At 40.6% G+C, this 553,650-nt stretch overlaps 4 protein-coding genes across 20 annotated transcripts; 2 read left to right on the forward strand and 2 right to left on the reverse strand.

Moving 5' to 3' along the window:
• Positions 1-3,766: 3,766 nt before the first annotated feature.
• On the forward strand, positions 3,767-237,743 carry AIG1 (androgen induced 1). Of its 5 annotated transcripts, none has more exons than XM_022558096.3 (7): positions 3,767-4,230; positions 46,889-47,017; positions 69,205-69,360; positions 95,210-95,311; positions 107,647-107,702; positions 230,285-230,448; positions 236,969-237,743. In XM_022558096.3, the coding sequence occupies exons 1-7, from the start codon at positions 4,090-4,092 to the stop codon at positions 237,004-237,006; spliced, it is 786 nt and encodes a 261-aa protein (XP_022413804.2). In that variant the 5' UTR covers positions 3,767-4,089; the 3' UTR covers positions 237,007-237,743. The 5 variants fall into 5 exon arrangements, with proteins under 5 accessions (XP_022413804.2, XP_022413818.2, XP_022413838.2 ...); XM_022558130.3 differs by lacking the exon at positions 107,647-107,702 and adding an exon at positions 196,072-196,187 and having other exon boundaries at positions 3,771-4,230; positions 236,969-237,735; XM_022558110.3 differs by lacking the exon at positions 107,647-107,702 and having other exon boundaries at positions 3,768-4,230; positions 236,969-237,741.
• Positions 227,887-345,138, reverse strand: ADAT2 (adenosine deaminase tRNA specific 2). 6 transcript variants are annotated; one of them, XR_002642629.2, is made up of 9 exons: positions 344,930-345,128; positions 332,750-332,854; positions 330,203-330,353; positions 328,514-328,620; positions 324,381-324,453; positions 324,157-324,271; positions 283,990-284,149; positions 272,741-272,830; positions 227,887-272,195 (listed from the first exon to the last, which is right to left on the reverse strand). XR_002642629.2 is itself a non-coding variant. In XM_022558151.2 (6 exons), exons 1-6 carry the CDS (start codon positions 345,023-345,025, stop codon positions 324,228-324,230), a joined length of 576 nt encoding a protein of 191 aa, XP_022413859.1. In that variant the 5' UTR covers positions 345,026-345,127; the 3' UTR covers positions 322,534-324,227. The 6 variants fall into 6 exon arrangements, 2 of the variants coding, with proteins under 2 accessions (XP_022413859.1, XP_089778198.1); XR_002642630.2 differs by having other exon boundaries at positions 227,887-272,830; XR_004022397.2 differs by lacking the exons at positions 227,887-272,195; positions 272,741-272,830 and having other exon boundaries at positions 283,902-284,149.
• Positions 345,139-345,183: 45 nt separating this feature from the next.
• On the forward strand, positions 345,184-395,461 carry PEX3 (peroxisomal biogenesis factor 3). Of its 5 annotated transcripts, XR_016395242.1 has the most exons (16): positions 345,192-345,493; positions 353,562-353,693; positions 358,305-358,386; positions 364,538-364,653; positions 365,839-365,963; positions 366,251-366,317; positions 366,425-366,479; positions 367,010-367,178; positions 368,765-368,835; positions 370,945-371,067; positions 376,848-376,944; positions 379,313-379,472; positions 380,899-381,041; positions 382,360-382,478; positions 386,985-387,043; positions 387,433-395,461. XR_016395242.1 is itself a non-coding variant. In XM_022558203.3 (12 exons), exons 1-12 carry the CDS (start codon positions 345,421-345,423, stop codon positions 379,394-379,396), a joined length of 1,179 nt encoding a protein of 392 aa, XP_022413911.1. In that variant the 5' UTR covers positions 345,188-345,420; the 3' UTR covers positions 379,397-380,384. The 5 variants fall into 5 exon arrangements, 4 of the variants coding, with proteins under 4 accessions (XP_022413931.1, XP_022413911.1, XP_022413890.1 ...); XM_022558203.3 differs by lacking the exons at positions 380,899-381,041; positions 382,360-382,478; positions 386,985-387,043; positions 387,433-395,461 and having other exon boundaries at positions 345,188-345,478; positions 379,313-380,384; XM_022558182.3 differs by lacking the exons at positions 380,899-381,041; positions 382,360-382,478; positions 386,985-387,043; positions 387,433-395,461 and having other exon boundaries at positions 379,313-380,378.
• On the reverse strand, positions 379,128-405,825 carry FUCA2 (alpha-L-fucosidase 2). Of its 4 annotated transcripts, XR_016395241.1 has the most exons (9): positions 405,569-405,825; positions 400,336-400,523; positions 396,991-397,330; positions 395,442-395,652; positions 395,007-395,197; positions 386,377-386,485; positions 385,037-385,136; positions 382,001-383,475; positions 379,131-381,682 (listed from the first exon to the last, which is right to left on the reverse strand). XR_016395241.1 is itself a non-coding variant. In XM_089922071.1 (8 exons), exons 1-8 carry the CDS (start codon positions 405,666-405,668, stop codon positions 383,396-383,398), a joined length of 1,239 nt encoding a protein of 412 aa, XP_089778197.1. In that variant the 5' UTR covers positions 405,669-405,779; the 3' UTR covers positions 379,128-383,395. The 4 variants fall into 4 exon arrangements, 3 of the variants coding, with proteins under 3 accessions (XP_089778197.1, XP_089778196.1, XP_022413879.3); XM_089922071.1 differs by having other exon boundaries at positions 379,128-383,475; positions 400,336-400,443; positions 405,569-405,779; XM_089922070.1 differs by having other exon boundaries at positions 379,130-383,475.
• Positions 405,826-553,650: the final 147,825 nt, after the last annotated feature.

Consider the following 553,650-nt stretch of genomic DNA (forward strand, 5'->3'; position numbering starts at 1 on the left):
GACAAGGAAATAGGGAGTACAGGTAGAATTTGGATCGCCACTAAGCCATCCACGTGGATTGTTCAAAGCCGGAAGATGACATCCTACATCCCGAAGAGGGACTGGCAAAGTGGGCTTTCATTGAGTCTTGCCCAATGTGCTGGGTCTGGATATGTGCACACCGAGAGCATTCCTGGCAGGACAAGTAGCTTTGGCAAAGTTACTGACAGATCTCAGGAGTGAAGGGGATGTTTCAGATCTGTCTGAGATCCAGCCGGTGCCTCACACCAAATCTCAGCACTACTTTTTCTAAAGCTTTTCAGTGACTGTCTAGAATCCTTGGTGTTTAGAAATCTCATAACTTAGGGTTCTTTATATATATATATATATTTATATATATTTATATTTATTTATTTGGTGGCACTCGGTCTTAGTTGCAGCTCGCTGGCTCCTTAGCTGCGGCACATGGGCTCCTTTAGTTGTGGCATGCAAACTCTTAGTTGCAGCATGCATGTGGGATCTAGCTCCCTGGCCAGGGATCGAACCTGGGCCCCCTGCATTGGGAGTGTGGAGTCTTAACCACTGCATCACCAGGGAAGTCCCAGTAGAGTTTTCTATAGCAAATTCAGTCCATTTTTAAACCTGAAAAAACCGTTGCAATCAGCAACATCAGCACAACTGCTAGTCGCCACCGCTCATTTGCCCTGTAAGTAACAACCCTTCCTGGTTAATAGCAAAAAAATCTGGCTAATGAAATGTATTGGCACTATGTTTCATATCTAAAGCAATTAAAAATATCTGTAGTGAGCATCAATTATTGGGAAAAAGAATGATTTTTGCCCACTTTTTAATCTTTCCAACTGCTCTCTAGGGCAAAAGAGCTCTCCTTGGAACCTCAGTCCATAATAAACACATGTGAACAAATACACACATTAGGTTGTAAAAGGATGGTTTCTTAACTGGTTTTTGAGCTACAAATAATCCCTAAAAAGTGGCTTTCTCAACTAAATATGCAGACATTACAGTGTATTTATAGTGATTAAAAACTGGAAACAAACTAAATATCCAAAAATAAAGTTTAAGCAAAATTATGCCCCTTTTATGTCATGCTATGCAACAATTAAAAATGATTTTTACAAAGAGTTTTAAATAATAAGGTAACTTATTAAATTTAAAGCAAAAAAAATCTGCTTGATGCAAATTGTTACACGGTATGTCACAACTAAGTATATATTGTAAGAAAGACTGGCAGGTATGTGCTAAAATGTTAACAGTGTTTTCTGTGGGTGGTGAGAGTGGGAGTAATTTTTTTTAATTTCCTATTTTAATATCATAAATATGCTGCTTTTATAATAAAGAAAAATGAGCAACCCAAAGGTATCTTTTCTGCGAAACCGAGGGGATTCTTCCCAAGCCCAAACCTCTCAAAGGGACACATCCCATCTTCTACCCTATGGTGCAGACAACTGTGAAGGGGGAAAAATAATCCTTTCAAATACATTGACACTGTTAGAAAATGCTTATCCAATGTAAACACAGAACCAAAGGAAATGCATAAACATTGAATATTATAAGGATATGCATAAACACAATTCTTCCTCCTGAATTTGTAAGCAAATACCCATGGCTATATGAAGTTGGCTTGTTGGAATACAATGTAAGGGAGACAGAGGGTCCTTGTCATTTCCAAAATTAGTAGGGATTATCATCACCAATATGTTAGATGCTCTCCCCCTTCAAAAAAAAAAGAAAAAGAATGAAGATTCTGTATCAGTTTTTAGAAGTACTTAAGGAAGAATATCTTAAGCCCATATATAGACTAAGAACTATTAACAATAATCAAAGAAACACTAATGTATAATAACTAGAAGCTAAAACACGGTCTTAAACTCTTCCCTTGGGAAACATGTTTTCATGAAACTCAACTGGACAAGGCTATTCTCCTCCATCCCCACTCATTGTGGGGCAGTATGAAAAAGCTAAAAAAGTGACATGCAGATATTTCTTCTGTACAGTGTACAATGAAAAGCAGTATTCTCTAACTCAAATATGGAATCATGTAAAACTTATCAGTGATTAATGTATTATAGTTCATAAAAAAGGATAACCTTCCACAGAGTGAAGTTTTAAGTGCAATACTGTACTGCAATACTTACACTAAGAAAAATGCAGTCTCTGTGTAGGTTAATATTTTTTTCGCAGAGACATGTGAAACATGTCTAAGATTACTAGATATGGTCTAAAAAGCAAAAAGAGCAACCTGGATGTGTTCATAAATAATCAGCAAGATGTTCCAAAAATTGTGGACTGACATTCTCATAAAATATTTGAGTCAATGTTTATGCAAATGTTTCATTTTTTTTTTAAAAAAGCCCACAAAAGTCATTATCTTATTATGGTTAGCAAATCACAAAATAACAAAAGCAAACCATTAGAATAGGTTCAAAACACTTTTTGAATGGTATAGTTACTTAAAAAGAAATTGAGTACAGAATAAAATTTTAAATGGCTTTATACGAATATTTTTATATTTTTCTAGGATGGGATAGGGAGTCTTATTTATGATTTTCTAAATTGTAAGGTAGGAAGGTATATCAAATTTTAAGGATATCACACGAACTCAAAACTTTACTAAGGACTTAGATCTTCAGTAGATCTACTTTTTAATTTTGCAATCTTATGAACCTGTAGCATGGACACACAATTTTTAAAAATGCACCCAACTTTTACATGAAGATAAAACTAGAAATCATCAATAATGAATAGCTTTATGCTGGTAGAATCTTCTTGGAATTATCTTGATTTGGAGGACATTAACTTCTACTGGCATAATTATGAGCCCGATTAGAAAATATCTACTGGGCTTCTTTATTTTGGTTAAGAGATTGGTTGGAAAAATTCAGGAGTTGCTACTTTACCTCTTAACACTCTGCACTCTGCTTTCCCTGCCCCCTCACTCCACATTCTGTGACTCAAGAGACTATTTTCAGAGGACACCTGTTTTAAATGGATCCACAGGAAATACCTATGTTGTCTTTTCATAATCTGACCCTGCATCTTGTTAGCTGAAATGTGATGCTGCCCACAGAATGAAGCAACTTCAGTGTGACAACATTTACTGGAAGGTGGAGGGAATCCAGTTTATATTTATTTTCCTTCCATTAAGCCCTGGTATTGGAGTGTAGGAAAAAATAAATAAGGAAAACGGCAAAACCAGTTTAACCCTCAAAAGATTAGTATTAAATTACACAAACGGGTTTTACATCCAGACTCAGGATGATCTGCTCTTGAACTGAATGTAATCTTGCAGCAGAAACTTATCTGACACTTCTTTCTTTACAACGTTTTATTTATAAACCCCTTGTCCAGAGTTCACAGTCGGCCTTGTTATATATTGATAGGATATTTATAAACCCCCGGTGGAAAAGTGCAGGGCAGCCTACCCACTGGAATAGAATTAATAAGGGGATTTCATAGAGATTAACAGTAGTCTAACACCAAAATTCCAGTTGGGTCCAAAATAAAGCAAGTCACTCGGGGGCCCCGTTTCACGGGTTTGCATCCCCCACATGCGCGCCTCCACCGGTGCCACTTGGCCAGCAAGTCCCCGAGCTGGACCGTTGGCCCACCCCGGGGTCCGCTCCTTCCGGGCGGGTTGCCCGGCCCCCGCGCCCGGCCCCGCGCCCGCTCACCCTGGGCCGCGCTCCCTCTCCGCCCGGCCGCTGCCTCTGGCCGCGGTCCCCGGAACTCGGCGCGCGCTCCCCGAGCCCCAGTCGTCCTCGGAGGCTGCCCACCCGCTCCCGGGGCTCTGAAGGGCTGCCCCGGGCCGGCTCTCCGGGGCCCGCGAAGGCAGCAGCAGAATGACGTAGATGACGAAAGAGCTGACGCCACGCCGCCCACCCCACAGCCGCCGGTGCCCGCACACACCGCCCCGCCCCGCCCGCTCGCCCGCGAGGTTGCCCGCGCGCTCGCTGTCGCGCCGGTCCCGCGGGACACGTCCCGCCAGGGCCCCCGCCCGCCCCGCCCGCGGCCGGAGTTCCCACGGCGCCCGCCAGAGCCCTGCGCCGCCAGTCCTCCTCGTCGCCGAGCCCGTCCGGGCCTTTCGCGAACATGGCGCTTGTCCCTTGCCAGGTGCTGCGGGTGGCCATCCTGCTGTCCTACTGCTCTATCCTGTGCAACTACAAGGCCATCGAAATGCCCTCGCACCAGACCTACGGAGGGAGCTGGAAATTCCTGACTTTCATTGATCTGGTAAGGCCGCTCCCCTCCCCCTCCCCCGTCCTCCCCTCACTCCGAGCCCGGGTGTGTTTGTGGGTGCGCCGGCACCTGCGCGCGTGCTCCAGCATCCACGCCGGTCCAAGCCTCATCCCCAGTGACTGCGTCTGAAGGCCAGGCTGCCCCCGCAGCAGCACCTTCTGTAGCACCCAACGTTATCTGGTAGCTGGGGCACGAGTGGAGGTGGGGCGCAGCCAGGTGGTGGGCTCTTTGGAGGGGAACACACACCTGCTTCTAAGAGGTGGCACGGGAAGATTCTCAACTTAGCAACTGGATCGAACGACCTTGGTCATGAGCGGCCTCAGACCCGTTCGCCCCCAAGGTGCTTTCCAGAGCACCCACCGTGGGATCAAGTCGCAGCAGCTGAAGGAAACTGGGTATTGTCGAATTACTTGGTGTTTCCTCTGAAAGGACTGTCCTCCTAACAAAGGAAAGAAAGCTCCTCATAAAGAAGAGAAATCGCCTAATAAAGTTGTCTTCTTTGCATCTGTTTTTGCCCATTGTCAGTAATTTACCTCCAACCTTCCCCCACCCCCCAGAAGCATTAGAAGAGAGAGCTTTTCAAAACGCATTCACAGTGGACTTTATACTTTCCCTATCTTCCCGTGTAAAAGTTCGCAATAGTTCGCATAAGCAGCTCCTCTGTTGGCACAATGATGGCCTTGGCAGTTGGAGGGTTTTTGTTTGTTTGTTTGTTTTGTTTTTTTAACAGTTTATCCACTTCTGGCACTGAAAGGGACGGAGAAGTATCACATGAGCATAAAACCCAATAAGGACATGGGGTGGAACCTAGGAATTTCAGGGTGAAAGACTGGCCCAAACATACACTAAAAGATGGGCAAGTATGGACAGAGAATTAAAACAAAAGCGAGGAGTTCTGAGGACTAGAGAAAATGTAGAACCAATTCCTGGATCGCCAGAACTGCCCGTCCAAGGTTATACACAAGGTTGGCTACACAAGCAAGATTGTAATCTCTAATTGTTGACCCTTCATTTTGATGAAGAGAACTTGACACCTGTTTTAAGATACTTCCAAAGGCTTAGGATGCTTCAAAGATATGCAGTCAGCAGGTTTTTGTATAGAAATGCCATTTTAAATTTGTATCATGTTAGATACTTTCAGAGCAGAATTTAAGCCCTTTCCCCCAGCACTTTCCAAACTGGGCACCAAGACTGACCAGGGCATAGAGTGTTTCAGGGGTTTCAATTTTCAGTTCCTCAACTTCCAGCTCTTTCTTGAAACTGATCTGTCTCAGAACACGGGTGTTGCCTGCCAGTTCTCCTTTCTTCTGCCCTGTTCATCCAAGGGACAAGCACGTGACAAGGCTCTGTGCTGTATTTATCTGTTCCTTTTAGGATTCAGAAGATAGACAGTTGTCACTAGAACTATCTTCATATTTGATTGAAAAACAAAGTCAGACTTATCTTGACAGAAAGTCTTCTTGAGTTGATTGGGTCGTCATTGAGGATTGGCTCTACCTTTTATGTTATGTAGCAGACTTCCGGAGACTGAAACCTGCAGCCCTGAAGTTCTGATAAATATGTATCAGAGTGTTAGAAATCATGTCCCCTTTTCAACTGTTCAAACTTATGTTAAAAATATTTAGATGTTATTTAAAAAATATGTGCATAGATTTTCAGAATTTTTTTACTGGCTATGTGAACAAAATTTCTCTTGGATCACTACCTTATCCCATTTCACCTGATCTCACTTTGAGCTGGCCCATTTGAGTGTTGTCAAGGAACAGCACTGAGCTGAAATACGGATGGAAACCCCACCAGAACCATAGAAACTATGAACAGTTCTCAGAAGCACCTTTGCATTAGATATAGTTTTGGGGGCGCAGGGGAGGGGATTAGCAGGTGAGAGCGGTAGAAATTGAGGGTATTGTTAACCCATGCGAGAAATGACAACTCACATTGGCATTGCTTACTGTGTGTTATAAAACAAGACTCACAAGAAACGATGTACCTCTCATAACCTTTGAGTGACGTGAAACGGTAGTAGAGCCAATCTGACTCGGCTTAAACTGTCATACACTTTATATTTTAGCATTTAGTGGTTGGACCTGCCTCTTTTAAATAATCATGACAAATATATTTTTGTCTCTTTCATATTTAAATTCAGTTTGTATAGGGCCTTCAGCCAATCATTCAAACTTTTTATCTCTGTGGCTTCTGATTAAAATATAATAAATCTTTAATTGAGGGTTCCTGTGAGAAAATATGTCTAGAATATATTCAAAGAAACACTCATGCAAAGTGTTATTCTTTTTGTTATTAGAGATTTAGAGTCTTTGGAGCTTAAGCATTGTACAGCTGTTAAAACAACCAGCCTGTGAGTCCCTACTATTGGTATGAAAAGATTAGGCCACTATAATTTACCCATTTAACTTTTCATTTTTCTGTGTTAAAAAAAACTGAATAAATTTTATTACTTAGTGCTTTGGACATTTTTAATGATTCTAAGCTCATTAGAGCAATTTTGCAAGAGGGTTTAGCTTCTCAAAACTTCAGTGAGAAGGCCCTTGTCCTAGCCAACTTGGATCACAGAGAGTCAGGACATTTATCCTGGTGGCCACAGTCTGATTCCATGATCCATGGCATCAGTGTACCAGAATGTAGCTCAGGAATCTCAGGCGACACGTATCCAGGATCATATGGTTATGTGGCAGGGGCCGTTCCAGCTATATCCATACCTTACTTTGAGTATGAGAGTCATCCCAGTAGAATCAGAGCTCATGGTAAAAAGTGAAATGAAAGTTATTGCATAAGTGAATGAATCTGCATCATTTGAAGAAAATTCATCAGCTGTGATACTGGTTAAGAAGATATTTGAACATTAGTAATGTTCAGTAATCTTATACTGGACATTATTACTGAACTATTACTGATATATTACTGTTATCAGTAATCTTATACTCTTATTGTTATTCCCCAAGAGCTTCTTTTCCTAGAATTGAAGAACTGTAAAAGAACTAAAAGTGCTTCAGGAAAATTCAAGTAAGTAAATGGAAATGGAATACTGTCTTCACATGATAGGCAGAATAATAGGCTCCCAAAGCATGTCTGCATCCTAATCCCTGGAACCTGTGAGTATGTTAGGTTACATGGCAAAGTAATTAAAGTTGCTAATCAACTGACCTTCAAGTAGGGAGATTTGCTCAGATTATCCATGTTACCCCAAGGTCTCTTAAAAGTGGAGGGAGGCAGGGGAGAAGAGTCAGTTGGAGGAAGATGTGACGGAGGAATAAAGTCCCAGAGAGGTGCAACACTGCTGGCTTTGAAGATGGAGGAAGGGCCCAGGAGTCAAGGAATGTGGGAGGTGTCTCCAAGCTGGAAAGGGCGAGGAAATAAATTATCCCTAGAGCCTCCAGAAGGAACATAGCTCTGCTGACACCTTGATTTTAGCCCAGTGAGACCCATTTTGGACTTCTGACCTCCAAAAGTATAAAATAATAAATTTGTGTTTAAATCACTAAATTTATGCTAATTTGTTGCAGCAGCAATAGAAGACTAGTATACTTGGCTGTAAATCCTGTGACCTAGAAAACAAACCTTAAATGTTGTTGTACTGATGTGGTGACTCAGCTAGTTCTTTATGTGTATTAGATAACTGGTTAATTTTAGTTTTAACCAGAAACTATGCTGAGGAGACATACATGTGACAACAGGCAATGTGAGAATCTATGAAAATGGAATAACTTTGGAAAAACTAGGCCTTTTCTTTACTGTGAAGTATTTTAGAAATTATCATTGTGAAACATGCCATGCTGGGAGGAGTACTCTTAACTGGAAATAAGCTGGAAAGAAAAAACAATTAAACTGACGAATGTTCAAATATTTTCTTAACTAGTATCACAGCTGATGGATTTTCTTCAAATGATGCAGATTCATTCACTAATCAAATAATTTCCCAAGTTATATAATAATTGTCCCCCAAAATAATAGAAATGAGGAATCAATCAAACCAACATACATAAATTAAAAGAAAAAAGAAACTGGATGTTGAGGCCTCAAAGCAGTGCTGGAATACATTGGGTGTTAGGAAACATTTGAATAAATGGAACTTTCCAGATGTTCAGTGAGTATTCTCTTCTTGTCCTGTTTCCTCCTAAAAACATTTGAAACACTACGGATTTTTTTTTTTTTTTAATATATCAACCAGAATTTTATTCAGCTCTATATGGTAGAATGTCTAACATGTGAATAAGAATCAACTTCTTTGAAAAACATGAACTGGACATTTGTTATAAAAAATTAATATTGATTTTGGATTTAAGAAACTGATTTTTAAAGGTTGAAATAGAAATGTGATGATCCCATTTGCTCTAGTTTGTGGTACTCGCCATTTTGATAGTTACCATGTCTTAGGGCTCCATTATATTCATTATTTCTCCTATACTGACTTGCCATTCATGCACAGGCTGAACACCGGTGAGGCCCTACCTCCTCAAAGTGTAGTGTGAGGACCAGCAGTGATCTTATCTGGGAGCCTGGTAGAAATGTGGACCCTCCAGTTCCACCCCAGACCTTCTGAATAAGAATCTACCTGTTAATAAGATCATTAGGTGATTCTTTTTCACATTTTAGTGTGAAAAATGGTGCTCTAGGCCATGCTGTTTTTGTTTTGTAATTTAACATGGAATAGCTTGTAGGACACAGCCTTCATATATTAATTCTGCCAACTATATTTAAAACATATTTAAACATATTTCAAAATATATTTAATTATGTCACTTTTACTGTGACAGTTAAAAACATGTTGTAAAAAATTACAACTGTAAAATAAAAGAAAGAGAAAAATATGTATTTGGCACCAAGGGTAAGCTATTTGTTGCAATTGAGAAACAAGTTTGTCTAATCTTTAGGGAAATCAGGTGAAAAAGAATACACATTTGATTGTATTGTCTCTACTGTTGGAATAAAGGAAGCATAACAATTTATCAGGAAAAATACAATTCCTTCCAGGCACTGACTTTGCAAGGTTATTTATCACTCAGCTAGTCACATAAATGACATCGGGTAGCATAGCAGGTAATGCCTTTGATTGTTTTCTAGCAGATTATCAATAGAAATATTCTTATTGTTGATGTTTTTTATATTATGATTTTATGAAAGCCAAAGGCATGGTCTTCTGTTTTGACTGGGTGAAGGCATTTTTGTAGAGGTTTAAGGTAGTATAATCTGGGTACTTATTTTTGTTATCTAAATCCGTTTTGCAAAAGAATTTGAGAAAACCACAGAGTGAGCAGGATAAATAAGTGTTCAGATGTTGAAAAGCTTGGGGTGTTCAAAGAGCAGGAAATGGTCAAGTACACCTGGAGGATAGATTTTTTGCTTTTAGACACACTAAGAATTTTTGACCTTTAAAAATGTTTAAAAGGGATAAAAAACTGCATAAGTATACTAAATGATGCATTTGAGTTTGTCATATTTACTTATATACTTATAATAAAATATTCTTGACTCCATTAAGTGCATGGCTTAATTTTAAATAGGAAATAAAATATCTTGAGAAGAGATTCTGCATACTATTATGTAACTATGATACTTAGCTTTGCCAGTCAAAACCGCAGAGTGCCATGTGAAGGCCAGTAGTTCATTGAGTAGTCTGAACAAAATTAGATTGGTTTGTTTTGGTTTGGTTTTTTCTTTTTTTTTTTTTTGGATATTATACAAAGAGGGTGAAACTGCAAATTTTTTTCAGTACAATCAGACTTGACCCTAAAATGCACGTAAACTTTAAGGATTAAATAATGCTTTTTCCTAACCTGGGAGAAGAATTTTGAGTATAATACTTTACACAGAGTCCTCTTCCCCCTCTTTGAAAGTGTTTCTTTTGGAGCAAACATAAAATAGGGGCCTGGTTTTGTCAGAGTCGGGGAAATAGTTGATGATATAATCTCTAATTCCCTTTCTTAGTTGCAAATGTTATTGAAATTACAGAGTCATCTGACCATGTTGAGGTCACTTCTTTTCCCATCTCTGCCATCCCCCATGTCTGGTGTAACATTTAACAAAATTGGTAGCTGCTCTTGAGGCTTTCATTTGTTTCTCTGTGTTCCCCTGAAATGTCATATGTTTCTGTGGAAGTGTGAACAATACTACAGTTTTCCATATTGAATCAGATGTTCCTGTGATCCAAGCACACTTGGAAAAATCTTACTGCTTAGGATTCCATAACAACATAGCTTTCTTTTGCGTCTAGCAGCCTGTGGCTAGACAGTTAAAGGGCCCCTGTCTCACCTGCAGGGTATTCCTGCCAGAGGACAGTGAGTACAGACCCCTCTCTGCATGTGAGAGACCCCTGGATCAGATCCATCGTGGAGGGCAGCAAGGTATGCAATGTTGCTTTGATAGGCTGGATCAAGACAGGCTAATTGGGAATCACCAGAGAAATTGCTTGAATTCACCAAGTGATAAGAATACTGTCATTTTGAATCTTGAGCAAATGGCATGTGTTCATGACAGTGCTTTAGAAGCATGGAATTCTAAAAAGTCAGTGAGACAGTGGTCTAGCCCTTTCAGGTTGACATATTTAGAACTGTCAGGCTGTATTATAACTTAAAATTTTAATTTCAAAAGCAGTACCTAAAATTCCAGAAAATTTGTATAATACTGGAAACCGTAGGGAAGCAAATATATTCCATCTTAAGTGTCCCTAATTTTCAGTGCATCTTAGCATTGAAGTGCTTCAAGATGGTATTTACTTCAGAACTTCATGAACACTCAGAAACACACATAGAGGGAAAGTCAGACTGTATATATATGCATGTATACATTATATGCATGTATGTGTATATATGTGTGTGCACATTTATATATTCAGATTTCAGATAAATCATATTATTTATAAAAATTATTTTAAAATTATATTTAAATTAAAGGAGATACCAATGTTAGTATTTTGGCATTTGCCTTTTGAGCCATATATGGCCTTTTCTTTGAAACAAAAATTAAATATATACATATGGTTTGTATAAATTTGTTTTTTTAAATTAATATACACCATAATTCACTCTTTTTGGTGTGCAGTTCTGAGTTTTGACGGATGCATAGTAGCCACCACCACAATCACCTAAAAATATTAAAATATTCCCTTGTGCTGTCCCCTTAGAGTCAAACCCTCCCCTGAATCTTAACAGTCACAGGTTTGTTTTCTACCCTTGTAGTTTTGCCTTTTCTACACAAATATGTAAAGCATACGGGATATAGCATTTGAGCCTGGCGCTTTTCGTTTAGCATAATACATTTCAGATTCCTCTCTGCTGCTGTGTGTATCCATAATTTGTTCCATTTTAACGCTGAGTAGTATTTTATGGTATTGATGTATCGCTTTGTTGATTCACTCATAAATTGAAGTGCATTTGAGTTTCTCCTAGTTTGGGGTGATTATGAGGAAAGCTACTGTAAACATTTGCATCCAAGTTTTTGTATGAACATGAGTTTTTATTTTTACTGGGAGTGGGATCGCTTGGTTATATGGCAAGTATATGTTTAGCATGATAAAAAACTGCCAGACTGTTTTCCAGAGTGGTTGTGCCACTTTGCACTGCCATCAGCAATGTATGAGGGTTCCAGTCGCTCTGCGTCCTGTCAGTGTGTGGCATTGTCAATTTTTCTTCTACTTTAGCTATTCTAATAGTTGTGCAGTGGTATTTCATTGTGGTTTTAATTTGCATTTCCCTCATGACTAATGGTATTAAGCCTCTTTTCTTATGCATTCTTATCATACATATATCTTCTTTACGAAGTGCCTGTTCAAATCCTTTGCCCATTTAAAAAAAAGGGTTGTTTTCTTATTGTTAAGCTTTGAGAGTTTTTGTGTATGCTGAATAGAAGTTCTTTGTCAAATACATGATTTGCAAACATTTTCTCCCTGTCTGGGAGTATCTTTACCTTTTGTTGGTATAGACAGGCCCCAATTTACAATGGTTCGACTTTATGATTTTCCGACTTTTTTATAGTATGAAAGTGATATACATTCAGTAGAAACTGTACTTCCAGTTTTGAATTTTGATCTCTTCCTGGGTTAGTGATATGTGGCACGATATGCTCTTTCAGTGCTGGGCAGGGCAGCGAGCCCCAGCTCCCAGTCAGCCATGCGATCAGGAGAGTAAACAACCAATACACCTACATTCTGTTTTTCACTTTCAGTAGAGTATTCAGTAAATTACATGAGACATTCAACACATTATTATAAAATAGGCTTTGGGTTAGATGATTTTGCCCAACTGTAGGCTAATGTAAGTATTTTGAGCACGTTTAAGGCAGGCTAGGCTAAGCTATGATGTTCAGTAGGTTATGTGTTCAGTGCATTTTTGACTTAGGCAATATTTTCACTTTACCATGAGTTTATCAGGATGTGACACCGTGGTAAATTGAGGATGATCTGTAGTATCTTTTGCAGAGCAAAAGTTTATCATTTTGATGACATCCAATTAATTTTTGATTGGTGTGTAGTGCTATCTCATTGGGGTTATAATTTGCATTTCTCAAATGGCTAATAATCTTGAACATCTTTTCATGTCTTATTTGCCATGTGTATGTCCTCTTCAGTGAAACAAATAGTATTGTTAAATTTTACTTTTTGTTAAATGTTAAATACATTTGATTTTTGCATATTGACCTTATATCCTATGATTTTGCTAATTCACTTATTCATTCTAGGAGCTTTGTTGTGGATTTCATGGAATTTTCTTTTTTTATATAGACAATCATATCATCTGCTAATAGAGACAGTTTTCTTCCTTTCTAATTGTCATGGCTTTTATTTCTTTTTCGTGTGTTGTTGCATTGGTTAAGACTTCTAATATGATACTGAACATAAGTGGTGAGAGTGGATATTCTTGTCATTTCTTTTTTAGGAGGAAACAGTCTTTTGCAAGTAAGTATAATAGTAGCTATAGACTTTTTATGCATATACCCTTTATCAGTTTGAGTACATTTCCTTCTGTTTCTTGTTTACTGAGAAGCTTTTAAAAAAATATCGTAAATGGATGTTGAATTTTGTCAAATGATTTTAACTGCATCTATTGATATGTTCATATGGCTTTTTTTCCCTCTTAATGTGGTGAATTACATTGATTGATTTTTGAATATTAAGTCAGTCTTACACTCCTGGGGTGAATGCACTTGGCTGTGGTATATTGTCCTTTTTATATATTGCTTAATTTGATTTGCTAATATTTTGTTGATTTTATCTCTCTGTTAATGAGGAATATTTGTGTGTAGTTTTTTATTTTTCTTCTTTGCCTGACTTTGATATTAGTGTAATGCTAGCCTTATTCCTCCTCAATGTTCTGGAAGAGATTGAGCAGAATTGGTTTTACTTCTTCCTGAAATTTGTGACAGAATTTATAAGTGAAAACCACTGGGCCAGGAGTTTTCTTTGTTGAAAATTCATTTTGGTTGATTTCAAGATATAGGAGTATTCAGCTTATTTCTTTCTTTTTCATTGAGATTTGGTAGTTTATATCTTTCAAAAAGACCCATTTCATCTAATATCAACATTCTTTCCTTATCTTTCTCTTATTGTCTTTAGGGTCTGTGGTGATAACCACATTTCATTCCTGATATTGGGAATCTGTGTCTTATCTCTTTTTTCTTCATCAGTGTGGCTAAGGACTTCTCAATTTTATTTATGTTTTTCAAAGGTCAGCTTTTGGTTTCACTGTTTTTTTCCTATTGTTTTTCTGTTTTCAATTTCATTGATTTCTGTTTTTAAAGTTTATTACTTTCTCCCTTTTGTTTTGGGTTAAACTGGTTCTTCTTTATTAGTTTCTTAACTAATAAATCTGTGGAAACAGATTATTTATTAACTTGAGTCCTTCTTCCCTTTTAAAACATTTAATACTAAGTACTGCTTTAGTTGCATCTCAAAAGTTTTAATACATTTTATTTTCATTGTCATTCACTTCAAAATATTTTTAAAATTCCTTTGAGTCTTTCTATTTAAAATTATCAGGTCTTTGTTTTTGGAGCAGTTTTAGGTTCACAGCAAAATTGAGGGAAATGTAGAGAGATTTCCCGTATATTCCTTGCCCCCACGAGAGTCTTTCTATTTTACAATGGTTATTTAAACATGTGGGGTTTAATTTACACATTTTTGGCTATATCTGAGATATCTTTCTATCATTTGTTTCTAGTTTAAATTCCATTATGATCAGAGATCATTTTCTGCATGATTTCAATTCTTTTAAATTTGTTAAGTTTGTTTTTATGGCTAAAATATGGACTATCATGTTGAATATTTCATGTACACTTGAAAAAAAATGTATTCTTCTCTTGTTAGGTAGAGTGTTCCTTAAATGTCAATTATATTAAGTTAGTGGATAACGTTGATCAGGTCTCCTATATCTTGCTGATTTTCTGTCTGCCTGCTCTCTCATTAACAGAGAGGAGCATTGAAGTCTCTCTGTAATCGTGTAATTGTGTAAAAGTGTAATTATGGGTTTGTCTATTTCTTGTTTCAGTTTTATCAGTTTTACTTCACATATTTTGGGGCATATACATTGTTAAGTACATACACATTTAAGAATGCTATATATCTTGATGAATTGTTTGTTTTATGATTATAAATATTCTTCTTTTTCCTTGATAAATTTCCTTGTTCCAAAGTCTGCTTTGCTTGATATTAACATAACTTTTCCAGCTTTCTTTTGATTGTATATTTTTTTCATCCTTTTACTTTTATCTTATCTATAGTGGTATATTTAAAGTGGATTGTTTTTTGACATACTGAGTCTTATTTTTAGATTTATTTGATAATCTCTATACTTCAGTAGATACTGTTTACATTTAATTTAATTATTGAAATGGTTGGATTTAGGTCTACCATTTATTATTTGTTTTCTTTTTCTTACCCTTTTTTTGTTCCCTCATTCCTCATTTCCTGCCTTCTTCTGGATTATGTGAGTATTTTTTAGTATTCACTTTAATTTAACTATTGGCTATTTGGATTATCTCTTTGTATTATCATTTTAGTTGCTGTTCTGGGATTATCATATACACACCTCACTTTACACAATCTAGAGTGAATAGTTTACCACTTCAATTAAAACATACAAACCTCATCAATTTACCCTCCCCACTTTATGTGATAATTGTCATATTAAGTACATCCAAATAACTTGAGAACTCCATAGACAATATTATAAGTTTTGCTATCAAGTCAAATATTTTAAATAACTTAGTAGAGTAAAATAGTCTGTTATATTTACCCAGATATTTACCATTTTTATTGTTCTTCGTTCAGTCCTTGTGTCTATATTTCCCTCTGATATCATTTCCTATAAGCCTGAGAACATTTTTTTAGCATTTCTTTAAGAACAGATCTATTGGCAACAAATTCCTTTAGTTTCCTTAATCAGAGACGTCTGTTTTGCCTTCAGTCCTGAAAGATATTTTCACTGGGTATAAAATTCTGGTTAATAGTTCTTTTATCACTTGAAAGATGTTGTGTCACTGTCATCTGGCCTCTGTGATTTCTGATGAGAAATCTGCAATTTTCCAAACCATTGCTCCCTTGAATGTAATGTGTTGTTTTCCTCTGGCTTGCTTTAAGTTTTTTCCCTTTATCTTTAGTTTTGAACAGTTTGATTATGATGTGTCTGGCCCTGTTTTTATGAGTTTATGCTATTAGGGATTTGCTGAATCTTGAATCTGCAATCTGATATCTTTCACTCAATTTGAGAAGTTTTCAGTCATTGTTTCTTCAGATATTGTTTCTGCACCCATCTATCTCCTTTATCTCTTCTTCTGGGACTCCATTGATACGAATATCAGACCTTTTGATTATTGTCACACAGGTTTCTGAAGACATGGGTTTTTTTTCTTTTTTCAGTCTTTTTTTTCCTCTCTGTTCTTTAGGTTGTATAATTTCTATTGATTTGTCTCCAAATTCACTGACTCTTTCCTTTGTTATCTGCATTCTGCTATTAAGTGCATACAAGGAGTTTTAGAATTTCAGCTTTTGTCTTTTTCAGTTCTAAAATTTCCATTTTCTTCATAGCTTCTACTTCTCAACTAAGCATTTCTATCTTTTATTCTTTTAAACAATGTTCACCTTTTATCTTATGGAGGATCATTGAAGAGCTGTCCTAAAGTCCTTGCCTGATAATTCCAACGTTTGGGCCATCTTGGAAGTGGCATTTGTTAATTGTCTTTTTCCTTGAATATTGATCAGATTTCTGGCTCTTTGTATGTCAAGTTATTTTTGAACGTACCCTGAACATTTGGAATATTATGTTGTGAGACTCTGGGTCTTGTTAAAGCCCTTTGGAAAACGTTGACTTGCTTTTCTGTTTGATTGTTTAAGAGGCAATCAATCGAGTTAGGTTCTAACTTCATGTTCTGTCTCACAGTGGTTCTGACGTCAGCTGAATTTTCAAAGATTTTGCAATGCTTTTTGGATCTTACTGGAGCTTACACCACTCAAGGGTTAGTCTAGAACTACGGTAATGTTTTCTATGGTAGTTCAGGTCTTGATGCATCTGCTGTGCTTCTTTAGGTTTGTTCTGGGCAGGTCCAAGACTTATGTCAGTTCATAACATAGACTTAGGAGTTGCTTCTTTTCAGCTCTCTTCTCTCCATGATTTCTCCCATACTCTACAGCCCTCAGACACTCTTTTTCTTGTTTCTCTGGCCAGAAAGATGGAGTTCTCTCAGAATCTGAGCCTCCTATGCTGCCATGCAGTCCTACACAATTGGAATGTCCTTCACAGAGAAGCAGCAAGAGAAAAAATCCTCTGTAAGAAGGCCTTTTCCCAGTTTCTCTGGTTTTTCTTGGGGCTTTAGATACATGTGCTGTTGCCTGTGCAGCTCTGTGACTGGGCCTGGCCTCAGAGCACGGCTGGGAGAGAAATGAAAGGTGAAAAAAAAAGGAATCTCCCCCAAAATCTCCAGCACACAGCAGTCTTTTTCCCATACCTCTGGCAGAGAAGAAGGCGTTTCACCTGGAGTTTTTGCTGTCTGTACTTGCTGCACAATTCCAGAATTCAGCTTGCCCTCAAGTCAATTCTAGGGAAAAAAGGAAAATAAAAATTCGTGAATCTCACCCATTATGGATCCTTAATTCAAGTTTTCACTTTAATTCCCAATACACCTGGTATGTGTACTTTTCAGAGTCCTTAGGTGGTGGTTTTTTGTGTTCTGTTGTGAGTTTTAGTGGGAATGATAGGCTGCAGTCAGCTTTCTCCATCATGGCTGGCACTGGAAGTAGCTTACCTATCATTTTAATACCTATTTTTTCCACCTAGAATATTTTGTAAATATTTTTCCATGCCATTATACATTCTTACATAACATCATTTTTAATGACTGCATATTCCTTTTTTTTTTAAAGAAGATGTTGGGGGTAGGAGTTTATTAATTAATTTATTTATTTTTGCTGTGTTGGGTCTTCGTTTCTGTGTGAGGGCTTTCTCTAGTTGTGGCAAGCGGGGGCCACTCTTCATCGCGGTGCGCGGGCCTCTCACTGTCGCGGCCTCTCTTGTTGCAGAGCACAGGCTCCAGACGCGCAGGCTCAGTAGTTGTGGCTCACGGGCCTAGTTGCTCCGCGGCATGTGGGATCCTCCCAGACCAGGGCTCGAACCCGTGTCCCCTGCATTAGCAGGCAGATTCTCAACCACTGCACCACCAGGGAAGCCCCTGCGTATTCCTTTTTATATGGGTGTTTATATTGATTGTCTTAGTGAACAAATGGATAAATAAATTTTTACACACATCTGTGCTTATTTTCTTAGGATAAATTATTAGAGGCAGAATTGCTATACAAAGTCTTTAAAAGAGTATCTTAAACTTTAAGTCAGTAAATTTACATTCTCTCCAATATTTACAGTGCTTATTTCTCTATATTCCTGCTAACACATTTTTCTATGAATAGAAAAATAATGCCAGTGATCACTCGAGGTGCTTCAACCCCACAGTTTCCTGTCCAGGAGATGCTGTGTAAATATTTCACCACATATGTCATAAATATAAGTGACTAGCTATCTTTGACTGTTTATAAAACCCAGTGGTATTAGGCACATTTAGTTTGGGCTCATAAATACTTGAGGCAAACATAAATCTTTAAGTGCCTAAAACATCCCAGTTAGGATGGAATTGACATGGCTGAAGTGAGCAAAATAGTTTTCTATGCGCAGTAATCATGGGTTTGCTTGTTCATTCTACTCATCTTGCATTAAAATTGTATGTTAACTGAGTCATGAGTGATTTATTGTATCCAATTTGAAAAGTCAACATTAGGAGTCCAAGGAAAGTGTGTCTGCTGTAACATTACCCATCCTTTTCTTTGTAATTACACTTACACATCTTTGCTATTTCTAAAAAGACATATGAACATTAAGAATGCATATAGTATGGGAGAATATCCTCTTCTAAAATATTAAGGCATTTGTTCTATGCCAGAACAGATCACTTCTGTATCAGCCCAGGTCTTTGCAGAGAAGAGAGATGGCACACTTAATTTCGGTAATTTGAGTGAATTTAGTGAAGGAATGATTTACAAGGGTGGACAGGGTGTAGAGAAGTCACAAGATATAGCACAAAACTTGTGGGCTAGTAACAGGGGCAAGTTACCACTGTGAGGCCCGAACAGTGACCTTCGGTGCTCATCTGGCATGCAAGGACCCTCAGGGACTGAGGGAACAAAACAAATACCCCAAGGGTCCTTTCCTTCCTCTGTCTGATTTCCTGCCAGTACTCCTCCTTGGTTAAACCCTACAGGAAGTCAGAGGGTAAGAAAGCCTCTTCATGCAGTGCATAGAGATCTACCAAAGTGAATATAGGAAAATTTATTGAATTTAAGTCCCTTACCACAAGCACATTCAGAAATCTCTGGCCAATTTGCAACCATTTGTATATGATGAAGGAAAATTTTTGTTTCAGAAGGTATTTATAGTTGAATATATAATTCTTAACATATGAGATTTTTAGCAAAATATACTATCAATTTATTGTAGAATTATATGCAACATATTATACCTATTAAATAGAGGCTTTATAGGATAAAAGGTGAGCAGTTGGGTTTAGAAGTCAGATCGAATTTGAATCCCAGCCTTTCCATCTACCAGATCTGACTCTGGGTAAATTTATTACCATCTCTAAAGCCTAATGTTATTATTGCTGTTGTTTTTAATTTGTTAAATGGGAATAATGGTAGTATCTGTCACATAGAGTTGTGAGGATTAAATGTGATAATGTATATTAATTGCATAACCCAATGCCTGGCACATATCAAGTAGTTAATAAGTGTTATCTACTATTATTCTAATTGTTACATATATACCTGTCAACAGAGACAAGAACCATGATTTGAGAGGACTGTGGTCATTATAGGATGAAACTAATTTTTTAACTAAGTATAGTGTTCAGAAAGGATAGAGAGTTCAATGATTAAATGCACAGGCTCTGGAGTAAAATCTCCTGGGTTGGCAGCCTAGTCCTGCCTCTGACTGCTTCCTTGGACAAGCCACTTATCTGCTCTGTGACCTAGTTTCTTCATCTGAAAAGTGAGGATGATAGAAATATGTATATACATAGAAAGGATGAGGGACTTCCCTGGTGGTCCAGTGGTTGAGACTTCACCTTCCAATGCAGGGGGTGCAGGTTCAATCCCTGGTCCGGGAGCTAAGATCCCACATGCCTCAGGGCCAAAAACCAAAACATAAAACAGAAGCAATATTGTAACAAATTCAATAAAGACTTTAAAAGTGGTCCACATCAAAAAATCTTTAAAACAAAATAGAAAGGATGAAATTCACAATAATGTAAGAAATTTAGAATTTACAGTCAACCTGGTTTCAGAATCTGAGAGGATAGTCCCATGAAAGCCAGGGCTAGCGAAATTGTTTCCAGGTATGTAACTGATGGCCCTCCATATCTGCTGGTCTAAAATCTGAGATGATAGTACTGAAGCTCTTTTCTTGTTTCTGATTCAGGGATAAAGTGTCTGGAAAGACTTCTTTATTCCAGGGTCGTAGATCTGGGAGGCAGCCAAAGTGTTGCCTAATTGGTGTCTGTAAAACCCAGAAACAACTAGGCAGCAGGGAAGTAGGAAAAGGTCTAACAGAAGTGCATTACATCCTAAGAAATGTAATATATACAAACAAAGTGTTGTAGGTTTCTACTACTAAGCAGCAGTGTACTCTGAAATTTACAGTTTCTTTTTCATGTACTCCATTACTTCAGAGTGATAGAGAACCAACCTATGAGTGGGGCAAAATGCCTTCTCAACAGGGCGAACGCTCATTACCTGGAAAGCTTACAAAATACTACTAAATTGAGCTTAAATTGTACATATAAATTATTATTCATCCATAGTTCTGGGACTAGAGCAGCACTGAAGTAAAAGAGTGACCCCCACATCAATCTACATATCCTATCTGTTGGAAAATACTAGTCTTAGATAAATCTTTTTTTGTTCTGAGCTGAGTAAATAGAATAAACCCAACTATATGCAACCCTTGAAAATATTTGAATAACAAAGGAAATGGAATATCATCTTAGAAACTCACAAGAAGAGCATGGTAATAAAGATTATTTACACTAGGAAACCAAAAAGTTTTAGAAAACTATTCAGAATTCTCAGATTCATTAGACTGAATGGCATGCGTCCAAGAAACAGAGTACAGTGTTGCAAGTTGAGAATAGAAAAATGAAAAAGCAACAGGATGAGATGAAAAGGAAGGTGGGTGAGAGAAGATTAATTGCAAGACTCTAAAATCCACAATGGGACCAGTAAAAACTAAAATCGATACTGTGGAAAATCAGATCAGTATGATGGAGAACAAGCTAAAAAAATTCTCCTAGAATTCAAAAGATAAAAGGAACTAAAATAATGAAAATGAAGCCATGACATAAAGAGAATGGAAATTCAATAACAATTATTATTTCTGAAAAATAAACCACAGCAGTTAGAACAGAAATAATAATCAAAACAAAACTGAAAAAAATTCCCAGTGCTGGGGGGAAAAGAGTTCTGGGCATATGAATTGAAAAGGTTCATTATCTCTCAGGCAAAATAAATAAGAAATGACACACATCTGGACTCACCCTGGCAAAGTTTGTGATTTAAAATAATTATTAGCTATCATATAAGTCTCCACGCATGAAAAACAAAATAAGACATAAACATAGAGCACTTTAACAAATTACCTGCTAGGGAGCAAATATTATAGTACTGAGTCACCTAAATTTAGTATCTATCATTTAGACTCCAAATTAAAGAAAGTAACAGAGGAACACCTACAGAATTTTGAGGAGAAAATGATGTGATTTAAAATTTTGTATTCAACCAAGTTATCTTTTTGAGTTCAGGTAATTGACATTCATTATCAGTTATGCCAGTTTTCATAGAATCCCACCCCTATTTACCTCTTCTTTTTAAAAAAAATTCTATTTATTACTCCCTTTTTATTGAACAAGCTGAGAGGAATTAAAATGTAAAATTCAAGAATGAAGTAGGCATAATATAAAACTTGTGTTGTCTATGAAAATGATGAATTATAGGGTAAAGTCTAAAGAATCTGTTAGGCTTTTTCAGGTTGCAAGGACCAGTGGAATAGTTAAAAACTAAAATGTCTGTAAGGGAGACTATTGGCCAGACATCTAGCTGAGTTAGCGAGGTCCGAATTATATATTTTTCTAATGTTGTTTTCTTGATTAAAGTTACACAGAACTAATCTGAACAGATGTTTCCTAGCAGAGATACTACTTTAGTGAGTACATGAGAATTATTTGTAATTAGCACCTGAAAGTACTAATCTGAGCAGTGTTGGTTTTGCTGCTTCTGTTGCAGTTTACATGAATTGATATACCAAAACTGGCTAAATCACCTTTCTACACTGTTAGAATGCTTTTATTATTGGTCAGTTTCAAAGGTAAACTACAGTCATATTTAGGCCAGTCTAAAATTAGAGATCTCACCTGTCTAGACTGCTCCTCTCTTTGCTCTTATAATATGATTTCAAATAGCATAGAATTTAAAAAAAGAAGAACCTTGTGTTGTCACTGTAAATAAGACTTAATCTTGAAACCTCACGATATGAATTTCCTTGAATTAAGATTTCACTTATGTGTATGCCACCACAGTGCTATAAATACTATATGATGGTCAATAAATACTATATGATATTACTTGATTAGAAGTTTTCTTGATAACTTCTCTGTCTTCAAAAAAATAATTTAAAAAAAGGAATATCCTTCAATCTAGACATGGGTCTCTATCAAATTTAAGTTAGAAATTAATAGGAGTATACCATAGATACAGTAATACAATTACAATTGCTTTATTCCTACTTTACATTTTTACTGAAGGACAACCTAGCATTATCATTTTAAATGAATTTTTCCTTCTAATATCTAAAATTTCTCCATATGTTAACAGAAGTTAAACTCATAACTTGACTGTAATAGACATAATCTGAGCCAATTTCTGTTTGTCACAGAAAGCCATTATGATGTGACCTAATTTGATATTTTAAAAATTGCTACTAAGGACTATAGGCATAAATGGAAAGAGAGCAGCACTATACCAGAGGATCGAAATTATAAAGGAAAAGTGAGATTTTTTTTTTCTAGAAGAATGCCTGTCAGATGTAACCTCCCTTGCTTTTTGCTGAAATGGGGATTGCTCTGTTATTTTGTAGAGGGAGAATTTCTCAGAGATATTCTGCTGTAGCCTCTTTCCCAGTCCTTATGTCCCCCCTCATTTCCTCATTTTTTAAGCATAGATTCCATGGTCCAACATTTTCACACCCTTGCACATCATGAACTACCATGTCCTTTTCTGCTTTCAGTCTTATAGACCTAGAGAACCTTTAATTCTGACTAAACCCAACTACTACCTACTCATTCTTGCACCTGAGCAGCTGAGCATGATTAAAGAAAATCATGGAAGCATGCTGTTTGGTCCTCCTTCATATTTATGGCCACAGATATCATGTGGGCCCTCAGTACTGCCCAACAATGCACTACATTTCCCTAATCATTTGAATCTCCTATTTTCACAGCACCTTTTTCATCTGTTTTCCTCTATCCTTAAATCTTGGGCATCCCTTCCCTGATCCTCTCACACAGAGAACAATCTTTACACTGGCCCAAGAGCATAGTGAACATGCTGTTTGTTTCAGTTAGAAGACAGAAGCAATCAGAAGAAACTTCTTCATTCTCCCATTGTCAAATCTGCCAGTCTACCTTCATTTGAGCCTGTACTCCATGTTCCCTCTGTTAGGATGGATGAACTGCCCATACTTCTAAGGACTACTCTTCCATGTGTGCGCTGGACTCCAAAACTTCTTGCCTACTTGAGTGTTCCATTACTGAGATTATTTCCTCTCCTTCCTGTATTATACAGTTTCCCACTTCAGCTGCTTCATTTCCATTAATCTGCAAACATACTTTACTGTCTCTTATCATGAACAAAATAAAATTTATCTTGGTCTTGAATCTTTTAGTGCCACCCTATGTCTCTTGTTCTGTTTCCAGCAAAACTCTTTGAAAGAGCTGTTAACACTTCCAGTTTCCACTTCCTCTTCCCCCATTACCTCTTAAACCCACTCCATTCTGATTAAGGTTGCCAGTGACCACCACAATGACAAATATAATGGCCAATTCTGAGTCTTCAGTTAACTTAAACTCTCAGGAACATTTGATCCAGTCAGTCACCTTCTCTTTCTTGAGACACTTTCTTAAAACTTGTTTTCTGGGAAAATACACTCTCCTGACTTTCCACCTACATTTCTGGCTGTTTCTTCTTAGTTTTCCTTTCATAATTCTTTTCCTCTTCTTAACCTTTCAATTTCGAATGCCCCAGAAATCAGTCCTAGATCCTCTTCCCTGTATAGTCCACACTCGCTCCCTTGAGGAACTCATTTAGCATCGTGACTTTAAACATATTCTATGTGATGATGATCCTCCAGATTTACATCTTGAGCCCCAATCTCTCCTGAGCTCCTTATTCTTATATCCAACTGCCTGCTTTGTGTCTCTGCTTAGAGGATTAATATGCATTTCAAACTTATGTTCAAAAACAATTATTGGTTTCACCTTCCAAACTTGTTTTTACTTCATTGTTCTCTATTTCAATAAATATCACCATCATCCAGGACAGCGGTGTTGTACAGATCTAGGTTGCATTGTTCCTCTGAATAAACTGAATTTTTAATTTGCATCTTCTGTGTACTTTCCCCACTGGGATCTCATTTATTCAAAATAGGCTTAAAAGTGTAAACAATTAAGTGTCAGTATCTAGCTCTTGAAATTTTTAACCTAACTGGACAGCTACTATATTAATAATATGATGAAAATGATCAACTAATATCCCTTTGTTAGAGAAATTGCTGTAAATCAGGGAATAACCTTCAAACCAGTCAAAGCACGCACATAACGCACCCAAAAATCTTTTAACCAGTTTTATGTCTTGAAGATATTTTAGCAAAGGGTTTTTGATTTTTAAAATATCGGCTTTTACCTAGTGTTTAGGGAAGTAGCAAATATTTTGTAATAACTGTAAATGGAAAGAAGTCTTTAAAAATTGTATAAATAATTTAAAAAATAAATAAGGGATAGACATGTCTCAAAAAACGACATACCAATGGCCTACAGCTATATGAAAATGTGCAAAACATCACTAGTCATCAGGGAAATGCAAATCAAGAGCACAATGAAATATCACCTCACACCTGTTAGGATGGATCTTGTTAAAAAGACAAGAGATGACAAGTATTGGCAAGGATGTGGAGAAAAGGGAATGCTCGTACACTGTTGGTGGGAATGTAAATTCGTATAGCCATTATAGAAAGCAGTATGGAGGCTCCTAGAAAAATTAAAGATAGAACTGCCATATGATCCAGCAATGCCACTTCTGGATATATGTCCAAAGGAAACGAATTCACTATCTTGAAGAGATATCTGCATTCCCATGTTCACTGCAGCATTATTCACAGTTGCCAAGATACGAAAACAACCTAAATGTCTGTCAGTGGATGAGCAAATAAAGAAAACGAGATAGACAGATGAATAGATAGAAAGAAACAATGGGATATTTTTCAGCCTTAAGAAAAGAAGGAAATACTACCATTTGCAACAACTGGGATGAACCTGGAGAACACTATGCCAAGTGAAAAAAAGCCAGACACAGAAAGACAAATACTTCATGATCTCACTAATATGGGAAATCTAAAATAGCCAAACTCATAGAAGCAGAGACTAGGAATGGTGCTTGCCAGGAACTGGGAGAAGGGGAAAACAGGAAGATGTTTATCAAAGGATGCAAAGTTTCAGTTATGCAAGATGAATAACTTCTGGAGCAGTACTATATTATACACTTGAAATTTGCTAAGAGGGTAGATCTTAGGCATCTTGAAAGAAAGAGAAAGGAAGGGAGGAAGGAAGGAAGAAAAAGAGGGAGGGAAAGAAAATGATATCTATGTGAAGTGATGGGTGTGTTAATTAGCTTGATTGTGGTAATCATTTCACAATGTATACATATATCAAAATATCAAATTATAAATCTTAAATATATACAATTTTATTTGTCAATTATACCTCGATAAAGCTGAAAAAATCAGTTTTTACCTAGCGTTTAGGGAAATAACCATAAATCATTTTTTGATTTCACCAAAGATGGCCACATTGTTTTTCACTAAAAAGTGGTAAATATTATGTAGAAAATCTGAAAAAGATTGACAAAAAAATACCTCCTGGAACTAATAAGTGATTATAGCAAGGTTGCAGGATACACTCACTTTCCTGTATACTTGCAGTAAACAAATGAATTTTGAAATTAAAAAAAAAAATACCATTTACATTAGGATGCCCCAAAATGGAATACTTAGGTATAAATCTAAAATCATCTGTGGAGGATCTATATGAGAAAAACTACAAAATTCTGATGATGAAACCAAAGAAGAACTAAATAAATGTGGAGAGATTCTATGTTCATGGATAGGAAGACTTAACATGTTTGTTTCTCCCAACTTGATTTAATGCAATCCCAATCAAAATTCCCAGAAAGTTAGTTTGTGGATATCAAAACACTGATTCTGGCAAAAGACCCAGAAAGCCAACAGAAGATTGAAGAAGAACAAATTTGGGGGGCTGACTCTACCTGACTTCAAGACTTGCTATAAAGCTATAGTAATTAAGGCAGCGTGGCATTGGTGAAAGAACAGATGGACAGATCAGTGGAACAAAATAGAGCCCAGAAATAGACCCAAATAAACACAGACTGATCTTTGACAAAGGAGCAAAGGCAATACAATGGAGTAAAGATAGATAGTCTTTGCTAGAACAACTGGAGGTCTACATGCAAAAAATGAATGAGACATAGACCTTACACTCTACACAAAAATTAAAATGGATCACAGGCCTAAATGTAAAAAGCTAGACTATAAAACTCCTAGAAGATAGTATAGGAGAAAACCTAGATAACCTTGGGTATGGCAATGACTTTTTAGATACAACAGTAAAGGCATGATCCATGAAAGAAATAATTGATAAGATGGACTTTATTAAAATTAAAAATGTCTGCTCTGCAACAGAAAAGAAGAAGATAGACTGGGAAAAAGTATTTTCAAAAGACATATCTTATAAAGACCTGCTGTCTAAAGTATACAAAGAACTCTTAAACCTCAACAATAAAAAACAACCCAATTAAAAACTGGGCCAAAAACCTTAACAGACACATCACCAAAGAAGATATATGGATGGAAAATAAGCATATGAAAAGATGCTCCACATCATATGTCATCAGTGAAATAAAAATTAAAACAACGAGATACCACTACACACCTATTACAATGGCCAAAATCCAGAACACTGATGACACCAAATGTCGACAAGGATGTGAAGCAACAGGATCTCTCATTCATTGCTGGAAAAGGTACAGCCACTTTGGAAGAGAGTCTGGCTATTTCTTACAAAACTAAATATACTCTTACCATATGATCCAGCAGTTGTGCTCCTTGCAACTTATCCAGAATAGTTGAAAACATGTTCACAAATGAACTTGCACATGGATGTTTATCGTGACTTTATTTGTAATTGCGAAAACTTGGAAGCAACCAAGATTTTTTTTGGTAGGTGAATGAATAAATAAACTGTGGTGCATCCAGACAATGGAATATTATTTAGCACTAAGAAGAAATGAGCTATCAAGCCATGAAAAAACATGGAGGAATCTTAAATGTGTGTTACTAAGTGAAAGAAATCAATCTGAGAAGGCTGTATACTGTAGGATTACAACTACAGGACATTGGGAAAAAGACAAAACTATGGATACAATGAAAAGATCAGTGGTTGCCAGGAGTTGAGGGATGGGAGGATGAATAGGCAGAGCATAGAGGAATTTTAAGGCAGTGAAAATACTTTGTATGTGTTACCATAATAATGGATACATGCCATTATACATTTGTCCAAACCCATAGAATTTACACACCAAGAGTGAACCCTAAGTTAAACTATGGACTTCGGGTGATTATAATGTGTCGATATTGGTTCATCAGGTGTAACAAATTACTGCTGTGATGAGGGATGTTGATAATGTTGGATCTTGTGGAGGAGGGGCAGGGGGTATATAGGAAATCTCTGTACCTTTGCCTCAATTTTGCTCTGAATCTAAAACTGCTCTAAACAAACAAACAAACAAAACAGAGCTGGAGGAATTAGGCTCCCTGACTTCAGACTATACTACAAAGCCACAGTCATCAAAACAGTATGGTACTGGTGCACAAAACTAGAAATATAGATCAATAGAACAGGATAGAAAGCCCAGAAATAAATCCACACACCTATGGGCAATTAATCTACAACAAAGGAGGCAAGACTATACAATGGAGGAAGGACAGACTCTTCAAGAAATAGTGCTGGGAAAACTGGATAGCTACATATAAAAAAAAAAAAAGGAATTAGAATATTCTTTAACACCATACACACAAAAAAAACTCAGAATGGATTAAAAACCTAAATGTAAGACTGGATACATTAAAACTCGTAGAGGAAAAACATAGGCAGAACACTCTTCGACATAAATTGCAGCCATATTTTTTTTTCGAGCTGTTTCCTAGAGTAATGGAAATAAAAACAAAAATAAACAAGTGAGATATAATTAAACTCAAAAGGTTATTTATTTATTTATTTATTTTGAACTGTGTTGGGTCTTCGTCTCTGTGCAAGGGCTTTCTCTAGTTGCGGCGAGCAGGGGCCACTCTTCATTGTGGTGCGTGGGCCTCTCACTATCATGGCCTCTCTTGTTGCGGAGCACAGGCTCCAGACGCGCAGGCTCAGTAGTTGTGGCTCACGGGCCCAGTTGCTCCGCAGCATGTGGGATCTTCCCAGGCCAGGGCTGGAACCCGTGTCCCCTGCATTGGCAGGCAGATTCTCAACCACTGTGCCACCAGGGAAGCCCCAACTCAAAAGCTTTTGCACAGCAAAGGAAACCATAAACAAAACGAAAAGACAACCCACAGAATGGGGAAAATATTTGCAAATGATGTGACCAAAAAGGGATTAGTCTCCAAACTTTACAAACAGCTTATGTGGCTCAATATCAAAAAACCAAACAACCCAATCAAAAAATGGGCAGAAGACCTAAAGAGACATTTCTCCAAAGAAGACATGCAGATGGCCAAGAGGCATGTGAAAACGTGCTCAGCATTACTAATTATTAGAGAAATGCAAATCAAAACTGCAATGAGATATCACCTCAGAGCAGTCAGAATGGCCATCACCAAAAAAATCTGCAAACAGTAAATGCTGGAGAGGGTATGGAGAAAAGGTATTCCCACTATGTATTCCCACTACGTATTCCCACTGTGCTGTTGGTGGGAATGTAAATTGGTAGAGCCACTGTGGAGAACAGTATGGAGATTCCTTAAAAAACTAAAAGTGGAGCAATCATATGATCCAGCAATCCCACTCCTGGGCATATATGCAGAGAAAAACATGGTTCAAAAGGATACATGGACCCCAATGTTCATTGCAGTGCTGTTTACAATAGCCAAGATATGGAAGCAACCTAAATGTCCATTGACAGATGAATGGATAAAGAAGTTGTGGTACATATATATGATGGAATATTACCCAGCCATTAAAAAGAATGAAATAATGCCATTTGCAGCAACATGGATAGACCTGGAGATTATCTTACTAAGTGAAGTAAGTCAGACAAACACAAATATCATATATCGCTTATATGTGGAATCTAAAAAAAATGATACAAATGAACTTATTTACAAAACAGAAACAGACTCACAGTGTTAGAGAGCAAACTTATGGTTACCAGCGGGGGAGAGTGAGGGGAGGGATAGATTGGGAGTTTGGGATTGACATGTACACACTGCTGTACTTAAAATATTAGATAACCAACAAGGACCTACTGTATAACACAGGGAACTCTGCTCAGTATTCTGTAATAACCTAAATGGGAAAATAATTTGAAAACAAATAGATACATGTATATGTTTAACTGAATCAATCACTGTACTGTACACCCAAAACTAACACAACTTTGTTAATCAACTATATTCCAATATAAAATAAAATTAAAAATAAATTAAGTCCTAATTTTGGGACTTCCTGGCGGTCCAGTGGTTAAGACTCCACGCCTCCACTGCAGGGTGTGTGGGTTCGATCCCTGGTCAGGGAACTAAGATCTCAGATGCCACGCGGTGTGGCCAAAAATAAATAAAGTGCTAATTTTCAAAGAAGTGTAAATATCAAAGAACTAAAAGTGCATCATTAGCTCTTTTTATAGGCTGCTACTACTGTAGAAAACTTTATTTGCTTTTCAGCCAGAAATATTGCAAAGAAGAGTTTTCTAAGGGATTTCTAACTAACAATAAAAATAGGTACTCTGCATAATCCAGGCTTGCAAATGCTCTCTTACATAGAGGACTCCATATTCCAGGAAAGATAGAGACTTTTCAAAAGTCAATTGTGGAAAAAATGATACACATAGAATAGTATAATAGATATATGCAAAAGTTATTAAGCATAATTATAAAATTGATTTTGCTGTTGTTGTTTTCCACATCATGTTCCTTTCCCATCCCATATTTCTGCCTCCTGCCTAGAGGTAGCCGCCATCCTGAATTTTGTGTTTGTCATTCCCACTTTTAAAAGATAGTGTGTACTCCTAAACAATATATCGTGTTGATTAGTTTTGCTTGCTTAGGGCCTTCATAAAAATGGTATCATTATGGAGGCTTTCTTGATCCAAATAGAAATGGCATGTTTAAGTAGGGTAAACTTGACAGTACAATGAGCCATTGTGATATTGTTTACACGCCTGTGTTTCTTATTGCCTCAGTACTGTGTAATTTGGTCTTGCAACTGATGAGCCAGTTAGGAACTGGAAGGGTGATATGTAAATGTTACTGTCTAACTGACAGAATGATTTATTAGATGCGTATATTTGAGGAATTTCACCTGCTTTGTTGTTTGGGAGGCCCAGTGCCAAACTGAAACATGTGTGTCAAGGGCAGAACTGTGGCCAGCTTTTTAAGAAAATTCAGCCAAAGTTGAATTCCATTCAAGTACAATTTTGTTTGTTTGCCAGTGGTGTCATACTGATTTTAAAATGGATTTATCTTTCCTGTAGCTTCGATCAGCAATGTTGAAACTTTCAGCACGCTTGGATATAACCCATGGGTCCTGATGTCACCTACTCGTTGACTACACTAGCTTAATTTTTGCCACTGCTCGTGCTAGGACTTTCTATTCTTCCAATGTCAGCTGCCAAGTGGAGCCTCTGAACCATAAGATTTCCATAAAGATGTCTTTCCTTTTTGCTTAGAAAACTATGTGTACTATTCATTGACCCAGGTTGTTTACTTTGGTCTCAGAGATGGTTGGCGTTTTGTTTTCATTAAAAATATTCTTTTGAATTCAGTATTTTGTCTCAGTGTGATTTGGATAGAAAATGCTATCAATTATTTTTATAAAGAAAGCAGAAAAAGAAGAAACTTGACAGTGGCCATAACTTTAATCAAAAAAATAAAAAGGCATTCATTTACTTTAGGAAATAACAGGACTCAATATTATAAAAGTGTGTTAGTTAAAGCTTCCTAATTTTAAAATGGCTTCCTTAATATTCTGATCTTTTTTTTTTTTTTTTTTTTTGCGGTACGCGGGCCTCTCACTGCTGTGGCCTCTCCCGCTGCAGAGCACAGGCTCCGGACGCACAGGCCCAGCGGCCATGGCTCACGGGCCCAGCCGCTCCGCAGCATGTGGGATCCTCACGGACCGGGGCGCAAACCCGTGTCCCCTGCATCGGCAGGCAGACTCCCAGCCACTGTGCCACCAGGGAAGCCCAATATTCTGATCTTTTTAACCTTTGTTTTAAAAGGCAAGTGATATATACATACCCCCACAAAGATTTTATAAGATGCTAATGGAGAATAGAATAATATGGTCATACTTAAAGTTTATTACCTTAAATAATTAATTTAAGCTCGCTGGTATAAAAGCTTGAATTTTATTTTGTACCATTTTTGTATGCATATCTGAGTTTTTTTTTTCTTATAACTCCTTTTACTTGTACTGATGTCAAACTGCTTTAAGTAGCAGACATAGGTAAAGTTCATAAAAATGAGATGTCAGGTTGATGGCTTTCATTCTTCAAGTTTCTATTTTAGTGGAATAAGGTGAGAAAATATGACAGTGAGATGGCACATCTAGAGGCATCTGAACCCAATGCTCAAAAATCCCAGGGAGCACATTCTATCAACTAAAGTACAAGTAGCCCACGAGGGTGGTACATATCAATAATACCCAACATTGTGTGAATTACTCTGTAATCACATTGTTTGCATTCTAGCTTCTTAGTCTAACTTCTAGGGAATTGTTGGTTGGAGGAAAGAGGAGCAAGTTGGAAGCGTTGGGGGGAGGAAGACCATGCTCAAGGGCAAGAATGGAGCCTGGAAAAGAGAGATCTGCAGGAACTGGCATCTGTTGGAGGACACATGAAGGGTGGGGCCCTGAAAATCAGGGAGAAAGAATCCAGAATGGCTTGTCAGACAAGACCACCATAGAAATCATCTACTCTGACTCCTGAATTAATGTCTGAGCAAACATTTTCAGTCGGAAGAATGGCTTACAACATTCAGGAGATGTTAAATGGAAATGTCATTATTGCAGGTCTCTGAATTTTTTTTTATATAAACTCATTTTATTAATTTATTTTTTACTGTGATGGGTCTTCGGCTTTCTTTAGTTGCGTGGAGCGGGGGCTACTCTTCGGTGCGGTGCGTGGGCTTCTCATTGTGGTGGCTTTTCTTGTTGTGGAGCCCAGGTTCTAGGCACACGGGCTTCAGTAGCTGTGGCACGCAGACTCAGTAGTTGTGGCTCGCGGGCTCTAGAGCACAGGCTCAGTAGTTGTGGCGCACGGGCTTAGTTTCTCCACGGCATGTGGGATCTTCCTGGACCAGGGCTCGAACCCATGTCCCCTGCATTGGCAGGTGGATTCTTAACCACTGCGCCACAAGGGAAGCCCTCTGAATATTTTTTACAGCTCATACACAGAACATACCAAGTGGGAGATTACATTAATTGTTCATCATTGCATTCATTTTAACATTCAGAACTCTGCATGTAAAACTGTCCAGATAAAATAATACTGCTTGATATTATTTTTCATCACCATCATGCATATTTACTTTCTGTTCTAGTTAAGAGATATCTGACTTAATAAAATACAGAAGTTAGTTATGAGCAGAGACAGATGTAGGCATGCCAAAGTCGTCATTTATATTTTCATCAAAGCCAAAACCAAAGTAAAACAAAGAAACAAACCCAAAACTCCATATATCTGATTGCCACTTTATTTATTTTTTTATTTTGTATACTTAACATAGGTGTTGAATTTATCTTGACATTGACTTTATCCAATTATTTGTTTTTTGAATTTTATTTTATTTATGTTTTTATATAGCAGATCCTTATGAGTCATCAATTTTATACACATTAGTGTATACATGTCTATCCCAATCACCCAATTCATCACGCCACAACCCACACACCCCCGCCACTTTCCCCCGTTGGTGTCCATACATTTTTTCTCTACATCTCTGTCTCAATTTCTGCCCTGCAAACCAGTTCAGCTGTACCATTTTTCTAGGTTCCACTTATATGCGTTACTATATGATATTTGTTTTTCTCTTTCTGACTTACTTCACTCTGTATGACAGTCTCTAGATCCATCCACGTCTCTACAAATGACCCAATTTCGTTCCTTTTTATGGCTGTGTAATATTCCATTGTATATATGTACCACATCTTCTTTATCCACTTGTCTGTCGATGGGCATTTAGGTTGCTTCCATGACCTGGCTATTGTAAATAGTGCTGCAGTGAACATTGGGGTGCTTGTGTCTTTTTGAATTATAGTTTTCTCTGGGTATATGCCCAGTAGTGGGATTGCTGGATCATATGGTAATTCTATTTTTGGTTTTTTAAGGAAGCTCCATACTGTTCTCCATAGTGGCTGTATCAATTTACATTCCCACCAACAGTGCAAGAGGGTTCCCTTTTCTCCGCACCCTCTCCAGCATTTGTTGTTTGTAGATTTTCTGATAATGCCCATTCTAACTGGTGGGAGGTGATACCTCATTGTAGTTTTGATTTGCATTTCTCTAATAATTAGTGATGTTGAGCAGCTTTTCATGTGTTTCTTGGCTATCTGTATGTCTTCTTTGGAGAAATGTCTATTTAGGTCTTCTGCCCATTTTTGGATTGGGTTGTTGTTTTTTTAATATTGAGCTGCATGAGCTGTTTATATATTTTGGAGATTAATCCTTTGTCCATTGATTCATTTGCAAATATTTTCTCCCATTCTGAGGGTTGTCTTTTGGTCTTATTTATGGTTTCCTTTGCTGTGCAAAAGCTTTGAAGTTTCATTAGGTCCCATTTGTTTATTTTTGTTTTAATTTCCATTACTCTAGGAGGTGGATCAAAAAAGATCTTGCTGTGATTTATGTCAAAGAGTGTTCTTCCTATGTTTTCCTCTAAGAGTTTTATAGTGTCTGGTCTTACATTTAGGTCTCTAATCCACTTTGAGCTTATTTTTGTGTATGGTGTTAGGGAGTGTTCTAATTTCATTCTTTTACATGCAGCTATCCAGTTTTCCCAGCACCACTTATTGAAGAGACTGTCTTTTCTCCATTGTATATCCTTGCCTCCTTTGTCATAGATTAGTTGACCATAGGTGTGTGGATTTATCTTTGGGCTTTCTATCTTGTTCCATTGATCTATGTTTCTGTTTTTGTGCCAGTACCATATTGTCTTGATTACTGTAGCTTTGTAGTATAGTCTGAAGTCAGGGAGTCTGATTCCTCCAGCTCCGTTTTTTTCCCTCAAGACTGCTTTGGCTATTCGAGGTCTTTTGTGTCTCCATAAAAATTTTAAGATTTTTTGTTCTAGTTCCGTAAAAAAGGCCACTGGTAATTTATATAGGAATTGCATGGAATCTGTAGATTGCTTTGGGTAGTATAGTCATTTTCACAATATTGATTCTTCCAATCCAAGAACATGGTATATCTCTCCATCTGTTGGTACCGTCTTTAATTTCTTTCATCAGTGTCTTATAGTTTTCTGCATACAGGTCTTTTGTCTCCCTAGGTAGGTTTATTCCTAGGTATTTTATTCATCTTGCTGCAATGGTAAATGGGAGTGTTTCCTTAATTTCTCTTTCAGATTTTTCATCATTAGTGTATAGGAATGCCAGAGATGTCTGTGCATTAATTTTGTATCCTGAAACTTTACCAAATTCATTGATTAGCTCTAGTAGTTTTCTAGTGGCATCTTTAGGATTCTCAATGTATAGTGTCATGTCATCTGCGAACAGTGACAGTTTTACTTCTTCTTTGCCAATTTGTATTCCTTTTATTTCTTTTTCTTCTCTGATTGCTGTGGCTAAGACTTCCAAAACTATGTAGAATAATAGTGGTGAGAGTGAACATCTTGTCTTGTTCCTGATCTTAGAGGAAGTGCTTTCAGTTTTTCACCATTGAGAATGATGTTTGCTGTGGGTTTGTTGTATATGACCCTTATTATTTTGAGGTAGGTTCCCTCTATGCCCACTTTCTGGAGAATTTTTATCTTAAATGGGTGTTGAATTTTGTCAAAAGCTTTTTCTGTATCTATTGAGATAATCATATGGTTTTTATTCTTCAATTTGTTAATATTGTTTATCACATTGATTGATTTACCTATATTGAAGAATCCTTGCATCCCTGGGATAAATCCCACTTGATCATGGTGTATGATCCTTTTAATGTGTTGTTGGATTCTGTTTGCTAGTATGTTGTTGAGGATTTTTGCATCTATATTCATCAGTGATATTGGTCTGTAATTTTTATTTTTTTTTGGTATTATCTTTGTCTGGTTTTGGTATCAGGGTGACGGTGGCCTCATAGAATGAGTTAGGGAGTGTTCCTTCCTCCGCAGTTTTTTGGAAGAGTTTGACAAGGACGGGTGTTAGCTGTTCTCTAAATGTTTGATAGAATTCACCTGTGAAGCCATCTGGTCCTGGACTTTTGTTTGTTGGACGATTTTTTTTTTTTTTTTTTTTTTTGCGGTACATGGGCCTCTCACTGTTGTGGCCTCTCCCATTGTGGAGCACAGGCTCCAGACACACAGGCTTAGCGGCCATGGCTCACAGGCCCAGCCACTCCGTGGCATGTGGGATCTTCCCAGACTGGGGCACGAACCCGTGTCCTCTGCATCAGCAGGCATACTCTCAACCACTGTGCCACCAGGGAAGCCCCCTGTTGGGAGATTTTTAATCACAGTTTCTATTTCATTACGTGTGATTGGTCTGTTCATATTTTCTATTTCTTCCTGGTTCATTCTTGGAAGATTATACCTTTGTAAGAATTTGACCATTTCTTCCAGGTTGTCCATTTTATTGGCATAGAGTTTCTTGTAGTAGTCTCTTAGAATGCTTTGTATTTTTGCCGTGTCTCTTGTAACTTCTCCTTTTTCATTTCTAATTTTATTGATTTGAGTCCTCTCCCTCTTTTTCTTGATGAGTCTGGCTAATGGCTTATCAATTTTGTTTATCTTCTCAAAAAACCAGCTTTTAGTTTTATTGATCTTTGCTATTTTCTTTGTTTCTATTTCATTTATTTCTGCTCTGATCTTTATGATTTCTTTCCTTCTGCTAACTTTAGCTTTTGTTTGTTCTTCTTTCTCTAGTTCCTTTAGGTGTAAGGTTAAATTGTTTATTAGAGATTTTTCTTGTTTCTTGAGGTAGGCTTGTATACCTATAAACCTCCCTCTTAGAACTGCTTTTGCTGTATCCCATAGGTTTTGGATCGTCATGTTTTCATTGTCATTTGTCTCTAGGTTTTTTTGATTTCCTCTTTGATTTCTTCAGTGATACCTTGGTTATTTAGTAAAGTACTCTTTAGCCTCCATGTGTTTTTTACATTTTTTTCCCTGTAATTCATTTCTAATGTCATAGCGTTGTGGTCAGAAAAGATGCTTGATATGATTTCAATTTTCTTAAAATTACTGAGGCTTGATTTGTGACCCAGGATGTGATCTATCCTGGAGAATGTTCCATGCGCACTTGAGAAGAAAGTGTAATCTGCTGTTTTTGGATAGAATGTCCTATAAATATCAATTAAATCTGTCTGGTCTATTGTGTCATTTAAAGCTTCTGTTTCCTTATTTATTTTCATTTTGGATGATCTGTACATTGGTGTAAGAGAGGTGTTAAAATACCCCACTATTACTGTGTTACTGTCAATTTCCCCTTTTATGGCTGTTAGTATTTGCCTTATGTATTGAGGTGCTCCTATGTCAGGTGCATATATATTTATAATTGTTATATCTTCTTCTTGGATTGATCCCTTGATCATTATGTAGTGGCCTTCCTTGTCTCTTGTAACATTCTTTATTTTAAAGTCCACTTTATCTGATATGAGTATTGCTACTCCAGCTTTCTTTTGATTTCCATTCACATGGAATATCTTTTTCCATCACTTCACTTTCAGTCTGTATGTGTCCCTAGGTCTGAAGTGGGTCTATTGTAGACAGCATATAGATGGGTCTTGTTTTTGTATCCATTCAGCAAGCCTGTGTCTTTTGGTTGCAGCATTTAATCCATTCATGTTTAAGGTTATTATCGATATGTGTGTTCCTATGGCCATTTTCTTAATTGTCTTTGTAGGTCCTTTTCTTCCCTTGTGTTTCCCACTTAGAGAAGTCCCTTTAGCATTTGTTGTAGAGCTGTTTGGTGGTGCTGAATTCTCTTAGCTTTTGCTTGTCTGTAAAGCTTTTGATTTCTCCATTGAATCTGAATGAGATCCTTGCCAGGTGGAGTAATCTTGGTTGTAGGTTCTTCCCTTCCATCACTTTAAGTATATCATGCCACTCCCTTCTGGCTTGTAGAGTTTCTGCTGAGAAATCAGCTGTTAACCTTATGGGAGTTCCCTTGTATGTTATTTGTCATTTTTCCCTTGCTGCTTTCAATAATTTTTCTTTGTCTTTAATCTTTGCCAATTTGATTACTATGTGTCTTGGCGTGTTTCTCCTTGGGTTTATCCTGTATGGGACTCTCTGCACTTCCTGGACTTGGATGGCTATTTCCTTTCCCATGTTAGGGAAGTTTTCGACTATAATCTCTTCACATATTTTCTCGGGTCCTTTCTCTCTCTCTTCTCCTTCTGGCACCCCTATAATGCAAATGTTGTTGCATTTAATGTTGTCCCAGGGCTCTCTTAGACTGTCTTCATTTCTTTTCATTCTTTTTTCTTTATTCTGTTCCACAGCAGTGAATTCCACCATTCTGTCTTCCAGGTCACTTATCTGTTCTTCTGCCTCAGTTATTCTGCTATTGACTTCTTCTAGTGTAGTTTTCATTTCAATTATTGTATTGTTCATTTCTGGTTTTTTGTTCTTTAATTCTTCTAGGTTTTTGTTAAACATTTATTGCATCTTCTCGATCTTTGCCTTCATTTTTTTTCTGAGGTCCTGGATCATCTTCACTATCATTATTCTGAATTCTTTTTCTGGAAGGCTGCCTATCTCCACTTCATTTAGTTGTTTTTCTGGGGTTTTATGTTGTTCCTTCATCTGGTACATAGCCCTCTGCCTTTTCATCTTGTCTGTCTTTCTGTGAATGTGGTTTTTGTTCCACAGGCTACAGGATTGTACTTCTTCTTGCTCCTGCTTTCTGCCCTCTGGTGGATGAGGCTTTCTAAGAGGTTTGTCGCCACTTTATTTTTTTATAATATCCCAGAGTCCTGAAGATTTGTGTACACTTTAGGCACAAGTCTAGCATTCAAATGTGACTTAGGCCGTTACCAGTGAATCTGTACTTTTGGAGAGTGTTGCTGGAGTGTACATTTAAAATCAACACAGAGGGGGGCTTCCCTCGTGGTGTAGTGGTTAAGAATCGGCCTGCCAACGCAAGGGACATGGGTTCAAGCCCTGGTCTGGGAAGATCCCACATGCTGCGGAGCAACTAAGCCCATGCGCCACAACTACTGGGCCTGTGTGCTGCAACTACTGAAGCCCGCATGCCTAGAGCTCGTGCTCAGCAACAAGGGAAGCCACCACAATGAGAAGTCCGTGCACCACAACGCAGAATAGCCCCTGCTCACTGCAACTAGAGAAAGCCTGCGCGCAGCAACGAAGACCCAACGCAGCCAAAAATAAATGAATAAAATAAATTTATTTAAAAAAGTCAACACAGAGGCAATGAACATGGCCATTTTTATTAGTTGACTGACTTACCCCGCAAACACTTCCTGAACACACACTATGTGTTGCTCTGCTAGGTTATAGTAATACAATGGTAAGTAATACCCAGCCCCTGCCTTCAAAAATATTGCAGTCTAATGGGAGTGTCAGATGGGAGTGTCAGACCCAAACACTTATAAAACAATGTGGAAATATCGTGAAAGAGAGAGATATACAGCATCTTATGAATGATTGAGAGCTCTATTCCTAACAGTCATGTTTGGATTCTAAGGTGACCCTGATTAGCTAAATTAAGTCCACCCACGTCAGGAACCACACTGCTTGGTAGAATGTATATACTCATTCTCCCTTTGCCTGGTGAAGTCTATGGCTGTATTTAGAAGTACACTGTTTTAGCACATTGAGCCCTCATTTATAGCACTGATAGGGGAGATATGATAAATACAGAAGTTTTCAAAAATGAGCTACGGAATGTCCTTTTTTCTGATAAGTTCTAACCCAAAATTATCACTAAAGGAGAATTACTATGGCCTTGGAAGGGGTTTGGTCACTAGCCAGGATTCTTATGAATAACTGAGTGAAAATTACTTGCCCCATCAAAATATTTTGCCCTCCTTTTCTGCCCTATGTGGAAGGAATTGACAGTGTTTCTGATTGTTGTTGCTCCTGCTGGTGGTGATGACAGTGATGGGGAAGATGGAAAGATATTTCTGTTTTTATTTTCATCAACCCCAGAGGTATTCCTGAGAAGCCATAAGATAAGCAAATGTGGAGGTGTGGGTTGGTCTATGGTGGTTTCTGAGAATCCATTTTTTTGCCTTTCTAGTGCCTCCTTAGGACTTTTTTTTTTTAATTTAAGAGTTTTTCAACTGATCATTCCATGGAAACAGACAAGATTCCAAAATAAAAATACAAACATCGAAAAGTTACAGTGCTTATAGCCCTGCCATATAAAGGCTTTTGCCTTATATTCCTCTAATTCCTTCACAGTAATAAATGAAGGACTCTGGCCTCTCTTAATACTGTGGGTGGAGCTTCCCTCTGACCTCATTTTAGTGAGAGATTCTTTTCTCCATGAAGGTCTCTGTTTCCATCCTGAAAATGCCATCTGTGCAGAAGGATAGTGGTCCTTTGTCTCAAATGGGCACTCTGTAGTTCTAAAGACCTTGGAGTGTGTGACATTTGGTTCACCAAAGACCTCTTAGCCTGTACCAGGTATGAGCTCTTCTGTTTTTGTTTTTCTGTGCTGCATCAGAGAGGAAAACCAGAGAAGCCATAGAAGATCCTGAGTGTGTCCCACAGTTCTAGCTAGTAGGCCTGGAATAAACTCCAGAACTGGGGATGTTTATCCTGGGCAGAAAATGGTATATTAGCAGTTTAGCTCAACTAAGATAGGATTCTCACTGCGCCTCTCAACTCATGGACGTGTTTCTATATTTTTACAAAATTTTGTTTAAAATAAGAGCCCATGGCACAGACCATAGCAGAATACTGATGGTGTGGTCAAGCTAGGGTAACGTAAGTGGTTAATGAAGCATCCCAAGCTAAGAAAGCCAGATAAACTAAAGGAATTTGACCAAAGAAAGAACTCAAGGCAACACGAAGAGTGAGAGGTACTGAGCATCATTTGAGGGGAAAAGGCAGAGCCCTGTGTGGCGTTCAGAAGGGGAACGGGGTGTGAGTCATCTTCGAGGTGAGGTTGCTGATGAAGCAAAGAGGGGTGAGTGAATAGAGCACAGAACTTCAGAGGAAAAACAATCAGGAAGCACAGAGATCTGTTGCGTATTGTAGTTTTAATATCACATCCTTAAGTCTAAATTATTTGCCTAGGAGTTGATAGCTGGAATGATTCCTCAGGTTGACTATAAACACTATGAAGTGTAAGTTTTACCGAGAAAAGAGTGTGGAACAATGTCATTATTCTTTCCACAGCTCCAGAAAAAAAACTGTGTCCCCAGGCACAATTCTATCCCTGAATTGGCAACACAAGTGAAATGGATCATTTTCTGTAGGGTAACATGTCCCTGAGTTCTCTGATTTGTTTTTTGAAACTTCAGTAGCCTGGGTTCAGACATAGGGCTTTGCTTTGGAAGTAAAGTAGAACACAAGGACCTTCACACAGCTTTCCAGCTCTGGGGCACGCTCCGTCGCAGTAGCTGCCACTCCTGAGATTTTAGTTCTGCGGGCAGCCAGCCTCCAAATGGGGCAGATGGTAGGAAGAGGGGACTGGCTTCTGGAAACAGGTGGCAGGAAAGGAGGCCATTAAGGAAACGGTAGCTTTTCTACAAGGATTCCCAAAGTCTGGTGAACGAGTACAGTGAAGTTGAATGCCTTTCTTTCTGTACTGTGATGGATTGAATTATGTTCCCCCAAAATTCTTGTTGAAATCCTAACCTCCAGTACCTGAGAATGAAACCTTATTTAGAAATAGGGTCATGGCAGATGTAATTAGTTAAGATGAGATCATAATGGCATAGGGTGGGCCGCTAATCCAACACGGCTGGCATCCTTATAAAAAGGGAAAGTTTGGCACAGACACACACAGGGAGAGCGCCATGTGAAGAGGAAGGCAGAGATTGGGATGATGCTTCTACAACCAAGGAACGCCAAAGATTACCAGGAAACCACCATAAGCTGGGGAGACGCATGGTACAGTTTTCATCTCACAGCCCTAAGAAGGAACCAATCTGCTGACACCTTGACCTCAGACTTCTAGCCTTCAGGACTGTGAGACAATATATTTTTGCTGTTTAAGCCGTTCAGTTTTGGGTACTAGAAAGTGAATATATGTATTATTGTTTCTTGTCTGTCTCTTCCAATTCACCCTGCATTCAGTGAGGTCAAGGACTATGTCCTGATCATCTCCAAAACCTCATCCCATAAAATGGTGTCTAGCAGCACAATTAGGGGGGCTGAAAATATTTATTGAATAAATAAGTAAATATGCTGTTTTCTACCAGTAGACACTTGGATATCTCTCAATTAGGAAAGCATTTATTCTGTCCTCCCAATTCTCAAACTTCTTCCAGTTTAGTGATTTTTGACCCTGGCTTAGGTTCAGGGTGGCTTCCTTTGATTGCTGCTTCTTCTCCCCAGATCCTACCACTGCCCTTCATTCAGGCATTTCTGTATTTAAAAAGTTAAATATAACAATTTTCATAGTATCTGCAGAGAAGTGAAAATTTTATACCACTGTTCTAGGAAAGCCTTCATTTACAATAAAATTTGTATAGGTTGTATCAAACATAACAATTTTCATAGTATCTACAGGCAAGTGAAAACTTTATATCACTTCTAGGAGTGCCTTCCTTTACAATAAAATTTGTACATTCAGTTAAGCTTTTTTCTTGAGGGGGGGAAAAAAGCAATTTTTTATTGATGAACAAATAAAGTCAAAGATTCATTTCAGGGGCTTCCCTGGTGGCGCAGTTATTAAGACTCCACCTGCCAATGCAGGGGACACGGGTTTACGCCCTGGTCTGGGAAGATCCCACATGCCACGGAGCAACTAAGCCCGTGCACCACAACTACTGAGCCTGCGCGCCTAGAGCCCATGCTCCGCAACAAGAGAAGCCACAGCAATGAGAAGCCTGTGCACCACCACGAAAAGTAGCCCCTGCTCTCCGCAACTAGATAAAGCCTGCACGCAGCAACAAAGACCCAACACAGCCAAAAATAAATAAATAAAAATTTTTAAAAGATTCATTTCAATATAAAGATGCCTACACATTGTAGAGATGTGTCATGAGTAAATAACCTACGTGGACAATTTATTTAAATGGAGCAAAGTGATAACTTACCTATAACATTGCCATCGACGCAAATATCTATCATCTAGATTGTGGGAACTAACTATACAAAATTCTAGTGATACTGTGAGTGAACTGAGATATTTTCAAATTAGAAGTGAAAATGTGGGGCCTTAAATGTAAACTGGAAAACTTCCTCCCCTCCAAGTGCAAGCAACGAAAACATGCCAATTGGCTGTATGTGGAAACCCCATCATTTGTTTACTTACCATTTAGCCTTTGTTCCAAGTGGCTGAAAAGCAGAGGGGAAAGAGCCTTAGTGAAGACTCTGAAGGGGACAAGACGATTCAGAAGGACACAAGGAAGGGGAGAAGAATTCTGAATCAGAGGTGGAAGGGATATCTTCTGTAGTACTCGTTCCTGGAACCCCTGAGTTACAAGTCTTTTCTCAAAACTTGGAAATCACTAAAGTATCCTTACACCGTGATAACTTGGAAACACTTCTAACAACATCTTTCATGTGTTTTGGTTCCTGTGGTTCTTTGTGTTTGGTTGGTTCTGTTTCTTCTAAAAGAGGGAAACGAAGAACAAACACTTTCATTAAATTCATGGTCTGGTTAAACAGATGATGGGCAGCATGGTTTTACAGAAAACTTCCCTCGGAAAATTTATGTGCTTGAATTATTGTTGTTTTAACTGGAGTTACATGTTTTGCATAAATGTTTCGACTTGTCAGAATGGCTGCACAAAAGCTTTCATGCTGAATTACATCTCTCAATTGACAGTTAAGTAGAAAGTATTTTCAGAGTACAGGGAAGATCATATCCTATGTGGTCAGAGGTGACTCCATGGCAGCTTTCTCCTACTGTGTTTACTGTGTGAGATTATTGTAAAATGAGCTGTAGGCTCGAGAGTCGAACCTAGTTTAGGAACCTTCCAGATTTACTCTACTGAAAATGGAAGGTAAGAGTTTTCTGTGAGATTTCCTACCTGCTACATAACATTTAAGAAAAATTTACTCAATTTAAGACAATATCTCGAGAAACCTAAAACCAAGTGAAAAGGCTTGAAAGGGAAGACATCTTCTGACCCTGATGGTCATTCGTGGTGTCTACATGATAGCGCAACAAGCGAAATAGAACTCCTTGCTTTTCCTTTTCCCTGATCTAACCTCTATTTCTAGGAATACAAAACAAAAGGGCAGTTTGCAGCTCAGGGAATTCTTACTTAACTTCAGCTGGATGGGACCCAGAACCTGGCTCTGGTGTATAAAATTACACTTTTAACTGTACGTGAGGATATTAACACTTGCCTTTGCCAGTTTCAGACAGACACATACATGTGGTATACACGCAGGTATTTAACTTTCTGAGATATTTACTGTTAGAAATGCCTTTTAAACCCCTGGACTATTAGGTGTATTAGTGTGGAATGCCATGATTCCATACACTTGACCATACCTCCTTACTGTATCCCATTTATTTATAAATTTATTCACTCACTCACTCGTTTATTTTATTTTGTTTATTTATTTATTTATTTTCTAAGCACAACAGATATACTGAGAAGTGCGCAGATCTTACATGAGTAGCTCAAAAAAATGTTTACAAAGGGAACATATCTGTGTAACCACCACCCAGATCAAGATATCAAACACCAGCACCCCGGAAGCCACCCTTGGCCCCTCCCTGTCATCACCCCCTCAAAGGTAACCACTCTTATGGCCTCTATCACTATAGACTAGTGCTGCCTGTTCTTGGTTTCTATAAAAATGGAATCATGCATTTGTGCCGGGTTTTTTGGTCCAGCTTCTTTTGCTCAGTATTGTGTCTGTGTGGTTCATCCATGTGTTTGCACGTAGCAGTGATTTCTCCTTTTTCATTGCCGTGTAGGATTCTACTTTGTGTATTTTAAAATTTACTTTCCTTTCTATTGCTGATGCACTTTTGGGTTAGTTTCAGTTTTAAGCTATTAAGAGTAATGCATCTATGAACATGCTGGTGTACGTGTTTGTTGCACGTGTATGTCTGCCTAGGAGTAGAATTGCTAGGTTAATATAGACTACACCTATGTTTAGTTTAGTAGATACTGCCAAATGGTTTTCCAGAGTGGCTTTAAAATTTTACATTCCTGCCAGCAATGTTTAAAAGTTCCAGTTATTGTATATCTTCACCAACAATTTATGGTGCCAATTTTTAAAAATTTATTTTATTTTATTATTTTAATTTAGCTATCTGGGGGTTATATATTAATACTTCATTGTGTTTTAATTTATATTTCTCTAATCACTAACAATGTTAAAAATTTTTATTTGCTTATTGGCCATTTGAATAGCCTTTTATGCAGTGCCTGTTAAAGTCCTTTGCCATTTAAAAGAATTTAGATAGTCTTTCTTTTCTGATTTGTAGGAGGCTTTTAAAATACATATATTAATATATATACATATATATTAATATATGGATAGATGTATATATGTATATGTATGTATATTAATATATACATATATATAGTAGTCCTATTTGAGAAGTATATATATATATATTACAAATATATTTTCTTTTAAGATATCTTGTCTTCACTCTTCATGGTGCCTTTAGATCAATTGAAGTTCTTACTTTCAATGAAGCTCAATTTATTAATCTGTTCCATTACTGTACACGCTTTCTTTTGCCCTTTTAAGAAATGGTTATATAACCCAAGATCATGAAGATATTCCCCTGTGCTATATTTCCAGAAGTTTTGTCATTTCACCTTTCACATTTATCACCCATCTGGTAGTGATTTTTGTGTCTGGTGGGAAGTAGGAGTCAAAGATCATTTTCTCTCATATGAATATCTGTTCTTTTGCCCAAAGAATGGCAGTGGCAGCTTTGTTATAGATCAGGTGACTGTTCATGTGTCTGTCTGTGTCTGGATTCTCGTCTGTTCCATTGGTCTATCTATTCTTGCACCAATGCCCCACACTTATAATTACAGTAACTATAAATTAAATCTTGATAGCTGGTAGTGGAAGTTTTCCAACTTTACTCTTCAAGGTTGTTTTTATCCCTCTTGACCTTTTGCATTTCCATTTAATTTTAGAATCAGCTTGCCATTTTTGTGTGTGTGTGTGTGGTACACGGGCCTCTCACTGTTGTGGCCTCTCCCGTTGCGGAGCACAGGCTCCGGACGCGCAGGCTCAGCGGCCATGGCTTACAGGCCCAGCCGCTCCGCGGCATGTGGGATCTTCCCGGACCGGGGCACGAACCCGTGTCCCCTGCATCGGCAGGCGGACTCACAACCACTGCGCCACAAGGGAAGCCCAGCTTGCCATTTTTTACACACAAAAATTAGGTTATTTGAAATAACATTGAATGTTATCCATTTAGGGAGAATTCACATTTTGCATTGTTGTACCTTCCAGGAACATAGTATATTCCTCCATTTCTTTAGGGCTCCTTTAACCTTATCTTAGTAAAGTTTTGTGGTTTTCTATGTGGTGGTCTCACACACCTTTTATTAGCTTTATTCCTAGTTATGTGCCCTCCTTTTGGCTAGAGAGCTGCTTCTACTTTGTATAGAAGCAAAATCTTCCTTTAGACTCACAAACTTAAGCAAAATATTATGGAGAAACTATTTTGAAGCTGAAGAGAGGAAGTGCCCTTGTGCCTCGAGGAGGAGGTGGGGGATTTTTTGGTTGGTGGTTTAAGGTAGGTGAGATGCAGTATGTCTTGTCCAGATGGAATCTCTGGAAATCTTAAAAGCAGCAGATGGGTGTGGGAAGAATGACAGAGAATATTGAGAAGCAGACTGACTTACTGTCTTGGGTAATTGCATAGTTGAATGAAGAAACCAATGTGTATTTTAAGTATCTGAACCAAATTCATTGACTTGAAGCAAAGACCCATTCTAAACAAATAAATTATATCCCGGACCTACCTTTCTACATCTTTGACTTACTTCACCAATCGCCAGAGATTAAAAATTTTATAATTACTGATCAAAATATTATCCAGGTGACTAAGTGATAAACTTGTTGGATTTACCATCAAGTGGATTTCCCATTAAATAAAAAAAATCTTCAAAATTTAATAAATCTTGCATGAGCCAGTGAGAGCATACTGCTTCAGAGTTTCAGAAGTCTCTTGGAATTCCCTCTAATTACTCTTCTGTTTTTCTTCCCTTCCCCAGAGATGCTTTGGGAAAGAATATTTCTTATTCACTGACTTCAGTGTCTCAGCTCCAAATGACTTCTCACACTGGCTCCTGACGTCTGCTGAAGTTGCTCTTCTCATCAAGACAAAGCCTCCTCATTGTCAGGTTCAGTGGAAACATTTGTACTCCTTCAGCTTCTTTTCAGTATTTGAGGTTATTGAAATACTCCTGCTCCATGGAACTCTTCTGTCATGGCTTCCTTGACGTTCACCATCCTCTCCTGGTCTTTCTCTTCCCTCTCTGACACTCTTCATCAGGCCATTTTCCAGGCGCTCTTTGTCCTGCAAATGTTGGGATTACACACGGCCAGCTTCAGACTCAGTTTTCTCATTGTGAACTCCCATTCTAGTGGAACTCATTCATCTCTGTGGTTTCATCGATCAATCAGCATTCTGATATTTTCAAAGGCTGTCTTGAAATAGCCTATGCCACAAACACCTCTGTCCAGCTGCTGCTCGTTGGATTTCTCCATTTAGTGCCCCAATGACACCTTAAAATTAATGTCAAAAATGGATGCTTTGTAACATGCTCTGCATTTTGGTGAGTGGCACCCTTTACAGTGGGCCTGAAACTGGGAGGTGGTTATTGATGACTCTTTCTCCTTTCTCCTCCCATGTCCAGCGACATCATCCTGGCTAGTCTTCCTCCTTAATATCCTCAACATTCTGCAGTCTCGGTCTTCTTCTCCGTATCCACTACTATTTTCCTGTTCCCACATCCCCTCACACCTAGCCTTCCTAAACAGCCCCTGATTGGCTCCTCTGCCTTCAGTATTCTCACACTCCAAGCTGTTATCTGCTCTCAGGGTGAGCTCTCCGAAATGTGCTGCTCCCCTGTTTAAAACCGTACAGGGCTTCTACTTCTCCTTTGACGTAAAGGCTGAACTCCTCAGCATGGATTTCTAAACCTGGTCCTACTGGAGCCCCTCTCTGCTTCTCTTGTCTCCTCTCTTGATGTTAGTTCTCCAGAACCGCTCGTGGTCCCTTCCGTCACTCTGCTCGCCCTTCAGAAATGCTGCTGCTTCTGCCCAGAACAGGCACAGCCCTCTCCTCATCCGTCACCCTCCTTCTGGCCTCCTACTCATTCTCCAGAACTCAACGCAGATGGGACACTCTAGTGAGACTTCATCTCATCCTTCCCCACCAGTCTCGACTCCAATGTTATATTGCATTGTGTTTATCTGTTTTGATCCCCCCCACTCTGAACTTCTTGAAGGCAAGGAACATGCCTTTCATGTTTGTGTTCTCCCTCCACAGTTGCTTTTATAAATAGGCGCTGTGTTAGGCCCTGGGGATGCAAAGATGAATAAGACATCATCTTTGCTCATGGGCTCTCACAATATAGAAGGTGAAACAGAAACATCAACAGGTAATTACTGTGTGATTTGATGAGTACCGTGTTACAGGTGTTTTTAAAACAGGGAAGAAGCGGCACCTGATTCCAGGTCTAAGAGAGTTCTATTAAAGTGTACGCAAGGGATCTCTAGAGAAATAATGTGTGGGGAAATAATCCGCTGAGTAAAGATCATCTCCAGGAAAATTCCTGGCAACCCTATAACACTGTAGTCGGTGTTACCAGTTGCTCTCCTGAGATTGTCGCTCAGATCTCCAGAGGCAGAGAACTGTATAGGAGTTAAAATATTTACAGTTGATACCAGAACATGTAAATAAACATTATGAGGTTTGGATGGAGAGATATATGCATTAAACTCTATTTTGACTAGAGAGATATATATGCATTAAGCTTAGTGGAGACTTGAGAGAATTAGCATCTTATTTTGTGTGCCCAGGAGCTCTCTGACCAAAACCCAACCCTACCTGAGACAAAAGTTCACCCTGACTTTGTAAATGTTTGCCTTTACGATGAATGAGAAGAACCTAAAGCCTTGAAATGTTCAGTCTAGTTCTTTTTTCAGATATAATGTTAAATCCCAGAAAACAATCCAGCAAAGCAGTATCTTCACATTTTGGTTTCCCTCTATCCATATCCAAGGAGAGGACACTTCATGGTTGAGAGTGATTCCATAGTTCTACTGGGCCTGGAGGGTGGCCAGAGCCTTGTGCAGTTTAGGATGAACTGACACTATAGCGGTCAGAGAAGGAAGCTGAATTCATCTGGACCGAGGTAATCTAGTCTGTATACAGGATTGTCTGTGGTAGGGCCTTGTTCTGATGCCTGTATACTGGAGGGACCATGACTGAACTTCAGGAGGTTTGGAGAGTTCCTGAAATTCCACACAAAATTGAGTATGTGTGCATAGGGGAAGAAAGGCCATAGCTTTCATCATATATTTGAAGTTCTTGTAACTCAGAGAACCGCTGGTCTACACCCTTTGGTTTCTGTTTACTATATTTATTCATCTGATAATCATGTAGTGAAGATCTAGGTCCCAGGCATTTTGCTCCATTCTGACTTACTATTTTGATGTGTGTTACAGCAATTCAAGTCAGCAGTCATTGAGAGCCTAGGTTGCAGGCGCTTCCAAGTGCAAGATCTCATTAAATATTCACAGTAAATCTGTGTGTTATATATTCTTATGACCATTTTACAGAAGAGGAAACTGAAGTTCAGAGTGTAAAAAGAACTTTGCTAAGAGCAGCTGAGTACTCAAGCAGGTGAACTGGACCTAAGAATCTAAAGATGAATAGGACATATGCTCCTCTTCAGGAAAAGCTCGGTCTTCTAGGGCAGCCAGACAGAAATGAACACCTAAATACAGTGACGTAACTTCAAGGACAGACCAATATACAATATAAAATCTCAGCACCAAGGTGTATGTCATCTCTCCAGCTGTGCTTTGTCAAGGAGAGAGGAGCGGGTCTTGAAGGATGAGTAATAGTAGACTAGGTGGACTGAAATTAAAATGCATACCAGGTTGATGTAAAAGCATTTACAAAACATAGATGTGAGCTAGTCTTCTGCATGTGTGAAAATGATAGTGGTTTGGGATGGTGAGCACATAAATAAATGTCTGAGCTTTGAAAGAGGTAAGTCGGAGAACCAGATTCTGCCCTGTGTATATCCACGTACATTAACAAATCTACTGTTCCTTTCCAGAAAGTAGCCCAGGCTATACAGGTAGCCACAATTTAAAATGCCTTTTTAAGATTTTTTTTCCCCAAGGCTAATTCAGTAGGTGTGTCCCTCGCACTAATAAGTACTGGGACGACTTGTCGATTCTGTGAGTTCTCTTAGGACAGAGACGCACTGTAAACATCTTCTTAACTTGATCTGAATACAAACCAAATCCCAATCTAACAACTCACCCAGACACACAGGTAATTGTTTCATCTACTTCATAGCCCTGAATAGCAGGAAAGTTCATAGAAAGTACACCTTCAAGCCGAGCTATCAAAACATATCTGTTTTCAAAACTCTTCTAGGGATAGTCAGTTTAATGCTTGTTTTTTTCTCCTGAAAAACAGTATAACTAGTTTCAAACAATGCTAGGTAATTCCTAAGGGGAAGTACTGTGAGAACCTTTGACATAATTAGTTTATGCTTTAGCTTGCTGTTTTCATTACAAGTTTTCAACAAGTTCTCAGAAATATGAATGGAAAAACTTCTCTGATTCCACTTTAAAATATGTGGGAAAGAAAATGCACAAAGGTGAAAGTGATGGCAGGGAAAGAAAGAGAATACAAGCAAATATGAGGCCAGCACTATTTTTATTACCGATTAGACATAGTGAGTTATAATTTGAATAAAATGTTCAGCTTGTAAGTGTGTATTTTTCCACTTGAAAAGGTCAGTTAAACTGTGATAAGATTTACAATGGATGTCAGCTTACTGGTAGTCCATCACTAGAACATAGCATCGTGGCATACTATATACCCTTATAGTATCATGTCCATCGATTGCTTCAAGTATCCTGACTAAAACCTGTATTTTTAGGTCTCTGTTTCTTTGTATGTTTTACAAAAACTTGAGATCATGCTCTATATCGGATATCTTTCTGGGCCTGTATTCCCTCATCTGTAATATCGAGATTATTGGAGTCCCTGGCTCCTGGAGTTATTGTGAGGATCAAATGAGATGGTTAGTAGAGAGCTTAGCTCAGTGCCTGGCACACAGTCAGCATTCAGTTATACTAGTCGTTGCTGTTGCGGTTATGGTTACTTTGTGTGTGATGAGAACTTTTGAGATCCTTCTCTTAGCAACTTTCAAATAAGCAATACAATATCATTAACTATAGTCATCTGTGGTTACTTTTTGTTACTTGTTTTTCACACTTGATTATATGAGTATTTTCACAAGTTGTTAACTATTGTTCAAAGACATAATGTTTCAAGGATATATAAACATCCCACCATTCCTTCAAGTTTTAAATACGTCATTTTGGTCAGTTTAACAATTTCCAGATTGTTAATAGTATAAACTCCAGTGAAATAAACATTCTTGTCTGTAAGTTTTTGTGACCCAGTAAGATGCATTTATAAAAATATTTTAAAGACTTTTGATTCATCTGTTCAAATTACATCCCTGAAAGATTGTACTTGTTTAGAACTCCCCATTTCTATTACAGTGTTGAAATAAGAATTAAGTCAATGTAAAAGAATGTGGAGAAATGTAACAGAAAGCTGTAAGTTTCAGAACCAGAATATTTGCTTTCTTTTATACCTTGGGAGGCAAGGCAAATATAATGCCTATTATCTTTCATATTTAAAAGAAGCTTTTGTGTGAGGGCATAAAACATTGTGTAGAAGTCAAGAGGGCTAATTCCAAGACTGACTGATAGCAGAATGTACACAAGCTTGAGGAATTCACTCTACCTCTCATAGTTATATAGTTATAGTTTGTAAAATGGTGATACAATACCTATCTTAAAGGACTCTTGTGGTAGTCAAATAAGATTGTTAAGCGCCAGGCAAAGGTCTTGGCACAAAGTAAGCACCTGTGGTTGACCACACTGTTATTGACCAAGGATATAATTTTTGCTGAAGAGCCAGGCTTCGGCCTTCCTCATTTATTGCAACTGTAGATTCGTAAAGTAGCAGGGTTCCCATCAGGTGTCCTGGCTGCCCCATGAATGAGCAAGGGGCAGAATGCCATGACACCTGTCAGATGTACTGTCAACATTTTCGATGTTCCTGGTTAGGGTTAGCTTAATATGGTTCTCCTTCTTGATTGAGCATACATTTAGCTCCAGCCTTGTTCCAAGCACTGAACCAAGCACTGGTGATTTGAGAATGAATAGAATATAATCTTTGTCCTTGATGGGCTCACAATATAGACAGGAAGTGGTTACCGTCTTCTCTGAGTGAACATTTTTTATGTTCTTCTGTTGAGACATGCACTGGTAGATATTTGGGGTTAAAAGCGAGTAATCAGAAAACCAGGCCCACCCCCTGAGATGGTAAGAATGTGGTATTACAAGTTAATTAGCAAGCATTGGTAGAAAGAGGATGAGCTTTCTATCAAAAGACCTGGGTTCACAGTCAGCCTGCAAAACATACTGGTTGAATGATTTTGAGCAGGCCAGGCCACCGTATTCTAAGCAAGAAGACAAAAAGAGTTAAAATTGGATTATTCATTCATTCATTTGGCAAGTATTTATTGAGCTTCAGGGGATAACATATACAACAAATCCCAACCTTCAAGGATATCAGATTCTAGGGAGAGAAAGGGGAGGATATAAAAAATGTTTCTTGTAAAGAAAAAGAAAAGGCAGAGAAGAGAGCTAGGCAGTGTCACTGGGGTGGAGGGGTGGACATCTTACAGAGAGTTACAGGGAAGGCCTCACTACAAGCTAATGTTTGAATGAAGACAGTGAGTAAGTAGTTCAAGGAAACAGCAAGTTTAGAGGCTCCAAAGAGGAGAGCACTGGGACTGGAGCAGGGTGAGGGAGGGGGCCAGTGGCAGGAGACAGGGAAGGGCCTTGTGGAACTTGCTATTGAGGACTTTGGCTTTTACTGCACATGAGATGGGAAGCTTTTGAAGGACTTTGAGCAGAGTGACATGATCTGACTTTTCACAGCCTCATTCTGGCTGCTGTGGAGGATAGAGTGGAGAAAGGCAGAAAAGCAAGGTGGTCAGATGGGAGCTTTTCCAACAATCTAGGGGAGAGTCGGTGGTGACACGGACCGTGGAGGTAGCACTAGAAGTGGTACAAAGTGTCAGACTCTGGAGATGATTTTTAAAACTAGGGCCATCAGGATTTGCTAATGAATTGCTTGAGCAGAGCTTGGGGGCTGCGTTACTATGAAGTCAAAGTTGCCATCCGTGGAGATGAGGATGACTGTGGGAGGAGCATATTTGTGGGGGAACACAAGGAGTTTGATGTTGGACCTGTGAACTTTGAGATGCCTATTTGAAACATTCGAATGAGGATGTTGAATAGATAGTTGGACTTCAAGGGGGAGGTCTGGGCTAGAGATGTAAATGTGAATAGGAATCCTTATCACAGAGATGGTATTCAAAGTCAGGAGACTGGATCAGATCTCCAATGTAGTGAATGTGGCTGGAAAAGAGAAGCAGTGCAATATCTGAGCCCTGGGGTATGCAGAGTTTAGAGGTTGAGAAGTTTGGGAGGAACTAGCAAAGAGACTGAGAAGGGATATCCAGTGGGAACGGGGGAAAGTCCAACTTGCATAACAACTATATAAAAGCACATTACATGTTGTAGACTACCATATAGATGATCATTATATTACTATAACACGCTTTTGGAAAAATGCAGTATATCATGATTTTGGGTGCAAAATTTGATTGGGGTATATTTCATGTATAGCCTTTACAACCTGTTCAATTGTGGTGACTACCAAACACACACACACACACACACACACACACACACACACACACATTTTTTCTAAATGTTGTCCTCATGACATGAAAAATTTAAAGTATTTTCCTATCAGAGATTGATTCAGGCACAAAGATGATTTGGGCATCACTGGAGCTGGTTACCTGCAGCCCTGTGCAGAATGTTTCATTATAGTGTTCAAGTAGAAATAGTCATCTCAATCTCTATATTTACTACGTGATTTGGAAAAACACCAAAGGAATTTGGGTCCACAGAGATTACAATATTACTAAAATAGATGTATACATTATTTACAATATGCTTTCAACATTAAGGTAAGACAGACCTGTTGATTGGACTTAAGACAGGGGCCAATTTTTCTGTATAAAAGACACCTTCCAGAAAATGGTTTGTGTAAACATGCTTTTGTCATTATGTATCTGTAGAGAGCCTTTTCACATGTTGACTATATTTATTCAATTTAAAGACCTTAGTTTAGTAGCTTGACACATTATGCTAAGTGAAATATGCCAGTCACAGAAGGACAAATACTGCATGATTCCACGTATACAAGCCATCTAAAATCATCAGATTCATAGAAGAGAGTAGAATGGTGGCTGCTAGGCAGTGGGCAGAGGGGGAAATGAGGAGTTGCTAATCAACGGGTACGAAGTTTCAGTTACGGAAGGTGAATGAATTCTAGAGACCTTTTTTACAACATTGTGCCGATAATTAATAATACTGTGTGGTACACTTAAAATTGGTAAGAGGGTAGATCTCATGTTCAGTGTTCTTACTACAATAACATAAAAAATAAAAATGAATTAAACAAAGGAATTAATTTAGTGGCGTAACCCCAAGACCTATCATTTATTGCCTTATGATTTGGTAGTGGTAATAAGTAACTAAATCATAATATCCTATTAAGAGTTTTACAACAAAGAGGGAATTGAGAGACCTAAAGAAAAACATTGCCAATGCCACCCCTATATGGAGCTTCGGGAGAGTGTTCCAAAGAAAGAATTTTCGTAGTACTTTCTCTTCATCACTTAGTAACACATTTCTAAGCTCATGTCTGGGAGCATTCTGGCTACCAGAGCAACTTAGATTTTTGCCCATATGTGCTCCATTTAAATATCAAACATGTCAAAAACTCTGCCACATATATCTTTAAATCAAAGGTTTTTGAAGACAAAGCAATTCAAAAGTATGGAATAATTTTCATAATATGCTGCCCTCTCAAGATGTGTCCATCTCTAGAGCGATACCTGAGTTATGAGTTAAGTGGAGTAAAATCCACTTCTGCGCCTGGGTAACAACCACTAATCCAAAAGCGCACAGGCAGCTGGTCCTGATCATGATGGATGCATATACTGTGGATGGAAGAGCACAGCACTGAAGCACTACGCTTCCTATACTCCCAGAGGAAGGTAGCCTTTGCAAAACTGTGGAGGCTTCACTTAAGATAAAGGGGAAAACAGTTATGTGTTTGCAGTAGCTCATGAACATTGGACTCAGTTACCTAAGTGGCTTATCCCTTCTTCCTCCAGTGTTTGGGATTTGAGGCTTCTACCTAGATAAAGAGTCTTGGGCAGAGGCCTTCGTCCCTACCTGTAAACCCTGTTCAGTGCACTGCTTGGTGTGATTAGCACAATCACAGCATAACAAAGGAAAAGAAGGCCACTAAAAAGAAAGATTTTTCTGATTCTTCATTTGGGGAGATTTCATTCATAATATTTTGTTGTCACAAAAGTATATTCTATCCTGGGCTCAAAATCAGTAATGGATTTTTTTTTAAATAGCCAAAGCAGATGTTATATATACTATACATAAGCTTCCTCGTGGTCAATGTATAAATTTGACATAATTTGATGAACACCTGTAGATACGATTTTCAATTCAGTTCTAGCATCTGATGTCAGTCACAATAGAAAAGATGGCTAGATTAGCTGTTATTTGCCCACCATATTTCTATGTGATTTCTTCTAGCATTTACCAGTTTGAAACATCAACCTTCAGCTGCTGCATTCTGATCAAGAGAGTTATTGACTGTAAGTTGAACATCCATGTAATATTAAGAATGAAGCGTATATATATTTTTTCCTTCAGAATGTGTGAGCATACTACAACTTTACGTTTTCTATGGACTAAATTTTTGTGTCTCCCTCCCCCGAAATTCATATGTTGAAATCATAACCCTCAAGGTGATGGTATTAAGAGGTGGAATCTTTGGGGTGATTAGGTCATGATAATGGAGCCCTAGTGAATGAGATTAGTGCCCTTATAAAAGAGACCCCACAGAGGTCTCTTGACCCTTCTGCCATGTAAGGACGCAGCAAAACCAAATGTAAAATAGATAGCTACTGGGAAGCAGCCACATAGCACAGGGAGATCAGCTCGGTGCTTTGTGACCACCTAGAGGGGTGGGATAGGGAGGGTGGGAGGGAGACGCAGGAGTGAGGAGATTTGGGGATATATATATGTATAGCTGATTCACTTTGTTATAAAGCAGAAACTAACACACCATTGTAAAGCAATTATACTCCAATAAAGATGTTTAAAAACTAAATAATTATTTTTAAAGAAAATGATCCTGAAAAATAAAAAAAGACAGCCATCTATAAATTTTAGTATGCTTCCTGATATAAAATTTAGTATACTTTCTGATTGCTAACCAACAACAGATTATTTTCAGTTATTTGTTATTCTGGTGAGGAAATTATTGCTAGCTTTCAAAGTTAATGTACCTTATGAAGCAACATAAAATATGCATTTTCTGTTTTCTGAGTTTTTAGAACTCTTAGGCTGTTTCTCCTTGATTTTATACTTTTAAATTTATTTTGATTTCTTAATGGGTGGTATTGAATCAGAATCTGTCGGGAGAAGTTTCCAGATGAATACTGTTTTTAGAAGAAGAGCTGTGTATTTTTATTAATGCCTGTTGGAACTCCAGAAGATTTTGGATTTTCCTTCATTATCCTATCCACAATAAAAGTGATGAGACTGCCTTTACCCCTTTATGGGGTATATTCATTATTTTCTTTTGTTCTGTCCGTGTACAGCCTTGGCTACTGATGGGTTTTTACTATTTATTAGCTTTTAAACACACACTTTGTATGTTTATGAGAACAGAAATGTGACAAAGTCAAAAGAAGATGTATTACTTTAATGTAACTGAAAGGAAAAATGCCATTGCTTGTATTTCTATTGCTGCAAGGCACTCAGTTGCTATTCACTGTTTTATAAACATATATTTTATATTGATACACTTAATTGATAGGTTTCTAAATTATCTCTGATATTTTTTTAGAACCTATGCTTCTGCGCATTTTGGTTCCAATTTCTTTTTTAATTTTTCTTTGTCCCAGATGTTTACAATCACATCAGTGCATGAAGTTCCCTCCTCACGGTACTTTTTTTCTCCTCAACTCCCCTGACTCTTATCATAACCGCCCAGGATCTTCTTGCCACGGCCATCCCTGGGTCTCCTGGTCATCGAAAACAGCTTGACCTCTAGCTCATTCTTGGATCACAGTCTCCCATCATTCAACGTGTTCACTCCTACCAGACCTGTGACTCATCCCCGCCGCCAAAAAATAGCTCATGCTGTATCCCTCCCCTGTTTTTCTCTAGCCACTCTAAACCCTGTGATCTAGTGCTTTAGTTATTCAGCTCCGGGCACCCTCACTGCCCTAGCACCTTGTGGGTTTGCCTGGCCGACGCTCATACCCATTAGGTCCGTTTATGTGCCTTGTGGCTGGGGCACTGAGCACGACTGGAAGCAATTGCAGGTACCCCCCGATTTTCCAGAGCTCACTGTACACACTTGGCTTTTATGAAAGTACCTGTTTTCCCTAACTGAAAGAAATCCATAGAGGACTTTCACTTTTATGGAAAAAAAAAAAAGATGAAAAGTGGAAAGAACATTTAGCATTTGTTTTACAGTGAGTTATTATAGATGCTCCTGAGCAGTGAGAATGGCATTGCCAAGCTTCTTCCCCTGGAAGTACATTCAGTATCACAGCATCAAGCCACCATAGCTTTGAACTGTGTCTGTGAGCATCTGTGCTTTATGTCAGTTTATTTTGTGCATCTGTTAGCAAGATGTGTCCTAAGGTAATTGCTTCTCTGCTTTACCCTTTTCAGCTTTTGAGAGATTCATACGAACACTCTACTTTCGGAGAGCGGGGGACACCTGTAATAAAACAGTGCAGCTCAGTTGAAATATAGCTGTGTGATCTCCTTCTTTACAGGGCCCCCAGCATTTCCCGGCCATACTTCTACTGGCCCCAAGTCAGGTCCCCTCTCTTCTCCGCTCAGCTATCTTTGCCACTGTCGTTAATTATGTATTAGTAAAGGTGTGTTAATACTACATCCCAGATGTTGTGCCAGTCTCTGGGGATACAACATTGAACTAAAACCTAACCCTGCCGCCATGTGCCTACAAGAAAGTCAGGCATTTATAAAACAGCAGCACTAATGATGATTTCATTACACTTGAATCAAGTGGCAAAAAAAATAAAAGGTGACCTGAAATGCATATTGGGGCAGGGAGAGTGAGACTCTAACTTGCTCTAGGTAGCATTTTATTGTTATTCTTGTCTTGCTTTTCCTTATAGTTTTACCACATGTGTGTCCCTGGTCTAATATTGTGGGTTTTTTTTTTTTTTCATTTCTTTTAGAACTTTATCTAAATAGTGTGATACTTTTTCAGTCTTTTAAGATTTGCTTTTATTGTTCAGTGTTATGCTTGTGCAATCATCTGTGTTGATATATGTAACTAGGTAATTTATTTTCACTGCTGTATTTTATTTTTTTAATACCTCTGTTTATCCATGGTTGAGTCTGTGCACATTTGGGTTGTTTGATTTTTTTTTGTCATTATAAACAATTCAGATATGAATAGGAAAGGTATGATAGAGATTGGTTAATTTTCAATATGCATGCAAATTTTAGCTCTGGTCTTTCACTTCAGCCTTCCCTATCGAACACAAGTACCACAAATTAGAAGCAAATTTGACCACTTGAATGTTGCATCATATTTAAAGTGTTACAATAATATCTCCATCAGTTTTCCTGATGTACTATCTATAGAAGGAGGCATAAAATAATTAAATGACCCAAAGTCAAGAGATAGGTCAGACCGTCTATCTGAATAATTAAAAGCAAATGTCCTTTCTTCATTCTTAGCATTTCATTACAATAACTAAAATATTGTCAGCAACGCTATTAAATATCAGGGAAGTCATGGTGAATTAAATGAGATATCTATTGTCTCTCGGCTCCAAATTCACCCTATAATACCTCCTCTTCCGTAACTTTTTAAGCATTTCTCCTTCACATTGAGGATAATGTTGAGCTTTCTCAGTAAAGGGCACTGAAGGAACATTGCAGGAGGATGGAGCTTCACTTACTGATTCCAGCTGCTGCCCCAGTGGTCAGCTGTGTGGGTAGAAGGACGTTTAGTATCGTTCTGGCCCAGCCACAGGCAGGGAACGTGCAGTCCCTGCAGCTCTTCCAACAAGAGCACCACCTGCAGGTCTCCTGCCCACAGTGGTCACTCAACTCTTGTGCACCTGCCCATCAGCAAAGGCCCCCTTTACCTGGGAAGGCTGCTTCTTTCTCCACCATCCAACTGGCTGCAAACACACCTTCTCTAGTGAGGTCTGAAGCCCATGCTTGGGGAGGGGGCTTCTTCCAAGTTCTTCTTTCCTTGGGTACTCTCCCTGAGCCCTGGGGCACCCTCTAGCATTCTGTTTACATCTAATACTTACTCTCCTATGATAGCCTAATCATTCTTTATATTAAACTTACCCTACTTAAAAAAAGTCAATGAAAAATCTAAAACCTAGCATAAACTTACACATCCAGTGTTCTAAATGTCACCAGTTTGTAAAGTACAAGAAAATCGTGTTACAATTTAGTTATGACTCAAAATTATGTCCATTAAGTTACAGTTGACCCTTGAATAAGGTAGGAGTTAGGGGCGCCGGCCCCCATGCAATAGAAACACCCATGTATAACTTTATAGTCAGCCCTTTGTATCCAAGGTTCCTCATCTGTGGATTCACCCAACTGCAGATCATGTAGTATGTAGCATTTACTACTGAAAAAAATCCGTGTATAAATGGACTTGGGCAGTTCAAACCCATGTTGTTCAAGGGTCAACTATTTTAAAGCTATAAGAACAGGTTGTTTCTCAATAGAAACATAAGGTGATAACTTTGTGAAGAAAGTAATGGTCGTATTTACTTTGTTACCTAAGTAATTGAGAACTGTAATGTATTTCTTAGTTTCCTAATAACAGTACCACTTCTAACTTTAAAAAATTTCATACTCATCTGAAGGACAGAAACATATACCTAAAACTCCATTTTCATTCCATGTTGTTATACTCTAGGTACCAGGAAACATACATAAGACCATTCATAGGTATATGCATCCTCAACTTTACTAGATAATGCCATTATTTTCCGAAGTGATTGAACCAAAATATACTCCCTCTAGCATTGTTCCACATCATCTTCCACAATTGGTATTATCAGACTTTTCTGTATCATTAATGTAATTATAAAATGTCTTAGGGACCTTTCATTTTTTCTGAGATTTTACATTGGCACTTGAGTTGATTGGTGGTAGGACCCTTCCAGCACTAGCTTCATACTTTCTCAAACTATGAGAACCCTGGGATTTTCTAAATACTCTTAATCTAGAGGCAAAATATTATGGAGTCATAGATGAACTAGTGGAGAATAGACATGAAAAGAATGGTTCATCTTATACCTTTCAGTCTCTGCACCAGTAAACTTCAAAATGATATATTAAACAAATTAATGTGGTACAACAATGGCCAGTTTGAGTTAAAAATAGAAAATATTATCTGTTACGGAGTGAGACCTTTCAGAGCCCATCCAGAAGCTTTGTGTGGAAGACCCTGTTTCTGAAGGCAGAAGGCAGCAGGCAGCATCTAGAAACAGGGAACTGCTTTCGTAAGTATTTTAACCATTCAGTTCCCTGCCAAGTATTTATCTACGATTATGCAGACACAGTCTTTATGTAGACTCAACGTTATATCAAAATCAATAGATTCATAAATATTAAAATAGAAACGTCTGTGGACAGGGGCCATGTTTTCCTAATCGACTTTATTAATACAACTTTACCTGCAGACGTATATGCTCTTAATACATATAGTTTAGTTTGTTATATACAGATTGTGCATGGGTTATGATTCTGTGTCAACTTATCACTTAAGATCTGATTTGGTCTTAATTCAGGTCCTTTTTTATTTAGGTTTCAGATTTATCTAACTCTTTAACTAATGATTATGTTTGGCACTTAAATCTGCTGCTGCAGTAAATTGTTACCACAAGTAAAACTTTAGTCAGATAAAATCGATTTCACAGCGTTAGAAAATTTAACGCACTTCAGAACAGATTTGTGTTATTAAAGTTACAACATGTTTTTCTTTAAATAACGGTTCACCACTGTTATTGTGCGTTTAGTAAATGCAGGTGCCACTAAGTTAGAGGTTAGACACTTCTAAATACGTTCACGTTTGCCACACAACGTACAATCGTTTAATAGTCTGCGTTAGTAGTTTACTAAGTGTTTTGTATGTAGTAATCAATAAATATTTGTTAAATAAATCAATGGTGTGTTTAATTCAGTATTTGAAAGGATTAATAGTTGAAAAAAATCTTTAAGCCTATAAAAGTTTTGAGTAACTTCTAATGTCAGTGTAGCACCGTGAAAACACCCGAGGGAAATTTTCTGCCGTATTTGCAGATTAGAATGGAATCGCTGGGAAGATCCCTGCAGTGCTGTTATCAGGATGGTGCTGGAACATGGCATGATTGCACCCATCACTTTGTGAAGCACATGCAAATGTTTTCTTTAGATGACTGTTCTCCTTGCTTAGATATTGAAAATGATTCTGTGATATTGTAACGAATTTTGTGGAAAACCTTTCCTTTCCAAAGCTGCTTATCTAAGTGCATTATTTCTGACTGAAAAGCTTATTTTTCTTTCTGTCTGTCTGAATGGATTGCTAGCCAGTGGTGACTTATGGCTGACCTCATCGATTTTCAGTAATGAGATAGAGCAGTATGAGGTAAATGTCTGTGTACATGGGCAAGGACTCTAAATCACATTCTGAAAACCACGGGCTTGATGATGCAATGAGTCCATCTCCTCAGAAATGTTTGTGGTGAAGATTCCTTGAAAATGCTTGGGCTTAAAGCACATCACTTAAATGGCGGATTTAGAAAAATAAAGTTACAGTCATTAGAGTGAGAGAACCATATTGTCTTGTTCAGGCTAACTCTCTCCAAGGGTAGTAACGGAAAATTCACCAGGCAGTACATCTGATGGGTATAGTCTAAGTGGATGAAGGAGGCAGAGAGAACTTGTGGTAGTTTTAAATGCATTTATTTCTCTACAGAGTAACATTCAAACGTGTAACTGATCATGGCTTCCATGTAACTGATGGACTCTATACTGTAGAATTGCCACAGATGTTCAGATGTCTCAGGCAAGGAAGGCACTGGAAGCAAATGCAAAAGAATCCTTGCAGAATTCAGTCATCTGATTTCATACTGAGTCACTGCCCCTTGGTGTCGAAATACGTTTGGGATTCACTCTTGATCTTGATAATAAGAAGGAGTTGTGCAGTATTAAAAAGTAAGGCATTTGTGGAATGGAGGGGGAGTCCCTTAGAAGATTGTGTGTTATGGTATTGCTATTTTGTAGCTCTTGTATTCTTTCAACATGGTGTTTAACTCCTTTAAGTCAAATTCACTCTTCACTGAACACACAAATTGCCATGGATTGCTTTTAGGCAAGAACTGCATTGAAATTTTTATGAACTGACAATAAAATAACTGTTCATGCTATACAGTACCACATGATATATGACTGTGTGAGATACAGGAAGACCTCCAACTCACACCATTTTTCCAAATGTGTTATTCACCCTTCTGCATAGGAGAAATTACACAGATACAAGACATCCATGTATGTTACATGGGCATGCGTCACCTTTCTTTTCTTATCTTTTCTTTTCTTCCTTCCTCCCTCCCTCCCTCTCTCTCTCTCTCTCTCTCTTTCTTTCTTTCTATTCTACTATTCTTTCCTAGATTACATGTACATTTACTATACATAATATTGTACACTAATTACAAAAGAGTTTAGATAGATTTTTCATTTCTTCTGTATCATCTCCCCTTGCTCTGTCCTCATACAGAAGACTCCTTTAGGCCTTCCCTTATGACACCTATAAATCTCACTGCCTTTTTCCCATCTGTTCTCTCCACAGTTTTCCTTCATTCCATGATCCCCGTCACTCCAATTGCATTGCCACCCCTCAGAGTTCTGCCTTCTTATTTCCTCTGTCTGCAATGTCTAAAATTAACTTTAAAATAAGCAAAATCTTCAAAACAAACACTGTGGTACTCTTTGCATTAATCTTATGAAAGTACAATATAATCAAAACTCAGTTCATGATAGATACAAGTTACTGGAAATCTTACTCCCAAAGGTCAAGACAGCTGTACTGTCTTTAAAACTTCATACAAATAGTGATTCCATTTCTTACTTAAGGTGCTGCTTTTCTTATTTTGGTGCATGCTTGGTTCTTGCCTGACTTTGGCCAATTAGGCTGAAATATAAAAATTAACAACTGAAGTAATGATATAACTTGATATATAGACTGTAGCTTTGGTACAATTACATATAAATGAGGATATCGAAGATGACCTAGTGAAGTGAAATAAAACCCATTCTGGATAAGCTATATCATATATGTTTGGGAGTAAATGTTAGAAATTTAATGAATTTGCCCTCTAGTACAAACAGAATTGTAATAGTTTAGTGCGTTCCAGAGAAAAAAGGAAAATAATGTTAAATTAATTTAATAAAAACAACTCGTGTAAAAAAGATAAAGCTATGAATGGAATTTTGGTACATTTCCACACTTGTGGAAATGAACCTAAACCTAAAATGACTCAGTAAACAAGTTGTGATTTCTGACAGGGAGAATTGAGGGGGCGGAGAGAAGATGCAGAGCGAATTAAACAGTAGAGAACATTCTAGAGGAGCAAATGCTAGAATGACTCAAAAATATCCTGGGATTTTATTTTTTTTCATTCTGATAGATTTCTATTTATATTTCTTGGAGAGATATGGTACATTTGACCACTTCATTTCTACACATGATGATACAAAATAATAAGAGCAACCAGCCTGCTAAGAACTCAAAGCCAGATGGTTGTATATGTGTCATGCTGGGTTGATGGTTTGGAAATGCCAGCTCTGCAGAATGGCTGGAGCCGAATAATGCTTCAAGGTAATCCTACATAAGATTCACTTGTGCATCTCCATGTGGCTTTCACATTCTTAACTTAATGAATTTTAAGTTACAATGGACAACATGATATATATAGGCAATAGAGTAAAATGTCTCTAATGTGATTTGTTAGCTGTCAGCTCAATTCAAATTTTAACAAAGTGGCAGAAATCTAAAATGGTTTAACAGTTCTGGCTAACTGCTTCTTAAACTAGCAAATAACCAAAAGTCAATCCTTGCTTCTCTGCAGGGAATGATGGCCTGTTCCATAATTTTTAGGTATTACATTTTGAGGATAAGGCAGTGTGCGTTATAAAAACAAAACAAAAACAAACAAACAAAAAGCAACCCTAACAAAACCCAACAATTCTCTCTCTGTCTCCTGATGTTTGGAAACCAGGTGAAAATTGTTTTTGGTACCTCCTTTCTTTGATTTCCACATACTCACTTTGGGGAAGTCTTCCACAGCAGTTCAGGCATGGCGGCCATACTGTGGTCGTGAGCAGGGGAGAGCCAGTGGAGAGACCTACAGACAGTGACAGGGTAACCACCAGGTAATAGTGAGGGGACTGCTGTGTTAGATGACACCAGTGGATAAAAAGAGTAAGAAAAGGAATCAGCTGTAGAGAAGTATAAGATTTCATAATACCATTAATCTTCTAAATTTGGCAAATGTTGTTTAGACTATTACATTTATATTTGCAGAACTTCTTTTGTTTTTCTCTTCTAGAATATGAGATTGTTTCTCCCCTTTCACTTGCATTTTAAATCTTCATAAAAGTGTCTGTTTCCCAAGAACCAGTGAATCATTTATTTATTTAAAAACACTTATTGAGTAATTTAAACCCTTCTTAAATAAGTTTTTGCTTCCTCTGTTTTGAGGCTCAGCTATGGTATTACACATTTAAGATCATTATGCCTTCTTAGTGAATTGATCCCTTTATCATTATGAAATGTTCTTCTTTATTTCTGGTAATATTCTTTATCTTGAAACCTACTTTTTGTTATTAGTATAGCTATTCCATCTTTCTTATGATTAGCATTCGTGTTCATTTACCTTTTAACAAATCTGTACCTTAACACTTGAAGTGCTGTTTGCTTTTTAAATGCAATCTGTCAATCTCTGCCTTTTAATTGGAGAGTTTAAACCATTTGTATTTAATGTAATTATAGGTATTGTTGGATTAAAGTCTGATATCTTATTTTTTTTCTCTGTGTCATCTATTCTTTGTTCCTTTTTCCCAATTTCTGACTTCTTTTGGACTACTTTGATATTGTTAGCATTCCATTTTATTTCCAGTATTGGTTTATTAGCTGTGATAGAAAGAATTTCTAAATTGACCCCCAAAGATATCCCACTATAATCCTGCGAACCTGTCAATGAAAGAGCTATAACTCCTCTGATTACACTATGATATATGCACAGTTGACCTTAAGAAAGAGGCATTATCCATGTGGGCCTGATCTTATCACATGAACCCTTAAAATCAGAAAGCTTTTTCAGGCCAGAAGAGGAAAGCAGAAGAGTCAGAGAGATCTGAAGCCTAAAGAGTATTTGATATTCTGTTGTTGGATTTGAATATGGAGGGGGCCATCATACAAAGATTGGAGAGCAGATACAAGGAGCTGAGAGTGACTCTGGCTAAGAACTAACAAGGGAACATGAACCTCAGTTTTATAGTCTAAAAGAACTGGATTCTACCAACAATCAGAATGAGCTTGGAAGTAGAACCTTTCCTTGAACCTTGAAATAAGAGCCCTACTTGGCCAACACTATGAGTTTGGTATTGTGGAACCCTGAGCATAGAAGCCAGACTAATCCACCTGGACTTCTGACCTAAAGAACTGTAACCTAATAAATTGGTGTTTTAAGCTGCCAAGTCTGTGGTAATTTGTTTTGCCACACAGACAACCAGTACATTAGCTAAAGATCTCCATTTTATTGTTTCAGTGGTTACTCTAGGGTTTACTATATGCATCTTTAACTTATCACTGTCTTCTACCGAATAATATTATACCACCTTATATGTAACTAAGAATTCAACAGCAGTATGCCTTCCATTCCTTTTTGTCTTTTGTACTATTATAGTCATAATCTTATTTCTAACTATGTTAAAGACCTCACAATATATTGTTATATTTTTGCTTTAAATAGTCAATATCTTTTAAAAACGAAAACAAATTAGAAGATAAATCTTTTATAGTTATCCACATATTTACTATTTTAGCAACTGTCACTGCTTAGTGTAGATTTGAAGTTATATTTGGTATCATAGTCTCAATTCCTTTTACATTCTTATAGTGAAAGGCTATTGGCAATGAATTCTCTCAGCTTCTATTTGTCTGAAAATGTCTTTCACCTTTGACAGTTTTTCCCCCTTAAGCACTTTAAAGATATCATTTTACTGTTTTCTGGCTTGTGTTGTTTTATACAAGAAGTCTGAGATAATTTTTATCTTTACTTTTCCGTACATGATGTCTTTTTCTGTAGTGACTTTCAAGATTTCCTCTTTTTCACAGATTTTCAGCATTTGATTGCACTTCTGTATACCCAATAATCAACTTAAGAAATAAAATACTGATATTGTTGAGGCCCTTGTGTCCTTTCCTCAATCTTATCCTCCTTGTAGAGGTACCTAAATTTACTGTTATTAATTCCATGTGTTTCTTCATATTTTACTTCATATACATGCATCTTTAAATTTATCTTTGCATTTTTTGAAATTTATTTTAATGGTGTCAATACACAGCATTTTTTGTTTCCTTTTTTGTTTGTTTAGTGTTTTGTTGTGAGAATGAAAAATTGATGTGTGCTTAGAATTCCATTGTGTGACTATAGCATGATTTATTTATCTAGTCAACTATTAAGAGATATTTAGATTGTGCCATTTTTCTGAAGCAATGAATGTTAAATTTAACTTTCATGTAAATGTGACTTCATAGTGAAGTCACTAAATAAAAGAGTATATGCATCTTTAAATTACTAGATATGGCCAATTGTTCTTCAAAATGGTTTTCCCAATTTGCACTCCCACCATAAGGATTCTGGTTATTCTCCATCCTTATAATACTTGGTACTCTCAGAATTAAATTGTGAGTAGTTACATGGATGAGAAATGCTATCTAAATTTGCATTTCCCTGGTTATCGATCAGGTAGGACACCTTTTAATATGTTCACTGCCAGATTGTCATAGAGATTATTATTCCCCAGCACGGACACTCCAGTTTCTCAACCCCCATTAGGGTTGACATAAAGATCTAACATCTAAAGTCGTAAGATGTGCTATGGAAAAATTTTCCCAAGTAGGAGATTATTCTCTGAGTCATTTAAATCATTTCTGGTCATCACAGCATGATTCTTGACAACACTTTAATTGTGCCATGCTCAAGGTGGCAGTCTTAACTTCTCCTCTGTTTTTTCTGGTTGTAGAAAAGCAAGAACCCTTAAGTCATTGAAGGCAAAAGATAGGCTAAATTATGAAGAAGAATAGAACATTACTCTGACTAAGAATGACTGATAATAGCAGGATCTGTTGAGTTCAGAAGAGCCTGGTGTATTAGACGTAAAAAATACTGCAGGATTTTTGTTTATTTGACTAAAACTGGTGGTGGAATCTCCATTACTGGGAATTTTCAAAGTGGCTAAGATAAGAGTTTAACCATCTGAGTATGTCAGTGCTTTGCTGAGGGTAACTTTGAGGGTCCTTCTTCCCTTTGTTCTGTGCCTCAGGAAGGAACAGAGCTTTCACAGACTTGTACCACTGCCAAGATGGTAATTCACTAAAAAAATTATTTTGTTATGTTTGCTAAACATAATGAGTAAAGTTGTATCTTTTACAAATAAATCATCAGTAAATTATTTCTTTTAAACGAAATCAGAAAAATTCCCCTGAATCTATTCTTGGTGCTAAATGGGTATGACTTTGAGCCTAGGGAATATATTTTCTGCCCTTTCCATAATCTGAATTATCATCTGCCAAGCTGTATTACAGTATGCTGCCTGCCTTCACTCGAGGCTAGGGATCATCAATACTTTTACCCCCACTTTAGGAATTTCACAAATAACCGGGCTCTAGCGTTTCAATGTTCTCTCTCTGTGATAGTCCAAGAAAACATAGCTGATGTCAGTAATTCAATTTGTAATTGATTGGGGAATGTACAAGTGGTTGTTGTACATTATTTGGGAAAATGGTGTGGGTATCTAAGTTTACATTACTTTGGACAGATTTTATTTCATAAAGATTGAAAACCTGAGAAGGAGGTCATTTAGTTCAAGTTTGACAACAGAAAATTGCCCCATTTCAGTTCTGATTATTGCATTCAGTTGATTTCTCTATGACTCAAGGACTAGAAGCTTTCTACCACTTCCTTTGGTAGAAAAAATTTTGACTCTAAGAGATTAAATCATAGGAAGGTTCCTTCACATTCACACTAAATTGTCTCGTTTATTATTGATCTTTTTTTAAACTCATTTATTTTATTTATTTATTTTTGGCTGTGTTGGGTCTTCATTGCTGCATGCGGGCTTTCTCTAGTTGCAGCAAGCCAGGGCTACTGTTCGTTGTGGTACACGGCCTTCTCATTGCGGTGGCTTCTCTTGTGTGAAGCACGGGCTCTAGGTGCATGGGCTTCAGTAGTTGTGGCACGTGAGCTCAGTAGTTGTGGCTCGCGGGCGCTAGAGCGCAGGCTCAGTAGTTGTGGTGCACGGGCTTTGTTGCTCCGCAGCATGTGAGATCTTCCTGGACCAGGGCTCGAACCTGTGTCCCCTGCATTGGCAGGCCGAGTCTTAACCACTGCGCCACCAGGGAAGCCCTATTGATCTTTTTTAAGTCTTTTTCTTTGAACTTTTTAGATGTTTGTTAAATCACACTAGTCAATATTACTAAACCACAGATGTGATGTTTTAAAATAAGGGACATGTCATTTGAGAACTGATACCGCTTTCTGTCCATGCATGTTTTGTATTTGTCCTTAGGTGTGCAAAAATGGAAGCAGTGTTTTTAAGATGAATTTTCTCACCTATGGTAGCAAGTTGTAAATGTCTGACTCTTTTTTTGGTTTGCAGGGCTAATAGCTCTTAAAATGTGCATCTGATCCTCTTCTACCCTGTGTCATGTTGCAAAGGTGTAGCTTGTTTGCTGTCCTACAGCTTGGGTTTCTTTCGATCTTATTGACTAATACCAGTCGTTGTCTCCCTCCAGGTTATTCAAGCTGTCTTTTTTGGCATCTGTGTGCTGACTGATCTTTCCAGTCTCCTGACTAGAGGAAGTGGGAGCCAAGAACAAGAGAGGCAGCTCAAGAAGCTCATCTCTCTCCGGGACTGGATGCTCGCTGTATTGGCCTTTCCTGTTGGGATTGTGAGTATGATGTACAAAAGCATTTAACCACGAAAGAAACTTGTGTCTTACATCAGACTTCTAAGAGGGAGAAAAGGGCTCATTATAGGCTTCCATATTGGGGCTGCTATAACAAAGCACCACTGACTGAATAGCTTAAGCAGCAGAAATTTCTTCTCTCACGGTTCTGGAGGCTGGAAGTCTGAGATCCAGGTGTCTGCAGGCTTGACTGCTTCTGAGGCCTCTCTCCTTGGCTTGTAAAGGGCCTCCTTCTCCTTGTGTCTTCACATGCTTTTCCCTCAGTGTGTATCTCTCTCCCAATCTCCCCTTCTTAAAAGGACCCGAGTCATACTGACCAGAGCTCCTCAATGAACTCATTCAATCTCAATTGCCTCATTAAAGACCCTGCCTCCAAATACGGTCACATTCCGAGACACTAGGAGTTAGGACTTTGACGTGTGAATTTTAGGGGGACACAGTTCAACCCATGGCCGTTTCTTAAGCAGCCCAAACTTGAAATGTATGTTCCGTGGGTCTGTGACCATTCTGGTAGTTTTGAACTTGGGAGAGGAAGTCAGTATTAGCTCATACTTCACTTACCCAGCGGTGCCATTAGCTAATATCACTTAAGTAAATGCTGCTTAACGTTTGGGTCTGTTCTGGCTTTGTTGATTTTCATTGTTTTCAGTTAGATTCCCTCCTTAGCTTAACTTCCTTTACAGATCTGTTAATCATCCGTCGTCTGTACATAAACCATGTTTCTTTAAAGGGCTGGGGCCCCATGAGATTCTATAGATTTTAACCTGTGTATAGCCAGGAGAAGAATGAGAGAATGCTTGTAAATTGTGAGAACAATTAAGAGTGTGTTATCTAATTCAAATTCAGAACTTTCATTGGCCACCTTATTTCTGGGAAAAATAGAAACCCATGTACCAAGTCCAAGGTCCTCTGTAGGCAGAGTCAGAAAGTTGTTTTTTAAATCCTTCCAGGACTTCCCTGGTAGCTCAGTGATTAAGAATCTGCCTGCCAATGCAGGGGACACGGGTTCAATCCCAGGTCTGGTAAGATCCCACATACCGCAGGGCAACTAAGCCCGTGCACCACAACTACTGAGCCTGCACTCTGGATCCTGAGAGCCACAACTCCTGAGCCCACGTACCGCAACTGCTGAAGCCCATACACTCTAGGGCCCGTGTGCTGCAACTACTGAGCCCACATGCTGCAACTACTGAAGCCTGCGTGCCTAGAGCCCATGCTCTACAACAAGAGAAGCCACCAAAATGAGAAGCCCGTGCACTGCAACTAGAGAAAGCCCGCACACAACAAATACCCAACTCAGCCAAAAAAAAAAACTTTAAAAAAAAAAATAAATAAATCCTTCCAATGACTCTTATTTATACCTGGCAGAAACCTCTACGTGCTTGTCCTAAGACCAGTCAGTGGACACCCAGACTATCACTGAATTGCTTTTTCTATGTACTGAGTTGTGTTTTCTCAGATGAAGTAACCCTCAGCTCTTGACAACAGCAGAAGGAGAGTAGTATAATCTGGTCACACTTCTCTGTTCATTCCTCATCCTTACCCTCTGAAAACCTAGATAGATGCTCAGATTGAAGCCATCTACCAAATCTCTCAAATTCTGTTGCTTAACATAAAAGAGTTAAATGCTTTACGTAATATATTTGATATTTCCTTCTCTGGACTTGCCTTATAAAATGCAAACACCTTCTATCAGAATACTCACCTGAGAGAAAATTTCCATTGGTATAAACTGTAAAGACTAAACTTTCTGCATGAAAGAATTATCTAGAAAATCCAAGTCTGTATATTTTCTGTTACTTTTTACTGGCTTACTCCCTTGGAATTTTTTTTCTTCTTCTACTTCTTTTTTTTTTTTTAGTTGCAGCATGCAGGATCTTTTAGTTGTGGCATGCAAACTCTTAGTTGCAGCCTGTGGAATCTAGTTCCCTGACCAGGGATTGAACCTGGGCCCCCTGCATTGGGAGCGTGGAGTCATAGCCACTGGAGCACCAGGGAAGTCCCCTTACTCCCTTGGAATTTCCATAGGCATGTCACTGACTCTGGAAGTCTTCCTTGGCTAGAAGGAATATAATAATAACACAATACAAAGGTAAATAGGAATACAATATTAACCATTTCTCTTAGCTCTGCCTCCCCTTCTGTGATGTGGTGTCAAACTGTGTCTCTGTGAGCTTCAGTTGTATGTCTTGCCACTCTCACCAAAGGCTCATTGCATATGCCCTTTAGACATTTATGACATTACTTTAGCCAAAAACTTTTTGCTCCTGTTTGAGACTTGAGATACGTGTCAGCTTTCAGCATCCTTCCTGAATTCAGCCCGTGTATGTATGCTTCATGGTTTGTAAAAGAATGGGAACCTCTTTTGTTTGCTTGTTTGTTTGATTACATCTGATATTTTCCTTTGTGCCTCACAATTTTTGTTGCTTTCTGTGTGTTTTGGAAGAGGGAAGAGAAGTAATAATGCCTTTAATTTCACCCCCCTTTTTAAGCCAGAAATCATAATATTATATTTTCATCACATAATGTACCTTTCCTAGCTGATGAGCTTCACAGAAGAATTTAAAGAACAAATAATGAATCAGAGATGTGCGGTTTCAATGATTTCTTTAACTCTTATTTTTCTCTTGCCCACTGGTATTTTATAGTCAATATTTATGTTTTTCATAATTTTCCCTCTTATTATGAGTCATTTTCCCTTTTACAGTCACTGGCCTTTTATTTTTCCTGACCTTTTTGGAGCCTCCTCCCCACTCCTTCCTCTCTTTTTCTCTTTCTGCCTCTCTCTTTAATATTAGGAAGAATCCTGGCCCATAATTTCCTTACATTTTCCGTTGTTCCTCACTCTGTCATTTGATGTTTTGTATCTGTTTACCTGATTTCTCACTCTAATGCACAGAAATTCATTCTGAGGCAAAAAGCTGTTAATGCCTTCTTCCTAGACCCCATTAATTTTATTGTGAAGTCATATTTACAGAGGATATGAATTTGGTTCTTTATAATCATTTTTATCCAAAATATTTTTTGCATTAAAACATGCAATTTAATGATTTTTGCCATCTTTCCCCATGGTTATTTCCCAGCTTTCCTTTCCAACGAGCCCTAATGCGGTATGCGGGCCTCTCACTGCCGTGGCCTCTCCCGTTGTGGAGCACAGGCTCCGCGGCACGTGGAATCTTCCCGGACCAGGGCACGAACCCACGTCCCCTGCATCAGCAGGTGGACTCTCAACCACTGCGCTACCAGGGAAGCCCGAGCCGTAATCGTTGCTATGACTTCTGTAAATCCTCCATCTCCCCCAGCTGCTCAGTAGGGTCTGGAATTCCATGGTAGTTTTACCACTTAAGATTTTCTTCCTTGTTAACGTATGTACCCTTCCTGAAGCAATGCCATTAGGAATCACCTGAAGTGGTGTCGTCTTTACTCTTCCTGTGGCTTCCGGCCTGGGAGGGAGGTGCCTGGCCCAAAGAGTTCATTATATCAGAAGGACAGGAATAGCAGTAATGCCCAGGACCTGTAGGATCTGTAGTGTAAGAATGCCTATGTGTGCAAATGATTGGTTATAACATTTGTAATTAAACAGCTTGTACCATGTTGGTTGACACAGTCAAGATCCTAAAGGGCAAACTATGCCCAGAGAGCCTGGGGCATGGCTCAAGCATCCTAAGGAGGAAGGTACAGAGGCTCCATTTAGAAGCCTGTGGTCGGTCCCCAGAGACCTCCAGGCTCTGACTGCCTGGTGACTGCCAACCTCACAGAGGACTTCCTCTGCCATCTTCTCCTGGTTTCCTCAGCTCCACGTCTTCTGTTTGTCAACCACAAGTTTGCGGGGGGCAAAGCAATGTTATTTTTGCTTCCTGGTACAGGGCAAAAAGGCAATGGGCATAAAAAGAGGGCAGAATGGCAGCTGAATGTATCACGTCTGCTCAGAGTTTCCCAAAGAGACCTTTTAGGCCCGAGCTTTTCTGGCACTCCCATTGTCTCTCTCTCTCTCACCTCAGCTGTAACTATGGCAGCAAGAAAGACCTGGTAGGTTATCTAGGATTTGTATTTTCTCCACTAATGCTTCCTCCAGTAACGAGCCGACAGTAATTGCTTTATGTGGGCATGAAGCACTAAATATGATTTTGTGACCCATGGACCTGATGTGTGTCTACTTCATGTACTCTCTCTCCTCTCTCTCTCTCTCTCTCAAGGATATATTAAAATAATGAAGCATTCCAATCCAAGATAATTGGGCTAAGGCTTTGTTTCAGCGTAACCTTGAAGAAATCAGGCAGGTCTGCTTGAGTGAACATAGCATGTAGCATCCTGATTTGTGTAGATTCCCGTAAATGCAAAGCTGGCCTTGATTAGTAATGCTAATGGCCGGAAACCACCACCACTCCCAAAGCCTTGCAGCTCATTTTTGCAGGGATAACCCCTGGGAGGCTCTTCTTACCATGTGCAGTTCATTTCTGAACGCTGTCCCCCCCTTTAAAGAAGCATTACAAATAATTCTATGACATTATGTGGTCTGGAAGCACTGAAGTTTATTAGGAGCAATCAAACCAAGAATGTCTTTTGTCTCCTGTGAGTTCGTTGACTTTTGTGCTGGCAGATACTCTTCTAGTTAGGAGACTAAAGCTGAGGCTTTCAACCAAAAAGAGAAAAGGAGAAAGAGTAGCACACAATGAGTATGATGAGTATGAAATTGCCTCTTTCAAAACTCCTAACTGTGTCTCCAACTGCTATCCCAAGCAGCCCATTGAACGACGAAGAGCAATTATATATTTTCCATGAATTCGAGTCTGTGCATCCCGTTCCTCCACAGCTGCTCAGCTTGCGTGACGCACATAATCAGATCTCACCACCTCTCCAGTACACCTTTGTGCCTGGGCTCACTTGGGTTTCTCTAGAGCAGATGCTGGGTTGCTGCTTCTCTAACCTCGATGGATGGGTGAAGATGAGGATGTACCTGTCTCAGTAAAGAAGCAGTGGGTCTGAGAAGGTCCTGGAGATTTGGATCTGTTCTAACCTAGGATGGGATCCAGGGTGTCCTGAGCAAACTAGCATGTGCCGCGATGAACTTTTCTGGAATTTGAGCTTTTCATCTGAGTTGAGTCTCAAAGCTGTTTGTTAACTCTTTCTGGTGTTATAATCACGTTAGGAAACGTGGAAAATGGAGTTTGAAATTTCAAATGCACACTCAAAGCAAACGTATCTAGCAATTATTTTCAGAAGGAGATTCCTCAAAGTCTTCATTTATTGATATACTAGCTAACTCTAAGCCATCCTTCAGAAAAATTTTGTGATGCATATAAATTTAGATTGTCATACCTCTACGATTTAAGAAAACATTATTTTCATTTCCGATTTTTAGGGGTAAGAGATTGGCTTAAATGGAAAGCAAACTTAGTAATGAATATTAGTTACTAATATTAATGTCTGTTAATGTAACACACAAAGGAAGGGAATTTGATTCTATTTGAGATTGTAAACAAAAGCAAATGCTTTTCTTTCTGTTTTGATATTAAGGGGAAACTTGGGGTTTAATACACTTAATATCTCCTGATCCTCTCTTTATTAAATTTTCACACAGGTACCTAAAATCAAACTCTTTTCTATTTTCTTTAAGCCTTCACTGAGGTTATAAGTTTCTTCAAATGCCCTTTTTCTTTCTCTTCACCTTTGAAGTTAAAAATATAAATATCGGCAAGGTCATATTTATGGTTCAACCCAGTTCATTTGGGGTTGAGTCAGTCATGGGCTTTTGCCCTGTGCTGAAATGAGTGTGAGCTGAGTTGCCTAAGGGGAGGTTCGGAGATGAGGATTCATTCATTCCTTAGCAAAAGGAGCCTTTACCTCCCATCCCATTCTTCAGTCTTCTGAAAAATGTTCCGAAGACTGTCATAACCTAACCTAGGTGAGTTGTCTTAAACTCACCTTTTTGAATGCCTTTTCAAAAGACCAAGGGCATAATATGACTAGACAGATGTACCCGATAGAGAACCAGGTTGCTTCTTGACCATCTTATATATTCTTCTCTCCTAAATGAAAACCAAAGATTTTCTGCCTTGGTGAACTATTTAATTCGTACACATTCACACCAACTCAGAGTCGTCAGCTTGCAAGACAAATATCTTCAACACAAAAAATAACCACACTTTGACAGAAATTTTACTGTAGGTGCCTACTTTTAATAACTCTACAATGAAAACCACACATTTATATCCAGAACATTCAAAGGACAGAAGTTCTAGTCAAGCCAGTAGTTATTTGCAGGTACCTGGAGCTTGCTAGGTGTAGCAGGTACTGAGTGCCAGGAGCCATATAGTTGTCACTAAGAACTGATCTTGCCTCTCAGGGTCTCACAGTTTAGAGAAGGTGACTTTATAAGCCATATCAACAAGTAAATTAAAAGGTAACATGATGAGCATAACAACACATGCAGGTACAGAAGTAGCCCATAAGAGGAAAGGATTGGTTTTACGGAGTGGGAGGTCCTGGAAGACTTCCCAGAAATGATGATATCGGAGCTCTGTTTTGAAGAATAACTAAAACACATATTGGATGTGTAAGTTAGTGATACTCTCAGCTGCAAGTAACAGAACACCCCCAGATATTCACCTGGCTCACTCTTTCACTTCATTCAGGTCTCTACTCAAATTATTCCACCTCAGGAAATCTTCCATGAATAACCTTTATAAATCAGCCTCCCTCCATCATTCTGTATGCCCTTAACTTACTTTATATTCTCCTTCATTGTTACTGCTACCTGGCACATTATATGTTTATTCTTTTATTTCTACTGTATGTCTTCTCTGACTTGACACCTGCCCTATGAGGTTAGGGAGATTCTGTGTCTAATTTACTGCTATAACCCAAGCATCAGAAGCAACGTGTAAATAATTCAGTATTTTTGGAGTGAATATCCAATCAACCGTGGCTTAAGCAATAAAGATAAACAAGAAGCCTATAAGCAGGTAGCTTCCGGGCTGTATTGCTCAGTATTGTCATTTGAGGCTTATGCATTTTCTGTTTTCCACTTTTCTGTCTCCAGAGTCTTGGCTTTTTGTCTTTGAACATGCTACCTACAATCTCAAAAGGGTTGACAAACCACCAAACATCATATGCTTTGCACCCATGTTCAAGGCATGGAGAGGAAGACACTCTTTTAAGGGAGCTCTCCCTAAGGGTTTGTCTCTTCATCGTACCAATGAACCTTTCCCAGAAGCTCCATCAGCCAATTTCCCCATGCATCTCATTTGACTGTCACATGGCTAGAACTGGCTGCATGGAATGCTGGGAAAGCAAGTAGGCGACGAAGGGAATGAGGTCACCATGAGGACTTAAATTAATTATGATTTATCCTCATGAGTTAGGCACACTGCTGCCCAAATAAAATCACTAGTTTCAAGAATATTAAATAAGTAACAAATTTTGAGAATAATAATTAAATGTAAATAAAAACTAATAGAATTTTAGGTTATTTATTGTTTATGTTGATATAAGGAATAGATATTGTAAAACTGATGAAACTAATCATAGACATTTTCTATCTTAGCCAAGAAAGGCAAATTTTTTCCATTCATTTTCTGCCAGTACCATTTTTTTGTGCATTCTCAGCAGTATTATCATGAACAACTGTCTAAATCTGACATTTGAAGAAGTTCTTCTCAAAGAAAATCACATATGTTACACAACTGACTAAATGGCTTATGTTCATTTTCTGAAACTCCATATGAAATTTGTCAGAGGTAGCCCTGCTTTAGTCCAGCAACCGGGTTCAGTGAGTAAAAATCTGCCTTTAATAATAGTCCCCTAGAAATCGTAGAGAATTATCATGTTCTGTATACCATCTCACAGAGTTCCCACTCTCTCTAGGCAAAAAGACCACAAATATATCTCAGAAAATGAACATATCTTCTTCCCATATTTATATACATAAGTAAGATATGTATTTGAAATATGTAATGGAGAAAAAAGTAGACTTGTTAGTTAATTCTACTATTAACAATTAACATAAATAATGTTAATTCAATAACATTAATAATGTATATGATTCTTGTTCTCAAAAATATGACTCCTCCAAGACTTCTCTGATGGCGCAGTGGTTAAGAATCCACCTGCCAATGCAGGGGACATGGGTTCGAGCCCTGGTCCGGGAAGATCCCACATGCCACAGAGAACTAAGCCCGTGAGCCACAACTACTGCAGCCCGCGCGCCTAGAGCCCGTGCTCCGCAGCAAGAGAAGCCACCAAAATGAGAAGCTCGCACACCACAACGAAGAGTAGCCCCCGCTCACCGCATCTAGAGAAAGCCCGCGTGCAGCAAGGAAGACCCAACACAGCAATAAATAAATAAATAAATTTAAAAAAAAAAAAAAAATGACACGCCCCCCCCCCCCCGAAACCAGGACCTTTTGTATGCCCTTGTTTGGGGGACCAAGAACAAGATGCAGTATTAGTTGTTGATTTTAAAAAAAAAGAAAGAAAAGGAAAGAAAAAAGGAACACTTTCATTTTTTGTCTTCCTTCTCTGCATGTTTCCTTCCCTCCCTATCTCTCTACTTCTGTTTCTGTCTCTCTTTCTTTCTCTCTTACCTTTGCCCCACCCCATCCTTCTACCACAAGCATCTCCTTCTTCATAGAAAAATAAACAACAATTTGCTGTATGGGTGTTCCTGAAATTACTACAGTCCCTGTGGGCGTTTTGAGGTAACTCTTACCTGTTTTATCTGGATCAAAATGTGCTGTGTTAAAGCAGCCGATATCAAAAGGAATATTTTCCCCCAAGGAAGGAGCTAGTGGAATTTCCACCTACACAGAATGTATTAACTTTTTGTTGTGCAATTACTATGCTAATGATTTGCTTATTTTACTACAAAGAGCCAGTCCTGGATAGGACTTTCATTCATCATGCCTTTTTGTAACTCTCCTAGGAACAGAAGTTGAGGCATGATTCTGGCTTTGGGAGACGTTTTCCCAGAGACACAGGCAGGAAGGCGGGAAGGAGAGAAGACGGGAAGATGAGAGATGGTGAGGGGAGAGAACGTGTGTAGCCACAGTTCACAGGTGGCCCTGTTCCCCTGCCCACTGTTCCTAGGTGCTTGTGAAGAAACTTTTCCAAGTTTCCCTCTTCAGAATGTCCCTTTATCCTGTAGGTTAGGTCTGTGCTTCATTTACACAAGGGAACAAACATACCAGCAGTTTGGGCAGTGGTGGCCAAAGTCTGGTGCAACATAAGGAAAATGAAGGGAGCTGTGTCTCAGAGGGAACCAGAGGAGCCCTTCTGTCCCGATCTGCTTTTATGCTTCAATGAGTTCCCTACCACTTTGTTCGTTATTCACCAAGGGGAAACTGGAGAGGGATGTGAAGTAGGAAAGAATCCTAAGCATAAATTAGTGGTATGCCAAGGTTGGAAGGCATGAATAGAGAGGAGTCTTCTCTGCCCATTTTTATCACCTCAGCCCACTTAATCCTAAGGAGGGCCCCTCCCCTTTCTTTGTCTTAACAATCAACTACAAAATTAGAATGGCTGCCTTCATACCAACACAAATAACAAAACAGAAAGAGCCTCAGCGCTCCCATGCCTAGAAAATAATACGTAGGAGCCCAGGGGTTTGCTGTCAAAATTAGCAGAGTCAACAAAGGAAAACAGCCCCTACATTCACTAATATGGTAACATTATTGTCTGACTATTCAGAAATTCTACCTGTACCCCCTTCCCTCCCAAATTACTTTAGAGTCCTAAAGAAGATACTACATACGCAGAGGCATTTGCTGTCACCTTTCTTTTTTGTTTCCAGCCTGGGGAAGAGCAGTTCCATTTACACCTTCTGAAACTTCTTGCCGTCTCCCTTCCCATAGTAGCAAAACCCACCAGCACCTCAAGAGCCTGAAAAGTCTATGAATGAGAGCTCGCTCCTACTACATGCTGCTGGGGGTCAGACACCACACTAAGGGCTGTGCTCTGTTTCTTTAATCCTCAGAGCCCCCAAAGGTAGGAATGTCCATCATTCCCTCTTCACAAAAGATGCTTCTGTCGTACTGCTAGGCGGACAGGGTTCCCATTTTACAGGTCCCTTGCCTGAGGTCCATGGCTAGGACGTGGTGCGACCTGAGCTTGAACCCAATTATTCTGATAATGGAGTGCTTGCTCTTTGCAAGTACTCTAAACTTTTTGACAAACCAAACCCAGCTTTGCTTTTTTTTTTTTTTTTCCAGCTTTGCTTTTCATCATTCAGCTGATAGACACTTTCAGCTATGTACGTGAACTCCGAGCTGACCACAATTTCTCATTTAGGACAATGCATCAAAAATGAGAAAGGGGCTTATGCAGAATCTGGCTCAAAAGTCACTGTTTATCTTTTTCCTTGAGGCTGTTTAGCCAAAGCCTGTTCATTTGTGCTTATTATTGTTTCTCTGTGATATATTATTTCATTGGCACCATAGAGCCAGTGGTTTCATACAGTTTTACAGGCCAGTTTACAAAGTACGAATTTTGGCAAGGAGAGAACATCTTCCTGCCTTGTCTTCTTGTTTCAACAATTGGATACAGATTTAAGCCACCATGGATTTTACCCAATGTACTGGTTTTTAATATGTGAAAATAAGGTATTATCAGTAGAATTAGCTACGTTTTTAAAAAATGGATACTAAATGTATCTAGTATCATCTGTAAATCATCTCTGGGTTTCTAAGAAGGCATAGTTCAGAGCTACACAGTTGCAAAAGAATATTTTTGGCAAGAGATGATCCAGTACATTCCACATGGGTACCCTAACAAATCAACTGTGCCTACCCAGTGAGATGCCTCACTGAGAATTCCTGAGAGCCGTTTTGTTCTGCTTTATCAAGAGAGAGGTTTCTGTCCAATTTGCTTTTCTTTTAAAATTTATAATTTATCCCCCCCTCCTGTTTTCGACAAGGATTTGAGGTGGTCTGAGGTACATCAGTTAATCAAAGTGGCCCAGCCTCCTGGGCCTCAGCATCATTCAGCAAATGCCGCCTGTAAATAATCTTGCCTATTCGATGTGTCTTCTGTATCACGCTGCGGGATACACACAGGAACTTTCTTGTGTACTTTATCTTGAAAAATGAGGCAAGCCAGGAAAATGGGGAGAAACCTTCGACAGACCTTCTGGCAAATTCATTTAACATTTATTGAACGCTATACACCAGGTACTCTGTTAAATGCTCTCACACGGTTTCACTCACTCTATTAGGGGATCTTATAAAAACAAGAGGCAGTAGGCAATAGGAAGCTCACTCATCCCTACAGACTGTGATGCCAACAAGAGGACTGGGGCACCGAGGAGGGGAAGCTGCTGCCATGCTGGCCATCAGAGCCTCTTCTTGCTTTGCTCAGTCCTATCTAGAGAGTAATGCCTGTCGTATTGGACCCAGTCAGAAATATCTGTTGCTCTGTGCTTGAAGAGTCTCAAGCAAAAATGGAGTAAGGGAGGAGAAAGAAAGCAAGCTCTGGGGGTGGTGGGGATCATCTGTACAAAGTAGATTTTCTTTGGGTCTCCTTGCTCTGTTAGCACAGCTTAAAAACAGATGTTTCTTCCCAATCTTGGCACCTTCCTGAGATGCTTATCCTCAAAGTAATTAGTTTAGCATATCCTCCTGGCTCTTAATTGACGAGAAGGGTTCTTGAACCAAAAAAAAAAAAAATCCATAATTGGTCAGCAGTTCTAGAGGGGGCCTAAACAGATGACAGAGAGTTCAGGTAGACCAAATGCCAAGGAAAAAACTCCTGAAGCGCTGTCAGGCAGACGGATTGCTGACGCTCAGGCTGCATGCACGCATCTTTGAGCCATTTGGGTTCCAAAGATGACGATTTGCTTTTTGACTCCTTCCACTTTATTTATACAGCATAGATCATCATAGAATGATATAAAGGCAAAAACAAAAATCCACACAAATTTCTACAATAAGCGTTTGTTACTTTTGTAATAGGAAAACCGAACATGTGTTCTCATTTGCAAATGTCTTATTTAGAGATGATCTAAATTTAAAGGGCAAATTTTTCGTAGAGAGAAAAAGAAGGAACACTGGTATGTTGTTGATATGATACTAAAAAACAAACACACCAACCTCTCCAAAAGGTCTTTTCCCATTGCAAACTATGGCTAGAACTGGCTACACTGTTTTCCTAGTTTGTTTATGCATATAATCTAAAAATTAACAAAACACAGAAAACCTTAGCCTCCTTCCTCTCTTATCTCCATAGCAATTCAAAGGCAGTGAGGTGGCCATTTGTGGGTGTCCCAGCTGCGACAGTACTCAAATGCCATTAAAGCCTGGGACCAAGGACCCAAACATTCAGTTTTGTGAGTCTTTTTTACAGGAATTCTTCTCTCAGTAAATGAACTCATGCTAAGTGATTATAGACTGAAGTATAGCTCAGAAAGATAATTAATTTATAATTACAAAAAAATGGTCAGGCCAACTGGAGTCTCTGTAAGCTCTTCCTAGAGGCAGAACAACTTTGAAGAAGATAAAGGATAGCCAGAAGAATCCTGGAGGAACTCAAAAGCAAGGCACGGGGCTGGGGAGTGGTAATTGGATGACATTAGTGGCGAGTAGTCAGATTACTATGGTCTGATCCATTATTTTGCATCCTAAGGATTGACTTGCTAGGTAGATTATAATGCTACCTTGGGTGGCCAGGGGACCCCCTGCTCTATACAAAACTGGAGACACGTTTGTGTTCTTTAATACCAATAAGCCTAACCACTGTGACAACCAGTTTTCTTCTGTTAACATATCCTTCTTGGGTGGCTCTAATCCATTTGTTCAGGCTTCATCTTCCACTGTTACAGTAGTATTCCTGTCAAGCCATTCTGATACTACACCCAAGGCACTGAATATAGGCAATCATTGACACATAGCCACCTAACATAGGATGCTTCTACAAAAGGATGCTCTAATTACTTACGTAATTAACTTTTATTTGATTAGATTACATTAGATTTTTCTTTATTCTCTGGTGGAACTTTAAATTCAAGTTGTGGTTAGCTGGATGTCTCTCTTATGTACTTATAGCTACCCTGTGAATATTCATTTTAATGTAATCATATTAAATAACTATAGTCCCCTTTTATTAAAAAGAGAGAGAAAGAGACAGCAAGAGTTGGATTATCCAGTGATTTTATGATGACAAAAGATCCAAATCATTTTTCGAAAAAGAAACTCCTGTCAATGCTAATTGACTGGCAGTGGTTTTCTAACATAATAAGACAGTCTTGTGTGAGGTTTCTGGATGTGTTTAATTATTCTATTTATGTCACTTGACAGAGAGTGAGAGAAGGCTTGATCAGTTTATTTGGGTGTGGAATTCAGTTTAAAATGGATCGATTTATACACTAATATGCATACAATAAATAACTAAGGAGAACCTACTGTATAGTTCAGGGAACTCTACTCAGTGCTCTGTGGTGACCTAAATGGGAAGGAAATCCAAAAAAGAGGGGATATATGTATACATATGGCTGATTCACTTCATTGTACAGTAGGAACTAACACAACATTGTAAAACAACTATATCCCAATAAAAAAATAAATAAAATGGGTCAATTTAAAACTTTGAACCCATAAAGGAGAGTCAGTTATTAGAATGCTAAAACGACACACCTTACGGAGTCATCTCACCTGTGTGAGGCGTAAGGTAACCAGATATTGTCAAAAGATCATGAGCCTGGAGACAGACCATTAGTGATCAATCTGTGTCTCACACTCTTTATGGGAAGATTTTTAACTTCTGATTTGATTTCACAATTATAAGGCCATATGTGTCTTGTCCCTGTTTCTGTAGTTTGGCGGAGGACCAAAAAGCGGAATAAACAGAGTTTCGTCCCTCAGGGCCTCCTCTTTTCCATGCCGTACCCTCTCACAATGCACACCACCTTACTAATCAGGTCCACCGTGTCTGGGATGCTCTCAGCACAGTGTAATAAGCCTTCAAACATCACTCTTCACAAAAGAAGACTGCCGCCATTAGAGGCCAACCCCAGGCAATTTGGGTTCCGTCAGTGGGAAAGAAAAGCAATCTTTAATAAAGGCCATTAGTTTCGTGTTTCAGTCAGTAGTGAAACAGGCCAGGCGGAGATGCCATGAAACGCTGGAAAGAGCCAGAGTCAGGGGAACCACGTGATTGGTGCGGTTTCAGCCTGTAGGCACAGGGATGACCCAGGGCATGACCCTGGGCAAATAGTCTGCAGACTCTAGGTCACAGGACCCCAGCCCCACAAGCTGGTATTGTGGGGAAAGGCTTGCATCTCAAAGATGACATGAAAATAAGAGAGGAGCCTGTTAACTAAACTTTGAGTAAGGGAGGGAGCATGTCTCCACGGTGCCAGACAAGCCCCTAGTATCAGTTAGGACCAGCAGATATTCTAAATCAGTACTGCTTCTCTATCCTGTGGATGTGAATTTGCCAGAGGGAAGACGTACCTCGTCAAATCATCCTTGTTGAGGTGCTTGAAATTCTATGAATACACTTTTTACTAATGAAGGCAAGAATGATGCTTCCGCCTTGTTCTATGTTTCATGCTACTGTCCTGTGGTTTTACGTGTATGTCATGTTAAGTCCATGATTTTTGGTGATTTTTCTCCATCTCTGACCATTTTCCTTTTCCTTTTTCTAGAATGATTAATCAAAAGTATTTACTCACCAAACATTCATTGAGTTCCTGCTCTATGGAAGCCTTTCTAGAGAACTGAGAAATGAAATAATCTTTGGCATTTGTGAGATAATAGAAATATATATATATGGGTCTCTGCCCACAGTTCCTGGCACAGAGCTCCTAAAACCCTTGTAGTTTCCTAAGTGATAAGAACACTACTAGCATCTCTTGTTCTAATATTTAGTCGTTGACCCCGTAACTGACACAGGACTCCTGAAACCTTTGTAAATTGCTAAGTCAAAAGAGCACCAGGAATGTCTTTTGTTCTAATGAGGTGACTCTGGGTGTGCTCCTAGATAGGGGCTGGTCACCAGAAAGACCAAGGCATGCTAGAAGCTTGGAATTTTCAGTCCCACCCTCTCTTCTCTTGAGCAGGGAGAAGGGCTGAAAATGGAGTAAATGATCAATTATGTGTACATGATGAAGCTTCCAAAACTGCCAGTAATATGGCGGTCGGGGGCTTCTGGGTTGGTGAAGACGTGGAGGGAGAGTGGTGAACCCAGACAGGGCACTGAAGCTCCACACCGCTTCCCACATACCTGCCCTACGCATCTCTTCCATCTGGACGTTTATATGTATCCTTTATCATGTCCTTTATAGTAAAGCAGTAAATGTAAGTGTTTCCCTGAGTTAATCGAACCCAAGATGGGGATCGTTGGACCCTCGTTCTACAGCCAGTCACGCCAGAAGCACAGGTGACAACCCGGGCTTGCGGCTGGCCTTTGAAGGGTGGATGGGGCCAGGCTCACGGGACTGAGCCCATAACCCGTGGGATCTGCTGCTATCTCCGGGCAGTAGTATCTGAATTGAGCTTAACTGTAGGACACTCAGCTGGTGTCAGAGAATTGGTTGGGGGGGAAAATAGCCTCCACACAATTGGGGACCCGACGTGTCAGAAGTGGAGTGTTCTTGGTGACGGTAAAGAGACGCACAGGAAAGAAAGACATAGTAGGGGAGAACTGGGCTTTTCTCCTACTCAGGAAGGAAAAACCTGAGTTTTTCCTTTATAGCACTTAATTATTCATTCATTCAATTATAATTCTTTCAAAAGTATGAACTACGTGCAAAAAGTGTTTAAGGAGGTTAATAGCAATGGCTCTGGGCTCCCACTGTCTGGCCTCGCATTCTGGCCAGCTTATTTACTTTTTGACTCTGGGAAAGTTAAGTTTTCTAAAGCTAAGTTTCTTCATCTATAAAAGTAGAAAAATAATAGTAGCTATCTCAAGGTAGTTGTGACTCTTAAATAAGATCTTACTCGTGAAGCCTCTGGCCCATATATAGTTGAAACTAAATAGATGTACACCATCCTTCATAAAGTACTAGGAAAGATTACATTCATATAATATTCTAGAAATGACGAAATGTAGGGATGGAGAGCAGATCCATGATTGCCAGGGGCTGAGATTGGGGGGAGGGTGTGATTCTAAAGGAATAACATCAGAGAGTGTCTTTATGGGGCTGGGACTCTTCTGAACGCTGATTGTGGTAGAGGTTACATAAACGGATACACGTGGTAAATTTTTATAGTACAATAACACCCTCTAAAAAAGAATGCATGTAAAAACTGGAAGAAGATCTGTAGTTTAGTTAATAGTATTATACCAATGCCAGTTATGTGAGATGTTATCATTGGGGAGAGCTGGGTGAAGGGTACACAGGAACTCTCTGTATTATTTTTCAAGTTCTTGTAAGTCTTAGATTATTTCAAAATGAAGAGTTAAGAAAATTATAAAGCACCAAGAGAGATGTGATGATACAACAGAGAGGGGACAGACTGATCCTTGCCTCCATGGAGCTTCCATTCCACTGGAAAGAGAAACTATTATTTACACCGTAAATTATCTAATCCTAATTATACTCAGTGTTAGAAAGGAAAAGCATAATGTGCTTTGAGAACCCATGCAGGGAAAGGGGGCCCGAGTCTGGGGCAACTCAGGGGAGGCTTCTTGGAGGTTATGCCATTTCTGAACCATCTGTATGGCAAGGATGAGCTAGGAGGGCTGGTAGAAGGCATTCCAGGCAAAGAGAGCAGCACATGAGGGGAAGGAGGTGGAAGGAGCCCTCCAGCATCTTAGAGGGGCCAGCAGGTTAAAAGGCTTGTAAGAGTCACAGCTAAATGGGCTGCTGTCACAAGAAGAAACCTGTGGTGGGTCAGGGAAGGAAATAATTACTCCGGATAAGAGACTGGGATGGGGGAGGGCAGGAAACAACTGCACAATGAGAGCAACACTGGTTGAGCTTGGATTTTGAAAAATAATTGTAATGAGTTTTAAGCTATGGTTATAAAAATCACAAAGGAATGGGTACTTGGAGGTGTGGTGAGTTTGGAAAACGACACATAGTGTGGTGATTGGGTTCCTGAAAGGAGCTGGCAAGGGACTGCAAAGAGAATTTGGGGCCATATCACAAAGGGAGTTTGGATTTTATTCTGCAAGCAAGGGAGAGCCATTGGAAGCTTTAAACTGGGAAGTTCTTAAATGTTTTTATAACAAACATTTTATAACTCTGAGGCCAAAAGTAGAAATAGAGTTAAGAGGACACTGAAGCCAGTGGGTCTAGACAAGAGGTGACCACAATAGTCCAGGACAGGGACAGGGACATGGTGGCCTGCAGCTGGGGTAAAGGCAGCTGGCGCTGGGAATGATAGAGGAGCCTTTGTGAAAGTCAACTCGACAGGCAGTGGTGACCTCGGATCCAAGAGCTTCACGTCTAGTCATTTATTCCCCTGAGGTTCTCATATAGGTGCAAAAACCATTAACATAACATGTCCATTGCAACGTTATTGGAAATTGTAATAATTGGAACGAATGTAAGTATTCATTAGTGACCACTTAAGTAAATGATGGTGTGTAACATACAGTGGGGTACTGTGAAGTGCTTCAGAAAAATGGGGTATCTTTTAAAAATATTTTTAAATTAAAAAATTGCAGAAGACTAGGTATAATGTGACCTAATTTTGTAAAATATTGTATGGAATGCATTTTACATGCGTGGAAAAAAATCTTGAAGGATATACGTGTCCTTTTGGCAATGACTCACTACTGCAGGGTGAGATTGCAACTAATTTTTGTACAATTCTTTACGGTGATTGATTTACAACAAATGTTTTCATATTTACACTTTTACATGAATGGCATGGTCTTGGATTGGGGTCCCTGTGAACAGCTCTGAGATGGAGAGTGCGTGCAGGAGGGGGCTCTTGGGAGATATACCTGTTAGGAAGTGAAGAAGACAGCATTGGGTAGAGGGAGAAGATGACCCGCACTGCAGTTGTAACGGGCATCCTGGGAGCTCTTAGAGCAGGGATGACCCTTCAGAGTTGCCTTAAGTTGAGGCAAAGGGGCTGGGTCTTTGCATCCTTGCATCTGTACGTCATTGGATTTAGACTGTCCCTGGGGTAGGGGCATGGCCTTGAGCAAAGCAGTTCCTTGCAGCTGAGGGCAATTCTAATGAGGGATGCAGCTGACAGTGGCCAGCAACTGATATCCCCAACATCTGCAGGATGGATGCATGGACCCTGAAGAGGGAATCTGGGATAAGTACTACAATATCCACTACAGTCAATTGATATAAGTATAAAATTTATTTTCTGACTTTGCAAAACTTGCTTAATCACCACACATAGCTTTTGTGAATACAAAGATGAAGGAGGAAAAAGGATGATCTCAGTGCAGAACAAAATTCAATGAAATGAAACCTTTTTGATTGTAACAATCTTAGCAGTTAGGAATAGAAAGCAATTGATTTAACCAGATGAAGGGTGCTTTCTCTAGCCTACCCTTTCTTTGAAGGTGGGCCAGGCCCCTCAGGTTCAGGACCCAGTCCCTAGATTTGCATGGGCCCAAGGCCACTGTCATCCATCTCAGTGGCCACAGAACACTCAGATTCTGGTGTTAGCATTTGCCTCCAGGGCAGTCCCAGTTTCTGTGTTTGCTACTGTTCTGGGTTTTTTTCCTTGTTCGTTTTTGTCTGTATGGGGCTTTTGGTTCCTAGTGATTTCCCTTCCTTTCTTGTCCGCTCAGCAATACGTTTGAAAGCATATTTGTCGTAATTTATTTAGCACCTAGTGTTTCACAGCAGGAAGGTTTCTCAGTGTACCTAGTCCACAGGACCGTGGAGAGCTAAACCCCCGTCTATACCAAAGGCAGTTTTTCCTTTTACTGCTTATAATGTGACTTTCAGTTTTATGTGGTTTTATTTTTTATACTTTATTTCTTGCCAAAATTCTACCCATTCACTTTTATCTCCTTCTCTCGCTCTAGCTTCTCTTCTTTAAGTCTCAATTTTTCATCTCTGACTGCTTTTCTTTAATGGAGAATTACTTGATCATCAGTTAATTAATCCATTTTCTGTTTTGTATCGTTCAGTTACCCCCCGCCCGTTTGGTCGTATTCAGCTTTATCTCGCTCTCTTTTTTGTGGTATCTCTTTTTTTGTGGTAATGTAATGAATACCTTCCATGCTATTTCTTTTTTAATGATTACTCATCCTTAAATTGGTTTGTTCTTTCTGAGCCAGCGATTTGTGAAAGGCTAGAACTAGAGACAGCCTAAGGAACTGAGTGAGGGCAGCTTGAATTTCTGTCTGTTTCCCACCACCGCCCTCCCCTGGAGAATGGTTTCTTTCTGGGTCTGACTCATTTCTCTGCCTTTGATTTATATTGATCACAGCCCTGTCGTATGGTGACAGAAACCTTGGTCTTCATCAGGTGAGCAGAAGCGGTCCATTCAGGCTGGTGACCACAGATCCTGTCTTGTTTACCTCACATGCCCACATCCTGCTTCTTGCGGAGATGCCGTGCTTGCCCACTGCCACACTGAACATCATCACCTCTGACACCTGAACGTTTCCCCAGGGCTCCCATACATCTCAGAGCTCTGGTTCCCAGCAAGGGTCACAGAGTATCCCTTACAGTGTGTCACCTGTAGCGATCTCTCCGTTCTGCTCGCTAGACCAGAGAGCCCTCAGATCTTGTTTCTTACATCAGTGTCTCCCCCTGGCCGTGTTCAAGTTCCCTAACACTTGGCAGCCCGCTGAGAAGAGTGATTATTGGATTAGGGATGTTCCTTGCTTCCATTGGTTTCTTTCTGTTTCTTATTCCCCTTATTCTTGGTTGATTTCAAGAAAGAGAGCCTTTAGTCTTCCATCTTGATCTAGAAATTCAGGGAAGGATTATTTTAAGATGATAGAAGACTTAAACAGGTAAAAGAAGAGCTAACGGATGAAAGACCTGAGAAGGGATGAGCTAAAAGAATAATCTTGGAAGGAAAGGCTTATCTCCTCACAGACAGGAGGACAAAAAATGTGGATAACATAAAAGAGAAATCTTAGGTCAATGGGAAGAAAATTGAAGAAGTAAAGAGGTACTTGCTTCTCTGGGACATGTGGGGTCTGACACATACAAGGAACAGCAATGCACCTTTATTCATTTATTCAGCAAATTTTTACCAAAAACATGTTATATGCCATTTAGTGGGGAAACAGCAGTAAACGAGACAGAGAAGTCCCTACTTCCTGAGACTTCACTTTCTCATAAAAGAGCCAGACAGTGAACAATTGAACAACAAGAAAAAGCCTATTTTCTCTCAGGGTTTCTGATAGAAAATAATGGAACAGTGGTGAGGCTTCCATGCGGTCTAAAGTAGACCTGAAGGAACAGAGGATCCAGCCACATGAAAATGAGGGAAGGACACTCCTGGCATAGAGTGGAAAATGCTGTGGTTCTGAGGCAGGAAAGCACATGCTGAGTTTTAGGAACAATCAAATTGCCAGTTGGAGCTTAGGGAGCAAGAAAGAATATGGTACAAGTGAAGGCTGGAGATACGGGCAGGCATCAAGTCATGCGGGCTCCTGTAAGAGTTGGGTTTTTATTCTCACATAATTACTCAGTCAGAAAAGATAATTAAGGACCTAAGTGTGGGTAAATATGGAGAAATTATAAACTCTACCAAAAAGATGAAAGCCATGAGAAAGGTAGAACATCAACATGTGCTTTAGAAACTCTCTAAATGGAGATTCTGGTTTTAAAGTAATTTGAGTAGAATGTACAGCATAAAAAAATATAATGTAACTCACAACCTCATCGTTACAGTAGAGGAATTCTTTGTCACACTTCTAGGAATGAGTACTAGAAAAAAACTGTACTCTGGAACAAAAGATACTGTAACATTTCAGAGTGCCCTATGCTTCCCTGTGCATTTCTGAAGTTAACGATGTGGCTGAGGGAAGTCAGCCAGAAGTAGAGCACCTGCGGACTCAGGATCTCCTAGATGTGCAAAGTGGGAAGACAAGGGCCGTGTCAAAATGAGGCATTCACTGTCTGCGTGGAGGCCATCAGAGACAAAGCCAGCTAGCGTCCAGAGCACACAACTTATTCTCATGCTTTGTGCATTTGGAAAGAGAGATCACAACTGGAAACATGTCTAAATGTTACTTCTCAGCCACAGTATGACCTTGGAAAGAATCGATGGGAAAGAAAATCATGAAAAGGAAATCTAGAAGCAAAGGAGTAGAGCCCAAAAGAGAATTTAAATGTTTTCCAATCAGTAATTGGTAAAGTCTGAGTACTAATAGATTTGTTTTAAAAGGGAAAGCAATTCCATAAACTCAAGTCATGTTGAAGCTGAAAACTTAAAGATGCATTCATTTAGTTCCTCCTTCCCTCCTTCAACAGTGGATGTTTGAGATCAGCTAAATGGCCTTCATAGACCAATTTACAGATAAGTGACATTTTAGCCTCCTTCAGGGTAAATGTCTCTGTGACATCCTTTGCATTCTAATTGGTGTTACTAAACTCCAAGGAATTGCCCACTGATCAGTAAAGCTTTTTCTTAGAATTAAACCAAAGCTGATTAGCTTCAGCTTCTACTGGACTCCATATGAGAGACTCCTTACAAAAAGAGACAAAGTATGAATCCAGTTTTCTTTTGTGTTTATTTCCAGTCCTTCTGGGGGGTTCAAATGAGGCCTCAATAACCACTGTAACACAAGTGTTTTGTCTGGGAAGCTTGAAGAACTCGGAAGTGACTGTGCTTCTCCCACTCTCAGTTCAAGTACGGTATTCTGGTCCTGGCAGCACAGAAGCAGCAGGTGTGTGCTGAGGAACAGCTGGCTACCAGTCCTGGCCAGAGAAGAAGCTTCTTCACAACAGTAGGACGTTTCAGTATCACTTAGCCTGTCCAAGAGAACCTATTTTTGTTCATATCCATGCCCTGGTAGTAGAGTTCAAACTTATTTTGGGTTTGCTGATGACCATACCATCAAGAGGATGTCAGTGCAGGAAGCCAAGAAGCTACCACCTGTGCAGTGTTTTTATCTCAAGAATTGTTTAGAAGGCTGATTACTCAGTTAGCTGTACCTCTTTGATCTTCTAGTGTTACACTGAGAAAGATGACTAACACTTTCTTGAAAATCACTTTGCTTTTAATAACCCATATAATTCTGTCAATCTATGGTAAGGGTCAAAGGATTGGCCAACTTGCACTATTAAGTATCGACCCCACAATGCTTTATATGTGGTAGGGACACCATGAATGATCGTTCCTGGTGAACAGAAAGTTGCTCTCCAGAGTGATGTGCTGGCAGACTTTAACAACCAGCTCTCTAAGGATAAACTACCTGATTTGTAGCATTTGCTGATTTCCATAGCAGAATATTAAGAACAACTTTATAAACTCAAAAATTTAGATGAAATGGAGAAAATCTATAAAAGGCAAAAATGACTAAAAGTAACTCAAGAAAAAATAGAAAACCTGAAACCTCTATATCTATTAAAGAAATTGAATTCACAATTAAATCTTCTCACAAGAAAACTTGTAAGTCCAGATGATGCCACTGGAGAAGTATATCAAATAGGTAAGGAAGAAATAATACCAACCTTGCACAAAGTCCTTCACAGAATAGAGGAGAGAACACTTCCCACTTTATTTTTTGAGGCCAGCATTATCCTGTAACCAATATTAGAAAATGATGTTATGAGAAAAAACAAAAACTAACTAGACGTTGATATACTTTATGAATAAAGATGGAAAAAATTCCTTAAAATATCAGCAAGTCGAATCCAATAATATATAAAATATTATAAAATTAAAAATTAAAATAATTAAATAAAAAAAGATCATCATAATGACCAGGAATTAAAGGTTGGTTTAACATTAAAAATCAATTGCTGTCATTCATCATATTAACAGAATAAAGGAGAAAAAAATATATGGTCACCTGAAGATATGCAGCAAAGCTATCTGAAAAAATTCAGCACTCAGTCATTATATACATAAATTAAGAATAGGAGAGATTTTCCTCAACTTGATAAAAGACACCTAAGAAAGACCTGCAATTAATATTAAACTGAAATGTTGAGAAACTGAACACTTTCCCTAAGTAGGGAAGAAGACAAAGATGCTCACTCTTCATCACTTCTGGTCAACATTGTGCAATAAGAAAAGAAAAAGAACGAAAAGGCACACAAATTGTAAAGAAAGAAGAAAAACTGTCTTCATTTGTAGATCGTGTACATATAAAAACCAAAAATAATTTATAACATAACCACTCAAATGACTAAGTGAATTTAGCAAAGATACAGGATACCACATCAATATACAAAAAATCATTTGTGTTTTTATATGCTAGCAAACAAAGAATGTAAAAAAAAAATTTAATGCTATCTACAATAGCAGAAAAAACATAAAATGCTTAGTGGTAGACTTAAAATATGTGCAAGAGCTGTCACTGAAGACTACGAACATTGAGAAATTACAGATCTTAATAAATGGAGACATAAATTATGTTCATAGGTTAGAAGGCTCAATACTGTTAAGATGTCTTTTCTCCTCATATTGAATATACTGATTCAGTACAGTCATAATCAGAATTCTAGGGGGATGTTTTTGTAGAAATTCACAAGCTGAGATTCTGAAATTTAAATGAAAATGCCAAGGACTTAAAATAGCCAAAACAATATTGGAAAAGAAGAGCAGAAGAATATGGTAAGCAGGAATCTAAGACGGCCCAAAGATTCTGCCCCCTGCTACACAGGCCTGTATAATCCCCTCCCCTTGAGTATGGAAGGGGACTTGTGACTGTGATGGGATGTCGCTGTCATGATTAAATTACACTATGTGGCAAAGGTAAAGGGATTCTACTGATGGCTCCATCCAGGATTGAAACGGTTTCATGCCTGTGTATGGACACCCAGGCCACATGTAAAACTTTGGTTCTCATCCTACAAGAATAAATACCCCTTAACCATCTCTCTGGTCAAGGGATACAAACATTTATTGCACAGTCAGTCTTCCAGGGTCAGACCCGAGAAGGAGACCCACACAGGCCCTGAGGCATACTTGTGTCTACTTAGGCAGGAAATTCCAGGGTCATGGTTTCCCAGGATGTGGTTTAGAAGGGGAGGGGGTGCAGGCTCTGGGTAGACCAGCCACTTGGACCTGGGATTGCCTCACTCCATGGCGAGGGAGGAGGTTCCAGGTGGCTGGAGCAGAGCCTTCCAAAGCAGGACATCTCAAACATTTATGTGCATAGGAATGACCTCAGGATCTTATTAAAATACAGGATCAGAACATGTCAGGCTGGGACCTAGCATTCTGCACATCTAAAAAGCTCTCAGGTGGCGTGGGTGCTGCTGACCCATGGGACCACACTTTGTGTAACAAGGCTGTAAAGCATGGAGCCCACCCAGGTCTGAGGGCAGGGAACACTGATATTCAATACACATGAAGTTAGTAGTGGAATGAACAAACCCAAATTGCGGATAATTCAAAAATTATTTGTTGTACTTGGAAAGATCCTGACGATAGTTAACCTTAAGCTAATAATAGATGTTTTTTTCTTTTTTCCTCTTGTGCATTTATCCACTGGGTGAAAATAGTTGCCCCAAAAGCAGGATAAATAACTGGGGACCCTAATCTGGTATTAAAACTACGTGTGTTATCTACAGTTGCCTATTGTAATTATCATTCAATGTGTTTTATGAATCAGGGAATGTTCATAACATCCTGGGTTTTAAGGGTGAATTTTTTTTCGGGCTAAGACTATCCGTGTGATAACTGACGTACTTCTAAAAGAACTTTGGAATCCTTCTGATTACTAGCCTTGAGCTATAAACACCAGGAGTTTTATAAAAAGTGGCAATAAAATTTATATTATTAATAAAATGTCAGGGCATGGATGACTTACAAGAAATGAGATAAAATTGTTTCTGTTTAACATTCATGCCACATTTTATCATTCCATAGTATTTATTATTTTGACACGTAACTCTGAAGAGACTATGAGACCTCCCTCTGGGATGGTTCATTCCCTTTTCTACATGCTACATTTATAGACTATCTACAAAAGCATTCATTTTTTTAAAAATAATTCTATGGTGAAGGTTAAGTCCTTGGGCCATTCATTTCTTTATTTTATCGGAGCTTCTTCTCTCACCATTAGTTTGAGGAAAGATAAGATAATAAATTGAGTACTCTCCTCGCTTTTTTTGATGATGTTGCTGATGGGTCAAAATAAACCTCTGGAATCCAGATGAATTTATGAATTATTCATAAATTAGGAATCTTCCTTAACTGTTTGTACACTCTGCTTCTCCGTGTCGCTAAAGCCCCCGCTTAGGCTATATAAATTAATACATGTGCTGGAATTGTGACTTTGGGACATTTTATAGTAGTGATTTCAATGCTGTGAGTGATGCAATAGAAACTTGAGAACGTGAAGATTAATTTAAACCACATGATGGGTTCAAGGAAAATACACTACAGCTTCTTGAATGTGTTCTAACGCTGTACAGTGGGGAATGGGATCCAAAAAACCACCAATGAACTTTTAAACCCTCTTGAGAGGAATCAAACCAACACGCTTAGCCCTGGAAGGGAGCTGTTCCAGATGTCAGAGAGGCCATCTCTCTCTCCCTCACAAACAGAGCCCTTCGCCTGAGAGAACACAGTTGGGAGATCAAGGAAAGAGGAGGGACCCCAACAGTTACCACTAATGGGATGAAGTTAGAACAATCTTTGCAGTTATTAGCTGGCTTACTGATTTGTCTTTCATTATAAATTATAGTTTTGTTGGGTTCTTTGAACAATAGATAACCAACAAATTGTATCCTGTGGACAGTTGGTGCCTTTGAAATAAAGGATCTCTTTTTCCCTTCCAGTTCGTTGTAGCGGTGTTCTGGATCATTTATGCCTATGACAGAGAGATGATTTACCCGAAGTTGCTTGATAATTTTATCCCAGGGTGGCTGAATCATGGAATGGTAAGTGGACTAAAACAAATGATTTCCTTTTATTTAAAAAAAAATCTACTAAAGAGCTGTTTTCTAATTTAGACTGCCCGCAGAATCTACCTAAATAGCTGTGAATTGAAAATTATAATGAGAGAGTACAGTTAGAGAAGAAAACTGAACATATATAAAAAATGTCTTCTCATGAAATTGAGTCACCATTAAAACTACATAGTAGATGAATCCACAGTTTATAAGAGGTGTCAGTGGTGTTCCGTGTAATACAATTGGCTCACTCCAGGACAGATTTAATTTCTGTGCCATTCAAAGGCTTGTCCCCTGTTGGAGACTAAGGATTGATTCCCACCTGCACCACTACGGACACCCCATGCCTCCTCCGCTTCCCATCAGTGAGATTGTGTTGAAAGTAACCAGTGTACTTGGAGAATTTCCCCTGGAGGAGAGGCAGGGCTGTTACTTTCCCTGGGAGAGTCACAGGCGTTGGAGGTGTCCTTAGCAGTGGTCGTCCACCTTGTCAGGGTCTGCCCATCCCAGGATATTTGCCTGCAGCTTCGAGGTCTTTTCCTTCTTCTCAGTCTAATTCTTTCGGATGCTTTAGCAATGATGTTACCTTCACAAGTTTCAGATCAAATACTTTGGCTGGTTTGCACATTGCTTGACAAGATTTGAGGGTATATTTTCTGCAGAGAAATTTTGTGTCGTCTTCCCTTTCCATCTCTGGAATTGAGCACTGTTTTAACTTAGTTAACTAATTAACTAAGAAGCCTGCATTTTTTGGTTACATCAATTTTTAGAATGTGTCCCTGGGTGCTCCTAGTGAAAAGGGCAACCCATGACAGAAATTATAGGGGAATGAAGAACTGGAAATCACGCATCCGAGGTCCAAAGCAAGTGTTTCCCTTCTGCCCCCAATTTTGGTATATTTTAAGAAAATGCTGTGTAGTAACAAACAAACATTATTGTACTGAGGGCCATTGATCAAACCTTTTGTAAGCCAACGCCTCAAAAGTAGCACATCTCAGAGAACTGGAATTTTCCTTGAGTCCAATTAGAGCCACACTGTAGAATGATTAACATGGCACCTCAGGTCTAGCTATAAACAAAACTGTTGGGTCTTGTCAATTAAATTTAACCAGGAGCCTGACATGGTTACTCTGCCTCTCTCCAACTTTTTGCTTTTCTTGAATGTGGAAATGCTTTCATAACTCCCAAGTCTTTGCAATCCTCTGCCCCCAATGCCCTTCCCATTCTTCACTGGGAAACTCTTGCTTATCCTGCCAGCTTGTATACTGTCTTCTTCATGGAGCCTTTCCCCACTTTTACAAGCCGAGTTTGCTCTGCTGTTAGCTGTGCTGGCCCCGCACTTTCATTTCTCCATGGTACATGTCCGCAAAAATGTTATACAGCTAGTGCAAAATGGCAGCCTTCGAATCCTGCGTCTCTGCCCAGCCACCTGGCATATAGGAAGAGCAGTACCTAATCATTAGATTGATGACTAATGCAGTACAGCCAGTCCCCATAATTCTTTGCCAGTCAATACTAATAACTACTATTTTTCGATAACCTACTGTGTGCCAGGCTATGTAATTTAATTTTCATAGTGGTTCTACGAACAAGAAATTATTATCCCTTTTACAGATGAAGAAACTGAGGCTTAGAAGGTTTCTGACACCAGAAGGGCCTTAGCTGAGAACAAATGATTACATCATGTGCTATAGAAGAAGAGTCCTGGGCAATCTGGCCTGTTGTCTACATCCCTAAACTGTACAGTGTTACCTTCTGGTTAGAGAATAAATCACAATCTTTGCAGATCTTGGCACCATCTAATGTTGCGAATGAATGGTTTATTAAGTTTGTATGAAGTTATTAGAACTTCAGCTGGACGCTCCTAATTTTCCCTTGATTCACTTTGATGGGTTAAAATTCTCACTCTTGGAGAAAAACACTACTTAGAAATGCAAGGAGGATTTGAGTGACAGAAATATTTAGGAAACGGAAAAATAAATTAACGAACATGTCAAGTCCTCTCAGATAATATGAGCTCAATAGGCTTCTTTCCCAATGAATTTTGTCTTAGAAAAGCTGAATGACCATTTCTTGGCTTTTTTTCATGTTCCAATTCATGGTTCCAGAATTACTAACAAAGAAGTGGCATTTGATGGCTGAGGAATATTTTGCAATATTAAACAATTTGCATTACTCTAAATATGTATATGTGAAACTTTAAATACATCATGCATAAAACATGGTGCTGATGCTTTGGATTGGCAATTAAAATATGAACATTCAGTGCTGCAATCATGAATAATTTAATCTTTATAAAAAATGTGAATATGATTTACGAAACATCAAAAAATTAAATCAGCATTTTCAGCTTTTTAAAAATTGTATTTAATTAATTATAGTTTGTATTTGCCTTTAATTTTAATAGCTACTTCTGAATATCTAATTTTAAAGTATGAAAATAATTCATTAAAATTTTTACATTTATTTAATGTTCATATTTTGATGAAAGCACTCAAGTTTTATACACTTTAATTATAATTAAATTTTATTTTTAATTGATATTTTAGATTAATACTGTCAGTAGAGCTCCAGTTTTATAAGAATTTCCATTATAAAAACATATTTAGTGAATTTGCTGAAATGAAGGCAAGAAAATAAAATTTGGGGATATTTATATTATACTAAATATTTACATTTGTAATTTATAACTTTTACTACTCATCCAATCATATTTTTTATTTTGTTTTACAAAAATATATCTAAGAATGTAGGAGGATAGAACATATTTTATTTAATACTGTCTAGTTTAATTTGTAACCGTCAAATATTTCTGCAAATGGTTTACGGCTCTCTAGGCCTGCTCACTATCATTGCCTGCTTAGATCTTTATAACTACAAGAATTCCAAGAGAGAATGTACTCTGTTCTTACGTATAGAATCATATTCATTGTTTGAAGAATCTCAACATAATTTCTAGGGATCCAGAGCCCTGAACCGCAGAACTGAGATGCAGTGTGTAAGTCTATCATGACACCATTTCAGGAGAATCATCAAGTCAGTCTTGAATTTGCAGCATTCAAACAGGCATAAGAGAAAACTTACAGGGTCTGAAATCCACAGGGGTTTCAATTTTGATTTACACTAAAGTTGCCAAAAGTTAGACATGATTATAACTAAAGGAAAATATCCTATCTCTTTCTTTCCATTGTCTTCCTCTTTTCTCTCAGCAAGCAATCCTAGAATTTATTTGCAGAAGGGAAGAGGAAATGGGTGACTAGAAGGGTAATACACCCTTGCTGTGTAAACACTAGCTTATCTCCAGGCTGCATTAAAATAGCACACACCCACACACCCTCCACACAAAGAATTTTAATTTACTACAACTAAAAATACAAACATATAAAGTATAGCACATTTATTTATTTGTTTGTTTATTTATTTATTTGATTTTGGCTGCATTGGGTCTTCACTGCTGCGCATGGGCTTTCTCTAGTTGCGGCGAGCGGGGGCTACTCTTCATGGCGGTGCCCGGGCTTCTCATTGTGGTGGCTTCTCTTGTTGCAGAGCACAGGCTCTAGGCGCAAGAGCTTCAGCAGTTTTGACACGCAGGCTCAGTAGTTGTGGCTCGCGGGCTCTAGAGTGCAGGCTCAGTAGTTGTGGCGCACAGGCTTAGTTGCTCCGTGGCATGTGGGATCTTCCCAGACCAGGGCTCGAAACCCATGTCCCCTGCATTGGCAGGTGGATTCTTAAACACTGCACCACCAGGGAAGCTCCAGTATAGCACATTTAAATGGAGTCAGTTCAATATCCAAAATCAAAACTTGTTCTGTCCTTGCAAACCTATTTATCTTTGTATTCCCAGAAATTCAAACAGCATACCTGCCCATTAGGTATTCACTAAGTGTTGATAATGTAAAGGATGTTTGTGTAGTTGCTTTTGAAACTTAGAAGAATGTCAAGTTTACATTTATTTCTTTCTATCACCTTTTATTCTCAGTCCACTGAGAATCAGACAAAAGAAAAACAGAAGTGATATCAGCAAATGAATCAGAGTTTCCAAAATGTAATGAGAGTGGTCACAGATAGTTGTGGTAGGATTCCGCATGGCTGCCACATATGCGGGCTGAGCTTTGGTTTAATTCAATCTAGCAAACATTTTTTGAAAACCCACCACATGCAAAGCACCCTGGTAGGCAGTGTGTAGTTACAGGATGAGAAAAACACATGCAGTTTTAAAGGATGGGAAGGGCATGTTTGAAGTGGATGAAGGTAAGTAAGAAAACAGTTTCCCAGACCAACAGACTGTTCACTCGGGCAAGGAGAAGCACTGTTGTTACTCTGGCTTGTTTCTTAGTTGCAAAAGTAGAACTGTGAACATTTCTCTAATGCTGATTATAATTTTAAAGCATTGTCAATGGAGTAAATACACTTTAAAAGCAATAAGTAAATAAATATTTAAACTCTAGAAAGATTGCAGACTCTCAGTGATGCTATAACAGGAAAAAACCAACAAGACAGTCTCAGCTTATTGAAGACCTAAGTAATGTTTATAAAGTGCTTTTGAGAGTGCCAAGCACGGCAGAAGGTTAGGATATTATTATTATCCCACAGATCTTTAAGCAGACATGACCTAGATGCTCTTCTAATCACAACAGGAGTTATTCATTCCCCATATAATTTATCAGGAGACAAAAAAATAAATCCCACCTCTCATCATGCTTGATTTGTCAGTTGTTCTTGTTATATGTAACTGATCCTCAAGAGAACCTTAATTTAGGCAAATGTTTATTCTGTTCAATATTACTTTGACATTTGGTAATTACCAAAGTTTTTGTACATCTGTCTTTCCCAGAAAAGAAGGCATTAAATACTGCTTGGATGATCATTGGTTTTGCAGGAACTCAAATTAGACATTATTCTTTTGGTAAATAATACAACTTATAGAAATTTTCCTTTTCTGGGATAAAAAGATTATGCATTTCATGACCCATGGAGTCTGCCACCCTGATATTGGATATTTCATAGAATAAGTTGTTGGTTGAAAGAAGACCTTCTTTTTCATATGAAAAAACTACCTTTCTCAATTTTCACAATATATTCTAAAGTAACTAGAAGATATCTGAAAAATTTCAAAAATAAAAGTAAGACTGGAACAGAGGTCAGAAGTTTCTTGGGAACTTCTTTCCAAGGCTCCCAATGGACCTCCCAAAGAAAATAAATAAGACCCCAAAGAACAAGAAGGAGAGCTACATCCACAGTGAGGCAGATACTTTCAGAATTATTGAATACTGTTCTCGTCCGTAAGCTTTTCTCGTGTCAAATTTTACTGATTTTAGCTTCTTCCATTGTGAATTTTCATTTGTGGTCATTAGTTCTACCAAGCCCAATTCTCCTGTGTTAGATATTGCCCGTCTAAAGTTTGACATGAAGATTCAATTATTCTGTCTCTTTTAAATCAGTAATGGATTTTAAGGTATTTATTTTAGCTTTTGTCAATTTTCTTTCTTATTTTTTATTTCACCTGGAAATATTGTAAATTGAGAAAATGTATTCTTTTAAATGATGTTTGAGAAACCTTTGAACAAGTTTGTGAGGCAGAGACGAAGAGGGTTTTCTGGTTCCACATATGAGGAGCTTGGAAGTTGCAACTCCATCATAACAGGTAAAAAGCTAAACAGATTGAAAAAATCAACAACTCTTCTTGGATCCATATGAGAAGGGAGAACATAGAGCAAACCACTGCCCCAAGGTTAGAGAGACAGACAAGCAAATACAGAGAATTACAACTAAACTGGAGCAGAGTCTCCTGAGCAGAAACCACTGCGGGAACCAGCACCCGGGGAGGGAAAACTGAATGGTAATTGATGGATTACTGGAGGCTCAGAGAGGGCAACCCGAGAGTGAGAAAGTCCAGGGTGGCCCCGGCATAGAGAGGTTCCCACAATATTGTGAGATTTACCTGCAGGAGCTCAACCAGATTCCCACGATAAGTTTCAGAGAAACATCCCCTCATTCTTACAGCAGAGGGAAGAGAAAAGGAACCATTGTGAAATACAATACATCAGAACACTTAGCTCTTAACAAAGCCTGACCTTAATGGAAACTAGTTAACCAGAGTCTAACCCGCTGAGGTATCATGACCTGGGAGGAGGGACATACCCAACTCCAGCTGGCTCTAGCCTTCCTGTCCTACCTGAGGGGGAAAAAAAACCCCAAGAAACACTTGGGAAGTTCATAGTCCAGAGGCACAGTCTCACTAAAAGACTGAGTCCTAATCATAGGACTGTAGAACACTTTTCCTCCTCTGACACCTCACCACCATATTACTAAAGGCCTTTTACAGGAGTTCCTTTTACTCAGTACATCATGTCCGGCTATCAAAAAAAAAAATCACAAGGCATACCAAAGACAACAAACACAATTAGAAGAGCAGAACCAGACATGGCTGGGATGTTGGAATTATCAGACTGGGAATTTAGAACAGCTATGGTTAATATGCAAAGGGATAAAGTAGGCGTCATGCAAGAACAGATGGGCAATGTAAGCAGAGAGATGAAAATCCTAGGAAAGAACCAAAAAGAAATGCTAGCAATAAAAAACACTGTAACAGAAATAAAGAATGCCTTTGGTGGGCTTATTAGTAGACTAGACACAGCTGAGGAAAGACTCTCTGAGCTAGAAAATATATCAACAGAATCCTCAAAAACTGAAAGGCAAAAAGAACAAAGACTGAAAAAGCAGAACAGACATCCAAAAACTATGGGATAACTACTGAAGGTGTAACAGATGCATGATGGGATTACCAAAAGGAGAAGAAGGAGAAGGAAACAGAAGAAATATGACTGAGAATTTCCCTCAAATTAATTTTAGACCTTAAACCACAAATCCAGGAAGCTCAGCGGACACCAAACAGGATAAATGCCGAAACAAAACAAAACAAACAAAAAACACTACGCCTAGGCGTATCACTTTTAAACTACAGAAAATCAAAGGTAAAGAAAAAGTCCTGAAAGAAGCAAGAAAGAAGAGGAGGAGATAGAGAGGCTAGGATGGGGAAGGAGAAAAGATAGGGAGAAGAGAAAAGGAAAGGAGGGAACATCATGGGTGAGAAGAGAAATGGCCACGACAAGGAGGGAGATTGAATAGGAGTTGAGAAAGAGGAAGACCGGGGCGGGGGGTAAGGGAATTAAAAATGTCCTAGGGTAAAGAAGACACAATGTCACGGCCAGACCACACAGTTTTGAACACCGTATCTCCTTCATAGCTTCTTGAGCTTTGGGGATTAATTTTTCTCTCTTCAGTGCCTGGCATAGCCCTTGGCATAGTATAGGTACTCAATAATCATTTGACGAATCAGTAGATGTTAGTAGATTGAGCTGGCCTCCTTTCTGTTCCTCGAACACACCAAGCACTCTGCTTGTCTTGGAATGCTCTCCACCAGAGATCTGCTTAACTCACTTCCTCACCCGCCTCAAATCCTTGCTCAATGGCGCTTTCTCAGCAAGGCTTTTGCTGAGTAGCCTCTTAGGCACCGAAGCCACCCCATCCCCCCGGAATCCCCGTACCTTTCTCCCTATCCCCCTCATGGCACTTACTGCCTTTGACATACTATATGCTTTTATTTATATGTTGTGTTCAGAGCTTATTGTCCATCTCCTTCGTCTAGAATTTAATTTCCACAAAGGCAGGGATCTTTGTTTTAGTGACTGATTTATCCCTAGCACCTGGAACAGTACCTAATTTATTGCATGAATGAATCGACTTTATCAATATTCTATGTCCACATTTTCTCTCGTTCTCTTTCACCCCACTCTTTCTCGTTTCCCCTCCATAATTGTTGACAGAGAATGCAACCGCAAACCATTCACTTTTTTCCTAACTTGTATTTTACTTCACTTTTCAAATTCAGCTGCACTGCAGCCAAATCTTGCATGCAGGGCCTGCTGTCCCCCCAGAGGGGCTTATTGGTTGTACATATATTGTTTCTCTTACCTGAAAAGGCCAGAATTGATGTCTGAAGAACACACCATGGGTCCTTGGAACATCTAAGAGCTACAGGCCAGATAAGTAATAGCCTGGATCAAATGTATTGAAAAGCTCTTCCATATATTGATTGCTTTATTTGGGTATTTTTTCTCTAGGGTAATAGCCAGATGGCTTTTTAAAGTAACTTCCTGCCATCACAAATTCCTTTGTAGAACTGATTTTCCATGCAAGGGTAGAATTCAAGGCTACTATTACTTGGCTTATACTCTGCCCTTTTTCTTGCTACATGTAATAGATGAGCAGGCCCAGCAGTAGTGTGAGTTCATCAAAAGGTCTATAAATTATATTCAGATATTTTGGGGTCAGCAAAACCCAAAGAGTGGTTTACTCAAGTTTTCTTACCCCTAATCCTTAAATCCATAGATATTTCAAAGTAAACTTCATTCATATGTTTCCCATTCATCTGCCCTTAGCTCTTCATAGTTGGGGGACGGGTGGGGACAGGCAGGCAGGTGTTGTCCTGGGAACTGGCTTCCTTCTTCACTACCACAGACAGATCATTCATTAGCCACAGACTTAACTCCTTGGCAGAAGTCCATCCCTATATCCTTTCCAGTTCCCTTTTAATTGAAGTTCCAACCTCAGCAAGCATCAATGATGGCTGCCAAAGAAAGTGAAGTGGGAGAAAAGCTGCACTTTCCGTCACAGAGGCACAGAATGCCAGAATCTTGGACTTGAGAAGCGACTCTAAAGATCATCTGGTCCATACACCATGTGATACTTGAATCACTTGAACAATATAATGGCAAATTCAGTCTCTGCTTGAGCATTCCTGATGATGGAGCTTCAGCAGTAGACCAAGACCATGGGGTCTTCAGCTTAGGAAAGACTCTCATAAGGAACTGAGCCTTCCGTTCTTTTTAAGTCCGAATCTGCCCAGTCCCTTCATCCATTGTTCAAGATTGAAACACCAGTCCTATTTGTTCTCCTCATGTTCTCTTCCAAAAGGGTCTCACTCTCCCTCATGACTTCAGTCTCTGCCCTACAAGAGTTATTCCCAAGTCTGTACTTCCTGGTCCGGTGTCTCATAGGGCATCACACTCTGCATTTGACACAAGGACCTTGAGATAAACATATTGAAACAACCTCATTAACCCCTCCTCTAAATCTTGTAACCCCATCTTGCATCTCCATCTCAATAATGGCAAGATTCATCTAAAAGCTCCTTTTCACGAGACCCCTCAGAGTTAGTTGGCAAGTCATATCGTATATACCTCCAAAGTAGCTGTCGAGTCTGCCCCAGCCTCCTAACCTCCACCATCCTTGCTTTAGTTCAAGGCTTCATCATCACTCAACTGAACCGAGGCAACAAGCTCAATTCATCTCTCTCCTCCCCACTGTCTCATCACCAGACCTGTCTCCGCACTGCTGCCTCAGTTACTTTTCTAGAAGAACTGAAGGTCTGATGCCCCCTTTCTGCATTTCTTTCTCAGACACCACCTATGAGTGAACTAGTCCAGAGGCTCCTCGGCATCTGAGTAGGCCTTCTCACTGCCCTCATAACACTTTGTTTATACACCTATGTTTTCTCTCATCACATTGTTTGGTTACTGTTCAGTTACTTGCTTACTCCTCCAATTGGCTATGAGGCCATAAAGGACAACAAAATTTTTTATCCTTTCCTCCAAAACCTAGCATAGTGTCTGGGATTAAGTGCACACTTGGTAAACATTTACTGAGGAAATGGTATACACACCCTTCATCCCACTCTCTCCCCTGAACAGGCTTCAGCTTGTCTAGATTTGTTTTCACACTTTCACATGACTTGGCAGGTGCAGTCGTTAGTGTTGTCCAAGCTTCCATTAACTTTTTCGGCAGTTTCACTGTTCTCTACACTAAAGCTTCCACGTCATTCTTACCTGACCAGTGTGGTTAAGCTAAGATTTAAAGTTGTTATTTTTGTTTTTCCACAAATTGCAGGACCCTAAGACGTATTCCTAGGGAATTCCAGCTTGTTAAATGCAGTGCAAATATGGGATGGGCTCTGGGGAAGCTGCAGGACCAAGAACTTGAGGATCATTGAATGGATATACTGGGGTTTAATAAAATGATGTATTCTTTGTTTTGAATTGCGGTGCCTAAGTTTGTGTCATTGAGTTGAAGCTGCTTTGGAGACAACACTCTGAGTAAAGTCAGTAACAACATAATTGATTTTTCAGAGCAGTAAATTATAACCACGTTGTAACTGTGCGTGGAGAGGATGGTTGATTCCTAAGGTCAAGACAGGTATTTAGATGATGATGACATACGTGGTGGCAGACAGGAAGAGCAGGCAGCAGTAACTGTTACTGAAAATGACGTCCACTTGTCCAAGCTCAGCCCGCTGACGAGGGGACTAGCTGGGAGTAGAATGCTGAGCTGCCTGACCCCACGGCACTTACTCTACCGAGGGCCTCTCTCCATGGAGCTTTAACATCGAGTTAAAGAGATGTCTTTCAACATGAATTGTCGTTATAGCTCACAAACGTATTTCATCAAGACACTGGTAAACATTCTTGGCATTTTAAATTATTTTCCTTCTCATCTAAGCAAGAGTGATTTTTTTCCTATTGTTCTGCCGTATCCATATTCAGAGAAGGAGCTTGCACCTAATGATCTAATTAAGGTATGTTTTAACCTAAGTGCAAAGATTAGCCCTGATTGGTGGAAATGTTTCCCTTTAATGCAAACTTTTTCATCCTTATCAAATACATTAATTCATGTGATCTGGTAATAGATCTAATTATCTTATAGGTCCACGTGCTGCTGTCCACATTGCTACTATCTATATGTGTAGGGTAAAAAGATCGATGTTAATAAACATTCCTTTCTATACGTCCTTGTTGCCATGACCGCACACACAGCAGAATGTCTTTTTTGCTCTATTCTCTTTCTCACACCAGGTTAACTCAAAAAAAGCCGCTCTGTTTCTGTTTGCCACACTTCAAATAGATGCAGACCTGTGAGCCACCTAGAAAAGGGAACTGAACCAAGTGACCTCCGTAGTTTTCTCCAGTTTTATTATTCTGTGGAAACAGTTTAGTGTATGCGATTTAAGAGGCTAATCAGAATAGCATTCTCTGCCCAACAGTCTTTCTAAATTTCTCTGCCGAGTTCCACTAGTGGGGAATTTAAAGCTTGTTGTGGGAATTCATGAGATTGTAGCCATGGAAGTACATAGCCCAGTGCCTGCCACATAGTAGGCCAAATAAATGTAAATCCTCTAAAGTAGGACGGGAAAAGATAAGGTAAGGTAAAATAAAATAAAGTAAATCCCTTAGCTAATGATTTCAACTTATCATCATATAGTAAGTAACAAATTAGTGTCAAACTCTGTCTAAAACTTCCAGGGAAGATGCCCTGGTGGAAATCTTGTATCTGTAGCAACACGGAATTTGTATATACTCCTAACCTAAAAAGTTAATGAAATTCCTTAAAAGCTCATATAAAATGTAAAATATTTCTCTTTGGACGTAGACTTCAGATCTTCTTTATTTATTTCTCAGCATTTGCCCTCAGTTGCACTTCTTGGAAAGAACTTTACTTAAACTCAGAATTTGCCGCTAATATTCACACATATGGCAAATATGAACTAATCAGACCACAGATATTTTGCTGCATTCCATGGTGTCTCATTTATTTGTTTAATTTGCAGCTATAGCAACTAGATTCCACCACTTCAGGCTTTCACACAGACCTACAGTCTGATTAGCTTGGTCAAAGTTTGGCACTCAGCACTGTCCTCAATTGAAGACATATGCACAAACTCACTCACCACATTTTTTAACCCGGCTTTCACACTGGGTAGAGATGTAATATTTGCATAAAAATATGAAAAGCCACTGTCTGCAAGGATAGTAGGCAACTAAAAGATGCAGCAACCTTCTTTTCTGTAACATTTCAAATCTTCAAGTTTTCTTGGCATGCTTTTCTAAAGCCCATCTGACTCTGAAGCAGGCTGCCTCTCCACAGAAGGCTCACTCTAGCAATGACTAATGGATTGACCTGGTGCCATGCTACTGCTGCTCTATGCATGCTGCTCTGCACAAGACGAGCGTTTGGAAATGACCTTGAAACGAAGTTTTTCCAAGTTAGTGAAATATGGGCCTTCAAGGAGTGCCATTTCACCAGCCATTTCCACAAGGGTATTCATCGCATTGTCAAAACTCGGCCCCTTCATTTGGTATTGGTGTACCATGAGTGTTTAACGTGCACAAGGAATGATGCTCCCTCTTGATTTTATTAGTTGCACTTTGTAACAGGTTGGAAAAATCAGGTAATGGTGAAAATTGGCTTCCCACTGCTGTTCCTCCTAGGTGTTTCCTTTTCAAACATTTGCTGAAAGAAGGGAAGATGCTCAAAGGATCCAGCGGTAAGTGGGGAGATGGGAGCTTAAAATGGAGGGTTAGCTGCAAACGGGGGCGAAGATGCAGGTGGTGGATAAAGAAAGGACAGTAGGAAGAAGTAACTCTCTGTGCTTGAAAACTGCCCAGTTGATATGATTCCATTTCATCGGATTTAGACTCCAGGCAGGGAACGATTCTTTTATCTCAGTTTGCGCACCCATATAGTAATCTGTTGCAGTTGTTTAAAAATGTTCAGCGATGTTGACATCAGTTGTTGCTATACAGATTTCCGTTTTACTGAGTGGTGTGTTTTAAGTCAGTGCCCAGTGTCTCCTTTTGATTGCACTTCTCATGCTGGTGAAGTTGGCTGACATTTCAGGCTCTGGATAATGAAGCTGTGCTTTAACCTTATTTGGAAGTCAGTGATCAGGCTGCTGGATTGGTATGACTTGGAAAGGTCCCCCTCAGCTTCCCCTCCTGTGACCTCGCTTTGACCAACATGGGACAGTTGCGACAGTCCAAGGTCAGGGCAGTCAAGGTGGGCTGTTGGAAGGACATTGGGGAACAAGTCATTTCTCTTAATTCATTCTTAATTCTCTTAATTCTTCATTATTTCTCTGAAGCCAGCTCTCAGATTTTTATGCAAAATCAGATTCTATGCTTCTTTTTAAAAAAGAAGAAGAAAAGACCATTCAACCCCTCTAGAGTTCCCTGAGGAGACTGTAAAAGACCTCTGGCCAGTCTCTTTTTTTTTTTTTTTTTTTGCGGTACGTGGGCCTCTCACTGTTGTGGCCTCTCCCGTTGCAGAGTACAGGCTCCGTACGCGCAGGTTCAGCGGCCGTGGCTCACGGGCCCAGCCGCTCCGCGGCATGTGGGATCTTCCCGGACCGGGGCATGAACCTGCGTCCCCTGCATCGGCAGGCGGACTCTCAACCACTGTGCCACCAGGGAAGCCCCAGTCTCATTTTTTAAATGCTGATAATCCTCCCTAAGTAATCCTGGGAAACATACATCTATAAGATCAGGACAACACACTGTCAACAGCAACTTCCCAGAACATTCCTTGTTACTTCATCTGGGATTTTTCAATAAGTAATTTGATATTTCTGTGAGTGTAGACTGGACTCACTAAAATGAAGGCATTTTTTCCTTATAAGCTCAAGCCTTCCAGACTCATCATTTTGTAGAGTTACATAAGTGAGCCATACAACTAAGCTAAAAGTCTAAATTATAGAATATAACTAGCGCAACACACCTTCTACAGCGACTTATGTTAAAACCAGTAATGCATTTGCAAAACAGTTTTTGCATGCAGCAATTTTATATTGAAATCAAGTTTGGTGATTTTTCATTAGATTTTACTAAGTGTCATATGCTAAATTATTTGCTTGTGAATTTTCTTTCTCCCCAGTTGCCTGTATTTGGAAAGTTTGTTTGAATAGTTCTGGCATAGGAAACTCAGAAAGATTCCTTTATCTTATCCTGTTTTCTTTGTCTGTATTTAGGAAGATTTGCTTTAAATTGCAGTTACTACCTTTTTGGGTTTTTTTCCACTTTTCAGTATTTTAAAATGGAGAACATAATTTGCCAAATAGCCCTCATTCCTAATATAAAGCTCTCTCACATTAACATGACTGATTTTTAGTGTGTTTCCTAAAACATCTCTCAACTTCTTAAATGAAGTAGGACTGAAAAAAATGAATAAAAGACTGAAGGAGGAAAGATAAAAGGAGAGGGAAATGCAGCAGGGAACATCACCCATCAGGAACACTGTGACCTCTGGTATTCAACATCATAGATCACAGACCATAGGGACCGAGAGCCAGAATAAAAAAGAGAGGCCCAGGCCAAAGAGCTTTTGATCACCGAGAATCCTCGTGTCGCTGTTTTGCGGACTTCAGCACACAGCACTGCCTTTCTCCTCCCGATGATACTTTTCATTTATCTTTTCAGTAAACATCTTAGGTCTGAGGAAGCAGGGAGCTTATCACTATTCAGTATAAGTCAGACAACACCTTCACCTTTAATCTATATTCACATTCTCACCATCCTATTTATTAGAATCACATGAGATTACTTATGTGTATGTGAACAGAATGTAAAGCATTTTCTTGTGAAAAATGTATTGATCTATTCTGCATTCCCCCATAGCTCCCTTCAGCTGAACAGGGGCCTTCTCTCCAAAGGTGGGGACTTTCTCAACCTTTATTCTAACATGATGGCACTTGGTCTTCTTTTCTGTTGTGGCTTATCATTGCAAAATCTCTCTCAAATGTTTTCTATGTACCTTCATATATATTTATACTAGAACACACAGTTAAAAGAACTATGATCCTGTATTGGTCAGGGTTCTCCAGAGAAACAGAGTCAGTAGGATGTGTGTATATAACAACGAATTGGCTCACGTAACTGTGGAGGGTGAAAAGTCCCAAGATCTGAAGCTGCAAACCCAGGAGAGCCAATTATATAGTTTCAGTCCAAGTCCAAAGGCTTGAGAACCAGAAGAGCTGATGGTGTAGGTTCTAGTCCAAGTCTGAGTCCAAAGGCAGGAGAAAACCAATGTTTCAGCTAGAAGACAGTTAGGCAGAGAGAGCAAATTCTCCCTTCCTCAGCCTTTTATTCTATTTAAGGCCTGCAGTAGATTTGGATGTAGCCCATCCCCATTGGGGAGGACAATCTGCTTTACTCAGCCTGCTACTCAGCATTTGAATAAATGCTAATCTCATCCAGAAACACCTTCACAGACACACCCAGAGTAATGTTTAACCAAATACCTGGGCACCCCGTGGTCCAGTCAAGTTGACCCATAAGATTAACCATTACAGATCCCCGTTGAAAACTCCTCTTTCCCTTTAAAAACAACTTCACTTTTAGAGGTCTTGAATAATGCTTTCTTCTTTCCATGCCGTTAAAACTGCACTATTGTTGGTCAGCCAGGTTGGCTTAGGTCTCGTGCTCAGAGACCAGCCAATGATGCTGATCGATTCAGTCTGCGATGGGACCCATGCATCATCTGTATTTTTTTTTAATGCTCCTTCACGTGGTTCTGAAGCACAGTCAAGTTGGAGAGCCCTTGAATTCATGGGTATCTAGGCTTCCTTGGGGTTTGAGGAAAGTGGTTGATGGAAGAACACAAAGAGGGAAGTCACCATGGTGATGGCTGGAGCTGAGCTGAGTGGAGGACACGGCAAAGAGACATACCTGGGTAAACATGCATGACCAGGTCAACCTAACCATTATGCGTTGGTTACAAGGTGCCTCGGTTTCTACTGGGATAGAATCCGGCACCACCCCCAAGATTCTAAGAAAAATGAATCAATATTAACATTACTTAGAAGATTAAAGGCATAATACATGTGTCAGTTATCATTAATCCTTGAAAATATTTATGGAGTTAAATGGTCTGTAACTAATTAGAGACGGCAGTTAACAGGGGATACGGGTTTCCTCTGAGTTATATGAAACAAAATATAAATCTTTTATATAACTCTATTTCCTACAGAATGGATTTTTACTTGTCACTGGGATTTTTTCAGTTTTATTTTATTCTCTTGGATTTCACTCCTTTTCCATAAATCCTACAAGGAGAATTACAATGAGGTGAGTCACAGCCTTAACACTTTTTCGGAGCTTCTTCTGCCAGTGTGGCTTAGAATATAGGGAATTTTTTTAAAACTGTGTTTGGGAAACATGGGAAGAGAAAAGGAGGGATGGAGGGAGGAAGGAGAAAAGGAAAGGTACAAAATATTTTACTTTAGATTCCATTTTTTAACGCCATGGCATTATGAAGGAGAAACTTTCATAGGATCTATCAGTACATTGTAGACCACCTGAAGTACAAATGGACCAGGTTTCAGAAGTTCATTCATGAGCTAGTCATTTCGAACTGGGAACATATTTTCACACAAAAATTTTGTTCTGTAAGTGGTAATTCATTTTCGAGGCTAGCTCATAAACTCTCCGCATTCTGTTTTGAAGCTGATTGTACGCCTTCAGTGATAAATAGTACACCGTACTGCTGGAAACACATAGATCTAAAGAACATAAAAGCAATGAAATCAATAGCTGAGTTGCTTAACACTTTTCCCTTGAATGCTGGTACTGGAGGGAAAGCAGATTTAAATGGAGGCGCATGAGGATATTCAGAACATCTAACGTGGATATTTGAGAGCGCCTGTCAAGTGAGCAGAAACCGTTCTCTCTTGAGGGTCTCTGCATCCACGTGTACACCTCAAGGTACTCACCAGAAAGCAACACGCTTACCATATTAGTGAGTTCTCACTAAAAATGCCTCCTTTCCTTCCTGTAATAAATATTGGTGGAGCACATACTTGTGCAGTGTACTCCTTACCCCTTATGCCAGAAGAAAAAACAGAAAGTACCTCTCTCCTTGTGGAGCTCGCAATCTAGCGGGAGAGACAATCAAACAAGTTTACAAATAGACAACTTATGATTCATCCATTTTTATGAAGAATCATATATGAGCATTAAAGTCCATACATATTTATTAGGAATAATGACTCATATAGGGTACACCTGGGGGTGGGGGACACAAGTCTTTGTTAAATACTTGCCGTGGCCAGCCACTGACTTGCGTGATCTCATTTCACTCTCAGAGTGACCCTGGGGGGCAGGGATCATTATCGCCGTTTCTGAGATTCAGAGAAGTTAATGTATCAAAGAGGGTAGGACACTGCAGCCTAGCCTGGATGTAAACCAAGCCTGTCTGACTCCAGGCACTTTTCTGTCAATCTTAGCTGCCTGTTCTGCAAAACGACTCTGAAGATATTTCCTATTATTCGACTCAGTATTTTTTTATGTAAGTATCCGTGCAATAGTCTCCTCCTAGAATTTAATACTGGAAACAGTGCTGTCTCTCCTGGTGCTTCTCATTAATGGGAGATATTTCCGCTTCTCCTCTGATGCCACATTTCGTGTTCTCATGCCATAGCCAGCTGGTTTTCTCTCCTTTCCCAGTGTATTTTTTTCATCTGATTCTTTATTTTGTGTTGATTTCCACTGCCCTGAGTGTTTTATATTGCAAGCTGCCTTGTCATTTTGAGAAATGGTTAGAATATACATTACACAAATAGAGAAGAAATAGTTATGACTTCCAGAATTCCTCACTGCTCTTTTTTTGTATCCTCCACATGACCTAGAATAGGGCCTTGTACTTAGAAGTGAGAAATAAGTGTTGACTGATTGTTCTGGTTATTTTAAAGAGGGTGAGGAAGTTGATGGCTCTGGCCATATATGTTAACCTCACCATAAGACTGACTATCCTTTTCCTTAATAGAGATTTATCTCTTGCATTGTCCTGTGTTTGTTACCTGTAAATGGAATATAAAGGACAATGATCACAGCCAGCACATATCACGCTCCCCCCTTCTGCTGTGCTAAGCAGTTTATAGATATTGTGTACTTAATCCCAACCCTATCATTATTCCCATTTCACAGAAGGAGAAACTGAGGGCTAGAAAATTTAAGTGGTCAATGGGGAAATAACCTTTTTCCTGGTAATTCAGCAAGAGATGGAAGAAAAGAAAAAGGATTATATAAGAGAAATAAATTGCTTCAAGTGTGATCAGTCAAATGCAAAAGAAGACCGGGAAGAATTGCAAGTGATTTAGAAGGGAATTATTCTTCCCACCCATCCCCTGCTCTGTTGACCGAGAGGAGGAAGAAGTCACATGCAAATGGCTATTTTTGTATGTGAGACAGTCTGTCATCAGGAGATCATAACTCAGTGGGAGGCTGATCTTAGAAATGTCTTTAATCCACATATTTATTTGGATAATTTCAAGTTATATAGTTTAATGTATGGCCAGAAACCTAAAGGTCTTCTTTATCCTTCTGGGCTGGCCCTTACTTTCCTGTGGGTCCCCAGCCTGCTGTAACCTCAGGATCCCTGGAGAATCTGGATGCGTGTTCGATTCCTCTGCCTCTTGGGTAGTGACCCCAACGCACCTGTGGTCATTACTGCCCCGGGAGCAGTAGCTGAGGTTCTCAGTGCACCTCTGCGGCTCTTCATAGCAGAAGGACAAAGAAACACACTGGCAAGAGGGAGAAGCAGGGCCATCAGGCCTCCCCGAGGGAATTGAGGAACAGTCAGAGTGAGAGTTGAACCCATTCAGGGGTATTTGCTCAACTGAACACTCTTGTGCTTGGGACTTTTCTGGGTCCTGACTTCGTTCTTCTTGAGAAGGAACAGCCAATCATGGGAGAAAAATTAAAGCTGCAAGAGAGGATGGAGGAGGTGACCACTTTTCAGGAGCTGACATTGGAAGTAGATGCAGTGATTCAGGGAGAATTTCCTTTCAGGCTGAGCTTCGGGAACTCAAAATAATTGGATATTTCTGGAAGTGAAGTCAAAGATATGGGCATAACTGGAGCTTTGGTTAGAGAAATAAGCAGGGGCTCAGATCTGGGAAAGCCCTACATACCAAAAACTAGTTTCGGTTTTATATCTTAGGAAACAAGAAGCAGGGCAAAGTTTTGCACGAGGACAATGATTTGATTTACACATGAGAGAGATGGGGGAAAAAAAAGGAAGGGTGTCCGAGCTAGAGGAACAGCATATACAAAGGCGGGAAATACCACCATATGTTGGACAAGCTGTGTGGAGAGTCATCTGAATGCAGAAAAGGTGTGAGGAGTTTGTGGCACTGGGAGGTCACCCAGGACCAGGCCTGGTGAAGGAGACTGAACTTGATCCTAATGGCTTTGGGGAGTGGCTGAAGGATTTCAGAGGGAGTGTGGAACCAGACAGTTATTTCCTTCTTCGGGGTTGAGGGAGAAGAATTGACAGGGACAGCCTGCATTTAGGAGGGAGGGGAAGAGGCTGAGGGTGGAGCCTTGGCCAACGCCCACACTACGGGGAGGAAAAACTAAGAAGGTGTCATCACAGGGGTGGGGGAATAGCTGAGGGAGAAGGGGAAGAGGAACCAAGAGAGGAGAGTGCTTCCTGGATGTTACAGGGCACTTCCAGAGATGACAGGTGGGCAGCATCCTGGGCCACACGGAAGTCTGATCAGACGAGGACAGCAACCCGCACAGGTGCTGACGAGTGGCAGGATGACCACAAGCGGACAAACAGTGGAGAAAAGAGGAGCCTGCCTGAAGAGCAAAAAGCATTTTTAAAAAATCTCATCAATGTGGCATTTCTTTAGATGAGGGAAGATGGATCGCTTCATCTTTCACATGAGCCAGGAGCAAGGGCAGCTCAGCATTTGAGGGGTAGATAATTCTTCCCTTACTGGTCTCACCTCCTTGTGACCCTCCATTTTCTCCTGGTGAAAGAGGGGCTATTTCTGACACATACCTTCCGCAGGGTCAGTTTTCGCAGCTACATGAAGATGGCCTTTGGTGTTCTTACTACCACTTAATGTACTGTCATCCAGAATTTTTTTTCTATATTGATCTGAGTGTTAATCTATACATAACAAGGCTGAATCATAGGAGAATGTGGGAACCACTGATAAAAAGAATTTTCTTGTTTTGTGCATTTCTTGAGGGGTGGAGAAGAGAAACTTTAAAATAATACTTCCAATTTGTGACATCCCATTTGTCAACACATCAGAAGCCAGAAAAACATAAACAGAAACATAATTTGATTAATTGGAAAGCTGAATGATTTAGATTATATGTCTTTCTTTAAAATTTTCTGAAATCTGATTTAGATGTTTAAGAGCCTTCAGAAATTTCTGTGGGCGTGTCATTAGAGATAAGCCATTTGTTTTGGTGAGGATTCAAAGAGAAATGTATTTTAGAAAATGGATGAAATTGGACCTGACTTAGAGAAATAGTTCCCTGAAGTTCATTTGAAGACTTTGAACTGTGGGCTCCCTGCTTTGACCATTTCTCAAGATAAATATGGAGACAGGAACCGGAACGGGGATTTTAGGTTGCTGTGAAGTTGGTGTTAGAATGTGCTAAGCATGCCCATGACATCCTTGGAGGTACGAGAGTACAAATGAGATATAAATGCTTCTCAGTTCTTTCTCATAATTTCTCTAATCTTTCTGGCAATAAAAAAAAAAGAAAAGAAAAAAATTTTCAGGGGTATAAAATGTTATTGAATTTGCAGCCGTTGTCATGGTTACCTGCATAGTTTCATTGCTTTATTAATGTGTAATCCCCTTTATTTCTGGAAATATCATTATAGTGAAACATAATAGTCTGCAGCCTCTTAGCAGGTTTCACCACATATCTCAGAGATTCTGACAGTGGCTGTGACGAATGTGTTTGTGGTTTCTGGGCCACCTGTGTACTGTTGATTCAGTAACTAGGACATCATTGTTTAGGAAAAGACAACTTGAAGTTAATAACTCTGAGAATCCCTTAGAAGTTTAAATGCTTCCCTAAACAAAAGTGCTTATTTTTTCCTAGAGGAAAATGATCCAAGGCTTGAGTCTTTTCCTAACTAAAATAATTTAGGTTTTCTGACATTAAAACTTTTTAAAGTAATTTTTATTACTTACTAAAGTCACTTGGAGGTGATCAGGACATTTTTTTTCTGATCAACTCTTCAAAATATCTTTCCTAAATTTGTTTCGTACATCATAAAAGGGTTTTTGTGAGAAACTGTTAATAGAGATTTTGAGTAAGTTTTTCCAAGTGTATTCTCCCACTACTCAAGTTGAAGCTAAATATTATAGTTCAGTAAATTATCTTTCAGTCTCACTGCTACTTATGGTAGATGCTGCTGGCTGATCCCCAGATTCATTTCTCTTCTTCCTGGGTGCTCAGCTGACTACACTTCCCAGCATCCCTTGCAGTTAGGTCTGACCATAAGACTCATGGGACAGTGGAATGTGGTGGAAGTTATGAAATCATATCAACTTCAAATCATACATCAACTTCCAGCTGTGGCCCATAAGTACCTCCCCCTTGACCCTACCATCCCTTGTTACCATGCTGGTTGGTGACTCTGCCAATCTGGGCCCTTGAATAACTAGATGGAACAGAGCCTCCCTGCCAACCAGAAACATCTATTGTTATCGAAAGGATTCGAACCCTCTGAGATGTGAGGGTTGTGTGCTGTATTCAGCTCGGGTTACCCTAACTAATACACTGCTAATCAACATTTCTTCTAAGCAGCCATATAATCCTTGGGATAAGGTCCGTGATTTCCATCCACAAATTTTTCCTATAACTTCTTTCAGTCTTTAGAAACAAACTGGCATTGAAAATCCCAGGACCCCTAATCAGTGTCCAGTGATAACTTTGCTGTTTTGAACAAGTGCTGGAGACCTGAATGGCTACAGCTATAGTAGAGAATTGGAAAACATCATTAGATCCTTCTGACCTTCTGACTTATGGCACAGAGAACCAAAAGAAATGGACTTAACCTTTCCTGGATACTTCTATGTGTCAAGTACCATGTTCACTCCTTTAATATACATTATTTATTCACTGTAATTCATCTTCTAGGGAACACTGTTATTCCCATTTTATAGATTTTTAAAGTGTCATATAGTTTTAATAATTTCTTCATGGTTAGGGAGTAGCATGGGGAGGACTCAAATAAAAGTTTGCCTGGAAAGTGTCCATCGACAGATGAATGGATAAAGAAGATATGGCACATATATACAATGGAATATTACTCAGCCATAAAAAGAAACGGCATTGAGTTATTTGTAGTGAGGTGGATGGACCTAGAGTCTGTCATACAGAGTGAAGTAAGTCAGAAAGAGGAAAACAAATACTATACGCTAACACATATATATGGAATCTAAAAAAAATGGTTCTGAAGGACCTAGGGGCAGGACAGGAATAAAGACACAGACATAGAGAATGGACTTGAGGACACAGGGAGGGGGAAGGGTAAGCTGTGACAAAGTGAGAGAGTGGCATGGACATATATACACTACCAAACGTGAAATAGATAGCTAGTGGGAAGCAGCCGCATGGCACAGGGAGATCAGCTCGGTGCTTTGTGACCACCTAGAAGGGCGAGATAGGGAGGGCTGGAGGGACACACAAGAGGGAGGAGATATGGGGATATATGTATATGTATAGCCGATTCACTTTGTTATAAAGCAGAAACTAACACACCATTGTAAACCAATTATACTCCAATAAAGATGTTAAAAAAAAAAAGTTTGCCTGGAACAAGATCCAGCCACACTGGATTTTCACAGTGTACATTCAGTTAACTAGTGTCAGTCAATCATCATACTTCAAGACAGAGTGATAGCTAGTAATAATTGAAAACACATGCAAAGAGTATTGGATTATCTGTCATGTTGGCAATAGAAACTCTCATTAGATTTTTAGAAAATTATAAGACTGACATTGTTGAGTTTTACCTTCTATCTTAATTAAGATATCAGAACAGCTGTTGTAACAGATACTAAAATAACCATAGTTTAAAAACTGATGGTCTGGAAGTTGACAGGCCAGCTCTTCCTCATGAGGTCAACCAGGGCCCCAGGCTCTTTCATCTGGTTGCTTTGGGATCCTCTAAGGTTTTTCTTCATCAGCATCTGTATATAAGCCCTTAAGAAGTGGGTATAAGAGAGGAGAGGGCACACGTCTTTCCAGTTAAAAGTGTGATCCCGAAATGGCACACATCACTTTTGCTCAAAAAGTTGCATGGTCTCGTAGCTATCTAACTGCGACAGAGTCTAGGAAATGTCATCTCTAAGTGCTTAGCCTTGTGCCAGGACTTCTATTCTTATAGAAGAAAGGGACAAGAGGTATGGTGGGACAAATCACAGCTTTGCCCCACCTCCTTTCCCTTCCCATTCTTTGATAAACATGCTAATGAGAAAGACCCAAAGCAGCAGTAGCGGAAAAAGGGAAGGAAATGAATCAAGCAAACTAAGTAATGCAGAAATTGAATATCTCCTTTCTCCTTAACCTCTTCCAGCACATATGCTAAAAGAATCAAGAGTTAGTGCCTTGCACTAAGTTGTTTAAAATAGGCTATAACTATTAAAGCAAGCATTCTCTGAATAAAATGATTGCAACAAATGGAGGACATATGAACAAAGACTAGATATTAAATCATCTTAAGTAATTAGGATTAATTTCGTTAGGTCTGACATGTGGTTGAATTATAAAACAAAACCTCATCTGGTAGAGATATTTCCTGAGGGATATATAAGTGAAATGATATACTGTCTGGAGTTTGCTTTAAAATACTCCAGAAAAAAAAAAAAAAAAAGGGAGTAAGGTTGATGAACAGATGAAATTAGATTGGGAAAATGTTATGAGTTGTTGAAACTGGATGATGGGGGTTCATTATGCTATTCTTTCTACTTTTATGTATATTTGAAATATTCCATACCATAATACAAAGTTAAATAAATATTTGTTCCAGGAAGGAAAAGCAGTTTTTGGCAGTGCCCTGATATTCATATGAGCTCATTTCTGTACTCCAGTTAAGTACACTCTTAAGTTTCCAGTGAACTATTATTTATATTGCATGCGTACAACTGGAAAAATTCACTTCATCTAAAGAATTCATTAATAATTTGAGCCAATTAAACAAAACTTTGGTGAGTGCCTGCTGCATCTAGTGACGCAAGGGATGCAAAAATGAATACAATAAAGCCCATGAGTTTAAAGTCTAATCAAGCAGATAAGACAGTCTCTCAAATAAATCTAGTTTAAGAGAAGTATACAAGGAAGTTTAAAGGTTAGGAGATCACATCAAATTGGAAGGACTAGCAGAAGTTTCCTGGATCAGGTATGGTAAGCTTTAAAGACAACGGTAGGCTTTTGGCAGATGGGAGTGGTGGAGAGAGTGGTCTGGGCAGGGGACCACCAAGAGAAAGGCTCCAAGCCAGAGACTATGAGTTGGTTCCCTGGTGACAGGAAAGGCAGATACGCTTTTGAGTGTTGAGTATCTGGATGTCCCATTAAAGGAAATCGGGGAGTAAAGAGGACCCAACTGAGAAAATTTCTGTTCTTTATAGAGACCTGTTATCTTTGAGACCCTGGTGAGACCCCAGATGAGATGTCTGTCTCCACATATGGTGTTGGGGTACAGAGAGGGGTTAGTGTGGGTAGTCAGCTGCATAAATGGGTGGTTGAAACTGTAGTTAGATGAATATACTACTGAAGAGAACGGAGAAAAGATTTATTTTAAGACTAGTTTTATTAGAGTAGAGGATGGGAATTATGACAACAACATCATTGTGAAAACTACATAATGGTTTCAGTTGGTATTAAAGACAAAATGAGTCTCTGGTGTGACAAGATCTGTATCTCTCCCCCACACACACACCCCGCTGAGTTCTCAGCCTTTCTTACCCTCCCAGAGCCCACCTGTCTCTACTTTATCTCTCCTCTCTCCTTCAGCTTAAGCTTCTCCAAAGAGCTGTCCCCACAGAATGTCTGCATCCCTGACTTCCATTCACCCTTTACCCCACTCTGCATCAGAAGCCTGCTGCATCACTCCACCGAACCTGTGTTCAGTTCAACATGGAGGATTTGCAGTGACCTCTGTGTTGACCAATTCCATTGACAGTTTTTACTCCTCACTTCCCTCGACATTCTGAGCAGTATTTGAGTGAACTGGCCACTCCCTCTTCCTTAAAATACTCTCTTCTTGGCCTCTGGTTTTCTCCTAGCTACTGCTTCTCATTTTCTGTGCAATCTCCTCCTCTCCAGAAGGTTTATGTATTGTGGTGCCTTGGGACCAATGCTGGACTCTCTTTTCTTTCTACAGTGTCTCCTAGAGGGGTTTCCTCCTCTGTTCCATAGTTTCACTTAACAAAAACCAACAAATCTCTCACATGTTTATCTCATCTGAGTTTTGTATCTACCTAATACCTCCACTCAGATTTCTCATAGGCATTTCATATACAACAGATCCAAACTGAAATTTGGACCCCTCCCTCCCTCCCAAACCTATTCTCCATCTCAGTAAATAGCACCACCATCTACTTTGCTTTTCAAGCAGGTAAAGTGAATCATTTCGTCTGCAAAAGATCCATAGGACAATTCCACTAGGAAGCCCAAGCAACCATCATTTCCTTATGAAATGTCCTTTGATACCCAGACTGTTCCCTAAAGTAGCTAAAGTGTGTAAGCCATAAAAATAAAGCTTTCCCACATAGCTTCATTGTAACCCAGCAGTTTGATTTAGGCACCAATGCTAGCTTTAAATTTAAATTTGTGGTTGACTTTAAGCTATATATTTTAAAGGATTTTGTGGGCTACTTATACTGGGCAGCCAGGCTCTCCGAGCTGACCTCACTTGGTTACAGTCAGGACTGGTCCCAGGGGGCCCCATAAGTAGATGGGACCCCACAAAGCATCCAAAAGATGCCTTTCTCTCAGCCAGATTAGAAATCCACAGGCTGTGGACCTCTTCATCACCCTTTACTGCCCAGAGTGGTGAAAAACGGTAACTCTAATTCTCTTTTGTGAAGAACTGGGGGCACTTTCCTTTCTATCCCACTAGGTCTCAAGAAGCGGAATTAAAGTCGACTTGTGTTTTATCCTTGCCTTATGAATCTCTGTTCTCTGTGGGAAAGCACAGTGACTTGGAGGAAAGAGAACCTGCTTCTAGTTCCACCTCAGGGACTAGCAAGTTAGCTGTAAAACGGATCAGTCGAGTTGTCCTTACCTCTTTCCTGTACCACCCTCCACGTCCAACACGTAGCAATAAATAACACTTCTTGAGTCTTTACCTTGTGCCAGACACTGTCCTAATGCTTTGCATCTATGAACTCATCTAATCCTCATAACGACCTATGAATTAATTGTCATTATTATCCTTATTTAATAGATGAGAAAACTGAGGCATAGGAAGTTAGTAAATTGCTCAAAGACACCCAGCTAATGTGAAGCCAGGACTTAAATTCAGGTTATTCGACTCCAGCTTGCACCCCCTTAACCACTCTGTTATACCAAACTGCTTAGAAACTACCTCTGAATTAACGTTTCTTTCCCTCATTGCTATTGTGTCATTGATGTCAGATGTACCATCATCTTAATTTAATAATAGTTTTCAGGAAGAAAGTAAGCACTACCAAATCAAGTGTAATTATAGTAGGACTGTCTTTTCAAATTCTAACCAATGTTTTTTTCTTCTTGGTAGTTCCTTTTTTACCTCATACACAAGCTAATTGCAGAAAACAAAGAGGCAAATTCTTGGTGATTGACTTCTAAGATTGGGTCATGCAATTCATAAAGGATAGTCTGGAGCCAGGGTTGGGGTTTTGTTTTGTTTTGTTTAATTACTAGGTAGAATTTTTTAAAAGATAAACTTCAAAAAATGTCTTCATGGTTTGCTTTGCATATCAAGAGCCAAAGCCTGACAACTTAGTAGTTGGAGAGAAGGAAGGGTGGTGTCTGAGAAGTTTTGTGTCCCAAAGGAGATAACATTTTAGCTGTTGGCAGGAGAGGAATCTGCAGTTGAGATGCTGAAGGACCCTTAGAAGGTGATCCACACCCAGTGCCTCTGGAGATAGGAGATAACAGAAACCCCAGCGGCACTTGGGGAGATGCCACAGTACAAGAGAGCCGGGTTAGATTCCAACCATCGTTCCAGGGGGAGCCACACCTAATAGGATCTCTTGCAGCGGCTTAATGGTGGAGGGGAAGCAGCAGCGGCTGGTTGAGACATCCGCGCAACCTGGAAAGTGTCTTAAAATTCCCTGTGTCTCCAGACGCTTCCCTGGGAGGGGATCCAAAAGGCCTTGGTGTCCTTCGGAAGGAACACCATCAGCATATTTGATGCGGATTCCATGTTCCAGAGGCTGTGGAAACAGAAGCAACCTCAACAGCAAAAGCATTGTGGGTCGAAGTCCCCCCAAAAGATTAGCACCATTGGTTGAAGGGTGGAGGGTTGGGGGGGGCGGAGATTAGCAGGATTGGGGGTGGGTGAAAACTAACGGACCAGATGTCTCTTCCTTGATGCCATGACACAGATGGGCCTTCTTAGAATTTAGATACTACCCCAGGAAAAAGAAAAGGAAGGGCAGAACCCTAATTTGACCCTGTTTAAGTTCTGAATTTGACTGAAATAACTGAACATGATTGAGTATCCCTAGAAGTGGCTGTAGTTTTAGAGGCTAAATTTCTCAAGGTCATAAAGATAAGAAAGAACTGCAGCTAGGATTCAACCACCATCTATGCTGTATCATTCTATACTCTACTATCTCCATGTTTCCCATAGCTAAATGGAATGACGTCTCAAGACCCAAGTTCAGTTACATTATAGAAACAAAAAAGGTGATTGTGACATTCACCCTGTGACATTAAGCATCAACTTTAAGATGCATACACATTTCAATAACACTAAGATGTCTTTGACTGGAAGAAGTATAAAATATACTCTCTTCTCTCCATCTCTACTGCCACCACCTAATCCATGTGTTACCTGGATGATTGTCCAGTGCCTCCAAAATTGGAGAGATTAGTCTTTTTGTATATAATGAGGAGCAAGAGAACTAGGACCAGTGGATGGAAACTTTAAAGAGACAGAATTCTGTGCAGAGTCAGAGAACTTCCTGTAATCTCAGATATCCAAAGATAGAAGGAGTATCCTTGAGTGGCACCAAGCACCACATCCCTTGAGATGTTAAGAGTATCATCAAGACGCCTACTACTAAGAAGGGACCTTATGGAAGGGAATTCAAGAGAGAACATATGGCTGGTTGATGCAGCCTTTAAGGTACCTTCCAACTTTGGAATCCTGCCATTTTAGAATGGAGACTGTGACTGCCAGATTGCTGTGTATTTAAAGAGTGAAATGAGGACACGGAAGCAGTGGACTAGTCTTTTGAAGCTGTTTACCATCAAGGGAAGCAGAGCTTTATTGTATGATGTGGTAGGGTTGAGGGAAGATTTTAACACTGGAAGAACTGAGCAGATTTCTAGGAGAAGGTAATGAACTGGTAAACATGAGAAATTAAAAGTTAGAGTTCTGTTCCAGCACCTATGGCTAGAAAACACACTACCCCCAAACTTAGTGGCTTTTAACAGCAACCACTGTGCTATATCTCAGGATTTTGTAGCTCTGGAATTGAGGCAGTGCTCAGCTCAGTGGTTTTTCTGTTCCACCTGGTATCAACAGAGGTCACCCAGTGGTATTCAGCTGGCACAGTCCTGTGCCTTGGTGGGGATGGCTGGAAGGCTGTGTTCAGCTGGGACGGTTGACCAGGGCACCTACATATGGCCTCACCAGTCTCTCAGGCTAGTCCGACTTCTTACGTGGCAGCTCCCAGAGATGTGTTCCAGCATGTCCAGGAAAACTGCAAGGTTTCTTAAGACCTATCCTCAGAAGCCTAAAGAATCACTTAGGCCACATCCTATTGGTCAGTCAAGTCCCTAAGGCCAGGTCAGGTTCAAGGGGAAAGGAATTTGATGCCACCTCTCAATGAGAGGAGTAGCAAAGGATTTATAGCCATCTTTAATCTCCCATATAGAGAAAATTACTCATATTCTGAACCATGTGGGGAGTTCAAGTTGACAGCAAAGGTAGAAAGATTATACTTAGAATGGTGGGGGGACATGTCTGCCTTGGCAATAAAGACCAGGAAAAAGGGTTCCAGGGAGTGGAGATAGAAATTTCAAGATGAAAACAAGAGAACGTAGAAGGAGTTATTTTCATCGAGTTCAAGTAACCCAAGGCTATCTGGTGGAAGGGGAGTTTCACATAATGGAAATTACACTGCCCACCCACTCTCCATATATTTTACCTCTGGGCTGCTTCCTCATTCTGATAGTATATCTTCACTGGGTTTTACCAGGCATGCCTCACACAGACTTTTGTCTGAAGTCACTGACTGCAAGATTTGGGGCTTATATTTTCAATGCTCTTCATGCACCCCGTCCAGCACACCAAAGTCTGCTGTGCTCCAGGGCTGTGAGGGAGGTAAATTGGTCTCCCTGGAAAGGGAGCCCATCTGTGGTTTCATCCCCAGTCCATGCTTAAGGGATTGAGCAGACCAGCCATGAACCAAGGCTGGAGTAGCAAAACATGAACTCTGACTTCTACAAATTATCCAGATAATCTCTTCCAAGCCCCTTCTGGGTAAAAAAACTGAGCCACATGAGGGTGACATTCTGGCAGGTACTCAAAGCAGCCGTGGTCGTGGCTTAGCTCCTGTTGTATGCACAGAGCCGTTGGTTTGGGTTGATTGATGCAGGTCTACTTGTATGTAACCTTTTAATAAGTTTCTCAAGAAGCTTGCTAATTAATTTTAAAGGAATGTTTCTCTTTGGCATGTCTCATTCTTTTCACATTATATATTCTGGTGATAAATGATGGATGCATAAATACATTACTTTTGCTCAAACAGTGTTTGCTGTTGTTGATATAAAGTTCACAAGTTGGATTTGTTTCAGGATAGCTGAATTTGGAATGTAACATTTTGCCAAGTCAGAAGCTCACTTGCCCAGACAACACACATGTGGATTTTGCTGTTGTTTTCCTTTGAAAATAGTATATGTCTTTGGTGTCATTGATTAATGTAATATTGCATTAATGTGCTATCACAACACCCTAGGGCATGCATGAGTTCTTTTAGCCAGCAGTAAAGAATTCCCCAAACTGAAGTGTTTAATAAAATACAGATTGCAGGGCAAAAGAAAAAAAAAATCAACCTTGAGAATTTATGGATAGCAAAATTGCTTGAGAAATCAACTTTTGGTGGATTTGCCAATGGAAATACATGGCAATTGTTATATAATTTCATTCCTCTAAATCATTAGACATTGTCTGTATCTATTTATTTATTGTATCTGTGTTTTTAAGTGCCCCAGATATCTGACTACATTGTTCCACAACTTCTCTTTTTATTTTTAAGTTTCCACTTGCTCCAGTGTTTGTACAGTCGTTATTGTTGGATCCAAAACTTCAGTGAAGGCTGACATAGCCATATGTGCAACATAGCTCAAAATGCAAAAGTTAGAATTGAATTCTTCACTGTCCATTGTAAATAGCTAGCAGGCAACTTTCTTCACTGCAGTGCTGATGTAACTCTGGCATGGGGCCATTCTTTACGTATAATAATTAACAACTATTTTTTTTCTTTCTCAAGATAGTTTTCAATCTTTAGGCATCATATTTTCTTTTCACAAAAATCTGGAATAATATTTTTTTAAATCAATTAACTGATGTAAAATTTAACTGAATAAGAACACTCTTGATACAATGTCTTCAACTTTGTAAATGAAGATGCTACTGCAGCCTGCTAACAGAGGGCATAAAGCCAACTCTACTCTTTTTTTTATTCCAGGGGTATTGTTGTTTCCCAACATTATTTGATAAGAGAAACACAGGAAAGGTTTTGCTTTTTTAGTGTTAACCTATCTTAGCCTTACAGTAGATGTAAAATACAGAAAGTATCATCTTTCCTTTTAACCCCCTAAAACTCTTAAGATCCACAAGAAAGCAAAAGATGAGAAAACAAACAAAAAAAGTATGGTGCTCCTTAATGGAAAGAAAATTTTTATGTAAGCAAGTTATATGAATCAGCACTTCGATACAAATAATTTACAGCTATGATCATAAGATCAGTAAGCATGCAGAAAACCATCCTGCTCTTTGCTAATAGTGCTAATAGAGGCCAATTGAAATGAGGTAGGTCACTGGTCTTAACATGCCGTCAAATCCAACTGCCATTGATGGTCACAGCTGAGATAAAGAAGATGGTATTTCTCTTATATTTGGATACTTTTAGATCTGAACATTTTTCAGTGGATTCTGTAAAATAAATATCAATTAAGATTGACAATTAAAATTTAACATAGGGGATGATATCTCTGTGGTGAGTGGTTATCTGTGTTTAAAAACCATATGCCAAGGGACAGGGCTCATAATGTCGTAAGTAATATAAACCCAGAAGGCGTTGGGGCAGGTATCCCCTACCCTGTAAAGTGGTGCAAGGGGGGTGTGATGGAACTGTCACTCCCTCCCAGATATCATCTCTTTTGTTAATGCAGATTTTTTTTCTCTGTTACCCAAATTTTAATGACCTAAGACATAGATTCCATCCCATGACTGTCCTTTCCCTAAAACCACCAGATAGAATGCCTCCCATGTCCCAATTATACAGTCCTCTTGTGTTTTTCTGGTGTTTGTATTCCCATAGTTGCAAATAAAAAGTATATTTTTAGTTTTAGAATTTTCCTTTCCATTAAAAAAAAAAAATCCCCGAAGATTTGTGGCACCACTGTTATTTCTGTTAATGTCATTGCTTCCATAGCAGCAAGCTAAGACTTTGTAAGAAACTATGTTTGCAAAAAAAAAAAAGAAAAAGAAAAGCAGTTACTTAAGTGAACATTATAGCTACATGTAGCAAAGTTTCAATTTAGATTTCTTGTAACCATTACAACACACACACATACCTTCCAATTTGTGTTATAAACACAGTGTAACTGGCTAGATTCTCCTGTCCATGGAGCTGAGATGTGACTGGTTCTTTGGCTTTCGGTAGCAGAATGAAAGGTCAGGCAACTCACATTCTGAACCATAGAAAGTGGATTCTTCTCTGTTCTCCATTCCCAGTGGGAGTAGAATATAAAATACATGAGTTTGTACTGATATTTAAGCATTAGGGTGGATTTAAGGAAAATTAAAAATAGAAAACAAAGAAAAAAATTCTGGTTTTCACAGATCATTTTGCTAAGCATAAACCTTACATATTTATTTTACCTAGAAGGTTTTTTCCTCTCAGACTTTCAGTTGGTAGAATCGTGTCTTTAATTTAGGAGATTTCAGGTTTGCTTTACCACCTTCTAGGTCAAAGATTTCAGTGACTGTTCTATAGAGAAATAAAAATGTCTGTATGAATGATCATATCTAATTCTATCTAACTTGGCATGAGGTAAGACGAGAACATTTAGAGAAACCATGCTAAGAAATGCACTGCTGAGTTTTTATCTTCAGATGAGTTGGGTTGGCCTCAAGTGTCCAAATGTGGCTTGGCGTTACCAGTTTTCTCTGAAAAACTAATTCCAAAGTCTTTCTGATAGACATGGCCCGTGTTCAGTTCTACAGCTAAAAGTTAGCTGAGAAGTAATATTAACATTTTTCTGCAGCACTTTCAAGCAATGCTTTTTACTAAAATAATTCATAGCAACTTCTGGCCACAGAACTCTGTAGCCGTTGTGCAGAAGTACAAGCAAAATAACAGCGATGCGCCACTTCCTCCCTTCCTGTTGAGAGCTTACAGTTGCACGGAGAACATAGCCATGAATCCAGAGGAAAATAGATGGATACAAATAAAAGAAGCGAAGTGACACGTATTCAGCCAACTGGGTTATATAATCAGGGGGCAGGAAGGATCATTGATGCATGGTCTTGTTAAATTGTCAAAGCTTAATTCTCATAACACATTTTGAGGAACGAAAGCTATAATTTAGTGAGGAGGAAGAATTGCATGCTTTGGACCAGCAAAATCGTGGCAGCAAAATCGTGGCACCCAGCAAAACAGTGGCATCATAATATCAAGCAACACTGCAGAAATTAAAACTTAAACTCACCATATTCATACTGCCTAAAAGCGGACCCTTAAAACTATCTAATCTCTCAGGCACCAGGCAAAAGTCTTCCTAAGTCATTTGAGATATTTCCCCCCAGCTATTCTAAAATTCAGTTTCCTTATCTAGAACATGTTCTCCTAGGATCTTTTTTATTTTTTCTTTTCAGTGTTTAATCTTTTTTTGGATTTTTTTTTTTACATCTTTATTGGAGTATAATTGCTTTACAGTGGTGTGTTAGTTTCTGCTTTATAACAAAGTGAATCAGTTATACATACACATATGTTCCCATATCTCTTCCCTCTTGCGTCTCCCTCCCTCCCACCCTCCCTATCCCACCCCTCCAGGCCGTCACAAAGCACCGAGCTGATCTCCCTGTGCTATGTGACTGCTTCCCACTAGCTATCTACCTTACGTTTGGTAGTGTATATATGTCCATGCCTCTCTCTCGCTTTGTCACAGCTTACCCTTCCCCCTCCCCATATCTTCAAGTCCATTCTCTAGTAGGTCTGTGTCTTTATTCCTGTCTTACCCCTAGGTTCTTCATGACATTTTTTTCCCTTAAATTCCATATATATGTGTTAGCATACGGTATTTGTCTTTCTCGTTCTGACTTACTTCACTCTGTATGACAGACTCTAGGTCTATCCACCTCATTACAAATAGCTCAATTTCGTTTCTTTTTATGGCTGAGTAATATTCCATTGTATATATGTGCCACATCTTCTTTATCTATTCATCCGATGATGGACACTTAGGTTGTTTCCATCTCCAGGCTATTGTAAATAGAGCTGCATTGAACATTTTGGTACATGACTCTTTTTGACTATGGTTTTCTCAGGGTATCTAGGATCTTTTTTAAAAACTCCATTTTATAATTCAGGAAAATGGCCACAGCCAACAGAAATCAAGGTGGTGGAGCTCTCAGGAAGCTGCAAAAAGAAAGGCTGTGGGAGGAGGGGAAGGATGATCACCACCAGGGATCCCGCACTAGTGATACTGCAGGGGCCACAGCCCCAAAGGAGAAGCAAGAGAAATGCAGAGGGGGCTTCTCCTCTAGAGCCTGATGCGGCAGAGGCTCCTGAGCCTCTCTCTGTGTTGGGATAACTTTGGGTTAACCCGAAAGGTTGACCGAAACTACCTACCCCTCACCAATTCTGCAATACAGAAAACACAGCTCTCGTTGTGGTCATTTAACAAGAAGCAAACGTATACAGTTCTGATCCATTTACTAAGTATTGAATTTATTAAACATCTATTCTATGTAGGTATAGAAGAGGATACTAAAATTATAGTCCCTCCTTATATCATTGTGCTAAGCAGATTAATGGACCCCCAAAAAAGTCTATGCCCTAACCCCAGAAACCTGTGAATATGGTAGAGGGGGGAGTTAAGGTTATAGATGGAATGTAGATGGCTAATCAGTTGACTTTAAGATAAAGAGATTATCCTGAATTATCCAGGTGGATGCAAGGGTCCTTTATATGGGAAAGAGGGAGGCAACGTCAGAGAGAGAGATGATTTAAGAAAGGCTTAACTGGCCATCGCTGGTTCTGAAGATGGAGGAAGGGGCCACTAGCCAAGGAATGTGGACCCCCTTCTAGATGCTGGAAAAAGCAAGAGAATGGATTCTCCCCTAGAGCCTTCAGAAAGACAGCAGCCCTGACAACATCTAGATTTTAGCCCATTGAGACTCATGTCAGACTTCTGACCTCCAGAACTGTAAGATAATAAATTTGTGTCGTTTTAAGTCACCAAGTTTGTGGCAATTTGTTATAGCAGGCATAGAAAACTAATGCAATCATGCTGTTGATCTCCTTTATATAGTGTCAGAAATTACCTTTTGCATTTGCTTCTTTGTTTTCTTTGGTCTCCCTTCACGCTCAAGATTGCCCCCTCCAGGAAGGCAGGATCTTGCTTACGTGTTCACTGCTGTACCTAGGAGCTGGGAGCAGAGTTTGGCATACACTGGCGCTCCATAAATGCTTCCTGAGTGTCAAGTGAATGATTGCATACATAAAAGAATGATTAGAAATCATGCCTCTCTCTGGAGCTTCTGCAAGATATATTACATAGGAAATAACCAAGGAAAAATGAAGAGTAGTACAGAATCAGAGACCTGAAGGGAGAGTAATTGTGAAGAGCAGAAAATATCAATTACAAAACAAGTAAGATTTAAATCCTCTGTGTGCTTGAGAGAGTCCTAGGCTACAGAAGAATGTAAGACTGCAGAAAGAAGTAGCGTTTACACAGGAAGAAGGCTAGCAGTGTTCAACCACAGAAGACTGTTAAAGCCCTTTTTGAGGTTGACTAACCATAGTGCCGTGAATCAGTTTTTAGCAGGAGACGATAGAAAATGAAATTAACCTATCGCAATAAATACAGTGAGAAAACTGGACGTGTCAGAGAAACTGGGTAGAACATTTATTGTGAAGTAAAATCAATATGGCAAAAATGTATATCCTGCTAAAACTTTCACTGCTTTTGCCTATAAATATTAACAAACTGCTTTCCACATTTGTTACATCACAAAGAAGAAAAATCTTACATTTTGAAGCTCCCACAAAGTAAAAGCCAAGTTGTTTTATGTGTTTTTCTTCGTTCTTCATTTTCTTCATTGGTGGTTTGCAGGCAGATTTTTTTTTTAATTTTTATTGAAATATAGTTTACTTATAATGTTGTGTTAGTTTCAGGTGTACAGCAGAGTGATTCAGTTATATATATATATATATATATTTTTTTTTTTTTTACTTTCTCTTCCATTATAGGTTATTACAAGACATTGAGTATAGTTCCCTGTGCCATAGAGTAGGTCCTTGTTGTTAATCTATTTTATATATAGTAGTGTGTATATTTTAATCCCAAACTCCTAATCTATCCCCCACCCACACACACACACAGGCAGATTTTTAACCCTATCTTTGTTTGCTTTTTTGATGCTTCACCCATCGACAAATATTAATTAAGCACTTTGTGCATATTAAATTACTTAATTCTACTTATGAGGCAGGTGCCATATATCCCTGTTTTTGTAGATGAGGAAACGGAGTTTTTGTGAGAGTGAAGTGACTTGTCCTGGGTCAGACTGTGAATTAGTGGAAGAATGCGGGTTTCAGCCCAGGCAATGAGACTCCAGCATCCACTCTCTTTGCTTCCCCCCAGCCCATCCCCAACATGAGTTGCTGAGCTGGGTCCTGGGATAGACGGGAGACACATCAGTCCCTGGCCTCATGAGGCTTACACTCTAGGAGGAGAGGCATATCACAAATAAGAATGACACAATGTTCATGGTGCCTGGCACTATGAAGGAGACACAGCACGGGATGCTGAAGAATGAACACCAGGGTAGACTGACCCAGTTCCGAGAGCACCAGGGGCCAGTCACACTGCTCTGTACCAAGAGCAAATGAATATTTGTATGTGAAAAAGTGCCTCGTATGCAAACATTAGGTGAGGTGGAGGCTGATGAGATGTGATCTGAATGATTTCTTTTAATTCCAGCAGTAAGTTAATTTCTGTGTTTTTTTTCCTTCTTAGTATGACACCTGCTCTGAATGTCTTTTGTCTAGCCCAGGGCTTCCCAGCCTCAGCAGTATGGAATATTGGAGCCAGATAGTTCTTTATTGTGGGGGAGGGGTGCATTGTAGGACGCTTAGCAATGTTTCTGGCCTCCTCCCACTAGCAGTGACCCCTCCCACCCCCAAGCGTGACAACGAAAAATGTCTCCAGACATTGCTGAATGTTCCCTGGAGAGCAAAATCGCCCTGGTTGAGGAACCCCACCCCGCTCCCTGATAATTCAGATTCCACCGATCCTTGAAGACCAACTATCTGGTCTGATGCTTCTGGCTGTTCCCCTCGCCGCCTTCTCTTCTCAGCAACCCTGCACAGTCTTAGAAGCTCAGCTGTTACATTTCTTGTATTCAGCCATCCCCTGGCCTCCACACCGGCCACCTAGGATGGGACGACCGCATCATAGAAGGCAGTCAGTCTGCCCTCAGCTCCCCATTGCTTCACACAAGGCTTGATTTGGGGTTCCCTCCTTACTCTGCCCCACTGACTCTCCCCTCTGCATCCCTGAGCTCTGAAGGTGTGCTGGTTTGGGGGCTCAAGAGCAGAAGAAAAGAGGAAAACTGAGCTTAAAGCAAATGGAAGGAAAGAGGGCAAGGTCAGGGTGGAAGGAACTGTTCTAGAGTTAGAGACTGGTTGAGGGTATGGATATGAACAGGGTCTGAGGCAGTTCTGAAAGATGCCTTCCAGACAGGTGTGGGGCAAGGGACCGACCAGATAATGAATTCTGATCTGTTGGTGAAAATGTTGTAGTTACACCTATTCAGTCCTCAAAACTGCATCATAAAATGAAAGCGTGGTACCGTATGCTGCTGGGCTCTGGAGGAGAGAGGGTGAGCTGTGTGAGTGGAGAAGAGCTTTGGATCTGAATCCCTGGGTTTAGCTCCCATGCGGGCCAAAACTTTAGGGGCTCTTAATGTAAAGTACCAGCATGGAGAGCAGACAAAGAATAGAAATCAAAGTGAATTTTAAAGGCATATGTGCCCAGCATAACATCTGGTCTTCTAAGACAGCAACTCAAGAAAGCAGAAAGACTTTGCTTTTAAACCAAGAAAAGCAGACTTAATCTGTAAAGCCTAGGCTTCGTGTAGGCGATGTGACGGAGGGGCAAGGGAAAGGAACCTTGAAGCAGCCATCTCTGGATCAACTTGTTAAAAAGGCATTGTGGTCTTAAGTCTAAACAAACAGCAAAATAGACCCCTAAGCATCCCCACTGAATTCCACACCCCTGAAGCTTTACCTAGAGCTTTTGACTTTTTGCAGGAAAATTACAGTGAAGGTAGATTTTTTTTTTTAATGTGCTCAATATTCTACTACGGTGCCATTTTAAATATAATTGTATGTGTTTATTTACATTGTTGCTCCATGTTATTAATTAATCTACAAACAGTTTATTGTGGGCTATCAAGTGCCAATTACTGTGCCTAGAGATGGTATAAAGGTAAATACCCTGTTGCTGACCTCAAGGATCTTACTGTCTAGTGGAGAAAAAGACAAGGAAACTAACTAGCAATCACAATGCAGGTTTGTTGTTTTGTTTTTTGTTTTTTTGTGTGTGTGGTACGTGGACCTCTCACTGTTGTGGCCTCTCCCGTTGCGGAGCACAGGCTCCGGACGCGCAGGCTCAGTGGCCATGGCTCACGGGCCCAGCCGCTCCGCGGTATGTGGGATCTTCCCGGACCGGGGCACGAACCCATGTCCTCTGCATCGGCAGGCGGACTCTCAACCACTGCGCCACCAGGGAAGCCCCCACAATGTAGGTTTTTAAGTGTCTTGACAGAGTGTGGATGAGAACAGCTATCTGGAAAGTTCTTTCTGAGAAGACAAAAATATGAGAAAATTTTAAAAATAAAATTTAATTTTGTTGATTCGAGACTTTAAACAAGTCTGTTCTGAGAATCTTTACGGCTCCCCACATAAACGAGGAAAGATGGGCTGTAATCAAATAGAAAGTTGGAACAGTAGAGAAACATAGATCTTTCATGAGTGTCTGAATAATTGCCACAGCACTGAACAAAGAATAATAAAATATATGGTTGATTTTTCCTATTAAGAGAATTTGCCAAAACCTAATAAAATACTCTTGATATCTTGCCTCACAAAGTAACTGAAAGGAAATGCCTCCATGTTTTCCTACATTTAATGCCACTAAGATATGCTACTGCCAAGACATGCAAATAGTACTGCCTGGCCTGGATTTAGGGGTGACAGGTTGAGTCTGGAATGCTTGTTGCTCTCAACATGCAGTAAAAAGAGCACTGGACTTGGGATCAGAAAACCTTAATGCAAGCCCCACTCTGCCACTTACTAGTTGTGAGATTTCAGATAAACCACTTAATCTTTCTGAACCTCAGTTACCTCTTGTGTAAGGTGGGGCTTCACAGGAGGGCTGGGAGGATTAAATGAAATACAGGTTATTTTTATTCATCTGTCTCTCTATTAATTAGCTTTTGGGTGAATGGATCTTCTCATGCAGCAATACAAGATTATACTTTAACTTAAGCATAATTGCAAACATGTAAATGGAAGCCTTCTACTGTCTTCCTATCTCTTCACCCCACCCCAATCTGTCCCTACTATGACCAGAATGATCTTTATGAAACACAGATTGATCATGTCACTTTCCCAAGTGATACCCTTCAGTGCCTACTCACCACTGTCCAGAGGAAACCTAGCACCTTGGTGCCAGGATCCCTTCTGTTCTGGGGGTGATGTGTGCCCACCTCCCCAGCTGATCTCTTGTGGCCCCTGACATACCCTGTGCTCAGCCAGGCTATCCATGCTCATTCTCTTTCTCCTCCATGTCTTTGCACATGCTGCTCCCTCATATTGGAATGCCCTTGCTCCCACTTCTTCACCAGCAAATTCTTTCCAACTAGTTCTTCAATATTCAGCTCAAGTCTTAAGACCTTCCTATGTGCTTTCCATGATATGCCAATATCCACCTCCCCAGGAAACTTCTCTCCCTGAAATACCAGTGTCCACAAACTTATCTGTCTCCCTTGCTGACTCAGACTTTTTGAGGGCAGGAACTGTGGGTCATCACACTTTGCCTTTGCCTCATACCATGTGTGGAACATTGCAGGTTCCCAGTAAGCCTTGTTGAATGAATGAATTGATCAAGCACTATGATGGACTAAATGGTTGTATCCTCACCAAATTCATATGTTGAAATTGTAACCCTCAAATGGTATTTGATGCTATTAGCAGTAGAGCCCTTGGAAGGTGATTAGGTCATAAGGGTGGAGCCCTCATGAATGGGATTAGTGCCCTTATAAAAGGAACCCCCAGAATGCCTTCTTGTTCTCTCTCTACCACATGAGAACCCAGTGAGAAGAAGGCTGGCTATGAACCAGGAATGGGGTCCTCAACAGACATAAAATCTTGCCAGCACCTTGATCTTGGACTTCACAGCCTCCGCAACTATGAGAAATAAATGTTTGTTGTTTAAGTCACCTAGTCTATGATAGTATTGTTATTTTTGTTATAGCAGCTTGAATGGGCTAAGACAATCACTGACATAATTGGCTAATATACATACCAAATGGTAAACATAAGACAAAACAAGTAGTATTTATGATGTCAGAATACAAATGCTTCATTCTTTAAAAATTTCCACCCTGTAAGGTATAGGGAAAAGGTATGGGTTACCTGTGAATCTACTATTTGTGATTTCACTACATAGTGTTTTATGGCCACTACTGCTACTTGCCTAACTCAGCATCCACACTCTCTTTTCTCCAAAATAATAGACCCTTATTTTTAGCTGGGCACAGGGCCACCAGAAATTTTTAAAAAACAAAACCAAAAAACCTTTATTTCCCAGTCCCCTTTGCAGCTAGGCAAGACAAATGGCGAGGTTCTGACAAATAAAATGGAAGTGATAGTGTTTTGTGGAACTTCTGGGAAGGCTTCTTATTATGAGCTGACTCATCAGGGAGGGGTCCCCCTTTACCTTCTGCTTGCCCTCTTTCTTCTGGCCTGAATTTTAGAAATGGTAATGAGAGTCTCAGAAGCCACTTGGGTCACAAGGTGCTCTTGATGATGAAAGTTAGGATGGCAAAGCAGAAAGGTAGAAGGAGTCCGTTCCCTGATGACACTATTAATCCTCTGTGCTGCTGGCCTCTGGGCTTCTTTACATGAGAGAGAACTAAACTGACACTATAAGACAGTGGTAGGCACACTTTTTCTGTAAAGGGCCAGATAGTAAGTGTTTTGGGCTTTGTGGGCCATACAATCTCTATCACAACTGCTCGACTCTGCTGTTGGAGTGCCAAGGCAGCCACAGACAACACACAAACAGATGAGTGCCTGTCTTCGAATAAAATTCTAATCTACACAAGTAGGTGGCAGGATAGATTGGAGCTTGCTAATCCCGGCTCTAAGGCACTGAGATGTCAAGTCTTTCTGATACGGGTAGCAAATCTAACCCTAATACATCTTGTTGGGTGAGATGAATCTTTTGATTTGGAAGAGAGAAATTGCCAAGACTCTTGTTTCATTTTTAAAAATGTTTTATTTCAGTAGACTCTTTCTCCCTTACCGTCTCCTGATTGAATCATACAAAGTTCTGACATTGCTCTTTCCAGTTGCTTTTGATTATTAAGACCAACTGAATTGGACTCGGGTTTTTCTAGGTTTCCCTCAACTTCATTATGTTCAGGTTGGAGGATTCCAGCAGAATATAAATGGACAGGCATCAGGTGTGTGAACAAGGAGAACAGAGGACAAAAGGCAAGGCCTGTAAGAACTGAATGACGAATGCCACGCTGAGCGCTCCTAAAATGTGTTTGAACTATACAGCAAAACTTTCAGGCTGACGGGATGACACCTTATTGTAGTCGGTTACCAGGGAGATCGTACAAGCTGAACTGATGTTTAGCAGCAGGACAACAGCTGGTCTTAAAGATTCTTTTGAGCAAAGACTTTGTCTGATGCTCTTAGGATATCTTGGTTTTTCTGGTTTAGCTCATCCTGTGAAAGCAGAAAAATATACTACAGACCAGGAATGGCAAATTGATTTCCCCTTACATGCAAACTCCAACCGATGGGTAGTAGATATCTGGAATATTGAGAAGGATTCTGTGGCTGTATTGTGTTTTAACAGAAGTGGCCTCTGCCTCTTCCCTAACAGTGTTTTGCCCCAGGTGCATGGGTGCAGAAGAGGAGGGGCTCAGACAGGGTCTCTCTCTTGGAATAGACTCAAGGATCATGAAAGCTAGAAGGGAGCCATAGTTTAAACCATCTCTAACCTGGTTCTTTATTTTACAGAGGGTGATATTAAGGCTCAGAAATGTAAAATAACTTTCACAGGGTTACACAACTAATTAGAGGTAAAACCACAATTAAGAGTCAACAGTGGGCTCTTTCATTATACAATACTACACATATTTAATTAAGATCTTTTTATACTTTTCACTAATTTTTCATAGTTTCTTTCTAACACAAAACTTAAACCAGCTTGTTAGTGAGATCTTGCTTAGTTCCCATGACCACACCTCTAGACCTCTTGTTCCTGGCACTTTACAAGCAGGATCCTTCAGACTCCATTTAGTCCTGTGAGCCCCTGATAGCCTCCCAAAAATGGCTTGCTGTTGTTGTTGTTGGGTTAATGATGATCAGAGTCAGTTTCAGTTGCCTGCATTAAAGAACTATTGTTGATACAGAAATTGATCCTGGGAGCGGGGCTCAGGAAACATATTCAGGAAGTAGGAAGAAATGGGAACTGATTATCTAACCTAGATTAGGTGAGATGCAGAGAAGTCCTAGTTGATAACTAGAATACAATTCTAACAGCTCATGGCAACCAGTGGCAAGTGAATGAATTAAATTCACCTGTGCTCGCCTGGCATCATGGAAAGAAGGCAAGGTTTTGGATTACCACTGTCATAGAAGAGTAGAAAGGATCTGAGGGGTTAAAGAGCCCGGAGGTGAGAAGTAGAATGACAAGCTCAAATCCAAACATGCTTGGCTCAAGGTAAAGAATAATCCAAGAACATAATCCAAGAACTTTCTGATAACCTATATGAGAAAAGAATCTGAAAAAGAGTTAATATATGTATATGTATAACTGAATCACTTTGCTGTACACCTGAAACTAATGCAACATTGTAAATTAACTATACTCCAATAAAATTAAAATATTTTTTAAAAAGAGAGAAATCCAAGAACTTTCAATGGCCACGTTTGAAAAAGACTCTTTTATGTAGCCTCGAAACAGCGCTATTTTTTTTTAAAAAGCCCACAAAGATTGATGCTGTGGGTATTTTAATCACAGTGTTAGTTGAACTCACAGTGTCTTCAGGTCTCCTGGAAAGAGCAGGGTCCAGGGAACTGGAGCAGTTAATTTAGGGACTGACAATACCTGGGAAACCCCTGCTCCCGTGGGCCTCCATCGCTCTTGAACATGGCTTCTCCTCTTTACACTGCCCCATTGCCTGCAGGAGTTCCTTGCCGGGGGAAACCGCTTTTCCCACCTTGGTTAGGACACCAGAATCTTATCTGTTCTTCACTTTGGAGTGAATTTTAGCCTATCATTTTTAGGTAGCAGAATTGTGTAAGCTCATGCTTCAGAGTAACTTTTATTTATGCGAAATTCATAAGGCCTCCATGAGGGAGATCCAATAAATCTGTGGTTTAGAACCCTCATAATTTTTCCACTAAAATAACACAGTTTATTGAACTAACAAATCATTTGTACTAATAATTGCTAAAGATATACAACTAAAAGCAGTTTTTAAATAAATAAAAATTCTTAACTATACTTAGTACTTTTTCTCATTAATCTTCATCTTTATTCAATCACCACCTCATTTTTCTGTGTTTCTCTTCTTGTTTATTATTGTCTTTATTTTAAAGGTACTATAACCACATTAGAGTCAAGAAAAGGAAAACATGATCCATTATTCCATCATTTGTTACCGTTTTATTACTTCCTGCTTGGCTCTTTCATTTGCTTTTTCCTCCAAAACATTGTGGTAAATACAATTCTTGTTTACAGCTTTTTAAATTTAATATATCACACACATTTTAATCGCTTAAAGTGTATTTCCATGGCCTCCTTTCCAATGGTTTCACAATATTGAGAAGAGGACAGGCATTAAGTTGTGATTATGAATTATTGAGGGAAGGAATTCTGCTTTATTATACCCAGCTACTTATAGGTATTCAGTTTGCATTTGTTGAATTGAATTGAAATCCCATGCCCATTCTAAGTTTGTAATGTTTTAAACACTATTCCAACAAACACCCTTATGGATATAGCTTTTCACATATTTTTTAAATTTAAGGTAGATTTCCACAAGTGGGATTACTGGTCATGTGGTATGATCATGTTTATGGCTCAATACATATTGCCAAATTGCTTTCCTTTTAGAAGGGCTGTATCGATTTACAACGCCCCCTGCAATGTATGAGATCACCAGTTTCACTATACCCTTGTCATCACTCATGGCGTAGGCGTACAGCATCTCATTGTGATTTTATTTTCCCATGTATGTCTTTACTAATTGCATTTTCTTGTTTGTGAATTCACTTACTCGAGCAACTTGAATGAACTCTATGTAGAGTGAAGAGGTTAACTTATATTTACTGCTAGTATTGTCCTCATTTGGGACTTTTTTTTTCCATCCAGTTGTGGGATCTTTTGGAACACCTTTACTCTCCTTTGAATAGAAACCTGTTAGCCTTCTTCTGAGAGTACCTTGAGCTCTGAAAAGTTGCAACCTGTGAGCATGCTCCTGTCACCTTGCTTTCGCCACCAACGTTAACTGACTCAAAGAGGGCAATGTATCCATGACTACTGTCAGCCAACCCAGGAAACACCTTGAATTACCTTTTCCCACATGCTGGTATTGCTTTCCATGGTCAAAAATAGAATAAAATATCATAATATCATACGTTGCCCATTGTTACTATCCTCTTCCAAGTAGGAAATTTGCCTGTATTTGACCCAACTCTCCTGCCCAACTTCGTGTCCTTGAAGGAGGTGTCTGACATATGTCTTTACAAATCTTTGCAGATTTCTGCCTTCCTCTAAACCTGCTTCCAATGTTTTAAAGTAGCCAGGTTTTCCTCCCGTCCACCAGAACTTGAGTCTAAACAGAACATAAACTGTTCCCTCTACCTCGGGTAGTGATTCTTAAAAAATAGGCATCCTGAAGGATCCCTTATTCGTTCTCACTATTTTGCAAACCATGTCTTTTCTTGTTTTCCTAAACATCTGGTGCTCTCTGACCCCTGATTCTGTTTACCCTTTTACCAATTTCAGTTTTAGTTTTTCCTCAGGTAGGAAAGAGGGATTCAGCTTTTTAAAAATCTTGTCAGAAGTTGCTGCTTTAATCCTATTCCCTCAAATTTCACTCCTCAGCCCTAACTGACACCTCCTTTGGTTCTGAGGAAACCTCTGTGAACTGCAAGGCACCGAATACAGATCCTGCATTGTTGTTCAAAATTAATTAAATAGAAGTGGTACTTTCCAAAGCATCAGAACTCAGAGCAACAGAATTCACATAATTATAGTTAACAACAGAACCTGGATTCAAACTCAAGTTTGGCCTAAGAACAACACTCCCCTGTTTTGTGGCCTCTCTTGGTGGAAACATTTTCAACTCTAATCAGTGCCCCTATCTGCGTGATGGAATGCTAATAAGAAAATGATCACAATGACAATGGAAATTGTTATGCCAATAACTGTACACCCTGTGAGTGTTTCCCGGGCCTCCCTCTTCCTGGTCACCCACAAAGCACACATCACCTCAGCCAGCAGCACAGTTGTCATTGGATACCACTAGTTTTTTTTAAAAAGTTCTCTCTTTTATCTTGAGCCAAAGTCTACCTTCATGCAGCTTCCACTCACTGATCCTCATTTACTCCTCTGTAACAAAAACAGAATGAACCCTTACTCGTTGCCAGGTTGGAGAGGAAGTGGGTAGCAGTAGGGCGGACTCTGTCTGGATCTCCCTAGTTTCTTGCCAGTGTGCAAGCACCTGGTACGCCAGGCACTCCCACGTGGGCAATTTACAAGGCAGTTTACCTGCCATGAGCGCTTTACTGAGCAGTGTTGTTGTTTCATCTTGATTAATGGTGATACTCTTATCCTCCACCAGCTCGGCGCGTCCTTATTAAGGACATCGGGTCCTCACCGCTGGCTTTGACTGATTAGTTTTGTCTCTGCAAACTGCCTTCATATGAAAGAGGTCTTCATACTATGTTCACTCTCCTCTCCAACTTGAATGCGGTTAAGACTGATGAGGAGATGGGCGGTAAACCCTCTGAGCTCTTTGAAACCAGTGCCCAATACAAACCTGTTTAATTCTGTTCTTTTGTGGTCTCTGGCTTCAGCATTTGGCCTTTGAGAGCATTTTGGTCCAAGCTACACTGTGGTCTTTGTGGTCTCCACTGGTGGCAACTGGTTCCCTGGGATATTACCTATGTTTGAATCTGGTATGGCTCGTAACTTTCATCTAGATCCAACTTCTTTGGTCTGTTCCACATGAAGAAATAAGGGAAAATGTGATAATAACAGCTAGTATTAGTATGCCCTGTGAGCCAAGAGCTGTTCCAAATGCCTACCTTGGATTATTACGTTTAATAGACAATCATGTATCCTGGGAAAACAGCCTAGGCTGTGTGCTAAGTGCTTCGCATTCATTATTTCATTTCATTCTTCATTTCCATTTCTTACCTTATGGTGTTCTAGCCTCTCCTCAATGACATGATATTAGATGCAGTGATCCATGTAAAGTGCTTAAACAGTGCCTGGCGTAGCTAACACTTGAGAAATGTTTATTATAATTACTTTCTTCATGCTGAATAGATTTAGTATTTTTGGATCTAGACTCACAGTGAAGCATGCATTTTTCTGGCTTAAATCAACACACCAGGGACTCCCCTGCTGGCGCAGTGGTTAAGAATCCGCCTGCCAATGCAGGGGACACAGGTTCGATCCCTGGTCTGGGAAGATCCCACATGCCACGGAGCAACTGAGCCCGTGCGCCACAACTACTGAGCCTGCACTCTAGAGCCCGTGAGCCACAACCACTGAGCCCACACACCGCAACTACTGAAGCCCACGCGCTCTAGGGCCCACATGCCACAACTACTGAAGGCCATGTGCCTAGAGCCCATGCAAGCCCACGCACTGCAACAAAGAGTAGCCCCCGCTCGCCGCAACTAGAGAAAGCCCATGCGCAGCAGTGAAGACCCAACATAGACAAAAGAAAAAAAAGATCAACACACCATACTATAGTAGACAGGTTAATAAGGTAGAAATAGCAACATGCAACAGGGCAAGAGATCAGGAGTCAGGCATGAGCTGTGCCATTAAATAGACTGAGCACCCAAGCAATGTCCTTGACTCCTGAGAGCTTTGATTTCCTCATCTATACAGGAGATGTATGACCCCGATGATCTGTAAGATCCCCTGACCTCTATAAATCTTCCCCCACATATTTCTTTGTCAAAATGTGAACTTTACCGTATTGAGGGCTATATTTCTACTGTCTTAGTCCATACACCATGTTAAAGACCCAAAGCACCACACTGGAAGATGCTTCTGGAAATTCTTAGGAAGGAGGGTGAGAAGAGCACACCCTCCAGGACACCTTCTGTCTGCTCCCCCAGCCCTCTCACTAGTAGGCGAAGCCATCAGTAACCAATTGGTTTAGGAGTTGTCAGTGAAAGTGCAGTGTAAAATGCATTATTGGTAGTATTGTTTTTATTTGCTTTTTAAATCAGTTTCTTATAATTCTACTGCATGGAGGTGGTATGTTATAGTAAGAGAAGTGCTGGCCCGGGAATCAAGAGCCTTTGAGTTTAATTCCAACTCCAGCTCTGACACTGTCTGGTCCTCAAGCAAATGACATTTCTTGGGCCTTAGTTATTTCAGCTGTCAAAAAGGGATTGTTAAAAATTTCTTCCAATTCTAAAACTCTGCTACTAAGTTCTTTATGTGAGAACAATACTCAGATGAAATCCTATGGACAGAAAAGCATTTTGTCTCTCCTTTCTCCTTTCTTTGCCAGGCATAATGAGAGTTGGTGTGGAAAAAAAAAAATCTGCTGTGAAAAGGTTCATTCAGCCTTTTCTTAATAGATTGAGTGGTTGGTATTTCTGCTGCCTTCTGAAATACATTACAAATCACAATCTGGAAAAAGTTCCAAAGCAGCTCCAAGCCTTCCTGCTGAATTTGGATACATCTTTAGGTCTTACTCTGCAGCTCATCCTTAACAACTGACAAAATATTTACTTTGCTCGGTACAGAAAAGGGTAACATTTTCCAAAATATTAAACTAGGTTGGATTCAGAACACAGACAATGAGGCAAAAAGTTGGACCTCTGTTTGAAGCCATGTCATTGAATCATTTTCCAGAGTGCCATGAGAAACAGAGCCTGAGTGCGTGTTTGTGCTCCACAGTAATTCTGAAAAGGACAGAAGCCAGCCAGTCCCTGTCTAGCGTATTCACTGGTGTGTAGACCAGAGGTTCTCAAAGTGTGGTCCCCGGACCAGCAGCATCGGCATCACCTGGGAACTGGTTAAGGATGCAAACTGTCACAACCCATCCCAGAGCTACAGATGTGGCCCCACAGTCTGTGTGGTAATGAATCCTCCCAGTAAACAATTCCAGGGAAATCTCATGCTAGGAAGAGTCTGAGAACCACTGGTGAGGCCCATGGGGGCTACAGTGCTTATTAGCTTTGAATTAAAAGTATGAAGCAATGACGAGACTAGTAACTTAAGTTCTCATTAATAAATTTTTCTAATATAAATGAACTGGTATGTAAATTGGAAACCTGGGCGTATTGCCTTTTGAAATGTTCTCCACTCTTTACCTCCACCCCTCTGCTCTCCCCATCTTCCCCTACCCTCTCCCCAGCCCCACTTACAGGTTCGTGACAATAGTGTCTGAGTTTTGCTTGGCTGTTATTTAGGACGGTAAAAAGGCACAGCAGTTCGTTTTAACATACTTGCATGTGGCTAGGGATTTTGATAAGCACTAATTGCACTTTTAAAAACCTCTCATTTGAGGCCTCTCCTAAGATAAAAATGTGGACAAAAATGGAATGACTAGTTTATCATTTTCTGTTCTATTAAGTAAGTCTTATCGTTAACAAATTACTATTTCTGTAAATTGTGATTTTTTTAAATTAAATTACTGGAAATTGCTGTAGTTGCCCACTTTAATTAAGAAATAGACCACTGTTTTAATGACCGTATTGTTTCAATAAAATTGCAAATACTTTCTGGGAGAAATGAGGATAATCCTCACAAACACCTCCCTCTTCCACTGCTACCTCACTCACGTGCGTTACCTGCCTGGCCGCTGCAGGTGTCTGAGCTGTGACCTTTGTCCTGCAGTCTCATGCTTGGCGATGTCATTCAGTCCCAGGGTCCTGCATCTGTTGATTTGGAAGGCTCACTAATCTGTAACTAGAGTGTGATTTTGCTCCCAAATTCCAGCCAACATCTCCAACTGCTTCAGTATCCTTCCAGCACCTTAAGGAAGGAAGGGAGGGAGGGGAGAAAAGAAAGGGAGGGAGGGAGGGAGGGAGGAAGGAAAGAAGAGAGAGAAAGAAAAAAAGAAAGAAAGAAAAAGAAAACAAGGCATAAACTCAGACTGTGCCAAGAACAGCAGGATGTACGTTCATCCCGTGTCATGTATTGGTATGTGTTAGAGTAACATGTAGTACGTCCTCAATAAATACCAGTTCCCTCTCCTTTCCTTCCCACCATCCGGATGTCTGCCTTCAGTGTTTTCTGGATCGGCCTTTAATTTTCCTTCCTCCTGCCCCCAACGTTATCCTCAGTCCCTGTCACTGGGAGGATAGTAATGCTGTCTTGATTGGTATTTCTCCCCTCTGTTGTATTCTATGTGCTGCCGCCAGATTAATCTTCTGGAACCACCTCTCTTAAACCATTCTCTGCCTCAAGACCCTTTAAGGACTTCCCATTGCCCACTTAATAGAGGTAAAACTCCCCAGCATGGCATTTAAGAGCCTCCCTGTTTGGGGTCCAATCTATTTGTTCAGACTTCATTTCAAGCACCGTCCTTTATCTATACCAGGTTCTCGGCAAACCCGATCGCTTCCCCAGCTGTCCTGTCTTCCCTTGTGCCTTTGCTTCTGTGCCCCTCCCTGACTGTACATCCTTCGTTTTTGTCCCCACTGTTGAAATCCACTTTGTCTTTCATGCTGAAGGTGACCTCTTACAAAAAGCCTTCTCCAGGCTGCCCAGTGAGAAGCGCTCCCTTTACCTCCTAAATTCTAGACGTGTCACATTCCTATCCTAGAGCCCTGGATGCTCTCTGTTTTATATTGAAGTCCATCAGGTTTATGTTGTAGGCATCCCACAGTAGGGGGTGGGGGAGGGGAGGCAGCAAATACATCTGGCTCAGGTCTCTTTGCCTTAGATGATCTGCACATAAGAGGAACTCAGTAAATGCTGCTTGAATGAATAAATGACTGAATGAAAGTCACTTTTGCTCTGCCAATAACTAAATACTGCCATTGCCTCCTCAGTTAGCCAAAAGTTCCTTAAACTATATGGCAAAGATTCCCATTGACTTTGCTTTTTTTGAGAACTGGGAGATTAAAACCATCAAGTCTGTAGCAGTAAAGATTCTAAAACTACACATAACTTTCCCTTGATGCTTCACATTGATTCTTTTAGCCTGATTTGCCCAAAAGGAGATTATTTGATTTTTTTTTTTTTAATTTTGGCAAAAGAAGCAAATTTTACACATGCATATTGTGAAAGCCAGGTATCTGCTTACAACTTGGACATGGTAAAATACTTAAAATCAATCTCTTTGGCTGCCTCTCTCCAAACTCCAGAATGTCTGGGACAATTTTGTCTAGCTTTTTCCTTGTTCTGTCCCAATTTGAGTAGCAAAGTTATATATATTCTAAGGTAAGGTGGCATTACTATCTCTTTTGGCATACTTGTTTATGTAACTGTTTTATAGTCAATAAAAATATACAGATTTTTTTATGAGTATCTGCAGTTAAAAGAATGGAAACAATAGGTTTTGTCAAAACATTTTTTTTAAATTTTTACTCAGAATCTCTTTAAGAGAAAGTGCCTTGTCTGAAAAGAGATCATTTGGAATGGTGGTAACAGAGGAACTCAGTCATAATTTTCTGAATTCTTCTATTTTGATATTTATCCACTTGCTTGACTTACAAAAATGCTCTGGTGTAGTGAAAAAAGTCACACCTGTACAAGCTTACCTTAAAATGACAGTTCTAGATCCCCTTCTCCATTAACTTTTTAATTCGAGATCATTTTTTTGGATTCAATAATTGCTCAAATAATTCTGCAAACTGCTGTGAATATTTTTACCCAAGACTTTTATCTCAGCATGAGCTTTCAGAAATGAAAATACAGGCAGTTAACTTTCATTGAATTTGAAATGCTTAGGCCTCAGAATTTTTATAATTTTATGAAAATTACAGAGAAACTACTTAACTTAGGTAACCATTAAAAAATTAATGGAATTACAGAGGGGCAGTTAATTTACATTCTGTCTAAGGAAACTCTGGGATGTCAGGACAGGCCACCAAGCATCCTATTTCCAAAGATAACCTAATGCCCTATGGAAAAATAATTAACTGTATGAATTTCTGTCGTTGAGTTAAGACTCTTGAACAAAGATAGTAGACTTCTCAGAGGTAGGAGGGTTGTCCCAGAAAGCAAGAATCTTACCTGGAGTCAGTCCGTCAGTCAGTCAGCCTGTCAATAAGTGCTTATTTAGTGCCTGCCGTGCACCAGGTACTGGGCTAAGTGCTGGGATACAGAGGGAAGCCAGGCACTGCCCTGCCGCACGGAGCACAGTGTCTAGTGGAAAGGAGCCATCACAGCAGTGCCAATGCCTCTGCCCTGGGCCCTTCCTTCACCCCCATCCAACTCAACTGGCATCAGGAAGGGGGCTTTAGAAAGCAACACTGAGAGGTATCCTACAGGTGTCCTCCAATCTGGGATCTGGAGATTTCTAAATTCTTTGACCTAAGAGATTATGAGACTGGAAAAAAAAAAAAAAAGGCAAAAACTAGACCAACCCTTAGGGCCTAAAATACCTGTATGATGATACAGAGGTCAAGTCCTTCCATTCTACGCCCAAAGAGCTGCGATCTCTCGGTTAAAATCTTTTGGGTAGTTTGGGGCTCCTTTAACAGGTTCTTTAGATGCAGGACCACTCAGCTGCCTTAAGTGATTGGATGCGGGGAGGAAGCGGGGTGCGGGGTGTGGCCGTTAACTATACGTCGGGCCTCGGGGCAGCTAGGAAGAGCCGGGGCCCCGGAAGAACAGAAGTACATGACTCCTGAATCAGTGGTCTGTATTAATGACCATTCTCCCAGGGCCCACTGCCTCCTCCTTCACCTGTTAGATAGCTATTATCCAGCTTCCTTAAGCTTCTTTGGTTCTATTTCTTCTCTTTTTTATGATTTTCAAACACTTTTAAGCAGTAAAAACCTTTCTTCAAGCAACATCTTAGTCTGAATAGTCTGAATAAAGTGGGTGTGGGCTTGGTTCCTCCCTGCGGACCTCTCCTCACCCTTCCGTCCGGCCCTTGTGTTACATCCGCAGACCTCCAGTGACTCCTTGGAATGAGCTCTGAAAACCTTCACTCTCCCCTTTTTGGCTTTCTCATCGCTTACTTTTCCCCATCACCAAATATAACCACTGTAGGCCCTCAAGAGAGAATCTAATGGGCTGTATCTTGACTTTTTGCACTAGGTCTATTTACAGAGCAGACTATTCTAGAATGAAGTGGTCACCCTTGATCCAATCAGTTGAGGCCAAGGTGGGTGTGGGGTTAAGTGGTGCAAAATGTGGCTACATGGGTCTGTCCCTCCAACCGGGGCTGGATAAAATGGTGGCCCTGGGCGGGGACTGTGTGTGTGGCGGGCACCATGACAATGTCTAATGCATGGTGGATGTGGGACCTTGCCGGCACCCAAACCAGCAGAGTATGTAGAAAGACGGAAGCATCAAAGAGACATAGGCCAACACGAAGGAGAGAACAGCTGAGGAGCAGGAGAGAGAATCTGGGCAGCCATTACGGGGATATGAAGCTCCTTTCCTTACACAAATGAGAGAGACTCTGAGTGCTCTGGACTCGGGGGACTGTTGGAAGCTCAGAACCAATAAAGAAATGATTGTCACCAAATTGATGGGTGTAGTCTGGGGAGCAGGGAAAACAAAGGTAACTTTCATCTGCCTCTTTGTGTAGGTGTAGAGCTAGCTTTTTAAAAATGTGCTCTTTCCGTTTCAACTGTAAAACACCAACTCATTCTCAATTTAAGAGTTCAATTCTTATTCCCGGGAAGTCAAAAGTTGTTTTTGTGACCTCATGAGACATTATTTTGAAGGATGCTTGGCCGAGATCTTTTTAGCTGTTGGATCACACCAACACCGTGGTAGAAACCCAGATGGGAGAAACTGTGATCTTTCCAGCCAGAGGAAACTGAAGGCCCCTACATGGGCCCTGTGCCTCCTGCGGAGGGAAGGCCTGACTCCAGGAATGCCCTTGGACTTGGCAGTGAGGCACCGTGAAGAATGCAGCTCCATTTCCTGCAGTTTGAACGAAGACCTTAAAAACTATGTGTACTTACTACTCACATATGAAGACCTTTGCCTCCAAAAAGTCTGAAGAGACTCAACTTCTAACTCCGGCACAGGCACCAGCTTAAGGTGTAATTGAGCTCCACTTGCCTAGCCCCTTGGTGTCTCTTTCTGTGAAAGAAGCATTCCACAGCTAATATTTCCCAAGTTGGGAATCCCAACAAGGCATTCCCACAACCTAGTGCCAGTTCTCTTCCACCTTCTCTGGGGTTCTATCCCAAACAGATAGGTGGTGCTTGTTAGCAGTTGGAAAAAAGATATTGTGTAATACACATTTCACATTTGCAAGTTAATGCCTTAAAATCCACTAGAACACATAGTGGATGCTACAACTCCTGCCGTACGGGGAGACTGCGATGATGTCACTGATTGTGTGTCTCGCATGGGCTGGGCAACCATGGCCTGGCCAACTGGTCACTCTTATTTCATCAGATAACACCATCTTTGCAAACCACCCTCTGCAGAAAATGATCAGGCCGATACCATTTAATTTTTTTCCTTAATCCTTTTATAATAATTTCATTGTTTGGTTGCTTCTGGCATTTGGACTCCCAGAAAAATGATTTTTGACTATAGTCATGGAAGAACTTAGTTGGATTATGTAGTACTATTTCATATTTACAAGGCCTCATTCAGAGGTAGAAACTGACATTACATCAGACTCTACATGACATTTCATGATCTCAGTGTTTATTTTATTTAAAGGTAATTTAAAATGTGGTTCCAAGCTCACATAACTTCTCTTAACTTACTATTGGCTAGAGTTCTCATCCCAACGTCCTTCCTTCTTTTCACCCTCAGATTAGGAGATTGGCTTCTAGAAATCTACAGCGTCAACCTGATTATGTCACTTCCAGGTTTAAAATCCTTTAAAGGATCCCTGATGTCCACAGCAGTTTCCCAGCGGATGGTATGGATATTCCTAATGATGTGTGAAATTATTTTACGGACATACTGGTGAATGTTTTTACTACTTACATATCTATTTTACTATTTATTAGAAAAAATATAAGTATATATGTTTAAAGCTAAACTGAGGCATATTAAAAAGAGTTTATTTGAGCAAAAATCAATTTGAATTGGGCAGTGCCAAACCAGAAGTGGTTAGAAGCACCACGCAGATGGGAGCTGGGGCAAGACTTTTATAGAGAAGACATGGAAACAAAGCAAGGAATTATTTGATGGGCTGTAGCTTGAGCAGTTGCCTTATTTGGGAAAGCCTAGTTGGCTTTGTGATCTGTTGTTCTTAGGTGTTGATTACTTAACCTTGAGGCATTTATAGGCTTAGGTTTTGGCATTAGAACCTCCTCCTCTAATGTCTTCCTTGTTTAATTAATTTTACATATATTAGAGTAAAACTGTAGTATATATTACATAGAAATTATTACATATTAAGAATATATTGTACATTAATAAGAAGAGTATACTATCATATTATTGTATTTTAATAAAAGTATGTATATATATCAAACCATTGTTATTACTGCTTAACATGAAAAGTAATGTAAATCAGTCAATATATTATAGAATCCAGTTTAAAAGTACTAAGAAAATAGTAGTCCAGGTTGTTCACAGGTGTGGCAGAGTTCATAAAGATGGGAGGGACTGGCTAAAAGTAGAGGAACGTTGAGAAAGTTCAACTCCTTAAGATGTCTCCAGCTGTCTATCTTGCCACCCATCATTTCAGCCACTCAGAACTATTTGTTGCTCCTTAAATATGCAATAAACTCCCATTCTTGGGTTCTAGTGTTGCATGACCTTGGGAAAGTCATTTAAACTCTTTGGGCCTTAGTTTCCTCATCTAAAAGAGGAATACAAATAAAATGGCCTACACCCAGCATTTTTTTTTTTTTTTGCGGTACGCGGGCCTTTCACTCTTGTGGCCTCTCCTGTTGCGGAGCACAGGCTCCAGACGCACAGGCTCAGCGGCCATGGCTCACGGGCCCAGCCGCTCTGCGGCATGTGGGATCTTCCTGGACCGGGGCACGAACCTGCGTCCCCTGCATCGGCAGGCGGACTCTCAACCACTGTGCCACCAGGGAAGCCCAGAGGTTTTTTTTTTTGAAGAAAGTTACTGGACATAATAGTACTTTGTAAACTATAATAAATTATACAAATATAAGGGATTATAATATTTCATCTTTATGTCTCTCATAGTGCATAGCAAGTACCCATTGAATATGTGTTAGGGAGTAAATGAATGAATACCATGAATACTCAAGTTTGAAATGGCATTTATTTAAGTGAGTATTCATGGGATGGCAGGGCCTCATGCAGAAATATTGGAGAAAGCATTTTTATCTTCAAAGAGTCAATCTAGTGGAGGAGACCAGCACCTTAAAGGGGTGCTTGCAATGTCAGGTATCATGTTAATTTTGTTGTTGTTGTTGTTGTTGTTTTGCGGTACGCGGGCCTCTCACTGCTGTGGCCTCTCCCGTTGCGGAGCACAGGCTCCGGACGCGCAGCCTCAGCGGCCATGGCTCACGGGCCCAGCCGCTCCGCAGCATGTGGGATCTTCCCAGACCGGGGCACGAACCCGTGTCCCCTGCATCGGCAGGCGGACTCTCAACCACTGGACCACCAGGGAAGCCCCCATGTTAATGTTTTTTATAATACAGATTATGAGGAGCATTAATTCAGCTAGGCAAGCTTCCCGGGAGAGGTGATGCTGAAGCTGAGTCTTATAGGGTGAGGAGTTGCATCTTGATGGACACAGTGAAAAAGGGAATGTGGGCATAGCTGTAGACCAGCATTGCCTAGCAGAAACACCATGCAAGCCACAAATATGAACCAGATTAAACAAAAGTACAAAAAAGCAAGTGAAATCAATTGTAATCATATATTTTATTTAATTCAACAAATCTTAAGTATTATTAGCAGATAACCAATATTTTTAAACTACTGATGAGATATTTTGCATTCTTTATTTCATACTAGGTCTTCGAAATCTGGTGTGTATTTTACACGTAAAGCACAGGTCGATTTTAACTACTCACATTCCAAGTGCTCAATAGCAATGTATGGCTAGTGGCTACTATCTTTGGCAGCACAGGCATAGATGATAGAGGAAAAGTCTGGAATATTAAATAAACTGTGAGTGCCTTGATATGCCTTTTGCACAACCTGTGTGTGGACGGTGGGTGATGAAAGGAAGAGGTAGTCAGACACCAGACCACAAAGGCCTTAGATGCCGAGTCGGGAGAGTCTCAGTTTAAGGGCATTCAGGAGCCTTTGCTGTCTTGGACAGGTTTTATGTAGATCAAATTTAAGGTTTTGAAAGATTATGCTGGCAACTGTGGGAAAGGTTGCTTGTGGAGGCACAGTGCAAAGAACGCTGGTGGTGTTTCTCAGTCTGTTGCGTTTCTCTGCGTTTAATGAAACTTTCATATAAACTCTAGCAATTAGTAGACAGCTGTTCTCCATTTCCAGTGTTTTATGAGTTTTTATCACTTTTCTGGACCTTTATGAGAATTTTAAGGGTAAGGTGGAAGAAGAACTGAGACTATCAGGTTGTAAGAGAGAAAATATTGGGCTGAGGCTAAGCAGCTCCTGGTGAATTCATAGACAGACCCTGCCCTGCACCAAAGCTGTTTGTTCAGGCATTGTGCCATTACTAAACACATGTGTGTAGGCCACCTGTCCTTAAGGCAAGGTGTATGCATTGAAGGAAATATCTCACCATCACCTTCCAACTACTTTCTTTTCCAAGATGTTCCAGCCCCTAAATTCTATAATATAGCTTTCCTTTTCGGAGTAAAAATTGTTTTCTAGGCATCTTCTCTAAAAAGGCAAATGTCTTAAATAGGTTACTTATTTTATCACCATAACCTGCTTATAATTTGGTTCCTTGCTTTGCTTTTCCCTTTGCTGCAGAATACAAGCTTTCTGGATTCTTTTTTTTTTTTTTTTAAAGGATTGCCTACCTTACAGGGTGCTTTCTTTTTCTTCCCATCTGCCTTTCCGCCATTTTGTTCCACAGCTCCATTTCAATTCCATTGGTTTCTAATCTAAAACCAGCACATCAATACATTTTTATGTGTGAAAGGTAGAGCGAATGAACATAGAAACGTAAAATGGTGTTTTTTCAAAATGATATGCTGGCCACGCCCCCTCTTTCTGACGCTCTGGAAGCTCCCCAGCCCATGCTAGTCCCGTGAGCCAAATGATAATAACTAAAGTGTATACGGAGCAGCTTTTTGCAAGAGCAGAAGCCAGGAGCAAAGCGAGGTATTGTCCTCACTGATGGGGGTGCTGTCCATGAGTCTCACATCGCCCCCACTTTAAGCACTAGCCAACCCACCTGTCCCTGGAGCCCAGAATGTGACAAAAGCATGTGAAAGTGGCTGAAGCCTGAGGTGCTTCTGATGTCACCTTAGGGTTTGGACCATAGCAGTGGCTCTACCTGACACTGCAGCCATTTCTCAAATATTATATTTTCAACCTAAATTTTAAAATCTACAGTTTCTTAAATTTCAACACCAAGTTCTTGGATTACACGACCATGGTTGATTGATTTATTTTGTTCAAATGAAAGACCAGGAAATTCAGGAATGATTGGTAGTTTGATGAGATAATAAAGAGGAAGGGGGTAATGAACCCTGTTTAGGTACTTGGGAAATCGCCTCAGCTTTGCTGGGCCAGTTGTGAATAATTGCTGTTCTGTCTCTATCGTGTCCACAGTTTACTGAGTTAGTAAATCATTAGAAAAGGCTTTCTTTCTTCCTTTCTTTAAAAAAAAAAAAAAGTATCTGCATTTTGAATTAGATGCTTCTGGGAAGCCAGCTCCATTGCCTGCCTGGCATCTGTCCATGGTGCTCGAGCAGCAGGGATGATGTTCTGAAAACAGCAAAGCCCTCCTAAAACATACCCCCGCCCAGCCTTGTGGGACTAGGGTGGCCAGGGGGTTAGTCACAGGGAGGAGAGGAAACCCTGGGCTTTGACAGTTTTTCCCACTGTTAAATAAAACACTAGGCAAATAGCCTTTTTAAAGGTAAAAGCTTTCTTTTTATGATCTCTTCACACATTGTCCTCACTCATAAAAGAAGAAAAAGTAATTATGCTCTGGAAGACTGCATTCGGTCTATTCCTGTTGTTTGTCAATTGTCTTCTTTCATAGGTAGATTAGTGATTAGTGATAATCAGATAAGTATCCTAAGGGGGTTTCCCAAAGAAAAGAGCAAATCCTTGAGATTTTCCCACTTGGTTGGGAGCATCTGATACCTTTCAGGAACTTTGTCTCAAAAGAGAAGAAAAATTGACTGAGCACTGACCTGGAGGTTTTGTCTTTGTATGGGGGAAAAAAATAATAAAGTTAATTGCTGGAGAAATATAGTAGGAAGGGAAAAGAACAATTCATCCAACCAGTGTCACCTTGCAGCACCTTCTTGCCTCTTAAGGTAGATTTTTCACGTGCTCTTTTGGATTGGGGTGAGTGAGGATTCCTCAGACAGATCCTGATTAGGATCATTTCATCCGGGAAGAACGGATCCCAATTAGACTCTAGAGCCTAAACCAACACCATCGATAACAGGGTGGAACAGAAATACTTGTACCTTGAATTTGGAAACTGGCCTTTCACAACTGGGGGTGAATATTCTATGATTCATAACATCAGCAAAAACTAATTGGGGGATGAGGATGAAATGAACTTCAATCAGATTGGCTGACAACACAGCAAAGGGATTATTCCATGCTGAGCTCAGATGCACTGCCCTTCCGGGGGGGGAAAAATATTAATGATTACTCCATGGCCCTGTATGCATGCGTTTATCCATTCACTCATCAGTCATTAATTGAGGGCCCACTAAACGTTAGGTAGGTGGTGTTAGGGATTTTAAAATGACCAATATATGATGCTGACCTTAGAGGGGCTGAAATTCTAGTAGCAGAAGTGGGTTAGGGAATGGCCACAGACAAGGTAAGGGAGTAGAAGGTGTGGAAGGCGGAACTCCGGAAGACAGGCTTTGTCTTCAGATGGAATGCCGTGAGGACTTTATTCTATGCAAGACTTTTTTTTAATAGTGTTTAGTATTTTCTTTTCATCGTTGCATGTCTGCATCAGGGCACATGTTATGTGTTTCTGTATTGTTGAAAGAAGAAAATCTACAATTTATTTCGATACTTTTGCACATGGCTTGGCACGTGGCTATATTTTATAAAATAATTGCAGGAAAAATATGTGGGAAATATACGTACCTACAGGACGTTTCTGATTTGAAGCTAAACCTGTGTGTGAGAAAGTAAGTGTCTCAGATACATTCCTGGAATGAAGAACAGGAGAGTTTTTCTGCTAAATGCTTCCCCCAGACTCTCCATCTTCCTCCCTTCTCCCCTGATACATTTTTATTTTCTTGAACCAGTAAGCCCAAAAAGAGGTGTGAAGTTTTACCTGGCCAGGATAGTTTGGTTTGTTTGATCCTGGGAAGCCTCTGTGGGCTTTACAGGCTGTGAGCTCTTGGGAGTGGAGCGTGTTACGGCTGGTGTCTCTCCTGGTGACCTCCGTGGCCATCTGGGCTGGGACCTGCGTCTGCCCGCTCAGCCCAGCAGGGCAGGACCTTGGCCATGAGTTTGCAGATGCTTCACTCAGACTCCGCTTCCATGACTCACGCCATCTGTTGGCAATTTGTCGTTATTCTGGAGTCAGGGGTTTCAAATGCTTCCATCCCTGGAGTCCCTCCATGGAGTGCGCTGTCTGACTGCAGTTTTCTGACACCAGCTTCGCATTCAGTCTCGGGCCAGACCCCAGCGCTGGGTCAAGCTGCCACGAATGTAATGATAATGTTCTTTGCACTTTCGAGAGCTTCACACCAAGTTCCTGCCCCCTCTTGAGCAACTTACGCATTTCGTGGGACTTGTTTGAAGTTCGGCCAAGCTGGCAGCGTGGGGTTCCATTTTTACAAGCTCTAGAAACAGTAGGCTGCAGTCCTTTGTGTCACCAGGCCATCTGCTTAGCTTTTTCCCCTCTTCAAACTGTAAGTAAAATGAGCTACCTGCACCAGAAATGCACCCCCCCCATTAAAACCCATTTTCATTGTCAACCCAAATGCCACTGCTTTGTCTGTTCTAAACCACATTCCTTTCTCATACCTCTTTAAGAAATTTTATTTGCACCAAAAGCATAGACAACAATAATAGTGAATATATATTAATTTTTTCTACATACCAGGCACTGTGCTACATCTTTTATGTTCACACAATTCCATTTTATCCTCAGAAAAAAAACATGAAAGAGGTACTGTTCCTATTCCTGTTTTTGCATGTAAGGAAATTGGGGCTCAGACAGGTGAAGTAACTTATCCGTGACTGTTCTGCTAGTTAGTGATGATACCCAAACCTAAACTTCACCACCTGGCTCCTGAATGCAAGAGCTTAACTTTTTGTGTGTACTGCCCCCCTCTTGATAGTAATTCTCCAGTGCTTTGAATTTGAATTAGTGCCTTTGACTAATTAATCCCTCACTCCTTAAATACAGCATCACATCCGTTAGCAATTCCCATTCATTCATCCACCCAACAAATATCAATACTTATTGAGCATCCACTGTGTGCCATGCATTGTACTGGGCCCTGAGGACGCAATTATGAAAAAGTCTTATCTCATGGAGCTTATAACAGAGTTGGGGCTACATTTATTTATTTAACAAACTTTTGTAAGGGACATTGTACACTCACTGTGCTAGAGACCAGGCCTATAAAGTCTAAAACGATACGATCCCTCAACTGTGTGACTCTCAGAGTTAAGATTTCCAGTATATCGGGACTCTCAGGGACCTGCAGTTCCAGGATTAGGAATCAGAAGAACTGGGTGCTAGCACCAGTATTTATGATGTATGTTCTGTCCAAATCATTGAACTTCTCCCTCCTTTGGTTTCTTCGTCTACTCTAGAAAAATCATCTCTACTCTAACTGAACTTAGGTTCGCAGGAAGGCTAGGGTTTAGAACTGTGGGGAAAGAGAAAAGAGGAAAGTCTAGGTTCATGAGAAAAGCAGGAAAAAACTTCAAGAAGTGAATTAATCAGAAAGCTTTTGGCTTCAAGTAACAGAAAACATGACCAGTGCCTTGGAAAATTAGGAATTTATTTTCTCACATAAAAGAAGTCAAAGGGTAAGTGTTTCTGGTGTTATTCCAGTTGCTCAGTGATGCCACCAAGGACCTCGTTTCCTTCTAAGTTTCTGATCTGCCACCCTTACTGTGTGGGCCTTTCGTCTTCAAAGTTCATGCCTCGTGGTTACAGGATGATTCCTATTGTTTCCAGAATTATTTTCTTATAATGGTGTCCAGAGCAGAAAGGAAACCATAGGAGAACAAGGCTTTCTCCCTAGTGTGGCACTTTTTTGGGGGCTTATTCTCAGTTCCTGTACTTATCTCTCCGTGGATCTGTACCAACAGCCAGCATTGGTCCACAGACCACACTCTGAGTGTCTGATTGAAAGGACTTCCATGAGGAGCTAGTTATTCCTCAGGCGGAAATGTTATACATTCCTGTGTGCCCTTCGCTGGCAGTGTTCCTCAGATCTCTCTAGATCTTCCTACAAAAACATTGATTGAGCTGATGTTTGCAAGGCCGCCTGGAGAACTTCTATCCATCCTCACAGGGCATGAGAAAAATGATCAGGAAAAACAAAAACAAAACCCCACAACCTCTGCAGTTGATCCTGTGCTGGGCACAGGTAAATGTTAAAGTCACTTTTAGCAGGGTCAGGAGAGCTGCTGAAAGAGACAGGCCCTGGGCGTACTCAGAAACCCTGTTTTAGCCCAGAATTAGTGCAAATCCCCCGTGAAGCCCAGCCCTCGTGAATGAGACTGAGCCCCATTAGGGTTATGTGGTGCCCTTTTACCCCTCATGCTATACCCCTGACTCAAGCCAAACTTGCTTGACAACTTTTTCCTCAGGTCCAAACTCAAATTTGACTGTCACCATCTTCCCACTTCTGGGATGGGTTGTTAAAAGACAAACAGAAAGAAAGGAGCCAAGCAGAGAGAGTTTATTCCCATGCAGCCCTGCTCTTAAACCTCCTATCAAAATTTCCACTTTCTATTTTATTTCCTTTTATTTCTGTTTAACAAATATTTTCACAGTGCTTATTGTGTGTCAGGCACCGTTCTAAGGAATTTGCATACAAATTCCTCGTGACAGTCTTATGAGGTAAGTTCTGTTACCCTCCCTGTTTTATAGGTGAGGAAACTAAAGCACAGAACATTTAAGCAATATCTCACGGTCACACAGCCAGGTTTTATCCGTGTCAGTGTATCTTCTCATCTGGGGTAAAGGGAAGTAGAGGGAAGGGTTTAGAATGAGTAGGAGTAAGAGCAGTGTGAGGGGATCGAGCCTCAGTCCAGAAGAAACGAGGCTTCTGGCGTGACAAAGCAGCCACATCTCAGAGATAACAGAAAAGGGATTCTCGTCACCGTAAGGGAAAACAACCTTCAGTATGAGTGGCAGGGTTGGGATGTAATAGGAGAAAACAGAACCAAAATCACATTTACATCGTAACCAAACTCACATCAAAGGACATGGCGATGCATCTGTAGCAATAAAATAATAAAATGGCTAAGCTATTTTGAATATTATATGGCAGCTTAGGTATGTAACTTTGTTTAATTTTACAATCCTATGAAAAAAAAAGGGTTATCCCCGTTTTTCAGATGAAAAAGTTAATAAAGGGAAAAAGAGGTACAATCACTTGCTCATAATCTCACAGCTACTGATTGGCAGAGCCAGAATTTCTATCCAGTTTTATCTTGACTCCAAGTCATAGGCAGTTGTTACTCAGCAGCACTGTCAGAGTTAGTGACTCCCATGCCATGGGGGAATGGGATAGGGGAATCCTAAATCTATGTGCCCAGTCACTATGTGTCCAAGAAGTCTCAGAACTATGGCACCCACAGATAAAACTAAACCAGTTATTAGTTTGTTTTCAATTGGAAAAACCCAAGAAAGGTAAACCTAGCCCCCCCACCACTAACTAGAAACAGAACACTTCTACTTCCTAGAAGTGGCAATGTCTTAGGCATCTTGCAAGAGGACTATCTCACATGATGGCTGAGACTATGTGCCCCTGACAACCTCACTGAAACTTCAGAGCCGGCGGTGGGGGGGGGGGGGGGATCTGTCTCTTACACAAGGTTGTGTGTGGTCTATGGAAGGTGAAGTGTTACTGAGCCTGACGCTGATCTGATGCCCTGGATGGATGACCCACTGGAGGTCTGGGGTTCTGCCAAGGTTATTTCCATCCTAGATCCACATAGAGTTTGTTGGCAGATAGAGCTGGTTCTTGAGACTAGACCAGAGGGTGTTTTCATTACCCCACGGGGCTTGTATAAATTCATTCCCTTCCGTTTACAGTAATCTTTGGTCCAGCTTCTTTTCAGTCGTTGATAAACAATCAGTTGATTGTGTGGGAACATTTGCAGTTGCATATGTAGATGCTAAAGCCTTACTGAGTGCAGAATTGGAATTCTAGCTAGGATTTTCGTGGTTTATCTAAAGCAATTCAAGAAGGTAATAAAAGCCAAATAATTCCAGGATGGGTCATCCGGAGTGATATTCTTGGAATGCTAAGTGAAATTGTGAAAATAGCATTGATAGGGATTTCAGAAGAAAGAAAGAGAGAGAGAGGGAGGGAAGGAGGGAGGGAGGGAAGGAAGGAAGGAAGGAAAGAAGAGAGGGAGGGAAGGAGGGAGGGAGGGAAGGAAGGAAGGAAGGAAAGAAGAGAGGGAGGGAGGAGGGAAGGAGGGAAGAAAGAAGTTCATGCATTCTTGGAATTGACAAGGTACTTTCGCATAATTATATACTTGCTTGGTACCCTAGTCTTATCTCTCTTTGGATGACCTCCCAGTTAAAAATAACCAGATAAAGTATCCTAGATTCTAAAATGCCAGGAATCTTTTGACCAGGTGAAGTCTCATCTTTCAAGATATCTGACGTTAAGTCACCCCAGATCAACCTGTACATTTTATTTGGTGACATAGGTATTGTTATAGTATTGCTACAGGACAGTGGAGGAAGGAGACTTTCTATAACTTGTTTAAGAAGACAAATAATTCTATATTGCCACCCAGCTATGGTTCAGAAGTATTGCTCTGGACTACTGCCTTACTATCACTGAGGGTGAAATAGGAAGAGAAATCCCCTGTGGTGTGGAGGGAAAGGAAGATTCAATAGATGGAGATTTTCTGGAGAGAGTTGAGGTTAAGGGAGGGGAAAAAACAACAAGTATTTGTAATCTGTTCTTGCCAGACTCATCTGTGACTAGATGTCCATTCCGTTTGAACCAGAAAGCATTCTCCATCCACACCACAGACATTATCAAGCTTCCACCGCTATGGAAAAGCTCTTAGCTCTCCCCACCTGCTCTCAGCACAGACACAGCTAATCAATCACAGCACTCTTCCCTGCCAAGCCAAGATTTGGCATCAAAATCCTTCCTCTCATGTGCCGTGACGGTTAGCACATGAGTTGAAAGCTGTTTACTTTCTCGGTCAGCACTGGTGATGCAAACATGAATAAAACATAGCACCTGACCTCAAACAGCTCACAGACTCTTGAGGGAAACAGATCTAGCAACAGTGACTGACAATATTTTGAGATGAAATGATAGAATTATATATTCAATGGTGTGGCCACACAGAAGGAAAAGTCACTGTCTATTCCTGAAGGAGTTTTTCCCAGAGGAAATGAACATGAAGGAGACTGGAAGGAGGAGAGAGTTCACCTCTTAGTCAAGGTGGATAGGCATGGGGGCTCTGAATAGCTTGATCTGTGACAGTGCTTTCTCAGCCTTAGGTCTGAGTGGGGGGATGGTAAGGCTCTGGGGTCAAGGGGCAGGCCAAAGGTCAAGAGCTATCGCTCCTTGATCGCCAGGTAAAGATGTTGAGGGTTTTTCTGATAGAAAAATTACCCTTCTGCAGCATGTGGACCCCTTGGGAGCATAAAATTATTACAAGGGCTCTGTGAATTCACAGTGTATTGGGTAGCCTCCAGTAACAGTAAATGTGTCACGTGGGTGTGTACTTATAATGTCACTGCTAAGAAGGTAAAATGTGCTTGGAGCAGAAGATACAGGGGAAAGAAGACTTTCACCCTCAACAGTTTAACCTGAAGTCCACAAACCAAAGACTGTGGACATAGTGGGGTACCAGCTTGGAGAATCAATTTAATTGTGAAAATGCTCTACCTGTGCAAGCTGGGAAAATGTGAAGAGCTTAGAAGGGTTCTGGGCATCTGCTCAGGTGCTTTTATGGCATTTTACAGGTTAATTCTCCTTTTCTTTGACAACTACATAAATTCAGTTTGGGTTCACAAGCTCATAGCATCTGTTACCCCTAAAGCCTTTTCCTGACAACCCAGAGAACTTGAACTTAGGTTCATTCTCTGAGCAGTCATTATATTTAAATAAATACTCTATAAAGGAAGTAAGCTCAGCCATTAATCTGATAGTTCAACCTTGAAAGAAGAAACAGCCTGTAACATTGTTATCACTAAATTAGCAGCATTAAGGATCAGCAACCATTATCATTTTTAGTTGAGCGTCACACCTCTCAAAGCCCAGTTAATGAACAAGGCTTTTGTGTTTATTCATCAAAATATTAAACACTAGCCAGCCCTCATTACACAAGTTAATATTATAATAATCTCTTACATTTGTATAGGACAGCTCACAAAGCACTTTCTCTGATGTACATGATATCTTTCGAAGCTCACAATAACCATTCAGGGTAGAGGGAAAGGTATTATTAAACCTAGATTAGTGGTAAGTATTGCCATTATCCTAGGTCTGGGATTTTTTTGGAACAAATATCTGTATAAACAGAATGAAACAGAGGATTGAATAATTATCTTCAATGAGAATTTGGGGACAATTAAGTGTACTGGCCCTTTCCCACACCATGCCAGTTAAATCATAGGAAGATTATGCAGGGTTTATAGGATCCCTTTAATATTTTTCAAGGTGAGTAGGCACCCCAAAGATGAACCAAGTGAACCTAATAAAAAATTGGGTCCCCTGGCAACCAGGCAGCATGCAATTTGAGGAATTATCCCAATTTGAAACATTGCTATTAATAGCACATTTTCATAAGTACAGAATGTACTCTGGGAAGCATGAAAAACAAAGTCAAATTTATAAGAAATTGAAGAAAAAGGAAGGAAGTTGAAATGAACAAGACTGAGAAGGAGAAAGGGCTGGGGTGCTAGTTGCCAAGGAAAGGTGCAATAGCAGGTATGTCGTCAGTACGATCCATCAGAGAGAAATTGCAGGATTTATTGTCACTTCTTCTAGACAGCATTTCGATATGTGCAGCAGCAAAGTGTACTGAAATGGCATCTATTTATACGAAAGTAGTAAAAAAAAAAAAAAAAATGGGTGTGGGAGAAAAACACAGCTTCCAGAGATTTTCAGTGTGTAGAGTTTCATGGTGATTTGATTTTTCCCCTGAGGGTTCTACACTAAATTTACTGCTTCTTTCATTTTATTGATACTATAATGGAATTTGATACACTCTAATTCAGAAACTAAAATGTTTATTCATTTCATATGGCAGTACAAAATCCAATCAAGAATAAAGATTGCCCCTCCCAAAGCTAAAATCATACAGTGTTAATTGCTTGGAAAAGAAATAAACAAGCTTGAGATGAGGGTGCTGTACTTTGCTATCAGCCAATGAAGCAGTTTCAAAAGTGGGGCTCTTCTTCCAGATTTTTCCTGCAGAAATATTTGTGTGTTTCTATGCAGGAAGGACAAACACTGGGAACTTGATGGCTGTGGCTCCCGTTGATCGATCACTTTGCTCGGGGGCTTGCAAACATCCTCTGTAATCATAGCAATGTAGCCCGTGTATCAACAGTAGTATCTTATACCGCAGTCTAGCTTATCAGTTGGAGGGGAGGCTTTCACGAAATACGGGTCTGTGTTCAAGTCACAAAGATTAGGGTTTGAGTCCTGGCTTCTGCTCACTAACTGACTTAACTTAGATAACCCCTGTAAGTTTCATTCAGTTTCCTCATAGAGTTAGTGGGAAATAAATGAGACAATCCATTTGAGCCATTCAACACATAAACAGGCACATAGTACGTGTTCATTTAAAAAATGATTTGTAAGTGTGTGTAAAGTTTATAAAATAATAGCCAACATTTATTGAGCAATTTATATACCTGTCCTAGATATTTTGCATGTCAAAACTTGTGTAATCCTCTCAGCAACTATATGAGGGAATGCAAAAGGTTCAGCCCACAGTGAGAGCCAACTACAAAATTACACAAGACCAGCCTCACTACTGACACCCATTGCAAGTTCAGGGGTTCTTGAAACTAGCCTCAGGTTCAAAAATCCACTAGAATGACTCACAGAACTCACTGAATGCTGCTATGCTCCTGCGTATGTTTATTACAGGAAAAGGATACAGATAAAATCAGCCAAGGGAACAGGCACAGAGCAGAGTCCTGGACGGATCCACATGTGGAACTTCCAGTTGAACAGCGTTAATTCCTCCTGGTGAGGATGTGTGACCCTGTGCACAGAGTACAGCCAGCCAGGGAAGCTCACCTGAGCTTTTGGTGTCCAGAGTTTTACTGGGGCTCAGTCACATACTGCCTGCATGGCTGACCTTCAGTCTCCAGTCCTTCCTGGGGGCAGAACTGCTACCACTTGGCCCAAAGCCCTCATCATAAAATCACATTCTTAGATTGGCTGGTGGCCAAAGTTCCCAGGCAGACAAAGACACTCCCCATCAGGCAGGATATTCCAAGGGCCTAGAGAGCAAGTCCTAGTAGCTAAGAGCAAAGACCAGACCTCTCTTTGGGTAGGTTAATTCTTCATTACGAATACTCCCATCTCATAGAGGAAGAAACTGAAATGCAGAGAGGTTAAAAAACTGGCCTAAATAAATAAATAAATAGCCTTAAAAAAAAAAAAAAAAAAGGCCTAAGAGCTGCTAGCTGTAAGTGGGAGAGCCAGGATTCAAATCTAGGCAGTCTTTCCCTGGAATCTGTAAACATTACCCCTTGCTGTCTGCTGCTGTGTTCATTGAGTCTACGGAGATCAGACTGCTGATAGATAGTAGGATCTGGATTTGAACTTGGGTGGATCTGATTCAAAAGTTCTTGGTCTCTCTGTTTTCCTCTGGCTTTTCCTTGCAAAAGCATAAGAACCCAACTGACCAGTGTCTAAGAGACTCTCTGGCTTCTTGTACCCCTGAATGCAGATGAAGTTGCTAGCAACCCTGCCTGGGTTCTTTCTCTGGCATATCGAGCTATGATGAACATCAGTGCCTGGCTCGGAAGGCAAGTGCTCCTTAGTGGTTTCCTGGGACTGTCTTATGACTATTAAGAGTCAGTGGAGGGCTTCCCTGGTGACACAGTGGTTGAGAGTCCGCCTGCCGATGCAGGGGACACGGGTTCGTGCCCCGGTCTGGGAAGATCCCACGTGCCGCGGAGCGGCTGGGCCCGTGAGCCATGGCCGCTGAGCCTGCGCGTCCGGAGCCTGTGCTCCGCAATGGGAGAGGCCGCAACAGTGAGAGGCTCCCGTAACCGCAAAAAAAAAAAAAAAAAGAGTCAGTGGAGTTTTTATGAGCCCTGAAAATAATATTATCTATGAAACTAATAATTCTGTATTGTTTCTACAGGAAAAAAAAAAGTGCTACCAGTACTTACCCATATATGCATGTAAGTTTAAGCCAAGGGAAGGTATTTTAGTCATAAGCTGTCAGTGTCTTCATGAAAGCAGGGCTGGAGCTGCCTGTTTACATACAGTGCATCACAGTGGTACATGTAAGACCATGCTTCCTCACATATTCTTGAAGGCACAGTTTGATGTCTCTAGTACTCTGAAATTTAGGATGTAATTACAGATACCAGGCTAAAGCTTGTAAAACCCTAAACCCCTGTCTCGGTTGCTTGTCAGGCCTGGAAGGTTTTGAGGGGAGTAGTGGGAGGGGAACCGTACCCCATCACCCCCAGAGAAGAGCTTTTCTGAGTACACTGCAAACAGAGAGGGATCACTGATGAAAACCAAAGGGGCGAGCATCTCCCACCCACAGATCACACGTGCTGATGTACACGACCCGCTCATCACCAAGCCAGGGGTCAAGTTATGTGAGTTCAGTCGATTGAACTTGAATCAAGGCAAAAAGTAGGTGTAACCCACCCCCGCTTCCTACAGCTCCCATCAGTTAGTTGAATTCCTCATTAATCAGAATCTCCCAGGGTAAGACATCTATTCTCAAAGTTCCACAGAGATTCTGACGCGCAGCAGACGTCAAGAGCGTAATAGATCTGAAATGATGCCACCACGGAAAAACTTAAATTTGCAAAATATATGAAACAGGACAACCTATCATCTAACATTCATTTTCAGCATCTAAAGCACGTTCATTCTTCAAAGGGAAATGAAATAACCAGCCCCCCACTTACATTTAATTTTGGTTTGTCAGAGGGGCTGTTGGTATTAAGTGAAAGTTAAGCAAATAATTATATAGTATGCATATTTTTAAAATTAGGGCAAGTGTACCACAAAGTAATTTAATTGTCATTTACAAATACATTGCAGTTTTTAAAGTGTTTTCACACTGGATGTTAATGCCCACAGCTGAAGAAAATCCTAAAGCCACTTCCAGGCATGGGGATGTCCCTTGACTCATGTTTTTTCTTTGGGGACAAAGGGTTGGTTTGAAGCTCTTTCCTCCATGCACAGTCAGTTTCACACTGGCAGGATAATCAGTTATTAACTGTTTATTGACACCAGTGGGATGTGCAGGCTGTGTTTCAGGTTCTTTCACTGAAGTACACGTGGATGCAGTAGGAGGGTACACGGTAAAGTGAGGGAAGACCTAAAACCAGCTGGGCAGCCTCGCAGCCGGGCCTCACAGAGAAGCGAACATGGGTCATTGTTAAGGCCAGGACTGGACAGTAGCTCCTTTCATCTGAAAGTAGTTCTAGACACCCGACAGCAACTCTAATAGCCTCCCAAGTTCAATGCTCAGCTCTTCCATTTCTGTTCCTCCCTCTGGACTTCTCATTCCATAACCAGCTATGGTTTCTGCTGCTGCTACAGACGACCTTCCCACATCATAGCTTCTGTTTACGCAGAGCTTCTACTATCTCATGGCTTCTGCTTTCTGCCTTCTTCTTGTGTCTCTTGCTTCAGCCCACCCTACTGTTTGCTGATGCTCTCTGTGTGTCTCCCATTTAAAGCCTCTAAAAGAAAGACTGGGGGCTTCCCTGGTGGCGCAGTGGTTAAGAATCCACCTGCCAGTGCAGGGGACACGGGTTCAAGCCCCGGTCCGGGAAGATCCCACATGCCGCAGGGCAGCTAAGCCCGTGCGCCACAACTACTGAGCCTAAACTCTAGAGCCTGCGAGCCACAACTACTGAAGCCCACGCACCTAGAGCCCATGCTCCGCAACAAGAGAAGCCACCACAATGAGAAGTTCACACACGGCAACGAAGAGTAGACCCTGCTCTCCTCAACTAAAGAAAGCCCGCGTGCAGCAACGAAGACCCAACACAGCCAGATAAATAAATAAAAGAAAGACTGGAATCAGCAGTCAGGATTCCATATGATGCACCTCCATCGAGTACATATCACAACAAGCAAGTCACCATGAGGGTCACAGACTGCCTGCAGAAGGCTGGCTTTGGATCAACCACTGGTTCTTCATCCAGGCGGCTTCAACCAGGAATGGAGAGTCATGGGATATACAGCATGGCAAGCTATGCATAATAAATCCCTTAGGAAAAGGAAACTGTGAGCATGGCAGGCACCGTGGGGCTTCTCAGAAAGCACTGCAGCTGTCCAGAACAAGGCGAGTCACATCGGCATCGCTGTGGGTTGACGTCTGGCCTGGTCCCCCCTTCAGCCCAGCTGTCTGTGTGCCCTGAGCTCAGGCCCAGGGGTTCAGTCGCTCTTCTCCATGAATGCTTTCCCATCCAGGCTGGCTCTCCAACAGGAAGCAGCTCTTTATATTCTTCCTCCCCTACCCCCTGTCCCTGAAGGAACCATGTGGCTTTTTTGTTTCAAATGCTTTCCTGCTAATTACCCTGGTTTGAGTATGGGCTAACTACAGCACCAAACATTAGGGGAGTTATACATCTCAAAGTAGTTCTATGAGTTGTTTAGATTGAAATGTAAAAATTTTTGACCAAAAAAATATGTCCTCATCTTAATTTACAGAACCTGTGAATATTACCTATTATGGGAAAAGAATGACTGTTAACTTAGATGGCAAAATGATGTGATTAGTTAAGGATCTAGAAAGGAGGAGCTTCTCCTGGATCATGAGTGTCGTTATGTGAGAAAGGCAGAGGGAGATTAGACAGAACAGAGGAGGAGAGGAGGCAATCTGACCACGGAGGCAGAGGTCGGAGTGATGCAGCCACAAGCCAGAGAATGTCGGCAGCCTCAAGATGCTGGAAGAGGTAAGGAAGGATTCTCCCCTGGAGACTTTGGAAGCACTGCATCCCTACCGACACTTTAACTTCAGATTTCTAGCCTCTAGGACTGTGAGGGAATAAAATTTTATTGTTTTGTTATCCAATTTATGGTACTCTTTATAGAACCCCTAGGTATGTAATACCTATACTGTCTTAAATGTTCCCTGGAAGTCTCCAGAGTTCTTACATTGAGAGACAACCTATCTGATGCTATTTGTTTGCAAACTAGAGGGGACTGTGGCCTGAGGTAGGTTCAGGGTAACACCATGACTATGTCTGCTGACACAGGTGGTCTGCAAGCTTCATGAGAATAGAACTGGGCTGCACATTACAGGTGCATGTTTGTTGAATGAATGAATGCATTCTCTGGTTTCCTTCTAATTGTTTCTGTTTTTTGTTTTTGCGGTATGCGGGCCTCTCACTGTTGTGGCCTCTCCCGTTGCGGAGCACAGGCTCCGGACGCGCAGGCTCAGCAGCCATGGCTCATGGGCCCAGCCGCTCTGCGGCATGTGGGATCCTCCTGGACCGGGGCACGAACCCGTGTCCCCTGCATCGGCAGGCGGACTCTCAACCACTGTGCCACCAGGGAAGCCCTTCTAATTGTTTTTTATTTTCTGGTTCTGTGAACCCAAATGACTCCTCTGGCCTCAGATGGCACTGAACTTGAAAGCTGGGACTTTTCTGTCCTTTTTCTCCATCCTATCCTGGCCCCTGGCTTTTTACAATTCTTTCCACTGTTCTTCCTTTCACCACCTGCATACGCACTCTGGATAAGAAAAGCATTCTGCCCTTCCTTTTGTTCCCTTTAAATCAAGCAAACTGTTGTTTCTGAAATAAACCTCGTTACAAACAGACCTTGTTTTATTGCATTTTGCTTTATTGCACTTTGCAGATATAATTATCTTTTTTACAAATTGAAGGTTTGTGGCAACCCTGCATCTAGCAAGTTTACTGGCTCCATCTTCCTAACAATACTTGCTCACTTCGCGTCTTTGTGTCATGTTTTGGTAATTCTCACAATATTTCAGACTTTTTCATAATTGTTATATTTGTTTTGGTGATCTGCCATCAGTGATCTTTGATGTTACTTTTATGACTCACTGAAGGCTCAGATGATAGCATTTTTAGCAATGAAGTATTTTTTAATTAAGGTATGTACATTTTTTAGACATAATGCTGTTGTACACTTAATAGACTGCAGTATAGTGTAAACATAACATTAATTTGCACTTGGAAACCAAAAAATTTGTGTGACTCGATTTATTGCAATATTTTCAGTGTGGTCTAGAATCGAGCCTGCAGTATTTCCAAGATACGCCTGTATATCTTCTTTCCATTTCTACTCTCCATCTCCAAAGCTTAATCAAACTCTATCCTCCCCACAGACAGAACCTTCTCCTCCTTGGAATTTTCATGCCACCTTACCCCTTTTCTATGTCACTTATTTCTCTCTTGAAAACCAGATATTTATGTGAATACCATCCTTTCTGCCAGACTTTAGAGTATTCTTACCATCCACTTCATCTTTCTCTTAGTGCATGTTATAGGAACAGCTAACAGTATAGGAGCCCAAAAAATACTGGAGAATTGAAGAGACAGAAAATGTGGGAGAATTGGGGACGTTCAACAAGAGAAGAGAAATTTTGCAGTAAAATCCTTAATATGCTAAGAAGTTAATAAGGTAAATAAAATTATTTTGAAACAGCATTGAAGGCCCAGTTGAAATGATGGTGGGCTAGTCTGAACTTGGATGGGTACGGTCGGAATAGTTAGATGAATCTACACTTGGTTTCTTAGGTTTTTTTCTGTGGCTCTATAACAAATTACTACAAATTTTGCAGCCTAAAACAGCACATATTTATCATCTCACAGTTTCTGAAGTCAGGGCTCCAAACGTGGTTTAGCTGGGTCTTTTGCTACAGGGCCTCTTACAAGATGCAAAGTGTCAGCCAGTGTTGGGGTCTTGTTAGAAGGATTGAGTGGGGAAGGATCTCCTTGTAAGTGCACATGGCTGTTGGTAGGATTCAGTTCTTCAAGGGCTGCTGGACTGAGGGCCTCTGTTTCTAGCCATCTGTTGGCCATAGGATGCTCCCTTTACGTCTTGCTATGTGGGCTTCCCCAGCATAGCTGCGTGCCTCATCAAAGCCAGCAAGGGAAGTAGCCTGCTAGCAAAACAGAATGCACAGTCTCGTCTAAACTAATCGTAGAGGTGATATCTTATCAACTTTACCAAATACCATGAGTTAAAAGCAAATCAGTGCCTACCTTCAAACAAAGGCATAGATACCAGGAAGCTGGTATCATTGAAAATACATCTTAGAATTTGTCTGCCATGTCTGGTAAGTACTATAGGCATTCCCTAAGTATTTTTGAAAGGGTTGTGTTCCAAAATTTGTTTCTTGCTCGGTTGGAACTAAGAATTCAGTAGGATTTCCTTATAAAAACAATGGAGTTAAATTCCTGGGCTTACTTCCAGGTAAGGGCCATTTTACCCAGAGTAGACCAAGTAGCATGCTAACCAAACTACTCTAACTTACATTTATTTATGCCATTGTTATTCTTTGAGAATATGCTTTCCAAATGTCAAGTTGGGATGCTGGGACAAATTCTCCAATTAACAAATCTTTAGCATAGCCATGTAGGGAAGTTAGAAGTACTATGCCTCTGCCATCAGGAACTCATTAATTATTTCACACTGTGTATATGAACAGATGATCCCCAAGCAAAGTATTTATCCATAAGCTGATAATCATTGATGCATTTACTGTGAACGCATTCTCTGAAGTCCTCAATATTTGTACTGAAAATCTAAATGTTTCAACAGGGAGAGCAAATCATTTCCAAAGTCTTTCAGAAAATATAATTCAAGGAACTATTTCAAATCATTTTTAAATTCTTAAGACTAAACATAAACTTCCACCACAGCATCACTGAAGCCCCTATGTTGAAGTTCCTGGTCCCGGTTTGTTTACACTAAATCTCACGGGTTAGTAACGATGCCACCTCCTTTCCCTACAGGTCAATGTGGAAGAATCTCCCCGTTAGGCCAGCAGAAGAAATTCTTTTGAATTTTCAGCTTCATCAAAGACTGGCCCTTTCCCTGTTTGAAGTCCTCTCTTGCTTCTTAGCCATTGGGGGTGCTTTGAACTCAACTCCCACTGACCCTGTTTCCTCTTCAAAGGCTTCTTCCCTTCCATGTAGGGAGAAGATGCCTTTTGAAAGTAGTGGGCTCCTGCCTTATGTGAGTCTGTCGGTGTAAGCAGAAATAAACAAAAATAATAATAAGCAGAAGTAACAGGTCTTGGTAATTACAGAGAGATCCAGAGAAAATGGGAAAATGGAAGGCAAGCCACTCTGCAGTATTACTTGGAAGAGAGGGTATTTAACATGCCTTATTCTCCGCTGTGCTGCAACTTCTGTAGCTTGCATGAAGCAGGGGATGGCTATTTAAAGTGGCCCGTCCTTAGGTGGAAATCTCGGCCCAGGTGGACACCCCAGAGATGTTATACGTGGGAAATTTAAATTTAAAACAACTTCAGTTATCTGAGTGAGACTCTTCCCTAGGCACCTAAACAGTTAGACCCTGTCATGAGACAAAGTCCTAGACATCTTGCATCTGTAAACACCATCAGAAGCTGAAAATTCTTGAGAATTTTTCTTTTTCTTAGCTATTGACTCATGAACTCGTGGACTAGTTATGGGTTGATTCTATTGTACTTTTTTTTTTTCCCCAGTTTAAGTTGCTAACTTACATATGTACAATTTTAGCTCCAGTGAAGTATTTTCTGTTTTATTTTCTAAGGAAGATGCTACTAGAGTTGTGATAGCTTGTAAGACACTTAAAAGTAGGTCCTTCCCATTCTGGAAGGCTCTGATTATGTGATCTTAGGTAAACTATCAGGTAGGAGCATCAGCCAGCGTGACATAGAAGAGCTCCTTAGATAGCTGCCTGGTACAGAATAGTTCAGGTATTAAACAGCGGTGGTCCGTAGTTAGCGGCACTAATCAAACCACGCTTTCCTTCATATCTGATAATGGGGTGTATTAATGTGCCAGGGCTGCCATAACAAAATACCACGGACAGGGTAGCTGAAACAACAGAAATTTATTACTCACAGTTCTGGAGTCTGGAAGTCCAAGATCAAGGTGTCGACAGGGTTGGTTTCTCCTGAGGCTTCTCTCCATGGCTTGCAGATGGCCGCCTTCTCACTGTGTCCTCACATGGCTTTTTCTATACATGATCACACCCCTGGTGTCTCTTCCTCTACTTATAAGGACACTAGTCCTATTGCATTAAGGCTCCACCCTTATGATCTCATTTAACCTCAATTACTTCTTTAAAGACGCTATCTTCAAATAGTCACATTGGCGGTTAGCACTTCAATGTATGAATTTTGGGAGAACATATTTCAGTTCGTAACATGGGGTTACCAATAATGCCCATAGACGGATTGGAGGTCATAAATAGTTTGTGAAAATGTGTGAGTGTGTGCATTTGTGGATTTTTCTGGAGAGAAAGTTCGCGCCTTTCATGGGAATTTCAAAGAATGCTAATAGATAGGACACATTGCTTTATATCAGCTTCCCTAATTATTTTTCTAGTTGGGATGATATATGCTGATGCTTCACAAAGATTCTGTGATTTTATTAACCCTATTGTTCCATCCTCTCTAGATTTTGAGATATTCTGTTTGGCTGTGAATCATTACTCTGTCCAAAGATTAGGGAATAGTTGGAGAACGTGTTTTCTTACCCTGCTGAGATGACTAAAATAATGATGTGGCATTTTTTTCATTGATGTCCAGTTTTAGAGTGTTTTCCTTTGTAAATGGTGGCCTAGGTACTTAAGAAAATATGTCGTTTTATAAATCAAATAAATACCTGAGGAAGTTAAAGAGAATAGCAATTAAAAAGCAATTATGAATTTAGGACATAGGAGTAGTACTGCAAAAATAAATAAAGTTGAACTTCCCAATTATAGGCAGTGTTGTTTATGCCTCTGTCATGTGCAGAGGAAAGCACTGAAAACAAGTGGTAGGGAAACGGGCCCTATGATAAAGACCTAAAGAAATCAGAAATTTTTAAATGGAAAATAGAGTATGACTAATACTTCAAAAGTTACCCCTACCCATTACTTTCTCTCCCTCTCTCGTAGGCCTGTACCTTTATTTGGGTCCTATCGTATGCTGATCTCTGGGGCTACTATTTTTATTGCATATATGTGTCACTGACTTTTTAAACCAGAACTTAGGATTTTCATTTGCCATCAATAAATTTCATTTTGATAGGTTTAGACATTTTTCTTGCCCAGTTGTTTTTATTTTTATTTTTTTTAGTTTTGGAAACATTAAATCCATACAAAATCAAAATCTTCCACAGATGCCAAGTGGATAACAATGGAACTTATAGCTGAAAGAGGGAGAGGAAGGGGTCCTGCTGAAATAAAAACATATTATCAATATGGTATTTCCCTAATCCAAAGTCTTCTCTATGTGGAATTCCCAGTCCATCAACTGTCCAGAGTAGATTATTTCTTTCTTTGCTTAGCATTCTCTGTATATTAAAAACAAAATTATGTTCCCAGTTTGTTTTTTTTTTAAAAAAGACAAAATCAGCTGGGGCATATTTATTTCCTCTGACTGCAGCCCCTTGTAAAAATGTCAGTAGTGGATGGGAAAATTAAGACAGTGCTCACTTACCTCTCCTCACTTAGGACAGTGACAGTGGAAGGGGACTGGAAATCCTAAATCCTAAAATTGGCTTTGGAAACGTTTTCAATCTTTGATCTCATTTGCTCCTAAAGCATGCAGCTGCAGTCATAGAAACTAAATATGTAAGACATCCTATGACTTTCTGGTGAATGGCTATTTTGGAAAGAATCCTTTCAAAGCCCCCAGGTCATTTTTGCTGAAGTCACTGTGTCAGGATCAAAGACAGCTGGCAGCTCACTGCCTTGATCCATGCCTGATGGCTTTTAGGGAGCACTCCAAGCTCCTGGGGTTCCATCCATTCTGTTCCTGGAGTCAATAACACCTGAATCACTAAAGTAAAATGAAGTTTGATATGTGCTGTTTACTATTAGAGAGAGTTTGAATATTTGCAATTTTTAAATAAAAAATGTTAAAAGAAAAAATCTTCATTTACTGACCTTCGCAAAGAATTGAGGAAACCTTTTTAAAAAAAAAAAACAAACCTCTGAAATTAGTACAAATGCAACACTTGTGAGCCTTTGGGGTTTTCCGTGGAAATGCATACTGAATCCCTGCATGTGTGTATGTGTTGAACTGTTACAGTTAAGCATTTATTTTTCTTGTTGTTGTTGTTGTTTTTGTTTTTGCGGTACGCGGGCCTCTCACTGTTGTGGCCTCTCCCGTTGCGGAGCACAGGCTCCGGACGCGCAGGCCCAGCGGCCATGGCTCACGGGCCCAGCCGCTCCGCGGCACGTGGGATCTTCCCGGACCGGGGCACGAACCCGTGTCCCCTGCATCGGCAGGCGGACTCTCAACCACTGCGCCACCAGGGAAGCCCAAGCATTTATATTTTTACAGAAAGTTTTATGCTTGCTTTTTTGGTTTTTGTTTGTTTGTTTTTGGTTTAGTTTGGTTTTCTTTGGTTTAGTTTGGTTTGCTTTGGTTTGGTTTAGTTAGGTTGGGTTTTTTGTTTTATTTTTGTTCTCACATTTTGGCTCGAAATGGCTCGGCAAAGAAATAAAGTTGCAATGTTTTATGTAATTTGCCCCCAAGTCATGCAGAGTTTGTGTCAAAACTAAATTGAGATTTTTTTTTTTCAGCCAGGATTTTTCAATCTGCTTTAACTAGCCAAAACACCATCCTCTGTTTCTTAGGGTATCTGGTAGGTTCTGATACTGTACTAGGGGCCATGAGGACACAGAAATATAAGTCATGGCCCCTCTCCTCACGTGTGCACACTATGCCTTGACTCGACAAACTCAGTCAGTCCAATAGGCCAGCATAACCTCTTCATGAGTTCTAATTTTTACTTATACCAGATAATGTCTGTGGAAGATGGAGACTTAGTTCCAAAAGCATGCATTTTGGTGAGAGGCTGAGTTCCCCTTACCGTTCATCACTTCCTGCCAGCCCCCAAGGTTAAGCATACCCACGTGCAGCTGGTGGTGCTTCCTCTTTTGGGATTTTGAAATTTAAGGAGGAAAGGGAAAGAAAACTAATAACTGTTGAATGCCTGTTTATGCTCAGCTGTGGGTTTATATAATTTAATCTTCATGACAATATTATTATCCCCATTTAACAGATGAGGAATAAGAATCAGAAAAGTCAAGCAGATGTCCAAGGTCCTCCAGCTTAGTCCCTGACATCAGCTGTATTTGAATCTAGGTTTCTCCAAAGGCAAAGGGCAGCTGTTTCCCACTAGACTGAACCATTTCTATGCAATTGCTAGAGAATCCCTTAGTTTCCTCACCAGTAAAATAAAGATAAAATCTTCCACCTTGTTTAATATGTAATAAAATAAGAGTATCGAACATGCTGAATAAATTCAAATGAGCTTGTGCTCATTCAGCCTCTTCATGAGTTGGGAACAACCACCGGCAAATTATGACTCAAGTTATCAATAACATTAATGTTCAAGCTTTCTTCTTTACCATTGTTAACATTAAAGAGAGTACTGTCTTCCCTTCTCACCCACACCCTTTTGCAAAACTCATAAAACTTTTGTTTAAAGATTTTTCTTCTCTCAACTGCTTCTTACCTTGCAACCTCTGCTAGCCAATGAAGGTATTTCATAGACTTAATTGGCAGAGAGAATCAAAAAGGGACATGTAAAAAGAATGAGAAAAGAAACCTGTAGAGGGACTGGCATAGCTGAGGCAAAGAGACACTTTGAAAATTATATATGAAAGCTTAAGTTGAAAACAACTTGAGGAACAATGAAGGAAAGGTCTTAAATTCTAGTACCAAGAGTTTAGATTGGATAATATGGGTTATCAGGATCTCCTGCACTTTTGTCTTCTGTCCCCATCAACTACGGACATGGGTTTTACCGAGGTCTCTGTTGATCTCCCTTGACCAGAACATTGGTAGACATTTTTGGTCCTCATTTTGCCTTCTCAGTGCCATTAAATGCAATTGACTGCTCCATCCTTGTATCTTCTTCCCCTTGGCTTCCATGATACATTTTCTGGCCTTCCTTTTCTCTCTCTGGCTACTTCCTCTACTATGCATTGCAGGCTCATCTTCTGCCATCCAGCTTTAAACATGGAGTTCTTCAAGGTTTGTTCTCAGGCCCTCTTCTGGTCTTAATATACACCTTTCTCTTAAGTGAGCTCGTCTACATCATGGCTTCACCTAACTAAGGATTCTTTCCCAAGCTCTAGACCCACATGAACTTGAACATGATAAAGTTTCCTCTTGTCTAACATGCTCATAGCCAAAGTTGGGAATGTACACAATGTCTTTTTTGAGCAATTGTTTGGATAATGGACAGGGAACGCGAGAAGAGCAATGACATGGCAAAATGGCTGATGGTGAATTTACTTTTGGACTTGCTGCTTTTCAGCTGCCTAAAGTTTCAGTTCAGTAAGATTTGGGTATAGTGACCTGAAGGCCAACTGAACAATTTCTGTAGAATATGTGGGCCAAAGTTGTATTGGAGAAGGGGATAAAGGGAGACAGAGAGGGTCTTCTACTTCTTAAAGACAGCCCTCCCTACCCACTACTTCAGTTCATTATACATAATTGTACTCAGTGTTTATTAAATAGTTGGGATTTACTTCTGTCCTCTGCTTTTCTTTGGGGACCAGTAAACTTAATCCACTCATTCGTTCATTCATTCATCCATGATCATAGATTACCCATACTGGCCAATTAAGTCTGCTCTTTTCTAAGTTCACTCAAAAACCTTTGGGATACTGTGATCACAAGGGAGAATCAAGGAATGACTATAGCTAGAACAATTAAACAACGATTAACACAAACATTTATTGAATGCGTACTCTATGTCAGGTACTGTGATGAATGCTTTCTCTGTGTTGTCAGTTTTACTCCTGCACAGCACAATTCAGTTATTCTCTCTAACCCCCTTTTAGAGATGTGTGAACTGAGGTTTAAATAAGTTAGCTGTCTGTCCCAAGATCACAAAGCTAGTGAACGAAAAGCTAGAATTCCACCCAGGTCTAAATTGAGAGCCCTTCCCTTAACCACTGTTCTTCTTATCCCACACCTGCAAAAGTTTCCAATTCATTGGTATATTTTGCATAGAGGAGCCTGCCGTTGGCCTCCTTCTTCATTTTGCTCATTAAAGTGAACAAACAAACCAAAAAGCATGCCTTTCTCTTTAACTTCATCTCTTTAGTTGAAGGGAAATGGAAGAAAAATTAAAAATGACAGTCCCCTGGAGATGACCTGAGAACCTTATTATCTCCCACACACGGAGGATGCCCTGCAGAGGACGAAGGAAGGAGGAAGGGAAAGCATGGCTTACTCTTCAAGTTGGCATCTTGCAACCCATGCAAGGCTGGATTCTGTGGTGGCGTGTGACTACTGGTGGCCTTGACCTAAACAGACAAGTTTCCCCCTGAAAAGTAGCTTTGTTTAAATGTTTAACAAACCCTTTGTTTAATAGGGGGAAAATAAAGATATTAAAAAAAAACATAGGCAAATTGGGGCTTCCCTGGTGGCTCAGTGGTTAAGAATCCACCTGCCCATGCAGGGGACACGGGTTCGAGTCCTGGTCCGGGAAGATCCCACATGCCGCGGAGCAGCTAAGCCCATGTGCCACAACTACTGAGCCTGCGCTCTAGAGCCTGCGAGCCACAACTACTGAGGCTGAATGCCACAACTGCTGAAGCTCATGCTCCTAGAGCCCGTGCTCCGAAACAAAGAGAAGCCTCCGCAATGAGAAGCCCGCGCACCGCAACGAAGAGTAGCGCCCGCTCGCCGCAACTAGAGAAAGCCCGCGCACAGCAATGAAGACCTAACGCAGCCAAAAATAAATAAATAAAATAAATACACTTATATTAAAAAAGAAAACATAGGCAAATTGTAACCCTTACCTTTCCTTCATGTAAAAAATATTTTAATGCTTGAGTCTCAAGTTTTTCAACACAGCTGGAGAAATAGAATCACCACCAGACTAACCCCACATGGGTGGAGTTCACAAAAATGGAAAGTTAGAGGAAACCCCATTAACTTAGAGTTAACATTGCCTCATGAAAAGAGAAGAAATCTAGTTCAGGATACCTCCAAGAGAGCAATGAGCTAAACAAACAGCTCTAACCGCACAGTGATTTAAGGAACTTCCTGAAGTTCTTTTCCCTCCTTGCTGTTAGTGCATTAAATTTAAGTTGGCTGGTAATCCTTGGGCTCTGGGAAAATCAAATGGTTAGTTTATGGTCAATTTCTCTCAATGATTATCTTTCAGAAAACGTGTGAGTTGTGAGAGAGAATGGGAGTACTTAATTCATCCTGCTGTTGAAAAATAGAATTGGATGACAGGTCCTAGGTGCTGCTGCTAAGAGGCTTTCAGCAACTGCTGTGCTCAGCCATGGATATTTCAGTGAAATAAATAACTAAAAGCAGTCTAAGAATTTGCAAGAGGAAGTGTTTTCATACTATGGCTTAGCAAAAACATCTCTATATTAAATGTACTTGCAAATTTAAACTGTACCAGGGGAAGGGAGATGGGTTTATATAATCCAAGTAGCATAGGAAACATTAAATACTTCATGTTGTTAAAACAGGGTGACGTCATTGGCAAGGCACTTTTTTCTCTAGGAAATTGAAGGCTCCATCCACCAGTAAGAGGCAGGAAGAATTACTGTGGGAGAAAGTCTAACATACTCACAGCCCTGCCTAATGTTTGTGGTGCCTCTGGAAAACAAGAACTGCCCTGTTTTATCTCATCATATTTTCAAGCTGCAAAACAAAAAGAGAAGCAGAGGTAGGGAAACTAAGGAAATTCTGGGAATCCATGGCCTTCAAATAGAGGACACTGCTGCCAGGAATCACATTAACTTACTACTTGATTATATATGGGTTTCAAGAAACAGGATTCTTGGGCTTCCCTTCCCTGGTGGCGCAGAGGTTGAGAGTCTGCCTGCCGATGCAGGGGACACGGGTTCCTGCCCCGGTCCGGGAAGATCCCACATGCCGCGGAGCGGCTGGGCCCGTGAGCCATGGCCGCTGAGCCTGCGCGTCCAGAGCCTGTGCTCCGCAACGGGAAAGGCCACAACAGTGAGAGGCCCGCATACCGCAAAAAAAAAAAAAAAGAAATAGGATTCTTAAGGATTTCTAGAATGAAGGAAGGGATTTTACACAGGATTAAACAAAGATAGAGGCAGCCAATATACATCAAACAGAACTACAAACTGAGGACTTTTTTTTCCCAAAGGTTTACAATCTAGCAAGTGGAAGATCTTAGAAAGACATATAACAATTATGCTGTCCACTCGTTTCCCAGAGGGCCAATCCAGGGATAGAAAATGAGAGTTATGCAATTTACACTTTTCTGCCTAAACATTGTGGTCAATTTTTCAGAAGTTTTCAATGTGCATTGTTACTGCAATCCTTTCTAATATTCTCCCCTTTACATTCCTCCTCAAATAAATCTGCTTAGCCATCCTGAAATATTATACACAAAATTAAAAAAAGAGATAAACAGGGGAATACTAATCCAGTTGGCAAGCAAAAGCCACAGGGAATATTTGTTAGGACATTTAGGTCCCAGAGGATCGACTTGAAAATTTGAAACCTAAAACACCATGACCCTTGGCCATGACTGTGTACAAGGGAAATCACACTAGTAACTCTCCTGCACTTGGCCCAACTGTCTTTGACGTTTCTGTTTGTAAAGTCAGTGTTACTTATGGTGACCAGGCATTTTTAAGTGGTCCTCTAGCCAAGGCTCTACAACTTTTATTTGATACATTTTCCTTTTCCTTTTCCTTTTCTGTGTCTTGGTATTTTACTGGGTTTTCTTTCTTACTTGTCACTTACTTAAGCTTCTCCCTCCCCCTCACTCTATTTTATTTCTGGTATCTGGAACTTGCTCATTTGCCCTTTCTCCGGTTCATCTTCTCAGCTTATACTATAAGCTGTGTCTTGTTTCTTCGTATTTCTTTTTTCTTGTAAATGCTATATTCTAATATTTTCCTATACGTATGCCACATTCTCTTCAGTGTATCCTTTTAAACATTTAAATGAAGTTAACTTTAAGATGTGCAAATTAAAGAACATTTGAAAAAATAGAAAAATGTAGAAACAAGAAAGAAGACCCCTCATTGTTCTTCAGACAAAGGAAGTCACTGTTAACACTAGAATGTGTTCTTTTTAGACTATTTTACACAGAAGACTTTTTAAAAGTATGTTTGATAGTATAAGTGGTCTTTGATGTCTAAATATGATAATGTTAAGTGTTTTTCTTAATATGTTTTAATGGCTACAAAATTGAGTGGATTATCTTAGTTTAAAAAACGTTTCCTCATTGTAGATCATTAAGATAATTTTTAATTATTTTACTATTGTAAATAGTGTTAGGGAAAGTATCTTTGTTTACTAAGCCAAGGAAGGGTGTATTTTTATTTTGTGTTTATTTGTTTTATTTAGGGTGATTATTATTTCTTTAGCATAGATCCCAGAAGTTCAATTACAGTCTTTGGGAAAGGGTTTGGAGGCCTTGATAATAAGGTCAATTTGCTTTCAAAACAGTATTTGCAATGTACTCTGGCGTTCATGAGTGTGTGTTTTTCACCTCATTCCTGCAACTTTAAGTGTTCTCCTTTTAAAAGAAAGGTTTGCTAATATAATATGTGAAAATGGCTTTTCTCTTGAATGAAACTGCTTATTAGTAAGGGTGCATACATTTCCATGAATTTGTTTATTATTAGCCCTTATTCATTAGGTCTTTCACCCCTTCTTTCCCCTTCCATCACCTCGTGCCCACATGCTAATTTCCTATGCTTATCCTTAGTCCCTTCTGCTCGCTTTTTAACCCCCAAAGTTAATTTTGTAATTCTCTTTTGTCTCATGTCCAGTAACTTGTGGGGCAGTGGGACCCAAACTGCATTTTAAGAGCATTTCTGTGAGTTGTTCTCAGCAGGTGTCTTCAAGGCCCCAAGTTCTTTTTTTGTCCCCCACTGTGAAAAACTGATTGGCAGCTGGTGACGCGCAGGGCACTGGTGCTTGGCACTCACAGGAAGCCTTGCAGGAGGTGCCCAGAGTCACAGTGGAGGAAGTGCGGCCAAGCCAGCACAAGGTGGGGGACCAGATGTCGCCCGATTATGTTCCATTGAAATCCAAACAAGGCCCCAGATTCAGGATCATTTCCTTGAGACTCCCCAGTTGGAAACTGGCACCGATTCAGAACCTCACAACAGCTGGTCTCCCCATGCTAGGATTTATGTGCCTTGCAGAAACTTTACCTGTGTGTTATCGATTGATTTCTGTAAAGCAATCAAACAGTGTCTCGAAGACCCAAAGCGTACTGCTCTCTGTCGAAAATAAAAAGAGCCCGTATGTCACTGAACACGCGAGCAGTCTTATTACAGGCTTGGGAACGCTGAGAAGGATGCGTTGTCCTTGTTATTTATGCCACCCATATTAACCTTGAGGCTGTATCCTGACACTTGCAGCTTGGCAATGACAATGCTCCACTCTTGTTAGGAGACTAAACCCACCCTTTGGAAATAAATTCTATTATAAGCTTTCAGGGGACACCAGCAGATGAGAAATCGTGCTTATGTTTCTCATCATCCAGTTCATGCTGGGAAATCTGAGAATCTTTCCAAAATCTCCTTACTTGTTATCGTCCAGGTCATTTGCATCTATGCCGTCCACTTTCCTGCTCCCAAGGAAGGTGAACCGGAAGCCTGACAATGTCCTTTTCTGAAGATCAAGGAGGAAAAGCAAACAGAAACCGTCACCCCCAAAGATATTGTAGTTGCTTGTGCTGAGCAGCAGAGGAAGGTTTTAATTTGAAAACAAAACAAGTATTTTTAAGAAAAACTAGAACAAAGAATAGTGAAAGTACATCAATTTATCTAATATTTAGCTAAATACGTATTCCTGACCTAGATCCAGGAACTCTATTTTAAGCATCGCCTTTATAAGTGGCTGCTCCTGCTCTTTCCATCACCTGATAAGGTCTGGGTGACTCTCTCTTCCTCTCTCCCTCTCCCTCTGACTGCCTGGCAGTCCTCAACCCAGATTCTCAGACCTCACAGTGAGATTCTGGAGCTAGCCCTCTCCATTAGAAACAAACAAAATAAATTGTTTCCATTCCCCAAAGGAATGTGCTAAAGCCTTTTTTCCTCTTTAACATGGATGCAATTTAAATTTGGCAAGAGCTGGACACAGTATACCTCACTCTGAGGAGAAAGCCTTGTGAGAGAGACCCTTACAGAAAGACCCCTTCATCCTCCCTGTGAACTGTCAGTGACAGAAAGTAAGCAGGTCATGCCCTCAGCATCCACAGGGTTTCTGCAGAATCCTCACCCATTCCCTCATTCCACAAAAATGTCTTCAGTACCTACTATCTGAAAACCCTGTGTGCATGTTCCTCCCCGGCTGTTCCCGCAAGGCTGTGAAGTCAGAGCTTCTTACAGTGTGCATTTCGTTCCTTTCATCTCTTACCACACCAGGGGGGCCCAAATATCGTTCAGTGACATTTCTCTTCATTACTCTGATTCAGAATCCTGCTTGTCTGTAACGTGCTCCGTAGGTGAGGAATTAAAGGGAAATAAGGATAAGACACGGCCCATTCATGGCAGGCATTAAAGGGAAATCACCTGAGATGATCTGTCAGAAATTGATCAAAGACAATAATGTGATCAAGGGCCAACTCAAGCAGAACCGAAGAATATGCACATGACTCAGAAAAGCAGCCCTGGCCCTTGCCAGTGTCCTGCTTCTTTCTCCTTCCCTTCCCTGTTCCTCATCGACGCTGGTAAAACATTTCCTGCTCAAGAATCTAACAGATTCCAACATTTTTGCTCAAACACTGGATGTCATCTTGTTTCCCCTGGACTGGGGCAATCATCTCAGAGGGTCAGACCCCAGGTCAGTTAAGGCCAGAGGAAAGGGTCCTCTGAGGTCATGTTGGAGATGGACTTATTTGTCCTTCCTTAACTCTAAAAACACTTGATATTCTTTTTTTTTTTTTTGAATAGTTATTTTTGAATTTTATTTTATTTTTTTATACAGCAGATTCTTATTAGTTATCCATTTTATACGTATTAGTGTATACGTGTCAATCCCAATCTCCCAGTTCATCCCCCCACCACCAACACCCCCCACCACTTTCCCCCCTGGTGTCCATTCGTTTGTTCTCTACATCTGTGTCTCTGTTTCTGCCCTGCAAACCGGTTCATCTGTACCATTTTTCTAGGTTCCACATATTTGCATTAATATACGATATTTGTTTTTCTAAAGACACTTGATATTCTTAACATACCCTAGCCTGTCCTAGTAATCCTTTATTCATTGATCATACTCACAAATTCACCAAAACATTTACTGAATCAGTTTATACTTTGAGTCCGTTCCACTTTCATAACCCCTCCTATGGCACAGCACACAGCTTTTTATATTCCTCAGCTCACTTTATCCCTAGCCCCACTGTTCTGGGAACGGGCTGTCGTGTCCAGTTCACACAACCCATAATGGTTCTCATTTTATACCTTTTGAACAGTCTTTCTCTCATCCATTCTCCCTTCATCCTCTTCAATTCTTAAAACTGAAAAGATTCTCAAGGCTCCAAGTGAGCTCTGACCTCATCCTGCTTCTTTCTTTAGTGGCTCCCATAAAGCTTAGATTCATGACTATCAAAGTGAGAGGAGCATTAGGTCAGGGAGACATTTGGCTGGAGCAAGGGGTTGACCTGCAGACAGAAAGTGACGAACAGCCCTTAAAAGTCCACTGTCCACTAATGAGGAAGGTTCCTGGTGAAGTGTCATAAATTCCACTCATCACTATGGACACTGGGGATTTTTCTGTTCACCTAAGATATTCGCAGAATGGTGACCTGCTCCCAAGGGATCAACAAAAGCAGGTGTGGGAAAGAGTCCACAGGCTGTGTGTAAGCTTACAGAATGTATCTCTACCCTTGATTAGTCTGGAGAGGCTAAGGAAAATGTCAGGTTTCTTTGATTTGGCTGAACTATGAGTACAGTGTAGTTAATCCTGTGGATCTCGTACTGATCCGAACAAAGCTGGCCAACATATATGTCTTTGATTAATTATATTAAAATGGGGAGAATTAGGACTTGAAATACACGTTTTGGCAAATAAAGTCATTTAAAATATTGGCCTGTGTGTGCAAATAACAAGACATAAGGCCGTAAGGAAAACATAAAACTGAAGATCTTTCCTGTGATCTAGATACGGAGCGTGAAGCATTCTTCTTCCTCCAGCAACCCCTCCCAAATGCAGTGTCTCACAAGGGAATATGAGCTTTATGACAGGGGCTTCCTGGTGGTGCAGTGGTTAAGAATCCACCTGCCAATGCAGGGGACATGGGTTCGAGCCCTGGTCTGGGAAGATCCCACATGCCGCGGAGCAACTAAGCCCATGAGCCACAACTACTGAGCCTGCACTCTAGAGCCTGCGTGCCGCAACTACTGAGCCCACGTGCCACAACTACTGAAGCCCATGTGCCTAGAGCCTGTGCTCCGCAGCAAGAGAAGCCACCGCAATGAGAAGCCTGCACACTGCAACGAAGACACAACACAGCCAAAAATAAATAAATAATTTTTTTTAAAAAAAGAAGACCTTTACGACATCTGTATGACTGGCATTGTTCCTAGAGCCTCAGGTTCACAGGGACCAAAACTAAGTGGTCTAGCGTGTGCCTTATTCAGCCTTCCTCAGCGGAATACATTGTTCAATAGCTAAAGACTGATAACAAGTTTTAAAGAGCATGATGTGCCAGCTATGCCTTGGTTAATGAGAAACCCAGTTACATGTCAAGGAAGCTTATTAGTCACGCATGACCATATATAAAAGTAGCTGCCTTTATAGCCCCCAAATTAGGCGGTAGTGAGGAATTTACCATATACTGACCGGTTTCTTGTCTCCTAAAACAGTAAGTCATATGATGTCAGCGTGGTCATAGTCCTGCAGTGCAGTTGTGAGCTGTCAGGCTCCCATCATTGTAACTATTCCCTTGATGAGTTTCACACACAGAGGTTGGAGCTGGCTATGTGATGACCACGGGTGTGCACTCATGATGCTGTGATGTGCTAGTCAGGTCCCCTTTGGGGACTGAAGGACTTCCTTCCCCAGCAGCTGGGGATGCTGCCTCTTCAGCCCCTCACTGAAGGCCCTCTCCAGGAGCCACTCACCTGAACTGAGCTGTCTTGCTAAAGGTCAGGCCCCCTTCCCTGGGGCAGCCCCATTCCATCACTGGTCCATGCTTGATATAAAGACCTGGCCCACTTACCCCAATCTGGGGCAACACTGAACAGCCAGCCCAGCTTCAGAGCTCTTGGTGGGGTCAGCTAAGGCCCTTGTTGAGACTGCATCATAGACACACTTCTCCCTCTGCCGTACCACCCTTCCTTCTTTTCTCCAAACAGGCACTGATCCTCAGACACTGCCTAATAAACCTGAGTCTGCTGATTCCCATCTCAGAGTCTGCTCCACAGGGAACCTGACCTGCGGTCAACTGTTGCACACTCTTACAGATGAGGAGCCTGAGGTCCAGAAAGACCCCAGTTGGCTCAAAGTTATGTAGTCAGCTACTGGTGAATGGCTTCCTGGTCCTGTCTTCTCTCCACCTCTCCACAGCGAACAGAGCCTATGTGGTCACTGGAGTCTGGACTCAGTGCTGGCCACATAATCATCAGTGCAGCCTAAGCAAGACGAGAATGTGCAGGGAAATACTGCTTGAACAAAGACCTAGAAGGAGCACTGAACGTGATGTACTGTGCCCAGGGTAATCCGTTTCTTAGAAGCCTTCTTCCACCCAGTACCTACTGTCTGCCCACCCACACGTCGGTAACCACCAACATTGCTTTAGGTAGAAAGTGTGTCCTTTTCTGTTTGCAAAGCCAAATTAAGAGGCGACGGAGAAAAAGTTTTGAGCTTTGAGCTAAATTGCCTCTTTCTCCCTTGACTTTCCCCTGTAATCTTTGGGAGTTTGTGCTGTAAAGGTTCCTTCTGACAGTATTACCTTATGTCATGGAATCACTGTGAAAAAGAGCTAAGTTACAGCTACTTCTATATGTGTTGAATAGTGCTTCTGCAAAAGCTTGAATTTAATTTAATAGATAATAGAGATGAACTTCAAGATTAAAACTGAAATCTTCCCCATTCCTTAAGTTTGTTGGTATGTCTGTGTGTGTGCATTTGTGTATGTATACGTATGGGTGTGTGTACGTGTGTGTTTGCATGGGTATATGTGGGTTTATGCGTGTGTGAATGTATGGGTGTGTGTTTGCATGGATGTGGGGGGGGTATATGCGTGGATATGTTTGCGTGGATATGTGTGCGTTTGCACTGTGTATGTGTGTGTATGCATGCACGTGTATGCATGGATGTGTTTGCATGTGTGTATGTATGGGTGTGTTTGCATGGATGTGTTTGCATATGCCTTATGGTGTATGCATATGTGTGTTTGCGTGTGTGTGTGTGTGTGCACATGCACATTCTCTATTAACATGATGCCATTGGCAGGGTGCATGTCACTCTCTGGAGACTCACGGCTCTCTGCTTTCGATTACACTCAGTCTAGTCCAAAACTCCTCTGAACTAACCCTAATCAACTTGGAAGCCACCAGTCTCAGGCATGAGGCCGTCAAATGTGAGTGTTTGCAGATGTCAGTGAAGACGGCAGGAATCCAGGAGGACAGATCAAGGCTTAGTCACTGAAAAATGCATGCCAGTGCATCGTAGCTCCAGAGCACCCTCGCAGCCATAAGAAAAATGTGTCGTGACAATAAATCAATAACCTCTTGGAGATGATTCTTTTCTGAAATATCCCTGATTAATTATGCCAACGCACACTTGGCCACAGTACTTTGCTCCAGCATTAACTTAATGCTTTTTGCGTGAAGCAGGATTATAACTCGTTCTCATAAGTCAAATTTGACATTTCAAATTGGGCTTTAAAGGTTTGGGTTATAGATTTTATAACATCTTCATGTCAAACATAATTGCTCTTATTGCTGCAATCAATAAACGTTTGCCAATCAATCAGAATAACATTTATTTTATCATAAACAAGGCTAAATTAAAACCATTTGAAATCATTGTATTTGAAGACTCAGTGAAGAAGGTTCTTTAGGACCATGGAAATCTGCTTGTGTGCTGTGGCGGGGAAATTACCAAAGTTGATGGAAATGTGTTACTATTCTCTCACTTCAAAAGAATGAATGCCTCTCTACATTTTGTGAACATGTAGCTTTATTTGGGGGACTTAGTCCCAGATGAATATGGTTTGGGGCAAAGTAGTCCCCTTCCTTTCTGTAATAGAAAATTATAATTTTTGTACCTTCAAGATGAAGGTACTTTTTAAGTTATTTATATACAGCATCCAGGAACTTATTTTTTTATTCATCTTAAATTGCCAGGTTTTTTTTTTTTTTAAATAGTAAAACTAATGGAAAATAGGGTTTACCTAAGAGAAAGTCATACTATCATGGTCCTTGAACAAAGGTTTGTTGAGACCCTGTTAAGTTGCCTGCACGGAGAAGAGAGCTGAGTGTACAGCGGTCAGTAAAGCTTGTTTCTTCTCCCTAAAGAAGTGTTCCCCACGCCTCGGGGTCCCCTTCCTTGGTGTTCACTGTAGCATTATGTGGCATCTTAATGTTCAGTATCTTCACAGCTGCATCGGCCTAGAATAGTGTCCACATCACTCCTGTTAATAACAGCCCGTTGACCAGAACTCGTCCCAACGGCCCCACCTAGCTGTGAAGGGGCAGAGATCTGTGAGGGATGATTCTCTGATGAGCAGAAAATGACCTTGCCTTAAGTGTGTACTAAAGAGAAGGTCCGAGATATCAAGGGGATTACAATCAGAGAGAGGAGCATGAGCAAAGGCATGGCCCTGGAAAGCCTCTTGGTGGAACGGTGAAGTTGCCAGTACAGAACGGTATGAGATTAGTCTAGAAAAGCAGGCTGAGTCCGATAGATAGTGAGTCTCTGAAGGCAATGCTAAGAAACTTGGATTTTGCTCTGAAGATAGCGAGAATCTTTTAGAGAAGGGAGTCAAGTGGTCAGAATAACACTCACAGTGGAGGATGCAGGTGTGCATGCATGAGTGCATTCTATGGAGCTCGAAATAATTTTTGAGAATCATATGAATAACATTACAATCCTAGTTTCTTATTTTTTCAGTTTCTTTTTTAATTTCAGAGCACTCCTGAGTTTCGTTTTTCTCTACTTGCTCCCTGAACTGGACTGTGTGCTGTAAAGTTTACTGATGACAGGAACACTTGATTAAATTTCCTTTCCCTTGCCTTCTACTGAGACTGTATCTTCCATTGCTCTTCCTTCCACCCTTCTTCAACCCACCCACTAAATGCTTTCCAAGTACTTTTAAGGAGAGTAGACCAAAGAAAAGACAAGAAACGAACACGAGTAGCATCTCAGAGAGTGCCTGTCTGTGTCAGCGGATTGGGGTTATTCTTATTCCTGCCGCTTTGCCTACCTGAGGCCCTTAGTACCCATGGGACTTATCCCCAAACATGAGCACAAAGCCTGGTCTGACAGTCTGCCTTTTAAACTTGGGTGCAGAGGCCACTCATCTCCCAGCCCCTGAGTCCCCCTGAGGTGAATGGCTGGGTGAGGGAAGGGCCAGGCTCCTTCTCGCAGGCACAGCCATGAGACCAAGAGCCTCCCTTCCCTGTACCCGTTCTTCCATTGACTGTTCCCAGTCCTTACGTCTTCCCAAGGGCTTCACAGGTCATAGAGCATCACCGTTAAAGGATAAGCTCAGAAGCCAAATTGCCCAAGTCTAAGCCCAAACCCACCACCTTCCAGTTGGTAACCTCAAGCAACTTCTCAACTCTGTGCCTCAGTTTTTGTAAAACAGAATTGATGTTAACATATGCCTCAGAGGAGCAATGTGAGATGTAAATGACTTTAATCCGCGTAGAGGACTGGCATGCAGTAGATATTAGATGACATTATTGAGCACTTTGTCTTAAGTGAGAAATATCCCAAAATAACTTAAATTATTTTTTGTATATACTGTACAAGCCACTTTTACTATAGAATCTCATACAATCATCATGCAGCCCTAATGAATTTGGTCTTTTCTGAGCTGAGAGACTCCAAGTTTGTATTAGCCTAATTGAAATGCATTCCCAAGAACAGCCAGCCGTCTGTTGGGGCAAGGATCTTTGTCTGCTCTGTTCTGGGATATATTTAAATACCTGAAATCGTGAGTGGCACATGGCAGAAATACAGTCAGCGTTTACTGAATGAATGAACAAACAGGCAAGCTTGGGGAGCAGTGTGTGTCACAGTAGAAACACAGATTTGTGGTCTGGTAGATCTGAGGTCTGAGGCTGGCTGCCCCGTTTACTAGTTCTACATGACCTCTGACAAGTTAATCCCTCTGTTCCTCCATTTCTTCATTTATAAAATGAAGGTGAAAATACCAATTTCAGGGCTTCCCTGGTGGCGCAGTGGTTGAGAGTCCATCTGCCGATGCAGCAGACATGGGTTTGTGCCCCGGTCCGGGAGGATCCCACATGCCGCAGAGCGGCTGGGCCCGTGAGCTATGGCCGCTGAGCCTGCGCGTCCGGAGCCTGTGCTCCGCAGCAGGAGAGGCCACAACAGTGAGAGGCCCGCGTACCGCAAAAAAACAAACAAACAAACAAACAAACAATTTCATTAGAGTTGCTCTAAGAATTAAACATGATGCTGGTGCAAAATGTTTAGCATAAAACTGAGCTTGTTTTAGTAGCTCAGGAAATGGTAGCCATTCTTATCACTGTGTATTTCTGCACATAAATGAATGACGGGGAAAGCAACATACGACACAGAGGGATGAATGAAGTGATTACCGTGTTTACTTGTCATATATATGCTTTGCCAGAATTAAGACTAGCTTTCTTTTTTAACCTTTCCCCTATGCTGTTTTCAGTATTATGGTAATTATTAAAGTAAAAGAGAAAAGAGTAGAAACGGGGAAATTGTAGGTAAGCAGGCTGAGGAGAGGTAGGGGAGAGGGGATGCTGAGGAAGACCTAGAAGAAAGTCATGGAGAGAATCAAGTCCGTTTCTTGAGGAAAGAGCGAGAAGGAAGGAAAGGAGGAAGGAGAGAGGAGCATGTCGGTAGATAAATCTCTCCTCTCTGCAGTCCGTCCTCCACCCAGCCTCCAGCTTGCTCTTTCTACTATTAATACCCAAATATGTTTCTCCTGTGTCTGTATACCTTCAACTCTATGGAGGAGTTTAAGCCTATAGAGCTAGCTCTGCTTCTTACAGGGCAAAGTCCATATACAAGTCTTCCACATTATGGCTTCTGCCTACCTCACCTATGCAGACTTAAGTCTTCATGCTCTTTCATGTCCTACAACGGTGACAGTCCCTCGGTGGTCTGTACTGTGCTCCACACACTATTTCTTCTTCTTGGCCTTGTGAATGAACTTCTTCCTTACCCTTTCTTCTGCTTGTGAAGCCCTAGTCACACATAAAAACCCGGTTGAAATGTCTCCTGCTGCATGAATCCTTCCCTCAACCCGCCCTAGCAGACCAGATCACTCTGACCATTGCACTGTTGCGAGTCTGCACGTCTGAATGCATCTCATCATATTATAATCACTTGATCATCTGAGGGCAGTAATTCGAGGTGCTCTTCTGTGAGAACCCCAAACGCTAATTGTGAAATGTTCACGGAAGAAGTGAATATTAGGTCATTTTCAAGTCACTGTTACCTTTTAAGGTACAACATGGGTTAATTCTGGACTCACATTCACAAAAAGAAGAATTCCTTTTGTTGGCCCACAGACTGCTGGGCTGAAAAGAAGGCACCACTCTGGAGCCCCCCAGTAATGCCACAGACGCTTGGCACCTTGTGGATACCTTCATTAGGAAGATTCAGGGAGAGATATTAACTTCTCTCAAGTCATATTAAAAATGCTTTTTAAATGCAAAAATAACAGCCCAGTAAAATGGTGCCACTGTCTTAGCGTAATTGTTTCTGTAATGCATCATTTGCTCTTAATTGCAAGGATATGCATGGCTTGGTTTAATGCGTGGCACTATTTTGTTTATTTGGCCTAATTATTAAAACCATATCCTAAGAGCTGTCGGGGCTAATGTTAGAACTGGATGAGTCCATAAAGCATTCTGGAAATGCCTGGAACATATTGGCGCTTAATAAATATTGGTTCCACCTGAATCTGAGTTTCTGCCCCTGGGTCACTTTTCTAACGTCATTCTGAGACGCCCGTGTAAGCGCATCTCAGACAGATTTGACAGCCGGCAGGAATGGGTATCCAACACCACACAGGAAAGGCACAATTTAAAAAGCTCTGGCAGTTTCTGGGGAGATTCTGTGTCATATTGTACCGGCATCACCACATTAAAACCAGCACCTCAGCCCTTAGGAGAGGGAGGCCCGTGACGTGGGAAAGTTCCATTTGACTCCTGGAGACTGGAAACTACTGAGGTTAAAACGGGCAGTTTTCTGTCACTCAAAGCACTAAAATATCCCTACTGTGAAGAGAGTGAGGGAAGGTGGCGAATCCTGAGCTGACCCATCAGTAAAATTAATAACGACAGTTTCTGGTGGCAGGATAAGACATTTGGTCAGGGTTTCAGAGTTAAAAATGTAGGTTTTTTAGAGCCTGCATCAGCTTTGTTTCCAAGCTTCCTGGGATGACATTGCCGAGTCCTCACATCCACTGACTCTGAAGTTATGCTTGTTCCAGGGGAAGCCCCACCCCAGCTCTGTGCATGCCCCACCCAACGCTGCTTTTCCCTGCGTTCATCAGACGTTTGCCTTATTTGGAGAGCCCAGAAGATTTGCAAAGCTTAGCATCAGTTAGTGTTTTGTGATTTTTTTTTTTTTTTTGCCAGTCTTTCTCATGTCACCCTTCCTATCGTTTTAGAACACATTTTGCTAACACGATGGGCTTTATCTTCAAACTTGGAAATTCCTTCTTGCTTTATTACAGCACAAAAATTTCTATTTTAATCCCCTTTTACTCTAGATGTGGTTAAGGGGTGGGGGGGAGCAAAGGAACAAAATATTCATGTTACAATATGAAATTAATAAGAATTATTAATTTTACCTTTCTGTATCCTAGAGCAGTTTTCCATATTATTTTTATTTATGATATACCTGTCAATTGTTAGGACATCATAAGGACTCTCCCTCACCGCATCCTCCCCAGCAAGTCTGGTCACACCTCTAGCCCTGCCTGCAGGCAAGTACCCACAAGAATGCAGGTGCTCTGAACGTGTACACACACACACGCACACAGCCATCCTTCAACTTTTTATTTACGATCAAAAGTTGTTGTAGGATAGGGGCTTCCCTGGTGGCACAATGGTTGAGAGTCTGCCTGCCAATGCAGGGGACACGGGTTCGAGCCCTGGTCCGGGAAGATCCCATATGCCGCAGAGCGGCTGGGCCCGTGAGCCATGGCCGCTGAGCCTGCGCGTCCAGAGCCTGTGCTCCGCAGCAAGAGAGGCCGCGATAGTGAGATGCCCACGCACCGCGATGAAGAGTGGCCCCCGCTTGCCACAACTGCAGAAAGCCCTCGCGCGGAAACGAAGACCCAACACAGACATAAATAAATAAAAATTAAAAAATAAAAAGGTGTCATAGGATATAAGAAAAACTAGATATCCTGACAACCATAAAGGCAAGAACTGTGCTCTACCGTCGTGGGGACCACCATGAGCACTACTCCACTGGAAGCCAGTTAAACCAAATGCCGCAGCACAGGCTCCGGACGCGCAGGCTCAGCGGCCATGGCTCACGGGCCCAGCCGCTCCGCGGCACGTGGGATCTTCCCGGACCGGGGCACGAACCCGCATCCCCTGCATCGGCAGGCGGACTGTGAACCACTGCGCCACCAGGGAAGACCTAATCTCATTTTTAAGGAGCTCACCCGGCGATTTGAGGCATCCATTACTTTGAGGACATTCCCAGAGGTCTGCCTGTACTCTACAGATGCAAATAAGTGGATATGGGGTTGCCAGCTCTCTCATTATCCAGGTAGGCAGGGGCTGGTCTGGCACACCTCATGTTCAAAAGCTGCTTTTGCTTCCAAGGAAGAAACAATCCTTTTTGTCTTTTTTTTTTAATTCATTTTTATTGGCAAATAGTTGATTTACAATGTTGTGTTAGTTTCTGCTGTACAGAAAAGTGAGTCAGTTATACATATACATATATGAACTCTTTTTTAGATTGTATTCCTGTATAGATCATTACAGGATATTGAATAGAGTTCCCTGGGCTATACAGTAGGTCCTTATTAGTTATCTATTTAATATATAGTAGTGTGTATGTGTCAATCCCAATCTCCCAATTTATCCCTGCCCCGCTTCCCCCTTGGTAACCATAAGTTTGTTCTCTACATCTGTGACTCTATTTCTGTTTTGTAAATAGGTTCATTTGTGCCATTTTTTTAGATTCCACATATAAGCGATATCGTACAATATTTGTCTTTCTCTGTCTGACTTATTTCACTCAGTATGACAATCTCTAGGCCCATCCATGAGGCTGCAAATGGCATTATTTTGTTCTTTTTTATGGCTGAGTAATATTCCATTGTATATATGTACCACATCTTCTTTATCCATTCCTCTGTTGATGGACATTTAGGTTGCTTCCATGTCCTGGCTCTTCAAAAGATACATGTATCCCACTGTTCACTGAAACAGTTTTTAATCTTTGTTCATATGGTATGGTAGCAGTACTCTTCTATTTAAAAAAAAAAAAAATACTTTGGAGAGAAGGAGAAAGACCAGAGAAATGGCAGGTGAACAGAGTCCTCAAATCTTGTCTAATATTTTTTGTGTTGTACACTCTGACTGCAGCTCTGATGCTAGAGCTCTAAAGTAATCTGGAGTGCTCCCATAATTCATTCGCTCCACTTGCCTGAATCTGTACGGTCACACAGCATATATTTTTATCCTTCTATTTATTCCACGGCAGAGTTTATTATAAAACTTCCCTTTAGTTTATAGGCTACTGAATGCCATCACAGATAATGAAAATATTTTTCCCCATAGCAAGTCCAGATCCTTCTTGTGTCATGTAAATTCATTTCTTTAATCTTGTTAAATACCATTAAGTTCCTCCATCAATACCTAAACTTCCTACTCATCTGTCTTTCCATTTTTCTGGCAAAAGAACACCTGTTCATAAATCAAATAATTTAGCATTTAGAAGGTACAGCTACAATTTACAGATAATCTGTTCCGGTGCATAGGTGTGTCTCTCATTGTATGTGAGATAATTTATGTGGTACAGGCGCCTGGCATTAAATACTATTGAATCACCTGGTGAAACGGTAGTTCTCCCTCAATTATCTTTCAGTCCTTCTGATTTCATTTAGAAGAGTCTGTATTGCATTCTAGTATGTCTTTAATGCCCCTCTAATACTGACTAACATCCCTATTTAGCAGGCCTCAGAATCAAACAGGCAAACATGTCTATCAAACATTTATTAAGATCAGTTAGTTTTCATTGTATTTGTTTTTGTGGTTATCTTTCTTAATGTGTTCCATTTATAAGAGTTTATAAATCTCATAAGTTTTCCTTTAAATATATTTAAGAAAAAATGTGAATTGACTAAGAAAATAATTTTTGTTTTAAAACTCAAGTAGCATGAGACAGGACTGCGTTAGGACTTTTGACTTTAGTAGGCACTTTGCATTTGTGGGTCCCTTCCTCCATATAATATTATTCAGAATGCTATATGCCACAGGAAAGAACTCATTTAGTAAAATACGTTTTTCACAGTGAAAATCTTTTTATTTTGAGGCTCAACCAAAAAATAGTTCTTGTCTGTTGAGAGACATCGTAAGTGATCTTCAGTCATGCACTCCCACAGGTTTTTTGAGTCAAAGATTATTTAACTCTGGTATCTTCTAAAGATATGATTCTAATATAGAAAGCAGAGCATGGAATTTGGAGACAGACGGAATTGGTCTTGAACCCTCTCCAGACTTAATAGCTTTGTGATCTTGGTCAAGACAATTACCTTTTATGAGTCCTTATTATCTCATCTGCAGGATGGAGTTGGTAACTCCCACTTAAGATATGGTTTTGAAGATTAAATTATCTCCACCAATATTCATTGAGCCCCTCCTATGTGCCAGGCTCTTTTTTAAGTGCTACAAATACCACAGTGAACAAAACATAAGCTTACCATTCTTGTCCAGCTGATGGTCTTACATGGAGTTGAATATTTCCTTGCTGGTTCTTAAGTCATTGAAGCAGAGCGTTGCCTGGGAGTGGATTAGAACTGAATTTCGTGTACTCCTAGTTCTAAAATAATTATCCCTCTTGCTGCTACAGATTTTGAGTCACAATTAGCTACCAAAGGTTACTTAGAGATCCAGCAAGGCCTTTTGTAGACATTTTTACCGATTTTTTTTTTTTTTTTTTTAGTTCATAAAACTTCAGCTACCTTCAGGGAAACATATTCGCTATAAATATTTTGCACTATTTTTACCTTTGTTAATATATACTGTTTATCAGTAAACATAATTTGCATTATAAATTTTTAGAAAGGCAGATACACATTCTTCAGTGCCTGTAAATTCTTGATGATAAACTGTTACCCTCATATAACATTTGCTGCTGGCCAGACTGACATAGGCACAGCTAGCCACCAAAAGATCTCTTGTCCTCACTTATGGAACAAGTAGCTCCTTTTTAGTGGTGATGATGCCAGAAATGGAGTGATCTGGAGAGATTTTTTTTTTTTTGCCTGGCATCACCAAAGCACATCCTAAGCTTTCCAGGTATGACATCTGATGATCAGCAAGTAGGCTAGGTAAAATAAAGTTAACTGGATAAGAATATTCAGGCTAGTTATTTGAACTTATATAACTTTATAGAAAAATGAGTGAATTTTTACTCAGTTTGGAGCAATGGAGGAACAGGTAGAGCTTAGATATTTTTTAATATTAATGGGTCAAAAATAACATCATCATTCTACAACCCACACAGGCTATTAAGAGTCAGCATTATCTTCAGTGTAAACGTTTCACTTGCAGGTGTTTTTCTTCTACAATTGATTCGATAAGTCTTGGCCTTAGGGCTAACCATATATTTGCATTTTACATGAATGCACTATTGTAAAACGGTTGTTGGCATCTCAAATTGTTGCTGAAATTCCAGGCCAATGTTATCTGAGGTGACTAGATTATAGTGAAAAAACCCAATAAAATAGATCTTTAAAATACATACTGTCTCTGTTTTAACACACATGTACATTTTGTGTGGTTCCCTTCAGAGCTAATTATACTGTTTTAAAACAATAACAGAGGGCTTCCCTGGTGGCGCAGTGGTTGAGAGTCCGCCTGCCGATGCAGGGGACGCGGGTTTGTGTCCCGGTCCGGGAAGATCCCACATGCCGCGGAGCGGCTGGGCCCGTGAGCCATGGCCACTGAGCCTGCGCGTCCGGAGCCTGTGCTCCGCAACGGGAGAGGCCACAACAGTGAGAGGCCCGCGTACCGCAAAAAACAAAAAAAAAGAATCAGTTAAATAAATGTTGGTCAGGGAATTCCCTGGCGGTCCAGTGATTAGGACCCGGCACTTTCACCGCTGGGGCCCAGGTCCAACCCCTGGTCAGGGAACTAAGATCCCACAAGCTGCTCGGCCAAAAATAAATAAATAAGTAAGTAAATAAATAAGTAAGTAAATGTTGGTACATCTATAAAATGGAGTTTTAAGCAGCTCTGGTCAGCGTTTATATTCTAGAAGTATTTCTATAATTGCATATCAAAAAGTCTCATGCTATAATCCCAAACAAAACTGCATGCACAGTATGATCTTAACTTCTTAGCTGTGTATAAATAATATGCACAAAGAGTGAGGGAAAAGAATGTGTAGCAAAATATTAACAGTCGTAATTTTTATTCCTTTCTTATGTTCCAACTTTTTTTCCCTATATACCTTTCTATAATTTCTATAATTTCCTGTAACGGGCATAAAGAAAATACAATTTTAAACATTAAGATATAGAAGAAAAAGAAGGGGAGCAATTGATAGACTGCGTGTTTTCACGTCCATGCCACCTCCTAGGTGAGCCGTATACTGCTCTCTGCTGTGGCACTTTTGATGGAAATTTACACTATCCATTCTCCTACTGAAGACAAATAGCTAATTAGGGGTGATGATAAGAACCTGTGCCACCTGGTCTCTGTTCTTTTTCAGCACACGACGGTTTTGCCCTTTATATTAATTGAGATGAGGACATCACACCATGCGTATCCCAGCAGGAGCAGCGGACTGGCCGCCATATGTACCTTCTCTGTTGGCTATATATTATGGTAAGGACAGTGCCTGCTGGGCTTTCTTATTGTATTAGATTTTGCACTGCTAAATTTGGGCACATATTTCATTATGGATATAATCACTAACAGATTCACACTGCGTGCCTCATTTGGTCCAAGACCTGGGCTTTGTCTCATTTCCCCAGATGCTTATATTTTTAGAAAGTATATGCCAAACCTCACACAACAGGAATTTGTTGAACAATTCCATGTAAGCAGTGGTTCTTCCAAGGCTACATTTTTCAACTCTTTTTCAAACTAAATGTTTTTCTTGGACATCAGTTTTATTGCTTAAGGGCTTTTTTGCTTGGGATTTTTTGTTGTTGTTGCTTTTTTTGGGAGTGAGGGAGTTGCAGCAAATGCAAATGAGGACAGAAGAAATGACCTCTTAGAGGAGTGACTTCTATCCTCTAAGTGAAAATGTACATTTTCCTGAGTCAGTTTAAAACCTTTCCCAGAATTCGCTATTACATATAGCATGCATTTAATGGTTTTGTTTTGAAAAATTGGGGTAAATAAATAGCAGGAAATCTCTACTTTGTCTGTTGGGCATGAATAAGCCCCAAGTGTGAGGTGCCAAATTTATCTGATAAAAGAATTTTTGCCTGTTGAGTTTACTTCACTTTAATTTCAGTTCTAACCATGTTTTAACATTTCAGAATTATTTATCTTAAGATAATTTCTTATTTCTCTGTATAATTCCAAGTGCTCTTTGATATATTAGCATACACAGAAAAGGTCTCTCCCCTCAGCATTTCCGCCTCTTGGGACTCTCTTGTCCTGAGTTCTGGGTCACCATCACCTCCTTTAAGTCTTTAGGACTGAATCACGTTCTTCCAAACCCAGGACTGCACTTAATCCCACCAAAATCCTGGAGCACTTTGGGAGGTCCAGTCCCTGTGGAGCGTTTTGCTCCAGCCAGTCCAGAGATATAAAATAAAGGTCAGTACAGTACTTCACATACTTTGCCTGAATGATCACATAATGCTCCAAATCTGAACAAAAAGGGAATTCGCTTTTAGGAAGCCACGCCCTGTGGCTGGATCTAAGGGGACATCCAGGCTACAGACCCCAGAACAAACATGCGGTCATGTTCAATTCCATCTGCCACTTCATTGATGAGTCACCGACTGTTCACGAGGACTGGGGAACGTTTGTTTTCCTAGTGACTTTTTAGATTTTTTTTTCTACCCAAAACATTAAGTATTGGCTTTCTCTGAAAGAAAAAATTCAAATGATCTGGGCTCACAGGTGAAGTGTGACTGTGAAATTATATCTTAAAAATGAATTCATGTGCTTTATACATAAGAACTTGATGTTCAAATGACTCTTATCTTTCAGAAGAGTCAGGTAGGAAAGCTAACAGTTATTCCAGGGTTGCTACGATGTTTACAACACGTCTGGAACTGCCTATAGATTTAGTTTAAAAATCAAATGCCCAGGCTTCCCTGGTGGCGCAGTGGTTAAGAATCCGCCTGCCAATGCAGGGGACACAGGTTCAAGCCCTCGTCCAGGAAGACCCCATATGCCGCGGAGCAACTAAGCCCATGCACCACGACTACTGAGCCTGCGCTCTAGAGCCGGCGAGCCACAATTACTGAGCCCGGTGCCACAACTACTAAAGCCCGCAAACCTAGAGCCCGTGCTCCGCAACAGGAGTAGCCCCCGCTCTCCGCAACTAGAGAAAGCCCACGCGCAGCAACGAAGACCCAACGCAGCCAAAAATAATAAATAAATAATAAATTTTGAAAGTAAAAATAAAATGCCCTTCCCACCTCTCCCCGCAAAACACAGTCTCATTACTTTGCACTCATATTCACTTACCTGTGGGAAGGGAGGACGTTTACTCTGGGAACTCTGGGTGTATTTCTGTGAATTCATTTATATGCCATTAAATTATCTGAATCTTGTAGAGCCCCAGAGATTTTAGGAACTACATACTTTCTGATGGCTTTTCTTCCACTGTGGGTGCAATCAGTCCACATTCCAAAGAGACACGTGGGAAATACCACATAGTCTTCATTGTAGACCCCCAAGATCCCTCATTAAAATGAAGCATTACTCACGCTTTCTGTGCCAAGGGCAGCCTGCCAGCTCTGCACCCTCCCTGAGCAAACCAGTGCTTGTTTGGACACGTATCTGCATTAACCAGCGAATTCTCCCAGCTATGTTCTGAGAAAGCTTTCAAAGTAGACTTTTTCCTTTGGTGTTCTGCCCTAGGCATTCATAGCTATGCCAAGAGCTAAACAATGCCCTTCACACCATGTCACATTATACAAACCCAGGGATTTTAATTGTTATCAAAAAAGTACTGAGTTTTACTCCCTTCCGGACTATCTCAGATGCGACATAACAGTGACACAACAGCAAAAGGTTCAGGATGTGAAATCTTTACCATACCACATACCAGGGTCGTTCTGGACATTCCAGAACCTTATGCCAAAATGTAAGAAAGCATTCCTCTTGTCACAGGCTAATTATAAAGTAGATCTCCCTTAAAATCCTCTGTGTGGTTGAGCTGAATCCATACCTCCGAGGCTGCTGGCCAGCCTGCCTGTCTGCTTGGCTCTGATTCTAGCTTGCTGCCCATTTTCACAAGTCTCCCTACCCGTCTGAATCTGCTGTCTTCCTAGGTTTGGGTCACGAGAGTTGAGAAAGCGAGGGACACCGGAGCTTTCCCTCATGGACTAGAGCCCACTGAGCTCCCACGCTCGGTGGCTCCACTTCCCAGCCCCCATCTCAGTCCGACCCAAGCTCAGCATCTGAAGTCATCCCAGACCTTCCCTTGCCCACCTCCACCTGTCTTTCCACTTACCCAGGGGTCTGGGGCACAAATATCCCCTGACCATTGATGGTGGGCTCTTAACTCCCTTTCTGTACACCTCTCCTCCACCATCACTCCTCCGTGCATTTCTCTGCACCTTATTTGTGACATTTCCGCCTAATGAGTGAGATGATCCATATTCTATGCAGGACACAACACGGAAGTCCCCTTGGTTTCTAATGCAACAGTAATTATCAGGAATTGTACTGAGTACCATTTTGTCGACTGCTGTGCCAAAAGCGATTTTAAGTATTACTGTATTTAGTTCCCCACATAACACTTTGAGATGAGCATTATCTGGCTCATTTTACAGATAAGGACACCAAAGCTTAGACAGGTGATGTGGCTTGCCCAAGGAAAAGACACTATTTTTTGTTGTTGCCAGAACTACGGTTGACCCTTGAATAACGTGGGGCTTAGGGGTGCTGACCCTCGCCACAGCGGAAAATCCGAGGATAATTTTACAGTCAGCTCCATATACGTGGTTCCTCTGTATCTGCAATTCCTTCATATCTGAGGTTCCACATCCGTGGAGTCAACCACTCTCAGATCATGTGGTAGTGTCGTTAAGTATTTACTGAAAAAATATCTGCATCTGAGTGGACCATCGCAGTTCAAACCCATGTCGTTCAAGGGTGGACCCTACAGTGCAAGCCCTGGGGTGTGGCTGCAGAGTCTATACAGTGAACCATATATTCTCTACCCCTTCTTACTGTGTGAAGGGTAACCCTATGGGTGAACAAGCCAAGTGAGCTTTTAGTTTTTGTTTTGAAGCAATACATCAGTAGCAGCCAGGTCTAATTGTTAAGGCCACTTCCTGGGTTTGAATTCCCACTCCCACACTTAACCTTTCTGGGCTTTAACTTATTCGGACATAAAATAGGGACAGGGATAGTACGTACCTCATGGGGTGGTGGTGAGGACTCAGTTACTCTATGTAGAGCCCATAGAATTATGCCTGGCAGACAGTAAAAGTTTCTGTATTTGCTATTATTATTATTATTTCTACATTTGCAGTTCCGAGAAGCTCCTCAGCAATAGTAGCAAGAGCACATGTTTTCTTCTCAAGGGTCTGAGAATTTTAGATACGATGCTACAAGTCCTGATGCTACAAGTCCTTTCTCTTCCTTTACTCATTCTTGCTCACTTATACACTCTTCACTTTAAGAATCCAAAACAATAAAGGATATAAAAATACAAATTTGTTTTTAAGTTTAAAAGGATCATCAGGAAATCTTGAAGGAGGGGCTGAGTAAAACAAGTGAACTTTAAGATCACGGGATGCTGACTGTTGTCACCCTCCAGTTGACAAATTCTACAAGAGCAGACGTCCTCACTCCACCTGGTGCAGGACTCCTGGTGGCCAATCTTTTCCTTGGATGTGGTGCCTCCTCCCCAGCACCTCACATCCTTGTCTCCCTGCAGTATTCCTGCTGCCACAGCTCTGCTTTTCAATCTGCAGGGCACACAAACAGGAAACCACTGCAGATCCTAAGAAATTTACATCCCCAGGGATTCAACAGTGGGTCTCCTGTGTGCTGAGGAGTCTTCTTGCTGCCTCTGGCCATCACCCCCTCCCACGGTGGTTCTCATTCAGCCAGAGCCCACCTGAGATCTAAGGGGCCGTGCATAGTACATGCTGACCACTAAATGCAGGGCACAGTCAAAAGCAAGGAGGCATTAGTGAAGTGGAGAAGATGGGTCCTGGGAGTGTCTTCTCATAGATAAACATTTCTTATCACTGCAGTGAGCTTATATAAAGCAAAATAGGAATTTCTGTTGTCTCAGGGCCCTCGTTGTTTTTGATAAATTCCACACTCCAAATCCTACTGCCCCAAATGTGTCCATTGTACAACTTTCCAACCTAGAAAATCAAACAAAGTAAAATCATAGTGAAGTGTGCTCTTTCTTTTATGATATAAACTTAAATTGTCCAAAATCAGAATTTTATCACCACCAAACTTGATTATGCCTCAGCCGTGCAATTGCAGAGTTTTTTTTTGTTTTCTTATTGAAATGTTTCTGTATTTCCTCAAATTTTTGCTGGAAACATACATCATTTTTAAAGTAGAGAAAAAATTCTTAAAAATAAAAATAAGAGTGTACTCTAATTAAGAAGTCTTCGAAAGAATATTAAGCCATGAACGAGTAAAAATTTTTTGCATAAAATTTGCACCTGCTTCACTAAGAAAATTAAATTTTGGACCACATTAAACTCCTGTTTAATTGGATGTTTCTTCACCAGTTAAACAGATCTGGCCAGCAGATGACCAGCATTTTCTTCTGTTCAACTTGAATCTTTCACTCAACCATAACTGCCTACTCTGTTGACTTTTACATCTGGGATAGTGTGTGAAAGTTTTCCTAATTTCCTGGCATCGGAAAACTGGAACCAAGCTGAAAGAGTGATGTGCTAAGTGCCTCCCATTCTGAAGAGAGATACCTTTCTTGGGTCTTCTTTTTTTTTTTTTTGGTACGTGGGCCCCTCACTGTTGTGGCCTCTCCCGTTGCGGAGCACAGGCTCCGGACGCGCAGGCTCAGCGGCCATGGCTTACGGGCCCAGCCGCTCCACAGCATGTGGGATCCTCCCGGACCGGGGCACGAACCCGTGTCCCCTGCATCGGCAGGCGGACTCTCAACCACTGCGCCACCAGGGAAGCCCCCTTTAATACTTTTTAACTTCAGTGTGTGATAGGCAGAATAATGATACCCAAAGATGTACACATCCTAATCCCCGGAACCTGTGACTGTGTCACTTCACATGACAAAAGAGACTTTGTGGATGTGATTACATTAAAGATATTGACCTGAGGAGATTAGCCTGAATTATCCTAGGGGGCCCAATCTAATCTTAAAAGGAGAGATCCTTTCCCAGCTGTGGCCAGAGAGAGACATGACTGGGAGAACAGTCAGACAGACGTGCTGTGAAAAGGACTCAAACGACATTTGCTGGCTTTGAAGATGGAGTAAGAAGCTATGAACTAAGGAGTGTGGGCTGTCTTTAGAAGCTACAAAAGTCAAGGAAACAGATTTTCCTCCAGAGCCTCCAGAAAGGCATGCATCCCCACCAACATCTTGATGTTAGTCCCGTGAGACCTGTGTTGGATTTCTAATTAGAAGATAAATTTGTGAATTAGAAGATAAATTTGTGTGGTTTCAAGCCACAGAGCTTGTGGTAATGTGTTACAGTAACAATAGACAACCCATACACTTGAGCAAGTCATTTAGTCTCTGTGGACCTCAGTTTCCCCATCTGAAAAAAAAGAGGGTGATGATACTTAGGCAGGATTGCTGTGAGAATCAGAAAAATGGGTACAAAATGCCTGCCACGTGATTGGCACTCAGTACAGTATCCATTGTTGTTGATCCGTGTTTATGCTAAGAATACTCAGTCCTTAGGGAGCCTGAATGAGCCCCTTTCTGCATGTTTCTTCACTCGTTAACCTGTCATGCTACTCTGGCAGGTAGAGGTCCATATCCTTGAAGTCAGACAGTCTTTGTTCAGATGCCCTCTTCCTAAGGGCTTTGAGCAAATTACTTATTCTCTCTTAGCCTCATTTTTACCACCTCTAAAATGGGAGGTAACGCCTGCACATTATCTCCCACTAGAGATAATAGATTATTGAACACGTGGGTCACTCAAGAAATGATAGTATCTTTCCTTCCTCCCAGGCGATAAAAATCCTGAGTGCCCAAGTCTCTGTGAAAAGGTCTCATTTCTCTCTCTTCCTCTTTTCCCCACCATCCTTATTTTCATTTTATCCTCGGCTCTTCTTAAGGATTTTGGTCCTACTTGGTGGGGTTTGTGTCTCCTTGCTACCTATTAAGAATGCTAAAGAGTGTTCTGAAAATTTCTTATGCTTCTTGTGCTAAGTTATTCCCCAAGCTCGGCTTTTCCCTTGAGATGTGAGAATGTCATTGCCTTCCCATTATTCCAATCTGTTTGTTTCTACAAACACTTTGTGTAGTGGTGGTTGCTGTTTTCTTACCCTCTGAGGAGGAGAAGCCTATCTAGACAGTTGAGGACTCGCCGAGTAAGAGTGTGGCTTGCACGCGGCTCCTCAGAGCGTCCATTTGGGTGCTGGTTGAATCAGTGTCTTAGGTCAGCATCTGAACAGAAAAGGTTTTCGTGTATCATCCATCTCAGTTCCCAGTGTTTATTATTCTGAGTTTCATCTTCTCTTACCCCAAACAGCTGGTTCTCAGACATCCTGGGTATACACGAAGAACTAGAATTCCCCATATGCTAGTAACCAGGCCCCTCACCAAGACCATTTTATATGCGCTTATGACCTTTCCCCCACTCCTCACTCAACATCCCTGGCCTCCATCCACCCCAACACTCCTACTTCGTTTCCCTGCCGTCTTCCGGAATCGCCGTTTCGATGCTGCTTGTGCCTTTGATGCTATTGGCAATTTTACTTTGTGTTTCTCCAGCCAGCTCTGCCCATCCCCCTCCTCACTGTGCCCTGTCCCCGCTCAGCGGACGGCCTAGTCTTTAACTTCGCAGAGAACGTAAAAAACTCTCTCGGCATCATTTGCTGGTTCTTCCCACCCTACCCAAACCTCAGTGCTGGAGTTCTTTGGAATTCAGCACACGGTCTTTTTCTCTTTTTGTCTATTATTTTTAAATTTTTTTTGTGGCAAGAATACTTAACTTGAAATCTACCCTTGTAACCTAGGTCCTCTTTTTTTAGTACCTCTTCTCCCTGGATAAATCCATCCACTCCGTGTTTGCAACTACCTCCATCTCAGCTCTCCAGCTCGGAGCTCTCTCCTGATGTCCGCTCACAAGCTTCTCACACTTAGCAACTGCAAACCAAATTCATGCGGTGCCTGCTTTCCCAATCACACCCCCAAACCTGTATCCCCTTGGCATTGCCACCCATCCAGTTATTCATGCCAGAAATCTATGGAACCTCTTCAACCCACCTCTCTTGGGCCTATTACAGAAAATCATCCAGCAGTTTCTAGCTTCACCTCTGAAGCACAGTTAGAATCCGTACACTTTGCTCCCTCTCCACCACCAACACCATGGTCCAAGCTGCAGTCATCCCTCTGCTGAACCACTGCTTAGAGCTGGCATTTCCCCACTGCCACCCCATCTGCATGGAGGACCCCTCAGCTCTTTTTTAAAAATATATATGATCATGCCACTCCCTTGCTCAGAGAATGTGGATGACTTCCCATTGCTTCTAGGGATAAAGTCCAAAATTCCTTTACATGGCTTAGGGGACCTGCATTACATGACCCCACCGACCTCTCTGGCCTTATCCCCCTCCTCTTCCCCCTTTGCTTATTACAGCCACGGTGACCTTCTCACTGATGGTCAAGAGCTATACGTTCCTTCCAGCTTCAAAGCTTTCACCTGCCCCACACCACCACCCAAACCCCATCTCTCCTCAGTCACATCACCCATAATTATTAGTTACAAATCCTACGCAGCCTTCAGGTAGTAGCTGAAATCTCTTTCTCAGGGAGACCTTCTCTGATTCCCAAGACTTGGGTCAGCCCCTCGGTGGTACACTACTGCAGTCACGTGTTCATTTCCATCTAGGAAGTTACAAACCAAATGGTTATTTGGTTAATTTTTTTTAACATCTTTATTGGAGTATAATTGCTTTACAATGGTGTGTTAGTTTCTGCTGTGTAACAAAGTGAATCAGTTATACATATACATATGTTCCCATATCTCTTCCCTCTTGCGTCTCCCTCCCTCCCACCCTCCCTATCCCACCCCTCCAGGCGGTCACATAGCACCGAGCTGCTCTCCCTGTGCTATGCGGCTGCTTCCCACTAGCTATCTATTTTACATTTGGTAGTGTATATATGTCCATGCCACTCTCTCACTTCGTCCTAGCTTACCCTTCCCCTTCCCCCTGTTCTAAGTCCATTCTCTATGTCTGCGTCTTTATTCCTGTCCTGCCCCTAGGTTCTTCATGACATTTTTTTTTCTTAGATTCCATATATATGTGTTAGCATACGGTATTTGTCTTTCTCTTTCTGACTTACTTCACTCTGTATGGCAGACTCTAGGTCCATCCACCTCACTTCAAATAACTCAATTTCGTTTCTTTTTATGGCTGAGTAATATTCCATTGTATATATGTGCCACATCTTCTTTATCCTTTCAAAGTCTGCCACCCAAATCCCCTCCCCTCACTATCTAGAGGGAGAGAAAGAAAGTTGAAATGATCTTCAAGAAAATAAAAAGAGCTTCTTTGTCTACAGTTTTCTAAGGATTTATACAAATCCATTCTCTTTAGATATCGCATCAATCAAATTGTCAGAGAAACCATTCTTGGGATAGATTGCTTAATAAGAGAAATTGTGATAGTATGTGAGTTTTAAATACAAGCAGATAAAGTAAGGAAACAATTTTAAATTATATATGTTTTACACCTACCTTACACTTAGCTCAATAATAACCATGTAAAGTGTTTATGATACTCCTACCATCTACTCCTCTGATGTTGAATTTCAGCTTTATTGCCACTTCTCCTACTTGCCTGGTTCATTTAAGTTGCCAACTGACGTTGATAGACGTGTAGGAGGAAGCTCACAGTCTGTGCACCTTGCCAGAATAACATCCTATAGGGGATCCTGGGGAGATGACCCAGTTCAGGCAATAAAAAATTCCAGGTAGAGGAAAGATCCATTTATTAGCCAAAGTACAGCCTCTCCATTTCCCTGAGGGGAGCCTTCTCGATGTCTTTGACAATGTAAGAGTATTTTGAAGGCTCAGAACACATTCTCTGGTAGCTGCATGGGTGGGATTACATAAACCTCTTTGCCGTGATCCCAGTCCCGCCGTCAGCAGATGGTTTCCACAGCCTGCAATAACTGGGCAGAAGCGTGTTCCCCGGCATTGCATCTCCCACAGCACCCAGCAGTGCTGGGCTCCCAGGAGACACAAAATGAAAACCAACTGAAAATAATTCAGATGAGGAGATATCTGCGCCAGAGTTGAGTTTATACCCCAAGAGTCAAAAGAAATTTACAGCCCCAAAGACCTTTTGTTTGAGATATAATGGAAATGGCAAGAGAACTTGGTGTAAAATACCCATGCAAAACTTTGTCTTTATATACATTTAAGTAGGCCCATTTCCCTAATAATTTTCAAAGTAAGAGAAGGAACTAGCTTGATTATTATTATCATATTTTAATTTTCCCTATTCTGAGAGAACCAGGTCCATGTAGATTCAGGATGAAATTCCTTAACGCTCTCCAGCAGGTATTTATTTATTGAGTCCCTCCCATGCGCCAGGCATGGTGCTAAGTGCAGGAGGTAAACAGTATATAAAGCTTTGGCTCTGTCCTCAGGAGCTTACAGTCTGATGGAGGATACAGGGAAATTAAAAAGCAATTACCCTGGGCTTCCCTAGTGGCGCAGTGGTTGGGAGTCCGCCTGCCGATGCAGGGGACATGGGTTCGTGTCCCGGTCCAGGAAGATCCCACATGCCGTGGAACGGCTGGGCCCGTGAGCCATGGCCTCTGAGCCTGTGCGTCTGGAGCCTGTGCTCCGCAACGGGAGAGGCCACTACAGTGAGAGGCCTGCGTACCGCAAAAAAACCAAAAAAAAGCAATTACCCTACAGTTCGTAAGTGCTATGTATAAGAGAAGAAATACAGGAGACTCTCAGAGCCCAGAGGTACATTCCCTATCCCAAACTTATGGGGTCATGGAAGGTTTCCCTGAGGAAGTGACATGTAAGCTGGCCCTTGAGGGTGAATAAGAGTTAGCCATATGAAGGTCCAGGGTAAGGGTATCCAGGGCAGAGAAGGGAGATGGCCTGGAGGCAAGAAAGAGCAAATCACAGTGAGGCAGTGAAAGAAGTTTAGTGCACCTGGAACCACTGGCATTTTCCCAACTCCAATCACTACCTCTACTCTCCCTACCGCAACTGCTTTTATTTTACCTCTCCACAACATCCTTCCTTTGTTTTTTTGTGTTGTTTTTTTTTTTGCGGTACACGGGCCTCTCACTGCTGTGGCCTCTCCCGTTGCGGAGCACAGGCTCCGGACGCGCAGGCTCAGCGGCCATGGCTCACGGGCCCAGCCGCTTCGCAGCATGTGGGATCCTCCCGGACCGGGGCACGAACCCGTGTCCCCTGCATCGGCAGGCGGACTCTCAACCACTGCGCCACCAGGGAAGCCCCATCCTTCTTTGAGTTGGGTTTTTGTTTGTTTGTTTGGTTGATTGATTTGCCTGTTTCCTAAGATGCCAGGCTGTGTGTGGCTGCTCCCTGTCAGCCTCCTTGACAGGCCCCATTCACCTGCTCACTCCCTAACGCTCAAGCCTCTGAGCAAGCTTTCCCCACTGCCTCCCATCCACTTTCTACTTCTTGGCCAAAGATTATTTTAAAATGCAAATCTGATCCTGTCAATGCTCCTGCTCAAAACTCTTCAGTAGTTTTTTTTTTTTTTTCTTTTTTGGTAGCACTTATTTTTCCTTATACCATGACATATCCTTGGGCCATGATATTCTCACCTGACAGTAGAAAAACAAGATGTTTCAGTCATCCTTAAAAGCTGAGAATTACGTACAAAAATCTTACGTAAATTAAAACCGTGCATAAATTTGCAGGTACAAATACAAATCGTTTTGCGACTATAGTGAGTAATTTAGCCCCATGATATTCTGCTGGGAAAACATTGGATAAGAAAGAAAATGGAGTCTGAAAGCTTGGGTTAGCTATATTTCTTAGCTGTGATGGAAGACGGCAAGAAAGAAGTCACAATTCATTCATAAATTCTTGCCAGCCTCTAGAGAAATCCAGAAATTGTCATTACTGCTCTGTTCAGATCTGATCAGGCCCCAGCGGGGTGAACAGCTCACAAGAAATTGTCATCAGATCAGGCCAAGTCCCTTCCATAGACACATTACCCTTTGCTTCCCTTGGTTACACAAAATCTTCAGCCAGATACACTAATCTTTAAACCAAATGTATGTACAGAATTTCAGAAAGCATGTTATAAATAGTTAACTTGAGTACAATGTGAAATGGTGCTATTTGCCTGCCTATCAGGCAAGGGCAGGTGTCTTTTTAAAAAAGATATTCGGGGCTTCCCTGGTGGCGCAGTGGTTGAGAGTCCGCCTGCCGATGCAGGGGACACGGGTTCGTGCCCCGGTCCGGGAGGATCCCACATGCCGCGGAGCGGCTGGGCCCGTGAGCCATGGCCGCTGAGCCTGCGCGTCCGGAGCCTGTGCCCTGCCACGGGAGAGGCCACAGCAGTGAGAGGCCCGTGTACCGCAAAAAAAAAAAAGACATATTCGGGTAGATGAGTTTAACATAAGATATGTACCTCTGCCAGGACAAACCTGTACTTGTGAACTAACTCGTACAGAAAGTCAGTGTATCTGCCAGAAGTCCATTTAAAAGTGTTTGCAGTGGCCAATGCCGGACTCATCAGAGCCCTGCTTGCAAGTCCACATCAGCTGGAGTAGCCAGAGACCATATTTGCACGCAGAGGAGTGATCATCTTAATTGTCATTGTGGTTGGTTCCAGGGCTGTGCATCTGTTTGTGTTCTAAAGTCACTAACACCAAGATACTTGGTGATCCCACCAGACCACACGGTGCACATTGTTGGCATATAGGTCCTTTCCAATATCAGCATCACATCTTTAGGTTGAATTGGAAGCATTCCCATGAATGCCAGGATTCCATGCCCAAGAAGAATGGCTGGAAAGAGCTCCCGGATCTCAGAGCCTCCCACGGCTGGAGAGCCTCAGCTGATGTCGGGGAGCTCCGTTCTCTTCTGCAGGGAGGACAGTAAAGCCGCACTAGCTCCTGTTTGACAACCAGGATGGGGTAGCACCTCTTCTCCTTGATGTCATGTACAATTTCTGCTGTGGTAGTGAAGCTGGAACATCTTTTTCTCGCAAACTTTAGAAATATTCTTCCCAGTACGAGCTAGCTCGGTCCAGAAACAGGATAACATGGAGCATGCGTAACCCTCATAGATGGGCATCGTGTGGGTGACAGCATCACCCCAAGTCTGTACACGCAGCAGTGTGTGACCAGAGGCGCACAGGGACGGCACAGCTGGAAGAGCAGCATGCACGGCCGGTTACTGAAGGGGTCAAACAGGACCTGTGACAAGTGGCCTTGAGGTTCAAGGGAGCTTCACTAAGGAGAGCATGGTGTTTCCCAGGAGCGGCCGGAATCACGGCAGTAGGTGCGGTGCCAGATCCCCCAGCTCAGCCAGCAGGAGCAGAGCTACGCTCAGCAGCACTCTTCTCTGGCAGACCCCTCTCTCGTTCTGGGTTCACCGTCCGTATGGCTTTCCTCTGCCCCATACCTACCATCACGTCCTGTTATCTCTGGCAATAAATAACAGAAGGTAACCAGGCACAGGGGTTATCGTCCCCAGCAGAGACCCCTTTGCTCATGCCCGAGCCATCGTTGAGGGAAAGAACAGTGAGTTCTTGATTCTTCCTGTGACCTTCATTTGCTGCACGCATAGATGGAGAAGAACTGGCCGTGAAGCAGTGACGGTACCATTTCACACTGTACTCAGCTATTTATAACATGCTTTCTGAAATTCTGTGCATACATTTGGTTTAAAGTTTAGTACATCCAGTTGGAGGTTTTGTGTAACCAAGGAACGCTAGGGGTAATGTGTCTATGGAAGGGACTTGGCCTGATCTGACGGCTCTTCAGCCAGCTGACAATTTCTTGTGAGCTGTTCACCCCTCTGGGGCCTGATCAGATCTGAACAGAGCACTAATGACAATTTTGGGATTTCTCTAGAGGCCCTGTGAGATCTCGCCCCTGCCTACCTGTGCCACCTCCTCTTCCCGTCCTTGCCCTCCCACCCTCCACCCTCCAGCCACACTCCACTTCTTTCCATCCCTAAGAGCCGCCGTGCTCTTTCTTGCCTCAAGGCATTCACACATGCTCTTCCCTCACTGATCACCTGATTTCCAGCCCAACCCCTTAACCTACTGAGAGGTTATCTACCCGCCCTTGGATTTTTACCTTAAACATCACTTCTTCCAAGAAACCTTCCCTGATTGCTCATCTAGTTTAGGTCTGTACTGCTTCTTCCTTCCTGCTTCTTGTTTATTTGGAATCACTCCTTAGATATCTGGCTTTCCTACTGGATGGGGATGTCCTGAGGGTGGGAGCTAGGCCTCTTCTGTTTTTTCTGTATCCCCACCTCCTAGAATAATGTTTGTGCAAAGCGTTTGTCAAGAGGGAAGAGATATAGGGATATATATATATGTATATGTATAACTGATTCACTTTGTTATAAAGCAGAAACTAACACACCACTGTAAAGCAATTATACTCCAATAAAAATGTTTAAAAAAACCAACAAAAACACAGAAATGGAAGAATGAGGAAAGGCTGTAAGCAAATGTTAAGGTTTGGTGACCGCAAGCTGAGTAAGTTATCTCTTGATTTCTGTTTTCATTGTGACATGAAATTATCTAAATGCAAGGAGAAAGGTGGGTGACAAAGAAGGGGGTTTTTGTTTTGTTTTCTAAAGAAAGAATAATATAATATTACCCTCTTATCCATCACCTAGGTTCAACAATTATCAATATATTGCCAAACGTGTTTCATCTATACCTCTACCTTGTTTTTTTATAGAGATATAATTTACATACCATAGAATTCACCCTTTTAAAGTGTACAGTCCAGCGGTTTCTAGAATATTCACCAAGTTGTGCAACCATTACCCTAATTCCAGAACATTTTTATCACCCCCAAAAGAATCCCTGTACCCTTTAAGTAATCACTGTCCCGTCCATCCCCTCTTCCCCCAGAGCCCAGCAATGACTCATCTACTCTCTGTCTATATGCATTTACCTATTCTGGACATTTCATATAAATGGAATCATACAAAATGTGGTCTTTATGCTGCCTTCTTTCACTTGTCACAATGATTTCAAGGCTCATCCATGTTGTAGTACAAATTCATACTTCACACATTTTTATAGCCAAATAATATGTCATTGTATGGATATACCACAATTCTTTTATCCATTTATCAGTTGATGGACATTTTTGGATTATTTCCACTTTTTTGGCTGAAGATGGAAATGTGAAGGTATAAGGTATCCACATAATTAAAGGGAGAAGAGCTAACAGGGAAGCAGAAGGATGTCAGGCCACAGAGAGGACCCATTTGAATTGAGACCAAAAATAACGCTGCACAGGCATGTAACTTTATGGCACACAAAACCCTTTCAACGTGAGCTCTGCCTCTTCTCCAGAACTGCACAAGCCAGTTCTACTAATCTTCTTGTTGTTCCCCAAACCTCCCTTGGTCTCTTCTTACCTCTGACATTTGCATTATTCTCTCCATGGGGACCATTTTCTTCCAGGCTTTACTCCCACATGCAGTCTATCTTTGAGTCTCAGATCAGATGTCACTTCCTACAGGAAACCATCCCTGACACTCTGGGTCTGTGTTAGGTGCCCCTTTCCAGTCCTCCCATGGCATCCCCCCAGTCACTCATCAAAACACTCACAGCACTGCTCTGCAGTCTCATCTCTGCACCACTGCCAGGCTGGTGGGCAGTAACTACTACGACATTCTCCATGTGATCCTTAGTGCCTCAGACAATGCCTGGTACATAATCAGGGCTCAGTACATTTTGAAGGAATAAATGAATGAATGAGTGATACATACTTTCAAAACCGTGAATCCATGAGGGTCAAAGTTGATAAGAACTGGGGTAGGATAGTAATATGGCTGTCTTTCCAACACACTGATGGTTGCAATTCCTCAGAGATAAATTTTCACACCCTTGATAAGTGAGAACTAGAGTGATTAATGTTTTTCAAAACATATTTATTTGTATTTCTGAACAAGTTTTCCATCAAAGTTGGAAATTAATATTTCAGAAATATTAGTTCATCAGTTCTTCCATTTTCTTTCTTTGTCCACATTTGGTATTCCATTCTTGAATGAAGGTCTCTAGAATATAAATCAAAGTGGCAAGAGGCTGTTCACGCAGGTGAAAACAGGTAAAGAAGAATAGGGTACTAGTCAGGATTTCAAATATAATCTAGCATTAGAGAGATAGACTCTTAATTGACACTGGAAAGGGTGAAAATGCTTTTTCAAAAGAAAGAAAACTACTAGTGATATACCCCCCATGGGGTACCATCAATTTTGTTAACTCAATTTTTTTTTCCTTTTGTTAACTCAGTTAAAATTTGGACTATGTATACTCCCCCAAAATATTAAATATTATGGAAGATTAAAAATTTTACTAGCATAGTCAGTTAATAGGGATAGTCCCTGAACTTAACCAAATAAATCCTTCTTTAAAATGTTTATGCATATAAAATTCAGCAACATTTAAAACATTGTATGCGCCAAGCCTTTGAATTAATTTTCCTTTGAGGAAGGCACTGTGTAGAGGAAGCAATATTGGACACATACAAATCAAGTGAGGTTCATCTATTGAAATGTAGCTGGCAACGATCCAGCTTCCTAGTTTGCTTTCAGTAGTTTATTTCTGAATGCATGCATCTTTAAACTATGTAGCTTGTTTTTACAAGAGACAGATAGTGGGAGATGGCCTTACATTGACTCTTGCTTTGCAATCCAAAGTATATCTTTTTTTTTTTTAACATCTTTATTGGAGTATAATTGCTTTACAATGGTGTGTTAGTTTCTGCTTTATAACAAAGTGAATCAGTTACACATATACATATGTTCCCATATCTCTTCCCTCTTGCGTCTCCCACCCTCCCTATCCCACCCCTCCAGGCGGTCACAAAGCACCGAGCTGATCTCCCTGTGCTATGTGGCTGCTTCCCACTAGCTATCTACCTTACGTTTGGTAGTGTATATATGTCCATGCCTCTCTCTCGCTTTGTCACAGCTTACCCTTCCCCCTCCCCATATCCTCAAGTCCATTCTCTAGTAGGCCTGTGTGCACGTTCCCTTGTGTTTATCTAATAATGAGGTTGGACAAGAATAATGCTGCCTCAGATTGCAGTGTCCAAGGCATTCATTAAAGTTAAGAATCAGTGCTCTTGCAGAGAAGCTTTATGCCTAATGTTGATCAGCCCTTTTTTGTGTGGAGTTTGCATGTATTCAAGTAGCAAGGAGCTCACCACAAAGGCCATCAGGTGGGTTTCCATGGTAGCAGTCCTTCTTTTGTTATTCCCATTTGAAACATAGACAGTATCCAAATACTCACCATGTCACTGCTTAATGAAAAGAAATAGAATATTGGTAATGCCAGTAAAGTCAGGAAGCTGGTCTTTGGGTGCAACACCAAAGGAGGACATGCTGTCCCCTCAGATTTTCTTTTAAGCAGCTGTCCATGAAGCGGGACTAGTGTCCCTTTGATCTTATATTATGTCCTATTAATGACCTTCAGTGGCCTCATATCATTGCTCTAGGGACAAATAGAGCTAAATGATGACCAGGATAGTGCTGAATCTTATGAAAGACAAGTTTGTGATTGTAACTAAGAGGAGTGCAATGTGAAACTAGGGAAGAAAAAAATCAGCTTTTTAACATATTAAGGATAACACTGTGGAAAGAAAATTGCTTCTGGATTTTTGTTGTGTTTGTGTAGGTGTTCATCTTTCCTAGTGACTCAACACCTGGATTTGCCCACTGTCTTTGTTGTTTAAAAATAAATGTAACTGGGAAGTGTCATTCCCATTGGTTGTGAATCAGTTATTGGAGTTCACAGCAGCACATGGGAGCTCTATGATGCAGCCTGGCTTGTTCTAACAGATCACTGGAGAAGTCAACTGGTACTCAGTCATTCAAATAGAAGAATTTACTAAGGCTTAACATTATTTTTCTATTCAGTCCTCCCAAAACATCATTTCTGCCACTTACTCAGGAGAGAATAAAAACTGTAACTCTTAATTTAATTTACTTTTCTCCTTCCCAGAGACTAGGAGATCCGAAAACATTTATGAACTGGTAAGACTTTAGTGCTTTAATTTTAGCTATTTTAATTCATGAAATCTCCACAGGGCTCTATAGGGCTTTCCCTTGTAGTACTAACCTTCATCATAAATGGCTCAAGTAAGTGTAAAATACGTGGAGGTATGTAAAATTATGCCAGATATTAAATATATTTTAAAATACTTTAAAAAGAAAACTTCAGTGAGATCGAGAGTAGGAATTACTATGGAACTGGATAAGAGTGTGGCTGGTGAGAGAGAAATGGAAAGGACCCAGGACTGAGATGGAAGAAATTTAAACTGAATCAAGGGTTGAAGGTTTCCAGCTTGAAGTTGTTGGGAAGCATCCATTTACCTTTCAGGTGGGGTGGATGATAGAGGAAATGTGGGCTTTCCCAATGAACAGACAAGAATGAGTTCAAGGGAGAGATTCAAAGTCAGCAGGACTAGAAACTGGGGGACTTACTGAATACCAGAAGGAGAAAAAGCTAGGGCAAGCAATTAAGGTCTTGCAATAGAAAAAAATTCTCAGGTCAGTGTTCATTTATCTATAGTTTCCATTGCTTTACTTAGAATTGACTTAGCTTACAAAATGTTGAAAGGAAAAACCAACAACCTAGAATTCTTTATCCAGCAAAATTATCCTCCAAACGTGAAGGAAAAATAAAGATTTTCTCAGACAAAAAAAAAAAAAAAAAAACTGAGGGAATTCATTGCCTGCAAACCTGTCCTAGAAGAAATGTTAAAAGGTATTCTTTAGGGAGAAAGAAAATCATGAAGGTCAGAAACTTGGATCTACATAAAGAAAGGAATAACGGAAAAAAGAATAAGTAAAGATGAAATAAAATATTTATTTTTCTTACTCTTAATTGATCTATTAGAGAAGTGTTCCTCAAAATTACAATAGTAACAATGTATGTGGATACATGAAATGAATGACAATGAAGTTATAAGGGATGGAAACGAGGAAGTGAGAATACCCTGTATTAGGTATCTGCACTACCTAGGAATCAATATTTGAAAGTGGACTTACATTAGTTATGAATGTGAAACACTAGAAAAAATTTGCAAAAAGAAGTATAATTGATATTCTGAGCGAGAAGAAAAAATGGAAGCATATAAAATACTAATTAAAACCAGAGAAAATGGAAACAAGGGAGAAGAAAATAAGAAACAAAAAACAAGTACAATGAATAGATACTACAAACAGTTATTAGTCCAACTATATCAATAATCACTTTAAATGTAAATGTTTAAATACATCAATTAAAAGACAAAGATAACAGTAACCAAATATGTGTTGCCTACAAGAAACCCACTTTAAATATAAAGACATAGATAGGCCAAGAGTAAAGGGATGGAGAAAGATTTAACAGGCTAATACTAATCAAAATAAAAATGGTTTAGCTATCTTTATTTCAGACAAAGCACACTTCAAAACAAACAAAATTATCACAGATAAGGAGAAGCACTATATAATGATAAAGGGATTTATTCTCCAAGAAGACATAACAACCTTTAATGTGTGCTTCTAACAACAGAACATCAAACCATGTGAGGGAAAAACTGATAGAACTACAAGAAGACATAGTCAAATCCACTATTATAGTTGGAGATTACAACAACTGTTTTTCAGTAATTGATAGATCAAGCAGGCAAAAAATTAGTAAGGATATAGTTGACCTGAACAGCACCATCAATCAACTTGATCAAATTGACATACATAGAATACTCTATTCAACAAGAGCAGAGTACACATTCTACTCAAGCTCACATGGAACATTCACCAAGACAGATAATATTCTGAGCCAGAAAACACACCTTAAATTTAAAAGTATAGAAATCATACAAAATATGTTCATAGTCCACAATGGAATTAAACTAGAAATTAATAACAGAAAGATATCTAAAAGATCCCAAAATATTTGGAGTTTAAGTAACATGCTAAACTACACAGGTCAAAGAAGAAGTGTCAAGAGAAATTTAAAATATTTTGAACTGAAAGAAGGTGAAGATACAACTTACCAAAATTTATAGGATTCAGAGAATGCAGTGCTCAGAGGTTAATTCAGAATATTAAATGCATATATTAGAAAAGAAATAGATCTAAAACCAATAACCTAAATTTCCACTTTAAGAGACTAGAGAAAGAAGAGCAATTTAAACCAAAATCAATCAGAAGAAAGAAAGTAATAAAAATTGTAGATGAAATTGAAAACTGGAAATTGATAAAACCAAAAACTAATTCTTTGAAAACGTCAGTAAAAGTGATTAAGCTCTAGCCAGGTTAACCAGGAAAAGAACAGAGAAGACACACATTACTAATGTTAGAAATTTAAGAGGAGTCTCACTACTGATCCCATGGACATTAAAAGAATAATTAAGGAATATTATGAACAACTCTGTGTCCACAAACTTGATAATAACTAGATGAAATGGACCAATTTACCAAAACTCACAGAGGAAAAATAGACAATCTGAATAGGCCTATGTCTACTAGAGAAATTAAATCAATTTTTAGTAACCTTCCAAAACAGAAAGCTTCAGGCCCAGAGGGTTTTACTGGTGAATTCTACCAAATGTTTAAGGAAGAAATGATAACAATTCTTTACAATCTCTTTCAGAAAATAGAAGCAGAGAAAGCACCCTCTAACTCATTTTATGAGGCCATCAATATCAATACTAGAAAAAGACATTACAAGAAGGAAACTTACAGACACAGACCTCTCTTGAATATAGATGTAAAACTTCTCAAAAATATTAGCAAATCTAATCCAACAGTGTATAAAAAGTTTTATTCACCAAGACCAAGTGGAATTTATTCCAGGTATGCAAGGCCAGTCAACATTGAAAAATCAATTAATGTAACCCACCACATCAACAGACTAAACAGGAAAAATTGTATGATGATATTAATAGATGCAGAAAAAGAATTTGACAAAAGCCAACACCCACTCATGACTTAAAAAAAAAAAAAGAAAACTCAGCAAAGTATGAATAGAGGAGAACTTTCTGAGGTTGATAAAGAACATCTATCAGGGCTTCCCTGGTGGCGCAGTGGTTGAGAGTCCGCCTGCTGATGCAGGGGACACGGGTTCGTGCCCTGGTCTGGGAGGATCCCACATGCCGCGGAGCGGCTGGGCCCGTGAGCCATGGCCGCTGGGCCTGCGCGTCTGGAGCCTGTGCTCCGCGGCGGGAGAGGCCACAACAGTGAGAGGCCTGCGTACCGCAAAAAAAAAAAAAAAAAAAGAACATCTATCAAAAAAACCCACAGCTAACATCATACTTAATGGTGAAAAACTGGATGCTTTCTCTTTAATGTTGAGAACAAGTCAAGGATGTCCTCTCTAATCATTCCTGAAGTCCTAGTGCATCATTCCTAGCTAGTGCAATAAGACAAGAAAAGAAGATAAAAAATATATATAGGTTAAGGGAAAGAATAAAACTGTTTTTGTTCACAGATGACATAATTGTCCATGTAAACAATCCAAAAGAATTAACAAAAAACGCCTGGAACTAATTAGTCACTGAATACAAGGTCTATTGATTCCTGTGTACTAGCAATGAATAATTGGTATTTGAAATTGAAAACAATACCACTTACACTAGCATCAAAATAGTGAATACTTAGATAAAAATCTAACAAAATATGTACAAGATTTATATGCAAAACTATAAAACAGTTGTGAAAGAAGTAAAAAAGATGCAAATAAGTAAAGGGAGAGTCTGTGTTCGTGGATTGGAAGACACAATATTTTTAAGATGTCAGTTCTTACCAGCTTGACCTATAGATTCAACACAAGCCCAATTAAGATCCCAGCAAGTTATTTTGTGGACATAAAAAACTGGATCTAAATTTTATGTTGAAAGGCAAAAGACCCAGAATAGCCAATGCAATACTGAAAAAGAAGAAAATTGGAGAACTGACACCACCTGATGTCAAGACTTACTATAAAGCTACAGTAATCAAGACACTGCGGTCTTAGTGAAAGGATATACACAAAGATCAATGAAACAAAATAGAGAGCGAGCCCAGAGGTAGAAATCTAGTCAACTGATACTTGACAAAGGAGCAAAGGTAATTCAATGAAGAAACGATACCTTTGCAACAAATTGTGCTGAGACAATTAGAAGTCCTTATGAAAAAAACTGAATCTAGACACAAACCTTATACCTTTCACAAAAAATAACTCAAAATGCATCATAAATCTAAATGTAAAACTCAATACCATCAACTCCCATAACAAAACACAAGGAATCTGGGTTTTAGATACAACACCAAAGCATAAGGAAAAATATATTGAAAACGTATTCAGCTTCCCAAAATATGTTACAAATGTATTTGGTGGGCAAAAATTGGAAAAAAAGAGAAAAGAGGTTGTAACAGAGCAGAACCCATATCTTTCATCTTAGCAAGTCAGAAGATAATATCCAAAATTGATAAGTCAAGAAACAGCAATATATGGGTATTTTTAAGAAACATGGGACTAAAGATAAACGAAACAGCTGAAATTGTTGAAATGTGGCTTCCTCTGGAGAACAGGATGGGGCATGGGAAGGAGACTAAGGGCTGCAGTTGGATAGGGCAGAGAGTTTCTGCTTTTTTAACTTCAGCTTTATAGAACTTTAGATGGTTTAATTTGGACAAAAATTAAAATGAAGTTGAAAAATGAACACTACAACTCAACTTAAAAATAGTAATTGACTCTATTACTCCTCCCTCGCGCATAATACTAAGGTGTCATCTAATGTCTGTGTTACTGTTAGACTTGGGACCCTGTCTCAAGGGCAGGGACCACATCTACTTCACATACTGCTATATTCATGTCTGACACATCCAGGCCCTGATATGTATTTGTTGAATGAAAAGAAATAAAAGAAACATTTAGCAGTTGTAGAAGCAGCACACAGAGGACAAATGTGACAAATAATGCAGAGATGGCCTCACTATAACTTGACACAGGGCACTGGCACAAAGCAGGAGCTCAGGAAATGTCTGGAAATGTTGCTGTTTATTAAAGAAGGTTGGCAATTAGAGAGAGCTTGGATCAAAGAAGATGTAATCATGGCAGGGATAACCCAAACATTGTTTGTAATCCTAAAATAAGAATCTAGGAGAGGGAGGTGCATGACATGTGCTAGAGAGACACTAGAGATCATTTTGGCAAAATACGGAAAATTATGATTTTCAGTTGTGGGTATAGCGTGTTCTTCCTCCTCTTTTTCCAGAGGTAGTAGTTTAAACGCATGGCTTTCTCATTCCTGCAGCCAATTCTGATGATTGCTTGGGCCATAACAATCCCTTGCTAACCACACTTCCCACCTCCCTCCAGAAAGAACACATGTTCCCTATGGTGTTCAGAAATGTGTCAACTTGATGTTTGGTACCTGTATGCTTTGAGATGGTCCGTCCAAATGATTAAAATTAATAAGCAAAACCAGTCATGAATTTTATTAAGGGAAATTTGAATTGAATTCTCTCCAGGGCAACATCACCATAAGACCAGGTAGGCTGTAGAAAGTGGGACCCAAAGGAGGCCAATCATTTGAAACCAGTTTAGACGTGTGCCCGGACATTTGCTGTGGGAAAATATTCTGAGGTAGCTTACTGGCCTGCCTTTGTGGATAAATTACTCTGATATTTGTGATTTAGAATCAGGAAGAAAACACATCCCCTCATTACCTCATTACAGGAATTCACTCTGGGAGGCACACACAATTTGCCTGCTTCCCCATGGATGGGTGGAGGGACTAGTAACCTTGAAAACATCTTTGTGAATGAGAAGTTGGGGAAAATATTCTATATTTCTGCATAAAGAGAAGCATTGGAAAGCTTACTCATTTATTTGGTTTGCTTGCTTTTTTGTCTAACCTAAGCTGACTGTGCTAAGAACTTCACACTATCTAACGACTACACCTCTGAGGGAAGCAGTACTGTTTACATCCTTTACCAAAGGGGAGACCGAGGCTCAAGAAGTTCAATAATACCCAAGGTGACCGGACTACCACGTGGACGATCTGGAAGTTGATCTGAAGTATAAATGGCACAACTACATGAACAGGACCCGCTACATAATTTGTGGGGTCCAGAGCAAAACAAAAGTGTGGAGCCCCTTGTTCAAAAATTGTTATGAATTTCAAGATGCTGACAGCAGAGCATTAAGCCAACTGTGAGGCCCTTCTGAGCACAGGGCCCCATGTGTCTGCACCCATAAACCTTGCTCCATGTATAGGTACATCCCAGGTTCTATAAATTTGGGCTAGCTCTAAGGAGAACATTGAAAAGACTTTGATGAATCTTAAATTATGATTTTACCTTAAAAGACTGTCTTGAAGAATACTCCATTAAACCTGCAGTAAATGAAGAATTATATAATTATGTCTGTAGCTTCTAAAATTATGTCTGTAACTGAGCTAGAGGATGTTTCAGCACTGCTTCAGATGGGATGCCTCCATCTGGTATTTGCCTGTGAATTAACACTTTAATTCTCTAGCACCACCATACACATCACCAAGGAGAATTTTTTGAGCCCCGTTTTCAGAGCCCTGTTCTCTTCTAGACAAATGTCCTTTGTCATATTCCCTGGGACCTACAGCCTTTTCAGTGGGAAACTTGGCACTCCTCCTCGAGGGCACACCTTTGCACCCCGACTGCTGCTTGCTCCCACCTGGCACACAGTGGGGACTCAAGAAATGTTTGTTGAGTAAATTGGTGAGTACATGAACTCCAGAACACTTCAGAATTCTAGATTCTCAGAAATGTAGAAAGAACCAGTCTCCATGCAATCAATATTCAGGAGATGTCCAAGGGGCCTTTAGATTGGTCCTAAAATGAGACAGTTAGATCTAAAGAGAGGGCTAGGTCTAAAGTCAGCATTTGAGCCAAAGGTCCAAACTACCCTTGAAAAGTCCTTCAGAAGCATCAGGTGGGAGGTACCATGTGAGACACACAGATTCCACTGGGCAAGAAGCTGATGCACACCCTTTGTCTAACCCCACCTTGGGGCACAGGCTCATTGCCTGCCAAGCAGAATCGTAAATTCCAGTAGGCTAACTGCACGTATGATGTGACTGTTTCTTAAGAGGTAAGTCAGAGCTTTCTCTGAAGGAAGTGTTTAATCATTTTATCCCTGCAGTCGCTTTTCTCCCCTTGGGAGACATTGTAAAATTCGATTTCTGAGTTTTATAAGAGACTCAGTCTTGTGTTAAAACGTCACCGAAACTGATTTATCTTACATCTTGTAAAATTTCTCCATCTCACACATTTTCTACACTGAGCACGAGTTGCTTTTATATTCCGTGGGGAAAAAAAGAAAAAAATTTAAACAGAGATTTCAAAGTTGGATCATACTTTTGGTTCCGAGCACATTAACAGCTGTTCCCATGCATTGTATCCTAGTCTTCAGAGCACGAGGGGAGCCTGGCATACAGGCTAAGGGCGAAACCACTCAGGTGGGTATCTCCGCTTCTCCACTTATTGACCCTCTCAGAGCCTTGGTGTCTTCACCCGTAAAATGGTACTAATATAATCCCTTCCCCAAAGATTTGCTCTTGTAAAACACTGAGCACCATGCCTGTCACGAAGAATTCAATGTCGTTAGCTATTAGCTGCTACTGGATATGAGTCTGTGTCCTGTGTCTTTTGCGCTAATAGCCCAGCTGTCAAATAGCCTAGCTTCTTATCTAAATGTGAATAATAAAATCGGTTTTTCAATCCTCTTTCAAATAAACTAATCTTAAGAACTGAAAGGTTATCTGAGGTAAGATAGGTACATGTGTCTATCTAGGATGAACAAGGGCGACAGAGCCAAAAAAGGGAAGGGTGATATTTCTCCCTTACTACAACTCCTCAAGGGCTCCAGTGACCACCGCAATTCATGGTCTATATGAATAGACCTATCTATCTATATGATAGGATGAAATTTGGCCATGGGACAGAAAGAGCTACTGAGCTTGACAAGGGCAATTTTTCTTTACTTACTATTTATCTCATATCAGACAAAATAGACTTTAAAATAAAGACTATTACAAGAGACAAAGAAGGAGACTACATAATGATCAAGGGATCGATCCAAGAAGAAGATATAACAATTGTAAATATTTATGCACCCAACATAGGAGCACCTCAATACATAAGACAAATACTAACAGCCATAAAAGGGGAAATCGACAGGAACACAATAATAGTAGGGGACTTTAACACCCCACTTTCACCAATGGACAGATCATCCAAAATGAAAATAAATAAGGAAACACAAGCTTTGAATGATATATTAAACAAGATGGACTTAATTGATATTTATAGGACATTCCATCCAAAAACAACAGAATACACACTTTTCTCAAGTGCTCATGGAACATTCTCCAGGATGGATCATATCTTGGGTCACAAATCAAGCCTTGGTAGATTTAAGAAAATTGAAGTCGTATCAAGTATCTTTTCTGACCACAATGCTATGAGACTAGATATCAATTACAGGAAAAGATCTGTAAAAAATATTTATCATTTATACCTAGTCAAACAAAGTAGATTTCAGTGATACACATACCACTTGGAATCTGAAATTTTTCTTGCTTCCACTTTGTAGGTGGGAAGTCAGTTTTCTAATTATTCTCAATTCTCAAAGATACTGTGATAATAGATGCCTACTCTACCCTGGAACCACTTGTCCATTGGCTTCAAGACACTACACTTCTGTCTTTCTTCCATGTTTCTAGCCCATCTTTTTCAGCTTCTTTTTAACCTCATCCTCCTCGAACTACCCCTTAAATCTTGATCTTTTTCAGGGCTCTCTTATGGACATACTTCCTTCATACTGTGTACTCTTCCTTAATCTGTTCTGATGGCCTCAACCACCATCTTTTTGCCAGTGAACCCAATATCTGTATTGCCGCATCAGTCCTTTCTCTACAGTCCAAACCCATGTAACTGCCTTCAAGATATCTCCACTTGGATATCTTACAGATGCCTCAAACTCAACGTGTCCAAACTGAATTCATCATCCCCTCAAATCAGCTCTCTGACAGCATTCCCTATCTCAGGAAATGGCAACACTCTCCACCCAGTTAATCAAGCCAGGAATCTATGATTAATCCTTAACTCATCTCAGTTCCCTCATTGCCTAAATCCAATCAATCACCAAGTTCTCTTAATTCCATTTCCTAAATCAGTGCCTTTCAAACTAATTTTACTGTAAATAAATGAAACATCCTTTGCATCATGACCCAACCAGCATGTGCACACACACACACACACACACACAAGTGAAACTGAAGTTCTGAAAAAAAAATTTATCATCGTTATATGCAAGGCTTTCTGATATTTTCTATTATGTTTTCTTCTGTTGTTGCTTTTTAAAATGCTAGTAACCAGTGGGTTACTGGCAAGTGTTTAACAACCAGCTCTTCTGGAGGCGAGGCAAGGAGAGCCAGATATGTAGCATTTGGCAGTTTTGGGGATAAATACTCCCACCATGGTTGAATTTAAGTCACCAACTAACAAGCCTGCAAACATCCTAAAGATACCAGCTCTCCTGACCATATATACAGCATGCAACTGCTTATGACCTACAGTTTTTGATGGACACAGGTCTAAATAGCTCTAAATCTACCGACTAATTTTCATTCCCAACGCTACCATTCTAGACCTGGCCACCACCGTTTCTGATACAATTGTTTTCCAGGTCAGTCTGATCTGTTTCATATTTATTTAATACCCTTCAAAGACTTCCTGTTGTCCACACTAGGACAAAGTCTATAATTCTTACCATGGCTTAAAAAGCCACCCACAGTTTGGCACCTGCCTGCACCTCATGCCCTCTCCCTTGATTTCAGTAAGAATGGTTTCTTCTTGAACATCTGGGAATTCACCCTTGCTTTCATGTCTTTGGACATACTGTTCCATTTGACTAGAAAGTTCTTGCCTCCCATCTTTGTTCAACTAACTGTTACTCATCCTTCCCATCACAGCTTAGATGCTACATTATTCATTTATTCCTTCTCCTGCTATGTAACAGGCATTGTGGTAAGCACTGAGGATACAATGATATGTAGAAATAGACTCAGTCCCTCACCTCACAGAACTTAGATATGCTAGAAGGGGAGAACCATTATGCAAATGAAGATATCATTCAAATTTAAGTACTAATAAAAGAAGAGCTTAAAAAATAAAAGATTCATGGTTCTATAAGAATGTATAAAATCTGACCTACTCTAGCAGATCAGGGAAAACTTTCCAATGTGATGGCTGGTTAGTTATAATAGTTGAGCTAAGCTATAAAATAGAAATATAACTTAATGAGTCTAAGGGGTGGATAACTAACAGCATAGGCAGAAACAGAAGCATGTGTAAATCCACATGGCAGGAAGGAACATGGTAAAATCAAGGAACCAGGAACCAAATGAAAGCCAGTGTAAGAGGAGCAAGGTAGGAGGTGGGGGTATGAGAGAGGTAGAAGCCAACTCTATGAAGGGCACTCTAGGCTTCATTAAAAATAGGGGGTCTTTGGGCTTCCCTGGTGGCGCAGTGGTTGAGAGTCCGCCTGCCGATGCAGGGGACACGGGTTCGTGCCCCGGTCCGGGAAGATCCCACATGCCGCGGAGCGGCTGGGCCCATGGTCCATGGCCGCTGAGCCTGCGCCTCCGGAGCCTGTGCTCCGCAACGGGAGAGGCCACAACAGTGAGAGGCCCGCGTACCGCAAAAAAAAAAAAAAAAAAAAAAAGGGTCTTTGAAAAAGAGCAATGGAAGGCCAATAACATGTTTGAAGCTGGCATATAATGTGTCAGGTTTCTAGTTTGAAACACTCACTCTGGTGGTTATGAGAATGAACTGGAAGGGGGCAAAAGTAAATGCAGAGACAAACTAGAAACTATTACGCTACTCTAGACAGAGGTGATCACAACACAAATTAAGATGTTGTTCATGGAGATGGGAAAAACTGACTTATTAGAGAGATGTGTGAGATGACCTTAACAAGACAAAGTAATGGACTGAATATATATGTGGTGAAAGAGATGGACACAGCAAAGATGAACCCCAGGCTTGAGTTACAAAACTGAATGAATGATAGTACCATTGAATGAAATGGAATACCAGAGGAGGACCAAGCTTGTTGGAAAAAAGCATGACTTTGGCTGTAGCTGTATGGAGTTTGAGGTACCATTAAGATGTGTAAAATGAGATCTTCTGAGGACTATTTGATCAACTGTTCTGGAACAGAGGAGAAATCTGGATTAGAACATAGATCTGTGGAATATCTGTATAGGTGGTAGACATGCAGCCTTGAACATGGAAGAACTCATCAACCCAGAAGACATAATATGAGAAGACTGTTTAAAAGCCAATCCTTCAGGAACTTCAACGTTTAATGGCTGGAGTAAAGGGTGAACTTAGAAAGGAAACCAAGGAGAGTAGCCAACAAGGTAGGAAGAAAACAGGAGAAATTGAGGTCGAAGAGCCAGTATGTTTTGGTGAAGCATAAGAAAAGAAGCCAGGCTGTTGGAGGAGGAGTGCAGAGTACAGACCAGGAATCAGTGAGTGTAGACTCACTGGAGAAGTTTGTCTTTGAAGAGAAGGAGACATATAGAGCAGTATTTGTGAAGTTGATGGAAACTTTTTGATTGTGTTTGAATGAAAAGCATTTGAGCATATTCATCAGCTGTGAAAAAACTGGTTTGAAAGGAAGGCGAATACGCAAGAGAAAGAAAGCCTAATGGTAAGTGTAAGGTTCACAAAAAAGCAGAGAATGAGCCCTGTGCCCCCATGACACTCCTACACTTACCCTAATTCTTACTACACTTGTGTTTTCTCTGTGAATATCTGTATTCCTCGTTAGACTGTACTGCGTGAGAACGAGAATCACCCTTGCCTCATTTGCCTCTGTATCCCTAGTGTGCAGCACAACTCAGACAGGAGGCATTAATAAATTTCATTCTTTTTTTTTTTTTTTTTTTTGCGGTATGTGGCCCTCTCACTGCTGTGGCCTCTCCCGTTGCGGAGCACAGGCTCCGGACACGCAGGCTCAGCGGCCATGGCTCACGGGCCCAGCCGCTCCGCGGCATGTGGGATCTTCCTGGACCGGGGCACGAACCCGTGTCCCCTGCATCGGCAGGCGGACTGTCAACCACTGCGCCACCAGGGAAGGCCAATAAATTTCATTCTTAATTGCACATTCAAGTGAATGAAATTGGAGGTACACTTAATAAAATAGTCAACCCCAGAAGTCTCATAGTACTATAGCATATGCATATATATGTATGCACATGCACACACACTATGGTTATCAATTTTTTTAGACTAAAATTTAAATTGACATCATTACCTTAAGCATAAGCTGTTTGGGCACCAAGATGAGAAGGTCTTAGAATGAGATAGAAGTTGAAAGTCAACCAAGAACTGAGAACTGTCCACAAATAGACGAGCAAGGCTGTGAGTCATTTTTGTGCAGAAAATTGAGCCCTGATTATATCAAGCAAACACATTGTGAAAGCACACAACCTGTTAAGACAAGTGGGTGCATCACTCACACCAATCCAGGTGAAACCTCACATAACAGGACTTCTATATCTGAGACGGTATGATGACTTAGTCAAACAACTTAAAAGAAAAGAAAAGAAAAGCTTCTCTTTGTTTTTGGAGACAATATTAAATGCCTCATATAAAGAAGCAAGTCCATGCAGGAGAAAAGAAATCAGGTGTGCGTTCCTTTCCCAGCTTTGCCATTTTTAAAGACAAGTTCTTTAATCTAGTCTCAGTTTCTTTATCTGTGAAATGGGGATAATCGTACTTCATAGGGTGCTTGAACAAGTTAAGGGGGATTACATACTCAGAATAGCTATCCACTTCCCTAACCTGAGAATTTTACATTTCCATTGTCAGTTCTGACATATTCTGACTATACTCTATAAACTCTGATTTTTACCTCAGTAGAATGAGGATGACATGCTATATCTGGGATTGCTGAGAAGACTAAATAAGATAATGTGCATGAAGGTCCTTTGTGAAATAAAAAGAACTACTTTTTAAAATTGAAGTATAGTTGACTTACAATATCATATTAGTTTCAGATGTATGACATAGTGATTTGATATTTTTATAGATTATTCTCCATATAAAATCATTATAAAATAGTGGCTATATTCCCTGTGTTGTACATTACATCCTTGTAGCTTATTTTGTACCTAGTAGTTTGTACCTCTTAATCCCCTTCACCTATCTTGCCCCTCCCCTCACACTTCTCCCTTCTGGTAACCACTAGTTTATTCTCTGTATCTGTGAGTCTGTTTCTGTTTTATTATATTAACTCATTTGTTGTATTTTTTAGATTTCACATATAAGTGATAACATGCAGTATTTGTCTTTCTCTAATTTATTTCACTAAGCATAATTCTCTCCAGGTCCACCCATGTTGTTGCAATGGCAAAATTTCATTTTTTTTATGGCTGAGTAATTTTTCATTGTGTATCTATACCACATCTTTATCCATTCATCTGTTGATGAACACTTAAGATAGTTTTCATATCTTAGCTACTGCAAATAATGCCACTATGGACATTGGAGTGAATATATCTTTATGAATTAGTGTTTTCATTTTTTTCAGGTATAATTCCAGGAGTGGAATTGCTGGATCATATTGTAGTTCTATTTTTAATTTCTTGTGGAACTGCCATACTGTTTTCCATAGTGGCTGCACCAACTTACATTCCCACCAACGTATATTACGGTTCCCTTTTCGTTACATCTTCACCAACACTTATTATTTCTTGTCTTTTTGAGGATAGCCATTCTGACAAGTATGAGATGATATCTCATTGTGGTTTTGACTTGCATTTCCCTGATGATTAGTGATGTTGAGCACCTCTTCATGTGCCTGTTGGCCATTATACAAAGAACTACTTAAATTAGGGAGCAGCAAACTACAGCCAGTGGGCCATATCCAGCCCACCCACCGTCTGTTTTTTTTTTTTTTTCTTTTATGACCCAGCTAAGAATGGTTTTTACATTATTTAATGATTGGAAAAAATCAAAAGAATATGAATATTTCAAGACATGTGAAAATTACATGAAATTCAAATTTCAATGTCTATAAATAAAGTTTTATTGGAACACGACCATATCATTTGTTTACATACAGTCTACAGCTGCTTTTACACTGCAATGGCAGAGCTGAGAGTTGTGACAGAGACAGTAAGGCCCGCAAAACTGAGAATATTGACTATCTGGTCCTTTACAGAAAAGGTTTGCTGACAAAGGACATAGAGGAAAACCTAAAAGACACAAGGGAGCCCTGGGAAAACTGGGGGAGATGGGAGTAAGAAGTAATGTTCTGGGCACAGGAACAAATACAGCATGTTTTGTGTGCTCAAGGAAGAGCAGGAAGTCACTGTGGCTGGAGTGGAGTGAGTGAGGGGGAGATTAGTAGGAGAAAAGTCAGAAAAGTGCCCAGCCTGCTTAGGCAGGGCCTTGAAGAACCGTCTAGGGACTCTTGCTTATACTCAGTTGAGAGAGAAAAGCTACTTTGAGCAAAGTAGTGGCAAGACCTGACTTTAATTCAGATCAGCCTGGATGCTCCAATGAGAATGGGCTATAACGTAAACTGTAGCAAGGAGAAAACTGAGTCAAGAAGAGATTGCAGTGGTGCCGGTGAGAGGTGATGATGGTTTGAGCCCAGATGGCAGTGGTGGCAATGGTGAGAAGTAGATATTTGGAGTATGTTTGGAAAGTAGAGTCAATAGGATCTAAGGATGGATTGATTGGATGTGGATTTTGGGAAAAAATGTCAAAAATGACCCTATATTTCCTGGCCCAAGCAATTGCTGGAGTAAGGTAGTAGTCATTGATTTGAGAAGGGAAGGATGTGGGAGACATATGTTTACTTTTGGATGACAGAGGGAGGGGGCAGATATACAGGAATTAGGATGCAGGAATGGTGAGTACATCATGGAAACGTTAGCTTGGAGGTGCATCCTCCAAGGGGAGATGTGCAGTGGACAATTGAGTATGGAACTCTGGAGATCAGGCTAGGCCAAGGCTGGAGATATGAATTTAGGAGTCCTCTACAGATAGATGGGATGTGGCTATGGTTGTTATATCTATCCAGTATTATAAGATGATTCCATACAGACCAAAAGTGCATTGCAAACAACTTCTGAGGAATAGCAGCCTGGCATCAGAGACGTTACCAAAAGCTGCAAAGGAAAGTTTCGTTCAAGTAGAACAAAAGTAAAAAGCCAGGAACAAGTGTAAAAATATAACTAGCATTCATAATTAGAACTACTCCTAATTTGCCTAATTGAGGAAACAGTTTACAGTGAGTCAGATTATAATTTTATACGTTGGTTTGCAAAATCATTTACAGCTCTATGATATTACATTTTGGGTATATTGCATATTATCTCCATAGAAATTAATAAGCCCTTTGATGGGTGCACAACACCTCCTTACAAGACAAGATTAGGACAAGATTAGGAAAATAAAACTGCCTGTAGCATACGGACAAACAAAATATGATGCATCAGAATCCTTTAGGGTAGTTCAACTTAACTTCTGTTGATTCTCACAAATGCTTCAGTTTTTTTGGTTTTTGTTTTTAATTGTGACTAGCTTGGCTTCCTCTTCTGGTAAAAATCTTTTCGTTTGGACAATTAGTCAAGGTGACCTGGATGGGCTTAATGAGTGCCTCACCCCTCTACAGCAGTGTTTCTCAATCTTTCTTTCATTATTGACTCCCTCCACCAAGGAAATTTTTAGATATTTTTTTCCTAATTTCCACCCCATGGAAATGTTTTATTGTCGTAAAATATGCATAGCACAACATAATATTTATCACTTTAAGCATTTATAAGGGTACAATTGAGTGTCATTGAATCCATTCACGTTGTTATATACGCATCATCACTATCTATACCCAAAATATTATCATTATCCCCAACTTAAGCTCTGTACCGTATACAATCATTCCCTATTCCCCACTCCCCCCAGGCCCTGGTAACCTCTATTATACATTTCATCTGTATGAAGTATTCTAGGTATTCTAGTATCTTATATAACTAGAGTCATAAAATATTTGTCCTTCTGTGTCTGGCTTATTTCACTTAGCATTAAGTTTTCAAGGTTCATCCATGTTGTAGCATGTATCAAAATTTCGTTCCTCTTTATGGCTGAATATTATTCCATTGTATGTGTATACAACACTCTGCTCATCCATTGATCAGCTGACAGACACTTGGGATGTTGCGGAGTATCAGAAGCAAACGGCGACAGGCATTGCTGAAGGATGTTTGTAGCAGGGGGTCTGTATTTGTTATATCAGCAGCTTTAAAATCTGACATGAGAGTAACTCCCGTCTCTGTCTCCTTTCGGATTCCACTGCAGGGTGTGTTGGGTGCATCATGTAACGGGGATGTGGGTGTACCCTTTCCTGGAACACATTGGCCCAGGAGCCAGAATCCTCTTCTTTGGGTCTACAACCATCTTAATGAACTTTTTGTACCTGCTGGGAGAAGTTCTGAACAGCTATATCTGGGATACACAGAGAAGTAAGTATTGTTTGGGGGAGCATAAAACAAAAGAATTGCTGCCTAAAAGAGTGTGTGCAGAGACGGATGGAGAATTCCACTGTAGCACAGGATCCCTTCTGAAGAGTTTCATTTTTATAACTGCTGGCAGGTACCTGAAAGGTTTATTCCTCACTTTGTCATATTAGCTAGTAAAACATCCAAATCTAAGACAAAAGAAGCATGGCTATAAAATTTTATAGGGAGAAATGTAGTGTTAGCAGAAAAAAAAAATTTAGGAAGTTCACTCTGATGAACAAAACACTGCTGTAGCTAAAGGGACCCCCGGGGTGAAATAGACAAATTATTAAATGTAACCAAACAGTCTCATTAGAAATCACCCAAATCTCCACTTCTTCCATCATCCTTCGCGTGGGCACAGCAGCTTGCGAGAGGGCTTGCCACCACTCTGCCAGAACTCTCAACAACACAGAATACCTCTGGCAAGTGTGATGAAGCAGTGACTGTCACATTCAAGACTTGAAGGTGGCAAAGAGGGACGGGCAGTAAAGGGTAATACTTCATTGCTCCAAAAACTCTCTTAACCTATGATTTGATTTCCCTTTTGTTTCTATTTATGGCAGAGCCTCCATCTTGGCAAGGCATGTAATCTTACCCCAGCAGTGCAAAACAAAACTTGTCCAAAGTGGAAAAAATGACAGCACAGATATGTAGTGATTTGAGTGCTGCATGAAAATACATCCAAAGGCAAGATGGTTTGGGGATTTTAGAGAGCTCTGGGTATCGCCTCCGATACAGTCACATCATTGTAGACATCACCTGCAAATGATCTGTGATTCACAAACATTGAGCACCCTACTTTGTGCCAAATACTATGCCAGGAAGTTGATCTAATTAGACAAATAAAACAGTCATTGCATGTTATTGAATTGGACCTGTTCTGTGCATGGATCTTCTAGGACTGGATGCATCAAGGTGTTAGCCAATGTTAAATGGCCCAGAGGAATTTGAGAGTTTCCTTTCTCAGTAACTGGCTTGATTTTAGGCAGTGGTCTATTAGAAAAAGTGTTCAATATTTTTACCAATTCAGGCTACAGCTTGGGGGACCAGAAATTAGTCTTTTAATAATTTTCTTCTATGTTCAATGGGAATTGTAATCTTTCTCTATTAGATAACTTATAAAAATATTTAGTTAATTTACAAAAATATTTTCAAAACAAAATATAAACTTTTCTCAGCTTCTTGGGAGAAAGGCCATATTTAAATTTAAGCTAATGTGTCCAATCTGTGTTATTCAGGAAGTACTTATGACTCCTGTTTCCCCTTGATTAGCTCGATTCCAACGTTCATTTGGCCGTTGTTCTACTACTTCTAAGAGAAGATTGCCTGAAAACCAGGAGAGAAAAGATCCAGTCTAGATTAATAGAATATTGCTTTTTAGCAGGTTTAAGTTAGACATTAAAAATGAATAGTGAAGCTAAGGTTTTTGTTGGTTTTTTTTTTAATGATCTGTCCAATTTAATTTGTGCCATTCTCTTAATAACGTGAGTTAAAGTTGACTAACATTTTGTAACTCATTTCAGATGTAGAGATTAATTTTATCTACATGGAACCATCTAGTTAATTCCCCAGAGGCAGATGTTTTGTGTCAAGTGCATCTTTTTTGTTTATGAGAGTGATTGCAAACTGATGGCCTCCTCCAAATTTTACCTGCCAGAAAGTTTTGTTAGGCCTACATAGGATTTTTGTTTTTGAACCAGCATTTTTTTTTTTAACACAAGTCCATTTATTTATTTATTTTTGGCTGTGTTGGGTCTTTCTGTGCGATGGCTTTCTCTAGTTGCGGCAAGCGGGGGCCACTCTTCATCGTGGTGCACGGGCCTCTCACTATCGCGGCCTCTCTTGTTATGGAGCAGAGGCTCCAGACGCGCAGACTCAGTAGTTGCGGCTCACGGGCCTAGTTGCTCCGCGGCATGTGGGATCGTCCCAGACCAGGGCTGGAACCCGTGTCCCCTGCGTTAGCAGGCAGATTCTCAACCACTGCACCACCAGGGAAGCCCCCTGAACCAACATTTAAAAATTGGGAGATTTCACATAAAGGCCGGATTTCTCAGCTAATCAAGTATTTTAACATCTGGCAACACCAAGCCCACTATCCTCTTCTGGCAACAATGGATTAGAACTATCAGTTGCCCCCATTAGATGGCCCTTTAATTTTCCCTAGTTCTCACCAGGCCATTTTGCTCCCTCACAGTGGCTTGGTTCCATAGGTAGTTGAGTTTGAAACTGTTGATTAAAAGCAGTCGTTTCTGTGTGTGCATGTGTGTGTGCCTGTATTAGAAGGAATTGATTACAATCAAGTACAGTATTACAATCCTGAGTACATTTATTACACCCCAAATAAAACCCCCCAAGGAGCAGGAATACCACATTTGAGCCCCCTTCCTTGGATCCATCTTTACAGATTTTTAATGGCTCAGTTTCCTTCCTTTGGTTATGTTGGCTTCAACTTCAAAATAAAAATCACATTATTACAGAATCTTAGAATCAAAAATTAGATTAGAAACCATCTATGCCAATTTTTTTTTTACTAGGAGGCAGCTGAGGCCCAGCAATAAGTGACCCACCAAAATAAGTGGCTGCAAAGTCAACACCTTCTGACTGATGTTCAATCCTCTGTTATTTCTAGTAAAACATCACCATTGGAAACCCAGACACATGAGAGCTCAGAAATTTTACTCAGAACCATGGATCTAGCTTATAAAATAACAAAACAGATCAGCCTGATAGGAACTATGAACAAAAAGCCCTTAAAATAGGCTAAATTAACAATGAAGCATTTGCTCTTTTTAAAAGAAAGTAACTCAGACTTCCCTGGTGGTGCAGTGGTTAAGAATCCGCCTGCCAATGCAGGGGACACAGGTTTGAGCCCTGGTCCAGGAAGATCCCACATGCCATGGAGCAAATAAGCCCGTGAGCCGCAACTACCGAGCCTGCACTCTAGAGCCCACGAGCCAGAACTACTGAGCCTGTGTGCCCTAGAGCCCACGCGCCACAACTACTGAGCCCACGTGCTGCAACTACTGAAGCCCACACACCTAGAGCTCATGCTCTGCAACAAGAGAAGCCACCGCAATGAGAAGCCCACGCACCGCAATGAAGAGTAGCCCCCGCTTGCCACAACTAGAGAAAGCCCACACACAGCAACGAAGACCCAACGCAGCCAAAATAAATAAATATTTTTTAAAAAAATAAATGGAAGAAAAGAAAAGAAAGTAACTCAAGGTGGCTTTGTGGCTGTTACATTGGTTTGCTAGGGAAGCTACAACAAAGGACCAGTAAATAGCTTAAACAATAGAAATGTAATGTCCCACAGTTCTGGAGGCCTGAAGTCCAAAATCGGGGGGTTGGCAGGGTTGGTTGCTTCTGAGGACTGTGAGGGAGGGATCTGTCCCAGGCTTCTCTCCTTGGTTTGTAGATGACCGTCTTCATGTTTACATGGCATGCTCCCCTATACGTGAGGCTACCTCCAAATTTCCCCTTTTTGTAAAGACATCAGCCATATTTGATTAGGGCTCACCCTAATTTTAACTTGGAAAAGACCCTATCCCCAAATACAATCTGAGGTAAGAGGGGTTATGTTTGAAGAGACACAATTCAGCCCATAACATTCTACCTCTGCCCCCCAAAATTCATGTCCTTCATTCATGCAAAGTACATTCCCAACAACCCCCAAAGTATTTCCAGCATCAACTTTTATGTCCAAAATCTCATCTTAAATATCATCTAAATCAGGTATGGGTAAGACCCGCGGTATGATTCGTCCTGAGGCAAAATTGCTCTCCAGTTGTGAACCTGTGAAACCAGACAGAAATGTATCTACTTCCAAAACCAGTGGTGCAACAGGCATAGAACATACATTCCCTTTTCCCAAAAAAAGAATCATAGGGAGAAAAGGGTCACAGTTCTCAACCAAGTTTGAAAGCCAGCAGGACAAATTCTGAGTTTAAGGCTTGAGACTAATCCTCTTTGGCTGAATGCCATACCTTCAGGTCTCATCAGGAAGGGGGGTGTGGCCCTGCACTCTTGGCGCTGGGTGGCCGCCCTCGGGGGCCAAGGAGCAGCCAGCCGCTGAGCCACCTTCAGATTCATTCTTCCTTTATTTCAACCTGTCTCTGTCTCTTTCAGTCCAGGCTGGCAGTGTTTCTGCTGGTACAGAATTCTCCCATGTAATTCGTGGGGTTCACGTCATCAGATGAGAGGTCTCCCACAGGTCTTTCCTGGCTTCTACCGAGACGGTCCCTTGGACCCATGAGTCACATGCCTCATCTCTTTAGCAAATGGTTGTGCAGACACACCCTTGGCCTTCTTTCACATTCTGAGGTCCTGGGCATCAGGACTTCAACGCATGAATTTGAGGGAGACATAGTTCAGCCTATAATTGCTGAAATATTCTGTGCTTAAGCTAAAAATTTATTCTAATTCCAGTGTGTCTGACTGGGGTGACCAGTCTTATTAAAGTCAAATTTCAGACGAGGAGAAATGGAAGTGTCCAAAAGTGAAAGGTTGGGGTGAGGGCGGAGAAAGCAGGTAAAAGAGCAGAAGGGAGAGGAGGTCGGAGCCAGGCCCAAGTGACAGAAACCTCCACCTCTGTTCTCCCCCAGCCTCGCATCCAGCTCATGTCCCACACAGGCCCACGCAGGCCTCCAGGGTTCCAGCGCTGCCCTGCAGCCCCTCTCCCAGCATGGGGGAACCACACGTGATCGACTCCCTGAGGGTCAATCAGCTCTTCCTCTACGTTTCTGAAAGAGCATCCTGCCTCAGCTTTGTGACAGGTTTCTTTCTGCTAGTGGTGTGGAAATTATACCTCTGGTTCTTCCAAATATTATTTACAGCTGTCTAATTTTTTCCCTCCACCTCAAAGCTGCCAGACTAAAGTAGGTGGGGAGCCATTTTCCCTGTCTGGGTCAGTGAACACCCCCTGTTCTCCACCCCCACGTTTTAAGATTCCACTATTGCTGCCAACTCAACCCATCTGCAGGAGAACACTTAGGAGAAAAGAGACTTTGAAAAGAAAAGCAAGCAGTTATTAGCTTCTCCACAGGAGAGGGAACATGGGACGGAGCTGGGACCCAAGTCATGTGTTGCTGTTTGAACAGAATCTATGTTGTGTTTTTCCGCCTTTGCCTTGGTTACCCAACAACTAAGCCATGTCCTGCCTTCTCCCCCTCAACCCTATTCCTCCTCCCTTCAGACGTCCTTACTCTTCAATTTGAAGTTTTCCTTAACATGATTTCTGAGAAGTACTTTGGAAAAAGTGTTATAGATCTCTGCCAGTTCCTTAGTCATGAAAACCAAACCTAAAAGACTGTCTAAGGACACCTGTTCTGAGAATGTTACCCGTGCTCCGCTGCTACCACCCTGATCACACAAACACATGGTGCTAGGAGCTGGGAGCTGGGGGAAGGCGCGGGGGTGTCTCTCCTACTCTAAGCCCTATCGTGACGACCCTCCATGTTTCATTCTACTGCTTTACCACTAGTTCTCTATGGCCTTCTCTATGTTCACCGTTTATTAATTTATTCCATAAAGATTAATTGAACTCCTACTCTCAGACAGACACTGTGTTAGGTGCTTGGGATATAATCAGGAACAAAACAGTTAAGGGCTCTACCTTCAGAGAATTTGCAACTTATAAGAGAATACCAACAAAACCTGCAATGCAGTATCTGGGGTTCTTTTATTCCAGCAAAAGGCTCTGAGAATTTGGTGTTAGGAGAAGGGTGTTTAAGTAGAAGCAAAAGAAAAAAGAAGTGGGGAGCATTTGCCAGATTTAACTTTAATTTATGAGAATGACTTAAACATTTTCATCTCCGGGAAAATGAAATATCACTAACTATTCATTACAGACAACAGGCAAGGTCTTACCGGTCCGGTACGTATGAGTCTTTCAGGAAGAAAAACATAGTTCTACCAGGCCTGGGTAGAACAGAGGGAGAACTTGAGTTTAAGTACACGTGGGTCTGGAAATAAATAGTTCTTGTGGCTAATCAGCTCTCTATGGGCCTTAAAAACAAAACAAAACAAATAAACAAAAAAGATTTGCTTTTGAAAATCCAGAGTCCTTGCCTTGGGAAGGGACAGGAGTAAAATAAAAATAAATGAGGGCTCTTAGAAACTCATCAGCTCCACACCTCCTGTTGCTAGAAGCTGGTTACAAGGCAGTCCGGTTGGGATTTCTGTGCAAACTCAACGAGTCAAGAACTAACTTGCGTCCCTCACTCTCAGAGGCCTTAAGAGCTGGGTGTGTCTCAGAGAAGTTATGTCCTGATTTGGGGGGAAGGGTAGGGAGGGAGGTCACTGAGGAAGTTTCTGGAGAAAGTTGTAAATGACTTTTCTTCTTAGCGAGGAGAAAAGGGATGGGCATGCAGGGTGGGTGGGGAGAAGTGTGGAGAGATGAGAGTTCTTTTAAAGCAGCTTTGGTAAACCTGCTCCTAGTTTAATCTGATGTCCAAATAAAGAACTTTGCCTGTATTTCTAGGTATGGAAGAAGAGAAAGAGAAGCCTAAATTGGAATGAGATCTAAGTCTAAACGGAAGAGCAGGATGTAGCCACCAATGAAGACTCATTACCCCCGGGCATTGGTAATGCAGGAGAGGAAGCCTGAAAGAAACCAGTGGAATCCGCCTTCACCTCCCTGCCCCAGAGAGAGGGAACACCTTTTATGCAGAAATATATATGTAAGAATAAAATACAGATATTTCCAAAATAACTTGCCCTAGTTGTGTTTTAAAGAATTCTTTCCAAATTCATTATTGATAATAACATCTTTTTTCTTTTTTTTTTTACTTCTTCTAATTTTTAAAACTAAAATTGATCATTGGATTTTAATTTTTGCAATTGTAATTCCATTTAATCAAGGAAGAATAGAATCCTATTGTGTTTCTTGTTGAGAAATATGTGAAAGTCAAAGGAGCAGATGTGAAGCATAGCATTCATGTATTTATTTAGTCCTTACAGGAGGCTGAAGAATGTAAGCATAAGCCTGGAGGAAACGAGATGGATGTTCCCTATTGCGATAATGTCAGTTGTCTCAAACAAGGCAATATTAGTAATAATTGCATTGATTTAGTTAAAACCCTGAGTGTATTTGGATCTCATGTTTTAATTTTGTGAAATATTTCCTAGATGCAAACTATAACTTTAATAAAGAGCAAGCAACCCCTAGCCTAATGCCTGCATGGTGCATCTCAAATCCCTAACAACACTGGTGTTTCTTATTTTTTTTCTATTACCTGTTGAAAATGGGTTTACTGAGCCTGGTTCTTGCAATTTTTTTATTTTAAAAATATGTATCTTTTTGATAAATCCAAAAAGAATAATTTTGTTGAAGAGAAAAGCTAACTTACAAAGTCTTTGACCATAATGATTTTTAAATAATACTAATGCCAAATAGGTAGTAGAAAACACATTAAAAATAAATCTTAGGGAAGTATAAGGAAGGAGCGAATAAAAATAAAAGCAGAAATTAAGGGGGCAAGAAAAAAAAACAGCAGAATTGATAAATAAATTGATTAATAAATGCAGTACTTCATCTATACAAATAGCATTAAAATATGAAACTACTGATATATTAACTGAAAAGAGAGAAACACAAACCACTTGGCAATACAAGCACAGATGTAAACAAATTTTTAATTATAAAAATATGTCTTATAGCTCTATGACAACAAATTCTTAGAAGCCAAGGAAATTCAAGGAAAATGGATTCAATAAGAATTAGAAAGCTGTAATAGACTGATATTCGTGAAAGCCATTTTTTTTAACATCTTTATTGGAGTATAATTGCTTTACAATGGTGTGTTAGTTTCCTGTATAACAAAGTGAATCAGCTATACATAAACATATATCCTCATATCTCCTCCCGCTTGCATCTCTCTCCCACCCTCCCAATCCTACCCCTCTAGGTGGTCACAAAGCTCTGAGCTGATCTCCCTGTGGAAAGCCATTTTTTTTAATGTTCAATTAACTATCTCCAGAAAAGGAGTTGGGTCCAGAGTATTTTATGAGCAAGTTCTTGAAAACTTTCAAGTAACAATTCTCATGTTTATTAAACTGTTCCAAGATTACAGAATGATGAAACACTTCCCAAATTATTTTTCAAAGTTAATAAAATCCTCAAAACAAAGGCAACATGCAAAAAAAAGCTTTTTTACTTGCTTTAGCTAAAATATCAGCAACATAAACCCAACACTATAGAAATCATTTTTCAAAAGTAAGGTTTATTTTAAAAATTCAAGGCTGGCTTAATATTAGGATTTTTGTTAAAAACATTGTCTCAATAGTTCACCAAGAAAAAATCATATGATTCTCTTCACAGTTGCTCTAAGGCATTTGAGAAATTTTAACATTTATTTTTGATAATACCGTTAGTAATATAAAAATATCTCATATCATGAGAAGAAATAATCATCTCAAATACCAAAGGCATTCCCTTTTAAGGTCAGAAACCAGATAAAGATGTCCGTGACAATGTTACTTATTTTTCTGAGATGTTCGTGTGTTACATCTAGCATCAAATAAGTTACATTTTGACCTGAAGTGAGAAAGGTCTATGTTTTAAAAAAAAGTTTTATGTAACTATAGAATTGATATTATTAACAGAAAATTAAATGTTGTTTAAAAAAAAAAAAGGCAGGAAAGAAGAAAATCCACCATTTAAAGGGAAATTATTTCTCCAGTTGACTGTCAGAATGAAGAAACCTCAAGGAATGGAATATTTTTAAAGACTTCCTGGGACAGTTCATCTGGAGCCCTGTTACTACCCCTCTTCTTTAGCAAATAACACTTTCCTACGTTTTGCCACCAAACCAACACCTAAAGGAGTTGACACCTGTGGGGCTTTAGACCTAAGGCTGATTCAACTCACTTATACTGCAGCACGTTGGATTTATACATCACTGCTAGGTTTGAAATAAGATTATATGATCAGATTTGGGGTTTGGCTTGGTTTTCCCATGGTGGGTCATCTTTGCTTTGGGAACTCCAGGCCCTGAACTCTGGCCACACTTCTGGCAGGACACCCAGGGCTGTCTCGCCAGGGACAGGGAATGTGCTAAGACATGCCCACCCAGCCCAGGTGCTGCCAATGCACCCACTGACCCTTCACAGAAACTCCAGGCTTGTCCTGGAGCAGAATCCATCGGGATGACTCTACTACTTGCTCTATAATCACCGAGTGGTGAGAAAAAAATGACCTGCGGTTTCTCCCTCTGGCTTGGAACCTCTGGCTTAACCCCACCAGTGCTCAAAAGGATGTTCACGCTTTACCCTTTCCTCTATGTGCAAGTGTAAAGATGACTCCATCATCCACATTCAAAATAAAACCAAAATTTTGCTTATCATAGATAAAATACCAGCAACCTAAATCTAATACTATAATAAAATGACAATTTTTCATGACCAAATGACATATATTTTTCTCCTGAGGGACTTTTTAAAAAGACAAATAAAAATGGAAAAATATCCTAAATTCTGGAAAAGAAGACTCCATTCTTAAAGAGGTTATTTCTTCCTCCAAATAATTTATAAGTACTATATAACTCCATTCTAAAATTGCTAAAGTTTTTTTCTTCATTTAACAGAAGAAACAGGTAAAAACAACTGAAAAATCTTGAAAATGACACATAATTCAAGCATACTTGTGCTGGTAAAACATATTATAAAAATGCAATAACTAAAATAGTGTGGTATGGCTCAAGAATAGAGAGAAAAATCAATAAAATAGAAAGCAAACCCAGAAACAGGTCCTAGAATATATATACATTTAGTAAATAATAAAGATAGCATTTCAAATCAGCAGTGGCATACTAAATGATTGAAAGGTGCTACAACAAATGAATAACTATTTGGTAAAGAAAGAAAAAGCTAGATTCCTCCCTTAACACACACACACACACACACACACACACACATGCAAAACATACACACATAAAATTTCAGATAGATAAAATAATGAAATGTAAAAAAAAAGTATAAAAAATATAAGAAAATATAGATGAACATCTGGTCCTATAATAGAGATATGGGAAAAGTATGTATATATTATATATAATATGTATAGTTTATGTATAATATAGGTATTAGGAAATTGACTATTATATATAATATATATGAGGAAATTGAATATAACGTATATTAAGAAATTGAATCTTCAGGTCTTGTAGCTGCTATACTGTAGGGTAATTGAGAGAATACCATCTAAGATGCGATCAAGATAATGAGAGCACTATTTCCTTAAATAAGAAACCTGGAGGAGAATTAGCCTGGGATGGGTTTGATAATGAACTTGACTTTGGATTTTTCTGTATGTGGGTCAGGTGCCAATTCAGTGAAGTTGTAGGGACAGAATTTAGATTCCAGAGAATTGAGGAGTCATTGACATTAGTGGATGGTAAAGAAGTAGAGCTAGCAATTACAGAATGCTTTTTTTTTTTTTGACCACACCCCGTGGCATGCAGGATCTTAGTTCCCTGACCAGGGATTGAATCTATGCCCCCTGTGGTGGAAGTGCAGAGTCCAAACCACTGGGCCACCAGGGAATCCCACAGAATGCCATTTTGAAAGCAGAACTTAGACCTGTAGAACACAGTCTGCGAGGGGAATGTGAATCAATTGTGGATATTCCTGGTTTGTGACTATTCTAGGTTAGCCTTAGGAGGAAACACCTCTCCCACTGTCACAGGAAAGAGGAAAGAGACAAAAGTCCTTGGAAGTGAGTTTGCAGGACAAAGGGCAAAGTTCATGGACTTCTTTTTGGTGGCTTTGATGGCTGCAATTTTTTCCTCAAAGAATTGTCCAAAGAGAGTGAGAGAATAGAGAATGGAGTTGGAGTCTATAACATATCCTAAAAGAGTGGCCTAGACTATGAAAATATAGAAAGCTGTCAAGCCTCAAAGATCATGAATTTACCTTGGTGATAACAAGGACCATTTGGGGATTTCCTCCAAGAGACTTCAACAAACCAGGCATCATAAAGAAGTTGAAAGTAGGTGCCACAAAAGAACAAGCAGGTGTGAGCCAAGGGCATTGGCAAGGATGGCTGGAAGGATGAACCATGGGGTCTAGAAGGAACTGAGGAGGAAAGACAGAGGACCAACATTGGGACGTAGTAAAATGGTCCAGAGATTGGCAGTCTCAATAAGGTTGCAGACAGGGAAAGGAGGGCAATAGACAGATAGGAAGTCATGATCATAACAGTTGTTGGAATTTAACGTTTTACAGGTGCATGAGATCATATGATTTTTTGCTCTTTTAGTTAATTTGACATGGTAGTAACATCCCCCAAAGATGTCCACATCCTCTAATCGCCAGAGCCTTTGAATATCTTACCTTTCATGGCAAAAGGGACTTAGACATAGAATTGAGGTAAAGATTTTGAGATGTGACGGTTACCCTGGATTATCCAGTGCATCCAGCATAATTACAAAGGTCCCTGTAGGAGGGAGCAGGAGACTCACAGTGATTGCAAGACATGTGACCATGGTAACAGAAGTTGGAGTGACACAAGGAAGAGGCCACAAGCCAAAGATTGCAGGTAGCCTCTAGAGGCTCAAAAAGGCAAGGAAACAGACTCTCCCCCGGAGCCTCAATACTGCCCTTATTAGCACCTTGACTTTTGGACTTCTGACCTCCAGAACTGTTAGGTAATAAATTTGAGTTTTAAGCCACTAAGTTTTGATAATTTTTTACAGCAGCAATAAGAAACATATGTTATCATGAAGCATTTTTATATGTTTATGTGGGCTAGACTTGTGCTATGCTAAACACACACACACACACACACACACACACCCCTCTACACACAGAGTAATAGCCACACGGTAATATCTAACTCATATTTGTGACTTTCTAATCATTGAGTGACCAACACTGCTGTCCTTCACTAAGCCAAACCAATTACCCAGTGCTGAAAGCCTGTCAAAGTCACTCAGAATCTAATCTATTGAAATGGAAGTGCTGAGGGTCATTGAAGAAGTCCCCATGGAAACTTCCAAAGACACTTGGATGCTTTGCCTCCTCGTCAACTAAGCAATGAAAATTTTTGAGACAGATAACTCTAATTTCAAGTACAATTTGAAGGATTTTGGAGTAATAACAAATGCCTATGTTAGCTACAGGGAGATTTGCCAGGAAGAGAGGTAGCCATCTTATGTCCAAGCTTTATTGAAAATATACATTTTCAAAGCCCCAGTCAAATCAACCCATGCAGTAATATTCTCTCAAGGGAATTTTGCAAGCATGTAAAATCAAACACAACGTAAGAGCTTTTATACTGCTATCTCCAGTTTTACATACATGCACAAGCATATTAATAAGTTTGAAAGAATAGTCTAAACATAGATATTTGCAAGAATGGAATTCATTCATTATCAAGTAGCGCTAAATGTTCTGGGCCCTCAACCCTACATCCTACCTGAGCCAGACACCTTATTTCTTCATCCCATTCAGGTTTAATATTTCATCCTGTGCTTTTTGAAATCCAAACTGTCAAAACTTCCCCATCCCCCTCTCTCTCCTCCCTGTGCCTGGGGAAAAAGGGAGGGATTTCTGCTTATAGAGAAAATGACATCAGAGCTGGCAACTCCCTTCTCTGCCTCTCAGTCCGACACCAAGGGGCTGGAAACAAGTGTTGACTCTGGCTTTAGAGTGGGGATGAAACTGTCAGCTCTTTAGGGAGCTCCACGAGGGTCCACCCTCGCACAGTTCCCCTGTCCTCTGCTCCCCTATTTCCAAGGCAACAAGCAATCCACCCCAAGGTCTCTGCTTCTGTCCAGCCCCAGCTACCTTCTCTGACAGGCACTCCTCCATCCTTGCCAAGCCAAGGGTGGGTACCCAGGCTGCTCTGGGGCACCCTCTCTCACAGCTCCAGCAGCAGCACCAAATGCTCTGTCAGCTCCATGGCACACAACCCTACCCCCAACCCTACAGCTCTTACTGAGGGTGGAGGCAATTGGGGCAACACAGATTTCAACAGAAGAGGGTGGAACAAATAGAAATCTCCCTGCTTTCTGTCTCCCAGGCTCTCCAGCAAGGAAGGAAGGAAGGAAAAGGCATTGTTAATACGTCATGAACCTTCCTTCAGAAGTCTAATACCCTTGTCCCCACTGTGTTCTTTATTCTATAAAGACCAAAGTAGTGGGGTTTAAGAAACTGGTTCTGCTGGAGGCCTTCCGTTAGCACATCTCACAATGTGGGACTGGCATCAAGAAGGCAGTTGTCCGAACTGAAAAGGTGAGACAGTTGGCAATTTTTATCCTGAACCATAATTCTGGTTGGCAGTTCCCGGGAAGCCAAATGTCCTTCATCACCATTTTACCACTCCTTTTACATATATAAATTCTGTAGTATAGTTACCAGTAATTTTTATATTACAAAATGGTTTTCCAAAGACAGATCCCATAAAAGATTGTACCTCTAAGAAGTGAGTTTTCCACTTAAATTGGCTCAACTGGAGACTATAATCTTGGCACTAGTTAAATTATAATTTAGGAAGTCCCTATATTGATTTCAAAAGTCTAGTTGAAAGTCTGGGTAAAAGTTTCTGAGAACTGAGGGTGGTAGGGATGAGGGGCGGAAGCCCAGTAATAAATAGAGTTTGCCTTTGTGATAGAACCTGGCAATTTGCAGCATGTATTCTGCACTCAAGGCAGAATATTAAGGCAAAGTTGGAAGAAAGTATATTGTGTCTAGGGGACTTCTGCTTCCAGCCATGAAGAAGTGATAACGTCTGGAATTACCTCTCCCGCACTGTAAACTAGAAAAGGCGGTTAAAATATAATAAAAGAACTAATTTTCAGACATTGGTCAACAAAGCTGCTGAAGGCTATGATCCCTGAAGAAAGAGAATTAACTATGTGTGCCCTTTCATCGCCTTGGCTTTCTGCCTGGAGGCGATTCCCAGATCATAGCACCCGGAGGGGAATCTCAAACAAAGCCCTGGGGGGTCTCACTGAGTTAAGGAGCCCAGAGTTCAGAGATCCTGAGGTGGCAGAATTTGTGGAGAGAGTACTGGAACGTAAGGGAGCTCTGAAGAGGAGGGGCTCCAAAAATCTGCATAGAGTTCCTTCTAGTCTTTGGCTGAATATCAGTCTTCACATGAATAGGATGAAGCTCTACAGTTTGAGGAAAAGAACAATTGCTGAGGGTCTATAAACTGAATAAATCCAAGAGCCCACTTAAGGCCAGGAATAATTCGTGTTCCCACTAGCCAGAGTAAAGAGACCTCATTGAACAGAAAGGGCATGAAGGGTCAGGTGTGAGTCACTGTTCTTGAGTAAATGTTACTCAAGTCCCACTCTTCAAAGCATTAAAAGTAGCTTCAAAATTATTAAACTGATCTTCAGAAACTAACTGCCTGAGAGAAAAAAGAACACTACCCTTTAAGCAAGAACAAAACAAAACAAAAATCCAACACTCAAGACCAAATTTATCATGCCTGGCCTCCAATCAAAATTTATAGACACGCAAGATGCAGGAGAACTTGACCCCAAACCAAGGGAAAAGTCAGTCAATAGAAACAGACTCAGAATTGATAGAGATGAAATTACCTGGCAAGGACATTAAAGCGACTATTATAAATGTACTCCATAGGTCAAGAAGACAGAGGGAAAGTTGACATGACTGGGAGAAAAAAAGGAAGATGTTAAAAATGCAAACAAAACTTTTATGTATAAAAAATACACTGAATGGGATTGACAGAAGATTAGAGAATGTAGGGGGAAAAGGATCTGTGAATGTGAAAATATTGCAATAGAAATTATCCATCCTGAAGCACAGAGAATAGAAAGACTGGAGGAAGAAAATGAACACAGTCTCAGTGACTTATGGAACTATATATATATAACTGGAGTCCTATTTTTAAAAAGAAGAGAAGGGGAGGAGGCAGAAAATAATATTTGAATAAATAATGGCGGAAATTTTTCCAAATTTGTTGAAAACTATAAATCCACAAATCTGAGCTCAACAGATCCCACGCAGGATAAAAACAAAGAAAATCACATCAAGAGAAATAATAATCATGCTACTGAAAGCAAGTCATAAAGAGAAAATCTTAAAACTATCCGTAGAAAAAAGACAGATTACATAGAAAGGGATAAAGATAAGAATCACAGATTTCTTCTCAGAAATTATGCAAGTTCAAAGAAATGTAATGACATCGTTAAAGTGCTGAGAGAAAATAACAGTGAACCTAAAGTTACATACCCAGAGAAATGTATTTCCAAAATTAAGGCAAAATAGAGATTTTTTTGAGACAAATTAAAGTTGAGAGAATCTTTCATCAGCACTACACCTGCAGTAGTACGGGCAGAAGGCAAATGAAACCAGATGGGATCTTGGCTGTCCACACAGAATGAAGAATATTAAAAATAGCAAATTTGTGAGTAAATATATGTCATTTTCTCATGTTATTATCTCTTTAAAAGATAATGAATGTTTAAAGCAAAAATAAAACAATACACTGTGAGGTTTAAAACACATGTAGGAGTAAAATGTATGAAAACTTGTAGCACAAAGAATGGGAGAAGGAAACTTTGTAAGGTTCTTCCATAATTCAGAAATTGGTATACTGTTTTTGAAGACAAACTGTCATAAATTAAAGATGTAATTTGTAAATCCGAAGGCAACTACTAAAAAGGGGAGATATGGCTAATAAACCCATTGTGGAGATAAAATGGAATACTAAAAATGCCCAATTATTGAAGTGTTCTGTATCTTGATTGTGGTGGTGATTCAATATGTGTATACAACTATCAAAACTTATCAAATGTACATTTTAAAAGAATGCAGTTTATTGTACATGAATTATTTCTCAATAAAGTTAAAAAAATAATCTAATGGAAAGCAGTAAAAGGGGAGAATAAGCACAAAACATATGGGACAAATAGAAAATAAATCATAAGATTTTAAATTTACACCCAATCATTCAATAATTACATGAATCTAAATATTTCAATAAGAGTTAGGAATTTTCTGGCTGAGTAAAAAGGCAAGACCAAACTATAGTCTGCCTATAAGAAATCCATTTTTAAAATAAAGTTACAGGTTAAAAATAAAAGGATTAAAAATATATAACATGCACCACTAGTCATAAGGAAGCTAGAATAGCTAAATTAACAACAGACAAAGTAAACTTCACAACAAAGAATACTACCAGAATAAAGAAAAACATGCTATAATGATAAAATTGCTAATTCATCAAAAAGACATAACAATCCTAAATGTGCGTGCAACTAACAATTGTGTCAAAATATATAAGGAAAAACTCATAGTTTTGAAAAAGAAATCAGCAAATCCACAATTGTAATTGGATATTTCAACACTCAGTAAGTAATTGATAGAACAGTTAAACAAGATATCAGTAAGGGTATAGAAACTTAAATAATACTATCAACCAACTTAACCTAATTGACAGAGACCACTCCTAGTAACAACTGCAGAATACACATTCTTTTCAAGTACACACAGGACATACAACAAGGCAGACCATATACTGAGCAATACAATGTCTCAAATATTTAAAAGGATTGGAATCATTTAAAGTATATTCTTCAGCTACAATGGGATTAAAATGAACTAAGTGATATTGAAAACTCAACATATCAAAATTTGTGTGCTGGGCTTCCCTGGTGGCGCAGTGGTTGAGGGTCTGCCTGCCGATGCAGGGGACACGGGTTCGTGCCCCGATATGGGAGGATCCCGTATGCCGTGGAGTGGCTGGGCCCGTGAGCCATGGCCGCTAAGCCTGCGCGTCCGGAGCCTGTGCTCCACAATGGGAGAGGCCACAACAGTGGGAGGCCCTCGTACCGCAAAAAAAAAAATAAAAAGTTTGTGTGCTACAACTAAAATAGTGCTTAGGAGAAAATTTATAGCTACAGATACTTATTTTAGGGAAAAAAAAAAATGTCTAGGAGAGGCCACAACAGTGAGAGGCCCACGTACCGCAAAAAAAAAAAAGTCTAAATCCAATGCTCTAATCGTCTACCTTAACAGGTAGGAGAAGAAATGAAAACAAACCTGAAATCAAAGACAGAAGGAAATAATAAGAACAAAAATGAATGAAACAGGAAATGAACAAACAATAAAGTTAAAGAAACCAAAAAATGGTTCTTTGAAAATATTGATAAAATTGATAAACTTCTAGCTAAACTGATCAAGAAAAGAAAGAAGATAAACACTCACCAATATTAGGAATGAAAGAAGGGAAATCCTACACTATACTAGAAATCCTACAGACATTAAAAGGGTCATAAGAGAATATCATGAACAAATTTATGCTAATAATTTAAATTTAGATAAAATAGACAATTTCCTTGAAAAGAAAAAATTACCAAAATGTGCTCAGGAAGAAATAGAAAACCTAAATTCCCTATAAAAACTGAATAAATTGAATTCCTAATTCAATTGTCACTAAGATAATTCCCGGCCCAGAAGTCTTCACTGGAAAATTCTATGAGACACTTAAAGAAGAAATAATATAATCCCCACTTTGAAGAAGTCTCTCACACAATTCTGGCCCGGGGCAGGGGACTGGCCTAGGCACCTACACTGGGAAACCCGACCGCATTTGCCTGGGGCAGGCTGTGAGCAGAGCAGCTGGGGAACCCAAGGGCTGTGACCAAACGACCTCTCCGGCTACCCCCGTGGCCGCGTCGCAGGGAGCGGAACCAACTCTGCTTCACACGTGGGTGGTGGGACCCCGGCCCTTGGGCAGTCCCCATGGCCAACCCTGTCCCTGCGCAGGACCAGGAGCTGGCAAAGGCCCAGGGAGCTGCCCCGGCACCCCGTGGGTCCTCACTGGTCTGTAGAGCAGAGGTAAAGGTGGGGTGACTCTTTGTTTAGTGGTTTAATGCCCTCCTGGAAGGCCGGGCTGCGTCCACCATGTTCTCACTGTGTCCTGGGGTCCTCAGCGTGCCTGGCATGAGGCAGCCTTAATAGCTGTTGTACCGATGAACAAATGAATGCATAGACTGGGAACATGAAGGAACCCTCCAGATGAGTAAGGATTATAGACAATGACATTGAGCCTGGAGAGGATCGAGAGCCCCAAGTCATGAAAGGGATGTTTGGGGTACTAATTCCTATAATGAAGGCACTAAAGTACAAAGAAGAAGAAGGAAAAAGAGAAGGAGTCATCTCTCACAGAAGGGGGGTTGCCAGAAGTGGGGAGTAGAAGGTGGAGGAAATGGATGAAAGTGGTCAAAAGTAACCAACTTCCAGTTATAAGATAAAGCAGTTTGGGGATGTAATGTACAACATTGTAACTATAGTTAACAATATTCTATATTTGGAGGTTGTTAAGAGGGACTTCCCTGGTGGTCCAGTGGTAAAGAATCCACCTCACAATGCAGGGGATGCAGGTTCGATTCCTGGTTTGGGAACTAAGATCCCACATGCCACGGGGCAACTAAGCCTGCGTGCTGCAACTACTGAGCTCGCGTGCCACAACTAGACCCCCTGGGCAGCAAACCACAGAGCCCACCCGCTCTGGAGCCCACGCATTACAACCAGAGAAGAGAAAACCACCAGGCCACAGCTAGAGGGGAGCCCACGCACCTCAATGGAGATCCCGTGTGCCACAACTAAGACCTGACACAGCCTAAAATAAATAAATAAATAAATCTTTAAAAAAAGAGTTGTTAAGAGAGTAAATATTAAAAGTTCGTATCACAAGAAAATAAATTGCAACTGTGAGGTGATGAATGTTAACTAAACTTATCATGCTAGTTATTCTCCAGTATATACATATATCATATCATTATGTTGTACTCCTTAAACTAACACAATGTTATAGGCCAATTATATCTCAATAAAACTGGGGAAAAACATTTAAAGAACAAAGAATATCAATCCTGCATAAACAGTTTTAGATTACAGAGGAGGGAGGAATGCTTCCCAACTCATTCTATGAGGCCAGCGTCACTCTGATATCCAGTAGACATCCCTTACTCCTGAGCAAGCAGTGTCCTTGCTCCGGACTCTTAAGCCTCAGGTAGCCCCATACTTTGAAGTGCACTCCTTAAGATTTTCTAAGTCCCCTCTGGTGCCTGGGATCAGCTGAGGCTAGCAATGACACCTGGGCAGGGAGCCTTGAGCTTGGACTGGGACCCTCAGAAGTCCTGGCCCCATATTCTTTCTTATCTGACCCTCTACCCTTCACCTGGGCTCAACCATATGCCCCTATTTGCTCAGGGATTCATACCTATAGGGTCAACCCGAGACCCCAGGGCAAGGTTCCAGTAACAGAAAGGAGGCCGGGCAAGCAGATTGCTCCCTCTGACTAACACAATATTGCTTTTGAGGGATCATGAAAGGTTGGGCCTCCAGATGGTGCTGATATGCAGAGTGTGAGCGACTCTCGCTTATGTCAGACACATAGCAAGTTTAGGTCTCTGGGCTACTAAGAGCTCACTGCCAACACTTGGGTTTGAGCCACATATTTGGACCCATGCCTTGATTCTCACCCCCTACATTCTGACTGCTGTACTGCCCATGAGCACAGCCCCTGGAGGCAGCAGGCATCTTTTTCCTGTGGTGGCAAGAATGCCTCACCCTGTGCACTCCGCACTCTGGCATCTGGGTTGACCACCCAAACCCTTCTGCAAGCTCTGTATGCCGTGTCAGGCAGTCCCCTGGAACTGGTTGCACCTGTCTCCTCTGGGGGCTTTAAAATCATTGCTCAGCACACCCATTGCCTTTCCGATTGATTTCTGCCTCTCACCTCTGACTGGTGCGGTTGTGCTACCCCAGGATGGTTTTAATCATGCCAAATGATCAGGGGACATTGCTTGTACAGATGGCACTGCCCTTCCTGCTCTACCCACAGGCCCCCACGTCTTTTCCCAGCTCGTGGCAGTGTCTGGAAAGCAGCAGTGTGGTCAACATTGAGAAAGATCACATGCTAGAAGGGCACTGATTATAGTCTAAAGACTTCTACATCCATGCCCTAAAATTCCAAACAGTACATTGACCATGACCAGAAAAATAAATATCATTCACATTTCCCTGCACAACTGGGGTGAGACCTGCATTTGTAGTCACCATCAACAAAGCATAGTAACAACTTTACTGTGTCTCACTGGAAGCCAGTATTCATGGGTGGCAGATGGGTGATGTGACATCGTGAGTAATGGTGTGATCAGCATTGAATCAAAAGTAGCAGAGAATTGCAGAGGTAATACTGCAAACAGTGCAAACAGATTCCAGCTTTGTGAGTAATACTAGCATTGCTACATCATCTCTAGTTGCGATATAAGAAATAAGCCAAATGGAATATTACTCAGCCATAAAAAGGAATGAAATTGAGTTATTTGTAATGAGGTGGATGGACCTACAGTCTGTCATACAGAGTGAAGTAAGTCAGAAAGAGAAAAACAAATATCGTATGCTAACGCACATATATGGAATCTAAAAAAATGGCACTGATGAACCTGGTAGCAGGGCAGGAATAAAGACACAGACGTAGAGAATGGACTTGAGGACACAGAGGGGGAAGGGGAAGCTGGGACAAAGTGAGAAAGTGGCATGGACATATATACACTACCAAATGTAAAATAGATAGCTAGTGGGAAGCAGCCGCATAGCACAGGGAGATCGGCCCGGTGCTTTGTGACCACCTAGAGGGGTGGGATAGGGAGGGTGGGAGGGAGAGAGACGCAAGAGGGAAGAGATATGGGGATATATGTATGTGTAAAGCTGATTCACTTTGTTATAAAGCAGAAACTAACACACCATTATAAAGCAATTATACTCCAGTAAAGATATTTAAAAAATAAAAATTGAACATGGAAACTCAAAAAAAAAGAAAGAAAGAAAGAAGCCAGAAATGATACATTTGATAATAAAGAACTGGAAGAAACAGCTCCTGGACCTAAATAGGAAGAAATGGATGCTACAAAGAAACTTTATGTGCACCGATTAGACAATAAACAAATATATGAACACCTCTTTTCTACCTATGCCTGACAGAGGCCCATGGATTTTGTAATAAATTTTTAATCAAATTGTTTAGATAGACAAAGGCCTTGCAAAAAAAAAAAAAAAATTGCCTGGAGCCCCACACAGTCTAGGGGCCCTCCTGCTAATACCAAACCAAACACATCACACAGAAAAGAGACCTAGAGACCAGCATCCCTCAAGATCTCATATTGAGATGCTCATGAGGGCATTTTTGAAACATGAGTTCACTGCACAAAGATTGCTATTCTTTTTTTTTTTTTTTTTTCCTATATCTGTTTCAGGAACTAATACAGTTACGTGGGCAGCAGATTGGAGGCCCTTTTTAAGAAAAAGAATGCAATACAAAATTATACACTAAAAATTAGATACAAACATGAACACTTATTCACAACAAATCACTAATTTTACAAAGCTGACAAATACCACGAACAGAAAATCCAGAAAGGTAACAAATATTCTTGGTCATTAATTGTCCGTGTCACCTCTATGCTACTTTTTCCTTGCCTTTTTTGACTCATACTTGGTTTTTGTGATATGATTTGTCAATGGAGAGACTAAAAAGGTAATTTATTTTTTCCCTAACGTAGTCAAATGCATTGCTTATTATCATATTAGGATTCATAAAACATGCACCTTCACATACAGATGTACTATCTGTACGGTTTTCATCACATGAACACAAAGATCCTTCTAAATTCTATTTCCACAATCCCCATTAAAAAGGAAAACAAATGGCATGTTTATATTTAAATCCATTGCATTATTGAGTATATTCCTGCAGGAGAGAATTCCAGACCAAAAGCCAGGCATCGGGACGTCTCCACCAGAGCAACCTCTGAATTCTGTGGCCTTTCTCTCATCCTCCTCTATCTCACCAATGACTTGGCTCAATATGGGGCACAGGCTGCAAAGCCCTGTTCTGGAATCTAACTTTCTCAATCCTTCTTGAACTCTCTCCCCTTCTCCAGCTTAGAGGCTCTTCATCTGCTCATGACAGGGACCAGTGATGCCCAATTTCATCTTCTTTCAAACCACTCCTATGTCATGTTTGGGCTGAGGACTTTGGCACATAGAGACCAAGAACTTGACATTCTTATTCTCAGCTTCCTATGTGCTTCCATCCTTGTTATCTGGGCCTGAGCAAAGAGTCCCAGAGATCAGGGGAAGAAATTCAAAAAATAAGAGTAGAAAACACCTGGGCTGTCATCCATGAGGTACCACCAGTGAGTACCAAATCCTAGTCAGGCTCATTTTCAGGCAAATCGCTCTTGACAGATGTCCTAAGTTTTAGAGTTACTGGATTTTTGCAAATAATATTCCCTGAGTTAACCTCTTGCTACATAATCTAATTTTTAAGAAGAGTTATTTAGGGCACAGAGTGCTCTATTGTTTTAATATCAATTAAGACTACGACCAAGAGAAAAGCCTGTTTCGGGCTTCTCTGATGGCACAGTGGTTAAGAATCTGCCTACCAATGCAAGGGACACAGGTTCAGGCCCTGGCCCGGGAAGATCCCACATGCCTCGGAGCAACTAAGCCCGTGCGCCACAACTACTGAGCCTGAGCTCTAGAGCCCATGAGCCACAACTACTGAGCCCGCATGCCACAACTACTGAAGCCCACATGCCTAGAGCCCATGCTCCACAACAAGAGAAGCCACGACAATGAGAAGCCTGCGCACCGCAACAAAGAGTATCCCCCGCTCGCTGCAACTAGAGAGAGCCTGCACACAGCAACGAAGACCCAACACAGCCAAAAAATTAATTAATTAATTAATTATTTTTTTAAAATGCCTGTTTCCCTGCAGAAGGGCTTGAATGTAAAGCATCTCTCCAATTCAGCTGTGAGGGGATGTGAATGGGAGCCCTGAAAACAGGGCAAAGCTGTTCACTTCCCTAAAAATAATTTTTTTAACTGCAATATACTCTTTCAAGCAGTCAAGGGGCAATTTTTCAATGCTCCACTCGAGGTAGAGACATATCTCCCCTCTTGCATTCTCACCCAGGAAGAGAGCCTGTCTTACCTACTGTGTGCTTTCTCACACTTTATTTAGACATGAAATTCTAACAGCTTAAAAATAACCTGGGATATGTACATATTCCTCTGTATGTATCAAATATTTAAAACGACAATACAGGAAAAATAATTTGGAGATGGCTGTGGCCCATTCCCTCTCTCCTTTCTCTGGCCTACCTCCCATCTCCACAGGGACCCTCCTCCTCCTTTTCCCAGATTTCTGGCCATTTGCTAGCAAGGCAGTTTTTTAACTCATTATTTTTGCCCATTTATCAGCCTTCAGCCCGCTTCTCTTTATTCCTGTCCACATTGCCCCCCTACCCAACAGTTTTCATTCTTTCTCCTTCCTTGAGACAGCAGGTTTCATAACCTCAACTGGGAATGGTGGGCATACCCCACCGCTGGGAGGCATGGTCCCTTTTATCCAGAGGAATGACAGGCGAGGGGGCCACACAAGGGTGTGGACATGGGGACAGAGTGGGGCTGGGATTCTGCCAGGCCTCCTGCTAACCTGAACAGAGTGCTTTTGTGTCCCCCACTGCATGGGAATAGAAATGGAAAGTGTGGGTCCCAGGATGCTGGAAGTATTCATGTTAAATTGTTTGGGGATTGTTAGGTGATTAGCATATTGATTGTTGCCACAGACCCCAAACTCTGGATCTCCCCAAGACCCTTCAGCCTTCCCTCATTTCTGTTGCTGTCCCAGCCACAGCCCCTTCAGTTAGTGAAAAGGAAAAATTGTAATAGATAAGAAATGGCAGAAATGAACAGAAAAACAACATTCATGGCCTTTTGTGACAAATTCCCGAGTTTACCTTCCTAAGGCTGAAAGAAAACTATTCTGTCTGAAACAAAAAGGAAGTGAATGGTTAGCTCGAATAATGTAGGGCTTAGTCGCTCAAGCTGCAGAATCAGACAGCCATGGCTTCGATTCCCAGCTGGGCTGTTCCCTCTCTGAGGGACCACTTTATTCAGCCCTCCAAGCCTCAGCGTTCTCATCTAGAGAGTGGAGATGATAATCTGCCCTTCCTCACTGAGCTGTTGTACACATGCAGTGAGACAGTTATAATGGGCTTGACCTAGATTATAACAAGGACTCAAGAGATGGAAGGCGGTCCTACTTTTCCAAAGCAATGTAATGTAGAAACTAAAGGACCAATTAGAGAGGAAGGTATTTGCTGCCCTTTAGGAACTCACAGTCTAATAAAAGAAGCAAAGAAAAAATAAATAACAGTATAGTTCAGGAAAAGATCAGTGTTACAGACAACAGCCACTAAAAGAGACAAGAGAAATTTGTGAACACTTGAGGAAGGGTTTCAAGATGCTGCAAAGGGCACAGAACATTCGCTTAACTTTAAGAAATCAGAATTGTTTATGTACAGCCATTCCCATACTGTCTTTATTATCCTTAAAGTTCAGAGATAGTGGAAAATTACAGACGGTTTTGGAGGACAAAGTCTGTGACTACAATTGAAATTGGCCTGAATCTTAGCCTTCTGCCCTTAATGGCTAGGATAATCCTATCAAAGGGAAAATCGGAATAAGCTCTAATAAGATAATTGTGGAGACGGCCATGAGGATGCTCACCTCAGCCCCATGATCTTAGACAACTTGCAGGAATAGCTGACCACTAATCATATCTGCTCCTATCACCCATCTCTTTTAGGTGGTCCTCAGTCTAATCATCAACAAGCCAAGGCCATTTTTTTTATCCCCCATACAGTCATGTTCTCAACTCTTATATTGCTGCAAGGACCAATCAAGGCCCAAGGATGAAAAAATTATTTTTCCCTCAAACAAATATTTTATTATTAATAATTTTACATATTAATAAAAGTGAAATTAGATTAATAAAAAGGAGTAGCAAAAGCACAAACTTAGATGTGTAAGGAAAAAGCCAATTATATTGCATTGTAAAATGAGGCTCAAGATTCTCTAGGTCATAGATGTCAGCTTCCTTGAGCAATCAGAAGAGGCCCTTATGGGGCACTCAGTGGGCAAAGCCATTAGGAAATTCTGGAAAAATGAGGTCAGTCGTACTCAGAGCATCTGGCAGGGGTCTAGTGTATACCAGATGCTGGGTCCATTCTGTTCTCTCTGCTTCTACCATGGCCAATCTGTAGCACCTGGAGTAACCCAAAGTGTAGGAAAGATAATCCTCAGCTGATCCAGCAGCAGAGCATGGAAAGAGGAGAAAAAACTCATCAGCACATGGCTCAGACAAGCCAAATGCAAACTAGAATCTGGGCCGGTGCGCTCCGGCATTGTCAGGTTAAACATACAGACAATGGATTAAGGTGTCACAGTGATGGCCACCCTAACCTTCTGGTCTCCCGAGTCACACTGGCTGCTGAGTACCCTTGCCCAGTGAACTGAGGGTCCCCCCAGTCCTTCAGCACTCTATCTTCTATTTCTTCTATCATACCCCATGGTTCTTTTTTCTTGGTTTGCTCCCATTTTGTACTTGCCGTATCTTCTACTAGCTTCCTAAGAAATGATAAGTGGAAATGTTTTGAGACCTTGTGTGTCTGCAAGCAGAAATTTTATTTTATCTTCACACTTGAGTGAAGAGCTTGAGTCAGCAGAGAATTCTGGGTCAGAAAGAATTTTCCTTCAGAATTCTACCATCTTCTAGCTCTACTGTCGTTTAGTCTCAGCGTTGCTTTGAGAAGTCCAAAACCATTCTGACTCCTGATACCCTGTAAGTGTCTGAAGCATATCAGAGATTCTGCGTTTGTAGAGTCTTCTTTTCATCCTCAGTATCCCTAAATTCTATGATGATGTGCCTTGGACTGCATCTTTTTCTTTTATAGTGCTCGGCAGGGATCCCTTTCAAATCCCTTTTAATCAAGAAACTGATGTTTTTCAGGCCTAGAAAATACTGTGAATTATTTATTGGTAATTTATTCCCTTCATTTTTCTCTGTTCTTTGTGTCTGGAAATCCTGTTATTCAGATGTTAGACAGTCTGGACCGGTCCTCTAATTCATCAATCTTTCCTCTAATCATTTATCTCTTTGCCTTTTTGTTTGCTCTACTTTCTTCAGAATTTCCTTATTTTATCTTCCAACCCTTCAATTGAGCTTTTCAACTGCTAACATGTTTTTAATTCCCAAAAACTCTTTTTATGTTTCCTGAATGTTTCTATTTTATAGCGTCCTATTTTTTTTATTTTCTGGATGCAATCTCTTCTCTTATTTCTTGAGGCTATTGATAGCGTTTTAAATATATTATTCCTTTCTATATAGTTTTTGTTGACTACATGCTGCATTTGCTGCTTTTTTATTTGGGTGTCTCTGTTTCATTTCAGAGCTTTCCCCAGAAGCAAGACAGTTTTTTGTTGTCCATTCACGTTTAAGAGAGAGATGTTAAAAAATCAATCTGTGTCCCTAAGAAGGTGGGAGGGGTTGTCAACCCACAGCTTCCCATTAGAGGACTTATCTGGACAGCTTGATGCTCTCCAATTTCGCCATCTGTAGGTCTTTTTTCTTTGATTGATTAGATGCCCTGAGATTTCTCTTTCAAACTCTGGCCTGGAGATCTAACTGCCAGGGGTCTGGGAGTCAAATAAGGAAGATGAGTGGTGGAGGAGGAATGTCTTGGCATTCGAGATTGTTAGTTGTGTGCATGTGTGTACCATACATAGATAAACTGTCTTAGTCAGCTCCATGGCCCTCTCCACAAAAAATTAATGAGGGAGCATTTAAAATATACCAATCTTGGGAATTCCTTGGAGGTCCAGTGGTTAAGACGCCTCCCTTCCACTGCAGGTTCAATCCCTGGTCAGGGAAATAAGATCCCACATGCAGCATGGCACAGCCAAAACTATACATATATATCTATCTTAAGACACGCTCCTCTACTGTCTTGGCTCTGAAGTTCACAGAGTCAGTTTGTGGGAGCCTGGGCCCCCACTCTGCCTGCTGCAGGACACTCTCATCTCCTGAAGTATTTTTAAAGCAAATTCTTATAACTCCCTGAAAAACTTGTCATGTTGACTTAGGAACTGTCCTTAGAGGCTGTTATGAGCCTCTTCATTTAATGATAAAGATGAGAGAATTCCTTGCATTAAAAAAATAGATTTGTGGGAATTCCCTGGTGGTCCAGTGGTTAGGACTCAGTGCTTTCACTGCGGTGGCCTGAGTTGAATCCCTGGTTCTGGAATTAATAACCCACAGGACATGTGGCAAGGCCATAAATAAATAAATAAATAAATAGATTTGTGATAAATCCAGGCACTCTACTTAACACTGGTCTTCCATTTTCCTTCACCTCATAAACACCCTCCAGCCCTGGATAGAGCAAGAGTGCTTCATGCATGCATGCATGCATGCATGCATGCATCCATTGATTTCATTCACTAAATATTTATTGAAAGTTCTCTATGTGCCAGGCACTTTTCTAAGAACCGGATGTACAACGGTGAACAACAACAACATATCCTACTCTCATCCTGGCTGACATGGGTAAGACAGAAAATTATAAAGAACAGCAGTAGGGGCTTTTCTGGAGGCACAGTGGTTAAGAATCCGCCTACCAATGCAGGGGACATGGGTTCAAGCCCTCGTCCAGGAAGATCCCATATGCCGCGGAACAACTAAGCCCGTGAGCCACAACTACTGAGCCTGCGCTCTAGAGCCCGCGAGCCACAACTACTGAGCCCACATGCCACAACTACTGAAGCCTGCATGCCTAGAGCCTGTGTTCCACAACAAGAGAAGCCACCGCCATGGACATATATACACTACCAAATGTAAAATAGATAGCTAGTGGGAAGCAGCTACATAGCACAGGGAGATCAGCTCAGAGCTTTGTGACCACCAAGAGGGGTGGGATAGGGAGGGTGGAAGGGAGATGCAAGAGGGAGGGGATATGGGGATATATGTATATGTAAAGCTGATTCACTTCGTTATAAAGCAGAAACTAACACACCATTGTAAAGCAATTATACTCCAATAAAGATGTTAAAATAAATTAATTTAATTAATTAAAAAAAAAGAGAAGCCACCACAATGAGAAGCCCACGCACCACAGCGAAGGGTAGCCCCCACTCACCGCAACTAGAGAAAAGCCCACATGCAGCAACGAAGACCCAACACAGCCAAAAATAAAATAACTAAATTTATAAATAAATAAATAAAAATTAGAAGAACAGCAGTAAATATACAGTAGGGTGTGGCAAGCAGAATAATGTCCGTGTCCTAATCCCTGGAACTTTTGAATATGCTATGTCACATGGCAAAAGGGAATTAAGGTGGAGAATCAGTTGGGGAGAAATAGGGAGATTATCCTGGATTGTCTGGGTGGGCCCAATGTAACCACAAGGATCCTTATTATAAGTGAAAAAGGGAGACAGGAGAGTCAGAGTCAAGAGTGAGACAATGTCAAAGACTTGTCTGTCATGGCTGGCTTTGAAGATGGAAGTGGGCCATGAGCCAAGACATTCAGGCAGCTCAGAAGCTGGAAAGGGCAAGGAAATGGATTCTTTCCTAGAACCTCTAAAAGGAATTCAGCCTCTTCCAACACATTTTACATTTCTCATCTCCAGAAATGTGAGATCATAAATTTATTTTGTTTGAAGCCACTAAGCTTGTGCTAATTTGTTATAGCAGCAATAAGAAACTAATAGAGATGGGGTGCAAAGGTGGAAGCAGAGATAGTTTAATCACTGGGCACTTACCATGTGCCAGACACTGGGTTAGATGTTGATGATAAAAAGAGAAAAGATATGGTTCCTATCATCAAAAAGTACACAGTCTTGGGCTTCCCTGGTGGCGCAGTGGTTGAGAGTCCGCCTGCCGATGCAGGAGACACGGGTTCGTGCTCCGGTCCGGGAAGATCCCACATGCCGCGGAGCAGCTGGGCCCGTGAGCCATGGCCGCTGAGCCTGCGCGTCCGGAGCCTGTGCTCCGCAACGGGAGAGGCCACAACAGTGAGAGGCCCGCGTACCGCAAAAAAAAAAAAAAAAAAGATCAAGAAGGCCCTTGGCAGTGTCAATATTTACAGGAAACAGGAAAAAAAGGAGTCAGCAAAGGCATATAGAGAGAGGCCCGTAAGAAAGTTGTTGGATCTCAGTAGCCACAGGAAGAGCGAGTTTCAAAAGTGTGAAAATAGCAGTGTGAAATCTTAGAAAGGATGACGAAAGGACGATCAGTTGGAGAAGGAGCCATACAAATTAGTAATTAGGAAGTCATCATAAAGACGGACAAGATGATTTCAGAGGTGTGAAGGGAGAAGCTAGACTGAAGAGTTAAGAGGTAGATTTTTTAAAAATAAGTGTAACAACTATAGACATCTTTTAAAGATGAAAAGTTTAACAAAACAGAAACACAGGGTGATAAAAGAAATTTTATGTGGCCATATGTAGAAGATGATTTTATTTAACCTGAATTTCCTTTTGAATCAAGTAAAGGCGAATCAAGGGGAAAGAGAGGCAAATGGCCATTCTGTACCCACAGGTCTACAGCTACGGCAAACTAGCCCCCATGTTTACCCACAGGCACTGAACGCTGGGGCGATATTCAAAGAGCTCATTTTGGTCTTTAATTTCATTTTATACTTCTTCTCCCTAATCATATCTCACTCTACATCAGCAACTCCCACTCCCTCAGTGGTCTCCCCCACATTCACATCCTGTCCTCTCTCTCCTTGCCTCTCCTCTCCAGGGCTAGATATCGAGTTCACTCACTCACCGAGAACACTATTTTGGTTTTTTTAAATACAAAAATCTATTTCCCCAGGATAACAGTCAGAAAAAATTATAACAGTTGTAATCATAATTGGACTCTTAGTGTTAAAAGAAGAGAGGCTGACTTCATAAGGAATTAGAAAACCCACCAGGACATGGGACTTTCAGAGTCAAAACCAGGGAAGTCCAGGAAAACTTGGACAAGTTGGTCACCCCCAATGGCAAGCTGTCACGATCTGAGGTCACGGGAGGAAGTTGTTACTCTCCATTTCTCTCTCATGGCGATTCTGCCTCTTCAGAAGAGTCTTTGCTGTTTTCTTGCTAGGAATAAACCAGTCTTCCATGACCCACATCCTAGGAGGAGCTAATCTGAATGACTTAGCTAATAACTTTTGCCCAACCCCTCTCCACCCCCCACACGTACACACACAGGGATCCCAGCCAGCCTAGGAGTGGGCTGCCCTTGGGTCAGGTGACAACCCCATCCAATCTGCGAGCATCTCTTTATAAAGCTAGTTGGCTAATTTCCTAAGCCCTTAACTTTCTTTTGTAAGATAATTTCAGAGCAAAATGGAGCTGGGTGTGGTAGGTACCACGTCATAGATATTGTTTGCTCACCTAGGACAGTGTATTAGTCTTCTAGGACTGCCATAACCACCTTCTGGCTTTTTCCTGTGTGCTCACATTCCTGGCATTTCTCTCTCTCTCTTATACTAAGGACACCAGTCATATTGGATTAGGGTCACCCTTACAGTCTCATTTACCTTTATTACCTCTTTTAAGGCCCTATGTCCAAATACAGTCACATTAGGGGATAGAGCTTCAAATTATGAATCTGAGGAGGACATAATTCAGTCCATAACAGTCAACATTAATCCCTGTTTGGGGGAAGAGCTGCTTCCTCACTCTCGCCTTGTGGTTCCGGCAGGGTCTGTCTATCACAGGGCTGCCCCACCTACCCTGGCCGTAAGAGTGGGCATGTGACCAAGACAGGGCCTATGATAGTACTCCATTGCTCTGACTCTAGTAACTAGTCCACAGCTGAACAGCTAAGTCAAGTTCAGCCATTAGAGTTCCCCTCTCCTGGTTTTAGCTTTTTAAAAACAGGATCTTCCCTTTTATTTTATACAACTGGAAGGATATGAATCTGGAACAGCCATATTTTTACCACATGTTTTTACTACAGGTTGAAAGCTTGTATGTCGGAGGAGAGAATTAAACTGATGTAGAAAGGAAATGGAGAAAACAATGTGGGAAGGAGAGGGTACGCGATGTTACCTAGCCCTTGATTCTAGACCTGTTGCTGCAGGAGCTAATCTGACTCCTGGTTTACACAGTTCTTCCTCTCTGAGAGCTACCCTGAGTCTTTCCAATAATTTCCCCTTTTTGATTAGGCTAAGTTCAGGAGTGATTTCTCTGACTTAACTGAATATACATGAGGGTTAACATGGTCCCCCAATTCCCACCAACCACTGCAAGGTATACTCAGGTGGGAATAAATATAATGAACATGTAGGTCTGGGCAGCTAGGCATCCAAAACAAATACAGGTGGCTTCACTGTGGTCAGGAACTCCAGGCAAATGAGCACACAGTACCCAGCAACTGTTTTGGAGGAATGAAGGCAACACCCTCTGGAGGTCAAAGGTTCAGATGTTCAGGAAGATAGAGAAGTTTAGGATACAGAAGTTTGAAAAGATACAGAAGTATACAAAGATACAGACAGACGTTTGGGAAGAATGGTGAACACGGAGAAAAAAAGACCAATATAGAGTTCTACTTGAATTAAGAAAATTAAAGTGAATTGCTTAAGAACAACTGAATGAATTGCCTTACCACATAAAATAAATCACTGGGGCTTTAGGAACTGCTTTGGGGAAATACAGATGGTCAAGATGACTCGATGTTACTGACTGTAATACCAAACTGTTTGGCAATGGTAATTGCCATCAAACATTAACAGTTGATGTCACTTAAGTACTTTTGGACACCCATTAGGGACTCAGAGAGAAGAACGCAAAAGAACCAGGAGGCTCTGACCTCAAATGTTGAAGTGTTATATAGAAGACAAGGCTTGACACACCTGAAACACAAGAGTTTAAGAGAACATAAAGGCTAGAATATATGGCATCTTACCTCAAGATTTCAGTAACATAGAAGCAACTGAAGGCTTTTGCACCTCTACTTATGACTTTAGAGGATTCCGTTTCCTCAATTGGACCAGCCTAAAAGGGAAAATATAAAACCCTGAGTATTACCAACAGCACTTTTTTGCCCAATGAAACTCAATATATCCAAGCCAGAAACATAGAGAATAAAATTAATTTTGGCCAATTGGTAAGCACTAGAGGGCTTTAGACATCATCTGTATCCCCCCAGGCACTCTAACATGAAGTTGAATACAAAGAGAACATCCCAGAATGTTGAATTACCTTTTACCCACACAGTGTGGACTTGAAATCGCATGGATAAAAATGACAGCAAATAGAGCAACGGGAGAATAAAATATTACAATGTTGTGCTTTATTAAAAAATGTTAGAAGAGAGATGTTTGCTTTAAATTTCATAAATAATACTTCCTTAAGCTTTTAATTGTTCATATAATACTTGGAATCTAAAGGCGAAAATAAAATTAGGATAACATAAATAATTCGCTAACAAAGTAAACACAACCACAATCGAATGTCTGAATGAACAGAAGTTAAATGAAATGATTCCAGGGGCTATTTTTATTATTCCCATGTCTTTAGAGAAGGAGGAAACTTCAGATTTTCCTGCAATGCAAGTTTCAATTCTCTGCATCTTTATACAATTGCAATTTTTTAAAAGATAGAGCTTTATCAGAAAAAAAAAAAAAAAGCAGTCCTAATACAATCCAGGAATATTTTCGAGGTCAAAACTTACTTTCACATACATGGAGTGAAAAAATTTAACTTAACTGAAATGCATCAAAGCATGCTCATTATTTTATATACCCATGCACATTTTGGACGTTCCACATTACTCTTCCTGGGCATCCAGGTGGGTTCTAAGGAAAACTCTAATGGATTACGTTTCATCTACACAGCTAAAAGAAGGAGAATTGCACTCTCCTAACTTGGTGGTGTTTTTTTACTCAAATTTGAGATTAAAGAGGTTTAAGTTCTTGCAATCACAGCTCTTTAGATCACATCAATGATTCTTCACAGACTTACCTTCACTAGAAATTGTACAACTGAAGAGATGAGAGAACAATGATATCCTCTTTAATTAGAGCTTTTGTGGATCCATTCTGTGGATATTATAGACATCCTTCAACTTGATTCTGACACATTTAAGGCAACTGAGGAAAAAAAGGTGAACGGATCCCCTAACAACTTTAGCTATGCCTCTCATTAATTACTATTTTCAAGGGGCCATAGAACTTCCTGTGGTTAATGGTTAACACCATCTGGTGGCCTGCAGGACAAGTGGCAAACGTAGACTATTAGGGCTCAAGGAGTCTTGAGAGGCCACTTACATCCATCTCTCTGCCTTTAGGCAGAAGTGGGGAAATATGAGATGCTATCAAATTTTTGAAGACTTTCAAGAAAGTAGATTCTAAGACATAAAAACAGTAACTCCAGAAACACTTCAGTGTCTAGCAACTCACATCATCAACTCTTACTGTCATTGTCAAGATATTTTAAATCTGTGAGCCTGGAAAATAGATGCATGACACGACAACTAATCTCTGGATGTCAGCACGCCTTGCCAATTGTGTGACTCCCCAGAGAATATACACAACTCATATCTGCACTGCAAAAAAAGAAGTGCTCAAAACCCTCACATTTCTAGAGGGGTTCTAAGCCAGAATGACCTCCATTCTCTTGAGAATAAAATATTGATTTCAGGAGAGTGAAACCACCTGTCCCATTTCTATTTACCAGGACTAGTCAAGGTTTGAGATTTTCAAATTGTATTGTTCTCTTTGTTTCTTCTCTTTGAAATTTGTTTTTACATCGGAAACATCAATGTGAACATGTGCTTTAAGGACTTGAAAAGAAACACACCCTTTAAATGCTAACTGTGTCTGTAATTATTTAGCACCTGCTCAAATAAAGGCAAGAATTGCTCCAAACAAAGAGTGTTGCTTATTTTTGTTGATCATAGGATCCTGAAGAAGAAGGTGGGATTTTGGACGGGAGAGGAAATAAAGCCCTGAGAGTATGACAAGGAGAAACTAGGTTAAACTATGGTAGTTGCAAATCAAAAATATCACAAGCCAACGACTGTATTCTTTGTTTTTCTTTGATCACATCAAATCTCAATTCATATCACAAATTATATCACACTGTGGAGTTCGTTGCTCTATCAATCCCAGTTCATACCTGAGAGCCCTGGGTGACATCATGTTCTTAACAAGATGTGCCTTGAAAAATAAATTGAGGAAACAGAACGTAAGATGGTTACAGACCTACAAGTCAGGATATAAAAAGATCTGTGGCTATTCCAAAACAGATGTTTATGGTGAAAAGAAGCTGCCTGAGAATTTCCATGGAGAGAATAGCAGAAAGAAAAGAAGTAGAAGGAGAAAGTGGAAACATTTAAGAAGACATATAAAGAAGAATGGAAATAAAAGCAAAGGGAGAAGACGGCAGCATCAATTTGTGTGCGGTGAGATAGAAATGTGACTTCCAGGGAAGACGAATGCACGTGTGTCTATATGTAGGTGTGTTGTGTGTGCGCGCATGTACAGAGTATGAGGAAAAGAGCTTGGGATCTGAAATCTGGATTCAAAACACCTGTATTTTGAACCCAGACTTAGCCTTCTCTGGTGACATGACCATAGGTACATGTGTTAGTTTGCTAGGGCTACCAAAATAAAGCACCACAGACTGGTGGTGCTAGCTAAACCAACAGAAATTTATTTTCTCACCACCTCTGGAGGCTAGAGGTCCAAGATCAAAGCGTTATCAGAGTTGGTTTCTTTCGAGGCCTTGTAGATGACCATTATTCTTCTCCCTGTGTCTTCACATGGTTTTCTCTCTGCACCTGTTTGTGTCCTAATTTCCTTTTATAAGGACACCAGTCATATTGGACTAGAACCTACCCTAATGACTTCATCTTCATTTAATTATCTCATTAAAGGCCTGATCTCCAAATACAGTCACATTGTGAGGTACTGAGGGTTAGGACTTCAACATAACGTTATGTAACCTTTTCAAGGTCCTTTTTTTTTTTAAAAAAAAGAGAGGATTATAATAAGAAGTAACTCAAAATGCTGTTGTAATGACTAAATGAAGTAATACATTTTAAAAGTTAAATGTTCAACAGCAGTAAAATGGCTAATTACATAATGTTCAAAAAACTGAATATTATGCAAAAAATTTTAATCACATAAGAAAATACCTCTAATATTAAGTACTTAAAATGCACAATTCTTCTTAATATGTGTGTGAACATATTTAAATATATTTAGTTTGTAACAAAAAATATTTATTGAAAGGGGCTTCCCTGGTGGCGCAGTGGTTGAGAGTCCGCCTGCCGATGCAGGGGACGCGGGTTCGTGCCCCGGTCTGGGGGGATCCCGCATGCCGCGGAGCGGCTGGGCCCGTGGGCCATGGCCGCTGAGCCTGCGCGTCCGGAGCCTGTGCTCCGCAGCGGGAGAGGCCACAACAGTGAGAGGCCCGTGTACTGCCAAAAAAAAAAAAAAAAATTTTATTGAAGGACAACACAATAAGATATTAATGGCTAAGTGTGGGTGGAGAAATTATTCAGAGATGATCTTTGTTCTTCCTGTATTCATCTATATTTTCTAAGTCATCTACAATGTGCATGCATTTGTTTTATTTTATTTTGCATCAGGATAATACTCATCTTTAATTTTTTTTTTTTTTTTTTTTTGCAGTACGCGGGCCTCTCACTGTTGTGACCTCTCCCGCTGCGGAGCACAGGCTCCGGACGCGCAGGCTCAGCGGCCATGGCTCACGGGCTCAGCCGCTCCGCGGCATGTGGGATCCTCCCGGACCAGGGCACGAACCCACGTCCCCTGCATCGGCAGGCGGACTCTCAACCACTGCACCACGAGGGAAGCCCTCATCTTTAATTTTAAAAGTTAAGTATACTATCAGACTCCAGTCCTCCTCATTCTCAACTCCTACTACATGAGTGACTGCTTTTGACTCTTCTGCCTGTGTCTTCTGATAGATATTTATCTCCATGTTTCTAACACAGGTTCAAACTTTTTTTCTTGATATTCACATTTTTTTTTCTATTGACTGTCTACTCTGGGCAATGAGGAATTAGGCCTCTTACACTTACAGCCCCTAATCTTCCAGACATTGTCTATCTCCTAGCATCCTAATCTAGTTTTATTACATTGTTATTAATTAAATAGATATTCAGTGTTCACATTTTATGACAAATAAAAACTCCTTTCTCAGTTCTAAAAGTTTGTTGACATCTGTTAGCAATTGTCTTCTCCTCTCCCCAAAACCAGCTTTTTAAATGGAAAAGGAAAAAATTGTATTTTAATTACAACCAGTCTTGAAAAAATAAACATGAGGATGATTTATCATATAATTTACTGACAAACGTAAATATATACATATGATAGTGTTAATATACACATCTATGCTTAAATCTTGGCTTTGCCACTTACTAGCTGTATGGCTTTGGAAAAGATACTTAACTTTTCTGATGCTCAGTTTTTCTCATTTGATAAATAATAATAATACTGCCTGTCTTGCATGGTTGTAGTTTGAAATGAAAATGATGTGTATAAAATGACAATAATGTATTTAGAATGTACTAATGGCTCAAACCAGGAAATCAGTATATATCAATAGTTGATTTTATTAACATAAATATCAGTTATAATCTTAAGTTACTTTGTATAAATATATGATATAAAAATCTGAGACTACCATGTTTCAAGTCAAACAGTGCAAAAGGAGATCAGGAAACTACTAAGAAATTTTTTTGCCTATTTCCTGGTGGAGATATGACTTAATTAGAGTGAAACTGGCCATTTTATTTCAAAGTGTAGGTAATTTGGAGGTATAAATAGCTAGCACTGCCCCTAGTATAGTCCAGATGGTCTTATCAGATCTTATCAAGTTTCTTGTACATTAAGAAACTGAGTTTAATGAGCCAACAACACCCTAAAACAGGCTTGCAATAAACTCAACAAACGTACTGGCAGCCCTCCAAGTGTGTGAAAAACAATCTCCTCCCCTCCTGTGACAAAGAAGGGGATCTTGACTCCAGAGCATTACTTACCTTTGGCAGACAGGTGAGTGGTCCTTGGAAGGGCTGTTGTAAAAATGTTTTTGAAACCAAATACCTTAAAGCAGCTGAGAGACTTGGGCATTATTTTTTTCATTTGGGGACAAAAGATCCAAAGAAGAGTCTTCCCTCCCTTAAACCACTGGCTTGAGAAAGGAAATGAAGAATAGACATTGGTGGGGAGATGGGAAGAAGGAGTTGGCAGAGGGCAGAGGAGGGCTTTTGTGAGGAAGGAAGGAAAGAAGCAAGGGAGGGAGGAAGGGAGGGAGGGAGGGAGGAAGCATGGGTAGGGAAATGTCCTCTCTTGATTCTCAGTGTCTGATCCATCTCCCTCAAGGATGTCTCATTCCTCCCACAGACCAGAGCAAGCAAGGAGGCCCTTCCATCCTCCCAGTCCCATTAGAGGTCCGAAATAAATCGATTATATTCAATAGGAAATTATTCCTTTAACCCTAACATAACTAATTCTGTCTATTTTACTAGACTCTGCACTCCTTAAGGGCATAGAACATAGCTAATGGTCTTCGAATCAACAATACTTACACTCTCTGGCACATAGTAGGTACTAAATAAGCAAACATTTTCCTATTAAAACATTTTAGGGCCCATATGCTCTATTTTTTCCCATGAAGTCCATTGTTTATCCTGGGGTGGAAAAAAATTTAGCTTATATGTTAATAATAAAATTTTCTATTTGGTCCTACATAATAAAAAGATGAGTTAAAAGCCCATTTTCTATAAAAAACTTGGGTCTTCCGCTGATGAATGGGTGTCTGCTGGTAGATAGAGAGATGTCCTTAGCTGAGATTGACTTTTTGAAGCGGTGATGGCAATACCCACCCTCAGAGAGGCGGGTGAGTTCAGGAATATGATTACTGTGGAATATCATTCAGGAAGTCATTGAACTCTTATTCTAAATAGTGAAAACATTAAATAAAGGAAAGATCAAGGTACCTCATTGAATTTCAGAGTTTTGATGATATATAAAACAAATAACTATAAAGCTAAATTTACTTTGGCTTGTTACTCCTTTAAGGAGAGGAGAACCTGAAAGTATTTTTAAATAAGTAAATATTGAGTTAGGTTTGGAAAAGAATTATTAGAATTGTAATAAAGTTCCCCATTTTGACTTTTTCCTATTTGGATATTGGTCAACGAAGTAGAGTTCATAACAAAAATCTAAGTAGGGATTAATCTGCACCTGCCTCTAACTCCAGAACTATAGTGGTTTTATTTACATGACTGCCTTTAGGGAATTAAGAACAGATGTTAAAGAGAACTTTTAAGACCAGGATGGGAGAATAAGTTTGCCCAACACCTATGGGTAAGATAAGGATGTCCCAGGTGGGGGAATAGTGAAATCACCCTAAGGTGGGAGAGAATCAAATGACGTGAGTTTTGGGGGATACTCAGTGAAGTCAGGATGAGTCATGTGGTGCCTTCATTCATCTTCTGGTATAGTCTTGGGTAAGTTACTCTGAGTCCTCAAAGGAGTGCTGTCACATTGAAGGTTCAGACTACATATAAGATACTAGACAAAGATCTCAGGTTACTGAGAAGCAGTGTCATCCAAGGTTGGGCTGAGAAAGCTTAGTCCATGAGTTGAGACATAACCATCCCCCATCTTCAGAGGTCCTTGTGGAGATTAGAGTGAAACATCAAACACGAAGTAGCAGCAGATGGGGACAAAGACACAAACAGAGGTAGTTGTAGAAGAAACATCCACTGAACAAAGCCACCAAGCACCAAGACTGCAGGAAAAATTTAATCACTACCAGGGAGACTGAGAACCCATTCCATCAGGGGAAGGAGAGAAGATAATGAGGAATCAATGCCTTAATAACTTTACTAGGTGGGTACTTAGATGCAAAGGTTAAGGAAACAATAGTCTCATTAGCTGTCTACAATGCTAGAGTAACCAAGAAAAATAAGAGTTACGTCTATTTACTTAATCACATATGTTAAGTTTCTCAACAAATTATGTGCCAAGCACGGTGCTATGTGCTGTGTATAAAACACTTAGAAAAACAGACAAGGTTCCTGACCTCCTTGAGCTTACAGTCTTGGGCTTAAATATCCCTTATTAACAGCGCTGCTGGTTTTATTGTGGTAGACAACCCAAGTTCCTCTGCAGTTTTAAGATTCACCCGTTATGAAAAAGGTAAAGAGAAGTTAACGTAATGGTGGTGATTTTACCACCAACCTGAAGATACACTTGCTTTAAAACTAGAGTAACCTGAATTAGAAGAAAACATACTACTACTGAATGTAATACTGTATCACTTCTAAAAACACACTGGTTTAAGTAGTAATGTCCTTGCGTAGACTGAAAATGGAAATTCACTAGAACTCCAATTCTAATTGCACTTGGAAAATATTTGCAGCCTCCTAGAGTTGGAAAGTCATGACCTGGTATGAGAGAAAATCCAGTCTCTTGCTTCTCTTGCTCCTCTGTTTATTTATTCACTCGTGTAGCAAATATTGATTGAGTACCTGCTACATGCCAGGCACGGTTGTAAGCACTTGAGATGCAGCGACGAACAAGACACACAAATCCCTCACTCTCATGACATTTAAATTCTAGTGGGTAGGAAAGACAAGAGAAAATAAGAAAAAGTAAATAAATAAATTTCCAGTAGTGGTAAGTGCAAAGAAGCAGCAGCAGAACAGGAGGTAGCGACGGGGGAATGGAAAGAAGTTAGAGACAGAGAAGCAGGAAGGGGGTGGGAGGATGGGGACTCTATTACCCAGAGCTGCCCAGGAAGGCCTCCTTGAACAGATGCCTGAAGGTAGCGAGGGAGTGAGCCATGCAAAGATCCAGAATTACGGCGTGTGAAGCCTGAAGCAGAACCGGTGTAGCCAAAGCAGAGTGAGGAGAGAACGGTAGGAAATATCATGACAGGGGCTAGATCCTGTTGGACCGCGTAGATTTTACTGAGGCATTTTCATTTCTCCCTCTGTTTGTTTCTTCTGCTGTGTTGTGTTGTATTTTTTTAATGACGTGAAGCTGTTGGAGCGTGTCTGAGCTGGAGAGTGACAGCTCCTCTTTTTAGCTGCCAGGGCTTTTTCAATGGCATATTTTATTAGCACTTCTTCCAGACTGGGCTCTCTGTAAATTTTGTGTGTTGCTTAAAGCGATCCTGGACACCCACAGCCCAGCTTCCCATCTCATGCAGGTAAGAACTTCCCTCAAAAGGGGCCATTCATTAGACTTTCCAATGAGGGTTCAAAAAGTTATGGGGGACGGAGGCATTTACAATGACGGTGTGGCTAGAAGAGGAGTGAGGGAGCCCAGGTGTCCCTGTCACCATGACAATGGAAAATCAGGGTGTGAGTGCCAGAGAGTAGTTTTCACCTATGTTTGTATTAACAGGGCTTCCTCCAGGACCCTTTACCTCAGTGAGCAGCAAGCCTGCTCTCCTGTCCACTTCCAGGATGTACTGGTGCTTTCTCATCCTGCGTGCACACTGTAGCTGGGAGTGGTGTAACAGGCCAGGTCCATTAAATGGAATAAGAGTAGCTACTGTTACTGAGCTCCTATCAAATGCTAGTCACTGTGTACTTAAATATATTATCTCTAATTTTCACAGCCATTCCCTAAGATATTATCTCTATTTGATAGATGAGGACCCTGAAGTAGAGACAGATGGCAGAACTCACCCAAGTTCACACAGAAGTGGCAATGCCAGGGTTTGAGCCCAGAATTGCCTGACTCTGAAACTTGAACTTTTTGCCTTCTACCATGCTGCCTCCAAATAGGTCAAATGACTAGAAAAAGAAGATTTCAGTTCAGAATTGTCATTGTAGATTGTTTCCACCAGTTTATTTTATGTAGAACTCCAAATGGGTCAAATTTCATAATAATGAAATTCAAGAGAACCTCTGTGCCATTTTGTTATAGGGCAGCTGCCTTGGAATTTGTGTCATAACTTATTATGTTGGCTATTTTTGAAATAAGTAGACCTCAATTGAAAATGGGAGGATTTATCATATATAATTTTTAAATAAATAAATAATTTCATTTAATGAATTTCTTAGAGCCTGAAATTGCTTTATTCCATATAAATTTCATTAAAACACAGACCTATAGCTAAAGCAGAGAAGAGAGTATAATTTGAGTGTTATTTACAATTAAAGCTACTATTTTTCTGCTCACAGACTCTGGCTCAGGACTGCCTCACTTCTCCACCCACGGTTTTGTGAATTCCATGAAATATTTTTTCCACTCTTTTTAAAAAATTTTATTTTATATTGGAATATAGTTGATTAATGTTGTGTTAGTTTCAGGTGTACAGCAAAGTGATTCAGTTATACATATATTTGTATATGTATATGTGCTGTTTTTCAAATTCTTCTCCCATTTAGGTTATTACAGAATATTGAGCAGAGTTCCCTGTGCTATACAGTAGGTCCTTGTTGGTTATCCATTTAAAATATAGCAGTGAGTACAAGTCAATCCTAAACTCCCAAGCTATCCCTGCCCCTCTACCCTTCCCACTGGTAACCATAAATTCGTTCTCTAAGTCTGTGAGTCTGTTTCTGTTTTGTAAATAAGTTCATTTGTATGATTTTTTTTTGGTTTCGCATATAAGCGATATCATATGATATTTGTCTTTCTTTGTTTGACTTACTTCACTTACTATGATAATCTCCAGGCCCATCCATGTTGCTGCAAATGGCATTATTTCATTCTTTTCAATGGCTGAGTACTATTCCACTGGGTATACACCACATCTCTTTATCCATTCCTCTGCTGATGGACATTTAGGTTGCCTCCGTGCCTTGGCTATTGTAAACAGCGCTGCAGTGAATATTGGGGTGCATGTATCCTTTTAACATTGTGCTTCTCAGAGCATAACCATCTATCTCTCTCTTCTCTGTCTCTGTCTCTGTCTCTCTCTCTGTCTCTCTCTCTCTCACACACACACACACACACACACACACACACACACGTCTTCTATAGAGAAATTAACTCTCCATGGAAGATTTTTGGGGCAGAATAGGATGCATTTTTCTCAGACCAACAAAACAGACAGGGGCCAATTACCAGGTTCTAGATCTGGTGTCTCACTAAGTTCTTCATGTAGATAAATGCTGGGAAAATATTCTCCAGGTAAAGATTTTGCCTCAGTGGCTATAGACTTTGACCCTCACTAAACTAGTCCTCACACACCAGTGAGCACTGGGTGACAGAACTAGAATATTCCACTAGAAGAACTAAAATATTACAGTAGAAGGAACCTTGAAAATAACCTCATTCAACCTCCATGACAAATAGAAGAAGAAACTAAGGTCTTGTATAAAGGGTTAGAGGGTGAAATGAGACTGGAACTCAGGTCTTCTCACCTTGAGGAAACTTCCTCAACACACCGTATTTTCTTTCTCCATGTTTTCTTGTTGTTGAATTCTCCTGAAACGACTTATTCTTGTAAAAACCTGAATTAGGAAGAACACATCTATATGAAAATCATTGTCCTACCAATACCCTGTGATTTCCCTGGATGGAGCTCATTTCTCTTTTCCCATCTTCCCAACTCAGTGATTGTAACTTTTTTCCTCTGAAATGCTGCAATGCCTGTGAACACTCACCTGTAGGGATTTCAGAATTCAGAACAAATCCTTGTTGAACAGGAAAAGAGATCAAGGGAATATTGCCTCTTCATGTGTAGAAATTTTATGGCATTTCTCCCAAGTGTGTAATATGTGTGTGGTTGTATTTTATGAAACTTTTATGAGAGCACTTCATTTCAGTTCTCCTGTTCCTTTTATGGTGGGCCTGATCCTACTATTTTTCTGTAACTGAAATTTTATTTTTAAATATTAAATTGTGATTATGAGAAAAGGTTCTTTATTCCAATGCACTCATGTACATGTAACTTCTTCTGACTTATGGGGAAGCAGGTCCCACATCAGAGCTTCAGCCCTGGGCCCATAATTTGCAAGCATCAAATGAAGCCTCATATTGCAATGCAAATTATAGTACCCAGGGATCTGCCGTATAATCACCCAGTTACGAGAAAGGTAAAGAGGAGAGGAAATTACCATAATGGGCCACAGAATATACACAAGAGGATGCTCAGAGGCCTATATGGCAGATTTCACCACCATTCGAAAGATATGCTTGCGTTCCTCTGAAAATGTGCTCTCCTTGGTAGAGAAAGATGTTGTTGGCTCCGTCTTGGAGAAACTTGATCTTCAGCTTTTTTGGTAGCGATGGATTGGACTGAATTATTTATATTCTCTCATCTGAACTGTGAAGTGGCCAACTAGGAGTTGGGATCGTTTTAGAAGCTGAACTTCAATGAACGAGTAGGTTGAAATATGGAAACATGGAAAGGGAGGGAGAAGAGCATTCCAAGAGGAGGAAAACGAGTGAGCAAAGGTGTAGAGACAGAAAGACCTGTTTAAAAAGAAGCACAGTCCCCCTGGGCTAAAGTGTGGGAGGACACATTTCTGGCACACAGCCATTTGAACTGAGGCCCCCATTACCCAATGGAGCTTAGAGCCTGGGCCTCTGGACCTTGATGAACAAGTTCATCTGAGGGGAAAGCTTTCTCTGATCCACTAAACATCTGTCCCTGGGCCAAGATTCCAGAAAGCCCTCTCTGAGGGATGAAAGAGACCTGGAACTCTTCCATTTTGATTCCTAGAATTTCTCCAATTGGCAGCAATCACAATTTCTTCTAGGATGATACCTAATAGAATATTGAACATAGGTGGCTCTTCCTCAAATCACTTGGAAATGGGCAAAGGATAACCCAGTGTTTCTTATAAGAAATATTTGTTAATTAAGTTCTTTAAATTCTTTTTTTAAATTATTCAACAAACAATTATTGAGCACCTACTGAATATGGAGATAGAAAAACAAATGACACGCTCCCTTCTTGGAAGTGTTGGAGATGACAATCAGATATATAATTTTAGGGAACTATGGAAAAATGAATGCTAGAGGAATGTGAATGAATCGTGGGAGCCAGAGGAAGAGCGCTCACCCCACCTAGGTGGGTGTAGGTGCAGAGGTCAGTGATGGGGACACCCTCACTGTCATATGAGTAAACACGGTTTGGCCAAGCAAATGGGCGCTGGAGTGAGAAAGAAACATGGGTGGGAGGGAGAGGGTATTCCAGGCAGGAGGGATGGCAGCAAACTAGCAGGGGCAGGAAAGAGCGTGGTGTGGGTGGTGAGCATCAGACAGACAGAAGTTGCTGGAATGTAAAGCACCAAGTAGAATATAGTGTTTCCTATGGCTGCTGCGACCCACTGCCACAAACACAGTGGCTTAAAACAACATAAATTTGTTCTCTTTACAGCTTTGGAGGTCAGAAATCCAAATTCAGTTTCACAGGGCTAATGTCTAGGTGTCGGCAGGGCTGATCCCTTCTGGAAGCTCTAGGAGAGAACCTGCTCCCTTGCCCTTGTCCTTTTTCATCGTCTGCTGTCAGTCTGCATTCCTTGGCTTTTGGCTCCTTCTTTGTCCATCTTCAAAGTGAATGACTCCAATCTCTGCTTCTGTCATCATATCGCCCTTCCCTGTGATTCTGCCTGTCCTCCCTTTTCCTTACTTCCTCGTTGACCTTCTTGCCTCCCTCTCATAAGGACCACTGTAAGTAGATCAGATCCACCCAGGTAATTTTAGGATAATCTCCCCATCTCAAGATTTAATTTAATCATAGCTGCAAAGTCCCTTTTCATAACATAATATGGACAGGTTCCAGGGATTAGGATGTGAACATATTTGGGAGGGTATGATTCAGTCTGTCACATAGGGAAAAGCAGGAAATGAGTTTTAGGAAGCAAAAGGGAATCCAGAAAATGAGGGTGCTGTAAGCCACGGTAGGAGCTTGACTATAATCCTGTAGTCAATGGGGAGCCATTGAAGGGTCATAAGCAGGGGAGAGACAGCACAGTACAAGCTGGACTGAGGGGGAACTCGCTGGAAGCAGAGAAACCACCTGGGAAGCTCCTGTGAGAGTTGATAAGAAACACCGCTTATGCCCAAATATTAGACAAAGTGCTTCCCCATCCCCATATAAACCTATGGAGAAGATAAACAAACTTTATGTGTGAATTTTTATAAATCCTTATTAGGGAGTTCTTTCAATTACCTTAGTTGGAACAACAAACCGGTACTTGATGATATGATTAATGATCAAACTGGGACACTTTTGAGATGGTCCTATTGATAACTACACAGGGACAACATGCTAAACCAGGACTGCCCCTGGCTAACAGGGCATATGGTCGCCCTATGTTTGGAGAAGGCACACTGGCCTGAAATGGCTTGAATCAGTGCTGGTTTGAGGTGTTAGAGAGGCCTCCTGACCGATTCAGTAAAAAAAAAGGCAAAGGCAATTAATCGAACTGCAGTAATTTTTCCTGGGATTATGACCTCACAATACAAGTGTTGCGTGGTGTTATAAACAAGTGTTTGAAAGATTACTTTTAAATGAATATATTAAGTGATTACATAGTGAGGATTACAATACACAGTTGAAAAAACCCCAGCTGTTTGATGGGTTCTTGTGACTTTAGGAACTGTTTCCAGAGACAGGATCACATTTGGATTCTAAAATGCTGTGTCTCAAACAACACAGAATTGACCATGATTTGCTCTAGAAAACCATCTTAATTCTACGCTCCAGTGAGGAAAGAAACCCTGGTGTCAAAATTGCGCGTGAGGAGTTTGAATCAAACTCTTTCAGAAAACATGAGTGAGGATGTTGATTTCTATAATTAATATATTTATAGCTTAAGTGCTATTTTAAATATACACGTGTAGCTAAATTAATAATTTAAATATAGACATTTGACTGTCAATTAAATTTGCCCCCCTCAAAAATGGCTGAGTCTGAGAGAAGATTATCTCCCAGTTGAAAATCCAGGGGGCTCTATTTTAAATGCTCGTGTCTTCTAGTCTGACATATGCAGTATTTTGAGAGTAAACACTGTAGGATTTGTTAGGTAAGATGTAGGGTGAGGGAGAAGGATAGTCAGCTGGATGGGTGGTGGTATCACCAACTGAACTAATCAATGGCAGAGACATTTGTTTACAGGGATAGGGTGGGCAAAAGGGTACTAGAAGTTCATCGTTGGCAGTGTTGAGTTTGAGATGCCTGTTAGGGCATGCAGAAGATTCTTGGATATGGAATTGGTTAAGGATACAGGAAAGTTTATTTGCATTGGAACCACAGAGGCAAGACAGCCACAGAAAACTACAATTAAAAAGAAGCAGCATAGAGATCAAGCATGATGATACCAGAGAGGCTAGATGACCATAGGGTTTTATGTTTGGGGAAGTTAATAAAATAGACCTGGAATGTGTGGCACAGTACAATCAAGTGGCCTTGGGGTTTCTAATAGCACCGGTCTAAAGGGACTCCTATAGACATGAGCTAATACTCCACTGTAGTCAAACCTGGTAAAGCCAGCATGAGGCATCTGGTAGCCTGGGGCATGGTGAGACCAAAAGGAGTCAGGGTGAGACTAAAAGCAGTCAGGGGCCGTATCTGTAGGGTTGAGGCCAGATCAGGGACATATGACTTTTGGTTTCTTGGCTCTCAAAATTGAGGTGTGAAGGAAGAAATGGGGGGCGCACACACACACACACACACACACAAACAAGAGAGAGAGAGAAAGGGAGAAGAGAGAGCAAGTGTAATTATTGTCACAGACAGAACATTTGTCCCCCCCAAAATTCATATGTTGAATCCCTAACCCCTAATGTGATGGCATTAGGAGATTAGGAGGTGGGGCATTGGGAAGGTAATGAGGTTTAGATGAAGTCATGAGGGTGGAGCCCCAATGATGGGATTAGTGCCCTTATAAGAAGACTCACCAGAGCCTCCTCTCTCCTCCATGTGATGATATAGCGAGAAGGCAAAGGTGGCCATTTGCAAGCCAGGGAAGAGAGCACTTATCAAGAAATGAATCTGCCAGCACCTTGATCTCAGACTTCCCAACCTCTAGAACCCTGAGAAATAAGTGCTGTTGTTGTTTTTTTATGGCAGCCAGGGCAGACTAAGACAATTATACCTCAGGAATTGTTTGACTAGAGGGATTGTCATTCTGCCTTTTCAGTGTGTTGGGGCATCCCAGTTGCTAAAGAATGGGGACAGGAGCTCAGGGTTACCAGGAGCAACTATGGGTCTACATCCCATACTCACACTTCACCATCTGTGAGACTCATTGTGATCAGAGGTGAGCATCACAATCCCCCCCAACCCCTTCTTGCTACCCAGAGTAAGGGAAGAGCCTGCTTCTTGCCCTTGCTGACTGGTCAGAACCGTATGAGTTCCAAGACCTTGTTATGGAATGACTCTCCCTGAGCACTGCCCTGAGGTCGCTGGCCCTCCAGACAGGCACAAGCATCCTCTCTTTCCACAAACATCTGTTCTGTTGGGCCTCCAAGTGGGAGGGTGGGCGCTTGGTGGCTGCCTGGCTCAGAAAGTGCCCATTATGAGCAATGGATCATCTTGCATTCCATTAAGCATGTGATTACAGCCAGATGCTGTGGTGATGGGCATACAACAACTCCCTATAATAACCGTAATTACGATCCTGGTGTTTCTTTAGCTCAACATACTCTGAACTTCTTAAGTCAGAAGAAATTTGAAAGAATTGCTTATTAGAGGCTGCAATCAAATGGAGAAGGAGAACTTTCTTTATAAAGGGGGAAAATTCCTCCCTGACATTTTGGCTTATGCACAGCTTTGCCCTGACAGTGGCGTGGTTCTGGAGTCCAGAATGAGCACAGCTCTGGCTCCACACGCCTACTCTTATTTCTCTGCTTCCCTGTGCTTTGCTCTGCCTGGTTCCTTCTCAGCTGCTTCTCCTGGCTGGAAAGGAAAACAAGCACCTGCCTGCCCGTCAGCTCCCATGCCCCCCGCTGTGGGAGTTTGCCAAGTGGGGCACCTCCCCTGCCCACTCGGGTGAAGATCTTGGAATACCCAGGGAGAGGGGGTCGTTCGACGCTGAAATTGGCTGTGTGCTGTGATGACTAACAGCCACCTGGGCCTGCCATTCTTGTGGATCCATCTATTTGTGGAATACCGAGTTGTTTAGGGGATATTTGTGCACACGCGAAGTCTTTGCTTGTAGGAGCACATTTAAAGGAGCTGGAAACCCAGTCTGTGAAGAAATATGTTGCCTTCGTTTTCTAGGGTTGCCATAACAAAATACCGCACGCTGGGTGGCTTCGGTAAGGCATTTATTGTCTCACAGTTCTGAAGCCTAGAAGCCGGAGATCAAGGTTTCGGCAGGAGTAGTTCCTTCCAAGGGCTGTGAGGGAGGGATCTGCTCCAGGCCGCCTTCCTTGGCTTGTAGATGAATGTCTTCTCCCTGGATTATCTTCACATTGTTTTCCCTCTATGCGTGTCTTTCCCTTCACATGTTTTTTTTTTTTTAAGGACACCAGTCAGATTGGATTAGGGGCTCACCCTTCTTCAATATTTTAACTCCAATCATTTTAACTAATTACATCTGCAACAATACCATCTCCAAGTAAGGTCACATTCTGAGGTACTGGAGGTCACATTGTGAGAACATCAACATATGAATTTGGGGGAGGACATAAGTTCAACCTATAACATGCATTGTGAGCCTACCATGTGCCCGGCACTGTGCTGAATTCAGGGGATACGCTTGAACAAGAAGGCAGTTTCTACGCTCCCAGAGCTTGGCAGGAATACAGAGAGTAAAGGGAAAAATTACACAATAAAGTGATCAATAGATAAAGTGATCAACACTGCAATAGGGCCCTAGGAGGGGCCACGGGAAATCACAGGAGGAGCTCCAACCTAGCTTAGGAGCCTGGGGAAGGCAGCCCCCGAGGAGGTGAGGCTGAGGCTGAGGTCTGGAGGATGACAGGAGCTCACCAGGGAAAGGTGGGGCAGAGCAGAGAGATATGCCAGGTGGATGTGACTAAAAGAGCCAAGGTCCAGAGGGGAGAAGGACTGTGGCCTACAGAGAGAACTAAAAGAAATTCCGCAGGGTTGAAGTATAGCGTGTGAGGGTGTTTCCTGGGGGTTAAAGAGACGAGGAAAAGGAGGACCAAGACAATGGTGGAAAGAAAATGATGCAGGGCCTTGTAAGCCCCCTGAGGATACTTGCATATAGACCTGAGGGAACTTGGGAGCCACTGAAGAATGCCATTTAGGAAACGACACAATCAGACTCAAGATTGAGAAACACCCCACTGGCTGCTGTCTGGCGAGGAGGGGAACAGGAAAGAAGACCACTTAGAGGGACATTTCTGTGGTCCAGGAGAGAGGTGACTGTAGCTTGAACGAGGACAGTGGCAGGAGATGGACGTTTTGATGCCCACTCGTCCTTCACATCCCAGCCCAGGCTCCTGGGATCTCACAGGGCCTCCACCCTCTCCCACCTGCCACTTCACTTGTTTGTGTGAAGGCTTGATACCAAGCTCTCTTCTGTCATTTTATTTTTCAAATACTCACATGGAATTTACCATGTGCCAGGCACTGAGTGCATTAGAAATTATAATTCATGTAGGCATCAAAAAGTAACCATGAAGCAGACGCTATTATTATCCCCATTTTACACAGGGAGACAAAAAGACCTTGTCAAAGGTCACAGAGCTAATGGTGGCAGCACCAGCCCGTGACCTCTGGCTTCAGAGTCCACACTCTTAACCGTGACCCTATCCTCTATCCTACAAGCAGGCGCCACTTCATCATCCCCCCCGGCAGAACGCCAGGCGTGCAACAGGCCCTTCATAAATACTTGTCGAATGAATGTTGGCGACGATCAGATGTGTATGGTGGGTGACAGAGGTTGGGGGGCAGGTGTCAAAGGTGACTTCCAGGACTTTCAGCTTGGGTGGGAGGTGAGGCTATTCACTGAGCTGAGGATCATGAAGGCGGAAGCTGTTACAGGGGCTGTGGAGGGAAAGCGACTGGGACATCCTGATGGGACATCGCGCTTCTTACACCCCGGGCATCTGGAGCCTTGGGGCCCCCCTCAGTAGTTTCGTATCACCGCTGCCTTAGTGAGAATAACATCAATCTGAAACTTTTTCGGCCTTACCCCATAACAGCTGAATAACAGCTATTAGCTTTGGACTCTAGGCATTTTTATGAGATCTTAGTTCCAGGGCTTGAGGTTTGGCAAAAAGAGCATATTATTCACACACAAAACAACTACATTAAAATAGCATTAAGAGTCTGGTTTACACTGACAAAACATAGGAAATTCAGAATTATGGGGAAAAGTCTGTCCTGAGTTCACCCTCACCACTAGGCTGGTGTGGCTCCTTCTGCATTGAGGGTGGAGAGAAAGGTCCCCACTGGGCAGAAGGAGCCACACTGGGGAAATACGAGGCAGCCCAGGTGAGGGTGGAAGGAGGTGGAGGAAGGGCCATTACAGCAAGGACCATGGTCCCGGGGCCAGGCCCACTCCCTGGAGCCTGTATGGTGATGCAGGCATGAAACACTGGCCCTGGAGGTCACAGCCCAATCCCGGGGCCAGGAAAACATGTCATCACCAGCCTCTGGCTCCTCTGGGCTGGAGGCCTCCTTCAATGAGACATTCACATCTTTGCCCCATGGGGAAGAAGCCTTATATTTCCATCCCTCTACTGAACTTGGACACAGGAGAACTCACAGGCAGATACATTGCTTCCCCACCTAATTCTCATCTTTTGAAGGAAATGAGGAGAAAGAAGCTCAATAATGGGTGAACAAAAAGTGTTGGCTGTGTTTCCACATGGAAGCGTGGCTGGTTATAGCACTGGGAGACCACTCTGTTAAGTAAGTTTGAGAATTTAAATAATCTTGATTTGGGGTTGCATTGAGAGTTGGGGAGAGAAGTGAGGAAAAGAAATTCCCTCCTCTTGGCCAAAAAAGACCTTTCTCTATTTGAGAGGAGGTGGAACCATTTGTCACTCACTTACTTGCTTGCTTTATTTATTTATCTATCTATCTCTCTATCCGTCCAGGTTTATTGAGGTATAATTGACAAACAAAATTGTAAGATATTTAAAGTGTACAACATGATGATTTTCCATATACATTCACTGTGAAAAGATTTCCCCTGTGGAGTTAATTACCACGTTCATCACCTCACATAGTTATCTTTTTTGTGTGCGTAAGAACATTTTAGTTCTACTCTCTTGGCAAATTTCAATTATATGATAGTGTTATCAATTATAGTCACCATGTTACACATTAGGTCCTCAGACCTTATTCATCTTATAACTGACAGTTTGTACAATTGGTTCTTCGGATGTGCTTTGGGAAGAAATTTCTGTAATTCTAGAATCCACCATGGCATTTTGGGTAAGAACTTCCCCCAAACTTTTGAAAATAAAGTGTAATCCAAGAGCTCGAAAATGAGTCAGGTTGGTTTTAAATATGGTGAGAATTACCCCATCTAACCAATTTTAAAATGACAAAACACAGTCCTTGGAGAAGCTGCCATGGTCTAGCCTAAAGTGACAGGGGTGGCAGGGATAGTGAGACACCCTTCCATATACAAGAACCCCAAAGGGATTTTGTAAAATAAAAATAAAATGTGATGTTAATTCCACCAAGTTATTGCCCTCTTCCAATAGCTTTTGAATTTCATTAAACTGTTCATCCTCCCAATTTCTCAGCGATTAATAAATCTCTTTTCTCTGCCCTACAATTACTATTCACCAGAATAATAACCAAATGGATGGGCTCATTTAACCCTTATAGTAATCCTATGAGGTAGCTACTCTTATTATTCCCACTGATAATGTAACGACGTTATTTATCACTGTGATCTGTAATGATGTTAGGGTATTGACCAAGGTCACACATAGTGGTGGAGCTGGAATTGGAACCCCACGTTCCAATTAAGCTGGCACTTAGCCATCCATCCCTCCCCAGACCTGAGTTGCCTGTTAAAACCAGCTGGGAGACATCCAGAGCCATAGAGCTCATGACTCTTCCAGAAGTTCTCATCTTAGCTTGAGAAACCCTTTTCTCTATTAACCAAATGAGGGATAGAAAAAGCAATTGTGCTCATTTCTAAATTTTTCAAAGTGACTTTAAAAATCATGTCTTCTTGAAAGCACATTGAAGGCCCATTTCATTTACCTCTCTTCTCAAATGGGAAAACTGAGAGGGCTTTATGCTACCAGCTCAAAAGCTGAGCTGGGGATAAACTGCAGGAAGACTCAGGCTTTAGCAAATGACCTGGCATTGGGACTTCCCTGGTGGTGCAGTGGGTAAGACTCCACGCTCCTGATTTATGGGGCCCTGGTTCGATCCCTGGTCGGGGAACTAGATTCCGCATGCATGCCACAACTAAGAGTTCACAAGCCGCAACCAAGAAGGCCGCATGCCACAACTAAAAGATCCCACATGCCGCCACTAAGATCCGGCACAGCCTAAATAAATATTTTTTTTAAAAAAGGAAAGAAAAAAGAAAATGACCTGACATCACTTTTCCAATACACTATAAAATGTTAATAATTCTGAGTAATCTGACTGAAAATGCATTAAAGTACAGGATAGGAGGAGGCTGAGAGAAAGTCATTTTTTGTGCCCCTCCTGACCTGTCATTTAGCAAAGCAGGGACAACTTTGGCTCTGTCATGGAGTGCGGCTATTAAGATGTCACAGCCGTGATTCCATGACACTCCATCAGAGGACACTGGTGGTACCTCCCTCTTTTCTGTTTGGAAGAAAGAGACAGGAGGAGTTGTTCAAATACTGGCTGCAGATGGGGTGTGGAGAGACAGTATAAACACGGGCTAGAACAAGTTCAGAGAGACACACAGGACATGGTAACATCAGTAGAACCAGGCCTGTCAAAGCCAGTGACAGACAGCACATGGAAGATTTCTTGTGGAGCTCTAGATAATTCTGTTCCGGCTACAATCTTTAGTTAAGAGTCCAGAAGGGCCTGTTAACTGTGACTTAACTTTAAGTTTGAATGAAAAGTACAAGTAGTTGACATGTTTCCTGGTAACACCTTTTGATAAAGGATGCATTTGTCTCTAGTTTTGTACTAAAAGTCTTCAGTTGGGACTCTCTTGAGTTAAAACTCCTCTCTGGAGGTTGAATTTTGAGGCTTTTCCACCCTCCCCATCCCACGAGCCTGCTCCTAGCACACATACACATGCACATATACACACATGTGCACAGCCCCGCCAATCCCGGGTGAGGGCTCACTCGACCGGAATGTGAGCTGCAGGCCTGCGCTCAGTATATCCCCACCAGACAAGCTGTGAGGCCCCAGTGGGACCAACGCAGGAGGTCTGAGCCAGTCGTACTCCCTACCTCCCAGGAAATCTCTCTTTTTAATCACGCCCATGGGTTGTTTTCTACTTGAGCTGTGAGGACTCAGTGAGAAGAAAATGGTAGAAGGAAGAAATGCTTGGGTATCAGAAACAGGGGTGTTGAGAAATGAAAATGAAGTATAGGGTTTCACTGACCCTTTCTCTTTCCCCTTTGCTGCCTTTTTGTAGTTCAAAATCCCACAGGTGTGAACACGGTAAAAATATGTATCCTTGTTTTATCACACCGTTAAATAACACCTCACTCTGAGACAGGTTGAGTTATGAAACCTGAAGGTGCAGAAAGTCAGGTGGAGGATGGGGGGACACACCTGCTCTATGAAGTCTCTGGGTTCATCCTCCGACACTTGACATCCTGGTGAAGGACGAGGCCGTCACTGCATGACCAGCTAGCTTCTCCTGGAGATGACGAAACCTATGCAAACATTTCGATTCCACGGAAACCACAGGAAGGCAGGCTGGTCTCTGAGCCTGGGAGAGAGAATGGAGAGCAGGGTTGGTTCGGCCCTACAACCACCTTCCTGTGTTGTCACTTCACACACCCCGCCGAGGTTTTGTCTTTGGAAACACTGAAGAGAAAGTGTGTGCGGCTCTTGTAAAAGCTGTTTGACTAGGGTCGGTTGGCTTTGCTGCTGCCCAGAGGCAGGAGGAAGGATGAGGTGAGTGACCTCACTATTCGCTGGCTCTGCTGCAGTGCTGGATGGCTTCACAGGGTCTGCCCTGGGCTGGGAGGTCAGCAGAGACCCCCGAAATCCTGCACCCTGTGATTCACAGGAGTAAGTGCCCTTCTTCACGTCCCACTGTCAAGGACCATGGACATGTTGTCATTACTGGAAAGGTTGAGACCATTCTGATTGGCTGCAGTCACATTGCGTGTTTTAAATTTTAGTCGGTAGACAAACAAGACTTTGTTGTTTCTTTCAGGCAACAAACTACCTTTCTGAAGATGACAGCAGGCCCATTTAATAGGAGACCCACGTGGCTTCTGATATCAGTTAACAGCATTAAAAAATTTTTGCAAAGGGGGAAAAAAATCACAATTTTTTACTTTCAAGTAACTGAAAATATGATTACAAAGTACCCTTGCCTGTCCCTCTCCCTGCTACCTCTACATCAAAGGATAAAGTTACTTTTCTAGAAAAGGACATCAGCAAGTGCAAATTCACACATAGGATGCCTGTGAACATGCCAGCACCCAAATGTGCTGAGGAGTGAGGACGGAGGTGGAGGGACAGGCTGATGAGAAGGGCTTCCTCAGGGCAGGAGCTGCAAATCGGCTTTAGAGGAGACAAGAGAGCACGGCCAGCTGAGCGAGCGATTTCCAAGGTGACAGGGATGGGAGGAAGCAAATGGATGCAGAAAAGTCTCTGGGATATAAGAGAATTGTACTTTTTCGTTTGTCCAAAAGCAAGTGATGGGGCTTCCCTGGTGGCGCAGTGGTTGAGAGTCCGCCTGCTGATGCAGGGGACACGGGTTCGTGCCCCGGTCCGGGAAGAGCCCACATGCCACAGAGCGGCTGGGCCCGTGAGCCATGGCCGCTGAGCCTGCGCGTCCAGAGCCTGTGCTCCGCAACGGGAGAAGCCACAGCAGTGAGAGGCCCGCGTACCGCAAAAAAGAAAAAAACAGAAGTAAGTGATGTAAATCCAGCAGGAAATGCAGATTTATGACATTTGGGACAATCGTTCAGAAGAAATTTTATTTTCCTAGTTTAGTTTGTTGTTGTCGTTCTGACTCTCAAAACATGACTCTCACTTTGCAGCTAGTGCAGGTGTGGTCACTGAGTCCACACATATGGAGTCAGCCACCCCTCCGTGCCAGGCCCGTTTCTCGGGGCTGCCCAGGGGGCCTTGAAAAACATCGGCAATGTCCCTGCTGCCGTTGAGCTCGCTCTCTTGCCTGGGAGACGGGCAGATGGCAAGTAGATAAACAGAGATCCAGTCTCAGAGTGAGAAGAAAAATAAAACGTTCATGTGATAAGTGATGGAGAGGGAGTAGTGGTTGATACGGTAGTTGGGAAAGACCTCTCGGAGGGTGGGACATTTGGTCAGGGAACTGAATAAATGTCAAGAAGCCGCAGCCAATCTTGCAGAGTGAAACGTGCATTCCAGGCAGAGAGAACAGAAAGTGCGACAGCCCTGAGGAAATGAGATTGGTGCTCTAGGAACAGAAAGGATGCCAGGGCGGCTGAGAAGGAGAGGGATTGGGCAGGACAGTGACAGGAGAGGAGATGGGAGGTATGGACCAGATCAGAGGGGCCTTGGAACTCAAGCAAGGAATTTGACTTTATTGTTATAGGTAATAGGAAAGCAAGGCAGTGATTTGATTTAGGTAGAGTAGGATTATAATTCAACATGTAAATACAGTGTATGAATTAGACCCTAGCAGGCAATCCCTGAAGCTCTCAGAGCACTGGGGACGTGGGTGAATGGATGACTAACCAGGGATCAGAGGTGTCCTTGGGGTCTATAAAGTGGACAGATCCACACAGGATTTTTTTTGGACCTTATAAGAGACTCTAGTACCTTACACAGATACATTTTCACAAGTATACGTACTGTACCAGGAGCATCTGAATGACATATGTATACTCCATTTCCTAAGCATGTGTGTGGTCATGAATGATATCCAAATTTAAAAGACAATGAATTCTACAGACTGCATCTAGCATTTGCAGTGGCTCTTCTAAGATTCCGTGTCTGGCGAGCATGCTGCAAACACAATCTGAAAAGGAGAGGAGGAAATCTCAGCTCTGGTTCCAAACCAGCCGCCATCCTCAGGAAGCCCCCAGGACCCTCGGGAAGAACCAATCTGTCTGTTATCATCACTGTGACAGATCAGAATCATGGGTATCTTGTCATCATTTCATGGCCAAGATTTTGTCTCCAGACTCTAGCTCACTCATTTCTGACAACACGTTGAAAGTGAAATACGCCTCCCCACCCCTCTTCTTTCCTTTTAAAATTTATGAATTTTGCAGTTTTGTTAAAATTAAAAGTTGCTTGAGATTTTCAGAATGAGATATCCCTTCACCCATCAGCATGTAGATGGCAAGATTTAAGGGGGTGGAAAAATATTAAATGTAGATCATCTTGGAACATACAGAATGAGATATAACATTTTTAGAGAAAGGAAGAGGATTTTAAAATTCAGGCAGCCCACCATACACCAATGAGGAGTGTGTCAGAATTATTCTTATTCATCAATTTTGACAGCTCCGGGGCCCCAGCAGAGAAGCCACCCCGTTCTCTGCTGTCTAATGGATGCTGGTTAAAAGGTTTCTGTGCAGAAAAGTGGTATCCATCTCCAATATTGCCTGCCCTGTTCCATCAAGTCAGGGTTGATGAGAGAGGCCCAGGTCATTTGTTCTGCTGCTCCTGTCCTGATAGCTGATCTCAGGATGTCACTGGATGCGATGTGTACTATTTGGCCACCTGCCATGAGTCTTGTATTTTAAAGGACTTGAAATAGAAACACACACACAATTCAGAATGCTAAGCTAGAAGACTCTTATTTTCTGTTTTAAATATTTCAACTTACAATTAAGGAAACAGATCCATGCTGAATGGTTTATTTTCCAAGGTAGCAACAGGACAGGAAGTCACATTTCCTTCTACCAAATTCACCCAGAGCCACTTTTCTGTTTTATAGTCCCCCAACAGTCTAGGCTCACTGACCGCTCTCCTAGAGCTCAGCCACATGGTGTGAAAGCAGTTGTAGGGGATTTTGCCTTAACGTGGTCAGGGTAGAACACAACTTCCAAATACAATATGGCCTTTACCCTATTTTTATTCATCTTTTTTCTTCAAATCACAGTGATTCCTAATCTATCAAATTATGCTAGTCAAAACCCTCATCTACACAAAACACAGCCAGAGATCAAGAAGTAAGCAAGAAAGGCACCTTTTAGGCAAAAATAGCTCTCTTCTGGTCCACACTAAAGATGGCACATGCTGAGTCCTCTCAGGCCTTGGCTGGTGTCTCAGACTCCAGTTTAACAACCTTAACAAGCTGGTTTGAAGGGTTTTTCAGCACCCAGAAGCCTGGGAGCAGCAAAGAAGGAAATAGAAGAGATGCTCCTATGGGTCAGGGGCTGCAGGCCACACACTGATGGCACTGAGAAGGCACCCCAGACCACAAGGCAGGGAAACACCACCAATATCCACCAAAAACAGACACACTATTCAAAAGGATGGTCTCCCAAACCTCCACAGGCCCTGGAACCAGCTCTGCCAACAGCTGAGACACTGATCAATGCTTTGAGGCTATTCCTGATTTAAACATTTAAAAAGTACACACTGCTATATTTAAAATAGATAACCAACAAGGACTTAGTGTATAGCACAGGGAACTCTGCTCAATACTCAATAATAACCTAAATGGGAAAAGAATTTGAGAAAAAATGGAATTAATAAAAAAAAGGTTTTATTTTATTTATCATGATTTGAAGAAACAGAAAAGTGCAATATGTTTTAGCAAGACTGGTAAGACTACGATGCAACGTGGCAGCAACTGTTAAAATTGTTACACAAAACCTCTCAGGTGTGTAGGATCCCCAGCGGCTTCGCGTGGTCCAAATATTCCCGATGCTCGATTCTCTTCTCTTCAGCCTCTGCTGAAATCCAACCCCAGCCAGCCAAGGAGATCACGTGCTGATCCCCGATTTTTACGCTAAGGAAACATTGATCATCTTGGAAAACAGCTTCAATTACACCTCAGTGCAAATTACAGATGACCTGGGCGGTGAGCATGTTTGAGACGATGTCCATCCCAGTCCTGGGTCTATCCACAATACTCAGCAGACCCTGAGGCGGAGGTCAATTCTTTTACATTTTCTACCTAAACTGGACACTTTCTGTACACACTGCTCTCAGCCGCCTCCCCTTGAAGAGTAATTTGTTTGGTACTGGGATTTTTTGTTTTGCGGTATGCGGGCCTCTCACTGTTGTGGCCTCTTCCGTTGCGGAGCACAGGCTCCGGACGCGCAGACTCAGCGGCCATGGCTCACGGGCCCAGCCGCTCCGCGGCATATGGGATCTTCCCGGACCGGGGCACGAACCCACGTCCCCTGCATCGGCAGGCGGACTCTCAACCACTGCGCCACCAGGGAAGCCCGGGACTTTTTTTTTTAATGTGCTGGACCATGCTGGTTAGATGAAGACATTGTCACAGCTCTTCTGTTAAGTATGCATTTCTTGTATGCTCTTTACCCCACTCCTCCTTATAAATGAATATGTTTTTATGGTTTCTCCTCATAAAAAGCAAATTGGAAACCAAAGAATACTATTTTTAAAACAAAGAATCTTTACAAGAAAAGACTCTCTTCTGAGGACTTTAAACAGAGACACACACACACCCCACCCCAACCTACCCACCCCCCACACACCAAAGTTACAAAACAGGAGAAAAATTCTCAGTACAACTTGGGGACACTGAAGTGTTCTTTTAAAGCTATTTACAAACAGGGCTGTTGTTCAAACCCTGGACTCTGGGTCACAAAATCTAAGTATGTAGGAGACACTTCCACGTGCAAGAGACGGAGCCGAAGTCCTGGCCTGGCCACCCTGCTGGGTGGACTCATAGGAGGGTCATGAGCACATCAGTAATTGTTCTAAGGCCAAAGACACAGCCTTTGGGAAAAACAAAAAGATGCCCAAGAGCTCTCCTCACCAGTGGCTGCCCACAAAAAAAACCAGTGGCCCAGGGTGGTAATCCCTAAGGTATCAGAATCAGTCAGAAAAAAACTATGGCACCAACTAATTTGGATTTCCACACCCGACTCTTTCCCTATCTGGTCAATTGTAAACTGGTTTTTTCCAGTTGGACCGAACAACCCAGGAAAAGAAAAATTTAAAACAAGCAAAAAAAAAAAAAAAATCGTCAACAAACTAGCATTTCTTAATCAAGTAGTTGTTTTGTTCCCTACCTCCCCATGCCCAATGTGGACTTACAAATAGGCACAGCCTCACTCAGACCATTCCACCAGTCCTGCCAGCAGCTGAGAGTTTAGCTAAAATGATCATCATAGTCAACTGGAATTCTGAAACCAACTAATGCTCGGTTTGGTGCTGTTTATTGGAAATGGGTGAATTATTCCATGATCTAAGTGTTGACCCCTTTAGTGTGCCTTCCCAGACAGCTGCGTTCTTCGGAAAACTGCAAAAGAACATAGGAGAGTACAAGAACCCAGGATGGCTGAGAAAGATCTTGCTGGCACAAAAGTCAAGGGGAAAAAAAGTGTTTTTGAGCAATACTGTGTAAGTTTAGCAATCTAAGTACTTATTCTCTCTGCAGAGAGTGTACATGACTAACACAGCCAATTGTGAATGAGTGAAGTGAGCACTGAAAAAAAGTATGAAATGAAAGACAATTTCAAATAGTTATAATGTTATGTTTCTGAAATTAAACTTCTGGTTAACGTGGTAGAAGAAGTAGGGATTTTATTTTACTCTCTTCTCTGAAAACTCTGTCTTCAATGAAACAAAGAAATGACCATGCCCCAAACAAAACCTACTGCCAAAAACTCTAAAGCCTGGACTGAGGTGGGGGAGTCTAAGGACCATGTCTTTAGAGCTCAGGCAAAATGCCGATTTCCTCAATGTCAGATCTGAAGACAAAGCCAGCATACTTTGCAGGGCTTCAGGGAAGGTTGTGCAGGCAGGCCCTGCAAAAGGATGCCTGGCCCAGAGGCTGAGCAGAGGGAGCTGGAATGAAGCCCCTGCTCTGTTCTACAAGCAGAGCTAAATCCTTTCCCCAGATCACCTGAAGACAGCATCTGCTCCCCAAGCACTAGCCAGCAGGCATTACCCAAAGCCCTCTTGTAATTCACACATGACCCCACGTAGGCTGGTGACAGTCCTGGGTCTTCAGTTAGAGAAAGGAGACCTGGGAGCTGGACATGCTATGGATGAAGAGGAGAAAGTCCGAGCAGAACCCAGTCCGAACAGAACCCAGTCCACCCTCTAAAATGGCACAGAGTCAGCCTGTGCTTGAGGTATCTCCCTATATCTGCTAATTCATTTCTTTGGAAACACATCTCCCATTTATTTTTGACCTTCAAGAATGAGGGTGGCTCTCAGCAAAGTCCTTTAAATAAAAAATAACCCAGTTATAGTTGCTTCCCTCTCTCTAACTAAGCAAGCAAGGATGAAAGGAACATAGGGGAAAACAAGTGAAGGACACACATCACAAGAAGACTCTCTTAAGGAAACAAATTTCAGCCAGCAAGATTTCTTTTAAAAAAAGAAAGAAGGAAAGAAGGGAAGAAAGAAAGAGAAAGAAAAAAAGGAAGGAAGAAAGAAAGAAAAAGAAAGGAAGGAAGGAAGGAAGGAAGGAAGAAAGGAAGGAAGGAAGGAAGGAAGAAAGAAAGGAAGGAAGGAAGGAAGGAAGGAAGGAAGGAAGAAAGAAAGAGAGAGAGAGAGAAAGAAAGGAAGAAAGAAAGGAAGAAAAGAAAAAGATTTTATGTGTTAATTTTACATGTCAATATGATTGGGCTAAGGGATGCCCGGGTAGCTGGTTAAACATTATTTCTCAGTGTGTTTGTGAGAGTGTGTCTAGAAGAGATTAGTAATTGAGTCTGTAGACTGGGTAAAGAAGGCTGCCCTCACCAGTGTGAGTGGGCCTCACTGAATCCATTGAAGGCCCGAAAGAACAAAAAAGCAAAAGAAAGAGGAATTTGCTTGAGCTGGGACAGCTGTCTTCTGCCTTCAGTGTTCCTGTTTCTCAGACCTTCAGACCTGGACTGAATTACACCACTGGCATTGCTGGTCCTCTAGCTTGCAGATGGCAAATAGTGGGACTCCTTGGCCTCCATAATCATGTGAGCAAATTCTATAATAAACCTCTTTTACTTACAGCTATAGCTAGCTAGCTATTTCCCTATCTATCTATCCATCTATCTACCTCCTGTTGTTTCTCTTTCTCTGGAGAAGCCTAACACAGGGGGAAAAAAAAGAGACAAAAATTCAAAAACTAATTGGCAAACAACAGAAAACAATCAAAAGGAAACTAGTAAATATGTGCATTTGAAATTTTGATCAACCCTGTTAATTGGGTATCTAAAGATGTTCATCAATATTCACTCGCACCAAAAATAGATGAGAGTTTTCCCACATCCATGCTAACTTTGGATATTTTCAATTTTTTAAACTCATGGTAGTCTGTTGGATGGAAAAATGGCTTCTCTTAATTTTAATTATCATTTTCCCAGTGGTTAGTGGAAGTCAAGCATGTTTACATTTGTTTACTGCTCATGTGTATTTGGCCACATCTAGAGGTATCCTCCTGGGAAGAATCCTGAAAAGAAATATGAATGACATTCTCAATTGGGAGAAAGCAGACTCAGTACTTTTGAGGTCAGACTCTGCTGGCATTCTAGCAGTGCAGAGTAAGCTCAGTCACTAGGGACAGACTTCTGAGAAAATCTAGAGGGTCAAATTATATTATGAGGTTTTCTAAATTTGGGGTCAGCCAAAGGCACAGAAAAGAGAAGAAACAGAATCAGAGAAGTCAGGGAAATCTTATCCAGGGTCAGACAAAGCAGTGACCTAAACAGTGTGGCTGAGATAAAAGAGTAATACTGAAAAGGCCTTCATCTACCAAAGCAGCCTTGCTAACACCCACAACTTTGAAAGTAATGATTTGGGGACCAGGCTTTGAATCTCTGAAGGTCCGTGGTGAAGCAACAAATAAGCACAAGATTTCTGAGTACCTACTATGCAGCAGACATTGTCCTAGGCATTGAATAAATCAGAAGGCACTGGAGGGGGGCCCTTCAAGATGGCGGAGGAGTAAGACATGGAGATCACCTTTCTCCCCACAAATACATCAGAAATACATCTACACGTGGAACAACTCCTACAGAACACCTACTGAACGCTGGCAGAAGACCTCAGACCTCCCAAAAGGCAAGAACCTCGCCATGTACGTGAGTAGGGCAAAAGAAAAAAGAATAAACAGAGACAAAAGAATAGGGACAGGACCTGCACCTCTGGAAGGTGAGCTGTAAAGGAGGAAAAGTTTCCACACACTAGGAAACCCCTTCGCAGGCGGAGACGGGGGGCGTGGGGGGTTGGGCGGGGGGGGGGAGCTTCGGAGCCACGGAGGAGAGCGCAGCAACAGGGGTGTGGAGGGCAAAGCGGAGAGATTCCCGCACAGAGGATCAGTGCCAACCAGCACTCACCAGCCCGAGAGGCTTGTCTGCTCACCCGCTGGGGCGGGTGAGGGCTGGGAGCTGAGGCTCTGGCTTCGGAGGTCAGATCCCAGGGAGAGGACTGGGGTTGGCTGTGTGAACACAGCCTGAAGGGGGCTAGTGCACCACAGCCAGTGGGAGGGAGGCCGGGAAAAAGTCTGGAACTGCCTAAGAGGCAAGAGACCATTGTTTCGGGGTGCGCGAGGAGAGGGGATTCCTTCCCCGTGTGCCCACAGAAGGCAGAGCACCGCCTAAACAAGCTCCAGAGATGGGCACAAGCCACGGCTATCAGCTCGGACCCTAGAGATGGGCATGAAATGCTAAGGCTGCTGCCGCTGCCACCAAGAATACTGCATGCAAGCACAGGTCACTATCCACACCTCCCCTCCCGGGAGCCTGCGCAGCCCACCACTGCCAGGGTCCCATGACCCAGGGACAACTCCCCTGGGAGAACACATGGTGCGCCTCAGGCTGTTGAAATGTCATGCCTGCCTCTGCCACTGCAGGCTCGCCCTGCATTCCAATTATGACTACCGTACCCCTCCCTCCCCCAGGCCTGAGTGAGCCAGAGCCCCCAGTCAGCCGCTGCTTTAACCCCCTCCTGTCTTGGCAGGGAACAGACACCTGAGGGCGGCCTACATGCAGAGGTGGACCAAAACCAAAGCTAAACCCCAGGAGCTGTGCGAACAATGAAGGGAAAGGGAAATTTCTCCATGCAGCCTCAGGAGCAGCGGATTAAATCCCCACAATCAACTTGATGTACCTGCATCTGTGGAATACCTGAATAGACAATGAATCGTCCCAAAATTGAGGTGATGGACTTTGGGAGCAACTGTAGACTTGGGGTTTGCTGTCTACGACTGAGTTGTTTCTTATTTTTATGTGTATCTTAGTTTAGTTTTTAGCACTAGTTATCATTGGTGGATTTGTCTATTGGTTGGGTTGCTCTTCTTTTTTTTTAAATTACTTTTTTATGTTAATAATTTTTTAACTTATTATATTTTTACTTTTATTTTTATTCTTTTTTCTTTCTTTTTTTCTCCCTTTTCTTCTGAGCCATGTGGCTGACAGGGTCTTGGTGCTCCAGCCTGCTGTCAGGCCTGAGCCTCTGAGATGGGACAGCCGAGTTCAGGACATTGGACCAACAGAGACCTCCTGGCCCCATGTACTATCAATCGGCGAGAGCTCTCCCAGAGATCTCCGTCTCAATGCTAAGACCCAGCTCCACCTAATGGCCAGCAAGCTCCAGTACTGGATGCGCCATGCCAAACAACTAATGAGACAGGAACACAACCCTACCCATTAGCAGAGAGGCTGCCTAAAATCATACTAAGTTCACACACACCCCAAAACACACCACTGGATGTGGCCCTGCCCACCAGGAAGACAAGATCCAGCCCCACCCACCAGAACATAGGCACCAGCCCCCCCCACTAGGAAGCCTACACAAGCCACTGAACCAACCTCACCCACTGGAGGCAGACACCAAAAACAATGGGAACTACAAACATGCAGCCTGTGAAAAAGGAGACCCCAAACACAGTAAGTTAAACAAAATGAGAAGACAGAGGAATATGCAGATGAAGCAGCAAGGTAAAAACTCACCAGAAAAAACAAATGAAGAGGAAATAGGCAGTCTACCTGAAAAAGAATTCAGAGTAATGATAGTAAAGATGATCCAAAATCTTGGAAATAGAATGGAGAAAATACAAGAAACATTTAACAAGGACCTAGAAGAACTAAAGAGCAAACAAACAATGATGAACAACACAATAAATGAAATTAAAAATTCTCTAGGAGGAATAAATAGCAGAATAACTGAGGCAGAAGAACGGAGAAGTGACCTGGAAGATAAAAGAGTGCAAATAACTATCGCAGAGCAGAATAAAGAAAAAAGAATGAAAAGAATTCAGGACAGTCTCAGAGACCTCTGGGACATTAAATGCACCAACATTCAAATTATAGGGTCCCAGAAGAAGAAGAGGAAAAGAAAGGGTCTGAGAAAATACTTGAAGAGATTATAGTTGAAAACTTCCCTAACATGGGAAAAGAAATAGTCAATCAAATCCAGGAAGCACAGAGAGTCCCATACAGGATAAATCCAAGGAGAAAATGCCAAGACACATATTAATCAAACTATCAAAAATTAAATACAAAGAAAAAATATTAAAAGCAGCAAGGGAAAAGCAACAAATAACATACAAAGGAACCCCCATAATGCTAACAGCTGATCTTTCAGCAGAAACTCTGCAAGCCGGATGGGAGTGGCAGGACATATTTAAAGTGATGAAGGAGAAAAACCTACAACCAAGATTACTCTACCCAGCAAGGATCTCATTCAGATTCAATGGAGAAATTAAAATCTTTACAGACAAGCAAAAGTTAAGAGAATTCAGCACCACCAAACCAGCTTTACAACAAATGCTAAAGTAACTTCTCTAGGCAGGAAACACAAGAGAAGGAAAAGACCTACAAACACAAATACAAAACAATTAATAAAATGGTAATGGGAATATACATATTGATAATTACCTTAAATGTAAATAGATTAAATGCTCCAACAAAAACACATAGACTGGCTGAGAGTATACAAAAACAAAACCCATATATATGCTGTCTACAAGAGACCCACTTCAGACCTAGAGACACATACAGACTGAAAATGAGGGAATGGAAAAAGATATTCCATGCAAATGGAAATCAAAAGAAAGCTGGAGTAGCAATTCTCATATAAGGCAAAATGGACTTTAAAATAAAGACTACTACAAGAGACAAAGAAGGACACTACATAATGATCAAGGGATCAATCCAAGAAGAAGATATAACAATTGTAAATATGTATAAACCCAACACAGGAGCACCTCAATACATAAGACAAATACTAACAGCCATAAAAGGGGAAATCGACAGGAACACAATAATAGTAGGGGACTTTAACACCCCACTTTCACCAATGGACAGATCATCCAAAATGAAAATAAATAAGGAAACACAAGCTTTAAATGATACATTAAACAAGATGGACTTAATTGATATTTATAGGACATTCCATCCAAAAACAACAGAATACACTTACTTCCCAAGTCCTCATGGAACATTCTCCAGGATAGATCATATCTTGGGTCACAAATCAAGCCTTGGTAAATTTAAGAAAATTGGAATCATATCAAGTGTCTTTCTGACCACAACGTTATGACTCTAGATATCAATTACAGAAAAAAAAAGTAAAAAATACAAAAACATGGAGGCTAAACAATATGCTACTAAATAACCAAGAGATAACTGAAGAAATCAAAGAGGAAATCAAAAAATACCGGGCTTCCTGGTGGCACAGTAGTTTAGAATCCACCTGCCAATGCAGGGGACATGGGTCTGAGCCCTGGTCTGGGAAGATCCCACATGCTGTGGAGCAACTAAGCCAGTGAGCCACAACTACTGAGTCTGCGCTCTAGAGCCCATGAGCCACAACTACTGAGCCCATGAGCCACAACTGCTGAAGCCCGCACGCCTAGAGCCCATGCTTCTCAACAAGAGAAGCCACCGCAATGAGAAACCCACACACAGCAACGAAGAGTAGCCCCTGCTCGTTACAGCTAGAGAAAACCTGCACGCAGCAATGAAGACCTAACACAGCCAAAAATAAAAAAAAAAATAAATTTATATATATTAAAAAAAATACCTAGAAACAAATGACAATGAAAATACGAAGACCTAAAACCTATGGGATGCAACGAAAGCAGTTCTTACAGAGAATTTTATAGCAACACAATCCTACCTCAAGAAACAAGAAAAATCTCAAATAAACAACATAACCTTACACCTAAAGCAATTAGAGGAAGAAGGACAAAAAAAACCCTAGCAGAAGGAAAGAAATCATAAAGACCAGATCCAAAATAAATGAAAACGAAATGAAGGAAAAATTAGCAAAGATCAATAAAACTAAAATCTGGTTCTTTGAGAAGATAAACAAAATTGATAAACCATTAGCCAGACTCATCAAGAAGAAAAGGGAGAAGACTCAAATCAATAGAATCAGAAATTAAAAAGGAGAAGTAACAACTGACACTGCAGATATACAAAGGATCATGAGAGATTACTACAAGCAACTCTGCCAATAAAATGGACAACCTGGAAGAAATGGACAAATTCTTAGCACAACCTTCTGAGACTGAACCAGGAAGAAACAGAAAATATAAACAGACTAATCACAAGCACTGAAATTGAGACTGGGATTAAAAATCTCCCAGCAAACAAAAGCCCAGGACCAGGTGGCTTCACAGGTGAATTCTATCAAACATTTAGAGAAGAGCTAACACCTATCGCTCTCAAACTCTTCCAAAATATAGCAGAGGGAGGAAACTCCCAAACTCATTCTATGAGGTCACCATCACCCTGATACCAAAACCAGACAAAGATGTCACAAAGAGGGCTTCCCTGGTGGTGCAGTGGTTGAGAGTCCGCCTGCCGATGCAGAGGACACGGGTTCGTGCCCTGGTCCGGGAAGATACCACATGCCGCGGATCAGCTGGGACCGTGAGCCATGACCACTGAGCCTGTGTGTCCGGAGCCTGTGCTCCACAATGGGAGAGGCTACAACAGTGAGAGGCCCACATACCACAAAAAAAAAAAAAAATAGATATCACAAAGAAAGAAAACTACAGGCCAATATCACTGATGAACATAGATGCAAAAATCCTCAACAAAATACTAGCAAACAGAATCCAACAGCACATTAAAAGGATCATACACCATAATGAAGTGGGGTTTATAACAGGAATGCAAGGATTCCTCAATACATGCAAATCAATCAATGTGATAAACCATATTAACAAACAAGGAGAAAAACCATATAATCATCTCAGTACCTGCAGAAAAAGCTTTGGACAAAATTCAACACCCATTTATGATAAAAACTCTCCAGAAAGTAGGCATAGAGGGAACCTACCTCAACATAATAAAGGCCATATATGACAAACTCACAGACAACATTGTTCTCAATGGTGAAAAACTGAAACCTTTTCCTCTAAGATCAGGAACAAGACAAGGTTGTCCACGCTCACCGCTATTATTTAACATAGTTTTGGAAGTTTTAGCCACGGCAATCAGAGAAGAAAAAGAAATAAAAGGAATCCAAATCAGAAAAGAAGAAGTAAAACTGTCACTGTTTGCAGATGACATGATGCTATACATAGAGAATCCTAAAGAGGCTACCAGAAAACTACTACAGCTAATCAATGAATTTGGTAAAGTAGCAGGATACAAAATTAATGCACAGAAATCTCTTGCATTCCTATACACTAACAACAAAAAATCTGAAACAGAAATTAAGTAAACACACCCATTTACCACTGCAACAAAAAGAATAAAATACCTAGGAATAAACCTACCTAAGGAGACAAAAGACCTGTATGCAGAAAACTATAAGACACTGATGAAAGAAATTAAAGACGATACAAACAGATGGAGAGCTATACCATGTTCTTGGATTGGAAGAATCAACATTGTGAAAATGACTATACTACCCAAAGCAATCTACAGATTCAGTGTAATCCCTTTCAAACTACCAGTGGCATTTTTCACAGAACTAGAATAAAAAATTTCACAATTTGTATGGAAACAAAAAAGACCCCGAATAGCCAAAGCAATCTTGAGAAAGAAATACAGAGCTGGAGGAATCAGGCTCCCTGACTTCAGACTATACTACAAAGCTACAGTAATCAAGACAGTATGGTACTGGCACAAAAACAGAAATATAGATCAATGGAACAGGATAGAAAGCCCAGAGATAAACCCACACACATATGGTCACCTTATCTTTGATAAAGGAGGAAAGAATATACAATGGAGAAAAGGCAGCCTCTTCAATAAGTGGTGCTGGGAAAACTGGACAGCTACATGTAAAAGAATAAAATTAGAACACCGTATACAAAAATAAACTCAAAATGGATTAAAGACCTAAATGTAAGACTAGACACTATAAAATTCTTAGAGGAAAACATAGGCACAACACTCTCTGACATAAATCACAACAAGATCCTTTTTGACCCACTTCCTAGAGAAATGGAAATAAAAACAAAAATAAACAAATGGGACCTAATGAAACTTAAAAAACTTTTACACAGCAAAGGAAAACATAAACAAGACGAAAAGACAACCCTCAGAATGCAAAAAATATTTGCAAACAAAGTAACAAAGGATTAATCTGCAAAATATACAAGCAGCTCACGCAGCTCAATATCAAAAAAACAAACAACCCAATCCAAATATGGGCAGAAGACCTAAATAGACATTTCTCCAAAGAAGACATACAGATTGCCAACAAACACATGGAAGGATGCTCAACATCGCTAATCGTTAGAGAAATGCAAATCAAAACCACAATGAGGTATCACCTCACACCAGTCAGAATGGCCACCATCAAAAAATCTACAAACCATAAATGCTGGAGAGGGTGTGGAGAAAAGGGAACCCTCTTGCACTGTTGGTGGGAATGTAAATTGATACAGCCACTATGGAGAACAGTATGGAGGTTCCTTAAAAAAGTAAAAATGGAACTACCATATGACCCAGCAATCCCACTACTAGGCATATACCCTAAGAAAACCATAATTCAAAAAGAGACATATACCACAATGTTCACTGCAGCACTATTTACAATAGCCAGGACATGGAAGCAACCTCAGCGTCCATCGACAGATGAGTGGATAAAGAAGATGTGGCACATATATACAATGGAATGTTTCTCAGCTATAAAAAGGAATGAAATTGAGTTATTTGTAGTGAGGTGGATGGACCTAGAGTCTGTCATACAGAGTGAAGTAAGTCAGAGAGAGAAAAACAAATACCGTATGCTGACACATATATATGGAATCTAAAAAAAAAGGTTCTGATGAACCTAGGGGCAGGACAGGAGTAAAGACTCAGACATAGAGAATGTACTTGAGGACACGGGGAGGGGGAAGGGTAAGCTGGGACGAAGTGAGAGAGTGGCATGGACATATATACACTACCAAATGTAAAATAGATAGTGGGAAGCAGCCGCATAGCACAGGGAGATCAGCTTGGTGCTGTGTGATCACCTAGAGGGGTGGGATAGGGAGGGTGGGAGGGAGAGGCAAGAGGGAGGGGATATAGGGATATATGTATACGTATAGGTGATTCACTTTGTTACACAGCAGAAGCTCACACAACATTGTAAAGCAATTATAATCCAATAAAGATGTTAAAAAAAAAATGAAGGCACCACAATTCAGCAAGGGCTCTGGGTCACGCAGAGGCAAGAGAAAATCTGGCTAATGAATGACACAGTGAAAAAAATGAGGCTAGAAATGCCCACTTCATGGAGGGGTATGATATTTAGATGAAATAAGGTACTTAAAGCACTTTTGCCTTGGACAAAGTAGATGCTCTATAGATATTAATTCCCTCCCCTTTTCCTCCAATTTGCTTTACCAGTTAATTTGCCATTATCAACCCTTGTTAACGTAACAATATTCATGAACTGGACGCAGAACCAGAGACACTGGACATCTCCAGGCAATAGGGCAGGATGAGATGGTACCATGGGAGAAAGGGGTGAGGACGTGACAAACAGAGCTGACTTCACAGTCTTATCACGAGGTTGGATAAATCAGGGTTTATTGTTTACCCGTTTATGAGCATATGCTCTGCTGGATTCTTTACAAACATTAGGCTAAAATTACAAAGCTCTTGAATTTCCTTTAGGAAAAAAGAGAAACACAGCAGGTGGCAATTTTATGCTTTTAAGGAGAAAAGGCTCAGAAGAGTGTGCAAAGGGGCTTCAGGTCCTGCTTTTTTATGAGAGGGAAAAAGTGACATGTGTGTGTGGAGGGCAGGACTGGTGGAGCCCTGTGTGACAGGGAGCGGGTGGGAGTGAGGCTGTAGCCATAGCCAACCTCCGGGCTACAAATTCGAACTCTCCACTGAGGGATGTGATGTTTTCTTACTGCAAAAATCAAACCTGACACCATCTAAAATTTTTCTTTTATCATGAACACTTTACTTCCTCAAATGTTTCACTTTACAGTAACCATGCTTTAGAAAAGGTACCATGCCCAAGATTATTTAAGGAAAGAAACCCTTTGCCATCCCAGAAACTGAAATAGCCCCAAATGTGAGAATTTGCATCAGCTCTCGCTGCTATGCAAATCAAACAGCGGCTTGTAGGGTGGCCTTGTTTATTTTAGTAAATGTGTGGGTAGAGGAGGGAAAGTGGCTGTTTAAAATGCATTTAAAACTTTTAGTTTCAAATTATTGAACTCTGCAAGAGGGAACTTAGATTTCCCAGGAACAAAATGAGACAAAGCTTACTCCAGAAATATGTCAGGCATAAATACACTTAAACAAAACTCTTTAAAGCCATATTGTTGGTTATTTGAATAGAGAGTTGAGAATTTTCCTACCCAATGGGTAACTTAAGTTCACTTCACCTGTGGACTCAGAATTTGTGGGCTCTCACACTGAGACTGCTGGCTCTTTACCATAATTGTGTAAGGCTGTGATGTGCCAACTTCTGAGCTTGGCCACTGCTTCTGAACTTCTGATTTGTGGCTCTAGCCAACCATGATTTCCAGGATATGGATCTTACCTGGTGTTTGCCTCCTACCTCTACGACTTTCCTTACTCCATCTGTGCTACTGGTGCTAGGACCCAAGTCTCTCTGCCATGGACTCCCATTGGCTGAATTATTAACTGCTGATGCAATGTACCTCTGGGCTCCTGAATTGCTTCCTCAGTTTATCATCACATAATTCAATCATATTAACTATCAAGGACAATTTGATATTAACATTAGTATGGAAAAATAAATGTGCAAGTATAGCCAGGAGATCAATTAAAAAGAATAACTCTAAGGGAAACTGGCTCTACCAAACACTAAAGTCTGCTATAAAGCCTTTATATCTAAAGCAGTTGGATACTGTCATATGATTAGGCAAACAGACCAGTGGGATAGAATAAAAAGTCCCTGAAGAGACCCACGTACATATGGAAATTTAGTGTGTGACAAAGGGCATCTCACATTGCTGGGGCAAAAATAGGGAAAACTGGGTAACTACCAGAAAAAGACAAAATCTATACCTATCTCACACCATACACAAGAATAAACTAAATGAATCAGGAATCTGAACATAGACGTTTAAACTATGTAAGTATGGGAAGAAAATATGGGTATATTCCTCTTTAACCTTGGTACAGGGAAAGTCTTTCTAACCATGACTTCCAATATGGGAAAAAAATAAAAGAATAGATTGACTTGTATGGCAAAAGTCAAAAGGCTGCTGACATGCTAGGAAAAATCTTTGTAACTTATACCAGAGACAAGGGGCTAATATCCTCAATATTTAAAGAATTCTGTAAGAAGGAGAAATGACCAAACTCAAGAGAAAAACAGAAAAAAAGACAGGAACAGAAAATTTATTTTAAAATGTATATATGTCATTTAAACATTTGAAAATATTCAAATAACTCATAATTAAAGAAATGCAAGTTAGAACTATACCGTTTCTCACCTATCAGATAAGCAAAAATTCAAAAAGCATGACAACACATCCTGTTGGCAGGGTTAGGGGAAAACAGGCACTCTCACGCATTGCTGATGGGAATACAAATTGGCACAGCCCTTTGGGAGGGGAACTTGGCAATGACTAACAAAACAATTCATTCACTTACCCCTCAACTGAGAGATCCCACTTTTAGGAATCTAACCTGAAGATACATCTCCAAAACTACAAAAATATATATGTGCAGATTATTTATTGCAACATTGTTTGAAAACAACCATGTTTTTTAAAATAATCATATTAAATAACCATGATTAAAAGAGTAGCTGAATAAACTATAGTATATGCAGACAATGGAGTACTATGCAGCTGTAAAAAAGAATGATAAAGATTTCTATGAACTGGCATGGTGTATTTACTAGGACATATTAAGTGAAAAAAGCAAAGTATAAAAGAATATCAGTAGGATGCTATCCTTCGTGAAAGAAAAAAGGAAATAAGAAATTATACATGTATCTGCTTAATAGTGCAAAAGGAAACAGAGAAAGGCTAAAGTAGAAACTAATGAGATTGGTTACATACAAGGAGCAGGTGGGAATGGGTTGTAACGGATGGGGGAAATGAGAAGAGGATAGAATGAACTGATGGGGGCAGGGGATTGACTCTTCTGAGCAACGCTTTTTAAATAGTTCTGACTTTTGGCAATGATAGTAGTGATTCACTTACTCAAGGCATATAGATAGACAAAATCAACAAGAATGGGAAAGGGAAACCAAATGAAATATGTATGAATCCAATCAGGAGGTATAAATCATGCAGTTAATTCAAACAGGGAAATTTAATGTAAACTATAACATGGGAGTAACTGTAAAGGTGTAAGCAGTACTCTAAAAAATACTCTAACATAGAGAGAGAGAGTATAAGGAATGAACAAACTTGGAAGGGGCTCCTTCCTGAGGATGAGATTCAGACCTCACTGGCTTCAGTGAATGCTAAAAATTAGTGGATTTTCTGGGCCAGAGCAGCTCCACAGTCACCAGATAAACAGGAAATAACCCTCTGTGGTACAGGCAAGCCAAAGCTTTCAGGAAGGAAATGCAGCTGGCCAGCAAACCAAAAGCACTCCTCTGGGGTCCAAGTGGCCAAGACTAGCAGACTGGCACACAGAAGCAGTTGGGACACTGGAAACCCATTCATCAGCAGAGCAGCACGAGGCCCAGAGTGTGTGATGTCCACGCTGGGAGGGACACAGTGAGGTGGTCACTGGACCAGGGTCAAGGCAGTGAGCTCACCAAGGGACACTGTGGTCTGGAGAAGCAGCACTGGGTTTTTCCACACACCGCTGGTAGCCATGTGACAGGAGTGAGAAGATAACAAAACAGCAGCACCCTGGAACCAGGAAAAGAAATCCCTTTCTCTACAATGTCCCTGTAGGGCCCTTCACTGGCAAATTATAACACTATGCTTATTGCAAAAAAGAAATACTTAAAAGGATCCATCTCCATTATTGCAGAGTAAGTAATGAAGGGTGAATTTGGAGAGGAAGGGCAATAAATTGGTAACTGGTAGAGAAGGCAAACAAAGAAATAAACCTAACTGTAAAATAACAAATGAATAACACAACCATACAGAAAGCAAAGGAGAAAAAGGAACAAACCTCAGTTACTTTGAAAAACAGTATTTTTACTATGTGCACTAAAACTGAAGATAAAATGAACCATGCACAAATGTACATATAGGGGTATGGGAAATTACTTTCTGTGAATTCTAGTATTAAGTAAATAAATTAAAATATTGTGGCTAATGAGAGCCTGTTTTATCATTGTCAGAGAATGGGGTTACAAATAAAGAGCATTCAGGATAAACCTTGTGGTATTCGAATGGAATTGGAGGTATCACTATGAAATAATGGTTTTTATTATATATAAAGAAAGATAGATATACAAATAGATATAAACATGTGTATATGCACATATGTTTCTAGCTCTCTCCTCTGAGAGAAACTAGAAGCAATGATACTCCAGCAGCAGTAAGTACACCTAATGCCCAGATCTTGGTTTCTGAATACCGTGCTCCAACAGAATGAACCAGGGCTCCTTGGAGAAATGGCTCATGTCATGGGTAGGCAGTGAAAGTACAGGATGGGCCTGGGAAAACCTGTGATGCCAGAAAGTAAGTGCTTAAAACAAAATGATGGGAACAAATCAAAAGGCTCCAGGAGCCAACTCGAAAGGGGTTTTTTGGCCAAACTTGAACAAACAAAATAAATAATGATAGTAATAGACTGTAAACCACAGAACATAATAAGAATCCATCAGTCCATTCTAATATAAATAAATAATTGAATAAACAGGGAAGAAGAAAAAGCTCTTCCTTACAATAAAATTCCAATTAATAGATGTAGAAGTAATGATGGAAAAAGAATGTCACCATTTTCAAACACTATAATAATCACTGTTTTAGACAAGAGTGATCAATAAGTGATAAAATTAGTGGCAAAAGTATTATGAGAAACAGGATATTTACATAGTCTCAAAGTAGCTCCCCTGCAAAATACTTATTAATGGCAAAGAAAAAATAGTTTATAGTAGGGAAATCTAGCAGATACCTTAACCAAATGATCAAAGGTAGTATCACAAGCGACGTGACAAATCAACATCACATGCCACTTGGTACGATGCCCCAAGAAGGACACAACATAACTTCTATAGTGGTTAACCCACAATGCAAATTTATTCATGAAGAAACAGCAGACAAACACAAATCAAGGAACATTCTGCAGAAATAACTGGTGAGTACTTTTTTAAAGGGTTAAGGCTGTGAAAGGCAAAGAAAGACTGAAGAGCTGTTCTAGACTAAAGGGACTGGAATGAAGCAAGCAAAGCCCCTAGGGTGCAAAATCCGCAGAAGCACTCGCTCCCAGGGTCATGCGAGCGTAGGGCTGGCCCTAAAGGAAATCAAGGAGACGTGACAACTAAATGCAATATGTCATCCTGGTTTAGGTCCTGGACAGTAGTGGGAGAACTGGTGAAATGTGAATAACTTCTGTAGATACTATAATAGAATGGTATTAATGTTAATTTCCTGATCTTGATCACTGTACTCTATTATGTAAGATTAACTTTCTTTTTAAGATTAACTTTTGAGGAATCTGGATATACAGGGATTTTTGTACCGCTTGTACAACTTTTTTAAGTTTAAAATTAACTTAAAAGGAAAAGTTTAAAATTTTTTAATTAAAGACAAACAAGTAAGGGTACCGGTTTCTGGTCAAGAACTTAGCATAATGTCACACACAGAGGCATTTATTAAGTAAAGAAACTATAATGCATGGTGCAAGGGTAGAGGCTTTGGAACCATCCAGATGTACGCTCAAGTATGGCCTTGTTAGTTACTAACTGTGTGACACCAGGCTAGTTACCTAGTCTTCCTAAGCCTCACTGTCCTTATTACACATTTACATACATGGGTCATCATAATAATACCTACTCCATACGATTATGATTATCTATAGTCTAATCTACATTATGATTATCTATATTCAATAGGCAATATTTGTAAGGAACTTAGTTCATACTCAAACAATAGGAGTCCCAGTGGTTGTGACTGTGGTTGTTAGGATTAGCCATATTAATGACTAGGTTATGCCTTGTGAAGAATTATACACAGTATACTAAAGGGCCCCTTTAAGACCAGGTAGATACATTTTTAAACTGAAAAATGGTTAAATAAAAGGTGATTATTTTTTATCAAAACATGATTCATAGACTTCTTTGGGAGCAGATAGATTTTGGTTTACTTTTAATTCTGTAAAACCAGATCTATGACATAAAGCAATTATTTGTGTACTGCCTTAAGCAGTTGGGGAAAGGGCCACCACAGGGTGACTTGGGCATGGGGAGAATCTGGCTCATTAATAAGTCTTAATGTTGACTCTTTCAAAGGGGTGAAGAGAAGCCAAACTCCCTAGTTGTCTTTTCTAAGCAGATTCTGAACGACTTAAATGTGATGACATAGATCAAATATTTGAGGTTAAGGATTGCTTGTAGGTTCATGCTTTCTCCTTTAATCCATTTTTTGAGATAACTCCAGCATAAATAATGGGCAAGCACAGAAGAAGGCTGAAAATGGCTAAACAGATTCTATTTGGTGCTATTTCAGTGCTAAGTCAAACACTAAAATGTCTGGTGTTTCTAGTGATACATTTATTTTATGAAAAAGATATGAAACCAAGAGACTTCTGTGGCAACTATTCCCTATATAAACAAAGGAAACCATCACAAACAAAATATGTCAATCTGCTGTCTTCCAAATATTTCCAATAATCCTTTAAGTTTAGGAACAAAGGCTACATTCCTGAATAAATTTTCTTATCTTTAAAATCGACTCCAAAGTTTTGGAAACCCTAGCTTTTGAATATTAAGCCAAAATAGCTTCTATCCAGTCATTTGGAAATGCAACTCAAATTCATGCTAACCTTAACGAAGGCAGAGATATTGTCTGTGATCTTTCACTGACCCCTTTTTGATTCCTGAGAACTCTAACCATATTGGATACTCCAAAGCATCTCCATCTTTGAATCCTCATCCAGCACTGCTGCCCTTCACTCAGTAGTGACCTCTACCTTATGTGGCTAAGATCTGGTCTGTTTAGAACAAGTGTCATCTAAATTGTTGTGCTGACAGCTCCACCCTCATCCAGCCCCTGCCTATCCTCCAGCCTCTGGACAAGTGGTGACTCCCTCCTTCTTCATGACTCACCCCTTCACTTGGATTCTCAATCTCATACCCAGAAGCTCCTCCCAGTGTATCATTTATTTTTCTGATTTTCTTTCAAAAATACATAGGCTTGGGCTTTCCTGGTGGCGCAGTGGTTGAGAGTCCGCCTGCCAATGCAGGGGATGCGGGTTCTTGCCCCGGTCCGGGAAGATCCCACATGCCGTGGAGCAGCTGGGCCCGTGAGCCATGGCCGCTGAGCCTGCACATCCGGAGCCTGTGCTCCGCAACGGGAGAGGCCACAGCAGTGAGAGGCCCGTGTACCGCAAAAAAAACCAAGAAACAAAAAAACATAGGCTTCCCTTATACTTTCCTGGAATATCTTCTATTCAGATAGCTCTACGTTTCCCTGCCCAAATCATTGATTTATCTTTTAAACCTGGTATCTGTCCTCACTTCTCGACTGAGACAAATCCAAGGACTTTTTACTAACTTCCGTTTTCTCTGTCTCTGCCATGCCTAACTTTGGTGAACACACAGGGTCAATCCTAACACTGAACCTTTACCCCTCTTGCGGCCATACCTGAAATCTTCCCTCCTCTTCATTTGTGTCATTCACACCCATCCTTAAAGGTCCAGCTTGAACCCCTTGTCATCTGTGAAGTATCACCAGAATCCCCCTTCTCTGAACTCTTGTAATACTGCCAGTAGGATGCACTGCATCTCAGAGATGCACCCAAATTATGCTCCGGGAAACTACACGGTTCCCACTTTATGCATTCTTGCCCAGAGGCTCTTTCTTGGCCAAGGAGTGAGCATTTATCCCTAATCATGCCAATGGGATTCTCTCTCCCAGGAACAAGAATCCTGAATGGAGTGACCGAAGGAGAAAGTGGATAGAACGAAACCATCCCGGCTGCAGGGTCCTGCTGAGCCTGTGTCCTAGCCCCACCCCCTAGATCCTGGGAGGTGTAGGATCTGATCTTCCTGGTTGTGGCTCTTCCACATTTCCTTCATTTCTGCGAGCCATGCTTTTTTTTCTCTTAAGTTGATAAGAGTAAATGTTTCTCCCTACATCCAAATATACTTAACTAGGATTTTCCCATTGCCTTTTTTTTTTTTTTGCGGTACGCAGGCCTCTCACTGTTGTGGCCTCTCCCGTTGCGGAGCACAGGCTCCGGACGCGCAGGCTCAGCGGCCATGGCTCACGGGCCCAGCCGCTCCGCGGCATGTTCTATCTTCCCGGACCGGGGCACGAACCCGCGTCCCCTGCATCGGCAGGCGGACTCTCAACCACTGCGCCACCAGGGAAGTCCCTCCCATTGTCTCTTATTACTGTTTAATTTGAGGGAAGAGGAGCTAATTAAGTCTTGTGTGCCAATGAGACAGGAAGTTTCTTGAGGGCAGAAATTCTGCCTTACAAATTTATATATCTTACAGAAGTTTTTAACAATTCAACTACATGAATAATCATATGTGAAAATCTCAATCTGTAAACAAAGAGACAAGAATAACTATTTGAGATCATCTTTATGATTCTGTGTTGCAGTTTAGGATCATTCGTTAATTCCATAAACACATCCCAAGTGTCAGCTATTGACCATGCACCAAGTTAGACACTGGAGTCATGCGCAAGATGAAAAAAGACAAAAGACATGGCTCCTACATCTGGAGTTCTTTCCAGTTTAACTTGTGTCTTATATAATGATAGTACCTAGTATCAGTTTGGCACTTATAATTCTGAAAAACTTTCAAATATAAATGGGGAAGCTTCTGATGGATCATGTGACCAAGATCAAAATCAGAGCAACAAGGAGAAGACAGGTCCCCTGACTTACAGTGATGTTCCTTCCTTCTCTCTACCACAATGAGAAACATTTCCTTCGGACACAATTAAATAAATTGTGGTATTATGTTTTATTTAATTCCCACGTTACATCCAACTCATGGGATATTCTTTTGTTACACAAGATAAAGGCAGTTTTTGAGTTCTTGCGAGAGGAAAACAACAGAAGTATTGGCTGGTTCTGGGACATTTGATTAACAAATATTTATGTAGTGCATGCTAAGTGCAATGCATTGGTCTATCCTGTGATTACACCACTCAAGACACAGTGACAGTCCCTGCCCTAAGTGAGTTTATGGTCTTGTGGGAGAGCAGGGGAGTGCCATATATGCGGTAAGTGCTAGAATGAAGAGATACAGCCCATACTCAAGTTCCCCAAATTTTTATGTTCACAAAGAATCTGAATTGAATTTCCCAGTCTGCCCCAATCATTTGTATGTTGACGGAAACTTATCAGCCTTGTTTTTTCCCCTCATTCCAGAACCAATGTCCCTTCATCTTCACAGTATCACCTCTCTCCAAATTTTCCCTTTTCTTTAAATTCTCCCTTCCTAAAGCTGAATTTCCAAGGTGATCCCCAAAACCTTACTGATCCATAGGACATTCACAAAGACCCTGATGGACCCTCAGTGCTCCTCACAGCTCTATAAAAAATTCCTTTTCCTGAGAAGCAGGAAGTTGTCTTTGTTATATTGTCAATGGTCCAGGACAAGACCAGAGACCAAGAGCTAAAGGGTACACCATGAAATTACCTTTTTAGGAATGCACTGTTGCATTCAAGCCGCATGCTTGAATGTACCGTTCTGCTGTTTTGCTTTTAGGGTCAACAGAAGTATATAAAATTTTTCAACTTTCTTCAAAACATGTGCCATGAAATTGACTTAATAAAATGAATAACAGTAGCTGCAAGTTACAAAGCAAAACTAGGCTAGGACACATCTGTTGAAAGGGCAGTTGAGGACTTCCCTGGTGGCGCAGTGGTTAAGAATCCGCCTGCCAATGCAGGGGACACGGGTTCAAGCCCTGGTCCGCGAAGATTCCACATGCTGCAGAGCAACTAAGCCCGCGCACCACAACTACTGAACCTGCACTCTAAGGCCCACAACTACTGAGCCCAAGTGCCACAACTACTGAAGCTCACGTGCCTAGAGCCCGTGTTCCACAACAAGAGAAGCCGCCGCAATGAGAAGCCCGCACACCGCAACAAAGAGTACCCCCCGCTCGCCACAACTAGAGAAAAGCCCACGTGCAGCAACAAACACCCAATGCAGCCAAAAATAAATAAATAAATTTATTTAAAAAAAAAAAAAAGAAAGGGCAGTTGATATAAAGACTAAATTTTCTATCAGCTAAGAGTCCACATTTATCAACTGTTAAAACATACAACTTTCCGGACAATCTTAAAGATATTACTGTCATTTTTGTAAAAGCAATTTGTATAGGGTATAACTTTCATGTATAATTACTGCTAGTATAGGGAGATTGGGGCATTGCTAGGATGATTTGAGGCAGAGAGGAGTGAGAATATTAAGAAATGTTATACTCAGTACATTTCTAAACTATGGCAGGTAAGAGAGATCTGAAAGACTACACAATGTAAAATGAGGTCAGGCAGTGATTTAAAAGTCTGTGTGTTTCTTTGATCATAATATCTAGCACTTTTTCAGAGAATTTACTAACACTAATTACTCCTCACCGCACTTTCATGATATAATATCAACAGCTGCATTTTGTCTTCATTGGTTAAAAGGCATAATGGGGGAGTTAAATGATGGCTTATATCTGGAAAGGAGTTGGAGGCATATCTAGTTTCTAAAGCTTGCATTTATAGTACATCATTAAGAGCTCCAGCTTTGAGAAAAGACAAACCCAGGTTCAAATTCAAGCTCTGTCACTTCATATATCTTTGTGACCCTAGGCAAGACACTTACTGTCTAAGCCTCATGTTCTCCATCTGAAAAAGCGAACATGTCCTAGATTGCAGAAATGGGCCCAATTGTTCATCATTTCTTATATCTATACCTTTTGCCCTGCCATTTTCCAATGCTCTCTACAGGGATGGAATGACTTATTTAACATCCTTACATTTAACTATGTGACTTGCTTTAACCAATATGTCTGAGATATTAATAGACACGTTGCACGAAGAAGGCTGTAATGGACTTATGCAATTAGGCTTGTTCAGAGCTTGCAGCTCTCCAGTCACAACGGAACATGCCCAGCCCAGGCCATTGGAGGAGGAGATACAAATGGAGGAGCTGGATTGCCCCATTTATCCCAGCCAAGGCCAGGCTAGATCAGTCTTCAGTGAGCCAAATCCTACATGTCATGAGCCAATCCAGCCAAGACTGGCAGATCTCTTTAGCCAATCACCCCACGTGTATAAGCAATAAATAGTTATTTTTGCATGCCACTGAGGTTTTGTGGGGTTTTGTTACATAACATTGCTGTGACAATAGATAACTGATACATGATGGTAGTACCTATCACATACATGTCAGTGTGAGAAAATACATGCAAATCACTTAGTACAGAACCGAATGATAATTATAACAGTAAAAGTGATAATAGGTACTGTTATTTTGGAGAAAGGATTACAGAATATGCAAAGGTATTGGCAATTCATCTGCGGATCCTAAACAAGACCTGTCTCACTGAAAAGTTTTTACAAAATCATGCAGTTTTACTTCTAGTTTTTGCAAAGAACCAGGCAGATGGTCCAGCTGTATTTTTTAAGCTTGTGAGTATCCTGGGATCTGATCTTATAAGCAAAACAGTTATTTTCCTTCTATAAGATTTACCTTGTAAAGATTCAAAAATACAAAACAAGGAAGATTCAAAAATACAAAACAAAACAAAACCAAAACACCACACACAGAGTATAGACAGACATTCAAATTCATGACCTACTGAGGGAAGCCAAAGGCTAGCCTCATGAATAAACCCGAGTTACGGAGTTTTGCTCCAGCGGAGGGCTGGGCAGGGAAGAACAGTCCTCATCCTTTTGATTCTTTTCCTATTTGGGTAATCTTCTTGAAATAGTTCAGTATAATGGTGAAGAAATGTGGCTCTAGAGTTTAAATTCTGGTTCTGCCCCTTACTAGCTCTGCCATCTTGAGCACATTAAACTCTGCATACGTTAACTCACTCCTTAAGTGGGAAAAAGAACTGTAACCACCGCAGGTTGCTGCAAGGATCACATAATGGTTGCAAAGCCTTTTTACAGCCATGCCTGGCACACAATAAAGTCAGTAAATATCAGCAATTACTAGTTATTCTAACAGATGAGTCTGTGTTCTGTCAGCTCCATTTCTAACCATGCTAGAGAATGCCGCTATCTAACCAGGTGAGCCTAATTGGCCTGGATACAAAACAGCCCATTAGTATTGAACTACCTATATCCATCCTAAGTACAGAACAAAAACTGAATCTCAGATTTTATACTCCAAGGTGAGGAAAAGCCACACTCACGAGAGAGAAGAAGATAAAAGGCCTGGATGAATGCCGAGAGTGATGTTTCTCAGCGGCTCCCAAGCTATCGCACCTAGTTCTCATAAGAGCTATGAGAAAGAGGGGGCTTCCCTGGTGGCGCAGTGGTTGAGAGTCCGCCTGCCGATGGAGGGGACACGGGTTCATGCCCCGGTCCGGGAAGATCCCACGTGCCGCGGAGTGGCTGGGCCCGTGAGCCATGGCCGCTGAACCTGCGCGTCCGGAGCCTGTGCTCCGCAACGGGAGAGGCCACAACAGTGAGAGGCCCGCGTACCGCAAAAAAAAAAGAGTTATGAGAAAGAGTCCAAAGTGACTTCTAACTTTGCACTGCAGTTCTGTCCATTAGCACAAAGACAAATCAATGCTCTTCACCTAACCAACCAGTAGCATGAATAGACAAGTGACTTGCTCTCTTTTAGACACCAACATTCTTCCTTTTTTGGCTGTTTCTCTTACTAATCCAGTGAAATTAACCATGGGAGCCATAGTCTACTCTGAGAGTTGCTGTCCTCCTTAGGAAAAGGAGATCAGGACAGAAGCCAAAGAAAGTCTTACCCTCTCCTTCATGGAGGCACTTCTTCCATATCCTCTCCTAAATTCTCTTCCTCCATATCATCCAGGAGTCAAGGAGTTGCTACTTCATTCCTTCACGGTTTTTATGAATGCTTCTCTATTGTAGCCCCCAAAGCTGCTGAACAGGTGAGGACATTAATTACATTAGCCCCAATGCCACCGTCAGCCCCCATTCTCTTTCTCATCTTGGATTCTGCTCAGCTACGCTATCCAACCAAGCAGTGTGAACGATAAGCACCAGATGAAAGTATAGCCCAAATAATACTCCAGCCCTGTAAAATTCCTGAAATTGACTGTCACCTTGTAAAAGTTAACAATACAAACTTTCTCCTATCATCAGTTCAATCTGTTGCTGCCACAGAGAAATTTCAGTCCAAAATTCTGCCCTGCCCTATTTCCTTCTACTAACTCAGTTCCAGGCAGAAGAGACGGTATTTGGGCCTTTGGGTAGAATCTGCACGCTGGGCCATCTGCCAGTATAATTGGAATAGAGCCTTAGCACCTCCAAAGTTTGATCATTTCAGCCCTAAGACTCTCATTTCCCTCTTTTCTGAAATACCTAAGGGTCGACAGAACAAATGAGAATATCACGGCACCAGCCTTAATCCCACAAAATTCTAAAGCACAAACAAATTCCCAGTAATAACCTAAGCATCAATTTCCACCTGAGGGCAGTTACCAAGCACAAGATTGCATTTCCCAGAGCATATTCCAGACACTTATTGCCATTGCCAGCTACAGACCCATTGTGAAGATTTGGCATTATCCAGGTCTGCAAGGAAACAAACAAAAGAAAGAGAGCAAGAGAGAGAGAAAAAGCCCTCTTCCTTTAGATTTCAGGATGCCAGTGACTTTGTACCAACTGTCAGAATTCCAGCCTTGGAAAGCCAAGTTCATGGGGAGAGAGAAATTGTGTATCAAGACACGAATTGTGTGGATAACTACTAAGAACCTGCTGTATAAAAATATAAATAAAATTCTAAAATTAAAAAAAAAACAAACCCGACACAAATTGTGACACTGTGTGCTCCTTGCCATGCTTTGCCTGCACAACTGAGCTTATGTACACAATTAAAATGGCAACTTAAAAATAAAAAGATGAAAGATGTTCTATAGCCCTCATCGCTAACTCTGCTGCTGCCAAGAGTAATCTGCAGTGAGAAGATAAATCCATCAGTATTTGAATTTAAATGTTAAAATAATAATAAAGCTTATGGTCTCCCTAAGGTTAGTTTATAATAAAAATAACTTCTTGAACCGGAAAACTTATCTGGTTTCTTTCTTCCTTTCATTATCCACTTAATGACTGAAGTTATTATTTCCATGGTGGTCTCCAAACCACACTTGGTTTCTATGTAGATTGGCGTGTCACCTCCAACAATTTCACCAGCTGCCTTTTGCTCTCAAGAGAATATGATTAAAATATTAATCCAGCTTCTGGACTAATCTAGCAAAAAAAAAAAAAGTTATATAAATCAATCTCTGCACAACATTTTCCTCGCTCTGAAATGTGCAACGTGTCCTCGTTTTATTTGTGATGCCTCCACAGGAAGGTTAGGTACTAGCAAAGCAGATCTAAAATGTTTTACCTCTCTGCCCCTCTCCTGCTTTGTCCTCCTGACTTCTCAAACCTGGAAACGGGAATCTTTGAGCCCCAGTCCGAATGAGAAGAGAAGAGCTGGAGGAAATCACCGGGGGTCTAAGTCACGCTACCTGGGCTGCCCAGCTGCCTGGTAGCGATCCACCAAAGCGCTCAGAGATAGAGGGCACGCTCAGCCAGCCGACACGGCGTTCTCTCGACACGGCGTTCTCTCGACACGGCGTTCTCTCGGCAGTGCTAATATGCACGTTTGTCCTGCTGCCTGGAAACCATCCAGAACTGCAAATCCATCACTCCAAAAGCATTGACCGAAACCCACCCCTGGGCCTAGCATCGGGCTAAATCCTTGCTTGTAAGGAGACTACAATCTAATTACTCTAATTAGACACCAAATGAGTATTAAACTATGTGACACTAAGTAGGAATTTGAAGAAAATGGCCATTGTGGGCTGGAGTCATTAGAAAAGATTTCATGGAGCCTCCAAGACTTTGAAGGGAAGAGTAAAGTAATGCTTGAGGTTGATGAAGTTGATAAAATGGGCTTAGGATAAAAAGAAAAAACATCGTGTGTTGTCTTGGGCTTACCTGAGGAGGAAATCCACCAATAAAGGTGCAAGGCATGCTGGGTTCCCCAGACCGTCGTGTCAGCAGAGCTCATCACTAAGAAAATGGGTTTCCTCTCAGGTCAGGAAGAAATTTCATCCTTCCTGAAATTGTTTAGCATTTGAATCAGGATGGTGACGTCGTTGATACAAAAATCAAGCTGACATCCTTAAGTTACTTAGGCCTCCAATATAGAAATGTCATTGAAAGAAATGGCTTTCTAGCAATGCCAGTTCAGACTAGATTAAAAGTTGAAAGTACTTTCCTGTGAAGTCAGGATTACTAATGGAGGAATAGGTCTTTTTCCAAAGGGCACTAACAGCCAAGAAAGATCATTAGTAGTACCTTCTAGGACTAGGATTGGAATGATCGAGCCGTAGAACTCTGTTCCACTAATTTTAGAAAGTCATACTGTAGGTTTCCCGTCTAAGTAATTAATAAAAATAGCAAGACTTTGTTTCTTATGTGCCCTTAATTATTAACTTTGCATTAATCTGCATATTTTAATTGAACTACGTGCATTATGTGACAAAAGTGTCTCTGGAGAAACTCTGGTTTCTCCAGTTCATCCCATGATTAATGATAGATAAGGTGGACAGAGGTGGAAGCATTTTTCAACATGGCTAACTTGATTTTCCAAGAGAAAAGCTGTCAAGGCCCATTTTCTCCCTCATGCTTAGTTAAATTGCTGACTGAATCAACTAGTGTAATGGGTTAATTCTGAAATCTTATCTCTTGTTGTGTAAAACTGAAATGTACCTCTGTCTCCTTTTTGGGGGGATTTTTTTTAACGGCGGAATAACAATCATTTCATTCCAAGTATCATGTGCAAGTCAGGATTTCCATAAGGCAGACAGGGCCTTGCTGAAACCGACGTTCCTGAATAGTCTGTCTACACTTCAGCCTGGGAACAGGCTGCAAAGTGGGCTGGGGTGCTTTCTGTGCCCTTTCTGGAAGGTCAAAGGAGGTGTGCCGTTCACTTGGCTCTGTGCTGTAAGGAACTCAGGTCTCTCTTCTCCATTTAAAGACTCTAACGTGGGCTTCTCTGGTGGCGCAGTGGTTGAGAGTCCGCCTGCCGATGGAGGGGACACGGGTTCGTGCCCCGGTCCGGGAAGATCCCACATGCCGCGGAGCGGCTGGGCCCGTGAGCCATGGCCGCTGAGTCTGCGCGTCCGGAGCCTGTGCTCCGCAACGGGAGAGGCCACAACAGTGAGAGGCCCGCGTACCGCAAAAAAAATAAAATAAAATTAAGACTCTAACGTGGGCCTGGTATCCACCATTCATTCCCACAATTGGCAATTGTCAAGGACCATCTCAGAAGTTTCTAGGAATGGGCATAGGCTGCAGGCTCAGAGAAGCTGCTTCTCAGCCACCGCCAGTTGGGAGTTGAGTTTGCTGTGCTGACCACAAGCCTAGGACTCCTCCAGACCAGCAACTCCAGCACTTTGCAGCAAACACACATGATGAATGGCGTATGGACACACACCCGTGGGCGTTCCCAGGATCATGCACAATTCCCTGAATACTGGATTTAACCCCACCCTTTCTCCAAAACAAGAAAGCACGGCACAATATTAGATGAGAGAGGGTATAATCGGGAAAGGCTTGAATCCACTCTAAGGTATGCTTCGAACAAAAATAAATAATTTAGAGATGTCAGCACATTATTAAGAAAAAAATGGATTGAAACATTTCAGAGTTGCGACACCATGTTGAGAACTGCTGCCTTTGACACGAAGCTGCCTGGGACACCGGACACTTGTCACACAAGTTGACAGCAACCTATCAGTCTCAAGGGCTACCCTGACTGGCTGTCTACCACCGTGCTGCCCTTTCTCCATAGCGAATAGACCCACACGTATGATTGTACAGAATGATGATTAAGAGAATGTACTTCTGTATATAAAACAGATAAACAACAAGGACCCACTGTATAGCACAGGAAACTATATTCAATATCTTGTAATAACCTATAATGGAGAAGAATCTGAAAAAGAATAGATATAGATATGTAGACATATCTGAATCACTTTGCTGTACACCTGAAGGTAACACAACACTGTAAATTAACTACAATTCAATTTTTTTAAATGGTTAAAAAATAAAATAAAATCTAGGAAAATAAATGTGAAAACCGAAACCTTTAAAAAAAAAAAAAAAAAGCACGCACTCTGGAGACAGCCTGCCTGAATTCAAATCCTAACTTCACATTTTTTTGCTCTTCATTAGGTCTGTTCACAAATACTCCTATTCTCCTCCTCCTGAGGTAGATGGTGGCTTACATCTCCTGCCACCTTGAAGTTGGGCGTGTCTGTGTGACTTAACTTTAATTCCTATGTGAGAAGTGATGATTCACTTCTGGGCAAAAGTCAGTAAGCCTTCCTTACTCGAGTGGCCCATGGTCCAGCAGTATAGGACCCACCTGGAAGCTTGCTAGAAATGCAGAATCTCAGGCCCACCCCAGACCTCCTGATTCGCGATGTGTACCTCACAAGCTCCCCAGGCCATGCACACGCATATTCGAGTGGGAAGCCCTGCTCCAAAGCAAGAGCCCTGCTCGCCATTTGCTCATCTCCCTGCCACCGTGACTGATGATGTCCCAGATGGTGGCCTAAGCCCTTGACCTGACCTGAGATGGACAAGAAGTAAAGCACAAGAGAATCAAAGCTTTGTTCTAAGCCACTAAAATGTAAGGGCTGTTCCTGTGGCACAAACAAGCCTATTCTGATACAATCACTTAGTGCTCTGCCACCCTGGACAGGTTACTTAACCTCCCTGTGCCTCAGTTTCCTTGATGTAAAACGGAGATGATAACAGTACTGATTCTTAGGGCTGATATGAGGATTACTGAAGTAACATATGAATAGAGCCTGGTACACATTCAATGTAAATGTTAGCGTCTATTACTGACACATTCTGTGCCCACAACTCAAATCTTGCCTAGTGATGTGTGATTCCTCAGTGACAGTAGGATCAGAACCTTTGCTCCCTGGCAATCCCCTACCCCAAACCACTCATACTCCAGGACAAGTATGAAATCACTCACATCAGAAAGAGAATGAAAAATGACTCCTTCTCGGGCTTCCCTGGTGGCGCAGTGGTTGAGAGTCCACCTGCCGATGCAGGGGACACGGGTTCGTGCCCCGGTCCGGGAAGATCCCACATGATGCGGAGTGGCTGGGCCCGTGAGCCATGGCCACTGAGGCTGCACGTTCGGAGCCTGTGCTCCACAACGGGAGAGGCCACAACAGTGAGAGGCCCGCAGACCGCAAAACAAAACAAAACAAAACAAAACAAAAAAAAGACTCCTTCTCGGAAAGAAGTAGGGGATCTTTGTAATCTGGCCCAAGCATTCCTGGCCTGGATCTTCACATCACTGCTTTTCCCCTACTCTAGTATCGCATATGCAGCCCTCACCCTCTCACCTGCCTTCCCAAATCCTACCTGCCTTTCAGGGCACAGCTAGTGTCCCTCCTTCTCCATCAAGCTGCCTCAAAGACTTCTTTACTATGCAATTTAGAATTAAGACATAGTATCTGTCTATTATGCATAAGGCTTTGTCCTGAACTCAATGCTGGGTTAAAACACACAAACACACACACACACACAAATACACACAATACCTAATAAATGTTTATTCTTTGTCTTTTCTAGCACCAAAGGGTTACCAAGCCTGTTCCCCAAGAAAACCGACAAAGGCACAGTGATGGGGATGGTATAGAGGTAGTTTCTGTTTAAGTCCTGCCTTTTAAAAGGGTTCAATAGATTTCTGACATTATAGTAAAAGTGATAAATACTTGATAATCTTTTTTATATGATGATCATGAATAAAATGGGCTTTTTTAGTCTAAACCCAAATAAAATGATAAATTATCTTTTCTCCTTGCCACTCCCTTAAAGTGTATGTAAGGAAACAAAATATCTAAGCCAGGGTAAATATTTTAGTATCCTGGATCTCTCTTTCATATTCATAAACCGACTTGAAAAAAGAATCACGGTACCGAAGCAATTCACCACAGCTGCGCAATGAACCACATGACTCAGTTCCAAAGTCACAGAACTTGAATAAGCACCTTAGAAATCCAACCTCAACATTTCATATTCTCTAGACCAGGGGGCAGCAAACATTTTCTTAAAGGGCCAGACACTGGACATTTTAGGCTGTGGGAACCACAGGTCTCTGTCACTGCTACTTGACTCTGCCACTATAGCACAGAAGCAGCCCCAGACAATACAGCAACAAATGGGCATGGCTATGTTCCAACAAAACTTAATTTATGGACACTGGCATTTGAACTTCCCATGTTCACGGGTCACTAAAATCTCCTTTTGATTTTTTTTCAACCATTTAAAAATGTAAAACCATTTTCAACCTGTGAGTTGTTCCCAAACAGCCAGCAAGCTGGGTTTTCCGGTCCCTGCTCCAGACCTCCAAGTTCATGCTTCTTCAACCACGTCACAAAGTCTCCCTAGTAGTCATGGACACATGGTATGGAGCCCAGTGGTCACTTACAAATCAGGTGAGAAATAATCCCACGAGCCCGTTTTTATTCGCTCAACTTGAAAAAACAAAGATACTAAAGATGTCAAACTTTTGCCGGAACACATGCCAGTCTTAGCACAAAAACACATGCCAGTCTTAGCACAAAAATAATGTCACCCATCACCCCTTTCCTCACCACGCACAATTGACAGTTCACGGAGTAAGAAAACAGTTGGCAGTTGTCTTCATAGATGAAGTCAATGTAGTCTCATTCCTTTGCCAAAAGGCAGGGAAAGCAGTTCCTGATGGCTCTTCTCCCCAGGGCTATTCAAGGCCAGCTGATGCAGAATGACTAGGAAGGACAAGCTTTGGCTTCAACGTGGATTTTTAACCAGGACTCTCACTACTTTAAAAAAAAATGTTTAATTTTTTTTCAAAAAGAGCCTTGGCTTTTGCTATTTTTACTGACAGTCATTTTGAAAGTAGCAGTGCTGAAAACATTTTAAGTCTAGATATCTCTATGGAAACCCAAGAGAATTCACATTTTATGGCCAAATGACTACCTACCTAGATCCTCTCGGATCACTATAGGCCATCTGTGAAACCAGAAACGGCTTAGACCTATTTTCCCAAAACTCTATCTTATCAGATATATAATTAAATTGATATAATTATTACTTTTGCTGAGGAAAAGATTAGGAGAGAACTTATTTCTGAGGCTGCCTTTTGATTTTTAAGACATCCCTATTTAAAATATTATTAGGAAAAGAATTTGTAAAGAATTTTATAAATTTTGGCAGACGTAATAAAAGAGGAGGAACGCAATCAAATAATTTAACAGTTGGTTTGAAATATATGTCATTAATTTTCTTCCCCCTCCTTTCCATCAATGTTGAATACATTTTCTTTTAAAAAATGTAACAGTTCCTCTCCCCAGACTGCATATTCTTTGCAAGGGAGGGGAAAAAAAACAATAATTATTTGGCAAAGAAATCAGATAACACTTTCACCAGGTAACCAAAATTAACATCACCAGCGAGGGACAGATGGCCTTTAGGGGCCTCCAGATGCAACACTCTGAGAAGAACATAATATCACCTAGAATGCAAAACCTGAATCTAATCATGAGGAAACACCATTATAAAAAAATAAAAAGAAAGGAGGTGGAGCAGAAGGGTTGTATTATTTTTAAAATGTCAATGTCACAAAAGACAAAGAAAGGCTGTGGAAATGTTCTAGAATAAAAGAAGCTAAAGATACATGAAAATCAAATGCAATATGTGACCTCAGAATGGATCTGATATTGCAGGGGGGTGGGGAAAATTCTCTAAAGGAGGTGAAGGGGTCAACAGACAAAACTGGACTACAAATAGTATATTAAAGTATTATATCAATGTTAAATTTACTGATGTCAATAACTATACCATGATTATATGAGAATTATATAAGAATGTATGATGTATATAACTTTCTACTAAATGGTTCAGAAAAACATATATTGATATATATGTATTTATATATATATATTTATATATACATATTTTTATATATAGAGAGAGAATAATAGATATCAAATGATAAATCTAAAGGTATAAAATGTTAATAGGTTTAAGGAATAAGGGATATATAGGTATTTCTTCAACTCTTCTCTAAGTTTGAAGTTATTTCCAAACAGAGTTTAAAGAAAAATTAACAGTTCTTGCCTGAGTTGGAGTTCTTGGCTATCTATTTTCTCTCCATGATATTCCAAATACAACACAGTACGGGAGAGTGCCAAGTCACAAGAAAACACAGATATTTTAACATGATCTTTTATCAGTGACTGACGGTGCCAAAGCATTACACACCACCCATTCTCAGCAGAGTCCGGTGCACAGACCGGTAAACATTGGGTACTCCAGCAACTTAGATGCAATCGTTTCCCACTAATTTCTCCAAACAAGGCTGTGATTCTAAAACCTCTGTGCATCCCACAGCTTGCAGAATTATGTCATACACAAAACAAGCCTCTCAGCTGGTCTCTTTGACACACTACATCAGTATCAATCAATTGGATTCAATCTTTCTAACTGCAGCATTTCAATATTTTAAGCCACATCTAAGTAGCTAGAGAATATACCACTCAGGAAGCAGGATCACCTCATCATACATCCTCAACTCCTCACCACCACTGCCTAACTGCTGTCAAAATCCCACAGCCTTCACATCTGTGAGCCCACAATGGTCCTGTATCAGTGCTGAGGTGCTGACCTCCCATCTTCAGTACTCCATCCAAACTGATTGTTCCCCAAAGCAATGGAGGGAACTGTGCCTAAGACCAAAAATTTAGGAGAGACTATTCTGTAAGTCGATCACTGGAAAGAGAATCCAAAAAGTAATAACCAAAATTAAAATTTTCAGCCATCCTTAGGAATTTGGAATACTTACCCATTCTCCAAAACACAGCAAAGACAGAACATATATATAGTGGTAAGTCTTTTCTGTCCTTCCCTCTTTTTAGTTTTATTATTTTCTTGATCCTTTTAGTAGTGACTATCTCTGGGGTAAAATACCCAGGTACTATTTGGCTTTGGCTTTTTATCCCAGATATTCTCCTTATTATTAATTTTTCCCTAAATTTCAATCAATAATTTTATTTAACAAATGTTTACCAAGAACCTACTTGACATAAGATGCTTGGCTGAACTTAAAGGGTGGTACTCCCCAGAAAAAAGTTCCCAGGGTTTTTATCTACCAATAATCCCCAAGAAAATGACACGAAGACAATAAGTGCAATGAAGTCTGCTTGCAGAAAAGCGTAAGAAGCAGAAATGAATCATGACCAATGGCAAAAAGGAATAACCTAGTCAAAGCACTAAAATTTAATGAGAAGATCATTTTTAAAGTAGGTGAAATTGAAGGGAAGGTACATGTAACATTATTATAGATTTAAAATCATGCATATTCTTCTCCATAAAACTTCTCAAATGCAGATAAAAACACACATGTACAAAACCAAGCAATTATAAATCCTCTGAAGCATGTAACTGTGATTAACTGCTACTCTTGGCAATATAAAAATACTTTACCACAATTACATTCCAGCCTGTAATGTAATTCAAAACAAACAAGTCAGAGACATCGCTCAAATGGCAGAACCAACAAATACAGATGCTTTGCATCAAGGAAATAAATCCACTGAAGAAATGCAACTGAGGAGCTGCCCTCCAGGGCCTGGAGCTGGGCTTCTGGTGGAACAGCGAGGCCCCCTTCTGGGCAGATGCAGAGCATCCCGGCACGGCTCTGCAAAGCTGCAGTTCATCAGAGGCAACCCCTGCCGCAGTCAGGAAGCATGGATACCTGGGACTTCCTGCTGTGGATACCCTTTGAGGGTTGTGCTGACACTTTCACATTTTAGTTTTGCTTTTTGTTTTTTGCCACGCCGCACGGCATGTAGGATCTTAGTTCCCTGACCAGGGAAGGAACCCTTGCCGCCTGCAGTGCAAGTGAGGAGTCTTAACCACTGGACCTCCAGGGAAGTCCTTTTACATTTTAGATTTTAAATTCTAAATCTGCATTTTTATAAAGAGAAATAATGGTGCTTGATTTCAGATGAAACTAACCATAATTCTGCAACCAGCATTCCCACCACCAAATGGCACGCCCACCCCTTCTACCCCGTTCTGTTTCTTTTTGCCATAATTTTTATCACCCTCTAACATACTGTGTAATGTGTTATGCTCATTATCTGTCTCCTCCTGCTAGAATATGAGCTCCATGAGGGCAGGATTCTTTGTTTTGCTCTCTGCTTCAGCGAACGAACAGAGCCTGGCACAGTTTAGCTGCTCAATAAACAAAGAAGGAGCTGTCCATTTCTGCATTTCTTTTACTGTTAAGACTATTCAGCTTCAAAGAAGGCATAAGTAAGATTTTACAATAGCAGTATGCTGTAATTTTTAAATGATACTTAAGCACTTGCTTTAACAGTATGTATTTTCTCTAAATGCTTTATAAAAGCAAAAGTCTGCTCTAAGGACCACAGAATCACGGTCTATATGTATATGATTCATATACAATTTCCAAGGAAATCACATCCTGCCCCCCACACCCTGGGAGAACATAGTGGCTGCCAAGAATGAAGGGTCCGAGTCTGAAAGGCCAGGCCTAGACCAGGTGTCCATAGGGCAATGCGCTCCATGCAGACACACTAGGTAACTGAGGCCAGATATACACATCCTCTGAAAGTCAGCACTTCCCTGGACCGAGCATAACGATTTTGGCAGGAAGAGCAGGCACTGCTTACTAATTTCTAAAACGTCAATCTTTAATTTTTCCCCTTCTTAAAAATGTTCTTCCAGCTTGTGGAAAATCTAGGAGTTGTTTGCAGTTGTCAGACTTTTTAAAAGTGCTAATTTGTTCCCTTAACGGAGCAAATGATGAAAAACCATTTTCCCATGGATTAAGGACAATATATAAACATACGATTCAACAATGTCAACAGCTTTCTGTCCAAGAATGTCGTCCAGGAACATGAGTCTTTCATTAGAACAAGTTCAAGATTTCTGACATTCCTTTTTCCGAACCTTTGATTTTGGTGCTGTGAAAAGAATAGAAAACAAAAAGAGAAAATGAAGAGGTAGGCCCGTGCAGACTCTCTTCGTACTGATTTAAGTGAAGTACACACATACAGTAGCGGGAAAACTGACCATTTGGATTTTCTTGTTTGTAGAAGGTCTTTAACATCTCCACTGCTTCCTCAGCCCGATATCCAGGGATGCACTGATGAAACGAGAAAGCTGAGAATGAATGTAGGCCTAGGAAAATGTGTATTGTATCCCACAAAAACTGCAATACATACATAATTATGTAAACACATTTCCAGTGTTAACACGCCTTGTGGATATTAGTAACATGGGTAAGGAAGCATATTTCCCCCCAAAAAAACCAGACATATGGTCTCAAACATCTCTCTCGATCAACTAATTATTATTTCTCAATGAACTACTGTGTGATCATAATACAAATCACTAGCTATGTGATCTTGGGTAGGATACTTAAACTTTCTATGCTTCGGTTCCCTCATATGTAAAATACAGGGAATTATAGCAATTAACCCAAAAGGATTTTGTGAGGATTAAATGAGATTAGATAATATAACACCTGTTAAATACCTGGCATATCATTAAGTGCTCACTAAGCACTAAGCTATTTTTATCTGCTGTTCTTTACTGGTGGCCCATTAAGTGTTTGATTCTATAGAGCTAGGGTTGGCAGTCCACAGGTAGAAATGGTCAGCTAAGAATGGTTTTTATATTTTTAAAGGGTTAAAAAATAAATAATATGTGACAGAGATGTAAGTGGCTCACAAAGGCTAAAATATTTACCCTCAGGCTCTTTAAAGAAAAAATCAGTCGATCCTTACTACAAAGGATGTTTTTTTAAGTGTTCAGTTTGTTCTATCTTTGGTAGATTCCTTCAGAGAAGTGATCAACATGTGAAAGAATAGAAATTGTGGTAACAGCAGGGGGATGAAACTTAAACTTGCCTTAACGATAGAGAATATTTAAAAAGAGTGAGCAGATCATCTCAGGCAAAGAGTAGGAATAGGCTTAGGTCGTAAGTGAGAAAACCAACTGATGGGGGTGGGGTGATTATTAAGGGAGTGCAAGGAAAGAAATGAAAGCAATAAAAACGAAGTCAAAATATATAGGGCTTTGAAGGCGTTTGGACTTGATACGCTGCCCCCTTTGGAGGTGCACGAGTGATGCAATGAATGGAGGAGATACCAGGGAATCTTCCATCTGGAAGCAGTGCCCAGGAGAGGATGGAGCCAGCACTGGGCCGGCGAGTGTGGTCCACTGCTCAAGATGAGCCTCCCTTTCTCTTGTGCTTCAGCTGGCTCCTGCCTGGGCCCACAAAGCCTGCATAAACCTTCCCCATCAAAACCACCTGCTACAAGTTCGATGTTTTTGGATTCCACGTGTAAGGGAGATCATACAGCATTTGTCTTTCCCTGTGGCTTCTTTTGCTTAGCATAACACCCTTGAGGTCCAGCCATGCTGTTGAAAATGGAGGAATTTCCTTCTTTTTTTATGGCTGAATAATATTCATATATATATATGACCATATATACAATACTTTCTTTATAGAAACAGAGAGTAGAATGGTGGTTGACAGGGGCGGAGGGGGTGGGGGAAATGGGGAGACTTTTGTCAAAGGGTACAAACCGTCAGTTATAAGAAGAATAAGTTCCAGCATGGTGACTATAGAGAACAATACTGTATTGTATGCTTGAAAGTCGCTATGAGAGGGGAGCTCAAGTGTTCTCACCATAGCGGAATAACAACAACAACAAAAGAGTAGTTATGTGAAGTGAAGGATGTATGAACTGACCTTATTGTGGTATAAACATTTTGCTGTATACATGCATCAAATCATCACACTGTACACCTTATAATCTCACAATGTTGTACGTCAATTATATCTCAATAAAGCTGGAAAAAAAAAAAAAACCGATAATCTTCCTTCTACCCTGTCCCCCACGCAAGCTGATACCCTGCTCCTCCCAGAGAACGTTCCCGAATCGTGGCCGTCACTTTTGCGGCTCTCAGTTCCTCCCCAACCTCATCCTCACCAGCTTGTGCTCCCAGGACTGCCCTCTTAGATATCTCAAGGGCCCCTATTGACAAAAACACTGGTCTTTTTACTCTCCTCAACTCTCTGCAGTCGTGGAGACTCCTGGCTACACTTGCTTCTCTTTTGAACCCTCTCCTCCCTTGGCTTCTCAGTACTTCATCTTCTAACCATGTTGGTGAGTACGGCGTTTCCTACACTGTTCAGTGTTCCTGTCCCCCGGGTCCCCCACCTCTCCTCATTGTCTCACCCACCTGCACAAAGCACTCTCCTCTCAGGTAAAGTTAGAACCTTGGTTTTCCACCTTGGCTGCTCAGTGGAATCACTTGGGAGCTCACTAAAAAAATACCAATGCTCCCCCTCCCTCCACGGCTTCCGATTCAGTGGGTCTGGGGTGGGGACCAAGCACAGGCTTGGGTCCAAGCTCTCCAGGTGATTCTAATGTGCACTCAGGGACCAGCCTCACTGAGTTACAGGTGGAGAAGGAAACTGGATCCCTCTAAGCTACCAAGGTACTCGTTTCGGGCATCTAGTATAGCTACAAATTTGTGGCTTTAACAAAAAGCACATATTCTTAATTAAAATAATTTTTTACACAAGGCAGGTAAAGTAAATTAATCACCATCTTCTTTGAAAAGAATAGTTCTGTAGGTCTCCTCTATGAACTTTAATGCTGTTTATAATACAGTATTAAAAGAATCTATAATTCTGCAATACAAAAACAGCACCCCACCTCCCACAAATTCCCACCTCACCCCTACCCACACCCTAAGCCAACCAAATAAAAGTAGAAAACACAGCATCCAGAAGCCTGGGGTATCGATAGTTTCTCTAGAATCTCAAAACACTGTAAAAAAAAAAACAACATATTTTGGCATCAAATCTGGAGATGTGGCTTCAAACCATGGCCATTCATTTTGATGGAGCCAATCTGGCCAGGTACACACACTGCAAGTGAACTTATTTTTTGGTTCAACCAGATACTGTTGGATTCTGTGCAGGGACGTGCAGGAGAGGATAGTGTGCACTCAATGTTCCCCCATGTCTGATATCCAATAGCTCATCTTTGTTCTGCCCAGAAGCTTTGAGAAATTCTCTAGATCTTTCTCATAAATGAAGTAGAGTCAGCAATTCACTTGCGAAGAGTTATGTAAGCAAAATTTGAGCTACTGATAGAAGCAACTGGAAAAAGCAAATCACTTTGCATATTTTTTTAATGATCAAGCTAACTGTATTGCTTACTCTCCATCATTCTATTACAATTTCTTTTCTGATGTGATGTCAAAAGTCATCTATTCTCAAAAGTGCAGGAGTTGTTAAGAAAGCCAATGTTCAGCTGGCAAAACTCAAAATAGAATGTTTTCCAAATCTTGTTCTCAGTGGGATTCAGCCAAATTTAGCCCTTCATAGGTACTTAATATTCTCCCAAGAATATCTGAGGTCTTTGTTGTTAACTACCCACCATGTCCAGCAATTTGTTAAGTCCTTTTCTTTTTAAAGCATAATACTTTTAGGATTAACCTTACATCTGGAGAAAAAAACAATCAAACCAGTTTATGGAAACTGGTATTTGTCTACAGACCAAATGCTGAAATATAAATTCCTACTGTTCATAGCCTTAAACATAAAAACTTTGGGAGAAGTGGCAAGGTTAAAGGGAAAGTAGAATTTCTAAGTGGATTCTTGGGCCTGGGGGAAATTTCAACATTAAAAAGGCAGGAAAAAAAAAAAAATGAAAACAGGTATCCATTGCTAGGCACCAAAAATAGTACAGGGCAATCAAGCAAAACGACTGACTTTGTGCAAAATCATTGTACATTCACTGTAAATAGCATCTACTGTTACCAAGCCTCACACAGACTTGGTACAGCGTGGAGCCAGGCATACGCATGGATGGAGAACGCCCACAGTGGCAGGGTCCTCAAACAGAGCTGAAGGCATGGGTGAAGACTGTTAGAGGAAAACTCAGAAGGCTGGGGACTCTCCTTCTGGAGGAATTCTGTTAATTAAGAGAGCTGAGCACTCACCTGGAAATGATTACCTGTGGTCTTACACTGAGGCATCAATGACCTTGACCAGAGCTCCCGAGAGCCCACCTGGTTCTAGCGTGGCTTCTTGGTATACCGAGCACACGCTAACTATTTGCAAGCCCATCGTGAGATCACAGTAATTAGAAAGAAGGAAAAAGTGTAACAGTTCATGTTACCTGAAATGGTCTCCCAGTATTCGGTAGATCAGCAGAGGCAATATCTAGAACAGAGCCACAACCACCAAATCGTTCATTCTGACAGCCATAGACAACCAGCGGGATTTCTAAGGAAGAATTAAGGTCCTACAAAGAGTGTGCAGTTCAAGTGCCTACTGTGACAAAACTAGGGTGGGTTTATACCAGCTAGCCTGGAGAGGAAAGGCTATGCTACTCTTAAAAACAATTAAACTGAGACTTCCCTGGTGGTGCAGTGGTTAAGAATCCACCTGCCAATGCAGGGGACACGGGTTTGATCCCTGGTCTGGGAAGATCCCACATGCCGCGGAGCAACTAAGCCCGTGCGCCACAACTACTGAGCCAGTGCTCTAGAGCCCACGAGCCACAGCTACTGAAGCCCACGTGCCTATTGCCTGTGCTCCACAACAAGAGAAGCCACTGCAAGGAGAAGCCCGCTCACCACAATGAAGAATAGCCCCCACTGGCCACAACTAGAGACAGCCTGCATGCAGCAGCAAAGACCCAACGCAGCCAAAAAATAAATTAATTATCAAAAAAACAGCCACACTTATCAAAAAATAATTAAACTTAGGCTTCGTCTTAAAAATCCAGTTACACAATCCAGTTACACAAAAGAAAGAGATTTAAAGAATATAGAAACTAATGTGTCACAACTGCAAACGGAATGAAAACTGACTGTGTAGCTGCTGAATGCTCAGAGCTCGGTGCTCTCTCTGATCTTTCCTAGATGATTTTTTGGAATCATTAGAGAATTGGAGCCAGAAAGGAGGCAGGAATTTAATCCAGGGATTTTCACCTCTTAAAAATAATAGATTTTTCCCTGTTCTTTCCTCAAACAGATACAACCTGTGACCTAGTACAAGCCAGACTAAAGCAGAGCCACTCTGTAAGGCAGGGTGGGCAGAGAGCTTATAAAGCGGAAACTGTACATATTTTCATATTCAAAACCCTCTCTATTATTTTTTAAGTGATTAAATGATTCACACACAGCAAAATAAGTACATAAAATATGCAAGTATGAAACTGAGTTGTTGAATTATCAAATAATTTTTTAAAAGATCTTTAGAGGTTAACTTGCTGTATTCAGTATTTGTGTCGCTTATTCTGTGAAAGACAGAATTCAAAGAGCTGTAACTTTATCAATTTCCCATTTATTTACAATTATAGTATCATAAATGATTTGTTTTTTCCTTTGTATTTACTTCTGACTTAAAATTTTTCAAGCCTTCTACGTAATAGGTATTCCTGGCAAAAATAAACAATAAAAACGTATTAACAGAGAAAGAAAATTTTTAAATCACCTATTATCTCTTCACTAAAGGCAAAACAGATGCATAGTCTTCAGATCTTTTCCTATGCACACTGTTTTATAATCTAATTTATGGTTTATCTTTACCCAACAGTTTGTCATGTGTTTCTTGCTCTAGCTTACTTAATAGTTATGTGTTTATTGATATTAAAAATGAGGTAATTTTATTATTCAAAAATCTTTCCTAAAAATTTTTTGGCCAAGGGATACTGTATTTTATAATGTGCACCTCCTATAATTTGTTTCATAAGTCTCTGTTTTCATGTTGTAGAAATGGGTTATGTCTCTACTATGATGTTTGGCCATTTTTGAGTTCACAGGAAGAGTACGAGACATTAACCCGTGAAGTCAAAGGATACTCATCAGGCGGAGAGCGGCTGCGCACATGATACACGGCTCCACGGTGACGTACAGCACCATGTGTTCAAACACCTCAGAAGGACTCTTGCCATGTCGACGACACCAATCGAGGGCCTGGTCGATGGCCACCATTTCTGCATGTCGAGTAGCCTGAAAGAAGAGGTGCTTGCATTGACCTTGTTGGCTACATGTAACTGTATTTTACAAATATTCAAAAGTAAATATGAAAAATAGGCCTATCATTTCTGCCAGCGTTTTAGCAAATAAAGGTTTCAGGACACCATTAGCAGTTGACACTCTAGTTCCTAGTTCAAGTACCATAACCTCACCAACAAAAGACACCTAATCTGAGATGCCACACGAATTATGCTCTATTTTTAGTTAAGTACCTAAATACTTTAGGGGACACTCTTTCAATTAAAATGCCATAGAGAGATAAGTCTCAAAAAAAAAAGTGTCTGTGGTTCCTGAATATTTCAGGGGACACTTGAAATTTCCCTAAGCATGTGTTCCAGTGACGAATGTTTTCAAGGCTGTCACTGGCCTCGCTCTAAGCAAATCTGTATTCAGAATATCATCACTGGACTGTCACCACTTGTGTCTTCTTCGGGATGAGATTTTATATACTGCAGACTCTAGAGAGGAGCAGAGATCTGGTATCAGTCTCAGATACCTCATGGGAGTAGTTGAGTACAGGAGAAATCACGTAGTCCGGAAGGAACCACACTTCAATCTGAATCCTGACTGTGATGTTACTGATTATACAGCCCTGGGCAAGTTACATAGCTTCTCCAAGCCTTGGTTTCCCCAGTGTAATACTGGATATACTGGTATCTACATCTCATAAAGCGATCTGAATTATATGAAGCACAATGACGCATAACGTGATATATGCACTCTGCTCTGTGATAATTATTGATAATATTCATGATAATCATGTTTATCAATAAACTTACACGGAATGTCAACTATGTATAAGCCACTGTGCTAAACTCTTTGTGGGAAAAAAAGTCTCTGTCCTCAACGAGCATAAAATTTGATGGGACAAACAGAAAGGTGTTAATTTACCTGTGACATAGGGCAGGGTGTGGAAAGTGCTGGCACAGTGGCCAAGGTACCATGGAAGCCAGAGGCAGATGGGAGCATTGCTGGCCCAGAATTAATATAAACTCGGAGCTGGAAGGTGCTTTAGCAAAGAGGTTCCCACACATGGCTGCATACCAGCACCAACTGGGGAGCTTAAAAAAGAAAAGTTTCCCCAACTCGGGTGCTTTTTAAAATTCAGATTCAGAACTACTGAATCAAATGTCCCCATAGTTCTCAAGAAATAATCGTTGACATAAATCACCTCAATCAACTCTTTTACTGCTGAAGAACCAGAAGCTAAGCTACATTAGGAGGTTACTAAAGACACACAGCTGGGAGAGGTGATGGTGGTGGTGACAGAGGGTGATGGTATCAGAGCCAAAAGTAGGATTGGGGTCTCCTCATTTGGGGTCAAGAGTCTTGCTATACTGTGATTATAGGGTAATCTTCTATAGAGCATAGAAAACTAAAAATAAATCCAGGTTAATTTCAAGGTGTGTAAGAAACCCAGGTCACTGGGGGTTTAGATGGATGTTGCTAGGACATTCAGTGATCTCACCTTAACGATATTGTACTGAACTACAAAATACACATAGGGAGATATGACAATTATTTAAAACACAAAATTCCACTCCTGCATAAGAATCTGTATATTCACCAATTGCTGTATTATGGTCTATTACTTATCTCAGAAGCATTTTGATATCCACATAACAATTGCTTCGTGAATCTGGGTTCCTATTTTGCTTGTGTTTCACTAAATCTGAGTTTTCTTTTTGATAGATGTGATGGATGAACTTTAAAGTCCTCACAGCACCAGTTCCAACACCAGCTTGTTCTCTGGCTCCCAAGTAAGATCAAGGTCTGTGTGAGGGGTATTAAAGTCATAAGCTATCCTTGGGTCCACCTAGCACTTTTTATAATCCTAAAACTTGATACTTCATTTATACTCACTGTGACACACTGTTGTGATACCATGTTCAGGAAGTGTTGCCTTAATTCATGAACTTCTCAACCTAACCACAATAAATTAAAGTCACACAAGCTTTTAAAGTGTACCTGTAGATAGAGACAGCAGGTGGTGGAGACTGTATTTCACTGAATTATCTGATTTAGGAATAGCTTCCTTTATACAATCTTTTTATACTTCCATAGCTATCAACTGAGGGTGACTTTTTAATTTACCACAAGGAATACACTATTTAAAGGTACTAAAGGATATGATATGAATTAAATTGATGTGTTTTATAAAGTAGAATTTTCATTAAAAAAATCAACATGTATCACTTTTATAATCAGAAAAAAAGGGCATTCAAAAAAAGAGATGTTTAGGGAAACCATCCTTCCATTGTTACTCACGGGACTCTACACAGACCCATCTTCTAGTCAACTACGATAAATTCATTCCACACCTACCATCACTTCCATATGTCTGCAATTATACTATTCAACTCACATACATTTTTGGTTTGATTAACTTCATTTCTTCCCTTCCCTACAACTTCATTGTTGTAGACCAAAAGGCAGCCAACAGGAACCTCAATATTTTCTAGGGCTTCTTTGGCCTGAAAGACAAAATGGAAAATCTAAGAGGTAATGTTCAAAACATGAAAAGATGGTAGGAGAGAAAAGATGCAGCCTGAGCAGAAGACACACGTACAAACACCAGAACAAAGAAATGCAGGTCAGCCTTCCCTTTTCTCAAACATACTTTAGTATTTAATGCCTTTGTTCTCTATCGTATCCATATTAAGGAGATTCAGGAACAAATCCCCTTCATGGGTCCTGAGTCCCTTGACTTTTTTCTTCTCACTGAAGGGAGAAGTAATCAAAAGACTGCTACTGACTCTTTTTGCTATTGACTCTTTTGTTTTAATTGCCAGGGTCTATGCACCTTTTCTGAGATAGTGTATATATCTGCAAAGAGGCAGGAGAATAAGTAACATTTATAAATCTTTTATTAAAATTCTTTCCTTGTTGAAATGCTACTTATTTTTTTGTTTCTTTAAAAATTACAGAAAATATCCTCTAGAGTTCCAACAGCATAAAGGTGACCAGACTGGATATCTCCCTGTGCCCACAATTTCTGCTCTAAGTGAGACAATAAAGTTTAGGAGCACTCTATACAAAGAAATAGCATAACGACTTTGGAAAACATTTTGGAAGTTTCTTTAAGAAGTAAACATACATATAGCCTGTGAACATATAGCCTATTCTACTCCTAAGTATTTATTTAAGAGAAGGGAATATATGTCCACCAAAAAACCTTGTAAAAGAATGTTCATAACAGCTTGATTCATAATAGCCAAACTCTGGAAATAGAACAGGTGCCCATCAACAAAAGAATGAATAAACAAACTGTGGCATATTCACACAATAGAAGACCATTCAGCAATAAGAAGAAACAAACTACTGATACACACAACAACATGGATGAATCCCAGACATGCTAAGGTAAAAGAAGTCAAACACAAATCATGTGAAGTACTAGAACAGACTAAACTAAACTATGATGAAAGAAATTGGAACGGTGGTTGCTTCATGAAAGGGGATGTGTAGATTGGAAAGGGACACAAGGACATTTTCTGTGGTGGTGAAAACTTTATCTTGATAAGGATGTGGCTTACACAGATGTCTGCATCACTCAAAACTGAATAATACATTTAAGAACTGTGCATCTCACTGTATGTGACGTACACCTCAACTGAAAAACACAAATGAGAAAAATAAGTTTAGGCATAGTTCCATCACCATCCCAGGAATGGCAAACCAATTTATTATATTTGCAAAGTCTCCCCTCTATCAGAGGCTGCCCATTTTTCTTCTAGCGCTATGGCTGAGGGAACTCCAGCAGCTCTGGGGCCCAGGACAGCTAAGGAATACTTCTTCAGGCAGAGAGCAAAAACAGGCAGGTTACCTCTGGGATGCCCTGATACCACAGGTGAGAGAGAACCTTAAATGGGTGCAACCCTTGGACTAGTATACAATCATTGCCACCTCACTACAATTAAAAATCCCAAGTACAGCTGTTTCTAGAAAGGCACAGCATTTCCTACTTTGGCAGGCCGGAAGATCCTTTGGAAGACAAGACTCCCATTTAAGCGGAGGTATTTTCACACACCATAGGGCATATAAAGTGCCAAGTTGAAGACTTAGCTGAAAAAAGAGTGTTCCATCTCCTGCACTAGCCTCTTGCTCCCAGCTACACTATTTACAGTAGCAATAACGTCCTATCATAATGCCAGCGTGGGTTCCTTAGCTGCTTCAAGCTTGCTCAACTGACACTTATCATTTGGCCAAAAGCGCTGAAAGGAGAGGCACGTGGTGGGAGCATATTGTACTTCTCTCCCATCTGGAGTGGTGGGATAGAGCTGGGGCATGGAGAGGTGTAAACAGACAGTATCTGAAGCAATAAGACCGCATTCCTCAGAATTGTGTCATGAACTACCCACAGGCTAGTGCTGTCCCAGTTCTGTAAAAACAGTTAAAGCATACCCAGTTTATGCAAAGTTTGAAAGACTGAAGAGTTCCAAGGTTTGGTGACTATATACAAATAAATATACAAATGTACCACAGGCTACTATACAAAGGAAAGCCAGGAGGAGGACTGACAGCTGGGGAGGGTGGAGACTAAGTACTGGTGCAGTTAAGGCAATCATCGCACAAAGAATGAAATTTAAAGTAAGCTTAAATCACTATTCTGACTTAACTATGCCTGTTTTTGAACTTTATATAAATGGACTCACGGCGTATATATTTTGTTTCTAGCTGCTTTTGTTTCACATGTTTTCAAGTTGCATCCATGTTCATTCCTGTAACTGTAGTTCACTTTCATTGCCCTATATTACTTTGTATGCATATACCACAGTTTATTTATACAATCTGTTGATAGATGTTTGGGTTGTTTCCACTTCTTGATTATTACCAATAATGCCGTATGAACATGTTTATACCTGTCTCTTCAGGTACTATTAATTTCTGTTGAGTATATACCTAACAGTAAATTTACTGGGTTAGAGGCTATTGTGTGTGTTTGCCTTTAGTACAATAGATACTGCCAGTTTCCCAAAGTGGTTGTAATAATTTACATTCCCATGAACAGTGTGTGAGAGTTCCCGCTGCTCTACATCCTCACTGACAACTGGAATTGTTAATATTATTTATTTTGGATATTTTGATGGATATGAGGTAGTGTTTGTGGTTTTAATTTTCATTTCCCTGGTGAGTTAAGAGGTTTACCATTTTTTCGTAAGTTTACTGACATTTGGATATCTCTTGTGAAGTTCCTGTTCAAATATGTTGATCAGTTTTCCTTTGTGTTGTCTTCACAAAAATAAAAAATTAATTGAAGGAAAACAAAATAAAATAAGCTTAGGATGACACATAACCTGGGGTACACAAGAGAGACAAATCATTTTTTCATCCATCAAGTATTTGTTGAGGATCTTGAAACAGGAAAGTTACCCTGGGTTATTCAGGTGGCCCTAAATGCAGTCATAAGTGTCCTTATGAGAGAGGCAGAGAGAAATCTGACACATAAAGTATAAAACACTGTGATGATGGAAGCAGAGAGACAGAGTTGAAGATGCTTCTCTATTGACTTTTAAGATGGCAGAAGGAGCCATGAACCAAGCAAGGAAGGTCGCTCTAGAAGCTGGAAAAGGCAAGGAGACATATTCTCCTCTAGAGCCTCCAGAGGGCGCACAGCCCTGCTGACAATTGGTTTTGGCACAGTGAAACTCAGTGTGGACTCTGGGCCTCCAGAACGATAAGAGAATAAACTTGGGTTGTTTTAAGCTATCAGATGTGCGGTAATTTGTTACAGCACCCATAGGAAACTAATACACCCTGTTAAGAGGAAGAAAAGATAAGCTAAAACGGGAAGAAAATATTTACAAACCACATATTCAACAAAAGTCTAGATCTGGACTATGTAAAGAATGCTCAAAATTCAACAGTGAAAAAAAAACTGTTAGAAAACGGGCAATAGATATTTAAAGACATTTTATCAAAGAGGGCATACAGATGGCAAATAAGCACATGAAAAGATGGTCACAACATTAGCCATTAGCGAAGGCAAATTAAAACCACAATGAGATTATCACTACACACTTAGCAGAATGGCTAAAATAGAAAGTATCAGTGCCAAATACCAGCAAGGCTGAGACACAGGATCACTCATCTATTGCCAGTAGGAATGTAAAATGGTACAGCCACCCTGGGAGATTGTTCGGTAGTTCCTTAAAAAGCTAAACATGCACTTAACATATGACCCAACAATTGCACTCCTGGGCATTTATTTACCCAGGGAAATGAAACCTTATGTTCATACAATACGCAATTTTGTATACAGACATGAATGTTCATGGGAGTTTTATTCATAATAGCCAAAAACTGGAAATGACCCAAATGTCCTTCAAAGAGTGACTGGTTAGACAAAGTGTGCTACATCTATCCATGGAAAACTACACAGCAATAAAAAGGAATCAACTATTAATTGACTCAAAACTTGGATGGATCTCAAGGAAATTATGTTGAATGAAAAAATAAATCCCCAAAGGTGACATAGTCATGTATAAAACATTCTTGAATGACAAAACTACAGGTATGGAGAACAGATAAATGACTGCCGGGGTTTAGGGTTTGGGAGGGATGGTGGCTATAAAGAGGTAGCATGAGGAAGCCTTGTGGTGATGGAGCAGTTCTGGTGGTGATTACACAAAACTAAACAGGTGACAAAATTGCATAGAACTACACATACACACAGACACACGCACATACACAAACGCTTTAAGGTTAGCACATAAAGGTGATGAAATCTGAACAAGCCCTGCAGACTGGGTCAATGCCACATTCCCGGCTCTAATATGTTACTACAGTTACAGAAGATGTTACCATTGGAGGGAACTACCTGAAGGGTATGTGAGCCTTCTCTGTATACTCTGTGGCAACTTCCTATGAATCTGTAATTATTGCAAATTGAAACATTAAAAAAAAAATAAAGGTGGAATAAACAGAGAAGGCTCTTACAATGGCGATTAAGAAGAGATGCCTACTGAGGTAGGAGGAAAACCAGGAGTATCTGGTGTTATGGAAGATCCAAGGAAAAAACTAGGCCAAGAAAGAAGGGTCAATTTGGGTGGAAGGGAGGGAATGAAACCAGTGACCTGAAGAGTGACTTGCCTATACGTTACATTTCTAGCTTCTATTACAACAGACTGTTATGTCTCCATCTCAAGTGTTCCAATTCTGAGCTTGCAAATATTATTAGCTTAGAGCTTACTGAAAAACTTACCTTGATCCAGGACTATTTTAAGCACTGTATTAATTCATTTAGTTTATAACCCTATGAGACTGGTTCCGTGAGCTTCCCCATTTTACAGATGAGAAGACTGAGCCATGGGAAGGTTATGGAATTAGCCCCTGTAAGAGGCTGGGACTAGAGCCCAGGCAATCTGGCTCCATCCACTCACTTGTTCAACAAGTCTTTGTGGAGCACCTACCAGATGTCAGGTTCCTGGGCTCTCTGCCATGGCTCTGTCTCTAATTTCTACTGTAATTACCGTTGTTCAGCTACTTTATCAGTGTTTGGGTTCTTAGTAGGTCTAGTTCAAGGGACAAAAGGAGAGGGGACATTTAGCAAGAGAGTGAGGCATAGGAAGTTTAAAGGTTAAAAAAAAAACTGCAAGAGTAAACAAATGGGGAGCCATGTGACAAGGATTTTCTGTAAAACTATCTCCTGAAGAATTCTATGTGAGGCTATGTGGCCATTTCAAATGTGCAGAAGAGAATCCAAGAGTAAGAGGAAAGGGAGTAAGTGGCCAGGGAGAAGGTGAACCCAAGCTGCCCAGTAGGGTTCCTTCCAAGTCCTAACTTGTTCACCTGGAAGACAGCCGGGGCCACGCTGCAGGGCCTGGCAGCCCCTTCACCAGGGTCTCCAGGTGACGGGGCTTGTGCCTTTCATTCTTTCCTTTGGATTTTCTCTTTTTCCCTTCCAGCAAATTATCTCCTTTTAACTCTGTTTCCCAACCCTGAATATTATCTTCCTACTTCCTTAGATTAACGTGTTTTTTTGTGAAATGCCTTCCTTTGCTGTCCAAATTAGAGAGAAAATGTGAGTGAAGGGAGTATTTTAAAAAGGCAAATAATGTTGTTGATTAAAGTTGTTGCCAAGCTCACAGTGAGGGGGTGGGCAGCTGGAATGGCGAGTTAGGGAGGAGGTGGTGAGAATAACCCAAAAACTCCATGGAAGTGAGTTTAGAGTGAAATGCTTTTCAATTAAAAAAAATATAGATGGGTGTGTTTACATGTATATAAAACACATGTGTATATATGCATATATCAAATATATATTTGCTTTGCTGTCACATTCAAAATAGATTTAATTAAGCTGAAAAGCATTTTCAACTCATCCCATCTCGTACTTTCCAATACTCCCACCAACTCTTCTGTCAAGTCTGATCACTTCTTTATGAATGCACAAGAACTCAGGCAAGGTGGGTCTGAAGTGTGTGCAGGTAGGTTTTTAACTCTCTCATCTTTTTTGACAGGAGCCAAGGCTCAGTTACTATTTAAAATGGCAACTTGGTCTTTCATAAATTAATAAATTATCAGCTTTCAAAACTGAAGAATGAAATCTCTCTTCTTCCTGGCCCAATTACTGGTATCTACTCCAAAAGTCTTTAATGTCATTTCTATTGCTCTTTAAATGTCATTTCCTTCACTCTAGTCAGACCCCGCAGGTTACAGACAATGACAGCTCTAGGATGGAAGAGATTTTGGAGTTTCTCTAAAGCCATCGCTCCCATAAACTACTCTCTAGTGATGCAGTGGTAAAAGGAGAAGAGATGGGGACAGACTGCAGTGTGCACAGGCTCTTGGTGAGTCCCCAGGTATATCTCCTACAAAAGAAAAAAAAAATCAGGGGAAAAGACAATTTAGCCAGAACAACTCTTAGGTAGAAAATAATAACGTTCAAAAGGTCAAACTACGCTACAGCTGTTACTGCTAATGACTCTCGGAAGCTCTCTTTTCCCTCTACAACATTAAATTCCTCAACCTGGCACCGAGAGCCTCCCAACTACCACCCACGCTTCCCACCAGCCAAATAAGCCAGCCTAACTTTTCATTATCCTTCTAGGTCCTTGGTTCTTAAACTTTCCAGAGCCCCTCTGAGAATCTGATGAACGTTATTTATGGACTCTCAAACGTGAAAAAGGCACATGCACATGACACTTTTATACATAGCGTCAGGGTTTATAGATCCCCCTAAAACCTGGGCTCCTGTTAGGAAGCCCTATTCTGAACAAACAGCTGGATCACCTCCTAACCTAAGACCAAGTCCTCCATTTCTTTGGACTTGACGGTTCCTCTGCTTGTTCAACCTTTCTCTCCTTTGCCACCCACCTACATCCCATTTTCCCTTTTTAAAGTTAAGAAAGCATCCTATAATTTAATTCAACTGACTTGCTCAGGACTTTGTCGCCTATTATCTGATAGTACTTTATATCTGTCTCTTATTTGGGACCCTGAACTTGTTACCATTAACTTTTTCATTTGTGCATGGCTTAATTTTATCAATTAAACAGTATGCTCCTGGGAGGCAAGCACTAGATCCAAGCACTAGCAAACCTGTTTTGCTCACCTTTGCAGGCCTAGCACGCATCACAAGGCCTAATACACAGGAAACACTAAATCACGCCACATTTGTTACAACGCACGTGTTTGTGCTTGTTGTCTTTTTGAATTTTCCTCAGACCTAGCACAATATTATAGTAATACTAGGCGCCCAGAAAATGCAACAATAATACGCAATTGATTTATTCTAGAAAACTTGCAACTTTTCTCCCTCTATCTCTGACCCTCTGATAATACACACACACACACTCACACACACATACACACACACACTCATGCTTTCTTTTTTCCTAACTATGAAGTAAGTATGTTCAAGGTCAAAAACCTGGGGGTAAAAAAATCCACACATCAAAAAATAAAAACCACTCAATCCCAACACTCCAAAATATGGTCTCTGTTATTATTCTGTGACAGAAAGTTTTCAGGTTTTTTTCTATGCCTGCACATACATGTTCGCAGTTTTCTAAAAAGTCAAATAGATTTATACTATATAAACAGCTCAACAGTCTGCCTTTTTCATTTAGAAATATATTACAAACATTTCCCCATGTTGAGTAATATTTTTTCAGCACATGATTTTTTTAAACTTAGATGGTGCTCCTTTACATGAATATTTATGATTCATTTAACTAGTCCCCTATTGTTTAACTAGAACATGGGGCTATTTTTCAAATTCCTCACTATTATAAACAAGGGAAGAACTTTATATCTCCATCACTTCCTTATGAATTATTCCTAGAAATAGCTATAAAATACAAAGGGTTCCTACAATGTGATTTTTTAAAATAAAACTAATAATAAAGTTGGGCAAAAGAGGATATGCCTAGGCAATTCACAGAGAAAAAACAATCCGAGTGTCTAATTAGGATGCTCAATACACTGTAGTCAGTGGGATGAAGGTGAACAGGCAGAGAGGTCCAGTAGGGCACACCGGAGAGCAGTGAGTGACCAAACACAGCTCAGTACAGGCAGGGCAGGGTGAAGACAGGTGGCTGGGCTCAAATCACAGCTCTCTCCTTACCAGTTCCCTAACTTTGGGAAGTTTACTTCACTCTAAACCTCAATGTCCCCCTCTGAAGATGAGGCCAGTAATAATACACACCTGATAGGGTAGGGCTGCTATGGGGCTTACACACTATGGCCTATATGAAACACTATCCACGGCACTGTGTCTGGAATGTAAAAGTGCAACACTGTTATTCTTTTATTTGATTCTAAGCCTACACCCTTAGAATTATATGCTCTGATGATTAAAACAATAACCTTTATTATACACTTAGCTCTCCAAAAGAAAACTGTCATGAAAAATAGCGATTTTACAAACAATAATAAAGTGTAGAGAACTTTATTTAAAGTTTGATAAATTTATCAAAGAACAACAAAAAAAAGTAACACAGATATTATAATACTTCTCACCTATAACATTGCCAAATATTAAAGAGTGATAATTTCAGGGCTAGTGGGAACAGGGGTAGGACAGAACATTCTCATACACTGGGGATGGAATTATGACCATTTCAGACCAGTGCTATCCAACAGAACTTTCTGTAGTAATGGAAATATCCTTTGATCTGCACGGTCCAATATGGTAGCCACTGGCCATGTGTTGCTACTGAGTACTTGAAATGCAGCTAATGTGACTGAGGAACTGAATATCTAATTTTATTTCATCTTAATCAATTTAAACTTAAATAGCCAGACGTACTAGTGGCTACTACATTGGGCAGCATAATTCTAGAAGGCAATCTTAAAATGTCTAGATGGTTTTAAAATACATACATCCTTTGTCCCACTTTTGGTAATCTATTCCATAGCAATAAAAGTATTATGGAATGGGGGTGAGGAAAACAAACCAAAATAAGAAATATTTACGTCTAGAAAAAGATATTCACAATCATAAAGAAAATACGTAATTTCATTTATTTAAACATATATATGTCAAAAAATAAATTTGAAAAAACCTAGCACAGAGATTTAATATAAGAAAAAAGTATATATGTCTGTTTACACATGGACAGAGATACATGGAAGGATGCTCCTAAAATTTTTATAACATTATCTCTGATGGTAGGATTTTTAGGTAATTATTACTTAATTTGTTAAATCTTTTTAAAGTTTGAATTTCTTATGACTATGAATTATTTATATAATCAGAAAAAGAAAACATTAAAATATTTTCATTTGGGGAAAAAAATACCATAAAGGCATTACTGGATCAAAGGATAAACTAGTTTTAAGGCTTTTTTATATATACATAGCAAAGTTGCCCTCTAGAAAGGCTGCCCCAATTTCAGCAACCAACTAGCCAGCTCCTCACACACACACCCTTACCAACAGCAAGCATTATAATTTTTTCACCTTTGCCTATTTAACAGGTGAAAAATTGTGACTCTTTAACTTGAATTTAATTTATTACTAGTGAAATCGTTCACTTGCTAGTTATTTGTATTTCTTTTAGAATAGCATGTTCATATCCTTCGACTTTTTCAAAATTAGGGTGTACATCTTTTCTCATTAGTTTGTAAAAGTTCTTTATATATTAAGGTTATCAAACCTGTCCTTTTATTTACATTGCAAATTTATTTACATTGCAAATTATTTACATTGCAAATATTTTCCCTCTTTGTCATCTGCTTTGTTACTTTGTATCTTATCTTTTTAATATGGAGAAGTTTTCAATACTTATATAACTAAAACATATTCATTTTCCTTTTATGTTTTCTGCCTTTGGTCATATACTTTAAAGAATCCATCTCCATTCCAATTCCTCCAGGCCTTTGCCCAACAAATGCTAACATCAGAGACAAACATTCTAATTACTTGAACTGGTCATATAAATATGTGTACTCTGTACAAGTGCTGTGGGGATGCTAGTATCCTCCCTATTACTTGTATACTGGACATTTCACTTTCAAGTTCCTCAGAACTCATTAATCAGAGATTAACTTGCTGCCTCCAGATTTGGTACCAGCTGTGCTTCTGGTCTAATCATAAATTCTTCTCAGAAGTACATAATACACTTGCAATTACTTCAACAATTCTTTGAAATAATTTAAGATTTGAAGTTTCTTTAGTGGGGAGGGAATGGTTGGACAAAGCCCAAGGTTTATGACAAGCCCTTTTTTCCCTTTTTTAAGTCCTGGGAGAAACATATACTATTGGCCAAAACCAAAAAAATAAGTGCAGACTAAGGACTTCCTTGACCCTATGTCGATAAACTAGGTAATCACACCCCTAGGTGTTTATAATCTAATTAAAAGACAAAAATGTCAAGGCCAGAGAGGGCTTAGAAATTACTTGGAGTTCAACCACCCCATTTTATAGAGTAGGAAGCAATACCCTAGGGGGATAAAGTGACTTGCCCAAGGTCATACCAAAAGGTAGTAAAGACTCAAATGTTTAGTCCAGAAGACTAGAGAATAGTACAAAGATATGAAAGGATGGAAAGAAAACACATTTCTGATACACAAAGTGGAAAAGCTCAAAGACTGATTAAACTTAGCTGTTTATGGAACCACTATTGAGTCCTCTATGACAGCAACTCTCAAATTTTCATCTACACAAGCTCCACATAAATACTCTGAGGAGAGTTCCTGAAGCAAATGAAAATAAATGGAAGAGACCACGAATTCCCAGTATTCCAGCATTCCCTGGCCTCCAGGTCTCTCGCCCATAGAAAGATATAAACGCAGCTTAATCTGAGATATTTTAGCCTTCATGTGCATTTATTATCATCCTCACTACTTATAAAGATGCTGCCCAGGGACTTCCCTGGCCATCCAGTGCTTAAGACTCTGCGCTCCCACTGCAGTGGGCACGGGTTTGATCGCTGGTGGGGGAACTAAGATCCCACACGCCACGCAGCGCGGCCAGAAAAAAAAAAAAAGGCGCCGCCAGGCATATGATATTATTGAAATGATTTGGGGTAAGGAGAGTGAGATTTTTGATATCACATGAAAACTCCTTGTCTCCAACTTGGAGAATTTAGTAACATAAAAGGAGTTCAGAACAAACAACTCCATATTACAAATTAATTATTTAAAGGTATATGTGAACATTAAAGTATCAGACAGAAAGTTATGCATCCTGTAAGTTTAATGGGGGAAATAAATTTTGAAGTGGGCTTAAAGAGTGGGTCATGAAATCAAATCAGGGGTGATGACCAGCATTTTTTTTTCCAAAATGCAATGAAAGAGAAATACCAGGAAAACTGTACATAGGAAGATTAAGTACTGTTCTGTAAAACTTTTGTTTCAATTTTATCTGTGTGTGTTTACTGGAATGTAATACAAAATAGATTTTTTTTTACTGTGAGTGACTGTCAAAAGAGTATGAGGAACAAGTTTAAATGAACATATGCATATATGTGTGTGTGCATGATTTATATATATATACATATATGCCAAATAGACTTTTATCCCTATTAAAGAGTTCGATGGGACACGTAAGTATGGGTAAAGCTTGGATTATACACAAATCTTATTAGAGCCCTCCTTAATCAGAAGTCTTGAAAGGAGTGAGGGAAGTGAAAGGATGGATGGATGGACGGATGGATAGATGGATGAGAATCTGGCTGTTCAGGTACTTGTTTTTATCCTGCTCTCTACCGGAAACATCCTCAGCTTCCTTCCTTCTACTAGATGGAGTCAAGAGGTCATAAATACAAAATAATGTGACTTCGAGGATTTGCGAATGTCCACAGGAAACAAGGGGACGCAGCACGCCCGTGCCAGCAGCCCCCGAATAGGGATGTTCGGCGCATACTTCAAACAAGTGAAAAAGAAATAATTTCTGTATTTCGTCTCTTCCTTTCCTCAGAACCACTGTGAGAATGGGCTAAAGAACATTTCAGGACAGTAAAGCCAGGTGTTTACCCAGAGAATGCGAGCGCCATCGAGATTACTGAGACCAGAAAGCACCCCCGGGGACGTTTACTCGAATGCTTCGGCCAGGATAAGCCAGGGAAAATTCCCACCCTATACATCCACGTCCCGCCCCCTCACCATTTGCATCGCCTGTTCCATCCACTTTTCGGTCTCCTCCGCCAACACAGAGCACGCACCGCCCGTAATCTGCGTGGACCCTACCTTCGCCTCCATACTGCACCGGGGCAGCCTCGCTCAGTGCCGGAGGCCGCGGCGGAGGAGGAGCGCGGCAACGGAACGCGGTGGGGGCGGGCTGTCGTTTCCGGGGGAATCGAACTGTGAGGCACTCGGGAGCGAATTCTAGACGGACCACGGCGCCCCAGGCTAGTGAGCGGCGGCGGCGGCGGCGCGCCGGCAGCTACAGAAAGCGCAGCTGCTCAGCTACAGTCTCCGCCCCCTTCCCGCTCCGGTGACAGTCTCTGCGGAAAGTCGCGTTCGTGGTTTTTGGAGAGCACCGAGTGGGAAGACGGCGGTCCAGCCGGGTAGTCCGTGCCAGGCGACGAAGAAACGTTTTCCTGGTGAACCATTCCTCCTTCCCTTTAGGCAGCCCGCACCCCCAGGGCCTGAAGATGCTGAGATCTACGTGGAATTTTCTGAAACGTCACAAAAAGAAATGCATCTTCCTGGGTACGGTCCTCGGAGGTGGGTGACAGCGTTCTTGGAAAGGGGCATAGGGAGGAGGGGGTGGGAGAGAGATGTCTGCCTTCTAAAATAGAGGTGGAGGTATCATGGCCCAGGATTCGTTCAACCATGGGACGGGGAACCGGGTGACAAACCTCCAGGGTTCTTTACATCTCTGCAGTTATGAAATTTGTGCCCTTTGCCCTGACACTGCCGCTTACTCTGTTTCTCGCCTTTTACTCACCCACCTTGGGAGAACCCACCACATTTTTTTTTTTTTTCTGTTTCAAGGCACCATTCTCTTACAGACATGTTTTTTTACTTCTCTTCTGTTGTTTTACTGTGAGGTTCTTCGCTTCTGTTTGGTACTTCCAGTACTTTGGCATTCACCGTTCGCAGAAGTTTCATAATACTCGAGGGAAGTTAACTAAAGCCTGCACTTCGAGTGCTTGTTCAAAGTTAATTTGAATTTTTGAAAACAGCACAATTGTACTGAAGGACTGGAAGGTATATGCTAGACAGAGAAACACAAATCAATATTTTAGCTCTGTTTCTGCTGTTTTAGAATACAAACTATGTAGTAAATTATGCAGTAAGAAAGTGCTTTCGGGAAGTTGTGCAATCTTCTCAGGATCTTCAAGATTGGGATGAATTCCCACATAGCTCACATAACTGAGTTGCACAGGCTAAGAGGAGATTTAGAAACAGATTAGATAGCAATCTTGAGAGCCTTTTTCCTCATAAGACAATCATGCAGGGGTCTAAAGGAGAGAATAAAAGGTCTTGTGTGATACAGGAGAAGGAAATGTAGGACTGTTAAGAGGAAATTTTTAGCTTTTGAGTTTTTTGAGAAGTATTATCACTGACTACATGCTTTGGTTACAGAAATAGTTAAAAACAAGAGCAGAAGTTTCCCAAAGAATTTGGTTGTTTTTCTCTTACTATTGATTATATTCTATTGCCCCAAAACAATTTGAAATTAGCAATACTCTTAGCATCAATAATTCAGCTCTGTTGATTCTTGAAAATTTGAAACAGGCTTCTTGTTAATGAGGCAAGGAGAATGTTTTTCTCCTCTCTGAGGTCTACCACAGATCAATAATGATTATATGTAAATTTTTTTTTTTTTTTTTTTTTTTTTGCGGTACGCGGGCCTCTCACTGTTGTGGCCTCTCCCGTTGCGGAGCACAGGCTCCAGACACGCAGGCTCAGCGGCCATGGCTCATGGGCCCAGCCGCTCCGCGTCATGTGGGATCTCGGACCCTCAACCACTGCGCCACCAGGGAAACCCTCGATTATATGTAAATTTTAATGGCATTCTTTGAAAAATTCATTATAGATAAAATGTATTTTCTGATATCTTCATGCACTGATATCTAATGTGTATTTAAATTACACAAAGACTACTGAGTCCACTTTATTTGCAGAAACTAATGATTTATGTGTGATGGAAGAAGTATAAATAAAATATTTTTGCCTCTACTGAAGGAAAGAAAATAGTATCTCTTTAGCTATCTCAGAAAAAATAGCATACCCCGTCAGATTTATGGAACAACCTAATGGTAGATTAGAAATAATCATAGGGGAAGCAAAAGAGTACACTTAAGAGACAGTTATAGGTGTGATTAATTGGGAGATTGGGATTGACATATATACACTAATATGTATAAAATGGATAACTAATAAGAACCTGCTGTATAAAAAAATAAATAAAATTCAAAAATTCAAAAAAGAAAGATAGTTATAGATTTTTTTCAAAGATCTATTGAGAGCTTTATAGTTAGAGATTAAGAGGAATGAGAAAGGGGGGAAGAGGTTCAGAGGAACAGAAAAAGAAAATAATCCTAGTGTTTTATAACAAGAATGGATGTCAGTCTAAAAAGAAAAAAGAGTAGATGACCGTGATTGGCATTTGTTTGAGCCTCATAGTCTTTCTGCTTCAAGGGAAAGGTCCTATAACATGGTACATATCAGTTAATCAATTTTAAGAAATACTTATCCAGTGCCTGTAGTGTTGAAGGTAATATGATTGGAAATACAAGATTTACAGAGATTTTTAATAGTAATAGCTACCGTTTTGTGGGTGCCCAATGGGCCCTGTATTAAGCTCTTCTATTCAGTGGGGATGATGACAGGATAGTTATTGTTATCCCCATTCAAAAATGTGGGAACCAGAGTGCTAAGAATTTAAAAACTTGTTGAGGTTCCCAGAGTTAGTAACAGGGAAGCTAGAACTCACACCCAGGTGTGTTAGATCCCAAAGCACATTCTCTTTCCACAGTACACCACTCTTGTCTTCATGGACTTTATGGTCTAAAAGGAATGAAAACAAATGACTTAGTTTGTTCAGGCTGCTATAACAAATACCACAGACTGGGTGGCTTATAAACAACAGAAATTTATTTTTCCCAGTTCTGGAGTCTGGAAATCTAAGATCAGGGTACAAGCATGGTTAGGTGAAGGTCCGCTTCGGGGTTGCAGACTTCTTGTAGTCTCACATGGCAGAAGGGGCTAGGGATCTCTGTGAAGGCCCTTTGATAAGAACACTAATCTCGGGCTTCCCTGGTGGCGCAGTGGTTGAGAGTCCGGCTGCCGCTGCAGGGGACACGGGTTCGTGCCCTGGTCCGGGAGGATCCCACATGCCGCGGAGCGGTTGGGCCCGTGAGCCATGGCCGCTGAGCCTGCGCGTCCGGAGCCTGTGCTCCGCAGCGGGAGAGGCCACAACGGTGAGAGGCCCACGTACCGCAAAAAAAAAAAAAAAAAAAAAACCCCACTAATCTCATTCCTGAGAGCCCCACCGTCATGCCCTAAGCGCCTCCCAAAGACTCCCACCTTCTAATATCACATAGGGCATTAGAATTTCAACATATGAATTTAGGGGAGACACAAACATTCAAACCACAGCAAGAAGCATACAAATAATTAAAATACAAAACAATAAGACCTGAAAAATGCTGTATATATCAAACTGGCAGATAGCCTGTGCAGTTGGAAATAATTAGGAAAGCGCTTCATGGAAGAAGTAGCACATTTTGACAGATTTGCAAACTAGGTAAGATATCAACTTGCATGCTCAAGAATCTTGGCCATTCAGTGGTGGGGAAAAAACTTTAATGTTTGGTCTCTTTGGTTTTTCATTCATTCAACAAACATTTGAATTAGAGGGCCTACTCTCTCTATATTGGGCTCTGGTGATACACAGGAATAAGATACAATTCTTGACCTTGAGGAACTCATAGTGCAGTCCAGAGAGCAGAAATGGAAATAAACAAAAGTAGTACAGTGATAGTATTAGAGTACCATAATAGAGCAGGGTTCTGTGGGAGCATAGAGAGAGAGAATAATGGAGGTGTTCAGCAAGCCTCCCTTAAGAATCCACTGGAGGGACTTCCCTGGTGGTGCAGTGGTTAAGAATCTGCCTGCCAATGTAGGGGACACAGGTTCGATTCGTAGTCTGGGAAGATCACACATACCATGGAGCAACTGAGCCCACAAGCCACAACTACTGAAGCCCGCGTGCCTAAGAGCCCATGCTCCACAACAAGAGAAGCCACCGCAATGAGAAGCCCACGCACCACAATGAAGAGTAGCCCCCACTTGACACAACTAGAGAAAGCCCATGTGCAGCAGCGAAGACCCAACGCAGCCCAAAATTAATCAATTATTTATTTATTTATTAAAAAGAATCCGCTGGAGTTACAGCTAGCAAAGTAGAAGGGGGCACAACAGGTAAAGGGGTTGCTCAGCAGATTCAGAGACCTTGTTTTTGGTGAATCAAAGTGTATTTCCCTATGGCTAAGCGCAAGGAACAAATGGGGAGTGGCAAAAGATAAATTTGGAGAAGTAGCTAGAGTGCAGATTGTGAAGGGCCTTCCTTATTGTGCCATTCTACAGAATTTGGAGCTTCTCAGACTTCAGTATGGATAAAAATCACTGAAGGGACTTAATGAAAATATAGAATTCTTTCTCCGAGATTCTGATTCTTTAGGTCCAGAGTGCAGTTCATTAATTCTTTAATTCATTCAACAAATATTTATTGAGCTCCAGTTGTGTACCAATATTATATATTGGGGGTACAGCATCATATAAGACAAAACATTTGGGGATGTTTTCAAGGAACTTCCCTAAAGGCTACTTTCTTTTTTGGCGGTACGCGGGCCTCTCACTGTTATGGCCTCTCCCGTTGCGGAGCACAGGCTCCGGACACACAGGCTCAGCGGCCATGGTTCACGGGCCCAGCCGCTCGGCGGCATGTGGGATCTTCCCAGACTGGGGCACGAACCCGTGTCCCCTGCATCGGCAGGTGGACTCTCAACCACTGCGCCACCAGGGGAGCCCCAAGGCTACATTTTTAACAAGTACCCCATCAGTAATTCTGATGTAAGTGGAACAGGGACTGTACATTAAGAAATGATGGCAGGGTGTTGAAGAATTCTAAATATGGCAGTAGTACAGTCAGATTTAAGTTTTAGAAAATCACTTTACATATAAAAGATGGATTGGAAAGGTGTGAGACCAGAAACAAAGGAGAGTTAGGAAGCTGTTAAACCTGTTCAAGAGCATTAATAATCTGGGTCTGAATGAAGACAGTGGTAGAGAAGTGGACTAAAGTGGCAAAGTTTAGAAAATATTTCTGAAATAGAATCAGAATAGAAGGGTTTGGTGGTCTTTTGTATGGGAGTGAAGTTAATAGATTATTTTCAAACCCTTATTGACGTTATTAACCTAGTAAAATAGTTATACTGAAGGATTTTCATCCATTAAGGCACTAAGTGATGGTTTTAGAAAACCAAATTCATAATATGGGAAGGCTAGAAGATATTTTGCTTTACCAGCAGTGTTCTGAAAGGAAACGTCAAAACATTTTACATTTATTCTTTGAGATATTTAGTGAATGTTTTCATTATTCATAAATAAAGTCATAGGTAAAGAAGAAACTTTAAAGCTCATATAATCCCAGCCTTTCATTTTATGAAGAAATTTAGACCCAGAGAGAGGAAAGACTTGCTTAAAGTTACCTGCCTAGTTGGTGCCACAGCCATCGGTATCTACTCTCTTCTGGGCCAGACTTCAGGCAGCAAGTCAGGTGTATCCTGAGCTCCACATTTTAGGTAATGAATTCTCTGCCTTCATTCTTACTTCTGTAGGGAAACAAATCGGACAAAATAAGAATTTATGAATTTTGCAAGTGAGAGCCTGGGTAAATTAGTCCTTGTATAGGAATTTACTTCAGTGCTAACTCGAGGAAAATAATGGATTGTGGGATTTTAGCCTAATGCCTTGTATCAGTTTGCTAGGGCTGCCATAACGAAGTACCACAAACTGAGTTGCTTAAGCAACAGAAATGTATTGTCTCTCAATTCTGGAGGCCAGAAATCCAAGATCAATGTGTTGGCAGGATTTGTTCCGTCTCAGGGCTTTAAGAGAGGATCTGTTCCAGGCCCTTCTCCTTGGCTTGTAGATAGCTTTCTCCTCCCTGTGTCTTTACATCATCTTTCCTGTACACATGTCTATGTCCAAATTTCCCATTCTTATAAGAACACCAGTCGTACTGGATTAGGCCCACCTTAGTGACCTCCTTTTAACTTGATTATCTCTGCAAGGACCCTATCTCCAAATAATGTCACTTTCTGAAGTACTAGAGCTTCAACATGTTAATTTGGGCTAGGATACACTTCAACCCATAATAATTTATCTTTTAGCTTTAGTAAGAATATACTACATTTACCAAATTAAACACAGGACAGTTAGTTGACCCTTGAACAAAACAGGTTTGAACTGCACAGGGCCACTTACACAATACATTTGACCTTTGAACAACTCAGATTTGGACTGTGCAAGGCCACTTATATGCAGACTTTTTTCAGTAAATACTGCAGCACAACAGATCCTCGGTTGAATCCAAGGGCACAGAACTATGAATTGAGCCCACTGTAAAGTTACAAGCAGATTTCCACTTCTGGAGGGAGTGTTCTGCACCCCTAACCCTGGAGTCGTTCAGAGGTCAACTGTAGTTCCTAAAGTGTTTTTGTCAGACACTGTTGAAAAGCTAATGAAAGCAGTGGACCTTCTCCCCAGGAAAACACATAGACCAATCAAACTTACTATTATTCCAGAAAATTCTTAACTATACAAGGGGTGTCATTGCAGCATTTCATTTTACGCTATTATTATTATTTGAGAAATAATCATTTTACACATAACTTTTAGCCGTCTGTTGTGCAAATAAAATAGAAGCAATTCATTGAGAAGTAGTTATTATCTAAGAGTTGCCTGTCAAAGGGTTACTTCGTGAAACGTAAGTTAGTTGCTTCATTCTGTTAGTATTATGGCGCTGTCTTCAGTTTATTGAGGATGAATTACAAGAAAGGTAGCTCTGAAGACATTTATATGAATTTTTATTTATTCTTTAAGGAGATTGTAATACATTTTTTGCATCTAGACATAACAGCAGTCACACTTTATTTCTAATTATTTGTAGCACATACTCTTTCAATGTCTTTTTAAGACATATATATAACATGTTATCAGTTCATCTGTATTGCTTACATTAGTGAAAATAATTCAGGATACGTGTTTGCTTTGCAGTTCTTAGTGGGCTTCCTCCTTCCCACCTGTGACAAACAGACCAAATCCAGTTATTTAGGTCATGTACAATTCTTATGTTCTTTCTTGTTATATTGGAGGCTACAGACAGTTGGAGGTAGGTGAGGATTAGTTACTCTCCTACAGCCTTGTTGCCAGGTTATCATGAAACAAATTCTGGCTCACATTAAAACATCTATTATCAAGGATAGGTAAAACAGTATCATAACTTTTCTATAAGCTCATTGAAATCCCATTGTCCTTTCTTTGTGCTACAGCAGAACCACGCATAAACGATTTACCCAAAGCAAATGCAACAGCATTCTAGATGTAGGATTCTGTTGGCCATTTGGTTAACCCTGTTGACTAAGAATCCTTCGAACTAGCAGCTGAGGATCCGAGACTAAGCCATTCCTAAGGGTTAAGGACTTTATCGTATATTCTTGTTCAAATGAATATTACTAAAATGTTTCAGCTAACCCAGTATCTTAAACACCAGTCATTTAATCTGTGAAAAGCCATTTCTGATATTCATTTTGCTAGGTTAGTTGAAATGCTTAAACCTTGAACTATGGCTTTTGATCAAATGCTAACTAACCACACTGGAGCGTTAACATTCCCAGTCAGGACAACTGAATGCCTATAAGGTATGACCAAAATGTGCACATTTTATATTATACTGTCTATACTGAAATGTGGTAAATAAATTACAGGCCGTAAGACCCCACCTATATTTTTATATCATAGTGTCATAATTTAGGAATTTTTGTACCCTTTTCACCTTCCCTTTTTTACTTAAGTTTCTAGTTTTAGATGTCTGCTTGACAACCTACCTTTCTTTTATTCTTCCTTTTAAATTTTTTCTTATATTTTTAAAAAGTATTATATTTTGATTGAAGAAAATGTGTAAACCATAGAGAAGCAAGAAGAAGGAAAAAAATCACCTGCTATCCCACTATTTAGCAATGATCATTGTTTAATATATGTAAGAAATTAAAACCCATCTGTTGTCATATATGTTTATTTACATTAAAAAGCAAAACTTCTAGGATCTTATTTTATCCTCTAACACTATAACATGGATGTTTCCTTAAGGCATTAACTATTTAGCAATGTAGTTTTTAATAGCTACGTAAGAGTCCATTGTGTGGCTAGACCATAATGTATTTAAACAGTTCCCTTTTGCTGGACATTTAGAATATCTCCAGTTCACTATTAAAGGCATTGCCTGACTTTGTAGATTTAATTCCTTTCTGTTTCTTTAGACCTAGTCTTTATGTACCCATCTATCATTGGCTTTTAAAATGCCAGTCTCCTTTTCCTTCTCTTCAGGTTGCAATTCTTATATAGTTCTTTAATTTAGGTTCTTAAAAGTTGTAATTTTTAGCTTTTCACTAATATAAGCCTCATATTTGGATAAAGTGGGTTAAAAATACTGTTTAGAATTTTTAATACTCTAATTAACTGCATTAATATACTAACTTGTTTTAAAAAATAATTTTAGGAATATATATCCTGGGGAAATATGGACAGAAGAAAATCAGAGAAATACAAGAAAGGGAGGCTGCAGAATACATTGCCCAAGCACGACGACAATATCATTTTGAAAGTAACCAGAGGACTTGCAATATGACAGGTAAGACAAAGAGAACTATTTATACATGTATAAAGTTGTTTGATGATTTATATTAATTTGCATACCTCCAGGACCAAAGTTAGAGGAAAAGGCAAAAATGATAAATCTAGCAAGTATTTACATGATTTAACTGAAATACATCATTTAATGTGGATTTGGAAAATCAGTGTAAATTAATATGCAACATAGATGCTTGTTCATTCATTTTATTTATTCATTCAGCAAATACTCAACAGTACTCAGCACTGGGGAAACAGAAGGTGAACAATTTGGTCAATTTTGTGAAAAAACAAAAACCTGACCTTCAGAGTTTATTCACTAGTGAGAGAAGAAGATGATAAACAACAGATAAATGACTTTAGGCAGTGATGACTGCTTACAAGAGAATGAGCTGTGTGAGGGGTGGGGTTCTCTTTAAGGTGGGGCAACCAGGAGTCAGACCTCTTTAAGGAAGTGACATTTGAGGAGAAATTAAATGGTACAATGGAGGGAGCCATACAAAATGCCTGTGGTGGGAACAAGCTTGGCATATTTGAGAAATAGCGAAAAAGGCTGTGTAGCTAGAGTAGCATGAGCAATGGAAGAAGAGTGATAGGAGACAGGGCTGCAGGAGTGGGCCTGATGCCATTGGGCCATATATGTCATAGTAAAGAATTTCTTACATTTACAAGGCACCTAGAGACCTGTAAGTCTAACACAATAGTATACACTCAGTGTTAATCAGTGGTAATAATTTAATCTCCAGAGCTAGAAACCTACTGGGAGGATGCTATAACAAAATCAGCTGCCCATATTTGAAGAAAACAAGGTGTTATGTTATAATTGGAATAACTCCTTGAAGAATTAGTTCTCAAATCCATGTCAAACTTGTTTTTCTTTGTTATTGTTTGAAGCTTAATGCTTTTCTACCATTTCTTTCAAGAACAATTAATTTAGAAAAAAATTTATAAAGGTAGGTTCTCTTTGTTCAATTTTAAAAGTAGAATATTTTTTCAAGGTTGGAAGAACTTTGTTTTTAGCTCAGTCTCATTTGATAAAGAGGCTGGGATTAAGAAGGTTAAGAGACACATTGCATTTCAGCTGGAGTATGATTTTTTTTTTTTTTTTTGTCTGTGCCGTGCGGCACGTGGGATCTTAGTTCCCCTACCTGGGATTGAACACGTGCCCCCTGCATTGGGAGCGCAGAGTCTTAACCACTGGACTGCCAGGGAAGTCCCATGATTTTTAATGTTTGAAATAATAATACTTCAATCTATAAAGCAAAAATTAATCATAAATGTTGTGTAAAATGGCAACTCAGATAAGGTACAGTAAGTAAGAGCACAGGCTCAAGGGTGAGGCAGATCTGGTTCTGTTACTAGTTTTGCCTTGTAATATCTGTGTGTCTTTGGGCAAATCTAAATCTAGTTCTTTCCTCTATAAAATGATCATCATAAAACCCACTTCATAAATGTTTTATGAGAATGCGGTAATTCATATAAAGTGCTTGGTACATAATAAATACTCAGTAATATAACTTTTTAAAAATTACACAGTTCTTTAAATCAATATTTAGCATTCAATGTAGTGGTACTACCAAGGACATTTTAATGAATTTTTAAAGAATAAGAGCAGTCCATTTCTTTTTTTTCTTTTCTTTTTTTTTAATTGAATGAAAGATTCTTTAAATTCTTCAGTGCTTTACAGTTTTCAAAAGTTTCACATACATGATTTCATATAATTCCAAAATAATCCTTTTTTTTTCCTACCCCTGTACTGCCCCTGCCCCTTCCCTCTCCCCACTATTAACCACTAGTTTAAGAACAGTTCATTTCCAGTTATTACTCAAATTTTCAAAAAATGAAAAATGCTGACTTCTGGGATCTCAAAATACATCTTAGTTTGACATGGACCCTTGTGTCAGTTTAGGTGCTCTGGGAAGCACAGCTAAGATGGGATTAGATGTGCAGGAGACTGATTGGGGGGAACACCCATGCAGAATAAAGAGGAGGGAGCAGAAGTAAGCAAGGAAAGCCTTTAGACCACCATACAGGTCTGATAGTTGTGAATAGAATAGGCAGAGGAAGGAAGGTTAGGTAAGAAGAGTCTCTGACTACAGCACGGTTTTAAGAAAGTTTTGGCAGGCCAGTCGGGAGTCCTCAAGCCTAAGTTCCCTGGTAGAGGAGTCCCTCAGGATCGGGCCTGCTTTAGTATCCCCACCAAGCACTGTCATTGGCTGAGAGCAGTGTAGATCCAGAGGGGTGGCAGCTGGAGCTGTCAGTTAATTATGCTCCTCCCAGCAGAAGATGCGAGTGGCACATCTCCATGACCATCACACCCCTCAGATGAATGAAGAGCTGATACAGGCAGTTAAAACTAAAATATGGTGCCCACTAAGAGCCAAAATATAGGCTCACTGAAAAAATTTCCAAATTAGCTTTCTGATATGTATTGATAATGGGGTTACGAATCATATAATTAAATTTCTATTCTTTTGAATAAGATGTAATGGACATACTAGAAAAAGTTAGTACTTTTAGGTAAATATAATCAGTTTTTTAACCCAAGAAGTTGACCCCAACTTGAAAGATAGTATCTAATGGAATGCTTCTGTGCCCTGCCCATTGTCTCTACCATCTTCATGATTTTACTAAAGATTTGGGAGAAGTGCTTATTAAATTTACACTCTCACTGTTGAGACAATGCTTGGATGCATAACTGACACCACAAATGAAGTTGGGGATGCAAAATAGTCTAGTCCCGTTTAAGTGCTAGACTGGGATAAAAGAATTGTTCTGCATTAAAAGTCTTTTGTACTGATACAGAATTATCCAAGCTGGCTTAAAAACAGGACGTATGAGGAAAGATTGGGAATTCTAGTTGAACATAAGCTTGTTATGAACCAGAGTATGATGTGACTTCTGGAAATACTAATTTAATCTTAGACTGAAGTAATAAAGTCTGTGGTTCAGCTCAAAGGTAGTTATAACATGCTCTGTGGTAGTCAGAGCAGAGGTCCATTTCTGCCTCTCACATATTAAGAAGATACAAACTGGCATGTGTCAGAAGAAGCCCAGTAAGGATAATAATAAAAAGAGCTAACACTTACTGAGCATTTCCATGTGTAAAGAAGCACTGTTCTAATGCCTTTTATCCTTAATCCTTACAACAGTCCTGTAAGGTAGATCCACTGTCATCCCCAGTTTACAGATGAGGAAACTGAGGCACAGAGAAGTTAAATAATTTGCTCAGGGTCACACAGATTCAAGGCTGGTGAAGGGTTGTCCTGTGATTTGTGGTTGGACTGGGGATGTTTATCATGGAGACCAGGTGGCTAAAGCAAGACATGAAAGCTGTATTCAACTCAATACAGAAACATATTTGTTCAGTGTTAGTACAGATGGCTAGAAGAGAAGAATAGCCTTGTCTTTGGTTGAGTATGCTGAAGTGGAAAGTCAGAAGCTCTTATCTCTCAGGAGAATTATTGAAGAGATTCCTCTTAAATCATGTTGTCATACCACATAATCTTTAAAGTTCCCTACTACTTTTTCTGAATTTAGGACTCTAGTGTTGCTTTTTCTTGGTAAGATAAAATACCATGTTTAGGCTAGATATATATACCACGGACACTAAGAGAGAAACCACGTTTTACATTGACTGAGCTGCTACTTTAGTTAGTGGTCTAAACAACTTAGGTGATTTAATCATATATCTTGAGGAAATAAGCTGAAGCTACACAATGCAGCACTGAAATAAATGTTTAGAGTAGGTTAAAAGCTGAATTTTCTATAGAAAAAAAATAACATGGATTTGTCATTAATATCTTGCCTTGTCAAGAAGTAAAAATCATACACTAAATTTTTCCCTTTTAGAATATGGCATTTGTAATCTCTTGATATTTTTTCATTTTGTTACCACTACTTCTTTAGTGTTAGAAATACATTTTAAATTTATATATGTACATTTCACCAACATTTCTTATACCATGCATAGAGCCATAAATAAAGTAACTCCCATAAATTACATGCAGTCTTTTTTTTCCATAGAGTATTATATCTTATTGTATCTTCATGTTGGTATTCGAACAATAGCCATTGTCAAAACCAAAACTACAGCTCGGCAGCTCTTAATTCCTAGCCTGATGCACTTTTGTCTAAGGTTGTAACAAATGCCTGTTGCTTTGTAGTATTTAAGAAATAAATGTTTTCTAAAATTAGAAATAAAATGTGAAGCAAGAAGTATAGCTAAAGACAAAAGATCATTTTATTGAATCAGAAATAAACATTTATTGTAAAAGATCTGGAAAAAAAAAAGAATTATCCATAGTCTGTAGCCCAAAGACCAACACTGTTAACATTTGGGAATAATTCTTCCCATTCTTTCTTCTACGTGTACTTGTTTGCATCACTATGATCATAACATGTATATGCATAATTTTGCTTCACGTGAGCAGATTAATGATTTATTAGTAGGTAACTGGTTTTTATTCTTAATAATAATTTGAAAGCCCTGACCTTCCTTACCAACCCTTCCTAGTTGCTAGTCCTGTCACATAGCCTAAAACAATGTGCATTTCTCAGTGAAGGCAGTCCTATCACTTGTGACCTTTTTAATTTTCTGTTTGTATTATAGTGCTGTCCATGCTTCCAACACTGAGAGAGGCCTTAATGCAGCAACTCAATTCTGAGAGCCTTACAGCTCTGCTAAAAAACAGGTAAATGCAAGTTACAGCCATTCTCATTTATACATTGCACTGAAAATTTATAGAATGTAACTGAAATACTTTTCAAAAGTCTTTGTTTTCTTATTTTTCTTTCTATTTAGAGCTTATAATAAATAAGCTCATTTAGAAAAAAATATTTACGTACAATATCATTTAATTAATATTTTGTCCATTTATTTATGTTCCACCTTGATGTGCAAAGTATTTAGGGTGACAATATTTGTATGTATTCTGGTTTTCATATGAAGAGATCTTCCGTCACTTTGACACTTTTTCAGAAATTTAATTATTGAGTACTTAGGGAATGTGTTCCTGAACCAGATGTTGTGAAGCGACAGTAATGTTAAATATTAAATATTAACTCTTTAATATTCTTAAAGAGTTTACAGCGTACTAGCTAAAGCATGTGAACATACATTTTAAATAACGAAAGCACATGAACTTACATTTTATATCATTAGCAAAATGAAGTACAAATATAACATGAGCATGTGATAATGATAATTTATCTTACCATGACAGTGTACTGTGTACAAAGCACTTTCATACATAGGACCTTGTATGTGGAGAGTAGTATGTATTGGAGTATTGTAATTTAGTGTGATGCTGTGTTAGTTTGAGAAGACTTCCAGAAGGAAATGGCTTCTTTTAATGAACAAGAAGGGGGGTGGAGGGGAATGGTTTCATTAAATATATTTTAATCATTGTGGCCTTATCGAAAGATATTCATTTTCCTTGTAATCATCCTCCAGTAGTCAGGGGAAAGAAAGTGCTCTTTCTGGGGTGTCTCTTTGTGCCAGGCCCAGTGCTAGGTACATTACTCCCATTTAATTTCCACAGTATCCTTGTGAGGCAGATTTTTTTTTTAACATCTTTATTGGAGTATAATTGCTTTCCAATGGTGTGTTAGTTTCTGCTTTATAACAAAGTGAATCAGCTATACGTATACATATATCCCTATATCTCCTCCCTCTTGCGTCTCCCTCCCACCCTCCCTATCCCACCCCTCTAGGTGGTCACAAAGCACCGAGCCAATCTCCCTGTGCTATGTGGCTGCTTCCCACTAGCTATCTATTTTACATTTGGTAGTGTATATATGTTCGTGCCACTCTCTCACTTCATCCCAGCTTACCCTTCCCCCTCCCTGTGTCCTCAAGTCCATTCGCTACGTCTGTATCTTTATTCCTGTCCTGCCCCTAGGTTCTTCAGAACCATTTTTTTCTTTAAATTCCATATATATGTGTTAGCATACAGTATTTGTTTTTCTCTTTCTGACTTACTTCACTCTGTATGACAGACTCTAGGTCCATCCACCTCACTACAAATAACTCAATTTCATTTCTTTTTATGGCTGAGTAATATTCCATTATATATATGTGCCACATCTTCTTTATCCATTCATCTGTTGATGGACACTTAGGTTGCTTCTGAGGCAGATATTATTAACTGCATTTTGCAAATAGGAATTTAGTGCTCAGGCAGGTTACGCAGCAAGGTGGACAGTTTCTTTGGAGACATTTTCTGTAGTCAGATAATACCTCCCAAAATAACACTGAATTTATATACAATTGGTTTGTGTACTTTTTTTGGATGGGGGTATAAATTGTAATTTTTTTATTAGAAAACAAATATACAACTCGGAATGGACTTGAAGCAAATTGTGTCATAACAGTTTTTAAGTGGCTAAAGCAAAGTTTAAAAATCAAGTAACAGGGACTTCCCTGGTGGTCCAGTGGTTAAGAATCCATCTTCCAACACAGGGGATGCAGGTTCAATGCCTGGTCAGGGAGCTAAGATCCCACACGCCATGGGGCAACTAAGCCTGCACGTCGCAACTACTGAGACTGCGTGCCACAACTAGAGAGAAAGCCCACACACGCGCCACAACAAAGAGCCCACGCACTGCAACAAAAAATTCCACATGCTGCAACTAAGACCCAACGCAGCCAACAATAAAAATAAATTTTAAAAAAATAAATAAAAATCAAGTAACAATAAAAGAAAAGTGTATGAGCACCTGGATAATACACCCATTTTGCAATAGTGCAGCTTTTAAATACATATTATTGACTGTCCATAATCCACACAAAGTTACAACTCTGCACTTCAACAACATGATGACAGTCCCTAAAGAAAATTACTTAAAAAAAGGCATAACCTAGATATTCCCTTATTCAACCAACTGATCAGGTTTTTTAATCTGATTAAAGTATAATGCTAGTGATAAGAATTTTTTCCTTAGTTTCATGATTCTTAGTGGCTGACGCACTTTTACTACTACTTATGGATGTAAGGTTTGGTTTATAAATTAGTTCATGTGATTATATAAAGAAGAAACATATAGAAAAATAAATTTTAATTGCCTTAAGTTTTAGTCTTACTGAGAAGGCAAGACAAATGAAATAAGTGAATACACTTTTATAAAAGCAACACAGACACACATTAAACATAAGTGGGATTCTTTCTTGGTAACCCTGTTTCCTGTAAGGCCCTACATTCCCTGTGTTTTGGGGGATTCAAGATAATTAAGATAAGGTCTCTTTCTCTCTAAGACTTTGTCATCCAAAGGAGGAATTAGATGAAATAAATTGTCATAATTCAAGACATACTATGGTTAGTCTGTGGTAAAATGTGGGGAGAAAATGTGGGAGGCTAGAGAGCAAAGGGATTAATGATGGGTAATCCTGGATAGCTTTAAAGAAAAGGCATGAGGCCTCTTTTCTTTATAACACAGGAGAATTTCTTAAATTCTTGGAAGGATAAGATGCACAACAGTTCTCCTCATTGCCTGTTTCCTCTTTAAACATCTCTGTGTTATTTTTTCTTTCCTTTCTTTTGATTTGAAATTACTATTTGCAGTTTGGGGGCTGGGGGAGGGGAGAATGTCCATTTGAAAAGTATTTGCATAAAGAGACGCTTGAGCCCTTAGAAAGTGTGATTAAAGTAAGGCCTCCAATCTTAGGACTGCTTTTGTATTGGTTTTCAGTCAACTCTGGCCTCATATAAGCCTGTCAAGCAAGTTAATTTTCTCCTTAAACTAATTGTGATAACAACTACTCAGAAATAAATGAAAGGTTTGATAGTCTTATTTTATCAGTTTTATAGTAGCAAATAAACAGCCATCACTGCCTTTAATATTTGGCATTCTTATTGATGATTGATAATGGCAGTGTAGTTTCAATGGCAAAGGATCTTAAACATCCTTCATCACAAGACAGGTAGAACACTTTGAAAGGATTAGTTTAATTCTTAAACATATTTTGGTAGTATTAAAGAGTCTGATTGTATTTAACTTGGAGTTGGTTTCCATCAGACAAATCATTTGAAAGGAATCTTGGCCTAGAAAGTACTTTGTTCTACATAGGTTTGGAATCAGAATCTTTAAAACAGATAAGGTGAATTTTTTTTTCATTTTTTGTAAATGTATATATTAAAAATGATTACCACAGTCAAGCTAATTAACATATCCATCACCTCATGTAGTTACCATTTTTTTGGTGTGTGGTGAGAACACTTAACATCTATTCTCAGGAAATTTCAAGTATACGAAAGCATTATTATCAACTGTATTCACCGTGCTGTACGTTAGGTCTCATCTTATAACTCACTTAAATCTACTTTTAAGTCTGATAGTGGTGAATGTCAACATGAAGAAATGTCCTGTGTGGCTATAATTCAGTCCTGTCCCACCAAAATCATGCCAAATAAGTACAGTTTCCAGACAGATAGCCTAGTTTGCCCTTCCACAGCCTGCTGCTGTTGAGCACTTCCTGTGTTAAAATTTTGGAACCACTGTTTTCTTATCTTGTTTCATTTAGAATTTCTATAAGAATCACTTTGAAATTTATCTTAGATAACATTCAAAAGAAGTGATTTACTTGCATTGAAATACCTAACCCTTGAATTGTGGTTGATTCCCAATTTAATATGGGACTAAAATATGGTGTTCTGCCACAAGGCCTGAACAGTAGCGTAAGGTTGCAGCAGGGCCTGGTAGGATTTTCTCCATATATCTACCACACTTGTGCCGTCTAGGAAAGGGATACCTGAAGCTCTACAGTCTCTCCAGTGCCAAAGAAAGATAAGAAGCTAGTAATATCCCATAATTGTAATGGTAACTCATTGTTTGATTATAATTATAAAGAATATGGGATTGTATTTTTTGTATCTTTGTGGTTTTTTAATTTCATTTTTCTAGTAATTCATTTTTATTGTATTTTACCAAACTGTTCATCTGTGACAGATTAGAAATAAGAAAAAAACCTGGTCCTACCACAAAGGTGATTTGAAAAGCCCTGAACTTCATCCACGTAGTATACACACACAGTGAGTGGAGTACTATGCCATGGTTTTAAAAAAAACAAAAACAAAAAACGATGGCTACTATCTCTATACTATTATGGAATGATCCCCAGGATATATTGTTATATTTTTTTAAAAGATAAAGGAAAATGTGTATAGAATGCCACCATTTATCTAAGGGGGCAGATATGAATATATATACATATTTGCCTATATAAAGGAAAACAATGGGAAGTTAAAGTATATTTTTTTAATAGTTACCTATGAAGAAGAAAAAGAATAAAGGTGGGTAGGAATGGACTTCTTTGAATATACTGTGTTGTATAAATTTGAGTTTGGAACCATATAAATATTTTACATATTTATAAAACTATGTTTAGTGTTTAAAAAGCAATGTTTAAAAAGTGATAGTAAAATAAATGAAATTAACCCAAATGCGTATCTAGTTGATGTTGTAATCACAAAAAGAGAAACTATGCCAAGTGACTTTAAAACAGAAATTTGAGGGCTTCCCTGGTGGCGCAGTGGTTGAGAATCTGCCTGCCAATGCAGGGGACACGGGTTCGAGCCCTGGTCTGGGAAGATCCCACATGCCGCGGAGCAGCTAGCCCCGTGAGCCACAATTACTGAGCCTGTGCGTCTGGAGCCTGTGCTCCGCAATGAGAGACGCCTTGATAGTGAGAGGCCCGCGCACCACGATGAGGAGTGGCCCCCACTTGCCTCAACTAGAGAAAGCCCTCACACAGAAAGACCAAACACATAAATAAATTAATTAATAAATTAATTAATTAATTAAAAAAATAGAAATTTGTGTGTTTTTAGTGGGATATATACTCTTAGAGCATACAGAATTGAAAAAAAAAAACTTAAACTCTTTTCACTGTTGCTATTGCTGTTCTGAGACCGTTGTCCATAGAGTGAGGGATGAAGCAAATTAGTAATTATGTTAGTTTCACTGATTTCTAGTGTAAGCAAAAAGAAATACAGATGTAAGAACAATGAGATTGTTAAAAAACCCAGTGGTCCTAATTTTGAATTAGAAGTATCAATATGAATTCATGATGTATTTTATCTCTTTGAATATATGTTCATATAAATAAATAAATACATACATATATTGATATTTACTAGCTTAGTCTACTGAAAAGGCTTAGAAATAATGACCTACCCAGTAGCAATGAACATCCTTAATCAAAGGATTAAGTCTCAGACTACCATTTTCCACTACTAGGAACCAGGACTCTCAGAGAAATGGATGATTTCAGGTTCGCAGCAAGAATTGAACAAGATGATCCCAGAACAGCTTTTTATGTCAGAGAGCAAGGAAGTTGTCAAAGACTAAAGGGGTCGTGTCAAAAGGACTTAGGAACTAACCTGAATAGTCCCACAATAGTCAAAGATGGGCAGTTTGAACATCAGTAAGGATAATAACTACAGTGGGTAGAAACACATCAAACACACATTTAAACGCATGTGTTTGTAATGATACTTTTAAACAAAAAATACTTCATTACTTACCTTTGAAGAGTTATAGAACCTACTGCATTATTTATAAAACAGTAAATAAGGGAAAGAAATAAATATTCCTGCTTTTCCTGTCTGATTTTATAATACACATATGCATATGCTCAGAAGGAGGAGAAAGACTGGAAGGATATACACCAGGATACTATGAAAATGGTTATTATCAGTTACTGAAATTACAGTTGTTTTTACTATATTTTATGGGCTTTGTTTTCTGCAGTTATCCTGTGATAAAATATAATTAAGTATAGAGCTGTAAAGTTCAAAGTTTTCTGTTAGATTACCTATATTATTATTTTCTGATATTTTTCTTTAGGCCTTCAAACAAGCTAGACATATGGGAGGATCTGAAGATAATAAGTAAGCCTGCGTATTCTGTGCAACAGAACAGCCTTAAAATATTTTTAACGGGGAATTTTTGTACTCTATTATGTGGGTAACTCTTCTTTACCTACCTCATAGAGTTTTTGTCAGATTAAATAATTCTCATAAAGCAAGTAGATCAATGGTCATAGAAACTACTCAATAAATTTTAGCGGTGGTGGTGGTATTATTATTGTTATGATAATATGTAAACCTGTCCTAGACTACATATATGCATATTAGGTACTGATATCTACAGTATATACTTTGAAGGAAGTTTTTACTCCAACCCAGATAGTAACTTTACTTTGATATTGTATGCAAACTTTGATTAGTGATAAAAATTTGTAGCAAAAAGCTGCCCTAGAATAGATGTATCTCCATGTCTCAGAACTTCATACTGTCAGTTATTCCTGTGTTTTCCTATCCATTCAACTAATCCTTATCAACTGAATCATGCTTAAACTTTACCTATTTGAAAATGAACTAAACTTTTGTACTACCCTGTATTTCCTTTCAGCTATTGTACTTTCTCACATCCATTGTATAATACAAAAGATTTCTACATTCCCTGTCTTTCCTTCTGCACTCCTACTCACTGTTTGACATACTAGAGCCTGGTTTCCAGTTGTGTATCTCCACCCCAGCAGATGTCTCAAGCATCAGTAGTAACTTCTGTGTTGCTAAATCCACTGGACATTTTCATCCTACTAGACCTCTCCACAAGAGTCAGCACCTTTCTCTCTCCTCTGTTTTGAACACGCTGTCCTAGCCGGGTCTCTGGGTGTTTCCCTGTCTTTGTGTACCTTCCTCCAGCCCTTTAATGGGCTTATCCTTTATCCCCTTTTACCTGCCATTGACGGCTGGAGCTCTTCCATGCTCAGCCCTCTTCTCTTACTCAGGACTGGCTCCCTGGACAGCTCTGAGTTCTGAGGCTGCAACACTTAGTGCTTCCCAGTCCTTTCTTTTTTTCCTTTCTAAGCTGATAATATATAACCCTTCACTGAATATATCCGTTATTGTTTTTTTTGGTTATTGTTTCAATTAAGAGATCATTCCTAATTTACAATAAACATTTTTTAAGCAGATAAACTATGAAATGTTTTGAATTGATATATTTTTGTACTTGAAACAATTACAAATGTATTTTTAAAGTCATCTTATGAAAAAATAACTGTAGGAATGGTTTGTGATTTTACACATTTGTTTATATTTTAATAATTAGTACCAAGTGGTTTTCTTTTCTCTGTAAAGGTTTCACAAGAAGTATCGTAGCTGTGTACAGTACTTGCATGCTGGTGGTTCTTTTGCGAGTCCAGTTAAACATAATTGGTGGATATATTTACCTGGATAATGCAGCAGTTGGCAAAAATGGCACCGTAAGTTTAATAGACTTCAATAGATATTGCCCTTTCTTTCAAGAGGTTCAAAATTTAACCAAATATTATTTATCATGATAATTCATATAGAATAAATATCTTTATATTTCATGTGATTATAAACTTTTAGCATTATTATTCTTCATATTTTGAAGCTAGGCTTTTTGTTATGTTAAAGAATAGTATTTTTCCTGTCGTTCCAGGTCCTAAAGAATCTCAGCTCAAGTTATAATGAAAATATTATTATTTACTAATAATATTGGGTACCTTATTTCTGTTTTATACAGACAGTTCTTGCCCCCCCAGATGTCCAACAGCAATATTTATCAAGTATTCAACACCTCCTTGGAGATGGTAAGATTCTTATTCGTGACCTGTAAACTAATTCTGATTCATTCATTTGTAGTATTGAGGAATTGAAAAAGTCAACAACGCTTTTATGTTTGTTTTTGCTTTAATAGGCCTGACAGAATTGATTACTGTCATTAAACAAGCTGTGCAGAAGATTTTAGGAAGGTAAGGCATTTTGCTTTGGCTTTTCTGACTTACTGATTCTGATGAATAAAAGAAAAATTCGAATTGTTCTAATGAAGCTAGTGATTTGACAAATGGTGGTCTGCGAAACTCTTAACCTAATATGGACACAGCCCTGCGGTGTTACATTGTGGAATCCATTTTCTTCATCAGTATCAACCTTTTCATAATAAGGGAAAAGATTTAATGTTTCATTGTTTATTGATTGATTTCCAAACAAACCAGAGATATTTGGGTCATGAGATAAAAAACCTGCTTTTAAAAATCTGTGTCTGAGGCTTTTAACTCCCGTTCATACAGTGGGAATTTTCTTGTGAAATCTGCAGCAAGATTTTTCTTGGTCCTTAACGGGTAGCTGATTTCTTAATCTACTCTAGTGATTTCACAGTCAGCAGTTTCAGGGTTTGACTGGTTGAAACAGGATCTCAGGTAGTAACCTGTTAGGGTAAGAGTGTGTATAGGATGTGTTGTATAGTTTCAATTTATCCCAGTTCCCTTTTCTCTGTTTCTAGTGTTTCTCTTAAACATTCTTTGTCCCTTTTGGACTTGGAGCAAAAACTAAAAGAAATCAGAGATCTCGTTGAGCAACATAAATCTTCTTCTTGGATTAATAACGATGGATCCAGATCTTTATTGTGCCATTATATGATGCCAGATGAAGAAACTCCGTTAGCAGTTCAGGTGCTTAATTCATAACCATTTAACCAAACGAATTACTCTTTTTTTTTAAGGTTTTTTTCACTATCTCTTAAAATTTAGATTTCTGAGTCTCTTGAAAGGTAAGTGATTGAAAGACATGTGTTTTAGTAATTTAAATAAAACCTCATTAATTTAGAAAACAAACTGTAAATGGAACTGACTTCCAGTTAGAAAAAACTTTAGATATTCAGCAGAATTTTATTGAATATTCGTTATGTGACAGACACTAGTATGATTGGGATATAAAATGAATAAGATGTATTCATTACACCTGGGGAACACAGGAGACAAATTCAATTCCTTTGGCTAGAGCATTTCTGTATGAGGTCAGGTAACAGAAGATAAAGCTGGTAGTTGGGGCAAGATCCTAAAGAGCTTTGTGTGCCAAGATAAAGAGTCAACTTCCATTTCAAATTCTAATCAAGCCAGTACCACAATCACATTTGCTTTTTAAGATGAATCAATGATGGCATTATCTGAATGGACTGAAGGAGTCATCCAGTTGAGAAACAAAGAAGGCCTAATCTAACATATATCAACTATGGTGTTGCTATACACTGGTGTGTCCCAGCCAGTTGTGATTTAAGTTATTCATTGGTTAAGAATAATAAAAATGCCAAAGGTTACAGGTTATAGACCTCATTTTTTAAAAATTTTATACCTAAGTGGATTGCATCCATTCTTTGCCATTGAGAGAAGAATATCTCTCACTTAACAATTGGAGAAGTCTTAGACCAGAGAGGCCCCTATGCCATACCTCAGCATAAAGGTCCTGTTAGAACAAAGACTGCCATGTTTTTCATTGCCTGCCGGTTTCCCCCTTGCCCAGAAACCCCAGAGATAGATGTTTGTGGGTACTGAGAGACCCTGCATTCATGAATAGGCCAAAAAACAAATTGCAAACCATCTGAGGAAACCCTGTGAACTGCAGGATGGAGGCTAAATTGAACGAGCAGAACAGACCTGACAGAATTAATGAAAGAAACAGGAGAAAACTTACTTACAAATTAGAATCTCAAGGAGATGCAATAATAGTATTTAAAAAGCTTTCTGGAATGATAAAGCAATTTCCAAATTTTAAAATTCAACAGTGGAATTAAAAAAGAAAATTATTCAAAAGAACGGATGAAGAGAGGGATGATAGACCAAATCTTACCTGAGTTAAATTTAAACCTGCAACTTCAGATTGAAAGGACACACAGAGCCGTAGACTAAACTAGATTGATGAGAAAAGACACATACATATCCTGATAAAAAGTCTTAACAATCAAAGAAAAAAAATCCCTGGCCTCTGCAACCTCAAAGGCTATTTTTTTCTTTGTAAGTATATTCTAGAAATGTGTCCAAGAGGGGTCAGATAAACAAAGATCTTACTGTGACTCATGTTCTAAATACTGCTTACCTGTGCACATGAACCTTTATAGTGTTTTGAGTTTAACATTTTTTGATTGTTGATAGAACACAGACTTTTAGGCTTCCTGAACTCCTGAGTTTATTAATATGATTTGTTTCATCATAACCCTGTGCTAATATTTGAAACCCTGAAATGTGGCCTTTTAATTTCACAGGCCTGTGGGCTTTCTCCTAGAGATGTTACCACTATTAAACTACTCAATGAAACTAGAGACATGTTGGAAAGGTATGTATACTGCATGTAACAGAAAGCATGTGCTTCTTTTTTGAATGTACTTATGACCATTTTATAGTTTTTTTTGAACAACGTTCAACATAATATTTTGTTAAAATTAAATTTAAAATCTATTCCCCTGCCTTAAGTAGGATTTCCTACCTAAACTAATGGTCCTCTTATTAGGGTGGGGAGGGAAGCAAAGATTTTTTTTTAGGATACCCATGCCTTGCCCCCACCTACTTTCCTAGCCTAGAGACTCTGATCTACTAGTTAAGGCACTGGAAGATAGTTAGCGTTTATATTTTGAGGAAAGCTTTCAAGGGTGATTCTCATATGCTCAGTGTGTAGTGGTAAATGGTTAACAACCAGCCCTGTAAAGAAAAAAGACCAGAAACAAATTGTAGCCACAGCAGTGCTGACTACCAACTTGACGTCACTCAGTGCTGACTTGGAGAGTTGGGAAAAGATGCTCTTGGCAGCCAAAGCTAGCCAGCTCCAGCTAGGCCTCAGGTGTAGACACATGTACACACATGCTTATGTGTATGCACACACACCTGTACTCAATTTTGAGAACTACTTCCCCTAACCCTTTCAGGATAGTCTATAATGTTCCTGAATCTTTGAGTGATAAAAATTTCACATCCTCCCTAAACTGAGTATTACTATTTTAAATTACCCAGAAGAGAGCCAGAGTGTTAGAAATGGAAAAAACATCAGATTATGCATTAGAAGACGAGAGGACCTAGATTCAAGGTTGGCTGTCCTATTTATTATCTGGTCAACCTTGATTGAGCCACTTAACACTCGTTGAGGTAGTTCTATCATTGTGAAATCTTAGTGGTAATACCAGTTCCATCCACTTTATCTTAAGTGATTAAAATATCAAAGTTTCTTTTCAATTAAAGATAATTTAAGATCATTTTTTCTAGTTTTTTTCTAGTTCTGTTTTCTGGGCAAATTATATCCTTTGTTTATAATATTTTTTCATAATCTTGAAGAAAATCAGCAAATTTTTAGGTTAACTCAGCTACTGACTCTACTATCTGAATTCATCAAGTTCTAGTCCCTTGACTTTCTACAGTAGCGATCTCTACCTTTTTCTTATTCAAACCACTCCATGAAGCTCTAGAAAAAGGTCATCAGTGAACTTTTGCCAAATCCAGTCAACATGTAATGCTCATCTTACTTGGCCTTTCTCTAGTAATTGACACTGGTGATCAAGGCTTTCTTGAAATTCCTTTCTCTTACGGCTTCAATGAAAAATCTAATTTTTCTCTCAGTTCTCAGATCATTTCTTCTTAGGTTCCTCTATGCCTGCCTTTCCTTTAAATATTAGTGTTTCCCAGGTATTTGTTCTTATTTCATCCTCAGGCTGCCCCAAGCAATTTTATATACTCCTATTAATTTACTGTCTGTATGTTAGTAATTCCCAGACTTATAGCCCTAGCCCTCCACTCTCATGAGTTGAATTGAGATTTCTACATGTCGAAGATAGAACTAATCTGTTCAACTAGGCAGTTTCTAACTCTCATAGCATACATATATTATTCTTTATATCAAAGAGTTTTTGTGAGGTACTGACATGATGTAACAAAAAGAGCTTGAACTTTAAGATCAAAAAGGCCTGAGTTCAAATTCTGGCTCCCATATTTACTAATTACATAACCTTTGGACAGATTTCTTCATCCCTCAAGTATCCAGTTCCTCATCTGTTGTACATGTTAATAAAATATTCTGTTTCACTGGGATGATATGATAGAGTATATAAGGCAAACCAATAACCTGTGACTATAAGAGGATTCCTCTTCAAGTGTTTCCTCAAGAGAAGTAATACTATTTATTGATATTTATAAAAATACACTTATAAAGTGCTGCCTAATGTAAGAAAATCTAGCAAAATGCATGAATAATCTCATTGTGTTGTGCTAAATAATAAGCTCACTTTTTATGCTTAACTTTTAAGATTGACTCCTTGATATATTTTTATAGTGTTTTAGTCTAAAAACTAAATTGTGACTAGAAATGTTGGTGGTTGTCAAAGGTAACCACATCGTTACTAAATTTGTGTCCTTTTCGATTGAAAATCTGAAAAGTAACTTATCCTCTTATTTTGTGTAGTCCAGATTTTAGTACAGTTTTGAATACCTGTCTAAACCGAGGATTTAGTAGACTGCTAGACAATATGGCTGAGTTCTTTCGACCTACTGAACAGGACCTGCAACACGGTAACTCCATGAATAGGTAAGAAGACATAAAAGAATGTTATCAGTCTAAAGAATGTTCTAATAAAATAGTGCTTTGGGATGTGTTTATTTTTTGTTCCAGGTAACAAAAATATCTTAGAGGATAAATTTGAATGTTTGTTTTTTCAACAAATTAAACTCTGTTCAACCAATGACTCCTTCATTAGGAGGAGCTCTTTCAGTATTCAATATTAAAACTTTTCATTTCTTCCAAAAATTTTGCCACTATATAAAGTACTTAAGTTGTGAAACTATTTTTCTATAGGCCAAATTTCAATTATTGGGGCTTTTTAGATTTAACTCTTTAGAATACAAAACTGAAAATGTTATTTAAGTTTTAATGTTTTCTCTTATATTATTCCAGTACTATAAGCCATAATTAGCCTGTATAATTCAGCCAAGCATTCTTGTTTCTAAATTCCCACTTGATGAATTATCTCCTAGTTCTACAGCCCTTATTGTAGGATTAGGAATGTTTAGTTAGTGCAATTGGTAGCGATTTTAATCATAACTATTACTAAGTCATGGATTCACACTGCCAAAAGATATCTTATGGTTTTATTATATTCTTATCATCTCAGCATGAGCACCTTGAATCTCCTATTAGGATTTACGCTCTTTTGCAGTTTTTTAAGTTAAATTCAGAAAATAATAGGTACTAAATCAATGTTAACTGACTATAAACTCATCTGTTAAAATTAAGGGTAACAGTAACTGATATGCAGTATGTATGTGCAATGTCCAATTTAATTCTGAAATACACAGGGCAAGACTATTTTATTTGCCCAGTTCTCTGGGACCCATCTTTATTATACAAAAAGGAATAATTTGCAGTTAACATTGAGGATTTGGAATGCCTAGCATCATAAAATTTATTTTCTGAAGCAGTTTAAATATCATCCTAAAATCTTCTTTAGCAGTTCTTTAAATTATCAAAAAAAATTTCAGCCTCTATAAAATACTCAAGGTGCTCCAGTCAACAAAATTTCACTATAATCTCTACCTAGCAGAAGTATTAGTCATTTCCTGAGTAGTTATAAGAATTGTAATAGTTGATATAATATAAACAAATACTTGATCTTATACACTAAAGAATTATAAAAATTATGTTACAATTACATCAGCCATTGATAGTCTTTTCTGAACTCCTGTAGTACTCATTATCACTCCTGTAGTACTCAGTGTTTATACTTAACTATTGGCAAAGAGAGAAGGTATCACTAATTATGTGCACTACAATTAATAATCCAGAACCCTCAAGAGAATTAACAGAAAAATGATGTAAACTAATAAAACATTAAATTTTACATATATATGTATATATTTATATATATACTATATATACAACATGTGCATATAACATATGTGTGTATATAAACATATATATATATAATATTAAAAGTTTTCCTATCACAAGAAACAACCCAATAGAAAATATGATGGATAAACATGGGATGTAAAAGAAAAACTATACACTTAAAGTATGAATATAGATATGAGTCCTAAATAAGATATAAACAAATGAAATCCAGAAATATATAGCAGTAATACTAGTGACCAGTACTTCTGTTTTCTTTTTCTACGTACAAGTATGATAGGTATTTTTCAGAACATTATCTCATTGAATTCTTAAAATAGCCCTAGGAAGTAAGTACTAGTATCTTCCTCTTGCCACAGGTGAGGAAACTAAGACAGAGAAAAATTAAATAATTTGTGGTCACGCAGCCAGCGAGTAGCAAAGCCAGATGTTCACTCACATTTGTCTCACATCAGAGCCTGGAATTTCTAGTTATTCTCCAAGACTGTGACTAATTAGGGTTTATTTTAAGAATGCAAGGAAGTTTAAACATTAACAAAGTTATTACACTAATTCATAACATTAATAAGTTAATAGGACAAAAAACAAGCATCATCTTCAGTGTTGCTGAAAAAGCATTCAATAAAATATAACTTTTATTACTGATAAAACCTCTTCTAGAAATAAAAAATCCTTTTTATATAATAAGATATTTGAATCAAAAGCAAATGTTATACTTAATGGCAACACACTAGAATTATTTCCATTAAATTAAAAACAGTATAAAGATGGTCACTATTGACATATTTATTCAGCATCATTTTATTATTATAACCAGTGCAGTAAGACTAGGAAGAGACAATTTTGAGAACCAAATTCAGGAATGCCAGTGATTTTTATATATTTATTTTGCAAAGAGACACTTACTGAATGTTTATTACTGTATAATGAACTGTTAGTTGACTCTTGATTTTCTAAGTTAAATTCTTATCTTCAGAAAATGACATTAGTTTCAGAAAGGGAGAGAAAAAAGTTATTGTTATATGAAAGTGACATGATTTTATACTTAGAAATCCAAGAGAATCAGCTAAAATTTGTAAAGTTAGCTTCCCAAAATTAATCTATAAATGTGGTCAAAGTACCATCAAAATCCACTGAGGATTAGAGAGTGGTTGCTTTGTTATTTTTGAACCTGAAAAATTGATAGTACTGGGCTTCCCTGGTGGTGCAGTGGTTGAGAGTCTGCCTGCCGATGCAGGGGACACGGGTTCCTGCCCCAGTCTGGGAAGATCCCACATGCCGTGGAGCGGCTGGGCTCGTGAGCCATGACCACTGAGCCTGCGTGTCCGGAGCCTGTGCTCCGCAACGGGAGAGGCCACAACAGTGAGAGGCCCGCATACCGCAAAAAAAAAAAAAAAAAAAAAAAAAAAAAGTGGTAGTACTAAAGGAGGAATAAAGGGCTGAGAATACTCAAGAAATTATTGAAGAAGTAGAGCAATGAATACTTTCCCTATAGAACATGTATTATAAGGTACAGTTATTCAAATAATATGTTACTAGGAATAGATACCATAGCTTCATCTAAAAATCCAGAAACAGGCTCTAAAATATACAAGATATAAAATATGATAAAAGTGAGGAAGAGATGTATTATTTAGTAAATAACGGTAAGACAGTCATTGTAAGATGACTAATTGTAAAATAAAGTTAGAGCCCTTCTGTACCATACTTATAGCCAGAAACAAAAACAAAAGCAAAAACCAGGGGGTTTAAACAATCAAAACATAAATGAAGTGATAGAAAACAGGTGAATATTTAGCTGATTCAAGATGGAGAACGTTTTTCTAAGAATGAAAGTAAAGAACTTTATATGAATAAAATAATGTTTGGCGGTAAAATTTAAAAGTTAAAGATCAAGCAAGTTATAACTTTATAATCAATATTAAATGCAAATGATATATTGGGGAAGTATTTGCAAATTATATGCATCATATACAGAGGTTAATAGCATTATATACGCATCAGTTAAGGAAGGAAACCCAAAGAAGGAGATGGTCAGAGACACAAACGTAATTCACAAAAGAGCAGGTAGAGATGACCAATTTGTCCATTCATCTAAAATCTGTTTATTAAACATCTGCTGTTTATCAAGTACTTTACTAAGTCTCTGTCCTCACGGATCTTATAATCTAGTAGGAGAAACAGACAGTAAACATAATTGCATAAACTATGGTAAGTGTTATATAGGAAAAGAATGTTGAGCATATAATAGAAGTATTTGAACAAACATGGAAAGTCAAGCAGAGTTTGCAAGGAAATAATTTGAACAAGAACAAAAAGATGAGGTCTTGGATAGAGTGAGGCAGTTGACATTCAGAGCAGAAGGCATAGCGCAAAGACTTTGAAGACAGGAGGACCACAGTAACACTTCGAGGACCTGGAAGACCAGTGTGGTAGCTGAAAGGATGGAACTAGGGAAAGAATGGTGTGAGATGAAGTTGGAGAATTCAGCACATACAGGTTATGATTGTCAGCTTGAGAATGCTGGGGAGCCACTAGAAAAGTGGCAGGAGAGTGACAGGATGGGATTTACATTGTAGGATCACTTTGATTGCTTTGTGAAGGTGGAATTGGGAAAGTAGACATTGGGGGTGGGACATAGCAATGGATGAATGAAACTTTTATTAATCGTGTCAACAAGTATGTTTTGAGCACACACTGCACCAGGCCCTTTACAAAGTGCTAGGATAATACAGTGAGTGAGGTAGGCATGAAACCACATGGACCTTGTGTGGTAGTGCTGTCTTCAATTTCTGTGGAAGACAAATTCACTAACATATAAAGAGACACATCAAACAAAAATCATGACAGGTTTTGAAAAATGCTGCAAAGGTACCAAGGGGGAGAAGTGGTGGGGTGGGGGGTGGGATGGTGAGATGAATTGGGTGATTGGGATTGACGTGTATACACTACTATGTATAAAATGGATAACTGTTAAGAACCTGCTGTATAAAAAATAAATTAAATTTAAAAATTCAAAACAAAAAAAGAAAAATGCTGCAAAGGTACTGTGAAGGAGAATAATGACTGATCTCTTCAGGAATGCATAAATCTCTCCACTTTTTTCATTTTAAGCATTCCCTCAAATCTTAGCACAGCATACTAGTTAGATACCATAGCTTCAGCATTTTCATGATATTTAAAAGGAAAATTTTAGTGTAGTCCCAGGTTTAAATGTATGAAATGTGATATTTTATGTAATAAACCAAGCCTTTAACCCACACACAAAAAGTAGTTTCATTAGTTGACAGTCATTATATATATAGTCACACATAACATTCATTCATTCATTCATCCAGGAAATGTTTATTGAGCATTTACAGGTTAGAAGGTCATTGCTGTGGTCTAGAGAAGAGATAATGCTTAGTGTGGATAGGTTTGGCAATGGGGAGAAGTAGACACATTTAAGAAATATTGAGGATTGTGGAGAGGCTGGATATAGGCAGGAGAAGGAAGTACCGATGATCCCAGGTTTCCTACTTACTCAGCTGACTAGATGACAGTACAGTTCACTGAAGTAGAGGAAAAAAATTTTGACATTGCTAGTAATTAAGAGAAATACAGACCAAAACTGTGAGATGCCATTTTCAGCTATCAGACATATGAAGGTTAAAGAAAAAGATAATGCTTGATGTAGAAAGAAGGCATGATAGAGCAGGTATCCTCATAAACTGTTAGAGAAGCAGAGAGCATTTGGCAATACACATTTTAAAGCTTAAAAGCATTCATACCCTTCGACCCAGTAATTTACTGTAAATACAAAAAGTTATTTATATTAAGGAATATTAGGCAAAAACTTAAATGCCCAGCTGTAGGGAGCTGATGATACAAACTGTCACAGCTAGAGGATGGATTACTATATAATTATTAAAAAACAGACAAAAACATTGGAAGAACTTTTAATGAGATGGAAAAATGATTATAACCTGTGAATAAAAATGCAAAACAAGTGTTGCTTGGGAGGTTATAGTTGTGTGTTAAAAACACAAAAAGTATAGATATGTATATATAAAAAATTACTGGAAGGGGCTTCCCTGGTGGCGCAGTGGTTGAGAGTCCACCTGCCGATGCAGGGGACACCGGTTCGTGCCCCGGCCCGGGAAGATCCCACATGCCGCAGAGCGGCTGGGCCCATGAGCCATGGCCGCTGAGCCTGCACGTCCAGAGCCTGTGCTCCGCAATGGGAGAGGCCACGACAGTGAGAGGCCCGCGTACCGCAAAAAAAAAAAAAAAAAAAAATTACTGGAAGAAATTAATTATGATGTCAATTGACATAATAGTTGTTATTTCTAGGTGGTAGAATTATATGTGGTTTTTATTTTCTTATTAGTACTTTTCAATGACTATTACTTTTATAATTAAAATATTAAGTTCCTATAAGATAATTTAAGAAAATAATTATTACTGTGATGATTTTTCAGTCTTTCCAGTGTCAGCCTGCCTTTAGCTAAGATAATTCCAATAATAAATGGACAGATCCATTCAGTTTGCAGTGAAACACCTAGTCATTTTGTGCAGGTAAGAGGAAAGCTTGGGGGTATTATTAAAAACAGACTGTACTCTTGGTTGTGGTCCTATTTGTCCAACATAAAATTACATTTCTCTTCTATGATATTTGTTCAAAGAAACCAAAAACTTGAAACCACATGTAGAGTATGGTAGAATGACCCATGAGAGTAATAATGTATCATGGCACTTTTATGAGGTTGGGAATACCTTTCTCCATGTTATAGTCCAACACGTGTTACACAGACTACATTTTAGTCCAAATACATTCTAGTGGTCAGTTGAATTTACAGTGTTACTGTTTTGCATTAAGCTGTGCTAGTAGAAAAGTTGAGCCTTGAGGCAAATCAGCAAACTAATTCCTCACATTTTGAGGAAAAATTTAAAATTTTTGTGGGAAAGTAAAGCATCTTAATAGCTAGTAAATACAACAGTTAATAGTGCACCAATATACTGCTCATTAAAAACTGCATACTCAGTCGGTTATTTAAATTTTTCATTAGACTACCTATAACTCCATCTCCTTTCTTAGGAAAGCATTTTAGAATACATTGAGTAAGACTGATTTTATTAAAAGGACAACTTTGAATCCATAGGTTTTTTTCCAAGTCACTTGCAAACTTGGAAACTGTATAACAAGTAATAAATCACTCACACCTCAGTTCCAAACCACTGCCATAATGTGCAGTGCGAAGAGACCTAAGTGTAAAGATGGTATCTTCTCAGTATCGTTTATCTCTGTGGATTTCTGCTTGAGGACATGAAGAGTCCTGAGACTGTGGGTTGTAATTCTTCCTTTCTCTGTATAGTGTCATGAGCTTGTCCTTAACGTGCTACTTTTCCTCACTGTCCTCTTCAGTCTTCTGTGTCATCCTCTCACCCATGAGAATTAGCCATTCATATTTCAGAAGAAAGAATGAATAAGGCTGATCTCATTTCACTTAATTTTAAGCTTAATTTAAGCTCAAAAAATCTTAATTAAAAACTTAGTTTTAAATTTTCTGTTTATTTTTAAAAATTTTTACATGTATATTAGTGTGAGAAAAAAAGTTATAACTTCTGGCATTTACACCTTAACTTTATCTTTCTCCATTTTCATGAAGTCTCTGGCTTCATCAGCAAGCTGTTCATCTTGACAAGTGGGAAATACAGCTAAGCGTAATACAACACCAGCTCTGGTGCTTAAGTAATTTATGTTCTACATTAATTAAAGTCTGTATAATTGAGGATGAAGACAAAAGGTTTCAACCTAGTAAAACCATCATTGATACGAATGCTTAGTAAATTTTCTTAGTGTGACTGGATGTAGATTGAGTTTATAAACTAGACCATTAATTGACAAGACTTCCACCAATTTTTTTAACTATGATTTCTATGAGTTAAAATGCCACGTGGTATTCAGAGAATTTAACGTTGAATTTGTGAGATCAAGAGTTACCTAAGCTCACTTGGGTTTTCTGATGCTTAGGAGAAAACACAAAGGATAGGTTCACTTCTTGTTTCTCTGCTGCTCACAGGGCACTTAATGGTTTCTGTTGTCATAGATCCTTTCACTATCTGGAGAAGCCTATGGACGCCCCCTCAGAATAATGCCTATAAATGCATATTGTAAAATACATAGGTTTTAAAGAAAACCAATTGCATACAGTTTTAAAATACTTTTAAAAATCAAATTTACGATATAGCAATATTGCTTCTTTGTTCATGCATTAAATAACAAGATGTAATGGCACTTCATGTAACTTCCACAACTGTCTATCATATGATGTAAAAATGTCTGATTTCTACTAAAGGCAAATTCATAGGTTCTGCTACTACTATCAGTTTGTTGCTTACGTTCATAACTGAAGGAAATGCTAGATTTTAGTTGAAGGTTAATGAAAATAAAGATGTAATTTTTTCCTTATCTACATTCACAGATCCCTTAAGAACCCCTGTTCTCAGGTGTATATGTGTGATTATGTATGTGCGTATATGATATACTACATATATTCTGTGTTAGAAAGTAATGTACCTCAATCATGTCATGTCAGCTTCCAGCAAAAGTACCTTTAGACTTGTGTAGTGTTGTAATCATTTATTCAACAGATATTCTTCTAGCACTTGACACACACAGAAATCCATCTGAAGACTATTTTGGGTCTTCTTCTCTAAGCCACACTTGAATACTTATCATATCCACTATCCCTTACGTAAGAACTTAAACAATAAACGTCTCCAGGAATTTATTATAAGAAAAACTACTTCTTTCATTAAATGGTTTTCTTTTGGGCCTTAATGCCACAAAACTTAGAGCTAACTTTGTTGCTTGATTACAGAAATGAATTCTGATTATCTGTTCTTTTTATAAACTGTAATGTTTTATTGTTGTCTTTGCTAGGATCTGTTAATGATGGAGCAAGTGAAAGACTTCGCTGCTAATGTGTACGAGGCCTTTAGTACTCCTCAACAACTGGAGAAATGATTTTTTCCTTCAGGAAGAACTACAGTGGAATTCATTTGCTTTAAAAAATACACTGAATAAATCAACTATATAGAGGGTAATGATTTGGTACTGAAATGTCTAATAAAAATATATTCATAATCAAAGTCTTCATTTCATAATAAAATAGATTTATTTGGCATCTTAATATATTTTTTTAAAGTCATCAACAAACTGGTTTTTGTGGGCATATCTGAGTGTACACAGGGCAAATGTCAGAATTGTTAATAATTTGTTACACCATGGATATTAGTTCCAAACTGATTAATGTAGATACTTTTTTTATATAATAGGAAATTCAGTATACTTTGACATTAATACTGAGGTAAAATCTGTTTGGGAAGTAGGTGTGAAGTCTGGAAAATAATGCTATTTAATCATTAAGTTCTCTGGACTACAGTATACAGGAGTGAATCAGACTTCCAGTTAGTATTCAAAGGGATAAATTATTTGTCTTAAATATACCTGATTGAGGACTTCGTTTTTTTATAGAAATCAGTTAATTTAGCAACTGTGATCGGGACTTCCCTGGCAGTCCAGTGGTTAAAACTCCCCGCTTCTCCTGCAGGGGGAACGGGTTCGATCCCTGATCCCTGGTAGGGGGAACTAAGATTTTGCATGCCGCGTGGCACGGCCAGAAAAAAATAGGGAACAACTATGATCAGCAATTTTTTTCTTTACTGTTGTTAACAATCCTTAGGAAACTACATATTGATTTAGGGGCAAAAATTGTGTTGATGCCGTTTACTCACAGCTATGATTAACTACTGTACATAGTTTCATTCATTTTTTGTAAATAATTTTAATAACTTACTTTGTATTGATTTTGAACAGTGAATCTTATTGCAATAAAGTATTTTAGTAAAATATGGTTTTATTGAGTTAATACTTTACAGCTATTAATTTATTTGTCCCATAGCATTTTTGCTGTTATTTCTGGAGATTACACTAGTTTTCAAGTTTCATTTTAACTGGTAATTGTTGCTTTCTTTTAACTTACTTGTTTAGAAAAAATAAATAGCATTTCCTTCTGAAAAGAAATAATTCATTGTTCTAGTAAATCTATAGTTCTTTATATGGGTAATTAGAGGAGAAATAAATGAATCATGATCGTCATTATATTAGATATACTTTCAGTAGCATAAGAATATTTTCAGTAGCATCATTTTATGTTGTTTTATTTCTCTAACATACAACATATAGCTAAATAGTAGAAGGTAGAAAATGAATTGTGAAGTCTCTTCTAAGGCCAGGTTAGGCCTGAAGCCAACCACTAGGGAATCTATGCCTAGAATATTTTTTTAAAAAAACAAAAAACAAAACAAGAAAACCAGAAAAAACAGATGTAAAAGTGGAGAGGAGAGCAAATGCTTCTTTTCAAAATTTGACAGAATATAATGATGTTATTTCTAATAGCGTGGTGGAAAAACTGTATTTTGGAAAATTAGTAAATGTGTGTGTAATAGGGCATGCATCTCTTCCAGCAATATTAACCCAGGATTTCATCCAAGGAAATTTTGAGAATGAACAGGTGCAGCCTTGTTAAGGATAGAAAGCTGATCATCTGAAAATTATCACCTGGAATCATCTACCTCTGTAGAGTTGTAGCAGTTTTAGAGATGACAAGGTAAAAATGACATGTATTTGAAGCTAATTGGACTTAGACATTATAAATTTGTCTTCTAATTGTACAGTAGGAGCCCTTTTATCTGGGACCCTTAGTTGTTTGGTTAATCCAAGAAGTCATTTAAAGCAGGGTATCATTTAAAAAATAACACATGTATTCTTAGATATTTTAACTTAAAATATAAATAATCTTTATTTGCCAGTTATTGAATGTAGGACCCATGTCTTTTCTACCTTTTCAATGTAGGTCTGCTTCTAAGGGTTCTCTAATTGTCTTTCTTATACAGATCACATGTATTACATTATATAGTTGTAAACCAGGGGTACAGAATTCTTGTAGATTTTTACTATATTTCCCTTCAGTCTTTTACAACTTTTTTTTTTTTTTTTGGCTGCGTTGGGTCTTCGTTGCTGCGTGCAGGCTTTCTCTAGTTGTGGCGAGCGGGGGCTACTCTTCGTTGCAGGGCGTGGGCTTCTCATTGCAGTGGCTTCTCTTGTTGCAGAGCACGGGCTTTAGGCATGCAGGCTTCAGTAGTTGTGACTCGCGGGCTCTAGAGCGCAGGCTCAGTAGTTGTGGCGCACGGGCTTAGTTGCTCCATGGCACGTGGGATCTTCCCGGACCAGGAATCAAACCTGTGTTCCCTGCATTGGCAGGTGGATTCTTAACAACTGTGCCACCAGGGAAGTCCTTTTACAACTGTTTTACGCACAATTAATTAACCAGTACATTTAAATTGGAAAAAAAAAAAAAAGGCAACATACGTTTATCTAGTTTTTCCAAAGTATTCAACTTGGTTTTCACAGAAACTATAACTGTTCACACTCATTTCATCCGCTTATGCAACATGATAAAAAGTTCTACTGGCATAATCAGTTTGGTAACTATAGTTGTTTCCTAGAACTGCCATAACAAATTACCACTAACTGTGTGGCTTAAACAATAGAAATTTATTCTCTCACCATTCTGGTGCTTAGAAATCCAAAATTAAGGTGTCAGCAGGGCCATGCTCCCTCTGAAGACTCTAAGGAAGAATCCCTCCAGTCCTTCCTTGACTCTTCCAGCTTCTGGTGGCCCCAAGAATTCCTTGGCTTTGTAGCAGCATAGTCTCTGCTTCTGTCTCCATATGGTCATCTCTTACGTGCTTGTGACCCCCGCATCCAGTATGATCTTACCTCAATATTTACTCTAATTGCATCTGCAGAGACACTACTTCCAAGATCATATTCTGAGCTTTTGGGTAGACGTGAATTATTGGGGAACACTATTCAACCCATAACAGTAACGAACTCAACTAACCCTTGGTAAACATGTATTGCAGCAAGTGAAAATCAAGGTGAAGCATGTGCCAGACAGAAGCCTACTAACTGAAAGCCTGCAGCTTGCCTGGGCGTCAATCAGTACGCTTTTCCAAGAAAATGGAGAGCATCCGTTAATCTAGTGAGTTGGTTAAATGGAGATTACTTAAAACAGCTTCTACTTTCTCCTTCAAACTTGTATAAATGTGTTGGTTACTGTGTATATATAAAAATCTGATATGAACAATTATTTATTTTTTTGCAAGTTAGGAAGGTTTTTATCTAACCAGGTCTTTCACTTACAAAATTGAAATGAACAGAAGGCAAAACATCTGTCTTGTTTTCTGTTGTCCTAATTCATATTTATTTGACTAGCCTGACCTTTTAAAGTAATTGTGTTGCTTCAGTGTGGCACTCATAAGAAAATAAGATAGAGTCTTATTAAAGTGATATCCATATTTTAAATGCTATCAATGTCTAAATCATTCAGTCTAATAATCTAGCTTTGCTTGCCTTCAATATTTCTCATCATTAAAGAAAAATCCAAAGTTACTGAAATTCAAAACAAGTCAATTTTGTGCCTATTTAGTAACTCTGGGAAAAGGCACAATTGCTTGGGGGGATAAGAACTATTGGCTTAAAATAGGTAATAAGAGCTCTGGTTTTTAATTATCCTTACTATAATTCTTGCCCTCCATACCAATGATAATGCTAAGAATTTGATGGAATATTTTAAAAGGCTTGTTATGAGTCCCACTTATAGTATATTTCACATATAAGCAAGATATACCTTAAATAAACTTAAATTCGGTGTCTCATTCTGTTTCATATATAATTTCTGGTTATTAGCAAAGCATTTTATCAGCACCTCTGAATGCTGAGCTGTATTTTATCATTTAGCTCCCTCAGAGCTACCCATTAACTAAACCCTATACCTAACTATAATTTGCTTAAATAGTTCCATTTTCCCTCTATATTCTCTTTGTATTTGTAAAGGTCAAGATGGACAGGGTAGGAATTTAAATGATTGACAGGTTTTTAGTCTCAAAAATACTTTCTTCAGGGCTTCCCTGGTGGCGCAGTGGTTGAGAGTCTGTGCTCCGCAACGGGAGAGGCCACAACAGTGAGAGGCCCGCGTACTGTGGAAAAAAAAAAAAAAAAAAACTTTCTTCAAACAAACAGATGACCTCACTTTTATGTTAAGATTCTTCTAACCCTGTTTATTTGGGTTTGTTTGAGGGCTTTTTTCCTTTTTTTGTTTTTCCTTAGTCTAATGTTTGGGATCATGTAAATCTGTCTTTGTTGGACCTCTAATAAAATGTTACTTGGGATTTAGAACTCTTAAAGTACTTATTCATGTAAATACTTCGGCATGGTTTCAAAATTTTGATAGTTGTAGAAACTTCAGCAATGAATAATTTTTTTTAAGATTTTCAACTTCAAGATGATTTTAGAAAATAAATATGAATAGTATTTTATTTCCCTGTCTACTTGAAGCATTTATAGGGAACAATGAGATGTCCACATTTGATTGATATGACAAAATGAAGCCTGTAGCACTTCAAATAAAGATCTAGCCATGTGGAACATCTTTTGTTAAGGGGAGTGAGTTCTTTAATCAGTGTTTCTTTGAATTTACATCAATATCAGTATTATTTTTGCTTCATTCTTAGGGAAGATCTGAATAGACTTCCTAATTTTCAGCTAGCTGTTCAACTTCAATTTGCTTAAAAGCATATACAGGAAGTAAATTTATTAATTTAAATTGGTCCTCAAATTAGCCCACCTACAAAAATAGGCCCATACCTCCAATCCCACACACTCACCTCCCCCTGCCAAAGAAAAACGTAGAAGAATACATACTAAAATATTAGTAGTGGTGATCTTAACAGTGATTTTGCCTTTAAGCATTTCTGTATAATTTTAGATATCTATAGTGAACATATCAGTTTTATTACCAAGAGGGAAAAAAAGACAATTTTTTTTATAAAAAGAAAATTACTGTAAGCATTGGAAATAAATATTAAGCCAAATTTATTATATACCTATGAACCTCTATTAGTCGGCTAGGGTTGCCATAATAAATACCACATATAGGATGGCTTAAACAACAGTAATTTATTTTCTCACAGTTCTGAAGGCTGAAAGCCCAAGGTGTCAGCAGGTTTGGTTTCTCTTGAGGCCTCTGTCCTTGGCTTGCAGATGGCCACCTTCTCACTGCATCCTTACATGGTCTTTCCTCCATATGCTTGCATCCGTGCTCTTCCTCTTCTTATAAGGACTCCAGTCATATTGGATTAAGGTCCCACTCTTATTACTTCATTTAACCTTAGTTACTTCTTTAAAATCTCCAAATACAATCACATTGGGGCTTAGGGCTTCAACATGTGAATTTGGCAGAAGACACGACTCAGTCCTTAACACCACCAATTCCTCACTACTCTGAAACAAAATCCCCACCTCTGAATCACACGTGGAAATAAATTCAGTGTGAAGGGACGTCAATAGCAAAGTGCACTGGAGAGTTAAACCAGTTATGTGAGTAATTTAGGAAATTCTGGGCCAATTTTACATTTGCTTTCTCTGTGTGCTACAATTATAGAAACCTAATACATTCTAGTCTTAGATATAACTGCATCAGGAAGCACTCTACTGCAAATCAGGTCACATTAGTTAGTGCTAGAGCCCAGCCCCACTTACAGGGCATCTGATGAACAGTTAGCTGAGGCAGTTCTACCATGATGCCATTTTGCTCCAAAGGAGTCCATTGAAGTGGCTGTCCATGTCCCAGTAGTTCAACCTGAAATTAAAAACATACACACAAATGTCTCCAAGTATATCTCTGACTCCCTCACTTTATTCGGAAGGAGTGGTTGATATCTCTTAAAAAGCAATGTGGACAGAAGATTCATTTTTTACTTTTATTTAGTGGATTACAAGCTGTTTTAAAATGAGTGTATACATCTGTCTTGCTCCCATATTACTCTCAAAAGTGTGCAGGATTTGGGGAAGAATTGTAAAGATTGAATAGTGCCAGGGTAGAGAAAATTATTCTCAAACCAATCTGCACGACTAAGGCCTGCCCAGTTCTCACACAGAATGTTTGAAGAAAGGCTCAGCTTCCTTATCCAGCCACCATTCCCCCGCAAGATGTTCCAATAACCTCCACTAATCAACAATACCTAAGTGTGATCAATTATTACTGTAACTGTTCTATATTCTTCGTCTTATATAAGGTGAATTTCAATAAGTAGTTTTCTATATATCTGTGGTTATTTTGAACCAGAAAACTTTGCTTATCATGTAGAGTAATATAAAAACAAAACCCGTGAACTTTCAAATAACAGTATTAATGGCAGCCAAAGAGAACATAAATAAAATAAAAAGATAATGTCATGCCCAGGACACTAAGCTGTAATTAAACATCAGATCTGAACTCATCTCCTTTTCTGCCTGATTGGCCATAAGTGTTAGAAATGAAATATGGAAAAATGATGCAAGGAAAAGCATTTGGACAATTCATATCCCAGAAAATTTTCAGTTTCTTAAAAATAATCTATAAAATATATCAAAGTGAACTCGATGCCAGAGCTGATGGTTACAACTGTGAGATTAACCTTTAATTTTCCCCCAGTTTTTTGTGAACTTGAAATGGTAGGGCCATGACATCTCATAGTTGTTCAGATGTGTTCTGGGGTGGGATGTCAGGGGAAGAATCTGGACTCCAGTTTTACAAAAAGATTCATTTTGGATGCATGCAGTGAGCCTGAACAACATAGAATGACTGTGAAGAAGATATTTTAATTGATATGCATGGAGATAATATAGCCGTTTTATAGGTTTGGTTTTCTGGGAAATGAAAGAAAACTTTCAAAGGTTTTTGCCAAACATTGCCATTGATGAAGTCCATTTTTAAATTACTCTTATGAGGTATAAGAGGAATACATATAAGGCTCACCCTGAAGTTAAAAGTTATGTCTTCATCAGGTTATTCTAGTCAGCAAGTTAAAGGAACAATAAAAGACAAAATTCCCTCTTACCTCTGTTGCCCCCAGAGTAGCTTTGGGCTGACCAAGAAACAGCTGTCCTGATGTGGGCCATTTGAGAAACATGGCATAGACCAATTTGTTTTTAGGTTTGGACGTGTACCTGGTTAAAAGGGAATAAAAGCATAGTAATATTTCTCATTATTTATGGGTCAAGTCTAGAATTATTTTACAGAGATACTTCCATTCAGTAAATATTTACCAATGTTTTTATTAATAGAGTGAAGGAAAACTAGCCTGATGGTAGCATAAAAAGCACCCAGAAGTGTTCTGATCCCAATTCCCGTGTATGTGTGTGGAGTAGGGGAGAAGTTCCCCACACCACCAAGCAATTCTCGGACACTAACTGGGTGTCCTACAATTCAACTCAATTCTGACACCATCTACCCAGAGATAGTGTCAGATTCTACAGGTTAAGGGTTTAGTCCTACAAGACTGCCCCCTCCCCAAATTCAGACACCAGTCACAAGTCCAGATTCTCACCTGGGCTTCTGACCCACAGGCTATAGATTGGAGCTTCCTACAACCCCCTCCTTGAGTTCAACTAATTTTCTAGAGCAGCTCACAGAATTTACAGAAACATTTTACTTCCTGTATTACAGGTCTATTATAAAAGGATATATCTCAGGAACAGCCAGATGGAAGAGATGCACAGGGCAAGGTATGTGGGAAGGGGCAGGGAGCTTCCATGCCTTCTCCAGGTGCTCCACTCTCCCTGTACCTCCACCAATCCAGAAGCTCTCTAAACCTCATCCTTGGGATTTTTATGGAGGCTTCATTAGTCATTATTGATTAAGTCAATGACCACTGATGATTGGTTCAACCTCCACCCTCTCACCCCTCCCTGAAGGCCATGGGCAACCAGCCCTCATCCTTTGGTAGTGTCCAAAATCACCTCACTGACATAACGAAAGACACCTTTATGGCTCTCATCGCTTAGGAAATTCCAAGAGTTTTAGGAGCTCTGTGCCAGAAACAGAAAAAGACCAAATATATATTTCTTATTATAAATCACAATTATCACAGCACCTCTCTTCCCCACTTCCCCAGTGCTAAAAGGAAGTTCTTGGAACCGAGATTTTTCTAGCACTACTCTTCATCAGACTTTTCTCATGGAGCTGGAAACAGGTGGGGAATGTGAGCAAAGAGCATAAGATGCAAGAATAGATGGCTTTCCACCTGATGATCAAATCTTCATATTCCTTCATTCAACAGGTATGTATCTGTCAATGCTGGGCCCAGTACCGTGCTTGGTGTTAAGAATACAATAGAAAACAAAACACACTTAGCTCTTGTTCTTGTAAAGCTTAGACTAGAGTGAGGGAGAGAGACATCAAATAATCACACAAATAATATAGAAGTGTGAATTTTTATAAGCACTATGAAAGAAGAGGAAGTTGAAAGATTATAACAAAGGCATGTTTTTACGTTATACCATTAGCAAGAAAATGAGATTTAATCTGAGACTTAAAGGATGAATGTGAGCAAAAGGGAAAAGGTAAGAAGAGTAAGGTTTAGACAAAGAAAACAGAATTCATTCATTTTTTCACTCAGTTATTTGACAAATATTTATTGACATCTTAAAATGTTAATCACTGATTCAGAGCTGGAGACATAGCATTGAACACAGTCCCTGTCCTCATGGAGCTTACATGTAGCGGAGAAAATTAGAATGAGCAAAAAAATATATGTCAGATGATGATTAAATGTTTTGGAGAAAACTGAAGCCCAGCAAGAAGAATAGAGCATGCCTGTGTGAAAATTAATAAACAGGAAGCTCAATTAAAATAGAGTCAGGAGACCAGAGAGGGGAGCTCCCATGCCCTGCAACAATAGCAGAGCCCACAGGAAGTAGGAAGGCTCCTCTTATTACCTGGCAACAACTCAGCCAATGAAAAGCCATGGACTCTCCATTTACTATAGCTTTCCCAACTTCCTTTTCCCCCCAGTAAAAGAGTTCTCCTTCCCTTGCTGTGCAGGGACTTGCATGTGGCTTGCCATGTTTGCAGACCCCAAATTACAATTCTTTGGTGATCGCAAATAAACCCACTTTTGCTAGAGAAATAACTGGCAGTCTATTTTAGGTCAACACTACGTTGGCAAAAAGGGATCTAGGTGTTCTTTTAAATAAAATAGTCAAAAAAGAAAACTACAGACCAATATCACTGGTGAACATAGATGCAAAAATCCTCAACAAAATACTGGCAAACAGAATCCAACAGCACATTAAAAGGATCAAACACCACGATCAAGTGGGGTTTATCCCAGGAATGCAAGGATTCTTCAATATACGCAAATCAATCAATGTGATACACCATATTAACAAATTGAAGGAGAAAGACCATATGATCATCTCAGTAGATGCAGATAAAGCTTTGGGAAAAATTCAACACCTATTTATGATAAAGACCCTCTAGAAAGTACGCATAGAAGGAACTTACCTCAACATAATAAAGACCATATATGACAAACCCACAGCCAACATCATCCTCAATGGTGAAAAACTGAAAACATTTCCTCTAAAATCAGGAACAAGAGAAGGTTGCCCACTCTCACCACTATTATTCAACATAGTTTTGGAAGTTTTAGCCACAGCAATCAAAGAAGAGAAAGAAAGAAAAGGCATCCAAATCGGAAAAGAAGAAGTAAAGCTGTCACTGTTTGCAGATGACATGATACTATACATAGAGAATCCTAAAGATGCTACCAGAAAACTACTAGAGCTAATCAATGAATTTGGTAAAGTAGCAGGATACAAAATTAATGCACAGAAATCTCTTGCGTTCCTATACACTAATGATGAAAAATCTGAAAGTGAAATTAAGAAAACACTCCCATTTACCATTGCAACAAAAAGAATAAAACACCTAGGAATAAACCTACCTAAGGAGACAAAAGACCTGTATGCAGAAAATTATAAGACACTGATGAAAGAAATTAAAGATGATACAAATAGATGGAGAGATATACCATGTTCTTGGATTGGAAGAATCAACACTGTGAAAATGACTATTCTACCCAAAGCAATCTACAGATTCAATGCAATCCCTATCAAACTACCACTGGCATTTTTCACAGAACTAGAATGAAAAATTTCACAATTTGTATGGAAACACAAAAGACCCCGAATAGCCAAAGCAATCTTGAGAAAGAAAAACAGAGCTGGAGGAATCAGTCTCCCAGACTTCAGACTATACTACAAAGCTACAGTAATCAAGACAGTATGGTACTGGCACAAAAACAGAAATATAGATCAATGGAACAGGATTGAAAGCCCAGAGATAAACCCACGCACATATGGTCACCTTATCTTTGATAAAGGAGGCAAGAATATAAAATGGAGAAAAGTAAAAGAATGAAATTAGAACACTCCCTAACACCATACACAAAAATAAACTCAAAGGGATTAAAGACCTAAATGTAAGGCCAGACACTATCAAACTCTTCGATGAAAACATAGGCAGAACACTCTATGACATAAATCACAGCAAGATCCTTTTTGACCCACCTCCCAGAGAAAGGGAAATAAAAACAAAAATAAACAAATGGGACCTAAAACTTCAAAGCTTTTGCACAGCAAAGGAATCCATAAACAAGACGAAAAGACAACCCTCAGAATGGAAGAAAATATTTGCAAATGAAGAAACTGACAAAGGATTGATCTCCAGAATTTACAAGCAGCTCATGCAGCTCAATATCAAAAAAACAAACAACCCAATCCAAAAATGGGCAGAAGACCTAAATAGACATTTCTCCAAAGAAGATATACAGATTGCCAACAAACACATGAAAGAATGCTCAACATCATTAATCATTAGAGAAATGCAAATCAAAACTACCATACAATGTCAACTCACACCAGTCAGAAAGGCCATCATCAAAAAATCTACAAACAATAAATACTGGAGAGGGTGTGGAGAAAAGGGAACCCTCATACACTGTTGGTGGGAATGTAAATGGATACAGCCACTATGGAGAACAGTATGGAGGTTCCTTAAAAAACTACAAATAGAACTACCATACGACCCAGCAATCCCACTACTGGGCATATACCCTGAGAAAACCATAATTCAAAAAGAGTCAAGTACCACAATGTTCATTGCAGCTCTATTTACAATAGCCAGGACATGGAAGCAACCTAAGTGTCCATCGACAGATGAATGGATAAAGAAGATGTGACATATATATACAATGGAATATTAATCAGCCATAGAAAGAAATGAAATTGAGTTATTTGTAGTGAGGTGGATGGAACTAGAGACTGTCATACAGAGTGAAGTAAGTCAGAAAGAGAAAAACAAATACCGTATGCTAACACATATATATGGAATCTTAAAAAAAAAAGGTCATGAAGAACCTAGGGGCAAGACGGGAATAAAGACGCAGATCTACTAGAGAATGGATTTGAGGACACAGGGAGGGGGAAGGGTCAGCTGTGACAAAGTGAGAGAGTGGCATGGACATATATACACTACCAAATGTAAAATCCATAGCTACTGGGAAGCAGCCGCATAGCACAGGGAGATCAGCTCGGTGCTTTGTGACCACCTAGAGGGGTGGGATAGGGAGGGTGGGAGGGAGGGAGATGCAAGAGGGAAGAGATATGGGGATTTGTACATATACATATCTGATACATATGTATCAGATATGTATAACTGATTCACTTTGTTATAAAGCAGAAACTAACACACCATTGTAAAGCAATTATACTCCAATAAAAATGTTAGAAAAGAAAAAAGATCAGAGGATTGTTAGGGGATCCTTTGGCTCCTCTGTGTTTATACTAACCTCAAATTAAATATCTGTACATTCTGTCACATTAATTTAAATCTTCACCATACTTACTTTGTTAAAAGGAATAGACAACTTGTTCTCAAGGTAAATCAGTGATGAAGAAAACAGAAAAAATCATAGACCTTCTGATTCTCTAGACTGATTCCTTACTGATTTGGAGACAAACTTCAAATTTTAAAAAATTATTTTGAGCCATGTTAGAAATCATAATCACTCTCACATTTGGTAATCTGAAGCAGTTTTAATTTCTTAAACCAATGGCATTGCTGGAAATTACCTGACCCCTAAATTTTAAAATGTGTTCATTTATTCAAAAATTATCTATTTGTGACTACAGTATACCTGGAACTCTTTTAAGTTCTGGGTGTACAGCAATAAAGAAGAAAGTCTACATGCAAAAAAATAAAAATAAATAGAATAGTCAAGGAAGACCTCTTTGAGGAGGTGGCGTTGAGGAGACCTGAAGGATGTGAGGGGGAACCACGTGAGCAGAGGAAGAGAACAGCAAGCACAGAGTCCCAATGCAGCAGTATGCTTGGCCTGTTGATAGAAGAGCAAGGAGGGCAGGGTGACTGAAGGAGAGGAAGTGAAGGATAGCATGATAGCCAGTGAGATCACAGAGACAAGGTGCTCGTTTTTATAGGACCTTATAAGCCTTTGTAAGTCTTGAATTTTTCTCTAAGACTGGAAGCCGCTGGAAGAATTTGAGCATGGGAGTGTCATAACCTGACTTATTATTTAAAAGGTTTTGTAGCAGATAGATTAAAGGAGCACAGATGGGAATAGATCAGACAAGCTACTGAAATAATCCAGGGGGGAAACGATGGAGACTAACAGGAAGAGGGTTGCCACAGAGAGGATGAGAAGTGGTCAGATTCCAGATATATTTCAAAGATATGATGAATTTACTGATGGATTGGCTGTGGGATGTAAAAGAAAGGGAAGTTAAGGACTCCAAGGTTTAGGGCCTGACAAGCACCTAAAAGCATGAAGCTGCCATTAACTGAGATGGGGGAGACTGTGGGTGGAACTAATTTAGAGCAAAATTTTAAGGACCTAAGTTTTGGACACAACAGGTTTAAGATGCTTTATTTTTAAGTGGAGACACTGACTAGGAAGTTGAATATATGATTCTGGAGTTTAAAAAAGATGATTCCACTACAGAGGCCATCAGTATGGCATTTAAAGCCCTGAAAATAGATGAGATCACCTGGGGAATTAAGATAAAGAATAGAAGCCCAAGGGCTGAGCCTCAGGGCACTTCAAGGTTTAGTGGTCAGGGACTTGAAGTGGAACCAGCAAAGCAGACTAAGAAGGAATGGCCAACAGGCACAGTGAAGACAGAGACAGCCATCACCTGGGGCAAATGCTGACAGTAAGCTCAGATGATAGGGACCGCGACTGACCCAGTGAGGGAGAGGTTCCTGTGGACCTGGATAACAGTGATTTTATAGAGTGTGGGGTGGAAGTCTGACCAGAGTGAGTTTAAGAGGAAAACTGGAGGGCTTACCTGGTGGTGCAGTGGTTGGGAGTCCTCCTGCCAATGCAGGGGACAAGGGTTCAAGCCCTGGTCCAGGAAGATCCCACGTGCAGTGGAACAACTAAGTCTGTGCGCCACAACTACTGAAGCCCGCGTGCCTAGAGCCTGTGCTCCGCAACAGGAGAAGCACCGCAATGAGAAGCCTGCGCACTGCAGCGAAGGGTAGCCCCCACTCACCGCAACTAGAGAAATCCGCGTGCAGCAACGAAGACCCAACACAGCCAAAAATATACATAAATAAATAAATAAATTTTTTTTAAAAAAGAGGAAAACTGGAGCAAGAAACTGGAGATAGCAAGTAAAAAACATTCTTTCAAGATGTTCTACTATAAAGGAAAGTAGAGAAATGGGAAAGTAGCTGGAGATCTAAGTAAGATGGAAAGAGTTCAAGATGAAAAAAAACAAAACAGGTTTTTATGCTGATAGGAAAGGATCTAACAAAGGGGAAATTGAAGATGAGGAGCAAATGGGGAGAATTGCTAGAACAATATCCTTGAGTGGATAACCTGGGATGGGATCCAGGATACACGGGTTTGCTTTAAAGCCAAAAGCGAGAGCATTGGACATTGTGTGTGTGTGTGTGTGTGTGTGTGTGTGTGTATTTCTAGTCACATTTAGCTACACAGGGGTAGATATGGAATAAGTAGAGCTGAGTTTAATCAAAGCTGAGTTTTAATGAGTACGACAGAGGGAGAGAGAGTTAAGGAGTTGAGGGTGGATGCACTGGAGTGATGCATAGAATCTGACCTGGATAAGGAAAAAGAAAAGACATGAGAGGGTTGAGGCAAGAGGAAGAGAAAACGTGACAGAATTAAAGGCAGCAGATCCCTTTGGAAGCTGAAGTGAGCTAAAATATAAGAGGTGGGAGTTAGACAATGGAATGCTTCAGACTGAGAGCATAGAAGGAGTACAATTATTGGAAATACAAGGTCTAAGGTACGACCAACAGAAGGGGAAAGGATCCCTAGAAGGGAGGAGGTACCGGAACTGAGGGGCCAGCAGATTAGAAGAGCTGTGAATATTGACATTAAAATCACTAAGAATTATGTGAAGAGTAGTTCTGGGGACAGTAACAGTGAGCCAGGGCTAAAATGTCAAAGGATTTCAAGGATAGCCCTGGGAGTCTAGATAGTTATCTAAAGATGCAGCAAGGAGGGGAAGCACACACGATGAACCTGCGGGGGGAGAGCTCCTCTGGTGAGGCAGGGATAGCAGGCCACTGGGCTCGGTACAGTGGAGCCAGGCTACGGCTTTATAGGTCTTGCTAATAAGTAGTTTGGCTTTTATCTTTACTTATTGAAAGAAAATGGAATGGAATAATGGTTAACCATTGTCAGATCCCAGATCAGACACCCTCATAGTCAAATACAAACACAGAAGCAAATTCTAAAACCCAATTTAAACTAGCCTCTGTAAAATGAAAGATTGGTTCTGAGTTCTTATTGTGGCTTCTCCCATACCCGGCATTCTAAAATTCTATAGTCAATTGCTTCTGTGTAGACTGCCTTACTTGATTTTCTTCAATGAACTGACAATTTGTTTTAAGTCATAAGTTCAAGGAAGATTATTTAGTCTAATCTTTTGATATATACTTGATCAGGCTGTACTCACTTTGGTGGCAACACAAGGTGAATTTTTAGAGCTTCATTAATACTACTCTTATTTATATATGTTAAGACCGCACATCAGAAACCACCGTATTTGCAGAGTCTGACTCATTGGCCCATAGAACTTTCCAAAGCTCAGACAGAACCTGTGGCAAGGCTTTTATAGGAGCTACTAGTTAAAAGAAAAGTTAGCCAGTTAAGATAATTTTAAAGAAACTTCAGGTTTAGATTTATTAGAATAATAGGAACAAGGTACAAGATTTTTAATCAATTTAAATAATGCTGTTATTTTTGCAGATTTTAAATATTTTTTCTGCCCTTCCGCACCTCCTGCTAATTTGATGTGATGTAACACCTGCAAAAGTTAGAATTTACCTGACTAAACCTGAAGTCTCTTTTGGATTAACCACTCAGCATTTTTTTTTTTCATTTTTCTGAATGGCCTACAATTTTTGTAAGAGCTGAATATTTTTCCCTGAAATCTGTCCACTGTTTGGAGGAATCTAGAGATGATTTCAGCTCAATTTGATAAATAATGTGTTTTAAAATATGCTAATTTCTTGTAGAGTAAGTAAAGAAAGTGTTTTGTGTAGGTGGGCATTCATCCCATTTCCTTTTTTATTTTACTTTTCTCTTTACCTCTGAGAAATGTTAAATGCCTTCCTCTATCTAATAGTACTTACCATACATCTGGGGTGACAGTGTCATTCTGGGATCTCCAAGCATGGGTGTCATAGATGGCTTCTCCATTGACTTTTAACCAGGTCCCCATTTGCCTTAATCGCTCCTCAAAAATTGCAGAAATGGTGCCATCTTTTGTGGGCCCAATATTCATCAAAAGATTTCCTCCACATGAAACTGTTTCTACAAGTTGCTAAAAAATTAAGAATAAATATAGTTCTTAGAGAAAGAAAACAATTCCATCCTGAATGTGTTAACATGTGGTATTTATGGACTTAGACATATATATATAGTCACTATCTAGGAGAACACACATAGAAAAAAGAGTAATGTCCTGTGTTATAGACCATTGAGCTATACAATTTAGAAAAAATAATTCTCATACACCTACACTATTACAAGTGTTACCATAATGGTCACCAGACATTTTACTGTACCTTCACCAATTCTTCAATTGTAAGATAGTCAGAGATTCCAGCATTCCTCCTATAGCCCCAGGAAAACTGGTCTATTGTCATGCAGTTTTCCCATTTATGTGGCAAAAGATGTCCTGGGTTATAACGATCACTGCAAGTATAGTAGCCACCGTGCTTACAGATGCTACCAGCTCCCCAACGGTCATTGGTGACCACTGTGTCCCGAACTGGGCTGAAATGAAAAGGATGATTTTTTTTTTTTAAACAAAAAGTAAAGAATTTTTACACAAAAGCAGTGTCACTGAAAAGAGGTCTGACTGAAATTCACTCCTGGAAAATAACCGTAGTGGAATATAATACAAAGCCCACGGTTTTGAAGTCAAATAGACCTGGGGAGATTGTAGTCCTGGCCTGTCACTTTCTAAGTTCGCTGTCCCACAGCAAGTTACCTAACTCTTCTGAATAATCAATTTCCTCATCTATTATTAGAACAGAACTAATTTATGTAAAACACATAGCCCAGTGCCCAGCACACATAGCACTTATAAGAGTATTTTACTATTATTTGAAGGTTCTCCTCCCTGCTCCCATATTGTGAATGGTAGCTAAAATTGAATTTACAGTCAAGACATTCTTCTCATCTATGACTGAATAATCTCCTACATATATTCTAGCCTTTCTTTCTCTTACAATCGTGCCTAATATTGAAAAACCTCAGGAAAGTTGACTGTTACCATGGAATTCACTGTAGCATGAAATATCCCCGCTACATTATTCATCGTAGCAGTTGGTACCTCCTGCACTTCTCCACTTAGAGGGGATCGTTTGGTTCACAAATTGAAGTGGAGGGTTCCCCATATTTCCTTTTGGAAGGAGTACCTAGAGAAACTGCAGTTACATATCAAGAGCTCTCCAGAGTATTTGTATGTGTGCCCTTTGTGGGCCCAGAGAACACAAGCAGGACACTCCCTGACCTCCTAGCATGATACCAAGTACTTTTTAGTTACAAATATAACTTTGCTCCATATAGTGTAAGCCTTATAAAGGAGCTCAGTCAGAACTTCCTGTTCTAATGGGGTAGCTTGGAACATGCTAGAAAGCAAGAGGAGAGAACAGGAAGAGGTGAAGTGCTGACGATGAGGGAAAAGAGGAGACAGACAAGGGTGACATTGTCTGAGCAGCAAAGATTATCAAATGTATGAGGATGAAAAGAAGCAATCAGAGGAATTGAAAAGCACATCATCAGAAACAGTGATGAATCAACAGAGTTGTCCCAGAATAGAAGATGAAAATGAGGACCCACAAGGTTAATGTCTTCAAAGTTCTTTATCCTGTGATGTTTAGTCTGATTTCAAAATCAGACTGTTGAGTTGTATTTGACTCCTGATTTGTAACTCCTGATTATTCTGAGTAAATATTGATATATCTAATGAGCATTATTTACAATGATTTCCTCCCCCATGCCACAAATGAGCCTGAAAGGACCTATTTCAAGAAGCAAGGGAATTAAAATTTTATACATGTATTAGGAATGTTTAAGGTCACAACAGCAATCTAATAACACACACACCTCTCATTGTACAACCATGCTAGGAAGACTGTGCTGTTCCAGTAGGTATCTGGGGCCCCTCCATCACCATCTGACCACAGGATCTCAGGCTGATACTGGTTCACTAACTCGTAGAGCTCGGGCAGCATCTTAGACAGTGGATATTGTTGTTTCTGGAATGAGCTGGATTCATCCTCAAGGAAGAGCGGATGAAACCATTCAAAAAGGGAATAGTACAGTCCAAAGCGCAGGTCAGTCCTGGTTCTAACGGCTACTGCAAGTTCCTTGACAATGTCCCTCTTCGGCCCCTCATCTACAGCATTCCAGTTCCACGAACGCTCTGAGCCCCACAAGGTGAAGCCTGAAACATTATATTAAAAAGCTTGTAAGCATATCAATTGTTTTAGTAAATTTCCACATATACAAACACCAAAACAAATTACACAGGGGGAATTCCCTGGCGGTCCAGTGGTTAGGACTCTGAGCTTTCACTGCCAAGGGCATGGGTTCAATCCCTGGTTGGGGAACTAAGATACCACGAGCTGCGCAGTGCAGCCAAAAAAAACAAAAAGAAAGCTTTCAAATCACATAGGCAGTACACGTAATATATAAATCACTGTTTCTACAAACAACTGCTTTATGGCAATTTTTTTCCATAGTATACATTTTGCTTTCATACAAGAAACAAATGAGAATTTAAACAAAGTAGAACCAAGATTTTTAAAAGCAACTCTCAGGGTTCCCCATAAAGTCTGTATAGTCTGATCTATCTCCTGTATTCTCCCTCTTAGACTATAAGCTCCTTGAGGGACAGCATCATGTCTGCAGTGTTCCCTGCTATATCCTCAGCCAATGGCTAGCACAGGGTCTAGCACAAAATCAGCAATCAACATTAGCGATCACAGCTAAGACAGGAACATCTTCCATATGCACCATGCTAAACAATGACTATTACTGCTTACGGTGAAGTTCCTGAGATGCACTCCTACAAGATTCTTATTTGTCTTCTAAACCAAAAATTAAAGTATATTCCCTGGTTTTAGGATTATTTATTTTATTATAGTATGATTCTTAGAACACTGGTGTCCATGTATAGTAGTAAGTCTCCTTTACCCTCATTATTCATTTTATCAAGGTGGGGGTGGGGTACTAGTCCCCAGTAGTTCTGTACTTTGCAATGTACCCACCATTTGTAATCTCATCCTACTCTAAAATCATAAGCTTGGATGTCGTGCTTTAAATTACCTAAAAGTGAATTACCTACCAACTAAATAGGTAAGAAGAATGTCTGCCTTTACATAAGCACTTTGAAATAATTCATATTTTAAAAGGAATTTGCATTTAGATTGCTGGTTGTTCTATATAAAAACCATAGAAGCCCTATATAAACTGAAATACTTAAGAAATAATTTTAAAAGCCTCAAAATGTTTAGTTGGCACCTAGGAACATAAATACATTGTTGCTGTCCCACTAAAATCTAAAAGAATCTTTGAGAACAGACATAAGTAAGGTGCTTTGGTGCAACACTTTACTCTTGTAAATTAGGACAAGACTAAGATGGACACACTCTGGATTCATTTTGAAGAAACTTTTAAAAGAGCTCACACTGGTTCTAAAGATGTTTGTGGTAAACTTCAAAGCATTGCTGATGATACTTAAAGTCTTATTCAAAATGTTTCAACTTGACAGACCCTAATGTCAGGCGGTGCTAAAACCACATGGGTATTCGGTTCAGTAGCACCACCAGAAGCTCACACAGTGGTCTTCCCGCCTAGCCAGGCTCAGCAGGGTCTCTCCCATAAGCATGAAAACTTCCAACAATATGAATGCTAGAGAGTTGATAAATGTGGGCTACATCATCTGTCCTCACAATGTGATTAAGATTGTTTTGTTTTGTTTTTAAATAAGCTCACTATGTAATACCTTGTGCCATACAGCTTGGAGAAGTTCCTAGGCATCAGGAAATCAACATGTTCACAAGCAAATACGCTTTATAAATATCCATCTCAGCCTGAGAAACCTCTATAGGAGAAAATCATTAAGCCACTAGAATGTGGCCAATGGGAAAAATATTCTAAGATAATTCCTTATTTGGGGTTTTGGTTCTTCCCTTCTAATCCCCTACCCACCCCTGGGCAAATAATGAGGCAAAATTTTTTATTCCAAGGCAAAGATGGTTATGCAAACAAATTGTCTAATTATTAACATGCTGTTGGAACAATAATAATTTGCTGATGCTTCCTTGATCTTATAGATACTGGAATGGTAATGGGTGGAATCTATCCTATTAGTGGAAGATCACTATGATGGTAATTTTATGTGTCAACGTGATTGGGCCACTGGGTGCCCAGATATTTGGTTAAACGTCATTCGGGATATGTTCCTGGGTGTTTCTAGATGAAATTAACATTTGAATAGGTAGATTGAGTAAAGCAGATTGCCCTCCCCCAGTGGTTGGGCCTCATCTAATCCACTGAAGGCCTGCCTAAACAGAATAAGAGGCTGATTAAGAAAGAATTCTTTTCTCTGCATGTCTTTGAGCTGAGACATCAGTCTTCTCCTGCCTTTGCCCTCATACTTGGACAGGAACCTAAATCATCCACTCTCCTGGTTCTCAGGCCTTTGAACTCAGACTGGAACAATACAACTGGCTCTCTTGGGTCTAGACTTCTCAGCCTCCATAGTTGCATGAGTCAATTTCTTATGATAAACCTCTTTCTATATATTATACTGCTTATTAGTTCTGTTTCTCTGAAGAACCCTAATACAACCACTGTGTTTCCTTTACATACTCCTCCACCATCTCTGATATTTCTGGGCACCACCACAGCTCCATAATCCTGTTCCTTCCAGGTGACCTGCGTCATTTTCATCACTAGCAAACTGTCCTCAATTGGGCCATATAAGAGTTGGCCAAAAGCACAACCTTGTGTGTCGGTCATGATGCAAAACTACAGCAAAATAATCCCCTGGGTGCCTTCCCAGAATGCATTACAAAGGTGGAAAGAAAGGAAGAATGCAATTCCAAGTGTAAACTTTGACCTGCAACCCACTTCCCATTTCAAATAGCTTCAAATCAAATCTTGGATTACTTGGAAATTGTTAAATATGCATATAACAAAATGTGATCAGTTTCCATTTTTTCTCTGTCATGTGGAGGGTATGATCTTTCTGCATACATAATGCTTCTTAACTGGGTGGAACACATGGTCTCTTAAGTTGCAAGCAAATGTCAATAGCCACTTATGATTGCTCCTAAGAGAAAACTCTGATTTCATGTGGATGACCTTGCTTTAGTTTCTTGGTCCAAAAGAACTACTTTACATTTCATAACCACTGTGAGTTTTTGCAAATGTTGTACTTACCTTCATGATGTTTGGAAGTTAAGACAACATATTTGGCACCAGAAGCCTGTAAGATATCTGCCCACTGGTTTGCATCAAAAAATTTTGCTGTAAACAGTGGTCCAAAATCTGCATATGTGAAATCAGGAGGGTAATTATTTTTCATAAAGCCCACATAACTTGGTAACTTTTCCTTTTGCCAATACCACCTAAGGGGATGAAGGAAATAGCATATAAGCAGCATTCACATAAACATCTGAGATATAGTTATCCCTCAGTATCCATAGGGGATTAGTCCCAGGAGCCTCAGCAGATACCCAGATCTGTGGGTGCTCAAGTCCCTTATATAAAATGGCATAGTATTGGGTTGGCCAAAAGTTCGTTTGTTTTCTTCTGTAAGATGGCTCTAGTACCACTTGTCTTTAACTTCATTCAAAACAAGTAGATTGTATTGTGACAGCTGTCATATCAGCGTGCATTTAAAAAAAAACTTATCAAAATTGGTGAATTTTTGTGTAGACATTTTAATATTAAAGATGGAAGAAAAAAGCAACATTTTTGGTATATTATGTTTTTATTATTTCAAGAAAGGTAAAAAAACGACTGAAACACAAAAAAAGATGTGTGCAGTGTATGGAGAAGGTGCTGTGACTATTGAATGTATCAAAAGTGGTTTTCGAAGTTTCATGCTGGAGATTTCTCACTGGACGATGATCCACTCTCAGGTAGACCAGTTGAAGTTGATAGTGATCAAATCGAGACATTAATTGAGAATAATCAACATTATACCACGCGGGAGACAGCTGACATACTCAAAATATCCAAATCAAGCATTGAAAATCATTTGCACTTGGTTATGTTCATCACTTTGATGTTTGGGTACCACATAAGTTAAGCGAAAAAAACCTTCTTGACCATATTTCCGCATGCAATTCTCTACTTAAACGTTAAGAAAATGTCCCGTTTTTAAAACAAATTGTGATGGGCAATGAAAAGTGGATACTGTACAATGATGTGGAATGGAAGAGATCGTGGGGCAAGCGAATTGAACCACCACCAACCACACCAAAGGCCAGTCTTCATCTGAAGAAGGTGATGTTGTATATATGGTGGGATTGGAAGGGAGTCCTCTATTATGAGCTCCTTCCAGAACACCAAACGATTAATTCTAACAAGTACTGCTCCCAATTAGACCAACTGAAACAGCACGCTACGAAAAGCGTCTGAAATTAGTCAACAGAAAACGCATAATCTTCCATCAGGATAACGCAAGACTACACGTTTCTTTAATGACCAGGCAAAAACTGTTATGGCTTGGCTGGGAAGTTCTGATTCATCCGCCATATTCACCAGACATTGCACCTTCAGATTTCCATTTATTTCAGTCTTTACAAAATTCTCTTAATGGAAAAAATTTCGATTCCCTGGAAGACTGTAAAAGGCACCTGGAACAGTTCTTTGCTCAAAAAGATAAAAAGTTTTGGGAAGATGGAATTATGAAGTTGCCTGAAAAATGGCAAAAGGTAGTGGAACAAAACAGTGAATATGCTGTTCGATAAAGTTCTTGGTAAAAATGAAAAATGTGTCTTTTATTTTTACTTAAAAACTGAAAGAACTTTTTGGCCAACCCAGTCAGCCAATACAGTCAGCCCTCCGTATCCAGTTTTGGCATCTGTAGATTCAAGCAACTGTGGATGAAAATTTCCATCTGAGGTTGGTTGAATCCAGAGATGTGAAATCCTCGAATATAGAGGGCCAAGTGTATATTTATTGAAGAAAATCCACATAAAAGTGGACCAAACCTGTGTCGTTCAAGGGTCACCTGTAACTGCCCCAGCTCCCTTTACTAAATCCCCCTTACTCACATATTACCAAGATTCTCTTCCTCACTTCTCCATTTAGTTTGACTTCACCTTAAAGAAAGCTTATGTAAACTTCCATAGTTTTCCATCTACCCCTCTGTGAACTCCAGCTCATCAACCTGAACATTCTAGACAACACAGCTACCCATTTGCTCTTAATTCTTCACTTTTAAACCGCAACATGTAGTATCTTTACATAGTTAGTCCTTTGTAACATAAGTGATGAAGGCTTCAAAAGAAGACAAAGCACATAAAGCGTAACACAAATGTATTATATTCACTAGCAGAGAACAAGTGGGGGAGGAGATGACAGTAAAATTAAGAAGATGCTGTTATTTTAATATATTGACTCAGCCTTCAAGGATTACAGGTTATATGCATGGTTTCTGAGCAATGGGGCCTAAACTGCCTAAGCAAAGCTTCAGGAGGAAAACAACATCGAAAACATAATTTTTAGATAAACATGGCAGTAATATTATGCTCATGAAATAGATGCAGGCCCCATCTCTGACCCATCTTCTACTCTTCCTTCCACCACTCCTTTCATAAGAGTGTTTCTAAGGGATGAGTAAATCCATAATCAGCATTACATCCCCAAAGATGATCAGGAGGTTCATCCCACTGAGAAGCCTTCACTGAAGGACATAATATGTCACAGGCACTATTCTTTACCTGCCCAAGAGTCAGATATATATTTTCCCAGTTTCCATCACACCTACCACATGGACACCTGACCCATGCTGGCCAATGGAACTTGAGGGGAAGCCAACTTGGGAGATTCTGGGAATGGTTTCCTCTCTAATAGAAAGAGATACAACTTGCCTTCGGACAAGGTTGTATGAAGTGATGCCTGTCCACCATCATGTGACCATGACAGGACAAGTCAACAGGCTGAGGATGACAGAAAGCTTAGGTCTTTGATTTCATCAATGAGCCAACTACGTCTAAATTTCTCATTATGTAGAGTAACAAACCCCTATTGTTAAACCTTTTATTTGGGTTTTCTATACCTTGAAGTGAAAGTATCCTAATTGATCCATGATGCATTTTTACCTTTTAAATTGAACTACAAAAGAGAAACTGGGACAGTCAGAAAGTTAAAAGATAAGAGATTTCTGTTTTTTCCTAACACATCTAATTTGAACTTGCATTCTCTATTATAGTCTAGAGTCACTTCTCAAATTTCATACTAATAGAGATGAGAAGAGGCACTTACAGTAAACAGCCCATAATTTATATTTGGTTTCGAACTGCCATTAAGGACAGTCAGATATACCCACCTCTACTGTTGATGGCTCCAGGTCAAATTGGGGTGGGGAGCAGAGATTTAGAGGGGACACAAAGGGAAACTATAGATAATTAAAGAATCTTCCACAGGATTATTGCACTTCCAGACCATCAAAAATATACTCTGTTTTGTATGAGAATTATCTTTATTGTCCTAGGTCAAAACAAACAACTTTGTGTTCATTTGTAGAAAATAAAAAGTTAACCATTACAAAGAATAAGATGACTCAAAACTAGCTGTTTTGCACAGAGCACTAGTTTCAATTAACAAATGTCAAATCCTCTCCCAGCACCAAATGTATATTTACCTAATCTTCCCTGTTGAACAAAATGGCAAATTAAAGTATAATTTATTATATCTTAAGAGGAAAAAAATCTGTTAATTGATGTACCTTGCTAATCTGAAACATTTCAAAACTAAACTCAAAATGCCTCACAGCACAAAACTTGCAAAGAAAGATTTATAACATCCTGAAGCAAATATATTTGGTAATACAAGTTATGGGAAGAAAGAGTCCCTTGGTTTTGAAGTTGATTCCAAAAGAGTATATGAATAGTACTCCATAGTTTATACAGTTCTTTTACATCAACTGGCCTAACTGAATAAGAAGAGTTACTGGTTGCAGAAAGTCTCTTTATAGAAAGTAGTACAATGTTTATAGTGTAACGTTAATACGATATATAGTTTATACTCTGTATTGTATCTGCCAACTAGAAATTGTCACTTGCCATCTGGTTCTATAAGAATGAAGTCACTAGCCACTGAAGTCACTGACCTTCATCACACCCTGGGAGGAGTTCAGGGTGGAGATCAGGAATGAGGCACTCTGTGCTCTGGGAAAAACTGGCAGAACAGGCCTTCAGATAATTAGATATTTTCAGGAGATTTTATGAGCCCAAATTCTTGCATCTTCTCATATCTAGAAAAGCACTAAAATCATAAGGGAGACATCTGCTTCTCGTGATTAGCGGTAACCTTCTGCCAAAATGTGTGCTTGATTGCACGTATCCGCCTTCGCCAGAGTCACATATATACTGATCTCTCCCCCCAACCTCTTCAGAGCAGCTCCTCAGAGCTCTCTGAGAGGCTGTCTCCCAAGCTTCAGTCCTCATTTTGCCCCAAATAAAACTTAATTCACAACTCTCACATAGGGTATTTTTTTTCAGTTGACGTATCTAACATATATTGTATATATTAAATTTGTTGTACACTATGTATATAGTATAAAGCAGGTTTAAATACTCATTGTTTATTTTCTTATTTCATTAGGAATATATTATATATGTATACTATATATATATATATATATATATATATATATATATATATATATATACCATTTCTATCTTGAAGAACTTAAAATACCTGAGGTATTTAATCAGGAAAGTATGTGAGACACTTCCAAGTTGTAAGGGATTACATGCACATTTTTACATAGATCTCAAGGTAAAATCTACAGAGCAATTTTTTGTGCAGCACTTTCCACATAGCAGTCTATTAATAATTGGGGTTTTTTAGGGTAAACATTCTAGAACTTTTTGTTTGTTTCTTGAGCCACACATGGTAACATTTTAACATTAAAGAGCCAGTGAATGCCCAAAGGAACAGAAGTCTCACATACCCATGAATTTATGTTTAAACCATACTTCATGGCAGAACAACTAAAAATTGACAGGTAGCAGCAGAACAGCGACGGGACAAGGTGTCTGATTCTCTAAGGACAAAGACGGCAGTTTAGGCTCACGCTTCACAATATGACCCCACACAGTCGATTACTTTCCTGCTGTCTTAGTCATTCGGTGGCTACAGAGTGATAACTACAACTTGATAAGTGCAGCTCTCAAGAAGCTGAGAAGCCAGTCACATCAGTTGTCTGACAACTCTTGCAGTCACACGGAAGAAAAATTCAGTGTTCACCCAGCACGAACCACTTACACAGTAAATTATTCATTTAACACCCGGAAATGCTAAACACCGCTAAAACAGCGGGAGGTGAAACTGACTAGGGGGCAAAACAAACCGGCATAGGCTGGGATCTGGGTCGTGGCTGGAGGCCAGTGGGGTGCAAAGCGGGGTCAGAGGAGACGGAGGGAGGTGCGCTCACCAGAACCATTCGCTCCCGAAACTGGGCACGGAGAACACGCCCCAGTGGATGAAGATGCCGAACTTGGCCTGGTCGAACCAGGCGGGCAGGGGGCGTGCATCCAGGGACTCCCAGGTGGGGTCGAAGCGCGCGGCGCCGCCAACTGGACCCGGCGGCGGCAGCAGCAGCAGCAGCGAGAGTACGAGCCCAGGCAGCTTCGGGGACCTCATGGCCCCGCGCCCGCCGTCCTGCCCGCACGCCCGCGGCCTCCTGATCCCTCGTCCTTCCGGGTCCCTGGCTGAGTAAGAGCCGCCAAGGTCACCTGACCAAGCTGTCCTAGAAGAAAGGCACCCTCCTCTCTGGGGTGGGAGTGGCCGCGGTCCCGGCGCCGGAACAGAACGACCACAGGAGGCCTGCATCGCTCACTTGCAAAACTAAGGACGCCAGTATTACCCCAAAGCCAGCCCTGAGGCTGCTCAGCTAAGCCTCCTAGTCAATCCGCTTGGGAGAGAAAAAACGAGTCTGGTTCAGGGACCTGTGGGAGCACCTCTCCCCTCAACCGGCAGGACCCTTCTAGAAACCGCCGGAGAAGACGCTAGAGACCAGCCTGGGTGGAACCGTGGATCTGGATCCCAAGGCGGGAACCTCAGCCGGGTCATCCAACCCCTCCCTGGCCGGTGGCACCGAAAAACCCAGATCCTTCTCAGCCTCTGCATTTTACATCCCGCTCCCACTCCCCAGAGTCCTGGGTGTGTTTAGAACTGTGGCTGTCAACCTTGAGTCTGTATCAGGTGAAATTCCAGGAGTTTGCAATGCAGGTTGGAGACCCAGAATTTGCGTGTCTAACCAAGTTCAAGGTGATGCTGATTTTGCTGGTCTGAACATCAAACTTTGAAAACCACTGCAGTAGAAAACAAAGTGATCTAAGACAGGTGAAACCAGTGAAACGAATGTTTAAGAAATCTGCTGGTGGGTCTTCCCTGATGGCGCAGTGGTTAAGAATCTGCCTGCCAACAAGCCCTAGTCTGGGAAGATCTCACATGCCGGGGAGCAACTAAGCCTGTGCGCCACAACTACTGAGCCCACATGCCACAACTACTGAGCCCACGCACCTAGAGCCCATGCTCCGCAGCGAGAAGCCACCGCAATGAAAAGCCACAATGAAGAGTAGCCCTTGCTCGCTGCAACTAGACAAAGCCCGCACGCAGCAACAAAGACCCAACGCAGCCATAAATAAATAAATAAATGTTCCTTTAAAAAAAAATCTGCTGGCTTGAGAAAGAAGGCAGAAACTTGTAATGATTAATCAAGGTGAAACTGCACAGTTCAGATGGGCTTCAAAACCAGCCAAAGCTCAGATTGGGACTTGAACCCACTGTCTTTTAATTGAAATCGCACAGTAGGTTTCAGGACTTTCTGAAGCTCGGATTCTTTATGTCTCTGTGCAGAAGGAATTCAGCGAGAGGCAAAGTGATAGGTAAGAAGTTGTTTTATTTAGAGAGATACACATTCCATAGACAGAATGCGGCCCATTTTAAAAGGCGAGAGTGGCCCTGGGAGAAACACACTCCACAGGCAAAGTGTGGGGCATCTCAGAAGGCGAGAGGCCCTGGAATATGGGGTGGTTAGTTTTTATTGGCTGGGTAATTTCATAGGCTAATGAGTGGGAGGATTATTCCAACTATTTTGGGGGAGGGGCAGGGATTTCCAGGAACTTGGCCACCGTCCACTTTTTGACCTTTTATGGTGAGCCTCGGAACTGTCATGGTGCCTGTGGGTGTGTCATTTAGTATATGATAATTTATTACAATGAGTGTATAATGAGGTTCAAAGTCCACTGCAAGTCGAATCTTCCGCCATCTTGGGCCCAACTGCGTCTAACCAGTTTTTGTCATATCCTCAAGGGCTATGTCATTTCTTTTAAAGGTTGTGCCCTGCTGCCTTCCCTCCTGTTTCAAAGGGAGGTCATCAGAGGCTCACTGTCTTCTCCTCTTAAATGCTTTCAGAGTAGAGCCAGAATCCCCACCCCATCTGCTCCCATAGAAAACTGCCTCTCATTTTACCATAGGCCAGTTCAAATGTCAGTGCCCCTGTGAAGCTTTCTGTCACCACCTTCCCTCCCAGATGTTTTACTCCCTCCTGTGTGTTCCCATTAATATCTCATTCCAATCACTAATATAGCAGTCCATGGATTATCTTGTAGCTAGGATACAGATCTCATTTCCCATTAGGCTGTGTGTGAGCATCCCAAGGACAGGAAGTGATCTGCCTTTCTGTAGTCCTGAATTTACGGCAGAGCCTGGCACGGAGCAGCACATTTGTTGAAGTCCTTCAATGAATCAGGGTTCTAATTATTGAGTGTGTTCAAAAAACAAAATTCAGTGGAGTGAATTTGGGGATTGAATTGGCTTTATTCAACCACTCATAAAAGGGGAGCATCCTATCTAGCAAGTAGAAAGGCAATCCAAGGAGTTGTACAAAATAGAAGATTTTTATGGGCAAAAAGAGGGTGGGACAAGGAAGTTCAAAGAGTGGATTATTTCAGGTAAGGTCACCTTTCCTTAAGGGAATGCAGGCGGTCTAGGGCAGATTACCTCCCTAGTGTGGACCAGGAAGTTTCAGACTGACTGATTTAAAATTCCACTCCTGCGAGAGGCTGAAACTACAGTGAGTTATGTATTAAGTCTTGGCGGGGTTTAGCACAATTGACTCCATTTGGGACTGCTTGTTTCCTTTTAGCAAGCATTATTAAAGTATTAAAGAAGGAAATGACACTAAGTAGCTGTTACCCTCATTCTCCTGTCTCTGCAAAGACATGGGAGTGGCAGCAGGTATAAGGACATTTACCCTCTCGATGCAGTGTCAGTGGCTTCCCAGAACTACAGCTCCGCCATAAGGGCCCCCAGTCTTTCCAGGCTGTGGCTCTCCTGGAAGAGGGATCTGAGAATCCACTGAACATCATTACCTATCGCAGTAGCCCCAGTTAGTGATAAAGTGGGGTGACAATTTTTATGATCCAGTCTTTGATCCTAGAATGATCTAGTACCTCAGTGGCCCCTGAACCTCCAGGGCATATTTGAAAAAAAAAAAAAAAAATGGCCCTTTAGTCACTGTGCCTTGATGTCCCTTGAAACAGACAATTGTATAATCAGCATAAAAGACATTTTTCACAGTGACAATGAGACTGTGAACTCTCAGAGGGATAGTAGACATAGCCATGGTGAGAAGGCAGTAGTGGGGCCCTGTCTTCTCATCAAGCATCCTTTGCACGTGTGAACCTCACCTTTTGAAAGTTTCTATCTTCCAAACCAATTTCTTTTATCATGTAATAAGTTATTTACATTTCCATGTATTTCAGTTAAAGAGTGCTAATCAGACCTTCTGATCTGCATAAATGCCACTGGGTCATTTATCATTTCACTTGAAGGCAAAGAACATTTTTACAACCTTATCATAAAAGTACAATTTCTGTAGGATATACTGATAACAGACGAAAGGCCTTCCTTAGTGCCCTGAGGACACATAAGAATCCTAGAATGCCAGGTGGGGAATCGTTGATAAAGAATTTGGAATGAATAAGAAATAGATTTGTCTGGAAATGAAGAGATTTGTTCAAAATATACTTGTTAAATGACCAAAAGGATGAAATCTATGAAACATTTTAGAACACGGTTGCTGATGGAGAGCGGGCACTTCCCACATTATATGATAATGCTTTACAGAGCTGCAGTCTTCACACTTAAAGCTACTGCTAATTGAGCAATAGAACCACACCACCCTGAGGCTTAAACTGTATAATTAAAGGTTTTGATAGAGTATCCAGATATCTGAGAAACAATAGATCTCCAAGTGTGCTTGGCTCATCTTGGGGAACCTTGGGCCCCAGTGGGCAACACGGTCAAGGAGCCCCGATCCCATCCTGTTTGTCTGAGGTCACCTGGAGGTGCCAGGTGAAGAAAGTAGAAAGATAAAGTAGTTGTCCCTTGCAACAACGGGTGGGCCTCAGTGTGGAGCCACCAGGGCCGGCAGCCACACGTTGGGCAGCTGCAGGTACACGGGGTGCTTACCATGGTCACTGCTCCTGATCTCCCAGTGGGACAGGGCAGCCCAGCCAGGCTTGGTCAATTTCTGTTGCTGCCGGAGGATGCAGTCACGCTGTTGATGTCCTCCGGGATGTAGTGAGCTGCCGAGGGTGGAGCTGATATCTGAGTGAGGCTCTCGAGGACACATTCTGGATCTCCATATGGGAGTTGGATAGCTGCCACCAGCCAGTCTCAGCAGTTCCCAGAATTCCACTGAAGTGGACAATGGGAGAATGAAACGTTCGCCTCACGGGTGACATCAGTATACAGCCGCCCTCTGGAAACGCAGAAGAAAAGTGTTCAAACCAAACCAAACCCATGCCGTTCTTTATATGGTAAGAAAACCAGCTTCAGGGTAGAGAGAGCATATGACGTGGGCAAATAAAATCCTGCCTTTTTCTGGCCTGGGGGCGGGGAGTAGAAGGAGGAATGAAGGGAAGAGGCCAAGGGGCTCAGAGGAGGCAGGGGAGCAGCATAGCTCAGCGTCTGAGAGGACAGATTCTGCAGCTGGGCCACCAGGATGCTCGTTCTGGCTCCACCCTCAACTCCAGAGCTCTGTGATCCTGAGGGAGTCATTCAACCTTCCTGTGCCTCGGTTTCCACACCTATTAGATGTGAATGATAATAGTACATCTTCCTCATAGGGTTCTGAGAATTAAACCATGCAAAGCACATATTAAGCTTCATCTAAGTACAGACTATTATTATTATATGTGTCAGACAAATAAGGGGTGACTAAGGGAAGGGGCATTTCTCTCCCGATTCCCACTTAGGACTTGAGAGGAAGCCTCTTAAGCTGACAGGCAAATTTAAGTAGATGGAGCCTTGTTAGACAGAAGGAGAGGCTGCTTGTAGATTTCCTGGGTGACTTGATACTCCAGTGATACAGACAGGACCCAGAGGTAGCAGAGAACCTAACAGGGAATCTGGCTCCAGTGGTTCCCTGGGGCCTCTGTGCCAAGGATTTGGGGCTCACAGTCATATCTCAGAGGACTCCAGCATACCACTGAGAGCTGAGGTGGGCTGATAGAGACCAGATCATGAATTATAGCAGCTTCAGGCTTCATCTGGGAAAATCAACAGGACAAATATTGGCACCCGAAGACCAGAAGGGGCAGGGATGCCATGTTTCTTCCCAGCACCTGGAGAACAACAGCTAAGCCTGCCACCTTAGGGAGAAGCAGGGAATGGAGAAGCATCTGAGATACTGAGCTTTTTTACCCAAAGGGGAGCCTAAATATTTGCTGAAGAGGCTAATTTATGGGATTTGTCTACCTGTGATCCGGATTGAACAATCAATTTTGCTCACCAACCAATTGATGGGGGGCTGGGGCGGTGGGGGCAATTGGGTGGTCTGCAAGGCAAGCAGGTTGACTACTAACAAAACAAAGGAGCCACATTTTCTCTGGATGAGAGTGGGTGGCCCAGGTAATTTTATGACCCTGATACACAGCCGAGCATCAGAATGTGCGATCCACTTGCCTTCTATTTCTCTCCTTCTCAATGTTTTCACTGAAAACTTAATGATCTAATTAGTGTCTGTGCATGGAGGCCCAATTCAGGAAGAAGAGGTCTCTGTCATATATCAAGTCTCCTTTCCTGTGGCCTTTCTGGCTGTGGGGATCAGAGCAGAGGGTGGAGTTTCCACAGCCCTGGTTAGGTTAGAGGTAAGGGACCACATCCTCAGAGGAAGAGGAAGCAGAAAAAAAGAAAAGGAACTAACAGAAAACTGAAAAAGGACTGGGCAAAAAGGAGAAAGGAGACATTAAAGAAAAAAAAACTTAAGAGCACAGAGCTCTTAAAAAATAAAATAAATAAATAAATAAAGCAGCAGATATAAAGAGTGCCTGAAATTGGAATCAAAAGGAACTACAATGCAAAGAGAAGTGGACGACGTGCAAGAATAATGAGTGACAAGAAGGAAGAGAGGGATAAGGTAGAGGCACCCAAAAGCATTGCTAAAGAAGCAAAGCAATGTGGGAAACACAGGGGAGCATCCAGGAGGTGAAGGATGCTGAAAGCTAAGAGGAGGCTAAGAGTGCTTTAGAGGAAGCCAGCCAGGGTAGAGGAAAGTGAACAAAGGGGAGATGGGAAAAGAGGTGAGTGTGGGCGGGAAACCTGTGGGTGAGAAGGTGCGGGAGGGCTGAGGAAGCAGTGGGAGAGAGAGGACGGCAGGGAGCAGAGTCCTCTCTGCAGCCCGGCTCTAGGGGAGCGCATGTGCTTTCAGAAGGTAGACCCAGAATAGCAAGATCACCTACTGCCAGTGCTGTGCTTTCTCAAGGAGCTGCCTGCCCTTACCAGAAACCATTCAGATGGTGCACAAAAGTTGTGACACAGCCATGGTGGCATTTTTGTTGTCATTTCTTCTAACTGAAGAGTGAAGGCTCTGGTGCAGAGTGTCAGGCTGAGAATTGCCAGGCTGCACTTTGACTTTCCTGGACACTGTTGCCTTCAAGGGCCCCTTCCTCCTCGGTAAAAATAAATAAGCAAACAAACAAATAAAGCATATATTTTACGACTATGCTGGGGTAAAGGCAAATATATTCATATTATATATTAAAATATTTTTCTTTAACCTAAAAGCTCTTTTTTTTTGCCCCTTCAGATTTTAGAAGACATTAAAACATTTCTGTGGGTCTCTACAAGTATTATGGGCCTGGGCCCTGTGCCTGCTACACCGATAGATAAGTCAGCCCTGGAGAACGTAGAGACAGAGGATAAGAAGCACTAAAAATATACAAAGAGATTAGATGAAATATTGATATTAATGTGAGCCAGGGTAAGTGCATTAGAATAGCAAAGTCTGAATGTGCCGATCATCGCAGGGAGTGGGAGTTTTAAGATTTGGTAAATACTGTTTAGCACTTACTATATGCTGGGCATTCTTCTAAATATTTAAAGATACATATATGGATATTTATCTACTTATTGGTCGATCTATCTGTATACATACATACAGTTTCATTAAGTGCCTTTCATAAGGCACTTTTATTATCCCCATTCTACAGATGAGGATAAGAGGCACAGAGAGGCTAAATAACTTGCCTAAATTGCCTAGGGCCCATGTTTTTGACCATCATGCTAAACTGAGGAGAGCTACCTGGACTCTGGTTATTATATTAATGAAACACTCTTTCATTCATTTAGTCATTACTCCTTTATTTCATTAGGCCAATATATATTTAGTTAGCCCTGACTTTGGGCCAGGCACTGAGCTGGGCCCGGCAGACGCAATGGCAAGAAAACAGACCCAGTTCTTTCCCTCATATCGCTTTCTCTCTAGTGGGAAATATGGACATTAAACAAATGACCCAAATATAATATTGCAAACTGGGGTACATGCTATGAAATAAAGACTACTATGAAAGCATATGGCAGGGGACCCCAATCTAGTCTGGTGGTCAGAGAAGGCTTCCCTGGGGAATTAAAATTTGAACTGAGGTCTCTCAAGTATGAGTAAGTTAATTAGGTAGACAGACAGTGGGAGCAAAGGTATTTCAGACAGAGGCCAACAGCATGGGTCAGGTGCCCAGGATATAAAGCCAGCCCATAAAAGCTTCCAAAACTCTGTTGCCCTCAAGAACCAGAGTCCAGTGTGAAGAGAGAAGGAATCCACAGAGGTGAGCAATGATGAGGTGCTGCTGCGAGAGAGATGTGTGGAGCATTTGAGTGGTGGGAGGGAAGGCACTGGGGTGAGGGTATTCTAAGCAATAATCTAAGGGTAAGACCTGTAAGGAAGACTCAAGAAGCCTCAAGCAATTTTCACAAGAGGCAGGCATAGGATCTTATCCAGTTTAGAGCCCTGAGGGCTATTCACTGCAGTAGCTGAAGACACTAAGAAGGTCAAGAGTCAGTCCGGCAGACAGAGTCTGACGAAGAAGAAATTGCTACAATCTTCTGATAAGATGATCAGAGCCCCATGTGAGGCTACATAGGTGAGACCTGTATCGCTATCAAAGATTCTATCCTGACACACTGGTCAAAATAGAGAAGGTAGTGCGTGCAGTGGTGAGGTGGTAGTTCATCTGAAGAGATGCCATGCCCGACAGATTGGCATATTATTATCTGTAGAGTCTCTTATCGAGGAATAAAGATGGCGGCGTGTGTAATACACATGACTGCAATCCCTGGAAGCTCTCTAGATGGGGACCACATCCCAGTTCCCTTCACAACACAGTCTCTTCATCCATAAATATTGATACCTTGGGAACTTACCAGAAAGAATGTCATTCATTCTGTAAAGATCAGTAAAACCCACATTATCTGACCACAAAACTGCTCAAAGGTTCATTCCAAAATGTAAAATACTCCCTCGAATATCCGTATAAGATTTATTGTCTATATTTTATGTGTTTTCCCAATTTTCTTCACAGGAAATTTAAAATTTAATCCATGTAGCTACTCATTGACAAGGGAAATGGAATTATAAAAATGGAACATTCAGGGGCTTCCCTGGTGGAGCAGTGGTTGAGAGTCTGCCTGCTGATGCAGGGGACACGGGTTCGTGCCCCGGTCTGGGAAGATCCCACATGCCGTGGAGCGGCTGGGCCCGTGAGCCATGGCCGCTGAGCCTGCGCGTCCGGAGCCTGTGCTCCGCAACGGGAGAGGCCACAACGGTGAGAGGCCCATGTACCAAAAAAAAAATAAAAAAGGAACATTCATTACAGTTTTCCAGAAACTATCAATACTATGAAATCTTGCTTATTTTTGAAGGTCAGAGCCATGGCTAAATCCTTTTATATCAGCTACTGAGCAACATAATAAATGAGAAACTCACAGGGCTGCCTTACTTTTGTCCACAATGTTGAAACTTGTTCTCACATGTCTGGATTCATCCTCAGCATAACAGGATTTTTGTCACTTACTCTTTTTTTTTTTTCCCTTAAGTGCAGGATTGGATCCTGTCTTTATTTAAAATTTTGTTCATAGTGTTTTGCTTGTTTGTATTAATTCTGCCTCAATACCCCCTTATCTTCTTGGCAGAAAGCTTATTATCTCCCTCTTTCCACATGAGCTGTTGTAGGCACTCACGCTATCCAAAAAGACATAAGTCCAGCTTCCACATTCCAGTGAGGAGACCACTGTTGTTGGACTGCCCACTACTGCCCTGCTTCTTGCTGCTTCCTGTACTGGTTATGAAATTTGTTGTGAACTGCCCTACGGAGTTAAACGATTCTATCGATAATTCCGTGCTGTGGCATGTTTGGGGCTGGCCCCTTGGGTTCTTCAAGAGAGGATGCTCCCACATGCTTTACTTCCACACATAGCCATCTTCCTGAGTGCCCAGGCTGATGGTGCCTGGGTTCTCATGATGGTCACCTGTCCATGGCTAGCTCATTGAATTCACATGCATGACCATCTCTTGCATGCCTAGAACACCTGTACATAGGTTCTCAGAGTGGTAGGTCTTTGTAGTCAGCTGTTTCAGTTTACATCATGTGGTGGGCCAAGTAACAGCCCCACAAGGATGTTCACTCCCAATCCTCAGAACCTGTGGATATGTTACAAGAGATGGCAAACGGGAATTTAGACTGCAGATGGAATTAAGGTTGCTAATATGCTGATCTTGAAATAAGATTAGGGACTGGTGGTCCAGTGGTTAAGACTCCCCGCTTCCACTGCAGGAGGCATGGATTTGATCCCTGGCCTGGGAACTAAGGTCCTGCATGTCGTGTGCCATGACCAAAAAAAAAAAAGAGGAGAAAAAGAAATAAGTAGATTAGCTGGGATTATTTGGGTGAACCCAGTGTAACCACAAAGGTCCTTAAATGGGGAAGAGGGACGCAGGAGAGTCAGAACCAGAGGGATGACATCATGAGAAAGCCTTGACTGGTCACCGCTAGCTTCGAAGGTGGATGAGAGTCAGGAGCCAGAGAATGCTCACAGCCTCTAGAAGCTGAAAAATGAAAGAAAATGGATTCTTCCCTAGAGCTTCCAGAAGGAACACAGCTCCGCTAACACTTTGACTTTAGCTCACTGAGACCCATTTTGCACTCTGACCTCCAGAACTGTAAGATAATAGATTTGTGTTGTTTTCAGCCACTAAGTTTGTGCTAATTTGTTACAGCAGCAATAGGAAACTAATCACACATGGGGTCTCCCTAAATTCCCAGGGTACTGGTACGTGGGTTTTCAAGGTAGTAACTCTCCATGGTCCCTTCTTTTGGCTTGCACGTTGTAGCTATCTCCCAGAGGGCCTAGGGGTCCATGTCTGGATTTTCAAAATGATAGGTCTTTATGGTTAGCAATTTTGGCTCACATGAGTGGCCTTCTCTCTCCTTGCCTAGATGCCCTCCTCTCTGGGTTCAGTCCCTTCAGTTCACGCACACGGCCGTCTCCAGAATCCTGGGGGCCACTGCATCATGACTAGTTCTGGAGTCTGAGCCCTTATGGATTTGGAACATCTGTTCTGCTTTCCTTCCCAGGGAATAAGAACTCAGTGCCAGGAATAGGAAAACTTTTCCTTGTAAACCCTCAAAACACAAATGGTCTAACTAACCCTCTCTGACCACAGATATTAGAGCTACTCACTAATTTCCTGAAGGAAGATTATCTTCAGTGCTTCCAAGGGACCCATGGCTCCGTAAGGGAGGCTACCTTCAGGAGAGCCAAGTTTCTTTACCTTTCAAGGGGCCACATCTACCTTTGTAGAAGTGGGGGTAATTCTAGAAAATGCCAACAAATTCGTAACGACAAAAACGCAGATCAGTGGTTGCCCAGGGTTGTGGACAAAGGGAGGCATGGAATGCAGAAAAGCAGGAGGGATCTTCTGGGGGTGATGGAAATTGTCAGTATCCTGATTGTGGCAGTTTCACTGGTGTGTCCATCTGTCAAAATTCATCAAATCATACATTAAAATGGATACAGTGTATTATATGTAAATTAAACTTCAGTGAAGTTGTTTTTGTTTTTGTTCTGTTTTTAAAGGGAAAAGGAGTACTGCCCAAAGGAAAATCAAGGGACTGTTTTAAAAAAAATTGTCCACAACACATAGAATAAAGTTGAGGAGGACTTTTTTTTTCCCCCTGAACTCAGCCAAACTAAATATTGGGCTGGCCAAAAAATTCATTCGTGTTTTCCATAATATCTTATGGAAAAACCCAAACGAACTTCTTGGCTATCCCAATACATAGTGTTGCTAGTGTGTTTTCTGCATGAAGTTTAAAATTTTGCTTTCTTTTCTGTTACCATCTTTGGTAGATAGGAATAATATCCTGCCACAATATATGCTTTAAAAAAACTTAGAAGGGTGATTCCTATGATAATTATTAATATCTATATCAAATCAAAAGACAGCTTCATACTTAAGAGTGAAATTCCAGAGACATTCTCGTCAGATTAAGAGGAAAAAACCCTGATATTTATTATCACCAAAGTTACTGGAAATTCTGGCTAAAAAAAATAACATAACAAGCCTAAATAAGAGTTTTATTATTAGCAAGGAGGAGAAAACATCCCCATGCCCTCTTCTTTCCTCCTTTACTCACTCCATCCCTCCCTTCTTTTTTTAGACAGTATTATTATAGACCCCCAAAACCCAAGAGAGAATCAACTAAAAACTCTTAGAGCTAAAAAGAGTTTAGTAGGTACCAGGTTACAGAGATACAGAAATCAATAGCTTTCCTGTATACACAGCAACTGGCTTGAAAAAGAAGACTATTCCATTAACAATAGCAACCCCTCCAAAAAATGTGAAATAGAAACTGAAAGGTAAACAATGAACTGGGCAAATACATTTTCTACAAATGTGAAAAAAATTATACTCTTCTTGGTCTGTAAAGCGCTCATACAAATCAATAAGGCTAAAACTCCTGCAGATAAACAGAGAAAGTACATGAACAACCATTTCACAAACAGGAAATGCAAATGGCCAATAAAGATATCAAACAGGTGATTGAATTACCATTTTAAAATACTAATTATAATAACAAACACTTACCATTTTCTTTCTTGTCAATTTAGAAAATGTTTTTTTTTTAATTTTATGGCCAACGCTGGCAAAGTATGATGGGTACTCTCAAACACTGCAGGAAGGGTATAAATTGATACCATCTTCTGAACCATAATGTAAATTGGATACAATACTTCTGGAAGGCAATTTACTTTTTACTTTGTTTCTTAATTGTTTTGCATTATGGTTTTTAATTTTTATGAAGTCAAACTTATTGATTTCTTTGTGATTTCTTCCATTACTTTCATTTCTAAACAGTGCTTTTCTATCTCATGTTTTCTTCTAAATTTTTACTGTTTGTGTGTGTGTGTTTTTTTTTTTTACATTTACCTTTTTAATCTGTCTTTATTTAGTGTATTAGTGAATGTGCCAAAGGAAGATGTAAAAAGTAGTTTTCAAATACTTTGGAAATTTTCCAAACACTGTTCATTGGCTAATTCCCATTGATTCCCATGTGATGGTACCTTTATGATATACTAAGATTTAGGTGTATTGGGGACTTTTTAGGATTCCACATTACGTTCCATTGGCCTGGGATGGGTAGGGATATGCGGTTGGAGCATTGGTTCTGGAGCCAGACTACCTCCGAGTTTTGGACTCGGGACATTTTACTTACTCTTTCTGTGCTTTTGTTCTTCATCCTTAAAATAGTGCTACTGAGTCCCCATCTTATAGGTTTTTTCGTGAGGATTAAATGTGTTATACATCCAAAGTACTTAGAGGGATGCCTGGTGCATTTTACCTGTTAAATAAGTCTTAACAACTCTTAATACACGAGCACCAAATTATTTTAATTATTATAGCTTTGTCTCATTTAAAAAATATTGAACGAAACAAGTCTTCCTCATTTCTGTCCCTTAAAAAAAAAGAGAGCTAATTTTACCACTTATTTTCAAGCCAAAAATCTTGCAGTGAGCCCTGGTTCACTGCTTTTCTCAACCCTCCCGCCCCCTCAACCCATCAGTACTTGCATTAAAAAAAAATGCAGAATTTTTTTTTTAATGTAATTCAGGTCATGTCATTCTCCTGCTTAAAACCTTTCATTGACTTCATTCCACATGAATTAGTGGAGGGTCTGGACCTCCCTTCCCTCTCTGGGTCACCTTTACCACTGCCTACCCCCCCTACCCTCCCACCCTAGACAACTTGCTCGTTACATACCAGCCTCCTTGGCTTCCTTTCTGTGGCTTATTCTTCCAGCAGAGTTTTCACATCTGCTGGTCCCTCAGCCTGTAATGGCACCCTCTGTGCTCTTGGTACCTTGGATGCCTCATCTTTCAGGTCTGTACAAAGGTCCCATCTTCAGAAAGGCCTTCCCTGATCATCCTAGCTAATGGAGCCCTTCTTCCAGCTGTTTCCTATCAGATCACCCGATTAATTTTCTACAAAGTATTACAACTGTGAGCAATGACCTTGTTTGTGGGTTTACTTTTTTCAGCCTCCCCTGCTGCACTCCCTGTTCCTCCATGAGCTCGCTGAAGCTTGCCCCCTCACTCCAGCAGACCCAGCCTTCAGAACAAATCCTGGGATGCGATGCTATTCTGTGATAGAATGTAACAGAAAACTTGTTGAGAAGTTACATTACCTTATTTCTCTGCAGGACAGTCTGATCCAGGAATAAAGGTAATTTTTATCTTCTCCTCCCCCTTCTGGAAGTTCAAGCTTAAAAACAAACAAAAATTGCAAAGTCCAAAGACAACCCCTAAACTGACCTCTGGTTTTTGTTGTTATTGTTGTTTGTTTTGGTTGTTTCGGATTTTGCACCTCCCACTCCCACCACCATGCAACTGGAGATGCATCAAGAAGGGACAAAAGAGAACTTTGTCTCCCTTCCAGTAGGGTGGACCTTTGCTTCCTGGGAGCCATATAATAGCATTTTAACATTTAAAAAATGTTTCTGTATGTGAGTACAAGGCTTCCAGACCAGAGAAATTTCTAAGCACAGAGCAACCTCTAAGCAGGTCTCTGTTTGCTGAAAGTCTTGGCCATTCAAGAGAATTAGGCTGGATTGTCCCAAAAGGGAAGGAAAGATTTTTTTTTCTTGAGGTATAATTTACGCACAATAAATTTCCCTCTTCTTGGCATACAATTCTATGACTTTTGACAAATAACGGTTGTTTACTCACCACCACAGTCAAGACATAGAAGAGTTCCATCAGCCAAAAAAAGTCACCCCCGCTCTCTGCTCCCAGCAACCGGCAACTATTGCTCTGTTTTCGATCCCCCATAGTTTTGCTTTTCCCAGAATGTCACTGAAGTGGAACAATAATGTACAAAAGCCATTTGAGTTTGGCTGCTTTTCCTTAGCAGAATGCTTTTGAGATTCTTCCATGATGTATGTACTAGTAGTTCATACATTTATATTGCTAAGTAGTATTCCATTGTATGGATGTACTTATTAGGGTTGTTTTCAGTTTTTGGAGATTGTGAATGAAGCCACTATAAACACTTGCCTTCAGGTTTTTGCATGAGCATAAGTTTTCATTTCCTTTGGACAAATACCTATGAATGGGATTGCTGAGGCACAGGGTAAATGTACATTTCACTTTATAAAAACCGTCAAACTAGATTCCAAAGTGGCTGTGCACTTTTGCATTCCCATCAACAACTGGTTTTAGTTGAGAGTTCAGTTAAGAAGGATGTAATCCCCAGGTGTGCTGGACACTTCCACCCCCACTGGGAATGGGGTTGAGAGTTTTGACAGCTGAATGATGGGGACCTTAGCACCTTCTCTGACGGTCTCTAAGGAATCGGGACATGGAAGGGATGGCTTCTGTAGGGACTGCGTGTCCTGGACACAACATGCAGGTGCCTTGGAAGTCTAGGTGAAAGAAGCTATAGCTGACCTTGGACTAAGAATTAGGACAGTCCCTTCCTATCTTCCTAAATGCAAAAGTACTAAAGTTCTTGTTTGATACAAGGAGAAGGAAGGAATCCTGAAAAATGTCTTTTGGGTAACCTTTGTGGATGGAGCTGAGTTGGGTATGATTTACGGAAATAAAGAAATATAGGGACTTCTCTGGTGGCGCAGTGGATATGACTCTGCTCTCCCAATGCAGGGTCTCAGGTTCGATCCCTGGTCAGGGAACTAGATCCCTGCATGCCGCAACTAAGACTTCACATTCCACAACTAAGGAGCCCTCCTGCCGCAGCTGAGACCCAGTGCAAATAAGTAAATAAATATTAAAAAAAAAAGAAATATAATGCATATCCCCAATGTCTTAGAGCATTGAGTTCCGAGTATATGCCAATCATTATGCTCAGCACCTTATATATGTTTTTCAATCCTTAAAAACAACCAACAAATTAAGTATATGCATCACTTACGTATCCAAATTGAAGCAAAAGATAACGCTTGTGGTCGTGTTACTATTATGCTTAAATCTTTTGACAACCCTCTCTGTTTCACAACCCACCACTTCCCCACTCCCCTCCGAGTCCAGCCAGACTCACCTCCCTACTCCTCTCCACTGTTTCCTACCCTGGGCCTCACACATGGTATTCCCATTGCCTGGCAGCTTTCCCTGCCTTTTCCTCTCTTCCATCCCCACTCACTTTTATGGCTCGCTTGTGTTTTCTCCATTGAAGTTTTCCCTGACTCATCCAAAAAGGGTCAATGATTTCCTCCGCTGTATCCCTGCTGTACTTTGTGCACCTCTGTCTCCTAGGCTGTTAGTCTGAGATTAGAGAGATTCCTTTATCTCTGTGTGTGTAGCACAGAGCCTAGGCATCTTAGGACAGAGTGGCTGTATTTAGAGGGAGAAGAAGGAAGGAAGGAAGGAAGGAAGAGAGGGAGGGAGAAAGGAAGGAGTATGCAACCTAGTACCTTAAAGAGAAATGGTAGTTTGGGTTCAAAACTATGAACCAGCTTTGGCCTCTCTCATAAAACAATTTTATCTTCAATTTTAAAATGAATCCAAATAAAAATTTTCATAGAACCATCAAATCCCAGACCAGAATAAACCTTAGAGGTCATCAAAACTGGTTTCCTATTTCTTGGTTTCTTTGTTTTTGTTTTGTTTTGTTTTTTAATGTGACCTTAATGCAGACCTACTGTCACTATATTATGGTCCTTTGCCCTCATTTCCTTTGTTACCAACTCTCTTTATTATCTGTATTCCTTGCCTTTCTGTTATTTCTTTTTGACTGTGTATCATCCATTCTGATCTCTGCCACTTCTTTTCTTTTTTTTTTAAATAAATTTATTTATTTTAAATTTTTTTGGCTGCATTGGGTCTTTGTTGCTGTGCGCGGGCTTTCTCTAGTTGCAGTGAGCGGGGGCTACTCTTCCTTGCGGTGTGAGGGCTTCTCATTGCAGTGGCTTCTCTAGTTGTGGAGCACGGGGTCTAGGCGTGTGGGCTTCAGTAGCTGTGGCTCGTGGGCTCTAGTGCAGGCTCAGTAGTTGTGGCGCACAGGCTTAGTCGGTCTGCGGCATGTGGGATCTTCCTGGACCAGGGCTCGAGCCTGTGATCCCTGCATTGGCAGGTGGATTCTTAACCACTGCGCCACCAGGGAAGCCCCTCTTCTTTTCTTATATTACTTTGGTGACCTTTTCTTTCATTCGTAGAGATTTTATGTACCTGTATTAAGGAAACAATATTGTCCATAAAAGACACTAATTTCTAATGCCATGTATTTTGGAATAGTATTTCCTAAGAAAACACATATACTGTATTTGTGTGTGTGTTTTACATATAAAGTCTGATCAATGGAACTTTGTGTCTGCTTAGCAGACCAAACTAGTCAATACATTTTCATTTATGTCTTTTATAATCTTACATAAATCATAATTTTTAAAAAATGGTAAAACAAAAATATAATTTTGGTGTGTTAAATCACTGTTACAACACTGTAATTAAAAGTAATTCCTTTTTCATCTTCAGTTTTTATTTCCAAGCTTTCAGAAATGATACTTAACGAAAAGAGCAGAACAAACAAATAAACTAATAACATTGACAAACATTTTGCTTTGAAAAGTTGAATGTTCTGCCTCTCTTTTTATCAGTCTGTCAAATAGCTACATTTATTAAGTGCTGGGCAGAATATTGTCCTAGGTGCTGAGGAACATTGCTAAGGAAATTGAAATCTTATACCAGGGGTGAGATAAGATCAACAAAACTGGAAATAAACAAAACCCCCAATAAACATGATATGTCATCATTTTAGGACTGCAGATACATAATGGCATTTGAAAAGTGAATCCTAATCTACTTCTTGTCCACTTTTCAGGCTCAAAAATTAGCTACTTCCCATGGACTTCCTGTTCTCCAGCTATTACAGAGTCCTGAGGAGCCCCACTTTCTCAAGCTTCTGTGTCCTTCAGATGCCCTCCTGCATCCTGGGTGCCTGTGCATCTCAGGTGCCCCTTCCTCTGGGAAGCCTTCCCTGATCCTCTCCCTCAGACAGGTTAAGTCCTGCTCCTCTGGGTTTCCATAGCACCTTCCATGAATTGCCAGGGAAGGACTTGTTAATGTCTGTCTGCCCAAATAGCCTTCATTAACTGATTGGCCATTCATCCAACGCACAGTGGTGCTGGGAGAACACAACCCAGTCTAGGTACTTTCTGCCCTGAGGCAGCTCACAGGGAGAGGGAGAGATAGATTACCACCCCAACATCTGCAATCGTGTGTGAAAAGGGACGTAACAGAGATGTACAGGGCACGTTATGGCACTGCTCAGGAAGGGCCCTTGCCTGGCTCCAAGGTCAGGGAGGCATCAGGAAAACTTCGTGGATGGGGAGACACTTGACCTGAGGCTCGAAGGATGAGTGGTGGTTGGTGAGTTGGGCAAAGTTAGAGAAGGTGGAGGATAATGCTTCAGGCAGAGGAAATGGGGATGCAAAGCTACCATTAGAAGAGGAACAGAGAACTACAAATAGGTCTGGACACTAGAGAGCAGGGTGTGTCTAACAGCGGCAGGATGTAGAAGCCCTGATATGCCATGCTAGGGCGCATGTGCCTGAACATGTGGCATGGATAGTTGTTTTGAAGGGATGTAAATGAGGGAGCAGCAAAGTCTTGTGGGTATTTTGGAAAGATCACGCTAGGAATGAGAAAGGGAGCTCAGTGGAAGAAAGTGAGCGTAGAGGCAGAGTCCCTTCCTTTAAGGGGAAATAGAAGATGAAGGTTCAAGCTAAAGACATGGCAGTGACAGCAGAGTGGAAACCCATTCTGGAGATATTTATTTTAGATGGAGAATAGAACAGATTCACGGAGGAGGAAGCATTCAGCTCTGGGAACATTGACTGCCGAGTGTCAAGGAAACACCCAGAAGACAAGCCCTGTTGGACACTGGGATCTAGAGACCAGGAAAGAAGCCTCTAGACTGGAGGAAAAGATTTGGGAGGTGTCTCTGCACAGTTTAAAGCTGAAGGTGAGGTTTCCCAGGAAAAAATACGTCAGGTGTGAAGAGAAGAGGGCTGAGGCTGGACCCCAGGGGAGCATTAGGTAAGAACAGACAGAAAAAAAGAGATCCTGAGAAGAGGGTATCTGGGAGGCAGAGAGGTGAGATGAGTGTCCCAGAAACCAGGGACACAGAGTCCAGAAAAGGAACAAGTGGTCCAGAGTGTCAAGGGCTGCAGCAGGGGTCAGACCTGGGAGGTCCTCAGTACGTTGTTTGGCAGCTAAATGCTCAAAAGTGATAGTGGCAAAGCAGCCCATGCAGTAAGTAGCAGGGGCAGAAAGTCACCCTGTAGATAGTGAAGGAATGTGGATGGGGAAGGGGGACTATAAGAACAGGCACTAGCAAGTAGAGGCTACTCTCTTTAGAAGCTTGGTGGTGAAAGGAAAATGCATGGAGGGAGGGAGGGCTGAGGGGTTCCTCGAGGGCATGGAGGGCGCGGCACAGTGTCTGGCCCTCAAGAGGCACTCCAGTAGGTATTGACTGAGTGAAAGCTGAAATGATAAATTACTGAATAATGAGCAGGGGAAGACTTCATGTGTTTTGGAATATTTAGTTATTTATTTACCTTCAAAAGAGGTGACATACAGGATAAACCTGAAAGGGAGAAGCAGGAGGCCTGGAAGGATGGTGGAGGTGCTCTTGCTGTGAGCAATGGGGAGAATCCAGTGGGGTGAGACCCAAGCGCAGAGAAGAGGCAAATGTGCCCCAGAAAGAAGGCAGCTGACAAGGGGAGCCTAACCGCTAAGGAAGTGGACGTGAGGAGTACAGATGGCACCACCAGGTAATACAACACGCAGGATAGCAAATGATGACGAGAAACACCATCATAATCTAATGTCGATTACAAGGGAAAGGGGGAAATCCTTCCAAGAGCCCTTTCAATCCTACCAAAGACCTATCTACTGAAACATTGCAAGTTAATGCTCTGAAGCAGAGGCATCTTTTTTTCTGTCCTAAACTACACAAGATAGCAACGTAGTAACGCTTGAAGCTGTGTAAATTTAAAGAGGTGGGAAAATAGGAGACATTTAGAGCAGGACCAGAGAAGCATGGCTGACTCTGTGGAAATGGACCTGTATTTGGAGAGTTCTCACAGCAAAACTGGGATAATAAGGCCCTTCCCAGAGTTGCTGTGAGAATGATAGGTGAAAACCCTTTTAAATCTTTACGGGCAAGCTGTTGTCATTATTATGACCTAGCTGCTACAAAGGCCTCTGTGGGTATTCATGTATCTCTCTAGCTTGCACCCTTCACTTTTACTCTATTTTTTTTTTTTTTTTTTTTTTGCGGTACGCGGGCCTCTCACTGTTGTGGCCTCTCCCGCTGCGGAGCACAGCCTCCAGACGCGCAGGCTCATGGGCCATGGCTCATGGGCCCAGCCGCTCCACGGCATGTGGGATCTTCCCGGACCGGGGCACGAACCCATGTCCCCTGCATCGGCAGGCAGACCCTCAACCACTGCGCCACCAGGGAAGCCCTCACCCTTCACTTTTGACCCCCCTTCCTCTTACCTTCTCTGCTAGGGTTTATTTATTTATTATTTTTTTTTTTGTGGTACGCGGGCCTCTCACTGTTGTGGCCTCTCCCGTTGCGGAGCACAGGCTCCGGACGCGCAGGCTCAGCGGCCATGGCTCACGGGCCCAGCCGCTCCACGGCATGTGGGATTTTCCCGGACCGGGGCACGAACCTGTGTCCCCTGCATCGGCAGGCGGACGCTCAACCACTGCGCCACCAGGGAAGCCCTAAGGTTTACTTATTAAAAGATATCATATGTGCAAAGTGTCTGACATCACACCTGGAATATGGGTGTGTGTGTCAATCAATGTTAAAGGCTAACCCTCCTCCCACCCCCAGCCCCCAATCTCCTTCTCTTCCTGCTGCCTCTCTAAGGCCTGTGGGTGAACCCAGGGACGTTTGTTCCCTGCCATGAGCTTTCAGGAGTGGTGACTCCTGAGTGTGATTGTGGGCAAGTCACAACTTAGGGGCCTAATCGTGAAACTGATAAAGCTTAGGTTGCGAAATCACCAGCTGAATCAGCAATCATACACGGCATGGTGGTAACGCACTGATTTCCAATCAACAGCAGCTGAGAGACCAGTCTTTCCACTAGAAAGCTTTGACTGAGACTTCCAATCTGTGTTAATTTATTCCGTTCTTTGGAAGCCTGGCCTTTATAAACATGACCTACGAGTCTACCCAGCAGACAGAAACCCAGGAAAGGTTGGAGGCAGAGAGGGCTTCGAGGGTAAAGGGTGAGCGGCGAAGGTCACTGGCATTGACTTAAGGGTCTCCAGGATGGGTCACGAACGCACCAGCAAGTCCAGTGCCCTTTGGCGTTGCAGTTTCGAGTTTTGCATCCTTAAACTAGGTATGATCATTTCGGTTCCATCACAGGGAGCTCAAGGGTGTGTACATGGCCTTCCTCAAAACCCCCGCCCACCACGCGCCCCCCCACCCCTAATGAAAATAGTATCGTTAACCTTGACCTTGCATCCCAGCTCCTGAAGCCCCAAGCTCTATTAATCTGAGGCCTGCTACCTGGGTGACGACCAGAGGGGATCCTATGGCTGCCATCCTGCAAAGGGCCGTGCCCAGGCCCTGGGGAGTGGAGCAGCGGGCAGGTTCGCGGGCACAGAGGGCGGCCCAGCTCCGAACCCTGCGGCTTTCGCCGGCGGGAGCAAGAGCCGGCTGTAGGCGGCTCCTTCCTGTGCAAACTTTTCTGTCCTCTTCCTCCTCCCGCCCTCCCCACCAGCTTCTCGGCGCCCGGCGTCCAGCCTCCCCGCCCTTGTCGCTGCCTCGGGGTAGCCGCGCGCCGGGCAGCGCGGTCCTCGGCGCCGGCCCCACCCCGCGCTCCGGGCCGCCAGGAGCCGATGGCCGAGGCGGGCAGGAGCCCCGCGGAGCCCCCGGGAGAGCCGGCCGGGCAGGCGGCGGCCGAGGTCCCCGAGCCCGAGGCGCCCGCCCGGCCTCCAGCGCCTGCCCTGCGCCGGCTGCCCGGGGACCCGAGCCCCCGCGGCCGCTCGCAGAGCGACCTGTCGTGCTCGAGTCGGGGTCGCCCGCTCCGGGTCCACATCTCCGGTTCAGGTAAGGGCAGCTCGGGCGCTGGGGGCCGGGGGTAGGGCCGGCGCGGGCAGGTGGCTGCGATGGGGACCCGGCCAGCCCGGGGCATCAGCGGGCAATGGCCCAGCCGGCTGGCGGCGGGAGTGGAGGAGGGGCTGGGGAGGGGGGGTTCGGGGCTGGGAGAAGCTGAACTCCCCCACCCCGCTGCCGCTATCCTCCTTGGTGGCCGGCGGCTCGGAACCCTCGGCGGGAGATGCTCCGCCCCGGCTGGGGCTCCGGGTGGGCGCGCGTTTCTCCCTGGCGAGACGCACCCGCCGGGATGCGGAGCGCTCCCACGCGGCCGTGCGGCTTTGCGGAGCCGGGGAGCCCCGGCTGCTCTGGTTCTTAGGCTTGTGCATCGGGAAGAGGAGGCTTCCCTCGCTCTTCAGCGCGACTTTGGTCCCTCGGAAGCGTGCGGTCCTCTCACGGTGGGGGTGGGGGGTTGTGCCAGTGCGCGTCTTGAACACCCACCCAACCGCTCCTGCTTCTGAAACAAAGCCTTCCTTGGGGGTTTGCTGGTCCGAGGACCCGGAGTATGAGTTTTTCCTCCCTGTAAAACCCCACGCAGGTGGTGGCGAGAGTTTGGCCGTGATCCTTCACTGTTTGAACCAAGCCTGGAGCCAGCCCCTCTGCGGTAGCACCTCCCCGCGGGTTCCCCTCTGCCCTGTGTGCACCCCCGGCTCCGGCGACTGCTCGGGGCCCCGGACGGCCAGAACCAGGCTGGGAGCCGGTGCTGCCAGCGCGGAGCTGTGTAACGCGGGGGTGGCGGGGAGGCAAATCGCTTAACCTTGTCTCTCACATCTAGGTGTTTAAAGTGGGAAGGAGAGTGTGGAACTACCACATGGGGAGGTTATGGGGGGATTAAATAATTAATGATTTTAAAATGCTTTTCAACAAAGCATTTTCTTAAGAACTGTAGAACCGTTTTTAAAAGTCCACCAGGCTTAAGTTTCTGCACATGGTTTTCTGATTTGCAATCTCTGGAGGATGCGTGAAAGCTGGGAAGCTGGGACTGAAGCTAACATCAAATCTACCAGTAGCAGCGACAGGCCCTTGTAATGGCCCAGAGCTTACGCCCTACCCTCCACCACTACTCCTTCAGGGTCTGTGCTCGGGGGCCAGGCCTTGAAGCGCCCAGGCAACCTCACTCCTCCCTGAAGCCTGGTTTCCCCTTCAGAAAAAGGCACATTTCCATACCTCTGACTCCACTCCACAGGCAAGCCAGCTCAGTTTTCCATCAAATCCCTCTTTCATATTCCTTTTATTTTTTTCAAGTTTTCTTTATTTTTAAAACGATTTATTTATTTATTACTTATTTATTTTAGGCTGCATCGGGTCTTAGTTGCGAGCACCGGCTCTTCCTTGTGGTGCCCGGGCTTCTCTAGCTGTGGTGTACGGGTTTTTTCTCTCTCTCTAGTTGTGGCATGTGAGCTTAGTTGCCCCGCGGCCTGTGGCATCTTAGTTCCCTGACCAGGGATGAGCCTGCATCTGCTGCGTTGTAAGGCGGATTCTTTACCACTGGACCACCAGGGAAGCCCCCTCTTACTTTTGTAATATCGCTTTTGCTGCACAACGTCTATATGTAGAAAACATCAAACGTATTGTTGATCTGACTTCGCAGATCACTTTGCTTAAAGCCAGCTGGAATTGTTAAATACAGGTAGTGGGATGTAGGTTATGGGATGTTTGTGAAGAATCTTCTGCCAGATTCATATTGTGGAAAGTATTGAGTTGAATGTATTTTTCCTCCTGGTTTTTATGTCTTGGCCAGACTGAACTTGACCCCTGGATAATCTTGATTGACTTTTTTTTTTTTTTTTTAACAAAGATTACCCATTCAGGTGCCTCTAAAGAGGCAACTGCAAATGTGTCCAGTTGGTGACGGTAGACAAAATAAACATAGCGTGTGTCACCATTTTTCATTTTCATAGATGGAAATCGAGGCCTACACGTAGAAAAGGGGAGTAAAAACTTTTTAAATGTGTATGTGCAAAGTGCTCCTCATGTGAACTGTAAACTTCAATTTATAAAATTATTTTACCTCCAAGAGCTCTATGCCTTCTGTGTACTTTTACAGGATATTAGGAAGTGACAGCTTTCAGCTGAGTTGTCCCCTGCACCCCACGATGCTGACCCATGTGTGAAAGAGTGAACTTCTACGTGAGTGTGAAAACATTCCTTGACCATAGGGTAGCCCAGTTTCTAGGCCCTCCCCAGAAGTTCTGGGCACACAAGTGGGCAGTATCCAAAGCGAGATCATATGTGGCCTGGCCAGAGCCAGCCCCAGACCAGCAGCCCCGGTGTCATCTCAGAATCTTGGACCCTACCCCAGACCGACTTAATCCCAGTCTGCATTTCACAAGATCCCCAGGTTGTTATAGGAACATTCACGTTTGAGAAGCATTACTCAATGCTGCTGGTTTGCAAAGTTGGTTACACATAGGAGTCCCTTGGCGAGTTAAAAAAACCACCACCACCAAAATCACAGCAAAACAATTCATGGCTAGGTCCCAGCCCCAGAGATTCTGATTTAATTGGCATCAGGTGATTCTAATGGGTGGCAAGGTTTGGGAACCACCGTGCTATGGCCTATATATCAGCATGACTTGCTGCCATGTGTATTGTGACCAGGCTTGGCCTGGGCAAGTGTAAGGCTGAAGACTTTGGTTTGGTACCTTCTCACATCCCTACTGGTATTCTCCTCTGCTGCTTCCACCTGCCAAGTGGCTTTTCTCACTCCCTTTTTTGATTTCAGCTCGTTGCCAGTAAGTCCTTCCCAAGGGTTAATTACTAATAATGAGTTAATTACCTGGTGGGAGTCTTTGGGAGAGTGTTGAGGGGGGAGGGAACTTTGCAGTGGTGCGTGGCTGGGAGGGGGCAGAGGAGGAGAAGGGAGAGAAGACTGCAAAATATTCACCAAGGGTTGTCAGAGAAGAGCCTCACTCCAGAGCAAACGGCCATCCCCATCAGTCACCCCACATCCCCGCACTGCTTCCTTTCTGCCCTTCTGTCCATAAAAGAATAATAAAAACCGTGAAACTCGAAGTTTTTGCCTATTATGCCAATAAGAGACGATCCAATCCAAAAAAATATTTTTAAAAGACCAGCTCTGTACTTGCACTGTATTGATGCTGTGGAGATATCACAAGAGAATCCACTTTCTGTTTGTACTTTATTACTGGGTTTTTGTCAAGAAAAGCATCTCAGGCTTCAATGGCTTTTATTTAACTTGTGATTTGAATAGTTAATTTTTCACATGATAAACATGCATGTACTTTGTCAGCAAAATCTCTAGTTTTAAATTTTAAAATCCATACAAAACGTGAAGAAAGCCATATATTTTCAAATAAGTACATTTTAAAAATATAACTGAAGTAAAATTGGAATTGATACATCAGCCCTGTTTTGAGCTTAGAAAAACATTGCTTTATGGTTTTGAATTCACTGTTCTGGAATTCAACAGAAGTTCTGGATTTTTAAAATCTAGTATTTCTTTGTAAATAAAATGGTATTTTATCCATTAAAAGAAAGAAAATCCCAAAGCAAGGTTTTCATGATATATGGACAGGTGTTCTCTTAATTTTCAGGTCAGTCTTCTTCTGCATTGAGAACTTTAATATATTCAGTGGGTTCTGATGGTCTTTTCTGATAAGCCCAATGTTTAGTAAGTAAAGAGCCTTAGGACACAGTTCAGGACTTACGCCTATTGTAAGCTCTCATCAAGTACTGACTGTGGACCTACTGTGTACCAGGCGCTGTGCTGGACCCATTGGGCTGTAGGAGCACCAAGAGGCGTTTGCTGTCTTCAAGCTATGACTCTTAGTCTTGCACGTAGGGCTGCACAGAACAGAAAACGTTTGAGCCACCTTAAAAAGGGAGGTATGAGCAGATGGGCCATTTCATCAGCTTGGTGTCCAGACACAGTCTCATCTCTTTTGGTACTCTGATTCATCCCTCCGGCATCCCTTTGCCCTAGTATACATAGGTGTGTAGGTAATGGCAAATCCAGTATCTTTGTCTTGAGTCTTTCATCGCTGGTGTGTTCAGTGTCTAGTGGAGTGAGAATCTAGTCAACCTAGATGTTCTGTCCATCCATACCTGCTACTACCTGGCCACTGCCGCGAGGTGCTGCTGTCCAAGACGGGTTCTGCAGTTGATGGTCACCTGTCCCATTGGGGGAAGTCCTCGTTGTCCACACCTTGCCGGTGCTCCCAGAGTGCCTCCCACTGCCCTCTAAGGTTCTAACTACTCCAGTTGGTGTTTGCATGCTCAGCCTTTGTTATCCAAAGCACAATGACATGCCATGCCAGCGTGGGGAGTCCCAAGGGAACTCTTGGGCCCCATCACAGCGGGGCCGGAGCAGCCCTAGGCAGGAACAATGGATGCCGGCTCACTTTCCATTCACGTAACTCAGAGTGTTTTTTTGTTGTTGTTGTTTTTTTAACCACAAAAAGACCATTTGGCTCTGGGTGTACTTTCTGTCTCTGCCTTCTCACAGGAGAGTAAAACCATCCTGCCGGGAAAAGCAGGGCAGCCTGGGCAGGGCAGACAAGGGGGGCTCAAATGCAGCCTGTGCCCTGCCCTGGCCAAGCTATACAGTCTGGGGTGGACCTGCATGCCCCCACCTCCTCCAAGAAGGGAACCTTTTTCTTTGTGCAAAGTCTGTGGGCTTCCCATCCAGCTAGGAGCTGCCCACTGGTCAGGCTTCATCCCAGAAGGGGTGCCTTTATCTAACGCTCCCAAAGTCACCCTATAAGCCAAGGTGATCCTGTACCCGAGGTTAAGATATTTTAAAACTCAGCATCACCTGTTACCCTGCAGCAGAGGCTGAAACACTAAAAATCATCTTCACCTGTTAGGTAAGGACATGCCTGTTAAGTCAGGTTGCACTTGACCTGGAGCTGAGACCAGAGAGCTGTCAGGAACGGAGGCGGCCCTACGGACCAGTTCCTCTTTCTCTTCTAGCGCTTCCTCAGGGATGGCACGGCCTCCCCGACTCTCAGCTTCTCTTTGCCTCTCTGCTTCCTAATCTGAACAGATTCTCCTGGTGAGAATCTGTTTTGTGTGTGTTTCCTCATCCATCTACTCACACAAACCCTACCTCATAGCTCCTACCTCCCCACCACAGCTTATCTTCACTTCTTCTTGGTTCTTGTCCGTATTTTACCTGGACAACTTTCTTCGTGTTTTTCAGTTCAGATTCCCTAGAGCAGATCCACTGTTTAAAGCCATAGGTCATAGGTCACACAGAGGTCACAGAGACATTGTCTGTCTTGATCCGATACCCACCCAAACTCAAGCCAGCTGTGGCCTGGAGGGTGAAGTCTTCACTTAGTGCCAATAAGGTCACTTAGGAAGAAGTGAGCTGGGGCAGTTTCATTCATTCATTCAACTAATATTTATCGAGGTGAGAGGCCTGCTATGTGCCAGTCACTGTTCTAGGCTCTGGGTGTACAGAGATGAGCAGACATGGTTCTGCAATTTGGGGAGTAAGAATGAAAGCAGAAAGGATGTGGCTGGCTAGAGACAGCAGCATGTGTAGTGGTCTAAGCCATTGTTATTTGCCATGTGTATGCTCAAAAAATGACTGGTGATGGTGGTGATGACTCTTGTTCTTGTTTTCAGAGGATGCCTGAAGAGCGAATTATACCTAAACTGGGGAAGCTCTAGTTGGCATCAGTAGTTCAGTAGTAGCTCTGAGACTGCTGGCAAAGCTGTGGATTTGTTTTGAGCTCCAGCCACTGCAGGTGGTACACTAGGTGAGGGAGCATATCTTGATTTTTTCTTCGTTCATTCAGTCAACAAACAGCTAGTGGGCTAAACACAGAGGCTGTAAAGACATCCCTAAAGGAACAGTGGGGGGAAGAGAGGCAAATAAACCAATGACTGCGGTGCCACCAAGTCTGAGCTATGACTTGTGCCCAGTCCTGGGCCTGGGGGAGAACCTAGAAGGCTCAGCTATAGGAAATGGCTTGGGGGAGGGTAATCAGGAAGGGCTTCCGGGAGGAGGTGAAACCTATACTATCTCCAGGCAAGAGGAGGAACAGGAAGATGGAGGAGGAGTGTCTGGGGAGAGGAAAGAGTACAGAAAAAAACACCAAGGCCTGAAACAACCCGGCATCATCAGAAAACACTCAGCAGTGTAGGGTCCTTGGGGAGAGAAGGGAGGTTAGGGTGCTGGGCCAAGGCCAGAGAATGAGAACTTCCTGTGTCTGAATGCTTCCCGGGAGACACAATTTAGGTGACATTTGTAAGGCATTTGCAAGCTTGATAGGGGGCGTGTTCGGAGTGTATTCTGACATGGACACTGAGGGAGATGGTGGGGAGAACACAGCCAGCTGAGATTTGAGACACAGAACCACGGTTATTATCAGTGTGATCCTGGTCAGCTTACTCCCCTTCCTTCCGCTTGGCTTCCTTATATCTGACCTGGAAATGATGAGTAACGGTAACGCCTAGCTCATAGGGTTCATGTGAGGCTGAAACTGTGAAAGTGCTTTTGGACTTTAAAGTGCCATGTAAATGGTGGCACCTTGGGCACCCGCCTGTTACAGGACTTATTATGGTGTAGTAAACTGTGCTTCCTTCCTTGTGCTGTAACAGCACTGAAAACAGAAATTATGTTTAATTGAGTGCCAGATACGGGGCCTGGTATATAGTAGGTGCTTACTAAATATTTATGGACTTAATGCATGAATTCCCTAAAAGTCAGTTCTTTTGACATGAAGTCATAAATCAAAAAACTAGGCGAAGTGAGAAAAAATATAAGTGGAAAGTTGGATAGAAGCTATGATTTCCAAATGTTTAAAACACACACACACACACACACAAAACCCAAAATTAACTAGAGTGTTTTTGAAGAGCTGTTGATGAAATCCTGAGCACTTCCTTGGGAGTACTGTGTGAACCTTGCTTCACAATATCTTCATAAAAGTAGTTTGTGAAAGGGAAGTCGTGAATGTCAGTCCAGCCTCGGGCTGGTGTCGGGGATTCTGCAGCCTCCTTACAGGGCAGTGCTGGGTGTTGGATGCAAGAGCCTAGGCAAGAGGGCTTAGAAGGAAGTGAACTTTAACACGAATCCAGTCCTGCATATTTGTACACGCTATCACATTTCATCTTCATAGCAACCCTGTGACATAGCTAAGTATCAGCTCCACTTTTTAGATAAGGAACCTGGCTTCAGAAAAATGGAATAACCCACCCAGTCCCACAGGTAGCAGGGAAGCAGTAGAACAGATACTCAAATCTTTATGACTTCAAAGCTCACGCTCTTTTCCTTACCTAATAGAACCTTAGTGCACAGCCATCGCCACTCAGGGAAAACGACTCGTATGTACCCCACCACCAGGGAGGAAATCCAGTTGTGTTTTACTCTACAAATACTATTCTGAGATCATCAGAATAAACATGTTTCCATCAAAAGGTCATTTTCAGGCCCTGACCAGTTGTCTGTCTAGTTTAAGGTCTATCCAACACTTCAGATTTCTAGTATAAACAACAAATTTGGATTAACTGTAACGGGATTCTGGGATCCTGTATTTTCAGGCAAGCATGCTTCAGTGATCCTTACTGAGGTGCGTTCTTTTAACCTAAAACTACTCAATCTTGGAGTCATGTGTGTAATTCATGCCCAGGAACCATATCTTGTCTCAGAGTACAAGTGTAGTTTCAGTTACAGTGAAGCTCAGGAAGAAAACCCTGAAGCAGCTTTAGTGTTTTTAAAACACCCTACCGGCTGACTCATTATCTTTGATCATACTAGCTGAAATTTGCACGGAGAAGTGGGTTGCAAGGCTTGCCTTAGAAAGGTTTCTGAGATCTAGCTCACTGCGTGACCTATTGGCTAAAACTTGACATTTATATACCTTACTTAGCAGTTTCTCGATGCCTCTGTGAAGGCTTGAGAAAAAGTAGATGTTGCTTACCCCTCATAACAGGAAGAAACTTGTGACTTAAAGAAAAGTGCATTATCTATCCCCAGAGCTCAGGGCTCTTACTAGGGTGGGAATATCATCGGTGTGATGCTTCAGTTCTGGATCAGCAGCTCACATATTTTAAGCATGTGACGTATAATTTATGGCCACGATTCAGGTCATCAGGTTGGTCTGTAATCTTTTGCCTTCATGTATATTGTAACCTACCTGAATGGTGTCTTCTTTATCAGTCTTATTTCTATTAGATAATAATTGAGTAACCTAAACATCAATAACAAACATTTGTCAAATCCTTCTTCTCCAACCTACTGGGCTTTATAAATCTTTGATTGCTGCTTCTCTAGATGAAGAGGACAGAAAGATTTGATGATGACAAAGAACATGATTTGTATTTAATAAATGTAATAGAACTTATGTCTTCAAATGAATGTTATCTTTTAGAATTGTCATATACTTATTCCAATTATGGAAGATATGCTTATTTCAATTAGGATTCTGCTGGGTAAAACAGTGTTTCTAACAAAAGCTTTATGATTAAAATATTCAATCCCTCATTTTATCCACTTTCCCTGGTTACAGCACGACTGTAGCTCTTTCCAAAAATCATGTCTAACTTTCAGAGACATGGATTTACTGTCAGTGGGGAAGATTTGAAGAGACATTCCAGAAATGGCCAGGATAGTGGCCACATTGTGGGAGTACATATACTGTCTCCCAGCATGATTATTTTGGTGGGAATAACAATCATTTGGACATCTAAGTCATTCATGTTACTTTATAGTAATACTTCATACCCCCAGAATATATAACAATTCGATTTAGTGTGTGGTAACCAAGCAGGTCAGTTTGGGCCATTAACGTAGTGACTCTGAGGTTAAGAAAGTAAAGGAGACAATGTGACATCTGTGGGAGGGCTTCAGTAAGGCATGAATGAGAAGATTATTAAGTGATAGCAAGGATTTGCTCAAAATGAACAATTTTCCATAGCCAGGATTAGAGACTCCCTTGTTCGAAAGAAGTTTTTGTTTTTGTTTGTATAAGGATATAAGAGCAGTTCAAAACCAATAGGTAGAGTTGTGTATCATGAGGACCCAGAACCAGGAGCTGATAAATTGCCTGTGGCCAAGAAGGGTGCTCTTTCACCATCTCTCCATCACTTTTTTCCCCTAGGGCTCTATCTACCTATCTATCTATCTGTCTGTCTATCTATCTATCTATCTATCTATCTATCTATCTTCCCATCCATCCATGCATCCAGCCATACCAGATTCTCTGCTATTACAAGCACACGTTTCCTCAGAGTTTCCGCATTCACACGTCTTCAGTTAGAGCAAACAGAGACTCCTTGGTGTCCTTGGATCCAATTCCAAATGCCCAGCCTGGGTCAGGTAGCCATTCCCATAACCAGCTATATCCATTGTACGGGACAAGCAAGGCTGCTGGCACGCACTCTTATAGGTGCGGACAGGATAGTTCTTAGATTAGAGATGGTTAGGATGGGAAAACACACCAACGGTATCCATTACCTCAGTGTACCAGAGAACCGGCAAAGTGAGGAATTCCTGGGCTTCTGGGAAGCGAAAGTGCCACTGAAAAAAGCCAAATGCCTATTAGGCTCAGAAAGAGGAAAAAGAGTGGGGTGGAGATAGGGACAAATTAGGAATATGGGATTAACAGATACAGACTACTATACATAAACTAGGTAAGCAATAAGGATTTACTGTATAGTACAGGAAATTATACTCAATATCTTGTAATAACCTACAATGGAATGTAATCTGCAAACAAAAACAAAACCCAAAACGAATCACTGTGCTGCACACCTGAAATTAACACAGTATTGTAAATCAACTGTACTTCAATTAAAAAATAAATTAACTAAAAAAAGAGTGGGGTAATAAAATTGGATTGAATAAGGAAACAGTTGTCTATGATGAAGCGGATGTTCTGCAGCACAGTGGGGTGTTTTGGAGTTATGGCGAAGGAAGCAAGAAGGAGGGATCTTCCTAGGGAACAAGGTAAGAATAGCAGAATGATGGAAGTCGTTGGCCGGGGTACAGGGTGGGGACACCTGTTGGAGGGGTGGGTCACAAGGGCAGATCTTATGGACTGAGGAGTGTGAAGTACACGGCGGAGATGGTTTGGGTGTGAAGACAGACAATCTTCTTTCTTGGCCGATTGATGGGATACCCCATGTCTCCCTCCACAACCACCACACCAGCTGCAGGGTGCACATAATCGTGGCGCCACCTAGGCCCCTTGTATTTCCATTCAGCCCTCATTGGTCATTTACCAGACATCCTCCACCCCGCATTCCTTTAGGAGCTTTAACAATGGGTCTCACACAGCAGGTCAGGCCTGTGCCTCTTTCCAAATGGAACCTTGAGGCAGTGAGGCTGATTCAAACCCTGGCTCTCTGTGGATTATGTTCTCCCAGAGGGTGACACTGGCTTCTGGGGCCTGTTTGGGGTGTGGGATGGCATTCCTCTGGCCTGATCTGATAAAACATTTCTTAGCATAGGTTTAGGTTGGCATTAGGTCACATGCAATTATCCAGATCAAGATTGGTAGTTTTTCACTGGGATGGTGTTTCTTTAGGCAGCTGACAAATTCCCAGCGGGCTGGGAGATGAAAAATGTCTGTGGCCTCAGGCAATGGCAAGATGGGAGTGTCTGCCCAGGCCCAGGAATACACTGGAGGGACCAGCAGTTGCCAGGAAGCTGCAGAAAGGAAAAAGCAGGTGTTTTGAACTTTCTAGTGCCGGAAAACTTACCTTGTGCATCAAAATCTGTGTGTAAATGTCCCCCCATCCCGCTTTGGGCTGCCTGACTGCCACTCCCCCCTTCTGTTTCTGCACACACATGCTTTAACTGCTGCTCTCTGAGCCCTCTCCCTCCAAGGTGTCCCTTGATGTTCATGTTTGCAGGCCCTCACCTGTGTTAGACTCTTACTGAGGCTGGGGGTGGAGGTGTCTCGATATGATTCAGCTGGTCCCTGTGCCCCAGCAAGGAAGCCCTTAATCCCAGGCTGTGGTTTTCAGCCATCATCACCTTGCCGCTCTGCTCATAGCCAACAAGCAACAAAGGCATGCCACAAATGATGAAAAATTAGAGTCCTAGTCAGACCCCCCCGCCCGGAAGCACTAAGTCCACCATTTTCTTCTAGAAGGGGTGATGTTTCAGTGCATCAATGGACAACTACATCAACCTGCTGTAATGGCCTGTTGACCAGAGCTCTCACCTGAGTCCACATCTGATTTAGGTGACAGGGTTACAGTATCCAGTTTCTCAAATGTTACTGTGCTTATGAATCACCTGAGGATCTCGTTGTAGTTCAGTAGGGGTGGAGATTGAGCTTCTGCATTTTCTTATAGGCTTCTAAGTTTTGCTGATACAGCTGGCCCATGAACCACGCTTTGAGGAGCAAACCTCTGGAGAGCTTCCACTGGGCTTGTCAACTACTTTAAGGATGGATTCCTTCTAGCACTAATGTAGCTTACAATTCCATCCGTGGAAACTTCTATACTGCTTGAAAGTCTACTCTTGCTTTCCTGTTTGGTAAGCCCGACTATGTATTATTTATAAGAGGTGGAAGCTCTGAAAGATTTAGTGAGAGGAACCTTTAGAACTTCCACCCATGCAGGATATTTTGCTTCAAGAGTGCCCATGTCAATGGGTTCCTGGGATTCTATCTGTAAAGTCTTTATGCGTCTAGTGTCTAGCGGGTTTTCAGATGGTAGGATGAAGAGATGGAGATAGAATCTTTTTTGAGATCAACTTTCATATAACATTGTATTAATTTTAGGTGTACAACATAATGATGGATGTATGTATGTGTTGTGAAATGATTAGCAGAATAAGTTTAGTTGACATCCATCCCTGCCTTCAGTTACAAAAAAATTTATTGTCATGATGAGAACTGTTAAGATCTACTCTCTTAGCAACTTTCAAATACACGGTACAGTACTGTTCGCTATGGTCACCATGCTGTACATTACACCCCAGGACTTATTTACCTTATAATTGGAAGTTCGCACCCTTTGACCCAGAATTTTAAACTTTGACCCAGAATTTTTTTTTTTTAACCTAAGATGAAAACACTTTAATCACTGGAAACTCATGACTCAAATCTAGTTTTTGAGATGGCATTACTCCAAACATGTAAAGACAAGAGTAAATGGTGAATATGCACGTTTGAAAAGCTTCACATCTGTGTAAAGCTTTACATTTCTCATTCCTCATTTCTCAGTGTCTGTGATGCCTTTTGTAGAGAAGAGAGAGGGGCTGAAGGGGACTGGAGTTGAGGTTATTGATGCCCAGACCAGGGCTTCTCATGGATGTGAGAAGGAAGGGAGGCCTCAGGAACTTCTGCCCTGATGGGCTGGGCATGGTCCTCCTTCCAAGGAGACTGCAGATGCTAAGATGTACCTGAGGATCAGAATGTTGGTGGTCCCTCTGAGAATCACAAGGCTGCTGGAAAACATGCAGATTTGAGGATGTAATAAGCAGATATGTTAGTTTAGTCACCTGTGGTTGATGTTACAATCCCCACAGAAAATACCCTTTAGGAGTGAGAAGTATAACAGTGGGGAGAAGCCTACAGCTCTAAATGGAGAACTTTCACTTATCGTGTCAATCATGTAGCAGTTTATTATTGCCTTGGATAGTGCCAGAATTTTCCTACCTAACCACTTCGTTCAACAAATAATTATTAAAGCAACCACTGTGCAGTAAACTTTAACTTCTCCTATGAGTATAGACTGTCTCCGATCTCTTTGAGTGCAGCATTTGAGTATTAGACTTTTGTAATCTCCGTACTACCTCACTTATAGTAGTTGCTTATAAAGCATGTGTTAGAAGTGACAGATTATACTTGGGACAGCTTGCAGTCACCTAAAAGTGGTGAGAAGTCACAGCTGAAAAAAAAAATGAGAAGAATAAGGGAGAAAGAGTATAGTGAGGTTGGTTAGCAGCAGTCAGATCACCTAAGAGAACCTAAAGAATAAACACTGAAAAGACATCATTGGATTGCATTGGAAAAAAGGTCCTGGAATTCATAGCCAAAGCACTTTCATTGACGTTTGGGGAATGGAGACCCAGAGAGGCGGGGAACTGGGTTGAAGGGTAGTTTCAACACCAGGGCCATAGATGGAAATAAAGGGTGGGAAGTAGAGGAAATAACCGTCAACAACAAAAGTCTTTCTGTGAAGCAGATACTTTTCACACAGTACTTTGCAATAATCGTTCGTTAGCATGGTATTCTGTGCTCGGTCCTTTACGTTTGTGGAGGATATTAAGCATGTAGCAGATGGTGCTCTATCAGGATTAAAAACAAATCGAAGATAAGTGTAGGAAGACTGGAATGATCTGTGATAGTCGGGCACCTGTCACTTGCCAGGTATTTAAGGAGTGAAGTGAGCAATATATTTCATCCAAAAGCTTAAACATGCTTATCCCAGCCTGGAAATGTGCCTGTAGGACTAAAACCCACGCACGTTTGTCCATCCATCAGTGATGTTCAGCAGGTATTTACTGAGTCTCTATTATGTGCCAGTAAGAAAACAAAATCCAGCCCTTGGAGCCTATATTACAGTGGGGAATGTTAAACATAAACAAAGCCTGATGCTAGTGAAAGTGGAAAGGACAGATTTTGAGCAGTAACATTCTAAGGAATAGGGAAAAGAGTCCAGGATGGACTGAACTTGACTTCAGTTTGTACAGAGGTGACTGGGTGTTTTAAAGGGAGAAGGAGGTGGAATTCCCTGGTGGTCCAGTGATTAGGACTGCATGCTTCCACTGCAGGGGTAACAAGTTCGATCCCTGGTTGGGGAACCAAGATCCCACAAACCGTGCAGCACAGCCAAAATATATATATGTGTGTGTGTGTATTATATATAAAAAATATTTTAAAAACGGAAGAAGGGGGGCTTCCCTGGTGGCGCAGCGGTTGAGAGTCCACCTGCCGATGCAGGGGACACGGGTTCGTGCCCCGGTCCGGGAAGATCCCACATGCCGCGGAGCGGCTGGGCCTGTGAGCCATGGCCGCTGAGCCTGCGCGTCCGAAGCCTGTGCTCCGCAACGGGAGAGGAGGTGAGAGGCCCGCGAACCGCAAAAAAAAAAAAAAAAGGAAGAAGGAGGGAGTAGTGAGGGGAGTGGGCAGGGACTCAGTAGGGTCAGGAAGTTGAAAAATGACAAGAAGTGTGAAAAAGGGGCGTTGGTCCATGTGAAACTAGTTTGGGCTTGTTCGCTGGTGCTCATTCCTTATCACTTATGGAAGTTAGGCTCCTACCCTCCCACAGAGGCTGGGAGCCAGGGGGCCCTATCTTCAGATTGGTTGGAACAAATAGTAAATTCTTTGGCAGCCTTGAGTTTTCTCAGGCAGGCACTTTAAGGGGGGCTGGGGTCATCCTAGGGAAGCAGCCTTGAGCCATTAGAAACAACGTTAGCGTTAGTTCAAATATTTACAGGCTAAGATTGAGGCCTAGTCAGGAAGAGGGCTCAGAGGAGCCCGGCTAAAGTTTGGCCATGGAGAGAATCTTTGTCATTGGAGAGAGTAAACAAAATAAATTAAAAAATAACAGATGGTGATAATAAAGTGTGGGAGAGACAGGGAATCTTGGGGTGGAGGTATGGAGATCGCAACCTTAGATATGGTAGTCAATGCGGGCCTCACTAAAAGGCACCACTGGAGGAAAGCTGTGAGAGAAGTGATGGTGAGAGACTTGGGGATACCTGAGGGAAAAGCCTTCCGGGCAGAGGGAAGACAAGGGCGAAGCCTCAGAGGCAGGGATTTTTTCTGTGTCTGAGAAACAGAAAAGAGGCCCGAAGGGTAAAGTGTGTTGACAAGAACGGTAGGAGGCCATGGGCCTCTGTAGACTGTTGTATATGGATGTCGATTTTTCTGAGTGAGATGGGAAGTCAGTGGAGGGCTTGGGCAGAGGGATGCCATGTTCTCTGGTGAAGCAAATGTGGAAGGTGAACTCGGGGAGACAACTGCTTCATACCAATATCCACTGAAGAGTGAGGCCACAGGTCTGACAGGGCTGTGATGTCTCCTCTTCTTTCCCTCTCCCCTTAGTCAATGGGCAGTAATTAGCAAATTAGCGGGGCACTTTAAATGTTCTGCGAAAGTAGCTGAACTAATCAAAGACCTTCAGACTTCCTCATCTGACCCCAACAATTCGTGCTGAGATTGAAGAACAACCGAAACAACGTTTTCCACTTTTCCAGCCTCAGCAAAATCAATCTATATTTTTTCCATCATTAAAATACACAATACATTCTTGACACAGATACGTATGAAAGAAGAAGTGTAATTCCTCTCACATCCCCCGAACCTCACCTGTCTTCAGCTGGTGTCCTTTTAGACTACTTCTATGGAAATACACATGAATATATAGGAATCATTTTTTTCTTCACAAATTTGGAATTATGTGATGCATAATCTATGCAAACTGCACTTTTTAGTCAAAAGTTTCTTGGACGTGCTTTCATGTCAATATGCATGATTTTATCTCACTCATTTTAAAGTTTGCAGAAAATGTCACAGTCTAGCTGTATCATATTTTGTATAAGCACTTCCCTGTTGATAAACATTGCATTTTCCTCTGCATTTTTGTGTGTGTGTGTGTGTGTGCAGTACGCGGGCCTCTCACTGTTGTGGCCTCTCCCGTTGTGGAGCACAGGCTCCGGATGCGCAGGCTCAGCGGCCATGGCTCATGGGCCCAGCCGCACTGCGGCATGTGGTATCCTCCCGGACCAGGGCACGAACCCGTGTCCCCTGCATCGGCAGGCAGACTCTCAACCACTGCGCCACCAGGGAAGCCCTCCTCTGCATTTTTGATTTTACAAACAATGTTCAGTGAACCTTGGACGTGTATATCTTTCTGAATATGTGGGTGTATTTCCATGAGAAGATGCCCAAATCAAAGGTAAATCAGGGGGGAAGGGGAGGGTGGAATGAATTGGGAGATTAGATTTGACATAAATACACTACCGTGTGTAAAATAGATAGCTAGTGGGGACCTGCGGTATAGCACAGGGAGCTCAGCTTGGTGCTCTGTGATGACCTAGATGGGTGGGATGGGGGAGGGGGATGTGGGAGAGAGGTCCAAGAGGGAGGAGGTATATGTATAGGTATAGCTGATTCACTTCATTGTTCAGCAGAAACTGACACAACATTATAAAGCAATTATACTCCAATTTAAAAAAATCTAATAGGCACTACCATATATTCCTCTAAAGTCTGTACAAATGTACACTCCCAGGAGAGAGAGTATCTGTTTCCCCATACCCTCCCCAGGACCAAAAACTATTAACATTTTTTAGCTTTTGCTAGTTTAAGATGGATAGATTGTCTTTAATTTTACATTTCTGTGATCACTGCTGTACTTAGCAAGTAGTTTATATTATCAGCCATTTGTATTTTTTCCCCTCTGTGGTCTTCCTATACATTTCCTCTGCCCATTTTTCTAGTGTATTACTTTCTTAGCTCTTGGTGTATTAAAAGTAGTACTCCTTTGTTGTATACGTTGGAAGTATGTATTTTCTACAGTTCAGTTGCTTTCACTTTGTTCTCAGTACCTTCTGTGGCTCAGGAACCAATCCACTTTTGATGTGTGAAGGTACATGTTTATACACACATATGGAGGATTTACAAATAGCCATATATGTCTACATTGGCTTTAAAATACCCTTCAATAAAAGCCATTTGGCTTCTGTGATTCTTATCTTCGATTTCTAGTGTGGGAGGCTTCCTGCTTTGCTTTTTGTCTGCCCTTTGCATAACTTCGTTTAACCAGGGGGGAATTACAGAGAGAAGATATTTACAATCAGGTCAGGTTACTGTGAACATCTGTGAAATTCAGGATATTTTCTGGGGGCAAGTTAAAATGTGGGACACCACCCTGCCTGAAGGAAGTTTCTATTGTTGTTACCGGGCAGATTGAAAGGTGTTACTTGGGGCTAAAACCTTATCTCTTTAACACCAGCACTGCTGCTAAATTTCATTGCCTCTAGCCCCCAATCCTTGTATAAGTTTGGAAACAACTAATATAACCATCTGTGAAAACTTGTGGGAAAAAAGAAGTGGGGGGGGTGGTGGCGGTGAGGTCTTTCTGGTCTGTTCTGCTCTCTACCACCATGATCACCAACAGAAATACTTTACATTTCATGTATCAGTTTACTTTCTGCTTTTCCTCTTGATCCCGTTTGCATTCCTAAATTTCTGGCCATAGAGGGACAAATAAAATATATGACCACCTCATCGGAGTGTCAGAATTTCCTTCATCAGATAGGAACCCCAGTCACCTGTTTGAGTCATTTTTTTTCCCCCTAACTAATCATGTGAATTGCCTTGTTTTGGTCAAATGTTGACACTCCCACCTACTCCCATCTTGCTGCCACTAGTCACAGATAAAATCTAATTATCACCTCAGGATGGTTTCTTGTCATATAGTAGGATCACAGGCACAAAAGAATTTAGGGCACTTGACATTTAGTGTTTTTTTTTTTAAACTGTTGTTTTTTAAACTGATGTTTTAAGCTGATATTTCAAAATTATTAAAAAAAGGAAAAAAGGAAAAAAAGAAGGGAAGGAAAGAAGGGAGGGAGGAAGGGAGGGAGGGAGGGAACCAAATATTTTACTAATTAATCTATTTGTAATGTTACATGGAAGTTAGTAGTAGAAGGGACAGTGAAAACAAGGTGTTTAAGAAATTAATGAATGAAGGAACAGATTTCAGGGACCTCAGGCAGGTTTCTGTTCTCTGTAGATAATTACCAAATTCCCCAGCTTTGATTTGTGATTGTTCAACACAGAATTTTATGACACCAGGTACTCGATCATCCAATCCCAGGTCATTCCAGACTTCAGTCCTTGAAGTTATTTATTTCAAGACATTCAGTATGGACTTCTGGTCTGAGCATCTGCGCAGGTGCCGGGTATAAAAAGTGGGCCAATAACTGATGGAAATGATGCTTGCTTGTCTTCCGCCATCCTAGAAACCATATTTGTCTTTGAAATAAAAATGAGGCCAGAATGAAAGGGCCAACTTGCCCCAGACTCACTTAAAGGGGGTCAGAAGAATTGGTCAAGCAGAGTTCACCAATGAGAGATTCGTTTGATTTGACAAACTTTCCATTTTAAAGATAAATATTACCTGAAGGACAAAGGTCGTTTGATGGTCATTCACATTGGTCATTGTGTAAATTACTTTAATCACCATCATAACTGTAGTATTATAGAGAAGTTCATCGTTAACATATTTAATCCTCATAATTTTGGACTCCCGTTTGACTCTCTTTTCGTTTTTTTGAATATTTATTTATTTATTTTGGCTGCACTGGGTCTTAGTTGCGACGCACGTGATCTTAGTCGTGGCATGCGGACTTCCTAGTTGTGGCATGCAGACTCTTAGTTGCGGCATGCATGTGGGATCTAGTTCCCCAGCCAGGGATCAAACCCAGGCCCACTACGTTGGGAGCCCGGAGTCTTACCCTGGACCACCAGGGAAGTCCCCTGTTTGACTCTTATTTATCCCACCTCATAGATGAGGAAAGGGAGAGGTAGCCTGGGTCATACAGCCAGTGAATGCCAAGTGGAATTCCAGCCCAGGTCTTCTGATTCCAAGTTTAGACTGCTGCCACCACACCAGGTAATGAGATAATTTACACTCCCACATCTGTGGGAGTGGGCACTTGGTTGGGGACAGGAGGAGGAGGAAAGAGAAGGGTATGGGAGTGCCAGAGGCAGGTGGGCAGCAGGAGATGTGGCCTGATGGTGAGATAGCTCCCTCTTACTGCACAGGGTCTGGATGTTCGATAACTGCCCTGGCCATCAGGGCCTGATCCAGCTCCTTTGAAACCACAGAAATGTGTGTCAGGGGGCTCCAAGGAGCTCTTGTTCTTTATGTGTCAGTGCAGAAAGAATTCAGCGAGAAGCAAACTGATAGATAAGAAGTGATTTGTTAAAATAGGACGCTTGTGAGGCTTACAAGCAGGCAGGTGAGAGAGTGCTATGTCCCGAGAACTTAGTGGGCTACAGTTTTATAATCAAAGGAAAAATGGGGAGGGGGAGAAGACCACCTTCTTCCTCATTCTTGTGTAGACGTCATGCTTGCATCCTTAGTTCCTCCTCCGTGTCAGTGGGGGAGTTTTCTTATCTCTACATGGTCAGGCTGGGACTGTCATGGTGCTATTTAAATTAGCAGAAGGGCAGTAACATATGCTAAAAATGGTGAATCATCTCAGGTTTTAGTATAATGTCACCTTTTCCTTATATTTTTGTTTTTAGTGTGCTCAGAGGAGCATGTCCTAGGAATCATTAACTTACTGAGCTCACTGGGCAGGATGTGGGTCTCAGTCCACTACTGTTTTATTGTTTGGGGGCATGTCTCATGCTTCTGTTGCATGCTTTTGTTGCTAAGCAAGCCTGCTCGGCTTTGTGGTTAAGCAAACCTGCTTTCTTGAGTGATCAGTAATTTACAGGGGTCTCCCATACTTTCTTCTTTACTTACAATCCCCTAGTGGGATTAAGTATTCAGTCACCTACTTTGTCCCTATCATCTCCAGACTCTAGTTGTTTTACCCTGGCCGCCTCTCCTACCAGATGGTCTTGTCTCAGGCCCGGAGGCACCAATTCCTTGCGCTTCTCCACCTCCCCTCCCCTGTTAGCATGCTGCAGCCTTGGAAATGTAGATGTGTTGTTTCTTTCGCCTGGACTCTGAAAGAAACATAAAGGTGATGCCTTGTGAGTAGAAACATAAGGTAACCATGTTCTTGAACAGGTCAGGTTTAGGCCAAGGGTCCATGGAACGAGCTGGAACAGCACAGTCTGCAAATTGCTGCCAGAAGCACCCTTCCCCTATGCTGCCTTTATTTTTCTCCTTCCTTCCTAGAAACACACTTGAAGGATGGAGAGGGTCCCTCGTGTCCGGTTCAGCCTCACTGGCTTCGGGAGACACCCCACCCCCACCCCTGTGAGCTCTTTCCTCTGAGCCTCCCTTGGCCCCACCCACCATGCTGCCCCAGGGGCATCTTCCTTGTTCCCTCATGTCTTTATTTTTGCCCCAAATCAGGAACCTCTAGGTTGAAAGAGAATTAAGAGAAACATTGTATTGATAAAATACAAAAATAAAATAAAATGTTTACAAAAATAAAATAAGATGTTTACATAAAAATGTAAACATCTCCCTTTACTCGCATATAACAATATCATAGGGAGAAAAAAAGTTACCCACCCTTTTTTCTCCAAAATGTTCAAATCTCCAGTTCACTTACTTCTTCCCTTTACCATATAAACAATGTTCTATCAGCATTAGAAATGTTCAGTTACTAAGTTCACATGTAGTAATAGTATTAGGTTTTAAAAACCTAAGTCGTGAATGTCAGATCTATCATAAGGACCAAATTAAATGTTTTCATGTTCATGTTCACTTTTGGGGCCACATGATGGAGAGACCAGGAAGCTCACTATCTTATTCTTATCATCTTTATCATTTTTTCTTAGTAATATTCTGGGCAGAGGAAGGTAAAGAGGATATGTAAGTAGATTATGTATTTCCAAGGTAGATTCAGGCTGTTTTTATAATGCTAAGAAGTAGAGGTCGTCTTACAAAAATCTAGTGAATGCTATTTGTTTCTGAACTGGTCTTTGAGTAGACAGGTATGTTTGACTCTTAGCCCTTTGAAGGAAATTCCAGGACCTCACTGCAAACTGGACCAGCAGCTGGAATGCCTGGGTGTGGGTTAGGTGTCTGCCCCTTCCTGGGGGGAGGGGAGGTCTGTGACAAAGACCAATGAAAGAAAGGGCTGCTTGGCAGATTATAGTGGTTTTCAGCCACTTCCAGCCCATCTTTGGCCTTCTCTCACATATGGGGTGACTGGAGAGGTGCTGGGCCAAATAAGGTATGACCTTCTCTTTAATGGTCTGTGAAGGTTTCCTGGAATGGGGTCAAGGCTTTCCCCCACTGTAATATATAGAGGACTGTTCTGAGAAAGTGTCCTCATACTCTATTGCTTTGGGGTAGCTTTGGGTCTTGGCTGAAGCAACCTCGTTGCAGGCATCTGCTTTTTATTTGCACCTGATCTAGCGGGTCAGCTCCAGCCACGTCTCTTGGACCATTATGAATTCAGAGTCAGCATCCCCTGGATCTAATGTGAGACCGGCCTGTTTCAAAATCGTCACGAATCCTACTGCTGAAATGTCAGGAGAAAGGAAGAAAAAGAGAAGGGGAAGATTCATGGGTTATTTATTAGTTTGCTATACTATGTATATCAATGGTAACTCTATCCTGACATCTCTCCCTCCCACCACACCCCTCAACTCTGCCTGGGTCTGAAGTAGGAAGAGACAATGGAGGAAGGAACTGAATATAATTCATTTATGAGCACGTAAGATAACTCCTTCTCCTCTCCCTTCTTACTTTGCCATATAGCAGATGTTACCAGTTACTTTCCAGTACTTCAGAAAGAATTTACAACAGGGATTATCAGGATTGTTATGCAAACATTATGAAGATATAGAGTTCTTATACATATGGGAATTATGTGAAGAAAATATGTACTTGATATTTTTTAACATTTTTAGTAAATATTACATAGTATTATTTATTAAAATAGAATTCATTGTGTTTTAAAAATTAAAATCTATCCCTTAAATAATTCTATTTATGGAGATAGGTTTGGGGGGGAAAGTATGTCGCAGAATTTTTATCTTTATAAAAAGAGCCCTCCACAATGTTCATTGCAGCACTATTTACAATAGCCAGGACATGGAAGCAACCTAAATGTCCATCGACAGATGAATGAATAAAGAGGATGTGGCACATATATACAGTGGAATATTACTCAGCCATAAAAAGGAACGAAATTGAGTTATTTGTAGTGAGGTGGATTGACCTAGAGTCTGTCATACAGAGTGAAGTAAGTCAGAAAGAGAAATACCGTATGCTAACGCATATGTATGGAATCTAAAAAAATGGTACGGATGAACCTAGTGACAGGGCAGAAATAAAGACACAGACCTAGAGAGCAGACTTGAGGACACAGGGGGTGAAGGGGAAGCTGGGACGAAGTGAGAGAGTAGCATTGACATATATACACTACCAAATGTAAAATAGATAGCTAGTGGGAATCAGCCACATAGCACAGGGAGATCAGCTTGCTGTTTTGTGACCACCTAGAGGGGTGGGATGGGGAGGGTGGGAGGGAGACGCAAGAGGGAGGAGATATGGGGATATATGTATATGTATAGCCTGATTCACTTTGTTATAAAGCAGAAACTAACACAATATTGTAAAGCAACTATACTCCAATAAAGAAGTGAAAAAAAAACAAACCTGCAGTTCAATTGATCCGATCGATCAGTTAACTGATTAGAAACTGAAGCAAGTGTTCAATTCTGCACCTTAAATCAGGCTGATTCATCTGTGAACCATGTGACTAGTAGCCAATTGAAAATGACTAGAGGGCTTCCCTGGTGGCGCAGTGGTTGAGAGTCCGCCTGCCGATGCAGGGGACACGGGTTCGTGCCCCATCCCGGAAAATCCCACATGCCGCGGAGCGGCTGGGCCCGTGAGCCATGGCCGCTGAGCCTGCATGTCCAGAGCCTGTGCTCCGCAACGGGAGAGGCCACAACAGTGAGAGGCCCGCGTACCGCAAAAAAAAAAAAAAAAAAAAAAAAAGCCTAGAAATCTGATTAGTTTAGGGCAACTGTCTTGAGCTCTCTCTTTGATTCTACCATTTATCCATTTATTCATTTGATCAGCCCTGATTGAGAATCTGCTGTGGGGAAGGTGCTAGAGGCACAAACATGAGTAAGACATCGTTAGTCCCTGAACCTAGAAGCTTATTTCTGTGGCATAAACAGACCTCCGACCAGTCTACTTCTGTTACCCTAACACATAGTGCAATATGGGCTACCGTAGGAGGGAGGCCTCACGTGGACTGGTATTGTCAGGAGAGGCCCCCCAGAGGAGGTGATGGATGCTGAGCTGAGTCATGAAGGATTAAGTGGGTGCTTGCCAGATAAAGGAGAAGAGGTCCAGGCAAAGGGAGCAGTGTGGGTACACAGATGAGAGGGAGTCTAGGGGTGTGTGTGTGTGCGTGTGTGTGTGTGTGTGTGTGAGATCAGAGGTGAGGAGGGGGACATCAAGATTTGCTAGGAATTCCAGGCTTAGGACCAGTCAGAATTCTGGGGAGCTTTAAGTGATGATCTGGCCAGATTCCTGAACCTGGCTGCCGGGCTGGGTTCATCAATCTTGGACCAGTTAGGCTCAGCCGGCGGCCAGCCTGGCCCAGGCCCAGCACACAGCAGACACAGGCAGGCATTGCAGTGGAAGGAGCTGCAGCAGGACTGACCTCCTTCCGACCTTGGCATGATGTGTGTGCTGCTGGTGAGCCATTCTGCCTCTCTCAGGAGGTTCTGGCCTCCTGAGCGCGGTTTGCCTGTCTATGTGACAATGGTCTTAGCGCTTAGAGATACCGTGGCTTATCAGTCATGGGGGGGTAGGGGCTGTCCCATTGCTGTTCAACTAGGGCATCCACATGGTGCTTGCAAACTCTTCTGAACTCGGCGGGTGTGAAGACCCTCAGACCCTCCAGCATGGCAGAGGGTTCTTAGCTGTCCAGGATGCTATAGAGGCTGTAATCCCTGCTTCTTCATGCAAACTGCTCCACAAGGGGGCCTCACCCACAAGGACTGGGCCACCTCACATCAGACACAGAGCAGATAGGAAGGAAGGAGTTGCCCTAAGGGAAAATAACTCACAAAAAGTTTTCCTTCTGTTATTTACATATCATTGCTTTTATTACATATGGAAGTAAAAATGAATGTAAAATTTTTTAATCTAATTTCAACATGAAAAGTTATTAGTGTGTAGCATGTCTTTTTTTATTATTAGATACTATTTAAAAGGAGTTCCATAACTCCATTCTGAGATTCATTCTGTAATTCTGAGCAAGTGACATGTACAGGTTATTCACGTAAACAAAGTGTGGGGTTACTCTAAGCCCACTCATGCTTTTTGTGGAGATTCTGGGCAAAAGCCAGAATTATGCACCTGAAACGAGGCAGTGCGTTGTGAATTTGGTGAGGTGGGTGGTAAGAACGTAGGGTTTCTGTTCTCAGAGTGTCCTCCCCGGAGGGCGTGGCCACCCCTCGCCCGAGCTCCTGGGGCCGCTTATACCCAGCATCACGCTGCACTGTCCCGCACTCCCTTCACCGTTCAGTACATTCCTTGCTGAGTTTCGTTTGTATTCTGCCCCCCCGCCCCCACACACAGAGCTTCATAAGAACAGGGATCTGCTGTCTTCTTTTTTTTTTCCTTTTTGGCCATGCCGTGAGGCACTTGGGACCTTAGTTCCCCGACCAGGGATCGAACCCGTGCCCCCTGCATTGGAAGCGCGGAGTCCTAACCACTGGACCACCAGGGAAGACCCTGCCGTCTTCTTTTTAACTCTGTCTTCAGTGCCTAGAATCTTAGATAGTTGCTCAATAAATATGAGGTGAATGAATAACTGAATGAGGGAGGTTGATGGAGAAGAACTTTCAGGAAGGGATTTTGTGGTGGGCACCCACCAGGCTCCACAGTTTAGGTCTCAGTCCTTTGGAGAAAGGAGCTATGAGGCTAAAATGGACTGGATTTACAGGGACCACTGTGGGCCCAGAGGGCAGGGGCCACGCACAGTCCCCTGGATGGCTCAGTGCTCAGGGTGCCTGGCACGATGTACGGGAGTGCAGCGTCTGTGGGCCTCTGGCACAGGGGTAGCAGTGAGGTACCTCATCGTGTCACCTTGAAGGCAGGTCACCTGAGGGGAGTGGAAGAACACGGATGGAGACTCCCAGATTCATTGGATGGCTTTGCTGGGGACCGGAAGCCCTGCATCAATAGTGAGGAGGGAGCCAGAGAGGGCTGCTTTATTCCTGCTCATGCCGTCACACCCTTAACCACTGGCTTATGAAGTCTGAGGACATGCACGTGGCTGTTGATGTTCACCTCCCACAAGACTTATCACTGGTTGAGGTTCTAGAGCATGTTTTCTCTTCCTTTAATGTCTCTATGGTATGGAGCCTGGTTTCTCCATTATGTCCTGTTCTCCAAACACACCCTCTCTTTTCAACCCATGTCTTGACATGTGTGATTCTCTGTGCTTCAAGGGTCTCCTATTTCTTCTTCCTCTGATGTAGAGCTTCCACATGTCCTTCAAAACCCTGGTCAGTTGCTGTTGCCTCACTAAACACTTAATTAGCTCCTCTGGCCAGAGTAGCTTGCTCCCTCCAGTATGGTCTCATAGCCTCATCACTGTGTCTCTGCATTGTGCTGGAATACTCTGTTTATTCAACTGTCTCTTCAGTGGGACTGAACTTTCACGAGTCATAATCCTCTTTTGAAATTTGCTTATCTCATCTTCATGTCACAGTATCTAGTTTTGAAAGAAAAAAACAAAATTAAAAAAGAACACGTTCAAAGTGTTAAAAACAGATCACCCACAATTTTTTTCTAAAAGGCAGTGAGTAGCTGGATTAACAAGATATGGTGTATACATGCCATGGAATATTATTCATCCATTGAAAGGAATAAAATTCTGATACATAACTACAATGTGAATGAACCCTAAAAACATTATGTTAGGTGAAATAAGCCCGGCACAGAAGAATAAATATTGTGTGATTCCACTTACGTGAGATGTCTAGCATAAGCAAACTCAGTGACTGAAAGTAAACTTGAGGTTGCCAGGGCCTGGGGGGTGAGAAGGAGGAAACAGGTACAGAGTTTCTGTTCAAGATGATGAAAAGTTCTGGAAATAGTGGGGGGTATACTTAATGCCACTGAATTGTACGTATAAAAATGGTCAAAATGGTAAGCTTTATGTTATGTATATTTTACCACAATCAAAGGCAATGAGTAGAGAATAAATAAATGAAAGAATTAGCAGTAAAATGTTCCAAAGACACAAATGCAGAATAGTTCAAATGTATGTAGATCAGATAAATGTGATACAACTCACTACAGCCTCTTTATCCAGAGAAGAAAACCAGTGTTCTTTCTCTTGACACTATTTTTAGGGTAGTCAGTAAGATTCCATCAAAGTCAGCACCATATTCTCTTATTCTTCTGTGATAGCTGCAGCAAGTACTTTTCCTCAACATTAAACTACTTCTACAAAATGTTATTGCAAGTAAGCTGTGATAACTCAAACTTGGGGTATTGAAAAGCCTTAGAAAATTAATTTCCTTGGTAAACTTTAGTTTTTAATCTATGTTTTAATATTATATATCCAAATAATCTTCAAGAGTGAAAATTAAGTAAACAGTTATAACATGATTAGTGGCTACATTTTTACTTTCCTGGGTTTGGAGCCCTCTGTTATGCCAGATAAATCTTTTGCTTGGATTTTTTTTTTTTCTTTTTTTTTTCTTCAGTACGCAGGCTTCTCACTGTTGTGGCCTCTCCCGTTGCGGAGCACAGGCTCCGGACGCGCAGGCTCAGCGACCATGGCTCACAGGCCCAGCCGCTCCGCGGCATGTGGGATCTTCCCAGACCGGGGCACAAACCCGTGTCCCCTGCATCGGCAGGCGGACTCTCAACCACTGCGCCACCAGGGAAGCCCTGGATTTTGTATTTTTAACTCATGCACATTTATGGGAACTCATTAGAGGGGGAAGCCTGTATTTAAAATTTCCCTTCATGAGTTACAGAAGAAGAGGTAAATTGTGTGGGACATAAGGAAGCCCATCAGAGCTGACGACAAAGCCTGGGGTTGTGTTTTGGATCATGTAGGGGCGTGACGCCCCAAGAAGGTGGCTGGCAAACGATCAGATGGCAGTTCTCGGAAAGGTTGCTGAGGAGAAGCAGAGGCTTTGACAGTACCTAAATGGCAAAGTCACAAACAGTAACAGACTCTAAAAATAACAACTGCAATCCCAGCAAAATGCAAGTCCTTATATGTGGGAAGTGTAACGGGAAATGTATTGATTGGTATTTTTATCCAGATGTATGAATAGTGATCACAAGTAGAGATACTCACCTTTTCTCCAAAGGCAGGTGGTGTAAAACATTGACCACCATTAGCAGTCTTCTAGTAAGAATGACAACTCAAGTCAATAGATGTGTATGAGGAGTGTTCTGAATGCAAGTGGCTGGAATAGAACTAAAATCAGCTTTCATGTATTCATTCTTTCATTCTACTCATGTTTAATTAGTACCTACTATATGCCAAGCATTGTTCTAGGTGCTTAGAATGTATCACTGAATCAAATCAAGACCAAGTTCTTTGCCCTCATGAAGCTTATGCTGTAGCAGGAAAAGGCAGAAAATAAGGAATAAAGTTTCTACGTAAGTACATTATATAATGTGTTAGAAAATGGCAAGTGCTACAGAAAAAGGAAAGAGCAGGGCTTCCCTGGTGGCGCAGCGGTTGAGGGTCCGCCTGCTGATGCAGGGGACGCGGGTTCGTGCCCCGGTCCGGGAAGATCCCACATGCCGCGGAGCGGCTGGGCCCGTGAGCCATGGCCACTGAGCCTGCGCGTCCGGAGCCTGTGCTCCGCAACGGGAGAGGCCACAACAGTGAGAGGCCCGCGTACCACAAAAAAAAAAAAAAAAAAAAGGAAAGAGCAGAGCAGGAAAAGGAAACTTGAGAGTGCCAAAGGGAGGTAGACATGGGGACAGGTGGCTGCAGTAGGGTGGTCGGGGCGAGCTTTATGGAGACAGTGGTATTTGCACAAAACCTTGCAACAGGAAGTTGGCATGACTTCTGCTGGAGGGGTATGGTATGTGAGAGGAGTCTAGGATGGCTCCGAGGTGTCTGTCCTAAGCAGTGGAAGGGTGGAGTTGCTGTAGGTTGAAAGCATGGAGGCTGTGTGTGTAACAGGCTTGGGGTGAAGATCAGGCGTTCATTTTGGACACATCGAGTTGGACATGTCAGACATCCAGGGGGAGACATTGAATAGATAGTTGGCATTCTCATTTCCTATTCTTGCTGTAATGAATGACCACACATTTAGTAGGCTAAAACAACACAGATTTCTTATTGCATAGTTTTGAAGGTCGGTAGTCGTAAAATTAAGGTATTGGTAGGACTGTGTTCCTCGTGGAGAATCTAGGGGAGAATCTGTTTCCTTGCCTTTTCCCGCTACCAGAGGCTACCTGCATTCCTTGAGTCGTCGCCCCTTCCTCCATCTGCAAAGTGCATCACTCCAACCTCTGCTTCATTGTCCTATTCCTTTCTCTGACCCTCTTGCCTTCCTTCTTATAAGGACACTTAGGATTATACTGGACCCCCTGGATTATCCAGGATAATCTTCCCTTCTCAAGATCCTTAATTTAATCACATCCGCAAAGTTATTTGAGTCTGGAGTTCCAGTAAGAGACCCAGGCTAGAGTAAACCTCTGGCATTTAAAGCCCTTACAGGGGAATTTAGTGGCTCCCACAACTTAGGACAGGGAAGAATTGGACACTGGATCCTTGGATTGAAAAGCTGTCCTCATGTCTCTTATTCTCACTCTCTCTTTCCACTGTTCTTCTCTCCAGCCGGCCTCAGCCCCCCTCTCTTGGCTCCGGGTGTCTCAGATGGGTTCATTCTCTCCCGCTGCAGGATCAAGTATGGTTGCCAGTAACTCCAGGTTTAAATGATCTTAGTGAGAAACTGCAGAGAAAAAATAGAACTTCTCTCTCATGGGGTCCACACATAAAATCCCTCAGGGCTCTGATAGGGCCTAGTTGGATGGGGCCTTTGGTGTCACCCCTGTGGCTGGTGACTGTCGGTCCCCGAGAAAACCAGGGAACCGGGGAGGGACAGTTTCCCAGAATAAAGAGGGAGGGACTGTTTCTAGAAAAGAGGAAGAGATGCTGGTGAAACAAAAGCCAGAGCTACACTAAAAACACTGCAGACTTTTATTTTTAAGATTATCTTTTAGAAAAATTTAAATATAAACAAAAATAGAATAGTCTAATGATCCCTCGTGTACCCATCACCTGTGCTTCAGTAGTTACTAACTCGTAATCCAACTTACTTCTGTGTGCCTAAGTCCTCCCCCAGCCCCACCTCAGACTATATTAAATTCCAGACGTCATATCACTTTCCTGTAAATATTGCAGTATGGAACACTAAAGAATAAGGACTCAAAAAAAACAAAGCCACAAAACCATTATCGCACTAAAAATATTTTAACATTAATATCATTATTCTGTCAGTGTTCAAATTTCCCCAGTTGTCTCATAAATGATGGTTTGAATCGGGATCCACATGTGGTTGATCCATTCCATCTGGTTCAGAACTTCCTCGTGAGATGTATCTGTAGGTTATTTGTCTAAAGCCATTCACAAGCAAACACTTGGTTCTGTGTTCCTCATAATCCATACAGCGTGGGCTTGATTCTGTCTCTGCCAGGTCCGTTGCCTTTCTCTTGTCAATATAACACTTTCACTTCTTTAAATTCACTGCCTCTAAACAGCAAAGTGGCTTTTGTGCAGAAAGTATTCTGGAGTCATTTTGAAAGCAGCAGATGCGGTTTAGGTGAGTTTGGCTTTTGAAAACCCCGAAAGATCTAAATAGGCAGCATGGCTGCCATACTTCCTTTCCTCCTGTGGTCTCGCATTTGGAGATGAAAACAAAGACGTTTCCTCCGCATCATTCTCTCCATATAGGCTTACGTCCTATGGTTTCAAATGCCAGTTTGCTTCAGGCAGAGGCTTCGCTGAGTGGGTCCACCTGGATGGACCTGCTAAGACAGACAAATTACTGAGCTGAGGAATGAACTTCCTCTTTGTGGTTTGTGTGTTGGGTTTTTGACCCATCAGTGGATCCCTTAGAGCCACTGAGGTTTAAGGTATGCTCCAGGGGAGAGGAATGGAGAGAAGGAAGAGGGCCTTGAAAATATGAACAAAGAAGCGCCAAGTGTCAAACCTGCCCTTTAGAAAGGGTTCAGCAAATCCCACTGCGCTCTCAGTGCCATGAAGAGAATGGCATAGTTGCTTTGCTGTGCATCTTTTCATGGAATTGTAATCACCTATTACAGTTTCACTCTTTTCGTTCACTGTGATATAATAAACACTTTTTTGTTATTACATATTTTCCTTTACCTTAAATTTTTTTGTTTGTTTTTGTTTGTTTTGCTTGTTTGTTTGTTTTGCGGTACGCGGGCCTCTCACTGTTGTGGCCTCTCCCGTTGTGGAGCACAGGCTCCAGACGCGCAGGCTCAGCGGCCATGGCTCACGGGCCCAGCCGCTCCGCGGCACGTGGGATCTTCCCGGACCGGGGCACCAACCCGTGTCCCCTGCATCGGCAGGCGGACTCTCAGCCACTGCGCCACCAGGGAAGCCCAACCTTAATTTTTTAAACATTCATAATAGCCAAGAAATTCTTTTTTGGCAGAAAGATGAACCTACTGGGCAGTGAAAGGAACACTTGGAGTCTGGAGGACTGTGTTACCTGCCTGCCGTCGCCCCTATCTAGAAACATGGCCAGAGGCCTAGCCCCGAACTTCTCTGGGTTTTTCCTCCTACATTAAATGCGGACAATAGTTCTTATTTCAAAGGATAGTTACAGAGCTGAAATGAAATAATGAAATTGTAGGGCCTTTGTACCCTCTAAATTAATGTTCAGAAATAGCGTGCTGATGTCTGCGTTTAGGTTGTTTAGGTTGTTTAGGTGCAGTAAGTGAGGTAGAAGCTCTCATTCTTCCTGTTCATCAAAGATACTCAATCCTTAAAGCCAGAGCCTGAGAGTCAAGGAGAAATAACATGCTTGTTTAGACTGTGCTCCAGTTGCTGCACTTTCTGGAAGATGTTCATACTCTTCCTCATTCCCTCCCTCCCTCCCGTATATAAGCAGCGGGGAATTCCTAAAGTGCAGGTGAAGTGTTAAATCCAGAGTGTGGTAAATCCCAGAAAAACTGTTACTCTGGTTTCTTTATAAGTGGAGCTGAGAATCTCAAATGTTTCTGGTGAAGATGTGTGGAGTCTTCTCATTCTTCCCATGTTATCTTTTTTTTATATTTTAGAATGAATGTGCTTAGAGTTTAACATGTTTCTTGCACATTGTAGGAATCCAGTAGATCTATGTTGACCTGAGTTAAGGTATAAGCAGAGGATATTTGCAGCAATGTGGATGGACTTGGAGGGCATTATGCTAAGTGAATAAGTCAGAGAAAGACAAATACTCTATGATATCACCCGTATGTGGAATCTAAAAAATACAACAAACTAGTGAATATAACAAAAAAGAAGCAGACTCACAGATACAGAGAACAAACTTGTGGTGACCAGTGGGGAGAGGGAAGGAGAGAGGGGCAATATTGGGATAGGGGATTAAGAGGTACAAACTATTAGGTACAAAATAAGCTACAAGGATATATTGTACAACATGGAGAATACAGCCAATATAGCCAATATTTTGTAATGACTGTAAATGGAGTATAACCTTTAAAAATTGTGAATGACTATATTGTACACCTGTAACTTATATAATGTTGCACAGCAACTATACTTTAATAAAAAAATTACATCTTGAAAAAAATACATATAGTTTACATTAAAAACAGGTATAAGCAGAGGAGAATTATGCATGTAAATATGGTAATTATTTCTATTTCTCTTATCATCGAAGAGGTGATTACAGCATTTCTACAGAATAATAGATCCATATGCACATTTTAGGTTTTATTAATCAGAGCTGCACCTATGATCAGACAATACTTCCTCTCCATTCGGTTCTATTCCCTTGACTGTTTTCTCTCTTCCTATCCCCAGATACATTTCTCCCTGGAGATTATTTTCTCCTGGACCAGTTAATCTTCCCAACCCATATTTGCTAGAGACTTGTAGTGCTCACTCACACCCATGAGAAAGGAGTGCACTTTCCTGCCTACCTAGGAGCTGGGCAGGGCTGTGATTAATCCTGCCCACTGGGCTATGAGGGTTAGAAAAATGTGTTGCTTATGGGCTGAGGCAGGGAGACGCTCAGCTCGTGCATAATCCTCCAGGCTTCCCTTCCTCACCTCATCAACTGAGGAAGTCACAAGTTCAGGAAATTGCAGCTGCATGATGGTGAAACCTCCATCAGCTCTGACCTTGAGTCACCACATGAGGGCACCTTCCTCAGAGAGTTACCAGGCCCCACAGTGGACTCCGTGATTGAGAAATAAATTTAGGTGGTGGCATTAAGTCAATGAGACCTGGGGACTTCTTGTTACTGTGGCACAATCTAGTCTATCCTGACTACTGCATATTCCATCTCTAAAATTGCCTCCACCTATTCTTTGACTGTTAAGTCTTTCCTGTACGTGAATAGCAAATCCTTAAAATTTTGATGTATCTACATTTTTTAGATTGTACTGAAGTATTTTCCAAACTGTAGCATACATACCACTAGTGGTTTGTGAGATCATTTTATATGGGATATAGGTAGACTTGTTCATATTTTAGATATTTATTTACATTTATAATTTGCTTCTATTTATAGCAAGTGATTCCCATTTTCCATTCATAGTAGTTACATAAATATTTCTTTTAATGTAACCTTGGAGAAAATGAAGTCATTTAAGAGAAAAATCCAATACGTAAAAGTATAATCGGTACACAGATACGGCAAAAGTCAGAGAGGTGGTATTCAAATGACTGACTCGTTGGAAACTGTATATAATAAATCATTTGATGGCATGTCTGTTAAAGAAGATCCCCACCAGGCAGGGAGACTTTCATTTTTGACACCCAGTGCTTAGCATCAGATTCAATAAATGTTTTTGATAGAGTGATATTATTATAATAATAGCAATTATTATAATACTTAAACAGTATAAGCCCCAGTCCAGTTCTTTGAGGTCAGTTGCAATGTTTTTCCCATTCTTCTTTATTCTTTTTTTTTTTTTTTTTTTTTGGCCGTGCCACACAGCTTGTGGGATCCTAGTTCCCTGACCAGGGATGGAACCTGGGCCCACAGCATTTGGAAGCGTGGAGTCCTAACCACCGGACCGCCAGGGAATTCCCTCTTCTCTGTTTGTAAGAGGTTCTGTTTGCAGTAAGTGTATTAGGCTCAAATCAGATTCAACCAAAGATTAACATTTGTGGCATCGTGACATTTAAGAATTTAAAATGTTGGGAGCACACTTGACATTTTAAAAATGATGATTTGTTGAGCTTATATTCAGAAGCGGTGTCGTTCTTGTTCTGACTGCAGTCACACGTGTAGCCCCCTTGGTTCTTCCTTTGCTCCATCCCCTGGGCCCTAACCACACGTGACTTTGTATTCACGGTCATACCGTCAGTGTAGTGCTTTGACTTCTCTCCCTGTGCTGGGTATTAAGATGTGAGATGAGGTGTAACGTGTTTATCAGCAACATGGGCGATAAGCATTGTTCTTGTGGCGGAACATTGTATATTTCATTTCGGATGTAGCTAGGAAGACGTTCTATCGATAGCTTTCTCTTGGTTGGCATTGTCATGCCTTTTCAGTACAGCCCCCAGAGCTGCTCCTGAGGAGGTGGTGGGCGCAGCACCTGGGGTGTGTCAGCCCCTCCCACTCATCCTCTCCCTTTGCTCTCCCTCCTTAAGACCCGCACATTGTTAGGGAGATTAGTCGATTTAGCAGCAGCTTTAGAGACGTCTGGAGTAGAAAAAGAATCCACAGAATGTTGGCCAGAGAGGGGTGCATTTGCACGTGGAGAAGTGAGCGATTCATCCACTCTTCCCAGCAGAGGGACTTCTGCTCTGACTGATCAAGTGTCATTCCAAGCCTTCCAGAGGGTGACAGCTTTACTGCCCTGGTTGTCTTTCTGAGCCCTCCCCTGCACTCCTCCCCTTCCTCTGAAATTCAGGTGGAGGACAATTGCCCTGCTTGACCCAGCCTAAGCGATGGCTCTGGAAGTAGTGTTTGATGCTTATTATCGTAATGACTGAGACCTGAAGAGGCAATTTATGGTGGTTTTTTTTCTCGTAAATATTTAAAACTTTCTAATCTAAAATAATGTTAGTCTTATGAAACTGTTGTGGAACTAGTACATGAATTCTCACATACCCTTCACGTGGCTTCCCCAAATGATAACATCTTACAAAACCATGGTACAATTATGGAAACCAGGAAAAGAACATTGACAGAATGATACTAGCTAATATACAGGTCTTATTCAAAGTTAGCCAATTACCCCACTGAGAGCCTTAAAAAATGATTGCCTGCAGCCGTTATTATTGTGGTGCTTGCCACATGGTGATTTTCTATTTCTGTCATTCCTTCTGTATTTTACTAATTGGAATTCCACTGTAGGGAAGAGCTGTCTCTCTTGAACCATTTATTATTCATTCAGTTATTTGTTTATATCAGTATGGACTCATGAATATTTATTTTATTCTATGTCTTATAATCCATTTACTGTTATTATTTTATTGCCCAAATTGCTGCATATTTGGCTGTTGAGAGCTCGTTCAAGTTGGCTCCTATATCCTTTTGACCTGTCCTCATCATTTTTTTAAAGCACTTCCTTATTTTCTGGCACCATATGACGTTCCAGGTTCATCTTGTGTTCCCTGTTTCCATCCTGAAATCAGCCACTTCTGCTAGGGCCCTCGTTTCAGTATTGTTTTCATGTTATGTTTATAACATTCTATTCACATTCTTTAAAAAATGGTATTTACCTTGTGGGATATTTATGTAGGAGGCATTGGATATTTTCCTACCATATATAGTACTTGATTAATTATGAAACATTGGTCCGCCAACATGTCAGTTTACAAAAAAACATATTTTATGTTGTTCTATATGGTTAAAAAAAGGGAAGCCACACAGTTAGGGTTTTCACCAAAAGATCTGCTGTGCTCTTTCTTATTTCTCTATTTCTTTTTTGTACCTAACCACAGAGTCAGTATGTTTTAGACTTTTCCTTGCTTTTAGACTTTGTTCTTGCTAAAAAATTATTTTCTGCCTCATATAAATTTTCTCTGACGTTCCTCTTCTGCAATTTACCTTCTCACTGGCCTAAATTCCTCTCACCTCATATATTATCCTGACACCTCCATCCTTTGCTGAATTCCTGGTATAGCATCTCTCTTTCTCTGACTCTTGCACCAATTTTCTAGTCAATTCAATCAATATATACAGCTCAACACTGCAGTGGACCAGAAAGTTTCTTGGTCAAATCTAGAGGGTCTAAATGCCTCCGTCAGATGTAACCCAATCACATTTTTTTTCCCCCCAAAGAGGGCAAGTGTGTTTTTTTTTAAAAAAAATTTATTTATTTTAACTTATTTATTTTTGGCTGCGTTGGGTCTTCATTGTTGCACGGGCTTTCTCTAGTTGTGGCGAGCAGGGGTTTTCGTTGCAGTGCACGGGCTTCTCGTTGCAGTGGCTTCTCTTGTTGCAGAGCAGGGGCTCTAGGCGTGCGGGCTTCAGTAGTTGTGGCACATGGGCTCAGTAGTTGTGGCGCACGGGCTTAGTTGCTCCGCAGCATGTGGGATTTTCCTGGACCAGGGCTTGAACCCGTGTCCCCTGCATTGGCAGGCGGATTCTTAACCACTGCGTCACCAGGGAAGTCCCCGAGAGTGTGTTTCTTATAGAAATTGATTTCAGGCTCAAAGAGTGGTTTCTTTTGAAATTCTCAAACCTTACTGCTACAAATCTATTTTTTATTGTCACATTTTTTTTTAATCTGTGGCAGGTTGGTCTTCGTCATGTCTAATCCAGAGTACAAAATGAAATGTTTTTAATTTTTAATTTCAAATAATTTTATATTTACCGAACTATTGGGAACCTAGTATACACAGTGTTCTCATATACCCTTCATGCGGGCATATGTATAATTTCCTCATACATTGTATTTCATTATATATTACATCCATGATCTCCCCACTTAAAATTAGCAAGGCCCCGTGGTCAGCATTGGTTGGTAACCACCTTTGCACTGATTTCCCTTAACTCCACCATTTACCCTTAGATTTTCCTGTGGAAATAGCCCCTCTATGCAGCATTATCATCTGTGTGGTTTAGAGGGAATGACCCATTCTTTGCTCCAGGGCTGATCTCTGATTGGCTATGGCATGGAGCTTGGTTGAAGGGTGTGTCTGTGATCCAATCTGGCCAATGAGATGCATGGAGACTTTCACTGGGGCTTATGGAAGAGCAATTTCTTCTGTATTTCATGGTATCCTCTGACCCCTGTGGCCCTGAGGATGGATGCAACTACTCTTGAGGCCAGCCCTACCTCCAGACTTCAGTTTTGTGAATGAGTGAATTCCTCCCCAGTCTTTTTTTTTTTTTTTTGCTAATTATTTTTTATTTGGATTTTTTGTAGCTTGCAAAGATTTCTATTGATTCAGACCGTTTTCTGTGCACCCTGTCATGTTACTTGTACCTGCATTAACGTTTATTTTAGTTATTCATCAGAGTTAATCACATGTCCATTTTTCCTCAAATAGATAATGATGTCCTTGGAACTGTACATTAAACTCTTACCTGCCTTTCTGATCCTAGTATAAGGCATAGCACATCCATTTATTTATGCTGTCAGGGCCTACTGTAGGCCAGGCTCAGACCTGGATCTAGTTCTCAATATGTGTTTGTAGAATTGTGAATTTTATTTACCATGCTACCTATGTTAGTTTTATATTCCTGCATCACAAACTACCACAAATTTAGCAGCTAAAACAAGTCACAACCTCCCTGAATCAGAAGCCTGAGACAGCTCGACTCTCTGCTTAGGGTCTTGCCAGGCTGCAAAAGGTATCAGTGGGCTGTGTTCTCACCTGGAGGCTTGGCTGGGGCAGAGTCTACTTCTAAGCTCATTCACCTTGTCGGCAGAATTCCTTTTCAGGGGCTGTATGACTGAGGGCTCCAGCTTTTTGCTGGCTGTTGATCAAAGGCTACTTACAGTGGGCTTCCTCAACCTGGCTGCTCACTTCCTTAACCCAGAAAGGAGGATCTCTTGCTCTAGTCTGCTGAAACTGTCTTATAGAATATAACATAATCACAGAGGGATACCCTATCCACTTTGCCACATTCTGCTGGCTAACAAGTCACAGGTCCAATTCTCACCCAAGACTAGGGGACCACACAAAGGCACGGACATCAGGAGGTGGGAAATCATTGTAGGTCACCTTAGGGTTTGTCCTCCACCCTACTTTAAATGTTCATGTTTAAAGTACAGGAGGTATTGCTGGTTCAGCCCCAGACCACCACAATAAAGTGATATTGTGATAAAGTGAGTCACATGAGTTTTTTGGTTTCCCATTGCATAAAAAAGTTATGTTTACACTGTAGTCTGTTAAGTGTGCAATAGCGTTATATCAAAAATAACAATGCACATGCCTTAATTTATAAATACTTTATTGCTTACAAAATGCTAACCATCATCTGAGCCTTCAGTGAGTATAGTAGTAATACCAAAGATCACTGATCACAGATCATCATTATAAATATAGTAATAATGAAAAAACTTGAAATACTGTAAGAATTACGAAAATGTGACGTAGAGACATGAAGTAAGCAAATGCTGTTGGAAAAATGTCGTTGATAGACTTGCTTGACTCAGTTGCCACAAACCTTCAATTTGTAAACAAACAAACAAACAAAAAAACCGCCGTACCTGTGAAGCACAATAAAGTGAATTGCAATAAAAGAAGGTCTGCCTGTATCTTCTTTTAGCTCCCTATGTAGGTTTTATCTCTCTCAACATAGAAGCTCCTATAGAATTCAGTTTTTTTAAATTATAGATACATTTTTTTTTCACTTCAGCAAAGACATTGAGTTTACTTGAAATTTCTTTTTACCATCACCTGCATTTTCTTTAGGTTGAATCATTTTATAAATACTCAAAACAATTCTTGACATGTTTAAAATTTCAAAATATTTTTATGTTCTTCTAATGACACTAAAAAAACAGCAGCTCCTAGAGTTGGTTGGGTTGGAAATTTGATGTAAATATTTTTCAAACAAACCAGGACCTCTTCAATAGCAATATTGAGAAGAACCATGAACAATGAGGCACTGTCTCCTACGGGTGTTTCATTTCAGTGCTAAATCTAACAGGTGGCCTTCTGCCATTTGCTTTTTTTCGGTAATAGAATGGTGTTAACAAAACAAAAAAAAACACCTCCTTTCCCAAATGTAAAAATTAACAGTTTTAATAGTGACCTGTAAAATTTGGCCAGAGTTTTCTTTATTTCTACAGAGTGTCTGGGTATAACGGTCGGATTAGATTTCTCAATATTTACTTGGCTAGTTAATTCCAACAAAATATCCTTTTGGAACATAATTTAGAGCTATAATTAGGCAAATAAATAAATAATCATTGACAACTCTGAAAACATTTCCAACCAATAAATTATTTTCTTGCATATATTTTCATACTTTTATGTTTGACTTTTATATCTACCAGTGTTTTCCTCCAGTTGAACTGTAGAGTCTATGAATGTCATAATTCTTAGCCACAGGTCAATTAGCTTTCTCGTTTACCAAAAGTCTTAAAAATATAAGTCGGAGGGTTTCCCTGGTGGCGCAGTGGTTGAGAGTCCGCCTGCCGATGCGGGGGGCGCGGGTTCGTGCCCCGGTCACGGAGGGTCCTGCGTGCCGCGGAGCGGCTGGGCCCGTGGGCCATGGCCGCTGGGCCTGCGCGTCCGGAGCCTGTTCATAAAAGTCGGTCAACTCATTCCTATCTGTACCTGTGTTGTAAAAATTGTTTAATATAGTTTGTATGACATTTTTAGGCACCTGATATTAATTTCCTAAGACACCTGGAAATGTTATGGTGCAGAATAGTTCATATATAAACAGTCTGTCCTTTGTATTCTTGGTAATAATCTACTTTCAGAAGCCAGTTTAACAAGATGGCATTCAGAAAGATGGGCTTGCCGAAAAATCTCTCCATAGTTGCTGTTTGAAGTTTGGCCACTAGATGGCATAGTGTTTATACTGATCCGCAAATGTTAGCCACAAAGGAGACGTTGTTTGTACTTAATAGCTTATGTTGAAAAGATAGATGTACCTGTAAATGCGTTGTTTGAGTTTTTCCCTCTTGTAAAGTGCTGCCGTCCTTGAGAAGCAATATTAGATGAATGACTTTTTGTTTTTAACTACTTAATGTTTATTTATCTTCCAATCTATTAAAACCATTATTGGACTGCTTTGTTAAAATAAAAATCCATTCCCTCTTGGGGTAAATTGTTTTCCGAATACAATTAATTCTTAAGTACATTAAGTCTTTCTAAGTGGACATTTGTTTTCAATTTAGAAAAATAGAGTCTGTGTCCAGGCTGTGAACAGTTGTTTAAAAAGATTTTAGAAACTTTTAAAGGGTCCCTGTTTTCAGCTAATAGGGCATAATCACATTTCTGGAATGAGATATGTCAGAGCAAGCCAATGTCCTTGGTTAAATTGAATCTCTTTTAAATCAGTGTCCAACACAGCTGACGTAGATGTTATAAGCTATATATCCATAGGGCCTTTCTTTATGTTGGCCGGAAATTTGGAGCATCTCCAAACTTGGTGTCTTCACATTAGATTGCTCTTCATGTGATAGGATTTGCAACCCAAGCCTGATTCTCTTAATTACACCCAGGGTGTGACTAGTGAGAAAGGCTGCTATAGGAATGACACTGGGCTCTCATGACCTGGCTCTGGAAGGGCTCCTTTCTCCCACATTTTCTGGTTTACATATTTTACAAGTCAAAGGGTAATTTTCTATTCCAGTAAAAGACAATTGGCTGAGTTGCATTCATTCAAGAAGGAGCTGTTTTGAAAACAAAAATGTTTAACAGACTTTACATCTGTTAACTTTTAGAATAGTGTTTCATTACTACCTAAACACCTGCAAGTGAGTTCATTTCTACTATTTAGCTTTTCGGTTTTAAAACGTAAGTCAACAGAGGTAATATTTGTTCCTGTTAAAGTTGGTAACCTAAAATTCTTTACACAGGGCTAGATTTTCTACCACAGCTTATGTTGTAGGTAAACTATACTTCAGACTCAGTAACACACATGCACACATATACAAACACACAAAACAAAAAACTTCTATATCAGATTATGTATTTATATCCTTTAATTTTGATAAGATGCATATTTCATAGTTTGTGATTAAACTCTAAAATTAAGTGAACTTTTATTTGAGAAGTTGAATGGAATGGAACAATAATTTTTTAATTTTCAGTCATATTTTTTTGTTTGTTTGTTTGTTTTTCTTGTTTTTTTTTTTTTTTGTGGTATGCAGGCCTCTCACTGTTGTGGCCTCTCCCGTTGTGGAGCACAGGCTCCGGACGCGCAGGCTCAGCGGCCATGGCTCACGGGCCCAGCCGCTCCGCGGCATGTGGGATCTTCCCGGACCGGGGCACGAACCCGTGTCCCCTGTATCGGCAGGCTGACTCTCAACCACTGCACCACCAGGGAAGCCCTCAAAGTCATATTTTAAGTCCACCAAGAATTTTGTTATGGTGGCTCTTCTGGTAAAAGGAAGACTCAGTCGATCGATCATTTTATTTTGCTTTTGTGCAAAACCCTGTGCTAGGCAACACGGAAGATGTGAAATTGTAGACAATTGCTCTGGTTCCTGCCCCTAGGAACTCACACTCAAGGGCCTCAGCATTTTAAAATAAATTATTACGTAATGGAGGGAAATTAAATTGTGATCACAAATAATATAAAAGATGAGAAGGCTACTGGAGAACGGACTTGAGGATATGGGGAGGGGGAAGGGTGAGCTTTGACAGGGCGAGAGAGAGTCATGGACATATACACACTAACAAACGTAGTAAGGTAGATAGCTAGGGGGAAGCAGCCGCAAGGCACAGGGATATTAGCTCGGTGCTTTGTGACAGCCTGGAGGGGTGGGATAGGGAGAGTGGGAGGGAGGGAGACGCAAGAGGGAAGACATATGGGAACATATGTATATGTATAACTGATCCACTTTATTATAAAGCAGAAACTAACACACAATTGTAAAGCAATTATACCCCAATAAAGATGTTTAAAAAAAAAAAAAAAAAAAGATGAGAAGGGACTTTAGGGGTTAAAGGAGTTAGGAAAGACTTTGGGAGAAGGGAAAATTTTAATGTTAATGTTTAACCATTAATATGTTGTATAAGATTTTGTATAAGATTTTGATTTAAAAAAAAAAAAAAAGATGTGTAAAAAACCCCAACCACAAGAAATGGGTTGGGCAGAGGCATTGAGAGGAGAGAGCTCCAGGCAAGTTTTCAGTTTTGCTGGAATCACAGGTTAAGGGAATAGGAGAGGAAGCAGAACATATACATTGAGACCCAGTAGGCAAGGCCTTAAACCCAGGTGAAGACTGAGCTGCAGCCTCTAATCAGTGGGAAGCAGTTAAAAATGTTTGGGTACCACAGGGATATCCTGAAAGTCATGTTTTAAAGAGATGAATCTGGTAATTATATAATAGATGGGGGAAAAATGAGAGGAGAGATGCAGGGAAAGCCCTGAAGCACCTATTTATGTAGCTTAAATATGAAATAGAGCCTCAGCAAAGGCTTAAAAAGGAGTGCAAGTAGAAACAAGGGGTACATGGAAGGTTTAGTGAGGGGCATATGGGTATGGATATAATGTTACAATATACTGTGCAGGTAAAGTCTGGTTATTTATCTTTCTGAATTAATCTAAGTCTGGTCCAAGGCACCCCTATCCCTTATTTATTTGCCAGCACCGGGGAGACCATCATGATCAACCTACTTACCAGGCCCACTCTCCCTCCTGTGGGTCACAGCAGGAGCAGTGCAGGCACAGTGGGGGAAGGAGCCTCATTCTTTGTTCCTTTTGCTCACAATTACTGTTGCTCCTTCACCGAGCATTGCATGTGTGGGGCTCTGTGGCTGCTGGAGATGCACCCCCAGACCTGCCACCCTCATGGTCTAGGGTAGGGAAGTCATAGCCAGATTTATCCATTCCCCCTTTTCAGTACAAAACATCGTCCTTCATCTCCCCACTTCTTGGATGATCTAATTGAACTCTTGTTGCCCCTTGTCTTTCTTCAGGGAGGCAAGGGAGCCCAGAACTCGAGAGAGCAAATGTCTGGCACTAGGCTTTCCCTGTGTGAAGGGTTGAGCAGGGTAGTAATGTAAGGATGTATAGGTTGTTCACTGCGCAAGAGCACTGGCCCTGGGAGAGAGTACGGCCTGGAATCCAGCCTGTACACTGCTTGCCAAACTAGGAAGCTGCCAAGAAGATAAGCGACCCCTTTAAAAATTTTGCATGAGGAGGCTTATTGGCTAGCAGAGGTCCAGGCTGAAGGATGGAAAATATTTTCATTTGGAGGGTGTGTGTCTTCAGTAGAAAACAACAACAACCCAGCAAAAACACCAATTTCAGCAAATTACTGTTATGTGTATAGTTTTAAAGTAGATTTTCATATTTCAGGTCTAAAATGGGCAATATGGCAGTGCAAACCCACGCCAAAGAAATAGAGTATCTTTAAAAACTTTTAAAATATATGTTCCTGGTACATTTATTCACCATATTATTATTATTAAGGGCTTTTTTTTTTTTTTTTTTTTTTTGGCGGTACGCGGGCCTCTCACTGCTGCGGCCTCTCTAGTTGCGGAGCACAGGCTCCGGACGCGCAGGCTCAGCGGCCATGGCTTACGGGCCCAGCCGCTCTGCGGCATGTGGAATCTTCCCGGACTGGGGCACGAACCCGTGTCCCCTGCATCGGCAGGTGGACTCCCAACCACTGCGCCACCAGGGAAGCCCAAGGGGCTTTTATGTTCAAAGGATGGTGGTAGGAACTGAGGATAAAACAATTAACCAGATCAGCTGTCTTCACTTGGTTTATACTCTTAAAAGAGGTGAGTGGACACGTGTGATGAGAAAGCAGAAGGAGCCTGCAAGTCAAGCAAGATCTCGGAGGAGGAGCTTGTTTGTGGGAGACAGACTAGGACCTGGGAAGGTGGAAAGGAAAGGGGCCTCTTCCCCAGGTGATCTAACATGCCCCAGACTGGGAGACGCTCCTTTCCCATTACAACAAGGACGATGGCAGGAAGAGTCAGTGGGCCTGTGTATTTATCATCTATTGCTGTGTAACAGCAAATTACCCCAAAATGGAGCTGCCTGAAACAATGTGTTTGTTATTTCTGTGGTCAGGAATCCAGGCATCTTATCTGGGTCCTCTGACTCAGAGCGTCTCAGAGGTTACAATCCAGGTATGTGCCAGGGCTGTAGCATCTCCACCCTAAACGTGGGAAGGATCTGCTTCCAAGCTCACTCATGACGTTGTTGGCAGGATTCTGTCATTGGTGAGCTGTTGGACTGGGAATCGCAGTTCCTGGCTGGCCGCTGGCCGGCTCACCACCCCTCAGTTTCCTGCTGTATTGGCCTCTCCACAGGGCAGCTCAAAACATGGCAGAGGGAGCCGGAGAGAAAGCAAGAGAGGGCCAGCAAGGGGAATGTCATTGTCTTTGTGTAACCTGACCAGAGGTGATCTATCCTGTCACTTCTGCTGAACTCTATTCAGTAGAAGGGAGTCATTTGGCCCAGCCCAAAGGAAGGTGACTGTACAAGAGTGTGAATCCTTTGAAGAGGGACCATTAGGGACCGTCTTACGAAGCTGACTGCCATGGTGGGGTTAGGTTGAAATTCGGCCGCAGGAAAGCTGCAGTTCTCCTCTGATGGCTTTCGCTTCTTCTAGGAGGTAGGAGGGCAATTCTTTTGTAAAGGGGTGTGGAGAGAGTCACAGTTTGCTGGAGAAGGTTTGAAATGATTGTTATGTATCACATAAGAGGGAATTAACTATGGAGACCTAAAAGCATTGCCGAGCCGTTTAGAGCAACCAGATACAGAACTTGAATGTAAGAGGTACCATCTACATAGTTTATGTGGATTTTTCCCAGAAGCTCAGGGGAAGGTGTAAAAAAGGCAGAGTGTTGGATTCCCTGACTATGGTGTTTTTGTTCAGGCAGGTGCACCTGAAAGGTGTTTGGGCAAAATGGGTGGATTGAGAGTGTGAAGTATGGACTCTAGGATGTAGACTGGACAGGAGGGAAAGGGAAGACTAGAGGTAACTGAATAAGTGAATTGGAAATACAAGAGCTTGCGGTCCAAGAGTAACAAATGGATTTAATCGTTTGTAAAGGTGGTGCCACTGATGTGTTGGAAAAGGTCCGTCGTGGGTTGCTGAAAGAACGTGAAGATAAATGTCACTAAGAATGAGAAATTCAAGGAGTTGAGAGGCTAAGATGTTGTGTGGGTCACCCACATCCATGCTGTAGTGGCCCAGAATGATGAGAGGGCTTGGAGTGGAGGTGGAACTGTGAGCTGGGTGCCAGCACTTCTGGAGAGTGAGGGAGAGTGACAAGAGGTGTAGAGGTGACAGATGGGACCACTTCTGGCAATATGGCAGACAAGATATCCTGAAAACTCTTCCATTGCAGAACACCTACAAATCAGAGGGACAAAATTAGATACATCCCTTTAAATGTCTAGCTGAAATTTCAAAAACGTGAGAAATCCCTCAGAGCCAAAGCCAGAGGGAGTTGGACACCAGAGTGGTAAACAGGCACCAAAGCCACTGCTGACCTCAGGGCCCTAGGGCTTTGGGGGAAGTGCTCTGGTCTCCAGGTGGACAGGGGAGATATCATCTGGTATCCCGCTGTTGACTGAGTTGATGTCTCTCATTGACGTGGAAAGTAGGAGTGGGGGGTGTGAAGGAGACTGGAACAAGCCTTTCTCTCATCTGCTGGACCGCTGAGACCCCTTTAAATGAATGTGGTTTATCTTGACAATTAGACATGAGGATGGCAAGGCAGCCTCCTGGGAACTGGCACCAGGGCTTTGGGTTTTAATGCCTAGGTGTGTCACATAAACCATAGACAAAGGGTTGCATCCTAGTAAGAGGGAAAGCTATGGGAAAAAAAAACTGTCATTAAAAGGAATAAGGAAACTTACCTGTTTCCTCTTAGACTGTGGGTAGAAAAAGACTGCCTGTAAAAATTCATAACCATAGTCCCATCCTCATGCAGGTTGGGCTTAGAATTTATGCCACTTATTTAGCCAAACAAATAACTTAAGTGGTTCTGGATTGGAGCACCATGGGGTACTGGCATGATCCAGAGCAAACTCTTTCTGGAAGTGGAACCTCAGTCCAAGCTTCACGCCATTCCCACAATGCTCATTTGACCATGAGCTCACAAACCACAATCACAAAATACACTAGGAAGCGAGCCACAAGGAGAGGGAAGCAGAAGGAAAATAATATGACATAAAATTAGATTCCTAATTATCCGGTACAGACAATGGACACCAGCAGGAGGAGAGAAGGCAGGTAATTTGATTCCATGGCAGGTAAATGGAACACAATTTGGCTGTTTACTCAAAAACCTTAAAAACGTTCATTACCTTTTATTTAGCAATTTGGTTCCTTGCAAGTTTTTAACCAAAGAAGGATCAGATGTGGACATAGAATGATATTCATCATAGTGTCATTTATAATAGTAAAAAAAAAATAAACTTGGATATCCTTCATATCCAAGAATAGGGCAACAAGTAAGTAAATGATAGAAATTGTAGAGTATCATCCATGTTCATCAACAGTTTTAGTGGCATGGGAATGTGCTTACAATATAGTATTAAGGAATAAGAGCAAGATCAAAAACTGCTTGCCAAATATGGTGTGTTTAACTCTCTAAATTATTTAGCTAAATAAAAATATTTTACACTGTTTAAATTCACTGTTTAAATGATGTATTCAGCAGTGGCAGAAAGGGCGTAGGAAAATTGATAGCCTTGCCAAGATTTGTTGAAGGATTCAGCTGTTTTAAAAGAGAAAACTTTACAAAGAATTTAAGTATAAGAATATATAAATAATAGTTTGTCCATATAGACTTTAATCTCAAACCCTGATGCATTTAAAACAGGCAGTCAGCATTCACATACTTGAATTAGAAACACTGTACTGAATCTTTCTATTCTGGGTATGAAACTCAGAGAATTTAGGAATTAGTAAATTTCTGTTCCTGTCTTTGAATGTAATTTTGTATCAGCTATTTATGCCATAAGAGCCAAAATATGGGCCACTTAGGTACCAGTGATTTTACCATGACTCACAGTAGCAATAAAGAGCGTTCCTCTGCAATCCTTCCATCTCTATGAGTCAAGAAGATTGAATATTTTTTACTAAACAGTGATTTAGCTAATGAACGCACTTGTATCACACAGGGATGGATTACAGAAATGCATGCTAACAACTGTCCTCAGATTGCATCTGCACAGACCTATCTACAGAGAAAACACAATCCCTTTCTCACCTTTGAGGTTGGTAGAACATTGGTTTACACTCTCGAGATTTATCATAAAGATGCCACATGACAAAATGATATGTTTGCACTTTGCATAATAATCACAAAAGTAAGGAATCTGGCAAGAACTTATGAAAAGTCCATAGAATATGAATACTATGGAACTGGCGATAACAGAGCTATAAGGCACCTCTGTCTTAATTGGAAGGCAGCTAGTCCCACTGGCAAGAGTGAGGCTAAGGTAGATGGCAGTAGGTTCAAATCTGGTGGTACAATTTGATTCATTCATTCAACAAGCATTGATTTTCTTTTTTGGTTTGGTAATTTTATTTTTTAACTAGTTTTTATTGGAATATAGTTGATTTACAGTGTTGTGTTAGTTCCTGCTGTACAGCAAAGTGAATCAGTTATACATATACCTATATCCACTCTTTTTTAGATTCTATTCCCATATAGGCTATTACAGAATATTGAGTAGAGTTCCCTGTGCTATACAGTAGCTTCTCATTAGTTATCTATTTTATATATAGTAATGTGTATATGTCAATCCCAATCTCCCAGTGTATCCCTCCTTTCCCCTTCCCACTTGGTAACCATAGTTTGTTTTCTACGTCTGTGACTCTTTTTCTGTTTTGTAAATAGGTTCATTTGTACCGTTCTTTAGATTCCACATATAAGCGACATCATATGATATTTGTCTTTCTCTGTTTGACTGACTTCACTCAGTATGACAACCTCTAGGCCCATCCATGTTGCTGCAAATGGCATTATTTCGTTCTTTTTATGTCTGAGTAATATTCCATTGTATATATGTACCACATCTTCTTTATCCATCCTCCATTGATGGACATTTAGGCTGCTTCTATGTCTTGGCTATTGTAAATAGTGCTGCGATGAACTTTGAGGTACGTGTATCTTTTCGGATTATGGTTTTCTCCGGATATATGCCCAGGAGTGGGATTGCTGGGTCAACAAGTGTTGATTGAATTGGAAACTTAATACATTTCAAACACTGCTAAATGCTGTGGATAGAAATTTTTAAAAGATAGTTCCTGACCTCAAGGAGGTTATAATGTGGATTAAATGAAGCTGTACATGTAAAGAGACTGGCAGCTAGTAAGGGGTCAATGAAGATTAGTTCCCTTGCCCTTCAGGATAAAAAAGACATATTTTTTACTGTGGAGCTTAGCGGGGCACTTGAGAATAATGGTTAAAAGTGAGCTTTGTCATCCAATTGCCTCCATTCGAATACTGGCTGTACTCCATACTAGCTGTATAATCATAGGTAAGCTGGTACATCTTTCTCAATTGTCTGATCTGTAAAATAGGTCTAATAATTGTACCTTCATTATAGAGTTGTGAGGGTTATGAGTTTAGCACACTACCTGGCAGTTAGGAAATACCCTAAATTGTTAGCTACTGTTTTTAATAGTTTAGTCAGAACTTGAGGTGAGGGATGAGGATTTTTTGTAAGCAGTTTCTCCTGCACAGAAAAAGACGGTAATCATGAAAATCTAAATACCTCATTCCAAACAGGGCAGCTCCATGCTTTGGTGTTAACAGGCTGTTTGGAAAGGGGTGGAACGTCTTTGTTTTCTGGGAGCCACTGTACACCACCAGTTGTAATAAGACATGGTTATGGATTATTTTAGATGTTTTTCTCATGCAAATTTTGATTTTGACCACTGCTCATTTTGTGGATTGAACATTCCAGAGCAGCATCCAGCCTATAAGTCTGTCAGTGGCTCCTGACAGCAAGGACAGGTCTAAGGACATTGTTGTTGACAGAGCCGGGCTTTCTGGAGCCCATGTATGCCCTGGGGGTGGTTCAGGATGGGAGCTGAAGTGAAATTATCATCTCCAACTTGCTTGTTTGGAAATAGGGATTTTGCTTAGAAGTCTTGATTTTTGAGTTGCAGAAATTGCCCTATACCCAGTTTACACAAGAAGTTATTGTAGGGATGGGCTGCCTCAAACAGCTTGATGGGTGTAGGGCGTCTCATTACTCCTTAACCTGATGTCCCATTCATCTTCAGTGCCAGCTCTGCAATGGTGACGCCAAAGGTAACCCCATCGCACCTACCTGCAACTCCTACTTGTTGTGGGAAACAGAAAGAATCTTTATCGGACTCTTTATCTGACCCAGACTCTTTACTCCTTAGTTTGGTGTAACAGTGATTGTGGTCAATAGCCCAACACTGTGATAGGAGTAAGGTGGATATTAAAGTAGTAAAACCCTGCCCTTGCTAACGAGAAGTTTGCTACCTGCTGATCTATCACAGCACTTGGAACCTAGCAGGCTCTCGATAAATGTTTGTGGATGGAATTGATGTTTGTTACAAAAAAATAAAATCATATCTGACGTGTTCAGTGTGGTATATGATCCCCTGTGAATGTCATATAGAAACAAGTTCATTTAGAAGATGCAAATTAGAACCCTGAAATCTTCTGAAGTTGTGTTCCATGAGAGGATCAGCTGAAGCAATATGAGACATGGAGGCTAGAGAAGATCCTTTGGGGGAGGTTGTTGAATTGCTTCTGGTGCCAGCCAGTAGTACACCGTCTGACTCAGCCCAGTTGTCTGGGGTGGGACAACGTGGTGGGGATGGGAGGCACGCATATCATAATGAAGCTTCTGTCTGTTTAGGGGGCTGACAGCACACAGCCTCCAAAGGTTATGCCCGTGACCACAGGAAGGGGTTCTGGTTCACGGTTAACATCTTTGGGAGGATGGAAGGTCAAGGGTGGTAGTCGTGGGTCAGAGTAGTTTGGCACAGCACGGCAATGGGAATCCTGGGGTAGGAGGTACTCAGAGCTAATTGGCCAGCAGGGAGGTAGGCAGCTTCAGGGAGAGAGTCTGCCAGTGGGTTGAAGAGCCTTAGCTGCCATTTGTAAATCCGTTCCTTTATCAGATTGTAAAGAGCATCCTGGGTGCCAGGCATGGTGTCAGTCAGAGAAGCAGCAGTGATCAGTAAGACACAGTCCCTAACCCTCCCTCCCCCTCTGGTAACCATAAGTTCATTCTCTAAGTCTGTGAGTCTGTTTCTGTTTTGCAAATAAGTTCATTTGTGTCTTTTTTTTTTTTAAAGATATTTCTCTTTCTCTGTCTGACTGACTTCACTCAGTAGTTAGGGAGTTTGGGATGGACATGTACACAGTGCTATATTTAAAATGGATAACCAACAAGGACCTACTGTATAGCACAGGGAACTCTCTGCTCAATATTCTGTAACAGCCTAATTGGGAAAAGACTTTGAAAAAGAGTAGATATTGATACATACATATGTATACATACATATGTATAAGTATGTACATATACATACATTTGTTGTACACCTGAAATTAACACAACATTTTTTTTGAATTTTATTTCATTTTTTTTATACAGCAGGTTCTTATTAGTTACCTCTTTTATACATATTAGTGTATGTATGTCAATCAACACAACATTTTTAATCAACTGTACTCCAATATAAAATAAAAAGTTTTTAAAAATCCTCTGATAAACCATAATGGAAAAGAATCTGAAAAAGAATATATATATATATACACACACACACATATATAAAACTGAATCACTTTGCTGTTCAGTAGAAATTAACACAACATTGTAAATCAACTATACTTCAATAGAATTAAAAAAAAAAAAAAAAAAAAAAGACACAGTCCCTGCCCTCTCTAGACTCCTCAGAATCCTGGAAGTCCTCATTTGAATGAATTCTGGTTACTCTAGGTCCCTCTCTGGGTATGACGCCTGACACCTGTTATAGTAGTCCAGGTTTTTTTTGTTTTGTTTTGTTTGTTTTTTTTTTGTGGTACGCGGGCCTCTCACTGTTGTGGCCTCTCCCGTTGCGGAGCACAGGCTCCGGACGCGCAGGCTCAGCGACCATGGATCACGGACCCAGCCGCTCCTCGGCATGTGGGATCTTCCCGGACCGGTGCACGAACCCATGTCCCCTGCATCGGCAGGCGGACTCTCAACCACTGCGCCACCAGGGAAGCCCCCAGGTATTTTTAAATCAATCGATCAATCAATGATTATTTTGTATCTAACACGTGCTAAGTACATATGCTTCTGGACTTAGGTTCAAAGCCATTGGGTGGGGCACTAGCAAAACAGAGCTACCAGTTCTGGAAATTACAGTAGTAGGCAGGTAACTCAGAAGGGGATTTGGCCTTGGGAGCCAACTACTAGAACTCGGGTTCAGATGGATTGGCTTTTGGGATCAAAGCAGTTAAGTAATGAGAGCTGGGACCAGAAAGTTAGAGATATGAATAGAGATTAATGGAAAGGTGACTTGATGTTGAATCTCAGAGTGTTGGACTAGGCATCTGAATCCCTCCCTTGTACAGCAAAGGTTGGTCCTAGCTATGACTTCCAGGGAAGATCAAGTGGCCTCAGTTCTGGAGGAAAAATGGTAAAGAGTGGAATAAGCAGTGTCTGATTCAAGTGAAGCATCACATAACCTCTAGTTATGGCACCAGAAGAGCCTGGCTTTACTTGATAATATTCCCTGGAGACCCTAAGGCAGAGTTTCATCTGACCTGGAAGACCTCAGGAGGTTCAAACGATGTATAGGGTTTGATGCAGTTATTCAACAAACCTTGGCCAATTTCTACTATGTGATGTAAGAAATGAGCAAATGTGCATTGCTGGCCCAGTGACTGTCAGACTCTGGATGATCATATTCGCCACTGCTCATTGGGAGGGACGAGTACAGGTGAGAGGGAGTGGCTGAGCTGGGGGTAGAAGTTTCTTTCTTTGGGACCAGAGTAACGGACAGTTAATAAAGACCAGGACCCCAGCACCAAGGAAGAGAGCCATGTACGGCTGGGAGCCATGGAGAGGGAGATGCTGGCTTTCTCCTCTAAACATCAAGAGCCTGATTTGTCTGGTCCAGATAAAGGAAGCGCACCTCTCTAGGCTTACCTGTCATAATTAAGTAGGGGAAACACATGACTATTTAATCAGCAGTTAAGGTGTGGTTAATGCGCAGACCTGCGCACTGAGGGAAACCAGTGGAAGAGTCTTAATTGGCTGCAGGGACTGAGAGTGGGGCTCAGCTGGGTGGAACCGCACCTGCGCCCCAGATGCAGGCAGAGCCTTATGACAGGGAATGGGCAGGGAGTGGGGGGTACTTTGGAAACACAGCTAAGTAGTCCCTGTCAGGAAGCAGGTCTGTCTGTTGGAGATGGATTCCAGACACTAGGAAGGCGTTGGAAGCTGACTTTTAAGTCTCGGGTGATATTGATTTAACCCAGGCAAAATCTCTGTTCAGAGTAGAAACTGAGGTACCAGATAGGACAAGGACAACACACTGGAAAGAGGGAACTAGGTTCACTGCTAACCTCAGGCTTAAGGAGTGGGGAAGGGATTCAGAACAAGAGTCGCTAGCGCCTCCTACCAAGCAGGATACCCCAAGAGGGCAGTATAGAGACTGATGGCATTGTCTTGGGAATACTGGGCTCTGAAAAAGACCAATCAGGACTAGAAAGCAAGCTCCGTGAAGACAGTATCTTCCTTGCTTATCGTAGGGCTTCACACCTGATAGGCGCTCAAAAAATGTGAGTGAATGAACTACGTGAGTGACTCTGTCCCCCAAACCCTGCAAAATGATGTGGAAGAATGAGGCTTCCTATGTAATTTGATGCAAATTAAACTTGGCCAGGGAATTAATGTAGAGAGTGTCTGATGAGCCCAACAGCAGGGAGTTTTAAGCTCGGGCTGCTAGCACTTCATGGAAGGGACAGATTCTTTTTTCTTTAAAACAAAACATAAACCTCAGAAACCCATTTATCATGTACTTGGATGAGACCTGCGCCTTCCGCATCGTATAATATGGAAAAGAAGTTTTTATTTTGGATAATTTTAACGGCAGGTAGTACCAACTGGCCACACAGCTCAAAGGAACCATCGTATGTCTAAGTCTGAGAAAACCTGCCATGGGTCTATTCTGCTGCATTAATTGAAATATATCTTTCTCCAGAGTTCTGAAAGGATGCACATATTTAATGATGTTTAGCACCATGTATTACAATATTAAAGATTGTCTAAATCAGCAGTTGAGATTTTTGTTATTGTTGAGTTGGTTTTTTTCTGATAGTAATTAGCTAGCTGGTTCAGCTAATTACTGCTCCTGGTTTGTGAAATCCACATCATTTCTGTGAAGACAGATAATCATCTCTTTGCCATGGTTGGAAAGACATGATAATTATTATAAACTTTAAATCAAATTACTTAGCTGCAAGTGTAAAAAAAAGAGAGTTGCAGCTAAGACTCAGTACTGTTCTGTAGTATTTTAATTTTTAATTTGTTTTTCTAAGAAACCATCACACTAATTTTTTGGCAATAAAATGTGATACAGACATAGGAGAAACATTTATAGACGATTTATGCCAAATCATTTAGATAAGTCCATAAATTATTTCTGCCTGTGGAATCAAAGGCATATATTCGATGAATTAATGTTATCCAAGGTTTTACACTAAAAAATACAATCTGATGTTATTCTTAACGCATCTCTCAGTAACATGAAATAGTTTATGGCAATGATCTGTAATAGAATAATTGTACCAAAAGCCTGTTAGCAACTCATTCAAGGTTAAAAGATTAAGTCCAGAGACTATGGAGAAAAAAGCTGGAGTAGTTTTTCATAGACATATTCAACAAACTAATGAAATATTTGAAAGCAAGTTTTCTGTTTTGAAATTGAGAAATACCGTTCTTTCATCCATCTCATGGGAACTCTACCTGAAGGGATCGTTAGAGTAAAAAAATTAGTCCAATACTCAGCACAAATTCTAAACATTACTGGGCAGAGAACGATCTCCCAAAGCCTTTTATGCTTAAGATCACTGATATTATAGATACAATTACAGGATCTCAGTTTAGAAGGTTTCTGGCATTGACAAATGTGGAGAGGTTTCCCTAGTTGTAAGTTGGTACTTTAAGATTAACTCACTACACTGTCAATAGGAATATGTGTAGCTGTAAGAACTAGAAGTTATGATATGGGAGAAATAGATCTTATTGGCTCAATCCTTCTGTAGTCTTCAAATTAAAAAAAAAAAAATTTTCCTTTTTAGAGGTGCAACCATTTTCCCCCGAACTTTATGGAAGTTCTGCATGTAAAGTGGATAAAGGTAGAGCTACTTTCTGTTTTTTTTGGCTACGTGGCTTGCAGGATCTTGGTTCCCCAACGAGGGATTGAACCCATGCCCCCTGCAGTGGAAGCACGGAGTCTTAACCACTGGACCGCCAGGGAATTCCCAGAGCTACTTTGATTAAAATAGCAGAGCTTTCTTTGTGGCAAGTGGAGTGGGTGGGAGTGAGGAACCCTCGATGGTAGCCACTGAGACACCACCAAAGAATATCCCGGGGTCTTGCCTAGCAGAGCTTTAAAACCACTAATCTACACTAGATGTCCCAAATGTCAGTTCTTAGAGTAAGACTTTCCCAGTAACAACCCAAGAAAGCAGAAGGAAGGAAATACTAAAGATAAATGTAAGAATTCATGAAACGGAAACAAATATATGAGGATCAGCAAAACCAAAAGTTGGATCTATGAATAGACTAATGGAAATGACACACCTGGGAATATCCATGAGGGAAGGAAGAAAAGTACAATAGACAATAGTAGAAATGAAAAGGAGTATACCTACGGAGGTTGCACCTATTAAAAGGTAGCAAGAGGATGTGATAAACAATTTGATTTCTATAACCTTGAAAACAGATGAAATGTACACGTTCCTAAAAAATTGGCTCAAGAAGAAATAGAAAATTGAAAAGTCCTAGAATTATTAACTAATTTAAATCAGTGATCAAAAATCTGGTTTCACCACACCCAAGTTTTTAACTAGTGAGTTCAACTCGGCATTCAAGGAACAAGTCATTCTAATTGTATTAGTCCACTAAGGCTGCTATAATAAAACACCACAGAACCGGTGGCTTAAACAACAGAAATTCATTTTCTCACAGGTCTGGAAGCTAAAAGACCAAGATCAGGGTGTCAGCAGATTTGATGTCTTCTAAGGCCTCTCAACGTTGGCTTGCAGATGGCTGCCTTCTTGATGCGTCCTCACAAGACCGTTTCTCTATGCGTGAACATTCTGGTGTCTCTTTAGGTCCAAAGCTCCTCTTCTAATAAGGACACTAGTCAGACTGGATTAGGGCCCACCCCAAGGGCCTCATTTTAACTTAATCACCTCTTTAGAGGTCCTATCTCAAAATACAGTCATATTCCAAAGTACCAGGGGTTAGAACTTCAACATATGAATTTGGGGAACACAATTCAGCCTATAACACTAATCTTACACAAGCTATTTCATGTTACAGAAAATAATGAAACACAGCTCAGTCTAAAGCCAGAAGGGAAAATGACAGATGACTCCCTCTCATAAAGATAGATGGAAAATTCCTAAACAAAGTGTTTGTAACCTAACCCAGCCATGTATTTAAAAATATAATAATCATGCCCAGGTTGAGTTGATTTCAGAATATTATAGTCAATAAAACTCTGTGTTCAACAATTAAAATTCATGGTAACAGAGTTTAAAATTGGGTTACTGGTACTTAGTGATTAAAGAAAATGTACTTACTTGAAAGTGAATTTGATTTACATAAGAATTGGAATTTTGGGTGGCCTTACAGTCATTAAAATCTACAGGTTTTTTACAAAACTGATTTTTTTTACTGTGGTATCTTCCCTGTATTCGGTCAAATAGTCATTAAACATTTTTTCATGTGATGCAGATGCCTTTCAGGAACTCACCACCTTGAAGGTGAAGGATGCACATTCGTAAGATCATGCAAGTCCTAGTGAGCTTCCGGTTGAATTGTTCAGAGACAAATGCCAGCCTCTGACTTTAAATGTACTTTTGAGTCTCTGGCTTTAAACGTACTTTCGGGGCCAACGTCTATAAGCATGTGGCTGCTTACTTCTGTTATTTTAAGACACTAATCAAGGGGAACGTAGCATTTCACCTCCCCCATGTTACTTATGTGCCTTAATATAAAATCGGTGTTAGAAAGCTAATTACAGTTTTCTGGATTGCACAGTTGATAGGCATTTGCGATCACAAGTGGGTGCTATTGAAGACAAGAAAAGACCCCCGGGGCAAAGACCATTCAGTGAACTCTTCAGGTTTACATGTCACTCCGGGACCTCAACAACTTTCTATTTATTTACTTGTTTGTTTATTTGTTTATTTAGTTACAGGAACAAGCTGTCTTATCTGCTATTTCTGAAGATCTAAGAAAGAAAAAGCCTTGTGTCTTATTTGCTGAGGTTACCGTGGGAAAGACAGGTCACGAGAATAGTCTGTTATGATATCTTCGTGTGGATAGATTCATTTGCTCCGCTGTGCGGCCTCATCCTGTCCCCCAAACCCAGATGGCCATCTTGCCACTGCATGTGCTGGTCAACAGGTGGATGAGCTGATACCACGGATGAAGTGGAGCAAATCCATACCTGCTACCAGAAAAACACAGCCTCTATATCCTATGGCCAGCCGGCCAATGTAATTATATTTGTATATGAAGGACAGCGTTTCTTATACTAATTTTATGTATGTTTTGGAGACAGTATTTTGAAAAAGTAACAGATTTTTTTTCTGTAACCCTTTGTGCCTGTGACATCACCATTGGTACAGGCAGCTGGGGCATTCTGCATCCACTTCCTTACGAAAGGGTGACAGCCGAATGCAGAGGACAGTGAAGCCAATTCTTGACTTCCGAGTTTCCAAAGACTAGGCCTGGCATAAGATAAAACACTGGAAAGAATTTTAGGTTAATCATGGATGCAGACAGACTGAGACACATTTAGGACACTCTGGAAGGACCCTGCATGAAGCCCGCCGAGAAGGAACAAGAGACATCTGCATGGTGTTCTGGGTCACTTGCCTGAGAATGTCACCAAGTTCCCTGCCCCACAAGAGCAGAGAATGAGCTCATGAGGCCAGCAGAGCCCGAGGCAGCCTTTCCCCTGCCCAGAGTTACGTGAGAGCAGCAGAAGGTTTCCAAACGCCAAGAGAAGCATGAACAGGCCACAGAGAGGCCACAGATCCGAGGAGTCTGTACGTTCAGGAAGGAGGCTGGACATAGCAGTGACCGCCGAGGGCCTCTGGCCTAAGGCCAGTGAGGGCCAGATGGGATGAAGGACTTCCCAGGGGATGCCAGGACAGTAGGTGCTGACCTCAATGCCACCCTTAGACCCAGACATGAGGAGCCCCTGCCCTGGGCCCCCTTGGCCTCCTCCAGTTACCCCTCTCTCACAAGGAGGGAACATGCTGCCCCCTTTCTAGGACATGCCTTGTGTACCTGGAGTCCTGAAACTCCCGTTCCAAACAGCCCTCAGCCCACTTCCAGGGCCTGCCTGGGCTACTTCCCTAGACCTATCCTTCTGAGGGTGACAGCAGACTGTACTGCTGGTGTTTGTACCCCTAGACCAGAGGGGTGGCTGTGTGAGGATGTGTGACAGAAAGTGCATATATCACTCTCTGGATATGCGTGGAGTGGGCAGCTCTCACGGTATAGGACAAACCTGGGGATGAGCAGAGAAGGGTGGGCCTCAGAGCTGCCATGTTCTAGGTCATGATGAAGGTATATTTATTAAGGTTGGAGGATAGAACACATTTTAATTGACAGTATAATAGTAATATTATTAAATTTAATATTTAAAGTTTTAAATCTAATATTTGTTTAAATAACAAATATTCAGACACTCAGGATGTGGACTTCCTCTGTACACTTGTCTTATCCTCTGCCCACTTTGAACCCTCAGAGCCGCAGCCCATCCACTGCTGAGCCCCTCTGCTCGATGCTCTGCTACGTTGGTGCTCAGTGAGGGTTGATTGAATGAATTTGTAAAATAAATGTGTATTTTTGACAGCTCTGCAGCTGAAAAGCCATTCGAGGTTAACTACTTGTATTTAGAACCGAAAATATTCCCTGGGATGTGGAAGCACACAGGGGCTGGCATAGACTGAACATGCCTAAGTGGAGATGGGGTGTCGTTGCTGTCTCTGGGGAGGGAAGTAGGAAAAGCTCTCGACTCGATGATGATGATGATCCAGGGAGCGGGCCCGGGCTTCTGCCTCGGCACTGGCCTCGGCCAGACCCGGCAGACCAGCATGCGGGCCTCTCTAGAGGTGGCCATCAACTAGTCTGGAGCCAACAGCCTGCACTTCTGGGCAAGCAGGGCTCGGCCCCTGCACCTGTGCAAGGAAGCAGCGCTGGGTCTGCTACAGAGCACTCGCTCCTGCGTTGCTCTCATTCACCAGGCTGTCTGTTGGGTGCATTGAGTCTGCAGGGACATCGACTTGGGACTCTCTTCTTCCAGTCGGCTGTTTTAAGCAGACTTTCTTTGCAAACACATTAGCTGGGGGAACAAGTTCCGAAAGGAAGGTTGTTACGTAATGATTTTATGAATAACGTACAGCTTCCTAAAATTGGTCTTTTTCTGTTACATTTTCAATTCAGGTTTTCAGAAGCAAGTCAATTTTAGAATCCTATAGTAAGAACAAATTTAGAAACCTTTATAAGGTGTGATGCATTTGATGCAAAATATAGACGGGCAAGGAATGATGTTGCTCAGTAAGAAGGAAAGGCTAATAAGGTTAAAAAAAAAAAAAAAAAAAAGGAGGGTAGGTGATAGGCCTCTGATATGCTAGCCTTATTTGGCATGAAACAAAAATGGATGGTTTTGTGCCACATTTACTAGGTGGAGGGTTTCATGCCATGTTTCCTTGATGCTGGGAGAGTTTTTGATCTGTTGACATGGAGTGCACAGGGCCCAGTACATCTGCAGGGTCATAGCATTCTGTGGTGCTGACTGGCTTTGGAGCTTAATTATTTAAATGTTTCCAGACTCAAATGACTGATGAGCTAACATATTTTTAATTCAGACTTTCACAGAGCAAGCTGTAAGGTGTGCGCAAAGCAGACATCCCAGGGGACCTTGACAAGCTGATGCTAACTGAAAGTTCCATGCCTGTATGCTATTTTGACATTCGCATTTTAAATTACAAGTTTCAAACTTTACCCAAAGTTCAAGGGAACAGAGTCCTACATTAGGCTTTCACGAAGAGGACTAGAGCTTATTTTGGTGTTGTTTTTTCAAGGGAGAAGGAATGCTGTTAGAATAAAGAAAAAGAATGTTGCCAGAATGTTCTACTTAATGTAGCCATCCAAAGATAAACACACTGGTGATTCACTGCATGGTGATGTTACTATTTTAACATTCATTCTGTAACTTTTTCCCCCTCCCTTCCTGTCTCTGAGTAGGTGGGTTACAGGTAGTCTCACTTAGAGGTTTGTTCCTGTCAGATTCTTTTTAAGTTTCCCTTGGTTCCAACTATTTCTGATATTAAGCAATGGCTACTGGGGACCCTTAAAATAGTACTTTAAAGAATAAGAGTGTATTTCAGAATTGTACAGTTTGCAGAGATTCTGTAAAGTTAAGAGAGTTCGCGAATCGTCAGACTTACTAAGTAATTTAATTTGACTCTCTCAGATGAATTACAGATGTTTTCTAGCATGGTGCAAATGGTCATTGAATCTTGATCATCGGTCCTGCCAAATTGGCCATGAAAAATACTTTTTCTGTCCCCAGCGAGCCAGATCTGTGTATCACTCTGTTCCTGGTCTCCTCTCAGTCTTGATACTGTGTCTTTTTAGCATGCTTCATTTTCCAAGTTGATGGAGGCTGGCTAAGCTGGTCATCCTTTCTCAGAAGGTTTACCTCTTGGTGGTTATTCTTGGTGCAGAGGCTCCCATGTACCTGAGCTTCACTAGTAAAGAGACAGTCTTAGTTATATCTGTATCAGGGTATCAGCAGTAAGCATTTTTGGATAGATAATGTAGTAGGTTTTAAGCAAGTGAATGATTTTTGCTCTAGAAATACCAAATCTCACTGTGAGAATCACAGCGTCCACCCACAAGGCTGTTCCTAGGGCTCTGCAGCACTGGCTGCAAGTCCTGTGACCTCACTTAGCTGGCCCCCTCTGTCTCCACCTCATGTCCTGTGCCAGCAAGTCCCGTGGCTGTCACGGAGCTCCGGCTCCTGCCTCCTTCTGGCCTTTGCTTTGGTTCCCAGCATCTATGTCCATGCCACATCATTCTGCTCTATAATCTGGATCTTTCTTTTCTACTCTTGGCATATGTTTCCCCCTTCAGTGTTCTCACCCTCCATTCTAAGGAAGAACCCATTCGTTTTTATCTTGAGGAAACCCATTGTGGGAGAGGGACAGGAATGACTTCCAGGAAGACAGTTACCTTCGCCTCCGAGAAATGAGAGAAACCACACTTAGAAGCTGATGGCCCATCCCTCCTGTAAGGAGTGCTGTGGAGGTCAAGGACACCTCCGTGGCTTTGCTTTTTCACCATGAGCAATTGTACCGAAACATAAGACATCCAGGAAAGTGGTGAAGTCCTCATGCATTTTCATTAAAGGGTTAAAGGTGATTTCTTTTACTCAAGGTGAATATCACCCTCTATCCGTAGACCTTCCTAAAAATAAGGTGAAATCCCTACTCCCTGTAATCCATACACCAAACTTGGGGACAAAGTTCAGAATAACATGTATTACATATACCGTGTTTGCAGAGTACTGACTCTTGGTTTTCTCTTCCGCTATCTATATTTCCTACTGGGGAGCCAGTGAAACAGGGGTTGAGGGATTTGATTCCTCCCCCATCCTCCCTCCTATAACACACAGTTTCAGCTGTGCTGTTGCAAAAAAGGTTTTTAAATTCTTAATCTAGCTTTGGCCTAAACACTTTTGGTGGTATCTCAGGGGCATCCCAGACTCAGTTTTTTCGAATGCCATGTGGAATTAGATTCTTGGAAGTCCCTCGCATCCATTATTATATTGACATTCTTCTTTATAATTCTTCTTTTTCTCTTGCTAACTATTCTTTTATTACCTGCTCAAATCCCACTACTGGCACCCTTTCTGATACCCCTCCCACCACTTTCTACCTATTACCCAACACTCAAGACCTCAAATATACTTAAGGGGGCAGCAGGAGGGACTTTGGCTGTCTCTGAGCAGCTTCCAGCGAGAGAGAACATTTCTTAAGATGACTGGCTGGACGAGATGTAGTTCGTTAAGATGACGATGATGTGGTAGGTTGAATAATGCCCCCCCCACCCCCTCTAAGTGGTCCACACCCTAATCCCTGGAACCTGTGAATATGTTTCTTTACATGGAAACAGGGACTTTGCAGTCATGATTAAGTTAAGGGTCTTGAGTTGGGGAAATTATCCTGGATTATTCAGCTGAACTGAATGTAATCCCAAGGGTCCTTATAATAGAGAGGCAAGAAGGTCAGGAGAGGAGAAGGCAACATGACAGCAGAAATAAAGATTGGAGTGATATGGCCACAAGCCAAGGAAGAGGCAAGGAATGGTTTCTCCCCTGGAGCCTCCAGAAGTCCGATCATGTCATCACTTTAATTTCAGCCGCAGAAAACCTCAGTTCAGACTACTGACCTCCAGAACTGTAAGAATAGATTTAGGTTGTTATAAGCCACTAAATTTGTGGTAATTTATTACAATGGCAACAGGAAACTAATATAGATGAAAAGACGATGGAGAAAGCACATTGAAAGCAGAAGTGTGAATCAGGTAGAGAAAGCAGTCATAGGACGGCTAATTTCTTTTCTAAGAACAATCACACGGGCTCCTCCTCTTGGCCCATTTCCCTGCTGTTCTTCTAGAACCTGGTTAAACCCCGACTGTTATCCAGTGCCTTTCCTTGCCTTGTCCCTCACATCAGAGACATATGTTTATCTCTTTTTTCCCCATGGCTCCCAGGAACTCTTATACAACCACCTTGGAGGAATCACTCAGCCTTACACTCCTCAAAGACGGCAGCTAGATGTTTGCTGCGGTCCTAACGAGTCCTTCTAGAAACGTTTAGGTGTCTGGTGTTTCTCACGTTATCTGTGCCGGGTTTAGGGGGTGAGTAGTAAGCACATGAGGTTAGTCCCTAGTAATTAACTTAGGATCTTATCCCTCACTCCCTTAGAACGATGATGTTAGTGGGAAAAGTCAGAGAACTGAGTCCCCAGTTAAACCAGCCAGGCATTTATTGATACCTACTGTGTACTCAGTACTTTGTCCTAGGTGTCCTGGGCTGATATAAAACATTCAGGTTGTCTGCTTCTTTCTTCAAAAAAAAAAAAAAGATCCAGCCTAAACATTTCCACCTTTCCAAGCTATACAGGTAGTTGAAATATCCTACCCTTTCTTTATAAAACCGTGATTCAGGAAAGGATTTGAGAGGTCATCAGTCCATTCTGCTGCCTTGGACACACATGCTCTCAGGAGCCAGGCAGGTCACAAAGGTGTGTGCAGCTCAGTATAATACAACAGGGAATGGTGGGGACATTGGCAAACTGAGAGCATGTGACTCATCTAAAGCTTTTGGGGTCTAGTCGGGCCAGATGATCATGTTAGTGGGCCGTTGATTACACTGTCAGTTGGCAGCCCTTGATTGCTCATCTAAGAAAACCGTAGTCTGACCCTCTCTTCAAGTCTGCCAAAGACCATCATCTCTGTGAGTCTGGGTGGCAGGCTGCCTTCAGTCCGCCAGCGTGCGCTCGCCAGCCGTCTGTCAGTTGAGGAGAACGAGCTATCTGGTTGGAGTGGGCACCCATCATGCTTTCAGCTAAGTGATGAATCGTGGGGAGAACTTGTTGAGGCTGTATATTCCTGGAGCAGATTCTGTGAATCAGTTTTTCCCTTTGTTTGCTGGTTTTATAACAGTAGACTCATCCACAAGTATCTGTATCTGCCCTTTAAGGAACAGGCCACCTTTTTGGCTTGTTGGATGGAGTCAGGAGCTGTCTTTTGCCAGTTACTCTGTACCGAATCACACATGGGCCTTCCTCTATTTACCAGTGACCTGGTTGTATTGCTGCCGACTCAATAATTTTTTTGAGAATTTGCCATAATAAAGTAGATGGAAAGTTCCTGAAAACTATTTTTAAAAATCCTTGAAGTGATAAATAAATTGAACTGGATAATGGTAAGCCTATATCATTCTGCTATAAGTTATAGATTTATAATTTAGTCTCCCTTCAGAAATAATTTTTAAAGGCAGCTCTCTCCTGGAATTTAGAAAGAGACTCATATGTCTCTTTACAGGCAGAAATACTACCAAGTTTATTTTCATATCAATACTATTGAGTATTGTTGAAGACCAAGAGATTTCTTTTTTGGCAAGGCACAGAAGATTAGCTTTAAACATTTTATTAGTCAAATTGAGAGAGAAACCTGCAGGCTTAAAAGAAATTATTCATAGGCAACAAACTTATGGTTACCAAAGGTGAAAGGGGAAGAGGAGGGATAAATTAGGAGGACGGGATTAATTGATACACACCACTATATACAAAATAGATAAAGTACAAGGGCCTACTGTATAGCACATGGAACTATATTCAATACCTTTACTTACAATGAATTAAGTAAAATGTTAGTATGAACAAGCCGAATAGTAATTGTATTTTGTATGGTGATTAGCAAAAGTAGAGTACTAGAAGTTTCATGTGCCTCTACGTTGTTGGGGAAAGTTTTATAGACAAGGTGAGAAGGATGTAATTCCTTGAATGAAGGAAGGAAAGTGATCTAGTGATTGATAGGCGAGTAAATGTGTCTGGGAGTTCAGTGACCAGTAGAGAGAGAAGGATATACAGACTTTTTCTGTGGTAACAGCAGCAGGACATCAACAACAACAACAAAAACCCCAAAAGACAAACACAGAGGAGAATTAGGAAGAACGAACAGAATTTGCATGGAAGGAGTTGCATGGAAGCAGGGTGCTACAGTAATCTAATCAGAAAAAATTAGCATGTTCTCTCAATATATGTGTACTTACTAATTGAGAAGTTATATACGTTGACTGCTATATTAATAGATCATGTATATTATGTAGCATAAAAACGAAATACTTTAAAGCCAGGATCAAGGTGAAATAAACAATATTTGAAAAACAATAAAAGTTTATTATATTAATAGGACAAAAGTCCTATGCACAAAAATTATTAATTTTTTAATGAAGGCAATGACTGAATATGCCTCATTATTTTTTTAAATCTTGGTTTAATGTTTCAAGAAATAGCAAGTCCACTGTTTGATTCTCGATGAGTTTATTGTGATACCTGGTTTTAATGGCAGTCAGAGTTGAAAAATTGCATCATTGACTGAACTTGCTAAATCATAATTCAACCCCATCAACTTTTCATGCAGAACTCTTGGTTGAAATTCAGCTAGTAAATGGCTTTCTACCCTGTTGTCATTGATTGTTCTTGAACACTAGTCAATGTGTGTTGCACTTTTGTATTTTAGCAAACGAGTTGAAAGTCCACTGAAATTCTTCATTTGGAAGCTTTTAAAACCAAATTAAGAATTTGGTTTCCTAATTTGGGTCAACTTTATGATATGGAACTATTTACAGTATGTTTCAAGTCTGACATATAGAAAAGTGAAGGTGCCAAGGAAACCTGTATGTTAAATATTATTATAGCTTAATAGTTTATCTTTTATACAAAAAGAAATGTTAATAGACATTCTAGTATTTTCTTCCCTAAAAACAGTGGATCACTTTGTACCTTTTTTTTTTTTTTTTTTGCGGTACGCGGGCCTCTCACTGTTGTGGCCGCTCCCATTTCGGAGCACAGGCTCCGGACGCGCAGGCTCAGCGGCCATGGCTCACGGGCCCAGCCGCTCCGCGGCATGTGGGATCTTCCCGGACCGGGGCACGAACCCGCGTCCCCTGCATTGGCAGGCGGACTCTCAACCACTGCACCACCAGGGAAACCCACTTTATACCTTCTTGATATGCAATTCAGTTGATTTTAGAGACTTGGTCTAAGTAACCAAATTATTTCTATTCTTTTAGTGGTTCTTAATTTTTACAAAACATATATAACTATAAATTTATCTACCAATTTAAAATTTAAAGTTATTCAGTGTTTCTATTTTCGTTTCACACTTTAAGTTCTCATTGAACATCTCCCCTTATTTTGTTAGGTTCATCCTGTTTGACCTCTTTTTGCAGACGTTTTTGTGAATTATAAAATAATTGTTTCCTAATCAATAGGTATTTAAATATACAAATACATCTTATTAGCTTCTAACTCATCATTGTTTTTTATCCTGTGCCTTCTCTCTGGGTTGACTTTTCATCTTACTAAATTGCACCCTTTACCAATTTTTAGTCTCCATATCTGTATCTATGAACATGTCAATGTTTTGCTTTTGAATGGTAGTAGAGCTGGGTTTACAGTTCAAGGTCGACCTTTATTTTCTTTCAGCCTCTTGTCTGCTGGCACCTGTGGTTGCTGATGAGAAGTCTGTGTTGGTCTAAATGTCTGACTCTCTTTCATTGCCAAGATTTCCTGTAAGTTATTTTCCATATCCATCTATTCTTCTCTCATAGCCACCTATTTTCTTTTCCTATTTGTTTTTGATAGATGTCATGCCTTCACTTATCTCTTTGATAAACATAGTTATTAAAAAATCTTTATGAGACTTCCATAACCTTGATATCATCAATATTGAAATCATGTTTTATTGGGTATTTTATTTACTTGCTTTTTAAAATATTAGCAAACAGTTTGGGAATTCAGCCTATGCGTTCATTTTGAGTGGAAGGTCATTTTTTTTTTAATGTTTGCCTCATTGGGTTTGGTCTTGACTCTCTTCCTCTCTAATAGTTTTATGGTTTGAAGTTGCCTCCACCTTGTCCTTCTGGTCCTCCAGTCTAGAGTCAGGTCTTCTAATGACTTTTGGGTGTCCTGCTCTATTTTGAGAGGAATATCGCAGATCCTGTATTGAGGGAGACAGCACGAAGCTTATTTTGTTCTTGGTTGTGAGGGTTTATCTTCCCTCTGCCCACCTAGGCTTTATAAAGTCTTGGCTTCTGGAAGTAAGTCAATGGCCATTTTTTTCAACTTCCTTTCTTGAGCCAAGGTGCTCTATTCAAGGAGAGCATGACTCTGACCCCTCCTTTCTTAAGTGGAGCTCTTTTAAATCCATCACCACACAGGAACCAGGCACCTGGCCTCCAGCCTCTACTTTTGCCCCTTGAGCACAGCAGGGCTCAGTGGAAGCTCAGTCAGTGCTTTGAGCTTTCCATTCCTTTCTAATTCATGGAAATGGTTATCTAGCTTTTCAAGCCCAGCTGTGATTTACCTATTTAATATTTTATATCGCATTGCTGTGTCTTTGGAGGAGAAGGCTGGTATTCTGGACCAGAGGTCCAAACATGTCAGAAGACTGTCTGATGGCTCTAGCTTCATTAAGGTCTAGATGCCAGCTGAAGTTCTGAGTTTGCTGAAAAGTTTCATGGCCTCTGCATTAAGATGTCATCTAAGTCTGTGTGAATAGAAGTCATAGTCTAAGGATCACGTATAAGGAAAGAGAAGCAAATGTTAACAAGTAATTCAGGAGACCCCTCCCCACAGCCCCATCGTACGACAGAAGAGAAATCTCAAAAGGAGAATGGTTAGGGATAATCCAAACCATATGGATGTGAAGTAAATATTGTCCTAAAATCCAGATAATGTAACATTAGGTAAATGTCTAGTGTTTTTCTGCCCAGATCTTCCTGGAAATACTATCTGTTGCAGAACTTCATCCTGTAAATTTTTTTTTTTTTTGTAGTAGTAGTTTGGGGACTGGGTTTAATACTTAGGAGAGTTATAAATCCAAGCACTTTACACATCAAAACTATCTGTTCTTGTCAAAGCAGTGGCCGAAATCTTTTCAGAACAGATTTCCAGTAGGGACCAGGAGCAAGCTTGAGGACCTCCTAAATTGGTAGTCAATATTTCGGCACTTCTTTATTTCTTTGGATGAATCAAGAAATGACAGACCGATCAGGGTGTCCCAGAGATCTGCTGGGACAAGCAACATAACGACATGGGTGATTCATTATCTGATTCTTCCATTCTAAGGAACAGAGTCTAACTTGGTAGCGAAGGATCCCAATTGGTCCCTGAAAGCCAAACCATGATATCTGTAGCTCATGGTTCTGGAGTTGCTGCACCTCTTGGAAAAGCCTTTCTGCCTCTAGCTTTCCACAGCCTCCATTTGAGCTGCTTGGTCCACCTGGGCTCGGATTCCAGTCAGAAAAGTAGAGCATGGTTGCCACCAGTTCTTCCCTCTGTCCCCAACACATGAAAGCATCTCCTAGGAAAGTTGAGAAATAATGTGAAAGGCACAGACTTCCAGTTATAAGAGAAACAATTACTGGAAGGTAAAGTACAACCTGGTGACTATAGTTAACGTTGCTGTGTGGTGCCTTTGAAAGTTGTAAGAGAGTATATTACAAGTTTTTATCACAAGGGAAAATACAGTTTTTTCTTTTGTATCTATATGAGATGATGGATGTTAATTAAACTGATTGTGATAATCCTTTCGCAATATATGTAGGTCATTATGCTGTACGTCTTAAACTTATACAGTGCCATGTCAATTATATCTCAGTAAAACTGGGGGAGGGGCAAGAAATAATGTGAAGTAAGCAAAACTTTTCTAGGAAGCTGAGACATCCTCTTCTTTGAAACTGAGAGGCAGAGTTGCTAACAGAGGTTTTTGTGTGTGTGTGTGTGTGTGTGTGTGTGTGTTTTGACAAAGATGTGATACTAGCCAGGTGATCACCAGGTGCTTGGCAATACATTTGAAGGTGCTGGACGCCACTGGTCGCCTTGCAGTTGCTACCTCAGCTGGCCAGGCCTGGAGTCATGAACACCTTACAACCAACCTCAGGCAAACAGTTCTTAGAAAACCTGGCCAGTGACAGGTTGTAGCCTTCTTTCTGCAGGTGGGGTAGCACGGAGGGTATTTTGAATGCAGGTACTCCAACTTACCACTGGCCTCAAACAAATTAGTCTGATTATAAGGAAGCTGAGGAATATAGATATGGGAACGTTAATAAAAACAGGACCTAAATCTATTTTAAAACCTGTTGTAGAGCATTAGGCTTATTGATGCTGCTGCTGTGCCATACAGCATCTCTGGAACCATTAGAAAGGGTCTGCTTTGTATTCAGGCATTCCCCACCTAGAGCATATTATTTGTGGGCCTGAATTAAATCAGTGGAGGGGAGTGGGTTCTCCCTGGAGCTTGAGGAAAATGTTCCACTCACCATGCGTTTCCATTGTTGTGCTGGCTTCTTCTGATGCTGCGTCGGGGCAGTGATGGTGCTGGTGGCAAGTAGGGACTTGAAGCAGATGTGTCCTTGGCAATTTGTGCAGTTTTTAAATGGCCTGATTCTTTTTTTTTTTTTCCGGTACGCGGGCCTCTCACCACCGCGGCCTCTCCCGCCGCGGAGCACAGGCTCCGGACGCGCAGGCTCAGCGGCCATGGCTCACGGGCCCAGCCGCTCCGCGGCATGTGGGATCTTCCCGGACCGGGGCACGAACCCGTGTCCTCTGCATCGGCAGGCGGACTCCCAACCACTGCGCCACCAGGGAAGTCCTGGCCTGATTCTTAATAGACCCTCAACGTTAGTTTCATTATTTCTCGACACCTTTCTACGTTGCCTATCCCTTGTTTATCTCTTACAACATCAGTAGTTCGAACATCAGTACCTGAACTTAGCAGGTGAGGGAGGGAGATTGTGAGTTCCTAAATAAGGAATATGATCCTGAAGTAAAATAGTAGAAAGGATTATTTCCTGCTATTTTTAAATTGCAGAAATGTAGTGAAGGACCTTAGTCCCTCATCTGAAGCCTTTGGAATCAGGTGCATTTCTAAATACAGAATTTTTGCATTTTAAAAAGGTAACATAATGCATATACTATATATTATATATCAGTCCCAGCAGGGTCTGGACAATCGATTCCCATACCTGTAACATTAAAATTTCTGAAGCAAAATATGTTATTCACTCTAAATGAGTTAAGTAAAGATTTTCAATATCCTCATATCACTTCAAGTTTGTTGTGACACCAAATGCATTTTGGAGCCAAACTCTAAAAAAATTAAGATTTTTAGAACTTTCTGGATTTTATCATTGTTTATAAAAGATTGTGGATCTTATATAAATCACATCATGACTTAAACAGCGTTTAACGTCCTGTTCTTGGAACCTAATCAATGTTTATGAGAAAAAGTGTTTTCCAAATAATCAACAAAACAAACTTTTTAAAAAATGAATTTATTTTTAAAAAATACATATATATTCTTTTTCAGATTCTTTTCCATATAGGTTATTACAAAACATTGAGTAGACTTCCCTGTGCTATACAGTAGATCCTTGTTGGTTATCTTTTTTAAAAATAATTAATCAATTAACTTTTGGCTGTGTTGGATCTTTGTTCCTGCATGTGGGCTTTTCTATAGTTGCTGCGAGCAGGGGCTACTCTTTGCTGCGGTGCATGGGCTTCTCATTGCGGTAACTTCTCTTGTTGCAGAGCATGAGCTCTAGGCGTGCGGGCTTTAGTAGTTGTGGCACACGGGCTCAGTAGTCGTGGCTCACGGGCTCTAGAGCAGAGGCTCAGTAGTTGTGGCTCACAGGCTTAGTTGCTCTGTGGCATGTGGGATCTTCCCAGACCAGGGCTCGAACCTGTGTCCCCTGCATTGGCAGGCGGATTCTTAACCACAGCGCCAGGGAAGTCCCTATTTATTTTATATATAGTAGTTTGTATATGTTAATCCCAGACTCCTAATTTGTCCTGCATTCCACCTTTCCCCTTTGGTAACCGTAAGTTTGTTTTCTACGTCTGTGAGTCTGTTTCTAAAACAAACTTTTCGAATACAATCCATTTATACTTTGGGGACTGATTGTATTAATAAAAATAATCGAGTCACATTTTGAACTGTGTGCAAAGATAATATAAATTATAATCATATTAGTCAGTATGCATGGCCAATAGATGACACTTCTTAGCTCCTCCTTACCAAAATCTCAGGCTTCATGATATTTCTTCTCTCTCATTTAGCTTTTGTATCTCCCTAACTCCTCTTCTTTTTTTTGTCAGTTTGCCCTAGATTTTCTACAGATAACACTCATTCTGGGTAGTTGGCAGTCTTAATCAGGGCAAGTAGATGAGTTATGGAAGCCACAGTGATCTGAGTCTTAGGGGATCAAACTAATTTTCAAAAACATATGAAGAATGTTTTTCTGAATATATCTTCAAATTTGTGTGACAGAATTAAAATAATGGGGGTAAAAATCTCAGGGCAAAATCACCAAGAAATGCAGCTTTTCTTTAAGGAAAATATATGTTATATCACAAATGAAGTAATTTGCCTAAACAATACAGGAACCTAAAATCTATAGGAAATTTTGGTGACATTAAAAACAAAAATACTTAGAAGCTGTTGAAATAGAAGACTAGACTATAAATAATTTGCAAGTTGTTTGTCACTAGGAATTCCAATGGCATAAAGAAATTCTAAATAAATTAATTGCTTTTTAAAATTTAACAATGCTGGGTGTTTGATAACACCAGAACTGTGTTTTAAAAACTAGTCAAAATAAAAAAACCTGTAGAGCACTTATGTACTGTGGATTCATTGTATCATAGGTCAAATGAGGCCATTGTATTTTTTTTTCTATATCTGAGAAAATGCAGTAAACAGAGTTGTGCTGTCCCCAGAGTCTAATGTCATAACAGCCTCAGGGCACAGCCCATGATTGCTTCAGCACTCTGCCCATTCATATGCTGTGACCCCGGAAGCTGTCTCAGGTGTCTTTGAGGGTCCTCTTTACATAGCCAAATTAAAGAAAAGCAGTGAAATGGACTTCCTTGGATTTCTCTTGATCCTCAAATTTCTGTCACTTAGATGGCTACGGATTGTAACATACTATAGGGTTCCCTGACATCTTTTGACAATTATTTCTTGTGTTATTAGTGACATTTAGTGAAATCCCTTTGAATTTCTCTGTTAGCATAGGTGGGCAGAAAATCTGACCAGAAATAGGAACGCCAGTCATGATGAAAACATAACCAAAATGGAATGAGAATACTCACCTTGTTAGCATTAATTAGAGCAGAAATATTAAGACAGCCTTTATTTTAGAATGTTTGATCTGCTCTTCCTTTCCCACTCGCAACAACAACAGCAATAACCAAAAATAAACTTTAAAATTCTGAATTGAAAAGTTGCCCAGTCATCCAGTGATGTCAGTGATAGAGGCTGGACCACGTTTAGATTAGTCCCCACAAAAGGATAATTTATCGTACTTTTTTTTTTTTTGCAGTACGTGGGCCTTTCACTGTTGTGGCCTCTCCCGTTGCGGAGCACAGGCTCCAGACGCGCAGGCTCAGCGGCCATGGCTCACGGGCCCAGCCGCTCTGCGGCATGTGGGATCTTCCCGGACCGGGGCACGAACCCCTGTCCCCTGCATCGGCAGGCGGACTCTCAACCACTGCGCCACCAGGGAAGCCCCGTTTTTACCTTTTAAACTATCTGTGCCTCTTCCTGCTCATGTTTGCTCTGTCATCTTTTGGAAAAGCACCGTGTTCTGCATAACATGTGCACTGCTTTTCGGAAATGTGCGATACACTCAACGTTGCAGTGATTTTTTTTTTTTCTCCTTTGCTCGGAACAGAGGTGAAAACCCCAGTGGATTCAAGTATCCACTTGATAGGCTCAGTCTCTCTTAATCAGCCTGTAATGGAGCTAATGGCTGTATGTCATCCTTGGAGATATAAATTTCCTGGCGGTGTCTCCTGCAAACAGTGCATGAAGTATGCTCTGTGTGCCAGCAGGGACTGATAATCAGAAGAAGGGCAGGGTGCTTCATTAGCCAGGAGAAGAGCCAGGGCTTCCCAGCTGCCAGGCTCCAGAACTCGCCTCGCCACTCCTGAGACATGGACAATGCCGGTATGTAAAGCAAGCATGTAATTCTTCATAGCCTCTGGGCTCGTTTGCCGTCTGCGCCCTTTGCTGCAGAAGGTTTGCCTGTTTGTTGGTCTTATTCCACACTTAAATGTTCAGGACCGGGAACTATGTAATGTGTTAATAACCCTGCTGCATTGTCCACAAGGCAATCAGTGTTTGCTTTCAAGTTCAGGAATTGGGAACGCAGATTGTAATTCCACATTCACCTTTTGGAAGACTGCACTGTTATTTCGGCTGCAGGATGTGTGCTGATGATCCTTTTGTGCTCAGAACAGTGGGTGTAAAAGGCATATAGTTGATGATAAAACTATCACTAAGGGCGGGGGCAAAGGGTAGATGGTGTCAGTGAGCTGAAGGAAAATGTTTTTCCAGCATTACAGCGTGCAGAGTGTAATAGCAGAAGAATTCTTGCGTCTGTTGCTTAGTCTTCATGTTAGATGCAGTGTAGGAAATGTCTCCGTATCCTCTGATATTTTAATTTCAGAGCACAGACATTGGTGGCCAATCATGTACCTTTTAATAATGGTTTGTTTTTACTATCTTTACCTGACAGCTAGACATCCATGGCTACGGAATTATTCTAATGCCAATCACATGATTAGCATAAAATTACTTCTCATGCAGAACTTTTTCTTTTTTCTTTGCTGTGTTGAACTTTTAGAAGACACGCACTCCGGGATTGATTATTCCCCATTTCAGTGTTATTGACACTAAATGCAGAATTCTCCCAAATGTGTTATGGATTCTCTGCCTCCTGAAAGGCATTAGCTCAGTTACTCGGCTGCTATCAGTTTTACAGTGATGCCCTACAGCGCCTGATACACGGTCAGCTCTGCTAAGAGGATACATCATTTAAAACACATTCTACACAATAAGACCACTTTAGTAAAACATGTTTGTTTATGAAATGTAGCTGTTTCAGTCCTTGGTGCAGGTAGAGCAGGCAAGCAGAGATTTTGAAGGCAGAGTATTTTGAGTTCTGTGAAATCGCTTACCAGGAGTAAAACTCTGTGACTAAAATAATTTTGTATTTGACATTGAATGCATTGAAATAAATTGGAACAGTACATTATTAGGGATGAACGTTGAGAGTTGTGAAAGAAACACATATTAGGGGTGTGTGTGTGTGTGTGTGTGTGTGTGTGTGTGTCTGCACAGTAGTAGTAGGAAGGAAGAGGCTGGGCTGATTCATGTGCATTATCCACCCCCCCCATCTTGATCATTAAAAAAAATATGCCATAGGGCTTATCATATAAGCATGTAGGTATGATATTCCATGACAAGGCACAATTTCAAGATCAGCCCAAAGCTTCTCTAATTACAGCAGTAGAGTGAGTAAAAAATAAATAAACTGGAATCCCTATTTTAGCCTCATTTAAAGCTTCTGCCACCCACAATTAATTATACTGATGTCCTGGCAGAACTATCACTTTAATTCAAGCAAATGCCTTTCTTAAGACATAAAGAACCAGCAAGAATACACTTTGGTGGCAGAGAAGGGAAATCAATAATCTACCCATTTTCTAAATTATATGCCATTGCGTATTAATTTCACAGGATATTAATTAAGTTCCACCCCTTCCCTTTCCTGTGCACAGGCACGCACGCAAACACACAGAATTAGTGTTCAGGCAGTTCTGGGAGTTGCTGAGCTTAACAGTGTTAAACAGGTTTCTAAACATGCTAATAGAATTAGCATGTAAATCCTAGCCTGTGCTAATATTTATTGTGAGTTCGCAAGATGGAATACAGAAGGCAGCGTTTCCCAGTTGTGTTAACTGCAGGCTCTCCTGGGGACGCCTAGTTACAAAGTGTATAACTCAGAGTTGGGGGTCACTGGTAAAAGCCCTTCATTCTCATTTATGCTTTCCATTTTCACCTTACTCTTTCTCTCCTCAATTCTTCTCAACTTCCTGTTTCCTAATTTAGAAGCCATCTGGGGGAAGTAACAGACTATTCACTTGTGTAAATATCAATGCTTGATTCTTTGGAGACTAAATATTTGTGTCAGCTCTGTCCAGGATTTCTCTTCTTGTTCCTTGTTTCTAGGCTTTGGGGCACTTCACTGCTCATTAGCGTCACCATCAGATGAAATAAAGAAGGAAAGGGAGCTAGGACTCAAACTTGAATTGCAGATGAATGGGATTCAACTACACCTGTGAGATTAGGAACAACGTGCAGATTTTATTTATCCAAACTAACATTTCACATGAATTATTAAAAATTGATAATAAGAGACTTTATGCATTAAAAAGTTAATTTCAGAGTTCTATTTCGTAGGTCAGGCATCAAGAACATATATAACAAAGGCAAATCCTATTTAAATGTTAAATGTCTTAAAAGGAAGGGAGCTTACGTTTTTTGAATGCGTGTTATGTTCTAGGCACCAACTTCAGTATTTTATATAGGTTACATCATTAATCTTGCAATCAATCTGTAGGTAAATGTTATTTTCCAAGTTACACATGAGGAAACTGAAGCTAAGTAAGAGCTCACTAATAAGTAGTGATTTGTAAACTTGAGTCCAACTCTTTTTGACAATAGCAAAATTCAACCCAGCATTTTTCATGCTGTCATCTTGCTTTGAGAGTGGGAATTCTTCATCTTTGTATCTTCCATAGCATCGAGTACAGTGCCTGGAACACAGTAAGCATATAATAAATATTTTAAAATTAAATCGAATGTCATTGAATTAGTTCAGAGCAATTTTTCTAAAAGGAGATTCTTTTCTAAGTATCAAGGTCAAAGACGATCTTATATCTAAATGCTCTATTAGATAGAAGTCAGTACATGGTAAGAAAAAAGATAGTTGTGTTTTTTCATAAACATTCATACATTTATGACAATTTGTAAAGTAGAATGCTTTTTGATAGAGTCCACCTGTAAAATTTATTATCAATATAAAAATAGTATTCAAAATTTTCACTTGAAGTATATGATAATATTAGGATCATTAACAGAAATTATGAAAAGAGGCACAAAAGAATTTAAAAATGATATTTAAATAAAGTGCAGAGACATTAATCTGCACTATGGGAGAATTTGACCCTTTCATTTTCTTTCAGAGAAATCGTGGTTAGAGGGAAGGTCACAGAATAGTGGTGCCTATGTCTCTTTCTACAACACCTGTGCACAACAAGGTCTTTCATCAGTAACGCTTACATTTCACCTTACTTCTTTTCAAACTCTGTACTACCCTGTGAACCACTACAAGGTTTGAAAAACATGCTATGAAATAATACTCTGTTTTATTTAAATTTTGATACATACGTCGAGAAGCCATAGTTTCAAAGAGAGGTTAGCAGGTTTCCCTACTGTTTTTTTTTTTCCTACTGTTTGATTTAAAGTATCTGCAATTATTTTGATAAGTAGCTCTGAATAGTTCTTTATTAGAAGATAATTCCCTAACATCCAGCTATCTATTCCCCAAAAATTACAGTTTGAATTTCCTCACATAAACCAATTTTTTCCAAATATTTAATCTTCTAGTTATGTACAGTAACTAAAATTATGCCTCATTACTTTTCGGGCTTTAGAAACATGATTTCCTTTCCTAGTCCTGGATCATTCAGTCCTGGGGCAGCTTTTACACGTTTACAGGTGTGAAGTTCAAATCTTGACATCTGTTGCTATGTACGGACCTGACTGTACAGGACTTGCTTATTGTCAGTTATTTCCCAGGCAGCCTCTACTTCCGCCAAGCTGTGCTACTCTCTGTTCTATGGACACAAACATGCATGCGTGTCTCCCTTTCTTACCCTTGCTCTTTCTATTCTTCCCACCTGGAATGGCCTTTCCTTCTCACCATTCAGTCACTCTTTCTTCTATACATCCAGGAAATGTTTCCTGGTCACTCACTCTGCACCAGGCCCTGTGCTAGTCAGTGTGGGTACAAGTGAATGAGACAGAGCTTGTCATAATGAAAATTCATTCTAGCAGAGAAAGCAGAAGTTAATAATGAATGGATAAAATATTTGGGTTGGGATGAGTGCTGTGAACTTCATGAAGGGGCCTCAGGCCAATCAGGAAAAGCCTGTGGCTTGGCTTTTATTCTACCCATAGGTTTTGGGTGGAGTTGTGGCATGACAGGACTGATGATTTCAAGGCATAACCATGGGAAGAACAGATGGGAGAGAGGCAAGAATGGAAGCCCCTAAGAATGAAATCCATTTAGGAGGCTCTAGATTGGGGTGTGACAGTGCGGGAGGGGAGAGAGAACTTGATGGAAACCCAGCTCTGTTTCGAGGCTCAGCACACATCCCACCTTCAGGAGATTTTCCCAACTGGTCTTGAAGCCCTGCCTTTCCTCAGGGCATTAACAGAACTCACCGTGCAGCTTTGTACTTCCTGACAGTCCATCTGAGATTACCCCCCCACTTCATCTTTTTCTTCCCATTCTTTAAGCATCTTGAGGGCAGTTGACACATCATAGACATCTGCTGTGTCCTCCAAAGAGTTAGAGTAATAGTTCTCAACTCTGGCCGTCCAGTAGAACCACTTGGAGAGCTTTTAAAATATACCGATCTCTGGACCCCACCCTGGACAAATTAGATCAGCATCCCTGGAGTGTGGTCAGGACATGGGTGTTTGTTTAAAAGCTCCCGAGGGTATTTTAATGGGCAACCAGGATGAGAACTACTGTTACAGACAGCTAGAAATACCTACCTTGCAGAAGTAAGCAACCACTCCTCACCCCCCTTCCTCTCCCGCTCCCCCCCTTTCTTCTTCCTCATCTCCCTCTTTCCTCCTACAGTGAATAGGCCAGTCTAGTTGAGGATTTGTGTTTGTGAATTATCTGCTTCCGGGTCGAATGTGAGGCTGGCAGGGTGAAGAGACCTCCAAGGAAACAGCTGAAAGAAAAAAGCAGAGGCAAAAGACTGCTTCTGGACGACACACCGGGATAGGAACACAGTAGGTTGGACCCAGGCTTTCTGTAATCCATCCTTTTGGAGAATGTGGACCTGATTAAGAAGGCGGTATGGAGAGACTTAGTCACCTACTTCTTAATCAGGAAGTGTGTTTCCTCCTCCAGCATCTCTCAAGCAAATTAAATATTGAGTAACGATTCACCATAGCTGCAAAAATGTTCTCTGGTGAGACTTCACATGTAAGTTTTAACTAATAAGAGATGTTAAACATCCCTTGTCAAGTTTTATCTAATAGAGAAGTTACATTATTAGACCCCAAAGAACACTGCTATGATTTAATCATCACTGACTGTATCTGTGCTGAGTGGTTGGGTCAGAGCCACTATCAGACACCGATACTGTATTTGCTGTATCGTGACTCACCACAGGCATCCTTCTTTCTAGTGATAGAGAGATAGGTCCTGTTCCATCTGATACGTGCCCCCGCAAACACACACACACACACTCCAGAATGAGTTTCAGATCGTTTTCAACTGACAGTAACCTTAAATATTAAAGCATGGAGAGGATTTGATAATTTGTTTTTCTGGGTATTTTGGTTCATAAATGGTGCTTTTACAACCCTCAGAATGGGAGAAAATATTTGTGAATGAAGCAACTGACAAAGGATTAATCACCAAAATATACAAGCAGCTCATGCAGCTCAATATCAAAAAAACAAACAACCCAATCCAAAAATGGGCAGAAGACCTAAATAGACATTTCTCCAAAGAAGATATACAGACTGCCAACAAACACATGAAAGAATACTCAATGTCACTAATCATTAGAGAAATGCAAATCAAAACAACACTGAGGTATCACCTCACACCAGTCAGAATGGCCATCATCAAAAAATCTGCAAACCGTAAATGCTGGAGAGGGTGTGGAGAAAAGGGAACCCTCTTGCACTGTTGGTGGGAATGTAAATTGATACAGCCACTATGGAGAACAGTATGGAGGTTCCTTAAAAAACTAAAAATAGAACTACCATACAACCAAGCAGTCCAACTACTGGGCATGTACCCTGAGAAAACGATAATCAAAAAGAGTCATGTACCACAATGTTCATTGCAGCACTGTTTACAATAGCCAGGACATGGAAGCAACCTAAGTGTCCACTGACAGATGAATGGATAAAGAAGATGTGGCACATATATACAATGGAATATTACTCAGCCATAGAAAGGAATGAAACTGAGTTGTTTTTAATGAGGTGGATGGACCTACAGTCTGTCATACAGAATGAAGTAAATCAGAAAGAGGAAAACAAATACCGTCTGCTAGCACACATATATGGAATCTAAAAAGCAGTACTGAAGAACCTAGTGGCAGGGCAGGAATAAAGACACAGATGTAGAGAATGGACTTGAGGACACGGGGAGGGGGAAGGGTAAGCTGGGACGAAGTGAGAGAGTGTCATGGACATATATACACTACCAAATGTAAAACAGATAGCTAGGGGGAAGCAGCCGCATAGCACAGGGAGATCAGCTCGGTGCTTTGTGACCACCTAGAGGGGTGGGATAGGGAAGGTGGGAAGGAGGCTCAAGAGGGAGGGGATATGGGGATATATGTATACATATAGCTGATTCACTTTGTTATACAGCAGAAGTTAACACATTGTAAAGCAATTATACTCCAATAAAGATATAAATTTTTTTTTAAATTTTATTTATTTATGGCTGTGTTGGGTCTTCGTTTCTGTGCGAGGGCTTTCTCTAGTTGCGGCAAGTGGTAGCTCTTCATCGCAGTGCGCGGGCCTCACACTGCGCGGGCCTCTCACTATCGCGGCCTCTCTTGTTGCGGAGCACAGGCTCCAGACGCGCAGGCTCAGTAATTGTGGCTCACTGGCCCAGTCGCTCCGCGGCATGTGGGATCTTCCCAGACCAGGGCTCGAACCCGTGTCCCCTGCATTGGCAGGCAGACTCTCAACCACTGCGCCACCAGGGAAGCCCTAAATTTTTTTTTAAATGGTGCTTTTTACACTAGGGTTAATATAGAGCTTTTAATGGAAACAACAAAATTCATTAAAACCCTCTTTTATAATATTTGATTTAACTATCTCATGTTAAATCAAACGAAGATCACTTGAAAAAGTGTGGCAGAGGGTTTTAAACTCTAAATGGTTTTGCAGACGAAGCCTCTAGTATCAGAGGCTGCGAGGGGCCCCCTCATCCTGGTTTTGCCTGTGACATCACCCCTGCATCGACATTCCTCGTATCCACCACCGCCCCCCGCCCCGCCCCTCCTGCCTCTTCTCCCCACCCACCTCACTCTCACAGTGGTCTGGCCGCTCTGCACTTCTCATTACCCTCCAGAAACACGTAATTTAAACATGCTGATCCTTCTGTGTGGAACCCCCATCGCCGCAATCCCCCCTCACCACCTTGAGTAGCCTTGTCACTGGATAAGTCCCAGCTCAAGAGTCCCCTCCTCTGTGGAACCTTCTGCAATTTCTTGGGATGGAATTAGTGTTCTCCCTTGTCTATGCCCGAAGAACACTCTCTTATCGCATTCCCACACGTGTCAGGTGCACTATAATGCTATTCTATGTGTCTGCCTCTTTGACTAGGCCACGTGCACCTAAGGATGGGGCTGTGTCTTCTTCTTAAGTTCATCGCCTAGTGCAGCGTCTGGCAGAAGATACGTGTTCAGTAAGAGGGCAAAGGGATGGCTGAAATAAAGCCTGAGGTATATCTTTTATTGTGTGCTTATGCTTACATAGAAACAATGAATTAATTTTTACTGGCAGTTGAGTGATGTAGTCATTTACCGTTAGGACAAGCAGTGGGGAGCCTATCAGAATCACTTATGGAACTAAAATCTGTCTATCTATCTATCTATCTATCTACCTACCTACCTACCTACCTACCTACCTACCTACCTACCTATTGCCATCCCAGGCCCACACCAGACCTACTAATTCAGAATCTCCCATGGGGGAAAAAGGATAGCTGTATTATTATTATTTTTTTATGCGGTACGCGGACCTCTCACTGCTGCGGCCTCTCCCGTTGCGGAGCACAGGCTCGGGACGCGCAGGCTCAGCGGCCATGGCTCACGGGCCTAGCCGCTCCGCGGCATGTGGGATCTTCGCGCACCAGGGCACGAACCCACGTCCCCTGCATCGGCAGGCAGACTCACAACCACTGCGCCACCAGGGAAGCCCAGATAGCTGTATTTAAAAAAAATATTTCAAGGGTGACTCCACTGTATACCCCGGTGAGACTCATTGTCTGTCTAAGGGACATTTAAGAAAGCTGCTCAGACAGAGCAAGTTTCCACTGCTTCGTGTGTTTTTAAGATAATTGATTGTTGCCATTATGAAATCACATTATTACTAGAATTATAAAGGTCATGTGCCATTTACACAAGTGCTCTGATAGATCCTATTGGAGACCTGCACTGACCTGTAAATGAAGAAGCATCTCAGTGAGACAGTTGCCTGGGAGTGGAGGTGAAGGCTGTGTTCTCTTCACCCTCTCCCTACGGAGAGCACTCCCGAGGTTCCCTACCTTCACTGAGATGTGCTTAAAACTTCATCCACCCAACTTGCTTTTAATTTATCACCTGCTGCCTGCCTCTGTGTTTCATATACTTGGGTGTTATTTTCTTAGTAATGGAAAATTGGCAACCATCCATTTTGCAAGCAGCTTAACTTAGGGCATTTTTAATAAGGGGATTAAAGGAAAGATGGCCAATCCTGACCTCTGAGAACTGCCAGTATGGTGCAAGAGTGAAAATATCTCAGGTGTCCCCTGCAAGACTTTAGTCTTCACAGCGCCCATCATGCTTGTCTGTGGTACTTACAGAAGAGATGTTAGTAGGTGGAGCCAACCCATTTGCTCAAACAATATGCATTTTACAACATTCATTAACCTAAGGGTCACTCCTTTAAATTAAGAAGGTTCAAAGACATTTGTTTAAATAACTGTGTGACTATGACTCTAGTTGAAAAAAGCCAGAGAGTTGAAAATTAAAGCCAACTTTGTCTTCAAAATCCAGACTTTGTAGAAAACCAGGAGCCCTGTAGCATACATTTAGAATGAAGCACCACCGTTAACTTTTATATTTCCTGGCTTGTGTCAGTTTTTGTCACAACTCTAACCTTCTATAAACAAAGGTGTCTTTTTTGCTAACGGACATTGGCTTTGTCCCTAGCAGTTCCAAAGAAGGTTTCCATGGAGCCTCAAAACTACAAAAACTCCTAAGGTACTTTTGGGTTCCTGGGTAGTTTTAAAAGAAAATCGAGGCCCACAGAACTGTGTTTTAAATGCAGAACGAGAAATAAGGGACTTTTTTAGAATACTGTTCATGCTTCAGTAATATCTCTTTCATCTTTAAAAATGCTTAAAAATATAGTTCATTTCTCACAGTTCTCCAGTGAAATATGTAAACATTTCAAGTGATCAGTTTCTCTTTTACAGATATGAAACCAAGGCAAAGAAGTGTATTTATGTATTTATTTTCAGAGATCAGCCTCATGCACAGCTTAACTGCACATGGGACAAGTTGTAATGACATATGAAAAGCATGTCTGGTGGAGGATATGCTTGGCCATTTGCCAACTCATGAGGCATGGGCCATGCCAAATCTGATTCCCATTGACTTTTATGCAGAAGGAAAGCCAAACGCAATTTACCCTTTGGGTTGCATGCATTATTGTTTTCCAGGGAAATGTGGTTATATTTGTCCTGGCCACAAAGGCTGTCTCAGGGGAGGACAGCCAAATGGCTTTGGTCACAGTGTCCATGGAACACGACTGTCCCAATCTGTTATCTTGAAGCTGTCTGTACTTGGATATGCAATCTGGGGACCAGGGACCGGGGAAATTAGCTGGAAATTCTGGTAGAAGTTCATTAATTAGGGGTCCAAGCATATGAAGGGCACGTGTTTATATGGCAGGTGGGGAGCAGATGCAGAGGGGGCAGTACAAACCCCCAGGGGAAGGACAAGAGTATGAAAACTAGGGCAGCCCTAGCATTTTCACACAGAGACTGGGCATGGAGATCCAGTTCTAGAGCAGGGACTGGAGTATTGGGTAGGGGATTTGGACAAATTTAGAGAGAGAGAGACCAAAGTAGATGCTAGCTTATGAAAAAGGTCAACAGAAGACATTGGGAGGACAGCACAGGCTTAGTCAATAAGGAAAGCTCAGGAGATTAGGGATGTGTTCCCACACGCCCCCAGCCCTCTCAGGCCGCCTCATTGTGGAAGGGCGTTTTGTTGCCATAGCTCCAGCCTCTCTGGAACTGCACAGGACTCAGGAGGCCAGCAGCTATGAGGACGCTCACCCACCACCAACTCTTGAATTTATATTTTGCATGGGAATCATTCTCAAATTGCAGTTCTTTCTTATATCTAGTCACATTTACCTGCCTCCTCCAATTGAACATACTCTAATATTTGGAGTCATGAAAAGAAACTAGACTCAGAGTCTAGTTTCCTGGCTGAGTCTCTTCCACTGGCTGGCATGGTGCCTTGGGCACATCCATAGGCCTCACTTTCCTTATCTAAATATAGGGTTGATTATACTTGGCTCTAGTACGAGTATAACATAACCGCAGACTCATTTAGTGTCTACATGCATTTTAAATCTTTACAAATATTAACTCACTTGATCCTCACGGCTACCTCTCAGGTGGTTGTGATGGCCTCCCCCTCCTTCCGACCTTGTGTCTTCAGACCCTCAGCTGTTCCTTTTTGCTGTTTTCAGTGTACTTGCTTCTGGCAGCTCTCATTTCCCTCCCTTTTTGTGTGCTGTTTCTTTCTTTTTCTCTCAGTTTTACTGAGATATAATTGATATACAGCACCGTATAAGGTTAAGGTATACGGCATCGTGACTTGGCTTACATATCTTACAAAATGATTACCACAATAATTTTAGTTAACATCCGTCATTTTATATAGATACCAAATAAAAAATGTTTACATGTGCAGTTTCTTATCTTTTGTGGTCTGGGAGACCAGATAATCAAGATTGTTATCCTTTTATCTAAAATAATAGACCCCCATGAGAGCCTGAGTAGTTTTCCTATGATTCATGTGTATGGGCTGGAGTTCATGAATTTTTTACATTTACTTAAACTAAGTGGCAGTTCACTTTATTTCCTAGTTCTTGACAGAATCTTCAGTGATCTTGCCCATGCTCTCAGGATCTCACAAAGGGCTTCCCTGGTGGCACAGTGGTTAGGAATCCGCCTGGCAATGCAGGGGACACGGGTTTGAGCCCTGGTCCTGGAAGATCCCACATGCCGTGGAGCAACTAAGCCCGCGAGCCACAACTACTGAGCCAGCGAGCCACAACTACTGAAGCCTGAGCGCCCTAGAGCCAGTGCTCCGCAACAAGAGAAGCCACCGCAATGAGAAGCCTGCGCACCTCAACAAAGAGGAGCCCCCACTTGCCACAACTAGAGAAAAGCCCACGTGCAGCAACGAAGACCCAACGCAGCCCGAAATAAATAAATAAATAATTATATAAAAAAAAGATTTCACGCAAAGCTCTTGTGTGCTCGGCCCCCACCTGTGTCACCAACACTGTTACCCACCTCTAGTCACACAGCCCCGGGCCCGGCACCCAGACTCTTCGTCTCATCCCCAATGCCGTGTCCTCTTCTCTGCTTTGCTCCCTGCTCTTCTCCTTGTCCACTGTTCTTTCCTTATTCTTCACCTGGTGGATTCCTATTTGTCTTTCAGGACACGTGGCTCATCTGTCACCATCTGGAAATCCTTCTCCACGTCACTGCAGGGCTGCTTATTCCCTGAGCTCCCCTGGCCAACATACCATTGTGTTGTCCTTGGTCCTTTACATCCACTGTCCCCGTCAGCCAGGTCCCCACCTTGAGCAGTTGCTTAAGGGCAAAGTTCTCTTCGCCTTGGTTTCCTTAAGGCCTAGCACAGTATGTGGCACACAGTAGGTACTTAATATATGCTGGCAGACTCACTGCTTGTGCCGTTGTTACCCAGCTGCAAAATGTTCTATGTCACACAGTGGTGTATTTATACATGCTCATTATATAAATTTTAAAAGTTTAAGGAGAAAAGGATAGTTGGAAGGAAGTACAGTTGGAGGCAAAAGTGCAAAGCATGGCTGCCTGCTTGACGATGTTGATACAATCCTTATATTTCCAGAGATGTAGTTCCTCGGAATCTTGATTTTTTTTTTTTCTCTGATTGCCATTAAACCAAATCTAGAATTTTTAAATGTAAATTTTGTAGGGATTCCTTGCAGAGGAAGATAGAACATGTAACAATTACAGTAACATGTGTATTGAATTTGATACCTCATGAAGAATGAGAATGAAGTACCGTATACCTAAAGAGAAAATATTTTTTCCCAAGGAGGATCTGATGATATCAAAAGAATGAGGCACATGAAACTTGGCCATAAGTAAGTAGTAAAAAGGAACTGACCTTTGGGAATTCCCTGGCAGTCCAGTGGTTAAGACTCCACACTTCCACTGCAGGGGACACGGGTTCAATCCCTGGTTGGGGAACTAAGATCCCGCAAGCTGTGCTCGGGCTCCCCCCACAAAAAAAAAGAACCAGCATTCAACTTGAAAACAGTCAGTCTAGTGATACTTTTTATCCATTTTTTTGAACATTTCCAATTTCCTTCCTTAGAAATTCTTTTTCAAAATACCTAAAATATATCAGTGTGCTTAAATGTATCTTGCTCTTAATACGTGGAGGGGAGGAAAAAAACTTAGTTGTAAAACCCAGAGGAGAGAGAAATATTTCGGAACTGTTGTTAAAAATAAGTTAAGGTGATTATGGCATATAAAACTAGTTTTGTATTTGTAAAAACAATTTGTGTTTGCTTAGGCGATGTCTGGAAAGAGTACACCCCAAGCAGTTTTCAATATATTAGAATATATAATGAGTATATTAGCAGTTCTCAATCCCTGGGGAAGGAAAGGCGAATGTTCATATTTTACTTCATACTTTTGGATTTTGTTTGAGGTCTTTTGAGTTTTGCTTTTACAATAAGCATATACTGCTTTTAGAAATGTTTAAAAGCCAATAAATTGTGTTTTCATCAGGTAACTGGAAAGCAGCACACATTATGTACTGCCTTGCCAGGTAGGACCCAATATCCTGGGTAAGCCTCAGATACTGACGACATGGATTCCAACCCCACAGTAACTTGGGATGAATGGTTGGAAGGTTCTGCTTCCCCACGGCTCCCCACGCTGCCCCAACACAAGCTATTATTGAATTTGTTCTTTTATTAATCAGCACTAGCTGTGAAATCCTGTTGATGCTTCTGACCAAGACTCAGCTGTCGTGATCGGTTTGCGTGTAACATTACCACAACAAGAACACTTAAACTAGATTTTCTTCTATCTTCCTTTGTTGAGAGTGGACTTGAGGTTTATGGGTAAAATAAGCAATTTGGAAATATCCACCCGTTGTCATGTTGTAGGGAAGCCGTTTGTTTTCATGGCATGTGGTTGTGTTCAGATGGGTAAACTCCACCCTGTGCCTGCTGGATGGGAGCATTGTGTTCAAACTGTCTTTGAGGGGCTCCAGGCCAGTAGATAGGACCCCAGAGGTGCACTGGATCAGGTGAGGTGCTTCCTAGAAGGGCTAAATCAGGAAGCCAGAGGGTGGCCCAGCCAGGAAGGTGAAGCTGAGTTTATCACTAGGTCTTAAGAGTTGAGTGGTGTGATGGAAATGAGAGATAGAGACCATAGTCATAGCATAATGAACCAGGAGTCAAGGCACATGTTGGGAGCAAATCTAGTATTATTACCCTGATCTGTTATAAATACTTGCTGAGTGCATTCTTTGTCTCATGTTAAAAATACGGTCACAACTGTACAATAGAATGGGATAGTTTCTGTGCCAGACTTGTGTTTATTTTGAGATATATCAAAGTTTTACATGGTGACTCAGAATTTAAACTCTACTGCTACATGGACCGTTCATTCAAGTAATATTTCATAACTTATCAAATTAAGTGTGTGCTACATATCGATTTCAACTTCATTGGAGCAAGGAGATATAGGCACTTTGTTTTGTGTCCCCGTTCATACCGCATCAGTGTGTCTCTAATGATCTAGTTCCACTAGCAAGTGTGTGAATTTTGCATTTGTTAACAATGACTGGGTGAAGCTTATTGTTTTGAATTACTTCGAAACACCCCTTGCTTATACCTTACCTCCTTTAATTATCACAATTTTGGAACGTAATTTAGATGAAAGATATTTTCGACAAATATGAATTGAGAACCTACTGTGTTAGCCACCCTTTTGGCTGCAGAGGACACAGCAGTGGTAAGACATATCCAGTCCCTGCTCCATAGAACTCACATGCTATTGGGACAGAAAGGTAATAAACAGATAAGCAAATAAATATATGGTATAATGCCAAGTAGTGATAAGAATCATGAGGGTTGTGCCAGGGTGATGGAAGTTCTGTAATGTGAATTTCATCCCAATGATTGGCCGTTTAAATAAGACTGGCTTACAAAACCCGGGAGATTTGTATGCACAGCTTTGTAAAATCTTCTTTTATCAGTTTGGTGTAGTTTCAGGTGAACACCACTTTTTCTTATTTCAATTTGCTTGAACCCTTTAAGTTGCATGCTGCTTCAAGTTTTAAGAAGTGGCCCAAGGTCAAAGAAAAATGCTAAGAATTTCATCTTGTTTTGTGTGACTACGGAATGAAGGTACATAATTACATGACCGTCCCCACCCCTGCAAACCTGCAGTGGCCCAGATTTGTTTGAAATTTAGCACAGAACTGCATTGTTATCAGAGGATGTTCCCAGGAGATAAGAAAGGCCTGGCAGAGTTGCTGTGGCAGCTTGATTACAAAAATATTAAAACATTTCTTCCTTAATGACAAAGACCCATTGTTTACTTTTATGAGAGCAAGTTAGCACATGTTTATTTTGAGAAACTTTGGTCTTAAGAGCATCTGCCTTAAGATGCTTAAGACTGCTATGCATACCAGTCACTCCGGGGAGAAAAGGCATGTCAATTGAAGGACAGGGATGGATTTTAGCAAAGACATTAGAATTTAAACAGCCAAAGAGAATTTCTTTCAGCAATTATATTGGATGGGTGTACATTAATTTCAGAATGTTGATATTACTCAAAACAAATAGGAAATTCTGATTTCCGAGTTGTCTCTCAGGTCACTTTACAAACCAGACCAAACTCTGTTCATTCAATTGTTCGTTAGTTCATTCATTCTGTCCTTCAACAAGTGTTTGTGAAGACCTTCTATCTGCAAACATGGTACTCCTTGCTAAGTGTCTGTCAATGAAATAGAGCTGTTGTTTTCCTTTGAGATGACACTGCTGTGGGAAGACAGATGAGTTCTAAAACTGCAAGTGTTTAGGTAGCTATGTACAGTACAAAGTGGAAGATCCAGGAGGGAAGCTCTGCTTGACAAGGGAAGAGAAGCTCCAAGGGGAGGTGACATGTGGGCTGAGGGTTTGAAGAACAGGTTCACTAGGCAGAGGGAAATATGAGTGTTACCAAGCCAAACTTGGGTCTGCTCGCCCCTGTGCAGTAAAGCCAAGCTACTTACACTGGACTGTGGTGAAGGAAAGTACAGCGTTTATTGCAAGGCATCCAACATGGGGTCAAGCAAAGAGAACAGGCAGCTCATACTCAAAAGACCTAAACTCCCCAATGGGTTTCAGGGAAGGGTTTTTAAAGGTAAGTTGAGGGAGAGGTTCACAAGGTGCCGGATCAGCTCGTGGATGGGTTAGTGACGAGGTAACCAGGTGGTATTTCAGGAGTCAACATTGTCAACCTCTGGTTCCAGCTGGTCTGGGGTCATCGTGCTGGTGGTCAGCATGTAGTTAACTTCCTCCACCTGGTTGGCGTTTTAGTATCTGAAAAACAACTCAAGGATATGGCTCAGAATATTATCTATAGCCCTTAATAAAGAAATGAAGGTCCTTGATTTGTTTTATGGCTGAACTATTATCATTGTGTCTTGCGTGACTGCTTTCCTTTGTTACTGCATTTTCTCACTTCTCTGATTAAATTTTGCCCTTTGGAACTTGGGGAAAGCCTAGGAGGCTAAAACTTTTCTTCAAACAAGAGGCAGGGTATTCAGAGTGGGGTGGTCTTTCCCAGGGAAGGCCCCACAGGGTCCTGCTCAGCTTCATGAGTTTCTGGCAGTAGTCTCTGACTTTGTAGTTAACACATTATTATTTTAACAGCTAAGATGGCATGACTCAGTTTGATAACCTATCTTATTCAGCTGACTTGGCCTAGAATGATCTTGATCAATTCCAAAAAAATAAATTTACTTTCAGGACATAAATATTTTCCACCATTAAATTTCATAAATATTTAATAAGCACCTAACCACAAGCAATATGATATGTCACTGTGTAGGTAGCCTTGGAGAATTCAAGAATCTTCTCATCTTTAAAAAAAGATTATTTTTTAATTGAGGGGAAATTCACATAATATACATTTTAAAGTATACATTTTAAAATATACATTTTAAAGTAAATTATACATTTTAAAGTATACAATTCAGTGGTGTTTAGTACCTGCACAATGTGGTACAGCTACCAACTACTCTATCTAGTTCTTTTTAAAATTTATTTATTTATTTTTGGCTCTGTTGGGTTTTCGCTGCTGCACGGAGGCTTTCTCTAGTTTTGGCGAGTGGGGGCTACTCTTCGTTGGGGTGCATGGGCTTCTCTTTGCAGTGGCTTCTTTTGTTGCAGAGCACAGGCTCTAGGTGCGCAGGCTGCGGGCTTCAGTAGTTGTGGCACACAGGCTCAGTAGTTGTGGCTCGCGGGCTCTAGAGTGCAGGCTCAGTAGTTGTGGCACATGGACTTAGTTGCTCCGTGGCACATGGGATCTTCCCGGACCAGGGCTCGAACCTGTGTCTCCTGCGTTGGCAGGAGGATTCCTAACCATTGCACCACCAGGGAAGTCCCTGTATCTAGTTCTAAAATATTTTCATCAACAGAAAGAAAACTGTGTACCCACTATGCAGTCATTCTCTATTTTCTCCTCCCCTCAAACCCCTTTCAAGCACCAATCTGCTTTCTGTCTCTGTGGATTTACCTATTCTGAATATTTCACATATATGGAATCATATGATATACGATCTTTTCTGTATGATTTCTTTTACTTAGCATAAAGTTTTCAAGGTTCATCTACATTGTAGAATGTACCAATACTCCATTCCTTTTTATGGCTTAATAATATTCCATTGTATGGATATACCACATATTGTTTGTCCATTCATCCACTGATGGACATTTGGGTTGTTTCTACCATTTAGCTATTGTGAATAGTGCTAAATATTGTAAGCATTTGTGTACATGTATTTGTTTGGGTATCAGTTTTCAATCCTTTGAGGGTATGTATGTAGGAGTAAAATTGCTAGGTCATATGGTAATTCTGTGTGTAACTTTTGAAGAACTGCCAAGCTGTTTTCCACAGTAGCTGTACCATTTTACATTCCCATCAGGATATGTGAGGGTTCCAGCTTATGCACATCTTCGCCAACACTTGTCACATTCCATTTTTTAAATAATAGCCATTATAGTCTATGTGAAGTGTTGTCTCATTGTGGCTTCTTCGATTTGCATTTCCCTTATGAATAATGATGTTGAGCTTTCTTTCTCATGCTTGTTGGCCATTTGTACATCTCCTTTCCTCTATCTCTGATGGCAATTCCAAACAAAAGAAGTTATAAAAGTGTTCTGAACAAGGATAGCCTTGTTAGAATAAGTGAAGTACGTTATAAGAGGACTGATTTTAGGCAGAAAATAATCACTTGGCTCTGTAAATTACAATGTGATTGTTTAAAAACCAATCTTATTATTTTATGTGTATTATATTTATTATTATATTGCACACAACTGTTGTTATATTGGTTAAAATATGAACTTTGAGTATCTTCTCAACCATGAGCATTAGGTTATTCTCTGCAATAGCTTAGGTCTTATAGAAAGTTACTCAATTTGAGCCAGATCTATGATCCACCCATTTCTTTATAGCCTTTTGAGATGTTGTTATAAAGTTTGCTTGTGGGATAAAGTTCATAAATTCTATACATCCCAATATGTATTTTTTGCTATGTAAAGTATATATGTAAGTATATACTAGAGGAGAGAGAGAGAGAGAGAGAGAGTGTGTGTGTCTTAGTACTAGGAGGGATATTGAACTTAGATTTCAACAATTCAGCTCAATTATTTCAATACAGCATATTTACTCTATTGGCTCACCAGAAATAAAACTCTCTCTTTCTCTCACTCAGAAAGTGAAAGACATCTTTCTTAATATTTCCAAGGGAAATTGCTGCTCATTTTTCCTCATTAACTCCATAAGTATACAAAGATTAGAAGCTCAAGACAAGGAAAGGTCTAGAGCTAATATTCTTTATCTGGAGAAAGAGCGATACCCAACACTATTTGATGCACCAATCAATACCTCACATAGTAGTTTTGTGTACTCAAAAATTTTGCGTTGAGCACCCACAATGTTGCAGGAATTGTCCAGGCTCTGGGAATATAGCAGTGAACAAAACACAGAACTTACATTCTATCAGGGGAGATAGATACATGAGCAAATATATGAGGTAGTTGTAAGCGTTGTGAAGCAAAATAGAATGAGGTGTAAGGGACATGACAGGGCCACTTGAAGAAAGAGTGGTCCAGGAAGGCCTGTCTGAGGACGTGCAGTTACATGAAGAAACTGTATGAATATCGGTATAAGGGAACAACATGTGATGGGGCAGGCTTCACCCATTTGGGGGACGGCTTGGAGGTCAATATAGCTGAACTGACATGATTTCAAGGGAGAGTGGTAGAAGATAAGTTCAAAGAAATAGCCAATTTAGAAGAGACCAGTGCTGAAGATTTACTTGGAATTGCAAGGATTAAGTTTATCTGTCCTTGTGCTGGGAACCAGTTCTAGCTTCTGGTGGGTTAAAGAGTGTCCGTTTTAGTTTCCTGTCCTTGCTGTAACAAATTGCTAGAAACTTAGTGGCTTAAGCACCACTAGTTTATTATCTTACAGTTCTGGAGGTCTGAAGTCTAAAATGTGCCAGCAGGGCTGCATTCCTTTGGAAGTTCTAGGGGAGAATCCATTTCCTTGCCTTTCTTTACTGGTGTGTAGAGTCCACCCACACTCCTTGCACATGGCCCCTTTCTCCATCTTCAAAGCCAGTAGCATAGCACCTTCTCATCTCTAACATCTGCTCCTGTCCTTACATCTTCTTCTTCTGATTCTGACCCTTTTGCCTCCCTTTTATAAGGACTCTTGTAATTAGATTGAGCCCACCCAGATAATCCAGGATAATCTCACTCTCAAAATCTAACTTAATCACACCTGCAAAGTCTCTTCTGCCATATAAGGTAACATATTCACATGTTCTAGGGATTAGGATGCGGACATCTGGAGTGGGGGGATAGGAGTGCATTATTCGGCTCTCACTGTGGTCTTTCTTGCTTAAGCCAAGTCTGATTTCTTTAGCAGTGCTATTCCCAACCCTCACCAGACTGTATTTTCATTATTGAAGGTTTCATTTTTAAGGTTCTTTCCCTTCACTTTCTGGCCAATGGGAAAGGAGATAAAAGTTTGAATCCATTAGAATTTTGTTGGACTGCAAATGCATAGGGCAAAGATGGCCTTATCCATCTCTTTATCCCCAGTGCCTAAGAGAGGTCAAAGTACATGTTCAATCAGTATAGAAGGTGGTGGTGATGATTATGTTATGAAATGAAGGAGGGTGGAATTTTATAGTTTTCTTAAAGATGCCCATAGAAATGATGAGATTTTTCAAGTATGAATACAGATCTATTATATGAAAATCATATTTATCATACATCCTTTCCCTGGACAGCTCTCTGGGGGGAAAAAAAAAGGCTAGAAAGTGAGAGGGACAGAATTTTACCATCTCAGAAAGAAAAGAACATATTTCTGGTACCCAGTCTAAATTTTCCTTTCAGTGGTATTTTTAAAAACAAGTGAAGTTTCAGCATTTGAATTTATATCAAGCCCCACTTTTGGCAAGGAATCAGCTAAATATTAAATTAGGTAATTTGGGCTTTATCCCAAAGTAACTAACACCTCTCCGTGATGGAGAAATACAGTTTGGCCTCAAAATGGTACCTCCAGAAAATGTCCTTGAGTGTTGGGATGGAAGGTGGTACAAATTAGTGAGAGCTGGGATATGCAGAGGCAGAAGGTTTTACCACCCACTTTATAGGGCATGAACAGGCTCCGCTGTGTAGGTGGCCTTTAGCTTGCAGTGTTGTGTCACTGCACGGCAGTCTTGTGGAGCTGCTTACTGCTGAGTGTGCTGCCAAGGGAAGGAAAAGGTTCCAAGGAGACACTTATTGAAAGGGAGCCCAAAACAGAGCAGTGTGCTCTTCCAGGACAAGAATTCTCAGCCCTGAGATAATGAAATTCAAATTAAAGGAGTGTTCAGACTGCTGCTCAGATTCATCTGGAGTGTTCATCGCTGGGAACAACCTGTAAAATGCGCGCATCTGTAACATGTGGCATCACAGACCTTGTCAGAGAGCAGACTGCATGATCTGAGCTGACCTCTGAAAAACAACCAACTGTATCGCTGCTCCTATATTTTCACCTTCTTGCGGTTTGCATTTTCTGCTAAGGTAATGTCTGTGACAAGAGGATGATGAAAATCTTGGATGCATGACCAAAATAACTTCAACAATGGGATTTGAATCTTTCTTTCTTACAATAGTAAGATGAGTATTCATAAATATTCTTTATTTAAGATTAAATAATTAAAAGTCTTTATTTTACTATCGTTTGAAAAATCCTCTTGTCTTGTACGGATGCAAACATTCAGGAAATTAAGTATGTCTAGGAAGCCACAGTCAGTCATATCAGTTCTATCTAATTTTAGAGAAAATTCAAGAATATATATATGTTAATATAGCAAATCTTTGATTTGGTGACGTTTAAGTTAATTACAATGGTAGGATCTCTGTAAATACTACTGTATATCCAGTTCCAACTCATTTTACCCAAATTTTATTACTAAACATCTATCCCCTAATTATAGCTCAAAAAGAAATACTTTGTAAAACTAATGCTGACTCAGTAGACGACTATCATTAACCCTTCATGGGGGTTGTTACATAGGTTAAATGAGTTAATATTAGTAAAGCCCCATTCCTGACATATTTATAAAATGAATAAAGATCATGAGAATGAATTCCACTTATGCAATACTCCTGGTAAGACAAAATAAATTCCTTTGTTTAACGGAACTTAATAAAGCAGGTCTGCATCATACTTAATTCACTTGGGGTAACAGTGGGAATCTTTTGCACTCCAAGTCTCTCTCACAGTAAGTTACCCATAGGTCTTCTTAATAAGCAATGCTTCATGTTTTTTGTTTGGTTGGTTGGTTTTGGGTTTTGGGTTTTTTTTTTTTGGCCACGCCTTGTGACTTGCGGGATATTAGTTCCCCCACCAGGGATCGAACCTGGGCCATGGCAGTGAAAGCGTGGAGTCCCAACCACTGGGCCACCAAGGAATTCCCAGTGCCTCATGTTTTTAGTGGTTACTTGAAGCAACTCAAGCTATAAGAATGTCTTATACAACAAATCCTTTCTTCTCTCTTTTCAACATCAGCCTTCCTTGCTGAAAGTCATGAGGCAGGGATTAAAGAACTTCTCGCAAAAATGAACATCCTCCTTAGGTTTCAATAAAAGTTGCTGTTTTTTTTTTTTTAATAGTATCTAACTCTTATGTATGGTGTCACATCAAGGAGGTTTAAACTTCTTTAAGGAAAGCGGTTTTCAGAACCCTTCCTGGCTCCATCTACCTCGCTTCAGTGGTACTCTGCCTATGGTACATGCATTGAGTATGTACTCAGTTGAATTGAAGACTTTCTCACTCTAATAGTGAAAAGATGAGGCTGTGAATCTAGCTTCATTCCAAAATCCCACAAACTGGGTCTCATCAGCAAAGGCAAGTTTAGAGCCTGGTCCTTGGAACTATATAGGCATCTTAGAAATGTCGAACTTCTCATAAAGGGCACGTACTCTAAAAAGCATCATTAAGAGACAGAGTGAGTAGAAAAGGGTAAAAATGATGGAAACCCTAAGATTCTTTCTTATCCTGTAGTGCTGTTTTTATAAATCTGTTCCATTTCTAGGGTTATGAATCTATCTTTGTTATGGTACGATGCCATTGATTCTGGAAAACTGAAACTAAGGTATGAAAGTAAGTAATGAGGGAACTAAGCCAGAAACACATTGCCATAGATTGGCCTTGGAAGCCCAGTAAAAGAACTGAGATGGTTTACTTCCCAGGCCTGCCGCCCATCCTTCACACCACCTCAGCTAGACCCTCTTTTGACCTGATGCTAAGCCGATGCTCAGTGTGTATTCTTCCAGAATTGGAGAAGCAAAAGTACATTAACCACCAAAAGGGGAAACTTAAGTTGTTTCTTTTCCCCCAGTCTCAAGCACTGGCTAAAACTTACCTAGAGACGGCTGCTTCTTTGCGGTCCACATGATACTGTCCTTTAGACTGTTTCTATTTGGGGGACCGTAAGTATGTTTTTACCATAAGTATGTTTCCTGGGTATCTGCATTTTACTTAAATATTTTTCTATTAAAAAAAAAACTATTTAGAACTCCCCAACTTACTAAATAGCTTAAGCTAGTATTTATAAATATTGGCAAATAAATAACTTTGAATGTTTGACTTTTTAATTAGTAAACTTTTTTTTAGAGTGGTTTTAGGTTCATAGCAAAATTGAGCAGATAATATAGAGAGTGCCCATCTACTCCTGTCTCCACACATGTACAACTATCCCTATTATCAACATCCCCTACCAGAGTGGTACATTTGTTACAATTATGAACCTACATTAACCCATCATTCTCACCCAGCGTCTATCATAGTCTACATTAGAATTCACTTTCGATGTTGAACATTCTATGGATTTTGACAAATGTCTACCACCATTGTAGTATCATACATACAGAATAGTTTCACTGCCCTAAAAATCCTCTGTGCTCTGCCTAGTAATCCTTCCCTTGACTCTAACCTCTGGCAATCACTAATCGTTTTACTGTCTCCATAGTTTTGCCCTTTCCATAATGTCCTATAGTTCGAATAATACAGTATGTAGTCTTTTCAGATTAACTTCTTTAAACTTTGTTTCCTCCATGTCTTTTCATGGCTTGATAGCTTATTTCTTATTTATTTTTAACACTGAATAATATTGTATTGTCTGGATGTACCACAGTTTATTTATCCATTCACCTACTGAAGGACATATTGGTTGCCTCCAAGTTTTGGCAATTATGAATAAAGCTGCTGTAAACTATCCAGGTACAGAGTTCTGTATGGACATAAGTTTTCAGTTCATTTAGGGAAATACCTAGGAGCATGACTGCTGGATACTCTGGTAAGATTATGTTTAGTTTTGTAAGAAATTGACAAACTGTCTTCCAAAGTGGCTGTACCACTTTGTATTCCCACCGGCAGCGAATGGAAGTTCCTGTTACTCCTCACCTTTATCAGCATTTGGCGTTGTGGCCATTCTAATAGGTGTGTCGGGTATCTCGTTTTAATTTGCATTTCCCTAATGACATACGATGTTGTACATCTTTTCATATGCTTACTTGCCATCTATATATTTTCTTTGGAGAGGTATCTGTTCAGATCTCTTGCCCATTTCAAAGTTAGGTTGTTTACTTTATTATTGAGCTCTTTACATATTTTGGATAACAGTCCTTTATCAGATGTGTCTTTTGCAAATGTTTTCTCCCAGGCCTAAGCTTGTGTTCTCATTCCCTTGACATTCTCCAGTGGAAGCTTTTGATTTTAATGAAGTCTTATCAGTTATTTCTTTTATGGATCATACCTTCGGTGCTGATCATCGGCTTACTCTAGGTCACCTAGATTTTTCTCCTTTGTTATCTTTAGGAGTTTTATAGTTTAGGAGTTTTATAGTTACATTCAGGTCCAGGATCCATTTTGAGTTAGTTTTTGCAAAGCCTGTAAAAATTAGATTCTTTTTTTTTTGCATATGGATGTGCAGTTGTTCTTTTCTAAAATGAATTTGTAAAATATAGGTTTAAGATTGAAGTAGAAGGTTATATGAATTAGAGAGGTGGCTCCCAGTCACCAGTATGATGCTGAATGCTCTCTGTGTGGACTGAACCGGAAGTAAAAGACTCTCTCTAGAAAAATAATAAATCAGTCAATCACTCATTTAATGAAAAAAAAAAAAAGACTGAAGTAGAAACAGTCTTGGTTTAGAAGCAAATATTTTACCTATCAAGGCAGTATCACGAAATGACTCTGACAATTATATTTCATTCTACCATTAGAAAACACTAGTCTGTGCAAATGTGTCTACAGACCTCATTTTTACTGTACTACAATGGGTCTTCACTAAAAAAGTAAAATAATCTCATGTAGAAAATGGCCTAGAAAATTTTCAGTTCCAAGTCCCATGTTCACCTTATTCTATGTGATAATTTTAGGAACAATATTTCTTTTTTTCTTGCAGATAATCAGCAATAACAATATAATTATTGAATTGCAGCCTTTTTCAAGGAAGGTCTTCAGATATGTTCTAAGTCTCTCTTGTAGAAAGTTGCTGCCCATTATTCAATTAAAACCCCTTTCAGGGAAGGTTCTGATGTGTATTCCAAATTCTATTCCAGAAAGTCGCAGCCTAAGAATGTACCATTCTCTTCCAAGACTGTAATTAAACAAATATATTTTCCTGCTGTCTGGTCTTGCCAGGATGGGAACGCTTAGTCCTGCTCATTCAATGAGAGAGCAGTCTTGCTGAAAATGAAACTAGCATTTTTTTCATTTTGATATATAGTATTCTATATATTTGAAGATGGTATTTATACACTCAGAGGCTATTGAAGAAAAACTGGTCCGATTTTTAAATTGAGGTCTCGGGGCCAGCTGTGACTTATGCTGCTGATCAGTTTGTGTTCATTGTACGATGTGTTCACAACAAAGGAGCCCGATGATAGCGAGCCCAAGTCAGTTAGATGATTTATCTCTTGTCTCTTCCATTGGAGAATGAGCCTTGGATTCACGCCAGAGATGATACAAGCCAACAGCAGCTATGTTATAAGGTGTCAAGCTGATGACTGTGCAGCTGGGCATGTGCAGATTGCTGCGGGCAAACCCTGGGTGATTTGCGTGCCACAAATATTTGTTCACTAGATCTGGCTGCCAAACGAAATAGGAATTGCAGCAGATATCAAACATGGTCTTGTCCCCATGGGATCTCATAGCCACAAATTAACAGGTCATTACCAATTTAAAAATCAGCACCAATATTTAACTTTTTCCATTTTTTTTAGGAAGGACAAGCTAATTTAGATAATCCTAAGAACTGAAGTAATTTCTATGCACAGAACATTTACCTACTATAAGGAAATCAAACCTTTCTTAGGTTCACTATTATCATTAAAATGGCCTTATGTATTCAAACATTCTACCTTCCTGTAATTTGCAGAGAGCAAGTGTTATCTCACTTACATAAAGTATATCTTCTCTTTTTAGCCCAAATTGGATTATACTTATTATTATGTATCAATAAATTTTAACTTAACAATATCTCTTGGCTATCCATCTATATTGATTTGTATGAATATTTTAAATACTGTTCTGTTATTTGGACATGCCCAAATGTATTTAACTAGTCCATCTTTGTTGGGGACATTTAGGATGTTTCTTTGTGTGTGTGTGTGTGTGTGTGTGTGTGTGTGTGTGTGTGTGTGTGCTCTGTTACAAAAATGCCACGCAGAGCACACATATTCGGAAATCTTTGTTCATTTAAATATGTCTGCAGGGCGGGCTTCCCTGGTGGCGCAGTGGTTGAGAGTCCGCCTGCCGATGCAGGGGACACGGGTTCGTGCCCCGGTCCGGGAGGATCCCACATGCCGCGGAGCGGCTGGGCCCGTGAGCCACGGCCGCTGAGCCTGCGCGTCCGGAGCCTGTGCTCCGCAACGGGAGAGGCCACAACAGTGAGAGGCCCGCGTACCGCAAAAAAAAATGTCTACAGGGCAAGAGAAGAAAAAATTAAAGGGCGTAGGAAACATAATAATGATATTTAGATTTCCTTGGGCTGGTCGTCCATCTATTCCTAGTCCTCAGTATGCTCTCAGTAATAAATGTTTGCCAAATAATATTCATTTTCTATACTGCATAACAAATGACCACAAGCTTAGCAACTTAAAGCAACACACATTACTTATCTCACAGTTTTTATGCATCAGAAGTCCAGGCACATCTTAGTTGGGTTCTCCCCAAGGCTGCAATCAAGGTGTCAGTCAGGGCTGGGTTTGTATTTGGAGGCTCCAGTGGAGAAGGGTCTGCTCCCAAGCTCACTCAGGTTGTTGACAGAATTCAGTTCTTTGTAAACTGAGAGCAAAGAGAGCAAGACTCTAACGTGAATCAGCTGTCAAGGCAGGAGTCAAACACAACATAAAATAACCACAGGAGAACCATTCCATCACCTCTGCCATGTAAGACCACGTAGTCATGGGAGGGACGTCTCATGTTGCCCAGCATCTTCACCATGTTCTGTTGATTAGAAGCAAGTCACTGGCCCCACCCATACTCAAGGGGAGGGGATTACACCAAGACGTGAATGGGAAAAGAGAATTATCTTGAATTCACACTTTATGTCCATATAGATGGCCCATTTTTACTTCTGCTATCTAAATAATATTTGGCCCCTTCAAAATGAATCAAATTGTTCTGGGGGAAAAGTCTTTGAGTTCTGGGGTGATAAAACCTGAATCATCGTGAAAGACATGACTAAATCTCCATCAGTTGATAGACGGAGAATCCAACATGAGTAAGGATAGAGATGTTTTGAGTAACATGATTGACAGGCTTGATCTCATTGACCAAATAGATCTATATAAATTCCTTTTAGGTACACATGAAACATATACAAGTGTTGATTGTTTACCAAGTCATAAAAGAAATTTTAAGATTTTTAAAGGATTGATTTGATGCAGAAAACATGTTCTGACTATAATGCAATTAAACTAGAAGCCAATATGGCTATCATAGAGATAGTGTGTTCTGGTTCCTAGACTGGATGACACATTAATATCTTCACTTTACTCCATTGATTCTCATATTTGTCTCTATGGGTATATTAATACATGGTGCCGTGAATTCCCATAGGAAGGACATCAAACACAGATTTGTTGAGTCAGGAACTCTTCTTAGAAAAGTAACTCTCGGGCTGAACCCAAAGGATGAACAGATGAGGAAAGTTAACCAGGAGACTCAGCGTCCAACAGAATAGAATAAGGTCCTCAGGCAAAAACCCCGAAGAGAGACAGTGGAGAGTAACTTGCTGTCTGGCTGAAGTGCAGAAATGGAAGAGAGAGGAGCCACAAGATGAGGCTGGAAGCTAAAGCAGATCTAGCAGAACTCGTCAAAGCTGATAAAAGCTTAGTGGAATTTCTATTTCTGCTGATTTAGCCCCAGTATGAACACTTCTGGTTTTTGTTTTCTGTCAACTGATATACTACTTCTAATATACATATCACTATTTATTTTGAAAGATATTAAATATAGTATTAATATATAAAGGACATTCTTGGACAGATGTGCAGTGGGTTGAAAGGTGCCCTCCCTCAAAGATATGTCCATATCCCAACCCCAAAAACCTGTGAATGTGACCTTATTTGGAAAAAGGGTCATTGCAGATATAATTAAGTTAAGGATCTTGAGATGAAATTCTCCTGGATTACCCAGATGGGCCCATGATAAATGTCCTTATGAGAAACGGAAGAAGGGAAGATACAGACACAGAAAGGAGTAGGCATGTGAAGACAGAGGCAGAGATTAGAATTATGCGGCCACACACTAAGGAACGCCTGGAGCCCCCAGAAGCTGGAAGAGCCAAGGAAGGATTTTCCCATAGAGCCTTTGGAAAGAGCACTGCCCTGACAAGACCTTGTTTTTGGACTCCTGGCCTCTAGAACTGTGAGAGAATAAATTTCTGCTGTTTTTAAGTCACCAAGCTTGTGATCATTTGTTATAACAGTCACAGGAAACTAATACAAGTTGCTTAGATGAAATTTAGTTCTACATTTTCTTCTTGCAATACCAAGGAAGGCTTAGATCTTTATGCATATGACTAAATAATAGTGTTTTTCCATCCATGTGTGGCCAAAGCTACATAGAGGCAAGTTGTATATAGCTGATCTGGGGTCAGGGAAACTGTAGTATCATTCTGGTTGTCATGAAACTGTTGATTCAGAATGTCCTTTCTGAGACTTCCCTGGTGGTCCAATGGTTAAGGCTCTGTGCTCCCAATGCAGGGGGCCCCGGTTCGATCCCTGTTCAGGGAACTAGATCCCGTGTGCCAAAACTAAAGATCCTGCACGCTGCAACTAAGACCCCTAGCAGTCAAAATAAATAAATAAATGTTAAAAAAAATATAAAAGAATGTCCTTTCTCTTTCACATACTATATCTCCAAATCTTAGGTGAGGTCAGATGCACTGGCATTGTACTGATTCAGTTATACAATAAACAGTATTTCAATCAAGGTCCTATTTAAACACCTAGTTTCTATAATACTTTGTTATTAGGGACCGGTTTTTTATTGTCCGAATTGCGAATAGGCTTGCTTTTGGAAGCACTTGGAGAACCTAAAAAAAAAGGATCAATTGGCCAGAGCAATGAAGAGCTATGTTAACACAAGTGAATAAAATTCATTTCATTTGAGTCAAGGGTTTGAGCCTTCTTATCTTCAGAACTTTCATTAGACCTGGCAATCCGTGGTTCTGGTTTGGGCATGCTTGTCTGTTTGTGTTATAGATTGACTTGTATCCCTCCAAAGTTCATAGGTTGAAGTCCTAACACCTTCTCAGAATCTGTCCTTCTTTGGCATAGAGCCCTTGCAGATGTAATTAGTTATGATGAGGTCATTAGGGTGGGCCCTAATCCGATACGACAGATGTGCTTGTAAAAAGGGGAAATTTGGACACAGTGAAAGACACACAGGGAGCAACATCATGTAAAGATGAAGAGAGATCAAGTGATGCTTCTACAAGCCAAAAAATGCCAAAGATTGCCAGCAAAACACCAAAAGCTAAGGGAGGGACCTGGAACAGATTCTCTCTTTCTCAGGACGCCTTGTTCTTGGGCTTCCAGTCTCCAGAACTGTGAGACAATAAATTTATGTTGTTTAAGCTGCCCAGTTTGTGGTACTTTGTGGTACAGCAGCCCTAGCAAGCTAGTACAATTTGTTTCCTATTAATTTGCTTGAGAATTGTACGTGGGCACTAAGACAGCTCATGACAATAGAAAGGAAAAGACTCAATTTATATAATATTTTGGGTGATTTCATCCTAAATTATTTGAGAATTAACTATATTAATATTATATATTGCACACATAATAATAAATTTAATACATCATTATTTTACAGACATATTATCAGTAAGAAATTTATATAAACTTCTGCTTAAACAGGTCTTTTTTATAGGGCAAAATGTTGTACAAATAATCTACCCACTGACTCCTTGATTGTTTTCAGAATTGTATCGGAATAGATATAATCTCAAACCAAATTTAACTTTACTTCTATTTGGAGAATATTTTAGTGGCCCAATTCAGAAATATTTTAAAAAATCAATAGATAGTGTCATACTGTGAACTGGTTATTTATGAAAATTGGTTGATGTATAGCTCAAAGATAATTAACATTTGGGCTTAGCTCAGTTTGGAATTCAATAAATTTTGGTAACTTCTTTTGTGTATGAAGTCAAGTTATTGATCGTAACAGTGCTCTAACTATCAATTGATCATAACAATTGTATATAATGAATTATTTCATTTATCTGTATCTAAGTCATGGACATTGAGGCAGGATAATATACCTAATAGTGGACTGTGAAATTTAGTTCCACAAAGCAGTGATATCCCTAGAGGTAAACAAAGGTAAAATATAAAACTCACTGTGTATGTGGCTCATAAGTGTTCAGATCTAGGTAATGACATTTAATTTTCACCTTTGCTTTCCATTTAGAATCAGACCTCTAGGTATTTTTAATCTAGCTGTTTAGAATGTTAAATGTTTTACTTGAAATGCACGTTTAGTTTATAAGCAACAATTTAGTGTTCTCTTTCCATGATGCATTGATATTAAATAAAGCCCTGGAAAAAAGTTTATTACAACTTGTTTCTCCTTTACAAGCCCCTATTTGGACTTCATGTTCCTTGCTGGATATCAAAAGAGATTAGAGGCAGCATGATTTCAGATGAAAGAGTAAGCGTCTGCCTTACCCCAGTGTTTTCAGTTAAAAAATTTTTTTGTCTCATTAAAGAAAAGTAACAACAGAATTCTAAATAAAACACAATTTTAAGGAACTAAGTAATGTTCCTTAAATGTTTAATAGCTGATACTTCAAGCTATTAAACATTTATCCTTTTTCCGTTCTACTGAAAGTAAGTCAACTTATTTGCTGAAGAATCCTTAAAAACACTGAAATTTTGCACACTACTACAGTTATCAGTCTGTATTATTATTAACATATTTAGACCCAAATGACTTTTCATGACATTTACTTGGACTCTTTTTAGGCTCCTTTTGTTTTCATAATGGAAGATAATTTTATGCTCTAGGTCCAGTATCCTCAACTTAAAAGAAAGCTGTGAATGTAGTGAAAGCATCTTGCTGGTTTGATTTACTGAGGAGTGAATTCCTCACAGGAAGGAAAAACTTCGGGTGAATATATTAAGAACGATTGTGCTGGCATTTATAATTCTCCATCTTTCCCATTTTTGAAAATACAGTTACATGACCTATGATATAATTTTTGTTTTATGGTTATGTCCTTTAAATCAATAGAGAACAAATATATTTTAATAAGAAGTGTTTGGCAATATTAATGAACAATTTGGAGGAGACTATGTGTATCTCATCTCACGCAATATACAAAAATAAATTACAGATGAAATAAAGATTTACATGTGAAAAATTAAAAGTGCCAGAAGAAAATATGAAAAAAGTGGTATTTATATACCATTAGAGTATGAAAGTCACTCCTTAATACAACAATAATATCAGAAACAATAAAAGAAATGATTGAAAGATTTGAGTACGTATAAATGTAAAACAATGCTCTATAAGAATATATATTTTAAAAAACTGGGGGAAATATTTATGCAGAGATAAACATGTCAGAAACATTGGCATGAATACTTTAAAAAACTTTTTATATTAAAATATATGTTCTCCAGTCCTTTAACAGGTATTTAAATGATCATCTGATATGTCTGAAGTCATAGGCTAGGTATGAGAGAGATATAGACTCACATGGGTTCTTCAAAGGGCCCCAAATCTAGAGTTTCATTTCCATTGTGAGAATCTGTCAATAAATGGTTATTTTTATATTGTAAAACTATATCCCACTTTAAAACCTCTAAACAGAATAGGTATTTTCTAACATTAATGTCATAACATGTCTCCTTAAAGTTTAATGACTTTTTAAAATAACTAAATTAAGTAGCTTCCAAATATCCATAATATAATGAGTGACAGAACTCTAGGACCTAATTACCTTTATTTGACAGACACATGCAAACACATATACACGTATTTTAATGTAATGCGGTCACTTCTTAGACATAACTTCATTCTTCCAATACAACTGAAAAGGTGTCCCACTTTGCATGATTTATCATTGAACCACAGCCCCCTTTTCCGTGTTCATGGAATAAATAGAGAAGATAATTAGAATTCCACTTTTCTTGAAATGTCAAGAAAGGCAGAGGCACTCTGACCTCAGCTTTAAATTTAACCATGAATATGGGAGGATATGAGGCTGCTCAACATGCTTCTCAAGGAATTTCCCCCAAGCACGAATATCTGAATAGCCTGAAAAAATATACAAGAAAAGCCTTCGTCTCTCCTGACGTGAAGTTATGCTCAGCATGCTAACTGTAAGGCCAGGGCTTAGTTTCAGAACAACAAAGGACAATATTTTCCCATTCTTCATAATGTTTGTGCTAAAATAACACTCCTGTGGTGATGATTATTCTCCAACGTTTCTTAAGTGCCTACCGTGGGGTAAGGCTTATTTCTAAAGAATTTAAAAATGTGTTTTTAGCAAGGTTCTAAAGATGGAGTCTTTACTATGCTGTCAACTGTTACATTTTTTAAAGCTGTAAAAAGAACAAAACACAGAATATTCTAGGTCTCCATTAAAATGTAGAACATTCTGTGGTGACCAGTTGCTAGTGACCTATACTGATAATTAGAAATATTATAATTTATTGAACCAGTACTAAGTGATACCTGTTGCAATAAGCACTTTACATTGTTTTGATGTATTTTGATATCTCCATTTGGCAGAAGAGAAGCCAAGATTCAGAGAGGTTAAAAAACTTGCTAGGGTCCCACAGCTATAAATAACAGCAAGGTTCAAACCCAGAGCAACCTGATTCCAAATCCTACTCTTAACCAATGATCTACTTTCCTCTCAAAATTCCTGCAGTAAAGGGAAACAATTTAACGTGTGTCCGTTCACTCACACCTACAGTGTGCTAGGCCCTGGGCTAGTCTCTAGGGATACAATGGTGAAGACAGGCTATGTCCCTGCCCTTGTGAGCATGCGTTTGTTTGAAATGTATAAATACTCAATATTAGCTAAGTGAAATGGGAGGATAATAAAGGAAAATGGACAGGTAGTTATGGCACAGCTTCATATAGAGGCAGGGAAGGCCTCCTTGAGAGTTGTTGGCTTATGGGAGACCTTGGATGAAGTGAGAGAGGATGAAGCCATGTAGATATTTGGGGAGAATAGCACGTGACACAGAAGGAGGCAAGTGTAAAGGTCCTGAGGAGGGAACGTGCCTGTGTTTGAGGACAATAAGGACAGACAGTGTGGCTGGAGAGGGGAGGGTGATGGAGAGGATGAGCAGAGTTGAGGACACAGAGCCCACCAGGGCCAGTTCGGGGAGGCTTTGTAGCCCATAGTAAGGATTTACAGCTTTTGTACATGTGCAATAGGAGCCCATTGAAGGGTTGGGCTTATGGAGAGACTGGGTCTCATTAACCCTGGCCGTGTGGAGAATGCACTGTCGAGGAGCCAGAGTGGACATGGGAGAGCAGTTCAAGAGGATGCTGCCAGGCCCCCAGAGACAGGTGGAGGCTGAGATAGAGCCTCCACCGCTCTCTGGGGGGACTGGTGAGTGGTTGCTTTTGTGGTCTATTTGGAGAATTCAGGGGATTTTCTTTTTCTTTTTTTTTTTTTAATTTAGTTTATTTTAGTTTAGTTTTGGCTGCGTTGGGTCTTTGTTGCTGCACGTGGGCTTTCTCTAGTTGCGGCGAACGGGGGGCTCTTCCTCATCGTGGTGCGCGGGCTTCTCATTGCGGTGGCTTCTCTTTGTTTCGGAGCACGGGTTCTAGATGCGCGAGCTTCAGTAGTTGTGGCGCGTGGGCTCAGTAGTTGTGGCTCGCGGGCTCTAGAGCGCAGGCTCAGTAGTTGTGGCGCACGGGCTTAGTTGCTCTGCGGGCATGTGGGATCTTCCCGGACCAGGGCTCGAACCTGTGTCCCCTGCATTGGCAGGCAGATTCTTAACCACTGCGCCACCAGGGAAGCCCCTCAGGGGATTTTCTATCTAGCTGGGGACGTGAATAAAACTCAGAATAGTGGAATAATAAAGGCAGTGTCCAATTAAGAACTCCATTGTTAGCTGCAAATTCTTCCACATATCTCCTGCATGTCATTTGGGGAAGGCAGGACCCGGTCACAATGGTGGGTATTTTGAGATGGGGAAGATTGTTAGAGCCTCTTTTGCATTTCCCTGAGAGCTCATTTAGTCATCCATTTCCCTTATTAATTAGTGAGAGTTCATCACAATTCTAGATAGATTTCTCAAAAGAATGAAATCCAAAGGACAAAAGGATAGCAAATGGATCTGATTGCATACGAAGTGGGAATAATTGGAGGGGCAGGAATGTGAGACACAGAAAGAGCACAGCAGGGCTGATGTAGAGCGAAGGCTCTGATCAGTGGGGTAGGTGAGGAAAGACAAGAGGTTCAGGGTGGTAAAGAAATCTGAAGGCACTGGTGATGTTACCAAACAGGGTTCTCGGACTCTTTAATCAATAGAAATTGATCAGAGGCCAGACAAGAAATTCCGGCAAGGCTTTACTGGAACTCATGCTGCAGCAGGAGGGAGAGAAAACAAGTAACAGGTTCCCTTGCTTACTCGCTGAGGGGGCGTGGTAAGCTGGTTCCTTACATGGGAGGATAGGGGTGGGCCCCGGGGTTAGGTGGAGGGGTGACTTAGGTGGTCTGCCCACCCCCTTGGTGGTGCTGTGTGCAGGGATCATGCGCAATACCCTGCTTTTGCTCCCGGCTCTTCGAAAGTGGCAGTTGGGTTTTTGGTCTTTTTGTATCTTGTTGTTCATAATTTGCCCCAAATGTGCGTGTACGCAGTTATTTTTAGTCCCTTATATTTTCTTTGTATTTTGTTGCTTGAGAAGACGTTTGTCCAGGTGCAAGCACTGCAGCAAAGGGTCCCAGGTCCCAGGTTTCAGGTCCCAGCCTGTCTCAGCGAAGACTGTAGCCTGAGGTAGAAAGGAGTGAAGAGCCGGTGGGTTTTTAAGGGCTCTGAGGCACTAATACTGTAACTGAGGCCTGCGGGCATAGTGGAAGGTGTAAGCCAGCTCTTCACTTTCCTGAGGCTGGTGGACAGGGAGCCTCTCTTTCCTACAACTGCTTCTTCTCCCCAGAACACGTTCCTGTGTGTGTGTTTGTACATGTACACATGTGTGTGCGTGTCAGCTAAATAAAGCTCAGCAGATCTTGTCTCCCCTTGTGGTTTCCAACTGTCCTGTGCCCAACCAACCACCATCCAAAGTCAACAGCATTTCCTTCCTTTTTTCCTTTATTTTTGTATGTTTGTTTATAAACAGTGACATTCGAGCCCAAGGGGTAAGGAGGGTGTGAAAAGGTCCTGAATCAGAGAAAATTTAAGAGATGCACAAATGAGGTTTTTGTCTTGGTTTTAAAATGTTGGTAGGCTTTGTTGATTCTCATTCATACCTAAAGAAGGGTGTGTGTGTGGCCAGTAACTTACTAGAGAATTTTAGGACATTTGACCAAAAAGGAGTGAAAGCCACTACCTGATGTGCTCGTGCTTTGAAATGTACTTTTTTCCCTTCCTATTTAAAAAAAATTGAAGTATAACTGACTTACAACACTAGATTAGTGCTAGGTACACAACATAGTGATTTGATATTTCTATGTATCACGAAATGATCATCACTGAAATGAATTTTTAAAGCACAGCTGAGTTTGGGGGGTTTTGTGATTAAATGTGAAATCCTCAATTAAAAATGTTTTAGGTTCTTCCAAGAATAAGAAACTTCACCTAACTGCATCAGATTACAGCCTTGAGCTAAACTAAAATGTACTTGAACGCCTGCTTCTTTTCCTGTATCTGCTGGACTATTTTAGCTGAAGGGCATTCCAGCCAGAATTTCTCAAATGAAAATCTCTTCCGAGTGACTAAGGCCATGTTTTTCCCTGTGGGATGTGCGAATTACCTGTGGATGCTGTGAGTATACATACGTGCATGGCTTTTGTTTCCCCATCGGATAGGCTCTTGCTAAGTTGGGTCAGTTTTCAGATCTCATTACGAAGCTCAGAGTTTCGGGAATCCAACAGTGCCAATAATTCCTGTTGAGAAAAGTGAGCAGCCTCACGATTCCTGAATAACCTGTGAGGTAGACAGAGCTGAGGGTGGTTCTCCCAGAAGCAATGACATGCACACACCCAGGGGCTGAAATAAGGCTGAGTGCCTACCTGGAGCTAAGCCTTGGCTGTCACACCTGGACCGTTTGTCTACGTGTGTGTGTGTGTGTGTGTGTGTGTGTGTGTGTGATAATAGTTCACAGCATAAGAAATTCAGTTGCTTTTTGGCAACAACTCTAAGCAGGATAATTCATGAGCCCGTGCAGGCACAGCCCCCGGGCCCATCTCAGGAACATCCATGGTATTTCCATCAAGCTTTAGGCAGGAACTTCCTGGCAGACAATAGAAAAGCACCAGGTGTTCCCAGCAGCAGCCTCCTTCTTCTCCCTTAAAAGTTGTGTTTGGCAAGTTTCCCAAAACAGGAGAGGCGCTCCTGGTTGCAAGCGGTGTGACTGTCGCCTCACTGCAGGAGCATTTGTCCCGGATGCGTCTGCACCTGGCTGTCTCAGAGGTGTCCTGTGCAATTAAACTTGGGCCCTTTGGAGACAAGGCCAGTCACAGGGCACGTCAGGAAGCTGACTCGTGCTTAGAAACCAGGCTGCTTTGAGGTTTCACTCTGGATTTTGGAAAAGCTGTTGCAAAGTGAGTTGGTCTTTCCACCCTCATATAACGAAGGCTGCTCTGAATCCTGCTGTCTGTGAACTTCACCTTCTTGCATGGAATGAGACAATAGGATGTTTCCACACCGCTGTTGTAAACCCCTTACCTTACTGTGGAGACGCGAAGCTAAAATCTCCAAGCTGGTTGTTATAGGGCTTCAAGGACTAGTAGTTTACTAGTAGCCTGAAAGAATTAATGTAGCTCTCCACATGCCAAGTTTATTTGTGGAGAAGTAGTTTATATATGCAGTAAATGGAAGAATATTGAGAGTCTGGAAATAAACCCTCACATTTATGGAAAATTGATTTTTCAACAGGGATAAATTGACTGCCAAGATAATTCAATGGAGGAAAGAACCATCTTTTCAGTAAACGGTGCCAGGGCAACTGGATATCCACATAGAAAAGAATGAAGTGGGAACTCAATCTCACACCATAAGCAAAAAATTTAACTCAAAATTGACTGAAGATCTGAATGTAAGAGCTAAAACTATAACACTCTTAGAAGAAAACATAGGTATAAATCTTCATGGTCTTGGGTTAGGCAATAGTTTCTTAAATATGACACCAGAAGCATAAGAATCAAAAGAAAAAAACAAATAATTTGACCCTCATCAAACTAAAAATTTTTGTGCTTCAAAGGATACCTTGAAGAAAATGTCTGGCAGTTACTCAAATAATTAACCATAGAATTATACTATGACCAACAATTTCAGTCCTAGGTATATGCACAAAAGAAATGAAAATATATTCTATACTTCAATAAAAAATAAGTTAAAAATAAATAAAAAATTATAATTAAAAAAATTTTTAAAGAAAATATATTTCACAACAAACTTGTTCATGAATTTCATAGCAGCATTATTCATAATAGCCCCACAGTGGAAACAATGCAAATGTCCATCAAAGTGATGAATGGATAAATAAAATGTAATATCGACATACAGTGGAATATTATTTGGCAACAAAAAGAAATGAAGTGCTGATATATACTACAACATGGATGGCCCTTGAAAACATCATACATAGTGAAAGAAGGCCACATGTTGTATTTCATATATATAAGTCCAGAATAGGCAAATTCCCAGAGACAGAAAATGCATTTGTGGTTACCTGGGGCTGGAGGAATTGTGGGGAAACGGGGAGTGATGCTCACAGGTACAGAGTTTCTTGGGGTAATGAAAATATTCTGAAATTGGTTGTAATGATGGTCACACAACTCTATGAATACTAAAATCCATTCAGGGGGCGCAGTGGCTGAGAGTCCGCCTGCCGATGCAGGCGACACGGGTTCGTGCCCCGGTCCGGGAAGATCCCACGTGCCGCGGAGCGGCTGGGCCCGTGAGCCATGGCCGCTGAGCCTGCGCGTCCGGAGCCTGTGCTCCGCAACGGGAGAGGCTGCAACAGTGAGAGGCCCGCGTACCGCAAAAAATAAAATAATAAAAAAAAATAAATAAAATCCATTCAGTTGTACACTTTAAATGGGTGAATTGTATGCTATGGGAACTATATCTCAATTAAGATGTTCTAATAAAATAACCATAGAAAATAGATGGGTAGAAATTAGCTGGTGCCAGACTTTTCCAAAGTGGCTTGTACCCATGACACTCTAATCAGCATGAAACAAAAGTCCTGCCGCCATCACATCCTCAACGCTTGATATTGACCAGATTTTAGCTTTTTATGTTTCTGATGGATGTGGGGGAAAAAAAAAAAAAAAAAGGATGGGTAGAGAAGATGGACTCTGTCATTAATTGTAGTTTTTCTCTATTTTTCATTCTCTCCTCTTGGCCTTCATCTTCTTTTCCAGCTGTTTCTTAGAAACCATCCGAAGCAAAGATTTATAGCTCATTGTATGGAAGCCACAGGATTTGTGAGAAAAAGCTAGATAGAGAGATGACTGCAATATCGTGTTTACATTTAAGATTTACTTTTTGTTCATGTTTCAGACTTAATTCTTAACTTTGCACCTATTACCACATACTAGCTATTCCCTCTCCATGGAGATGGAAGGTCTTTGGAATTCTTAATATAATGTCCTCAGTTTCTTGGTCAAACCTGTATACTGAGAATCAAATATAGTTTACTTTTCACCAAACTTGCTTCCAACAAATTGCCACATGAGAGGTAAAGGAAAGCAGAGAGGCAACAGATGTGCTGTTTTCCCCTACTTTACGACAAAAGTTATATCTCTGTCAAGATCAAAGAAGAGTCTTTTATTCTACCAACTGAAGTTCTTATCCTAAGCTAGGGAACTATTATAAAGTAAGGAACATCAGTGGAGGGAAAAGGAAATCACAGGATAAAATACATTCTTAGGTTTTCTTCTCTAAGTCGAGCTGTGGAGGGGAGCACGGCACAGAGCGTAGGGCAGGTTTGCCTGGTGAGGTGTGCCCTGGGATGTCCATCTACTTTCGCCTAGACATGGGCAACTGACCTTGGCAATTCAGTTATCTCCTGTGAGCCTAAGCTTCCTTGTCCTCGAACTGAGGGATCTCAAGTCTTTCCTAGCTCTAAAAGTCTAGATTTTATGATTTCATAATCTGATTTAGAATTCTCTGAGAGATCGATGCTAAATGAGCAGAGAGGTAGATAAATCTACAGTTGAATCAGTATCATACCAGATATTTCAAGTAATGAATAAACGTCATAAAAGAAGCAATCTCATGACTTTTCTGAGGGCTCTGGAGCTATAAGTGATTAGCATAGCGTTTTAAATTAATGACTCAAACCGAAAGAGCATGTCTATTAGTTTTGCAATCCACAGAAAGATGAGCACAACAGACATGTCAGTTTCCAAACGTATGTTTAAAAAACTAACTTCCAGGTTCCAAATGAACAGAGGCTCAGTTGACCATAGTGAAACTTTAAATATTTCGAATGTTGGATGACAGTTCTATATGAACCAAGTTTGATGTGGTTACTTGTTTCTTTTCTTTTCTTTCTTTCTTTCTTCCTTTCTTTTTTTTTTTTTTTTTTTTTGGCTTGCAGTATAATTTACAGATTTACATACAGTGAAATGCACAGATTTTAAGAGAACAATTCAATGAGTTTTGACAATTGCATACATCCATGCAACCTACACCCCTATCAAGATATAGAATATTCCCAATTCCTCAAAAGATCCTTCCTGGCCCCTCCCAGTCAGTCCCCACCCAGAGGCAAACATGGTTCTGATTTCTTTCTCTATCCGTTAGTCTTTCCATTCCTAGAACCGTGTCAGTGGAATCAAGCAATATATACCCTTTTGTGTCTGACTTCTTTCACTCAGTAAAATGGTTTTGAGGGTCATCCATTTAGTTGGGTTTATCAGTAGTTTCTCACAGGTTGGATTCCCTAGAAAGAGACAAAGATTAGCATGCAGGGCATTTATTAAGGAGGCCTCTTGGGATCTAAGGCTTTGGAAGGGAGGGAAAGAAGCAGGATTGAGCAGAGGGAGAATTGAAGCTGTGAGGCAGCCTGAACACCCTCCCCGGCTGGACTGATGCCCTGGGGAGCTCTCGGTGACAGCCGCCATGGGTGGGTCAGTGGTAGAATTCTCACCTGCCAGTGGGAGCTCTGGAGCTGCATGTCCTGTTAGAGTAATTTCAAGTTGTCCTCACTCCCCTGTTAATCCGGCATTGGATGTGGGCTGCTTCTCCAGGAAGAGGATGGTACTTTGGGTAAGGCTATTTGTTTCAGCCAAGAAAAACCTGCCGCCACCCCTCCCAGAAGGGCTGACTGCTAAGGGCTGTCTTCCAGGAGCAGCCCCAGCAGATGGGGAAATAAGCCCTGCATTTCTGGGGGGGCGGGGGTGGGTCTGGGCAGCGCGGCACAGTGTTCTATTGCTGAGTGGTATTGCACTGACGGGTACACCAAACTCTATTTGCCCCTTCTCCTGCTGGTGGGCATTTGACCTGTTCCAGTTTGGGGCTATTATGAATAAAACTGCTATGAACATTCTTAAACAGATCTTTTTATGGATATGTTTTCATTTCTCTTGGATAAATGCCTAGAAGTAGAATTTCTGCCTCATAGGGTAGGTGTATGTTTAAGGTTATAGAAACCTCCAGGCCAAATTTCCAAATTCCAAATTGTCATTTTACGCTCCCACCAACAATGTATGAAAGTCCCAGTTGCTGTGTATTCTGCCAACACTTGGTATGGCCAATCTTTTTAATCACATACAGAAAAGACTTGAAAAGTATCCCGATCACTTAGATGGAACTATCAGAAGGGATTTCTGCTTGAGTTAGAGTTTGGACTAGACAGATTCTGAATTTATGATATACAATAAGCATAATTTCATATACATTCCTGCAGCAAAAATTACATTTTACCTGTTGACTTCAAGTCCTTTGTTATTTTGAAGGTATACTGCCATATCCAAATTTATTTCAAAATGACTTTAAATTTTTGAAGTTCAAAACTTAACCTATAGTTGAACCTCCTTAGTGGTAAGGTTCCCCTGTATTGGAAAAATGAATTGGCACTCAGGTTCTTTTTCCTAACAGGTTCCTTCAACAAAGTATATTTAGATATTATACTTTAATAGTAGCTAAGTTTTACTGATCGGGTACGACATGCAAGGTTATGTTCTAATCATTTCATATGTGTTACATCAGTTATCCTTATACTTGATTCAGGGAAGTACTATTATTAACACCCCCGTTTTACAAATGAGGAAAGGATAGGTAAAGATGGAGCTGCTTCATTCATTCAACAAATATTTATTGACTGCCACCAACTTGTAAGGAGATAAGGTATTAAACAACAAAAAAAAATCTTTTCCTTGGGGAGCTTACATTCCAATAGTAGGAGATAGACAGAGAGATAGATAGGTAGATAGATAGATAGATAATATGAGCAGTTTTACTTTTCTTGGGCTTTCAGTCCATATTTTCTATTTGGGGTAGAAATTAGAATGCTAGAATGTACACTGCCTGTACTACACCCTATTATTATACTACTATACATTACACTACACAACAGGCACCCACAACTGGGTATGTCAGAATTGCATATATGAATCCAGATAATTGTTTGAAGGTTGACAGTGGATCACAGGTCACAGTCATTGGAGCTTTGGACTCACACTTTGGTCTCTGACCGATTTAAGTGACTTCTAAGAATTGCTTCTGCAATTCAGAGATGCTGGATAGGGATGGACGGTTTGGCTATGCCAGTATAATATTTTTGAATGAAATATCATATAGGTTCATAAATGCCACAGATTTAGATATACAAACTACATTTATCCTCAGATATTGTCTGTAGTCTTACTTTTCTGGCTTTGGCCCTCTCTGAACTCATCAGAGGAGAAAGTGTTAGCTTAACCACCTGGCTTTCTTCCTCTGCTGCTCTGTTAGCTTAACCACCTGCCTCTTCTTCCTATTCCAGGCTACTTTTTTACCTCAGTGCAAATTAAACTTCTCGTCAATCCTACTTCCTCCAGTATTCTATTTAGACTGAGTAGGTCTTCCTTTCGAGTAATCTGTGTTCCCACCTGTGTTAGTTATCTACTGCTGCAGAACGATATTACCACAAACTTAAGAGCTTAAAACAACATATGTTACATCTCAGTTGCCGTGTGTCAGGAGTCAGGGCACAGCTTAGTGGGGTCCTCTGCTTAGAGTCACAGGATGTCATAAAGCTGCAGTCAAGGTGTCAGCCAGGGCTGTGGTCTCACTAAGGCTTGACTGGGGAAGGATATATTCCCAAGCTCATGTGGCTGCTAGCAGTGTTCCATTCCTTGCAGAATGCCAGACTGACGGCCTTAGTTTCTGGCTGGCTTTGAGCCAGAGGTTGCCTACTGCTCCTTGCCTCATGGCCTTCACGTGGCAGCTCACACTTCTTCAAAGCCAGGAAGAGGGTGTGTCGTAGCAAGCCAGATGTTACAATCCTACACAGCATAATCACACACACATACAAACACGCACACAATCACATACATCCTCACCATAGTCTATTGGTTAGAAGAAACTCACAGATCCCATCTGCCCTCAAGAGAAGCTACTTGTACAATGGTGTGAATATCAGAGGGCCACCGTAAGCCTTTCCATTGCACCCCAATATTAAGAAACATTTCTTGTATTACCTCAGTCAAATGTTTTCTTTCTGCAAAAGCAGAGTCAGCTAGAACTCTGCATCCAGTCCGTTAATCTGTATACAATGATTTGTAAGTTAATGAACATTCCTGTTTAGTTTTAGCACTGCTATATTTCAACCAAATCAATTTTTAATAAGACATAGGCCAGTAATCTCAGAGGAGAAATTGAACAGAGTTTTAACTGGGGCTGTTGAAAACATAATGTATGTATTTAGTAGATGCATATTAATGTAATTATGACAGTTTTCAGATTCTATGTTTTCTCAATTACTGAATCAAAAAACCTAAGTAATCATCAAATGGTATTCTGTTGACACTATCGCTTATTGCTGGGCCTGAGAGTAAACCCCACAATACTTTTATGGGTCCTCAATTTCCTTTTTCTAGTTCCCCTGGCAGCCACAGATCTAAATGGTGCATTGATACAGATCAGATTCATTGATTCATTCATTCATTTATATATAAAATACATACTTCTTGAGCACTTACCCACGTTCTGGCTCTGTGCTGGTGTTATAATGGTAAACCAGACATGGCCTCCAGATGACATTCAGTCCAGTGCAAGAGACAGATGAAGAGACAGCCTTGGGATAAATTCCATGGGGCAGGTTGCTATGGAAATATATAGATTAAGGTCTCAGAGGATTTGACATCTAAGCCAACATATCTCTTAGAACATAAAATATAGGAGAATTGGAGGCAAGATATTGAGAATCATTCAACCCAAGTAGACATAGAAAATAAAACCCGAGGAAGGATGAGTCCTCTAGTTAGTAATAAAAGAGGGAGATGAACAGAGGTTTGAGAACCAAAGCTTGAGGTAAACCTAGACAGAAGGTGGGAAGAAAGTAAGCCATGGATTTTTAGTAACTGTAGTTTTGGCAAGCTATAAGAAGTCTCATTCTTCACATGGTAATAACAGTTTTCAGAATAAGGTACTTGATATTTCTACATTGACATAAATAATGGACTACAACTAAATATCATAATGCTTTTGGATAAAATGAATTTTTTTTTTACCCTAGATGAAATAGGGTAGTATTTGTCTCAGAAACAAAGCAAAACATATCACCCTAAAATGACAGACTCAAGTGAGAAATGTATATTAATGTTGACTATTTTATTAATAAATGTAGCTGAGTATTCAGCATTGGTTCACAGAAACAAATCGCTGGATGTGTCATTAGTTCACAAAACAGTATGGTTTACACACCTATAAAGAAGAAATAAAATAATCTGTAGAAACAGTGAAATCTTTGGAGCTTTATGTGGGTTTTGGAATATTTATAGCAAAGCAAAATCCACATCATTTTCTCCTGCTAAATAAATAAAGAGAGAGAAAGAGAACAACAATATTCTTTTAAAGTAAAACAAGAAATCTTTCATGTAAAGATTGATTTCTTATTGTATATTGGGCCCCTTTCTCCCTTGTAAAAATTTCCCTTGTGCATTCTCATAATTGAAAGCCCTCTGCTTAAGGAAGTTGGGGAATGAAAACCCTTCAATGAAAGAGCCTCATTGCTTTGGAGAGTGGTGTATAGATTTTAAATGGCAATATTCCAAGCGCATTTTTTATGTCTACTTCTTAATTGTGTGCTTATATGATTTCTCCCTGAATAAACCTTGTTTTGATGAGAGATTAAGTCTGAACACCTGCAAGTTGCCTCAGCTCCCATCTTTATCACCTGTTTGGAGAATGTGTCAACTTCCCTTAATTGAGAAGTAATTTTCAGTTACTGAAATCCCTTTTTTATTCTAAAGCCTCTTCAATATGTACAACTTTCCCCTAGGGGGCTGTTTTACTTGGAGGCATCTTAGGTTTAGATTTAAGTTCTAATAAAACTACATGTGTTTTCAGAAACATAGCTTAGAGCTTTCTTTTTTTTTCTGTTTTAAAATACCAGAAGCATAACAGTAAAGAACAGTTGAAGCTAGGCCTATGAAATATGAGAAACTACTTATTTGCAATTCCCTTAATATGTCATTTGGAGTTTTAAAGATACCATTGTAGTACAAATAAAAAATATTACAGAGAGATATTTGCTCTAAAGAAAACAAAAGTAAGTAGTAGATTGAGCATCTGTTTTTATTTATAGGATGCTGTGCTATTTAATAACGCAAGCAGTTTAAATAACACTAAATATGCATCTGTGTTTTCCCCGGGATGCGAAATAGTAAGTTTTAAAGTCACCTTTCTACTAGTGATGTTTCAGTTCGTATAACTACCAGATAGCTCTGTTTTTCATCTTGAATTGTCTTTACCTGCATTCCAATTACATTTTTCCATTCAGAAATGCAGAGCATTCTCTTAATTTACTAAGTCAACCCCTGCTTTTCACTTGGATGAATGAAGTTTCTGAATATACCAAAGCAAATCTCTTGATTTTTAGTTCTTATTTTCATTTGCGCCCTTATTTTTATCATACCCTTTCTTACTCTGTTCCTTTTCTTCTTTTTTCTTTCCTTTTTTAGCTTCATCAGTTTAATACCTAATTTATTTGTGTAAGTATATTATTTGTCTCTGAATAAACCTCTCTTTCTTTTTTTAAAAATGCAGTTAAGACTTTAAATATACCTCTGATCACCACATTACCACCATCTCACGTATTCTGTAGTGCTTTCATTGTTTTGTTCTACACACTTTATAAGTTACAATTTGATTTCCTTGTGTAACTTAGGAGCACTTTTTTAAAAAAAAGTTTCCCCAAAAAATGAGAGTCTTTTTTTCCTGTTTTAACTGTTTTTCTTATTGATTTCTAAGAAATCAACACATTTCATTACATTATAGTCAGAGATTGTAGATTATATAATATGAATTCTTTAAAACTTATTGAGATCCAGTATTTACTCAATGTGTAGTTGCTATTTCTTGAATACCGGTGTCTACATATACCTGTAAAACCAAGCTTATCAAATGGATTGTTCATATTCATAACCTTAAAAATGTTTTGTCTGCTTGATCTTGTTACTTTTTCATGGTATGTTAAAATCTCTCCATGTTATTGTGAATTTGTCTATCTATCCTTCTAATTCTGTTAGGTTTTGTTTTTTGTATTTCAAGATTCTGATGGTAGGGGCATACTAGCTGAAAATCTGTACATCTATTCTCTTGTTAAATTATTCTTTTTATCATTATATAATCGGTCCCTCTATGCTATTTATTATTTTTATCAATTTTAGTTCATCTATTATTAATATTGATACACCAATTTTCCCTTGGTAAGTGTTTGCTTAAGTATATATTTTTCATGCTTTTATTTTGCTCTTTTGGATGTATCTCCCCAAATTAGAAGATAAGAGAGATGCATTGTATTTCTGCTCCAATCTTTTACTCTCTGTCATTAGATATGAATATTCCTTTCACATTTACTGCAATCAGAATATTGGGCTAACTTGACCGTCTTAATTGATCATCATCTTTTTTAGCCTGCTCTTTTTAAAGTTTTCTCTCACTTTCTTTTCTCATTATTTGGGTTAGTGAAACATTTTTTTATTCCCCTTTCTTTTATTTACTGATTTGGAAGCTTATTATTATATTTTTCTTATTATTTGAAACAACACATTTTTCTAACAAAGTCAAAGTATTTAATTTGTCTGTCCTCCTGGTCAAAATCAGGACCTTAACATATGTTAAAAACTCATTGACTACCTCTCCATTTTGCACAGCCAATAGTTTATTAAATTCACCATAATTTTATCAACTTCTATACTCACTGTTGTTCTTTGCATCCCACCCTTAATCTGGGCTCTTTTTCTTTCTTGCTGAGGAATATTCTGTAGAAGTTCCTTCAATGATTAACCACTTTCAGTGAGTGAGTGTTTGATTTGGTGAATGATTGTTTGTTGGGGTATGGAATTCTAAGATATTTCTCCATAACACAAAGAAAATATAATTCTATTGTCTTCTTGGATTTATTGTGATGCCTTGATGTGGCATCTCTCTTTTCTACCCACTACTTTTTAAATTTTCTCTTTATTTTTGATATTCAGTGTCCCTAGGATATATCTAGGTATAGATTGATTTTTTTCCTTGGTGACACCTAGGATTGTTTTCATTCTACAACTGGAGGTCTAATTGAACATTTCAAATTTGAACTTCGAATTTTTTACCCCAAACCCACTTCACTCACTGTTGTCTCAGATTTAATTAATGGCAACTCAGCCCTTCCAATTGCTCAGACAAAGTTTTGAAGTTGTCCTTGCTTTATCTCTTTTCTCCCATACTCCACATTCAATCCATGAAGAAATTTGGCTCTACCTTAAAAATGTACCCAGAATCCAAGTACATTTTCACCATTCCCACTGTTGCCAACCTGGTCTAAGCCCCTGTCACTTCTTGCCTGGCGTATTCTTGTAGTCTCTCCTGGTCTCTCTGCTTCCAACCTCGTCTCTTCTATCCTCTACTCAGAAGCCATAGTGATCTTAATATATAAGGCAGATCATGCCATTCCTTTGCTCAAAACTGTCATTGCTTCCTCATCTCACTTACAGTAAAAGCCAAAGTCTTTATGGTCAACTGCAAGGTCCTATATGGCTTACAGTCCCCTTCTCACCTCCCCCTCCCTTACTGTCCTCCAACCACACTGGTCCCTTAGTGTTACTTGAACATACAGCATGCTCTTCTGGCTTTGGGTGCCCTTTCTCCAGATAACCACATGGCTAACTCCATCATGTCCTTTGAGTCTGTGCTCAATGATTACCTTTTTGGTGAGGACTACTATGACCATCACATGCTAATCCATCGCTCTTACCCTTCCCCATTTATTTCATAGCACTTTTCATCTTCTAAATTGCTATAAAATTTACAGATTTATTATGTTCATTGCTTATTTTCTGTCCTTTCCTTAAAATGTAAGTTCTCTGAATGCATATATTTTTACCTTTTGTTTAATTCTGTATCATAAATACCTAGAACAGAGCCTGGTACAAAGGAGATGCATAATAAATGTTTGTTGGATGACTAATGAACCAATAAATGAATTCTTATTTATATGGAACTATCATACGGATAGATAGATAGATAGATCTTATGTATTTTCACAGAATAGAATACAATATGGTTACAACCCACATGCCCATTAACTGGTAAATAGATAAACAAACTTTGATATAGCCGTACAATGGAACCCTATTCAGAACAAAAGGGAACAGAATACCGATACAGACAACAACATGGATGAATATCAAAAACATTAAGTGAAAAAAGCCAGATATAAAAAACTGCATATGCTGTTATTCCATTAATAAGAAATTTTAGAAGAGTCTAAACTATGGAGATGGAAAGCTGGTCAGTAGTTGCCTGATGCCAGCGAGTAGGACCAGGAGTAACTGCAGGACATGATGGAACTCTTCAGGATTCTCCAAGTTTTCTAAAACCTGACTGCAGAAGTGGTTGCACTACATATTTACTAAAACTCATTGAATTGTTTACTTAAAATGGGTAGAATTTAGGGTTTGTAAATTATTCCTCAAAAAGCTGTCAGCAATAAAGAAAGAAATACAGTTAATACTAACTACATACTATCAGAATTTAATCTTTGATTTAGGAAGCCCTTCACAATCTTTTTTTTTTTTTTTTTGCGGTACGCGGGCCTCTCACCGTTGTGGCCTCTCCCATTGCGGAGCACAGGCTCCGGACACACAGGCTCAGCGGCCATGGCTCACGGGCCCAGCCGCTCCGCGGCATGTGGAATCTTCCCGGACCGGGGCACGAACCCGCGTCCCCTGCATCGGCAGGCGGACTCTCAACCACTGCGCCACCAGGGAAGCCCGCCCTTCACAATCTTGAGTCATCTTCAGAATGAGTTGCTGACTCTGTATTGGAAAGATGTGGATTTAGCAATTAATAAAGTTCAGAGCCTTCCCTGTAGCAGCCCACTGTTCATCCTTAACTCTTGGTGGAACAAACCTCTATCATAGTACTCACTGTTATAGTCATTTACTTGTAAGCCAGAATAGCCACCCTCCACTATATATATATATATATATATATATATATATATATATATATATACAGTGAAGTCCTCCGGGGTACGGTCTGTACCTCACTTATCCTCACACTAGAGGTGTGAGGCGAGATCCTCAGTTAATTCTAGCTAAACGACTAGATGATGATTATTATTAATAGAATGGCATATAAAAGGAAATTTACAGTCACTGACACAGATTGATATCATCTTGCTATGATACACTTACTCCTAGCTGGATGTTTTTCATCCATGCTGCAGGTTGCTATAATTAAGGAAATCATGTAAATGTGATTTATCACACAATACGTATTGAGTGCCCTCTATGTGCCAGACACTATGTTAGGTTCTATGGATAGATACGACGGTTAATAAAACAATGATTTGAGGCTTCCCTGGTGGCGCAGTGGTTGAGAGTCCGCCTGCCGATGCAGGGGATGCGGGTTTGTGCCCCGGTCCAGGAAGATCCCACATGCCGCGGAGCGGCTGGGCCCGTGAGCCATGGCCGCTGAGCTTGCGCGTCCAGAGCCTGTGCTCCGCAACGGGAGAGGCCACACAGTGAGAGGCCCATGTACTGCAAAAAAAAAAACAAAAAACAAAAAAAACAGAATGATTTGGACCTTATTTTAAGCAATTACTTTCTGTAAATTGGGCACTAATTATTAAAAATGTCTTGAAGGAATGTTCTCTATAGATTTCGGTTAGTAAATTAAAGATTATTCATTTTATAGCAGTTGTCAGAGTTTTAAATACTGTGGATGAGTAATTTGTTTTTCTTGTAAAACGAAGTGCAGCAAATTACACACTTTTTCTACTGGGGTGGGGGAAAGTTTCTGGAAAAGGAAATTCCAGCACCACCCCTCGAGGTCTTTATTTTCCAGAGTAAATCTTCTAACCATCCAGCTCAATCACTAAGTAAGCACACGTGTGAAACACCACGCCCTCTGCAGAGACTCACTCAGGGCAAAACAGGGGCAAGGTATTTTGTTAATCCTTTTAGCTTGAGCAAGCAGTAGAAGAAAAACTCAGGAAATAAATCATATAAAAATATGAGAACAATAGGAAAGAAAAGCCTGTCTTACAGGTTTGTTTCCTGTTCTAATACTTCTGGAATGTGGTTTTCTCTCCTACTGATGCTGAATATAACTAGAATGTCTAAAGTTGTAATTCTTCTCTTAACCAAAGTTCTCCTTTGTCTGTTTATATTATCGTGTTAAAACTAAAATCTCTCAGCATTGTCAAAATAAAAGGCATCGGAAGCATTTGGTGGCAATTGCTGTAGAGTAACGTTTTAAAAAGTAAACACTGGTTGCATATACAGAATTTCAACTGAAATCATAACATTCTATTTGCTTTTTAGTAGTTCTATGTTTCTAAATATGCTGACTTTCACAAAATGTAGCCAAGTTTTGGAGTAATGCAAAGTTTTAAAAAACTGGCAGATAGTCTAGTGAAAACCTACTTAAAAACTTTTGCACACCAGCTTTTAGTTTCTGAGTTATATATTCTTGCACGTGATTATTAGAACCTCTTGTGCTAAAAATAGCCTTCTAATTTAAAAAACTGACCTTTAGCACCTCCACCAGAGAAAGGGAGAAAAGACAGTTTTCTGCTCTTTAATAAATCTGACAAGGGTAGGTAGAAGAAAATAAATGATTAAACTGATACTTTTAGATCATCTGTGAATTTCTGTTGTTTCTTCTGACCATTGTGTCTAGAAAACTAATACACTTTAAAAAAAATCCTATTTGGAAAGTTACTAAGTTTTAATTACTAAGTTTCATTTCCTTTCCACTAGGAGAAGGTTTTCTATGACTGCAATTCCCATTACTCAGGCAAATGTCAGTAATTGACTAGATCTTCACGGCCAAGTCCAAGATTAAGGGTGCCAGTTAAGAGATCTTCATCTACCTGTACGTGGCCACCACCAGCCACTGTTGCTTCCTAGACCACCACTGCTCTGATCAACCATCTCATCTTCTGGTACTCTGCCTAACCCTTCTCTTCCTACCCTCTCACCCCCAAATGATGGTGTTTCAAAATGCGGTCCTATGGGCTTCCCTGCTGGCGCAGTGGTTGAGAGTCCGCCTGCCGATGCAGGGGACACAGGTTCGTGCCCCAGTCCGGGAAGATCCCACGTGCCGCGGAGCGGCTGGGCCCGTGAGCCATGACCGCTGAGCCTGCACGTCCGGAGTCTGTGCTCCGCAACGGGAGAGGCCACAACAGTGAGAGGCCCGCGTACCGCAAAAAAAAAAAAAAATGCGGTCCTCGCAGAGCCAGCAGCAGCCAGGAAACCAGACACCTAGGATGAGCATTCATGGCATCCGTGCTTTGAGGGAGGAAGATCTCACTCTTTCTCCTACTCCAAGCTGAGATTTGGCCACTAGAAAAGCCTGTCAGTGACCTAAGTTACAGGACTTGGTAATGGTGACTGTACTCCTTGTAAACCATCTCTCTAGTCACCAAATTGTATGCCTACAATTTGGACTTTGACCTGGTAGGAAAGGACCTTTCCACAAATAGATTGCTAAAGTTTAGGTTTATGTCTGCTTTTAACTTTTATCTAATGGAACTAGTGATTTCCACCCATAAAAAGTGCAAGTGTCACTTTGGGTACCCCAGATGGATGAATTTAATAACTCCTACAAGCCAGTGAAATCTGTGTTATAGGGTAAAATGCTTGAAAACCTCAAGAAGTACAACGTCTTTGTCAAAAGGCAAACCAGTTTCCGGGAGGGGAAATTCGCTCTAACTAATCCACCCAATTTAATTTCTTGCCGGAAGTAAAGGAATAAATCACAGACGGTCTTTCAGGGGTTCAAAAATATTTAGACCGGATAATGGAAAAAATCAGAAGATGCTGTCAGTCTATATTTTTAGGAAGGTTTAACATCAACTATTTCTCACAATCAGTCATGGTATGATTTGATGACAGCATATTAAAAAACATGAAAGTGGTGCTACGCTGAAGCCTGCTCATAGAGGCCCGCTGTTAAATTTCCAGAAACTTGGCAAACCAGTTGACATAAATTTTGCGAGCCAGCTGACCACTCATTGAATTGGTCGTTGTAGAAGTACTTATATCATAGAAAACAGCAAACACAAGTCACACATCGGTCTTGTCCCCACCCCCAGATCAAACCAGTTGTTGAGCATTTACCAGGATATCACTGGATGAGAAATTGGTCTAGAAATATAGACTGAAGAACAGGACCAATGCTGAAGAGTTATAAATAGATCATTTCCTCAAAGTTAGATGTTGGCACTAATCTTCTTTAGCAATTTTATAAATTCTCTGGAAAGAGGTAACACAGAGAAACATCCATTTTTTTCAGATGACATTAAACATTCCCACCTTTAAACTATAAACTTGAGGGATTAACATGCAGAGCTCTTAGTAAAACTGTGAGTTGGCTGAATAATAGCAGATGAGCTGTAATGAGGCAAGAAAAGGGCAATTTGGGGGGAAATTATCTTTTTTTTAAATAAATTTATTTTATTTATATTTGGTTGTGCTGGGTCTTCGTCACTGCGCGCAGGCTTTCTTTAGTTGAGGCGAGCGGGGGCTACTTTTCATTGTGGTGCGCGTGTTTCTCATTGTGGTGGCTTCTCTTGCTGTGGAGCACAGGCTCTAGGCGCATGGGCTTCAGTAGTTGTGGCACGCGGGCTCAGTAGTTGTGGCACATGGGCTTAGTTGCTGCGCGGCATGTGGGATCTTCCCGGACCAGGGCTTGAACCCCTGTCCCCTGCATTGGCAGGTGGACTCTCAACCACTGCGCCACCAGGGAAGCCCCTGGCGGGGGGGAAATTATCTTAACATACTCTTGTTAGATGATAAATTCTAACCTTTATGTTATGACCTATAAATGGAATTGAAGGATTTCTGTAGACTTTTTCTATGTTCATTAATATAATTTGTTAGCTGTGATGAAAAGGCTGTTAAAACACCAATCCTCATCAGAAGCACTGGAAACAAAATAGAATAAACTGTGCCACCCTTATAATGGAACTTTAATGCCCACTTCCTGCAGTTTTGGTTGACATGCTTCAAGGATAATGTAATGGAACTGGAAAAATTTCAGAGGAAAGTGTGTAACCTGATCGGGGGATTATAAGAATCCCAGATGAGGCTAAGATTATATTAACTAGCAAATCATGAAAGGTTTTGAATAAGGTAAATATAGATGGATTTAGTAAATCCTGAAAGACTAGAGCTATAGAGTACCCGTTTGATGTTTGAAATATGAATTTGCAGAAGAAATAAAAAGAAACACATTATTGTTTCTCAAGTAAAAGAAGTATTGATAGCGAAAATGACATTGTACGTCAAAGTTTAGCTTTTGTTAATTTCAAAGAAAACCATTGTATTTACATATTCTGATGTGCAAAATTTATGGTATATTTCCTCTAATCAATGACCTCCCTTATCCATTAGGCTCTATCAATGGAAAGAAGAGTGAAATTTTCCTCCTCTTAGTTTAGATTGAGAGAACACTCTACCTGGTCTTTTTTTTTTTTGGTTGTTGTTGTTTTAAGACAATTTAAAGGAAGAAATAGAAGAGCCCTTATAATTGTTTACTCTCACTGCTGAACCCCCCAGGTGGAATGTGTTCCCAAACACAGCAGCTTTCCACTTTAAAAGGAAATTTAGTTAGGATTAATTTCATTGTCCTAATTAGAACTCACATCTTGGTTAATCCTTAGTTTTGTTAAAAAATATCAGGGTTTCTTTGTGGAGGTGATCCTCCGGCTCTGCAGCACCAGCTCGGATAGACTGAGGTCTCTGTGGCTTTGGTGACCCTGCTTAAGCATTCCCACCATGTCCCAGCTCTGCTCTCCGCATGCCTCCCACTGCAGCCCCCGTCACCTGACCTCAGGGCCTGGGGAGGGGGCAGTGCCCCAAGGCCAGGGGTTTTTGCTCAGCAGAGATGTCAGGCTTCCTGGGGGCATCAGTTTTGTTTGTTTGTTTGTTTGTTTTTCATCTTTATTGGAGTATAATTGCTTTACAATGGTGTGTGAGTTTCTGCTTTATAACAAAGTGAATCAGTTATACATATACATATGTTCCATAAAAAGAAACGAAATTGAGTTATTTGTAGTGAGGTGGATGGACCTAGAGTCTGTCATACAGAGTGAAGTAAGTCAGAACGAGAAAGACAAATACCGTATGCTAACACATATATATGGAATCTAAGGAAAAAAAAATGTCATGAAGAACCTAGGGGTAAGACGGGAATAAAGACACAGACCTACTAGAGAATGGACTTGAGGATATGGGGAGGGGGAAGGGTAAGCTGTGACAAAGTGAGAGAGTGGCATGGACATATATACACTACCAAACGTAAAATAGATAGCTGGGGGCATCAGTTTTTGAACTCTGCCGGGGTCCAGATGACCTGGGACCAGATGTCACCTAGAGATGCACCTCAACCTGTGCCTCAGGAAGGGCTAGGGAACAATTTTATTATTGTATTAACTTTACTCATTTAACTTGCTTGAGAAACTAACCAATTTTTACTTTCTGTCCAGAATGATGTATGTAGGAGAGTGAGCCGTAATGCTCCCAAAGTGCCTTGCTTTTCTCTGATATAAATATATTTATAAAGACCTGGTCCAGGGGCTTCCCTGGTGGCGTATTGGTTGAGAATCTGCTTGCCAATGCAGGGGACACGGGTTCGAGCCCTGGTCTGGGAAGATCCCACATGCCGCGGATCTTCCCGGACCAGGGATCCTGCATTGGCAGGCGGAGTCTTAACCACTGCGCCACCAGGGAAGCCCTGTACCACATCTTGTTTATCTATTTCTCCATTGATGGACATTTAGGTTGCTTCCATGTCCTGGCTATTGTAAATAGTGCTGCAATGAATATTGGGGTGCATGTATCTTTTCGAATTATGGTTTTCTCTGGATATATGCCCAGGACTGGGATTGCAGGATCATACGGTAGCTCTGTTTTTAGTTTTTTAAAGAACCTCCATACCGTTCTCCTACTGGCTGCACCAGTTTACATTCCCATCAACAGTGTAGGAGGGTTTCCTTTTCTCCACACCCTCTCAAGCACTTATTGTTTGTAGATTTTTTGATAATGGCCATTCTGACCGGTGTGAGGTGATACCTCATTGTAGTTTTGATTTGCATTTCTCTAATGATTATATACTATATAGATTTTTAATAGTTCAGAGTTGAATGTCTAGGATAACCTAAAAAGTGAAAGCTGTGGCAAGTGAGCTAAATATAGTTTTTTTAAAAATACACTGTTGGGGACGGATAAATTGGGAGATTGGGATTGACATATACACACTATTATATATAAAATAGATAACAAATGGGGACCTCCTGTATAGCACAGGAAACTCTACTCAATACTAATGACCTATATGGGAAAAGAATCTAAGAAAGAGTGGATATATGCATATGTATAACTGATTCACTTTGCTGTACAGCAAAAACTAACACAACATTGTAAATCAACTATACTCCAATAAAAATAAATTTAAAAATTAAAAAATACTCTCTTTTGGGAATCCCCTGGCGGCCAGTGGTTAGGACTCGGTGCTCTCGCTGCTGGGGCCCTGGGTTCGATCCCATAAGCCTAGTGGCCTGGCCAGAAAAAAAAAAATACACTTAAAAAAAAACTTTTTTTTTTTTAAAGAAGATGTTGGGGGTAAGAGTTTAGTAATTTATTTTTGCTGTGTTGGGTCTTCGTTTCTGTGCGAGGGCTTTCTCTAGTTGTGGCAAGCGGGGGCCACTCTTCATCCCGGTGCGCAGGCCTCTCACTATCGCGGCCACTCTTGTTGCGGAGCACAGGCTCCAGAGGCGCAGGCTCAGTAGTTGTGGCTCACGGGCCTAGTTGCTCCGCGGCATGTGGGATCCTCCCAAACCAAGGCTCGAACCTGTGTCCCCTGTATTAGCAGGCAAATTCTCAACCACTGCGCCACCAGGAAAGCCCCCCCAAAAAAACTTTTTAGTGAAACATATACATTCAGAAAAATGCACAAATCATAGTATACAATTCAATGAATTTTCTTAAAGTGAGCCACATTTATGTAACCACCATCCAGTCTAACGCCATATCTATCTCCATCTATCGATCTATCTATAGAGTGATCGACAGATAGATGGAGATAGATATGGCATCTAGATTTCTCATCAACAGTATTTGTATTCATATTTTTAAGGAGTTTGCAGTTGAGATTTAATTACAGTAGGATTTAATTTAAGTTTTA

Source organism: Delphinapterus leucas, chromosome 12, assembly GCF_059928025.1.
Source record: "Delphinapterus leucas isolate spDelLeu-1000000601 "Yukka" chromosome 12, BTC_Dleu_Yukka2, whole genome shotgun sequence".
Classification (NCBI taxonomy): domain Eukaryota; kingdom Metazoa; phylum Chordata; class Mammalia; order Artiodactyla; family Monodontidae; genus Delphinapterus; species Delphinapterus leucas.

What these genes read in the sequence shown, in the direction of transcription:
- PEX3 (XM_022558182.3), top strand. Translation starts at nt 345,421, where the DNA reads ATGCTGAGATCTACGTGGAATTTTCTGAAACGTCACAAAAAGAAATGC. An exon ending in GAGGACTTGCAATATGACAG is followed by an intron (nt 353,694 to 358,304) that starts GTAAGACAAAGA and finishes TTTGTATTATAG; the next exon opens with TGCTGTCCATGCTTCCAACA. An exon ending in CAGTTGGCAAAAATGGCACC is followed by an intron (nt 365,964 to 366,250) that starts GTAAGTTTAATA and finishes TGTTTTATACAG; the next exon opens with ACAGTTCTTGCCCCCCCAGA.
- AIG1 (XM_022558130.3), top strand. Translation starts at nt 4,090, where the DNA reads ATGGCGCTTGTCCCTTGCCAGGTGCTGCGGGTGGCCATCCTGCTGTCC. An exon ending in GGTGGCTGAATCATGGAATG is followed by an intron (nt 95,312 to 196,071) that starts GTAAGTGGACTA and finishes GTTCTTTTTCAG; the next exon opens with CACACGACGGTTTTGCCCTT. An exon ending in TCTGTTGGCTATATATTATG is followed by an intron (nt 196,188 to 230,284) that starts GTAAGGACAGTG and finishes ATTCCACTGCAG; the next exon opens with GGTGTGTTGGGTGCATCATG.
- FUCA2 (XM_089922070.1), bottom strand. Translation starts at nt 405,777, where the DNA reads ATGAGGTCCCCGAAGCTGCCTGGGCTCGTACTCTCGCTGCTGCTGCTG. An exon ending in TTCGGGAGCGAATGGTTCTG is followed by an intron (nt 400,524 to 405,568) that starts GTGAGCGCACCT and finishes TCATCCCCTTAG; the next exon opens with GTGGTATTGGCAAAAGGAAA. An exon ending in AACTTCCAAACATCATGAAG is followed by an intron (nt 397,331 to 400,335) that starts GTAAGTACAACA and finishes ATAATGTTTCAG; the next exon opens with GCTTCACCTTGTGGGGCTCA.
- ADAT2 (XM_022558151.2), bottom strand. Translation starts at nt 345,025, where the DNA reads ATGGAGGCGAAGGTAGGGTCCACGCAGATTACGGGCGGTGCGTGCTCT. An exon ending in ATACTGGGAGACCATTTCAG is followed by an intron (nt 324,454 to 328,513) that starts GTAACATGAACT and finishes TCGTTTCATCAG; the next exon opens with TGCATCCCTGGATATCGGGC. An exon ending in CAAACAAGAAAATCCAAATG is followed by an intron (nt 324,272 to 324,380) that starts GTCAGTTTTCCC and finishes TTCTTTTCACAG; the next exon opens with CACCAAAATCAAAGGTTCGG.